We start from the raw sequence: 576,716 nt of genomic DNA on the forward strand, positions 1-576,716 counted from the left end.
AGGGCCCTCCCCGTCGTAACTCGAGAATACACCCCAGGTTCCGGCCGCAACTCGAGAAAAACCATGAGACTTCCCCCTCGCCGCGAGATGAGGATCGATTCCCCTGCACTGCGTGCAGAGCAATTCCGTGTTCCACATCAAACGTGAAAGGAGCCTTGATTTCCTTGACGGCACTCCAGAGAAAACCCAAGATCACTGTCTCAAGTCTAGAGGGATCCTGAGGTCACTGGAGCAACACGAAAGGGCTCTGTGGACCCCAAATCAACTCGAGATGAGAGCTTAGTCCCTGGCTTCGACTCAACAGGAATACCAACTTTCCAAAAGCACCTCAACAGGAGGCTTCTCTCAGCTACAGGTATGTGAGAGGGACCCTGAGTTTTTGGCCTCAAGTGGAATGGACACCGAGATGCTCTGACTCCAAGTAAGGCCGGATATCCCTGCAGTGAATTGAATGCAGGCTCGTCTTGCATCTCCCAAGACGAAGGGATGTCTGAATCCCCTGTGGAGACCACAGAGAAAGACCTAGTCCTCCGCCTCAACGCGACCGGAGGCCTCACATCCTTGGAAAACTCGAGAGGTCTGCGGAGATCAATGCTTCCAAAGGAGACGATGCCTGACTCCTCTTGAAAATGGATAGGAGTCCCAGGATCCCTGTGGCACATGGAAAGGGACCCTGGGTCTCCCGCCTCACGTGGAGACGCGTCCCAATTGCCATGCCAAGACTCGAGGAAAATCCCGAGGTGTCCCTCGCACCTAGGCTGGAGTCCTTATGTCGCTGAACAAACACGTGTATGGAAGGGACCTCCCCGTCGTAACTCGAGAATATACCCCAGGTTCCGGCCGCAACTCGAGAAAAAGCATGAGACTTCCCCCTCGCCGCGAGATGAGGCCCGATTCCCCTGCACTGCATCCAGAACAATTCCGTGTTCCACATCAAACGTGAAAGGAGCCTTGATTTCCTTGACGACACTCCAGAGAAAACCCAAGATCACTGTCTCAAGTCTAGAGGGATTCTGAGGTCACTGGAGCAACACGAAAGGGCTCTGTGGACGCCAAATCAACTCGAGATGAGAGCTTACTCCCTGGCTTCGACTCAAGAGGAATATCAACTTTCCACAAGCACCTCAAGAGGAGGCTTCTCTCAGCTACAGGTATGTGAGAGGGACCCTGAGTTTGTGGCCTCAAGTGGAATGGACACCGAGATGCTCTGACTCTACGTAAGGCCGGATATCCCTGCAGTGAATTGAATGTAAGCTCGTCTTGCATCTCCCAAGACGAAGGGATGTCTGAATCCCCTGTGGAGACGACAGAGAAAGACCTAGTCCTCAGCCTCATCGCGACCGGAGGCTTCACATCCTTTGAAAAATCGAGAGGTCTGCGGAGATCAATGCTTCCAAAGGAGACGATGCCTGACTCCTCTTGAAAATGGATAGGAGTCCCAGGATCCCTGTGGCACGTGGAAAGGGACCCTGGGTTTCCCGCCTCACGTGGAGACGCGTCCCTATTGCCATGCCAAGATTCGAGGAGAATCCCGAGGTGTCCCTCGCACCTAGGCAGGAGTCCTGACATCGCTGAACAAACACGTGTCTGGAAGGCATTCCCCGTCGTAACTCGAGAATATACCCCAGGTTCCGGGCGCAACTTGAGAAAAACCATGAGACTTCCCCCTCGACGCGACATGAGGCCCGATTCCCCTGCACTGCGTGCAGAGCAATTCCGTGTTCCACATCAAACGTGAAAGGAGCCTTGATTTCCTTGACGGCACTCCAGAGAAACCCCAAGATCACTGTCTCAAGTCTAGAGGGATCCTGAGGTCACTTTAGCAACACGAAAGGGCTCCGTGGACCCCAAATCAACTCGAGATGAGAGCTTAGTCCCTGGCTTTGACTCAAGAGGAATACCAACTTTCCACAAGCACCTCAAGAGGAGGCTTCTCTCAGCTACAGGTATGTGAGAGGGACCCTGAGTTTTTGGCCTCAAGTGGAATGGACACGGAGATGCTCTGACTCGAAGTAAGGCCGGATATCCATGCAGTGAATTGAATGCAGGCTCGTCTTGCATCTCCCAAGACCAACGGATGTCTGAATCCCCTGTGGAGACCACAGAGAAAGACCTAGTCCTCCGCCTCAATGCGATCGGAGGCCTCACATCCTTTGAAAACTCGAGAGGTCTGCGGAGATCAATGCTTGCAAAGGAGACGATGCCTGACTCCTCTTGAAAATGGATAGGAGTCCCAGGATCCCTGTGGCACGTGGAAAGGGACCCTGCGTTTCCCGCCTCACGTGGAGACACGTCCCAATTGCCATGCCAAGACTCAAGGAAAATCCCAAAGTGTCCCTCGCACATAGGCTGGAGTCCTGACGTCGCTGACCAAACACGTGTATGGAAGGGACCTCCCCGTCGTAACTCGAGAATATACCCCAGGTTCCGGCCTCGACTCGAGAAAAACCATGAGACTTCCCCCTCGCCGCGAGATGAGGCCCGATTCCCCTGCACTGCGTGCAGAGCAATTCCGTGTTCCACATCAAACGTGAAAGGAGCCTTGATTTCCTTGATGACACTCCAGAGAAAACCCAAGATCACTGTCTCAAGTCTAGAGGGATCCTGAGGACACTGGAGCAACACGAAAGGGCTCCGTGGACCCCAAATCAACTCGAGATGAGAGCTTAGTCCCTGGCTTCAACTCAAGAGGAATACCAACTTTACACAAGCACCTCAAGAGGAGGCTTCTCTCAGCTACAGGTATGTGAGAGGGACCCTGAGTTTGTGGCCTCAAGTGGAATGGACACCGAGATGCTCTGACTCGAAGTAAGGCCGGATATCCCTGCAGTGAATTGAATGCCGGCTCGTCTTGCATCTCCCAAGACGAAGGGATGTCTGAAGCCCCTGTGGAGACCATAGAGAAAAATCTAGTCCTCCGCCTCATTGCGACCGGAGGCCTCACATCCTTTGAAAACTCGAGAGGTCCGCGGAGATCAATGCTTCCAAAGGAGACGATGCCTGACTCCTCTTGAAAATGGATAGGAGCCCCAGATTCCCTGTGGCACGTCGAAAGGGACCCTGGGTCTCACGCCTCACGTGGAGACGCGTCTCAATTGCCATGCCAAGACTCGAAGAGAATCCCGAGGTGTCCCTCGCACCTAGGCAGGAGTCCTGACTTCACTGAACAAACACGTGTCTGGAAAGGCCCTCCCCGTTGTAACTCGAGAATATAGCCCAGTTTCCGGCCGCAACTCGAGAAAAACCATGAGACTTCCCCCTCGCCGTGAGATGAGGCCCGATTCCCCTGCACTGCGTGCAGAGCAATTCTGTGTTCCACATCAAACGTGAAAGGAGCCTTGATTTCCTTGATGGCACTCCAGAGAAAACCCAAGATCACTGTCTCAAGTCTAGAGGGATGTTGAGGTCACTGTAGCAACATGAAAGGGCTCCGGGACCCCAAATCAACTCGAGATGAGAGCTTAGTCCCTGGCTTCGAATCAAGAGGAATATCAACTTTCCACAAGCACCTCAAGAGGAGGCTTCTCTCAGCTACAGGTATGTGAGAGGGACCCTGAGTTTGTGGCCTCAAGTGGAATGGACACGAGATGCTCTGACTCGAAGTAAGGCCGGATATCCCTTCAGTGAATTGAATGCAGGCTCGTCTTGCATCTCCCAAGACGAAGGGATGTCTGAATCCCCTGTGGAGACCACAGAGAAAGACCTAACTTTCTGCCTCATTGCGACCAGAGGCCTCACATCCTTTGAAAATTCGAGAGGTCCGCGGAGATCAATGCTTCCAAAGGAGACGATGCCTGAATCCTCTTGAAAATGGATAGGTGTCCCAGGATCCCTGTGGCACGTGGAAAGGGACCCTGGGTCTCCCGCCTCACGTGGAGACGCGTCCCCATTGCCATGCCAAGACTCGAGGAGAATACCCGAGGTGTCCCTCGCACCTAGGCAGGAGTCCTGACGTCGCTGAACAAACACGTGTCTGGAAGGGCCCTCCCCGTCGTAACTCGAGAATATACCCCAGGTTCCGGCCGCAACTCGAGAAAAACCATGAGACTTCCCCCTCGCCGCTGGATGAAGCCCGATTCCCCTGAACTGCATGCAGAACAATTCCGTGTTCCACATCAAACGTGAAAGGAGCCTTGATTTCCTTGATGGCACTCCAGAGAAAACCCAAGATCACTGTCTCAAGTCTAGAGGGATCCTGATGTCACTGGAGCAACACGAAAGGGCTCCGTGGACCCCAAATCAACTCGAGATGAGAGCTTAGTCCCTGGCTTCGACTCAAGAGGAATTCCAACTTTCCACAAGCACCTCAAGGGGAGGCTTCTCTCAGCTACAGGTATGTGAGAGGGACCCTGAAATTGTGGCCTCAAGTGGAATGGACACCGAGATGCTCTGACTCGAAGTAAGGCCGGATATCCCTGCAGTGAATTGAATGCAGGCTCGTCTTGCATCTCCCAAGACGAAGGGATGTCTGAATCCCCTGTGGAGACCACAGAGAAAGACCGAGTTCTTCGTCTCATCGCGACCGGAGGCCTCACATCCTTTGAAAACTCGAGAGGTCCGCGGAGGTCAATGCTTCCAAAGGAGACGATGCCTGACTCCTCTTGAAAATGGATAGGAGTCCCAGGATCCCTGTGGCACGGGGAAAGGGACACTGGGTCTCCCGCCTCACGTGGAGACGCGTCCCAATTGCCATGCCAAGACTCGAGGAGAATCCCGAGGTGTCCCTCGCACCTAGGCAGAAGTCCTGACGTCGCTGAACAAACACATGTCTGGAAGGGCCCTCCCCGTCGTACCTCGAGAATATACCCCAGGTTCGGGCCGCAACTTGAGAAAAATCATGAGATTTCCCCCTCGCCGCGAGTTGAGGCCCGATTCCCCTGCACTGCATGCAGCGCAATTCCGTGTTACAGATGAAACGTGAAAGGAGCCTTGATTTCCTTGATGACACTCCAGAGAAAACCCAAGATCACTGTCTCAAGTCTAGAGGGATCCTGAGGTCACTGGACCAACAGGAAAGGTCTACGTGGACCGAAATACACTCGAGATGAGAGCTTAGTCCCTGGCTTAGACTCAAGAGGAATACCAACTTTCCACAAGCACCACGAGAGGAGGCTTCTCTCAGCTACATGTATATTTGAGTGACCCCGAGTTTGTGGCCTCAAGTGGAATGGACACCGGGATGCTCTGACTCGAAGTAAGGCCGGATATCCCTGCAGTGAATTGAATGCAGGCTCGTCTTGCATCTCCCAAGATGAAGGAATGTCTGAATCCCCTGTGGAGACCACAGAGAAAAACCTAATTCTCCGCCTCATCGCGAGCGGAGGCCTCACATCCTTTGAAAACTCGAGAGGTCCACGGTGATCAATGTTTCCAAAGGAGACGATGCCTGACTCCTCTTGAAAATGGATAGTAGTCCCAGGATCCCAGTGGCACGTGGAAAGGGACCCTGGGTCTCCCGCCTCACGTGGAGACGCGTCCCAATTGCCATGCCAAGACTCGAGGAGTATCCCGAGTTGTCCCTCGCACCTAGGCAGGGGTCCTAACGTCGCTGAACAAACACGTTTCTGGAAGGGCCACCCACGTCGTAACTCGAGAATATACCCCAGGATCCGTCCACAAGTGGAGTAAAACCATGAGACTTCCGCCTCGCCGCGAGATGAGGCCCGATTCCCCTGCACTGCGTGCAGAGCAATTCCGTGTTCCACATCAAACGTGAAAGGAGCCTTGATTTCCCTATGGCACTCCAGAGAAAACCCAAGATGACTGTCTCAAGTCTAGAGGGATCCTGAGGTCACTGTAGCAACATGAAAGGGCTCCGTGGACCCCAAATCAACTCGAGATGAGAGCTTAGTCCCTGGCTTCGACTCAAGAGGAATACCAACTTTCCACAAGCACCTCAAGAGGAGGCTTCTCTCAGCTACAGGTATGTGAGAGGGACCCTGAGTTTGTGGCCTAAAGTGGAATGGACACCGGGATGTTCTGACTCGAAGTAAGGCCTGATATCCCTGCAGTGAATTGAATGGAGGCCCGCCTTGCATCTCCCAAGACGAAGGGATGTCTGAATCCAATGTGGAGACCACAGAGAAAGACCTAGGTCTCCGCCTCATTGCGAACGGACGCCTCACATCCTTTGAAAATTCAAGAGGTCCGCGGAGATCAATGCTTTCAAAGGAGACGATGCCTGACTCCTCTTGAAAATGGATAGGAGTCCCAGGATCCCTGTGGCACGTGGAAAGGGACCCTGGGTCTCCCGCCTCACGTGGAGACGCGTCCCCATTGCCATTCCAAGACTCGAGGAGAATCCCGAGGTGTCCCTCGCACCTAGGCAGGAGTCCTGACGTCGCTGAACAAACACGTGTCTGGAAGGGCCCTCCCCGTCGTAACTCGAGAATATACCCCAGGTTCCGGCCGCAACTCGAGAAAAACCATGAGACTTCCCCCTCGCCGCTGGATGAAGCCCGATTCCCCTGAACTGCGTGCAGAACAATTCTGTTTTCCACATCAAACGTGAAAGGAGCCTTGATTTCCTTGATGGCACTCCAGAGAAAACCCAAGATCACTGTCTCAAGTCTAGAGGGATCCTGAGGTCACTGGAGCAACACGAAAGGGCTCCGTGGACCCCAAATCAACTCGAGATGAGAGCTTAGTCCCTGGCTTCGACTCAAGAGGAATACCACCTTTCCACAAGCACCTCAAGGGGAGGCTTCTCTCAGCTACAGGTATGTGAGAGGGACCCTGAGTTTGTGGCCTCAAGTGGAATGGACACCGAGATGCTCTGACTCGAAGTAAGGCCGGATATCCCTGCAGTGAATTGAATGCAGGCTCGTCTTGCATCTCCCAAGACGAAGGGATGTCTGAATCCCCTGTGGAGACCACAGAGAAAGACCTAGTTCTCCGCCTCATCGCGACCGGAGGCCTCACATCCTTTGAAAACTCTAGAGGTCCGCGGAGATCAATGCTTCCAAAGGAGACGATGCCTGACTCCTCTTGAAAATGGATAGGAGTCCCAGGATCCCTGTGGCACGGGGAAAGGGACACTGGGTCTCCCGCCTCACGTGGAGACGCGTCCCAATTGCCATGCCAAGACTCGAGGAGAATCCCGAGGTGTCCCTCGCACCTAGGCAGGAGTCCTGACGTCGCTGAACAAACACATGTCTGGAAGGGCCCTCCCCGTCGTAACTCGAGAATATACCCCAGGTTCGGGCCGCAACTCGAGAAAAACCATGAGATTTCCCCCTCGCCGCGAGTTGAGGCCCGATTCCCCTGCACTGCATGCAGCGCAATTCCGTGTTCGACATGAAACGTGAAAGGAGCCTTGATTTCCTTGATGACACTCCAGAGAAAACCCAAGATCACTGTCTCAAGTCTAGAGGGATCCTGAGGTCACTGGACCAACAGGAAATGTCTACGTGGACCGAAATACACTCGAGATGAGACCTTAGTCCTTGGCTTAGACTCAAGAGGAATACCAACTTTTCACAAGCACCTCAAGAGGAGGCTTCTCTCAGCTACATGTATATTTGAGGGACCCCGAGTTTGTGGCCTCAAGTGGAATGGACACCGGGATGCTCTGACTCGAAGTAAGGCCGGATATCCCTGCAGTGAATGGAATGCAGGCTCGTCTTGCATCTCCCAAGACGAAGGGATGTCTGAAACCCCTGTGCAGACCACAGAGAAAGACATAGTCCTCCTCCTCATCACGACCTGTGGCCTCACATTCTTTGAAAACTCGAGAGGTCAGCGGAGATCAATGCTTCCAAAGGAGACGATGCCTGACTCCTCTTGAAAATGGATAGGAGTTCCACGATCCCTGTGGCACGTGGAAAGGGACCCTGGGTCTCCCGGCTCACGTGGAGACGGGTCCCCATTGCCATTCCAAGACTCGAGGAGAATCCCGAGGTGTCCCTCGCACCTAGGCAGGAGTGCTGACGTCGCTGAACAAACACGTGTCTGGAAGGGCCCTCCCCGTCATAACTCGGGAATATACCCCAGGTTCCAGCCGCAACTCGAGAAAAACCATGAGACTTCCCCCTCGCCGCGAGATGAGGCCCGATTCCCCTGCACTGCGTGCAGAGCAATTCCGTGTTCCACATCAAACGGGAAAGGAGCCTTGATTTCCTTGATGGCACTCCAGAGAAAACCCAAGATCACTGTCTCAAGTCTAGAGGGATCCTGAGGTCACTGGAGCAACACGAAAGGGCTCCGTGGACCCCAAATCAACTCGAGATGAGAGCTTAGTCCCCGGCTTCGACTCGAGAGGAATACCAACTTTCCACAAGCACCTCAAGGGGAGGCTTCTCTCAGCTACAGGTATGTGAGAGGGACCCTGAAATTGTGGCCTCAAGTGGAATGGACACCGAGATGCTCTGACTCGAAGTAAGGCCGGATATCCCTGCAGTGAATTGAATGCAGGCTCGTCTTGCATCTCCCAAGACGAAGGGATGTCTGAATCCCCTGTGGAGACCACAGAGAAAGACCGAGTTCTCCGTCTCATCGCGACCGGAGGCCTCACATCCTTTGAAAACTCTAGAGGTCCGCGGAGGTCAATGCTTCCAAAGGAGACGATGCCTGACTCCTCTTGAAAATGGATAGGAGTCCCAGGATCCCTGTGGCACGGGGAAAGGGACACTGGGTCTCCCGCCTCACGTGGAGACGCGTCCCAATTGCCATGCCAAGACTCGAGGAGAATCCCGAGGTGTCCCTCGCACCTAGGCAGAAGTCCTGACGTCGCTGAACAAACACATGTCTGGAAGGGCCCTCCCCGTCGTAACTCGAGAATATACCCCAGGTTCGGGCCGCAACTTGAGAAAAATCATGAGATTTCCCCCTCGCCGCGAGTTGAGGCCCGATTCCCCTGCACTGCATGCAGCGCAATTCCGTGTTACAGATGAAACGTGAAAGGAGCCTTGATTTCCTTGATGACACTCCAGAGAAAACCCAAGATCACTGTCTCAAGTCTAGAGGGATCCTGAGGTCACTGGACCAACAGGAAAGGTCTACGTGGACCGAAATACACTCGAGATGAGAGCTTAGTCCCTGGCTTAGACTCAAGAGGAATACCAACTTTCCACAAGCACCACGAGAGGAGGCTTCTCTCAGCTACATGTATATTTGAGTGACCCCGAGTTTGTGGCCTCAAGTGGAATGGACACCGGGATGCTCTGACTCGAAGTAAAGCCGGATATCCCTGCAGTGAATTGAATGCAGGCTCGTCTTGCATCTCCCAAGATGAAGGGATGTCTGAATCCCCTGTGGAGACCACAGAGAAAAACCTAATTCTCCGCCTCATCGCGAGCGGAGGCCTCACATCCTTTGAAAACTCGAGAGGTCCACGGTGATCAATGTTTCCAAAGGAGACGATGCCTGACTCCTCTTGAAAATGGATAGTAGTCCCAGGATCCCTGTGGCACGTGGAAAGGGACCCTGGGTCTCCCGCCTCACGTGGAGACGCGTCCCAATTGCCATGCCAAGACTCGAGGAGTATCCCGAGTTGTCCCTCGCACCTAGGCAGGGGTCCTAACGTCGCTGAACAAACACGTTTCTGGAAGGGCCACCCACGTCGTAACTCGAGAATATACCCCAGGATCCGTCCACAAGTGGAGTAAAACCATGAGACTTCCGCCTCGCCGCGAGATGAGGCCCGATTCCCCTGCACTGCGTGCAGAGCAATTCCGTGTTCCACATCAAACGTGAAAGGAGCCTTGATTTCCCTATGGCACTCCAGAGAAAACCCAAGATGACTGTCTCAAGTCTAGAGGGATCCTGAGGTCACTGTAGCAACATGAAAGGGCTCCGTGGACCCCAAATCAACTCGAGATGAGAGCTTAGTCCCTGGCTTCGACTCAAGAGGAATACCAACTTTCCACAAGCACCTCAAGAGGAGGCTTCTCTCAGCTACAGGTATGTGAGAGGGACCCTGAGTTTGTGGCCTAAAGTGGAATGGACACCGGGATGTTCTGACTCGAAGTAAGGCCTGATATCCCTGCAGTGAATTGAATGGAGGCTCGCCTTGCATCTCCCAAGACGAAGGGATGTCTGAATCCCCTGTGGAGACCACAGAGAAAGACCTAGGTCTCCGCCTCATTGCGAACGGACGCCTCACATCCTTTGAAAATTCAAGAGGTCCGCGGAGATCAATGCTTTCAAAGGAGACGATGCCTGACTCCTCTTGAAAATGGATAGGAGTCCCAGGATCCCTGTGGCACGTGGAAAGGGACCCTGGGTCTCCCGCCTCACGTGGAGACGCGTCCCCATTGCCATTCCAAGACTCGAGGAGAATCCCGAGGTGTCCCTCGCACCTAGGCAGGAGTCCTGACGTCGCTGAACAAACACGTGTCTGGAAGGGCCCTCCCCGTCGTAACTCGAGAATATACCCCAGGTTCCGGCCGCAACTCGAGAAAAACCATGAGAATTCCCCCTCGCCGCTGGATGAAGCCCGATTCCCCTGAACTGCGTGCAGAACAATTCTGTTTTCCACATCAAACGTGAAAGGAGCCTTGATTTCCTTGATGGCACTCCAGAGAAAACCCAAGATCACTGTCTCAAGTCTAGAGGGATCCTGAGGTCACTGGAGCAACACGAAAGGGCTCCGTGGACCCCAAATCAACTCGAGATGAGAGCTTAGTCCCTGGCTTCGACTCAAGAGGAATACCACCTTTCCACAAGCACCTCAAGGGGAGGCTTCTCTCAGCTACAGGTATGTGAGAGGGACCCTGAGTTTGTGGCCTCAAGTGGAATGGACACCGAGATGCTCTGACTCGAAGTAAGGCCGGATATCCCTGCAGTGAATTGAATGCAGGCTCGTCTTGCATCTCCCAAGACGAAGGGATGTCTGAATCCCCTGTGGAGACCACAGAGAAAGACCGAGTTCTCCGCCTCATCGCGACCGGAGGCCTCACATCCTTTGAAAACTCTAGAGGTCCGCGGAGATCAATGCTTCCAAAGGAGACGATGCCTGACTCCTCTTGAAAATGGATAGGAGTCCCAGGATCCCTGTGGCACGGGGAAAGGGACCCTGGGTCTCCCGCCTCACGTGGAGACGCGTCCCAATTGCCATGCCAAGACTCGAGGAGAATCCCGAGGTGTCCCTCGCACCTAGGCAGGAGTCCTGACGTCGCTGAACAAACACATGTCTGGAAGGGCCCTCCCCGTCGTAACTCGAGAATATACCCCAGGTTCGGGCCGCAACTCGAGAAAAACCATGAGATTTCCCCCTCGCCGCGAGTTGAGGCCCGATTCCCCTGCACTGCATGCAGCGCAATTCCGTGTTCGACATGAAACGTGAAAGGAGCCTTGATTTCCTTGATGACACTCCAGAGAAAACCCAAGATCACTGTCTCAAGTCTAGAGGGATCCTGAGGTCACTGGACCAACAGGAAATGTCTACGTGGACCGAAATACACTCGAGATGAGACCTTAGTCCTTGGCTTAGACTCAAGAGGAATACCAACTTTTCACAAGCACCTCAAGAGGAGGCTTCTCTCAGCTACATGTATATTTGAGGGACCCCGAGTTTGTGGCCTCAAGTGGAATGGACACCGGGATGCTCTGACTCGAAGTAAGGCCGGATATCCCTGCAGTGAATGGAATGCAGGCTCGTCTTGCATCTCCCAAGACGAAGGGATGTCTGAAACCCCTGTGCAGACCACAGAGAAAGACATAGTCCTCCTCCTCATCACGACCTGTGGCCTCACATTCTTTGAAAACTCGAGAGGTCAGCGGAGATCAATGCTTCCAAAGGAGACGATGCCTGACTCCTCTTGAAAATGGATAGGAGTTCCACGATCCCTGTGGCACGTGGAAAGGGAACCTGGGTCTCCCGGCTCACGTGGAGACGGGTCCCAATTGCCATTCCAAGACTCGCGGAGAATCCCGAGGTGTCCCTCGCACCTAGGCAGGAGTGCTGACGTCGCTGAACAAACACGTGTCTGGAAGGGCCCTCCCCGTCATAACTCGGGAATATACCCCAGGTTCCAGCCGCAACTCGAGAAAAACCATGAGACTTCCCCCTCGCCGCGAGATGAGGCCCGATTCCCCTGCACTGCGTGCAGAGCAATTCCGTGTTCCACATCAAACGGGAAAGGAGCCTTGATTTCCTTGATGGCACTCCAGAGAAAACCCAAGATCACTGTCTCAAGTCTAGAGGGATCCTGAGGTCACTGGAGCAACACGAAAGGGCTCCGTGGACCCCAAATCAACTCGAGATGAGAGCTTAGTCCCCGGCTTCGACTCGAGAGGAATACCAACTTTCCACAAGCACCTCAAGAGGAGGCTTCTCTCAGCTACAGGTATGTGAGAGGGACCCTGAGTTTGTGGCCTCAAGTGCAATGGACACCGAGATGCTCTGACTCGAAGTAAGGCCGGATATCCCTGCAGTGAATTGAATGCAGGCTCGTCTTGCATCTCCCAAGACGAAGGGATGTCTGAATCCCCTGTGGAGACCACAGAGAAAGACCAAGTCATCTGCCTCATCGTGACCGGAGACCTCACATCATTTGAAAACTCGAGAGGTCTGCAGAGATCAATGCTTCCAAAGGAGACTATGTCTGACTCCTCTTGAAAATGGATAGGAGTCCCAGGATCACTGTGGCACGTAGAAAGGGACCCTGGGTCTCCCGCCTCACGTGGAGACGCGTCCCAATTGCCATGCCAAGACTCGAGGAGAATCCCGAAGTGTCCCTCGCACCTAGGAAGGAGTCCTGACGTCGCTGAACAAACACATGTCTGGAAGGGCCCTCCCCGTCGTAACTCGAGAATATACCCCAGGTTCCGGCCGCAACTCGAGAAAAACCATGAGACTTCCCCCTCGCCGCGAGATGAGGCCCGATTCCCCTGCACTGCGTGCAGAGCAATTCCATGTTCCACATCAAACGTGAAAGGAGCCTTGATTTCCTTGATGGCACTTCAGAGAAAACCCAAGATCACTGTCTCAAGTCTAGAGGGATCCTGAGGTCACTGGAGCAATACGAAAGGGCTCCGTGGACCCCAAATCAACTTGTGATGAGAGCTTAGTCCCTGGCTTCGACTCAAGAGGAATACCAACTTTCCACAAGCACCTCAAGAGGAGGCTTCTCTCAGCTACAGTTATGTGAGAGGGACCCTGAGTTTGTGGCCTCAAGTGCAATGGACACCGAGATGCTCTGACTCGAAGTAAGGCCGGATATCCCTGCAGTGAATTGAATGCAGGCTCGTCTTGCATCTCCCAAGACGAAGGGATGTCTGAATCCCCTGTGGAGACCACAGAGAAAGACCTAGTCCTCCGCCTCATCGTGACCGGAGGCCTCATATCCTTTGAAAACTCGAGAGGTCTGCAGAGATCAATGCTTCCAAAGGAGACGATGCCTGACTCCTCTTGAAAATGCATAGGAGTCCCAGGATCCCTATGGCACGTGGAAAGGGACCCTGGGTCTCCCGCCTCACGTGGAGACGCGTCCCAATTGCCATGCCAAGACTCGAGGAGAATCCTGAGGAGTCCCTCGCACCAAGGCAGGAGTCCTGACGTCGCTGAACAAACACGTGTCTGGAAGGGCCCTCCCCGTTGTAACTCGAGAATATACCCCAGGTCCTGGCTGCAACTCGAGAAAAACCATGAGACTTCCCCCTCGCCGCGAGATGAGGGCCGATTTCCCTGCACTGCTTGCAGAGCAGTTCCGTGTTCCACATCAAACGTGAAAGGAGCCTTGATTTCCTTGGTGGCACTCCAGAGAAAACCCAAGATCACTGTCTCAAGTCTAGAGGCATCCTGAGGTCACTGGAGCACCACGAAAGGGCTCCGTGGACCCCAAATCAACTCGAGATGAGAGCTTAGTCCCTGGCTTCGAGACAAGAGGAATACCAAGTTTCCACAAGCACATCAAGACGAGGCTTCTCTCAGCTACAGGTATGTGAGAGGGACCCTGAGTTTATGGCCTCAGGTGGAATGGACACCGAGATGCTCTGACTCGAAGTAAGGCCGGATATCCGTGCAGTGAATTGAGTGCAGGCTCGTCTTGCATCTCCCAAGACGAAGGGATGTCTGAATCCCCTGTGGAGACCACAGAGAAATACCTAGTTCTCCTCCTCATTGCGACCGGAGGCCTCCCATCTTTGAAAACTCGAGAGGTCCGCGGAGATCAATGCTTCCAAAGGAGACGATGCCTGACTCCTCTTGAAAAAGGATAGGAGTCCCAGGATGCCTGTGGCACGTGGAAAGGGACTCTGGGTCTCCCGCCTCACGTGGAGACGCGTCCCAATTGCCATGCCAAGACTCGAGGAGAATCCCGGGGTGTCCCTCGCACCTAGGCAGGAGTCCTGACGTCGCTGAACAAACACGTGTCTGGAAGGGCCCTCCCCGTCGTAACTCGAGAATATACTCCAGGTTCCGGCCGCAACTCGAGAAAAACCATGAGACTTTCCCCTCGCCGCGATATGAGGCCCGATTCCCCTGCACTGCGTGCAGAGCAATTCCGTGTTCCACATCAAACCTGAAAGGAGCCTTGATTTCCTTGATGGCACTCCTGAGAAAACCCAGGATCACTGTCTCAAGTCTAGAGGGATCCTGAGGTCACTGGAGCAACACGAAAGGGCTCCGTGGACCACAAATCAACTCGAGATGAGAGCTTAGTACCTGGCTTCGATGCAAGAGGAATACCAAATCTCCACAAGCACCCCAAGAGGAGGGTTCTCTCAGCCACAGGTATGTGACAAGGACCCTGAGTTTGTGGCCTCAAGTGCAATGGACACCGAGATGCTCTGACTCGAAGTAAGGCCGGATATCCCTGCAGTGAATTGAATGCAGGCTCGTCTTGCATCTCTCAAGACGAAGCAATGTCTAAATCCCCTGTGGAGACCACAGAGAAAGACCTACTTCTCCGCCTCATTGCGACCGGAGGCCTCACATCCTTTGAAAACTCAAGAGGTTCGCGGAGATCAATGCTTCCAAAGGAGACAATGCCTGACTCTTCTTGAAAATAGATAGGAGTCCCAGGATCCCTGTGGCACTTGGAAAGGGACCCTGGGTCTCCCGCCTCAAGTGGAGACGCGTCCCAATTGCCAGGCCAAGACTCGAGGAGAATCCCGAAGTGTCCCTCGCACCTAGGCAGGAGTCCTGACGTCGCTGAATAAACACGTGTCTGGAAGGGCCCTCCCCGTCGTAACTCGAGAATATACCCCAGGTTCCGGCCGCAACTCGAGAAAAACCATGAGACTTCCCCCTCGCCAATACATGAGGCCCGATTACACTGCACTGCATGCAGAGCAATTCCGTATTCCACATCAAAAATGAAAGGAGCCTTGATTTCTTTGATGGCACGCCAGAGAAAACCCAAGATCACTGTCTCAAGTCTAGAGGGATCCTGAGGTCACTGGAGCAACACGAAAGGACTCCGTGGACCCCAAATCAACTCGAGATGAGAGCTTAGTCCCTGGCTTAGACTCAAGAGGAATACCAACTTTCCACAAGCACCTCAAGAGGAGGCTTCTCTGAGCTAGTGTTATTTGAGAGGGACCCTGAGTTTGTGGCCTCAAGTGGAATGGACACCGAGATGCTCTGACTGGAAATAAGGCCGGATATCCCTGCAGTGAATGGAATGCAGGCTCGTCTTGCATCTCCCAAGACGAAGGGATGTCTGAAATCCCTGTGCAGACCACAGAGAAAGACCTAGTCCTCCTCCTCATCGCGACATGTGGCCTCACATTCTTTGAAAACTCGAGAGGTCCGCGGAGATCAATGCTTCAAAAGGAGACGATGCCTGACTCCTCTTGAAAATGGATAGGAGTCCCAGGATCCCTGTGGCACGTGGAAAGGGACCCTGGGTCTTCCGCCTCACGTGGAGACGCGTCCCAATTGCCATGCCAAGACTCGAGGAGAATCCCGAGGTATCCCTCGCACCTAGGCAGGAGTGCTGACGTCGCTGAACAAACACGTGTCTGGGAGGGCCCTCCCCGTCATAACTCGAGAATATACCCCAGGTTCCGGCCGCAACTCGAGAAAAACCATGAGACTTCCCCCTCGCCGCGAGATGAGGCCCGATTTCCCTGCACTGCGTGCAGAGCAATTCCTGTTCCACATCAAACGGGAAAGGAGCCTTGATTTACTTGATGGCACTCCAGAGAAAACCCAAGATCACTGTCTCAAGTCTAGAGGGATCCTGAGGTCACTGGAGCAACACGAAAGGGCTCCGTGGACCCCAAATCAACTCGTGATGAGAGCTTAGTCCCTCGCTTCGACTCAAGAGGAATACCAACTTTCCACAAGCACCTCAAGAGGAGGCTTCTCCCAGCTACAGTTATGTGAGAGGGACCCTGAGTTTGTGGCCTCAAGTGCAATGGACACCGAGATGCTCTGACTCGAAGTAAGGCCGGATATCCCTGCAGTGAATTGAATTCAGGCTCGTCTTGCATCTCCCAAGACGAAGGGATGTCTGAATCCCCTGTGGAGACCACAGAGAAAGACCTAGTCCTCCGCCTCATCGTGATCGGAGGCCTCATATCCTTTGAAAACTCGAGAGGTCTGCAGAGATCAATGCTTCCAAAGGAGACGATGCCTGACTCCTCTGGAAAATGCATAGGAGTCCCAGGATCCCTGTGGCACGTGGAAAGGGACCCTGGGTCTCCCGCCTCACGTGGAGACGCGTCCCAATTGCCATGCCAAGACTCGAGGAGAATCCCGAGGTGTCCCTCGCACCAAGGCAGGAGTCCTGACGTCGCTGAACAAACACGTGTCTGGAAGGGCCCTCCCCGTTGTAACTCGAGAATATACCCCAGGTCCTGGCTGCAACTCGAGAAAAACCATGAGACTTCCCCCTCGCCGCGAGATGAGGGCCGATTTCCCTGCACTGCTTGCAGAGCAGTTCCGTGTTCCACATCAAACGTGAAAGGAGCCTTGATTTCCTTGATGGCACTCCAGAGAAAACCCAAGATCACTGTCTCAAGTCTAGAGGGATCCTGAGGTCACTGGAGCACCAAGAAAGGGCTCCGTGGACCCCAAATCAACTCGAGATGAGAGCTTAGTCGCTGGCTTCGAGTCAAGAGGAATACCAAGTTTCCACAAGCACATCAAGACGAGGCTTCTCTCAGCTACAGGTATGTGAGAGGGACCCTGAGTTTGTGGCCTCAGGTGGAATGGACACCGAGATGCTCTGACTCGAAGTAAGGCCGGATATCCGTGCAGTGAATTGAGTGCAGGCTCGTCTTGCATCTCCCAAGACGAAGGGATGTCTGAATCCCCTGTGGAGACCACAGAGAAATACCTAGTTCTCCGCCTCAACGCGAACGGAGGCCTCCCATCTTTGAAAACTCGAGAGGTGCCCGGAGATCAATGCTTCCAAAGGAGACGATGCCTGACTCTTCTTGAAAATGCATAGGAGACCCAGGATCCCTGTGGTACGTGGAAAGGGACCCTGGGTCTCCCGTCTCACATGGGGACGCGTCCCAATTGCCATGCCAAGACTCGAGGAGAACCCCGAGGTGTCCTTCACACCTAGGCAGGAGTCCTGACGTCGCTGAACAAACACGTGTCTGGAAGGGCCCTCCCCGTCGTAACTCAAGAATATACCCCAAGTTCTGGCCACAACTCTAGAAAAATTATGAGACTTCCCCCTCGCCGCGAGATGAGGCCAGATTTCACTGCAGTGCGTGCAGAGCAATTCCGTGTTCCACATCAAATGAGAAAGGACCCTTGATTTCCTTGATGGAACTCCAGAGAAAACCCAAGATCACTGTCTCAAGTCTAGAGGGATCCTGAGGTCACTGGAGCAACAGGAAAGGGCTCCGTGGACCCCAAATGAACTCGAGATGCGAGCTTAGTCCCTGGCTTCGACTCAAGAGGAATACCAACTTTCCACAAGCACCTCAAGAGGAGGCTTCTCTCAGCTACAAGTATGTGAGAGTTACACTGAGTTTGTGGCCACAAGTGGAATGGACACCGAGAGGCTCTGACTCGAAGTAAGGCCGGATATCCCTGCAGTGAATTGAATGCAGGCTCGTCTTGCATCTCCCAAGACGAAGGGATGTCTAAATCCACTGTGGAGACCACAGAGAAAGAACTAGTTCTCCGCCTCATCGCGACCAGAAGCCTCACATCCTTTGAAAACTCGAGAGGTCCGCGGAGATCAATGCTTCCAAAGGAGACGATGCCTGACTCCTCTTGAAAATGGATAGGAGTCCCAGGATCCCTGTGGAAGGTGGAAAGGGGCCCTTGGTCTCCCGCCTCACGTGGAGACGCGTCCCAATTGCCATGGCAAGACTCGAGGAGAATCCCGAGGTGTCCCTCGCCCCTAGGCAGGCGTCCTGAGGTCGCTGAACAAACACGTGTATGGAAAGACACTCCCCGTCGTAAATCGAGAATATACCGCAGGTTCCGGCCGCAACTCGAGAACAACCATGAGACTTCCCACTCGCCGCGAAAAGAGGCCCGATTCCTCTGCACTGCGTGCAGAGCAATTCCGTGTTCCACATCAAACGTGAAAGGAGCCTTGATTTCCTTGATGGCACTCCATACAAAACCCAAGATCACTGTCTAAAGTCTAGAGGGATCGTGAGGTCACTGTAGCAACAAGACAGGGCTCCGTGGACCCCAAATCAACTCGAGATGAGAGCTTAGTCCCTGGCTTCGACTCAAGGGGAATACCAACTTTCCACAAGCACCTGAAGAGGAGGCTTCTCTCAGCTACAGGTATGTGAGAGGGACCCTGAGTTTGTGGCCTCAAGTGGAATGGACACCGAGACGCTGTGACTCGAAGTAAGGCCCGATATCCCTGCAGTGAATTGAATGCAGGCTCGTCTTGCATCTCCCAAGATGAAGGGATGTCTGAATCCCCTGAGGATACCACAGAGAAAGACCTAGTTCTCGCCACATCGTGAGCGGAGGACTCACATCCTTTGAAAACTTGAGAGGTCCTCGGAGATCAATGCTTCCAAAGGAGAGGATGCCTGACTCCTCTTGAAAATTGATAGGAGTCCCAGGATCCCTGTGGCACGGGGAAAGGGACCCTGGGTCTCCCTTTCACGTGGAGACGCCTCGCAATTGCCATGCCAAGACTCGAGGAGAATCCCGAGTTGTCCATCGAACCAAGGCAGGAGTTCTGACGTCGTTAAACAAACACGTTTCTGGAAGGGCCACCCACGTCGTAACTCGAGAATATACCCCAGGTTCCGGCCACAAGTGGAGTAAAACCATGAGACTTCCGCCTCGCCGCGAGATGAGGCCCGATTCCCCTGCACTGCGGGCAGAGCAATTCTGTGTTCCAGATCAAACGTGAAAGGAGCCTTGATTTCCTTGATGGCACTCCAGAGAAAACCCAAGATCACTGTTTCAAGTCTAGAGGGATCCTGAGGTCACTGTAGCAACACGAAATGGCTCCGTGGACCTCAAATCAACTCGAGATGAGAGCTTAGTCCCTGGCTTCGAGTCAAGAGGAATACCAACTTTCCCCAAGAACCTCAAGAGGAGGCTTTTCTCAGCTATATGTATGTGAGAGGGACCCTGAGTTTGTGGCCTCAAGTGGAATGGACACCGAGATGCTCTGACTCGAAGTAAGGCTGGATTTCGCTGCAGTGAATTGAATGCAGGCTCGTCTTGCATCTCCCAAGACGAAGGGATGTCTGTATCCCCTGGGGAGACCACAGAGAAAGACCTAGTTCTCCGCCTCATTGCGACAAGGCCTCACATCCTTTGAAAATTCGAAAAGTCCGCGGAGATCAATGCTTCCAAAGGAGACGATGCCAGACTCCTGTTGAAAATGGATAGGAGTCCCAGGATCCCTGTTTCACTTGGAAAGGGACCCTGGGTCTCACACCTCACGTGGAAACGCGTCCCAATTGCCATGTCAAGCCTCGAGGAGAATCCCGGGGTGTCCCTAGCACCAAGGCAGGAGCCCTGACATCGCTGAACAAACACGTTTCTGGAAGGGCCCTCCCCGGCGTAACTCGAGAATATACCCCTGGTTCCGGCGGCAACTCGAGAAAAAACATGAGACTTCCCCATCGCTGCGAGTTTAGGCCCGATTCCCCAGAACTGCGTGCAGAGCAATTCCGTGTTCCATATCAAACCTGAAAGGAGAATTGATTTCCTTGATGGCACTCCAGAGAAAACCCAAGATCACTGTCTCAAGGCTAGAGGGATCCTGAGGTGACTGGAGCACCACGAAAGGGCTCCGTGGACCCCAAATCAACTCGAGATGAGAGCTTAGTCCCTGGCTTCGACTCAAGAGGAATCCCAACTTTCCACAAACACCTCAAGAGGAGGCTGCTCTCAGCTACAGGTATGTGAGAGGGACCCTGAGTTTGTGGCCTCAAGTGGAATGGACACCGAGATGCTCTGACTGGAAGTAAGGCTGGATATCCCTGCAGTGAATGGAATGCAGGCTCGTCTTGCATCGCCCAAGACAAAGGGATGTCTGAATCCCCTGTGGAGACCACAGATAAAGACCTAGTCCTCCGCCTCATCGCGACCGCAGGCCTCACATCCTTTGAAAACTCGAGAGGTCTGCAGAGATGAATACTTCCAAAGGAGACGATGCCTGACTCTTCTTGAAAATGGATAGGAGTCCCAGGATCACTGTGGCACGTGGAAAGGGACCCTGGGTCTCCCGCCTCACGTGGAGACGCGTCCCAATTGCCATGCCAAGACTCGAAGAGAATCCCGAGATGTCCCTCGCACCTAGGCAGGAGTCCTGACATCGCTGAACAAACACGTGTCTGGAAGGGCCCTCCCCGTCGTAACTCGAGAATATACCCCAGGTTCCGGCGGCAACTCGAGATAAACCATGAGATTTCCCCTTCACTGCGAGATGAGGCCCGATTCCCCTGCACTGCGTGCAGAGCAATTCCGTGTTCCACATCAAACGTGAAAGGAGCCTTGATTTCCTTGATGGCACTCCAGAGAAAACCCAAGATCACTGTCTCAAGTCTAGAGGGATCCTGAGGTCACTGGAGCAACACTAAAAGGCTCCGTGGACTCCAAATCAACTCGAGATGATAGCTTAGTCCCTGGCTTCGACTCAAGAGGAATACCAACTTTCCACAAGCACCTCAAGAGGAGGCTTCTCTCAGCCACAGTTATGTGAGAGCGACCCTGAGTTTGTGTCCTCAAGTGGAATGGACACCGAGATGCTCTGACTCGAAGTATGGCTGGATATCCCTGCAGTGAATTGAATGCAGGCTCGTCTTGCATCTCCCAAGAAGAAGGGATGTCTGAATCTCCTGTGGAGACCACAGAGAAAGTCCTAGTCCTCCGCCTCATCGCGACCGGAGGCCTCACATCCTTTGAAAACTCCAGAGGTCTGCGAAGATCAATGCTTCCAAAGGAGACGATGCCTGACTCCTCTTGAAAATGGATAGGAGTCCCAGGATCCCTGTAGCACGTGGAAAGGGACCCTGGGTCTACCGCCTCACGTGGAGACGCGTCCCAATTGCCATGCCAAGACTCGAGGAGAATCCCGAGGTGTCCCTCGCACCTAGGCAGGAGTCCTGACGTCGCTGAACGAACATGTGTCTGGAAGGGCCCTCCCCGTCGTAACTCGAGAATATACCCCAGGTTCCGGCCGCAACTCGAGAAAAACCAAGAGACTTCCCCCTCGCCGAGAGATGAGGCCCGATTCCCCTACCCTGCGTGCAGAGCAATTCCGTGTTCGACATCAAAATTGAAAGGAGCCTTGATTTCCTTGATGGCACTCCAGAGAAAACCCAAGATCACTGTCTCAAGTCTAGAGGGATCCTGAGGTCACTGTAGCAACAAGAAAGGGCTCCGTGGACCCCAAATCAACTCGAGATGAGAGCTTAGTCCCTGGCCTCGACTCAAGAGGAATACCAACTTTCCACAAGCACCTCAAGAGCAGGCTTCTCTCAGCTACAGGTATGCGAGAGGGACCCTGAGTTTGTGTCCTCAAATGGAATGGACACCGAGATGCTCTGACTCGAAGTAAGGCCGGATATCCCTGCAGTGAATTGAATGCAGGCTCGTCTTGCATCTCCCAAGACGAAGGGATGTATGAATCCCCTGTGGAGACCACAGAGAAAGTCCTAGTCCTCCCCCTCATCGCGACCGGAGGCCTCACAGCCTTTGAAAACTCGAGAGGTCCGCGGAGATCAATGCTTCCAAAGGAGACGATGCCTGACTCCTCTTGAAAATGGATAGGAGTCCCAGGATCCCTGTGGCACGTGGAAAGGGACCCTGGGTCTCCCGCCTCACATGGAGACGCGTCCCAATTGCCATGCCAAGACTCGAGGAGAATCCCGAGGTGTCCCTGGCACCTAGGCAGGAGTCCTGACGTCGCTGAACAAACACGTGTCTGGAAGGGCCTTCCCCGTCGTAACTCGAGAATATACCCCAGGTTGGGGCCGCAACTCAAGAAAAACCTTGAGATTTCCCGTTCGCCGCGAGTTGAGGCCCGATTCCCCTGCACTGCATGCAGAGCAATTCCGTGTTCCACATCAAACGTGAAAGGAGCCTTGATTTCCTTGATGGCACTCCAGAGAAAACCCAAGATAACTGTCTCAAGTCTAGAGGTATCCTGAGGTCACTGGACCAACAGGAAAGGGCTTCGTGGACCCCAAATCAACTCGAGATGAGAGCTTAGTCCCTGGCTTAGACTCAAGAGGAATACCAACTTTCCACAAGCACCTCAAGAGGAAGCTTCTCTCAACTACAGGTATGTGAGAGGGACCCTGAGTTTGTGGCCTCAAGTGGAATGGACACCGAGATGCTCTGACTCGAAGTAAGGCCGTATATCCCTGCAGTGAATTGAATGCAGGCTCGTCTTGCATCTCCCAAGAAGAAGGGATGTCTGAATCCCCTGTGGAGACCACAGAGAAAGACCGAGTTCTCCGCCTCATCGCGACCAGAAGCCTCAAATCCTTTGAAAACTCGAGAGGTCCGAGGAGATCAATGCTTCCAAAGGAGACGATGCCTGACTCCTCTTGAAAATGGATAGGAGTCCCAGGATCCCTGTGGCACGTGGAAAGGGACCCTGGGTCTCCCGCCTCATGTAGAAAAGCGTCCCAATTGGCATGCCAAGACTCGAGAAGAATCCCGACTTCTCCCTCGCACCTAGGCAGGGGTCCTGACGTCGCTGAACAAACACGTGTCTGGAAGGGCCCTCCCCGTCGTAACTCGAGAATATACCCCAGGTTCCGGCCGCAACTCGAGAAAAACCATGAGACTTCCCCTTCGCCGCGAGATGAGGCCCGATTCCCCTGGAATGCGTGCAGAGCAATTCCGTGTTCCACATCCAACCTGAAAGGAGCCTTGATTTCCTTGATGGCACTCCAGAGAAAACCCAGGATCACTGTCTCAAGTCTAGAGGGATCCTGAGGTCACTGGAACAACACGAAAGGGCTCCGTGGACCCCCAATCAACTCGAGATGAGAGCTTAGTCCATGGCTTCGACTCAACAGGCATACCAACTTTCCACAAGCACCTCAAGAGGAGGCTTCTCTCAGCTACAGGTATGTGAGAAGCACCCTGAGTTTGTGTCCTCAAGTGGAATGGACACCGAGATGCTCTGACTCGAAGTAAGGCCGGATATCCCTGCAGTGAATGGAATGCAGGCTCGTCTCGCATCTCCCAAGACGAAGGGATGTCTGAATCCCCTGTGGAGACCACAGAGAAAGACCTAGTTCTCCGCCTCATCTCGACCGGAGGCCTCACATCCTTTGAAAACTCGAGAGGTCCGCGGAGATCAATGCTTCCAACGGAGACGATGCCTGACTCCTCTTGAAAATGGATAGGAGTCCCAGGATATTTGTGGCACGTGAAAAGGGACACTGGGTCTCCCACCTCACGTGGAGACGCCTCCCAATTGCCATGCCAAGAATCGAGGAGAATCCCGAGGTGTCCCTCGCACCTAGGCAGGAGTCCTGACGTCGCTGAACAAAAATGTGTCTGGAAGGACCCTACCCGTCGTAACTCGAGAATATACCCCAGTTTCTGGCCGCAAGTTGAGAAAAACAATGAGATTTCCCCTCGCCGCGAGATTAGGCCCGATTCCCCAGCACTGCGTGCAGAGCAATTCCGTGTTAAACATCAAACGTGAAAGGAGCCTTGATATCCTTGATGGCACTCCAGAGAAAACCCAAGATCACTGTCTCAAGTCTAGAGGCATTCTGAGGTCACTGTAGCAACACGAAAGGGCTCTGTGGACCCCAAATCAACTCGAGATGAGAGCCTAGTCCCTGGCTTTCACTCAGGAGAAATACCAACTTTCCACAAGCACCTGAAGAGGAGGTTTCTCTCAGCTACAGGTATGAGAGCGGGACCCTGAGTTTGTGGCCTCAAGTGGAATGGACACCGAGATGCTCTGACTCGAAATAAGGCCGGATATCCCTGCAGTGAATTGAATGCAGGCTCGTCTTGCATCTCCCAAGACGAAGGGATATCTGAATCCCCTGTGGAGACAACAGAGAAAGACCTAGTTCTCCGCTTCATCGCGACCGGTGGACTCACATCCTTTGAAAACTCGAGAGGTCCGCGGAGATCAATGTTTCCAAAGGAGACGATGCCTGACTACTCTAGAAAATGGATAGGAGTCCCAGGATCCCTGTGACATGTGGAAAGGAACAGTGGGTCTCCCGCCTCACGTGGAGACGCGTCCCAATTGCCATGCCAAGACTCGAGGAGAAACCCGAGGTGTCCCTCGCACCTAGGCAGGAGTCCTGACGTCACTGAACAAACACGTGTCTGGAAGGGCCCTTTCCGTCGTAACTCGAGAATATACCCCATGATCCGGCCGCAACTCGAGAAAAACAATGAGACTTCCCCCTCGCCGCGAGATGAGGCCCAAATCCCCTGCACTGCGTGCAGAGCAATTCCGTGTTCCACATCAAACGTGAAAGGAGCCTTGATTTCCTTGATGGCACTCCAGAGGAAACCCAAGATCACTGTCTCAAGTCTAGAGGGATCCTGAGGTCACTGGAGCAACACGAAAGGGCTCCGTGGACCCCAAATCAACTCGAGATGAGAGCTTAGTCCCTGGCTTCGACTCAAGAGTCATACCAACTTTCCACAAGCAACTCAAGAGGAGGTTTCTCTCAGCTACAGGAATGTGAGAGGGACACTGAGTTTGTGGCCTCAAGTGGAATGGACACCGAGATGCTCTGACTCGAAGTAAGGCCGGATATCCCTGCAGTGAATTGAATGCAGGCTCGTCTTACATCTCCCAAGACGAAGGGATGTCTGAATCCCCTGTGGAGACCACAGAGAAAGACCTAGTTCTCCGCCTCATCGCGACCGGAGGCCTCACATTCTTTGAAAACTCGAGAGGTCCCTGGAGATCAATGCTTTCAAAGGAGGCGATGCCTGACTCCTCTTAAAAATGGATAGGAGCCTCAGGATCCCTGTGGCACGTGGAAAGGGACCTTGGGTCTCCCGCCTCATGTGGAGTCGCGTCCCAATTGCCATGCCAAGACTCGAGGAGAATCCCGAGGTGTCCCTCGCACCTAGGCAGGAGTCCTGACGTCGCTGAACAAACACGTGTCTGGAAGGGCCCTCCCCGTTGTAACTCGAAAATATACACCAGGTTCCGGCCGCAACTAAAAAAAACCATGAGACTTCCCGCTCGCCGCGAGATGAGGCCCGATTCCCCTGCACTGCGTGCAGAGCAATTCCGTGTTCCACATCAAATGGGAAAGGAGCCTTGATTTCCTTGATGGCACTCCAGAGAAAACCCAAGATCACTGTCTCAAGTCTAGAGGGATCCTGAGGTCACTGGAGCAACACGAAAGTGTTCCGTGGACACCAAATCAACTCAAAATGAGAGCTTAGATCCTGGTCGAGTCAAGAGGAATACTAACTTTCCACAAGCACCTCAAGAGGAGGCTTCTCTCTGCTAAAGGTATGTGAGAGGGACCCTGAGTTTGTGGCCTCAGGTGGAATGGACACCGAGATGCTCTGACTCGAAGTAAGGCAGCATATCCCTGCAGTGAATTGAATGCAGGCTCGTCTTGCATCTCCCAAGACGAAGGGATGTCTGAATCCCCTGCGGAGACCGCAGAGAAAGACCTAGTCCTCCGCCTCATCGCGACCGGAGGCCTCACATCCTTTGAAAACTCGAGAGGTCCGCGGAGATCAATGCTTCCAAAGAGACAATGCCTGACTCCTCTTGAAAATGGATAGGAGTCCCAGGACCCCTGTGGCACGTGGAAAGGGACCCTGGGTCTCCCGCCTCATGTGGAGACGCGTTCCAATTGCCATGCCAAGACTTTAGGAGAATCCCGAGGTGTCCCTCGCACCTATCACGTGTCTGGAAGGGTCCTCCCCGTTGTAAATCGAGAATATACCCCAGGTTCCGGCCGCAACTCGAGAAAAACCATGAGACTTTCCCCTCGCCGCGAGATGAGGCCCGATTCCCCTGGACTGCGTGCAGTGCAATTCCGTGTTCCACATCAAACCTGAAAGGAGCCTTGATTTCCTTGATGGCACTCCAGAGAAAACCCAGGATCACTGTCTCAAGTCTAGAGGGATCCTGAGGTCACTGGAGCAACACGAAAGGGCTCCGTGGACCCCAAATCAACTCGAGATGAGAGCTTAGTACCTGGCTTCGACGCAAGAGGAATACCAACTCTCCACAAGCACCCCAAGAGGAGGGTTCTCTCAGCCACAGGTATGTGAGAAGGACCCTGAGTTTGTGGCCTCAAGTGGAATGGACACCGAGATGCTCTGACTCGAAGTAAGGCCAGATATCCCTGCAGTGAATTGAATGCAGGCTCGTCTTGCATCTCTCAAGACGAAGGAATGTCTGAATCCCCTGTGGAGACCACAGAGAAAGACCTAGTTCTCCGCCTCATCGCGACCGGAGGCCTCACATCCTTTGAAAACTCAAGAGGTCCGCGGAGATCAATGCTTCCAAAGGAGACGATGCCTGACTCCTCTTGAAAATGGATATGAGTCCCAGGATCCCTGTGGCACGTGGAAAGGTACCCTGGGTCTCCCGCCTCACGTGGAGACGCGTCCCAATTGCCATGCCAAGACTCGAGGAGAATCCCGAGGTGTCCCTCGCACCTAGGCAGGAGTCCTGACGTCGCTGAACAAACACGTGTCTGGAAGGGCCCTCCCCGTCGTTACTCGAGAATATACCCCAGGTTCCGGCCACAACTCGAGAAAAACCATGAGACTTCCCCCTCGCCGAGAGATGAGGCCCGATTCCCCTGCACTGCGTGCAGCACAATTCCGTGTTCGACATCAAACGTGAAAGGAGCCTTGATTTCCTTGATGGCACTCCAGAGAAAACCCAAGTTCACTCTCTCAAGTCTAGAGGGATCCTGAGGTCACTGGAGCAACAGGAAAGGGCTCCGTGGACTGAAAATCAACTCGAGATGAGAGCTTAGTCCCTGGCTTCAACTGAAGAGGAATACCAAGTTTCCACAAGCACCTCAAGAGGAGGCTTCTCTGAGCTACATGTATGTGATAGCGACCATGATTTTGTGGCCTCAAGTGGAATGGACACTGAGATGCTCTGACTCGATGTAAGGCCGGATATCCCTGCAGGGAATTGAATGCACGCTCGTCTTGCATCTCCCAAGACGAAGGGATGTCTGAATCCCCTGTGGAGACCACAGAGAAAGACCTAATTCTTCCCCTCATCGCACCGGAGGCCTCACATCCTTTGAAAATTCAGAGGTCCACAGAGATTAATGCTTCCAAAGATGACGATGCCTGACTCCTCTTGAAAATGGATAGGAGTCCCAGGATCCCTGTGGAAGGTGGAAAGGGGCCCTGGGTCTCCCGCCTCACGTGTAGACGCCTCCCAATTGCCATGGCAAGACTCGAGGAGAATCCCGAGGTGTCCCTCGCACCTAGGCAGGAGTCCTGATGTCGCTGAACAAACACGTGTCTGGAAGGGCCCTCCCCGTCGTAACTCAAGAATATACCCCAAGTTCTGGCCACAACTCTAGAAAAATTATGAGACTTCCCCCTCGCCGCGAGATGAGGCCAGATTTCACTGCAGTGCGTGCAGAGCAATTCCGTGTTCCACATCAAATGAGAAAGGACCCTTGATTTCCTTGATGGCACTCCAGAGAAAACCCAAGATCACTGTCTCAATCTAGAGGGATCCTGAGGTCACTGGAGCAACACGAAAGGGCTCCGTGGACCCCAAATGAACTCGAGATGCGAGCTTAGTCCCTGGCTTCGACTCAAGAGGAATACCAACTTTCCACAAGCACCTCAAGAGGAGGCTTCTCTCAGCTACAAGTATGTGAGAGTTACCCTGAGTTTGTGGCCACAAGTGGAATGGACACCGAGAGGCTATGACTCGAAGTAAGGCCGGATATCCCTGCAGTGAATTGAATGCAGGCTCGTCTTGCATCTCCCAAGACGAAGGGATGTCTGAATCAACTGTGCAGACCACAGAGAAAGAACTAGTTCTCCGCCTCATCGCGACCAGAGGCCTCACATCCTTTGAAAACTCGAGAGGTCCGCGGAGATCAATGCTTCCAAAGGAGACGATGCCTGACTCCTCTTGAAAATGGATAGGAGTCCCAGGATCCCTGTGGCACGTGGAAAGGGACCCTGGGTCTCCCGCCACACGTGGAGACGCGTCCCAATTGCCATGGCAAGACTCGAGGAGAATCCCGATGTGTCCCTCCCACCTAGGCAGGAGTTCTGACGTCGCTGAACAAACACGTGTCTTTGAGGGCCCTCCCCGTCGTAACTCGAGAATATACCCCAGGTTCCGGCTGCAACTAGAGAAAAACCATGAGACTTCCCCCTCGCCGCGAGATGAGGCCCGATTCCCCTGCCCTGCGTGCAGAGCAATTCCGTGTTCCACATCAAATGTGAAAGGAGCCTTGAGTTCCTTGATGGCACTCCAGAGAAAACCCAAGATCACTGTCTCAAGCCTAGAGGGATCCTGAGGTCACTGGAGGAACAAGAAAGGGCTCCGTGGACCCCAAATCAACTCGAGATGAGAGCTTAGTCCCTGGCTTCGACTCAAGAGCAATACCAACTTTCCACAAGCACCTCAAGAGGAGGCTTCTCTCAGCTACAGGTATGTGAGAGGGACCCTGAGTTTGTGGCCTCAAGTGTAATGGACACCGAGATGCTCTGACTCGAAGTAAGGCCGGACATCCCTGCAGTGAATTGAATGCAGGCTCGTCTTGCATCTCCCAAGACGAAGGGATGTCTGAATCCCCTGTGGAGACCACAGAGAAAGACCTAATTCTTCCCCTCATCGCAACCGGAGGCCTCACATCCTTTGAAAATTCGAGAGGTCCACAGAGATTAATGCTTCCCAAGAGGACGATGCCTGACTCCTCTTGAAAATGGATAGGAGTCCCAGGATCCCTGTGGCACGGTGAAAGGGGCCCTGGGTCTCCCGCCTCACGTGTAGACGCCTCCCAATTGCCATGGCAAGACTCGAGGAGAATCCCGAGGTGTCCCTCGCTCCTAGGCAGGAGTCCAGATGTCGCTGAACAAACACGTATCTGGAAGGGCCCTCCCCGTCGTAACTCAAGAATATACCCCAAGTTCTGGCCACAACTCTAGAAAAATTATGAGACTTCCCCCTCGCCGCGAGATGAGGCCAGATTTCACTGCAGTGCGTGCAGAGCAATTCCGTGTTCCACATCAAATGAGAAAGGACCCTTGATTTCCTTGATTGAACTCCAGAGAAAACCCAAGATCACTGTCTCAAGTCTAGAGGGATCCTGAGGTCACTGGAGCAACACGAAAGGGCTCCGTGGACCCCAAATCAACTCGAGATGCGAGCTTAGTCCCTGGCTTCGACTCAGGAGGAATACCAACTTTCCACAAGCACCTCAAGAGGAGGCTTCTCTCAGCTACAAGTATGTGAGAGATACCCTGAGTTTGTGGCCACAAGTGGAATGGACACCGAGAGGCTCTGACTAGAAGTAAGGCCGGATATCCCTGCAGTGAATTGAATGCAGTCTCGTCTTGCATCTCCCAAGACGAAGGGATGTCTGAATCCACTGTGGAGACCACAGAGAAAGAACTAGTTCTCCGCCTCATCGCGACCAGAGGCCTCACATCCTTTGAAAACTCGAGAGGTCCGCGGAGATCAATGCTTCCAAAGGAGACGATGCCTGACTCCTCTTGAAAATGGATAGGAGTCCCAGGATCCCTGTGGAAGGTGGAAAGGGGCCCTTGGTCTCCCGCCTCACGTGGAGACGCGTCCCAATTGCCATGGCAAGACTCGAGGAGAATCCCAATGTGTCCCTCACACCTAGGCAGGAGTTCTGACGTCGCTGAACAAACACGTATCTGGGAGGGCCCTCACCGTCGTAACTCGAGAATATACCCCAGGTTCCGGCTGCAACTAGAGAAAAACCATGAGACTTCCCCCTCGCCGCGAGATGAGGCCCGATTCCCCTGCACTGTGTGCAGAGCAATTCCGTGTTCCACATCAAACGTGAAAGGAGCCTTGATTTCCTTGATGGCACTCCAGAGAAAACCCAAGATCAATGGCTCAAGTCTAGAGGGATCCTGAGGTCACTGGAGCAACACAAAAGGGCTCCGTGGACCCAAAATCAATTCGAGATGAGAGCTTAGTCCCTGGCTTCGACTCAAGAGGAATACCACATTTCCACAATCACCTCAAGAGGAGGCTTCTCTCAGCTACAGGTATGTGAGAGAGACCCGCAGTTTGTGGCCTCAAGTGGAATGGACACCGAGATGCTCTGACTCGAAGTAAGGCCGGTTATCCCTGCAGTGAATTGAATGCAGGCTCGTCTTGCATCTCCCAAGATGAAGGGATGTCTGAATCCCCTGTGGAGACCACAGAGAAAGACCTAGTTCTCCCTCTCATTGCGACCGGAGGCCTCACATCCTTTGAAAATTCAAGAGGTCCACAGAGATCAATGCTTCCAAAGGAGACGATTCCTGACTCTTCTTGAAAATGGATAGGAGTCCCAGGATCCCTGTGGCACGTGGAAAGGGACTCTGGGGCTCCCGCCTGACGTGGAGACGCGACCCAATTGCCATGCCAAAACTCGAGGAGAATCCCGAGGTGTCCCTCGCACCTAGGCAGGAGTCATGACGTCGCTGAACATACACGTCTCTCGAAGAGCCCTCCCCGTCGTAACTCGAGAATATACCCCATGTTCCGGCCGTAACTCGAGAAAAACAATGAGACTTCCCCCTCGCCGCGAGATGAGGCCCGATTCCCCTGCCCTGCGTGCAGAGCAATTCCGTGTTCCACATCAAACGTGAAAGGAGCCTTGATTTCCTTGATGGCACTCTAGAGAAAACCCAAGATCACTGTCTCAAGTCTAGAGGGATCCTGAGGTCACTTTAGCAACATGAAAGGGCTCCGTGGACCCCAAATCAACTCGAGATGAGAGCTTAGTCCCTGGCTTCGACTCAAGAGGAATACCAACTTTCCACAAGCACCTCAAGAGGAGGCTTCTCTCAGCTACAGGTATGTGAGAGGGACCCTGAGTTTGTGGCCTCAAGTGGAATGGACACCGAGATGCTTTGACTCGAAGTAAGGCCGGATATCCGTGCAGTGAATTGAATGCAGGCTCGTCTTGCATCTCCCAAGACGAAGGGATGTCTGAATCCCCTGTGGAGACCACAGAGAAAGAACTAGTCCTTTGCCTCATCGCGTCCGGAGGACTCACATCCTTTGAAAACTCGAGAAGTCTTCAGAGATGAATGCTTCCAAAGGAGACGATGCCTGACTCTTCTTGAAAATGGATAGGAGTCCCAGGATGCCTGTGGCACGTGCAAAGGGACCCTGGGTCTCCCGCCACACGTGGAGACGCGTCCCAATTGCCATGGCAAGACTCGAGGAGAATCCCGATGTGTCCCTCGCACCTAGGCAGGAGTTCTGACGTCGCTGAACAAACACGTGTCTGGGAAGACCCTCCCCGTCGACTCGAGAATATACTCCAGGTTCCGGCTGCAACTAGAGAAAAACCATGAGACTTCACCCTCGCCGCGAGATGAGGCCCGATTCCCCTGCACTGCGTGCAGAGCAATTCCGTGTTCCACATCAAACGTGAAAGGAGCCTTGATTTCCTTGATGGCACTCCAGAGAAAACCCAAGATCACTGGCTCAAGTCTAGAGGGATCCTGAGGTCACTGGAGCAACACGAAAGGGCTCCGTGGATCCAAAATCAACTCGAGATGAGAGCTTAGTCCCTGGCTTCGACTCAAGAGGAATACCACGTTTCCACAAGCACCTCAAGAGGAGGCTTCTCTCAGCTACAGTTATGTGAGAGGGACCCGCAGTTTGTGGCCTCAAGTGGAATGGACACCGAGATGCTCTGACCCGAAGTAAGGCCGGTTATCCCTGCAGTGAATTGAATGCAGGCTCGTCTTGCATCTCCCAAGATGAAGGGATTTCTGAATCCCCTGTGGAGACCACAGAGAAAGACCTAGTTCTCCCTCTCATTGCGACCGGAGGCCTCACATCCTTTGAAAATTCAAGAGGTCCACAGAGATCAATGCTTTCAAAGGAGACGATTCCTGACTCCTCTTGAAAATGGATAGGAGTCCCAGGATCCCTGTGGCACGTTGAAAGGGACACTGGGTCTCCCGCCACACGTGGAGACGCGTCCATATTGCCATGCCAAGACTCGAGGAGAATCTCGAGTTGTCCCTCGCACCTAGGCAGGAGTCCTGACGTCGCTGAACAAACACGTGTCTGGAAGGGTCCTCCCAATCGTAACTCGAGAATATACCCCAGATTCCGTTCGCAACTCGAGAAAAACCCTGAGACTTCCCCCTCGCCGCGAGATGAGGCCCGATTCCCCTGCACTGCGTGCAGAGAAATTCCGTGTTTCACATCAAACGTGAAAGGAGCCTTGATTTCCTTGATGGCACTCCAGAGAAAACCCAAGATCACTGTCTCAAGACTAGAGGGATGCTGACGTCACTGGAGCAACACGAAAGGGCTCCGAGGACCCCAAATCAACTCGAGATGAGAGCTTAGTCCCTGGATTCGACTCAAGAGGAATACCAACTTTCCACAAGCACCTCAAGAGGAGGTTTCTCTCAGCGACACGTATGTGAGAGGGACCCTGAGTTTGTGTCCTCAAGTGGAATGGACACCGACACGCTGTGACTCGAAGTAAGGCTGGATATCCCTGCAGTGAATTGAATGCAGGCTCGTCTTGCATCTCCCAAGACGAAGGGATGTCTGAATCCCCTGTGGAGAACACAGAGAAAGACCTAGTTCTCCGCCTCATCGCGACCGGAGGCCTCACATCCTTTGAAAACTCGAGAGGTCCGCGGACATCAATGCTTCCAAAGGAGACGATGCCTGACTCCTCTTGAAAATTGATAGGAGACCCAGGATCCCTGTGGCACGTGGAAAGGGGCCCTGGGTCTCCCGCCTCACGTGTAGACGCCTCCCAATTGCCATGGCAAGACTCGAGGAGAATCCCGAGGTGTCCCTCGCACCTAGGCAGGAGTCCTGATGTCGCTGAACAAACAAGTGTCTGGAAGGGCCCTCCCCGTCGTAACTCAAGAATATACCCCAGGTTCTGGCCAAAACTCTAGAAAAATTATGAGACTTCCCCCTCGCCGCGAGATGAGGCCAGATTTCACTGCAGTGCGTGCAGAGCAATTCCCTGTTCCACATCAAATGAGAAAGGACCCTTGATTTCCTTGATTGAACTCCAGAGAAAACCCAAGATCACTGTCTCAAGTCTAGAGGGATCCTGAGGTCACTGGAGCAACACGAAAGGGCTTCGTGGACCCCAAATGAACTCGCGATGCGAGCTTAGTCCCTGGCTTCGACTCAAGAGGAATACCAACTTTCCACAAGCACCTCAAGAGGAGGCTTCTCTCAGCTACAAGTATGTGAGAGTTACCCTGAGTTTGTGGCCACAAGTGGAATGGACACCGAGAGGCTCTGACTCGAAGTAAGGCCGGATATCCCTGCAGTGAATTGAATGCAGGCTCGTCTTGCATCTCCCAAGACGAAGGGATGTCTGAATGCCCTGTGGAGACCACAGAGAAAGACCTACTCCTCCACCTCAACGCAACCGGAGGCCTCATATCCTTTGAAAATTCGAGAGGTCCACGGAGATCAATACTTCCGAAGGAGACGATGCCTGACTCCTCTTGAAAATGGATAGGAGTCCCAGGATCCCTGTGGCACGTGGAAAGGGACCCTGGGTCTCCCGCCTCACGTGGAGACGCGTCCCAATTGCCATGCCAAGACTCGAGGAGAATCCCGAGTTTTCTCTCGCACCTAGGCAGGAGTCCTGACCTCGCTGAACAAACACGTGTCTGGAAGGGCCCTCCCCATCGTAACTCGAGAATATAGCCCAGGTTCCAGCCGCAACTCGAGAAAAACCATGAGACTTCCCCCTCGCCGCGAGATGAGGCCCGATGCCCCTGCACTGCATGCAGAGCAATTCCGTGTTCCACATCAAACGTGAAAGGAGCCTTGATTTCCTTGATGGCACTCCAGAGAAAACCCAAGTTCACTGTCTCAAGTCTAGAGGGATCCTGAGGTCACTGGAACAACACGAAAGGGCTCCGTGGACCCCAAATCAACTCGAGATGAGAGTTTAGTCCCTGGCTTCGACTCAAGAGGAATACCAACTTTCCACAAGCACCTCAAGAGGAGGCTTCTCTCAGCTACAGGTATGTGAGAGGGACCCTGAGTTTGTGGCCTCAAGTGGAATGGACACCGAGATGCTCTGACTCGAAGTAAGGCCGGATATCCCTGAAGTGAATTGAATGCAGGATCGTCTTGCATCTCCCAAGACGAAGGGTTGTCTGAATCCCCTGTGGAGACCACAGAGAAAGACCTCGTTCTCCGCCTCATCGAGACCGAAGGCCTCACATAATTTGAAAACTCGAGAGGTCCGCGGAGATCAATGCTTCCAAAGGAGAAGATGCCTGACTCTTCTTGAATATGGATAGGAGTCCCAGGATCCCTGTGGCACGTGGAAAGTGACCCTGGGTCTCCCGCCTCACGTGGAGACGCGTCCCAATTGCCATGCCAAGACTCGAGTAGATTCCCGAGGTGTCCCTCGCACCTAGGCAGGAGTCCTGACGTCGCTGAACAAACACGTGTCTGGAAGGGCCCTCCCCGTCGTAACTCGAGAATATACTCCAGGTTTCAGCCGCAACTTGAGAAAAACCATGAGACATCCCCCTTGCCGCGAGATGAGGCCCGATTCCCCTGCACTGCGGGCAGAGCAATTCCGTGTTCCACATCAAACTTGAAAGGAGCCTTGATTTCCTTGATGGCACTCCAGAGAAAACCCAAGATAACTGTCTCAAGTCTAGAGGGATCCTGGGGTCACTGGAGCAACACGAAAGGGCTCCATGGACCCCAAATCAACTCGAGATGAGAGCTTAGTCCCTGGCTTCGACTCAAGAGGAATACCAACTTTCCACAAGCACCTCAAGAGGAGGCTTCTCTCAGCTACAGGTATGTGAGAGGGACCCTGAGTTTGTGGCCTCAAGTGGAATGGACACCGAGATGCTCTGACTCGAAGTAAGGCTGGATATCCCTGAAGTGAATTGAATGCAGGATCGTCTTGCATCTCCCAAGACGAAGGGTTGTCTGAATCCCCTGTGGAGACCACAGAGAAAGACCTCGTTCTCCGCCTCATCGAGACCGAAGGCCTCACATAATTTGAAAACTCGAGAGGTCCGCGGAGATCAATGCTTCCAAAGGAGAAGATGCCTGACTCTTCTTGAATATGGATAGGAGTCCCAGGATCCCTGTGGCACGTGGAAAGTGACCCTGGGTCTCCCGCCTCACGTGGAGACGCGTCCCAATTGCCATGCCAAGACTCGAGGAGATTCCCGAGGTGTCCCTCGCACCTAGGCAGGAGTCCTGACGTCGCTGAACAAACACGTGTCTGGAAGGGCCCTCCCCGTCGTAACTCGAGAATATACTCCAGGTTTCAGCCGCAACTTGAGAAAAACCATGAGACATCCCCCTTGCCGCGAGATGAGGCCCGATTCCCCTGCACTGCGGGCAGAGCAATTCCGTGTTCCACATCAAACTTGAAAGGAGCCTTGATTTCCTTGATGGCACTCCAGAGAAAACCCAAGATAACTGTCTCAAGTCTAGAGGGATCCTGAGGTCACTGGAGCAACACGAAAGGGCTCCATGGACCCCAAATCAACTCGAGATGAGAGCTTAGTCCCTGGCTTCGACTCAAGAGGAATACGAACTTTCCACAAGCCCCTCAAGAGGAGGCTTCTCTCAGCTACAGGTATGTGAGAGGGACCCTGAGTTTGTTGCCTCAAGTGGAATGGAAACCGAGATGCTCTGACTCGAATTAAGGCCGGATATCCCTGCAGTGAATTGAATGCAGGCTCATCTTGCATCTCCCAAGACGAAGGGATGTCTGAATCCCCTGTGGAGACCACAGAGAAAGACCTAGTTCTCCGCCTCATCGCGTCCGGAGGCCTCACATCCTTTGAAAACTCGAGAGGTCCGCGGAGATCAATGCTTCCAAAGGAGCCGATGCCTGACTCCTCTTGAAAATGGATAGGAGTCCCAGGATCCCTGTGGCACGTGGAAAGGGACACTGGGTCTCCCGCCTCACGTGGAGACGCGTCCCAATTGCCATGCCAAGACTCGAGGAGAATCCCGAGGTGTCCCTCGCACCTAGGCAGGAGTCCTGACGTCGCTGAACAAACACGTGTCTGGAAGGGCCCTCCCCATCGTAACTCGAGAATATACCCCAGGTTCCGGCCGCAACTCGAGAAAAACCATGAGATTTCTCCCTCGCCGCGATTTGAGGCCCGAATCCCCTGCCCTGCATGCAGAGCAATTCCGTGTTCCACATCAAACGTGAAAGGAGCCTTGATTTCCTTGATTGCAATCCAGAGAAAACCCAAGATCACTGTCTCAAGTCTAGAGGGATCCTGAGGTCACTGGAGCAACACGAAAGGGCTTCGTGGACCCCAAATGAACTCGCGATGCGAGCTTAGTCCCTGGCTTCGACTCAAGAGGAATACCAACTTTCCACAAGCACCTCAAGAGGAGGCTTCTCTCAGCTACAAGTATGTGAGAGTTACCCTGAGTTTGTGGCCTCAAGTGGAATGGACACCGAGAGGCTCTGACTCGAAGTAAGGCCGGATATCCCTGCAGTGAATTGAATGCAGGCTCGTCTTGCATCTCCCAAGACGAAGGGATGTCTGAATCCCCTGTGGAGACCACAGAGAAAGACCTAGTCCTCCACCTCAACGCAACCGGAGGCCTCATATCCTTTGAAAATTCGAGAGGTCCACGGAGATCAATACTTCCGAAGGAGACGATGCCTGACTCCTCTTGAAAATGGATAGGAGTCCCAGGATCCCTGTGGCACGTGGAAAGGGACCCTGGGTCTCCCGCCTCACGTGGAGACGCGTCCCAATTGCCATGCCAAGACTCGAGGAGAATCCCGAGGTTTCTCTCGCACCTAGGCAGGAGTCCTGACCTCGCTGAACAAACACGTGTCTGGAAGGGCCCTCCCCGTCGTAACTCGAGAATATAGCCCAGGTTCCAGCCGCAACTCGAGAAAAACCATGAGACTTCCCCCTCGCCGCGAGATGAGGCCCGATGCCCCTGCACTGCATGCAGAGCAATTCCGTGTTCCACATCAAACGTGAAAGGAGCCTTGATTTCCTTGATGGCACTCCAGAGAAAACCCAAGTTCACTGTCTCAAGTCTAGAGGGATCCTGAGGTCACTGGAACAACACGAAAGGGCTCCGTGGACACCAAATCAACTCGAGATGCGAGCTTAGTCCCTGGCTTCGACTCAAGAGGAATACGAACTTTCCACAAGCCCCTCAAGAGGAGGCTTCTCTCAGCTACAGGTATGTGAGAGGGACCCTGAGTTTGTGGCATCAAGTGGAATGGACACCGAGATGCTCTGACTCGAAGTAAGACTGGATATCCCTGCAGTGAATTGAATGCAGGCTCATCTTGCATCTCCCAAGACGAAGGGATGTCTGAATCCCCTGTGGAGACCACAGAGAAAGACCTAATTCTCCGCCTCATCGCGAGCGGAGGCCTCACATCCTTTGAAAACTCGAGAGGTCCGCGGAGATCAATGCTTCCAAAGGAGACGATGCCTGACTCCTCTTGAAAATGGATAGGAGTCCCAGGATCCCTGTGGCACGTGGAAAGGGACACTGGGTCTCCCGCCTCACGTGGAGACGCATCCGAATTGCCATGCCAAGACTCGAGGAGAATCCCAAGGTGTCCCTCGCACCTAGGCAGGAGTCCTGACGTCCCTGAACAAACACGTGTCTGGAAGGGCCCTCCTCATCGTAACTCGAGAATATACCCCAGGTTTCAGCCGCAACTTGAGAAAAACCATGAGACATCCCCCTTGCCGCGAGATGATGCCTGATTCCGCTGCACTGCGTGCAGAGCAATTCCGTGTTCCACATCAAACTTGAAATGAGCCTTGATTTCCTTGATGGCACTCCAGAGAAAACCCAAGATCACTGTTTCAAGTCTAGAGGAATCTGAGGTCACTGGACCAATAGGAAAGGGCTCCGTGGACTCCAAATCAACTCGAGATGAGAGCTTAGTCCCTGGCTTCAACTCAAGTGGAATACCAACTTTCCACAAGCACCTCAAGAGGAGGCTTCTCTCAGCTACAGGTATATTTGAGGGACCCTGAGTTTGTGGCCTCAATTGGAATGGACACCGAGATGCTCTGACTCGAAATAAGGCCGGATATCCCGGCAGTGAATTGAATGCAGGCTCGTCTTGCATCTACCAAGACGAAGGGTTGTCTGAATCCCCTGTGGAGACCACAGAGAAAGACCTACTCCTCCGCCTCATCGCGACCGGAGGCCTCACATCCTTTGAAAACTCGAGAGGTCTGAAGAGATCAATGCTTATAAAGGAGACGATGCCTGACTCTTCTTGAAAATGAATAGGGGTCCCAGGATCACTGTGACACTTGGAAAGGGACCCTGGGTCTCCCGCCTCACGTGGAGACACGTCCCAATTGCCATGCAAGACTCGAGGAGAATCCCGAGGTGTCCCTCGCACCTAGGCAGGAGTCCTGACGTCGCTGAACAAACACGTGTCTTGAAGGGACCTCCCCGTCGTAACTCGAGAATATACCCCAGGTTCCGGCCGCAACTCGAGAAAAACCATGAGACTTCCCCCTCGCCGCGAGATGAGGCCCGATTCCCCTGCCCTGCGTGCAGAGCAATTCCGTATTCCACATCAAAAATGAAAGGAGCCTTGATTTCCTTGATGGCACTCCAGAGAAAACCCAAGATCAGTGTCTCAAGTCTAGAGGGATCCTGAGGTCACTGGAGCAACACGAAAGGGCTCCAAGGACCCCAAATCAACTCGAGATGAGAGCTTAGTCCCTGGCTTAGACTCAAGAGGAATACCAACTTTGCACAAGCACCTCAAGAGGAAGCTTCTCTCAGCTACAGGTATGTGAGAGGAACCCTGAATTTGTGGCCTCAAGTGCAATGGACACCGAGATGCTCTGACTCGAAGTAAGGCCGGATATCCCTGCAGTGAATTGAATGCAGGCTCGTCTTGCATATCCCAAGACGAAGGGATGTCTGAATCCCCTGTGGAGATGACAGAGAAAGACCTAGTCCTCCGCCTCATCGTGACCGGAGGCCTCACATCCTTTGAAAATTCGAGAGGTCTGCAGAGATCAATGCTTCCAAAGGAGACGATGCCTGACTCCTCTTGAAAATGGATAGGAGTCCCAGGATTACTGTGGCACGTGGAAAGGGACACTGGGTCTCCCGCCACACGTGGAGACGCGGCCCAATTGCCATGCCAAGTCTCGAGGAGAATCCCGAGGTGTCCCTCGCACCTAGGCAGGAGTCCTGACATCGCTGAACAAACACATGTCTGGAAGGGCCCTCCCCGTCGTAACTCGAGAATATACCCCAAGTACCGGCCGCAACTCGAGGAAAACCATGAGATTTCCCCCTCGCCGCGAGATGAGGCCCGATTCCCCTGCACTGCGTGCAGAGCAATTCCGTTTTCCACATCAAACGTGAAAGGAGCCTTGATTTCCTTGATGGCACTCCAGAGAAAACCCAAGATCACTGACTCAAGTCTAGAGGGATCCTGAGGTCACTGGAGCAACATGAAATGGCTCCGTGGACCCCAAATCAACTCGAGATGAGAGCTTAGTACCTGGCTTAGACTCAAGAGGAATACCAACTTTCCACAAGCACCTCAAGAGGAGGCTTCTCTCAGCTTCAGGTATATTTCAGGGACCCCGAGTTTGTGGCCTCAAGTGGAAAGGACACCGAGATGCTCTGACTCGAAGTAAGGCCGGATATCCCTGCAGTGAATTGAATGCAGGCTCGTCTTGCATCTCCCAAGACGAAGGGTTGTCTGAATCCCCTGTGGAGACCACAGAGAAAGACCGAGTTCTCCGCCTCATCGCGACCAGAGGCCTCACATCCTTTGAAAACTCGAGAGGTCTGCGGAGATCAATGCTTCCAAAGGAGACGATGCCTGACTCCTCTTGAAAATGGATAGGAGTCCCAGGATTCCTGTGGCACGTGGAAAGGGACACTGGGTCTCCCGCCTCACGTGGAGACGCGTCCCAGTTGCCATGCCAAGACTCGAGGAGAATCCCGAAGTGTCCCTCGCACTTAGGCAGGAGTCCTGACGTCGCTGAACAAACACGTGTCTGGAAGGGCCCTCCCCGTTGTAACTCGAGAATATACCCCAGGTTCCGGCCGCAACTCGAGAAAAACCATGAGATTTCCCCCTCGCCGCGAGTTGAGGCCCGATTCCCCTGCACTGCATGCAGAGCAATTCCGTTTTCCACATCAAACGTGAAAGTAGCCTTGATTTCCTTGATGGCACTCCAGAGAAAACGCAAGATCACTGTCTCAAGTCTAGAGGGATCCTGAGGTCACTGGAGCAACATGAAAGGGCTCCATGGACCCCAAATCAACTCGAGATGAGAGCTTAGTCCCTGGCTTCGACACAAGTGGAATACCAACTTTCCACAAGCAACTCAAGACGAGGCTTCTCTCAGCTACAGGTATGTGAGAGGGACCCTGAGTTTGTGGCCTCAAGTGGAATGGACACCGAGATGCTCTGACTCGAAGTAAGGCCGGATATCCCTGCAGTGAATTGAATGCAGGCTCGTCTTGCATCTCCCAAGACGAAGGGATGTCTGAATCCCCTGTGGAGACCACAGAGAAAGACCTACTCCTCCGCCTCATCGCGACCGGAGGCCTCACATCCTTTGAAAACTCGAGAGGTCTGAAGAGATCAATGCTTCTAAAGGAGACGATGCCTGACTCTTCTTGAAAATGGAAAGGAGTCCCAGGATCACTGTGGCACTTGGAAAGGGACCCTGGGTCTCCCGCCTCACGTGGAGACACGTCCCAATTGCCATGCCAGACTCGAGGAGAATCCCGAGGTGTCCCTCGCACCTAGGCAGGAGTCCTGACGTCGCTGAACAAACACGTGTCTGGAAGGGACCTCCCCGTCGTAACTCGAGAATATACCCCAGGTTCCGGCCGCAACTCGAGAAAAACCATGAGACTTCCCCCTCGCCGCGAGATGAGGCCCAATTCCCCTGCCCTGCGTGCACAGAAATTCCGTATTCCACATCAAAAATGAAAGGAGCCTTGATTTCCTTGATGGAACTCCAGAGAAAACCCAAGATCAGTGTCTCAAGTCTAGAGGGATCCTGAGGTCACTGTAGCAACACGAAATGGCTCCGTGGACCCCAAATCAACTCGAGATGAGAGCTTAGTCCCTGGCTTTGACTCAAGAGGAATACCAATTTTCCACAAGCACCTCAAGAGGAGGCTTCTCTCAGCTACAGGTATGTGAGAGGGACCCTGAGTTTGTGACCTCAAGTGGAATGGAAACCGAGAAGCTCTGACTCGAAGTTAGGCCGGATATCCCTGCAGTGAATTGAATGCAGGCTCGTCTTGCATCTCCCAAGACGAAGGGATGTCTGAATCCCCTGTGGAGACCACAGAGAAAGACCCAGTTCTCCGCCTCATCGCGACGGGAAGCCTCACATGCTTTGAAAACTCGAGAGGACCGCGGAGATCAATGCTTCCAAAGGAGACGATGCCTGACTCCTCTTGAAAATGGATAGGAGTCCCAGGATCCGTGTGGCACGTGGAAAGGGACCCTGGGTCTCCCGCCTCACGTGGAGACGCGTCCCAATTGCCAAGTCAAGACTCGAGGAAAATCCAGAGGTGTCCCTGGCACCTAGGCAGGAGTCCTGACGTCGCTGAACAAACACGTGTCTGGAAGGGCCCTCCCCGTCGTAACTCGAGAATATACCCCAGGTTCCGGCCGCAACTCGAGAAAAACCATGAGATTTCCCCCTCGCCGCGAGTTGAGGCCCGATTCCCCTGCACTGCATGCAGAGCAATTCCGTGTTCCTCATCAAACGTGAAAGGAGCCTTGATTTCCTTGATGGCACTCCAGAGAAAACCCAAGATCACTGTCTCAAGTCTAGAGGGATCCTGAGGTCACTGGAGCAACATGAAATGGCTTCGTGGACCCCAAATCAACTCGAGATGAGAGCTTAGTCCCTGGCTTAGACTCAAGAGGAATACCAACTTTCCACAAGCACCTCAAGAGGAGGCTTCTCTCAGCTACAGGTATATTGAGGGACCCCGAGTTTGTGGCCTCAAGTGGAAAGGACACCGAGATGCTCTGACTCGAAGTAAGGCCGGATATCCCTGCAGTGAATTGAATGCAGGCTCGTCTTCCATCTCCCAAGAAGAAGGGATGTCTGAATCCCCTGTGGAGACCACAGAGAAAGACCGAGTTCTCCGCCTCATCGCGACCAGAGGCCTCACATCCTTTGAAAACTCGAGAGGTCTGCGGAGATCAATGCTTCCAAAGGAGACGATGCCTGACTCCTCTTGAAAATGGATAGGAGTCCCAGGATCCCTGTGGCACGTGGAAAGGGACACTGGATCTCCCGCCTCACGTGGAGACGCGTCCCAATTGCCATGCCAAGACTCGAGGAGAATCCCGAGGTGTCCCTCACACCTAGGCAGGAGTCCTGACGTCGCTGAACAAACACGTGTCTGGAAGGGCCCTCCCCGTTGTAACTCGAGAATATACCCCAGGTTCCGGCCGCAACTCGAGAAAAACCATGAGATTTCCCCCTCGCCGCGAGTTGAAGCCCGATTCCCCTGCACTGCATGCAGAGCAATTCCGTTTTCCACATCAAACGTGAGAGTAGCCTTGATTTCCTTGATGGCACTCCAGAGAAAACCCAAGATCACTGTCTCAAGTCTAGAAAGATCCTGAGGTCACTGGAGCAACATGAAAGGGCTCCATGGACCCCAAATCAACTCGAGATGAGAGCTTAGTCCCTGGCTTCGACACAAGAGGAATACCAACTTTCCACAAGCAACTCAAGAGGAGGCTTCTCTCAGCTACAGGTATGTGAGAGGGACCCTGAGTTTGTGGCCTCAAGTGGAATGGACACCGAGATGCTCTGACTCGAAGTAAGGCCGGATATCCCTGCAGTGAATTGAATGCAGGCTCGTCTTGCATCTCCCAAGACGAAGGGTTATCTGAATCCCCTGTGGAGACCACAGAGAAAGACCTACTCCTCCACCTCATCGCGACCGGAGGCCTCACATCCTTTGAAAACTCGAGAGGTCTGAAGAGATCAATGCTTCTAAAGGAGACGATGCCTGACTTTTCTTAAAAATGGATAGGAGTCCCAGGATCACTGTGGCACTTGGAAAGGGAACCTGGGTCTCCCGCCTCACGTGGAGACACGTCCCAATTGCGATGCCAGACTCGAGGAGAATCCCGAGGTGTCCCTCGCACCTAGGCAGGAGTCCTGACGTCGCTGAACAAACACGTGTCTGGAAGTCACCTCCACGTCGTAACTCTGGAATATACCCCAGGTTCCGGCCGCAACTCGAGAAAAACCACGAGACTTCCCCCTCGCCGCGAGTTGAGGCCCGATTCCCCTGCCCTGCGTGCAGAGCAATTCCGTATTTCATATCAAAAATGAAAGGAGCCTTGATTTCCTTGATGGCACTCCAGAGAAAACCCAAGATCAGTGTCTCAAGTCTAGAGTGATCCTGAGGTCACTGGAGCAACACGAAAGGGCTCCAAGGACCCCAAATCAACTCGAGATGAGAGCTTAGTCCCTGGCTTAGACTCAAGAGGAATACCAACTTTCCACAAGCACCTCAAGAGGAAGTTTCTCTCAGCTACAGGTATGTGAGAGGAACCCTGAATGTGTGGCCTCAAGTGCAATGGACACCGAGATGCTCTGACTCGAAATAAGGCCGGATATCCCTGCAGCGAATTGAATGCAGGCTCGTCTTGCATCTCCCAAGAAGGAGGGATGTCTGAATCCCCTGTGGAGACCACAGAGAAAGACCTAGTCCTCCGCCTCATCGTGACCGGAGGCCTCACATCCTTTGAAAACTCGAGAGGTCTGCAGAGATCAATGCTTCCAAAGGAGACGATGCCTGACTCCTCTTGAAAATGGATAGGAGTCCCAGGATTACTGTAGCACGTGGAAAGGGACACTGGGTCTCCCGCAACACGTGGAGACGCGGCGCAATTGCCATGCCAAGACTAGAGGAGAATCCCGAGGTGTCCCTCGCACCTAGGCAGGAGTCCTGACGTCGCTGAACAAACACGTGTCTGGAAGGGCCCTCCCCGTTCTAACTCGAGAATATACCCCAAGTTCCGGCCGCAACTCGAGAAAAACCATGAGACTTCCCCCTCGCCGCGAGATGAGGCCCGATTCGCCTGCACTGCGTGCAGAGCAATTCCGTGTTCCACATCAAACGTGAAAGGAGCCTTGATTTCCTTGACGGCACTACAGAGAAAACCCAAGATCACTGTCTCAAGTCTAGAGGGATCCTGAGGTCACTGGAGCAACAAGAAAGGGCTCTGTGGACCCCAAATCAACTCGAGATGAGAGCTTAGTCCCTGGCTTCGACTCAAGAGGAATACCAACTTTCCACAAGCACCTCAAGAGGAGGCTTCTCTCAGCCACAGGTATGTGAGAGGGACCCTGAGTTTGTGGCCTCAAGTGGAATGGACACCGAGATGCTCTGACTCGAAGTAAGGCCGGATATCCCTGCAGTGAATTGAATGCAGGATCGTCTTGCATCTCCCAAGACGAAGGGTTGTCTGAATCCCCTGTGGAGACCACAGAGAAAGACCTCGTTCTCCGCCTCATCGAGACCGAAGGCCTCACATCCTTTGAAAACTCGAGAGGTCCGCGGAGATCAATGCTTCCAAAGGAGAAGATGCCTGACTCTTCTTGAAAACGGATAGGAGTCCCAGGATCCCTGTGGCACGTCGAAAGGGACCCTGGGTCTCCCGCCTCACGTGGAGACGCATCCCAATTGCCATGCCAAGACTCGAGGACAATTCCAAGGTGTCCCTCGCACCTAGGCAGGAGTCCTGACGTCGCTGAACAAACACGTGTCTGGAAGGGCCCTCCCCGTCGTAACTCGAGAATATACCCCAGGTTCCGGCCGCAACTCGAGAAAAACCATGAGACTTCCCCCTCGCCGCGAGATGAGGCCCGATTCCCCTGCACTTCGTGCAGAGCAATTCCGTGTTCCACATCAAACGTGAAAGGAGCCTTGATTTCCTTGATGGCACTCCAGAGAATACCCAAAATCACTGTCTCAAGTCTAGAGGGATCCTGAGGTCACTGGAGCAACACGAAAGGGCTCCGTGGACCCCAAATCAACTCGAGATGAGAGCTTAGTCCCTGGCTTCGACTCAAGAGGAATACCAACTTTCCACAAGCACCTCAAGAGGAGGCTTCTCTCAGCTACAGGTATGTGAGAGGGACCCTGAGTTTGTGGCCTCAAGTGGAATGGACACCGAGACGCTCTGACTCGAAGTAAGGCCGGATATCCCTGCAGTGAATTGAATGCAGGCTCGTCTTGCATCTCCCAAGACGAAGGGTTGTCTGAATCCCCTGTGCAGACCACAGAGAAAGACCTAGTCCTCCGCCTCAACGCAACCGGAGGCCTCATATCCTTTGAAAACTCGAGAAGTCTGCGGAGTTCAATACTTCCGAAGGAGAGGATGCCTGACTCCTCTTGAAAATGGATAGGAGTCCCAGGATCCCTGTGGCACGTGGAAAGGGACCCTGGGTCTCCCGCCGCGCGTGGAGACGCGTCCCAATTGCCATGCCAAGACTAGAGGAGAATCCCGAGGAGTCCCTCGCACCTAGGCAGGAGTCCTGACGTCGCTGAACAAACACGAGTCTGGAAGGGCCCTCCCCGTCGTAACTCGAGAATATACCCCAGGTTCCGGCCGCAACTCGAGAAAAACCATGAGACTTCCCCCTTACCGCGAGATGAGGCCCGATTCCCCTGCACTGCGTGTAGAGCAATTCCGTGTTCCACATCAAACGAGAAAAAAGCCTTGATTTCCTTGATGGCACTCCAGAGAAAACCCAAGATCACTGTCTCAAGTCTAGAGGGATCCTGAGGTCACTGGAGCAACACGAAAGGGCTCCGTGGACCCCAAATTAACTCGAGATGAGAGCTTCGTCCCTGGCTTCGACTCAAGAGGAATACCAACTTTCCACAAGCACCTCAAGGGTAGGGTTCTCTCAGCCACAAGTATGTGAGAAGGACCCTGAATTTGTGGCCTCAAGTGGAATGGACACCGAGATGCTCTGACTCGAAGTAAGGCCGGATATCCCTGCAGTGAATTGAAAGCAGGCTCGTCATGCATCTGCCAAGACGAAGGGATGTCTGAATCCCCTGTGGAGACCACAAGAAAGACCTAGTTCTCCGCCTCATCGCGACCGGAGGCCTCATATCCTTTGAAAACTCGAGAGGTCCGCGGAGATCAATGCTTCCAAAGGAGACGATGCCTGACTCTTCTTGAAAATGGATAGGAGTCCCAGGATCCCTGAATCACGTGGAAAGGGACCCTGGGTCTCCCACCTCACGTGGAGACGCGTCCCAATTGCCATGCCAAGACTCGAGGAGAATCCCCAGTTGTCCCTCGCACCTAGGCAGGAGTCCTGACGTCGCTGAACAAACACGTGTCTGGAAGGGACCTCACCGTCGTAACTCGGGAATATACCCCAGGTTCCGGCCGCAACTCGAGTAAAACCATGAGACTTCAAACTCGCCGCGAGATGAGGCCGAATTTCCCTGCACTGCGTGCAGAGCAATGCCGTGTTCCACATCAAAGTTGAAAGGAGCCTTGATATCCTTGATGGCACTCCAGAGAAAACCCAAGATCACTGTCTCAAGTCTAGAGGGATCCTGAGGTCACTGTAGCAACACGAAAGGGCTCCGTGGACCCCAAATCAACTCGAGATGATAGCTTAGTCCCTGGCTTCGACTCAAGAGGAATACCAGCTTTCCACAAGCACCTCAAGAGGAGGCTTCTCTCAGCTACAGTTATGTGAGAGGGACCCTGATTTTGTGGCCTCAAGTGGAATGGACACCGAGATGCTCTGACTCGAAGTAAGGCCGGATATCCCTGCAGTGAATTGAATGCAGGCTCATCTTGCATCTCCCAAGACGAAGGGATGTCTGAATCCCCTGTGGAGACCATAAGAAAGACCTAGTTCTCGCCACATCGCGACCGGAGGCCTCACATCCTTTGAAAATTCGAGAGGTCCTCGGAGATCAATGCTTATAAAGGAGACGATGCCTGACTACTCTTGAAAATGGATAGCAGTCCCAGGATCCGTGTGGCACGTGGAAAGGGACCCTGGGTCTCCCGCCTCACGTGGAGACGCGTCCCAATTGCCATGTCAAGACTCGAGGAGAATCCAGAGGTGTCCCGGGCACCTAGGCAGGAGTCCTGACGTCGCTGAACAAACACTTGTCTAGAAGGGCCCTCCCCGTCGTAAGTCGAGAATATACCCCAGGTTCCGGCCGCAACTCGAGAAAAACCATCAGACTTAACCCTCACCGCGAGATGAGACCCGATTCCCCTGCACTGCGTGCAGAGCAATTCCGTGTTCCACATCAAAATTGAAAGGAGCCTTGATATCCTTGATGGCACTCCAGAGAAAACCCAAGATCACTGTCTCAAGTCTAGAGGGATTCTGAGGTCACTGTAGCAACACGAAAGGGCTCCGTGGACCCCAAATCAACTCGAGATGAGAGCTTAGTCCCTGGCTTCGACTTAAGAGCAATAGCAACTTTCCACAAGCACCTCAAGAGGAGGCTTCTCTCAGCTACAGTTATGTGAGAGGGACCCTGAGTTTCTGGCCTCAAGTGGAATGGACACCAAGATGCTATGACTCAAAATAAGGCCGAATATCCCTGCAGTGAATTGAATGCAGGCTCTTCACGCATCTCCCCAGACGAAGGGATGTCTGAATCCCCTGTGGAGACCACAGAAAAAGACCTAGTTCTAGACCTCATCGCGACCGGAGGCCTCACATCCTTTGAAAACCCGAGAGGTCCGCGGAGATCAATGCTTCCAAAGGAGAAGATGCCTGACTCATCTTGAAAATGGATAGGAGTCCCAGGATCCCTGAGGCACGTGGAATGGGACACTGGGTCTCCCGCCTCACGTGGAGACGCGTCCCAATTGCCATGCCAAGACTCGAGGAGAATCCCGAGGTGTCCCTCGCACCTAGGCAGGAGTCCTGATGTCGCTGAACAAACACGTGTCTGGAAGGGACCTCCCCGTCGTAACTCGAGAATATACCCCAGGTTCCGGCCGCAACTCGAGAAAAACCATGAGACATCCCCCTCACCGCGAGATGAGGCCCGATTCCCCTGCACTGCGTGCAGAGCTATTCCGTGTTCCACATCAAACGTGAAAGGAGCCTTGATTTCCTTGATGGAACTCCAGAGAAAACCCCAGATCATTGTCTCAAGTCTAGAGGGATCCTGAGGTCACTGGAGCAACACGAAAGGGCTCCGTGGACCCCAAATCAACTCGAGATGAGAGCTTAGTCCCTGGCTTCGACTCAAGAGGAATACCAACTTTCCACAAGCACCTCAAGAGAAGGCTTCTCTCAGCTACAGGTATGTGAGAGGGACCCTGAGTTTGTGGCCTCAACGGGAATGAACACCGAGATGCTCTGACTCGAAGTAAGGCCGGATATCCTTGCAGTGAATTGAATGCAGGCTCGTCTTGCATCTCCCAAGACGAAGGGATGTATGAATCCCCTGTGGAGACCACAGAGAAAGTCCGAGTCCTCCGCCTCATCGCGACCGGAGGCCTCACATCCTTTGAAAACTTGAGAGGTCCGCGGAGATCAATGCTTCCAAAGGAGACGATGCCTGACTCCTCTTGAAAATGGATAGGAGTCCCAGGATCCCTGTGGCATTTGGAAAGGGATGCTGGGTCTCCCGCCTCACGTGGAGACGCCTCCCAATTGCCATGCCAAGACTCGAGGAGAATCCGAGGTGTCCCTCGCACCTAGGCAGGAGTCCTGATGTCGCTGAACAAACACGTGTCTGGAAGAGCCCTCCTCGTCGTAACTCGAGAATATAACCCAGGTTCCAGCCGCAACTCAAGAAAAACCATGAGATTTCCCCAGCGCCGCGAGTTGAGGCCCGATTCCCCTGCACTGCATGCAGAGAAATTCCGTGTTCCACATCAAACGTGAAAGGAGCCTTGATTTCCTTGATGGCCCTCCAGAGAAAACTCAAGTTCACTGTCTCAAGTCTAGAGGTATCCTGAGGTCACGGGAGCAACATGAAAGGGCTCCGTGGACCCCAAATCAACTCGAGATGAGAGCTTAGTCCCTGGCTTCGACTCAAGAGGAATACCAACTTTCCACAAGCACCTCAAGAGGGGGCTCTCTCAGCTACAAGTATGTGAGAGGGACCCTGAGTTTGTGGCCTCAAGTGGAATGGACACCGAGATGCTCTGACTCGAAGTAAGGCCGGATATCCCTGCAGTGAATTGAATGCAGGCTCGTCTTGCATCTCCCAAGACGAAGGGTTGTCTGAATCCCCTGTGGAGACCACAGAGAAAGACCTCGTTCTCCGCCTCATCGAGACCGGAGGCCTCACATCCTTTGAAAACTCGAGAGGTCCGCGGAGATCAATGCTTCCAAAGGAGAAGATGCCTGACTCTTCTTGAAAATGGATAGGAGTCCCAGGATCCCTGTGGCACGTGGAAAGGAACCCTGGGTCTCCCGCCTCACGTGGAGACGCGTCCCAATTGCCATGCCAAGACTCGAGGAGAATCCCGAGGTGTCCCACGCACCTAGGCAGGAGTCCTGACGTCGCTGAACAAAAACGTGTCTGGAAGGGCCCTCCCCGTCGTAACTTGAGAACATAACCCAGGTTTCGGCCGCAACTTGAGAAAAACCATGAGACATCCCCCTTGACGCGAGATGAGGCCCGTTTCCCCTGCACTGCGTGCAGAGCAATTCCGTGTTCCACATCAAACGTGAAAGGAGACTTGATTTCCTTGATGGCACTCCAGAGAAAACCCAAGATCACTGTCTCAAGTCTAGAGGGATCCTGAGGTCACTGGAGTAACACGAAATGGCTCCGAGGACCCCAAATCAACTCGAGATGAAAGCTTAGTCCCTGGCTTCAACTCAAGAGGAATACCAACTTTCCACAAGCACCGCAAGAGGAGGCTTCTCTCAGCTACCGTTATGTGAGAGGGACCCTAAGATTGTGGCCTCAAGTGGAATGGACACCGAGGTGCTCTGACTGGAAATAAGGCCCGATATCAATGCAGTGAATGAATGCAGGCTCGTCTTGCATCTCCCAAGACGAAGGGATGTCTGAATCCCCTGTGGAGACCACAGAGAAAGACCTAGTTCTCCGCCTCAACGCGAACGGAGGCCTCACATCCTTTGAAAATTGGAGAGGTGCACGGAGATCAATGCTTCCAAAGGAGACGTTGCCTGCCTCCTCTTGAAAATGGATAGGAGTCCCATGATCCCTGTGGCACGTGGAATGGGACCCTGGGTCTCCCGCATCACGTGGAGACGCGTCCCAATTACCATGCCAAGACTCGTGGAGAATCCCGAGGTGTCCCTCGCACCTAGGCAGGAGTCCTGACGTCGCTGAACAAACACGTGTCTGGAAGGGCCCTCCCAGTCATAACTCGAGAATATACCCCAGGTTCCGGCCGCAACTCGAGAAAAACCATGAGACTTACTCCTCGCCGCGAGATGAGGCCCCATTCCCCTGCACTGCGTGCAGAGCAATTCTGTGTTCCACATCAAACGTGAAAGGAGTCTTGATTTCCATGATGGCATTCCAGAGAAAACCCAAGATCACTGTCTCAAGTCTAGAGGGATCCTGAGGTCACTGTAGCAAAACGAAAGGGCTCCAGGACCCCAAATCAACTCGAGATGAGAGCTTAGTCCCTGGCTTCGACTCAAGAAGAATACCAACTTTCCACAAGCACCTCAAGAGGAGGCTTCTCTCAGCTACAGGTATGTGAGAGGGACCCTGAGTTTTTGGCCTCAAGTGGAATGGACACTGAGATGCTCTGACTCGAAGTAAGGCCGGATATCCCTGCAGTGAATGGAATGCAGGCTCGTCTTGCATCTCCCAAGACTAAGGGATGTATGAATCCACTGTGGAGACCACAGAGAAAGACCTAATTCTCCGCCTCATCGCGAGCGGAGGCCTCACATCCTTTGAAAACTCGAGAGGTCCGCGGAGATCAATGCTTCCAAAGGAGACGATGCCTGACTCCTCTTGAAAATGGATAGGAGTCCCAGGATCCCTGTGGCACGTGGAAAGGGACCCTGGGTCTCCCGCCTCACGTGGAGACGCGTCCCCATTGCCATGCCAAGACTCGAGGAGAATCCCGAGGTGTCCCTCGCACCTAGGCAGGAGTCCTGACGTCGCTGAACAAACACGTGTCTGGAAGGGCCCTCCCCGTCGTAACTCGATAATATACCACAGGTTCCGGCCGCAACTCGAGAAACACCATGAGACTTCCCCCTCGCCGCGAGATGAGGCCCGATTCCCCTGCACTGCGTGCAGAGCAATTCCGTGTTCCACATCAAACTTGAAAGGAGCCTTGATTTCCTTGATGGCACACCAGAGAAAACCCAAGATCACTGTCTCAAGTCTAGAGGGATCCTGAGGTCACTGTAGCAACACGAAAGGGCTCCGTGGACCCCAAATCAACTCGAGATGAGAGCTTAGACCCTTGCTTCGACTCAAGAGGAATACCCACTTTCCAGAAGCACCTCAAGAGGAGGCTTCTCTCAGCTACAGGTTGTGAGAGGGCCCCTGAGTTTCTGGCCTCAAGTGAAATGGGCACCGAGATGCTCTGACTCGAAGTAAGGCCGGATATCCCTGCAGTGAATTGAATGTAGGCTCGTATTTCATCTTCCAAGACGAAGGGATGTCTGAATCCCCTGTGGAGACCACAGAGAAATACCTAGTCCTCCGCCTCATCGCGACCGGAGGCCTCACATCCTTTGATAACTCGAGAGGTCTGCGAAGATCAATGCTTCCAAAGGAGACGATGCCTGACTCCTCTTGAAAATGGATAGGAGTCCCAGGATCCCTTTGGCACGTGGAAAGGGACCCTGGGTCTCCCGCCTCACGTGGAGACGCGTCCCAATTGCAATGCCAAGACTCGAGGAGAATCCCGAGGTGTCCCTCGCACCTAGGCAGGAGTCCTGACATCACTGAACAAACACGTGTCTGGAAGGGCCCTCCCCGTCGTAACTCGAGAATATACCCCAGGTTCCGGCCGCAACTCGAGAAAAACCATGAGACTTCCCCCTCGCCGCGAGATGAGGCCCGATTCCCCTGCACTGCGTGCAGAGCAATTCCGTGTTCCACATCAAACATGAAAGGAGCCTTGATTTCTTTGATGGCACTCTAGAGAAAACCCAAGATCACTGTCTCAAGTCTAGAGGGATCTTGAGGTCACTGGAGCAACACGAAAGGGCTCCGTGGACCCCAAATCAACTCGAGATGAGAGCTTAGTCCCTGGCTTCGACACAAGAGGAATACCAACTTTCCACAAGCACCACAAGAGGAGGCTTCTCTCAGCTACATGTATATTTGAGGGACCCTGAATTTGTGGCTTCAAGTGTAATGGACACCGAGATGCTCTGACTCAAAGTAAGGCCGGATATCCCTGCAGTGAATTGAATGCAGGCTCGTCTTGCATCTCCCAAGACGAAGGGATGTCTGAATCCCCTGTGGAGACCACAGAGAAAGACCGAGTTCTCCGCCTCATCGCGACCAGAGGCCTCACATCCTTTGAAAACTCGAAAAGTCCGCGGAGATCAATGCTTCCAAAGGAGACGATGCCTGACTCCTTTTGAAAATGGATAGGAGTCCCAGGATCCCTGTGGCACGTGGAAAGGGACCCTGGGTCTCCCGCCTCACGTGGAGACGCGTCCCAATTGCCATGCCAAGACTCGAGGAGAATCCCGAGGTGTCCCTCGCACCTAGGCAGGAGTCCTGATGTCGCTGAACAAACACGTGTCTGGAAGGGCCCTCCTCGTCGTAACTCGAGAATATAACCCAGGTTCCGGCCGCAACTCAAGAAAAACCATGAGATTTCCCCCGCGCCGCGAGTTGAGGCCCGATTCCACTGCACTGCATGCAGAGAAATTCCGTGTTCCACATCAAACGTGAAAGGAGCCTTGATTTCCTTGATGGCACTCCAGAGGAAACCCAAGATCACTGTCTCAAGTCTAGAGGGATCCTGAGGTCACTGGACCAACAGGAAAGGGCTCCGTCGACCCCAAATCAACTCGAGATGAGAGCTTAGTCCCTGGCTTAGACTCAAGAGGAATACCAACTTTCCACAAGCACCTCAAGAGGAGGCTTCTCTCAGCTACAGGTATATTTGAAGGACCCTGAGTTTGTGGCCTCAAGTGGAATGGACACCGAGATGCTCTGATCCGAAGTAAGTCCGGATATCCCTGCAGTGAATTGAATGCAGGCTCGTCTTGCATCTCCCAAGATGAAGGGATGTCTGAAACCCCTGTGGAGACCACAGAGAAAGACCTAGTCCTCCGCCTCATCGTGACCGGAGGCCTCACATCCTTTGAAAACTCGAGAGGTCTGCAGAGATCAATGCTTCCAAAGGAGACGATGCCTGACCCCTCTTGAAAATGGATAGGAGTCTCAGGATCCCTGTGGCACGTGGAAAGGAACCCTGGGTCTCCCGCCTCACGGTGAGACGCGTCCCAATTGTCATCCCAAGACTCGAGGAGAATCCCGAGGTGTCCCTCGCACCTAGGCAGGAGTCCTGACGTCGCTGAACAAACACGTGTCTGTAAGGGCCCTCCCCGTCGTAACTCGAGAACATACCCCAGGTTCCGGCCGCAACTCGAGAAAAACCATGAGATTTCCCCCGCGCCGCGAGTTGAGGCCCGATTCCCCTGCATTGCATGCAGAGAAATTCCTTGTTCCACATCAAACGTGAAAAGAGCCTTGATTTCCTTGATGGCACTCCAGAGAAAACTCAAGTTCACTGTCTCAAGTCTAGAGGTATCCTGAGGTCACTGGAGCAACATGAAAGGGCTGCGTGGACCCCAAATCAACTCGAGATGAGAGCTTAGTCCCTGGCTTCGACTCAAGAGGAATACCACCTTTCCACAAGCACCTCAAGAGGGGGCTCTCTCAGCTACAGGTATGTGAGAGGGACCCTGAGTTTGTGGCCTCAAGTGGAATGGACACCGAGATGCTCTGACTCGAAGTAAGGCCGGATATCCCTGCAGTGAATTGAATGCAGGCTCGTCTTGCATCTCCCAAGACGAAGGGTTGTCTGAATCCCCTGTGGAGACCACAGAGAAAGACCTCGTTCTCCGCCTCATCGAGACCGGAGGCCTCACATCCTTTGAAAACTCGAGAGGTCCGCGGAGATCAATGCTTCCAAAGGAGAAGATGCCTGACTCTTCTTGAAAATGGATAGGAGTCCCAGGATCCCTGTGGCACGTGGAAAGGAACCCTGGGTCTCCCGCCTCACGTGGAGACGCGTCCCAATTGCCATGCCAAGACTCGAGGAGAATCCCGAGGTGTCCCTCGCACCTAGGCAGGAGTCCTGACGTCGCTGAACAAAAACGTGTCTGGAAGGGCCCTCCCCGTCGTAACTTGAGAATATACCCCAGGTTTCGGCCGCAACTTGAGAAAAACCATGAGACATCCCCCTTGACGCGAGATGAGGCCCGATTCCCCTGCACTGCGTGCAGAACAATTCCGTGTTCCAAATCAAACTTGAAAGGAGCCTTGATTTCCTTGATGGCGCTCCAGAGAAAACCCAAGATCACTGTTTCAAGTCTAGAGGGATCCTGAGGTCACTGGAGCAACATGTAATGGCTCCGTGGACCCCAAATCAACTCGAGATGAGAGCTTAGTCCCTGGCTTAGACTCAAGAGGAATAACAACTTTCCACAAGCACCGCAAGAGGAGGCTTCTCTCAGCTACCGGTATGTGAGAGGGACCCTCAGATTGTGGCCTCAAGTGGAATGGACACCGAGGTGCTCTGACTGAAAATAAGGCCCGATATCAATGCAGTGAATTGAATGCAGGCTCGTCTTGCATCTCCCAAGACGAAGGGATGTCTGAATCCCCTGTGGAGACCACAGAGAAAGACCTAGTTCTCCGCCTCAACGCGAACAGAGGCCTCACGTCCTTTGAAAATTGGAGAGGTGCACGGAGATCAATGCTTCCAAAGGAAACGTTGCCTGCCTCCTCTTGAAAATGGATAGGAGTCCCAGGATCCCTGTGGCACGTGGAAAGGGACCCTGGGTCTCCCGCCTCATGTGGAGACGCATCCCAATTGCCATGCCAAGACTCGAGGAGAATCCCGAGGTGTCCCTCGCACCTAGGCAGGAGTCCTGACGTCGCTGAACAAACACGTGTCTGGAAAGGCCCTCCCCGTTGTAACTCGAGAATATAGCCCAGTTTCCAGCCGCAACTCGAGAAAAACCATGAGACTTTCCCCTCGCCGTGAGATGAGGCCCGAGAAAGAGAAAACCCAAGATCACTGTCTCAAGTCTAGAGGGATCCTGAGGTCACTGTAGCAACATGAATGGGCTCTGTGGTCCCCATATCAACTCGTGATGAGAGCTTAGTCCCTGGCTTCGACTCAAGAGGAATACCAACTTTCCACAAGCACCTCAAGAGGAGGCTTCTCTCAGCTACAGGTATGTGAGAGGGCCCCTGAGTTTGTGGCCTCAAATGGAATGGACACCGAGATGCTCTGATTCAAAGTAAGGCCGGATATCCCTGCAGTGAATTGAATGCAGGCTCATCTTGCATCTCCCAAGATGAAGGGATGTCTCAACCCCTGTGGAGACCACAGAGAAAGACCTAATTCTCCGCCTCATCGCGAGCGGAGGCCTCACATCGTTTGAAAACTCGAGAGGTCCACGGAGATCAATGCTTCCAAAGTAGACGATGCCTGACTCCTCTTTAAAATGGATAAGAGTCCCAGGATCCCTGTGGCACGTGTAAAGGGACCCTGGGTCTCCCGCCTGACGTGGAGACGCGTCCCAATTGCCACGCCAAGACGGGAGGAGAATCCCGAGGTGTCCCTCGCTCCTAGGCAGGAGTCCTGACGTCGCTGAACAAACACGTGTCTGGAAGGGGCCTCCCCGTGGTAATTCGAGAATATACCCCAGGTTCCGGCCGCAACTCGAGAAAAACCATGAGATTTCCCCCTCGCCGCTAGTTGAGGCCCGATTCCCCTGCACTGCATGCAGAGCAATTCCGTGTTCCACATCAAATGGGAAAGGAGCCTTGATTTCCTTGATGGCACTCCAGAGAAAACCCAAGATCACTGTCTCAAGTCTAGAGGGATCCTGAGGTCACTGGAGAAACACGAAAGGGCTCCGAGGACCCCAAATCAACTCGAGATGAGAGCTTAGTCCCTGGCTTCGACTCAAGAGGAATACCAACTTTCCACAAGCACCTCAAGAGGTGGGTTCTCTCAACCACAGGTATGTGAGAAGGACCCTGAGTTTGTGGCCTCAAGTGGAATGGACACCGAGATGCTCTGACTCGAAGTAAGGCCATTTATCCCTGCAGTGAAATGAATGCAGGCTCGTCTTGCATCTCCCAAGACGAAGGGATGTCTGAATCCCCTGTGGAGACCACAGGGAAAGACCGAGTTCTCCGTCTCATCGCGACCGGAGGCCTCACATCCTTTGAAAACTCGAGAGGTCCGCGGAGATCAATGCTTCCAAAGGAGACGATGCCTGACTCCTCTTGAAAATGGATAGGAGTCCCAGGATCCCTGTGGCACGTGGAAAGGGACCCTGCATCTCCCGCCTAACGTGGAGACGCGTCCCAATTGCCATGCAAAGATTCGAGGAGAATCCCAAGGTGTCCCTCGCACCTAGGCAGGAGTCCTGACGTCGCTGAACAAACACGTGTCTGGAAGGGCCCTCCCAGTCATAACTCGAGAATATACCCCAGGTTCCGGCCGCAACTCGAGAAAAACCATGAGACTTACTCCTCGCCGCGAGATGAGGCCCCATTCCCCTGCACTGCGTGCAGAGCAATTCTGTGTTCCACATCAAACGTGAAAGGAGTCTTGATTTCCATGATGGCATTCCAGAGAAAACCCAAGATCACTGTCTCAAGTCTAGAGGGATCCTGAGGTCACTGTAGCAACACGAAAGGGCTCCGTGGACCCCAAATCAACTCGAGATGAGAGCTTAGTCCCTGGCTTCGACTCAAGAAGAATACCAACTTTCCACAAGCACCTCAAGAGGAGGCTTCTCTCAGCTACAGGTATGTGAGAGGGACCCTGAGTTTTTGGCCTCAAGTGGAATGGACACTGAGATGCTCTGACTCGAAGTAAGGCCGGATATCCCTGCAGTGAATGGAATGCAGGCTCGTCTTGCATCTCCCAAGACGAAGGGATGTATGAATCCCCTGTGGAGAACACAGAGAAAGACCTAGTTCTCCGCCTCATCGCGACCTGTGGCCTCACATCCTTTGAAAACTCGAGAGGTCAGCGGAGATCAATGCTTCCAAAGGAGACGATGCCTGACTCCTCTTGAAAATGGAAAGGAGTCCCAGGATCCCTGTGGCACGTGGAAAGGGACCCTGGGTCTCCCGCCTCACGTGGAGACGCTTCCCAATTGCCATGCCAAGACTCGAGGAGAATCCCGAGGTGTCCCTCGCACCTAGGCAGGAGTGCTGACGTCGCTGAACAAACACGTGTCTGGAAGGGCCCTCCACGTCGTAACTCGAGAATATACCCCAGGTTCCGGCCGCAAATCGCGAAAAACCATGAGACTTCCCCCTCGCCGCGAGATGAGGCCCGATTCCCCTGCACTGCGTGCAGAGCAATTCTGTGTTCCACATCAAACGGGAAAGGAGCCTTGATTTCCTTGATGGCACTCCAGAGAAAACCCAAGATCACTGTCTCAAGTCTAGAGGGATCCTGAGGTCACTGTAGCAACAAGAAAGGGCTCCGTGGACCCCAATTAACTCGAGATGAGAGCTTAGTCCCTGGCTTCGACTCAAGAGGAATACCAACTTTCCACAAGCACCTCAAGAGGAGGCTTCTCTCAGCTACAGGTATGTGAGAGGGACCCTGAGTTTGTGGCCTCAAGTGGAATGGACACCGAGATGCTCTGACTCGAAGTAAGGCGGATATCCCTGCAGTGAATTGAATGCAGGCTCGTCTTGCATCTCCCAAGACGAAGGGTTGTCTGAATCCCCTGTGGAGACCACAGAGAAAGACCTAGTCCTCCGCCTCAACGCAACCGGAGGCCTCATATCCATTGAAAACTCGAGAGGTCTGCGGAGATCAATACTTCCAAAGGAGACGATGCCTGACACCTCTTGAAAATGGATAGGAGTCCCAGGATCCCTGTGGCACGTGGAAAGGGACACTGGGTCTCCCGCCTCACATGGAGACGCGTCCCAATTGCCATGCCAAGACTCGAAGAGAATCCCAAGGTGTCCCTCGCACCTAGGAAGGAGTCCTGACGTCGCTGAACAAACACGTGTTTGGAAAGACCCTCCCCGTTGTAACTCGAGAATATAGCCCATGTTCCGGCCGTAAGTCGAGAAAAACCATGAGACTTCCCCCTCGCCGCGAGATGAGGCCCGATTCCCCTGCACTGCGTGCAGAGCAATTCCGTGTTACACATCAAACGTGAAAGGAGCCTTGATTTCCTTGATGGCACTCCAGAGAAAACCCAAGATCACTGTCTCAAGTCTAGAGGGATCCTGAGGTCACTGTAGCAACTCGAAAGGGCTCCGTGGACCCCAAATCAACTCGAGATGAGAGCTTAGTCCCTGGCTTCGACTCAAGAGGAATACCAACTTTCCACAAGACCCTCAAGAGGAGGTTTCTCTCAGCTACAGGTATGTGAGAGGGACCCTGAGATTGTGGCCTCAAGTGGAATGGACACAGAGATGCTCTGACTCGAAGTAAGGCCCGATATCCCTGCAGTGAATTGAATGCAGGCTCGTTTTGCATCTCCCAAGACGAAGGGATGTCTGAATCCCCTGTTGAGACCACAGAGAAAGACCTAGATCTCCGCATCATCGCGACCGGAGGCCTCTCATCCTTTGAAAACTCGAGAGGTCCACGGAGATCAATGCTTCCAAAGGAGAAGATGCCTGACTCCTCTTGAAAATGGATAGGAGTCCCAGGATCCCTGTGGCACGTGGAAAGGGACCCTGGGTCTACTGCCTCATGTGGAGACGCGTCCGAATTGCCATGCCAAGACTCTACGAGAATCCCGAGGTGTCCTCGCACCTAGGCAGGAGTCCTGAAGTCGCTGAACAAACACGTGTCTGGAAGGGCCCTCCCCATAGTAACTCGAGAATATACCCCAGGTTCTGGCCGCAAATCGAGAAAAACCATGAGACTTCCCCCTCGCCGCGAGATGAGGCCCGATTCCCCTGCACTGCGTGCAGAGCAATTCCGTGTTCCACATCGAACGGGAAAGGAGCCTTGATTTCCTTGATGGCACTCCGGAGAAAACCCAAGATCACTGTCTCAAGTCTAGAGGGATCCTGAGATCACTGGAGCAACACGAAATGGCTCCGTGGACCCCAAATCAACTCGAGATGGGAGCTTAGTCCCTGGCTTCAACTCAAGAGGAATACCAACTTACCACAACCACCTCAAGAGGAGGCTTCTCTCAGCTACAGGTAAGTGAAAGGGACCCTCAGATTGTGGCCTCAAGTGGAATGGACATCGAGGTGCTCTGACTGGAAATAAGGCCCGATATCCCTGGAGTGAATTGAATGCAGGCTCGTCTTGCATCTCCCAAGAGGAAGGGATGTCTGAATCCCCTGTGGAGACCACTGAGAAAGACCTAGATCTCCGCCTCATCGCGACCGGAGGCCTCCCATCCTTTGAAAACACGAGAGGTGCACGGAGATCAATGCTTCCAAAGGAGACGTTGCCTGACTCCTCTTGAAAATGGATAGGAGTCCCAGGATCGCCGTGGCACGTGGAAAGGGACACTGGGTCTCCCGCATCACGTGGAGACGCGTCCCAATTACCATGCCAAGACTCGTGGAGAATCCCGAGGTGTCCCTCGCACCAAGGAAGGAGTCCTGACGTCGCTGAACAAACACTTGTCTGGAAGGGCCCTCCCCGTCATAACTCGAGAATATACCCAGGGTTCGGGTCGCAACTCGAGAATAACCATGAGACTTACTCCTCGCCGCGAGATGAGGCCCGATTCCCCTGCACTGCGTGCAGAGCAATTCCGTGTTCCACATCAAACGTGAAAGGAGCCTTGATTTCCTTGATGGCACTCCAGAGAAAACCCAAGATCACTGTTTCAAGTGTAGAGGGTCCTGAGGTCATTGTAGCAACACGAAAGGGCTCCAGGACCCCAAATCAACTCGAGATGAGAGCTTAGTCCCTGGCTTCGACTCAAGAAGAATACCAACTTTCCACAAGCACCTCAAGAGGAGGCTTCTCTCAGCTACAAGTGTGTGAGAGGGACCCTGAGTTTTTGGCCTCAAGTGGAATGGACACCGAGATGCTCTGACTCGAAGAAAGGCCGGATATCCCTGCAGTGAATGGAATGCAGGCTCGTCTTGCATCTCCCAAGACGAAGGGATGTCTGAATCCCCTGTGGAGACCACAGAGAAAGACCTAGTTCTCAGCCTCATCGCGACCTGTGGCCTCACATTCTTTGAAAATTCGAGAGGTCAGCGGAGATCAATGCTTCCAAAGGAGACGATGCCTGACTCCTCTTGAAAATGGATAGGAGTCCCAGGATCCCTGTCGCACGTGGAAAGGGACCCTGGGTCTCCCGCCTCACGTGGAGACGCGTCCCAATTGCCATGCCAAGACTCGAGGAGAATCCCGAGGTGTCCCTCGCACCAAGGAAGGAGTCCTGACGTCGCTGAACAAACACTTGTCTGGAAGGGCCCTCCCCGTCATAACTCGAGAATATACCCCTGGTTCCGGCCGCAACTCGAGAAAAACCATGAGATTTCCCCCTCGCCGCGAGTTGAGGCCCGATTCCCCTGCACTGCATGCAGAGCAATTCCGTGTTCCACATCAAACGTGAAAGGAGACTTGATTTCCTTGATGGCACTCCAGAGAAAACCCAAGATCACTGTCTCAAGTCTAGAGGGATCCTGAGGTCATTGTAGCAACACGAAAGGGCTCCGTGGACCCCAAATCAACTCGAGATGAGAGCTTAGTCCCTGGCTTAGACTCAAGAGGAATACCAACTTTCCACAAGCACCTCAAAAGGAGGCATCTCTCAGCTACAGGTATGTGAGTGGGACCCTGAGTTGTGGCCTCAAGTGGAATGGACACCGAGATGCTCTGACTCGAAGTAAGGCTGGATATCCCTGCAGTGAATTGAATGCAGGCTCGTCTTGCATCTCCCAAGACGAAGGGATGTCTGAAACCCCTGTGGAGACCACAGAGAAAGACCTAAATCTCCGCATCATCGCGACCGGAGGACTCTCATCCTTGAAAACTCGAGAGGTCCACGGAGATCAATGCTTCCAAAGGAGACGATGCCTGACTCCTCTTGAAAATGGATAGTAGTCCCAGGATCCCTGTGGCACGTGGAAAGGGACCCTGGGTCTCCTGCCTCACGTGGAGACGCATCCCAATTGCCATGCCAAGAATCGAGGAGAATCCCGAGATTTCCCTCGCACCTAGGCAGGAGTCCTGACGTCGCTGAACAAACACGTGTCTGGAAGGGCCCTCCCCATCATAACTCGAGAATATACCCAAGGTTCTGGCCGCAACTCGAGAAAAACCATGAGACTTCCCCCTCGCCGCGAGATGAGGCCCGATTCCCCTGCACTGCGGGCAGAGCAATTCCGTGTTCCACATCAAACGTGAAAGGAGCCTTGATTTCCTTGATGGCACTCCAGAGAAAACCCAAGATCACTGTCTCAAGTCTAGAGGGATCCTGAGGTCACTGGAGCAACACGAAAGGGCTCCGGGACCCCATATCAACTCGAGATGAGAGCTTAGTCCCTGGCTTCGACTCAAGAAGAATACCAACTTTCCAGAAGCACCTCAAGAGGAGGCTTCTCTCAGCTACAGGTATGTGAGAGGGACCCTGAGTTTGTGGCCTCAAGTGGAATGGACACCGAGATGCTCTGACTCGAAGTAAGGCCGGATATCCCTGCAGTGAATTGAATGCAGGCTTGTCTTGCATCTCCCAAGACGAAGGGATGTCTGAATCCCCTGTGTAGACCACAGAGAAAGACCTGGTTCTCCGCATCAACGCGAACGGAGGCCTCACATTCTTTGAAAACTCGAGAGGTGCGCGGAGATCAATGCTTCCAAAGGAGACGTTGCCTGAATCCTCTTGAAAATGGATAGGAGTCCCAGGATCCGTGTGGCACGTGGAATGGGACACTGGGTCTCCCGCCTCACATGGAGACGCGTCCCAATTGCCATGACAAGACTCGAGGAGAATCCCGAGGTGTCCCTCGCACCTAAGCAGGAGTCCTGACATCGCTGAACAAACACGTGTCTGGAAGGGCCCTCCCCGTCGTAACTCGGGAATATACCCCAGGTTCCGGCCGCAACTCGAGAAAAACCATGAGACTTCTCCCTCGCCGCGAGATGAGGCCCGATACCCCTGCACTGGGTTCAGAGCAATTCCGTGTTCCACATTAAACGGGAAAGGAGCCTTGATTTCCTTGATGGCACTCGAGAGAAAACGCAAGATCACTGTCTCAAGTCTAGAGGGATCCTGCGGTCACTGAAGCAACAAGAAAGGGCTCCGTGGACCTCAAATTAACTCGAGATGAGAGCTTAGTCCCTGGTTCGACTCAAGAGGAATACCAACTTTCCACAAGCACCTCAAGAGGAGGCTTCTCTCAGCTACAGGTATGTGAGAGGGACCCTGAGTTTGTGGCCTCAAGTGGAATGGACACCGAGATGCTCTGACTCGAAGTAAGGCCGAATATCCCTGCAGTGAATTGAATGCAGGCTCGTCTTGCATCTCCAAAGACGAAGGGATGTCTATATGCCCTGTGGAGACGACAGAGAAAAAACTAGTCCTCCGCCTCATCGCGTCTGGAGGCCTAACATCCTTTGAAAACTCGAGAGGGCTGCGGAGATCAATGCTTCCAAAGGAGACGATGCCTGACTCCTCCTGAAAATGGATAGGAGTCCCAGGATCACTGTGGCACGTGGAGAGGGATCCTGGGTCTCCCGCCTCACGTGGAGACGCGTTCCAATTGCCATGCCAAGACTCGAGGAGAATCCCGAGGTGTCCCTCGCACCTCGGCAAAGTCCTGACGTCGCTGAACAAACACGGGTCTGGAAGGGCCCTCCCCGTCGTAACTCGAGAATATTCCCTAGGTTCCGACCGTAACTTCAGAAAAACAATGAGACATCCCCCTTGCCGCGAGATGAGGCCCGATTCCCATGCACTGTGTGCAGAGCGATTCCGTGTTCCACATCAAACTTGAAAGGAGCCTTGATTTCCTTGAAGGCACCCCAGAGAAAACCCAAGATCACTGTCTCAAGTCTAGAGGGATCCTGAGGTCACTGGAGCAACAAGAAAGTGCTCCGTGGACCCCAAATCAACTCGAGAAGAGAGCTTAGTCCCTGGCTTCGACTCAAGAGGAATACCAACTTTCCATAAGCACCTCAAGAGGAGGCTTCTCTCAGCTACAGGTATGTGAGAGTGACCCTGAATTTGTGGCCTCAAGTGTAATGGACACCGAGATGCTCTGACTCGAAGTAAGGCCGGATATCCCTGCAGTGAATGAAATGCAGGCTCGTCTTGCATTTCCCAAGACGATGGGATGTCTGAATGCCCTGTGGAGACGACAGAGAAAGACCTAGTCCTCCGCCTCATCGCGACCGGAGGCCTCACATCCTTTGAAAATTCGAGATGTCTGCGGAGATCAATGCTTCCAAAGGAGACGATGCCTGACTCCTCTTGAAAATGGATAGGAGTCCCGGGATCCCTGTGGCACATGGAAAGGGACACTGGGTCTCCCGCCTCACGTGGAGACGGGTCCCAATTGCCATGCCAAGACTCGAGGAGAATCCCGAGGTGTATCTCGCACCTAGGCAGGATTCCTGACGTCGCTGAACAACACGTGTCTGGAAGGGCCCTCCCCGTCGTAACTCTCGAATATACCCCAGGTTCCGGCCGCAACTCGATAAAAACCATGAGACTTCCCCTTCGCAGCGAGATGAGGCCCAATTCCCCTGCACTGCGTGCAGAGCAATTCCGTGTTCCACATCAAAAGTGAAAGGAGCCTTGATTTCCTTGATGGCACTCCAGAGAAAACCCAAGATCACTGTCTCAAGTTAGAGGGATCCTGAGGTCACTGGAGCAACACGAAAGGGCTCCATGGACCCCAAATCAACTCGAGATGAGAGCTTAGTCCCTGGCTTCGACTCAAGAGGAATACCAACTTTCCACAAGCACCTCAAGAGGAGGCTTCTCTCAGCTACAGGTATGTGAGAGGGACCCTGAGTTTGTGGCCTCAAGTGGAATGGACACCGAGATGCTCTGACTCGAAGTAAGGCCGGATATCCCTGCAGTGAATTGAATGCAGGCTCGTCTTGCATCTCCCAAGACGAAGGGATGTCTGAATCCCCTGTCTAGACCACAGAGAAAGACCTAGTCCTCCGCCTCATCGCGACCGGACGCCTGACATCCTTTGAAAACTTTAGAGATCTGCGGAGATCAATGCTTCCAAAGGAGACAATGCCTGACTCTTCTTGAAAATGGATAGGAGTCCCAGGATGCCTGTGGCACGTGCAAAGGGACCCTGGGTCTCCCGCATCACGTGGAGACGCGTCCCAATTGACATGCCAAGACTCGAGGAGAATCCCGAGGTGTATCTCGCACCTAGGCAGGAGTCCTGACGTCGCTGAACAAACACGAGTCTGGAAGGGCCCTCCCCGTCGTAACTCGAGAATATACCCCAGGTTCCGGCCGCAACTCGAGAAAAACCATGAGACTTCCCCCTCGCCGCGACATGAGGCCCGATTACCCTGCACTGCATGCCGAGCAATTCCGTGTTCCACATCAAACGTGAAAGGAGCCTTGATTTCCTTGATGGCACTCCAGAGAAAACCCAAGATCACTGTCTCAAGTCTAGAGGGATCCTGAGGTCAGTGGAGCAACAAGAAAGGGCTCCGTGGACCACAAATCAACCTGAGATGAGAGCTTAGTCCCTGAATTCGACTCAAGAGGAATACCAACTTTACACAAGTACCTCAAGAGGAGGCTTCTCTCAGCTACAGGTATGTGAGAGGGACCCTGTGTTTGTGCCTCAAGTGGAATGGACACCGAGATGCTCTGACTCGAAGTAAGTCCGGTTATCCCTGCAGTGAATTGAATGCAGGCTCGTCTTGCATCTCCCAAGACGAAGGGATGTCTGAATCCCCTGTGGAGACGACAGAGAAAGACCTAGTCCTCCGCCTCATCCCGACCGGAGGCCTCACAGCCTTTGAAAACTCGAGAGGTCTGCGGAGATCAATGCTTCCAAAGGAGACGATGCCTGACTCCTCTTGAAAATGGATAGGAGTCCCAGGATTCCTGTGGCACGTGGAAAGGGACCCTGGGTCTCCCGCCTCACGTGGAGACGCGTCCCAATTGCCATGCCAAGACTCGAGGAGAATCCCGAGGTGTCCCTCGCACCTAGGCAGGAGTCCTGACTTCGCTGAACTAACACGTGTCTGGAAGGGACCTCCCCGTCATAACTCGAGAATATACCCAAGGTTCCAGCCGCAACTAGAGAAAAACCATGAGAATTCCCCCTCGCCGCGAGTTGAGGCCCGATTCCCCTGCACTGCATGCAGAGCAATTCCGTGTTCCACATCAAACGTGAAAGGAGCCTTGATTTCCTTGATGGCACTCCAGAGAAAACCCAAGATCACTGTCTCAAGTCTAGAGGGATCCTGAGGTCACTGGAGCAACACGAAAGGGCTCCGTGGACCCCAAATCAACTCGAAATGAGAGCTTAGTCCCTGGCTTCGACTCAAGAGGAATACCAACTTTCCACAAGCACCTCAAGAGGAGGCTTCTCTCAGCTACAGGTATGTGAGAGGGACCCTGAGTTTGTGGCCTCAAATGGAATGGACACCGAGATGCTCTGACTCGAAGTAAGGCCGGATATCCCTGCAGTGAATTGAATGCAGGCTCGTCTTGCATCTCCCAAGACGAAGGGATATCTGAATCCCCTGTGGAGACAACAGAGAAAGACCTAGTTCTCCGCTTCATCGCGACCGGAGGCCTCACATCCTTTGAAAACTCGAGAGGTCCGCGGAGATCAAGGTTTCCAAAGGAGACGATGCCTGACTACTCTTGAAAATGGATAGGAGTCCCAGGATCCCTGTGACATGTGGAAAGGGACAGTGGGTCTCCCGCCTCACGTGGAGACGCGAAACAATTGCCATGCCAAGACTCGAGGAGAAACCCGAGGTGTCCCTCGCACCAAGGCAGGAGTCCTGACGTCGCTGAACAAACATGTGTCTGGAAGGGCCCTTCCCGTCGTAACTCGAGAATATACCCTATGTTCCGGCCGCAACTCGAGAAAAACCATGAGACTTCCCCCTCGCCGCGAGATGAGGCCCGAATCCCCTGCACTGCGTGCAGAGCAATTCCGTGTTCCACATCAAACGTGAAAGGAGCCTTGATTTCCTTGATGGCACTCCAGAGAAAACCCAAGATCACTGTCTCAAGTCTAGAGGGATCCTGAAGTCACTGTAGCAAAACGAAATGGCTCCATGGACCCCAAATCAACTCGAGATGAGAGTTTAGTCCCTGTCTTCGACTCAAGTGTCATACCAACTTTCCACAAGCACCTCAAGAGGAGGTTTCTCTCAGCTACAGGTATGTGAGAGGATCCCTGAGTTTGTGGCCTCAGCAGGAATGGACCCTGAGATGCTGTGACTCGAAGTAAGGTCGGATATCCCTGCAGAGAATTGAATGCCGGCGCGTCTTGCATCTCCCAAGACGAAGGGATGTCTGAATCCCCTGTTCAGACCACAGAGAAAGACCTAGTTCTCCGACTCATCGCGACCGGAGGCCTCACATCTTTTGAAAACTGGAGAGGTCCGCGGAGATCAATGCTTCCACAGGAGGCGATGCCTGACTCCTCTCGAAAATGGATAGGAGTCCCAGGATCCCTGTGGCACGTGGAAAGGGACCCTGGGTCTCCCGCCTCACGTGGAGACGCCTCCCAATTGCCATGCCAAGACTCGAGGAGAATCCCGAGGTGTCCCTCGCACCTAGGCAGGAGTACTGACGTCGCTGAACAAACACGTGTCTGGAAGGGCCCTCCCCGTCGTAACTCGGGAATATACCCCAGGTTCCGGCCGCAACTCGAGAAAAACCATGAGACTTCCCCCTCGCCGCGAGATGAGGCCTGATTCCCCTGCACTGCGTGCAGAGCAATTCCGTGTTCCACATCAAACGTGAAAGGAGCCTTAATTTCCTTGATGGCACTCCAGAGAAAACGCAAGACCACTGTCTCAAGTCTAGAGGGATCCTGCGGTCACTGGAGCAACACCAAAGGGCTCCGTGGACCCCAAATCTGCTCGAGATGAGAGCTTAGTCCCTGGCTTCGACTCAAGAGGAATACCTAGTTTCCACAAGCACCTCAAGAGGAGGTTTCTCTCAGCTACATGTATGTGAGAGGGACCCTGAGTTTTTGGCCTCAAGTGGAATGGACACCGAGATGCTCTGACTTAAGTAAGGCCGGATATCCCTGCAGTGAATTGAATGCAGGCTCGTCTTGCATCTCCCAAGACGAAGGGATGTCTGAATCCCCTGTGGAGACCACAAGAAAGACCTAGTTCTCCGCCTCATCGCAAGCGAAGGCCTCACATTCTTTGAAAACTCGAGAGGTCCGTGGAGATCAATGCTTTCAAAGGAGGCGATGCCTGACTCCTCTTGAAAATGGATAGGAGTCCCAGGATCCCTGTGGCACGTGGAAAGGGACCCTGGGTCTCCGGCCTTACGTGGAGACGCGTCCCAATTGCCATGCCAATACTCGAGGAGAATCCCGAGGTGTCCCTCGCACCTATCACGTGTCTGGAAGGGTCCTCCCCGTCGTAAATCGAAAATATACCCCAGGTTCCGGCCGCAACTAGAGAAAAACCATGAGACTTTCCCCTCGCCGCGAGATGAGGCCCGATTCCCCTGGACTGCGTGCAGAGCAATTCCGTGTTCCACATCAATCCTGAAAGGAGCCTTGATTTCCTTGATGGCACTCCAGAGAAAACCCAGGATCACTGTCTCAAGTCTAAAGGGATCCTGAGGTCACTGGAGCAACACGAAAGGGCTCCGTGGACCCCAAATCAACTCGAGATGAGAGCTTAGTACCTGGCTTCGATGCAAGAGGAATACCAACTCTCCACAAGCACCCCAAGAGGAGGGTTCTCTCAGCCACAGGTATGTGAGAAGGACCCTGAGTTTGTGGCCTCAAGTGGAATGGACACCGAGATGCTCTGACTCGAAGTAAGGCCGGATATCCCTGCAGTGAATTGAATGCAGGCTCGCCTTGCATCTCTCAAGACGAAGGAATGCCTGAATCCCCTGTGGAGACCACAGAGAAAGACCTACTTCTCCGCCTCATCGCGACCGGAGGCCTCACATCCTTTGAAAACTCAAGAGGTCCGCGGAGATCAATGCTTCCAAAGGAGACGATGCCTGACTCCTCTTGAAAATTGATAGGAGTCCCAGGATCCCTGTGGCACGTGGAAAGGGACCCTGGGTCTCCCGCCTCACGTGGAGACGCGTCCCAATTGCCATGCCAAGACTCGAGGAGAATCCCGAGGTGTCCCTCGCACCTAGGCAGGAGTCCTGACGTCGCTGAACAAACACGTGTCTGGAAGGGCCCTCCCCGTCGTAACTCGAGAATATACCCCAGGTTCCGGCCGCAACTCGAGAAAAACCATGAGACTTCCCCCTCGCCAATACATGAGGCCCGATTCCCCTGCACTGCATGCAGAGCAATTCCGTATTCCACATCAAAAATGAAAGGAGCCTTGATTTCTTTGATGGCACGCCAGAGAAAACCCAAGATCACTGTCTCAAGTCTAGAGGGATCCTGAGGTCACTGGAGCAACACGAAAGGGCTCCGTGGACCCCAAATCAACTCGAGATGAGAGCTTAGTCCCTGGCTTAGACTCAAGAGGAATACCAACTTTCCACAAGCACCTCAAGAGGAGGCTTCTCTCAGCTAATGGTATGTGAGAGGGACCCTGAGTTTGTGGCCTCAAGTGGAATGGACACCGAGATGCTCTGACTCGAAATAAGGCCGGATATCCCTGCAGTGAATGGAATGCAGGCTCATCTTGCATCTCCCAAGACGAAGGGATGTCTGAAACCCCTGTGCAGACCACAGAGAAAGACCTAGTCCTCCTCCTCATCGCGACCTGTGGCCTCACATTCTTTGAAAACTCGAGTGGTCAGCGGAGATCAATGCTTCCAAAGGAGACGATGCCTGACTCCTCTGGAAAATGCATAGGAGTCCCAGGATCCCTGTGGCACGTGGAAAGGGACACTGGGTCTCCCGCCTCACGTGGAGACCCGTCCCAATTGCCATGCCAAGACTCGAGGAGAATCCCGAGGTGTCCCTCGCACCAAGGCAGGAGTCCTGACGTCGCTAAACAAACACGTGTCTGGAAGGGCCCTCCCCGTTGTAACTCGAGAATATACCCCAAGTCCTGGCTGCAACTCGAGAAAAACCATGAGACTTCCCCCTCGCCGCGAGATGAGGGCCGATTTCCCTGCACTGCTTGCATAGCAGTTCCGTGTTCCACATCAAACGTGAAAGGAGCCTTGATTTCCTTGATGGCACTCCAGAGAAAACCCAAGATCACTGTCTCAAGTCTAGAGGGATCCTGAGGTCACTGGAGCACCAAGAAAGGGCTCCGTGGACCCCAAATCAACTCGAGATGAGAGCTTAGTCCCTGGCTTAGACTCAAGAGGAATACCATGTTTCCACAAGCACATCAAGACGAGGCTTCTCTCAGCTACAGGTATGTGAGAGGGACCCTGAGTTTGTGGCCTCAGGTGGAATGGACACCGAGATGCTCTGACTCGAATAAGGCCGGATATCCGTGCAGTGAATTGAGTGCAGGCTCGTCTTGCATCTCCCAAGACGAAGGGATGTCTGAATCCCCTGTGGAGACCACAGAGAAATACCTAGTTCTCCGCCTCAACGCGAACGGAGGCCTCACATCCTTTGAAAACTCGAGAGGTCCGCGGAGATCAATGCTTCCAAAGGAGACGATGCCTGACTCCTCTTGAAAATGGATAGGAGTCCCAGGATCCCTGTGGCACGTGGAAAGGGACCCTGGGTCTCCCGCCTCACGTGGAGACGCGGCCCAATTGCCATGCCAAGACTCGAGCAGAATCCCGAGGTGTCCCTCGCACCTAGGCAGGAGTCCTGACGTCGCTGAACAAACACGTGTCTGGAAGGGCCCTCCCCGTCGTAAATCAAGAATATACCCCAGGTTACGGCCGTAACACGAGAAAAACCATGAGACTTCCCCCTCTCCGCGACATGATGCTCGATTCCCCTTCACTGCGTGCAGAGCAATTCCGTGTTCCAAATCAAACGTGAAAGGAGCCTTGATTTCCTTGATGGCACTCCAGAGAAAACCCAAGATCACTGTCTCAAGTCTAGAGGGATCCTGAGGTCACTGGAGCAACAGGAAAGGGCTCCGTGGACCCCAAATCAACTCGAGATGAGAGCTTAGTCCCTGGCTTCGACTCAAGAGGAATACCAACTTTCCACAAGCACCTCAAGAGGAGGCTTCTCTCAGCTACAGGTATGTGAGAGGGACCCTGAGTTTGTGGCCTCAAGTGGAATGGACACCGAGATGCTCTGACTCGAAGGAAGGCCGGATATCCCTGCAGTGAATTGAATGCAGGCTCGTCTTGCATCTCCCAAGACGAAGGGTTGTCTGAATCCCCTGTGGAGACCACAGAGAAAGACCTAGTCCTCCGCATCAACGCAAACGGAGGCCTCATATCCTTTGAAAACTCGAGAGGTCCGCGGAGATCAATGCTTCCAAAGGAGACGATGCCTGACTCCTCTTGAAAATGGATAATAGTCCCAGTATCCCTGTGGCACGTGGAAAGGGACCTTGGGTCTCCCGCCTCACGTGGAGACGCCTCCCAATTGCCATGCCAAGACTCGAGGAGAATCCCGAGGTGTCCCTCGCACCTAGGCAGGAGTCCTGACGTCGCTGAACAAACACGTGTCTGGAAGGGCCCTCCCCATCGTAACTCGAGAATATACCCCAGGTTCCGGCCGCAACTCGAGAAAAACTATGAGACTTCCCCCTCGCCGCGACATGAGCCCCGATTTCCCTGCACTGCATGCAGAGCAATTCCGTGTTCCAAATCAAAAGTGAAAGGAGCCTTGATTTCCTTGATGGCACTCCAGAGAAAACCCAAGATCACTGTCTCAAGTCTAGAGGGATCCTGAGGTCACTGGAGCAAAAGGAAAGGGCTCCGTGGACCCCAAATCAACTCGAGATGAGAGCTTAGTCCCTGGCTTCGACTCAAGAGGAATACCAACTTTCCACAAGCACCTCAAGAGGAGTCTTCTCTCAGCAACAGTTATGTGAGAGGGACCCTGAGTTTGTGGCCTCAAGTGGAATGGACACCGAGATGCTCTGACTCGAAGTAAGGCCGGATATCCCTGCAGTGAAGTGAATGCAGGCTCGTCTTGCATCTCCCAAGACGAAGAGATGTCAGAATCCGCTGTGGAGACCACAGAGAAAGACCTAGTCCCCCGCCTCATCGCGACCGGAGGCCTCACATCCTTTGAAAATTCGAGAGGTCTGCAGAGATCAATGCTTCCAAAGGACCCGATGCCTGACTCCTCTTGAAAATGGATAGGAGTCCCAGGATCCCTGTGGCACGTGGAAAGGGATGCTGCGTCTCCTGCCTCACGTGGAGACGCGTCCCAATTGCCATGACAAGACTCGAGGAGAATCCCGAGGTGTCCCTCGCACCTAGGCAGGAGTCCTGACGTCGCTGAACAAACACGTGTCTGGAAGGGCCCTCCCCGTCGTAACTCGAGAATATACCCCAGGTTCCGGCCCCAACTCCAGAATAACCATGAGACTTCCCCCTCGCCGTGAGATGAGGCCCGATTCTCCTGCACTGCGAGCAGAGCAATTCCGTGTTCCACATCGAACGTGAAAGGAGACTTGATTTACTTGATGGCACTCCAGAGAAAACCCAAGATCACTGTCTCAAGTCTAGAAGGATCCTGAGGTCACTGGAGCAACACGAAAGGGCTCCGTGGACCCCAAATCAACTCGAGATGAGAGCTTAGTCCCTGGCTTCGACTCAAGAGCAATACCAACTTTCCACAAGCACCTCAAGAGGAGGCTTCTCACAGCTACAGGTATGTGAGAGGGACCCTGAGTTTGTGGCCTCAAGTGGAATGGACACCGAGATGCTCTGACTCGAAGTAAGGCCGGACATCCCTGCAGTGAATTGAATGCAGGCTCGTCTAGCATCTCCCAAGACGAAGGGATGTCTGAATCCCCTGTGGAGACCACAGAGAAAGACCTAGTCCTCCGCATCATCGCGACCGGAGACCTCACATCCTTTGAAAACTCGAGAGGTCGGCGGAGATCAATGCTTCCAAAGGAGACGATGCCTGACTCCTCTTGAAAATGGATATGAGTCCCAGGATCCCTGTGGCACGTGGAATGGGACCCTGGTTCTACTGCCTCACGTGGAGACGCGTCCCAATTGCCATGCCAAGACTCGACGAGAATCCCGAGGTGTCCCTCGCACCTAGGCAGGTGTCCTGACGTCGCTGAACAAACACGTGTCTGGAAGGGCCCTCCCCGTCGTAACTCGAGAATATACCCCAGGTTCTGGCCGCAACTCGAGAAAAACCATGAGACTTCCCCCTCGCCACGAGATGAGGCCCGATTCCCCTGCACTGCGTGCAGTGCAATTCCGTGTTCCACATCAAACGTGAAAGGAGCCTTGATTTCCTTGATGGCACTCCAAAGAAAACCCAAGATCACTGTCTCAAGTCTAGAGGGATCCTGAGGTCACTGGAGCAACACGAAAGGGCTCCGTGGACCCCAAATCAACTCGAGATGAGAGCTTAGTCCCTGGCTTCAACTCAAGAGGAATACCAACTTTCCACAAGCACCTCAAGAGGAGGCTTCTCTCAGCTACAGGTATGTGAGAGGGACACTGAGTTTTTGGCCTCAAGTGGAATGGACACCGAGATGCTCTGACTTGAAGTAAGGCCGGGTGTCCCTGCAGTGAATTGAATGCAGGCTCGTCTTGCATCTCCCAAGACGAAGGGATGTCTGAATCCCTTGTGGAGACGACAGAGAAAGACCTAGTCCTCCGCCTCATCGCGACCGGAGGCCTCACATCCTTTGAAAACTCGAGAGGTCTGCGGAGATCAATGCTTCCAAAGAAGACGATGCCTGACTCCTCTTGAAAGTGGATAGGAGTCCCAGGGTCCCTGTGGCACGTCGAAAGGGACCCAGGGTCTCCTGCCTCACGTGGAGACGCGTCCCAATTGCCATGCCAAGACTCGAGGAGAATCCCGAGGTGTCCCTCGCACCTAGGAAGGAGTCCTGACGTCGATGAACAGGCACTTGTCTGGAAGGGCCCTCCCCGACGTAACTCGAGAATATACCCCAGGTTCTGGCAGCAACTCGAGAAAAACCATGAGACTTCCCCCTCGCCGCGAGATGAGGCCCGATTGCCCTGCACTGCGTGCAGAGCAATTCCGTGTTCCACATCAAACGTGAAAGGAGCCTTGATTTCCTTGATGGCACTCCAGAGAAAACCCAAGATCACTGTCTCAAGTCTAGAGGGATCCTGAGGTCACTGGAGCAACAGGAAAGGGCTCCGTGGACCCCAAATCAACTCGAGATGAGAGCTTAGTCCCTGGCTTCGACTCAAGAGGAATACCAACTTTCCACAAGCACCTCAAGAGGAGGCTTCTCTCAGCTACAGGTATGTGAGAGGGACCCTCAGTTTGTGGCCTCAAGTGGAATGGACACGGAGATGCTCTGACTCGAAGTAAGGCCGGATATCACCGCAGTGAATTGAATGCAGGCTCGTCTTGCATCTCCCAAGACCAAGGGATGTCTGAATCCCCTGTAGAGACCACAGAGAAAGACCTAGTCCACCGCCTCAACGCGACCGGAGGCCTCACATCCTTTGAAAACTCGAGAGGTCTGCGGAGATCAATGCTTCCAAAGGAGACGATGCCTGACTCCTCTTGAAAATGGATAGGAGTCCCAGGATCACTGTGGCACGTGGAAAGGGACCCTGCGTCTCCCGCCTCACGTGGAGACGCGTCCCAATTGCCATGCGAAGACTCGAGGAGAATCCCGAGGTGTCCCTCGCACCTAGGCTGGAGTCCTTACGTCGCTGAACAAACACGTGTATGGAAGGGACCTCCCCGTCGTAACTCGAGAATATACCCCAGGTTCCGGCCGCAACTCGAGAAAAACCATGAGACTTCCCCCTCACCGCGAGATGAGGCCCGATTCCCCAGCACTGCGTCCAGAACAATTCCGTGTTCCACATCATACGTGAAAGGAGCCTTGATTTCCTTGATGACACTCCAGAGAAAACCCAAGATCACTGTCTCAAGTCTAGAGGGATCCTGAGGTCACTGGAGCAACACAAAAGGGCTCCGTGGACCCCAAATCAACTCAAGATGAGAGCTTAGTCCCTGGCTTCGACTCAAGAGGAATACCAACTTTCCACAAGCACCTCAAGAGGAGGCTTCTCTCAGCTACAGGTATGTGAGAGGGACCCTGAGTTTGTGGCCTCAAGTGGAATGGACACCGAGATGCTCTGACTCGAAGTAAGGCCAGATATCCCTGCAGTGAATTGAATGCAGGCTCGTCTTGCATCTCCCAAGACGAAGGGATGTCTGAATCCCCTGTGGAGACCACAGAGAAAGACCTAGTCCTCCGCCTCAATGCGACCGGAGGCCTCACATCCTTTGAAAACTCGAGAGGTCCGCGGAGATCAATGCTTCCAAAGGAGACGATGCCTGACTCCTCTTGAAAATGGATAGGAGCCCCAGGATCCCTGTGGCACATGGAAAGGGACCCTGGTCTCCTGCCTCACATGGAGACGCGTCTAAATTGCCATGCCAAGACTCGAGGAGAATCGCAAGGTGTCCCTCGTACCTAGGCAGGAGTCCTGACGTCGATGAACAAACACGTGTCTGGAAGGGCCCTCCCTGTCGTAACTCGAGAATATACCCCAGGTTCTGGCCGCAACTCGAGAAAAACCATGAGACTTACCCCTCGCCGCGAGATGAGGCCCGATTCCCCGGCACTGCGTGCAGAGCAAATCCGTGTTCCACATCAAACGTGAAAGGAGCCTTGATTTCCTTGATGGCACTCAAGAGGAAACCCAAGATCATTGTCTCAATTCTAGAGGGATCCTGAGGTCACTGGAGCAACACAAAAGGGCTCCGTGGACCGCAAATCAACTCTAAATGAGAGCTTAGTCCCTGGCTTTGACTCAAGAGGAATACCAACTTTCCACAAGCACCTCAAGAGGAGGCTTCTCTCAGCTACAGGTATGTGAGAGGGACCCTGAATTTGTGGCCTCAAGTGGAATGGACACCGAGATGCTCTGATTCGAAGTAAGGCCGGATATCCCTGCAGTGAATTGAATGCAGGCTGGTCTTGCATCTCCCAAGACGAAGGGATGTCTGAATCCCCTGTGGAGACCACAGAGAAAGACCTAGTCCTCCGCCTCATCGCGACCGGAGGCCTCACATCCTTTGAAAACTCGAGAGGTCCGCGGAGATCAATGCTTCCAAAGGAGACGATGCCTGACTCCTCTTGAAAATGGATAGAGGTCCCAGGATCCCTGTGGCACGTGGAAAGGGACCCTGGGTCTCCCGCCTCACGTGGAGACGCGTCCCAATTGTCATGCCAAGACTTTAGGAGAATCCAAAGGTGTCCCTCGCACCTATCACGTGTCTGGAAGGGCCCTCCCCGTCGTAACTCGAGAATATACCCCAGGTTCCGGACGCAACTCGAGAAAAACCATGAGACTTCCCCCTCGCCGCGAGATGAGGCCCGATTCCCCTGAGCTGCATGCAGAGCAACTCCGTATTCCACATCAAAAATGAAAGGAGCCTTGATTTCTTTGATGGCACACCAGAGAAAACCCAAGATCACTGTCTCAAGTCTAGAGGGATCCTGAGGTCACTGTAGCAACATGAAAGGGCTCTGTGGTCCCCAAATCAACTCGAGATGAGAGCTTAGTCCCTGGCTTTGACTCAAGAGGAATACCAACTTTCCACAAGCACCTCAAGAGGAGGCTTCTCTCAGCTACATGTATGTGAGAGGGCCCCTGAGTTTGTGGCCTCAAATGGAATGGACACCGAGATGCTCTGACTCGAAGTAAGGCCGGATATCCCTGCAGTTGAATTGAATGAAGGCTCGTCTTGCATCTCCCAAGATGAAGGGATGTCTGAACCCCTGTGGAGACCACAGAGAAAGACCTAATTCTCTGCCTCATCGCGAGCGGAAGCCTCACATCCTTTGAAAACTCGAGAGGTCCGCGGAGATCAATGCTTCCAAAGGAGACGATGCCTGACTCCTCTTGAAAATGGATAGGAGTCCCAGGATCCCTGTGGCACGTGGAAAGGGACCCTGGGTCTCCCGCCTCACGTGGAGACGCGTCCCAATTGCCATGCCAAGACTCGAGGAGAATACCGAAGTGTCCCTCGCACCTAGGCAGGAGTCCTGACGTCGCTGAACAAACACGTGTCTGGAAGGGGCCTCCCCGTGGTAACTCGAGAATATACCCCAGGTTCCGGCCGCAACTCGAGAAAAACCATGAGATTTCCCCCTCGCCGCTAGTTGAGGCCCGATTCCCCTGCACTGCATGCAGAGCAATTCCGTGTTCCACATCAAACGGGAAAGGAGCCTTGATTTCCTTGATGGCACTCCAGAGAAAGCCCAAGATCACTGTCTCAAGTCTAGAGAGATCCTGAGGTCACTGGAGCAACACGAAAGGGCTCCGTGGACCCCAAATCAACTCGAGATGAGAGCTTAGTCCCTGGCTTCGACTCAAGAGGAATACCAACTTTCCACAAGCACCTCAAGAGGAGGCTACTCTCAGCTAATGGTATGTGAGAGGGACCCTGAGTTTGTGGCCTCAAGTGGAATGGACACCGAGATGCTCTGACTCGAAGTAAGACCAGATATCCCTGCAGTGAATTGAATGCAGGCTCGTCTTGCATTTCCCAAGACGATGGGATGTCTGAATCCCCTGTGGAGACCACAGAGAAAGACCTAGTTCTCCGCCTCATCGCGACCGGAGGCCTCACATCCTTTGAAAACTCGAGAGGTCTGCGGAGATCAATGCTTCCAAAGAAGACGATGCCTGACTCCTCTTGAAAATGGACAGGAGTCCCAGGATCACTGTGGCACGTGGAAAGGGACCCTGGGTCTCCCCCCTCACGTGGAGACGCGTTCAAATTGCCATGCCAAGACTCGTGGAGAATCCCGAGGTGTCCCTCGCACCTAGGCAGGAGTCCTGACGTCGCTGAACAAACACGTGTCTGGAAGGGCCCTCCCCGTCATAACTCGAGAATATACCCCAGGTTTGGGCCGCAACTCGAGAAAAACCATGAGATTTCCCCCTCGCCGCGAGTTGAGGCCCGATTCCCCTGCACTGCATGCAGAGCAATTCCGTGTTCCACATCAAACGTGAAAGGAGCCTTGATTTCCTTGATGGCACTCCAGAGAAAACCCAAGATCACTGTCACTAGTCTAGAGGGATCCTGAGGTCACTGGACCAACAGGAAAGGGCTCCGTGGACCGAAATACACGCGAGATGAGAGCTTAGTCCCTGGCTTAGACTCAAGAGGAATACCAACTTTCCACAAGCACCTCAAGAGGAGGCTTCTCTCAGCTACATGTATATTTGAGGGACCCCGAGTTTGTGGCCTCAAGTAGAATGGACACCGGGATGCTCTGACTCGAAGTAAGGCTGGATATCCCTGCAGTGAATTGAATGCAGGCTCGTCTTGCATCTCCCAAGACGAAGGGATATCTGAATCCCCTGTGGAGACCACAGAGAAAAACCTAATTCTCCGCCTCATCGCGAGCGGAGGCCTCACATCCTTTGAAAACTCGAGAGGTCCACGGAGATCAATGCTTCCAAAGGAGACGATGCCTGACTCCTCTTGAAAATGGATAGGAGTCCCAGGATCCCTGTGGCACGTGGAAAGGGACCCTGGGTCTCCCGCCTCACGTGGAGACGCGTCCCAATTGCCATGCCAAGACTCGAGGAGTATCCCGAGTTGTCCCTCGCACCTAGGCAGGGTTCCTGACGTCGCTGAACAAACATGTGTCTGGAAAGACCCTCCCCGTCGTAACTCGAGAATATACCCCAGGTTCCGGCCGCAATTCGAGAACAACCATGAGACTTCCCCCTCGCCGCGAGATGAGGCCCGATTCCCCTGCAATGCGTGCAGAGCAATTCCTTGTTCCACATCAAACGTGAAAGGAGCCTTGATTTCCTTGATGGCACTCCAGAGAAAACCCAAATCACTGTCTCAAGTCTAGAGGGATCCTGAGGTCACTGGAGCTACAAGAAAGGGCTCCGTGGACCCCAAATCAACTCGAGACGAGAGCTTTGTACCTGGCTTCGACTCAAGAGGAATACCAACTTTCCACAAGCACCTCAAGAGGAGGCTTCTCTCAGCTACAGGTATGTGAGGGGGACCCTGAGTTTGTGGCCTCAAGTGGAATGGACACCGAGATGCTCTGACTCGAAGTAAGGCCGGATATCCCTGCAGTGAATTGAATGCAGGCTCGTCTTGCATCTCCCAAGACGAAGGTATGTCTGAATCCCCTGTGGAGACCACAGAGAAAGACCTAGTCCTACGCCTCATCGCGACCGGAGGCCTCACATCCTTTGAAAACTCGAGAGGTCTGCAGAAATCAATGCTTCCAAAGGAGACGATGCCCGACTCCTCTTGAAAATGGATAGGAGTCCCAGGATCCCTGTGGCACGTGGAAAGGGACCCTGGGTCTCATGCCTCACGTGGAGACGCATCCCAATTGCCATGCCAAGACTCGAGGAGAATCCCGAGGTGTCCCTCGCACCTAGGCAGGAGTCCTAATGTCCCTGAACAAACACGTGTCTGGAAGGGACCTCCCCGTCGTAACTCGAGAATATACCCCAGGTTCCGGCCGCAACTCGAGAAAAACCATGAGACTTCCCCCTCGCCGCGAGATGAGGCCCGATTCCCTTGCACTGCATGCAGAGCACTTCCGTGTTCGACATCAAACTTGAAAGGAGCCTTGATTTCCTTGATGGCACTCCAGAGAAAACCCAAGATGACTGTCTCAAGTCTAGAGGGATGCTGAGGTCACTGGAGCAACACGAAAGGGCTCCGTGGACCCCAAATCAACTCGAGATGAGAGCTTAGTCCCTGGCTTCGACTCAAGAGGAATACCAACTTTCCACAAGCACTTCAAGTGGAGGCTTCTCTCAGCTACAGGTATGTGAAAGCGACCCTGAGTTTGTGGCCTCAAATGGAACGGACACCGTGATGCTCTGACTCGAAGTAAGGTCGGATATCCCTGCAGTGAATTGAATGCAGGCTCGTCTTGCATCTCCCACGATGAAGGGATGTCTGAATACCCTGTGGAGACCACAGAGAAAGACCTAATTCTCCCCCTCATCGCGACCGGAGGCCTCACATCTTTGAAAATTCGAGAGGTCCACAGAGATCAATGCTTCCAAAGGAGACGATGCCTGACACCTCTTGAAAATGGATAGGAGTCCCAGGATCACTGTGGCACGGGGAAAGGGGCCCTGGGTCTCCCGCCTCACGTGGATACGCGTCCAAATTGCCATGCCAAGACTCGAGGAGAATCCCGAGGTGTCCCTCGCACCTAGGCAGGAGTCCTGACGTCGCTGAACAAACACGTGTCTGGAAGGGCCGGCATCCGTCGTAACTCGAGAATATACTCCAGGTTCCGGCCGCAACTCGAGAAAAACCATGAGACTTCCCCCTCGCCGCGAGATGAGGCCCGATTCCCTTGCACTGCGTGCAGAGCAATTCCGTGTTCCACATCAAAAATGAAAGGAACCTTGATTTCCTTGATGGCACTCCAGAGAAAACCCAAGATCACTGTCTCAAGTCTAGAGGGATCCTGAGGTCACTGTAGCAACATGAAAGGGCTCCGTGGACCCCAAATCAACTCGAGATGAGAGCTTAGTCCCTGGCTTCGACACAAGAGGAATACCAACATTAAACAAGCACCTCAAGAGGAGGCTTCTCTCAGCTACAGGTATGTGAGAGGGCCCCTGAGTTTGTGGCCTCAAATGGAATGGACACCGAGATGCTCTGACCTGAAGTAAGGCCGAATATCCCTGCAGTGAATTGAATGCAGGATCGTCTTGCATCTCCCAAGACGAAGGGATGTCTGAATCCCCTGTGGAGACCACAGAGAAAGACCTAATTTTCCTCCTCATCGCGAGCCGAGGCCTCATATCCTTTGAAAACTCGAGAGGTCCGCGGAGATCAATGCTTCCAAAGGAGACGCTGCCTGATTCCTCTTGAAAATGGATAGGAGTCCCAGGATCCCTGTGGCATGTGGAAAGGGACACTGGGTCTCCCGCCTCAGGTGGAGACGTGTCCCAATTGCCATGCCAAGACTCGAGGAGAATCCCGAGGTGTCCCTCGCACCTAGGCAGGAGTCCTGACGTCGCTGAACAAACACGTGTCTGGAAGGGCCCTCCCCATCGTAACTCGAGAATATACCCAAGGTTCCGGCCGCAACTCGAAAAAAACCATGAGACTTCCCCCTCGCCGCGAGGTGAGGCCCGATTCCCCTGCCCTGCATGCAGAGCAATTCCGTATTCCACATCAAAAATGACAGGAGCCTTGATTTCCTTGATGGCACTCCAGAGAAAACCCAAGATCACTGTCTCAAGTCTAGAGGGATCCTGAGGTCACTGGAGCAACACGAAAGGGCTCCGTGGACCCCAAATCTACTCGAGATGAGAGATTAGTCCCTGGCTTCAACTCAAGAGGAATACGAACTTTCCACAAGCCCCTCAAGAGGAGGCTTCTCTCAGCTACAGGTATGTGAGAGGGACCCTGAGTTTGTGGCATCAAGTGGAATGGACACCGAGATGCTCTGACTTGAAATAAGGCCGGATATTCCTGCACTGAATTGAATGCAGGCTCATCTTGCATCTCCCAAGACGAAGGGATGTCTGAATCCCCCGTGCAGAACACAGAGAAAGACCTAGTCCTCCGCCTCAACGCGACCGGAGCCCTAACATCCTTAGAAAACTCGAGAGGTCCGCGCAGATCAATGCTTCCAAAGGAGACGATTCCTGACTCCTCTTGAAAATGGATAGGAGTCCCAGGATCCCTGTGGCACGTGGAAAGGGACCCTGGGTCTCCCGCCTCATGTGGAGACGCGTCCCAATTGCCATGCCAAGACTCGAGGAGAATCCCGAGGTGTCCCTCGCACCTAGGCAGGAGTCCTGACGTCGCTGAACAAACACGTGTCTGGAAGGGCCCTCCCCGTCGTAACTCGAGAATATACCCCAGTTTCCGGCCGCAACTCGAGAAAAACCATGAGACTTCCCCCTCGCCGCGAGATGAGGCCCGATTCCCCTGCACTGCGTGCAGAGCAATTCCGTGTTCCACATCAAACGTGAAAGGAGCCTTGATTTCCTTGATGGCACTCCAGAGAAAACCCAAGATCACTGTCTCAAGTCTAGAGGGATCCTGAGGTCACTGGAGCAACATGAAAGGGCTCCGTGGACCCCAAATCAACTCGAGATGAGAGCTTAGTACCTGGCTTCGACTCAATAGGAATACCAACTTTCCACAAGCACCTCAAGAGGAGGGTTCTCTCAGCCACAGGTATGTGAGAAGGACCCTGAGTTTGTTGCCTCAAGTGCAATGGACACCGAGATGCTCTGACTCGAAGTAAGGCTGGATATCCCTGCAGTGAATTGAATGCAGGCTCGTCTTGCATCTCCCAAGAGGAAGGGATGTCTGAATCCCCTGTGGAGACCACAGAGAAAGAGCTAGTCCTCCGCCTCATCGCGAGCGGAGGCCTCACATCCTTTGAAAACTCGAGAGGTCCGCGGAGATCAATGCTTCCAAAGGAGACGATGCCTGACTCCTCTTGAAAATGGATAGGAGTCCCAGGATCCCTGTGGCACGTGGAAAGGGACCCTGGGTCTCCCGCCTCACGTGGAGGCGCGTCCCAATTGCCATGCGAAGACTCGAGGAGAATCCCGAGGTGTCCCTCGCACCTAGGCAGGAGTCCAGACGTCGCTGAACAAACACGTGTCTGTAAGGGCCCTCCCCGTCGTAACTCGAGAATATACCCAAGGTTCTGGCCGCAACTCGAGAAAAACCATGAGATTTTCCCCTCGCCGCGAGTTGAGGCCCGATTCCCCTGCACTGAATGCAGAGCAATTCCGTGTTCCACATCAAACGTGAAAGGAGCCTTGATTTCTTTGAGGGGACTCCAGAGAAAACCCAAGATCACTGTCTCAAGTCTAGAGGGATCCTGAGGTCACTGGAGCAACACGAAAGGGCTCCGTGGACCCCAAATCAACTCGAGATGAGAGCTTAGTCCCTGCCTTCGACTCAAGAGGAATACCAACTTTCCACAAGCACCTCAAGAGGAGGCTTCTCTCAGCTACAGGTATGTGAGAGGGACCCTGAGTTTGTTGCCTCAAGTGCAATGGACACCGAGATGCTCTGACTCGAAGTAAGGCTGGATATCCCTGCAGTGAATTGAATGCAGGCTCGTCTTGCATCTCCCAAGAGGAAGGGATGTCTGAATCCCCTGTGGAGACCACAGAGAAAGACCTAGTCCTCCGCCTCTTTGAGACCGGAGGCCGCACATCCATTGAAAACTCGAGAGGTCCGCGGAGATCAATGCTTCCAAAGGAGACGATTCCTGACTCCTCTTGAAAATGGATAGGAGTCCCAGGATCACTGTGGCACGTGGAAAGGGACACTGGGTCTCCCGCCTCACGTGGAGACGCGTCCCAATTGCCATGCCAAGACTCGAGGAGAATCACGAGGTGTCCCTTACACCTAGGCAGGAGTCCTTACGTCGCTGAACAAACACGTGTCTAAGGGCCCTCCCCGTCGTAACTGGAGAATATACCCCAGGTTCTGGCCGCAACTCGAGAAAAACCATGAGACTTCCCCCTCGCCGCGAGATGAGGCCCGATTCCCCTGCCCTGCGTGCAGAGCAACTCCGTATTCCACATCAAAAATGAAAGGAGACTTGATTTCCTTGATGGCACTCCAGAGAAAACCCAAGATCACTGTCTCAAGTCTAGAGAGATCCAGAGGTCACTGTAGCAACACGAAAGGGTTCCGTGGACTTCAAATCAACTCGAGATGAGAGATTATTCCCTGGCTTCGACTCAAGAGGAATACCAACTTTCCACAAGCACCTCGAGAGGAGGCTTCTCTCAGCTACAGGTATGTGAGAGGGCCCCTGAGTTTTTGGCCTCAAGTGGAATGGACACCAAGATGCTCTGACTCGAAGTAAGGCCGGATATCCCTGCAGTGAATTGAATGCAGGCTCGTCTTGCATCTCCCAAGACGAAGGGATGTCTGAATCCCCTGTGGAGACCACAGAGAAAGACCAAGTTCTCTGCCTCATAGCGACCGGAGGCCTCACATCCTTTGAAAATTCAAGAGGTCTGCGGAGGTCAATGCTTCCAAAGGAGAAGATGCCTGACTCCTCTTGAAATTGGATAGGAGTCCCAGGATCCCTGTGGCACGTGGAAAGGGACCCTGGGTCTCCCGCCTCACGTGGAGACGCGTCCCAATTGCCATGCCAAGACTCGAGGAGAATCCCGAGGTGTCCCTCGCACCTAGGCAGGAGTCCTGACGTCGCTGAACAAACACGTGTCTGGAAGGGCCCTCCCCGTCGTAACTCGAGAATATACCCCAGGTTCCGGCCGCAACTCGAGAAAAACCATGAGACTTCCCCCTCGCCGGGAGATGAGGCCCGATTCCCTTGCACTGCGTGCAGAGCAATTCCGTGTTCCACATCAAAAATGAAAGGAACCTTGATTTCCTTGATGGCACTCCAGAGAAAACCCAAGATCACTGTCTCAAGTCTAGAGGGATCCTGAGGTCACTGTAGCAACATGAAAGGGCTCCGTGGACCCGAAATCAACTCGAGATGAGAGCTTAGTCCCTGGCTTCGACACAAGAGGAATACCAACTTTCCACAAGCACCTCAAGAGGAGGCTTCTCTCAGCTACAGGTATGTGAGAGGGCCCCTGAGTTTGTGGCCTCAAATGGAATGGACACCGAGATGCTCTGACCTGAAGTAAGACCGAATATCCCTGCAGTGAGTTGAATGCAGGCTCGTCTTGCATCTCCCAAGACGAAGGGATGTCTGAATCCCCTGTGGAGGCCACAGAGAAAGACCTAGTTCTCTGCCTCATCGCGACCGGAGGCCTCACATTCTTTGAAAATTCAAGAGGTCTGCAGAGGTCAATGCTTCCAAAGGAGACGATGCCTGACTCCTCTTGAAATTGGATAGGAGTCCCAGGATCCCTGTGGCACGTGGAAAGGGACCCTGCGACTCCCGCCTCACGAGGAGACGCGTCCCAATTGCCATGCCAAGACTCGAGGAGAATCCCGAGGTGTCCCTCGCACCTAGGCAGGAGTCCTGACGTCGCTGAACAAACACGTGTCTGGAAGGGCCCTCCCCGACGTAACTCGAGAATATACCCCAGGTTCCGGCCGCAACTCGAGAAAAACCATGAGACTTCCCCCTCGCCGCGAGATGAGGCCCGATTCCCTTGCACTGCGTGCAGAGCAATTCCGTGTTCCATATCAAAAATGAAAGGAACCTTGATTTCCTTGATGGCACTCCAGAGAAAACCCAAGATCACTGTCTCAAGTCTAGAGGGATCCTGAGGTCACTGTAGCAACATGAAAGGGCTCCATGGACCCCAAATCAACTCGAGATGAGAGCTTAGTCCCTGGCTTCTACACAAGAGGAATACCAACTTTCCACAAGCACCTCAAGAGGAGGCTTCTCTCAGCTACAGGTATGTGAGAGGGCCCCTGAGTTTGTGGCCTCAAATGGAATGGGCACTGAGATGCTCTGACCTGAAGTAAGGCCGAATATCCCTGCAGTGAATTGAATGCAGGATCGTCTTGCATCTCCCAAGACGAAGGGTTGTCTGAATCCCCTGTGGAGACCACAGAGAAAGACCTAATTGTCCTCCTCATCGCGAGCCGAGGCCTCATATCCTTTGAAAACTCGAGAGGTCCGCGGACATCAATGCTTCCAAAGGAGCCGATGCCTGATTCCTCTTGAAATTGGATAGGAGTCCCAGGATCCCTGTGGCACGTGGAAAGGGACCCTGCGACTCCCGCCTCACGAGGAGACGCGTCCCAATTGCCATGCCAAGACTCGAGGAGTATCCCGAGTTGTCCCTCGCACCTAGGCAGGGTTCCTGACGTCGCTGAACAAACATGTGTCTGGAAAGACCCTCCCCGTCGTAACTCGAGAATATACCCCAGGTTCCGGCCGCAATTCGAGAACAACCATGAGACTTCCCCCTCGCCGCGAGATGAGGCCCGATTCCCCTGCAATGCGTGCAGAGCAATTCCTTGTTCCACATCAAACGTGAAAGGAGCCTTGATTTCCTTGATGGCACTCCAGAGAAAACCCAAATCACTGTCTCAAGTCTAGAGGGATCCTGAGGTCACTGGAGCTACAAGAAAGGGCTCCGTGGACCCCAAATCAACTCGAGACGAGAGCTTTGTACCTGGCTTCGACTCAAGAGGAATACCAACTTTCCACAAGCACCTCAAGAGGAGGCTTCTCTCAGCTACAGGTATGTGAGGGGGACCCTGAGTTTGTGGCCTCAAGTGGAATGGACACCGAGATGCTCTGACTCGAAGTAAGGCCGGATATCCCTGCAGTGAATTGAATGCAGGCTCGTCTTGCATCTCCCAAGACGAAGGTATGTCTGAATCCCCTGTGGAGACCACAGAGAAAGACCTAGTCCTACGCCTCATCGCGACCGGAGGCCTCACATCCTTTGAAAACTCGAGAGGTCTGCAGAAATCAATGCTTCCAAAGGAGACGATGCCCGACTCCTCTTGAAAATGGATAGGAGTCCCAGGATCCCTGTGGCACGTGGAAAGGGACCCTGGGTCTCATGCCTCACGTGGAGACGCATCGCAATTGCCATGCCAAGACTCGAGGAGAATCCCGAGGTGTCCCTCGCACCTAGGCAGGAGTCCTAATGTCCCTGAACAAACACGTGTCTGGAAGGGACCTCCCCGTCGTAACTCGAGAATATACCCCAGGTTCCGGCCGCAACTCGAGAAAAACCATGAGACTTCCCCCTCGCCGCGAGATGAGGCCCGATTCCCTTGCACTGCATGCAGAGCACTTCCGTGTTCGACATCAAACTTGAAAGGAGCCTTGATTTCCTTGATGGCACTCCAGAGAAAACCCAAGATGACTGTCTCAAGTCTAGAGGGATGCTGAGGTCACTGGAGCAACACGAAAGGGCTCCGTGGACCCCAAATCAACTCGAGATGAGAGCTTAGTCCCTGGCTTCGACTCAAGAGGAATACCAACTTTCCACAAGCACCTCAAGTGGAGGCTTCTCTCAGCTACAGGTATGTGAAAGCGACCCTGAGTTTGTGGCCTCAAATGGAACGGACACCGTGATGCTCTGACTCGAAGTAAGGTCGGATATCCCTGCAGTGAATTGAATGCAGGCTCGTCTTGCATCTCCCACGATGAAGGGATGTCTGAATACCCTGTGGAGACCACAGAGAAAGACCTAATTCTCCCCCTCATCGCGACCGGAGGCCTCACATCTTTGAAAATTCGAGAGGTCCACAGAGATCAATGCTTCCAAAGGAGACGATGCCTGACACCTCTTGAAAATGGATAGGAGTCCCAGGATCACTGTGGCACGGGGAAAGGGGCCCTGGGTCTCCCGCCTCACGTGGATACGCGTCCAAATTGCCATGCCAAGACTCGAGGAGAATCCCGAGGTGTCCCTCGCACCTAGGCAGGAGTCCTGACGTCGCTGAACAAACACGTGTCTGGAAGGGCCGGCATCCGTCGTAACTCGAGAATATACTCCAGGTTCCGGCCGCAACTCGAGAAAAACCATGAGACTTCCCCCTCGCCGCGAGATGAGGCCCGATTCCCTTGCACTGCGTGCAGAGCAATTCCGTGTTCCACATCAAAAATGAAAGGAACCTTGATTTCCTTGATGGCACTCCAGAGAAAACCCAAGATCACTGTCTCAAGTCTAGAGGGATCCTGAGGTCACTGTAGCAACATGAAAGGGCTCCGTGGACCCCAAATCAACTCGAGATGAGAGCTTAGTCCCTGGCTTCGACACAAGAGGAATACCAACATTAAACAAGCACCTCAAGAGGAGGCTTCTCTCAGCTACAGGTATGTGAGAGGGCCCCTGAGTTTGTGGCCTCAAATGGAATGGACACCGAGATGCTCTGACCTGAAGTAAGGCCGAATATCCCTGCAGTGAATTGAATGCAGGATCGTCTTGCATCTCCCAAGACGAAGGGATGTCTGAATCCCCTGTGGAGACCACAGAGAAAGACCTAATTTTCCTCCTCATCGCGAGCCGAGGCCTCATATCCTTTGAAAACTCGAGAGGTCCGCGGAGATCAATGCTTCCAAAGGAGACGCTGCCTGATTCCTCTTGAAAATGGATAGGAGTCCCAGGATCCCTGTGGCATGTGGAAAGGGACACTGGGTCTCCCGCCTCAGGTGGAGACGTGTCCCAATTGCCATGCCAAGACTCGAGGAGAATCCCGAGGTGTCCCTCGCACCTAGGCAGGAGTCCTGACGTCGCTGAACAAACACGTGTCTGGAAGGGCCCTCCCCATCGTAACTCGAGAATATACCCAAGGTTCCGGCCGCAACTCGAAAAAAACCATGAGACTTCCCCCTCGCCGCGAGGTGAGGCCCGATTCCCCTGCCCTGCATGCAGAGCAATTCCGTATTCCACATCAAAAATGACAGGAGCCTTGATTTCCTTGATGGCACTCCAGAGAAAACCCAAGATCACTGTCTCAAGTCTAGAGGGATCCTGAGGTCACTGGAGCAACACGAAAGGGCTCCGTGGACCCCAAATCTACTCGAGATGAGAGATTAGTCCCTGGCTTCAACTCAAGAGGAATACGAACTTTCCACAAGCCCCTCAAGAGGAGGCTTCTCTCAGCTACAGGTATGTGAGAGGGACCCTGAGTTTGTGGCATCAAGTGGAATGGACACCGAGATGCTCTGACTTGAAATAAGGCCGGATATTCCTGCACTGAATTGAATGCAGGCTCATCTTGCATCTCCCAAGACGAAGGGATGTCTGAATCCCCCGTGCAGAACACAGAGAAAGACCTAGTCCTCCGCCTCAACGCGACCGGAGCCCTAACATCCTTAGAAAACTCGAGAGGAACGCGCAGATCAATGCTTCCAAAGGAGACGATTCCTGACTCCTCTTGAAAATGGATAGGAGTCCCAGGATCCCTGTGGCACGTGGAAAGGGACCCTGGGTCTCCCGCCTCATGTGGAGACGCGTCCCAATTGCCATGCCAAGACTCGAGGAGAATCCCGAGGTGTCCCTCGCACCTAGGCAGGAGTCCTGACGTCGCTGAACAAACACGTGTCTGGAAGGGCCCTCCCCGTCGTAACTCGAGAATATACCCCAGTTTCCGGCCGCAACTCGAGAAAAACCATGAGACTTCCCCCTCGCCGCGAGATGAGGCCCGATTCCCCTGCACTGCGTGCAGAGCAATTCCGTGTTCCACATCAAACGTGAAAGGAGCCTTGATTTCCTTGATGGCACTCCAGAGAAAACCCAAGATCACTGTCTCAAGTCTAGAGGGATCCTGAGGTCACTGGAGCAACATGAAAGGGCTCCGTGGACCCCAAATCAACTCGAGATGAGAGCTTAGTACCTGGCTTCGACTCAATAGGAATACCAACTTTCCACAAGCACCTCAAGAGGAGGGTTCTCTCAGCCACAGGTATGTGAGAAGGACCCTGAGTTTGTTGCCTCAAGTGCAATGGACACCGAGATGCTCTGACTCGAAGTAAGGCTGGATATCCCTGCAGTGAATTGAATGCAGGCTCGTCTTGCATCTCCCAAGAGGAAGGGATGTCTGAATCCCCTGTGGAGACCACAGAGAAAGAGCTAGTCCTCCGCCTCATCGCGAGCGGAGGCCTCACATCCTTTGAAAACTCGAGAGGTCCGCGGAGATCAATGCTTCCAAAGGAGACGATGCCTGACTCCTCTTGAAAATGGATAGGAGTCCCAGGATCCCTGTGGCACGTGGAAAGGGACCCTGGGTCTCCCGCCTCACGTGGAGGCGCGTCCCAATTGCCATGCGAAGACTCGAGGAGAATCCCGAGGTGTCCCTCGCACCTAGGCAGGAGTCCAGACGTCGCTGAACAAACACGTGTCTGTAAGGGCCCTCCCCGTCGTAACTCGAGAATATACCCAAGGTTCTGGCCGCAACTCGAGAAAAACCATGAGATTTTCCCCTCGCCGCGAGTTGAGGCCCGATTCCCCTGCACTGAATGCAGAGCAATTCCGTGTTCCACATCAAACGTGAAAGGAGCCTTGATTTCTTTGAGGGGACTCCAGAGAAAACCCAAGATCACTGTCTCAAGTCTAGAGGGATCCTGAGGTCACTGGAGCAACACGAAAGGGCTCCGTGGACCCCAAATCAACTCGAGATGAGAGCTTAGTCCCTGCCTTCGACTCAAGAGGAATACCAACTTTCCACAAGCACCTCAAGAGGAGGCTTCTCTCAGCTACAGGTATGTGAGAGGGACCCTGAGTTTGTTGCCTCAAGTGCAATGGACACCGAGATGCTCTGACTCGAAGTAAGGCTGGATATCCCTGCAGTGAATTGAATGCAGGCTCGTCTTGCATCTCCCAAGAGGAAGGGATGTCTGAATCCCCTGTGGAGACCACAGAGAAAGACCTAGTCCTCCGCCTCTTTGAGACCGGAGGCCGCACATCCATTGAAAACTCGAGAGGTCCGCGGAGATCAATGCTTCCAAAGGAGACGATTCCTGACTCCTCTTGAAAATGGATAGGAGTCCCAGGATCACTGTGGCACGTGGAAAGGGACACTGGGTCTCCCGCCTCACGTGGAGACGCGTCCCAATTGCCATGCCAAGACTCGAGGAGAATCACGAGGTGTCCCTTACACCTAGGCAGGAGTCCTTACGTCGCTGAACAAACACGTGTCTAAGGGCCCTCCCCGTCGTAACTGGAGAATATACCCCAGGTTCTGGCCGCAACTCGAGAAAAACCATGAGACTTCCCCCTCGCCGCGAGATGAGGCCCGATTCCCCTGCCCTGCGTGCAGAGCAACTCCGTATTCCACATCAAAAATGAAAGGAGACTTGATTTCCTTGATGGCACTCCAGAGAAAACCCAAGATCACTGTCTCAAGTCTAGAGAGATCCAGAGGTCACTGTAGCAACACGAAAGGGTTCCGTGGACTTCAAATCAACTCGAGATGAGAGATTATTCCCTGGCTTCGACTCAAGAGGAATACCAACTTTCCACAAGCACCTCGAGAGGAGGCTTCTCTCAGCTACAGGTATGTGAGAGGGCCCCTGAGTTTTTGGCCTCAAGTGGAATGGACACCAAGATGCTCTGACTCGAAGTAAGGCCGGATATCCCTGCAGTGAATTGAATGCAGGCTCGTCTTGCATCTCCCAAGACGAAGGGATGTCTGAATCCCCTGTGGAGACCACAGAGAAAGACCAAGTTCTCTGCCTCATAGCGACCGGAGGCCTCACATCCTTTGAAAATTCAAGAGGTCTGCGGAGGTCAATGCTTCCAAAGGAGAAGATGCCTGACTCCTCTTGAAATTGGATAGGAGTCCCAGGATCCCTGTGGCACGTGGAAAGGGACCCTGGGTCTCCCGCCTCACGTGGAGACGCGTCCCAATTGCCATGCCAAGACTCGAGGAGAATCCCGAGGTGTCCCTCGCACCTAGGCAGGAGTCCTGACGTCGCTGAACAAACACGTGTCTGGAAGGGCCCTCCCCGTCGTAACTCGAGAATATACCCCAGGTTCCGGCCGCAACTCGAGAAAAACCATGAGACTTCCCCCTCGCCGGGAGATGAGGCCCGATTCCCTTGCACTGCGTGCAGAGCAATTCCGTGTTCCACATCAAAAATGAAAGGAACCTTGATTTCCTTGATGGCACTCCAGAGAAAACCCAAGATCACTGTCTCAAGTCTAGAGGGATCCTGAGGTCACTGTAGCAACATGAAAGGGCTCCGTGGACCCGAAATCAACTCGAGATGAGAGCTTAGTCCCTGGCTTCGACACAAGAGGAATACCAACTTTCCACAAGCACCTCAAGAGGAGGCTTCTCTCAGCTACAGGTATGTGAGAGGGCCCCTGAGTTTGTGGCCTCAAATGGAATGGACACCGAGATGCTCTGACCTGAAGTAAGACCGAATATCCCTGCAGTGAGTTGAATGCAGGCTCGTCTTGCATCTCCCAAGACGAAGGGATGTCTGAATCCCCTGTGGAGGCCACAGAGAAAGACCTAGTTCTCTGCCTCATCGCGACCGGAGGCCTCACATTCTTTGAAAATTCAAGAGGTCTGCAGAGGTCAATGCTTCCAAAGGAGACGATGCCTGACTCCTCTTGAAATTGGATAGGAGTCCCAGGATCCCTGTGGCACGTGGAAAGGGACCCTGCGACTCCCGCCTCACGAGGAGACGCGTCCCAATTGCCATGCCAAGACTCGAGGAGAATCCCGAGGTGTCCCTCGCACCTAGGCAGGAGTCCTGACGTCGCTGAACAAACACGTGTCTGGAAGGGCCCTCCCCGACGTAACTCGAGAATATACCCCAGGTTCCGGCCGCAACTCGAGAAAAACCATGAGACTTCCCCCTCGCCGCGAGATGAGGCCCGATTCCCTTGCACTGCGTGCAGAGCAATTCCGTGTTCCATATCAAAAATGAAAGGAACCTTGATTTCCTTGATGGCACTCCAGAGAAAACCCAAGATCACTGTCTCAAGTCTAGAGGGATCCTGAGGTCACTGTAGCAACATGAAAGGGCTCCATGGACCCCAAATCAACTCGAGATGAGAGCTTAGTCCCTGGCTTCTACACAAGAGGAATACCAACTTTCCACAAGCACCTCAAGAGGAGGCTTCTCTCAGCTACAGGTATGTGAGAGGGCCCCTGAGTTTGTGGCCTCAAATGGAATGGGCACTGAGATGCTCTGACCTGAAGTAAGGCCGAATATCCCTGCAGTGAATTGAATGCAGGATCGTCTTGCATCTCCCAAGACGAAGGGTTGTCTGAATCCCCTGTGGAGACCACAGAGAAAGACCTAATTGTCCTCCTCATCGCGAGCCGAGGCCTCATATCCTTTGAAAACTCGAGAGGTCCGCGGAGATCAATGCTTCCAAAGGAGACGATGCCTGATTCCTCTTGAAAATGGATAGGAGTCCCAGGATCCCTGTGGCACGTGGAAAGGGACACTGGGTCTCCCGCCTCACGTGGAGACGCGTCCCAATTGCCATGCCAAGACTCGAGGAGAATCCCGAGGTGTCCCTCGCACCTAGGCAGGAGTCCTGACGTCGCTGAACAAACACGTGTCTGGAAGGGCCCTCCCCGTCGTAACTCGAGAATATACCCAAGGTTCCGGCCCCAACTCGAAAAAAACTATGAGACTTCCCCCTCGCCGCGAGGTGAGGCTCGATTCCCCTGCCCTGCGTGCAGAGCAATTCCGTGTTCCACATCAAACGTGAAAGGATCCTTGATTTCCTTGATGGCACTCCAGAGAAAACCCAAGATCACTGTCTCAAGTCTAGAGGGATCCTGAGGTCACTGGAGCAACACGAAAGGGCTCCATGGACCCCAAATCTACTCGAGATGAGAGCTTAGTACCTGGCTTCGACGCAAGAGGAATATGAACTTTCCACAAGCCCCTCAAGAGGAGGCTTCTCTCAGCTACTGGTATGTGAGAAGGACCCTGAATTTGTGGCATCAAGTGGAATGGACACCGAGAAGCTCTGACTCGAAGTAAGGCCGGATATCCTTGCAGTGAATTGAATGCAGGCTCGTCTTGCATCTCCCAAGACGAAGGGATGTCTGAATCCCCTGTGGAGACCACAGAGAAAGACCTAGTCCTCCGCCTCAACGCGACCGGAGGCCTCACATCCTTTGAAAACTCGAGACATCCGCGGAGATCAATGCTTCCAACGGAGACGATGCCTGACTCCTCTTGAAAATAGGCAGGAGTCCCAGGATCCATGTGGCACGTTGAAAGGGACACTGGGTCTCCCGCCTCACGTGGAGACGCGTCCCAATTGCCATGCCAAGACTCGAGGAGAATCCCGAGGTGTCCCTCGCACCTAGGCAGGAGTCCTGACGTCGCTGAACAAACACGTGTCTGGAAGGGCCCTCCCCGTCGTAACTCGAGAATATACCAAAGGTTCCGGCCGCAACTCGAGAAAAACCATGAGACTTCCCCCTCGCCCCGAGATGAGGCCCGATTCCCCTGCACTGCGTGCAGAGCAATTCAGTGTTCTACATCAAACGTGAAAGGAGCCTTGATTTCCTTGATGGCACTCCAGAGAAAACCCAAGATCACTGTCTCAAGTCTAGAGGGATCCTGAGGTCACTGGAGCAACACGAAAGGGCTCCGTGGACCCCAAATCAACTCGAGATGAGAGCTTAGTACCTGGCTTCGACTCAAGAGGAATACCAACTTTCCACAAGCACCTCAAGAGGAGGGTTCTCTCAGCCACAGGTATGTGAGAAGGACCCTGAGTTTGTGGCCTCCAGTGGAATGGACACTGAGATGCTCTGACTCGAAGTAAGGCCAGATATCCCTGCAGTGAATTGAATGCAGGCTCGTCTTGCATCTCCCAAGACGAAGGGCTGTCTGAATCCCCTGTGGAGACCACAGAGAAAGACCAAGTTCTCCGCCTCATCGCGAGCGGAGGCCTCACATCCTTTGAAAACTCGAGAGGTCCGCGGAGATCAATGCTTCCAAAGGAGACGATGCCTGACTCCTCTTGAAAATGGATAGGAGTCCCAGGATCCCTGTGGCACGTGGAAAGGGACCCTGGGTCTCCCGCCTCACGTGGAGACGCGTCCCAATTGCCATGCCAAGACTCGAGGAGAATCCCGAGGTGTCCCTCGCACCTGGGCAGGAGTCCAGACGTCGCTGAACAAACACGTGTCTGGAAGGGCCCTCCCCGTCGTAACTGGAGAATATACCCCAGGTTCCGGCCGCAACTCGAGAAAAACCATGAGATTTCGCCTTCACCGCGAGATGAGGCCCGATTCCCCTGCACTGAATGCAGAGCAATTCCGTGTTCCACATCAAACGTGAAAGGAGCCTTGATTTCCTTGATGGCACTCCAGAGAAAACGCAAGATCACTGTCTCAAGTCTGGAGGGATCCTGAGGTCACTGGAGCAACACGAAAGGGCTCCGTGGATCCCAAATCAACTCGAGATGAGAGCTTAGTCCCTGGCTTCGACTCAAGAGGAATACTAACTTTCCACAAGCACCTCAAGAGGAGGCTTCTCTCAGCTACAGGTATGTGAGAGGGACCCTGAGTTTGTGGCCTCAATTGAAATGGACACCGAGATGCTCTGACTCGAAGTAAGGCTGGATATCCCTGCAGTGAATTGAATGCAGGCTCGTCTTGCATCTCCCAAGACGAAGGGATGTCTGAATCCCCTGTGGAGACAACAGAGAAAGACCTAGTCCTCCGCCTCAACGCGACCTGAGGCCTAACATCCTTTGAAAACTCGAAACATCCGCGGAGATCAATGCTTCCAACGGAGACGATGCCTGACTCCTCTTGAAAATAGGCAGGAGTCCCAGGATCCATGTGGCACGTTGAAAGGGACACTGGGTCTCCCGCCACACGTGGAGACGCGTCCCAATTGCCATGCCAAGACTCGAGGAGAATCCCGAGGTGTCCCTCGCACCTAGGCAGGAGTCCTGACGTCGCTGAACAAACACGTGTCTGGAAGGGCCCTCCCCGTCGTAACTCGAGAATATACCAAAGGTTCCGGCCGCAACTCGAGAAAAACAATGAGACTTCCCCCTCGCCCCGAGATGAGGCCCGATTCCCCTGCACTGCGTGCAGAGCAATTCGGTGTTCTACATCAAACGTGAAAGGAGCCTTGATTTCCGTGATGGCAGTCCAGAGAAAACCCAAGATCACTGTCTCAAGTCTAGAGGGATCCTGAGGTCACTGGAGCAACACGAAAGGGCTCCGTGGACCCCAAATCAACTCGAGATGAGAGCTTAGTACCTGGCTTCGACTCAAGAGGAATACCAACTTTCCACAAGCACCTCAAGAGGAGGGTTCTCTCAGCCACAGGTATGTGAGAAGGACCCTGAGTTTGTGGCCTCCAGTGGAATGGACACTGAGATGCTCTGACTCGAAGTAAGGCCAGATATCCCTGCAGTGAATTGAATGCAGGCTCGTCTTGCATCTCCCAAGACGAAGGGCTGTCTGAATCCCCTGTGGAGACCACAGAGAAAGACCAAGTTCTCCGCCTCATCGCGAGCGGAGGCCTCACATCCTTTGAAAACTCGAGAGGTCCGCGGAGATCAATGCTTCCAAAGGAGACGATGCCTGACTCCTCTTGAAAATGGATAGGAGTCCCAGGATCCCTGTGGCACGTGGAAAGGGACCCTGGGTCTCCCGCCTCACGTGGAGACGCGTCCCAATTGCCATGCGAAGACTCGAGGAGAATCCCGAGGTGTCCCTCGCACCTAGGCAGGAGTCTAGACGACGCTGAACAAACACGTGTCTGGAAGGGCCCTCCCCGTCGTAACTGGAGAATATACCCCAGGTTCCGGCCGCAACTCGAGAAAAACCATGAGATTTCGCCTTCACCGCGAGATGAGGCCCGATTCCCCTGCACTGAATGCAGAGCAATTCCGTGTTCCACATCAAACGTGAAAGGAGCCTTGATTTCCTTGATGGCACTCCAGAGAAAACCCAAGATCACTGTCTCAAGTCTAGAGGGATCCTGAGGTCACTGGAGCAACACGAAAGGGCTCCGTGGACCCCAAATCAACTCGAGATGAGAGCTTAGTCCCTGGCTTCGACTCAAGAGGAATACTAACTTTCCACAAGCACCTCAAGAGGAGGCTTCTCTCAGCTACAGGTATGTGAGAGGGACCCTGAGTTTGTGGCCTCAATTGAAATGGACACCGAGATGCTCTGACTCGAAGTAAGGCTGGATATCCCTGCAGTGAATTGAATGCAGGCTCGTCTTGCATCTCCCAAGACGAAGGGATGTCTGAATCCCCTGTGGAGACAACAGAGAAAGACCTAGTCCTCCGCCTCAACGCGACCGGAGGCCTCACATCCTTTGAAAACTCGAAAGGTCCGCAGAGATCAATGCTTCCAACAGAGACGATGCCTGACTCCTCTTGAAAATAGGTAGGAGTCCCAGGATCCCTGTGGCACGTTGAAAGGGACACTGGGTCTCCCGCCACACATGGAGACGCGTCCCAATTGCCATGCCAAGACTCGAGGAGAATCCCGAGTTGTCCCTCGCACCTAGGCAGGAGTCCTGACGTCGCTGAACAAACACGTGTCTGGAAGGGCCCTCCCCGTCGTAACTCGAGAATATACCCAAGGTTCTGGCCGCAACTCGAGAAAAACCATGAGATTTTCCCCTCGCCGCGAGTTGAGGCCCGATTCCCCTGCACTGAATGCAGAGCAATTCCGTGTTCCACATCAAACGTGAAAGGAGCCTTGATTTCCTTGATGGGACTCCAGAGAAAACCCAAGATCACTGTCTCAAGTCTAGAGGGATCCTGAGGTCACTGGAGCAACACGAAAGGGCTCCGTGGACCCCAAATCAACTCGAGATGAGAGCTTAGTCCCTGCCTTCGACTCAAGAGGAATACCAACTTTCCACAAGCACCTCAAGAGGAGGCTTCTCTCAGCTACAGGTATGTGAGAGGGACCCTGAGTTTGTTGCCTCAAGTGCAATGGACACCGAGATGCTCTGACTCGAAGTAAGGCTGGATATCCCTGCAGTGAATTGAATGCAGGCTCGTCTTGCATCTCCCAAGAGGAAGGGATGTCTGAATCCCCTGTGGAGACCACAGAGAAAGACCTAGTCCTCCGCCTCTTTGAGACCGGAGGCCGCACATCCATTGAAAACTCGAGAGGTCCGCGGAGATCAATGCTTCCTAAGGAGACGATTCCTGACTCCTCTTGAAAATGGATAGGAGTCCCAGGATCACTGTGGCACGTGGAAAGGGACACTGGGTCTCCCGCCTCACGTGGAGACGCGTCCCAATTGCCATGCCAAGACTCGAGGAGAATCACGAGGTGTGCCTTACACCTAGGCAGGAGTCCTGACGTCGCTGAACAAACACGTGTCTAAGGGCCCTCCCCGTCGTAACTGGAGAATATACCCCAGGTTCTGGCCGCAACTCGAGAAAAACCATGAGACTTCCCCCTCGCCGCGAGATGAGGCCCGATTCCCCTGCCCTGCGTGCAGAGCAACTCCGTATTCCACATCAAAAATGAAAGGAGACTTGATTTCCTTGATGGCACTCCAGAGAAAACCCAAGATCACTGTCTCAAGTCTAGAGGGATCCTGAGGTCACTGTAGCAACACGAAAGGGTTCCGTGGACTTCAAATCAACTCGAGATGAGAGATTATTCCCTGGCTTCGACTCAAGAGGAATACCAACTTTCCACAAGCACCTCGAGAGGAGGCTTCTCTCAGCTACATGTATGTGAGAGGGCCCCTGAGTTTTTGGCCTCAAGTGGAATGGACACCAAGATGCTATGACTCGAAGTAAGGCCGGATATCCCTGCAGTGAATTGAATGCAGGCTCGTCTTGCATCTCCCAAGACGAAGGGATGTCTGAATCCCCTGTGGAGACCACAGAGAAAGACCAAATTCTCTGCCTCATAGCGACCGGAGGCCTCACATCCTTTGAAAATTCAAGAGGTCTGCGGAGGTCAATGCTTCCAAAGGAGACGATGCCTGACTCCTCTTGAAATTGGATAGGAGTCCCAGGATCCCTGTGGCACGTGGAAAGGGACCCTGGGTCTCCCGCCTCACGTGGAGACGCGTCCCAATTGCCATGCCAAGACTCGAGGAGAATCTCGAGGTGTCCCTCGCACCTAGGCAGGAGTCCTGACGTCTCTGAACAAACACGTGTCTGGAAGGGCCCTCCCCGTCGTAACTCGAGAATATACCCCAGGTTCCGGCCGCAACTCGAGAAAAACCATGAGACTTCCCCCTCGCCGCGAGATGAGGCCCGATTCCCTGGCACTGCGTGCAGAGCAATTCCGTGTTCCACATCAAAAATGAAAGGAACCTTGATTTCCTTGATGGCACTCCAGAGAAAACCCAAGATCACTGTCTCAAGTCTAGAGGGATCCTGAGGTCACTGTAGCAACATGAAAGGGCTCCGTGGACCCCAAATCAACTCGAGATGAGAGCTTAGTCCCTGGCTTCGACACAAGAGGAATACCAACATTAAACAAGCACCTCAAGAGGAGGCTTCTCTCAGCTACAGGTATGTGAGAGGGCCCCTGAGTTTGTGGCCTCAAATGGAATGGACACCGAGATGCTCTGACCTGAAGTAAGGCCGAATATCCCTGCAGTGAATTGAATGCAGGATCGTCTTGCATCTCCCAAGACGAAGGGATGTCTGAATCCCCTGTGGAGACCACAGAGAAAGACCTAATTTTCCTCCTCATCGCGAGCCGAGGCCTCATATCCTTTGAAAACTCGAGAGGTCCGCGGAGATCAATGCTTCCAAAGGAGACGCTGCCTGATTCCTCTTGAAAATGGATAGGAGTCCCAGGATCCCTGTGGCATGTGGAAAGGGACACTGGGTCTCCCGCCTCAGGTGGAGACGTGTCCCAATTGCCATGCCAAGACTCGAGGAGAATCCCGAGGTGTCCCTCGCACCTAGGCAGGAGTCCTGACGTCGCTGAACAAACACGTGTCTGGAAGGGCCCTCCCCATCGTAACTCGAGAATATACCCAAGGTTCCGGCCGCAACTCGAAAAAAACCATGAGACTTCCCCCTCGCCGCGAGGTGAGGCCCGATTCCCCTGCCCTGCATGCAGAGCAATTCCGTATTCCACATCAAAAATGACAGGAGCCTTGATTTCCTTGATGGCACTCCAGAGAAAACCCAAGATCACTGTCTCAAGTCTAGAGGGATCCTGAGGTCACTGGAGCAACACGAAAGGGCTCCGTGGACCCCAAATCTACTCGAGATGAGAGATTAGTCCCTGGCTTCAACTCAAGAGGAATACGAACTTTCCACAAGCCCCTCAAGAGGAGGCTTCTCTCAGCTACAGGTATGTGAGAGGGACCCTGAGTTTGTGGCATCAAGTGGAATGGACACCGAGATGCTCTGACTTGAAATAAGGCCGGATATTCCTGCACTGAATTGAATGCAGGCTCATCTTGCATCTCCCAAGACGAAGGGATGTCTGAATCCCCCGTGCAGAACACAGAGAAAGACCTAGTCCTCCGCCTCAACGCGACCGGAGCCCTAACATCCTTAGAAAACTCGAGAGGTCCGCGCAGATCAATGCTTCCAAAGGAGACGATTCCTGACTCCTCTTGAAAATGGATAGGAGTCCCAGGATCCCTGTGGCACGTGGAAAGGGACCCTGGGTCTCCCGCCTCATGTGGAGACGCGTCCCAATTGCCATGCCAAGACTCGAGGAGAATCCCGAGGTGTCCCTCGCACCTAGGCAGGAGTCCTGACGTCGCTGAACAAACACGTGTCTGGAAGGGCCCTCCCCGTCGTAACTCGAGAATATACCCCAGTTTCCGGCCGCAACTCGAGAAAAACCATGAGACTTCCCCCTCGCCGCGAGATGAGGCCCGATTCCCCTGCACTGCGTGCAGAGCAATTCCGTGTTCCACATCAAACGTGAAAGGAGCCTTGATTTCCTTGATGGCACTCCAGAGAAAACCCAAGATCACTGTCTCAAGTCTAGAGGGATCCTGAGGTCACTGGAGCAACATGAAAGGGCTCCGTGGACCCCAAATCAACTCGAGATGAGAGCTTAGTACCTGGCTTCGACTCAATAGGAATACCAACTTTCCACAAGCACCTCAAGAGGAGGGTTCTCTCAGCCACAGGTATGTGAGAAGGACCCTGAGTTTGTTGCCTCAAGTGCAATGGACACCGAGATGCTCTGACTCGAAGTAAGGCTGGATATCCCTGCAGTGAATTGAATGCAGGCTCGTCTTGCATCTCCCAAGAGGAAGGGATGTCTGAATCCCCTGTGGAGACCACAGAGAAAGAGCTAGTCCTCCGCCTCATCGCGAGCGGAGGCCTCACATCCTTTGAAAACTCGAGAGGTCCGCGGAGATCAATGCTTCCAAAGGAGACGATGCCTGACTCCTCTTGAAAATGGATAGGAGTCCCAGGATCCCTGTGGCACGTGGAAAGGGACCCTGGGTCTCCCGCCTCACGTGGAGGCGCGTCCCAATTGCCATGCGAAGACTCGAGGAGAATCCCGAGGTGTCCCTCGCACCTAGGCAGGAGTCCAGACGTCGCTGAACAAACACGTGTCTGTAAGGGCCCTCCCCGTCGTAACTCGAGAATATACCCAAGGTTCTGGCCGCAACTCGAGAAAAACCATGAGATTTTCCCCTCGCCGCGAGTTGAGGCCCGATTCCCCTGCACTGAATGCAGAGCAATTCCGTGTTCCACATCAAACGTGAAAGGAGCCTTGATTTCTTTGAGGGGACTCCAGAGAAAACCCAAGATCACTGTCTCAAGTCTAGAGGGATCCTGAGGTCACTGGAGCAACACGAAAGGGCTCCGTGGACCCCAAATCAACTCGAGATGAGAGCTTAGTCCCTGCCTTCGACTCAAGAGGAATACCAACTTTCCACAAGCACCTCAAGAGGAGGCTTCTCTCAGCTACAGGTATGTGAGAGGGACCCTGAGTTTGTTGCCTCAAGTGCAATGGACACCGAGATGCTCTGACTCGAAGTAAGGCTGGATATCCCTGCAGTGAATTGAATGCAGGCTCGTCTTGCATCTCCCAAGAGGAAGGGATGTCTGAATCCCCTGTGGAGACCACAGAGAAAGACCTAGTCCTCCGCCTCTTTGAGACCGGAGGCCGCACATCCATTGAAAACTCGAGAGGTCCGCGGAGATCAATGCTTCCAAAGGAGACGATTCCTGACTCCTCTTGAAAATGGATAGGAGTCCCAGGATCACTGTGGCACGTGGAAAGGGACACTGGGTCTCCCGCCTCACGTGGAGACGCGTCCCAATTGCCATGCCAAGACTCGAGGAGAATCACGAGGTGTCCCTTACACCTAGGCAGGAGTCCTTACGTCGCTGAACAAACACGTGTCTAAGGGCCCTCCCCGTCGTAACTGGAGAATATACCCCAGGTTCTGGCCGCAACTCGAGAAAAACCATGAGACTTCCCCCTCGCCGCGAGATGAGGCCCGATTCCCCTGCCCTGCGTGCAGAGCAACTCCGTATTCCACATCAAAAATGAAAGGAGACTTGATTTCCTTGATGGCACTCCAGAGAAAACCCAAGATCACTGTCTCAAGTCTAGAGAGATCCAGAGGTCACTGTAGCAACACGAAAGGGTTCCGTGGACTTCAAATCAACTCGAGATGAGAGATTATTCCCTGGCTTCGACTCAAGAGGAATACCAACTTTCCACAAGCACCTCGAGAGGAGGCTTCTCTCAGCTACAGGTATGTGAGAGGGCCCCTGAGTTTTTGGCCTCAAGTGGAATGGACACCAAGATGCTCTGACTCGAAGTAAGGCCGGATATCCCTGCAGTGAATTGAATGCAGGCTCGTCTTGCATCTCCCAAGACGAAGGGATGTCTGAATCCCCTGTGGAGACCACAGAGAAAGACCAAGTTCTCTGCCTCATAGCGACCGGAGGCCTCACATCCTTTGAAAATTCAAGAGGTCTGCGGAGGTCAATGCTTCCAAAGGAGAAGATGCCTGACTCCTCTTGAAATTGGATAGGAGTCCCAGGATCCCTGTGGCACGTGGAAAGGGACCCTGGGTCTCCCGCCTCACGTGGAGACGCGTCCCAATTGCCATGCCAAGACTCGAGGAGAATCCCGAGGTGTCCCTCGCACCTAGGCAGGAGTCCTGACGTCGCTGAACAAACACGTGTCTGGAAGGGCCCTCCCCGTCGTAACTCGAGAATATACCCCAGGTTCCGGCCGCAACTCGAGAAAAACCATGAGACTTCCCCCTCGCCGGGAGATGAGGCCCGATTCCCTTGCACTGCGTGCAGAGCAATTCCGTGTTCCACATCAAAAATGAAAGGAACCTTGATTTCCTTGATGGCACTCCAGAGAAAACCCAAGATCACTGTCTCAAGTCTAGAGGGATCCTGAGGTCACTGTAGCAACATGAAAGGGCTCCGTGGACCCGAAATCAACTCGAGATGAGAGCTTAGTCCCTGGCTTCGACACAAGAGGAATACCAACTTTCCACAAGCACCTCAAGAGGAGGCTTCTCTCAGCTACAGGTATGTGAGAGGGCCCCTGAGTTTGTGGCCTCAAATGGAATGGACACCGAGATGCTCTGACCTGAAGTAAGACCGAATATCCCTGCAGTGAGTTGAATGCAGGCTCGTCTTGCATCTCCCAAGACGAAGGGATGTCTGAATCCCCTGTGGAGGCCACAGAGAAAGACCTAGTTCTCTGCCTCATCGCGACCGGAGGCCTCACATTCTTTGAAAATTCAAGAGGTCTGCAGAGGTCAATGCTTCCAAAGGAGACGATGCCTGACTCCTCTTGAAATTGGATAGGAGTCCCAGGATCCCTGTGGCACGTGGAAAGGGACCCTGCGACTCCCGCCTCACGAGGAGACGCGTCCCAATTGCCATGCCAAGACTCGAGGAGAATCCCGAGGTGTCCCTCGCACCTAGGCAGGAGTCCTGACGTCGCTGAACAAACACGTGTCTGGAAGGGCCCTCCCCGACGTAACTCGAGAATATACCCCAGGTTCCGGCCGCAACTCGAGAAAAACCATGAGACTTCCCCCTCGCCGCGAGATGAGGCCCGATTCCCTTGCACTGCGTGCAGAGCAATTCCGTGTTCCATATCAAAAATGAAAGGAACCTTGATTTCCTTGATGGCACTCCAGAGAAAACCCAAGATCACTGTCTCAAGTCTAGAGGGATCCTGAGGTCACTGTAGCAACATGAAAGGGCTCCATGGACCCCAAATCAACTCGAGATGAGAGCTTAGTCCCTGGCTTCTACACAAGAGGAATACCAACTTTCCACAAGCACCTCAAGAGGAGGCTTCTCTCAGCTACAGGTATGTGAGAGGGCCCCTGAGTTTGTGGCCTCAAATGGAATGGGCACTGAGATGCTCTGACCTGAAGTAAGGCCGAATATCCCTGCAGTGAATTGAATGCAGGATCGTCTTGCATCTCCCAAGACGAAGGGTTGTCTGAATCCCCTGTGGAGACCACAGAGAAAGACCTAATTGTCCTCCTCATCGCGAGCCGAGGCCTCATATCCTTTGAAAACTCGAGAGGTCCGCGGAGATCAATGCTTCCAAAGGAGACGATGCCTGATTCCTCTTGAAAATGGATAGGAGTCCCAGGATCCCTGTGGCACGTGGAAAGGGACACTGGGTCTCCCGCCTCACGTGGAGACGCGTCCCAATTGCCATGCCAAGACTCGAGGAGAATCCCGAGGTGTCCCTCGCACCTAGGCAGGAGTCCTGACGTCGCTGAACAAACACGTGTCTGGAAGGGCCCTCCCCGTCGTAACTCGAGAATATACCCAAGGTTCCGGCCCCAACTCGAAAAAAACTATGAGACTTCCCCCTCGCCGCGAGGTGAGGCTCGATTCCCCTGCCCTGCGTGCAGAGCAATTCCGTGTTCCACATCAAACGTGAAAGGATCCTTGATTTCCTTGATGGCACTCCAGAGAAAACCCAAGATCACTGTCTCAAGTCTAGAGGGATCCTGAGGTCACTGGAGCAACACGAAAGGGCTCCATGGACCCCAAATCTACTCGAGATGAGAGCTTAGTACCTGGCTTCGACGCAAGAGGAATATGAACTTTCCACAAGCCCCTCAAGAGGAGGCTTCTCTCAGCTACTGGTATGTGAGAAGGACCCTGAATTTGTGGCATCAAGTGGAATGGACACCGAGAAGCTCTGACTCGAAGTAAGGCCGGATATCCTTGCAGTGAATTGAATGCAGGCTCGTCTTGCATCTCCCAAGACGAAGGGATGTCTGAATCCCCTGTGGAGACCACAGAGAAAGACCTAGTCCTCCGCCTCAACGCGACCGGAGGCCTCACATCCTTTGAAAACTCGAGACATCCGCGGAGATCAATGCTTCCAACGGAGACGATGCCTGACTCCTCTTGAAAATAGGCAGGAGTCCCAGGATCCATGTGGCACGTTGAAAGGGACACTGGGTCTCCCGCCTCACGTGGAGACGCGTCCCAATTGCCATGCCAAGACTCGAGGAGAATCCCGAGGTGTCCCTCGCACCTAGGCAGGAGTCCTGACGTCGCTGAACAAACACGTGTCTGGAAGGGCCCTCCCCGTCGTAACTCGAGAATATACCAAAGGTTCCGGCCGCAACTCGAGAAAAACCATGAGACTTCCCCCTCGCCCCGAGATGAGGCCCGATTCCCCTGCACTGCGTGCAGAGCAATTCAGTGTTCTACATCAAACGTGAAAGGAGCCTTGATTTCCTTGATGGCACTCCAGAGAAAACCCAAGATCACTGTCTCAAGTCTAGAGGGATCCTGAGGTCACTGGAGCAACACGAAAGGGCTCCGTGGACCCCAAATCAACTCGAGATGAGAGCTTAGTACCTGGCTTCGACTCAAGAGGAATACCAACTTTCCACAAGCACCTCAAGAGGAGGGTTCTCTCAGCCACAGGTATGTGAGAAGGACCCTGAGTTTGTGGCCTCCAGTGGAATGGACACTGAGATGCTCTGACTCGAAGTAAGGCCAGATATCCCTGCAGTGAATTGAATGCAGGCTCGTCTTGCATCTCCCAAGACGAAGGGCTGTCTGAATCCCCTGTGGAGACCACAGAGAAAGACCAAGTTCTCCGCCTCATCGCGAGCGGAGGCCTCACATCCTTTGAAAACTCGAGAGGTCCGCGGAGATCAATGCTTCCAAAGGAGACGATGCCTGACTCCTCTTGAAAATGGATAGGAGTCCCAGGATCCCTGTGGCACGTGGAAAGGGACCCTGGGTCTCCCGCCTCACGTGGAGACGCGTCCCAATTGCCATGCGAAGACTCGAGGAGAATCCCGAGGTGTCCCTCGCACCTAGGCAGGAGTCTAGACGACGCTGAACAAACACGTGTCTGGAAGGGCCCTCCCCGTCGTAACTGGAGAATATACCCCAGGTTCCGGCCGCAACTCGAGAAAAACCATGAGATTTCGCCTTCACCGCGAGATGAGGCCCGATTCCCCTGCACTGAATGCAGAGCAATTCCGTGTTCCACATCAAACGTGAAAGGAGCCTTGATTTCCTTGATGGCACTCCAGAGAAAACCCAAGATCACTGTCTCAAGTCTAGAGGGATCCTGAGGTCACTGGAGCAACACGAAAGGGCTCCGTGGACCCCAAATCAACTCGAGATGAGAGCTTAGTCCCTGGCTTCGACTCAAGAGGAATACTAACTTTCCACAAGCACCTCAAGAGGAGGCTTCTCTCAGCTACAGGTATGTGAGAGGGACCCTGAGTTTGTGGCCTCAATTGAAATGGACACCGAGATGCTCTGACTCGAAGTAAGGCTGGATATCCCTGCAGTGAATTGAATGCAGGCTCGTCTTGCATCTCCCAAGACGAAGGGATGTCTGAATCCCCTGTGGAGACAACAAAGAAAGACCTAGTCCTCCGCCTCATCGCGACCGGAGGCCTCACATCCTTTGAAAACTCGAAAGGTCCGCAGAGATCAATGCTTCCAACAGAGACGATGCCTGACTCCTCTTGAAAATAGGTAGGAGTCCCAGGATCCCTGTGGCACGTTGAAAGGGACACTGGGTCTCCCGCCACACGTGGAGACGCGTCCCAATTGCCATGCCAAGACTCGAGGAGAATCCCGAGTTGTCCCTCGCACCTAGGCAGGAGTCCTGACGTCGCTGAACAAACACGTGTCTGGAAGGGCCCTCCCCGTCGTAACTCGAGAATATACCCAAGGTTCTGGCCGCAACTCGAGAAAAACCATGAGATTTTCCCCTCACCGCGAGTTGAGGCCCGATTCCCCTGCACTGAATGCAGAGCAATTCCGTGTTCCACATCAAACGTGAAAGGAGCCTTGATTTCCTTGATGGGACTCCAGAGAAAACCCAAGATCACTGTCTCAAGTCTAGAGGGATCCTGAGGTCACTGGAGCAACACGAAAGGGCTCCGTGGACCCCAAATCAACTCGAGATGAGAGCTTAGTCCCTGCCTTCGACTCAAGCGGAATACCAACTTTCCACAAGCACCTCAAGAGGAGGTTTCTCTCAGCTACAGGTATGTGAGAGGGACCCTGAGTTTGTTGCCTCAAGTGCAATGGACACCGAGATGCTCTGACTCGAAGTAAGGCTGGATATCCCTGCAGTGAATTGAATGCAGGCTCGTCTTGCATCTCCCAAGAGGAAGGGATGTCTGAATCCCCTGTGGAGACCACAGAGAAAGACCTAGTCCTCCGCCTCTTTGAGACCGGAGGCCGCACATCCATTGAAAACTCGAGAGGTCCGCGGAGATCAATGCTTCCTAAGGAGACGATTCCTGACTCCTCTTGAAAATGGATAGGAGTCCCAGGATCACTGTGGCACGTGGAAAGGGACACTGGGTCTCCCGCCTCACGTGGAGACGCGTCCCAATTGCCATGCCAAGACTCGAGGAGAATCACGAGGTGTGCCTTACACCTAGGCAGGAGTCCTGACGTCGCTGAACAAACACGTGTCTAAGGGCCCTCCCCGTCGTAACTGGAGAATATACCCCAGGTTCTGGCCGCAACTCGAGAAAAACCATGAGACTTCCCCCTCGCCGCGAGATGAGGCCCGATTCCCCTGCCCTGCGTGCAGAGCAACTCCGTATTCCACATCAAAAATGAAAGGAGACTTGATTTCCTTGATGGCACTCCAGAGAAAACCCAAGATCACTGTCTCAAGTCTAGAGGGATCCTGAGGTCACTGTAGCAACACGAAAGGGTTCCGTGGACTTCAAATCAACTCGAGATGAGAGATTATTCCCTGGCTTCGACTCAAGAGGAATACCAACTTTCCACAAGCACCTCGAGAGGAGGCTTCTCTCAGCTACATGTATGTGAGAGGGCCCCTGAGTTTTTGGCCTCAAGTGGAATGGACACCAAGATGCTATGACTCGAAGTAAGGCCGGATATCCCTGCAGTGAATTGAATGCAGGCTCGTCTTGCATCTCCCAAGACGAAGGGATGTCTGAATCCCCTGTGGAGACCACAGAGAAAGACCAAATTCTCTGCCTCATAGCGACCGGAGGCCTCACATCCTTTGAAAATTCAAGAGGTCTGCGGAGGTCAATGCTTCCAAAGGAGACGATGCCTGACTCCTCTTGAAATTGGATAGGAGTCCCAGGATCCCTGTGGCACGTGGAAAGGGACCCTGGGTCTCCCGCCTCACGTGGAGACGCGTCCCAATTGCCATGCCAAGACTCGAGGAGAATCTCGAGGTGTCCCTCGCACCTAGGCAGGAGTCCTGACGTCTCTGAACAAACACGTGTCTGGAAGGGCCCTCCCCGTCGTAACTCGAGAATATACCCCAGGTTCCGGCCGCAACTCGAGAAAAACCATGAGACTTCCCCCTCGCCGCGAGATGAGGCCCGATTCCCTGGCACTGCGTGCAGAGCAATTCCGTGTTCCACATCAAAAATGAAAGGAACCTTGATTTCCTTGATGGCACTCCAGAGAAAACCCAAGATCACTGTCTCAAGTCTAGAGGGATCCTGAGGTCACTGTAGCAACATGAAAGGGCTCCGTGGACCCGAAATCAACTCGAGATGAGAGCTTAGTCCCTGGCTTCGACACAAGAGGAATACCAACTTTCCACAAGCACCTCAAGAGGAGGCTTCTCTCAGCTACAGGTATGTGAGAAGGCCCCTGAGTTTGTGGCCTCAAATGGAATGGACACCGAGATGCTCTGACCTGAAGTAAGGCCGAATATCCCTGCAGTGAATTGAATGCAGGATCGTCTTGCATCTCCCAAGACGAAGGGATGTCTGAATCCCCTGTGGAGACCACAGAGAAAGACCAAATTTTCCTCCTCATCGCGAGCCGAGGCCTCATATCCTTTGAAAACTCGAGAGGTCCGCGGAGATCAATGCTTCCAAAGGAGAAGATGCCTGACTCCTCTTGAAAATGGATAGGAGTCCCAGGATCCCTGTGGCACGTGGAAAGGGACCCTGGGTCTCCCGCCTCAGGTGGAGACGCGTCCCAATTGCCATGCGAAGACTCGAGGAGAATCCCGAGGTGTCCCTCGCACCTAGGCAGGAGTCCAGACGTCGCTGAACAAACACGTGTCTGGAAGGGCCCTCCCCGTCGTAACTCGAGAATATACCCAGCTTCTGGCCGCAACTCGAGAAAAACCATGAGATTTTCCCCTCGCCGCGAATTGAGGCCCGATTCCCCTGCACTGAATGCAGAGCAATTCCGTGTTCCACATCAAACGTGAAAGGAGCCTTGATTTCCTTGATGGCACTCCAGAAAAAACCCAAGATCACTGTCTCAAGTCTAGAGGGATCCTGAGGTCACTGGAGCAACACGAAAGGGCTCCGTGGACCCCAAATCAACTCGAGATGAGAGCTTAGTCCCTGGCTTCGACTCAAGAGGAATACCAAATTTCCACAAGCACCTCAAGAGGAGGCTTCTCTCAGCTACAGGTATGTGAGAGGGCCCCTGAGTTTTTGGCCTCAAGTGGAATGGACACCAAGATGCTCTGACTCGAAGTAAGGCCGGATATCCCTGCAGTGAATTGAATGCAGGCTCGTCTTGCATCTCCCAAGACGAAGGGATGTCTGAATCCCCTGTGGAGGCCACAGAGAAAGACCTAGTTCTCTGCCTCATCGCGACCGGAGGCCTCACATCCTTTGAAAATTCAAGAGGTCTGCAGAGGTCAATGCTTCCAAAGGAGACGATGCCTGACTCCTCTTGAAATTGGATAGGAGTCCCAGGATCCCTGTGGCACGTGGAAAGGGACCCTGGGTCTCCCGCCTCACGTGGAGACGCGTCCCAATTGCCATGCCAAGACTCGAGGAGAATCCCGAGGTGTCCCTCGCACCTAGGCAGGAGTCCTGACGTCGCTGAACAAACACGTGTCTGGAAGGGCCCTCCCCGTCGTAACTCGAGAATATACCCCAGGTTCCGGCCGCAACTCGAGAAAAACCATGAGACTTCCCCCTCGCCGCGAGATGAGGCCCGATTCCCTTGCACTGCGTGCAGAGCAATTCTGTGTTCCACATGAAACCTGAAAGGAGCCTTGATTTCCTTGATGGCACTCCAGAGAAAACCCAAGATCACTGTCTCAAGTCTAGAGGGCTCCTGAGGTCACTGGAGCAACACGAAAGGGCTCCGTGGACCCCAAATCAACCAGAGATGAGAGCTTAGTCCCTAGCTTCGACTCAAGAGGAATACCACCTTTCCACAAGCACCTCAAGAGGAGGCTTCTCTCAGCTACAGGTATGTGAGAGGGCCCCTGAGTTTGTGGCCTCAAGTGGAATGGACACCGAGATGCTCTGACTCGAAGTAAGGCCGGATATCCCTGCAGTGAATTGAGTGCAGGCTCGTCTTGCATCTCCCAAGACGAAGGGATGTCTGAATCCCCTGTGGAGACCACAGAGAAAGACCTAGTCCTCCGCCTCATCGCGACCGGACGCCTCACATCCTTTGAAAACTCGAGAGGTCCGCGGAGATCAATGCTTCCAAAGGAGACGATGCCTGACTCCTCTTGAAAATGGATAGGAGTCCCAGGATCCCTTTGGCACGTAATAAGGGACCCTGGGTCTCCCGCCTCACGTGGAGACTCGTCCAAATTGCCATGCCAAGACTCGAGGAGAATCCCGAGGTGTCCCTCGCACCTAGGCAGGAGTCCTGACTTCGCTGAACAAACACGTGTCTGGAAGGGCCCTCCCCGTCGTAACTCGAGAATATACCCCAGGTTCCGGCCGCAACTCGAGAAAAACCATGAGACTTCCCCCTCGCCGCGAGATGAGGCCCGAATCCCCTGCACTGCGTGCAGAGCAATTCCGTGTTCCTCATCAAACGTGAAAGGAGCCTTGATTTCCTTGATGGCACTCCAGAGAAAACCCAAGATCACTGTCTCAAGTCTAGAGGGATCCTGAGGTCACTGGAGCAACACGAAAGGGCTCCGTGGACCCCAAATCAACTCGAGATGAGAGCTTAGTCCCTGGCTTCGACTCAAGAGGAATACCAACTTTCCACAAGCACCTCAAGAGGAGGCTTCTCTCAGCTACAGGTATGTGAGAGGGACCCTGAGTTTGTGGCCTCAAGTGGAATGTACACCGAGACGCTGTGACTTGAAGTAAGGCCGGATATCCCTGCAGTGAATTGAATGAATGCTCGTCTTGCATCTCCCAAGACGAAGGGATGTCTGAATACCCTGTGGAGACCACAGAGAAAGACCTAGTTCTCGCCACATCGTGACCGGAGGACTCACAACCTTTGAAAACTCGAGAGGTCCGCGGAGATCAATGCTTCCAAAGGAGACGATGCCTGACTCCTCTTGAAAATGGATAGGAGTCCCAGGATCCCTTTGGCATGTTATAAGGGACCCTGGGTCTCCCGCCTCACGTGGAGAGTCGTCCAAATTGCCATGCCAAGATTCGAGGAGAATCCCGAAGTGTCCCTCGCACCTAGGCAGGAGTCCTGACTTCGCTGAACAAACACGTGTCTGGAAGGGCCCTCCCCGTCGTAACTCGAGAATATACCCCAGGTTCCGGCCGCAACTCGAGAAAAACCATGAGACTTCCCCCTCGCCGCGAGATGAGGCCCGATTCCCCTGCACTCCGTGCAGAGCAATTCCGTGTTCCACATCAAACCTGAAAGGAGCCTTGATTTCCTTGATGGCACTCCAGAGAAAACGCAAGATCACTGTCTCAAGTCTAGAGGGATCCTGAGGTCACTGTAGCAACACGAAAGGGCTCCGTGGACCCCAAATCAACTCGAGATGAGAGCTTAGTCCCTGGCTTCGACTCAAGAGGAATACCAACTTTCCACAAGCACCTCAAGGGGAGGCTTCTCTCAGCTACAGGTATGTGAGAGGGACCCTGAGTTTGTGTCCTCAAGTGGAATGGACACCGAGATGCTCTGACTCGAAGTAAGGCCGGATATCCCTGCAGTGAATTGAATGCAGGCTCGTCTTGCATCTCCCAAGACGAAGGGATATCTGAATCCCCTGTGGATACCACAGAGAAAGACCTAGTCCTCCACCTCATTGCGACCGGAGGCCTCACATCCTTTGAAAACTCGAGAGGTCCGCGGAGATCAATGCTTCCAAAGGAGACGATGCCTGACTCCTCTTGGAAATGGATAGGAGCCCCAGGATCCCTGTGGCACGTGGAAAGGGATGCTGGGTCTCCCGCCTCAGGTGGAGACAGGTCTCAATTGCCATGCCAAGACTAGAGGAGAATCCCGAGGTGTCCCTTGCACCTAGGAAGGAGTCCTGACGTCACTGAACAAAAACGTGTCTGGAAGGGCCCTACCCGTCGTAACTCGAGAATATACACCAGGTTCCGGCCGCAACTCGAGAAAAACCATGAGACTTCCCCCTCGCCGCGAGATGAGGTCTGATTCCCCTGCCCTGCGTGCAAAGCAATTCCGTTTTCCACATCAACCGTGAAAGGAGCATTGATTTCCTTGATGGCACTCCAGAGAAAACCCAAGTTCACTGTGTCAAGTCTAGAGGGATCCTGAGGTCACTGGAGCAACACGAAAGGGCTCCGTGGACCACAAATCAACTCGAGATGAGAGCTTAGTCCCTGGTTTCGACTCAAGAGGAATACCAACTTTCCACAAGCACCTCAAGAGGAGGCTTCTCTCAGCTACAGGTATGTGAGAGGGACCCTGAGTTTGTGGCCTCAAGTGGAATGGACACCGAGATGCTCTGACTCGAAGTAAGGCCGGATATCCCTGCAGTGAATTGAATGCACGATCGTCTTGCATCTCCCAAGACGAAGGGATGTCTGAATCCCCTGTAGAGATGACAGAGAAAGAGCTAGTCCTCCGCCTCATCTTGCGCGGAGGCCTCACATCCTTTGAAAACTCGAGAGGTCCGTGGAGATCAATGCTTCCAAAGGAGACGATGCCTGACTCCTCTTGAAAATGGATAGGAGTCCCAGGATCCCTGTGGCACGTGGAAAGGGACCCTGGGTCTCCCGCCTCACGTGGAGACGCGTCCCAATTGCCATGCCAAGACTCGAGGAGAATCCCGAGGTGTCCCTCGCACCTAGGCAGGAGTCCTGACGTCGCTGAACAAACACGTGTCTGGAAGGGCACTCCCCGTCGTAACTCGAGAATATACCCCAGGTTTCGGCCGCAACTTGAGAAAAACCATGAGACATCCCCCTTGCCACGAGATGAAACCCGATTCCCCTGCACTGCGTGCAGAGCAATTCCGTGTTCCACATCAAATTTGAAAGGAGCCTTGATTTCCTTGATGGCACTCCAGAGAAAACCCAAGATCATTGTCTCAAGTCTAGAGGGATCCTGAGGTCACTGGAACAACACGAAAGGGCTCCGTGGACCCCAAATCAACTCGAGATGAGAGCTTAGTCCCTGGCTTCGACTCAAGAGGAATACCAACTTTCCACAAGCATCTCAAGAGGAGGCTTCTCTCAGCTACAGGTATGTGAGAGGGACCCTGAGGTTGTGGCCTCAAGTGGAATGGACACCGAGATGCTCTGACTCGAACTAAGGCGGGATATCCCTGCAGTGAATTGAATGCAGGCTCGTCTTGCAACTCCCAAGACGAAGGGATGTCTGAATCCCCTGTGGAGACCACAGAGAAAGACCGAGTTCTCCGCCTCATCGCGACCGGAGGCCTCACATCCTTTGAAAACTCGAGAGGTCCGCGGAGATCAATGCTTCCAAAGGAGACGATGCCTGACTCCTCTTGAAAATGGATAGGAGTCCCAGGATCCTTGTGGCACGTGGAAAGGGACACTGGGTCTCCCGCCTCACGTGGAGACGCGTCCAAATTGCCATGCCAAGACTCGAGGAGAATCCCGAGGTGTCCCTCGCACCTAGGCAGGAGTCCTGACGTCGCTGAACAAACACGTGTCTGGAAGGGCCCTCCCCGTCGTAACTCGAGAATATACCCCAGGTTCGGGCCGCAACTCGAGAAAAACCATGAGATTTCCCCCTCGCCGCGAGTTGAGGTCCGATTCCCCTGCACTGCATGCAGAGCAATTCCGTGTTCCACATCAAACGTGAAAGGAGCCTTGATTTCCTTGATGGCACTCCAGAGAAAACCCAAGATCACTGTCTCAAGTCTGGAGGGATCCAGAGGTCACTGGAGCAACAGGAAAGGGCTCCGTGGACCGAAATCAACTCGAGATGAGAGCTTAGTCCCTGGCTTAGACTCAAGAGGAATACCAACTTTCCACAAGCACCTCAAGAGGAGGCTTCTCTCAGCTACATGTATATTTGAGGGACCCCGAGTTTGTGGCCTCAAGTGGAATGGACACCGGGATGCTCTGACTCGAAGTAAGGCCGGATATCCCTTCAGTGAATTGAATGCAGGCTCGTCTTGCATCTCCCAAGACGAAGGGATGTCTGAATCCCCTGTGGAGACCACAGAGAAAAACCTAATTCTCCGCCTCATCGCGAGCGGAGGCCTCACATCCTTTGAAAACTCGAGAGGTCCGCGGAGATCATTGCTTCCAAAGGAGACGAAGACTGACTCCTCTTGAAAATGGATAGGAGTCCCAGGATCCCTGTGGCACGTGGAAAGGGACCCTGGGTCTCCCGCCTCACGTGGAGACGCGTCCCAATTGCCATGCCAAGACTCGAGGAGAATCCCGAGGTGTCCCTCGCACCTAGGCAGGAGTCCTGACGTCGCTGAACAAACACGTGTCTGGAAGGGCCCTCCCCGTCGTAAGTCGAGAATATACCCCAGGTTCCGGCCGCAACTCGAGAAAAACCATGAGACTTCCCCCTCGCCGCGAGATGAGGCCCGATTCCCCTGACCTGCATGCAGAGCAATTCCGTATTCCACATCAAAAGTGAAAGGAGCCTTGATTTCCTTGATGGCACTCCAGAGAAAACCCAAGATCACTGTCCCTAGTCTAGAGGGATCCTGAGCTCACTGTAGCAACACGAAAGGGCTCCATGGACCCCAAATCAACTCGAGATGAGAGCTTAGTCCCAGGCTTCGACTCAAGAGGAATACCAACTTTCCACAAGCACCTCAAGAGGAGGCTTCTCTCAGCTACAGGTATGTGAGAGGGACCCTGAGTTTGTGGCCTCAAGTGGAATGGACACCGAGATGCTCTGAATCGAAGTAAGGCCGGATATCCTTGCAGTGAATTGAATGCAGGCTCGTCTTGCATCTCCCAAGACGAAGGGTTGTGTGAATCCCCTGTGGAGACAAAAGAGAAAGACCTATTCCTCCCCCTCAACGCGAAAGGAGGCCTCACATCCTTTGAAAACTCGAGAGGTCCACGGAGATCAATGCTTCCAAAGGAGACGATGCCTGACTCCTCTTGAAAATGGATAGGAGTCCAAGGATCCCTGTGGCACATGGAAAGGGACCCTGGGTCTCCCGCCTCACGTGGAGACGCGTCCCAATTGCCATGCCAAGAATCGAGGAGAATCCCGAGGTGTCCCTCACACCTAGGCAGGAGTCCTGACGTCGCTGAACAAACACGTGTCTGAAAGGGCCCTCCCCATCTTAACTCGGGAATATATCCCAGGTTCCGACCGCAACTCGAGAAAAACCATGAGACTTCCCCCTCGCCGGGAGATGAGGCCCGATTCCCCTGCACTGCATGCAGAGCAATTCCGTGTCCCACATCAAACGTGAAAGGAGCCTTGATTTCCTTGATGACACTCCAGAGAAAACCCAAGATCACTGTCTCAAGTCTAGAGGGATCCTGAGGTCACTGGACCAACAGGAAATGGCTCCGTGGACCGAAATCAACTCGAGATGAGAGCTTAGTCCCTGGCTTAGACTCAAGAGGAATACCAACTTTCCACAAGCACCTCAAGAGGAGGTTTCTCTCAGCTACATGTATATTTGAGGGACCCCGAGTTTGTGGCCTCAAGTGGAATGGACACCGGGATGCTCTGACTCGAAGTAAGGCCGGATATCCCTGCAGTGGATTGAATACAGGCTCGTCTTGCATCTCCCAAGACGAAGGGATGTCTGAATCCCCTGTGGAGACCACAGAGAAAAACCTAATTCTCCGCCTCATCGCGAGCGGAGGCCTCACATCCTTTGAAAACTCGAGAGGTCCGCGGAGATCAATGCTTTCAAAGGAGACGATGCCTGACTCATCTTGAAAATGGATAGGAGTCACAGGATCCCTGTGGCACGTGGAAAGGGACCCTGGGTCTCCCGCCTCACGTGGAGACGCGTCCCAATTGCCATGCCAAGACTCGAGGAGAATCCCGAGGTGTCCCTTGCACCTAAGCAGGAGTCCTGACGTCACTGAACAAAAACGTGTCTGGAAGGGCCCTCGCCGTCGTAACTCGAGAATATACCCCAGGTTCTGGCCGCAACTCGAGAAAAACCATGAGACTTCCGACTCGCCGCGAGATGAGGTCTGATTCCCCTGCCCTGCGTGCAAAGCAATTCCGTTTTCCACATCAACCGTGAAAGAAGCATTGATTTCCTTGATGGCACTCCAGAGAAAACCCAAGTTCACTGTGTCAAGTCTAGAGGGATCCTGAGGTCACTGGAGCAACACGAAAGGGCTCCGTGGACCACAAATCAACTCGAGATGAGAGCTTAGTCCCTGGCTTCGACTCAAGAGGAATACCAACTTTCCACAAGCACCTCAAGAGGAGGCTCCTCTCAGCTACAGGTATGTGAGAGGGACCCTGAGTTTGTGGCCTCAAGTGGAATGGACACCGAGATGCTCTGACTCGAAGTAAGGCCGGATATCCCTGCAGTGAATTGAATGCAGGCTCGTCTTGCATCTCCCAAGACAAAGGGATGTCTGAATCCCCTGTGGAGACCACAGAGAAAAACCTAATTCTCCGCCTCATTGCGAGCGGAGGCCTCACATCCTTTGAAAACTCGAGAGGTCCGCGGAGATCATTGCTTCCAAAGGAGACGAAGACTGACTCCTCTTGAAAATGGATAGGAGTCCCAGGATCCCTGTGGCACGTGGAAAGGGACCCTGGGTCTCCCGCCTTACGTGGAGACGCGTACCAATTGCCATGCCAAGACTCGAGGAGAATCCCGAGGTGTCCCTCGCACCTAGGCAGGAGTCCTGACGTCGCTGAACAAACACGTGTCTGGAAGGGCCCTCCCCGTCGTAACTCGAGAATATACCCCAGGTTCCGGCCGCAACTCGAGAAAAACCATGAGACTTCCCCCTCACCGCGAGATGAGGCCCGATTCCCCTGCCCTGCATGCAGAGCAATTCCGTATTCCACATCAAAAGTGAAAGGAGCCTTGATTTCCTTGATGGCACTCCAGAGAAAACCCAAGATCACTGTCCCTAGTCTAGAGGGATCCTGAGCTCACTGTAGCAACACGAAAGGGCTCCATGGACCCCAAATCAACTCGAGATGAGAGCTTAGTCCCTGGCTTCGACTCAAGAGGAACACCAACTTTCCACAAGCACCTCAAGAGGAGGCTTCTCTCAGCTACAGGTATGTGAGAGGGACCCTGAGTTTGTGGCCTCAAGTGGAATGGACACCGAGATGCTCTGACTCGAAGTAAGGCCGGATATCCCTGCAGTGAATTGAATGCAGGCTCGTCTTGCATCTCCCAAGACGAAGGGATGTCTGAATCCCCTGTGGAGACCACAGAGAAAGACCGAGTTCTCCGCCTCATCGCGACCGGAGGCCTCACATCCTTTGAAAACTCGAGAGGTCCGCGGAGATCAATGCTTCCAAAGGCGACGATGCCTGACTCCTCTTGAAAATGGATAGGAGTCCCAGGATCCCTGTGGCACGTGGAAAGGGACCTTCGGTCTCCCGCCTCACGTGGAGACGCGTCCAAATTGCCATGCCAAGACTCGAGGAGAATCCCGAGGTGTCCCTCGCACCTAGGCAGGAGTCCTGACGTCGCTGAACAAACACGTGTCTGGAAGGGCCCTCCCCGTCGTAACTCGAGAATATACCCCAGGTTCCGGCCGCAACTCGAAAAAAACCATGAGACTTCCCCCTCGCCGCGAGTTGAGGTCCGATTCCCCTGCCCTGCATGCAGAGCAATTCCGTATTCCACATCAAAAGTGAAAGCAGCCTTGATTTCCTTGATGGCACTCCAGAGAATACCCAAGATCACTGTCCCTAGTCTAGAGGGATCCTGAGCTCACTGTAGCAACACGAAAGGGCTCCATGGACCCCAAATGAACTCGAAATGAGAGCTTAGTCCCTGGCTTAGACTCAAGAGGAATACCAACTTTCCACAAGCACCTCAAGAGGAGGCTTCTCTCAGCTACAGGTATGTGAGAGGGCCCCTGAGTTTTTGGTCTCAAGTGGAATGGACACCGGGATGCTCTGACTCGAAGTAAGGCCGGATATCCCTGCAGTGAATTGAATGCAGGCTCGTCTTGCATCTCCCAAGACGAAGGGATGTCTGAATCTCCTGTGGAGACCACAGAGAAAAACATAATTCTCCGCCTCATCGCGACCGGAGGCCTCACATCCTTTGAAAACTCGAGAGGTCCGCGGAGATCATTGCTTCCAAAGGAGACGATGGCTGACTCCTCTTGAAAATGGGTAGGAGTCCCAGGATCCCTGTGGCACGTGGAAAGGGACCCTGGGTCTCCCGCCTCACGTGGAGACGCGTCCCAATTGCCATGCCAAGACTCGAGGAGAATCCCGAGGTGTCCCTCGCACCTAGGCAGGAGTCCTTACGTCACTGAACAAACACGTGTCTGGAAGGGCCCTACCCGTCGTAACTCGAGAATATACCCCAGGTTTCGGCCGCAACTCGAGAAAAACCATGAGACTTCCCCCTCGCCGCGAGATGAGGTCTGATTCCCCTGCCCTGCGTGCAAAGCAATTCCGTTTTCCACATCAAACATGAAAGGAGCCTTGATTTCCTTGATGGCACTCCAGAGAAAACCCAAGCTCACTGTGTCAAGTCTAGAGGGATCCTGAGGTCACTGGAGCAACACGAAAGGGATCCGTGGACCACAAATCAACTCGAGATGAGAGCTTAGTCCCTGGCTTCGACTCAAGAGGAATACCAACTTTCCACAAGCACCTCAAGAGGAGGCTTCTCTCAGCTACAGGTATGTGAGAGGGACCCTGAGTTTGTGGCCTCAAGTGGAATGGACACCGAGATGCTCTGACTCGAAGTAAGGCCGGATATCCCTGCAGTGAATTGAATGCAGGCTCGTCTTGCATCTCCCAAGACGAAGGGATGTCTGAATCCCCTGTAGAGATGACAGAGAAAGAGCTAGTCCTCCGCCTCATCGCGAGCGGAGGCCTCACATCCTTTGAAAACTCGAGAGGTCCTCGGAGATCAATGCTTCCAAAGGAGACGATGCCTGACTCCTCTTGAAAATGGATAGGAGTCCCAGGATCCCTGTGGCACGTGGAAAGGGACCCTGGGTCTCCCTCCTCACATGGAGACGCGTCCCAATTGCCATGCCAAGACTCGAGGAGAATCCCGAGGTGTCCCTTGCACCTAGGCAGGAATCCTGACGTCGCTGAACAAACACGTGTCTGGAAGGGCCCTCCCCGTCGTAACTCGAGAATATACCCCAGGTTCCGGCCGCAACTCGAGAAAAACCATGAGACTTCCCCCTCGCCGCGAGATGAGGCCCGATTCCCCTGCCCTGCATGCAGAGCAATTCCGTATTCCACATCAGAAGTGAAAGGAGCCTTGATTTCCTTGATGACACTCCAGAGAAAACCCAAGATCACTGTCTCAAGTCTAGAGGGATCCTGAGGTCACTGTAACAACACGAAAGGGCTCCATGGACCCCAAATCAACTCGTGATGAGAGCTTAGTCCCTGGCTTCGACTCAAGAGGAATACCAACTTTCCACAAGCACCTCAAGAGGAGGCTTCTCTCAGCTACAGGTATGTGAGAGGGCCCCTGAGTTTGTGGCCTCAAGTGGAATGGACATTGAGATGCTCTGACTCGAAGTAAGGCCGGATATCCCTGCAGTGAATTGAATGCAGGCTCGTCTTGCATCTCCCAAGAGGAAGGGATGTCTGAATCCCCTGTGGAGACCACAGAGAAAGACCGAGTTCTCCGCCTCATCGCGACCGGAGGCCTCACATCCTTTGAAAACTCGAGAGGTCCGCGGAGATCAATGCTTCCAAAGGCGACGATGCCTGACTCCTCTTGAAAATGGATAGGAGTCCCAGGATCCCTGTGGCACGTGGAAAGGGACCTTCGGTCTCCCGCCTCACGTGGAGACGCGTCCAAATTGCCATGCCAAGACTCGAGGAGAATCCCGAGGTGTCCCTCGCACCTAGGCAGGAGTCCTGACGTCGCTGAACAAACACGTGTCTGGAAGGGCCCTCCCCGTCGTAACTCGAGAATATACCCCAGGTTCCGGCCGCAACTCGAAAAAAACCATGAGACTTCCCCCTCGCCGCGAGTTGAGGTCCGATTCCCCTGCCCTGCATGCAGAGCAATTCCGTATTCCACATCAAAAGTGAAAGCAGCCTTGATTTCCTTGATGGCACTCCAGAGAAAACCCAAGATCACTGTCCCTAGTCTAGAGGGATCCTGAGCTCACTGTAGCAACACGAAAGTGCTCCATGGACCCCAAATGAACTCGAAATGAGAGCTTAGTCCCTGGCTTAGACTCAAGAGGAATACCAACTTTCCACAAGCACCTCAAGAGGAGGCTTCTCTCAGCTACAGGTATGTGAGAGGGCCCCTGAGTTTTTGGTCTCAAGTGGAATGGACACCGGGATGCTCTGACTCGAAGTAAGGCCGGATATCCCTGCAGTGAATTGAATGCAGGCTCGTCTTGCATCTCCCAAGACGAAGGGATGTCTGAATCTCCTGTGGAGACCACAGAGAAAAACATAATTCTCCGCCTCATCGCGACCGGAGGCCTCACATCCTTTGAAAACTCGAGAGGTCCGCGGAGATCATTGCTTCCAAAGGAGACGATGGCTGACTCCTCTTGAAAATGGGTAGGAGTCCCAGGATCCCTGTGGCACGTGGAAAGGGACCCTGGGTCTCCCGCCTCACGTGGAGACGCGTCCCAATTGCCATGCCAAGACTCGAGGAGAATCCCGAGGTGTCCCTCGCACCTAGGCAGGAGTCCTTACGTCACTGAACAAACACGTGTCTGGAAGGGCCCTACCCGTCGTAACTCGAGAATATACCCCAGGTTTCGGCCGCAACTCGAGAAAAACCATGAGACTTCCCCCTCGCCGCGAGATGAGGTCTGATTCCCCTGCCCTGCGTGCAAAGCAATTCCGTTTTCCACATCAAACATGAAAGGAGCCTTGATTTCCTTGATGGCACTCCAGAGAAAACCCAAGCTCACTGTGTCAAGTCTAGAGGGATCCTGAGGTCACTGGAGCAACACGAAAGGGATCCGTGGACCACAAATCAACTCGAGATGAGAGCTTAGTCCCTGGCTTCGACTCAAGAGGAATACCAACTTTCCACAAGCACCTCAAGAGGAGGCTTCTCTCAGCTACAGGTATGTGAGAGGGACCCTGAGTTTGTGGCATCAAGTGGAATGGACACCGAGATGCTCTGACTCGAAGTAAGGCCGGATATCCCTGCAGTGAATTGAATGCAGGCTCGTCTTGCATCTCCCAAGACGAAGGGATGTCTGAATCCCCTGTGGAGACCACAGAGAAAGACCGAGTTCTCCGCCTCATCGCGACCGGAGGCCTCACATCCTTTGAAAACTCGAGAGGTCCGCGGAGATCAATGCTTCCAAAGGAGACGATGCCTGACTCCTCTTGAAAATGGAGAGGAGTCCCAGGATCCCTGTGGCACGTGGAAAGGGACCCTGGGTCTCCCGCCTCACGTGGAGACGCGTCCAAATTGCCATGCCAAGACTCGAGGAGAATCCCGAGGTGTCCCTCGCACCTAGGCAGGAGTCCTGACGTCGCTGAACAAACACGTGTCTGGAAGGGCCCTCCCCGTCGTAACTCGAGAATATACCCCAGGTTCCGGCCGCAACTCGAGAAAAACCATGAGATTTCCCCCTCGCCGCGAGTTGAGGTCCGATTCCCCTGAACTGCATGCAGAGCAATTCCGTGTTCCACATCAAACGTGAAAGGAGCCTTGATTTCCTTGATGACACTCCAGAGAAAACCCAAGATCACTGTCTCAAGTCTAGAGGGATCCTGAGGTCACTGGACCAACATGAAAGGGCTCCGTGGACCGAAATCAACTCAAGATGAGAGCTTAGTCCCTGGTTTCGACTCAAGAGGAATACCAACTTTCCACAAGCACCTCAAGAGGAGGCTTCTCTCAGCTACAGGTATGTGAGAGGGACCCTGAGTTTGTGGCCTCAAGTGGAATGAACACCGGGATGGTCTGACTCGAAGTAAGGCCGGATATCCCTGCAGTGAATTGAATGCAGGCTCGTCTTGCATCTCCCAAGACGAAGGGATGTCTGAATCTCCTGTGGAGACCACAGAGAAAAACCTAATTCTCCGCCTCATCACGAGCAGAGGCCTCACATCCTTTGAAAATTCGAGAGGTCCGCGGAGATCATTGCTTCCAAAGGAGACGATGCCTGACTCCTCTTGAAAATGGATAGGAGTCCCAGGATCCCTGTGGCACGTGGAAAGGGACCCTGGGTCTCCCGCCTCACGTGGAGACGCGTCCCAATTGCCATGCCAAGACTCGAGGAGAATCCCGAGGTGTCCCTCGCACCTAGGCAGGAGTCCTGACGTCGCTGAACAAACACGTGTCTGGAAGGGCCCTCCCAGTCGTAAGTCGAGAATATACCCCAGGTTCGGGCCGCAACTCGAGAAAAACCATGAGACTTCCCCCTCGCCGCGAGATGAGGCCTGATTCCCCTGCCCTGAGTGCAAAGCAATTCCGTTTTCCACATCAAAAGTGAAAGGAGCCTTGATTACCTTGATGGCACTCCAGAGAAAACCCAAGTTCACTGTCTCAAGTCTAGAGGGATCCTGAGGTCACTGGAGCAACACGAAAGGGCTCCGTGGACCACAAATCAACTCGAGATGAGAGCTTAGTCCCTGGCTTCGACTCAAGAGGAATACCAACTTTCCACAAGCACCTCAAGAGGAGGCTTCTCTCAGCTACAGGTATGTGAGAGGGACCCTGAGTTTGTGGCCTCAAGTGGAATGGACACCGAGATGCTCTGACTCGAAGTAAGGCCGGATATCCCTGCAGTGAATTGAATGCAGGCTCGTCTTGCATCTCCCAAGACGAAGGGATGTCTGAATCCCCTGTGGAGATGACAGAGAAAGAGCTAGTCCTCCGCCTCATCGCGAGCGGAGGCCTCACATCCTTTGAAAACTCGAGAGGTCCGCGGAGATCAATGCTTCCAAAGGAGACGATGCCTGACTCCTCTTGAAAATGGATAGGAGTCCCAGGATCCCTGTGGCACGTGGAAAGGGACCTTGGGTCTCGCGCCTCACGTGGAGACGCGTCCCAATTGCCATGCCAAGACTCGAGGAGAATCCCGAGGTGTCCCTCGCACCTAGGCAGGAGTCCTGACGTCGCTGAACAAACACGTTTCTGGAAGGGCCCTCCCCGTCGTAACTCGAGAATATACCCCAGGTTCCGGCCGCAACTCGAGAAAAACATGAGACTTCCCCCTTGCCACGAGATGAGGCCCGATTCCCCTGCACTGCGTGCAGAGCAATTCCGTGTTCCACATCAAATTTGAAAGGAGCCTTGATTTCCTTGATGGCACTCCAGAGAAAACCCAAGATCACTGTCTCAAGTCTAGAGGGATCCTGAGATCACTGGAGCACACGAAAGGGCTCCGTGGACCCCAAATCAACTCGAGATGAGAGCTTAGTCCCTGGCTTCGACTCAAGAGGAATATCAACTTTCCACAAGCACCTCAAGAGGAGGCTTCTCTGAGCTACAGGTATGTGAGAGGGACCCTGAGTTTGTGGCCTCAAATGGAATGGACACCGAGATGCTCTGACTCGAAGTAAGGCCGGATATCCCTGCAGTGAATTGAATGCAGGCTCGTCTTGCATCTCCCAAGACGAAGGGATGTCTGAATCCCCTGTGGAGACCACAGAGAAAGACCTAACTTTCTGCCTCATCGCGACCAGAGACCTCACATCTTTGAAAATCCGAGAGGTCCGCGGAGATCAATGCTTCCAAAGGAGACGATGCCTGACTCCTCTTGAAAATGGATAGGCGTCCCAGGATCCCTGTGGCACGTGGAAAGGGACACTGGGTTTCCCGCCTCACGTGGAGACGCGTCCCCATTGCCATGCCAAGACTCGAGGAGAATCCCGAGGTGTCCCTCGCACCTAGGCAGGAGTCCTAACGTCGCTGAACAAACACGTGTCTGGAAGGGCCCTCCCCGTCGAAACTCGAGAATATAACCCAGGTTCCGGCCGCAACTCGAGAAAAACCATGAGACTTCCCCCTCGCCGCTGGATGAAGCGAGATTCCCCTGCACTGCGTGCAGAACAATTCCGTGTTCCACATCAAACGTGAAAGGACCCTTGAATTCCTTGATGGCACTGCAGAGAAAACGCAAGATCACTGTCTCAAGTCTAGAGGGATCCTGAGGGCACAGGAGCAACACAAAAGGGCTCTGTGGACCCCAAATCAACTCGAGATGAGAGCTTAGTCCCTGGCTTCGACTCAAGAGGAATACCAACTTTCCACAAGCACCTCAAGGGGAGGCTTCTCTCAGCTACAGGTATGTGAGAGGGACCCTGAGTTTGTGGCCTCAAGTGGAATGGACACCGAGATGCTCTGACTCGAAGTAAGGCCGGATATCCCTGCAGTGAATTGAATGCACGATCGTCTTGCATCTCCCAAGACGAAGGGATGTCTGAATCCCCTGTAGAGATGACAGAGAAAGAGCTAGTCCTCCGCCTCATCGCGAGCGGAGGCCTCACATCCTTTGAAAATTCGAGAGGTCCGCGGAGATCAATGCTTCCAAAGGAGACGATGCCTGACTCCTCTTGAAAATGGATAGGAGTCCCAGGATCCCTGTGGCACGTGGAAAGGGACCCTGGGTCTCCCTCCTCACGTGGAGACACATCCCAATTGCCATGCCAAGACTCGAGGAGAATCCCGAGATGTACCTTGCACCTAGGCAGGAGTCCTGACGTCGCTGAACAAACACGTGTCTGGAAGGGCCCTCCCCGTCGTAACTCGAGAATATACCCCAGGTTCCGGCCGCAACTCGAGAAAAACCATGAGACTTCCCCCTCGCCACGAGATGAGGCCCGATTCCCCTGCCCTGCATGCAGAGCAATTCCGTATTCCACATCAGATGTGAAAGGAGCCTTGATTTCATTGATGACACTCCAGAGAAAACCCAAGATCACTGTCCCTAGACTAGAGGGATCCTGAGGTCACTGTAACAACACGAAAGGGCTCCATGGACCCCAAATCAACTCGAGATGAGAGCTTAGTCCCTGGCTTCGACTCAAGAGGAATACCAACTTTCCACAAGCACCTCAAGAGGAGGCTTCTCTCAGCTACAGGTATGTGAGAGGGCCCCTGAGTTTGTGGCCTCAAGTGGAATGGACATTGAGATGCTCTGACTCGAAGTAAGGCCGGATATCCCTGCAGTGAATTGAATGCAGGCTCGTCTTGCATCTCCCAACACGAAGGGATGTCTGAATCCCCTGTGGAGATGACAGAGAAAGAGCTAGTCCTCCGCCTCATCGCGAGCGGAGGCCTCACATCCTTTGAAAACTCGAGAGGTCCGCGGAGATCAATGCTTCCAAAGGAGACGATGCCTGACTCCTCTTGAAAATGGATAGGAGTCCCAGGATCCCTGTGGCACGTGGAAAGGGACCTTGGGTCTCGCGCCTCACGTGGAGACGCGTCCCAATTGCCATGCCAAGACTCGAGGAGAATCCCGAGGTGTCCCTCGCACCTAGGCAGGAGTCCTGACGTCGCTGAACAAACACGTTTCTGAAAGGGCCCTCCCCGTCGTAACTCGAGAATATACCCCAGGTTCCGGCCGCAACTCGAGAAAAACAATGAGACTTCCCCCTCGCCGCTGGATGAAGCCCGATTCCCCTGCACTGCGTGCAGAACAATTCCGTGTTCCACATCAAACGTGAAAGGAGCCTTGATTTCCTTGATGGCACTGCAGAGAAAACGCAAGATCACTGTCTCAAGTCTAGAGGGATCCTGAGGTCACTGGAGCAACACGAAAGGGCTCTTTGGACCCAAAATCAACTCGAGGTGAGAGCTTAGTCCCTGGCTTCGACTCAAGAGGAATACCAACTTTCCACAAGCACCTCAAGGGGAGGCTTCTCTCAGCTACAGGTATGTGAGAGGGACCCTGAGTTTGTGGCCTCAAGTGGAATGGACACCGAGATGCTCTGACTCGAAGTAAGGCCGGATATCCCTGCAGTGAATTGAATGCAGGCTCATCTTACATCTCCCAAGACGAAGGGATGTCTGAATCCCCTGTGGAGACCACAGAGAAAGACCTAGATCTCAGCTTCATCGCGACAGGAGGCCTCACATCCTTTGAAAACTCGAGAGGCCCGCGGAGATCAATGCTTCCAAAGTAGACGATGCCTGACTCCTCTTGAAAATGGATAGGAGTCCCAGGATCCTTATGGCACGGGGAAAGGGACACTGGGTCTCCCGCCTCACGTGGAGACGCGTCCCAATTGCCATGCCAAGACTCGAGGAGAATCCCGAGGTGTCCCTCGCACCTAGGCAGGAGTCCTGACGTCGCTGAACAATCATGTGTCTGGAAGGGCACTCCCCGTCGTAAGTCGAGAATATACCCTAGGTTCCGGCCGCAACTCGAGAAAAACCATGAGACTTCCCCCTCGCCGCGAGATGAGGCCCGATTCCCCTGCACTCCGTGCAGAGCAATTCCGTGTTCCACATCAAACATGAAAGGAGCCTTGATTTCCTTGATGGCACTCCAGAGAAAACGCAAGATCACTGTCTCAAGTCTAGAGGGATCCTGAGGTCACTGTAGCAACACGAAAGTGCTCCGTGGACCCCAAATCAACTCGAGATGAGAGCTTAGTCCCTGGCTTCGACTCAAGAGGAATACCAACTTTCCACAAGCACCTCAAGGGGAGGCTTCTCTCAGCTACAGGTATGTGAGAGGGACCCTGAGTTTGTGTCCTCAAGTGGAATGGACACCGAGATGCTCTGACTCGAAGTAAGGCCGGATATCCCTGCAGTGAATTGAATGCAGGCTCGTCTTGCATCTCCCAAGACGAAGGGATATCTGAATCCCCTGTGGATACCACAGAGAAAGACCTAGTCCTCCACCTCATTGCGACCGGAGGCCTCACATCCTTTGAAAACTCGAGAGGTCCGCGGAGATCAATGCTTCCAAAGGAGACGATGCCTGACTCCTCTTGGAAATGGATAGGAGCCCCAGGATCCCTGTGGCACGTGGAAAGGGATGCTGGGTCTCCCGCCTCAGGTGGAGACGGGTCTCAATTGCCATGCCAAGACTAGAGGAGAATCCCGAGGTGTCCCTCGCACCTAGGAAGGAGTCCTGACGTCACTGAACAAAAACGTGTCTGGAAGGGCCCTACCCGTCGTAACTCGAGAATATACCCCAGGTTCGGGCCGCAACTCGAGAAAAACCATGAGACTTCCCCCTCGCCGCGAGATGAGGTCTGATTCCCCTGCCCTGCGTGCAAAGCAATTCCGTTTTCCACATCAACCGTGAAAGGAGCATTGATTTCCTTGATGGCACTCCAGAGAAAACCCAAGTTCACTGTGTCAAGTCTAGAGGGATCCTGAGGTCACTGGAGCAACACGAAAGGGCTCCGTGGACCACAAATCAACTCGAGATGAGAGCTTAGTCCCTGGTTTCGACTCAAGAGGAATACCAACTTTCCACAAGCACCTCAAGAGGAGGCTTCTCTCAGCTACAGGTATGTGAGAGGGACCCTGAGTTTGTGGCCTCAAGTGGAATGGACACCGGGATGCTCTGACTCGAAGTAAGGCCGGATATCCCTGCAGTGAATTGAATGCAGGCTCGTCTTGCATCTCCCAAGACGAAGGGATGTCTGAATCCGCTGTGGAGACCACAGAGAAAAACCTAATTCTCCGCCTCATCGCGAGCGGAGGCCTCACATCCTTTGAAAACTCGAGAGGTCCGCGGAGATCATTGCTTCCAAAGGAGACGAAGACTGACTCCTCTTGAAAATGGATAGGAGTCCCAGGATCCCTGTGGCACGTGGAAAGGGACCCTGGGTCTCCCGCCTCACGTGGAGACGCGTACCAATTGCCATGCCAAGACTCGAGGAGAATCCCGAGGTGTCCCTCGCACCTAGGCAGGAGTCCTGACGTCGCTGAACAAACACGTGTCTGGAAGGGCCCTCCCCGTCGTAAGTCGAGAATATACCCCAGGTTCCGGCCGCAACTCGAGAAAAACCATGAGACTTCCCCCTCGCCGCGAGATGAGGCCCGATTCCCCTGACCTGCATGCAGAGCAATTCCGTATTCCACATCAAAAGTGAAAGGAGCCTTGATTTCCTTGATGGCACTCCAGAGAAAACCCAAGATCACTGTCCCTAGTCTAGAGGGATCCTGAGCTCACTGTAGCAACACGAAAGGGCTCCATGGACCCCAAATCAACTCGAGATGAGAGCTTAGTCCCAGGCTTCGACTCAAGAGGAATACCAACTTTCCACAAGCACCTCAAGAGGAGGCTTCTCTCAGCTACAGGTATGTGAGAGGGACCCTGAGTTTGTGGCCTCAAGTGGAATGGACACCGAGATGCTCTGAATCGAAGTAAGGCCGGATATCCCTGCAGTGAATTGAATGCAGGCTCGTCTTGCATCTCCCAAGACGAAGGGTTGTGTGAATCCCCTGTGGAGACAAAAGAGAAAGACCTATTCCTCCCCCTCAACGCGAAAGGAGGCCTCACATCCTTTGAAAACTCGAGAGGTCCACGGAGATCAATGCTTCCAAAGGAGACGATGCCTGACTCCTCTTGAAAATGGATAGGAGTCCAAGGATCCCTGTGGCACATGGAAAGGGACCCTGGGTCTCCCGCCTCACGTGGAGATGCGTCCCAATTGCCATGCCAAGAATCGAGGAGAATCCCGAGGTGTCCCTCACACCTAGGCAGGAGTCCTGACGTCGCTGAACAAACACGTGTCTGAAAGGGCCCTCCCCATCTTAACTCGGGAATATATCCCAGGTTCCGGCCGCAACTCGAGAAAAACCATGAGACTTCCCCCTCGCCGGGAGATGAGGCCCGATTCCCCTGCACTGCATGCAGAGCAATTCCGTGTCCCACATCAAACGTGAAATGAGCCTTGATTTCCTTGATGACACTCCAGAGAAAACCCAAGATCACTGTCTCAAGTCTAGAGGGATCCTGAGGTCACTGGACCAACAGGAAATGGCTCCGTGGACCGAAATCAACTCGAGATGAGAGCTTAGTCCCTGTCTTAGACTCAAGAGGAATACCAACTTTCCACAAGCACCTCAAGAGGAGGTTTCTCTCAGCTACATGTATATTTGAGGGACCCCGAGTTTGTGGCCTCAAGTGGAATGGACACCGGGATGCTCTGACTCGAAGTAAGGCCGGATATCCCTGCAGTGGATTGAATACAGGCTCGTCTTGCATCTCCCAAGACGAAGGGTTGTCTGAATCCCCTGTGGAGACCACAGAGAAATACCTAACTTTCTGCCTCATCGCGACCAGAGACCTCACATCCTTTGAAAATTCGAGAGGTCCGCGGAGATCAATGCTTCCAAAGGAGACGATGCCTGACTCCTCTTGAAAATGGATAGGAGTCCCAGGATCCCTGTGGCACGTGGAAAGGGACACTGGGTTTCCCACCTCACGTGGAGACGCGTCCCCATTGCCATGCCAAGACTCGAGGAGAATCCCGAGGTGTCCCTCGCACCTAGGCAGGAGTCCTGACGTCGCTGAACAAACACGTGTCTGGAAGGGCCCTCCCCGTCGTAACTCGAGAATATACCCCAGGTTCCGGCCGCAACTCGAGAAAAACCATGAGACTTCCCCTCGCCGCTGGATGAAGCCCGATTCCCCTGCACTGCGTGCAGAACAATTCCGTGTTCCACATCAAACGTGAAAGGAGCCTTGATTTCCTTGATGGCACTGCAGAGAAAACGCAAGATCACTGTCTCAAGTCTAGATGGATCCTGAGGTCCCTGTAGAAACACGAAAGGGCTCTGTGGACCCCAAATCAACTCGAGATGAGAGCTTAGTCCCTCGCTTCGACTCAAGAGGAATAGCAACTTTCCACAAGCACCTAAAGAGGAGGCTTCTCTCAGCTACATGTATGTGAGAGGGACCCTGAATTTGTGGCCTCAAGTGGAATGGACACCGAGATGCTCTGACTCGAAGTAAGGCCGGATATCCCTGCAGTGAATTGAATGCAGGCTCGTCTTGCATCTCCCAAGACGAAGGGATGTCTGAATCCCCTGTGGAGACCACAGAGAAAGACCGAGTTCTCCGCCTCATCGCGACCGGAGGCCTCACATCCTTTGAAAACTCGAGAGGTCCGCGGAGATCAATGCTTCCAAAGGAGACGATGCCTGACTCCTCTTGAAAATGGAGAGGAGTCCCAGGATCCCTGTGGCACGTGGAAAGGGACCCTGGGTCTCCCGCCTCACGTGGAGACGCGTCCCAATTGCCATGCCAAGACTCGAGGAGAATCCCGAGGTGTCCCTCGCACCTAGGCAGGAGTCCTGACGTCGCTGAACAAACACGTGTCTGGAAGGGCCCTCCCCGTCGTAACTCGAGAATATACCCCAGGTTCCGGCCGCAACTCGAGAAAAACCATGAGATTTCCCCCTCGCCGCGAGTTGAGGTCCGATTCCCCTGAACTGCATGCAGAGCAATTCCGTGTTCCACATCAAACGTGAAAGGAGCCTTGATTTCCTTGATGACACTCCAGAGAAAACCCAAGATCACTGTCTCAAGTCTAGAGGGATCCTGAGGTCACTGGACCAACATGAAAGGGCTCCGTGGACCGAAATCAACTCAAGATGAGAGCTTAGTCCCTGGTTTCGACTCAAGAGGAATACCAACTTTCCACAAGCACCTCAAGAGGAGGCTTCTCTCAGCTACAGGTATGTGAGAGGGACCCTGAGTTTGTGGCCTCAAGTGGAATGAACACCGGGATGCTCTGACTCGAAGTAAGGCCGGATATCCCTGCAGTGAATTGAATGCAGGCTCGTCTTGCATCTCCCAAGACGAAGGGATGTCTGAATCTCCTGTGGAGACCACAGAGAAAAACCTAATTCTCCGCCTCATCACGAGCAGAGGCCTCACATCCTTTGAAAACTCGAGAGGTCCGCGGAGATCATTGCTTCCAAAGGAGACGATGCCTGACTCCTCTTGAAAATGGATAGGAGTCCCAGGATCCCTGTGGCACGTGGAAAGGGACCCTGGGTCTCCCGCCTCACGTGGAGACGCGTCCCAATTGCCATGCCAAGACTCGAGGAGAATCCCGAGGTGTCCCTCGCACCTAGGCAGGAGTCCTGACGTCGCTGAACAAACACGTGTCTGGAAGGGCCCTCCCAGTCGTAAGTCGAGAATATACCCCAGGTTCGGGCCGCAACTCGAGAAAAACCATGAGACTTCCCCCTCGCCGCGAGATGAGGCCTGATTCCCCTGCCCTGAGTGCAAAGCAATTCCGTTTTCCACATCAAAAGTGAAAGGAGCCTTGATTTCCTTGATGGCACTCCAGAGAAAACCCAAGTTCACTGTCTCAAGTCTAGAGGGATCCTGAGGTCACTGGAGCAACACGAAAGGGCTCCGTGGACCACAAATCAACTCGAGATGAGAGCTTAGTCCCTGGCTTCGACTCAAGAGGAATACCAACTTTCCACAAGCACCTCAAGAGGAGGCTTCTCTCAGCTACAGGTATGTGAGAGGGACCCTGAGTTTGTGGCCTCAAGTGGAATGGACACCGAGATGCTCTGACTCGAAGTAAGGCCGGATATCCCTGCAGTGAATTGAATGCAGGCTCGTCTTGCATCTCCCAAGACGAAGGGATGTCTGAATCCCCTGTGGAGATGACAGAGAAAGAGCTAGTCCTCCGCCTCATCGCGAGCGGAGGCCTCACATCCTTTGAAAACTCGAGAGGTCCGCGGAGATCAATGCTTCCAAAGGAGACGATGCCTGACTCCTCTTGAAAATGGATAGGAGTCCCAGGATCCCTGTGGCACGTGGAAAGGGACCTTGGGTCTCGCGCCTCACGTGGAGACGCGTCCCAATTGCCATGCCAAGACTCGAGGAGAATCCCGAGGTGTCCCTCGCACCTAGGCAGGAGTCCTGACGTCGCTGAACAAACACGTTTCTGAAAGGGCCCTCCCTGTCGTAACTCGAGAATATACCCCAGGTTCCGGCCGCAACTCGAGAAAAACCATGAGACTTCCCCCTTGCCACGAGATGAGGCCCGATTCCCCTGCACTGCGTGCAGAGCAATTCCGTGTTCCACATCAAATTTGAAAGGAGCCTTGATTTCCTTGATGGCACTCCAGAGAAAACCCAAGATCACTGTGTCAAGTCTAGAGGGATCCTGAGGTCACTGGAGCAACACGAAAGGGCTCCGTGGACCCCAAATCAACTCGAGATGAGAGCTTAGTCCCTGGCTTCGACTCAAGAGGAATACCAACTTTCCACAAGCACCTCAAGAGGAGGCTTCTCTGAGCTACAGGTATGTGAGAGGGACCCTGAGTTTGTGGCCTCAAATGGAAAGGACACCGAGATGCTCTGACTCGAAGTAAGGCCGGATATCCCTGCAGTGAATTGAATGCAGGCTCATCTTGCATCTCCCAAGACGAAGGGATGTCTGAATCCCCTGTGGAGACCACAGAGAAAGACCTAACTTTCTGCCTCATCGCGACCAGAGACCTCACATCCTTTGAAAATCCGAGAGGTCCGCGGAGATCAATGCTTCCAAAGGAGACGATGCCTGACTCCTCTTGAAAATGGATAGGAGTCCCAGGATCCCTGTGGCACGTGGAAAGGGACCCTGGGTCTCCCGCCTCACGTGGAGACGCGTCCCCATTGCCATGCCAAGACTCGGGGAGAATCCCGAGGTGTCCCTCACACCTAGGCAGGAGTCCTGACGTCGCTGAACAAACGTGTCTGGAAGGGCCCTCCCCGTCGTAACTCGAGAATATACCCCAGGTTCGGCCGCAACTCGAGAAAAACAATGAGACTTCCCCCTCGCCGCTGGATGAAGCCCGATTCCCCTGCACTGCGTGCAGAACAATTCCGTGTTCCACATCAAACGTGAAAGGAGCCTTGATTTCCTTGATGGCACTGCAGAGAAAACGCAAGATCACTGTCTCAAGTCTAGAGGGATCCTGAGGTCACTGGAGCAACACGAAAGGGCTCTTTGGACCCAAAATCAACTCGAGGTGAGAGCTTAGTCCCTGGCTTCGACTCAAGAGGAATACCAACTTTCCACAAGCACCTCAAGGGGAGGCTTCTCTCAGCTACAGGTATGTGAGAGGGACCCTGAGTTTGTGGCCTCAAGTGGAATGGACACCGAGATGCTCTGACTCGAAGTAAGGCCGGATATCCCTGCAGTGAATTGAATGCAGGCTCGTCTTGCATCTCCCAAGACGAAGGGATGTCTGAATCCCCTATGGAGACCACAGAGAAAGACCGAGTTCTCCGCCTCATCGCGACCGGAGGCCTCACATCCTTTGAAAACTCGAGAGGTCCGCGGAGATCAATGCTTCCAAAGGAGACGATGCCTGACTCCTCTTGAATATGGATAGGAGTCCCAGGATCCCTGTGGCACGTGGAAAGGGACCCTGGGTCTCCCGCCTCACGTGGAGACTTGTCCAAATTGCCATGCCAAGACTCGAGGAGAATCCCGAGGTGTCCCTCGCACCTAGGCAGGAGTCCTGACGTCGCTGAACAAACACGTGTCTGGAAGGGCCCTCCCCGTCGTAACTCGAGAATATACCCCAGGTTCCGGCCGCAACTCGAGAAAAACCATGAGATTTCCCCCTCGCGCGAGTTGAGGTCCGATTTCCCTGCCCTGCATGCAGAGCAATTCCGTATTCCACATCAAATTTGAAAGGAGCCTTGATTTCCTTGATGGCACTCCAGAGAAAACCCAAGATCACTGTCCCTAGTCTAGAGGGATCCTGAGCTCACTGTAGCAACACGAAAGGGCTCCATGGACCCCAAATGAACTCGAAATGAGAGCTTAGTCCCTGGCTTAGACTCAAGAGGAATACCAACTTTCCACAAGCACCTCAAGAGGAGGCTTCTCTCAGCTACAGGTATGTGAGAGGGCCCCTGAGTTTGTGGCCTCAAGTGGAATGGACACCGGGATGCTCTGACTCGAAGTAAGGCCGGATATCCCTGCAGTGAATTGAATGCAGGCTCGTCTTGCATCTCCCAAGACGAAGGGATGTCTGAATCTCCTGTGGAGACCACACAGAAAAACCTAATTCTCCGCCTCATCGCGACCGGAGGCCTCACATCCTTTGAAAACTGGAGAGGTCCGCGGAGATCATTGCTTCCAAAGGAGACGATGGCTGACTCCTCTTGAAAATGGGTAGGAGTCCCAGGATCCCTGTGGCACGTGGAAAGGGACCCTGGGTCTCCCGCCTCACGTGGAGACGCGTCCCAATTGCCATGCCAAGACTCGAGGAGAATCCCGAGGTGTCCCTCGCACCTAGGCAGGAGTCCTTACGTCACTGAACAAACACGTGTCTGGAAGGGCCCTACCCGTCGTAACTCGAGAATATACCCCAGGTTTCGGCCGCAACTCGAGAAAAACCATGAGACTTCCCCCTCGCCGCGACATGAGGCCCGATTCCCCTGCACTGCGTGCAGAGCAATTCCGTGTTCCACATCAAACGTGAAAGGGGCCTTGATTTCCTTGATGGCACTCCAGAGAAAACCCAAGATCACTGTCTCAAGTCTAGAGGGATCCTGAGGTCACTGGAGCCACACGAAAGGGTTCCGTGGACCCCAAATCAACTCGAGATGATAGCTTAGTCCCTGGCTTTGAGTCAAGAGGAATACCAACTTTCCACAAGCACCTCAAGAGGAGGCTTCTCTCAGCTACAGGTATGTGAGAGGGACCCTGGTTTGCCTGCCTCAAGTGGAATGGACACCGAGATGGTCTGACTCGAAGTAAGGCCGGATATCCCTGCAGTGAATTGAATGCAGGCTCGGCTTGCATCTCCCAAGACGAAGGGATGTCTGAATCCCCTGTGGAGACGACACAGAAAGTCCTAGTCCTCTGCCTCATCGCGACCGGAGGCCTCACATACTTTGAAAACTCGAGAGGTCTGCGGAGATCAATGCTTCCAAAGGAGAGGATGCCTGACTCTTCTTGAAAATGGATAGGAGTCCCAGGATCCCTGTGGCACGTGGAAAGGGACCCTGGGTCTCCCACTTCACGTGGAGACGCGTCCCAAACGCCATGCCAAGACTCGAGGAGAATCCCGAGTTGTCCCTCGCACCTAGGCAGGAGTTCTCACGTCGCTGAACAAACACGTGTCTGGGATGGCCCTCCCCGTCGTAACTCGAGAATATACCCCAGGTTCCGGCCGCAACCCGAGGAAAACCATGAGACTTCCCCCTCGCCGCGAGATGAGGCCCGATTCCCCTGCACTGCGTGCAGAGCAATTCCGTGTTCCACATCAAACAAGAAAGGAGCCTTGATTTCCTTAATGGCACTCCAGAGAAAACCCAAGATCACTGTCTCAAGTCTAGAGGGATCCTGAGGTCACTGGAGCAACACGAAAGGGCTCCGTGGACCCCAAATCAACTCGAGATGAGAGCTTAGTCCCTGGCTTCGACTCAAGAGGAATACCAACTTTCCACAAGCACGTCAAGAGCAGGCTTCTCTCAGCTGCATGTATGTGAGAGGTACCCTGAGTTTGTGGCCTCAAGTGGAATGGACACCGAGATGCTCCTACTCGAAGAAAGGCCGGATATCTGAGAGGGTAACAGGCAGGAAGGCCAGGGGTCTCCAAATGGAGGAAAGAGGCTGTAAGTGCCAGACATTTTTATCTCTCTTAAGCGGCAGGAAGAAACAAACCAGCGATCTGTTTTTCCTTCTCTATACAAATTTAAGAGGAGGTTTCTCTTAACATTCTGTGTTGCCATGACACCTGGTCTCACCTAAAGCTAACTACTCTCAGACTTTGAGTTAACCAATACATTCCTTTTTCGTATGGAAATGTTGTCTTAAGCTATGTTAATGAACCCCAGACTCTACCTTCAAGTTGGTTCCGCCAAACGGCCTAACTTACTTACTCAGGTATTGTTCCCCTAATCTATGTAAATGGAACTATTTGTTGGTATTCTGCCCTTCTACAAGATTCCAGTCAATCGTTTTATGGCCTGGGATGGATTATCTGATGCCATTCTAAATTTTATGACATTCCTTTCATTTCATTAACAGACTGTGAGTGACTATCTAACATACAGCTAAACACTAGGAGGGGGGTACTCTTTTGCCCCCTTCTGATGCCTATGTCAGAAGCTTTCTCTATGCTTTAATAAAACTTTATTACACAAAAGCTCTGAGCGATCCAGCCTCGTCTCTGGCCCCGGATTGAATTCGTCTCCTCCGGAGGCCACGAATCCCGCGTCTTATCGTTCAGCAGCAACCTTTCATATCCCTGCAGTGAACTGAATGCAGGCTCGACTTGCATCTCCCAAGATGAACGGATGTCTGAATCCCGTGTGGAAACCACAGAGAAAGAACTAGTTCTCCGCATCATCGCGACTGGAGTCCTCACATCCTTTGAAAACTCGAGACGTCCGCGGAGATCAATGCTTCCAAAGGAGACGATGCCTGAGTCCTATTGAAAATGGATACGAGTCCCAGGATTCCTGTGGCACGTGGAAAGGGACCCTGGGACTCGCGACTCACGTGTAGTCGCGTCATAATTGCCATGCCAAGACTCGAGGAGAATCCCGAGGTGTCCCTCGCACCTAGGCAGGAGTCCTGACGTCGCTGAACAAACACGTGTCTGGAAGGGCCCTCCCCATCGTAACTCGAGAATATACCCCAGGTTCCAGCCGCAACTCGAGAAAAACCAGGAGACTTCCCCCTCGCCGCGAGATGAGACCTGATTCCCCTGCACTGCGTGCAGAGCAATTCCGTGTTCCCCTTCAAACATGAGAGGAGCCTTGATTTCCTTGATGACACTCCAGAGAAAACCTAAGATCACTGTCTCAAGTCTAGAGCGATCCTGAGGTCACTGTAGCAACACGAAAGGTCTCCGTGGACCCCAGATCAACTCGAGATGAGAGCTTAGTCCCTGGCTTCGACTCAAGAGGAATACCAACTTTTCACAAGCACCTCAAGAGGAGGCTTCTCTCAGCTACAGGTATGTGAGAGGGACCCTGCGTTTGTGGCCTCAAGTGGAATGGACACCAAGATGCTCTGACTCGAAGTAAACCGGATATCCCTGCAGTGAATTGAATGTAGGCTGGTCTTGCATCTCCCAAGACGAACGGATGTCTGAATCCCCTGTGGAGACCACAGAGAAGACCTAGTTCTCCGCCTCAACGCGACTGGAGGCCTCACATCCTTTGAAATCTCGAGAGGTCCGCGGAGATCAATGCTTCCAAAGGAGACGATGCCTGACTCCTCTTGAAAATGGATAGGAGTCCCAGGATCCCTGTTTCACGTGGAAAGGGGCCCTGGTCTCCCGCCTCACGTGGAGACGCGTCTCAATTGCCATGTCAAGATTCGCGGAGAATCACGAAGTGTTCCTCGCACCTAGGCAGGAGTCCAGACGTTGCTGAAAAAACACGTGTCTGGAAGGGCCCTCCCCGTCGTAACTTGAGAATATACCCCAGGTTCCGGCTGCAACTCGAGAAAAACCATGAGACATCCCCCTCGCCGCGAGATGAGGCCCGATTCCCCTGCACTGCGTGCAGAGCAATTCCGTGTTCCACATCAAATGTGAAAGGAGCCTTGATTTTCTTGATGGCACTCCAGAGAAAACCCAAGATCACTGTCTCAAGTCTAGAGGGATCCTGAGGTCACTGTAGCAACAAGAAAGGGCTCCGTGGACCCCAAATCAACTCGAGATGAGAGCTTAGTCCCTGGCTTCGACTCAAGAGGAATACCAACTTTCCACAAGCACCTCAAGAGGAGGCTTCTCTCAGCTACAGGTATGTGAGAGGGACCCTGAGTTTGTGGCCTCAAGTGGAATGGACACCGAGATGCTCTGACTCGAAGTAAGGCGGGATATCCCTGCAGTGAATTGAATGCAGGCTCGTCTTCCATCTCCCAAGATGAAGGGATGTCTGAATCCACTGTGGAGACCACAGAGAAAGACCTAGTTCTCTGCCTCATCGCGACCGGAGGCCTCACGTCCTTTGATAACTCGAGAGTTTCGCGGAGATCAATGCTTCCAAAGGCGACGATGCCTGACTCCTCTCGAAAATGGATAGGAGTCCCAGGATCCCTGTGGCATGTGGAAAGGGACCCTGGGTCTCGCGCCTCACGTGGAGACGCGTCCCAATTGCCATGCCAAGACTCGAGGAGAATCCCGAGGAGTCCCTCGCACCTAGGCAGGAGTCCTGATGTCGCTGAACAAACACGTGTCTTGAAGGGCCCTCCCCGTCGTAACTCGAGAATATACCACAGGTTCCGGCCGCAACTCGAGAAAAACCATGAGACTTCCCCCTCGCCGCGAGATGAGGCCCGATTCCCCTGCACTGCATGCAGAGAAATTCCGTGTTCCACATCAAACGTGAAAGGAGCCTTGATTTCCTTGATGGCACTCCAGAGAAAACCCAAGATCACTGTCTCAAGTCTAGAGGGATCCTGAGGTCACTGGAGCAACACGAAAAGGCTCCGTGGACCCCAAATCAACTCGAGATGAGAGCTTAGTCCCTGGCTTCGACTCAAGAGGAATACCAACTTTCCACAAGCACCTCAAGAGGAGGCTTCTCTCAGCTACAGGTATGTGAGAGGGACCCTGAGTTTGTGGCCTCAAGTGGAATGGACACCGAGATGCTCTGACTCGAAGTAAGGCCGGATATCCCTGCAGTGAATTGAATGCAGGCTCGTTTTGCATTTCCCAAGACGAAGGGATGTCTGAATCCCCTATCGAGACCACAGAGAAAGACCTGGTTCTCCGCCTCATCGCGACCGGAGTCCTCACATCTTTTGAAAACTCAAGAGGTCTGCGGAGATCAATGCTTCCAAAGGAGACGATGCCTGACTCCTCTTGAAAATGGATAGGAGTCCCAGGATCCCTGTGGCACGTGGAAAGGGACCCTGGGTCTCCCGCCTCACGTGGAGACGCGTCCCAATTGCCATGCCAAGACTCGAGGAGAATCCCGAGGTGTCCCTCGCACCTAGGCAGGAGTCCTGCCGTGGCTGAACAAACACGTGTCTGGAAGGGCCCTCCCCGTCGTAACTCGAGAATATACCCCAGGATCCGGCCGCAACTCGAGAAAAACCATGAGACTTCCCCCTCGCCGAGAAATGAGGCCCGATTCCCCTGCACTGCTTGCAGAGCAATTCCGTGTTCCACATCAAACTTGTAAGGAGCCTTGATTTCCTTGATGGCACTCCAGAGAGTATCCAGGATCACTGTCTCAAGTCTAGATGGATCCTGAGGTCACTGTAGCAACACGAAAGGGCTCCATGGACCCCAAATCAACTCGAGATGAGGGCTTAATCCCTGGCTTCGACTCAAGAGGAATACCAACTTTCCACAAGCACCTCAAGAGGAGGCTTCTCTCAGCTACAGGTATGTGAGAGGGATCCTGAGTTGGTGGACTCAAGTGGAATGGACACTGAGATGCTCTGACTCGAAGTAAGGCCGGATATCCATGCAGTGAATTGAATGCAGGCTCGTCTTGCATCTCCCAATACGAAGGGATGTCTGAATCCCCTGTGGAGACCACAGAGAAAGACCTAGTTCTCCGCCTCATCGCGACCGGAGGCCTCACATCCGTTCAAAACTGGAGAGGTCCGCGGAGATCAATGCTTCCAAAGGAGACGATGCCTGACTCCTCTTGAAAATGGATAGGAGTCCTAGGATCCCTGTGGCACGTGGAAAGGGACCCTGGGTCTCCCGCCTCACGTGGAGACGCGTCCCTATTGCCATGCAAAGACTCGAGGAGAATCCCGAGGTGTCCCTCGCACCTACGCAGGAATCCTGACGTCGCTGAACAAACACGTGTCTGGAAGGGCCCTCCCCCTCGTAACTCGAGAATATACCCCAGGTTCTGGCCGCAACTCGAGAAAAACCATGAGACTTCCCCCTCGCCGCGAGATGAGGCCCAATTCCCCTGCACTGCGTGCAGGGCAATTCCGTGTTCCACATCAAACTTGAAAGGAGCCTTGATTTCCTTGATGGCACTCCAGAGAAAACCCAAGATCACTGTCTCAAGTCTAGCGGGATCCTGAGGTCACTGTAGCAACACGAAAGGGCTCCGTGGACCCCAAATCAACTCGAGATGAGAGCTTAGTCCCTGGCTTCGACTCAAGAGGAATACCAACTTTCCACAAGCACCTCAAGAGGAGGCTTCTCTCAGCTAGAGGTATGTGTGAGGGACCCTGAGTTTGTGGCCTCAAGTGGAATGGACACCGAGATGCTCTGACTCGAAGTAAGGCCCGATATCCCTGCAGTGAATTGAATGCAGGCTCGGCTTGCGTCTCCCAAGACGAAGGGATGTCGGAATCCCCTGTGGAGACCACAGAGAAAGACCTAGTCCTCCGCCTCAACGCGACCGGAGGCCTCACATCCTTTGAAATCTCGAGAGGTCCACGGAGATCAATGCTTCCAAAGGAGACGATGCCTGACTCCTCTTGAAAATGGATAGGAGTCCCAGGATCCCTGTGACACGTGGAATGGGACCCTGTGTCTCCCGCCTCACGTGGAGACGCGTCCCAATTGCCATGCCAAGACTCGAGGAGAATCCCGAGGAGTCCCTAGCACCTAGGCAGTAGTCCTGACATCGCTGAACAAACACGCGTCCTGAAGGGCCCTCCCCATCGGAACTCGAGAATATACTGCAGGTTTCGGCCGCAACTCGAGAAAAACCATGAGACTTCACCCTCGCCGCGAGATGAGGCCCGTTCCCCTGCCCTGCGTGCAGAGCAATTCCGTGTTCCACATCAAACATGAAAGGAGCTTTGATTTCCTTGATGGCCCTCCAGAGGAAACCCAAGATCACTGTCTCAAGTCTAGAGGGATCCTGAGGTCACTGTAGCAACACGAAACGGCCCCGTAGACCCGAAATCAACTCGAGATGAGAGCTTAGTCCCTGGCTTCGACTCAAGAGGAATACCACCTTTCCACAAGCACCTCAAGAGGAGGCTTCTCTCAGCTACAGGTATGTGAGAGGGACCCTGATTTTGTGGTCTCATGTGGAATTGACACCGTGATGCTCTGACTCGAAGTAAGGCCGGATATCCCTGCAGTGAATTGAATGCAGGCTCGTCTTCCATCTCCCAAGACGAAGGGATGTCTGAATCCCCTGTGGAGACCACAGAGAAAGACCTAGTTCTCCACCTCATTGCGACCGGAGGCCTCACATAATTTGAAAACTTGAGAGGTCCGCGGAGATCAATGCTTCCAAAGGAGACGAGGCCTGACTCCTCTGGAAAATGGATAGGAGGCCCAGGATCCCTGTGGCACGTGGAAAGGGACCCTTTGTCTCCGGCCTCACGTGGAGACTCGTCCAAACTGCCATGCCAAGACTCGAGGAGAATCCCGAGGTGTCTCTCGCACCTAGGCAGGAGTTCTCACGTCGCTGAACAAAGACGTGTCTGGGATGGCCCTCCCCGTCGTAACTCGAGAATATACCCCAGGTTCCGGCCGCAACTCTAGAAAAATCATGAGACTTCCCCCTCGCCGCGAGATGAGGCCCGATTCCCCTGCACTGCGTGCAGAGCAATTCCGTGTTCCACATCAAACGTGAAAGGAGCCTTGATTTCCTTAATGGCACTCCAGAGAAAACCCAAGATCACTGTCTCAAGTCTAGAGGGATCCTGAGGTCACTGGAGCAACAGGAAAGGGCTCCGTGGACCCCAAATCAACTCGAGATGAGGGCTTAGTCCCTGGCTTCGACTCAAGAGGAATACCAACTTTCCACAAGCACGTCAAGAGCAGGCTTCTCTCAGCTACATGTATGTGAGAGGTACCCTGAGTTTGTGGCCTCAAGTGGAATGGACACCGAAATGCTCCTACTCGAAGAAAGGCCGGATATCTGAGAGGGTAACAGGCAGGAAGGCCAGGGGTCTCCAAATGGAGGAAAGAGGCTGTAAGTGCCAGACATTTTTATCTCTCTTAAGCGGCAGGAAGAAACAAACCAGCGATCTGTTTTTCCTTCTCTATACAAATTTAAAAAGAGGTTTCTCTTAACATTCTGTGTTGCCATGACACCTGGTCTCACCTAAAGCTAACTACTCTCAGACTTTGAGTTAACCAATACATTCCTTTTTCGTATGGAAATGTTGTCTTAAGCTATGTTAATGAACCCCAGACTCTACCTTCAAGTTGGTTCCGCCAAACGGCCTAACTTACTTTCTCAGGTATTGTTCCCCTAATCTATGTAAATGGAACTATTTGTTGGTATTCTGCCCTTCTACAAGATTCCAGTCAATCGTTTTATGGCCTGGGATGGATTATCTGATGCCATTCTAAATTTTATGACATTCCTTTCATTTCATTAACAGACTGTGAGTGACTATCTAACATACAGCTAAACACTAGGAGGGGGGTACTCTTTTGCCCCCTTCTGATGCCTATGTCAGAAGCTTTCTCTATGCTTTAATAAAACTTTATTACACAGAAGCTCTGAGCGATCCAGCCTCGTCTCTGGCCCCGGATTGAATTCGTCTCCTCCGGAGGCCAAGAATCCCGCGTCTTATCGTTCAGCAGCAACCTTTCATCTTGGGGGCTCGTCCGTGATCCTTCAGGACAAGGTAAGGATGCTTGGAGCTCTAGTTCTTTGTCCTCCTAGTGAACACGTTTTCCTCTGTACTTTACTAACTCTATGGTGTGCTTGTGTAAATGAATAAAACGCCCTGCGCGAAGCAAGTGAGGAGCCCTGCTCTGCGGGCCCGCGGTGATCTCATAAGGCTATGGCAGAAACCTGTCGGGGGTTTATACCAACCTGCCAATGCCAAGAGGCAACCAATGTCTCCTTCGGGAACTGACCAGAAACGGGCAAAGCGTGTGGACCGAACTCTCCTTTCTCGGTCAAACTTTTCAGTCTCTTTGACCATTTCATAACTCCTTGGGAATTAGAAGTACTAACCTAATCTATCGGATCATAGACTTTCCAGGGACTTGTAATCTATGTTGCTACTGTACTGTGGCCTAGGTCTCAAACTTGAATTGGTTGTCAGGAAGCGCCTAGCCTCGCTAGGCATGGAAAGTTCGGAAGCTGGATGGAGCTCCAACTCCCAGAGCATCTCTGAGGTTAAAGGTTACTCGGATTGGAACTGCAATGGTTTTTTCCTTTGGTAACACTGGCTCTTAGTGGACCAGAGGAGGCTCTTATACCGGTGTGGTGACGCTTGGAAGGAACATCTCAGTTTCATGTTGGTATCGGTCTTATTGCAGTCATGAATATACTCAGGGTTGTGCACAGGCACTCAGGTGACGAATGTTTCCCCCAGAGGTCTTAGCTTGGGAGGCATTCCGAAAGGTTACTCTGATTGCGCCCTGGGTGGCATCAAAGGCAAGCGAGGTGAAGAGCTGGACGTCAGTCAGGGATGCCATCAGGTCTACCCCTGGTGCAGCCCCACCCCATCTCGGTGGTAGAACCGGGAGGGACGAGTGTGACGCCTGCGTCGGTAAGGGACAGACTAAGTCCGACCAGGAAGGAAAAGCTTTTGGTGTAACGTCTGTCTACACCCCCATCTAGAGCAGGGAGGGACGCCTCCGGTAGAAAAAATGGCGCTGGTCGCTTTTTTTCTCTCTTACAGATGGGAGCTAACAATTCCAGCCTCACTCCTTTGAACTGTATCCTGAAAAACTGGGATAGATTTGATCCCCAGGGCTTAAAGAAGACACACCTGGTCTTCCTATGTGATACTGCATGGCCGCGGTACCCACTGGAGGACGGCGAACGGTGGCCAGTTGGAGGGTCTCTTAAGTATAACACTGTTTTACAATTAGACCGGTTCTGTAAAAAGCAAGGGAAATGGGTAGAAGTAGCGTATGTGTTGCCCTTTTTCTCTCTGCGAAATATGCCAGACTTATGTCCTAAGGGTATAGATTTGGGTGTGAAACCTTCCGCTCCCCCCTGTCCTCCTACTTTGCCCCCGTATCCGGGTCTCCGAGATGAGGTTCAAACTGCTTTAGTCTCAGTGGAAACACAAACTGAGACTCAAACTGCCTCGGTCTCAGTGGGAACCCAAATTGAGATTCGAACTGCTCCTGTAGAGGTCCAAACAACTCCTGTCTCAGTACGACTTCAGACTACTCTGGTTTCAGTAGAAACTCAGACCATCGAAGTAGGAGATGAGATAGAGGACAGGAGGCAAAGAGATAAAGAAAAGCAGGTTTCTCCAATCTATCCCTGGGATGTGTGCAGAGCAGCCAGAGAGACTGAGGGACAGCCACTCATGCTGTTGCCCCTTCATGAAGTACCCACCGGGAGAAATTATCAGTCTATGAGAGTTAATAAGCCTTTTTCTTATCAAGAGATACAAAGAATTAAGGAAGATCTGGGAGACTATTTAGAAGACCCAGAAAATTATATTAGAGCTTTTAAAGGTGTTACTCTGCATTATGACCTCACTTGGAAGGATGTGATGTATATCTTGGGACAAACGTTGACTCCCGACTCAAAGGCTCGAGTTTTGGGAAAAGCGGTTGCTTATGGAGATGAATGGCTTGGTAATGAATCAGTGGGAAAGAGGGAGGACGAGATAACTGCCCTCCCCACTGGGAGTCAGGCGGTCCCAGCTACAGAACCAGACTGGGACTATAACACTGCTAAAGGAAGATGGGATCAGAGTCATTTTGTCAGATGTATTCTTGAAGGACTCAGGCAGGCGCATTCTAAGCCTTTGAACTATGGCAAACTGGCAGACATAGAACAGGAGGAGAAGGAAGCTCCTTGTAAATTCCTAGATAGACTGAGAGAAGCCCTTCGCAGATTCACTGAGATTGATCCCGAAAGTGAAGAGGGGAAAGTGATCTTAAAAGATAAATTTCTCACTCTGTCGGCTCCAGATATTCGCCGTAAGTTATCAAAACGGGCGTATGGACCAAATCAGTCTTTAGATAATCTGTTACAACTGGCTCAGACAGTCTATTATGGTAGGGAATATGAGGAAAAGAAAGAAAGGCAGAGAAAGACGAAGGAAAAGGCGGAAGCCCTCGCAATGGCTATGAAAACCGTTCTTAAGCAGCCTGAGAAAAATGCCCAGAGGGACCCAGGTGAAAAGAGATGGGCTTGCTATTGCTGTGGAAAGGAGGGGCATCTCAAGCGGGATTGCCCTCAGGCATCTAAGCCGCCCCCGGCTCCATGTCCGGTCTGCAAGGGACCACACTGGAGGAGAGACTGCCCCCAGAGGCGTAGGTCTCAGGGGTCTGACTCTCAAGACAATCAGGACTGAAGGTGCCCGGGGGTCCCCACACAAGCTCCCGTCCTAATTACACCTGAGGAACCCCGGGTATTGATAACGGTGGGAGGCCAATCCATCAATTTCCTTTTAGATACTGGGGCAACTTACTCCGTGCTTACTGAAGCCCCTGGCCCACTTTCTTCCCGATCCGCTTCCGTAATGGGACTGTCTGGACGAGCCTAAAGGTATTACTTCAGTTATTCTCTATCGTGCAACTGGGATTCTGTGCTATTTTCACACGAGTTTCTTATCGTGCCAGAATCACCCTCACCCCTTTTGGGGAGGGATATACTGAGCAAGGTCCATGCCTCTGTTTTCATGAATATGGAGCCTTCCCTTTCTCTACCTTTAGTTGAACAAAATGTGAATCCTAGAGTATGGGCTGATGGAAAATCTGTGGGTCGAGCACAAAATGCTATTCCTGTGGTTGTCAAGCTCAAAGACCCACACTTATTCCCACAGAAGAAGCAGTATCCACTGAAACCTGAGGTTAAAGAAGGGTTAAAACCCATCATTGAGAATTTAAAGGAGCAGGGACTATTAGTTCCCTGTAACAGTCCATGCAACACTCCTATTTTGGGTGTAAAAAAATCAAATGATAAATGGAGATTAGTTCAAGATTTATGAATAATAAATGAGGCTGTGGTTCCTTTACACCCCGTGGTGCCTAATCCTTATACTTTATTGTCTGAAATTCCTGAACGAGCCAAATATTTTTCAGTAATTGATTTAAAAGATGCCTTCTATTCAGTGCCTTTGGCGGAGGAAAGTCAATTTCTATTTGCCTTTGAAGACCCCACACAGGCAGCTTCCCAGTTAACCTGGACAGTTTTGCCCCAGGGATTTCGTGACAGTCCTCACTTATTTGGACAAAGTTTGTCACGGGATCTACAAAACTTTAATAGCTCTGAAGCGGTAGTGTTACAATATGTAGATGATATTTTGCTCTGTGCTGAGACACAGGAAGCTTGTTCACGAGCCTCAGAAGATTTCTTAAACTTTCTGGCAGGCTGCGGTTACAAGGCATCAAGAGAAAAGGCTCAGCTTTGTCAACAATCTGTTAGATATCTGGGCCTAATCATCTCAAAAGGGACTAGGGCCATAGGCCCTGAAAGAATTAAACCTATACTAAACCATCCCCTACCTATGACTTTAAGACAATTGAGAGGATTTTTGGGAATCACAGGCTACTCTCGTATTTGGATTCCAGGCTATGGGGAACTTGCCCGGCCTTTATATAAACTTATAGCTGAAACTCAGCAGGCCCAAACCGACAAACTGGTTTGGTCTCCAGATACTCAAAAGGCTTTTAAGGTTCTTCAGACTGCTCTCCTGCAAGCTCCGGCTTTGAGTTTGCCCACAGGGTCAGAATTTAACCTGTTTGTCACTGAAAGAAAAGGTATGGCCTTGGGAGTTTTGACACAACCCCGGGGGCCTCACCAGCAACCTATTGCTTATCTAAGCAAAAAATTAGATGTAATTGCACGTGGGTGGCCCCACTGCCTAAGAGTAATTGGGGCAGCGGCTTTATTAGCACCTGAAGCTTTAAAAGTAATTAATGGACGAAACCTTACTGTACTGACTTCTCATGATGTGAATGGAATCTTAAATTCTAAGGTTAATATTTGGATGACAGACAGTAGGCTTCTTAAATATCAGTCACTGTTGTTAGAAGGACCAGTAACTAAGCTTAAAGTTTGTGGAAATTTAAATCCTGCCACCTTCCTTCCTGAGAAGGAAGATGAAACACCTGATCACGATTGTTCCCAATTCCTAACTTTAAACTATGCAGCTCGGGAGGATCTAATGGATACCCCATTAGACAATCCTGACATGGAAATATTTACAGACGGCAGTTCTTTTGTTCGGGATGGAAAGCGCAAAGCAGGTTACGCTGTGGTGACTGCTGAACAGGTTTTAGAAGCAAAATCTCTCCCCCAGGGAACCAGTGCCCAGTTAGCGGAGCTCGTGGCTCTTACCCGAGCTCTAGAGTTAAGCAAAGGGCAACGAGTGAATATCTACACTGATTCTAAGTATGCTTATTTGACTTTACATGCTCATGCTGCAATATGGAAAGAAAGACAGTTTAAAACAGCAACAGGAGAACCTATTAAGCATTTCAGAGAGATTGAGAGACTTTTAACTGCTATCTATTGTCCTAAAGAAGTAGCGGTTATGCATTGCAAAGGGCACAGCAGGGATGGGAGTAAAGTAGCTGCCGGTAACCTGTTAGCTGACTCTCAAGCCAAAAAAGCGGCACTTTACGAAACCCCCTCCTTACAGACGCCTTTGATCTGGACAGGTCCTGTGGAACAGGAAAAGCCACAATATACTGAGGAAGAATTAGAAAGATATGAGAAAAGAGGAGCAAAGATTACTGATAAAGAATGGTTACAGTCCGAGGATGGACGATTAATAATTCCTGAAAATGCTCAGTGGAAAATTCTTAAGGGTTTACATCAGAGTTTTCATTTGGGTGTAGAAAGTACTTACCAGATGGCTTCTCGTTTGTTTGAAGGTAAAAATATAATGAAAACTCTAAAGAACATTATCAAACGGTGTGAGGTTTGTCAGAAAAATAACCCAAAGACTGAAAAGCTAGCAAAATCTGGATTACAACGAAAGGGAAAGTATCCTGGAGAGGGCTGGGAAATTGATTTTACTCATATGCCAAAAGCTAATGGATATTCTTGCTTACAAGTTTGGGTGGATACTTTTACTGGATGGATTGAGGCGTTCCCCTGTCATAGTGAACAAGCTAAGGAGGTTATAAAGATTTTAATCCATGAAATTATCCCCAGGTTTGGGCTGCCACGGAGCCTTCAGAGTGACAATGGCTCCGCCTTTAAAGCTGCTATAACTCAGGGGGTGTCTAAAGCTCTAGGAATAGAGTATCACTTACACTGTTCCTGGAGACCCCAATCCTCAGGAAAGGTTGAAAAAGCTAATGACATTATCAAAAGACATCTGCGCAAATTAACTCAAGAAACGCAGGACAACTGGATTAAAGTCCTACCCATAGCTTTAATGAGGGCTCGAACTGCCCCAAAAAAGGAGGGACTGTCCCCCTTTGAATGTATTTATGGAAGGCCTTTCTTACGCACAGACATTGTTATAGATCCTGAGGCCTTAGAGTTAACTAATTATGTAACTCAACTCTCAGCTTTTCAACAGGCATTAACAGAACTCCGGGAGACGACTCCTGACCCAGCCTCTGAATCCAGCAAGCCTCTATTTGAGCCAGGAACCGAGGTCCTCATAAAAACATTGGGATCTGGGGGCTCATCCCTCGAGCCCCTCTGGGAAGGCCCTTAACAGGTTATTCTTTCTTCTCCCACAGCTGTCAAAGTCCCAGGAATTGATTCGTGGGTACATCACACTCGAGTCAAGAGGTGGCACCCTGACCAGAACTAAGTGATGTCATTTTATGTTTTTACTTTCTATGCTCTGACTTTGTATGTTTCAGATGGGCCTGATAATCTATGTGAGCCTACTTCTGCTGACTCCAGAAATCCTGAGTCTGCCCTTTGATCCTCAAGACAATGCCTTCCTGTCCTGGGCTCACTCCTATGCTGCATTCCACAATCGGTCTAACTGCTGGGTCTGCGGAGCACTCCCCTCTTCATCAGTGGAAGGCTTCCCGTGGTGGACATCTCCACTTCAAGGAAAAGACTTTCTCCAAGTCTGCGAATACATTCGACAACAATCATATGTGATGCCTCTCCTTCGTCTGATGACATCTAACAACCCTAGAATGGACTGGTGCCATACTTTGTACCTTAACTATGGACATAACCTGACATATAATTCTAATTGTTTTGTTTTTGCTCTTTGCTCCCTGCATTTGTAACTGTGTGACTGGATTTTTTCTAGTCGCATAAAAGCTTTTAAGTTACAAATGGTTGCTCAAACTCCTGCTATCACTGCAGCTTCTTCTAACTACTATTTGGGGCCCCTGGATCAGACATCCTCACTATGAGGATTAGGAGAATATGTTGCCTCACCAATTTAGGGACAACGCCCCTTGTCAGCTCTGAAGCAGTTATGGAATGAAAACGACGCCCCTTTTCCCTAGGCAACATAATTCTCCTAAAAGAAAAGGGAGGAATGAGAGGGTAAAAGGCAGGAAGGCCAGGGGTCTCCAAATGGAGGAAAGAGGCTGTAAGTGCCAGACATTTTTATCTCTCTTAAGCGGCAGGAAGAAACAAACCAGCGATCTGTTTTTCCTTCTCTATACAAATTAAAAGGAGGTTTCTCTTAACATTCTGTGTTGCCATGACACCTGGTCTCACCTAAAGCTAACTACTCTCAGACTTTGAGTTAACCAATACATTCCTTTTTCGTATGGAAATGTTGTCTTAAGCTATGTTAATGAACCCCAGACTCTACCTTCAAGTTGGTTCCGCCAAACGGCCTAACTTACTTACTCAGGTATTGTTCCCCTAATCTATGTAAATGGAACTATTTGTTGGTATTCTGCCCTTCTACAAGATTCCAGTCAATCGTTTTATGGCCTGGGATGGATTATCTGATGCCATTCTAAATTTTATGACATTCCTTTCATTTCATTAACAGACTGTGAGTGACTATCTAACATACAGCTAAACACTAGGAGGGGGGTACTCTTTTGCCCCCTTCTGATGCCTATGTCAGAAGCTTTCTCTATACTTTAATAAAACTTTATTACACAAAAGCTCTGAGCGATCCAGCCTCGTCTCTGGCCCCGGATTGAATTCGTCTCCTCCGGAGGCCAAGAATCCCGCGTCTTATCGTTCAGCAGCAACCTTTCATATCCCTGCAGTGAACTGAATGCAGGCTCGTCTTGCATCTTCCAAGATGAACGGATGTCTGAATCCCGTGTGGAAACCACAGAGAAAGAACTAGTTCTCCGCATCATCGCGACTGGAGTCCTCACATCCTTTGAAAACTCAAGAGGTCCTCGGAGATCAATGCTTCCAAAGGAGACGATGCCTGAGTCCTATTGAAAATGGATACGAGTCCCAGGATCCCTGTGGCACTTGGAAAGGGACACTGGGGCTCCCGCCTCACGAGGAGACGCGTCCCATTTGCCATGCCAAGACTCGAGGAGAATCCCGAGGTGTCCCTCGCACTTAGGCAGGAGTCCTGACGCCGCTGAACAAACACGTGTCTGGAAGGGCCCTCCCCATCGTAACTCGAGAATATACCCCAGGTTCCGGCCGCAACTCGAGAAAAACCAGGAGACTTCCGCCTCGCCGCGAGATGAGGCCCGATTTCCCTGCACTGAATGCAGAGCAATTCCGTGTTCCACATCAAACGTGAAAGGAGCCTTGATTTCCTTGATGGCATTCCAGATAAAACCCAAAATCACTGTCTCAAGTCTAGAGGGATCCTGAGGTCACTGGAGCAACACGAAAGGGCTCCGTGGACCCCAAATCAACTCGAGATGGGAGCTTAGTCCCTGGCTTCGACTCAAGAGGAATAGCAACTTTTCATAAGCACCTCAAGAGGAGGCTTCTCTCAGCTACAGGTATGTGAGAGGGACCCTGAGTTTGTGGTCTAAAGTGGAATGGACACTGAGATGCTCTGACTCGAAGTAAGGCCGGATATCCTTGCAGTGAATTGAATGCAGGCTCGTCTTGCATCTCCCAAGACGAAGCGAAGTGTGAATCCCCTGTGGAGACCACAGAGAAAGACCTAGTTCTCCGCCTCATCGCGACCGGAGGCCTCACGTCCTTTGAAAACTCGAGAGTTCCGCGGAGATCAGTCCTCCCAAAGGGGACGATGCCTGACTACTCTCGAAAATGGATAGGAGTCCCAGAATCCCTGTGGCACGTGGAAAGGGACCCTGGGTCTCCCGGCTCACGTGGAGACGCGTCCCAATTGCCATGCCAAGACTCGAGGAGAATCCCGAGATGTCCCTCAGACCTAGGCAGGACTCCTGACGTCGCTGAACAAACACGTGTCTGGAAGGGCCCTCCCTGTCGTAACTCGAGAATATACCCCAGGTTCCGGCCGCAACTTGAGAAAAACCATGAGACTTCCCCCTCGCCGAGAGATGAGCCCCGATTCCCCTGCACTGCGGGCAGAGCAATTCCGTGTTCCACATCAAACGTGAAAGGAGCCTGGATTTCCTTGATGGCACTCCAGAGAAAACCCAAGATCACTGTCTCAAGTCTAGAGGAATCCTGAGGTCACTGGAGCAACACGAAAGGGCTCCGTGGACCACAAATCAACTCGAGATGAGAACTTAGTCCCTGGTTTTGACTCAAGAGGAATACAAACTTTCCACAAGCACTTCAAGAGGAGGCTTCTCTCAGCTACAGGTATGTGAGAGGGACCCTGAGTTTGTGGCCTTAAGTGGAATGGACACCGAGATGCTCTGACTCGAAGTAACCCGGATATCCCTGCAGTGAATTGAATGCAGGCTCGTCTTTCATCTCCCAAGCGAAGGGATGTCTGAATCCCCTGTGGAGACCACAGAGAAAGACCCAGTCTCCACCTCAACGCGACCGGAGGCCTCACATCCTTTGAAAACTCGAGAGGTCCGCGGAGATCAATGCTTCCAAAGGAGACGATGCCTGACTCCTCTCGAAAATGGATAGGAGTCCCAGGATCCCTGTGGCACGTGGAAAGGGACCCTGGGTCTCCCGCACCACATGGAGAGGCGTCCCAATTGCCATGCCAAGACTCGAGGAGAATCCCGAGGTGTCCCTCGCACCTAGGCAGGAGTCCTGATGTCGCTGAACAAACACGTGTCTGGAAGAGCCCTCCGCGTCGTGACTCGAGAATATACCCCAGGTTCCGGCCGCAACTCGAGAAAAACCATGAGACTTCCCCTCGCCGCCAGATGAGGCCCGATTCCCCTGCACTGCGTGCAGAGCAATTTCTTATTCCACATCAAACTTGAAAGGAGCCTTGATTTCCTTGATGGCACTCCAGAGAGTATCCAGGATCACTGTCTCAAGCCTAGAGGGATCCTGAGGTCACTGTAGCAACACGAAAGTGCTCCGTGGACCCCAAATCAACTCGAGATGAGGGCTTAATCCCTGGCTTCGACTCAAGAGGAATACCAACTTTCCACAAGCACCTCAAGAGGAGGCTTCTCTCAGCTACAGGTATGTGAGAGGGATCCTGAGTTGGTGGACTCAAGTGGAATGGACACTGAGATGCTCTGACTCAAAGTAAGGACGGATATCCATGCAGTGAATTGAATGCAGGCTCGTCTTGCATCTCCCAATACGAAGGGATGTCTGAATCCCCTGTGGAGACCACAGAGAAAGACCTAGTTCTCCGCCTCATCACGACCGGAGGCCTCACATCCGTTCAAAACTGGAGAGGTCCGCGGAGATCAATGCTTCCAAAGGAGACGATGCCTGACTCCTCTTGAAAATGGATAGGAGTCCCAAGATCCGTGTGGCATGTGGAAAGGGACACTCGGTCTCCCGCCTCAAGTGGAGACGCGTCCCAATTGCCATGCCAAGACTCGAGGAGAATCCCGAGGTGTCCCTCGCACCTAGACAGGAGTCCTGACGTCGCTGAACAAACACGTGTCTGGAAGGGCCCTCCCCCTCGTAACTCGAGAATATAAACCAGGTTCCGGCCGCAACTCGAGAAAAACCATGAGACTTCCCCCTCGCCGCGAGATGAGGTCTGATTCCACTGCAATGCGTGCAGAGCAATTCCGTGTTCCACATCAAACGTGAAAGGAGCCTTGATTTCCTTGATGGCACTCCATAGAAAACCCAAGATCACTGTCTCAAGTCTAGAGGGATCCTGAGGTCACTGTAGCAACAAGAAAGGGATCCGTGGACCCCAAATCAACTCGAGATGAGAGCTTAGTCCTTGGCTTCGACTGAAGAGGAATACCAACTTTCCACAAGCACCTCAAGAGCAGGCTTCTCTCAGCTACAGGTATGTGAGAGGGACCCTGAGTTTGTGGCCTCAAGTGGAATGGACACCGAGATGCTCTGACTCGAAGTAAGGCCGGATATCCCTGCAGTGAATTGAATGCAGGCTTGTCTTGCATCTCCCAAGACGAACGGTTGTCTGAATCCCCTGTGGAGACGACAGAGAAAGACCTAGTCCTACGCCTCAACGCAACCGGAGGCCTCACATCCTTTGAAAACTCGAGACGTCCGCGGAAATCAATACTTCCGAAGGAGACGATGCCTGACTCCTCTTGAAAATGGATAGGAGTCCCAGGATCCCTGTGGCTCGTGGAAAGGGACTCTGGGTCTCCCGCCTCACGTGGAGACGCGTCCCAATTGCCATGCCAAGACTCGAGGAGAACCCCGAGGTGTCCCTCGCACCTAGCCAGGAGTCCTGACGTCGCTGAACAAACACGTGTCTGGAAGGGCCCTCCCCGTCGTAACTCGAGAATATACCCCAGGTTCCGGCCGCAACTCGAGGAAAACCATGAGACTTCCCCCTCGCCGCGAGATGAGGCCCGATTCCCCTGCACTGCGTGCAGAGCAATTCTGTGTTCCACATGAAACGTGAAAGGAGCCTTGATTTCCTTGATGGCACTCCAGAGAAAACGCAAGATCACTGTCTCAAGTCTAGAGGAATCCTGAGGTCACTGTAGCAACACGAAAGGGCTCCGTGGACCCCAAATCAACCAGAGATGAGAGCTTAGTCCCTAGCTTCGACTCAAGAGGAATACCACCTTTCCACAAGCACCTCAAGAGGAGGCTTCTCTCAGCTACAGGTATGTGAGAGGGACCCTGAGTTTGTGGCCTCAAGTGGAATGGACACCGAGATGCTCTGACTCGAAGTAAGGCCGGATATCCCTGCAGTGATTGGAATGCAGGCTCGTCTTGCATCTCCCAAGATGAAGGGATGTCTGAATCCCCTGTGGTGACCATAGAGAAAGACCTAGTTCTCCGCCTCATCACGACAGAATGCCTCACATCCTTTGAAAACTCGAGAGGTCCGCAGAGATCAATGCTTCCAAATGAGACGATGCCTGACTCCTCTTGAAAATGATAGGAGTCCCAGGATCCCTGTGACACGTGGAAAGGGACCCTGGGTCTCCCGCCTTACGTGGAGACGCGTCCCAATTGCCATGCCAAGACTCGAGGAGAATCCCGAGGTGTCCCTCGCACCTAGGCCGGAGTCCTGACGTCGCTGAACAAACACGTGTCTGGAAGGGCCCTCCCCGTCGTAACTCGAGAATATACCCCAGGTTCGGGCCGCAACTCAAGGAAAACCATGAGACTTCCCCCTCGCCGCGAGATGAGGCCCGATTCCCCTGCACTGCGTGCAGAGCAATTCCGTGTTCCACATCAAACGTGAAAGGAGCCTTGATTTCCTTGATGGCACTCCAGAGAAAACCCAAGATCACTGTCTCAAGTCTAGAGGGATCCTGAGGTCACTGGAGCAACACGAAAGTGCTCCGTGGACCCCAAGTCAACTCGAGATGAGAGCTTAGTCCTTGGCTTCGACTCAAGAGGAACACCAACTTTCCACCAGCACCTCAAGAGGAGGCTTCTCTCAGCTACAAGTATGTGAGAGGGACCCTGAGTTTGTGGCCTCAAGTGGAATGGACACCGAGATGCTCTGACTCGAAGTAAGGCCGGATATCCCTGCAGTGAATTGAATGCAGGCTCGTCTTGCATCTCCCAAGACGAAGGGATGTCTGAATCCCCTGTGGAGACCACAGAGAAAGACCTAGTCCTCCGCCTCATCGCGACCGGACGCCTCACATCCTTTGAAAACTCGAGAGGTCCGCGGAGATCAATGCTTCCAAAGGAGACGATGCCTGACTCCTCTTGAAAATGGATAGGAGTCCCAGGATCCCTTTGGCACGTAATAAGGGACCCTGGGTTTCCCGCCTCACGTGGAGACTCGTCCAAATTGCCATGCAAAGACTCGAGGAGAATCCCGAGGTGTCCCTCGCACCTAGGCAGGAGTCCTGACTTCGCTGAACAAACACGTGTCTGGAAGGGCCCTCCCCGTCGTAACTCGAGAATATACCCCAGGTTCCGGCCGCAACTCGAGAAAAACCATGAGACTTCCCCCTCGCCGCGAGATGAGGCCCGAATCCATTGCACTGCGTGCAGAGCAATTCCGTGTTCCTCATCAAACGTGAAAGGAGCCTTGATTTCCTTGATGGCACTCCAGAGAAAACCCAAGATCACTGTCTGAAGTCTAGAGGGATCCTGAGGTCACTGGAGCAACACGAAAGGGCTCCGTGGACCCCAAATCAACTCGAGATGAGAGCTTAGTCCCTGGCTTCGACTCAAGAGGAATACCAACTTTCCACAAGCACCTCAAGAGGAGGCTTCTCTCAGCTACAGGTATGTGAGAGGGACCCTGAGTTTGTGGCCTCAAGTGGAATGGACACCGAGATGCTCTGACTCGAAGTAAGGCCGGATATCCCTGCAGTGAATTGAATGCAGGCTCGTCTTGCATCTCCCAAGACGAAGGGATGTCTGAATCCCCTGTGGAGACCACAGAGAAAGACCTAGTCCACCGCTTCAACGCGACTGGAGGCCTCACATCCTTTGAAAACTCGAGAGGTCTGCGGAGATCAATGCTTCCAAAGGAGACGATGCCTGACTCCTCTTGAAAATGGATAGGAGTCCCAGGATCCCTGTGGCACGTGGAAAGGGACCCTGGGTCTCCCGCCTCACGTGGAGACGCGTCCCAATTGCCATGCGAAGACTCGAGGAGAATCCCGAGGTGTCCCTCGCACCTAGGCTGGAGTCCTTACGTCGCTGAACTAACACGTGTATGGAAGGGACCTCCCCGTCGTAACTCGAGAATATACCCCAGGTTCCGGCCGCAACTCGAGAAAAACCATGAGACTTCCCCCTCGCCGCGAGATGAGGCCCGATTCCCCTGCACTGCGTCCAGAACAATTCCGTGTTCCACATCATACGTGAAAGGAGCCTTGATTCCCTTGATGACACTCCAGAGAAAACCCAAGATCACTGTCTCAAGTCTAGAGGGATCCTGAGGTCACTGGAGCAACACAAAAGGGCTCCGTGGACCCCAAATCAACTCAAGATGAGAGCTTAGTCCCTGGCTTCGCTCAAGAGGAATATCAACTTTCCACAAGCACCTCAAGAGGAGGCTTCTCTCAGCTACAGGTATGTGAGAGGGACCCTGAGTTTGTGGCCTCAAGTGGAATGGACACCGTGATGCTCTGACTCGAAGTAAGGCCAGATATCCCTGCAGTGAATTGAATGCAGGCTCGTCTTGCATCTCCCAAGACTAAGGGATGTCTGAATTCCCTGTGGAGACCACAGAGAAAGACCTAGTCCTCCGCCTCATTGCGACCGGAGGCCTCACATCCTTTGAAAACTCGAGAGGTCCGCGGAGATCAATGCTTCCACAGGAGACGATGCCTGACTCCTCTTGAAAATGGATAGGCGCCCCAGGATCCCTGTGGCACGTGGAAAGGGACCCTGGTCTCCTGCCTCACATGGAGACGCGTCTAAATTTCCATGCCAAAACTCGAGGAGAATCGCAAGGTGTCCCACGCACCTAGGCAGGAGTCCTGACGTCGATGAACAAACACGTGTCTGGAAGTGCCCTCCCCCTCGTAACTCGAGAATATACCCCAGGTTCTGGCCGCAACTCGAGAAAAACCATGAGACTTCCCCCTCGCCACGAGATGAGGCCCGATTCCCCGGCACTGCGTGCAGAGCAAATCCGTGTTCCACATCAAACGTGAAAGGAGCCTTGATTTCCTTGATGGCACTCCAGAGGAAACCCAAGATCATTGTCTCAATTCTAGAGGGATCCTGAGGTCACTGGAGCAACACAAAAGGGCTCCGTGGACCGCAAATCAACTTTAGATGAGAGCTTAGTCCCTGGCTTTGACTCAAGAGGAATACCAACTTTCCACAAGCACCTCAAGAGGAGGCTTCTCTCAGCTACAGGTATGTGAGAGGGACCCTGAATTTGCGGCCTCAAGTGGAATGGACACCGAGATGCTCTGACTCGAAGTAAGGCCGGATATCCCTGCAGTGAATTGAATGCAGGCTCGTCTTGCATCTCCCAAGACGAAGGGATGTCTGAATCCCATGTGGAGACCACAGAGAAAGACCTAGTCCTCCGCCTCATCGCGACCGGAGGCCTCACATCCTTTGAAAACTCGAGAGGTCCGCGGAGATCAATGCTTCAAAAGGAGACGATGCCTGACTCCTCTTGAAAATGGATAGGAGTCCCAGGATCCCTGTGGCACGTGGAAAGGGACCCTGGGTCTCCCGCCTCACGTGGAGACGTGTCCCAATTTCCATGCCAAGACTCGAGGAGAATCGCGAGGGGTCCCTCGCACCTAGGCAGGAGTCCTGACGTCACTGAACAAACACTTGTCTGGAAGGGCCCTCCCCGTCGTAACTCGAGAATATACCCCAGGTTCCGGCCGCAACTCGAGAAAAACCATGAGACTTCCCCCTCTCCGCGAAATGAGGCCCGATTCACCAGCACTGCGTGCAGAGCAATTCCGTGTTCCACATCAAACGTGAAAGGAGCCTTGATTTCGATGACGGCACTCCAGAGAAAACCCAAGATCACTGTCTCAAGTCTAGAGGGATCCTGATGTCACTGGAGCAACACGAAAGGGCTCCGTGGACCCCAAATCAATTCGAGATGAGAGCTTAGTCCCTGGATTCGACTCAAGAGGAATACCAACTTTCCACAAGCACCTCAAGAGGAGGCTTCTCTCAGCTACAGGTATGTGAGAGGGACCCTGAGTTTGTGGCCTCAAGTGGAATGGACACGGAGATGCTCTGACTCGAAGTAAGGCCAGATATCCCTGCAGTGAATTGAATGCAGGCTCGTCTTGCATCTCCCAAGACGAAGGGATATCTGAATCCCCTGTGGAGACCACAGAGAAAGACCTAGTCCTCCGCCTCAACGCGAACGGAGGCCTCACATCCTTTGAAAACTCGAGAGGTCCGCTGAGATCAATGCTTCCAAAGGAGACGATGCCTGACTCCTCTTGAAAATGGATAGGAGTCCCAGGATCCCAGTGGCACGTGGAATGGGACCCTGGGTCTACTGCCTCACGTGGAGACGCGTCCCAATTGCCATGCCAAGACTCGACGAGAATCCCGAGGTGTCCCTCGCACCTAGGCAGGTGTCCTGACGTCGCTGAACAAACACGTGTCTGGAAGGGCCCTCCCCGTCGTAACTCGAGAATATACCCCAGGTTCTGGCCGCAACTCGAGAAAAACCATGAGACTTCCCCCTCGCCACGAGATGAGGCCCGATTCCCCTGCACTGCGTGCAGTGCAATTCCGTGTTCCACATCAAACGTGAAAGGAGCCTTGATTTCCTTGATGGCACTCCAAAGAAAACCCAAGATCACTGTCTCAAGTCTAGAGGGATCCTGAGGTCACTGGAGCAACACGAAAGGGATCCGTGGACCCCAAATCAACTCGCGATGAGAGCTTAGTCCCTGGCTTTGACTCAAGAGGAATACCAACTTTCCACAAGCACCTCAAGAGGAGGCTTCTCTCAGCTACAGGTATGTGAGAGGGACACTGAGTTTGTGGCCTCAAGTGGAATGGACACCGAGATGCTCTGACTTGAAGTAAGGCCGGGTGTCCCTGCAGTGAATTGAATGCAGGCTCGTCTTGCATCTCCCAAGACGAAGGGATGTCTGAATCCCTTGTGGAGACGACAGAGAAAGACCTAGTCCTCCGCCTCATCGCGACCGGAGGCCTCACATCCTTTGAAAACTCGAGAGGTCTGCGGAGATCAATGCTTCCAAAGAAGACGATGCCTGACTCCTCTTGAAAGTGGATAGGAGTCACAGGGTCCCTGTGGCACGTCGAAAGGGACCCAGGGTCTCCCGCCTCACGTGGAGACGCGTCCCAATTGCCATGCCAAGACTCGAGGAGAATCCCGAGGTGTCCCTCGCACCTAGGCAGGAGTCCTGACGTCGATGAACAGGCACTTGTCTGGAAGGGCCCTCCCCGACGTAACTCGAGAATATACCCCAGGTTCTGGCAGCAACTCGAGAAAAACCATGAGACTTCCCCCTCGCCGCGAGATGAGGCCCGATTCCCCTGCACTGCGTGCAGAGCAATTCCGTGTTCCACATCAAACGTGAAAGGAGCCTTGATTTCCTTGATGGCACTCCAGAGAAAACCCAAGATCACTGTCTCAAGTCTAGAGGGATCCTGAGGTCACTGGAACAACAGGAAAGGGCTCCGTGGACCCCAAATCAACTCGAGATGAGAGCTTAGTCCCTGGCTTCGACTCAAGAGGAATACCAACTTTCCACAAGCACCTCAAGAGGAGGCTTCTCTCAGCTACAGGTATGTGAGAGGGACCCTCAGTTTGTGGCCTCAAGTGGAATGGACACGGAGATGCTCTGACTCGAAGTAAGGCCGGATATCACCGCAGTGAATTGAATGCAGGCTCGTCTTGCATCTCCCAAGACCAAGGGATGTCTGAATCCCCTGTAGAGACCACAGAGAAAGACCTAGTCCACCGCCTCAACGCGACCGGAGGCCTCACATCCTTTGAAAACTCGAGAGGTCTGCGGAGATCAATGCTTCCAAAGGAGACGATGCCTGACTCCTCTTGAAATTGGATAGGAGTCCCAGGATCACTGTGGCACGTGGAAAGGGACCCTGCGTCTCCCGCCTCACGTGGAGACGCGTCCCAATTGCCATGCGAAGTCTCGAGGAGAATACCGAGGTGTCCCTCGCACCTAGGCTGGAGTCCTTACGTCGCTGAACAAACACGTGTATGGAAGGGACCTCCCCGTCGTAACTCGAGAATATACCCCAGGTTCCGGCCGCAACTCGAGAAAAACCATGAGACTTCCCCCTCGCCGCGAGATGAGGCCCGATTCCCCTGCACTGCGTCCAGAACAATTCCGTGTTACACATCATACGTGAAAGGAGCCTTGATTTCCTTGATGACACTCCAGAGAAAACCCAAGATCACTGTCTCAAGTCTAGAGGGATCCTGAGGTCACTGGAGCAACACAAAAGGGCTCCGTGGACCCCAAATCAACTCAAGATGAGAGCTTAGTCCCTGGCTTCGACTCAAGAGGAATACCAACTTTCCACAAGCACCTCAAGAGGAGGCTTCTCTCAGCTACAGGTATGTGAGAGGGACCCTGAGTTTGTGGCCTCAAGTGGAATGGACACCGAGATGCTCTGACTCGAAGTAAGGCCAGATATCCCTGCAGTGAATTGAATGCAGGCTCGTCTTGCATCTCCCAAGACGAAGGGATGTCTGAATCCCCTGTGGAGACCACAGAGAAAGACCGAGTCCTCCGCCTCATTGCGACCGGAGGCCTCACATCCTTTGAAAACTCGAGAGGTCCGCGGAGATCAATGCTTCCAAAGGAGACGATGCCTGACTCCTCTTGAAAATGGATAGGAGCCCCAGGATCCCTGTGGCACGTGGAAAGGGACCCTGGTCTCCTGCCTCACATGGAGACGCGTCTAAATTGCCATGCCAAGACTCGAGGAGAATCGCAAGGTGTCCCTCGTACCTAGGCAGGAGTCCTGACGTCGATGAACAAACACGTGTCTGGAAGGGCCCTCCCCCTCGTAACTCGAGAATATACCCCAGGTTCTGGCCGCAACTCGAGAAAAACCATGAGACTTCCCCCTCGCCGCGAGACGAGGCCCGATTCCCCGGCACTGCGTGCAGAGCAAATCCGTGTTCCACATCAAACTTGAAAGGAGCCTTGATTTCCTTGATGGCACTCAAGAGGAAACCCAAGATCATTGTCTCAATTCTAGAGGGATCCTGAGGTCACTGGAGCAACACAAAAGGGCTCCGTGGACCGCAAATCAACTCTAGATGCGAGCTTAGTCCCTGGCTTTGACTCAAGAGGAATACCAACTTTCCACAAGCACCTCAAGAGGAGGCTTCTCTCAGCTACAGGTATGTGAGAGGGACCCTGAATTTGTGGCCTCAAGTGGAATGGACACCGAGATGCTCTGATTCGAAGTAAGGCCGGATATCCCTGCAGTGAATTGAATGCAGGCTCGTCTTGCATCTCCCAAGACGAAGGGATGTCTGAATCCCATGTGGAGACCACAGAGAAAGACCTAGTCCTCCGCCTCATTGCGACCGGAGGCCTCACATCCTTTGAAAACTCGAGAGGTCCGCGGAGATCAATGCTTCCAAAGGAGACGATGCCTGACTCCTCTTGAAAATGGATAGGAGTCCCAGGATCCCTGTGGCACGTGGAAAGGGACCCTGGGTCTCCCGCCTCACATGGAGACGTGTCCCAATTGCCATGCCAAGACTCGAGGAGAATCGCGAGGTGTCCCTCGCACCTAGGCAGGAGTCCTGAAGTCGCTGAACAAACACTTGTCTGGAAGGGCCCTCCCCTTCGTAACTCGAGAATATACCCCAGGTTCCGGCCGCAACTCGAGAAAAACCATGAGACTTCCCCCTCTCCGCGAGATGAGGCCCGATTCACCAGCACTGCGTGCAGAGCAATTCCGTGTTCCACATCAAACGTGAAAGGAGCCTTGATTTCCTTGACGGCACTCCAGAGAAAACCCAAGATCACTGTCTCAAGTCTAGAGAGATCCTGAGGTCACTGGAACAACACGAAAGGGCTCCGTGGACCCCAAATCAACTCGAGATGAGAGCTTAGTCCCTGGATTCGACTCAAGAGGAATACCAACTTTCCACAAGCACCTCAAGAGGAGGCTTCTCTCAGCTACAGGTATGTGAGAGGGACCCTGAGTTTGTGGCCTCAAGTGGAATGGACACGGAGATGCTCTGACTCGAAGTAAGGCCGGATATCCCTGCAGTGAATTGAATGCAGGCTCGTCTTGCATCTCCCAAGACGAAGGGATGTCTGAATCCCCTGTGGAGTCCACAGAGAAAGACCTAGTCCTCCACCTCATCGCGACCGGAGGCCTCACATTCTTTGAAAACTCGAGAGTTCCGCGGAGATCAATGCTTCCAAAGGAGACGATGCCTGATTCCTCTTGAAATTAGATAGGAGTCCCAGGATCCCTGTGGCACGTGGAAAGGGACCCTGGGTCTCCCGCCTCACATGGAGACGCGTCCCAATTGCCATGCCAAGACTCGAGGAGAATCCCGAGGTGTCCCTCGCACCTAGGCAGGAGTCCTGACGTCGCTGAACAAACACGTGTCTGGAAGGGCCCTCCCCGTCGTAACTCGACAATATACCACAGGTTCCGGCCACAACTCGAGAAAAACCATGAGACTTCCCCATCGCCGTGAGATGAGGCCCGATTCCCCTGCACTGCGTGCAGAGCAATTCCGTGTTCCACATCAAACGTGAAATGTGCCTTGATATCCTTGATGGCACTCCAGAGAAAACCCAAGATCACTGTCTCAAGTCTAGAGGGATCCTAGGGTTATTGGAGCAACAGGAAAGGGATCCGTGGACCCCAAATCAACTCGAGATGAGAGCTTAGTCCCTAGCTTCGACTCAAGTGGAATACCAACTTTCCACAAGCACCTCAAGAGGAGGCTTCTCTCAGCTACAGGTATGTGAGAGGGACCCTGAGTTTGTGGCCTCAAGTGGAATGGACACAGAGATGCCTTGAATCGAAGTAAGGCCGGATATCCCTGCAGTGAATTGAATGCAGGCTCGTCTTGCATCTCCCAAGACCAAGGGATGTCTGAATCCCCTGTGGAGACCACAGAGAAAGACCTAGTACTCCGCCTCAACGCGACCGGAGGCCTCACATACTTTGAAAACTCGAGAGGTTCGCGGAGATCAATGCTTCCAAAGGAGAGGATGCCTGACTCCTCTTGAAAATGTATAGGAGTGCAAGGATCCCTGTGGCATGTGGAAAGGGACCCTGGGTCTCCCGCCTCACGTGGAGACGCATCCCAATTGCCATGCCAAGACTCGAGGAGAATCCCGAGGTGTCCCTCGCACCTAGGCAGGAGTCCTGACGTCGCTGAACAAACACGTGTCTGGAAGGGCCCTCCCCGTCGTAACTCGAGAATATACCCCAGGTTCTGGGCGCAACTCGGGAAAAACAATGAGACTTCCCCCTCGCCGCGAGATGAGGCCCGATTCCCCTGCACTGCGTGCAGAGCAATTCCGTGTTCCTCATCAAACGTGAAAGGACCTTGATTTTCTTGATGGCACTCCAGAGAATACCCAAGATCACTGTCTCAAGTCTAGAGGGATCCTGAGGTCAGTGGAGAAACACGAAAGGGCTCCGCGGACCCCAAATCAACTCGAGATGAGAGCTTAGTCCCTAGCTTCGAATCAAGAGGAATACCAACTTTCCACAAGCACCTCAAGAGGAGGCTTCTCTCAGCTACAGGTATGTGAGAGTGACCCTGAGTTTGTGGCCTCAAGTGGAATGGACACCGAGATGCTCTGACTCGAAGTAAGGCCGGATATCCCTGCAGTGAATTGAATGCAGGCTCGTCTTGCATCTCCCAAGACGAAGGGTTGTCTGAATCCCCTGTGGAGACAATAGAGAAAGACCTAGTCCTCCCCCTCAACGCGAAAGGAGGCCTCACATCATTTGAAAACTCGAGAGGTCCACGGAGATCAATGCTTCCAAAGGAGACGATGCCTGACTCCTCTTGAAAATGGATAGGAGTCCCAGGATCCCTGTGGCACGTGGAAAGGGACCCTGGGTCTCCCGCCTCACCGGGAGACGCGTCCCAATTGCCATGCCAAGACTCGAGGAGAATCCCGAGGTGTCCCTCGCACCTAGGCAGGAGTCCTAACGTCGCTGAACAAACACGTGTCTGGATGGGCCCTCCCCATCGTAACTCGAGAATATACCCCAGGTTCCGGCCGCAACTCGAGAAAAACCATGAGACTTCACACTCGCCGCGAGATGAGGCCCGATTCCCCTGCACTGCGTGCAGAGCAATTCCGTGTCCCACATCAAACGTGAAAGGAGCCTTGATTTCCTTGATGGCACTCCAGAGAAAACCCAAGATCACTGTCTCAAGTCTAGAGGGATCCTGAGGTACCTGGAGCAACACGAAAGGGATCCGTGGACCCCAAATCAACTCGAGATGAGAGCTTAGTTCCTGGCTTCGACTCAAGAGGAATACCAACTTTCCACAAGCACCTCAAGAGGAGGCTTCTCTCAGCTACAGGTATGTGAGAGGGACCCTGAGTTTGTGGCCTCAAGTGGAATGGACACCGAGATGCTCTGACTCGAATTAAGGCCGGATATCCCTGCAGTGAATTGAATGCAGGCTCGTCTTGCATCTCCCACGACGAAGGGATGTCTGAATCCCCTGTGGAGCCCGCAGAGAAAGAACTAGTCCTCCGCCTCATCGCGACCTGAGGCCTCACATCCTTTGAAAACTCGAGAGGTCCGCGGAGATCAATGCTTCCAAAGGAGACAATGCCTGACTCCTCTTGAAAATGGATAGGAGTCCCAGGATCCCTGCGGCACCTGGAAAGGGACACTGGGTCTCCCGCCTCACGTGGAGACGCGTCCCAATTGCCATGCCAAGACTCGAGGAGAATCCCGAAGTGGCCCTCGCACCTAGGCAGGAGTCCTGACGTCGCTGAACAAACACGTGTCTGGAAGGGCCCTCCCTATCGTAACTCTAGAATATACCCCAGGTTCCGGCCGCAACTCGAGAAAAACCATGAGACTTCCCCCTCGCCGCGAGATGAGGCCCGATTCCCCTGCACTGCGTGCAGAGCAATTCTGTGTTCCACATGAAACGTGAAAGGAGCCTTGATTTCCTTGATGGCACTCCAGAGAAAACCCAAGATCACTGTCTCAAGTCTAGAGGGATCCTGAGGTCACTGTAGCAACACGAAAGGGCTCCGTGGACCCCAAATCAACCAGAGATGAGAGCTTAGTCCCTAGCTTCGACTCAAGAGGAATACCACCTTTCCACAAGCACCTCAAGAGGAGGCTTCTCTCAGCTACAGGTATGTGAGAGGGACCCTGAGTTTGTGGCCTCAAGTGGAATGGACACCGAGATGTTCTGACTCGAAGTAAGGCCGGATATCCCTGCAGTGATTGGAATGCAGGCTCGTCTTGCATCTCCCAAGACGAAGGCATGTCTGAATCCACTGTGGAGACCACAGAGAAAGACCAAGTTCTCGCCTCATCGCGACCGGAGGCCTCACATCTTTTAAAAACTCGAGAGGTCCACGGAGATCAATGCTTCCAAAGGAGATGATGCCTGACTCCTCTTGAAAATTGATAGAAGTCCCAGGATCCATGTGGCACGTGGAAAGGGAACCTGGGTCTCCCGCATCACGTGGAGACGCGTCCCAATTGCCATGCCGAGACTCGAGGAGAATCGCGGGAGTCCCTCCCACCTAGGCAGGAGTCCTGACGTCGCTGAACAACCACGTGTCTGGAAGGGCCCTCCGCGTCGTAACTCGAGAATATACCCCAGGTTCCGGCCGGAACTCGAGAAAAACCATGAGACTTCCCCCTCGCCGCGAGATGAGGCCCGATTCCCCTGCACTGCGTGCAGAGCAATTCCGTGTTCCACATCAAACATGAAAGGAGCCTTGATTTCCTTGATGGCACTCCAGAGAAAACCCAAAATCACTGTCTCAAGTCTAGAGGGATCCTGAGTTCACTGTAGCAACACGAAAGGGCTCCGTGAACCCCAAATCAACTTGAGATGAGAGCTTAGTCCCTGGCTTTGACTCAAGAGGAATACCAACTTTCCACAAGCACCTCAGGAGGAGGCTTCTCTCAGCTTGAGGTATGTGAGAGGGACCCTGAGTTTGTGGCCTCAAGTGGAATGGACACCGAGATGCTCTAACTCGAAGTAAGGCCGGATATCCCTGCAGTGAATTGAATGCAGGCTCATCTTGCATCTTCCAAGATGAAGGGATGTCTGAATCCCCTGTGGAGACCATAGAGAAAGACCTAGTTCTCCGCCTCATCGCGACAGAAGGCCTCACATCCTTTGAAAACTCGAGAGGTCCGCAGAGATCAATGCTTCCAAAGGAGACGATGCCTGACTCCTCTTGAAAATGGATAGGAGTCCCAGGATCCCTGTGACACGTGGAAAGGGACCCTGGGTCTCCCGCCTCACGTGGAGACGCGTCCCAATTGCCATGCCAAGACTCGAGGAGAATCCCGAGGTGTCCCTCGCACCTAGGCAGGAGTCCTGACGTCGCTGAACAAACACGTGTCTGGAAGGGCCCTCCCTGTCGTAACTCGAGAATATACCCCAGGTTCCGGCCGCAACTCGAGGAAAACCATGAGACTTCCCCCTCGCCGCGAGATGAGGCCCGATTCCCCTGCACTGCGTGCAGAGCAATTCCGTGTTCCACATCAAACGTGAAAGGAGCCTTGATATCCTTGATGGCACTCCAGAGAAAACCCAAGATCACTGTCTCAACTCTAGAGGGATCCTGAGGTCACTGGAGCAACACGAAAGTGCTCCGTGGACCCCAAGTCAACTCGAGATGAGAGCTTAGTCCTTGGCTTCGACTCAAGAGGAACACCAACTTTCCACCAGCACCTCAAGAGGAGGCTTCTCTCAGCTACAAGTATGTGAGAGGGACCCTGAGTTTGTGGCCTCAAGTGGAATGGACACCGAGATGTTCTGACTCGAAGTAAGGCCGGATATCCCTGCAGTGAATTGAATGCAGGCTCGTCTTGCAGCTCCCAAGACGAAGGGATGTCTGAATCCCCTGTGGAGACCACAGAGAAAGACCTAGTCCTCCGCCTCATCGCGACCGGACGCCTCACATCCTTTGAAAACTCGAGAGGTCCGCGGAGATCAATGCTTCCAAAGGAGACGATGCCTGACTCCTCTTGAAAATGGATAGGAGTCCCAGGATCCCTTTGGCACGTTATAAGGGACCCTGGGTCTCCCGCCTCACGTGGAGACTCGTCCAAATTGCCATGCCAAGACTCGAGGAGAATCCCGAGGTGTCCCTCGCACCTAGGCAGGAGTCCTGACTTCGCTGAACAAACACGTGTCTGGAAGGGGCCTCCCCGTCGTAACTCGAGAATATGCCCCAGGTTCCGGCCGCAACTCGAGAAAAACCATGAGACTTTCCCCTCGCCGCGAGATGAGGCCCGAATCCCCTGCACTGCGTGCAGAGCAATTCCGTGTTCCTCATCAAACGTGAAAGGAGCCTTGATTTCCTTGATGGCACTCCAGAGAAAACCCAAGATCACTGGCTCAAGTCTAGAGGGATCCTGAGGTCACTGGAGCAACACGAAAGGGCTCCGTGGACCCCAAATCAACTCGAGATGAGAGCTTAGTCCCTGGCTTCGACTCAAGAGGAATACCAACTTTCCACAAGCACCTCAAGAGGAGGCTTCTCTCAGCTACAGGTATGTGAGAGGGACCCTGAGTTTGTGGCATCAAGTGGAATGGACACGGAGATGCTCTGACTCGAATTAAGGCCGGATATCCCTGCAGTGAATTGAATACAGGCTCGTCTTGCATCTCCCAAGACGAAGGGATGTCTGAATCCCCAGTGGAGACCACAGAGAAAGACCTAGTCCACCGCCTCAACGCGACTGGAGGCCTCACATCCTTTGAAAACTCGAGAGGTCTGCGGAGATCAATGCTTCCAAAGGAGACGATGCCTGACTCCTCTTGAAAATGGATAGGAGTCCCAGGATCCCTGTGGCACGTGGAAAGGGACACTGCGTCTCCCGCCTCACGTGGAGACGCGTCCCAATTGCCATGCGAAGACTCGAGGAGAATCCCGAGGTGTCCCTCGCACCTAGGCTGAAGTCCTTACGTCGCTGAACAAACACGTGTATGGAAGGGACCTCCCCGTCGTAACTCGAGAATATACCCCAGGTTCCGGCCGCAACTCGAGAAAAACCATGAGACTTCCCCCTCGCCGCGAGATGAGGCCCGATTCCCCTGCACTGCGTCCAGAACAATTCCGTGTTCCACATCATACGTGAAAGGAGCCTTGATTTCCTTGATGACACTCCAGAGAAAACCCAAGATCACTGTCTCAAGTCTAGAGGGATCCTGAGGTCACTGGAGCAACACAAAAGGGCTCCGTGGACCCCAAATCAACTCAAAATGAGAGCTTAGTCCCTGGCTTCGACTCAAGAGGAATACCAACTTTCCACAAGCACCTCAAGAGGAGGCTTCTCTCAGCTACAGGTATGTGAGAGGGACCCTGAGTTTGTGGCCTCAAGTGGAATGGACACCGAGATGCTCTGACTCGAAGTAAGGCCAGATATCCCTGCAGTGAATTGAATGCAGGCTCGTCTTGCATCTCCCAAGACGAAGGGATGTCTGAATTCCCTGTGGAGACCACAGAGAAAGACCTAGTCCTCCGCCTCATTGCGACCGGAGGCCTCACATCCTTTGAAAACTCGAGAGGTCCGCGGAGATCAATGCTTCCACAGGAGACGATGCCTGACTCCTCTTGAAAATGGATAGGAGTCCCAGGATCCCTGTGGCACGTGGAAAGGGACCCTGGTCTCCTGCCTCACATGGAGACGCGTCTAAATTGCCATGCCAAGACTCGAGGAGAATCGCAAGGTGTCCCACGCACCTAGGCAGGAGTCCTGACGTCGATGAACAAACACGTGTCTGGAAGTGCCCTCCCCCTCGTAACTCGAGAATATACCCTAGGTTCTGGCCGCAACTCGAGAAAAACCATCAGACTTCCCCCTCGCCACGAGATGAGGCCCGATTCCCCGGCACTGCGTGCAGAGCAAATCCGTGTTCCACATCAAACGTGAAAGGAGCCTTGATTTCCTTGATGGCACTCCAGAGGAAACCCAAGATCATTGTCTCAATTCTAGAGAGATCCTGAGGTCACTGGAGCAACACAAAAGGGCTCCGTGGACCGCAAATCAACTCTAGATGAGAGCTTAGTCCCTGGCTTTGACTCAAGAGGAATACCAACTTTCCACAAGCACCTCAAGAGGAGGCTTCTCTCAGCTACAGGTATGTGAGAGGGACCCTGAATTTGCGGCCTCAAGTGGAATGGACACCGAGATGCTCTGACTCGAAGTAAGGCCGGATATCCCTGCAGTGAATTGAATGCAGGCTCGTCTTGCATCTACCAAGACGAAGGGATGTCTGAATCCCATGTGGAGACCACAGAGAAAGACCTAGTCCTCCGCCTCATCGCGACCGGAGGCCTCACATCCTTTGAAAACTCGAGAGGTCCGCAGAGATCAATGCTTCCAAAGGAGACGATGCCTGACTCCTCTTGAAAATGGATAGGAGACCCAGGATCCCTGTGGCACGTGGAAAGGGACCCTGGGTCTCCCGCCTCACGTGGAGACGTGTCCCAATTGCCATGCCAAGACTCGAGGAGAATCGCGAGGGGTCCCTCGCACCTAGGCAGGAGTCCTGACGTCGCTGAACAAACACTTGTCTGGAAGGGCCCTCCCCGTCGTAACTCGAGAATATACCCCAGGTTCCGGCCGCAACTCGAGAAAAACCATGAGACTTCCCCCTCTCCGCGAGATGAGGCCCGATTCACCAGCACTGCGTGCAGAGCAATTCCGTGTTCCACATCAAACGTGAAAGGAGCCTTGCTTTCGATGACGGCACTCCAGAGAAAACCCAAGATCACTGTCTCAAGTCTAGAGGGATCCTGAGGTCACTGGAGCAACACGAAAGGGCTCCGTGGACCACAAATCAACTCGAGATGAGAGCTTAGTCCCTGGATTCGACTCAAGAGGAATACCAACTTTCCACAAGCACCTCAAGAGGAGGCTTCTCTCAGCTACAGGTATGTGAGAGGGACCCTGAGTTTGTGGCCTCAAGTGGAATGGACACGGAGATGCTCTGACTCGAAGTAAGGCCAGATATCCCTGCAGTGAATTGAATGCAGGCTCGTCTTGCATCTCCCAAGACGAAGGGATGTCTGAATCCCCTGTGGAGACCACAGAGAAAGACCTAGTCCTCCGCCTCAACGCGAACGGAGGCCTCACATCCTTTGAAAACTCGAGAGGTCCGCTGAGATCAATGCTTCCAAAGGAGACGATGCCTGACTCCTCTTGAAAATGGATAGGAGTCCCAGGATCCCTGTGGCACGTGGAATGGGACCCTGGGTCTACTGCCTCACGTGGAGACGCGTCCCAATTGCCATGCCAAGACTCGACGAGAATCCCGAGGTGTCCCTCGCACCTAGGCAGGTGTCCTGACGGCGCTGAACAAACACGTGTCTGGAAGGGCCCTCCCCGTCGTAACTCGAGAATATACCCCAGGTTCTGGCCGCAACTCGAGAAAAACCATGAGACTTCCCCCTCGCCACGAGATGAGGCCCGATTCCCCTGCACTGCGTGCAGTGCAATTCCGTGTTCCACATCAAACGAGAAAGGAGCCTTGATTTCCTTGATGGCACTCCAAAGAAAACCCAAGATCACTGTCTCAAGTCTAGAGGGATCCTGAGGTCACTGGAGCAACACGAAAGGGATCCGTGGAACCCAAATCTACTCGAGATGAGAGCTTAGTCCCTGGCTTCAACTCAAGAGGAATACCAACTTTCCACAAGCACCTCAAGAGGAGGCTTCTCTCAGCTACAGGTATGTGAGAGGGACACTGAGTTTTTGGCCTCAAGTGGAATGGACACCGAGATGCTCTGACTTGAAGTAAGGCCGGGTGTCCCTGCAGTGAATTGAATGCAGGCTCGTCTTGCATCTCCCAAGACGAAGGGATGTCTGAATCCCTTGTGGAGACGACAGAGAAAGACCTAGTCCTCCGCCTCATCGCGACCGGAGGCCTCACATCCTTTGAAAACTCGAGAGGTCTGCGGAGATCAATGCTTCCAAAGAAGACGATGCCTGACTCCTCTTGAAAGTGGATAGGAGTCCCAGGGTCCCTGTGGCATGTCGAAAGGGACCCAGGGTCTCCCGCCTCACGTGGAGACGCGTCCCAATTGCCATGCCAAGACTCGAGGAGAATCCCGAGGTGTCCCTCGCACCTAGGCAGGAGTCCTGATGTCGATGAACAGGCACTTGTCTGGAAGGGCCCTCCCCGACGTAACTCGAGAATATACCCCAGGTTCTGGCAGCAACTCGAGAAAAACCATGAGACTTCCCCCTCGCAGCGAGATGAGGCCCGATTCCCCTGCACTGCGTGCAGAGCAATTCCGTGTTCCACATCAAACGTGAAAGGAGCCTTGATTTCCTTGATGGCACTCCAGAGAAAACCCAAGATCACTGTCTCAAGTCTAGAGGGATCCTGAGGTCACTGGAGCAACAGGAAAGGGCTCCGTGGACCCCAAATCAACTCGAGATGAGAGCTTAGTCCCTGGCTTCGACTCAAGAGGAATACCAACTTTCCACAAGCACCTCAAGAGGAGGCTTCTCTCAGCTACAGGTATGTGAGAGGGACCCTCAGTTTGTGGCCTCAAGTGGAATCGACACGGAGATGCTCTGACTCGAAGTAAGGCCGGATATCACCGCAGTGAATTGAATGCAGGCTCGTCTTGCATCTCCCAAGACCAAGGGATGTCTGAATCCCCTGTGGAGACCACAGAGAAAGACCTAGTCCACCGCCTCAACGCGACCGGAGGCCTCACATCCTTTGAAAACTCGAGAGGTCTGCGGAGATCAATGCTTCCAAAGGAGACGATGCCTGACTCCTCTTGAAAATGGATAGGAGTCCCAGGATCCCTGTGGCACGTGGAAAGGGACCCTGCGTCTCCCGCCTCACGTGGAGACGCGTCCCAATTGCCATGCGAAGACTCGAGGAGAATCCCGAGGTGTCCCTCGCACCTAGGCTGGAGTCCTTACGTCGCTGAACAAACACGTGTATGGAAGGGACCTCCCCGTCGTAACTCGAGAATATACCCCAGGTTCCGGCCGCAACTCGAGAAAAACCATGAGACTTCCCCCTCTCCGCGAGATGAGGCCCGATTCACCAGCACTGCGTGCAGAGCAATTCCGTGTTCCACATAAAACGTGAAAGGAGCCTTGATTTCTATGACGGCACTCCAGAGAAAACCCAAGATCACTGTCTCAAGTCTAGAGGGATCCTGAGGTCACTGGAGTAACACGAAAGGGCTCCGTGGACCCCAAATCAACTCGAGATGAGAGCTTAGTCCCTGGATTCGACTCAAGAGGAATACCAACTTTCCACAAGCACCTCAAGAGGAGGCTTCTCTCAGCTACAGGTATGTGAGAGGAACCCTGAGTTTGTGGCCTCAAGTGGAATGGACACGGAGATGCTCTGACTCGAAGTAAGGCCAGATATCCCTGCAGTGAATTGAATGCAGGCTCGTCTTGCATCTCCCAAGACGAAGGGATGTCTGAATCCCTTGTGGAGACGACAGAGAAAGACCTAGTCCTCCGCCTCATCGCTACCGGAGGCCTCACATCCTTTGAAAACTCGAGAGGTCTGCGGAGATCAATGCTTCCAAAGAAGACGATGCCTGACTCCTCTTGAAAGTGGATAGGAGTCCCAGGGTCCCTGTGGCACGTCGAAAGGGACCCAGGGTCTCCCGCCTCACGTGGAGACGCGTCCCAATTGCCATGCCAAGACTCGAGGAGAATCCCGAGGTGTCCCTCGCACCTAGGCAGGAGTCCTGACGTCGATGAACAGGCACTTGTCTGGAAGGGCCCTCCCCGACGTAACTCGAGAATATACCCCAGGTTCTGGCAGCAACTCGAGAAAAACCATGAGACTTCCCCCTCGCCGCGAGATGAGGCCCGATTCCCCTGCACTGCGTGCAGAGCAATTCCGTGTTCCACATCAAACGTGAAAGGAGCCTTGATTTCCTTGATGGCACTCCAGAGAAAACCCAAGATCACTGTCTCAAGTCTAGAGGGATCCTAGGGTTATTGGAGCAACAGGAAAGGGCTCCGTGGACCCCAAATCAACTCGAGATGAGAGCTTAGTCCCTAGCTTCGACTCAAGTGGAATACCAACTTTCCACAAGCACCTCAAGAGGAGGCTTCTCTCAGCTACAGGTATGTGAGAGGGACCCTGAGTTTGTGGCCTCAAGTGGAATGGACACGGAGATGCTCTGACTCGAAGTAAGGCCGGATATCCCTGCAGTGAATTGAATGCAGGCTCGTCTTGCATCTCCCAAGACCAAGGGATGTCTGAATCCCCTGTGGAGACCACAGAGAAAGACCTAGTACTCCGCCTCAACGCGACCGGAGGCCTCACATACTTTGAAAACTCGAGAGGTCCGCGGAGATCAATGCTTCCAAAGGAGAGGATGCCTGACTCCTCTTGAAAATGTATAGGAGTGCAAGGATCCCTGTGGCATGTGGAAAGGGACGCTGGGTCTCCCGCCTCACGTGGAGACGCATCCCAATTGCCATGCCAAGACTCGAGGAGAATCCAGAGGTGTCCCTCGCACCTAGGCAGGAGTCCTGACGTCGCTGAACAAACACGTGTCTGGAAGGGCCCTCCCCGTCGTAACTCGAGAATATACCCCAGGTTCTGGGCGCAACTCGGGAAAAACAATGAGACTTCCCCCTCGCCGCGAGATGAGGCCCGATTCCCCTGCACTGCGTGCAGAGCAATTCCGTGTTCCTCATCAAACGTGAAAGGAGCCTTGATTTTCTAGATGGCACTCCAGAGAATACCCAAGATCACTGTCTCAAGTCTAGAGGGATCCTGAGGTCAGTGGAGAAACACGAAAGGGCTCCGTGGACCCCAAATCAACTCGAGATGAGAGCTTAGTCCCTAGCTTCGAATCAAGAGGAATACCAACTTTCCACAAGCACCTCAAGAGGAGGCTTCTCTCAGCTACAGGTATGTGAGAGGGACCCTGAGTTTGTGGCCTCAAGTGGAATGGACACCGAGATGCTCTGACTCGAAATAAGGCCGGATATCCCTGCAGTGAATTGAATGCAGGCTCGTCTTTCATCTCCCAAAACGAAGGGATGTCTGAATCCCCTGTGGAGACCACAGAGAAAGACCTAGTCCTCCGCCTCATTGCGACCGGAGGCCTCACATCCTTTTAAAACTCTAGAGGTCCGCGGAGATCAATGCTTCCAAAGGAGACGATGCCTGTACTCCTCTTGAAAATGGATAGGAGTCCCAGGATCCCTGTGGCACGTGGAAAGGGACCCTGGGTCTCCCGCCTCACGTGGAGACGCGTCGCAATTGCCATGCCAAGACTCGAGGAGAACCCCGAGGTGTCCCTCGCACCTAGGCAGGAGTCCTGACGTCGCTGAACAAACACGTGTCTGGAAGGGCCCTCCGCGTCGTAACTCTAGAATATATCCCAGGTTCCGGCCGCAACTCGAGAAAAACCATGAGACTTCCCCTCGCCGCCAGATGAGGCCCGATTCCCCTGCACTGCGTGCAGAGCAATTCCGTGTTCCACATCAAACTTGAAAGGAGCCTTGATTTCCTTGATGGCACTCCAGAGAGTATCCAGGATCACTGTCTCAAGTCTAGAGGGATCCTGAGGTCACTGTAGCAACACGAAAGTGCTCCGTGGACCCCAAATCAATTCGAGATGAGGGCTTAATCCCTGGCTTCGACTCAAGAGGAATACCAACTTTCCACAAGCACCTCAAGAGGAGGCTTCTCTTAGCTACAGGTATGTGAGAGGGATCCTGAGTTGGTGGACTGAAGTGGAATGGACACTGAGATGCTCTGACTCGAAGTAAGGACGGATATCCATGCAGTGAATTGAATGCAGGCTCGTCTTGCATCTCCCAAGACGAAGGGATGTCTGAATCCCCTGTGGAGCCCACAGAGAAAGAACTAGTCCTCCGCCTCATCGCGACCTGAGGCCTCACATCCTTTGAAAACTCGAGAGGTCCGCGGAGATCAATGCTTCCAAAGGAGACAATGCCTGACTCCTCTTGAAAATGGATAGGAGTCCCAGGATCCCTGCGGCACCTGGAAAGGGACACTGGGTCTCCCGCCTCACGTGGAGACGCGTCCCAATTGCCATGCCAAGACTCGAGGAGAATCCCGAAGTGGCCCTCGCACCTAGGCAGGAGTCCTGACGTCGCTGAACAAACACGTGTCTGGAAGGGCCCTCCCTGTCGTAACTCTAGAATATACCCCAGGTTCCGGCCGCAACTCGAGAAAAACCATGAGACTTCCCCCTCGCCGCGAGATGAGGCCCGATTCCCCTGCACTGCGTGCAGAGCAATTCTGTGTTCCACATGAAACGTGAAAGGAGCCTTGATTTCCTTGATGGCACTCCAGAGAAAACCCAAGATCACTGTCTCAAGTCTAGAGGGATCCTGAGGTCACTGTAGCAACACGAAAGGGCTCCGTGGACCCCAAATCAACCAGAGATGAGAGCTTAGTCCCTAGCTTCGACTCAAGAGGAATACCACCTTTCCACAAGCACCTCAAGAGGAGGCTTCTCTCAGCTACAGGTATGTGAGAGGGACCCTGAGTTTGTGGCCTCAAGTGGAATGGACACCGAGATGCTCTGACTCGAAGTAAGGCCAGATATCCCTGCAGTGAATTGAATGCAGGCTCGTCTTGCATCTCCCAAGACGAAGGGATGTCTGAATTCCCTGTGGAGACCACAGAGAAAGACCTAGTCCTCCGCCTCATTGCGACCGGAGGCCTCACATCCTTTGAAAACTCGAGAGGTCCGCGGAGATCAATGCTTCCACAGGAGACGATGCCTGACTCCTCTTGAAAATGGATAGGCGCCCCAGGATCCCTGTGGCACGTGGAAAGGGACCCTGGTCTCCTGCCTCACATGGAGACGCGTCTAAATTGCCATGCCAAGACTCGAGGAGAATCGCAAGGTGTCCCATGCACCTAGGCAGGAGTCCTGACGTCGATGAACAAACACGTGTCTGGAAGTGCCCTCCCCCTCGTAACTCGAGAATATACCCCAGGTTCTGGCCGCAACTCGAGAAAAACCATGAGACTTCCCCCTCGCCACGAGATGAGGCCCGATTCCCCGGCACTGCGTGCAGAGCAAATCCGTGTTCCACATCAAACGTGAAAGGAGCCTTGATTTCCTTGATGGCACTCCAGAGGAAACCCAAGATCATTGTCTCAATTCTAGAGGGATCCTGAGGTCACTGGAGCAACACAAAAGGGCTCCGTGGACCGCAAATCAACTCTAGATGAGAGCTTAGTCCCTGGCTTTGACTCAAGAGGAATACCAACTTTCCACAAGCACCTCAAGAGGAGGCTTCTCTCAGCTACAGGTATGTGAGAGGGACCCTGAATTTGCGGCCTCAAGTGGAATGGACACCGAGATGCTCTGACTCGAAGTAAGGCCGGATATCCCTGCAGTGAATTGAATGCAGGCTCGTCTTGCATCTCCCAAGACGAAGGGATGTCTGAATCCCATGTGGAGACCACAGAGAAAGACCTAGTCCTCCGCCTCATCGCGACCGGAGGCCTCACATCCTTTGAAAACTCGAGAGGTCCGCGGAGATCAATGCTTCCAAAGGAGACGATGCCTGACTCCTCTTGAAAATGGATAGGAGTCCCAGGATCCCTGTGGCACGTGGAAAGGGACCCTGGGTCTCCCGCCTCACGTGGAGACGTGTCCCAATTGCCATGCCAAGACTCGAGGAGAATCGCGAGGGGTCCCTCGCACCTAGGCAGGAGTCCTGACGTCGCTGAACAAACACGTGTCTGGAAGGGCCCTCCCCGTCGTAACTCGACAATATACCACAGGTTCCGGCCACAACTCGAGAAAAACCATGAGATTTCCCCATCGCCGCGAGATGAGGCCCGATTCCCCTGCACTTCGTGCAGAGCAATTCCGTGTTCCACATCAAACGTGAAAGGTGCCTTGATATCCTTGATGGCACTCCAGAGAAAACCCAAGATCACTGTCTCAAGTCTAGAGGGATCCTAGGGTTATTGGAGCAACAGGAAAGGGATCCGTGGACCCCAAATCAACTCGAGATGAGAGCTTAGTCCCTAGCTTCGACTCAAGTGGAATACCAACTTTCCACAAGCACCTCAAGAGGAGGCTTCTCTCAGCTACAGGTATGTGAGAGGGACCCTGAGTTTGTGGCCTCAAGTGGAATGGACACCGAGATGCTCTGACTCGAAGTAAGGCCGGATATCCCTGCAGTGAATTGAATGCAGGCTCGTCTTGCATCTCCCAAGACCAAGGGATGTCTGAATCCCCTGTGGAGACCACAGAGAAAGACCTAGTACTCCGCCTCAACGCGACCGGAGGCCTCACATACTTTGAAAACTCGAGAGGTCCGCGGAGATCAATGCTTCCAAAGGAGAGGATGCCTGACTCCTCTTGAAAATGTATAGGAGTGCAAGGATCCCTGTGGCATGTGGAAAGGGACGCTGGGTCTCCCGCCTCACGTGGAGACGCATCCCAATTGCCATGCCAAGACTCGAGGAGAATCCCGAGGTGTCCCTCGCACCTAGGCAGGAGTCCTGACGTCGCTGAACAAACACGTGTCTGGAAGGGCCCTCCCCGTCGTAACTCGAGAATATACCCCAGGTTCTGGGCGCAACTCGGGAAAAACAATGAGACTTCCCCCTCGCCGCGAGATGAGGCCCGATTCCCCTGCACTGCGTGCAGAGCAATTCCGTGTTCCTCATCAAACGTGAAAGGAGCCTTGATTTTCTAGATGGCACTCCAGAGAATACCCAAGATCACTGTCTCAAGTCTAGAGGGATCCTGAGGTCAGTGGAGAAACACGAAAGGGCTCCGTGGACCCCAAATCAACTCGAGATGAGAGCTTAGTCCCTAGCTTCGAATCAAGAGGAATACCAACTTTCCACAAGCACCTCAAGAGGAGGCTTCTCTCAGCTACAGGTATGTGAGAGGGACCCTGAGTTTGTGGCCTCAAGTGGAATGGACACCGAGATGCTCTGACTCGAAATAAGGCCGGATATCCCTGCAGTGAATTGAATGCAGGCTCGTCTTTCATCTCCCAAAACGAAGGGATGTCTGAATCCCCTGTGGAGACCACAGAGAAAGACCTAGTCGTCCGCCTCATTGCGACCGGAGGCCTCACATCCTTTTAAAACTCTAGAGGTCCGCGGAGATCAATGCTTCCAAAGGAGACGATGCCTGACTCCTCTTGAAAATGGATAGGAGTCCCAGGATCCCTGTGGCACGTGGAAAGGGACCCTGGGTCTCCCGCCTCACGTGGAGACGCGTCCCAATTGCCATGCCAAGACTCGAGGAGAACCCCGAGGTGTCCCTCGCACCTAGGCAGGAGTCCTGACGTCGCTGAACAAACACGTGTCTGGAAGGGCCCTCCGCGTCGTAACTCTAGAATATATCCCAGGTTCCGGCCGCAACTCGAGAAAAACCATGAGACTTCCCCTCGCCGCCAGATGAGGCCCGATTCCCCTGCACTGCGTGCAGAGCAATTCCGTGTTCCACATCAAACTTGAAAGGAGCCTTGATTTCCTTGATGGCACTCCAGAGAGTATCCAGGATCACTGTCTCAAGTCTAGAGGGATCCTGAGGTCACTGTAGCAACACGAAAGTGCTCCGTGGACCCCAAATCAATTCGAGATGAGGGCTTAATCCCTGGCTTCGACTCAAGAGGAATACCAACTTTCCACAAGCACCTCAAGAGGAGGCTTCTCTTAGCTACAGGTATGTGAGAGGGATCCTGAGTTGGTGGACTGAAGTGGAATGGACACTGAGATGCTCTGACTCGAAGTAAGGACGGATATCCATGCAGTGAATTGAATGCAGGCTCGTCTTGCATCTCCCAAGACGAAGGGATGTCTGAATCCCCTGTGGAGCCCACAGAGAAAGAACTAGTCCTCCGCCTCATCGCGACCTGAGGCCTCACATCCTTTGAAAACTCGAGAGGTCCGCGGAGATCAATGCTTCCAAAGGAGACAATGCCTGACTCCTCTTGAAAATGGATAGGAGTCCCAGGATCCCTGCGGCACCTGGAAAGGGACACTGGGTCTCCCGCCTCACGTGGAGACGCGTCCCAATTGCCATGCCAAGACTCGAGGAGAATCCCGAAGTGGCCCTCGCACCTAGGCAGGAGTCCTGACGTCGCTGAACAAACACGTGTCTGGAAGGGCCCTCCCCGTCGTAACTCGAGAATATACCCCAGGTTCTGGCCGCAACTCGAGAAAAACCATGAGACTTCCCCCTCGCCACGAGATGAGGCCCGATTCCCCTGCACTGCGTGCAGTGCAATTCCGTGTACCACATCAAACGAGAAAGGAGCCTTGATTTCCTTGATGGCACTCCAAAGAAAACCCAAGATCACTGTCTCAAGTCTAGAGGGATCCTGAGGTCACTGGAGCAACACGAAAGGGATCCGTGGACCCCAAATCAACTCGAGATGAGAGCTTAGTCCCTGGCTTCAACTCAAGAGGAATACCAACTTTCCACAAGCACCTCAAGAGGAGGCTTCTCTCAGCTACAGGTATGTGAGAGGGACACTGAGTTTTTGGCCTCAAGTGGAATGGACACCGAGATGCTCTGACTTGAAGTAAGGCCGGGTGTCCCTGCAGTGAATTGAATGCAGGCTCGTCTTGCATCTCCCAAGACGAAGGGATGTCTGAATTCCCTGTGGAGACCACAGAGAAAGACCTAGTCCTCCGCCTCATTGCGACCGGAGGCCTCACATCCTTTGAAAACTCGAGAGGTCCGCGGAGATCAATGCTTCCACAGGAGACGATGCCTGACTCCTCTTGAAAATGGATAGGCGCCCCAGGATCCCTGTGGCACGTGGAAAGGGACCCTGGTCTCCTGCCTCACATGGAGACGCGTCTAAATTGCCATGCCAAGACTCGAGGAGAATCGCAAGGTGTCCCATGCACCTAGGCAGGAGTCCTGACGTCGATGAACAAACACGTGTCTGGAAGTGCCCTCCCCCTCGTAACTCGAGAATATACCCCAGGTTCTGGCCGCAACTCGAGAAAAACCATGAGACTTCCCCCTCGCCACGAGATGAGGCCCGATTCCCCGGCACTGCGTGCAGAGCAAATCCGTGTTCCACATCAAACGTGAAAGGAGCCTTGATTTCCTTGATGGCACTCCAGAGGAAACCCAAGATCATTGTCTCAATTCTAGAGGGATCCTGAGGTCACTGGAACAACACAAAAGGGCTCCGTGGACCGCAAATCAACTCTAGATGAGAGCTTAGTCCCTGGCTTTGACTCAAGAGGAATACCAACTTTCCACAAGCACCTCAAGAGGAGGCTTCTCTCAGCTACAGGTATGTGAGAGGGACCCTGAATTTGCGGCCTCAAGTGGAATGGACACCGAGATGCTCTGACTCGAAGTAAGGCCGGATATCCCTGCAGTGAATTGAATGCAGGCTCGTCTTGCATCTCCCAAGACGAAGGGATGTCTGAATCCCATGTGGAGACCACAGAGAAAGACCTAGTCCTCCGCCTCATCGCGACCGGAGGCCTCACATCCTTTGAAAACTCGAGAGGTCCGCGGAGATCAATGCTTCCAAAGGAGACGATGCCTGACTCCTCTTGAAAATGGATAGGAGTCCCAGGATACCTGTGGCACGTGGAAAGGGACCCTGGGTCTCCCGCCTCACGTGGAGACGTGTCCCAATTGCCATGCCAAGACTCGAGGAGAATCGCGAGGGGTCCCTCGCACCTAGGCAGGAGTCCTGACGTCGCTGAACAAACACGTGTCTGGAAGGGCCCTCCCCGTCGTAACTCGACAATATACCACAGGTTCCGGCCACAACTCGAGAAAAACCATGAGATTTCCCCATCGCCGCGAGATGAGGCCCGATTCCCCTGCACTTCGTGCAGAGCAATTCCGTGTTCCACATCAAACGTGAAAGGTGCCTTGATATCCTTGATGGCACTCCAGAGAAAACCCAAGATCACTGTCTCAAGTCTAGAGGGATCCTAGGGTTATTGGAGCAACAGGAAAGGGATCCGTGGACCCCAAATCAACTCGAGATGAGAGCTTAGTCCCTAGCTTCGACTCAAGTGGAATACCAACTTTCCACAAGCACCTCAAGAGGAGGCTTCTCTCAGCTACAGGTATGTGAGAGGGACCCTGAGTTTGTGGCCTCAAGTGGAATGGACACCGAGATGCTCTGACTCGAAGTAAGGCCGGATATCCCTGCAGTGAATTGAATGCAGGCTCGTCTTGCATCTCCCAAGACCAAGGGATGTCTGAATCCCCTGTGGAGACCACAGAGAAAGACCTAGTACTCCGCCTCAACGCGACCGGAGGCCTCACATACTTTGAAAACTCGAGAGGTCCGCGGAGATCAATGCTTCCAAAGGAGAGGATGCCTGACTCCTCTTGAAAATGTATAGGAGTGCAAGGATCCCTGTGGCATGTGGAAAGGGACGCTGGGTCTCCCGCCTCACGTGGAGACGCATCCCAATTGCCATGCCAAGACTCGAGGAGAATCCCGAGGTGTCCCTCGCACCTAGGCAGGAGTCCTGACGTCGCTGAACAAACACGTGTCTGGAAGGGCCCTCCCCGTCGTAACTCGAGAATATACCCCAGGTTCTGGGCGCAACTCGGGAAAAACAATGAGACTTCCCCCTCGCCGCGAGATGAGGCCCGATTCCCCTGCACTGCGTGCAGAGCAATTCCGTGTTCCTCATCAAACGTGAAAGGAGCCTTGATTTTCTAGATGGCACTCCAGAGAATACCCAAGATCACTGTCTCAAGTCTAGAGGGATCCTGAGGTCAGTGGAGAAACACGAAAGGGCTCCGTGGACCCCAAATCAACTCGAGATGAGAGCTTAGTCCCTAGCTTCGAATCAAGAGGAATACCAACTTTCCACAAGCACCTCAAGAGGAGGCTTCTCTCAGCTACAGGTATGTGAGAGGGACCGTGAGTTTGTGGCCTCAAGTGGAATGGACACCGAGATGCTCTGACTCGAAATAAGGCCGGATATCCCTGCAGTGAATTGAATGCAGGCTCGTCTTTCATCTCCCAAAACGAAGGGATGTCTGAATCCCCTGTGGAGACCACAGAGAAAGACCTAGTCCTCCGCCTCATTGCGACCGGAGGCCTCACATCCTTTTAAAACTCTAGAGGTCCGCGGAGATCAATGCTTCCAAAGGAGACGATGCCTGACTCCTCTTGAAAATGGATAGGAGTCCCAGGATCCCTGTGGCACGTGGAAAGGGACCCTGGGTCTCCCGCCTCACGTGGAGACGCGTCCCAATTGCCATGCCAAGACTCGAGGAGAACCCCGAGGTGTCCCTCGCACCTAGGCAGGAGTCCTGACGTCGCTGAACAAACACGTGTCTGGAAGGGCCCTCCGCGTCGTAACTCTAGAATATATCCCAGGTTCCGGCCGCAACTCGAGAAAAACCATGAGACTTCCCCTCGCCGCCAGATGAGGCCCGATTCCCCTGCACTGCGTGCAGAGCAATTCCGTGTTCCACATCAAACTTGAAAGGAGCCTTGATTTCCTTGATGGCACTCCAGAGAGTATCCAGGATCACTGTCTCAAGTCTAGAGGGATCCTGAGGTCACTGTAGCAACACGAAAGTGCTCCGTGGACCCCAAATCAATTCGAGATGAGGGCTTAATCCCTGGCTTCGACTCAAGAGGAATACCAACTTTCCACAAGCACCTCAAGAGGAGGCTTCTCTTAGCTACAGGTATGTGAGAGGGATCCTGAGTTGGTGGACTGAAGTGGAATGGACACTGAGATGCTCTGACTCGAAGTAAGGACGGATATCCATGCAGTGAATTGAATGCAGGCTCGTCTTGCATCTCCCAAGACGAAGGGATGTCTGAATCCCCTGTGGAGCCCACAGAGAAAGAACTAGTCCTCCGCCTCATCGCGACCTGAGGCCTCACATCCTTTGAAAACTCGAGAGGTCCGCGGAGATCAATGCTTCCAAAGGAGACAATGCCTGACTCCTCTTGAAAATGGATAGGAGTCCCAGGATCCCTGCGGCACCTGGAAAGGGACACTGGGTCTCCCGCCTCACGTGGAGACGCGTCCCAATTGCCATGCCAAGACTCGAGGAGAATCCCGAAGTGGCCCTCGCACCTAGGCAGGAGTCCTGACGTCGCTGAACAAACACGTGTCTGGAAGGGCCCTCCCTGTCGTAACTCTAGAATATACCCCAGGTTCCGGCCGCAACTCGAGAAAAACCATGAGACTTCCCCCTCGCCGCGAGATGAGGCCCGATTCCCCTGCACTGCGTGCAGAGCAATTCTGTGTTCCACATGAAACGTGAAAGGAGCCTTGATTTCCTTGATGGCACTCCAGAGAAAACCCAAGATCACTGTCTCAAGTCTAGAGGGATCCTGAGGTCACTGTAGCAACACGAAAGGGCTCCGTGGACCCCAAATCAACCAGAGATGAGAGCTTAGTCCCTAGCTTCGACTCAAGAGGAATACCACCTTTCCACAAGCACCTCAAGAGGAGGCTTCTCTCAGCTACAGGTATGTGAGAGGGACCCTGAGTTTGTGGCCTCAAGTGGAATGGACACCGAGATGCTCTGACTCGAAGTAAGGCCGGATATCCCTGCAGTGAATTGAATGCAGGCTCGTCTTGCATCTCCCAAGACGAAGGGATGTCTGAATCCCCTGTGGAGTCCACAGAGAAAGACCGAGTCCTCCACCTCATCGCGACCGGAGGCCTCACATCCTTTGAAAACTCGAGAGGTCCGCGGAGATCAATGCTTCCAAAGGAGACGATGCCTGATTCCTCTTGAAATTAGATAGGAGTCCCAGGATCCCTGTGGCACGTGGAAAGGGACCCTGGGTCTCCCCCCTCACATGGAGACGCGTCCCAATTGCCATGCCAAGACTCGAGGAGAATCCCGAGGTGTCCCTCGCACCTAGGCAGGAGTCCTGACGTCGCTGAACAAACACGTGTCTGGAAGGGCCCTCCCCGTCGTAACTCGACAATATACCACAGGTTCCGGCCACAACTCGAGAAAAACCATGAGACTTCCCCATCGCCGCGAGATGAGGCCCGATTCCCCTGCACTGCGTGCAGAGCAATTCCGTGTTCCACATCAAACGTGAAAGGTGCCTTGATATCCTTGATGGCACTCCAGAGAAAACCCAAGATCACTGTCTCAAGTCTAGAGGGATCCTAGGGTTATTGGAGCAACAGGAAAGGGATCCGTGGACCCCAAATCAACCTGAGATGAGAGCTTAGTCCCTGGCTTCGACTCAAGTGGAATACCAACTTTCCACAAGCACCTCAAGAGGAGGCTTCTCTCAGCTACAGGTATGTGAGAGGGACCCTGAGTTTGTGGCCTCAAGTGGAATGGACACCGAGATGCTCTGACTCGAAGTAAGGCCGGATATCCCTGCAGTGAATTGAATGCAGGCTCGTCTTGCATCTCCCAAGACGAAGGGATGTCTGAATCCCCTGTGGAGACCACAGAGAAAGACCTAGTACTCCGCCTCAACGCGACCGGAGGCCGGACATACTTTGAAAACTCGAGAGGTCAGCGGAGATCAATGCTTCCAAAGGAGAGGATGCCTGACTCCTCTTGAAAATGTATAGGAGTGCAAGGATCCCTGTGGCATGTGGAAAGGGACGCTGGGTCTCCCGCCTCACGTGGAGACGCATCCCAATTGCCATGCCAAGACTCGAGGAGAATCCCGAGGTGTCCGTCGCACCTAGGCAGGAGTCCTGACGTCGCTGAACAAACACGTGTCTGGAAGGGCCCTCCCCGTCGTAACTCGAGAATATACCCCAGGTTCTGGGCGCAACTCGGGAAAAACAATGAGACTTCCCCCTTGCCGCGAGATGAGGCCCGATTCCCCTGCACTGCGTGCAGAGCAATTCCGTGTTCCTCATCAAACGTGAAAGGAGCCTTGATTTTCTTGATGGCACTCCAGAGAATACCCAAGATCACTGTCTCAAGTCTAGAGGGATCCTGAGGTCAGTGGAGAAACACGAAAGGGCTCCGCGGACCCCAAATCAACTCGAGATGAGAGCTTAGTCCCTAGCTTCGAATCAAGAGGAATACCAACTTTCCACAAGCACCTCAAGAGGAGGCTTCTCTCAGCTACAGGTATGTGAGAGTGACCCTGAGTTTGTGGCCTCAAGTGGAATGGACACCGAGATGCTCTGACTCGAAGTAAGGCCGGATATCCCTGCAGTGAATTGAATGCAGGCTCGTCTTGCATCTCCCAAGACGAAGGGTTGTGTGAATCCCCTGTGGAGACAAAAGAGAAAGACCTATTCCTCCCCCCCAACGCGAAAGGAGGCCTCACATCATTTGAAAACTCGAGAGGTCCGCGGAGATCAATGCTTCCAAAGGAGACGATGCCTGACTCCTCTTGAAAATGGATAGGAGTCCCAGGATCCCTGTGGCACGTGGAAAGGGACCCTGGGTCTCCCGCCTCACGGGAAGACGCGTCCCAATTGCCATGCCAAGACTCGAGTAGAATCCCGAGGTGTCCCTCGCACCTAGGCAGGAGTCCTAACGTCGCTGAACAAACACGTGTCTGGAAGGGCCCTCCCCATCGTAACTCGAGAATATACCCCAGGTTCCGGCCGCAACTCGAGAAAAACCATGAGACTTCACACTCGCCGCGAGATGAGGCCCGATTCCCCTGCACTGCGTGCAGAGCAATTCCGTGTCCCACATCAAACGTGAAAGGAGCCTTGATTTCCTTGATGGCACTCCAGAGAAAACCCAAGATCACTGTCTCAAGTCTAGAGGGATCCTGAGGTCACTGGAGCAACACGAAAGGGATCCGTGGACCCCAAATCAACTCGAGATGAGAGCTTAGTTCCTGGCTTCGACTCAAGAGGAATACCAACTTTCCACAAGTACCTCAAGAGGAGGCTTCTCTCAGCTACAGGTATGTGAGAGGGACCCTGAGTTTGTGGCCTCAAGTGGAATGGACACCGAGATGCTCTGACTCGAAATAAGGCCGGATATCCCTGCAGTGAATTGAATGCAGGCTCGTCTTGCATCTCCCAAAACGAAGGGATGTCTGAATCCCCTGTGGAGACCACAGAGAAAGACCTAGTCCTCCGCCTCATTGCGACCGGAGGCCTCACATCCTTTTAAAACTCGAGAGGTCCGCGGAGATCAATGCTTCCAAAGGAGACGATGCCTGACTCCTCTTGAAAATGGATAGGAGTCCCAGGATCCCTGTGGCACGTGGAAAGGGACCCTGGGTCTCCCGCCTCACGTGGAGACGCGTCGCAATTGCCATGCCAAGACTCGAGGAGAACCCCGAGGTGTCCCTCGCACCTAGGCAGGAGTCCTGACGTCGCTGAACAAACACGTGTCTGGAAGGGCCCTCCGCGTCGTAACTCTAGAATATATCCCAGCTTCCGGCCGCAACTCGAGAAAAACCATGAGACTTCCCCTCGCCGCCAGATGAGGCCCGATTCCCCTGCACTGCGTGCAGAGCAATTCCGTGTTCCATATCAAACTTGAAAGGAGCCTTGATTTCCTTGATGGCACTCCAGAGAGTATCCAGGATCACTGTCTCAAGTCTAGAGGGATCCTGAGGTCACTGTAGCAACACGAAAGTGCTCCGTGGACCCCAAATCAATTCGAGATGAGGGCTTAATCCCTGGCTTCGACTCAAGAGGAATACCAACTTTCCACAAGCACCTCAAGAGGAGGCTTCTCTTATCTACAGGTATGTGAGAGGGATCCTGAGTTGGTGGACTGAAGTGGAATGGACACTGAGATGCTCTGACTCGAAGTAAGGACGGATATCCATGCAGTGAATTGAATGCAGGCTCGTCTTGCATCTCCCAAGACGAAGGGATGTCTGAATCCCCTGTGGAGCCCGCAGAGAAAGAACTAGTCCTCCGCCTCATCGCGACCTGAGGCCTCACATCCTTTGAAAACTCGAGAGGTCCGCGGAGATCAATGCTTCCAAAGGAGACAATGCCTGACTCCTCTTGAAAATGGATAGGAGTCCCAGGATCCCTGCGGCACCTGGAAAGGGACACTGGGTCTCCCGCCTCACGTGGAGACGCGTCCCAATTGCCATGCCAAGACTCGAGGAGAATCCCGAAGTGGCCCTCGCACCTAGGCAGGAGTCCTGACGTCGCTGAACAAACACGTGTCTGGAAGGGCCCTCCCTGTCGTAACTCTAGAATATACCCCAGGTTCCGGCCGCAACTCGAGAAAAACCATGAGACTTCCCCCTCGCCGCGAGATGAGGCCCGATTCCCCTGCACTGCGTGCAGAGCAATTCTGTGTTCCACATGAAACGTGAAAGGAGCCTTGATTTCCTTGATGGCACTCCAGAGAAAACCCAAGATCACTGTCTCAAGTCTAGAGGGATCCTGAGGTCACTGTAGCAACACGAAAGGGCTCCGTGGACCCCAAATCAACCAGAGATGAGAGCTTAGTCCCTAGCTTCGACTCAAGAGGAATACCACCTTTCCACAAGCACCTCAAGAGGAGGCTTCTCTCAGCTACAGGTATGTGAGAGGGACCCTGAGTTTGTGGCCTCAAGTGGAATGGACACCGAGATGCTCTGACTCGAAGTAAGGCCGGATATCCCTGCAGTGATTGGAATGCAGGCTCGTCTTGCATCTCCCAAGACGAAGGCATGTCTGAATCCACTGTGGAGACCACAGAGAAAGACCAAGTTCTCGCCTCATCGCGACCGGAGGCCTCACATCTTTTAAAAACTCGAGAGGTCCGCGGAGATCAATGCTTCCAAAGGAGATGATGCCTGACTCCTCTTGAAAATTGATAGGAGTCCCAGGATCCATGTGGCACGTGGAAAGGGAACCTGGGTCTCCCGCATCACGTGGAGACGCGTCCCAATTGCCATGCCGAGACTCGAGGAGAATCGCGGGAGTCCCTCCCACCTAGGCAGGAGTCCTGACGTCGCTGAACAACCACGTGTCTGGAAGGGCCCTCCGCGTCGTAACTCGAGAATATACCCCAGGTTCCGGCCGCAACTCGAGAAAAACCATGAGACTTCCCCCTCGCCGCGAGATGAGGCCCGATTCCCCTGCACTGCGTGCAGAGCAATTCCGTGTTCCACATCAAACATGAAAGGAGCCTTGATTTCCTTGATGGCACTCCAGAGAAAACCCAAAATCACTGTCTCAAGTCTAGAGGGATCCTGAGTTCACTGTAGCAACACGAAAGGGCTCCGTGAACCCCAAATCAACTTGAGATGAGAGCTTAGTCCCTGGCTTTGACTCAAGAGGAATACCAACTTTCCACAAGCACCTCAGGAGGAGGCTTCTCTCAGCTTGAGGTATGTGAGAGGGACCCTGAGTTTGTGGCCTCAAGTGGAATGGACACCGAGATGCTCTAACTCGAAGTAAGGCCGGATATCCCTGCAGTGAATTGAATGCAGGCTCATCTTGCATCTTCCAAGATGAAGGGATGTCTGAATCCCCTGTGGAGACCATAGAGAAAGACCTAGTTCTCCGCCTCATCGCGACAGAAGGCCTCACATCCTTTGAAAACTCGAGAGGTCCGCAGAGATCAATGCTTCCAAAGGAGACGATGCCTGACTCCTCTTGAAAATGGATAGGAGTCCCAGGATCCCTGTGACACGTGGAAAGGGACCCTGGGTCTCCCGCCTCACGTGGAGACGCGTCCCAATTGCCATGCCAAGACTCGAGGAGAATCCCGAGGTGTCCCTCGCACCTAGGCAGGAGTCCTGACGTCGCTGAACAAACACGTGTCTGGAAGGGCCCTCCCTGTCGTAACTCGAGAATATACCCCAGGTTCCGGCCGCAACTCGAGGAAAACCATGAGACTTCCCCCTCGCCGCGAGATGAGGCCCGATTCCCCTGCACTGCGTGCAGAGCAATTCCGTGTTCCACATCAAACGTGAAAGGAGCCTTGATATCCTTGATGGCACTCCAGAGAAAACCCAAGATCACTGTCTCAAGTCTAGAGGGATCCTGAGGTCACTGGAGCAACACGAAATGCTCCGTGGACCCCAAGTCAACTCGAGATGAGAGCTTAGTCCTTGGCTTCGACTCAAGAGGAACACCAACTTTCCACCAGCACCTCAAGAGGAGGCTTCTCTCAGCTACAAGTATGTGAGAGGGACCCTGAGTTTGTGGCCTCAAGTGGAATGGACACCGAGATGTTCTGACTCGAAGTAAGGCCGGATATCCCTGCAGTGAATTGAATGCAGGCTCGTCTTGCATCTCCCAAGACGAAGGGATGTCTGAATCCCCTGTGGAGACCACAGAGCAAGACCTAGTCCTCCGCCTCATCGCGACCGGACGCCTCACATCCTTTGAAAACTCGAGAGGTCCGCGGAGATCAATGCTTCCAAAGGAGACGATGCCTGACTCCTCTTGAAAATGGATAGGAGTCCCAGGATCCCTTTGGCACGTTATAAGGGACCCTGGGTCTCCCGCCTCACGTGGAGACTCGTCCAAATTGCCATGCCAAGACTCGAGGAGAATCCCGAGGTGTCCCTCGCACCTAGGCAGGAGTCCTGACTTCGCTGAACAAACACGTGTCTGGAAGGGCCCTCCCCGTCGTAACTCGAGAATATGCCCCAGGTTCCGGCCGCAACTCGAGAAAAACCATGAGACTTTCCCCTTGCCGCGAGATGAGGCCCGAATCCCCTGCACTGCGTGCAGAGCAATTCCGTGTTCCTCATCAAACGTGAAAGGAGACTTGATTTCCTTGATGGCACTCCAAAGAAAACCCAAGATCACTGGCTCAAGTCTAGAGGGATCCTGAGGTCACTGGAGCAACACGAAAGGGCTCCGTGGACCCCAAATCAACTCGAGATGAGAGCTTAGTCCCTGGCTTCGACTCAAGAGGAATACCAACTTTCCACAAGCACCTCAAGAGGAGGCTTCTCTCAGCTACAGGTATGTGAGAGGGACCCTGAGTTTGTGGCATCAAGTGGAATGGACACGGAGATGCTCTGACTCGAATTAAGGCCGGATATCCCTGCAGTGAATTGAATACAGGCTCGTCTTGCATCTCCCAAGACGAAGGGATGTCTGAATCCCCAGTGGAGACCACAGAGAAAGACCTAGTCCACCGCCTCAACGCGACTGGAGGCCTCACATCCTTTGAAAACTCGAGAGGTCTGCGGAGATCAATGCTTCCAAAGGAGACGATGCCTGACTCCTCTTGAAAATGGATAGGAGTCCCAGGATCCCTGTGGCACGTGGAAAGGGACCCTGCGTCTCCCGCCTCACGTGGAGACGCGTCCCAATTGCCATGCGAAGACTCGAGGAGAATCCCGAGGTGTCCCTCGCACCTAGGCTGAAGTCCTTACGTCGCTGAACAAACACGTGTATGGAAGGGACCTCCCCGTCGTAACTCGAGAATATACCCCAGGTTCCGGCCGCAACTCGAGAAAAACCATGAGACTTCCCCCTCGCCGCGAGATGAGGCCCGATTCCCCTGCACTGCGTCCAGAACAATTCCGTGTTCCACATCATACGTGAAAGGAGCCTTGATTTCCTTGATGACACTCCAGAGAAAACCCAAGATCACTGTCTCAAGTCTAGAGGGATCCTGAGGTCACTGGAGCAACACAAAAGGGCTCCGTGGACCCCAAATCAACTCAAAATGAGAGCTTAGTCCCTGGCTTCGACTCAAGAGGAATACCAACTTTCCACAAGCACCTCAAGAGGAGGCTTCTCTCAGCTACAGGTATGTGAGAGGGACCCTGAGTTTGTGGCCTCAAGTGGAATGGACACCGAGATGCTCTGACTCGAAGTAAGGCCAGATATCCCTGCAGTGAATTGAATGCAGGCTCGTCTTGCATCTCCCAAGACGAAGGGATGTCTGAATTTCCTGTGGAGACCACAGAGAAAGACCTAGTCCTCCGCCTCATTGCGACCGGAGGCCTCACATCCTTTGAAAACTCGAGAGGTCCGCGGAGATCAATGCTTCCACAGGAGACGATGCCTGACTCCTCTTGAAAATGGATAGGAGTCCCAGGATCCCTGTGGCACGTGGAAAGGGACCCTGGTCTCCTGCCTCACATGGAGACGCGTCTAAATTGCCATGCCAAGACTCGAGGAGAATCGCAAGGTGTCCCACGCACCTAGGCAGGAGTCCTGACGTCGATGAACAAACACGTGTCTGGAAGTGCCCTCCCCCTCGTAACTCGAGAATATACCCCAGGTTCCGGCCGCAACTCGAGAAAAACCATGAGACTTCCCCCTCGCCACGAGATGAGGCCCGATTCCCCGGCACTGCGTGCAGAGCAAATCCGTGTTCCACATCAAACGTGAAAGGAGCCTTGATTTCCTTGATGGCACTCCAGAGGAAACCCAAGATCATTGTCTCAATTCTAGAGGGATCCTGAGGTCACTGGAGCAACACAAAAGGGCTCCGTGGACCGCAAATCAACTCTAGATGAGAGCTTAGTCCCTGGCTTTGACTCAAGAGGAATACCAACTTTCCACAAGCACCTCAAGAGGAGGCTTCTCTCAGCTACAGGTATGTGAGAGGGACCCTGAATTTGCGGCCTCAAGTGGAATGGACACCGAGATGCTCTGACTCGAAGTAAGGCCGGATATCCCTGCAGTGAATTGAATGCAGGCTCGTCTTGCATCTCCCAAGACGAAGGGATGGCTGAATCCCATGTGGAGACCACAGAGAAAGACCTAGTCCTCCGCCTCATCGCGACCGGAGGCCTCACATCCTTTGAAAACTCGAGAGGTCTGCGGAGATCAATGCTTCCAAAGAAGACGATGCCTGACTCCTCTTGAAAGTGGATAGGAGTCCCAGGGTCCCTGTGGCATGTCGAAAGGGACCCAGGGTCTCCCGCCTCACGTGGAGACGCGTCCCAATTGCCATGCCAAGACTCGAGGAGAATCCCGAGGTGTCCCTCGCACCTAGGCAGGAGTCCTGACGTCGATGAACAGGCACTTGTCTGGAAGGGCCCTCCCCGACGTAACTCGAGAATATACCCCAGGTTCTGGCAGCAACTCGAGAAAAACCATGAGACTTCCCCCTCGCCGCGAGATGAGGCCCGATTCCCCTGCACTGCGTGCAGAGCAATTCCGTGTTCCACATCAAACGTGAAAGGAGCCTTGATTTCCTTGATGGCACTCAAGAGAAAACCCAAGATCACTGTCTCAAGTCTAGAGGGATCCTGAGGTCACTGGAGCAACAGGAAAGGGCTCCGTGGACCCCAAATCAACTCGAGATGAGAGCTTAGTCCCTGGCTTCGACTCAAGAGGAATACCAACTTTCCACAAGCACCTCAAGAGGAGGCTTCTCTCAGCTACAGGTATGTGAGAGGGACCCTCAGTTTGTGGCCTCAAGTGGAATCGACACGGAGATGCTCTGACTCGAAGTAAGGCCGGATATCACCGCAGTGAATTGAATGCAGGCTCGTCTTGCATCTCCCAAGACCAAGGGATGTCTGAATCCCCTGTGGAGACCACAGAGAAAGACCTAGTCCACCGCCTCAACGCGACCGGAGGCCTCACATCCTTTGAAAACTCGAGAGGTCTGCGGAGATCAATGCTTCCAAAGGAGACGATGCCTGACTCCTCTTGAAAATGGATAGGAGTCCCAGGATCCCTGTGGCACGTGGAAAGGGACCCTGCGTCTCCCGCCTCACGTGGAGACGCGTCCCAATTGCCATGCGAAGACTCGAGGAGAATCCCGAGGTGTCCCTCGCACCTAGGCTGGAGTCCTTACGTCGCTGAACAAACACGTGTATGGAAGGGACCTCCCCGTCGTAACTCGAGAATATACCCCAGGTTCCGGCCGCAACTCGAGAAAAACCATGAGACTTCCCCCTCTCCGTGAGATGAGGCCCGATTCACCAGAACTGCGTGCAGAGCAATTCCGTGTTCCACATCAAACGTGAAAGGAGCCTTGATTTCTATGACGGCACTCCAGAGAAAACCCAAGATCACTGTCTCAAGTCTAGAGGGATCCTGAGGTCACTGGAGTAACACGAAAGGGCTCCGTGGACCCCAAATCAACTCGAGATGAGAGCTTAGTCCCTGGATTCGACTCAAGAGGAATACCAACTTTCCACAAGCACCTCAAGAGGAGGCTTCTCTCAGCTACAGGTATGTGAGAGGAACCCTGAGTTTGTGGCCTCAAGTGGAATGGACACGGAGATGCTCTGACTCGAAGTAAGGCCAGATATCCCTGCAGTGAATTGAATGCAGGCTCGTCTTGCATCTCCCAAGACGAAGGGATGTCTGAATCCCCTGTGGAGACCACAGAGAAAGACCTAGTCCTCCGCCTCAACGCGACCGGAGGCCTCACATCCTTTGAAAACTCGAGAGGTCCGCTGAGATCAATGCTTCCAAAGGAGACGATGCCTGACTCCTCTTGAAAATGGATAGGAGTCCCAGGATCCCTGTGGCACGTGGAATGGGACCCTGGGTCTACTGCCTCACGTGGAGACGCGTCCCAATTGCCATGCCAAGACTCGACGAGAATCCCGAGGTGTCCCTCGCACCTAGGCAGGTGTCCTGACGTCGCTGAACAAACACGTGTCTGGAAGGGCCCTCCCCGTCGTAACTCGAGAATATACCCCAGGTTCTGGCCGCAACTCGAGAAAAACCATGAGACTTCCCCCTCGCCACGAGATGAGGCCCGATTCCCCTGCACTGCGTGCAGTGCAATTCCGTGTTCCACATCAAACGTGAAAGGAGCCTTGATTTCCTTGATGGCACTCCAAAGAAAACCCAAGATCACTGTCTCAAGTCTAGAGGGATCCTGAGGTCACTGGAGCAACACGAAAGGGCTCCGTGGACCCCAAATCAACTCGAGATGAGAGCTTAGTCCCTGGCTTCAACTCAAGAGGAATACCAACTTTCCACAAGCACCTCAAGAGGAGGCTTCTCTCAGCTACAGGTATGTGAGAGGGACACTGAGTTTTTGGCCTCAAGTGGAATGGACACCGAGATGCTCTGACTTGAAGTAAGGCCGGGTGTCCCTGCAGTGAATTGAATGCAGGCTCGTCTTGCATCTCCCAAGACGAAGGGATGTCTGAATCCCTTGTGGAGACGACAGAGAAAGACCTAGTCCTCCGCCTCATCGCTACCGGAGGCCTCACATCCTTTGAAAACTCGAGAGGTCTGCGGAGATCAATGCTTCCAAAGAAGACGATGCCTGACTCCTCTTGAAAGTGGATAGGAGTCCCAGGGTCCCTGTGGCACGTCGAAAGGGACCCAGGGTCTCCCGCCTCACGTGGAGACGCGTCCCAATTGCCATGCCAAGACTCGAGGAGAATCCCGAGGTGTCCCTCGCACCTAGGCTGGAGTCCTTACGTCGCTGAACAAACACGTGTATGGAAGGGACCTCCCCGTCGTAACTCGAGAATATACCCCAGGTTCCGGCCGCAACTCGAGAAAAACCATGAGACTTCCCCCTCGCCGCGAGATGAGGCCCGATTCCCCTGCACTGCGTCCAGAACAATTCCGTGTTCCACATCATACGTGAAAGGAGCCTTGATTTCCTTGATGACACTCCAGAGAAAACCCAAGATCACTGTCTCAAGTCTAGAGGGATCCTGAGGTCACTGGAGCAACACAAAAGGGCTCCGTGGACCCCAAATCAACTCAAGATGAGAGCTTAGTCCCTGGCTTCGACTCAAGAGGAATACCAACTTTCCACAAGCACCTCAAGAGGAGGCTTCTCTCAGCTACAGGTATGTGAGAGGGACCCTGAGTTTGTGGCCTCAAGTGGAATGGACACCGAGATGCTCTGACTCGAAGTAAGGCCAGATATCCCTGCAGTGAATTGAATGCAGGCTCGTCTTGCATCTCCCAAGACGAAGGGATGTCTGAATCCCCTGTGGAGACCACAGAGAAAGACCTAGTCCTCCGCCTCATTGCGACCGGAGGCCTCACATCCTTTGAAAACTCGAGAGGTCCGCGGAGATCAATGCTTCCAAAGGAGACGATGCCTGACTCCTCTTGAAAATGGATAGGAGCCCCAGGATCCCTGTGGCACGTGGAAAGGGACCCTGGTCTCCTGCCTCACATGGAGACGCGTCTAAATTGCCATGCCAAGACTCGAGGAGAATCGCAAGGTGTCCCTCGTACCTAGGCAGGAGTCCTGACGTCGATGAACAAACACGTGTCTGGAAGGGCCCTCCCTGTCGTAACTCGAGAATATACCCCAGGTTCTGGCCGCAACTCGAGAAAAACCATGAGACTTACCCCTCGCCGCGAGATGAGGCCCGATTCCCCGGCACTGCGTGCAGAGCAAATCCGTGTTCCACATCAAACGTGAAAGGAGCCTTGATTTCCTTGATGGCACTCAAGAGGAAACCCAAGATCATTGTCTCAATTCGAGAGGGATCCTGAGGTCACTGGAGCAACACAAAAGGGCTCCGTGGACCGCAAATCAACTCTAAATGAGAGCTTATTCCCTGGCTTTGACTCAAGAGGAATACCAACTTTCCACAAGCACCTCAAGAGGAGGCTTCTCTCAGCTACAGGTATGTGAGAGGGACCCTGAATTTGTGGCCTCAAGTGGAATGGACACCGAGATGCTCTGATTCGAAGTAAGGCCAGATATCCCTGCAGTGAATTGAATGCAGGCTCGTCTTGCATCTCCCAAGACGAAGGGATGTCTGAATCCCATGTGGAGACCACAGAGAAAGACCTAGTCCTCCGCCTCATTGCGACCGGAGGCCTCACATCCTTTGAAAACTCGAGAGGTCCGCGGAGATCAATGCTTCCAAAGGAGACGATGCCTGACTCCTCTTGAAAATGGATAGGAGTCCCAGGATCCCTGTGGCACGTGGAAAGGGACCCTGGGTCTCCCGCCTCACGTGGAGACGTGTCCCAATTGCCATGCCAAGACTCGAGGAGAATCGCGAGGTGTCCCTCGCACCTAGGCAGGAGTCCTGAAGTCGCTGAACAAACACTTGTCTGGAAGGGCCCTCCCCGTCGTAACTCGAGAATATACCCCAGGTTCCGGCCGCAACTCGAGAAAAACCATGAGACTTCCCCCTCTCCGCGAGATGAGGCCCGATTCACCAGCACTGCGTGCAGAGCAATTCCGTGTTCCACATCAAACGTGAAAGGAGCCTTGATTTCCTTGACGGCACTCCAGAGAAAACCCAAGATCACTGTCTCAAGTCTAGAGGGATCCTGAGGTCACTGGAACAACACGAAAGGGCTCCGTGGACCCCAAATCAACTCGAGATGAGAGCTTAGTCCCTGGCTTCGACTCAAGAGGAATACCAACTTTCCACAAGCACCTCAAGAGGAGGCTTCTCTCAGCTACAGGTATGTGAGAGGGACCCTGAGTTTGTGGCCTCAAGTGGAATGGACACGGAGATGCTCTGACTCGAAGTAAGGCCGGATATCCCTGCAGTGAATTGAATGCAGGCTCGTCTTGCATCTCCCAAGACGAAGGGATGTCTGAATCCCCTGTGGAGTCCACAGAGAAAGACCTAGTCCTCCACCTCATCGCGACCGGAGGCCTCACATCCTTTGAAAACTCGAGAGGTCCGTGGAGATCAATGCTTCCAAAGGAGACGATGCCTGATTCCTCTTGAAATTAGATAGGAGTCCCAGGATCCCTGTGGCACGTGGAAAGGGACGCTGGGTCTCCCGCCTCACGTGGAGACGCGTCCCAATTGCCATGCCAAGACTCGAGGAGAATCCCGAGGTGTCCCTCGCACCTAGGCAGGAGTCCTGACGTCGCTGAACAAACACGTGTCTGGAAGGGCCCTCCCCGTCGTAACTCGAGAATATACCCCAGGTTCTGGGCGCAACTCGGGAAAAACAATGAGACTTCCCCCTCGCCGCGAGATGAGGCCCGATTCCCCTGCACTGCGTGCAGAGCAATTCCGTGTTCCTCATCAAACGTGAAAGGAGCCTTGATTTTCTAGATGGCACTCCAGAGAATACCCAAGATCACTGTCTCAAGTCTAGAGGGATCCTGAGGTCAGTGGAGAAACACGAAAGGGCTCCGTGGACCCCAAATCAACTCGAGATGAGAGCTTAGTCCCTAGCTTCGAATCAAGAGGAATACCAACTTTCCACAAGCACCTCAAGAGGAGGCTTCTCTCAGCTACAGGTATGTGAGAGGGACCCTGAGTTTGTGGCCTCAAGTGGAATGGACACCGAGATGCTCTGACTCGAAATAAGGCCGGATATCCCTGCAGTGAATTGAATGCAGGCTCGTCTTTCATCTCCCAAAACGAAGGGATGTCTGAATCCCCTGTGGAGACCACAGAGAAAGACCTAGTCCTCCGCCTCATTGCGACCGGAGGCCTCACATCCTTTTAAAACTCTAGAAGTCCGCGGAGATCAATGCTTCCAAAGGAGACGATGCCTGACTCCTCTTGAAAATGGATAGGAGTCCCAGGATCCCTGTGGCACGTGGAAAGGGACCCTGGGTCTCCCGCCTCACGTGGAGACGCGTCCCAATTGCCATGCCAAGACTCGAGGAGAACCCCGAGGTGTCCCTCGCACCTAGGCAGGAGTCCTGACGTCGCTGAACAAACACGTGTCTGGAAGGGCCCTCCGCGTCGTAACTCTAGAATATATCCCAGGTTCCGGCCGCAACTCGAGAAAAACCATGAGACTTCCCCTCGCCGCCAGATGAGGCCCGATTCCCCTGCACTGCGTGCAGAGCAATTCCGTGTTCCACATCAAACTTGAAAGGAGCCTTGATTTCCTTGATGGCACTCCAGAGAGTATCCAGGATCACTGTCTCAAGTCTAGAGGGATCCTGAGGTCACTGTAGCAACACGAAAGTGCTCCGTGGACCCCAAATCAATTCGAGATGAGGGCTTAATCCCTGGCTTCGACTCAAGAGGAATACCAACTTTCCACAAGCACCTCAAGAGGAGGCTTCTCTTAGCTACAGGTATGTGAGAGGGATCCTGAGTTGGTGGACTGAAGTGGAATGGACACTGAGATGCTCTGACTCGAAGTAAGGACGGATATCCATGCAGTGAATTGAATGCAGGCTCGTCTTGCATCTCCCAAGACGAAGGAATGTCTGAATCCCCTGTGGAGCCCACAGAGAAAGAACTAGTCCTCCGCCTCATCGCGACCTGAGGCCTCACATCCTTTGAAAACTCGAGAGGTCCGCGGAGATCAATGCTTCCAAAGGAGACAATGCCTGACTCCTCTTGAAAATGGATAGGAGTCCCAGGATCCCTGCGGCACCTGGAAAGGGACACTGGGTCTCCCGCCTCACGTGGAGACGCGTCCCAATTGCCATGCCAAGACTCGAGGAGAATCCCGAAGTGGCCCTCGCACCTAGGCAGGAGTCCTGACGTCGCTGAACAAACACGTGTCTGGAAGGGCCCTCCCTGTCGTAACTCTAGAATATACCCCAGGTTCCGGCCGCAACTCGAGAAAAACCATGAGACTTCCCCCTCGCCGCGAGATGAGGCCCGATTCCCCTGCACTGCGTGCAGAGCAATTCTGTGTTCCACATGAAACGTGAAAGGAGCCTTGATTTCCTTGATGGCACTCCAGAGAAAACCCAAGATCACTGTCTCAAGTCTAGAGGGATCCTGAGGTCACTGTAGCAACACGAAAGGGCTCCGTGGACCCCAAATCAACCAGAGATGAGAGCTTAGTCCCTAGCTTCGACTCAAGAGGAATACCACCTTTCCACAAGCACCTCAAGAGGAGGCTTCTCTCAGCTACAGGTATGTGAGAGGGACCCTGAGTTTGTGGCCTCAAGTGGAATGGACACGGAGATGCTCTGACTCGAAGTAAGGCCAGATATCCCTGCAGTGAATTGAATGCAGGCTCGTCTTGCATCTCCCAAGACGAAGGGATGTCTGAATCCCCTGTGGAGACCACAGAGAAAGACCTAGTCCTCCGCCTCAACGCGACCGGAGGCCTCACATCCTTTGAAAACTCGAGAGGTCCGCTGAGATCAATGCTTCCAAAGGAGACGATGCCTGACTCCTCTTGAAAATGGATAGGAGTCCCAGGATCCCTGTGGCACGTGGAATGGGACCCTGGGTCTACTGCCTCACGTGGAGACGCGTCCCAATTGCCATGCCAAGACTCGACGAGAATCCCGAGGTGTCCCTCGCACCTAGGCAGGTGTCCTGACGTCGCTGAACAAACACGTGTCTGGAAGGGCCCTCCCCGTCGTAACTCGAGAATATACCCCAGGTTCTGGCCGCAACTCGAGAAAAACCATGAGACTTCCCCCTCGCCACGAGATGAGGCCCGATTCCCCTGCACTGCGTGCAGTGCAATTCCGTGTTCCACATCAAACGTGAAAGGAGCCTTGATTTCCTTGATGGCACTCCAAAGAAAACCCAAGATCACTGTCTCAAGTCTAGAGGGATCCTGAGGTCACTGGAGTAACACGAAAGGGCTCCGTGGACCCCAAATCAACTCGAGATGAGAGCTTAGTCCCTGGCTTCAACTCAAGAGGAATACCAACTTTCCACAAGCACCTCAAGAGGAGGCTTCTCTCAGCTACAGGTATGTGAGAGGGACACTGAGTTTTTGGCCTCAAGTGGAATGGACACCGAGATGCTCTGACTTGAAGTAAGGCCGGGTGTCCCTGCAGTGAATTGAATGCAGGCTCGTCTTGCATCTCCCAAGACGAAGGGATGTCTGAATCCCTTGTGGAGACGACAGAGAAAGACCTAGTCCTCCGCCTCATCGCTACCGGAGGCCTCACATCCTTTGAAAACTCGAGAGGTCTGCGGAGATCAATGCTTCCAAAGAAGACGATGCCTGACTCCTCTTGAAAGTGGATAGGAGTCCCAGGGTCCCTGTGGCACGTCGAAAGGGACCCAGGGTCTCCCGCCTCACGTGGAGACGCGTCCCAATTGCCATGCCAAGACTCGAGGAGAATCCCGAGGTGTCCCTCGCACCTAGGCTGGAGTCCTTACGTCGCTGAACAAACACGTGTATGGAAGGGACCTCCCCGTCGTAACTCGAGAATATACCCCAGGTTCCGGCCGCAACTCGAGAAAAACCATGAGACTTCCCCCTCGCCGCGAGATGAGGCCCGATTCCCCTGCACTGCGTCCAGAACAATTCCGTGTTCCACATCATACGTGAAAGGAGCCTTGATTTCCTTGATGACACTCCAGAGAAAACCCAAGATCACTGTCTCAAGTCTAGAGGGATCCTGAGGTCACTGGAGCAACACAAAAGGGCTCCGTGGACCCCAAATCAACTCAAGATGAGAGCTTAGTCCCTGGCTTCGACTCAAGAGGAATACCAACTTTCCACAAGCACCTCAAGAGGAGGCTTCTCTCAGCTACAGGTATGTGAGAGGGACCCTGAGTTTGTGGCCTCAAGTGGAATGGACACCGAGATGCTCTGACTCGAAGTAAGGCCAGATATCCCTGCAGTGAATTGAATGCAGGCTCGTCTTGCATCTCCCAAGACGAAGGGATGTCTGAATCCCCTGTGGAGACCACAGAGAAAGACCTAGTCCTCCGCCTCATTGCGACCGGAGGCCTCACATCCTTTGAAAACTCGAGAGGTCCGCGGAGATCAATGCTTCCAAAGGAGACGATGCCTGACTCCTCTTGAAAATGGATAGGAGCCCCAGGATCCCTGTGGCACGTGGAAAGGGACCCTGGTCTCCTGCCTCACATGGAGACGCGTCTAAATTGCCATGCCAAGACTCGAGGAGAATCGCAAGGTGTCCCTCGTACCTAGGCAGGAGTCCTGACGTCGATGAACAAACACGTGTCTGGAAGGGCCCTCCCTGTCGTAACTCGAGAATATACCCCAGGTTCTGGCCGCAACTCGAGAAAAACCATGAGACTTACCCCTCGCCGCGAGATGAGGCCCGATTCCCCGGCACTGCGTGCAGAGCAAATCCGTGTTCCACATCAAACGTGAAAGGAGCCTTGATTTCCTTGATGGCACTCAAGAGGAAACCCAAGATCATTGTCTCAATTCGAGAGGGATCCTGAGGTCACTGGAGCAACACAAAAGGGCTCCGTGGACCGCAAATCAACTCTAAATGAGAGCTTATTCCCTGGCTTTGACTCAAGAGGAATACCAACTTTCCACAAGCACCTCAAGAGGAGGCTTCTCTCAGCTACAGGTATGTGAGAGGGACCCTGAATTTGTGGCCTCAAGTGGAATGGACACCGAGATGCTCTGATTCGAAGTAAGGCCAGATATCCCTGCAGTGAATTGAATGCAGGCTCGTCTTGCATCTCCCAAGACGAAGGGATGTCTGAATCCCATGTGGAGACCACAGAGAAAGACCTAGTCCTCCGCCTCATTGCGACCGGAGGCCTCACATCCTTTGAAAACTCGAGAGGTCCGCGGAGATCAATGCTTCCAAAGGAGACGATGCCTGACTCCTCTTGAAAATGGATAGGAGTCCCAGGATCCCTGTGGCACGTGGAAAGGGACCCTGGGTCTCCCGCCTCACGTGGAGACGTGTCCCAATTGCCATGCCAAGACTCGAGGAGAATCGCGAGGTGTCCCTCGCACCTAGGCAGGAGTCCTGAAGTCGCTGAACAAACACTTGTCTGGAAGGGCCCTCCCCGTCGTAACTCGAGAATATACCCCAGGTTCCGGCCGCAACTCGAGAAAAACCATGAGACTTCCCCCTCTCCGCGAGATGAGGCCCGATTCACCAGCACTGCGTGCAGAGCAATTCCGTGTTCCACATCAAACGTGAAAGGAGCCTTGATTTCCTTGACGGCACTCCAGAGAAAACCCAAGATCACTGTCTCAAGTCTAGAGGGATCCTGAGGTCACTGGAACAACACGAAAGGGCTCCGTGGACCCCAAATCAACTCGAGATGAGAGCTTAGTCCCTGGCTTCGACTCAAGAGGAATACCAACTTTCCACAAGCACCTCAAGAGGAGGCTTCTCTCAGCTACAGGTATGTGAGAGGGACCCTGAGTTTGTGGCCTCAAGTGGAATGGACACGGAGATGCTCTGACTCGAAGTAAGGCCGGATATCCCTGCAGTGAATTGAATGCAGGCTCGTCTTGCATCTCCCAAGACGAAGGGATGTCTGAATCCCCTGTGGAGTCCACAGAGAAAGACCTAGTCCTCCACCTCATCGCGACCGGAGGCCTCACATCCTTTGAAAACTCGAGAGGTCCGTGGAGATCAATGCTTCCAAAGGAGACGATGCCTGATTCCTCTTGAAATTAGATAGGAGTCCCAGGATCCCTGTGGCACGTGGAAAGGGACGCTGGGTCTCCCGCCTCACGTGGAGACGCGTCCCAATTGCCATGCCAAGACTCGAGGAGAATCCCGAGGTGTCCCTCGCACCTAGGCAGGAGTCCTGACGTCGCTGAACAAACACGTGTCTGGAAGGGCCCTCCCCGTCGTAACTCGAGAATATACCCCAGGTTCTGGGCGCAACTCGGGAAAAACAATGAGACTTCCCCCTCGCCGCGAGATGAGGCCCGATTCCCCTGCACTGCGTGCAGAGCAATTCCGTGTTCCTCATCAAACGTGAAAGGAGCCTTGATTTTCTAGATGGCACTCCAGAGAATACCCAAGATCACTGTCTCAAGTCTAGAGGGATCCTGAGGTCAGTGGAGAAACACGAAAGGGCTCCGTGGACCCCAAATCAACTCGAGATGAGAGCTTAGTCCCTAGCTTCGAATCAAGAGGAATACCAACTTTCCACAAGCACCTCAAGAGGAGGCTTCTCTCAGCTACAGGTATGTGAGAGGGACCCTGAGTTTGTGGCCTCAAGTGGAATGGACACCGAGATGCTCTGACTCGAAATAAGGCCGGATATCCCTGCAGTGAATTGAATGCAGGCTCGTCTTTCATCTCCCAAAACGAAGGGATGTCTGAATCCCCTGTGGAGACCACAGAGAAAGACCTAGTCCTCCGCCTCATTGCGACCGGAGGCCTCACATCCTTTTAAAACTCTAGAAGTCCGCGGAGATCAATGCTTCCAAAGGAGACGATGCCTGACTCCTCTTGAAAATGGATAGGAGTCCCAGGATCCCTGTGGCACGTGGAAAGGGACCCTGGGTCTCCCGCCTCACGTGGAGACGCGTCCCAATTGCCATGCCAAGACTCGAGGAGAACCCCGAGGTGTCCCTCGCACCTAGGCAGGAGTCCTGACGTCGCTGAACAAACACGTGTCTGGAAGGGCCCTCCGCGTCGTAACTCTAGAATATATCCCAGGTTCCGGCCGCAACTCGAGAAAAACCATGAGACTTCCCCTCGCCGCCAGATGAGGCCCGATTCCCCTGCACTGCGTGCAGAGCAATTCCGTGTTCCACATCAAACTTGAAAGGAGCCTTGATTTCCTTGATGGCACTCCAGAGAGTATCCAGGATCACTGTCTCAAGTCTAGAGGGATCCTGAGGTCACTGTAGCAACACGAAAGTGCTCCGTGGACCCCAAATCAATTCGAGATGAGGGCTTAATCCCTGGCTTCGACTCAAGAGGAATACCAACTTTCCACAAGCACCTCAAGAGGAGGCTTCTCTTAGCTACAGGTATGTGAGAGGGATCCTGAGTTGGTGGACTGAAGTGGAATGGACACTGAGATGCTCTGACTCGAAGTAAGGACGGATATCCATGCAGTGAATTGAATGCAGGCTCGTCTTGCATCTCCCAAGACGAAGGAATGTCTGAATCCCCTGTGGAGCCCACAGAGAAAGAACTAGTCCTCCGCCTCATCGCGACCTGAGGCCTCACATCCTTTGAAAACTCGAGAGGTCCGCGGAGATCAATGCTTCCAAAGGAGACAATGCCTGACTCCTCTTGAAAATGGATAGGAGTCCCAGGATCCCTGCGGCACCTGGAAAGGGACACTGGGTCTCCCGCCTCACGTGGAGACGCGTCCCAATTGCCATGCCAAGACTCGAGGAGAATCCCGAAGTGGCCCTCGCACCTAGGCAGGAGTCCTGACGTCGCTGAACAAACACGTGTCTGGAAGGGCCCTCCCTGTCGTAACTCTAGAATATACCCCAGGTTCCGGCCGCAACTCGAGAAAAACCATGAGACTTCCCCCTCGCCGCGAGATGAGGCCCGATTCCCCTGCACTGCGTGCAGAGCAATTCTGTGTTCCACATGAAACGTGAAAGGAGCCTTGATTTCCTTGATGGCACTCCAGAGAAAACCCAAGATCACTGTCTCAAGTCTAGAGGGATCCTGAGGTCACTGTAGCAACACGAAAGGGCTCCGTGGACCCCAAATCAACCAGAGATGAGAGCTTAGTCCCTAGCTTCGACTCAAGAGGAATACCACCTTTCCACAAGCACCTCAAGAGGAGGCTTCTCTCAGCTACAGGTATGTGAGAGGGACCCTGAGTTTGTGGCCTCAAGTGGAATGGACACCGAGATGCTCTGACTCGAAGTAAGGCCAGATATCCCTGCAGTGAATTGAATGCAGGCTCGTCTTGCATCTCCCAAGACGAAGGGATGTCTGAATTCCCTGTGGAGACCACAGAGAAAGACCTAGTCCTCCGCCTCATTGCGACCGGAGGCCTCACATCCTTTGAAAACTCGAGAGGTCCGCGGAGATCAATGCTTCCACAGGAGACGATGCCTGACTCCTCTTGAAAATGGATAGGCGCCCCAGGATCCCTGTGGCACGTGGAAAGGGACCCTGGTCTCCTGCCTCACATGGAGACGCGTCTAAATTGCCATGCCAAGACTCGAGGAGAATCACAAGGTGTCCAATGCACCTAGGCAGGAGTCCTGACGTCGATGAACAAACACGTGTCTGGAAGTGCCCTCCCCCTCGTAACTCGAGAATATACCCCAGGTTCTGGCCGCAACTCGAGAAAAACCATGAGACTTCCCCCTCGCCACGAGATGAGGCCCGATTCCCCGGCACTGCGTGCAGAGCAAATCCGTGTTCCACATCAAACGTGAAAGGAGCCTTGATTTCCTTGATGGCACTCCAGAGGAAACCCAAGATCATTGTCTCAATTCTAGAGGGATCCTGAGGTCACTGGAGCAACACAAAAGGGCTCCGTGGACCGCAAATCAACTCTAGATGAGAGCTTAGTCCCTGGCTTTGACTCAAGAGGAATACCAACTTTCCACAAGCACCTCAAGAGGAGGCTTCTCTCAGCTACAGGTATGTGAGAGGGACCCTGAATTTGCGGCCTCAAGTGGAATGGACACCGAGATGCTCTGACTCGAAGTAAGGCCGGATATCCCTGCAGTGAATTGAATGCAGGCTCGTCTTGCATCTCCCAAGACGAAGGGATGTCTGAATCCCATGTGGAGACCACAGAGAAAGACCTAGTCCTCCGCCTCATCGCGACCGGAGGCCTCACATCCTTTGAAAACTCGAGAGGTCCGCGGAGATCAATGCTTCCAAAGGAGACGATGCCTGACTCCTCTTGAAAATGGATAGGAGTCCCAGGATCCCTGTGGCACGTGGAAAGGGACCCTGGGTCTCCCGCCTCACGTGGAGACGTGTCCCAATTGCCATGCCAAGACTCGAGGTGAATCGCGAGGGGTCCCTCGCACCTAGGCAGGAGTCCTGACGTCGCTGAACAAACACTTGTCTGGAAGGGCCCTCCCAATCGTAACTCGAGAATATACCCCAGGTTCCGGCCGCAACTCGAGAAAAACCATGAGACTTCCCCCTCTCCGCGAGATGAGGCCCGATTCACCAGCACTGCGTGCAGAGCAATTCCGTGTTCCACATCAAACGTGAAAGGAGCCTTGATTTCGATGACGGCACTCCAGAGAAAACCCAAGATCACTGTCTCAAGTCTAGAGGGATCCTGAGGTCACTGGAGCAACACGAAAGGGCTCCGTGGACCCCAAATCAACTCGAGATGAGAGCTTAGTCCCTGGATTCGACACAAGAGGAATACCAACTTTCCACAAGCACCTCAAGAGGAGGCTTCTCTCAGCTACAGGTATGTGAGAGGGACCCTGAGTTTGTGGCCTCAAGTGGAATGGACACGGAGATGCTCTGACTCGAAGTAAGGCCAGATATCCCTGCAGTGAATTGAATGCAGGCTCGTCTTGCATCTCCCAAGACGAAGGGATGTCTGAATCCCCTGTGGAGACCACAGAGAAAGACCTAGTCCTCCGCCTCAACGCGAACGGAGGCCTCACATCCTTTGAAAACTCGAGAGGTCCGCTGAGATCAATGCTTCCAAAGGAGACGATGCCTGACTCCTCTTGAAAATGGATAGGAGTCCCAGGATCCCTGTGGCACGTGGAAAGGGACCCTGCGTCTCCCGCCTCACGTGGAGACGCGTCCCAATTGCCATGCGAAGACTCGAGGAGAATCCCGAGGTGTCCCTCGCACCTAGGCTGGAGTCCTTACGTCGCTGAACAAACACGTGTATGGAAGGGACCTCCCCGTCGTAACTCGAGAATATACCCCAGGTTCCGGCCGCAACTCGAGAAAAACCATGAGACTTCCCCCTCTCCGCGAGATGAGGCCCGATTCACCAGCACTGCGTGCAGAGCAATTCCGTGTTCCACATCAAACGTGAAAGGAGCCTTGATTTCTATGACGGCACTCCAGAGAAAACCCAAGATCACTGTCTCAAGTCTAGAGGGATCCTGAGGTCACTGGAGTAACACGAAAGGGCTCCGTGGACCCCAAATCAACTCGAGATGAGAGCTTAGTCCCTGGATTCGACTCAAGAGGAATACCAACTTTCCACAAGCACCTCAAGAGGAGGCTTCTCTCAGCTGCAGGTATGTGAGAGGGACCCTGAGTTTGTGGCCTCAAGTGGAATGGACACGGAGATGCTCTGACTCGAAGTAAGGCCAGATATCCCTGCAGTGAATTGAATGCAGGCTCGTCTTGCATCTCCCAAGACGAAGGGATGTCTGAATCCCCTGTGGAGACCACAGAGAAAGACCTAGTCCTCCGCCTCAACGCGAACGGAGGCCTCACATCCTTTGAAAACTCGAGAGGTCCGCTGAGATCAATGCTTCCAAAGGAGACGATGCCTGACTCCTCTTGAAAATGGATAGGAGTCCCAGGATCCCTGTGGCACGTGGAATGGGACCCTGGGTCTACTGCCTCACGTGGAGACGCGTCCCAATTGCCATGCCAAGACTCGACGAGAATCCCGAGGTGTCCCTCGCACCTAGGCAGGTGTCCTGACGTCGCTGAACAAACACGTGTCTGGAAGGGCCCTCCCCGTCGTAACTCGAGAATATACCCCAGGTTCTGGCCGCAACTCGAGAAAAACCATGAGACTTCCCCCTCGCCACGAGATGAGGCCCGATTCCCCTGCACTGCGTGCAGTGCAATTCCGTGTTCCACATCAAACGTGAAAGGAGCCTTGATTTCCTTGATGGCACTCCAAAGAAAACCCAAGATCACTGTCTCAAGTCTAGAGGGATCCTGAGGTCACTGGAGCAACACGAAAGGGCTCCGTGGACCCCAAATCAACTCGAGATGAGAGCTTAGTCCCTGGCTTCAACTCAAGAGGAATACCAACTTTCCACAAGCACCTCAAGAGGAGGCTTCTCTCAGCTACAGGTATGTGAGAGGGACACTGAGTTTTTGGCCTCAAGTGGAATGGACACCGAGATGCTCTGACTTGAAGTAAGGCCGGGTGTCCCTGCAGTGAATTGAATGCAGGCTCGTCTTGCATCTCCCAAGACGAAGGGATGTCTGAATCCCTTGTGGAGACGACAGAGAAAGACTTAGTCCTCCGCCTCATCGCGACCGGAGGCCTCACATCCTTTGAAAACTCGAGAGGTCTGCGGAGATCAATGCTTCCAAAGAAGACGATGCCTGACTCCTCTTGAAAGTGGATAGGAGTCCCAGGGTCCCTGTGGCACGTCGAAAGGGACCCAGGGTCTCCTGCCTCACGTGGAGACACGTCCCAATTGCCATGCCAAGACTCGAGGAGAATCCCGAGGTGTCCCTCGCACCTAGGAAGGAGTCCTGACGTCGATGAACAGGCACTTGTCTGGAAGGGCCCTCCCCGACGTAACTCGAGAATATACCCCAGGTTCTGGCAGCAACTCGAGAAAAACCATGAGACTTCCCCCTCGCCGCGAGATGAGGCCCGATTCCCCTGCACTGCGTGCAGAGCAATTCCGTGTTCCACATCAAACGTGAAAGGAGCCTTGATTTCCTTGATGGCACTCCAGAGAAAACCCAAGATCACTGTCTCAAGTCTAGAGGGATCCTGAGGTCACTGGAGCAACAGGAAAGGGCTCCGTGGACCCCAAATCAACTCGAGATGAGAGCTTAGTCCCTGGCTTCGACTCAAGAGGAATACCAACTTTCCACAAGCACCTCAAGAGGAGGCTTCTCTCAGCTACAGGTATGTGAGAGGGACCCTCAGTTTGTGGCCTCAAGTGGAATGGACACGGAGATGCTCTGACTCGAAGTAAGGCCGGATATCACCGCAGTGAATTGAATGCAGGCTCGTCTTGCATCTCCCAAGACCAAGGGATGTCTGAATCCCCTGTAGAGACCACAGAGAAAGACCTAGTCCACCGCCTCAACGCGACCGGAGGCCTCACATCCTTTGAAAACTCGAGAGGTCTGCGGAGATCAATGCTTCCAAAGGAGACGATGCCTGACTCCTCTTGAAAATGGATAGGAGTCCCAGGATCACTGTGGCACGTGGAAAGGGACCCTGCGTCTCCCGCCTCACGTGGAGACGCGTCCCAATTGCCATGCGAAGACTCGAGGAGAATCCCGAGGTGTCCCTCGCACCTAGGCTGGAGTCCTTACGTCGCTGAACAAACACGTGTATGGAAGGGACCTCCCCGTCGTAACTCGAGAATATACCCCAGGTTCCGGCCGCAACTCGAGAAAAACCATGAGACTTCCCCCTCGCCGCGAGATGAGGCCCGATTCCCCTGCACTGCGTCCAGAACAATTCCGTGTTCCACATCATACGTGAAAGGAGCCTTGATTTCCTTGATGACACTCCAGAGAAAACCCAAGATCACTGTCTCAAGTCTAGAGGGATCCTGAGGTCACTGGAGCAACACAAAAGGGCTCCGTGGACCCCAAATCAACTCAAGATGAGAGCTTAGTCCCTGGCTTCGACTCAAGAGGAATACCAACTTTCCACAAGCACCTCAAGAGGAGGCTTCTCTCAGCTACAGGTATGTGAGAGGGACCCTGAGTTTGTGGCCTCAAGTGGAATGGACACCGAGATGCTCTGACTCGAAGTAAGGCCAGATATCCCTGCAGTGAATTGAATGCAGGCTCGTCTTGCATCTCCCAAGACGAAGGGATGTCTGAATCCCCTGTGGAGAACACAGAGAAAGACCTAGTCCTCCGCCTCAATGCGACCGGAGGCCTCACATCCTTTGAAAACTCGAGAGGTCCGCGGAGATCAATGCTTCCAAAGGAGACGATGCCTGACTCCTCTTGAAAATGGATAGGAGCCCCAGGATCCCTGTGGCACGTGGAAAGGGACCCTGGTCTCCTGCCTCACATGGAGACGCGTCTAAATTGCCATGCCAAGACTCGAGGAGAATCGCAAGGTGTCCCTCGTACCTAGGCAGGAGTCCTGACGTCGATGAACAAACACGTGTCTGGAAGGGCCCTCCCTGTCGTAACTCGAGAATATACCCCAGGTTCTGGCCGCAACTCGAGAAAAACCATGAGACTTACCCCTCGCCGCGAGATGAGGCCCGATTCCCCGGCACTGCGTGCAGAGCAAATCCGTGTTCCACATCAAACGTGAAAGGAGCCTTGATTTCCTTGATGGCACTCAAGAGGAAACCCAAGATCATTGTCTCAATTCTAGAGGGATCCTGAGGTCACTGGAGCAACACAAAAGGGCTCCGTTGACCGCAAATCAACTCTAAATGAGAGCTTAGTCCCTGGCTTTGACTCAAGAGGAATACCAACTTTCCACAAGCACCTCAAGAGGAGGCTTCTCTCAGCTACAGGTATGTGAGAGGGACCCTGAATTTGTGGCCTCAAGTGGAATGGACACCGAGATGCTCTGATTCGAAGTAAGGCCGGATATCCCTGCAGTGAATTGAATGCAGGCTCGTCTTGCATCTCCCAAGACGAAGGGATGTCTGAATCCCATGTGGAGACCACAGAGAAAGACCTAGTCCTCCGCCTCATTGCGACCGGAGGCCTCACATCCTTTGAAAACTCAAGAGGTCCGCGGAGATCAATGCTTCCAAAGGAGACGATGCCTGACTCCTCTTGAAAATGGATAGGAGTCCCAGGATCCCTGTGGCACGTGGAAAGGGACCCTGGGTCTCCCGCCTCACGTGGAGACGTGTCCCAATTGCCATGCCAAGACTCGAGGAGAATCGCGAGGTGTCCCTCGCACCTAGGCAGGAGTCCTGAAGTCGCTGAACAAACACTTGTCTGGAAGGGCCCTCCCCGTCGTAACTCGAGAATATACCCCAGGTTCCGGCCGCAACTCGAGAAAAACCATGAGACTTCCCCCTCTCCGCGAGATGAGGCCCGATTCACCAGCACTGCGTGCAGAGCAATTCCGTGTTCCACATCAAACGTGAAAGGAGCCTTGATTTCCTTGATGGCACTCAAGAGGAAACCCAAGATCATTGTCTCAATTCTAGAGGGATCCTGAGGTCACTGGAGCAACACAAAAGGGCTCCGTGGACCGCAAATCAACTCTAAATGAGAGCTTAGTCCCTGGCTTTGACTCAAGAGGAATACCAACTTTCCACAAGCACCTCAAGAGGAGGCTTCTCTCAGCTACAGGTATGTGAGAGGGACCCTGAATTTGTGGCCTCAAGTGGAATGGACACCGAGATGCTCTGATTCGAAGTAAGGCCGGATATCCCTGCAGTGAATTGAATGCAGGCTGGTCTTGCATGTCCCAAGACGAAGGGATGTCTGAATCCCCTGTGGAGACCACAGAGAAAGACCTAGTCCTCCGCCTCATCGCGACCGGAGGCCTCACATCCTTTGAAAACTCGAGAGGTCCGCGGAGATCAATGCTTCCAAAGGAGACGATGCCTGACTCCTCTTGAAAATGGATAGGAGTCCCAGGATCCCTGTGGCACGTGGAAAGGGACCCTGGGTCTCCCGCCTCACGTGGAGACGCGTCCCAATTGTCATGCCAAGACTTTAGGAGAATCCAAAGGTGTCCCTCGCACCTATCACGTGTCTGGAAGGGCCCTCCCCGTCGTAACTCGAGAATATACCCCAGGTTCCGGACGCAACTCGAGAAAAACCATGAGACTTCCCCCTCGCCGCGAGATGAGGCCCGATTCCCCTGAGCTGCATGCAGAGCAACTCCGTATTCCACATCAAAAATGAAAGGAGCCTTGATTTCTTTGATGGCACTCCAGAGAAAACCCAAGATCACTGTCTCAAGTCTAGAGGGATCCTGAGGTCACTGTAGCAACATGAAAGGGCTCTGTGGTCCCCAAATCAACTCGAGATGAGAGCTTAGTCCCTGGCTTTGACTCAAGAGGAATACCAACTTTCCACAAGCACCTCAAGAGGAGGCTTCTCTCAGCTACATGTATGTGAGAGGGCCCCTGAGTTTGTGGCCTCAAATGGAATGGACACCGAGATGCTCTGACTCGAAGTAAGGCCGGATATCCCTGCAGTGAATTGAATGAAGGCTCGTCTTGCATCTCCCAAGATGAAGGGATGTCTGAACCCCTGTGGAGACCACAGAGAAAGACCTAATTCTCTGCCTCATCGCGAGCGGAAGCCTCACATCCTTTGAAAACTCGAGAGGTCCGCGGAGATCAATGCTTCCAAAGGAGACGATGCCTGACTCCTCTTGAAAATGGATAGGAGTCCCAGGATCCCTGTGGCACGTGGAAAGGGACCCTGGGTCTCCCGCCTCACGTGGAGACGCGTCCCAATTGCCATGCCAAGACTCGAGGAGAATACCGAAGTGTCCCTCGCACCTAGGCAGGAGTCCTGACGTCGCTGAACAAACACGTGTCTGGAAGGGGCCTCCCCGTGGTAACTCGAGAATATACCCCAGGTTCCGGCCGCAACTCGAGAAAAACCATGAGATTTCCCCCTCGCCGCTAGTTGAGGCCCGATTCCCCTGCACTGCATGCAGAGCAATTCCGTGTTCCACATCAAACGGGAAAGGAGCCTTGATTTCCTTGATGGCACTCCAGAGAAAGCCCAAGATCACTGTCTCAAGTCTAGAGAGATCCTGAGGTCACTGGAGCAACACGAAAGGGCTCCGTGGACCCCAAATCAACTCGAGATGAGTGCTTAGTCCCTGGCTTCGACTCAAGAGGAATACCAACTTTCCACAAGCACCTCAAGAGGAGGCTACTCTCAGCTAATGGTATGTGAGAGGGACCCTGAGTTTGTGGCCTCAAGTGGAATGGACACCGAGATGCTCTGACTCGAAGTAAGGCCGGATATCCCTGCAGTGAATTGAATGCAGGCTCGTCTTGCATTTCCCAAGACGATGGGATGTCTGAATCCCCTGTGGAGACCACAGAGAAAGACCTAGTTCTCCGCCTCATCGCGACCGGAGGCCTCACATCCTTTGAAAACTCGAGAGGTCTGCGGAGATCAATGCTTCCAAAGGAGACGATGCCTGACTCCTCTTGAAAATGGATAGGAGTCCCAGGATCACTGTGGCACGTGGAAAGGGACCCTGGGTCTCATGCCTCACGTGGAGACGCATCCCAATTGCCATGCCAAGACTCGAGGAGAATCCCGAGGTGTCCCTCGCACCTAGGCAGGAGTCCTAACGTCCCTGAACAAACACGTGTCTGGAAGGGACCTCCCCGTCGTAACTCGAGAATATACCCCAGGTTCCGGCCGCAACTCGAGAAAAACCATGAGACTTCCCCCTCGCCGTGAGATGAGGCCCGATTCCCTTGCACTGCATGCAGAGCACTTCCGTGTTCGACATCAAACTTGAAAGGAGCCTTGATTTCCTTGATGGCACTCCAGAGAAAACCCAAGATGACTGTCTCAAGTCTAGAGGGATCCTGAGGTCACTGGAGCAACACGAAAGGGCTCCGTGGACCCCAAATCAACTCGAGATGAGAGCTTAGTCCCTGGCTTCGACTCAAGAGGAATACCAACTTTCCACAAGCACCTCAAGTGGAGGCTTCTCTCAGCTACAGGTATGTGAAAGCGACCCTGAGTTTGTGGCCTCAAATGGAATGGACACCGTGATGCTCTGACTCGAAGTAAGGTCGGATATCCCTGCAGTGAATTGAATGCAGGCTCGTCTTGCATCTCCCACGATGAAGGGATGTCTGAATACCCTGTGGAGACCACAGAGAAAGACCTAATTCTCCCCCTCATCGCGACCGGAGGCCTCACATCTTTGAAAATTCGAGAGGTCCACAGAGATCAATGCTTCCAAAGGAGACGATGCCTGACACCTCTTGAAAATGGATAGGAGTCCCAGGATCACTGTGGCACGGGGAAAGGGGCCCTGGGTCTCCCGCCTCACGTGGATACGCGTCCAAATTGCCATGCCAAGACTCGAGGAGAATCCCGAGGTGTCCCTCGCACCTAGGCAGGAGTCCTGACGTCGCTGAACAAACACATGTCTGGAAGGGCCGGCATCCGTCGTAACTCGAGAATATACTCCAGGTTCCGGCCGCAACTCGAGAAAAACCATGAGACTTCCCCCTCGCCGCGAGATGAGGCCCGATTCCCCTGCACTGCGTGCAGAGCAATTCCGTGTTCCAGATCAAACATGAAAGGAGCCTTGATTTCCTTGATGGCACTCTATAGAAAACCCAAGATCACTGTCTCAAGTCTAGAGAGATCCGGAGGACACTGTAGCAACACGATAGGGCTACGTGGACCCCAAATCAACTCGAGATGAGAGCTTAGTCCCTGGCTTCGACTCAAGAGGAATACCAACTTTCCACAAGCACCTCAAGAGGAGGCTTCTCTCAGCTACAGGTATGTGAGGGGGACCCTGAGTTTGTGGCCTCAAGCGGAATGGACCCCGAGATGCTCTGACTCGAAGTAAGGCTGGATATCCCTGCAGTGAATTGAATGCAGGCTCGTCTTGCATCTCCCAAGACGAAGGTATGTCTGAATCCCCTGTGGAGACCACAGAGAAAGACCTAGTCCTCCGACTCATCGCGACCGGAGGCCTCACATCCTTTGAAAACTCAAGAGGTCTGCAGAAATCAATGCTTCCAAAGGAGACGATGCCCGACTCCTCTTGAAAATGGATAGGAGTCCCAGGATCCCTGTGGCACGTGGAAAGGGACCCTGGGTCTCATGCCTCACGTGGAGACGCATCCCAATTGCCATGCCAAGACTCGAGGAGAATCCCGAGGTGTCCCTCGCACCTAGGCAGGAGTCCTGACGACGCTGAACATACACTTGTCTGGAAGGGACCTCCCCGTTGTAACTCGAGAATATACCCCAGGTTCCGGCCGCAACTCGAGAAAAACCATGAGACTTCCCCCTCGCCGCGAGATGAGGCCCGATTCCCCTGCCCTGCGTGCAGAGCAATTCCGTATTCCACATCAAAAGTGAAAGGAGCCTTGATTTCCTTGATGGCACTCCAGAGAAAACCCAAGATCACTGTCTCAAGTCTAGAGGGATCCTGAGGTCACTGGAGCAACACGAAAGGGCTCCGTGGACCCCAAATCAACTCGAGATGAGAGCTTAGTCCCTGGCTTCGACTCAAGAGGAATACCAACTTTCCACAAGCACATCAAGAGGAGGCTTCAGTCAGCTACAGGTATGTGAGAGGTACCCTGAGTTTGTGGCCTCAAATGGAATGGACACCGAGATGCTCTGACTCGAAGTAAGGCCGGATATCCCTGCAGTGAATTGAATGCAGACTCGCCTTGCATCTCCCAAGACGAAGGGATGTCTGAATCCCCTGTGGAGAACACAGAGAAAGCCCGAGTTCTCCGCCTCATCGCGACCGTAGGCCTCACATCCTTTGAAAACTCGAGAGGTCCGCGGAGATCAATGCTTCCAAAGGAGACGATGCCTGACTCCTCTTGAAAATGGATAGGAGTCCCAGGATCACTGTGGCACGTGGAAAGGGACCCTGGGTCTCCCCCCTCACGTGGAGACGCATTCAAATTGCCATGCCAAGACTCGTGGAGAATCCCGAGGTGTCCCTCGCACCTAGGCAGGAGTCCTGACGTCGCTGAACAAACACGTGTCTGGAAGGGCCCTCCCCGTCATAACTCGAGAATATACCCCAGGTTTGGGCCGCAACTCGAGAAAAACCATGAGATTTCCCCCTCGCCGCGAGTTGAGGCCCGATTCCCCTGCACTGCATGCAGAGCAATTCCGTGTTCCACATCAAACGTGAAAGGAGCCTTGATTTCCTTGATGGCACTCCAGAGAAAACCCAAGATCACTGTCACTAGTCTAGAGGGATCCTGAGGTCACTGGACCAACAGGAAAGGGCTCCGTGGACCGAAATACACGCGAGATGAGAGCTTAGTCCCTGGCTTAGACTCAAGAGGAATACCAACTTTCCACAAGCACCTCAAGAGGAGGCTTCTCTCAGCTACATGTATATTTGAGGGACCCCGAGTTTGTGGCCTCAAGTAGAATGGACACCGGGATGCTCTGACTCGAAGTAAGGCTGGATATCCCTGCAGTGAATTGAATGCAGGCTCGTCTTGCATCTCCCAAGACGAAGGGATATCTGAATCCCCTGTGGAGACCACAGAGAAAAACCTAATTCTCCGCCTCATCGCGAGCGGAGGCCTCACATCCTTTGAAAACTCGAGAGGTCCACGGAGATCAATGCTTCCAAAGGAGATGATGCCTGACTCCTCTTGAAAATGGATAGGAGTCCCAGGATCCCTGTGGCACGTGGAAAGGGACCCTGGGTCTCCCGCCTCACGTGGAGACGCGTCCCAATTGCCATGCCAAGACTCGAGGAGTATCCCGAGTTGTCCCTCGCACCTAGGCAGGGGTCCTGACGTCGCTGAACAAACATGTGTCTGGAAAGACCCTCCCCGTCGTAACTCGAGAATATACCCCAGGTTCCGGCCGCAACTCGAGAACAACCATGAGACTTCCCCCTCGCCGCGAGATGAGGCCCGATTCCCCTGCAATGCGTGCAGAGCAATTCCGTGTTCCACATCAAACGTGAAAGGAGCCTTGATTTCCTTGATGGCACTCCATACAAAACCCAAGATCACTGTCTCAAGTCTAGAGGGATCCAGAGGTCACTGTCGCAACAAGAAAGGGCTCCGTGGACCCCAAATCAACTCGAGATGAGAGCTTAGTCCCTGGCTTCGACTCAAGAGGAATACCAACTTTCCACAAGCACCTCAAGAGTAGGCTTCTCTCAGCTACAGGTATGTGAGAGGGACCCTGAGTTTGTGGCCTCGAGTGGAATGGACACCGAGACGCTGTGACTTGAAGTAAGGCCGGATATCCCTGCAGTGAATTGAACGAATGCTCGTCTTGCATCTCCCAAGACGAAGGGATGTCTGAATCCCCTGTGGAGACCACAGAGAAAGACCTAGTTCTCGCCACATCGTGACCGGAGGACTCACAACCTTTGAAAACTCGAGAGGTCCGCGGAGATCAATGCTTCCAAAGGAGACGATGCCTGACTCCTCTTCAAAATGGATACGAGTCACAGGATCCCGGTGGTACATATAAAGGGACACTGGGTATCCAGCCTCACGTGGAGACGCGTCCCAATTGCCATGTCAAGACTCGAGGAGAATCCCGAGGTGTCCCTCGCACCTAGGCAGGAGTCCTAACGTCGCTGAACAATCATGTGTCTGGAAGGGCACTCCCCGTCGTAAGTCGAGAATATACCCTAGGTTCCAGCCGCAACTCGAGAAAAACCATGAGACTTCCCCCTCGCCGCGAGATGAGGCCCGATTCCCCTGCACTGCGTGCAGAGCAATTCCGTGTTCCACATAAAACGTGAAAGGAGCCTTGATTTCCTTGATGGCACTACAGAGAAAACCCAAGATCACTGTCTCAAGTCTAGAGGGATCCTGAGGTCACTGTAGCAACACGAAAGGGCTCCGTGGACCCCAAATCAACTCGAGATGAGAGCTTAGTCCCTGGCTTCGACTCAAGAGGAATACCAACTTTCCACAAGCACCTCAAGGGGAGGCTTCTCTCAGCTACAGGTATGTGAGAGGGACCCTGAGTTTGTGTCCTCAAGTGGAATGGACACCGAGATGCTCTGACTCGAAGTAAGTCCGGATATCCCTGCAGTGAATTGAATGCAGGCTCGTCTTGCATCTCCCAAGACGAAGGGATGTCTGAATCCCCTGTGGATACCACAGAGAAAGACCTAGTCCTCCACCTCATTGCGACCGGAGGCCTCACATCCTTTGAAAACTCGAGAGGTCCGCGGAGATCAATGCTTCCAAAGGAGACGATGCCTGACTCCTCTTGGAAATGGATAGGAGCCCCAGGATCCCTGTGGCACGTGGAAAGGGATGCTGGGTCTCCCGCCTCACGTGGAGACGGGTCTCAATTGCCATGCCAAGACTAGAGGAGAATCCCGAGGTGTCCCTCGCACCTAGGCAGGAGTCCTGACGTCGCTGAACAAACACGTGTCAGGAAGGGCCCTCCCCATCGTAACTCGAGAATATACCCCAGGTTCCGGCCGCAACTCGAGAAAAACCATGAGAATTCCCCCTCGCCGCGAGATGAGGCCCGATTCCCCTGCACTGCGTGCAGAGCAATTCCGTGTTCCACATCAAACGTGAAAGGAGCCTTGATTTCCTTGACGGCACTCCAGATAAAACCCAAGATCACTGTCTCAAGTCTAGAGGGATCCTGCGGTCACTGGAGCAACACGAAAGGGCTCCGTGGACCCCAAATCAACTCGAGATGAGAGCTTAGTCCCTGGCTTTGACTCAAGAGGAATACCAACTTTCCACAAGCACCTCAAGAGGAGGCTTCTCTCAGCACCAAGTATGTGAGAGGGACCCTGAGTTTGTGGCCTCCAGTGGAATGGACACCGAAATGCTCTCACTCGAAGTAAGGCCGGATATCCCTGCAGTGAATTGAATGCAGGCTCGTCTTGCATCTCCCAAGACGAAGGGATGTCTGAATCCCCTGTGGAGACCACAGAGAAAGACTGAGTCCGCCTCCTCAACGCGACCGGAGGCCTCACATCCTTTGAAACCTCGAGAGGTCCGCGGAGATCAATGCTCCCAAAGGAGACGATGCCTGACTCCTCTTGAAAATGGATAGGAGTCCCAGGATCCCTGTGGCACGTGGAATGGGACCCTCGGTCTCCCGCCTGACGTGGAGACGCGTCCCAATTGCCATGCCAAGACTCGAGGAGAATACCGAGGTGTCCCTCACACCTAGGCCGGAGTCATGACGTCGCTGAACAAACACGTGTCTGGAAGTGCCCTCCCCATCGTAACTCGAGAATATACCCCAGGTTCCGGCCGCAACAAGAGAAAAACCATGAGACTTCCCCCTCGCCGCGAGATGAGACCCGATTCCCCTGAACTGCGTGCAGAGCAATTCCGTGTTCCACATCAAACTTGAAAGGAGCCTTGATTTCCTTGATGGCTCTCCAGAGAAAACCCAAGATCACTGTCTCAAGTCTAGAGGGATCCTGAGGTCACTGGAGCAACACGAAAGGGCTCCGTGGACCCCAAATCAACTCGAGATGAGAGCTTAGTCCCTGGCTTTGACTCAAGAGGAATACCAACTTTCCACAAGCACCTCAAGAGGAGGCTTCTCTCAGCACCAAGTATGTGAGAGGGACCCTGAGTTTGTGGCCTCCAGTGGAATGGACACCGAAATGCTCTCACTCGAAGTAAGGCCGGATATCCCTGCAGTGAATTGAATGCAGGCTCGTCTTGCATCTCCCAAGACGAAGGGATGTCTGAATCCCCTGTGGAGACCACAGAGAAAGACCTAGTCCTCCGCCTCAACGCGAACGGAGGCCTCACATCCTTTGAAAACTCGAGATGTCCGCTGAGATCAATGCTTCCAAAGGAGACGATGCCTGACTCCTCTTGAAAATGGATAGGAGTCCCAGGATCCCTGTGGCACGTGGAATGGGACCCTGGGTCTACTGCCTCACGTGGAGACGCGTCCCAATTGCCATGCCAAGACTCGACGAGAATCCCGAGGTGTCCCTCGCACCTAGGCAGGTGTCCTGACGTCGCTGAACAAACACGTGTATGGAAGGGCCCTCCCCGTCGTAACTCGAGAATATACCCCAGGTTCTGGCCGCCACTCGAGAAAAACCATGAGACTTCCCCCTCGCCACGAGATGAGGCCCGATTCCCCTGCACTGCGTGCAGTGCAATTCCGTGTTCCACATCAAACGAGAAAGGAGCCTTGATTTCCTTGATGGCACTCCAAAGAAAACCCAAGATCACTGTCTCAAGTCTAGAGGGATCCTGAGGTCACTGGAGCAACACGAAAGGGATCCGTGGACCCCAAATCAACTCGAGATGAGAGCTTAGTCCCTGGCTTCAACTCAAGAGGAATACCAACTTTCCACAAGCACCTCAAGAGGAGGCTTCTCTCAGCTACAGGTATGTGAGAGGGACACTGAGTTTTTGGCCTCAAGTGGAATGGACACCGAGATGCTCTGACTTGAAGTAAGGCCGGGTGTCCCTGCAGTGAATTGAATGCAGGCTCGTCTTGCATCTCCCAAGACGAAGGGATGTCTGAATCCCTTGTGGAGACGACAGAGAAAGACCTAGTCCTCCGCCTCATCGCGACCGGAGGCCTCACATCCTTTGAAAACTCGAGAGGTCTGCGGAGATCAATGCTTCCAAAGAAGACGATGCCTGACTCCTCTTGAAAGTGGATAGGAGTCCCAGGGTCCCTGTGGCATGTCGAAAGGGACCCAGGGTCTCCCGCCTCACGTGGAGACGCGTCCCAATTGCCATGCCAAGACTCGAGGAGAATCCCGAGGTGTCCCTCGCACCTAGGCAGGAGTCCTGACGTCGATGAACAGGCACTTGTCTGGAAGGGCCCTCCCCGACGTAACTCGAGAATATACCCCAGGTTCTGGCAGCAACTCGAGAAAAACCATGAGACTTCCCCCTCACCGCGAGATGAGGCCCGATTCCCCTGCACTGCGTGCAGAGCAATTCCGTGTTCCACATCAAACGTGAAAGGAGCCTTGATTTCCTTGATGGCACTCCAGAGAAAACCCAAGATCACTGTCTCAAGTCTAGAGGGATCCTGAGGTCACTGGAGCAACAGGAAAGGGCTCCGTGGACCCCAAATCAACTCGAGATGAGAGCTTAGTCCCTGGCTTCGACTCAAGAGGAATACCAACTTTCCACAAGCACCTCAAGAGGAGGCTTCTCTCAGCTACAGGTATGTGAGAGGGACCCTCAGTTTGTGGCCTCAAGTGGAATCGACACGGAGATGCTCTGACTCGAAGTAAGGCCGGATATCACCGCAGTGAATTGAATGCAGGCTCGTCTTGCATCTCCCAAGACCAAGGGATGTCTGAATCCCCTGTGGAGACCACAGAGAAAGACCTAGTCCACCGCCTCAACGCGACCGGAGGCCTCACATCCTTTGAAAACTCGAGAGGTCTGCGGAGATCAATGCTTCCAAAGGAGACGATGCCTGACTCCTCTTGAAAATGGATAGGAGTCCCAGGATCCCTGTGGCACGTGGAAAGGGACCCTGCGTCTCCCGCCTCACGTGGAGACGCGTCCCAATTGCCATGCGAAGACTCGAGGAGAATCCCGAGGTGTCCCTCGCACCTAGGCTGGAGTCCTTACGTCGCTGAACAAACACGTGTATGGAAGGGACCTCCCCGTCGTAACTTGAGAATATACCCCAGGTTCCGGCCGCAACTCGAGAAAAACCATGAGACTTCCCCCTCTCCGCGAGATGAGGCCCGATTCACCAGCACTGCGTGCAGAGCAATTCCGTGTTCCACATCAAACGTGAAAGGAGCCTTGATTTCTATGACGGCACTCCAGAGAAAACCCAAGATCACTGTCTCAAGTCTAGAGGGATCCTGAGGTCACTGGAGTAACACGAAAGGGCTCCGTGGACCCCAAATCAACTCGAGATGAGAGCTTAGTCCCTGGATTCGACTCAAGAGGAATACCAACTTTCCACAAGCACCTCAAGAGGAGGCTTCTCTCAGCTACAGGTATGTGAGAGGAACCCTGAGTTTGTGGCCTCAAGTGGAATGGACACGGAGATGCTCTGACTCGAAGTAAGGCCAGATATCCCTGCAGTGAATTGAATGCAGGCTCGTCTTGCATCTCCCAAGACGAAGGGATGTCTGAATCCCCTGTGGAGACCACAGAGAAAGACCTAGTCCTCCGCCTCAACGCGAACGGAGGCCTCACATCCTTTGAAAACTCGAGAGGTCCGCTGAGATCAATGCTTCCAAAGAAGACGATGCCTGACTCCTCTTGAAAGTGGATAGGAGTCCCAGGATCCCTGTGGCACGTGGAATGGGACCCTGGGTCTACTGCCTCACGTGGAGACGCGTCCCAATTGCCATGCCAAGACTCGACGAGAATCCCGAGGTGTCCCTCGCACCTAGGCAGGTGTCCTGACGGCGCTGAACAAACACGTGTCTGGAAGGGCCCTCCCCGTCGTAACTCGAGAATATACCCCAGGTTCTGGCCGCAACTCGAGAAAAACCATGAGACTTCCCCCTCGCCACGAGATGAGGCCCGATTCCCCTGCACTGCGTGCAGTGCAATTCCGTGTTCCACATCAAACGTGAAAGGAGCCTTGATTTCCTTGATGGCACTCCAAAGAAAACCCAAGATCACTGTCTCAAGTCTAGAGGGATCCTGAGGTCACTGGAGCAACACGAAAGGGCTCCGTGGACCCCAAATCAACTCGAGATGAGAGCTTAGTCCCTGGCTTCAACTCAAGAGGAATACCAACTTTCCACAAGCACCTCAAGAGGAGGCTTCTCTCAGCTACAGGTATGTGAGAGGGACACTGAGTTTTTGGCCTCAAGTGGAATGGACACCGAGATGCTCTGACTTGAAGTAAGGCCGGGTGTCCCTGCAGTGAATTGAATGCAGGCTCGTCTTGCATCTCCCAAGACGAAGGGATGTCTGAATCCCTTGTGGAGACGACAGAGAAAGACCTAGTCCTCCGCCTCATCGCTACCGGAGGCCTCACATCCTTTGAAAACTCGAGAGGTCTGCGGAGATCAATGCTTCCAAAGAAGACGATGCCTGACTCCTCTTGAAAGTGGATAGGAGTCCCAGGGTCCCTGTGGCACGTCGAAAGGGACCCAGGGTCTCCCGCCTCACGTGGAGACGCGTCCCAATTGCCATGCCAAGACTCGAGGAGAATCCCGAGGTGTCCCTCGCACCTAGGCAGGAGTCCTGACGTCGATGAACAGGCACTTGTCTGGAAGGGCCCTCCCCGACGTAACTCGAGAATATACCCCAGGTTCTGGCAGCAACTCGAGAAAAACCATGAGACTTCCCCCTCGCCGCGAGATGAGGCCCGATTCCCCTGCACTGCGTGCAGAGCAATTCCGTGTTCCACATCAAACGTGAAAGGAGCCTTGATTTCCTTGATGGCACTCCAGAGAAAACCCAAGATCACTGTCTCAAGTCTAGAGCGATCCTGAGGTCACTGGAGCAACAGGAAAGGGCTCCGTGGACCCCAAATCAACTCGAGATGAGAGCTTAGTCCCTGGCTTCGACTCAAGAGGAATACCAACTTTCCACAAGCACCTCAAGAGGAGGCTTCTCTCAGCTACAGGTATGTGAGAGGGACCCTCAGTTTGTGGCCTCAAGTGGAATGGACACGGAGATGCTCTGACTCGAAGTAAGGCCGGATATCACCGCAGTGAATTGAATGCAGGCTCGTCTTGCATCTCCCAAGACCAAGGGATGTCTGAATCCCCTGTAGAGACCACAGAGAAAGACCTAGTCCACCGCCTCAACGCGACCGGAGGCCTCACATCCTTTGAAAACTCGAGAGGTCTGCGGAGATCAATGCTTCCAAAGGAGACGATGCCTGACTCCTCTTGAAAATGGATAGGAGTCCCAGGATCACTGTGGCACGTGGAAAGGGACCCTGCGTCTCCCGCCTCACGTGGAGACGCGTCCCAATTGCCATGCGAAGACTCGAGGAGAATCCCGAGGTGTCCCTCGCACCTAGGCTGGAGTCCTTACGTCGCTGAACAAACACGTGTATGGAAGGGACCTCCCCGTCGTAACTCGAGAATATACCCCAGGTTCCGGCCGCAACTCGAGAAAAACCATGAGACTTCCCCCTCGCCGCGAGATGAGGCCCGATTCCCCTGCACTGCGTCCAGAACAATTCCGTGTTCCACATCAAACGTGAAAGGAGCCTTGATTTCCTTGATGACACTCCAGAGAAAACCCAAGATCACTGTCTCAAGTCTAGAGGGATCCTGAGGTCACTGGAGCAACACAAAAGGGCTCCGTGGACCCCAAATCAACTCAAGATGAGAGCTTAGTCCCTGGCTTCGACTCAAGAGGAATACCAACTTTCCACAAGCACCTCAAGAGGAGGCTTCTCTCAGCTACAGGTATGTGAGAGGGACCCTGAGTTTGTGGCCTCAAGTGGAATGGACACCGAGATGCTCTGACTCGAAGTAAGGCCAGATATCCCTGCAGTGAATTGAATGCAGGCTCGTCTTGCATCTCCCAAGACGAAGGGATGTCTGAATCCCCTGTGGAGACCACAGAGAAAGACCTAGTCCTCCGCCTCATTGCGATCGGAGGCCTCACATCCTTTGAAAACTCGAGAGGTCCGCGGAGATCAATGCTTCCAAAGGAGACGATGCCTGACTCCTCTTGAAAATGGATAGGAGCCCCAGGATCCCTGTGGCACGTGGAAAGGGACCCTGGTCTCCTGCCTCACATGGAGACGCGTCTAAATTGCCATGCCAAGACTCGAGGAGAATCGCAAGGTGTCCCTCGTACCTAGGCAGGAGTCCTGACGTCGATGAACAAACACGTGTCTGGAAGGGCCCTCCCTGTCGTAACTCGAGAATATACCCCAGGTTCTGGCCGCAACTCGAGAAAAACCATGAGACTTACCCCTCGCCGCGAGATGAGGCCCGATTCCCCGGCACTGCGTGCAGAGCAAATCCGTGTTCCACATCAAACGTGAAAGGAGCCTTGATTTCCTTGATGGCACTCAAGAGGAAACCCAAGATCATTGTCTCAATTCTAGAGGGATCCTGAGGTCACTGGAGCAACACAAAAGGGCTCCGTGGACCGCAAATCAACTCTACATGAGAGCTTATTCCCTGGCTTTGACTCAAGAGGAATACCAACTTTCCACAAGCACCTCAAGAGGAGGCTTCTCTCAGCTACAGGTATGTGAGAGGGACCCTGAATTTGTGGCCTCAAGTGGAATGGACACCGAGATGCTCTGATTCGAAGTAAGGCCGGATATCCCTGCAGTGAATTGAATGCAGGCTCGTCCTGCATCTCCCAAGACGAAGGGATGTCTGAATCCCATGTGGAGACCACAGAGAAAGACCTAGTCCTCCGCCTCATTGCGACCGGAGGCCTCACATCCTTTGAAAACTCGAGAGGTCCGCGGAGATCAATGCTTCCAAAGGAGACGATGCCTGACTCCTCTTGAAAATGGATAGGAGTCCCAGGATCCCTGTGGCACGTGGAAAGGGACCCTGGGTCTCCCGCCTCACGTGGAGACGTGTCCCAATTGCCATGCCAAGACTCGAGGAGAATCGCGAGGTGTCCCTCGCACCTAGGCAGGAGTCCTGAAGTCGCTGAACAAACACTTGTCTGGAAGGGCCCTCCCCGTCATAACTCGAGAATATACCCCAGGTTCCGGCCGCAACTCGAGAAAAACCATGAGACTTCCCCCTCTCCGCGAGATGAGGCCCGATTCACCAGCACTGCGTGCAGAGCAATTCCGTGTTCCACATCAAACGTGAAAGGAGCCTTGATTTCCTTGACGGCACTCCAGAGAAAACCCAAGATCACTGTCTCAAGTCTAGAGGGATCCTGAGGTCACTGGAACAACACGAAAGGGCTCCGTGGACCCCAAATCAACTCGAGATGAGAGCTTAGTCCCTGGCTTCGACTCAAGAGGAATACCAACTTTCCACAAGCACCTCAAGAGGAGGCTTCTCTCAGCTACAGGTATGTGAGAGGGACCCTGAGTTTGTGGCCTCAAGTGGAATGGACACGGAGATGCTCTGACTCGAAGTAAGGCCGGATATCCCTGCAGTGAATTGAATGCAGGCTCGTCTTGCATCTCCCAAGACGAAGGGATGTCTGAATCCCCTGTGGAGTCCACAGAGAAAGACCTAGTCCTCCACCTCATCGCGACCGGAGGCCTCACATCCTTTGAAAACTCGAGAGGTCCGCGGAGATCAATGCTTCCAAAGGAGACGATGCCTGATTCCTCTTGAAATTAGATAGGAGTCCCAGGATCCCTGTGGCACGTGGAAAGGGACGCTGGGTCTCCCGCCTCACGTGGAGACGCGTCCCAATTGCCATGCCAAGACTCGAGGAGAATCCCGAGGTGTCCCTCGCACCTAGGCAGGAGTCCTGACGTCGCTGAACAAACACGTGTCTGGAAGGGCCCTCCCCGTCGTAACTCGACAATATACCACAGGTTCCGGCCACAACTCGAGAAAAACCATGAGATTTCCCCATCGCCGCGAGATGAGGCCCGATTCCCCTGCACTTCGTGCAGAGCAATTCCGTGTTCCACATCAAACGTGAAAGGTGCCTTGATATCCTTGATGGCACTCCAGAGAAAACCCAAGATCACTGTCTCAAGTCTAGAGGGATCCTAGGGTTATTGGAGCAACAGGAAAGGGATCCGTGGACCCCAAATCAACTCGAGATGAGAGCTTAGTCCCTAGCTTCGACTCAAGTGGAATACCAACTTTCCACAAGCACCTCAAGAGGAGGCTTCTCTCAGCTACAGGTATGTGAGAGGGACCCTGAGTTTGTGGCCTCAAGTGGAATGGACACCGAGATGCTCTGACTCGAAGTAAGGCCGGATATCCCTGCAGTGAATTGAATGCAGGCTCGTCTTGCATCTCCCAAGACCAAGGGATGTCTGAATCCCCTGTGGAGACCACAGAAAAGACCTAGTACTCCGCCTCAACGCGACCGGAGGCCTCACATACTTTGAAAACTCGAGAGGTCCGCGGAGATCAATGCTTCCAAAGGAGAGGATGCCTGACTCCTCTTGAAAATGTATAGGAGTGCAAGGATCCCTGTGGCATGTGGAAAGGGACGCTGGGTCTCCCGCCTCACGTGGAGACGCATCCCAATTGCCATGCCAAGACTCGAGGAGAATCCCGAGGTGTCCCTCGCACCTAGGCAGGAGTCCTGACGTCGCTGAACAAACACGTGTCTGGTTAGGGCCCTCCCCGTCGTAACTCGAGAATATACCCCAGGTTCTGGGCGCAACTCGGGAAAAACAATGAGACTTCCCCCTCGCCGCGAGATGAGGCCCGATTCCTCTGCACTGCGTGCAGAGCAATTCCGTGTTCCTCATCAAACGTGAAAGGAGCCTTGATTTTCTAGATGGCACTCCAGAGAATACCCAAGATCACTGTCTCAAGACTAGAGGGATCCTGAGGTCACTGTAGCAACACGAAAGTGCTCCGCGGACCCCAAATCAACTCGAGATGAGAGCTTAGTCCCTAGCTTCGAATCAAGAGGAATACCAACTTTCCACAAGCACCTCAAGAGGAGGCTTCTCTCAGCTACAGGTATGTGAGAGGGACCCTGAGTTTGTGGCCTCAAGTGGAATGGACACCGAGATGCTCTGACTCGAAATAAGGCCGGATATCCCTGCAGTGAATTGAATGCAGGCTCGTCTTTCATCTCCCAAAACGAAGGGATGTCTGAATCCCCTGTGGAGACCACAGAGAAAGACCTAGTCCTCCGCCTCATTGCGACCGGAGGCCTCACATCCTTTTAAAACTCTAGAGGTCCGCGGAGATCAATGCTTCCAAAGGAGACGATGCCTGACTCCTCTTGAAAATGGATAGGAGTCCCAGGATCCCTGTGGCACGTGGAAAGGGACCCTGGGTCTCCCGCCTCACGTGGAGACGCGTCCCAATTGCCATGCCAAGACTCGAGGAGAACCCCGAGGTGTCCCTCGCACCTAGGCAGGAGTCCTGACGTCGCTGAACAAACACGTGTCTGGAAGGTCCCTCCGCGTCGTAACTCTAGAATATATCCCAGGTTCCGGCCGCAACTCGAGAAAAACCATGAGACTTCCCCTCGCCGCCAGATGAGGCCCGATTCCCCTGCACTGCGTGCAGAGCAATTCCGTGTTCCACATCAAACTTGAAAGGAGCCTTGATTTCCTTGATGGCACTCCAGAGAGTATCCAGGATCACTGTCTCAAGACTAGAGGGATCCTGAGGTCACTGTAGCAACACGAAAGTGCTCCGTGGACCCCAAATCAATTCGAGATGAGGGCTTAATCCCTGGCTTCGACTCAAGAGGAATACCAACTTTCCACAAGCACCTCAAGGGGAGGCTTCTCTTAGCTACAGGTATGTGAGAGGGATCCTGAGTTGGTGGACTGAAGTGGAATGGACACTGAGATGCTCTGACTCGAAGTAAGGACGGATATCCATGCAGTGAATTGAATGCAGGCTCGTCTTGCATCTCCCAAGACGAAGGGATGTCTGAATCCCCTGTGGAGCCCACAGAGAAAGAACTAGTCCTCCGCCTCATCGCGACCTGAGGCCTCACATCCTTTGAAAACTCGAGAGGTCCGCGGAGATCAATGCTTCCAAAGGAGACAATGCCTGACTCCTCTTGAAAATGGATAGGAGTCCCAGGATCCCTGCGGCACCTGGAAAGGGACACTGGGTCTCCCGCCTCACGTGGAGACGCGTCCCAATTGCCATGCCAAGACTCGAGGAGAATCCCGAAGTGGCCCTCGCACCTAGGCAGGAGTCCTGACGTCGCTGAACAAACACGTGTCTGGAAGGGCCCTCCCCGTCGTAACTCGAGAATATACCCCAGGTTCTGGCCGCAACTCGAGAAAAACCATGAGACTTCCCCCTCGCCACGAGATGAGGCCCGATTCCCCTGCACTGCGTGCAGTGCAATTCCGTGTTCCACATCAAACGAGAAAGGAGCCTTGATTTCCTTGATGGCACTCCAAAGAAAACCCAAGATCACTGTCTCAAGTCTAGAGGGATCCTGAGGTCACTGGAGCAACACGAAAGGGATCCGTGGACCCCAAGTCAACTCGAGATGAGAGCTTAGTCCCTGGCTTCAACTCAAGAGGAATACCAACTTTCCACAAGCACCTCAAGAGGAGGCTTCTCTCAGCTACAGGTATGTGAGAGGGACACTGAGTTTTTGGCCTCAAGTGGAATGGACACCGAGATGCTCTGACTTGAAGTAAGGCCGGGTGTCCCTGCAGTGAATTGAATGCAGGCTCGTCTTGCATCTCCCAAGACGAAGGGATGTCTGAATCCCTTGTGGAGACGACAGAGAAAGACCTAGTCCTCCGCCTCATCGCGACCGGAGGCCTCACATCCTTTGAAAACTCGAGAGGTCTGCGGAGATCAATGCTTCCAAAGAAGACGATGCCTGACTCCTCTTGAAAGTGGATAGGAGTCCCAGGGTCCCTGTGGCATGTCGAAAGGGACCCAGGGTCTCCTGCCTCACGTGGAGACGCGTCCCAATTGCCATGCCAAGACTCGAGGAGAATCCCGAGGTGTCCCTCGCACCTAGGCAGGAGTCCTGACGTCGATGAACAGGCACTTGTCTGGAAGGGCCCTCCCCGACGTAACTCGAGAATATACCCCAGGTTCTGGCAGCAACTCGAGAAAAACCATGAGACTTCCCCCTCGCCGCGAGATGAGGCCCGATTCCCCTGCACTGCGTGCATAGCAATTCCTTGTTCCACATCAAACGTGAAAGGAGCCTTGATTTCCTTGATGGCACTCCAGAGAAAACCCAAGATCACTGTCTCAAATCTAGAGGGATCCTGAGGTCACTGGAGCAACAGGAAAGGTCTCCGTGGACCCCAAATCAACTCGAGATGAGAGCTTAGTCCCTGGCTTCGACTCAAGAGGAATACCAACTTTCCACAAGCACCTCAAGAGGAGGCTTCTCTCAGCTACAGGTATGTGAGAGGGACCCTCAGTTTGTGGCCTCAAGTGGAATCGACACGGAGATGCTCTGACTCGAAGTAAGGCCGGATATCACCGCAGTGAATTGAATGCAGGCTCGTCTTGCATCTCCCAAGACCAAGGGATGTCTGAATCCCCTGTGGAGACCACAGAGAAAGACCTAGTCCACCGCCTCAACGCGACCGGAGGCCTCACATCCTTTGAAAACTCGAGAGGTCTGCGGAGATCAATGCTTCCAAAGGAGACGATGCCTGACTCCTCTTGAAAATGGATAGGAGTCCCAGGATCCCTGTGGCACGTGGAAAGGGACCCTGCGTCTCCCGCCTCACGTGGAGACGCGTCCCAATTGCCATGCGAAGACTCGAGGAGAATCCCGAGGTGTCCCTCGCACCTAGGCTGGAGTCCTTACGTCGCTGAACAAACACGTGTATGGAAGGGACCTCCCCGTCGTAACTCGAGAATATACCCCAGGTTCCGGCCGCAACTCGAGAAAAACCATGAGACTTCCCCCTCTCCGCGAGATGAGGCCCGATTCACCAGCACTGCGTGCAGAGCAATTCCGTGTTCCACATCAAACGTGAAAGGAGCCTTGATTTCTATGACGGCACTCCAGAGAAAACCCAAGATCACTGTCTCAAGTCTAGAGGGATCCTGAGGTCACTGGAGTAACACGAAAGGGCTCCGTGGACCCCAAATCAACTCGAGATGAGAGCTTAGTCCCTGGATTCGACTCAAGAGGAATACCAACTTTCCACAAGCACCTCAAGAGGAGGCTTCTCTCAGCTACAGGTATGTGAGAGGGACCCTGAGTTTGTGGCCTCAAGTGGAATGGACACGGAGATGCTCTGACTCGAAGTAAGGCCAGATATCCCTGCAGTGAATTGAATGCAGGCTCGTCTTGCATCTCCCAAGACGAAGGGATGTCTGAATCCCCTGTGGAGACCACAGAGAAAGACCTAGTCCTCCGCCTCAACGCGAACGGAGGCCTCACATCCTTTGAAAACTCGAGAGGTCCGCTGAGATCAATGCTTCCAAAGGAGACGATGCCTGACTCCTCTTGAAAATGGATAGGAGTCCCAGGATCCCTGTGGCACGTGGAATGGGACCCTGGGTCTACTGCCTCACGTGGAGACGCGTCCCAATTGCCATGCCAAGACTCGACGAGAATCCCGAGGTGTCCCTCGCACCTAGGCAGGTGTCCTGACGGCGCTGAACAAACACGTGTCTGGAAGGGCCCTCCCCGTCGTAACTCGAGAATATACCCCAGGTTCTGGCCGCAACTCGAGAAAAACCATGAGACTTCCCCCTCGCCACGAGATGAGGCCCGATTCCCCTGCACTGCGTGCAGTGCAATTCCGTGTTCCACATCAAACGTGAAAGGAGCCTTGATTTCCTTGATGGCACTCCAAAGAAAACCCAAGATCACTGTCTCAAGTCTAGAGGGATCCTGAGGTCACTGGAGCAACACGAAAGGGCTCCGTGGACCCCAAATCAACTCGAGATGAGAGCTTAGTCCCTGGCTTCAACTCAAGAGGAATACCAACTTTCCACAAGCACCTCAAGAGGAGGCTTCTCTCAGCTACAGGTATGTGAGAGGGACACTGAGTTTTTGGCCTCAAGTGGAATGGACACCGAGATGCTCTGACTTGAAGTAAGGCCGGGTGTCCCTGCAGTGAATTGAATGCAGGCTCGTCTTGCATCTCCCAAGACGAAGGGATGTCTGAATCCCTTGTGGAGACGACAGAGAAAGACCTAGTCCTCCGCCTCATCGCGACCGGAGGCCTCACATCCTTTGAAAACTCGAGAGGTCTGCGGAGATCAATGCTTCCAAAGAAGACGATGCCTGACTACTCTTGAAAGTGGATAGGAGTCCCAGGGTCCCTGTGGCACGTCGAAAGGGACCCAGGGTCTCCCGCCTCACGTGGAGACGCGTCCCAATTGCCATGCCAAGACTCGAGGAGAATCCCGAGGTGTCCCTCGCACCTAGGCAGGAGTCCTGACGTCGATGAACAGGCACTTGTCTGGAAGGGCCCTCCCCGACGTAACTCGAGAATATACCCCAGGTTCTGGCAGCAACTCGAGAAAAACCATGAGACTTCCCCCTCGCCGCGAGATGAGGCCCGATTCCCCTGCACTGCGTGCAGAGCAATTCCGTGTTCCACATCAAACGTGAAAGGAGCCTTGATTTCCTTGATGGCACTCCAGAGAAAACCCAAGATCACTGTCTCAAGTCTAGAGGGATCCTGAGGTCACTGGAGCAACAGGAAAGGGCTCCGTGGACCCCAAATCAACTCGAGATGAGAGCTTAGTCCCTGGCTTCGACTCAAGAGGAATACCAACTTTCCACAAGCACCTCAAGAGGAGGCTTCTCTCAGCTACAGGTATGTGAGAGGGACCCTCAGTTTGTGGCCTCACGTGGAATGGACACGGAGATGCTCTGACTCGAAGTAAGGCCGGATATCACCGCAGTGAATTGAATGCAGGCTCGTCTTGCATCTCCCAAGACCAAGGGATGTCTGAATCCCCTATAGAGACCACAGAGAAAGACCTAGTCCACCGCCTCAACGCGACCGGAGGCCTCACATCCTTTGAAAACTCGAGAGGTCTGCGGAGATCAATGCTTCCAAAGGAGACGATGCCTGACTCCTCTTGAAAATGGATAGGAGTCCCAGGATCACTGTGGCACGTGGAAAGGGACCCTGCGTCTCCCGCCTCACGTGGAGACGCGTCCCAATTGCCATGCGAAGACTCGAGGAGAATCCCGAGGTGTCCCTCGCACCTAGGCTGGAGTCCTTACGTCGCTGAACAAACACGTGTATGGAAGGGACCTCCCCGTCGTAACTCGAGAATATACCCCAGGTTCCGGCCGCAACTCGAGAAAAACCATGAGACTTCCCCCTCGCCGCGAGATGAGGCCCGATTCCCCTGCACTGCGTCCAGAACAATTCCGTGTTCCACATCATACGTGAAAGGAGCCTTGATTTCCTTGATGACACTCCAGAGAAAACCCAAGATCACTGTCTCAAGTCTAGAGGGATCCTGAGGTCACTGGAGCAACACAAAAGGGCTCCGTGGACCCCAAATCAACTCGAGATGAGAGCTTAGTCCCTGGCTTCGACTCAAGAGGAATACCAACTTTCCACAAGCACCTCAAGAGGAGGCTTCTCTCAGCTACAGGTATGTGAGAGGGACCCTGAGTTTGTGGCCTCAAGTGGAATGGACACGGAGATGCTCTGACTCGAAGTAAGGCCGGATATCCCTGCAGTGAATTGAATGCAGGCTCGTCTTGCCTCTCCCAAGACGAAGGGATGTCTGAATCCCCTGTGGAGTCCACAGAGAAAGACCTAGTCCTCCACCTCATCGCGACCGGAGGCCTCACATCCTTTGAAAACTCGAGAGGTCCGCGGAGATCAATGCTTCCAAAGGAGATGATGCCTGACTCCTCTTGAAAATTGATAGGAGTCCCAGGATCCATGTGGCACGTGGAAAGGGAACCTGGGTCTCCCGCATCACGTGGAGACGCGTCCCAATTGCCATGCCGAGACTCGAGGAGAATCGCGGGAGTCCCTCCCACCTAGGCAGGAGTCCTGACGTCGCTGAACAACCACGTGTCTGGAAGGGCCCTCCGCGTCGTAACTCGAGAATATACCCCAGGTTCCGGCCGCAACTCGAGAAAAACCATGAGACTTCCCCCTCGCCGCGAGATGAGGCCCGATTCCCCTGCACTGCGTGCAGAGCAATTCCGTGTTCCACATCAAACATGAAAGGAGCCTTGATTTCCTTGATGGCACTCCAGAGAAAACCCAAAATCACTGTCTCAAGTCTAGAGGGATCCTGAGTTCCCTGTAGCAACACGAAAGGGCTCCGTGAACCCCAAATCAACTTGAGATGAGAGCTTAGTCCCTGGCTTTGACTCAAGAGGAATACCAACTTTCCACAAGCACCTCAGGAGGAGGCTTCTCTCAGCTTGAGGTATGTGAGAGGGACCCTGAGTTTGTGGCCTCAAGTGGAATGGACACCGAGATGCTCTAACTCGAAGTAAGGCCGGATATCCCTGCAGTGAATTGAATGCAGGCTCATCTTGCATCTTCCAAGATGAAGGGATGTCTGAATCCCCTGTGGAGACCATAGAGAAAGACCTAGTTCTCCGCCTCATCGCGACAGAAGGCCTCACATCCTTTGAAAACTCGAGAGGTCCGCAGAGATCAATGCTTCCAAAGGAGACGATGCCTGACTCCTCTTGAAAATGGATAGGAGTCCCAGGATCCCTGTGACACGTGGAAAGGGACCCTGGGTCTCCCGCCTCACGTGGAGACGCGTCCCAATTGCCATGCCAAGACTCGAGGAGAATCCCGAGGTGTCCCTCGCACCTAGGCAGGAGTCCTGACGTCGCTGAACAAACACGTGTCTGGAAGGGCCCTCCCTGTCGTAAGTCGAGAATATACCCCAGGTTCCGGCCGCAACTCGAGGAAAACCATGAGACTTCCCCCTCGCCGCGAGATGAGGCCCGATTCCCCTGCACTGCGTGCAGAGCAATTCCGTGTTCCACATCAAACGTGAAAGGAGCCTTGATATCCTTGATGGCACTCCAGAGAAAACCCAAGATCACTGTCTCAAGTCTAGAGGGATCCTGAGGTCACTGGAGCAACACGAAATGCTCCGTGGACCCCAAGTCAACTCGAGATGAGAGCTTAGTCCTTGGCTTCGACTCAAGAGGAACACCAACTTTCCACCAGCACCTCAAGAGGAGGCTTCTCTCAGCTACAAGTATGTGAGAGGGACCCTGAGTTTGTGGCCTCAAGTGGAATGGACACCGAGATGTTCTGACTCGAAGTAAGGCCGGATATCCCTGCAGTGAATTGAATGCAGGCTCGTCTTGCATCTCCCAAGACGAAGGGATGTCTGAATCCCCTGTGGAGACCACAGAGAAAGACCTAGTCCTCCGCCTCATCGCGACCGGACGCCTCACATCCTTTGAAAACTCGAGAGGTCCGCGGAGATCAATGCTTCCAAAGGAGACGATGCCTGACTCCTCTTGAAAATGGATAGGAGTCCCAGGATCCCTTTGGCACGTTATAAGGGACCCTGGGTCTCCCGCCTCACGTGGAGACTCGTCCAAATTGCCATGCCAAGACTCGAGGAGAATCCCGAGGTGTCCCTCGCACCTAGGCAGGAGTCCTGACTTCGCTGATCAAACACGTGTCTGGAAGGGGCCTCCCCGTCGTAACTCGAGAATATGCCCCAGGTTCCGGCCGCAACTCGAGAAAAACCATGAGACTTTCCCCTCGCCGCGAGATGAGGCCCGAATCCCCTGCACTGCGTGCAGAGCAATTCCGTGTTCCTCATCAAACGTGAAAGGAGCCTTGATTTCCTTGATGGCACTCCAAAGAAAACCCAAGATCACTGGCTCAAGTCTAGAGGGATCCTGAGGTCACTGGAGCAACACGAAAGGGCTCCGTGGACCCCAAATCAACTCGAGATGAGAGCTTAGTCCCTGGCTTCGACTCAAGAGGAATACCAACTTTCCACAAGCACCTCAAGAGGAGGCTTCTCTCAGCTACAGGTATGTGAGAGGGACCCTGAGTTTGTGGCATCAAGTGGAATGGACACGGAGATGCTCTGACTCGAATTAAGGCCGGATATCCCTGCAGTGAATTGAATACAGGCTCGTCTTGCATCTCCCAAGACGAAGGGATGTCTGAATCCCCAGTGGAGACCACAGAGAAAGACCTAGTCCACCGCCTCAACGCGACTGGAGGCCTCACATCCTTTGAAAACTCGAGAGGTCTGCGGAGATCAATGCTTCCAAAGGAGACGATGCCTGACTCCTCTTGAAAATGGATAGGAGTCCCAGGATCCCTGTGGCACGTGGAAAGGGACCCTGCGTCTCCCGCCTCACGTGGAGACGCGTCCCAATTGCCATGCGAAGACTCGAGGAGAATCCCGAGGTGTCCCTCGCACCTAGGCTGAAGTCCTTACGTCGCTGAACAAACACGTGTATGGAAGGGACCTCCCCGTCGTAACTCGAGAATATACCCCAGGTTCCGGCCGCAACTCGAGAAAAACCATGAGACTTCCCCCTCGCCGCGAGATGAGGCCCGATTCCCCTGCACTGCGTCCAGAACAATTCCGTGTTCCACATCATACGTGAAAGGAGCCTTGATTTCCTTGATGACACTCCAGAGAAAACCCAAGATCACTGTCTCAAGTCTAGAGGGATCCTGAGGTCACTGGAGCAACACAAAAGGGCTCCGTGGACCCCAAATCAACTCAAAATGAGAGCTTAGTCCCTGGCTTCGACTCAAGAGGAATACCAACTTTCCACAAGCACCTCAAGAGGAGGCTTCTCTCAGCTACAGGTATGTGAGAGGGACCCTGAGTTTGTGGCCTCAAGTGGAATGGACACCGAGATGCTCTGACTCGAAGTAAGGCCAGATATCCCTGCAGTGAATTGAATGCAGGCTCGTCTTGCATCTCCCAAGACGAAGGGATGTCTGAATTCCCTGTGGAGACCACAGAGAAAGACCTAGTCCTCCGCCTCATTGCGACTGGAGGCCTCACATCCTTTGAAAACTCGAGAGGTCCGCGGAGATCAATGCTTCCACAGGAGACGATGCCTGACTCCTCTTGAAAATGGATAGGAGTCCCAGGATCCCTGTGGCACGTGGAAAGGGACCCTGGTCTCCTGCCTCACATGGAGACGCGTCTAAATTGCCATGCCAAGACTCGAGGAGAATCGCAAGGTGTCCCACGCACCTAGGCAGGAGTCCTGACGTCGATGAACAAACACGTGTCTGGAAGTGCCCTCCCCCTCGTAACTCGAGAATATACCCCAGGTTCTGGCCGCAACTCGAGAAAAACCATGAGACTTCCCCCTCGCCACGAGATGAGGCCCGATTCCCCGGCACTGCGTGCAGAGCAAATCCGTGTTCCACATCAAACGTGAAAGGAGCCTTGATTTCCTTGATGGCACTCCAGAGGAAACCCAAGATCATTGTCTCAATTCTAGAGGGATCCTGAGGTCACTGGAGCAACACAAAAGGGCTCCGTGGACCGCAAATCAACTCTAGATGAGAGCTTAGTCCCTGGCTTTGACTCAAGAGGAATACCAACTTTCCACAAGCACCTCAAGAGGAGGCTTCTCTCAGCTACAGGTATGTGAGAGGGACCCTGAATTTGCGGCCTCAAGTGGAATGGACACCGAGATGCTCTGACTCGAAGTAAGGCCGGATATCCCTGCAGTGAATTGAATGCAGGCTCGTCTTGCATCTCCCAAGACGAAGGGATGTCTGAATCCCATGTGGAGACCACAGAGAAAGACCTAGTCCTCCGCCTCATCGCGACCGGAGGCCTCACATCCTTTGAAAACTCGCGAGGTCCGCGGAGATCAATGCTTCCAAAGGAGACGATGCCTGACTCCTCTTGAAAATGGATAGGAGTCCCAGGATCCCTGTGGCACGTGGAATGGGACCCTGGGTCTACTGCCTCACGTGGAGACGCGTCCCAATTGCCATGCCAAGACTCGACGAGAATCCCGAGGTGTCCCTCGCACCTAGGCAGGTGTCCTGACGGCGCTGAACAAACACGTGTCTGGAAGGGCCCTCCCCGTCGTAACTCGAGAATATACCCCAGGTTCTGGCCGCAACTCGAGAAAAACCATGAGACTTCCCCCTCGCCACGAGATGAGGCCCGATTCCCCTGCACTGCGTGCAGTGCAATTCCGTGTTCCACATCAAACGAGAAAGGAGCCTTGATTTCCTTGATGGCACTCCAAAGAAAACCCAAGATCACTGTCTCAAGTCTAGAGGGATCCTGAGGTCACTGGAGCAACACGAAAGGGATCCGTGGACCCCAAATCAACTCGAGATGAGAGCTTAGTCCCTGGCTTCAACTCAAGAGGAATACCAACTTTCCACAAGCACCTCAAGAGGAGGCTTCTCTCAGCTACAGGTATGTGAGAGGGACACTGAGTTTTTGGCCTCAAGTGGAATGGACACCGAGATGCTCTGACTTGAAGTAAGGCCGGGTGTCCCTGCAGTGAATTGAATGCAGGCTCGTCTTGCATCTCCCAAGACGAAGGGATGTCTGAATCCCTTGTGGAGACGACAGAGAAAGACCTAGTCCTCCGCCTCATCGCGACCGGAGGCCTCACATCCTTTGAAAACTCGAGAGGTCTGCGGAGATCAATGCTTCCAAAGAAGACGATGCCTGACTCCTCTTGAAAGTGGATAGGAGTCCCAGGGTCCCTGTGGCATGTCGAAAGGGACCCAGGGTCTCCCGCCTCACGTGGAGACGCGTCCCAATTGCCATGCCAAGACTCGAGGAGAATCCCGAGGTGTCCCTCGCACCTAGGCAGGAGTCCTGACGTCGATGAACAGGCACTTGTCTGGAAGGGCCCTCCCCGACGTAACTCGAGAATATACCCCAGGTTCTGGCAGCAACTCGAGAAAAACCATGAGACTTCCCCCTCGCCGCGAGATGAGGCCCGATTCCCCTGCACTGCGTGCATAGCAATTCCGTGTTCCACATCAAACGTGAAAGGAGCCTTGATTTCCTTGATGGCACTCAAGAGAAAACCCAAGATCACTGTCTCAAGTCTAGAGGGATCCTGAGGTCACTGGAGCAACAGGAAAGGGCTCCGCGGACCCCAAATCAACTCGAGATGAGAGCTTAGTCCCTGGCTTCGACTCAAGAGGAATACCAACTTTCCACAAGCACCTCAAGAGGAGGCTTCTCTCAGCTACAGGTATGTGAGAGGGACCCTCAGTTTGTGGCCTCAAGTGGAATCGACACGGAGATGCTCTGACTCGAAGTAAGGCCGGATATCACCGCAGTGAATTGAATGCAGGCTCGTCTTGCATCTCCCAAGACCAAGGGATGTCTGAATCCCCTGTGGAGACCACAGAGAAAGACCTAGTCCACCGCCTCAACGCGACCGGAGGCCTCACATCCTTTGAAAACTCGAGAGGTCTGCGGAGATCAATGCTTCCAAAGGAGACAATGCCTGACTCCTCTTGAAAATGGATAGGAGTCCCAGGATCCCTGTGGCACGTGGAAAGGGACCCTGCGTCTCCCGCCTCACATGGAGACGCGTCCCAATTGCCATGCGAAGACTCGAGGAGAATCCCGAGGTGTCCCTCGCACCTAGGCTGGAGTCCTTACGTCGCTGAACAAACACGTGTATGGAAGGGACCTCCCCGTCGTAACTCGAGAATATACCCCAGGTTCCGGCCGCAACTCGAGAAAAACCATGAGACTTCCCCCTCTCCGTGAGATGAGGCCCGATTCACCAGAACTGCGTGCAGAGCAATTCCGTGTTCCACATCAAACGTGAAAGGAGCCTTGATTTCTATGACGGCACTCCAGAGAAAACCCAAGATCACTGTCTCAAGTCTAGAGGGATCCTGAGGTCACTGGAGTAACACGAAAGGGCTCCGTGGACCCCAAATCAACTCGAGATGAGAGCTTAGTCCCTGGATTCGACTCAAGAGGAATACCAACTTTCCACAAGCACCTCAAGAGGAGGCTTCTCTCAGCTACAGGTATGTGAGAGGAACCCTGAGTTTGTGGCCTCAAGTGGAATGGACACGGAGATGCTCTGACTCGAAGTAAGGCCAGATATCCCTGCAGTGAATTGAATGCAGGCTCGTCTTGCATCTCCCAAGACGAAGGGATGTCTGAATCCCCTGTGGAGACCACAGAGAAAGACCTAGTCCTCCGCCTCAACGCGACCGGAGGCCTCACATCCTTTGAAAACTCGAGAGGTCCGCTGAGATCAATGCTTCCAAAGGAGACGATGCCTGACTCCTCTTGAAAATGGATAGGAGTCCCAGGATCCCTGTGGCACGTGGAATGGGACCCTGGGTCTACTGCCTCACGTGGAGACGCGTCCCAATTGCCATGCCAAGACTCGACGAGAATCCCGAGGTGTCCCTCGCACCTAGGCAGGTGTCCTGACGTCGCTGAACAAACACGTGTCTGGAAGGGCCCTCCCCGTCGTAACTCGAGAATATACCCCAGGTTCTGGCCGCAACTCGAGAAAAACCATGAGACTTCCCCCTCGCCACGAGATGAGGCCCGATTCCCCTGCACTGCGTGCAGTGCAATTCCGTGTTCCACATCAAACGTGAAAGGAGCCTTGATTTCCTTGATGGCACTCCAAAGAAAACCCAAGATCACTGTCTCAAGTCTAGAGGGATCCTGAGGTCACTGGAGCAACACGAAAGGGCTCCGTGGACCCCAAATCAACTCGAGATGAGAGCTTAGTCCCTGGCTTCAACTCAAGAGGAATACCAACTTTCCACAAGCACCTCAAGAGGAGGCTTCTCTCAGCTACAGGTATGTGAGAGGGACACTGAGTTTTTGGCCTCAAGTGGAATGGACACCGAGATGCTCTGACTTGAAGTAAGGCCGGGTTCCCTGCAGTGAATTGAATGCAGGCTCGTCTTGCATCTCCCAAGACGAAGGGATGTCTGAATCCCTTGTGGAGACGACAGAGAAAGACCTAGTCCTCCGCCTCATCGCTACCGGAGGCCTCACATCCTTTGAAAACTCGAGAGGTCTGCGGAGATCAATGCTTCCAAAGAAGACGATGCCTAACGCCTCTTGAAAGTGGATAGGAGTCCCAGGGTCCCTGTGGCACGTCGAAAGGGACCCAGGGTCTCCCGCCTCACGTGGAGACGCGTCCCAATTGCCATGCCAAGACTCGAGGAGAATCCCGAGGTGTCCCTCGCACCTAGGCTGGAGTCCTTACGTCGCTGAACAAACACGTGTATGGAAGGGACCTCCCCGTCGTAACTCGAGAATATACCCCAGGTTCCGGCCGCAACTCGAGAAAAACCATGAGACTTCCCCCTCGCCGCGAGATGAGGCCCGATTCCCCTGCACTGCGTCCAGAACAATTCCGTGTTCCACATCATACGTGAAAGGAGCCTTGATTTCCTTGATGACACTCCAGAGAAAACCCAAGATCACTGTCTCAAGTCTAGAGGGATCCTGAGGTCACTGGAGCAACACAAAAGGGCTCCGTGGACCCCAAATCAACTCAAGATGAGAGCTTAGTCCCTGGCTTCGACTCAAGAGGAATACCAACTTTCCACAAGCACCTCAAGAGGAGGCTTCTCTCAGCTACAGGTATGTGAGAGGGACCCTGAGTTTGTGGCCTCAAGTGGAATGGACACCGAGATGCTCTGACTCGAAGTAAGGCCAGATATCCCTGCAGTGAATTGAATGCAGGCTCGTCTTGCATCTCCCAAGACGAAGGGATGTCTGAATCCCCTGTGGAGACCACAGAGAAAGACCTAGTCCTCCGCCTCATTGCGACCGGAGGCCTCACATCCTTTGAAAACTCGAGAGGTCCGCGGAGATCAATGCTTCCAAAGGAGACGATGCCTGACTCCTCTTGAAAATGGATAGGAGCCCCAGGATCCCTGTGGCACGTGGAAAGGGACCCTGGTCTCCTGCCTCACATGGAGACGCGTCTAAATTGCCATGCCAAGACTCGAGGAGAATCGCAAGGTGTCCCTCGTACCTAGGCAGGAGTCCTGACGTCGATGAACAAACACGTGTCTGGAAGGGCCCTCCCTGTCGTAACTCGAGAATATACCCCAGGTTCTGGCCGCAACTCGAGAAAAACCATGAGACTTACCCCTCGCCGCGAGATGAGGCCCGATTCCCCGGCACTGCGTGCAGAGCAAATCCGTCTTCCACATCAAACGTGAAAGGAGCCTTGATTTCCTTGATGGCACTCAAGAGGAAACCCAAGATCATTGTCTCAATTCTAGAGGGATCCTGAGGTCACTGGAGCAACACAAAAGGGCTCCGTGGACCGCAAATCAACTCTAAATGAGAGCTTATTCCCTGGCTTTGACTCAAGAGGAATACCAACTTTCCACAAGCACCTCAAGAGGAGGCTTCTCTCAGCTACAGGTATGTGAGAGGGACCCTGAATTTGTGGCCTCAAGTGGAATGGACACCGAGATGCTCTGATTCGAAGTAAGGCCAGATATCCCTGCAGTGAATTGAATGCAGGCTCGTCTTGCATCTCCCAAGACGAAGGGATGTCTGAATCCCATGTGGAGACCACAGAGAAAGACCTAGTCCTCCGCCTCATTGCGACCGGAGGCCTCACATCCTTTGAAAACTCGAGAGGTCCGCGGAGATCAATGCTTCCAAAGGAGACGATGCCTGACTCCTCTTGAAAATGGATAGGAGTCCCAGGATCCCTGTGGCACGTGGAAAGGGACCCTGGTTCTCCCGCCTCACGTGGAGACGTGTCCCAATTGCCATGCCAAGACTCGAGGAGAATCGCGAGGTGTCCCTCGCACCTAGGCAGGAGTCCTGAAGTCGCTGAACAAACACTTGTCTGGAAGGGCCCTCCCCGTCGTAACTCGAGAATATACCCCAGGTTCCGGCCGCAACTCGAGAAAAACCATGAGACTTCCCCCTCTCCGCGAGATGAGGCCCGATTCACCAGCACTGCGTGCAGAGCAATTCCGTGTTCCACATCAAACGTGAAAGGAGCCTTGATTTCCTTGACGGCACTCCAGAGAAAACCCAAGATCACTGTCTCAAGTCTAGAGGGATCCTGAGGTCACTGGAACAACACGAAAGGGCTCCGTGGACCCCAAATCAACTCGAGATGAGAGCTTAGTCCCTGGCTTCGACTCAAGAGGAATACCAACTTTCCACAAGCACCTCAAGAGGAGGCTTCTCTCAGCTACAGGTATGTGAGAGGGACCCTGAGTTTGTGGCCTCAAGTGGAATGGACACGGAGATGCTCTGACTCGAAGTAAGGCCGGATATCCCTGCAGTGAATTGAATGCAGGCTCGTCTTGCATCTCCCAAGACGAAGGGATGTCTGAATCCCCTGTGGAGTCCACAGAGAAAGACCTAGTCCTCCACCTCATCGCGACCGCAGGCCTCACATCCTTTGAAAACTCGAGAGGTCCGCGGAGATCAATGCTTCCAAAGGAGACGATGCCTGATTCCTCTTGAAATTAGATAGGAGTCCCAGGATCCCTGTGGCACGTAGAAAGGGACGCTGGGTCTCCCGCCTCACGTGGAGACGCGTCCCAATTGTCATGCCAAGACTCGAGGAGAATCCCGAGGTGTCCCTCGCACCTAGGCAGGAGTCCTGACGTCGCTGAACAAACACGTGTCTGGAAGGGCCCTCCCCGTCCTAACTCGACAATATACCACAGGTTCCGGCCACAACTCGAGAAAAACCATGAGATTTCCCCATCGCCGCGAGATGAGGCCCGATTCCCCTGCACTTCGTGCAGAGCAATTCCGTGTTCCACATCAAACGTGAAAGGTGCCTTGATATCCTTGATGGCACTCCAGAGAAAACCCAAGATCACTGTCTCAAGTCTAGAGGGATCCTAGGGTTATTGGAGCAACAGGAAAGGGATCCGTGGACCCCAAATCAACTCGAGATGAGAGCTTAGTCCCTAGCTTCGACTCAAGTGGAATACCAACTTTCCACAAGCACCTCAAGAGGAGTCTTCTCTCAGCTACAGGTATGTGAGAGGGACCCTGAGTTTGTGGCCTCAAGTGGAATGGACACCGAGATGCTCTGACTCGAAGTAAGGCCGGATATCCCTGCAGTGAATTGAATGCAGGCTCGTCTTGCATCTCCCAAGACCAAGGGATGTCTGAATCCCCTGTGGAGACCACAGAGAAAGACCTAGTACTCCGCCTCAACGCGACCGGAGGCTTCACATACTTTGAAAACTCGAGAGGTCCGCGGAGATCAATGCTTCCAAAGGAGAGGATGCCTGACTCCTCTTGAAAATGTATAGGAGTGCAAGGATCCCTGTGGCATGTGGAAAGGGACGCTGGGTCTCCCGCCTCACGTGGAGACGCATCCCAATTGCCATGCCAAGACTCGAGGAGAATCCCGAGGTGTCCCTCGCACCTAGGCAGGAGTCCTGACGTCGCTGAACAAACACGTGTCTGGAAGGGCCCTCCCCGTCGTAACTCGAGAATATACCCCAGGTTCTGGGCGCAACTCGGGAAAAACAATGAGACTTCCCCCTCGCCGCGAGATGAGGCCCGATTCCCCTGCACTGCGTGCAGAGCAATTCCGTGTTCCTCATCAAACGTGAAAGGAGCCTTGATTTTCTAGATGGAACTCCAGAGAATACCCAAGATCACTGTCTCAAGTCTAGAGGGATCCTGAGGTCAGTGGAGAAACACGAAAGGGCTCCGTGGACCCCAAATCAACTCGAGATGAGAGCTTAGTCCCTAGCTTCGAATCAAGAGGAATACCAACTTTCCACAAGCACCTCAAGAGGAGGCTTCTCTCAGCTACAGGTATGTGAGAGGGACCCTGAGTTTGTGGCCTCAAGTGGAATGGACACCGAGATGCTCTGACTCGAAATAAGGCCGGATATCCCTGCAGTGAATTGAATGCAGGCTCGTCTTTCATCTCCCAAAACGAAGGGATGTCTGAATCCCCTGTGGAGTCCACAGAGAAAGACCTAGTCCTCCGCCTCATTGCGACCGGAGGCCTCACATCCTTTTAAAACTCTAGAGGTCCGCGGAGATCAATGCTTCCAAAGGAGACGATGCCTGACTCCTCTTGAAAATGGATAGGAGTCCCAGGATCCCTGTGGCACGTGGAAAGGGACCCTGGGTCTCCCGCCTCACGTGGAGACGCGTCCCAATTGCCATGCCAAGACTCGAGGAGAACCCCGAGGTGTCCCTCGCACCTAGGCAGGAGTCCTGACGTCGCTGAACAAACACGTGTCTGGAAGGGCCCTCCGCGTCGTAACTCTAGAATATATCCCAGGTTCCGGCCGCAACTCGAGAAAAACCATGAGACTTCCCCTCGCCGCCAGATGAGGCCCGATTCCCCTGCACTGCGTGCAGAGCAATTCCGTGTTCCACATCAAACTTGAAAGGAGCCTTGATTTCCTTGATGGCACTCCAGAGAGTATCCAGGATCACTGTCTCAAGTCTAGAGGGATCCTGAGGTCACTGTAGCAACACGAAAGTGCTCCGTGGACCCCAAATCAATTCGAGATGAGGGCTTAATCCCTGGCTTCGACTCAAGAGGAATACCAACTTTCCACAAGCACCTCAAGAGGAGGCTTCTCTTAGCTACAGGTATGTGAGAGGGATCCTGAGTTGGTGGACTGAAGTGGAATGGACACTGAGATGCTCTGACTCGAAGTAAGGACGGATATCCATGCAGTGAATTGAATGCAGGCTCGTCTTGCATCTCCCAAGACGAAGGGATGTCTGAATCCCATGTGGAGACCACAGAGAAAGAACTAGTCCTCCGCCTCATCGCGACCTGAGGCCTCACATCCTTTGAAAACTCGAGAGGTCCGCGGAGATCAATGCTTCCAAAGGAGACAATGCCTGACTCCTCTTGAAAATGGATAGGAGTCCCAGGATCCCTGCGGCACCTGGAAAGGGACACTGGGTCTCCCGCCTCACGTGGAGACGCGTCCCAATTGCCATGCCAAGACTCGAGGAGAATCCCGAAGTGGCCCTCGCACCTAGGCAGGAGTCCTGACGTCGCTGAACAAACACGTGTCTGGAAGGGCCCTCCCTGTCGTAACTCTTGAATATACCCCAGGTTCCGGCCGCAACTCGAGAAAAACCATGAGACTTCCCCCTCGCCGCGAGATGAGGCCCGATTCCCCTGCACTGCGTGCAGAGCAATTCTGTGTTCCACATGAAACGTGAAAGGAGCCTTGATTTCCTTGATGGCACTCCAGAGAAAACCCAAGATCACTGTCTCAAGTCTAGAGGGATCCTGAGGTCACTGTAGCAACACGAAAGGGCTCCGTGGACCCCAAATCAACCAGAGATGAGAGCTTAGTCCCTGGCTTCGACTCAAGAGGAATATCACCTTTCCACAAGCACCTCAAGAGGAGGCTTCTCTCAGCTACAGGTATGTGAGAGGGACCCTGAGTTTGTGGCCTCAAGTGGAATGGACACCGAGATGCTCTGACTCGAAGTAAGGCCAGATATCCCTGCAGTGAATTGAATGCAGGCTCGTCTTGCATCTCCCAAGACGAAGGGATGTCTGAATTCCCTGTGGAGACCACAGAGAAAGACCTAGTCCTCCGCCTCATTGCGACCGGAGGCCTCACATCCTTTGAAAACTCGAGAGGTCCGCGGAGATCAATGCTTCCACAGGAGACGATGCCTGACTCCTCTTGAAAATGGATAGGCGCCCCAGGATCCCTGTGGCACGTGGAAAGGGACCCTGGTCTCCTGCATCACATGGAGACGCGTCTAAATTGCCATGCCAAGACTCGAGGAGAATCGCAAGGTGTCCCATGCACCTAGGCAGGAGTCCTGACGTCGATGAACAAACACGTGTCTGGAAGTGCCCTCCCCCTCGTAACTCGAGAATATACCCCAGGTTCTGGCCGCAACTCGAGAAAAACCATGAGACTTCCCCCTCGCCACGAGATGAGGCCCGATTCCCCGGCACTGCGTGCAGAGCAAATCCGTGTTCCACATCAAACGTGAAAGGAGCCTTGATTTCCTTGATGGCACTCCAGAGGAAACCCAAGATCATTGTCTCAATTCTAGAGGGATCCTGAGGTCACTGGAGCAACACAAAAGGGCTCCGTGGACCGCAAATCAACTCTAGATGAGAGCTTAGTCCCTGGCTTTGACTCAAGAGGAATACCAACTTTCCACCAGCACCTCAAGAGGAGGCTTCTCTCAGCTACAGGTATGTGAGAGGGACCCTGAATTTGCGGCCTCAAGTGGAATGGACTCCGAGATGCTCTGACTCGAAGTAAGGCCGGATATCCCTGCAGTGAATTGAATGCAGGCTCGTCTTGCATCTCCCAAGACGAAGGGATGTCTGAATCCCATGTGGAGACCACAGAGAAAGACCTAGTCCTCCGCCTCATCGCGACCGGAGGCCTCACATCCTTTGAAAACTCGAGAGGTCCGCGGAGATCAATGCTTCCAAAGGAGACGATGCCTGACTCCTCTTGAAAATGGATAGGAGTCCCAGGATCCCTGTGGCACGTGGAAAGGGACCCTGCGTCTCCCGCCTCACGTGGAGACGTGTCCCAATTGCCATGCCAAGACTCGAGGAGAATCGCGAGGGGTCCCTCGCACCTAGGCAGGAGTCCTGACGTCGCTGAACAAACACTTGTCTGGAAGGGCCCTCCCCGTCGTAACTCGAGAATATACCCCAGGTTCCGGCCGCAACTCGAGAAAAACCATGAGACTTCCCCCTCTCCGCGAGATGAGGCCCGATTCACCAGCACTGCGTGCAGAGCAATTCCGTGTTCCACATCAAACGTGAAAGGAGCCTTGATTTCGATGACGGCACTCCAGAGAAAACCCAAGATCACTGTCTCAAGTCTAGAGGGATCCTGAGGTCACTGGAGCAACACGAAAGGGCTCCGTGGACCCCAAATCAACTCGAGATGAGAGCTTAGTCCCTGGATTCGACTCAAGAGGAATACCAACTTTCCACAAGCACCTCAAGAGGAGGCTTCTCTCAGCTACAGGTATGTGAGAGGGACCCTGAGTTTGTGGCCTCAAGTGGAATGGACACGGAGATGCTCTGACTCGAAGTAAGGCCAGATATCCCTGCAGTGAATTGAATGCAGGCTCGTCTTGCATCTCCCAAGACGAAGGGATGTCTGAATCCCCTGTGGAGACCACAGAGAAAGACCTAGTCCTCCGCCTCAACGCGAACGGAGGCCTCACATCCTTTGAAAACTCGAGAGGTCCGCTGAGATCAATGCTTCCAAAGGAGACGATGCCTGACTCCTCTTGAAAATGGATAGGAGTCCCAGGATCCCTGTGGCACGTGGAAAGGGACCCTGCGTCTCCCGCCTCACGTGGAGACGCGTCCCAATTGCCATGCGAAGACTCGAGGAGAATCCCGAGGTGTCCCTCGCACCTAGGCTGGAGTCCTTACGTCGCTGAACAAACACGTGTATGGAAGGGACCTCCCCGTCGTAACTCGAGAATATACCCCAGGTTCCGGCCGCAACTCGAGAAAAACCATGAGACTTCCCCCTCTCCGCGAGATGAGGCCCGATTCACCAGCACTGCGTGCAGAGCAATTCCGTGTTCCACATCAAACGTGAAAGGAGCCTTGATTTCTATGACGGCACTCCAGAGAAAACCCAAGATCACTGTCTCAAGTCTAGAGGGATCCTGAGGTCACTGGAGTAACACGAAAGGGCTCCGTGGACCCCAAATCAACTCGAGATGAGAGCTTAGTCCCTGGATTCGACTCAAGAGGAATACCAACTTTCCACAAGCACCTCAAGAGGAGGCTTCTCTCAGCTACAGGTATGTGAGAGGGACCCTGAGTTTGTGGCCTCAAGTGGAATGGACACGGAGATGCTCTGACTCGAAGTAAGGCCAGATATCCCTGCAGTGAATTGAATGCAGGCTCGTCTTGCATCTCCCAAGACGAAGGGATGTCTGAATCCCCTGTGGAGACCACAGAGAAAGACCTAGTCCTCCGCCTCAACGCGAACGGAGGCCTCACATCCTTTGAAAACTCGAGAGGTCCGCTGAGATCAATGCTTCCAAAGGAGACGATGCCTGACTCCTCTTGAAAATGGATAGGAGTCCCAGGATCCCTGTGGCACGTGGAATGGGACCCTGGGTCTACTGCCTCACGTGGAGACGCGTCCCAATTGCCATGCCAAGACTCGACGAGAATCCCGAGGTGTCCCTCGCACCTAGGCAGGTGTCCTGACGTCGCTGAACAAACACGTGTCTGGAAGGGCCCTCCCCGTCGTAACTCGAGAATATACCCCAGGTTCTGGCCGCAACTCGAGAAAAACCATGAGACTTCCCCCTCGCCACGAGATGAGGCCCGATTCCCCTGCACTGCGTGCAGTGCAATTCCGTGTTCCACATCAAACGTGAAAGGAGCCTTGATTTCCTTGATGGCACTCCAAAGAAAACCCAAGATCACTGTCTCAAGTCTAGAGGGATCCTGAGGTCACTGGAGCAACACGAAAGGGCTCCGTGGACCCCAAATCAACTCGAGATGAGAGCTTAGTCCCTGGCTTCAACTCAAGAGGAATACCAACTTTCCACAAGCACCTCAAGAGGAGGCTTCTCTCAGCTACAGGTATGTGAGAGGGACACTGAGTTTTTGGCCTCAAGTGGAATGGACACCGAGATGCTCTGACTTGAAGTAAGGCCGAGTGTCCCTGCAGTGAATTGAATGCAGGCTCGTCTTGCATCTCCCAAGACGAAGGGATGTCTGAATCCCTTGTGGAGACGACAGAGAAAGACTTAGTCCTCCGCCTCATCGCGACCGGAGGCCTCACATCCTTTGAAAACTCGAGAGGTCTGCGGAGATCAATGCTTCCAAAGAAGACGATGCCTGACTCCTCTTGAAAGTGGATAGGAGTCCCAGGGTCCCTGTGGCACGTCGAAAGGGACCCAGGGTCTCCTGCCTCACGTGGAGACGCGTCCCAATTGCCATGCCAAGACTCGAGGAGAATCCCGAGGTGTCCCTCGCACCTAGGAAGGAGTCCTGACGTCGATGAACAGGCACTTGTCTGGAAGGGCCCTCCCCGACGTAACTCGAGAATATACCCCAGGTTCTGGCAGCAACTCGAGAAAAACCATGAGACTTCCCCCTCGCCGCGAGATGAGGCCCGATTCCCCTGCACTGCGTGCAGAGCAATTCCGTGTTCCACATCAAACGTGAAAGGAGCCTTGATTTCCTTGATGGCACTCCAGAGAAAACCCAAGATCACTGTCTCAAGTCTAGAGGGATCCTGAGGTCACTGGAGCAACAGGAAAGGGCTCCGTGGACCCCAAATCAACTCGAGATGAGAGCTTAGTCCCTGGCTTCGACTCAAGAGGAATACCAACTTTCCACAAGCACCTCAAGAGGAGGCTTCTCTCAGCTACAGGTATGTGAGAGGGACCCTCAGTTTGTGGCCTCAAGTGGAATGGACACGGAGATGCTCTGACTCGAAGTAAGGCCGGATATCACCGCAGTGAATTGAATGCAGGCTCGTCTTGCATCTCCCAAGACCAAGGGATGTCTGAATCCCCTGTAGAGACCACAGAGAAAGACCTAGTCCACCGCCTCAACGCGACCGGAGGCCTCACATCCTTTGAAAACTCGAGAGGTCTGCGGAGATCAATGCTTCCAAAGGAGACGATGCCTGACTCCTCTTGAAAATGGATAGGAGTCCCAGGATCCCTGTGGCACGTGGAAAGGGACCCTGGGTCTCCCGCCTCACGTGGATACGTTTCCCAATTGCCATGCCAAGACTCGAGGAGAATCGCGAGGTGTCCCTCGCACCTAGGCAGGAGTCCTGAAGTCGCTGGACAAACACTTGTCTGGAAGGGCCCTCCCCGTCGTAACTCGAGAATATACCCCAGGTTCCGGCCGCAACTCGAGAAAAACCATGAGACTTCCCCCTCTCCGCGAGATGAGGCCCGATTCACCAGCACTGCGTGCAGAGCAATTCCGTGTTCCACATCAAACGTGAAAGGAGCCTTGATTTCCTTGATGGCACTCAAGAGGAAACCCAAGATCATTGTCTCAATTCTAGAGGGATCCTGAGGTCACTGGAGCAACACAAAAGGGCTCCGTGGACCGCAAATCAACTCTAAATGAGAGCTTAGTCCCTGGCTTTGACTCAAGAGGAATACCAACTTTCCACAAGCACCTCAAGAGGAGGCTTCTCTCAGCTACAGGTATGTGAGAGGGACCCTGAATTTGTGGCCTCAAGTGGAATGGACACCGAGATGCTCTGATTCGAAGTAAGGCCGGATATCCCTGCAGTGAATTGAATGCAGGCTGGTCTTGCATGTCCCAAGACGAAGGGATGTCTGAATCCCCTGTGGAGACCACAGAGAAAGACCTAGTCCTCCGCCTCATCGCGACCGGAGGCCTCACATCCTTTGAAAACTCGAGAGGTCCGCGGAGATCAATGCTTCCAAAGGAGACGATGCCTGACTCCTCTTGAAAATGGATAGGAGTCCCAGGATCCCTGTGGCACGTGGAAAGGGACCCTGGGTCTCCCGCCTCACGTGGAGACGCGTCCCAATTGTCATGCCAAGACTTTAGGAGAATCCAAAGGTGTCCCTCGCACCTATCACGTGTCTGGAAGGGCCCTCCCCGTCGTAACTCGAGAATATACCCCAGGTTCCGGACGCAACTCGAGAAAAACCATGAGACTTCCCCCTCGCCGCGAGATGAGGCCCGATTCCCCTGAGCTGCATGCAGAGCAACTCCGTATTCCACATCAAAAATGAAAGGAGCCTTGATTTCTTTGATGGCACTCCAGAGAAAACCCAAGATCACTGTCTCAAGTCTAGAGGGATCCTGAGGTCACTGTAGCAACATGAAAGGGCTCTGTGGTCCCCAAATCAACTCGAGATGAGAGCTTAGTCCCTGGCTTTGACTCAAGAGGAATACCAACTTTCCACAAGCACCTCAAGAGGAGGCTTCTCTCAGCTACATGTATGTGAGAGGGCCCCTGAGTTTGTGGCCTCAAATGGAATGGACACCGAGATGCTCTGACTCGAAGTAAGGCCGGATATCCCTGCAGTGAATTGAATGAAGGCTCGTCTTGCATCTCCCAAGATGAAGGGATGTCTGAACCCCTGTGGAGACCACAGAGAAAGACCTAATTCTCTGCCTCATCGCGAGCGGAAGCCTCACATCCTTTGAAAACTCGAGAGGTCCGCGGAGATCAATGCTTCCAAAGGAGACGATGCCTGACTCCTCTTGAAAATGGATAGGAGTCCCAGGATCCCTGTGGCACGTGGAAAGGGACCCTGGGTCTCCCGCCTCACGTGGAGACGCGTCCCAATTGCCATGCCAAGACTCGAGGAGAATACCGAAGTGTCCCTCGCACCTAGGCAGGAGTCCTGACGTCGCTGAACAAACACGTGTCTGGAAGGGGCCTCCCCGTGGTAACTCGAGAATATACCCCAGGTTCCGGCCGCAACTCGAGAAAAACCATGAGATTTCCCCCTCGCCGCTAGTTGAGGCCCGATTCCCCTGCACTGCATGCAGAGCAATTCCGTGTTCCACATCAAACGGGAAAGGAGCCTTGATTTCCTTGATGGCACTCCAGAGAAAGCCCAAGATCACTGTCTCAAGTCTAGAGAGATCCTGAGGTCACTGGAGCAACACGAAAGGGCTCCGTGGACCCCAAATCAACTCGAGATGAGAGCTTAGTCCCTGGCTTCGACTCAAGAGGAATACCAACTTTCCACAAGCACCTCAAGAGGAGGCTACTCTCAGCTAATGGTATGTGAGAGGGACCCTGAGTTTGTGGCCTCAAGTGGAATGGACACCGAGATGCTCTGACTCGAAGTAAGGCCGGATATCCCTGCAGTGAATTGAATGCAGGCTCGTCTTGCATCTCCCAAGACGAAGGTATGTCTGAATCCCCTGTGGAGACCACAGAGAAAGACCTAGTCCTCCGCCTCATCGCGACCGGAGGCCTCACATCCTTTGAAAACTCGAGAGGTCTGCAGAAATCAATGCTTCCAAAGGAGACGATGCCCGACTCCTCTTGAAAATGGATAGGAGTCCCAGGATCACTGTGGCACGTGGAAAGGGACCCTGGGTCTCATGCCTCACGTGGAGACGCATCCCAATTGCCATGCCAAGACTCGAGGAGAATCCCGAGGTGTCCCTCGCACCTAGGCAGGAGTCCTAACGTCCCTGAACAAACACGTGTCTGGAAGGGACCTCCCCGTCGTAACTCGAGAATATACCCCAGGTTCCGGCCGCAACTCGAGAAAAACCATGAGACTTCCCCCTCGCCGTGAGATGAGGCCCGATTCCCTTGCACTGCATGCAGAGCACTTCCGTGTTCGACATCAAACTTGAAAGGATCCTTGATTTCCTTGATGGCACTCCAGAGAAAACCCAAGATGACTGTCTCAAGTCTAGAGGGATCCTGAGGTCACTGGAGCAACACGAAAGGGCTCCGTGGACCCCAAATCAACTCGAGATGAGAGCTTAGTCCCTGGCTTCGACTCAAGAGGAATACCAACTTTCCACAAGCACCTCAAGTGGAGGCTTCTCTCAGCTACAGGTATGTGAAAGCGACCCTGAGTTTGTGGCCTCAAATGGAATGGACACCGTGATGCTCTGACTCGAAGTAAGGTCGGATATCCCTGCAGTGAATTGAATGCAGGCTCGTCTTGCATCTCCCACGATGAAGGGATGTCTGAATACCCTGTGGAGACCACAGAGAAAGACCTAATTCTCCCCCTCATCGCGACCAGAGGCCTCACATCTTTGAAAATTCGAGAGGTCCACAGAGATCAATGCTTCCAAAGGAGACGATGCCTGACACCTCTTGAAAATGGATAGGAGTCCCAGGATCACTGTGGCACGGGGAAAGGGGCCCTGGGTCTCCCGCCTCACGTGGATACGCGTCCAAATTGCCATGCCAAGACTCGAGGAGAATCCCGAGGTGTCCCTCGCACCTAGGCAGGAGTCCTGACGTCGCTGAACAAACACATGTCTGGAAGGGCCGGCATCCGTCGTAACTCGAGAATATACTCCAGGTTCCGGCCGCAACTCGAGAAAAACCATGAGACTTCCCCCTCGCCGCGAGATGAGGCCCGATTCCCCTGCACTGCGTGCAGAGCAATTCCGTGTTCCAGATCAAACATGAAAGGAGCCTTGATTTCCTTGATGGCACTCTATAGAAAACCCAAGATCACTGTCTCAAGTCTAGAGAGATCCGGAGGACACTGTAGCAACACGATAGGGCTACGTGGACCCCAAATCAACTCGAGATGAGAGCTTAGTCCCTGGCTTCGACTCAAGAGGAATACCAACTTTCCACAAGCACCTCAAGAGGAGGCTTCTCTCAGCTACAGGTATGTGAGGGGGACCCTGAGTTTGTGGCCTCAAGCGGAATGGACCCCGAGATGCTCTGACTCGAAGTAAGGCTGGATATCCCTGCAGTGAATTGAATGCAGGCTCGTCTTGCATCTCCCAAGACGAAGGTATGTCTGAATCCCCTGTGGAGACCACAGAGAAAGACCTAGTCCTCCGACTCATCGCGACCGGAGGCCTCACATCCTTTGAAAACTCGAGAGGTCTGCAGAAATCAATGCTTCCAAAGGAGACGATGCCCGACTCCTCTTGAAAATGGATAGGAGTCCCAGGATCCCTGTGGCACGTGGAAAGGGACCCTGGGTCTCATGCCTCACGTGGAGACGCATCCCAATTGCCATGCCAAGACTCGAGGAGAATCCCGAGGTGTCCCTCGCACCTAGGCAGGAGTCCTGACGACGCTGAACATACACTTGTCTGGAAGGGACCTCCCCGTTGTAACTCGAGAATATACCCCAGGTTCCGGCCGCAACTCGAGAAAAACCATGAGACTTCCCCCTCGCCGCGAGATGAGGCCCGATTCCCCTGCCCTGCGTGCAGAGCAATTCCGTATTCCACATCAAAAGTGAAAGGAGCCTTGATTTCCTTGATGGCACTCCAGAGAAAACCCAAGATCACTGTCTCAAGTCTAGAGGGATCCTGAGGTCACTGGAGCAACACGAAAGGGCTCCGTGGACCCCAAATCAACTCGAGATGAGAGCTTAGTCCCTGGCTTCGACTCAAGAGGAATACCAACTTTCCACAAGCACATCAAGAGGAGGCTTCAGTCAGCTACAGGTATGTGAGAGGTACCCTGAGTTTGTGGCCTCAAATGGAATGGACACCGAGATGCTCTGACTCGAAGTAAGGCCGGATATCCCTGCAGTGAATTGAATGCAGACTCGCCTTGCATCTCCCAAGACGAAGGGATGTCTGAATCCCCTGTGGAGACCACAGAGAAAGACCGAGTTCTCCGCCTCATCGCGAACGTAGGCCTCACATCCTTTGAAAACTCGAGAGGTCCGCGGAGATCAATGCTTCCAAACGAGACGATGCCTGACTCCTCTTGAAAATGGATAGGAGTCCCAGGATCACTGTGGCACGTGGAAAGGGACCCTGGGTCTCCCCCCTCACGTGGAGACGCATTCAAATTGCCATGCCAAGACTCGTGGAGAATCCCGAGGTGTCCCTCGCACCTAGGCAGGAGTCCTGACGTCGCTGAACAAACACGTGTCTGGAAGGGCCCTCCCCGTCATAACTCGAGAATATACCCCAGGTTTGGGCCGCAACTCGAGAAAAACCATGAGATTTCCCCCTCGCCGCGAGTTGAGGCCCGATTCCCCTGCACTGCATGCAGAGCAATTCCGTGTTCCACATCAAACGTGAAAGGAGCCTTGATTTCCTTGATGGCACTCCAGAGGAAACCCAAGATCACTGTCACTAGTCTAGAGGGATCCTGAGGTCACTGGACCAACAGGAAAGGGCTCCGTGGACCGAAATACACGCGAGATGAGAGCTTAGTCCCTGGCTTAGACTCAAGAGGAATACCAACTTTCCACAAGCACCTCAAGAGGAGGCTTCTCTCAGCTACATGTATATTTGAGGGACCCCGAGTTTGTGGCCTCAAGTAGAATGGACACCGGGATGCTCTGACTCGAAGTAAGGCTGGATATCCCTGCAGTGAATTGAATGCAGGCTCGTCTTGCATCTCCCAAGACGAAGGGATATCTGAATCCCCTGTGGAGACCACAGAGAAAAACCTAATTCTCCGCCTCATCGCGAGCGGAGGCCTCACATCCTTTGAAAACTCGAGAGGTCCACGGAGATCAATGCTTCCAAAGGAGACGATGCCTGACTCCTCTTGAAAATGGATAGGAGTCCCAGGATCCCTGTGGCACGTGGAAAGGGACCCTGGGTCTCCCGCCTCACGTGGAGACGCGTCCCAATTGCCATGCCAAGACTCGAGGAGTATCCCGAGTTGTCCCTCGCACCTAGGCAGGGGTCCTGACGTCGCTGAACAAACATGTGTCTGGAAAGACCCTCCCCGTCGTAACTCGAGAATATACCCCAGGTTCCGGCCGCAACTCGAGAACAACCATGAGACTTCCCCCTCGCCGCGGGATGAGGCCCGATTCCCCTGCAATGCGTGCAGAGCAATTCCTTGTTCCACATCAAACGTGAAAGGAGCCTTGATTTCCTTGATGGCACTCCAGAGAAAACCCAAGATCACTGTCTCAAATCTAGAGGGATCCTGAGGTCACTGGAGCAACACGAAAGGGCTCCGTGGACCCCAAATCAACTGGAGATGAGAGATTAGTCCCTGGCTTCAACTCAAGAGGAATACGAACTTTCCACAAGCCCCTCAAGAGGAGGCTTCTCTCAGCTACAGGTATGTGAGAGGGACCCTGAGTTTGTGGCCTCAAGTGGAATGGACACCGAGATGCTCTGACTCGAAGTAAGGCCAGATATCCCTGCAGTGAATTGAATGCAGGCTCGTCTTGCATCTCCCAAGACGAAGGGATGTCTGAATCCCCTGTGGAGACAACAGAGAAAGATCTATTTCTCCGCCTCATCGCGACCGGAGGCCTCACATCCTTTGAAAACTCTAGAGGTCCGCGGAGATCAATGCTTCCAAAGCAGACGATGCCTGACTCCTCTTGACAATGGACAGGAGTCCCAGGATCCCTGTGGCACGTTTAAAGGGACCCTGGGTCTCCCGCCTCACGTGGAGACGCGTCCCAATTGCCATGCCAAGACTCGAGGAGAATCCCGAGGTGTCCCTCGCACCCAGGCAGGAGTCCTGACGTCGCTGAAAAAACACGTGTCTGGAAGGGCCCTCCCCGTCGTAACTCGAGAATATACCCCAGGTTCCGGCCGCAACTCGAGAAAAACCATGAGACTTCCCCCTCGCCGCGAGATGAGGCCCGATTCCCCTGCCCTGCGTGCAGAGCAATTCCTTGTTCCACATCAAACGTGAAAGGAGCCTTGATTTCCTTGATGGCACTCCAGAGAAAACCCAAGATCACTGTCTCAAGTCTAGAGGGATCCTGAGGTCACTGGAGCTACAAGAAAGGGCTCCGTGGACCCCAAATCAACTCGAGACGAGAGCTTTGTACCTGGCTTCGACTCAAGAGGAATACCAACTTTCCACAAGCACCTCAAGAGGAGGCTTCTCTCAGCTACAGGTATGTGAGGGGGACCCTGAGTTTGTGGCCTCAAGTGGAATGGACACCGAGATGCTCTGACTCGAAGTAAGGCCGGATATCCCTGCAGTGAATTGAATGCAGGCTCGTCTTGCATCTCCCAAGACGAAGGGATGTCTGAATCCCCTGTGGAGACCACAGAGAAAGACCTAGTCCTACGCCTCATCGCGACCGGAGGCCTCACATCCTTTGAAAACTCGAGAGGTCTGCAGAAATCAATGCTTCCAAAGGAGACGATGCCCGACTCCTCTTGAAAATGGATAGGAGTCCCAGGATCCCTGTGGCACGTGGAAAGGGACCCTGGGTCTCATGCCTCACGTGGAGACGCATCCCAATTGCCATGCCAAGACTCGAGGAGAATCCCGAGGTGTCCCTCGCACCTAGGCAGGAGTCCTAATGTCCCTGAACAAACACGTGTCTGGAAGGGACCTCCCCGTCGTAACTCGAGAATATACCCCAGGTTCCGGCCGCAACTCGAGAAAAACCATGAGACTTCCCCCTCGCCGCGAGATGAGGCCCGATTCCCTTGCACTGCATGCAGAGCACTTCCGTGTTCGACATCAAACTTGAAAGGAGCCTTGATTTCCTTGATGGCACTCCAGAGAAAACCCAAGATGACTGTCTCAAGTCTAGAGGGATGCTGAGGTCACTGGAGCAACACGAAAGGGCTCCGTGGACCCCAAATCAACTCGAGATGAGAGCTTAGTCCCTGGCTTCGACTCAAGAGGAATACCAACTTTCCACAAGCACCTCAAGTGGAGGCTTCTCTCAGCTACAGGTATGTGAAAGCGACCCTGAGTTTGTGGCCTCAAATGGAATGGACACCGTGATGCTCTGACTCGAAGTAAGGTCGGATATCCCTGCAGTGAATTGAATGCAGGCTCGTCTTGCATCTCCCACGATGAAGGGATGTCTGAATACCCTGTGGAGACCACAGAGAAAGACCTAATTCTCCCCCTCATCGCGACCGGAGGCCTCACATCTTTGAAAATTCGAGAGGTCCACAGAGATCAATGCTTCCAAAGGAGACGATGCCTGACACCTCTTGAAAATGGATAGGAGTCCCAGGATCACTGTGGCACGGGGAAAGGGGCCCTGGGTCTCCCGCCTCACGTGGATACGCGTCCAAATTGCCATGCCAAGACACGAGGAGAATCCCGAGGTGTCCCTCGCACCTAGGCAGGAGTCCTGACGTCGCTGAACAAACACATATCTGGAAGGGCCGGCATCCGTCGTAACTCGAGAATATACTCCAGGTTCCGGCCGCAACTCGAGAAAAACCATGAGACTTCCCCCTCGCCGCGAGATGAGGCCCGATTCCCCTGCACTGCGTGCAGAGCAATTCCGTGTTCCAGATCAAACATGAAAGGAGCCTTGATTTCCTTGATGGCACTCTATAGAAAACGCAAGATCACTGTCTCAAGTCTAGAGAGATCCGGAGGACACTGTAGCAACACGATAGGGCTACGTGGACCCCAAATCAACTCGAGATGAGAGCTTAGTCCCTGGCTTCGACTCAAGAGGAATACCAACTTTCCACAAGCACCTCAAGAGGAGGCTTCTCTCAGCTACAGGTATGTGAGGGGGACCCTGAGTTTGTGGCCTCAAGCGGAATGGACCCCGAGATGCTCTGACTCGAAGTAAGGCTGGATATCCCTGCAGTGAATTGAATGCAGGCTCGTCTTGCATCTCCCAAGACGAAGGTATGTCTGAATCCCCTGTGGAGACCACAGAGAAAGACCTAGTCCTCCGACTCATCGCGACCGGAGGCCTCACATCCTTTGAAAACTCGAGAGGTCTGCAGAAATCAATGCTTCCAAAGGAGACGATGCCCGACTCCTCTTGAAAATGGATAGGAGTCCCAGGATCCCTGTGGCACGTGGAAAGGGACCCTGGGTCTCATGCCTCACGTGGAGACGCATCCCAATTGCCATGCCAAGACTCGAGGAGAATCCCGAGGTGTCCCTCGCACCTAGGCAGGAGTCCTGACGTCGCTGAACATACACTTGTCTGGAAGGGACCTCCCCGTTGTAACTCGAGAATATACCCCAGGTTCCGGCCGCAACTCGAGAAAAAACATGAGACTTCCCCCTCGCCGAGAGATGAGGCCCGATTCCCCTGCCCTGCGTGCAGAGCAATTCCGTATTCCACATCAAAAGTGATAGGAGCCTTGATTTCCTTGATGGCACTCCAGAGAAAACCCAAGATCACTGTCTCAAGTCTAGAGGGATCCTGAGGTCACTGGAACAACACGAAAGGGCTCCGTGGACCCCAAATCAACTCTAGATGAGAGCTTAGTCCCTGGCTTCGACTCAAGAGGAATACCAACTTTCCACAAGCACATCAAGAGGAGGCTTCAGTCAGCTACAGGTATGTGAGAGGTACCCTGAGTTTGTGGCCTCAAATGGAATGGACACCGAGATGCTCTGACTCGAAGTAAGGCCGGATATCCCTGCAGTGAATTGAATGCAGACTCGCCTTGCATCTCCCAAGACGAAGGGATGTCTGAATCCCCTGTGGAGACCACAGAGAAAGACCGAGTTCTCCGCCTCATCGCGACCGGAGGCCTCACATCCTTTGAAAACTCGAGAGGTCCGCGGAGATCAATGCTTCCAAAGGAGACGATGCCTGACTCCTCTTGAAAATGGATAGGAGTCCCAGGATCACTGTGGCACGTGGAAAGGGACACTGGGTCTAACGCCTCACGTGGAGACGCGTTCAAATTGCCATGCCAAGACTCGTGGAGAATCCGGAGGTGTCCCTCGCACCTAGGCAGGAGTCCTGACGTCGCTGAACAAACACGTGTCTGGAAGGGCCCTCCCCGTCGTAACTCGAGAATATACCCCAGGTTTGGGCCGCAACTCGAGAAAAACCATGAGATTTCCCCCTCGCCGCGAGTTGAGGCCCGATTCCCCTGCACTGCATGCAGAGCAATTCCGTGTTCCACATCAAACGTGAAAGGAGCCTTGATTTCCTTGATGGCACTCCAGAGAAAACCCAAGATCACTGTCACTAGTCTAGAGGGATCCTGAGGTCACTGGACCAACAGGAAAGGGCTCCGTGGACCGAAATACACGCGAGATGAGAGCTTAGTCCCTGGCTTAGACTCAAGAGGAATACCAACTTTCCACAAGCACCTCAAGAGGAGGCTTCTCTCAGCTACATGTATATTTGAGGGACCCCGAGTTTGTGGCCTCAAGTAGAATGGACACTGGGATGCTCTGACTCGAAGTAAGGCTGGATATCCCTGCAGTGAATTGAATGCAGGCTCGTCTTGCATCTCCCAAGACGAAGGGATATCTGAATCCCCTGTGGAGACCACAGAGAAAAACCTAATTCTCCGCCTCATCGCGAGCGGAGGCCTCACATCCTTTGAAAACTCGAGAGGTCCACGGAGATCAATGCTTCCAAAGGAGACGATGCCTGACTCCTCTTGAAAATGGATAGGAGTCCCAGGATCCCTGTGGCACGTGGAAAGGGACCCTGGGTCTCCCGCCTCACGTGGAGACGCGTCCCAATTGCCATGCCAAGACTCGAGGAGTATCCCGAGTTGTCTCTCGCACCTAGGCAGGGGTCCTGACGTCGCTGAACAAACATGTGTCTGGAAAGACCCTCCCCGTCGTAACTCGAGAATATACCCCAGGTTCCGGCCGCAACTCGAGAACAACCATGAGACTTCCCCCTCGCCACGAGATGAGACCCGATTCCCCTGCACTGCGTGCAGAGCAATTCCGTGTTCCACATCAAACGTGAAAGGAGCCTTGATTTCCTTGATGGCACTCCATACAAAACCCAAGATCACTGTCTCAAGTCTAGAGGGATCCTGAGGTCACTGTAGCAACAAGAAAGGGCTCCGTGGACCCCAAATCAACTCGAGATGAGAGCTTAGTCCCTGGCTTCGACTCAAGAGGAATACCAACTTTCCACAAGCACCTCAAGAGTAGGCTTCTCTCAGCTACAGGTATGTGAGAGGGACCCTGAGTTTGTGGCCTCGAGTGGAATGGACACCGAGACGCTGTGACTTGAAGTAAGGCCGGATATCCCTGCAGTGAATTGAACGAATGCTCGTCTTGCATCTCCCAAGACGAAGGGATGTCTGAATCCCCTGTGGAGACCACAGAGAAAGACCTAGTTCTCGCCACATCGTGACCGGAGGACTCACAACCTTTGAAAACTCGAGAGGTCCGCGGAGATCAATGCTTCCAAAGGAGACGATGCCTGACTACTCTTCAAAATGGATACGAGTCACAGGATCCCGGTGGTACATATAAAGGGACACTGGGTATCCAGCCTCACGTGGAGACGCGTCCCAATTGCCATGCCAAGACTCGAGGAGAATCCCGAGGTGTCCCTCGCACCTAGGCAGGAGTCCTAACGTCGCTGAACAATCATGTGTCTGGAAGGGCACTCCCCGTCGTAAGTCGAGAATATACCCTAGGTTCCAGCCGCAACTCGAGAAAAACCATGAGACTTCCCCCTCGCCGCGAGATGAGGCCCGATTCCCCTGCACTGCGTGCAGAGCAATTCCGTGTTCCACATAAAACGTGAAAGGAGCCTTGATTTCCTTGATGGCACTCCAGAGAAAACCCAAGATCACTGTATCAAGTCTAGAGGGATCCTGAGGTCACTGTAGCAACACGAAAGGGCTCCGTGGACCCCAAATCAACTCGAGATGAGAGCTTAGTCCCTGGCTTCGACTCAAGAGGAATACCAACTTTCCACAAGCACCTCAAGGGGAGGCTTCTCTCAGCTACAGGTATGTGAGAGGGACCCTGAGTTTGTGTCCTCAAGTGGAATGGACACCGAGATGCTCTGACTCGAAGTAAGTCCGGATATCCCTGCAGTGAATTGAATGCAGGCTCGTCTTGCATCTCCCAAGACGAAGGGATGTCTGAATCCCCTGTGGATACCACAGAGAAAGACCTAGTCCTCCACCTCATTGCGACCGGAGGCCTCACATCCTTTGAAAACTCGAGAGGTCCGCGGAGATCAATGCTTCCAAAGGAGACGATGCCTGACTCCTCTTGGAAATGGATAGGAGCCCCAGGATCCCTGTGGCACGTGGAAAGGGATGCTGGGTCTCCCGCCTCACGTGGAGACGGGTCTCAATTGCCATGCCAAGACTAGAGGAGAATCCCGAGGTGTCCCTCGCACCTAGGCAGGAGTCCTGACGTCGATGAACAAACACGTGTCAGGAAGGGCCCTCCACGTCGTAACTCGAGAATATACCCCAGGTTCCGGCCGCAACTCGAGAAAAACCATGAGAATTCCCCCTCGCCGCGAGATGAGGCCCGATTCCCCTGCACTGCGTGCAGAGCAATTCCGTGTTCCACATCAAACGTGAAAGGAGCCTTGATTTCCTTGACGGCACTCCAGATAAAACCCAAGATCACTGTCTCAAGTCTAGAGGGATCCTGCGGTCACTGGAGCAACACGAAAGGGCTCCGTGGACCCCAAATCAACTCGAGATGAGAGCTTAGTCCCTGGCTTCGACTCAAGAGGAATACCAACTTTCCACATGCAGCTCAAGAGGAGGCTTCTCTCAGCTACAGGTATGTGAGAGGGACCCTGTGTTTGTGGCCTCAAATGGAATGGACACGGAGATGCCCTGACTCGAAGTAAGGCTGGATATCCCTGCAGTGAATTGAATGCAGGCTCGTATTGCATCTCCCAAGACGAATGGATGTCTGAATCCTCTGTGGAGACCACAGAGAAAGACCTAGTCCTCCGCCTCAACGCGAACGGAGGCCTCACATCCTTTGAAAACTCGAGAAGTCCACGGAGATCAATGCTTCCAAAGGAGACGATGCCTGACTCCTCTTGAAAATGGATACGAGTCCCAGGATCCCTGTGGCACATGCAAAGGGACCCTGGGTCTCCCGCCTCACATGGAGACGCGTCCCAATTGCCATGCCAAGACTCGAGGAGAATCCCGAGGTGTCCCTCGCACCTAGGCAGGAGTCCTGAAGTCGCTGAACAAACACGTGTCTGGAAGGGCCCTCCCCGTCGTAACTCAAGAATATACCCCAGGTTCCAGCCGCAACTCGAGAAAAACCATGAGACTTCCCCCTCGCCGCGAGATGAGGCCCGATTCCCCTGCACTGCGTGCAGAGCAATTCCGTGTTCCACATCAAAACTGAAAGGAGCCTTGATTTCCTTGATGGCACTCCAGAGAAACCCCAAGATCACTGTCTCAAGTCTAGAGGGATCCTGAGATCACTGGAGCAACACGAAAGGGTTCCGTGGACCCCAAATCAACTCGAGATGAGAGCTTAGTCCCTAGCTTCGACTCAAGAGGAATACCAACATTCCACAAGCACCTCAAGAGGAGGCTTCTCTCAGCCATAGGTATATGAGAGGGACCCTGAGTTTGTGGCCTCAAGTGGAATGGACACCGATATGCTCTGACTCGAAGTAAGGCCGGATATCCCTGCAGTGAATGGAATGCAGGCTCGTCTTGCATCTCCCAAGACGAAGGGATGTCTGAATCCCCTGTGGAGACCACAGAGAAAGACTGAGTCCGCCTCCTCAACGCGACGGGAGGCCTCACATCCTTTGAAACCTCGAGAGGTCCGCGGAGATCAATGCTCCCAAAGGAGACGATGCCTGACTCCTCTTGAAAATGGATAGGAGTCCCAGGATCCCTGTGGCACGTGGAATGGGACCCTCGGTCTCCCGCCTGACGTGGAGACGCGTCCCAATTGCCATGCCAAGACTCGAGGAGAATACCGAGGTGTCCCTCACACCTAGGCCGGAGTCATGACGTCGCTGAACAAACACGTGTCTGGAAGGGCCCTCCCCGTCGTAACTCGAGAATATACCCCAGGTTCCGGCCGCAACAAGAGAAAAACCATGAGACTTCCCCCTCGCCGCGAGATGAGACCCGATTCCCCTGAACTGCGTGCAGAGCAATTCCGTGTTCCACATCAAACTTGAAAGGAGCCTTGATTTCCTTGATGGCTCTCCAGAGAAAACCCAAGATCACTGTCTCAAGTCTAGAGGGATCCTGAGGTCACTGGAGCAACACGAAAGGGCTCCGTGGACCCCAAATCAACTCGAGATGAGAGCTTAGTCCCTGGCTTTGACTCAAGAGGAATACCAACTTTCCACAAGCACCTCAAGAGGAGGCTTCTCTCAGCACCAAGTATGTGAGAGGGACCCTGAGTTTGTGGCCTCCAGTGGAATGGACACCGAAATGCTCTCACTCGAAGTAAGGCCGGATATCCCTGCAGTGAACTGAATGCAGGCTCGTCTTGCATGTCCCAAGACGAAGGGATGTCTGAATTCCCTGTGCAGACCACAGAGAAAGACCTAGTTCTCCGCCTCAACGCGACCCGAGGCCTCATATCCTTTGAAAACTCGAGAGGTCCGTGGAGATTAATGCTTAAAAGGAGACGATGCCTGACTCATCTTGAAAATGGATAGGGGTCCCAGGATCCCTGTGGCACCTGGAAAGGGACCCTGGGTCTCCCGCCTCACGTGGAGACGCATCCCAATTGCCATGCCTAGACTCGAGGAGAATCCCGAGGTGTCCCTCGCACCTAGGCAGGAGTCCTGACGTCGCTGAACAAACACGTGTCAGGAAGGGCCCTCCCCGTCGTAACTCGAGAATATACCCCAGGTTCTGGCCGCAACTCGAGAAAAACCATTAGACTTCCCCCTCGCCGCGAGATGAGGCCCGATTCCCCTGCCCTGCGTGCAGAGCAATCCCGTGTTCCACATGAAACATGAAAGGAGCCTTGATTTCCTTGATGGCACTCTATAGAAAACCCAAGATCACTGTCTCAAGTCTAGAGAGATCCGGAGGACACTGTAGCAACAAGATAGGGCTACGTGGACCCCAAATCAACTCGAGATGAGAGCTTAGTCCCTGGCTTAGACTCAAGAGGAATACCAACTTTCCACAAGCACCTCAAGAGGAGGCTTCTCTCAGCTACAGGTATGTGAGGGGGACCCTGAGTTTGTGGCCTCAAGTGGAATGGACACCGAGATGCTCTGACTCGAAGTAAGGCCGGATATCCCTGCAGTGAATTGAATGCAGGCTCGTCTTGCATCTCCCAAGACGAAGGTATGTCTGAATCCCCTGTGGAGACCACAGAGAAAGACCTAGTCCTCGGCCTCATCGCGACCGGAGGCCTCACATCCTTTGAAAACTCGAGAGGTCTGCAGAAATCAATGCTTCCAAAGGAGACGATGCCCGACTCCTCTTGAAAATGGATAGGAGTCCCAGGATCCCTGTGGCACGTGGAAAGGGACCCTGGGTCTCATGCCTCACGTGGAGACGCATCCCAATTGCCATGCCAAGACTCGAGGAGAATCCCGAGGTGTCCCTCGCATCTAGGCAGGACTCCTGACGTCGCTGAACAAACACGTGTCTGGAAGGGACCTCCCAATCGTAACTCGAGAATATACCCCAGGTTCCGGCCGCAACTCGAGAAAAACCATGAGACTTCCCCCTCGCAGCGAGATGAGGCCCGATTCCCCTGCCCTGCGTGCAGAGCAATTCCGTATTCCACATCAAAAGTGAAAGGAGCCTTGATTTCCTTGATGGCACTCCAGAGAAAACCCAAGATCACTGTCTCAAGTCTAGAGGGATCCTGAGGTCACAGGAGCAACACAAAAGGGCTCCGTCGACCCCAAATCAACTCGAGATGAGAGCTTAGTCCCTGGCTTCGACTCAAGAGGAATACCAACTTTCCACAAGCACATCAAGAGGAGGCTTCAGTCAGCTACAGGTATGTGAGTGGTACCCTGAGTTTGTGGCCTCAAATGGAATGGACACCGAGATGCTCTGACTCGAAGTAAGGCCGGATATCCCTGCAGTGAATTGAATGCAGGCTCGCCTTGCATCTCCCAAGACGAAGGGATGTCTGAATCCCCTGTGGAGACCACAGAGATAGACCGAGTTCTCCGCCTCATCGCGACCGGAGGCCTCACATCCTTTGAAAACTCGAGAGGTCCGCGGAGATCAATGCTTCCAAAGGAGACGATGCCTGACTCCTCTTGAAAATGGATAGGAGTCCCAGGATCCCTGTGGCACGTGGAAAGGGACCCTGGGTCTCCCGCCTCACGTGGAGACGCGTCCCAATTGCCATGCCAAGACTCGTGGAGAATCCCGAGGTGTCCCTCGCACCTAGGCAGGAGTCCTGACGTCGCTGAACAAACACGTGTCTGGAAGGGCCCTCCCCGTCGTAACTCGAGAATATACCCCAGGTTTGGGCCGCAACTCGAGAAAAACCATGAGATTTCCCCCTCGCCGCGAGTTGAGGCCCGATTCCCTGCACTGCGTGCAGAGCAATTCCGTGTTCCACATCAAACGAGAAAAAAGCCTTGATTTCCTTGATGGCACTCCAGAGAAAACCCAAGATCACTGTCTCAGGTCTAGAGGGATCCTGAGGTCACTGTAGCAACACAAAAGGGCTCCGTGCACCCCAAATAAACTCGAGATGAGAGCTTAGTCCCTGGCTTCGACTCAAGAGGAATTCCAACTTTCCACAAGCACCTCAAGGGGAGGCTTCTCTCAGCTACATGTATGTGAGAGGGACCCTGAGTTTGTGGTCTCAAGTGGAATGGACATCAAGATGCTCTGTCTCGAAGTAAGGCCGGATATCCCTGCAGTGAATTGAATGCAGGCTCGTCTTGCATCTCCCAAGATGAAGGGATGTCTGAATCCCCTGTGGAGACGACAGAGAAAGAACTAGTTCTCCGCCTCATCGTGACCGGAGGCCTCACATCCTTTGAAAACTCGAGAGGTCCACAGAGATCAATGCTTCCAAAGGAGACGATGCCTGACTCCTCTTGAAAATGGATAGGAGTCCCAGGATCCCTGTGGCACGTGGAAAGGGACCCTGGGTCTCCCGCCTCACGTGGAGACGCGTCCCAATTGCCATGCCAAGACTCGAGGAGTATCCGGAGTTGTCCCTCGCACCTAGGCAGGGGTCCTGACGTCGCTGAACAAACATGTGTCTGGAAAGACCCTCCCCGTCGTAACTCGAGAATATACCCCAGGTTCCGGCCGCAACTCGAGAACAACCATGAGACTTCCCCCTCGCCGCGAGATGAGGCCCAATTCCCCTGCACTGCGTGCAGAGCAATTCCGTGTTCCACATCTAACGTGAAAGGAGCCTTGATTTCCTTGATGGCACTCCATACAAAACCCAAGATCACTGTCTCAAGTCTAGAGGGATCCTGAGGTCACTGTAGCAACAAGAAAGGGCTCCGTGGACCCCAAATCAACTCGAGATGAGAGCTTAGTCCCTGGCTTCGACTCAAGGGGAATACCAACTTTCCACAAGCACCTCAAGAGGAGGCTTCTCTCAGCTACAGGTATGTGAGAGGGACCCTGAGTTTGTGGCCTCGAGTGGAATGGACACCGAGACGCTGTGACTCGAAGTAAGGCCGGATATCCCTGCAGTGAATTGAATGTATGCTCGTCTTGCATTTCCCAAGACGAAGGGATGTCTGAATCCCCTGTGGAGACCACAGAGAAAGACCTAGTTCTCGCAACATCGTGACCGGAGGACTCACAACCTTTGAAAACTCGAGAGTTCCGCGGAGATCAATGCTTCCAAAGGAGACGATGCCTGACTCCTCTTCAAAATGGATACGAGTCACAGGATCCTGGTGGTACATGGAAAGGGACACTGGGTATCCAGCATCACGGGGAGACGCGTCCCAATTGCCATTCCAAGATGCGAGGAGAATCCCGAGTTGTCCCTCGCACCTAGGCAGGAGTCCTGACGTCGCTGAACAAACACGTGTCCGGAAGGGCCCTCCCGTCGTATCTCAAGAATATACCCCAGGTTCCGTCCGCAACTCGAGAAAAACCATGAGACTTCCACCTCGCCGCGAGATGAGGCACGATTCCCCTGCACTGCGTGCAGAGCAATTCCGTGTTCCACATCAAACAAGAAAGGAGCCTTAATTTCCTTGATGGCACTCCAGAGAAAACCGAAAATCACTGTCTCAAGCCTAGAGGGATCCTGAGTTCACTGTAGCAACACGAAAGGGCTCCATGGACCCCAAATCAATTCGAGATGAGAGCTTAGTCCCTGGCTTCGACTCAAGAGGAATACCAACTTTCCACAAGCACCTCGAGAGGAGGCTTCTCTCAGCTACAGCTATGTGAGTGGGACCCTGAGTTTGTGGCCTCAAGTGGAATGGACACCGAGATGCTCTGACTCGAAGTAAGGCCGGATATCCCTGCAGTGAATTGAATGCAGGCTCATCTTACATCTCCCAAGACGAAGGGATGTCTGAATCCCCTGTGGAGACCACAGAGAAAGACCTAGATCTCAGCTTCATCGCGACAGGAGGCCTCACATCCTTTGAAAACTCGACAGGCCCGCGGAGATCAATGTTCCAAAGTAGACGATGCCTGACTCCTCTTGAAAATGGATAGGAGTCCCAGGATCCCTATGGCACGGGAAAAGGGACACTGGGTCTCCCGCCTCACGTGGAGACGCCTCCCAATTGCCATGCCAAGACTCGAGGAGAATCCCGAAGTGTCCCTCGCACCTAGGCAGGAGTCCTGACGTCGCTGAACAATCATGTGTCTGGAAGGGCACTCCCCGTCGTAAGTCGAGAATATACCCTAGGTTCCGGCCGCAACTCGAGAAAAACCATGAGACTTCCCCCTCGCCGCGAGATGAGGCCCGATTCCCCTGCACTGCGTGCAGAGCAATTCCGTGTTCCACATAAAACGTGAAAGGAGCCTTGATTTCCTTGATGGCACTCCAGAGAAAACCCAAGATCACTGTCTCAAGTCTAGAGGGATCCTGAGGTCACTGTAGCAACACGAAAGGGCTCCGTGGACCCCAAATCAACTCGAGATGAGAGCTTAGTCCCTGGTTTTGACTCAAGAGGAATACCAACTTTCCACAAGCACCTCAAGAGGAGGCTTCTCTCAGCTACAGGTATGTGAGTGGGACCCTGAGTTTGTGTCCTCAAGTGGAATGGACACCGAGATGCTCTGACTCGAAGTAAGTCCGGATATCCCTGCAGTGAATTGAATGCAGGCTCGTCTTGCATCTCCCAAGACGAAGGGATGTCTGAATCCCCTGTGGATACCACAGAGAAAGACCTAGTCCTCCACCTCATTGCGACCGGAGGCCTCACATCCTTTGAAAACTCGAGAGGTCCGCGGAGATCAATGCTTCCAAAGGAGACGATGCCTGACTCCTCTTGGAAATGGATAGGAGCCCCAGGATCCCTGTGGCACGTGGAAAGGGATGCTGGGTCTCCCGCCTCACGTGGAGACGGGTCTCAATTGCCATGCCAAGACTAGAGGAGAATCCCGAGGTGTCCCTCGCACCTAGGCAGGAGTCCTGACGTCGATGAACAAACACGTGTCAGGAAGGGCCCTCCCCGTCGTAACTCGAGAATATACCCCAGGTTCCGGCCGCAACTCGAGAAAAACCATGAGAATTCCCCCTCGCCGCGAGATGAGGCCCGATTCCCCTGCACTGCGTGCAGAGCAATTCCGTGTTCCACATCAAACGTGAAAGGAGCCTTGATTTCCTTGACGGCACTCCAGATAAAACCCAAGATCACTGTCTCAAGTCTAGAGGGATCCTGCGGTCACTGGAGCAACACGAAAGGGCTCCGTGGACCCCAAATCAACTCGAGATGAGAGCTTAGTCCCTGGCTTCGACTCAAGAGGAATACCAACTTTCCACATGCAGCTCAAGAGGAGGCTTCTCTCAGCTACAGGTATGTGAGAGGGACCCTGTGTTTGTGGCCTCAAGTGGAATGGACACGGAGATGCCCTGACTCGAAGTAAGGCTGAATATCCCTGCAGTGAATTGAATGCAGGCTCGTCTTGCATCTCCCAAGACGAATGGATGTCTGAATCCTCTGTGGAGACCACAGAGAAAGACCTAGTCCTCCGCCTCAACGCGAACGGAGGCCTCACATCCTTTGAAAACTCGAGAAGTCCACGGAGATCAATGCTTCCAAAGGAGACGATGCCTGACTCCTCTTGAAAATGGATACGAGTCCCAGGATCCCTGTGGCACATGCAAAGGGACCCTGGGTCTCCCGCCTCACATGGAGACGCGTCCCAATTGCCATGCCAAGACTCGAGGAGAATCCCGAGGTGTCCCTCGCACCTAGGCAGGAGTCCTGAAGTCGCTGAACAAACACGTGTCTGGAAGGGCCCTCCCCGTCGTAACTCGAGAATATACCCCAGATTCCGGCCGCAACTCGAGAAAAACCATGAGACTTCCCCCTCGCCGCGAGATGAGGCCCGATTCCCCTGCACTGAGTGCAGAGAAATTCCGTGTTCCACATCAAAACTGAAAGAAGCCTTGATTTCCTTGATGGCACTCCAGAGAAACCCCAAGATCACTGTCTCAAGTCTAGAGGGATCCTGAGATCACTGGAGCAACACGAAAGGGTTCCGTGGACCCCAAATCAACTCGAGATGAGAGCTTAGTCCCTAGCTTCGACTCAAGAGGAATACCAACATTCCACAAGCACCTCAAGAGGAGGCTTCTCTCAGCCATAGGTATATGAGAGGGACCCTGAGTTTGTGGCCTCAAGTGGAATGGACACCGATATGCTCTGACTCGAAGTAAGGCCGGATATCCCTGCAGTGAATGGAATGCAGGCTCGTCTTGCATCTCCCAAGACGAAGGGATGTCTGAATCCCCTGTGGAGACCACAGAGAAAGACTGAGTCCGCCTCCTCAACGCGACCGGAGGCCTCACATCCTTTGAAACCTCGAGAGGTCCGCGGAGATCAATGCTCCCAAAGGAGACGATGCCTGACTCCTCTTGAAAATGGATAGGAGTCCCAGGATCCCTGTGGCACGTTGAATGGGACCCTCGGTCTCCCGCCTGACGTGGAGACGCGTCCCAATTGCCATGCCAAGACTCGAGGAGAATACCGAGGTGTCCCTCACACCTAGGCCGGAGTCATGACGTCGCTGAACAAACACGTGTCTGGAAGGGCCCTCCCCGTCGTAACTCGAGAATATACCCCAGGTTCCGGCCGCAACAAGAGAAAAACCATGAGACTTCCCCCTCGCCGCGAGATGAGACCCGATTCCCCTGAACTGCGTGCAGAGCAATTCCGTGTTCCACATCAAACTTGAAAGGAGCCTTGATTTCCTTGATGGCTCTCCAGAGAAAACCCAAGATCACTGTCTCAAGTCTAGAGGGATCCTGAGGTCACTGGAGCAACACGAAAGGGCTCCGTGGACCCCAAATCAACTCGAGATGAGAGCTTAGTCCCTGGCTTTGACTCAAGAGGAATACCAACTTTCCACAAGCACCTCAAGAGGAGGCTTCTCTCAGCACCAAGTATGTGAGAGGGACCCTGAGTTTGTGGCCTCCAGTGGAATGGACACCGAAATGCTCTCACTCGAAGTAAGGCCGGATATCCCTGCAGTGAACTGAATGCAGGCTCGTCTTGCATGTCCCAAGACGAAGGGATGTCTGAATTCCCTGTGCAGACCACAGAGAAAGACCTAGTTCTCCGCCTCAACGCGACCCGAGGCCTCATATCCTTTGAAAACTCGAGAGGTCCGTGGAGATTAATGCTTAAAAGGAGACGATGCCTGACTCATCTTGAAAATGGATAGGGGTCCCAGGATCCCTGTGGCACCTGGAAAGGGACCCTGGGTCTCCCGCCTCACGTGGAGACGCATCCCAATTGCCATGCCAAGACTCGAGGAGAATCCCGAGGTGTCCCTCGCACCTAGGCAGGAGTCCTGACGTCGCTGAACAAACACGTGTCTGGAAGGGCCCTCCCCGTCGTAACTCGGGAATATACCCCAGGTTCTGGCCGCACCTCGAGAAAAACCATTAGACTTCCCCCTCGCCGCGAGATGAGGCCCGATTCCCCTGCACTGCGTGCAGAGCAATTCCGTGTTCCACATGAAACGTGAAAGGAGCCTTGATTTCCTTGATGGCACTCCAGAGAAAACCCAAGATCACTGTCTCAAGTCTAGAGAGATCCGGAGGACACTGTAGCAACACGATAGGGCTACGTGGACCCCAAATCAACTCGAGATGAAAGCTTAGTCCCTGGCTTAGACTCAAGAGGAATACCAACTTTCCACAAGCACCTCAAGAGGAGGCTTCTCTCAGCTACAGGTATGTGAGGGGGACCCTGAGTTTGTGGCCTCAAGTGGAATGGACACCGAGATGCTCTGACTCGAAGTAAGGCCGGATATCCCTGCAGTGAATTGAATGCAGGCTCGTCTTGCATCTCCCAAGACGAAGGTATGTCTGAATCCCCTGTGGAGACCACAGAGAAAGACCTAGTCCTCCGCCTCATCGCGACCGGAGGCCTCACATCCTTTGAAAACTCGAGAGGTCTGCAGAAATCAATGCTTCCAAAGGAGACGATGCCCGACTCCTCTTGAAAATGGATAGGAGTCCCAGGATCCCTGTGGCACGTGGAAAGGGACCCTGGGTCTCATGCCTCACGTGGAGACGCATCCCAATTGCCATGCCAAGACTCGAGGAGAATCCCGAGGTGTCCCTCGCACCTAGGCAGGAGTCCTGACGTCGCTGAACAAACACGTGTCTGGAAGGGACCTCCCAATCGTAACTCGAGAATATACCCCAGGTTCCGGCCGCAACTCGAGAAAAACCATGAGACTTCCCCCTCGCAGCGAGATGAGGCCCGATTCCCCTGCCCTGCGTGCAGAGCAATTCCGTATTCCACATCAAAAGTGAAAGGAGCCTTGATTTCCTTGATGGCACTCCAGAGAAAACCCAAGATCACTGTCTCAAGTCTAGAGGGATCCTGAGGTCACAGGAGCAACACAAAAGGGCTCCGTCGACCCCAAATCAACTCGAGATGAGAGCTTAGTCCCTGGCTTCGACTCAAGAGGAATACCAACTTTCCACAAGCACATCAAGAGGAGGCTTCAGTCAGCTACAGGTATGTGAGTGGTACCCTGAGTTTGTGGCCTCAAATGGAATGGACACCGAGATGCTCTGACTCGAAGTAAGGCCGGATATCCCTGCAGTGAATTGAATGCAGGCTCGCCTTGCATCTCCCAAGACGAAGGGATGTCTGAATCCCCTGTGGAGACCACAGAGAAAGACCGAGTTCTCCGCCTCATCGCGACCGGAGGCCTCACATCCTTTGAAAACTCGAGAGGTCCGCGGAGATCAATGCTTCCAAAGGAGACGATGCCTGACTCCTCTTGAAAATGGATAGGAGTCCCAGGATCCCTGTGGCACGTGGAAAGGGACCCTGGGTCTCCCGCCTCACGTGGAGACGCGTCCCAATTGCCATGCCAAGACTCGAGGAGTATCCGGAGTTGTCCCTCGCACCTAGGCAGGGGTCCTGACGTCGCTGAACAAACATGAGTCTGGAAAGACCCTCCCCGTCGTAACTCGAGAATATACCCCAGGTTCCGGCCGCAACTCGAGAACAACCATGAGACTTCCCCCTCGCCGCGAGATGAGGCCCAATTCCCCTGCACTGCGTGCAGAGCAATTCCGTGTTCCACATCTAACGTGAAAGGAGCCTTGATTTCCTTGATGGCACTCCATACAAAACCCAAGATCACTGTCTCAAGTCTAGAGGGATCCTGAGGTCACTGTAGCAACAAGAAAGGGTTCCGTGGACCCCAAATCACCTCGAGATGAGAGCTTAGTCCCTGGCTTCGAATCAAGAGGAATACCAACATTCCACAAGCACCTCAAGAGGAGGCTTCTCTCAGCCATAGGTATATGAGAGGGACCCTGAGTTTGTGGCCTCAAGTGGAATGGACACCGAGATGCTCTGACTCGAAGTAAGGCCGGATATCCCTGCAGTGAATTGAATGCAGGCTCGTCTTGCATCTCCCAAGACGAAGGGATGTCTGAATCCCCTGTGGAGACCACAGAGAAAGAGTGAGTCCGCCTCCTCAACGCCAACGGAGGCCTCACATCCTTTGAAACCTCGAGAGGTCCGCGGAGATCAATGCTCCCAAAGGAGACGATGCCTGACTCCTCTTGAAAATGGATAGGAGTTCCAGGATCCCTGTGGCACGTGGAATGGGACCCTCGGTCTCCCGCCTGACGTGGAGACGCGTCCCAATTACCATGCGAAGACTCGAGGAGAATACCGAGGTGTCCCTCACACCTAGGCAGGAGTCCTGACGTCGCTGAAAAAACACGTGTCTGGAAGGGCCCTCCCCGTCGTAACTCGAGAATATACCCCAGGTTCCGGCCTCAACAAGAGAAAAACCATGAGACTTCCCCCTCGCCGCGAGATGAGACCCGATTCCCCTGAACTGCGTGCAGAGCAATTCCGTGTTCCACATCAAACTCGAAAGGAGACTTGATTTCCTTGATGGCACTCCAGAGAAAACCCAAGATCACTGTCTCAAGTCTAGAGGGATCCTGAGGTCACTGGAGCAACACGAAAGGGCTCCGCGGACCCCAAATCAACTCGAGATGAGAGCTTAGTCCCTGGCTTCGAATCAAGAGGAATACCAACTTTCCACAAGCACCTCAAGAGGAGGCTTCTCTCAGCTACAGGTATGTGAGAGGGACCCTGACTTTGTTGCCTCAAGTGGAATGGACACCGAGATGCTCTGACTCGAAGTAAGGCCGGATATCCCTGCAGTGAATTGAATGCAGGCTCGTCTTGCATCTCCCAAGACGAAGGGTTGTCTGAATCCACTGTGGAGACAAAAGAGAAAGACCTAGTCCTCCGCCTCAACGCGAAAGGAGGCCTCACATCCTTTGAAAACTCGAGAGGTCCGTGGAGATCAATGCTTCCAAAGGAGACGATGCCTGACTCCTCTTGAAAATGGATAGGAGTCCAAGGATCCCTGTGCCACATGGAAAGGGACCCTGGGTCTCCCACCTCACGTGGAGACGCGTCCCAATTGCCATGCCAAGACTCGAGGAGAATCCCGAGGTGACCCTCGCACCTAGGCAGGAGTCCTGACGTCGCTGGACAAACACGTGTCTGGAAGGGCCCTCCCTGTAGGAACTCGGGAATATATCCCAGGTTCCGGCCGCAACTCGAGAAAAACCATAAGACTTCCCCCTCGCTGCGAGATGAGGCCCGCTTCCACTGCACTGCATGCAGAGCAATTCCGTGTTCCACATCAAACGTGAAAGGAGCCTTGATTTCCTTGATGGCTCTCCAGAGAAAACCCAAGATCACTGTCTCAAGTCTGGAGGGATCCTGAGGTCACTGTAGCAACAAGAAAGGGCTCCGTGGACCCCAAATTAACTCGAGATGAGAGCTTAGTCCCTGGCTTCGACTCAAGGGGAATACCAAATTTCCACAAGCACCTCAAGACGAGGCTTCTCTCAGCTACAGGTATGTGAGAGGGACGCTGAGTTTGTGGCCTCAAGTGGAATGGACACCGAGATGCTCTGACTTGAAGTAAGGCCGGATATCTCTGCAGTGAATTGAATGCAGGCTCGTCTTGCATCTCCCAAGACGAAGGGATGTCTGAATCCCCTGTGGAGACCACAGAGAAAGACCTAGTTCTCCGCCTCATCGCGACCGGAGGCCTCACATCCTTTGAAAACTCGTGAGGTCCGCGGAGATCAATTCTTCCAAAGAGACGATGCCTGACTCTTCTTGAAAATGGATAGGAGTCCCAGCAGTCCTGTGGCACGTGGAAAGGGACCCTGGGTCTCCCGCCTCACGTGGAGACGCGTCCCAATTGCCATGCCAAGACTCGAGGCGAATCCCGAGGTGTCCCTCGCAACAAGGCAGGAGTCCTGACGTCGCTGAACAAACACGTGTCTGGAAGGGCCCTCCCCGTCGTAACTCGAGAATATACCCCAGTTCCGGCCGCAACTCGAGAAAAACCATGAGACTTCCCCCTTGCCACGAGATGAGGCCCGATTCCCCTGCACTGCGTGCAGAGCAATTCCGTGTTCCACATCAAATTTGAAAGGAGCCTTGATTTCCTTGATGGCACACCAGAGAAAACCCAAGATCACTGTCTCAAGTCTAGAGGGATCCTGAGGTCACTGGAGCAACACGAAAGGGCTCCATGGACCCCAAATCAACTCGAGATGAGAGCTTAGTCCCTGGCGTCGACTCAAGAGGAATATCAACTTTCCACAAGCACCTCAAGAGGAGGCTTCTCTGAGCTACAGGTTTGTGAGAGGGACCCTGAGTTTGTGGCCTCAAATGGAATGGACACCGAGATGCTCTGACTCGAAGTAAGGCCGGATATCCCTGCAGTGAATTGAATGCAGGCTCGTCTTGCATCTCCCAAGACGAAGGGATGTCTGAATCTCCTGTGGAGACCACAGAGAAAAACCTAATTCTCCGCCTCATCACGAGCAGAGGCCTCACATCCTTTGAAAACTCGAGAGGTCCGCGGAGATCTTTGCTTCCAAAGGAGACGATGCCTGACTCCTCTTGAAAATGGATAGGAGTCCCAGGATCCCTGTGGCACGTGGAAAGGGACCCTGGGTCTCCCGCCTCACGTGGAGACGCGTCCCAATTGCCATGCCAAGACTCGAGGAGAATCCCGAGGTGTCCCTCGCACCTAGGCAGGAGTCCTGACGTCGCTGAACAAACACGTGTCTGGAAGGGCCCTCCCAGTCGTAACTCGAGAATATACCCCAGGTTCGGGCCGCAACTCGAGAAAAACCATGAGACTTCCCCCTCGCCGCTGGATGAAGCAAGATTCCCCTGCACTGCGAGCAGAACAATTCCGTGTTCCACATCAAACGTGAAAGGAGCCTTGAATTCCTTGATGGCACTGCAGAGAAAACGCAAGATCACTGTCTCAAGTCTAGAGGGATCCTGAGGTCACTGGAGCAACACGAAAGGGCTCTGTGGACCCCAAATCAACTCGAGATGAGAGCTTAGTCCCTGGCTTCGACTCAAGAGGAATACCAACTTTCCACAAGCACCTCAAGGGGAGGCTTCTCCCAGCTACAGGTATGTGAGAGGGACCCTGAGTTTGTGGCCTCAAGTGGAATGGACACCGAGATGCTCTGACTCGAAGTAAGGCCGGATATCCCTGCAGTGAATTGAATGCAGGCTCGTCTTGCATCTCCCAAGACGAAGGGATGTCTGAATCCCCTGTGGAGACCACAGAGAAAGACCGAGTTCTCCGCCTCATCGCGACCGGAGGCCTCACATCCTTTGAAAACTCGAGAGGTCTGCGGAGATCAATGCTTCCAAAGGAGACGATGCCTGACTCCTCTTGAAAATGGATAGGAGTCCCAGGATCCGTGTGGCACGTGGAAAGGGACCCTGGGTCTCCCGCCTCACGTGGAGACGCGTCCCAATTGCCATGCCAAGACTCGAGGCGAATCCCGAGATGTCCCTCGCACCTAGGCAGGAGTCCTGACGTCACTGAACAAACACGTGTCTGGAAGGGCCCTACCCGTCGTAACTCGAGAATATACCCCAGGTTCGGGCCGCAACTCGAGAAAAACCATGAGACTTCCCCCTCGCCGCGAGATGAGGTCTGATTCCCCTGCCCTGCGTGCAAAACAATTCCGTTTTCCACATCAAAAGTGAAAGGAGCCTTGATTTCCTTGATGGCACTCCAGAGAAAACCCAAGTTCACTGTCTCAAGTCTAGAGGGATCCTGAGGTCACTGGAGCAACACGAAAGGGCTCCGTGGACCACAAATCAACTCGAGATGAGAGCTTAGTCCCTGGCTTCGAATCAAGAGGAATACCAACTTTCCACAAGCACCTCAAGAGGAGGCTTCTCTCAGCTACAGGTATGTGAGAGGGACCCTGAGTTTGTGGCCTCAAGTGGAATGGAAACCGAGATGCTCTGACTCGAAGTAAGGCCGGATATCCCTGCAGTGAATTGAATGCACGATCGTCTTGCATCTCTCAAGACGAAGGGATGTCTGAATCCCCTGTAGAGATGACAGAGAAAGAGCTAGTCCTCCGCCTCATCGCGAGCGGAGGCCTCACATCCTTTGAAAACTCGAGAGGTCTGCGGAGATCAATGCTTCCAAAGGAGACGATGCCTGACTCCTCTTGAAAATGGATAGGAGTCCCAGGATCCCTGTGGCACGTGGAAAGGGACCCTGGGTCTCCCTCCTCACGTGGAGACGCGTCCCAATTGCCATGCCAAGACTCGAGGAGAATCCCGAGGTGTCCCTTGCACCTAGGCAGGAGTCCTGACGTCGCTGAACAAACACGTGTCTGGAAGGGCGCTCCCCGTCGTAACTCGAGAATATACCCCAGGTTTCGGCCGCAACTCGAGAAAAACCATGAGACTTCCCCCTCGCCGCTGGATGAAGCCCGATTCCCCTGCACTGCGTGCAGAACAATTCCGTGTTCCACATCAAACGTGAAAGGAGCCTTGATTTCCTTGATGGCACTGCAGAGAAAACGCAAGATCACTGTCTCAAGTCTAGAGGGATCCGGAGGTCACTGGAGCAACACGAAAGGGCTCTTTGGACCCCAAATCAACTCGAGGTGAGAGCTTAGTCCCTGGCTTCGACTCAAGAGGAATACCAACTTTCCACAAGCACCTCAAGGGGAGGCTTCTCTCAGCTACAGGTATGTGAGAGGGACCCTGAGTTTGTGGCCTCAAGTGGAATGGACACCGAGATGCTCTGACTCGAAGTAAGGCCGGATATCCCTGCAGTGAATTGAATGCAGGCTCGTCTTGCATCTCCCAAGACGAAGGGATGTCTGAATCCCCTGTGGAGACCACAGAGAAAGACCGAGTTCTCCGCCTCATCGCGACCGGAGGCCTCACATCCTTTGAAAACTCGAGAGGTCCGCGGAGATCAATGCTTCCAAAGGCGACGATGCCTGACTCCGCTTGAAAATGGATAGGAGTCCCAGGATCCCTGTGGCACGTGGAAAGGGACCCTGGGTCTCCCGCCTCACGTGGAGACTTGTCCAAATTGCCATGCCAAGACTCGAGGAGAATCCCGAGGTGTCCCTCGCACCTAGGCAGGAGTCCTGACGTCGCTGAACAAACACGTGTCTGGAAGGGCCCTCCCCGTCGTAACTCGAGAATATACCCCAGGTTCCGGCCGCAACTCGAGAAAAACCATGAGACTTCCCCCTCGCCGCGAGTTGAGGTCCGATTCCCCTGCCCTGCATGCAGAGCAATTCCGTATTCCACATCAAAAGTGAAAGGAGCCTTGATTTCATTGATGGCACTCCAGAGAAAACCCAAGATCACTGTCCCTAGTCTAGAGGGATCCTGAGCTCACTGTAGCAACACGAAAGGGCTCCATGGACCCCAAATGAACTCGAAATGAGAGCTTAGTCCCTGGCTTAGACTCAAGAGGAATACCAACTTTCCACAAGCACCTCAAAAGGAGGCTTCTCTCAGCTACAGGTATGTGAGAGGGCCCCTGAGTTTGTGGCCTCAAGTGGAATGGACACCGGGATGTTCTGACTCGAAGTAAGGCCGGATATCCCTGCAGTGAATTGAATGCAGGCTCGTCTTGCATCTCCCAAGACGAAGGGATGTCTGAATCTCCTGTGGAGACCACAGAGAAAAACCTAATTCTCCGCCTCATCGCGACCGGAGGCCTCACATCCTTTGAAAACTCGAGAGGTCCGCGGAGATCATTGCTTCCAAAGGAGACGATGGCTGACTCCTCTTGAAAATGGGTAGGAGTCCCAGGATCCCTGTGGCACGTGGAAAGGGACCCTGGGTCTCCCGCCTCACGTGGAGACGCGTCCCAATTGCCATGCCAAGACTCGAGGAGAATCCCGAGGTGTCCCTCGCACCTAGGCAGGAGTCCTTACGTCGCTGAACAAACACGTGTCTGGAAGGGCCCTACCCGTCGTAACTCGAGAATATACCCCAGGTTCCGGCCGCAACTCGAGAAAAACCATGAGACTTCCCCCTCGCCGCGAGATGAGGTCTGATTCCCCTGCCCTGCGTGCAAAGCAATTCCGTTTTCCACATCAAACGTGAAAGGAGCCTTGATTTCCTTGATGACACTCCAGAGAAAACCCAAGATCACTGTCTCAAGTCTAGAGGGATCCTGAGGTCACTGGACCAACAGGAAAGGGCTCCGTGGACCGAAATCAACTCAAGATGAGAGCTTATTCCCTGGTTTCAACTCAAGAGGAATACCAACTTTCCACAAGCACCTCAAGAGGAGGCTTCTCTCAGCTACAGGTATGTGAGAGGGACCCTGAGTTTGTGGCCTCAAGTGGAATGGACACCGGGATGCTCTGACTCGAAGTAAGGCCGGATATCCCTGCAGTGAATTGAATGCAGGCTCGTCTTGCATCTCCCAAGACGAAGGGATGTCTGAATCCCCTGTGGAGACCACAGAGAAAAACCTAATTCTCCGCCTCATCGCGAGCGGAGGCCTCACATCCTTTGAAAACTCGAGAGGTCCGCGGAGATCATTGCTTCCAAAGGAGACGATGACTGACTCCTCTTGAAAATGGATAGGAGTCCCAGGATCCCTGTGGCACGTGGAAAGGGACCCTGGGTCTCCCGCCTCACGTGGAGACGCGTCCCAATTGCCATGCCAAGACTCGAGGAGAATCCCGAGGTGTCCCTCGCACCTAGGCAGGAGTCCTGACGTCGCTGAACAAACACGTGTCTGGAAGGGCCCTCCCCGTCGTAACTCGAGAATATACCCCAGGTTCCGGCCGCAACTCGAGAAAAACCATGAGACTTCCCCCTCGCCGCGAGATGAGGCCCGATTCCCCTGCCCTGCATGCAGAGCAATTCCGTATTCCACATCAAAAGTGAAAGGAGCCTTGATTTCCTTGATGGCACTCCAGATAAAACCCAAGATCACTGTCCCTAGTCTAGAGGGATCCTGAGCTCACTGTAGCAACACGAAAGTGCTCCATGGACCCCAAATCAAGTCGAGATGAGAGCTTAGTCCCTGGCTTCGACTCAAGAGGAATACCAACTTTCCACAAGCACCTCAAGCGGAGGCTTCTCTCAGCTACAGGTATGTGAGAGGGACCCTGAGTTTGTGGCCTCAAATGGAATGGACACCGAGATGCTCTGACTCGAAGTAAGGCCGGATATCCCTGCAGTGAATTGAATGCAGGCTCGTCTTGCATCTCCCAAGGCGAAGGGAGGTCCGAATCCCCTGTGGAGACCACAGAGAAAGACCTAACTTTCTGCCTCATCGCGACCAGAGACCTCACATCCTTTGAAAATTCGAGAGGTCCGCGGAGATCAATGCTTCCAAAGGAGACGATGCCTGACTCCTCTTGAAAATGGATAGGAGTCCCAGGATCCCTGTGGCACGTGGAAAGGGACACTGGGTTTCCCACCTCACGTGGAGACGCGTCCCCATTGCCATGCCACGACTCGAGGAGAATCCCGAGGTGTCTCTCGCACCTAGGCAGGAGTCCTGACGTCGCTGAACAAACACGTGTCTGGAAGGGCCCTCCCCGTCGTAACTCGAGAATATACCCCAGGTTCCGGCCGCAACTCGAGAAAAACCATGAGACTTCCCCTCGCCGCTGGATGAAGCCCGATTCCCCTGCACTGCGTGCAGAACAATTCCGTGTTCCACATCAAACATGAAAGGAGCCTTGATTTCCTTGATGGCACTGCAGAGAAAACGCAAGATCACTGTCTCAAGTCTAGATGGATCCTGAGGTCCCTGTAGAAACACGAAAGGGCTCTGTGGACCCCAAATCAACTCGAGATGAGAGCTTAGTCCCTGGCTTCGACTCAAGAGGAATACCAACTTTCCACAAGCACCTCAAGAGGAGGCTTCTCTCAGCTACAGGTATGTGAGAGGGACCCTGAGTATGTGGCCTCAAGTGGAATGGACACCGAGATGTTCTGACTCGAAGTAAGGCCGGATATCCCTGCAGTGAATTGAATGCAGGCTCGTCTTGCATCTCCCAAGACGAAGGGATGTCTGAATCCCCTGTGGAGACCACAGAGAAAGACCGAGTTCTCCGCCTCACCGCGAGCGGAGGCCTCACGTCCTTTGAAAACTCTAGAGGTCCGCGGAGATCAATGCTTCCAAAGGAGACGATGCCTGACTCCTCTTGAAAATGGATAGGAGTCCCAGGATCCCTGTGGCACGTGGAAAGGGACCCTGGGTCTCCCGCCTCACGTGGAGACGCGTCCAAATTGCCATGCCAAGACTCGAGGAGAATCCCGAGGTGTCCCTCGCACCTAGGCAGGAGTCCTGACGTCGCTGAACAAACACGTGTCTGGAAGGGCCCTCCCCGTCGTAACTCGAGAATATACCCCAGGTTCCGGCCGCAACTCGAGAAAAACCATGAGATTTCCCCCTCGCCGCGAGTTGAGGTCCGATTCCCCTGCACTGCATGCAGAGCAATTCCGTATTCCACATCAAACGTGAAAGGAGCCTTGATTTCCTTGATGACACTCCAGAGAAAACCCAAGATCACTGTCTCAAGTCTAGAGGGATCCTGAGGTCACTGGACCAACAGGAAAGGGCTCCGTGGACCGAAATCAACTCAAGATGAGAGCTTAGTCCCTGGTTTCAACTCAAGAGGAATACCAACTTTCCACAAGCACCTCAAGAGGAGGCTTCTCTCAGCTACAGGTATGTGAGAGGGACCCTGAGTTTGTGGCCTCAAGTGGAATGGACACCGGGATGCTCTGACTCGAAGTAAGGCCGGATATCCCTGCAGTGAATTGAATGCAGGCTCGTCTTGCATCTCCCAAGACGAAGGGATGTCTGAATCCCCTGTGGAGACCACAGAGAAAAACCTAATTCTCCGCCTCATCGCGAGCGGAGGCCTCACATCCTTTGAAAACTCGAGAGGTCCGCGGAGATCATTGCTTCCAAAGGAGACGATGACTGACTCCTCTTGAAAATGGATAGGAGTCCCAGGATCCCTGTGGCACGTGGAAAGGGACCCAGGGTCTCCCGCCTCACGTGGAGACGCGTCCCAATTGCCATGCCAAGACTCGAGGAGAATCCCGAGGTGTCCCTCGCACCTAGGCAGGAGTCCTGACGTCGCTGAACAAACACGTGTCTGGAAGGGCCCTCCCCGTCGTAACTCGAGAATATACCCCAGGTTCCGGCCGCAACTCGAGAAAAACCATGAGACTTCCCCCTCGCCGCGAGATGAGGCCCGATTCCCCTTCCCTGCATGCAGAGCAATTCCGTATTCCACATCAAAAGTGAAAGGAGCCTTGATTTCCTTGATGGCACTCCAGAGAAAACCCAAGATCACTGTCCCTAGTCTAGAGGGATCCTGAGCTCACTGTAGCAACACGAAAGTGCTCCATGGACCCCAAATCAACTCGAGATGAGAGCTTAGTCCCTGGCTTCGACTCAAGAGGAATACCAACTTTCCACAAGCACCTCAAGAGGAGGCTTCTCTCAGCTACAGGTATGTGAGAGGGCCCCTGAGTTTGTGGCCTCAAGTGGAAAGGACACCGAGATGCTCTGACTCGAAGTAAGGCCGGATATCGCTGCAGTGAATTGAATGCAGGCTCGTCTTGCATCTCCCAAGTCGAAGGGATGTCTGAATCTCCTGTGGAGACCACAGAGAAAAACCTAATTCTCCGCCTCATCACGAGCAGAGGCCTCACATCCTTTGAAAACTCGAGAGGTCCGCGGAGATCATTGCTTCCAAAAGAGACGATGCCTGACTCCTCTTGAAAATGGATAGGAGTCCCAGGATCCCTGTGGCACGTGGAAAGAGACCCTGGGTCTCCCGCCTCACGTGGAGACGCGTCCCTATTGCCAGGCCAAGACTTGAGGAGAATCCTGAGGTGTCCCTCGCACCTAGGCAGGAGTCCTGACGTCGCTGAACAAACACGTGTCTGGAAGGGCCCTCCCAGTCCTAACTCGAGAATATACCCCAGGTTCCGGCCGCAACTCGAGAAAAACCATGAGACTTCCCCCTCGCCGCGAGATGAGGCCCGATTCCCCTTCCCTGCATGCAGAGCAATTCCGTATTCCACATCAAAAGTGAAAGGAGCCTTGATTTCCTTGATGGCACTCCAGAGAAAACCCAAGATCACTGTCCCTAGTCTAGAGGGATCCTGAGCTCACTGTAGCAACACGAAAGTGCTCCATGGACCCCAAATCAACTCGAGATGAGAGCTTAGTCCCTGGCTTCGACTCAAGAGGAATACCAACTTTCCACAAGCACCTCAAGAGGAGGCTTCTCTCAGCTACAGGTATGTGAGAGGGCCCCTGAGTTTGTGGCCTCAAGTGGAAAGGACACCGAGATGCTCTGACTCGAAGTAAGGCCGGATATCGCTGCAGTGAATTGAATGCAGGCTCGTCTTGCATCTCCCAAGTCGAAGGGATGTCTGAATCTCCTGTGGAGACCACAGAGAAAAACCTAATTCTCCGCCTCATCACGAGCAGAGGCCTCACATCCTTTGAAAACTCGAGAGGTCCGCGGAGATCATTGCTTCCAAAAGAGACGATGCCTGACTCCTCTTGAAAATGGATAGGAGTCCCAGGATCCCTGTGGCACGTGGAAAGAGACCCTGGGTCTCCCGCCTCACGTGGAGACGCGTCCCTATTGCCAGGCCAAGACTTGAGGAGAATCCTGAGGTGTCCCTCGCACCTAGGCAGGAGTCCTGACGTCGCTGAACAAACACGTGTCTGGAAGGGCCCTCCCAGTCCTAACTCGAGAATATACCCCAGGTTCGGGCTGCAACTCGAGAAAAACCATGAGACTTCCACCTCGCCGCGAGATGAGGCCTGATTCCCCTGCACTGCGTGCAAAGCAATTCCGTTTTCCACATCAAAAGTGAAAGGAGCCTTGATTTCCTTGATGGCACTCCAGAGAAAACCCAAGTTCACTGTCTCAAGTCTAGAGGGATCCTGAGGTCACTGGAGCAACACGAAAGGGCTTCGTGGACCACAAATCAACTCGAGATGAGAGCTTAGTCCCTGGCTTCGACTCAAGAGGAATACCAACTTTCCACAAGCACCTCAAGAGGAGGCTTCTCTCAGCTACAGGTATGTGAGAGGGACCCTGAGTTTGTGGCCTCAAGTGGAATGGACACCGAGATGCTCTGACTCGAAATAAGGCCGGATATCCCTGCAGTGAATTGAATGCAGGCTCGTCTTGCATCTCCCAAGACGAAGGGATGTCTGAATCCCCTGTGGAGATGAGAGAGAAAGAGCTAGTCCTCCGCCTCATCGCGAGCGGAGGCCTCACATCCTTTGAAAACTCGAGAGGTCCGCGGAGATCAATGCTTCCAAAGGAGACGATGCCTGACTCCTCTTGAAAATGGATAGGAGTCCCAGGATCCCTGTGGCACTTGGAAAGGGACCCTGGGTCTCCCGCCTCACGTGGAGACGCGTCCCCATTGCCATGCCAAGACTCGAGGAGAATCCCGAGGTGTCCCTCGCACCTAAGCAGGAGTCCTGACGTCGCTGAACAAACACGTGTCTGGAAGGGCACTCCCCGTCGTAACTTGAGAATATACCCCAGGTTTCGGCCGCAACTTGAGAAAAACCATGAGACATCCCCCTTGCCACGAGATGAGGCCCGATTCCCCTGCACTGTGTGCAGAGCAATTCCGTGTTCCACATCAAATTTGAAAGGAGCCTTGATTTCCTTGATGGCACTCCAGAGAAAACCTAAGATCACTGTCTCAAGTCTAGAGGGATCCTGAGGTCACTGGAGCAACACGAAAGGGCTCCGTGGACCCCAAATCAACTCGAGATGAGAGCTTAGTCCCTGGCTTCGACTCAAGAGGAATATCAACTTTCCACAAGCACCTCAAGAGGAGGCTTCTCTGAGCTACAGGTATGTGAGAGGGACCCTGAGTTTGTGGCCTCAAATGGAATGGACACCGAGATGCTCTGACTCGAAGTAAGGCCGGATATCCCTGCAGTGAATTGAATGCAGGCTCGTCTTGCATCTCCCAAGGCGAAGGGATGTCCGAATCCCCTGTGGAGACCACAGAGAAAGACCTAACTTTCTGCCTCATCGCGACCAGAGACCTCACATCCTTTGAAAATTCGAGAGGTCCGCGGAGATGAATGCTTCCAAAGGAGACGATGCCTGACTCCTCTTGAAAATGGATAGGAGTCCCAGGATCCCTGTGGCACGTGGAAAGGGACACTGGGTTTCCCACCTCACGTGGAGACGCGTCCCCATTGCCATGCCACGACTCGAGGAGAATCCCGAGGTGTCTCTCGCACCTAGGCAGGAGTCCTGACGTCGCTGAACAAACACGTGTCTGGAAGGGCCCTCCCCGTCGTAACTCGAGAATATACCCCAGGTTCCGGCCGCAACTCGAGAAAAACCATGAGACTTCCCCTCGCCGCTGGATGAAGCCCGATTCCCCTGCACTGCGTGCAGAACAATTCCGTGTTCCATATCAAACGTGAAAGGAGCCTTGATTTCCTTGATGGCACTGCAGAGAAAACGCAAGATCACTGTCTCAAGTCTAGATGGATCCTGAGGTCCCTGTAGAAACACGAAAGGGCTCTGTGGACCCCAAATCAACTCGAGATGAGAGCTTAGTCCCTGGCTTCGACTCAAGAGGAATACCAACTTTCCACAAGCACCTCAAGAGGAGGCTTCTCTCAGCTACAGGTATGTGAGAGGGACCCTGAGTATGTGGCCTCAAGTGGAATGGACACCGAGATGCACTGACTCGAAGTAAGGCCGGATATCCCTGCAGTGAATTGAATGCAGGCTCGTCTTGCATCTCCCAAGACGAAGGGATGTCTGAATCCCCTGTGGAGACCACAGAGAAAGATCGAGTTCTCCGCCTCACCGCGAGCGGAGGCCTCACATCCTTTGAAAACTCTAGAGGTCCGCGGAGATCAATGCTTCCAAAGGAGACGATGCCTGACTCCTCTTGAAAATGGATAGGAGTCCCAGGATCCCTGTGGCACGTGGAAAGGGACCCTGGGTCTCCCGCCTCACGTGGAGACGCGTCCAAATTGCCATGCCAAGACTCGAGGAGAATCCCGAGGTGTCCCTCGCACCTAGGCAGGAGTCCTGACGTCGCTGAACAAACACGTGTCTGGAAGGGCCCTCCCCGTCGTAACTCAAGAATATACCCCAGGTTCCGGCCGCAACTCGAGAAAAACCATGAGATTTCCCCCTCGCCGCGAGTTGAGGTCCGATTCCCCTGCACTGCATGCAGAGCAATTCCGTATTCCACATCAAACGTGAAAGGAGCCTTGATTTCCTTGATGACACTCCAGAGAAAACCCAAGATCACTGTCTCAAGTCTAGAGGGATCCTGAGGTCACTGGAGCAACAGGAAAGGGCTCCGTGGACCGAAATCAACTCAAGATGAGAGCTTAGTCCCTGGTTTCAACTCAAGAGGAATACCAACTTTCCACAAGCACCTCAAGAGGAGGCTTCTCTCAGCTACAGGTATGTGAGAGGGACCCTGAGTTTGTGGCCTCAAGTGGAATGGACACCGGGATGCTCTGACTCGAAGTAAGGCCGGATATCCCTGCAGTGAATTGAATGCAGGCTCGTCTTGCATCTCCCAAGACGAAGGGATGTCTGAATCCCCTGTGGAGACCACAGAGAAAAACCTAATTCTCCGCCTCATCGCGAGCGGAGGCCTCACATCCTTTGAAAACTCGAGAGGTCCGCGGAGATCATTGCTTCCAAAGGAGACGATGACTGACTCCTCTTGAAAATGGATAGGAGTCCCAGGATCCCTGTGGCACGTGGAAAGGGACCCTGGGTCTCCCGCCTCACGTGGAGACGCGTCCCAATTGCCATGCCAAGACTCGAGGAGAATCCCGAGGTGTCCCTCGCACCTAGGCAGGAGTCCTGACGTCGCTGAACAAACACGTGTCTGGAAGGGCCCTCCCCGTCGTAACTCGAGAATATACCCCAGGTTCCGGCCGCAACTCGAGAAAAACCATGAGACTTCCCCCTCGCCGCGAGATGAGGCCCGATTCCCCTGCCCTGCATGCAGAGCAATTCCGTATTCCACATCAAAAGTGAAAGGAGCCTTGATTTCCTTGATGGCACTCCAGAGAAAACCCAAGATCACTGTCCCTAGTCTAGAGGGATCCTGAGCTCACTGTAGCAACAGGAAAGTGCTCCATGGACCCCAAATCAACTCGAGATGAGAGCTTAGTCCCTGGCTTCGACTCAAGAGGAATACCAACTTTCCACAAGCACCTCAAGAGGAGGCTTCTCTCAGCTACAGGTATGTGAGAGGGCCCCTGAATTTGTGGCCTCAAGTGGAAAGGACACCGAGATGCTCTGACTCGAAGTAAGGCCGGATATCGCTGCAGTGAATTGAATGCAGGCTCGTCTTGCATCTCCCAAGTCGAAGGGATGTCTGAATCTCCTGTGGAGACCACAGAGAAAAACCTAATTCTCCGCCTCATCACGAGCAGAGGCCTCACATCCTTTGAAAACTCGAGAGGTCCGCGGAGATCATTGCTTCCAAAAGAGACGATGCCTGACTCCTCTTGAAAATGGATAGGAGTCCCAGGATCCCTGTGGCACGTGGAAAGAGACCCTGGGTCTCCCGCCTCACGTGGAGACGCGTCCCTATTGCCAGGCCAAGACTTGAGGAGAATCCCGAGGTGTCCCTCGCACCTAGGCAGGAGTCCTGACGTCGCTGAACAAACACGTGTCTGGAAGGGCCCTCCCAGTCGTAACTCGAGAATATACCCCAGGTTCGGGCCGCAACTCGAGAAAAACCATGAGACTTCCACCTCGCCGCGAGATGAGGCCTGATTCCCCTGCACTGCGTGCAAAGCAATTCCGTTTTCCACATCAAAAGTGAAAGGAGCCTTGATTTCCTTGATGGCACTCCAGAGAAAACCCAAGTTCACTGTCTCAAGTCTAGAGGGATCCTGAGGTCACTGGAGCAACACGAAAGGGCTTCGTGGACCACAAATCAACTCGAGATGAGAGCTTAGTCCCTGGCTTCGACTCAAGAGGAATACCAACTTTCCACAAGCACCTCAAGAGGAGGCTTCTCTCAGCTACAGGTATGTGAGAGGGACCCTGAGTTTGTGGCCTCAAGTGGAATGGACACCGAGATGCTCTGACTCGAAATAAGGCCGGATATCCCTGCAGTGAATTGAATGCAGGCTCGTCTTGCATCTCCCAAGACGAAGGGATGTCTGAATCCCCTGTGGAGATGACAGAGAAAGAGCTAGTCCTCCGCCTCATCGCGAGCGGAGGCCTCACATCCTTTGAAAACTCGAGAGGTCCGCGGAGATCAATGCTTCCAAAGGAGACGATGCCTGACTCCTCTTGAAAATGGATAGGAGTCCCAGGATCCCTGTGGCACGTTGGAAAGGGACCTTGGGTCTCGCGCCTCACGTGGAGACGCGTCCCAATTGCCATGCCAAGACTCGAGGAGAATCCCGAGGTGTCCCTCGCACCTAGGCAGGAGTCCTGACGTCGCTGAACAAACACGTGTCTGGAAGGGCCCTCCCTGTCGTAACTCGAGAATATACCCCAGGTTCCGGCCGCAACTCGAGAAAAACCATGAGACTTGCCCCTTGCCACGAGATGAGGCCCGATTCCCCTGCACTGCGTGCAGAGCAATTCCGTGTTCCACATCAAATTTGAAAGGAGCCTTGATTTCCTTGATGGCACTCCAGAGAAAACCCAAGATCACTGTCTCAAGTCTAGAGGGATCCTGAGGTCACTGGAGCAACACGAAAGGGCTCCGTGGACCCCAAATCAACTCGAGATGAGAGCTTAGTCCCTGGCTTCGACTCAAGAAAAATATCAACTTTCCACAAGCACCTCAAGAGGAGGCTTCTCTGAGCTACAGGTATGTGAGAGGGACCCTGAGTTTGTGGCCTCAAATGGAATGGACACCGAGATGCTCTGACTCGAAGTAAGGCCGGATATCCCTGCAGTGAATTGAATGCAGGCTCGTCTTGCATCTCCCAAGACGAAGGGATGTCTGAATCCCCTGTGGAGACCACAGAGAAAGACCTAACTTTCTGCCTCATCGCGACCAGAGACCTCACATCCTTTGAAAATCCGAGAGGTCCGCGGAGATCAATGCTTCCAAAGGAGACGATGCCTGACTCCTCTTGAAAATGGATAGGAGTCCCAGGATCCCTGTGGCATGTGGAAAGGGACCCTGGGTCTCCCTCCTCACGTGGAGACACGTCCCAATTGCCATGCCAAGACTCGAGGAGAATCCCGAGGTGTCCCTTGCACCTAGGCAGGAGTCCTGATGTCGCTGAACAAACACGTGTCTGGAAGGGCCCTCCCCGTCGTAACTCGAGAATATACCCCAGGTTCCGGCCGCAACTCGAGAAAAACCATGAGACTTCCCCCTCGCCGCGAGATGAGGCCCGATTCCCCTGCCCTGCATGCAGAGCAATTCCGTATTCCACATCAGAAGTGAAAGGAGCCTTGATTTGCTTGATGACACTCCAGAGAAAACCCAAGATCACTGTCCCTAGTCTAGAGGGATCCTGAGGTCACTGTAACAACACGAAAGGGCTCCATGGACCCCAAATCAACTCGAGATGAGAGCTTAGTCCCTGGCTTCGACTCAAGAGGAATACCAACTTTCCACAAGCACCTCAAGAGGAGGCTTCTCTCAGCTACAGGTATGTGAGAGGGCCCCTGAGTTTGTGGCCTCAAGTGGAATGGACATTGAGATGCTCTGACTCGAAGTAAGGCCTGATATCCCTGCAGTGAATTGAATGCAGGCTCGTCTTGCATCTCCCAAGACGAAGGGATGTCTGAATCCCCTGTGGAGACCACAGAGAAAAACCTAATTCTCCGCCTCATCGCGAGCGGAGGCCTCACATCCTTTGAAAACTCGAGAGGTCCGCGGAGATCATTGTTTCCAAAGGAGACGATGCCTGACTCCTCTTGAAAATGGATAGGAGTCCCAGGATCCCTGTGGCACGTGGAAAGGGACCCTGGGTCTCCTGCCTCACGTGGAGACGCGTCCCAATTGCCATGCCAAGACTCGAGGAGAATCCCGAGGTGTCCCTCGCACCTAGGCAGGAGTCCTGACGTCGCTGAACAAACACGTGTCTGGAAGGGCCCTCCCCGTCGTAACTCGAGAATATACCCCAGGTTCGGGCCGCAACTCGAGAAAAACCATGAGACTTCCTCCTCGCCGCGAGATGAGGCCTGATTCCCCTGCCCTGCGTGCAAACCAATTCCGTTTTCCACATCAAACGTGAAAGGAGCCTTAATTTCCTTGATGGCACTCCAGAGAAAACCCAAGATCACTGTCTCAAGTCTAGAGGGATCCTGAGGTAACTGGAGCAACACGAAAGGGCTCCGTGGACCACAAATCAACTCGGGATGAGAGCTTAGTCCCTGGCTTCGACTCAAGAGGAATACCAACTTTCCACAAGCACCTCAAGAGGAGGCTTCTCTCAGCTACAGGTATGTGAGAGGGACCCTGAGTTTGTGGCCTCAAGTGGAATGGACATCGAGATGCTCTGACTCGAAGTAAGGCCGGATATCCCTGCAATGAATTGAATGCACGATCGTCTTGCATCTCCCAAGACGAAGGGATGTCTGAATCCCCTGTAGAGATGACAGAGAAAGAGCTAGTCCTCCGCCTCATCGCGAGCGGAGGCCTCACATCCTTTGAAAACTCGAGAGGTCCGCGGAGATCAATGCTTCCAAAGGAGACGATGCCTGACTCCTCCTGAAAATGGATAGGAGTCCCAGGATCCCTGTGGCACGTGGAAAGGGACCCTGGGTCTCCCGCCTCACGTGGAGACGCGTCCCCATTGACATGCCAAGACTCGAGGAGAATCCCGAGGTGTCCCTCGCACCTAGGCAGGAGTCCTGACGTCGCTGAACAAACACGTGTCTGGAAGGGCACTCCCCGTCGTAACTCGAGAATATACCCCAGGTTTCGGCCGCAACTTGAGAAAAACCATGAGACATCCCCCTTGCCACGAGATGAGGCCCGATTCCCCTGCACTGCGTGCAGAGCAATTCCGTGTTCCACATCAAATTTGAAAGGAGCCTTGATTTCCTTGATGGCACTCCAGAGAAAACCCAAGATCACTGTCTCAAGTCTAGAGGGATCCTGAGGTCACTGGAGCAACACGAAAGGGCTCCGTGGACCCCAAATCAACTCGAGATGAGAGCTTAGTCCCTGGCTTCGACTCAAGAGGAATATCAACTTTCCACAAGCACTTCAAGAGGAGGCTTCTCTGAGCTACAGGTATGTGAGAGGGACCCTGAGGTTGTGGCCTCAAATGGAATGGACACCGAGATGCTCTGACTCGAAGTAAGGCGGGATATCCCTGCAGTGAAATGAATGCAGGCTCGTCTTGCATCTCCCAAGACGAAGGGATGTCTGAATCCCCTGTGGAGACCACAGAGAAAGACCTCACTTTCTGCCTCATCGCGACCAGAGACCTCACATCCTTTGAAAATTCGAGAGGTCCGCGGAGATCAATGCTTCCAAAGGAGACGATGCCTGACTCCTCTTGAAAATGGATAGGAGTCCCAGGATCCCTGTGGCACGTGGAAAGGGACACTGGGTTTCCCGCCTCACGTGGAGACGCGTCCCCATTGCCATGCCAAGACTCGAGGAGAATCCCGAGGTGTCCCTCGCATCTAGGCAGGAGTCCTGACGTCGCTGAACAAACACGTGTCTGGAAGGGCTCTCCCCGTCGTAACTCGAGAATATACCCCAGGTTCCGGCCGCAACTCGAGAAAAACCATGAGACTTCCCCTCGCCGCTGGATGAAGCCCGATTCCCCTGCACTGCGTGCAGAACAATTCCGTGTTCCACATCAAACGTGAAAGGAGCCTTGATTTCCTTGATGGCACTGCAGAGAAAACGCAAGATCACTGTCTCAAGTCTAGAGGGATCCTGAGGTCACTGGAGCAACACGAAAGGGCTCTGTGGACCCCAAATCAACTCGAGATGAGAGCTTAGTCCCTGGCTTCCACTCAAGAGGAATACCAACTTTCCACAAGCACCTCAAGAGGAGGCTTCTCTCAGCTACAAGTATGTGAGAGGGACCCTGAGTTTGTGGCCTCAAGTGGAATGGACACCGAGATGCTCTGACTCGAAGTAAGGCCGGATATCCCTGCAGTGAATTGAATGCAGGCTCGTCTTGCATCTCCCAAGACGAAGGGATGTCTGAATCCCCTGTGGAGACCACAGAGAAAGACCGAGTTCTCCGCCTCATCGCGACCGGAGGCCTCACATCCTTTGAAAACTCGAGAGGTCCACGGAGATCAATGCTTCCAAAGGAGACGATGCCTGACTCCTCTTGAAAATGGATAGGAGTCCCAGGATCCCTGTGGCACGTGGAAAGGGACACTGGGTTTCCCGCCTCACGTGGAGACGCGTCCCCATTGCCATGCCAAGACTCGAGGAGAATCCCGAGTTGTCCCTCGCACCTAGGCAGGAGTCCTGACGTCGCTGAACAAACACGTGTCTGGAAGGGCCCTCCCAGTCGTAACTCGAGAATATACCCCAGGTTCCGCCGCAACTCGAGAAAAACCATGAGACTTCCCCCTCGCCGCGAGATGAGGCCTGATTCCCCTGCCCTGCGTGCAAAGCAATTCCGTTTTCCACATCAAAAGTGAAAGGAGCCTTGATTTCCTTGATGGCACTCCAGAGAAAACCCAAGTTCACTGTCTCAAGTCTAGAGGGATCCTGAGGTCACTGGAGCAACAGGAAAGGGCTCCGTGGACCGAAATCAACTCGAGATGAGAGCTTAGTCCCTGGCTTAGACTCAAGAGGAATACCAACTTTCCACAAGCACCTCAAGAGGAGGCTTCTCTCAGCTACATGTATATTTGAGGGACCCCGAGTTTGTGGCCTCAAATGGAATGGACACCGGGATGCTCTGACTCGAAGTAAGGCCGGATATCCCTGCAGTGAATTGAATGCAGGCTCGTCTTGCATCTCCCAAGACGAAGGGATGTCTGAATCCCCTGTGGAGACCACAGAGAAAAACCTAATTCTCCGCCTCATTGCGAGCGGAGGCCTCACATCCTTTGAAAACTCGAGAGGTCCGCGGAGATCATTGCTTCCAAAGGAGACGATGACTGACTCCTCTTGAAAATGGATAGGAGTCCCAGGATCCCTGTGGCACGTGGAAAGGGACTCTGGGTCTCCCGCCTCACGTGGAGACGCGTCCCAATTGCCATGCCAAGACTCGAGGAGAATCCCGAGGTGTCCCTCGCACCTAGGCAGGAGTCCTGACGTCGCTGAACAAACACGTGTCTGGAAGGGCCCTCCCCGTCGTAACTCGAGAATATACCCCAGGTTCCGGCCGCAACTCGAGAAAAACCATGAGACTTCCCCCTCGCCGCTGGATGAAGCCCGATTCCCCTGCACTGCGTGCAGAACAATTCCGTGTTCCACATCAAACGTGAAAGGAGCCTTGATTTCCTTGATGGCACTGCAGAGAAAACGCAAGATCACTGTCTCAAGTCTAGAGGGATCCGGAGGTCACTGGAGCAACACGAAAGGGCTCTTTGGACCCCAAATCAACTCGAGGTGAGAGCTTAGTCCCTGGCTTCGACTCAAGAGGAATACCAACTTTCCACAAGCACCTCAAGGGGAGGCTTCTCTCAGCTACAGGTATGTGAGAGGGACCCTGAGTTTGTGGCCTCAAGTGGAATGGACACCGAGATGCTCTGACTCGAAGTAAGGCCAGATATCCCTGCAGTGAATTGAATGCAGGCTCGTCTTGCATCTCCCAAGACGAAGGGATGTCTGAATCCCCTGTGGAGACCACAGAGAAAGACCGAGTTCTCCGCCTCATCGCGACCGGAGGCCTCACATCCTTTGAAAACTCGAGAGGTCCGCGGAGATCAATGCTTCCAAAGGCGACGATGCCTGACTCCGCTTGAAAATGGATAGGAGTCCCAGGATCCCTGTGGCACGTGGAAAGGGACCCTGGGTCTCCCGCCTCACGTGGAGACTTGTCCAAATTGCCATGCCAAGACTCGAGGAGAATCCCGAGGTGTCCCTCGCACCTAGGCAGGAGTCCTGACGTCGCTGAACAAACACGTGTCTGGAAGGGCCCTCCCCGTCGTAACTCGAGAATATACCCCAGGTTCCGGCCGCAACTCGAGAAAAACCATGAGACTTCCCCCTCGCCGCGAGTTGAGGTCCGATTCCCCTGCCCTGCATGCAGAGCAATTCCGTATTCCACATCAAAAGTGAAAGGAGCCTTGATTTCATTGATGGCACTCCAGAGAAAACCCAAGATCACTGTCCCTAGTCTAGAGGGATCCTGAGCTCACTGTAGCAACACGAAAGGGCTCCATGGACCCCAAATGAACTCGAAATGAGAGCTTAGTCCCTGGCTTAGACTCAAGAGGAATACCAACTTTCCACAAGCACCTCAAAAGGAGGCTTCTCTCAGCTACAGGTATGTGAGAGGGCCCCTGAGTTTGTGGCCTCAAGTGGAATGGACACCGGGATGTTCTGACTCGAAGTAAGGCCGGATATCCCTGCAGTGAATTGAATGCAGGCTCGTCTTGCATCTCCCAAGACGAAGGGATGTCTGAATCTCCTGTGGAGACCACAGAGAAAAACCTAATTCTCCGCCTCATCGCGACCGGAGGCCTCACATCCTTTGAAAACTCGAGAGGTCCGCGGAGATCATTGCTTCCAAAGGAGACGATGGCTGACTCCTCTTGAAAATGGGTAGGAGTCCCAGGATCCCTGTGGCACGTGGAAAGGGACCCTGGGTCTCCCGCCTCACGTGGAGACGCGTCCCAATTGCCATGCCAAGACTCGAGGAGAATCCCGAGGTGTCCCTCGCACCTAGGCAGGAGTCCTTACGTCGCTGAACAAACACGTGTCTGGAAGGGCCCTACCCGTCGTAACTCGAGAATATACCCCAGGTTCCGGCCGCAACTCGAGAAAAACCATGAGACTTCCCCCTCGCCGCGAGATGAGGTCTGATTCCCCTGCCCTGCGTGCAAAGCAATTCCGTTTTCCACATCAAACGTGAAAGGAGCCTTGATTTCCTTGATGGCACTCCAGAGAAAACCCAAGCTCACTGTGTCAAGTCTAGAGGGATCCTGAGGTCACTGGAGCAACACGAAAGGGATCCGTGGACCACAAATCAACTCGAGATGAGAGCTTAGTCCCTGGCTTCGACTCAAGAGGAATACCAACTTTCCACAAGCACCTCAAGAGGAGGCTTCTCTCAGCTACAGGTATGTGAGAGGGACCCTGAGTTTGTGGCCTCAAGTGGAATGGACACCGGGATGCTCTGACTCGAAGTAAGGCCGGATATCCCTGCAGTGAATTGAATGCAGGCTCGTCTTGCATCTCCCAAGACGAAGGGATGTCTGAATCCCCTGTGGAGACCACAGAGAAAAAGCTAATTCTCCGCCTCATCGCGAGCGGAGGCCTCACATCCTTTGAAAACTCGAGAGGTCCGCGGAGATCATTGCTTCCAAAGGAGACGATGACTGACTCCTCTTGAAAATGGATAGGAGTCCCAGGATCCCTGTGGCACGTGGAAAGGGACCCTGGGTCTCCCGCCTCACGTGGAGACGCGTCCCAATTGCCATGCCAAGACTCGAGGAGAATCCCGAGGTGTCCCTCGCACCTAGGCAGGAGTCCTGACGTCGCTGAACAAACACGTGTCTGGAAGGGCCCTCCCCGTCGTAACTCGAGAATATACCCCAGGTTCCGGCCGCAACTCGAGAAAAACCATGAGACTTCCCCCTCGCCGCGAGATGAGGCCCGATTCCCCTGCCCTGCATGCAGAGCAATTCCGTATTCCACATCAAAAGTGAAAGGAGCCTTGATTTCCTTGATGGCACTCCAGATAAAACCCAAGATCACTGTCCCTAGTCTAGAGGGATCCTGAGCTCACTGTAGCAACACGAAAGTGCTCCATGGACCCCAAATCAAGTCGAGATGAGAGCTTAGTCCCTGGCTTCGACTCAAGAGGAATACCAACTTTCCACAAGCACCTCAAGCGGAGGCTTCTCTCAGCTACAGGTATGTGAGAGGGACCCTGAGTTTGTGGCCTCAAATGGAATGGACACCGAGATGCTCTGACTCGAAGTAAGGCCGGATATCCCTGCAGTGAATTGAATGCAGGCTCGTCTTGCATCTCCCAAGGCGAAGGGAGGTCCGAATCCCCTGTGGAGACCACAGAGAAAGACCTAACTTTCTGCCTCATCGCGACCAGAGACCTCACATCCTTTGAAAATTCGAGAGGTCCGCGGAGATCAATGCTTCCAAAGGAGACGATGCCTGACTCCTCTTGAAAATGGATAGGAGTCCCAGGATCCCTGTGGCACGTGGAAAGGGACACTGGGTTTCCCACCTCACGTGGAGACGCGTCCCCATTGCCATGCCACGACTCGAGGAGAATCCCGAGGTGTCTCTCGCACCTAGGCAGGAGTCCTGACGTCGCTGAACAAACACGTGTCTGGAAGGGCCCTCCCCGTCGTAACTCGAGAATATACCCCAGGTTCCGGCCGCAACTCGAGAAAAACCATGAGACTTCCCCTCGCCGCTGGATGAAGCCCGATTCCCCTGCACTGCGTGCAGAACAATTCCGTGTTCCACATCAAACATGAAAGGAGCCTTGATTTCCTTGATGGCACTGCAGAGAAAACGCAAGATCACTGTCTCAAGTCTAGATGGATCCTGAGGTCCCTGTAGAAACACGAAAGGGCTCTGTGGACCCCAAATCAACTCGAGATGAGAGCTTAGTCCCTGGCTTCGACTCAAGAGGAATACCAACTTTCCACAAGCACCTCAAGAGGAGGCTTCTCTCAGCTACAGGTATGTGAGAGGGACCCTGAGTATGTGGCCTCAAGTGGAATGGACACCGAGATGCTCTGACTCGAAGTAAGGCCGGATATCCCTGCAGTGAATTGAATGCAGGCTCGTCTTGCATCTCCCAAGACGAAGGGATGTCTGAATCCCCTGTGGAGACCACAGAGAAAGACCGAGTTCTCCGCCTCACCGCGAGCGGAGGCCTCACGTCCTTTGAAAACTCTAGAGGTCCGCGGAGATCAATGCTTCCAAAGGAGACGATGCCTGACTCCTCTTGAAAATGGATAGGAGTCCCAGGATCCCTGTGGCACGTGGAAAGGGACCCTGGGTCTCCCGCCTCACGTGGAGACGCGTCCAAATTGCCATGCCAAGACTCGAGGAGAATCCCGAGGTGTCCCTCGCACCTAGGCAGGAGTCCTGACGTCGCTGAACAAACACGTGTCTGGAAGGGCCCTCCCCGTCGTAACTCGAGAATATACCCCAGGTTCCGGCCGCAACTCGAGAAAAACCATGAGATTTCCCCCTCGCCGCGAGTTGAGGTCCGATTCCCCTGCACTGCATGCAGAGCAATTCCGTATTCCACATCAAACGTGAAAGGAGCCTTGATTTCCTTGATGACACTCCAGAGAAAACCCAAGATCACTGTCTCAAGTCTAGAGGGATCCTGAGGTCACTGGACCAACAGGAAAGGGCTCCGTGGACCGAAATCAACTCGAGATGAGAGCTTAGTCCCTGGCTTAGACTCAAGAGGAATACCAACTTTCCACAAGCACCTCAAGAGGAGGCTTCTCTCAGCTACAGGTATGTGAGAGGGACCCTGAGTTTGTGGCCCCAAGTGGAATGGACACCGGGATGCTCTGACTCGAAGTAAGGCCGGATATCCCTGCAGTGAATTGAATGCAGGCTCGTCTTGCATCTCCCAAGACGAAGGGATGTCTGAATCCCCTGTGGAGACCACAGAGAAAAACCTAATTCTCCGCCTCATCGCGAGCGGAGGCCTCACATCCTTTGAAAACTCGAGAGGTCCGCGGAGATCATTGCTTCCAAAGGAGACGATGACTGACTCCTCTTGAAAATGGATAGGAGTCCCAGGATCCCTGTGGCACGTGGAAAGGGACCCTGGGTCTCCCGCCTCACGTGGAGACGCGTCCCAATTGCCATGCCAAGACTCGAGGAGAATCCCGAGGTGTCCCTCGCACCTAGGCAGGAGTCCTGACGTCGCTGAACAAACACGTGTCTGGAAGGGCCCTCCCCGTCGTAACTCGAGAATATACCCCAGGTTCCGGCCGCAACTCGAGAAAAACCATGAGACTTCCCCCTCGCCGCGAGATGAGGCCCGATTCCCCTTCCCTGCATGCAGAGCAATTCCGTATTCCACATCAAAAGTGAAAGGAGCCTTGATTTCCTTGATGGCACTCCAGAGAAAACCCAAGATCACTGTCCCTAGTCTAGAGGGATCCTGAGCTCACTGTAGCAACACGAAAGTGCTCCATGGACCCCAAATCAACTCGAGATGAGAGCTTAGTCCCTGGCTTCGACTCAAGAGGAATACCAACTTTCCACAAGCACCTCAAGAGGAGGCTTCTCTCAGCTACAGGTATGTGAGAGGGCCCCTGAGTTTGTGGCCTCAAGTGGAAAGGACACCGAGATGCTCTGACTCGAAGTAAGGCCGGATATCGCTGCAGTGAATTGAATGCAGGCTCGTCTTGCATCTCCCAAGTCGAAGGGATGTCTGAATCTCCTGTGGAGACCACAGAGAAAAACCTAATTCTCCGCCTCATCACGAGCAGAGGCCTCACATCCTTTGAAAACTCGAGAGGTCCGCGGAGATCATTGCTTCCAAAAGAGACGATGCCTGACTCCTCTTGAAAATGGATAGGAGTCCCAGGATCCCTGTGGCACGTGGAAAGAGACCCTGGGTCTCCCGCCTCACGTGGAGACGCGTCCCTATTGCCAGGCCAAGACTTGAGGAGAATCCTGAGGTGTCCCTCGCACCTAGGCAGGAGTCCTGACGTCGCTGAACAAACACGTGTCTGGAAGGGCCCTCCCAGTCCTAACTCGAGAATATACCCCAGGTTCGGGCTGCAACTCGAGAAAAACCATGAGACTTCCACCTCGCCGCGAGATGAGGCCTGATTCCCCTGCACTGTGTGCAAAGCAATTCCGTTTTCCACATCAAAAGTGAAAGGAGCCTTGATTTCCTTGATGGCACTCCAGAGAAAACCCAAGTTCACTGTCTCAAGTCTAGAGGGATCCTGAGGTCACTGGAGCAACACGAAAGGGCTTCGTGGACCACAAATCAACTCGAGATGAGAGCTTAGTCCCTGGCTTCGACTCAAGAGGAATACCAACTTTCCACAAGCACCTCAAGAGGAGGCTTCTCTCAGCTACAGGTATGTGAGAGGGACCCTGAGTTTGTGGCCTCAAGTGGAATGGACACCGAGATGCTCTGACTCGAAATAAGGCCGGATATCCCTGCAGTGAATTGAATGCAGGCTCGTCTTGCATCTCCCAAGACGAAGGGATGTCTGAATCCCCTGTGGAGATGACAGAGAAAGAGCTAGTCCTCCGCCTCATCGCGAGCGGAGGCCTCACATCCTTTCAAAACTCGAGAGGTCCGCGGAGATCAATGCTTCCAAAGGAGACGATGCCTGACTCCTCTTGAAAATGGATAGGAGTCCCAGGATCCCTGTGGCACTTGGAAAGGGACCCTGGGTCTCCCGCCTCACGTGGAGACGCGTCCCCATTGCCATGCCAAGACTCGAGGAGAATCCCGAGGTGTCCCTCGCACCTAAGCAGGAGTCCTGACGTCGCTGAACAAACACGTGTCTGGAAGGGCACTCCCCGTCGTAACTTGAGAATATACCCCAGGTTTCGGCCGCAACTTGAGAAAAACCATGAGACATCCCCCTTGCCACGAGATGAGGCCCGATTCCCCTGCACTGTGTGCAGAGCAATTCCGTGTTCCACATCAAATTTGAAAGGAGCCTTGATTTCCTTGATGGCACTCCAGAGAAAACCTAAGATCACTGTCTCAAGTCTAGAGGGATCCTGAGGTCACTGGAGCAACACGAAAGGGCTCCGTGGACCCCAAATCAACTCGAGATGAGAGCTTAGTCCCTGGCTTCGACTCAAGAGGAATATCAACTTTCCACAAGCACCTCAAGAGGAGGCTTCTCTGAGCTACAGGTATGTGAGAGGGACCCTGAGTTTGTGGCCTCAAATGGAATGGACACCGAGATGCTCTGACTCGAAGTAAGGCCGGATATCCCTGCAGTGAATTGAATGCAGGCTCGTCTTGCATCTCCCAAGGCGAAGGGATGTCCGAATCCCCTGTGGAGACCACAGAGAAAGACCTAACTTTCTGCCTCATCGCGACCAGAGACCTCACATCCTTTGAAAATTCGAGAGGTCCGCGGAGATCAATGCTTCCAAAGGAGACGATGCCTGACTCCTCTTGAAAATGGATAGGAGTCCCAGGATCCCTGTGGCACGTGGAAAGGGACACTGGGTTTCCCACCTCACGTGGAGACGCGTCCCCATTGCCATGCCACGACTCGAGGAGAATCCCGAGGTGTCTCTCGCACCTAGGCAGGAGTCCTGACGTCGCTGAACAAACACGTGTCTGGAAGGGCCCTCCCCGTCGTAACTCGAGAATATACCCCAGGTTCCGGCCGCAACTCGAGAAAAACCATGAGACTTCCCCTCGCCGCTGGATGAAGCCCGATTCCCCTGCACTGCGTGCAGAACAATTCCGTGTTCCATATCAAACGTGAAAGGAGCCTTGATTTCCTTGATGGCACTGCAGAGAAAACGCAAGATCACTGTCTCAAGTCTAGATGGATCCTGAGGTCCCTGTAGAAACACGAAAGGGCTCTGTGGACCCCAAATCAACTCGAGATGAGAGCTTAGTCCCTGGCTTCGACTCAAGAGGAATACCAACTTTCCACAAGCACCTCAAGAGGAGGCTTCTCTCAGCTACAGGTATGTGAGAGGGACCCTGAGTATGTGGCCTCAAGTGGAATGGACACCGAGATGCACTGACTCGAAGTAAGGCCGGATATCCCTGCAGTGAATTGAATGCAGGCTCGTCTTGCATCTCCCAAGACGAAGGGATGTCTGAATCCCCTGTGGAGACCACAGAGAAAGACCGAGTTCTCCGCCTCACCGCGAGCGGAGGCCTCACATCCTTTGAAAACTCTAGAGGTCCGCGGAGATCAATGCTTCCAAAGGAGACGATGCCTGACTCCTCTTGAAAATGGATAGGAGTCCCAGGATCCCTGTGGCACGTGGAAAGGGACCCTGGGTCTCCCGCCTCACGTGGAGACGCGTCCAAATTGCCATGCCAAGACTCGAGGAGAATCCCGAGGTGTCCCTCGCACCTAGGCAGGAGTCCTGACGTCGCTGAACAAACACGTGTCTGGAAGGGCCCTCCCCGTCGTAACTCGAGAATATACCCCAGGTTCCGGCCGCAACTCGAGAAAAACCATGAGATTTCCCCCTCGCCGCGAGTTGAGGTCCGATTCCCCTGCACTGCATGCAGAGCAATTCCGTATTCCACATCAAACGTGAAAGGAGCCTTGATTTCCTTGATGACACTCCAGAGAAAACCCAAGATCACTGTCTCAAGTCTAGAGGGATCCTGAGGTCACTGGAGCAACAGGAAAGGTCTCCGTGGACCGAAATCAACTCAAGATGAGAGCTTAGTCCCTGGTTTCAACTCAAGAGGAATACCAACTTTCCACAAGCACCTCAAGAGGAGGCTTCTCTCAGCTACAGGTATGTGAGAGGGACCCTGAGTTTGTGGCCTCAAGTGGAATGGACACCGGGATGCTCTGACTCGAAGTAAGGCCGGATATCCCTGCAGTGAATTGAATGCAGGCTCGTCTTGCATCTCCCAAGACGAAGGGATGTCTGAATCCCCTGTGGAGACCACAGAGAAAAACCTAATTCTCTGCCTCATCGCGAGCGGAGGCCTCACATCCTTTGAAAACTCGAGAGGTCCGCGGAGATCATTGCTTCCAAAGGAGACGATGACTGACTCCTCTTGAAAATGGATAGGAGTCCCAGGATCCCTGTGGCACGTGGAAAGGGACCCTGGGTCTCCCGCCTCACGTGGAGACGCGTCCCAATTGCCATGCCAAGACTCGAGGAGAATCCCGAGGTGTCCCTCGCACCTAGGCAGGAGTCCTGACGTCGCTGAACAAACACGTGTCTGGAAGGGCCCTCCCCGTCGTAACTCGAGAATATACCCCAGGTTCCGGCCGCAACTCGAGAAAAACCATGAGACTTCCCCCTCGCCGCGAGATGAGGCCCGATTCCCCTGCCCTGCATGCAGAGCAATTCCGTATTCCACATCAAAAGTGAAAGGAGCCTTGATTTCCTTGATGGCACTCCAGAGAAAACCCAAGATCACTGTCCCTAGTCTAGAGGGATCCTGAGCTCACTGTAGCAACAGGAAAGTGCTCCATGGACCCCAAATCAACTCGAGATGAGAGCTTAGTCCCTGGCTTCGACTCAAGAGGAATACCAACTTTCCACAAGCACCTCAAGAGGAGGCTTCTCTCAGCTACAGGTATGTGAGAGGGCCCCTGAATTTGTGGCCTCAAGTGGAAAGGACACCGAGATGCTCTGACTCGAAGTAAGGCCGGATATCGCTGCAGTGAATTGAATGCAGGCTCGTCTTGCATCTCCCAAGTCGAAGGGATGTCTGAATCTCCTGTGGAGACCACAGAGAAAAACCTAATTCTCCGCCTCATCACGAGCAGAGGCCTCACATCCTTTGAAAACTCGAGAGGTCCGCGGAGATCATTGCTTCCAAAAGAGACGATGCCTGACTCCTCTTGAAAATGGATAGGAGTCCCAGGATCCCTGTGGCACGTGGAAAGAGACCCTGGGTCTCCCGCCTCACGTGGAGACGCGTCCCTATTGCCAGGCCAAGACTTGAGGAGAATCCCGAGGTGTCCCTCGCACCTAGGCAGGAGTCCTGACGTCGCTGAACAAACACGTGTCTGGAAGGGCCCTCCCAGTCGTAACTCGAGAATATACCCCAGGTTCGGGCCGCAACTCGAGAAAAACCATGAGACTTCCACCTCGCCGCGAGATGAGGCCTGATTCCCCTGCACTGCGTGCAAAGCAATTCCGTTTTCCACATCAAAAGTGAAAGGAGCCTTGATTTCCTTGATGGCACTCCAGAGAAAACCCAAGTTCACTGTCTCAAGTCTAGAGGGATCCTGAGGTCACTGGAGCAACACGAAAGGGCTTCGTGGACCACAAATCAACTCGAGATGAGAGCTTAGTCCCTGGCTTCGACTCAAGAGGAATACCAACTTTCCACAAGCACCTCAAGAGGAGGCTTCTCTCAGCTACAGGTATGTGAGAGGGACCCTGAGTTTGTGGCCTCAAGTGGAATGGACACCGAGATGCTCTGACTCGAAATAAGGCCGGATATCCCTGCAGTGAATTGAATGCAGGCTCGTCTTGCATCTCCCAAGACGAAGGGATGTCTGAATCCCCTGTGGAGATGACAGAGAAAGAGCTAGTCCTCCGCCTCATCGCGAGCGGAGGCCTCACATCCTTTGAAAACTCGAGAGGTCCGCGGAGATCAATGCTTCCAAAGGAGACGATGCCTGACTCCTCTTGAAAATGGATAGGAGTCCCAGGATCCCTGTGGCACGTTGGAAAGGGACCTTGGGTCTCGCGCCTCACGTGGAGACGCGTCCCAATTGCCATGCCAAGACTCGAGGAGAATCCCGAGGTGTCCCTCGCACCTAGGCAGGAGTCCTGACGTCGCTGAACAAACACGTGTCTGGAAGGGCCCTCCCTGTCGTAACTCGAGAATATACCCCAGGTTCCGGCCGCAACTCGAGAAAAACCATGAGACTTCCCCCTTGCCACGAGATGAGGCCCGATTCCCCTGCACTGCGTGCAGAGCAATTCCGTGTTCCACATCAAATTTGAAAGGAGCCTTGATTTCCTTGATGGCACTCCAGAGAAAACCCAAGATCACTGTCTCAAGTCTAGAGGGATCCTGAGGTCACTGGAGCAACACGAAAGGGCTCCGTGGACCCCAAATCAACTCGAGATGAGAGCTTAGTCCCTGGCTTCGACTCAAGAAAAATATCAACTTTCCACAAGCACCTCAAGAGGAGGCTTCTCTGAGCTACAGGTATGTGAGAGGGACCCTGAGTTTGTGGCCTCAAATGGAATGGACACCGAGATGCTCTGACTCGAAGTAAGGCCGGATATCCCTGCAGTGAATTGAATGCAGGCTCGTCTTGCATCTCCCAAGACGAAGGGATGTCTGAATCCCCTGTGGAGACCACAGAGAAAAACCTAATTCTCTGCCTCATCGCGAGCGGAGGCCTCACATCCTTTGAAAACTCGAGAGGTCCGCGGAGATCATTGCTTCCAAAGGAGACGATGACTGACTCCTCTTGAAAATGGATAGGAGTCCCAGGATCCCTGTGGCACGTGGAAAGGGACCCTGGGTCTCCCGCCTCACGTGGAGACGCGTCCCAATTGCCATGCCAAGACTCGAGGAGAATCCCGAGGTGTCCCTCGCACCTAGGCAGGAGTCCTGACGTCGCTGAACAAACACGTGTCTGGAAGGGCCCTCCCCGTCGTAACTCGAGAATATACCCCAGGTTCCGGCCGCAACTCGAGAAAAACCATGAGACTTCCCCCTCGCCGCGAGATGAGGCCCGATTCCCCTGCCCTGCATGCAGAGCAATTCCGTATTCCACATCAAAAGTGAAAGGAGCCTTGATTTCCTTGATGGCACTCCAGAGAAAACCCAAGATCACTGTCCCTAGTCTAGAGGGATCCTGAGCTCACTGTAGCAACAGGAAAGTGCTCCATGGACCCCAAATCAACTCGAGATGAGAGCTTAGTCCCTGGCTTCGACTCAAGAGGAATACCAACTTTCCACAAGCACCTCAAGAGGAGGCTTCTCTCAGCTACAGGTATGTGAGAGGGCCCCTGAATTTGTGGCCTCAAGTGGAAAGGACACCGAGATGCTCTGACTCGAAGTAAGGCCGGATATCGCTGCAGTGAATTGAATGCAGGCTCGTCTTGCATCTCCCAAGTCGAAGGGATGTCTGAATCTCCTGTGGAGACCACAGAGAAAAACCTAATTCTCCGCCTCATCACGAGCAGAGGCCTCACATCCTTTGAAAACTCGAGAGGTCCGCGGAGATCATTGCTTCCAAAAGAGACGATGCCTGACTCCTCTTGAAAATGGATAGGAGTCCCAGGATCCCTGTGGCACGTGGAAAGAGACCCTGGGTCTCCCGCCTCACGTGGAGACGCGTCCCTATTGCCAGGCCAAGACTTGAGGAGAATCCCGAGGTGTCCCTCGCACCTAGGCAGGAGTCCTGACGTCGCTGAACAAACACGTGTCTGGAAGGGCCCTCCCAGTCGTAACTCGAGAATATACCCCAGGTTCGGGCCGCAACTCGAGAAAAACCATGAGACTTCCACCTCGCCGCGAGATGAGGCCTGATTCCCCTGCACTGCGTGCAAAGCAATTCCGTTTTCCACATCAAAAGTGAAAGGAGCCTTGATTTCCTTGATGGCACTCCAGAGAAAACCCAAGTTCACTGTCTCAAGTCTAGAGGGATCCTGAGGTCACTGGAGCAACACGAAAGGGCTTCGTGGACCACAAATCAACTCGAGATGAGAGCTTAGTCCCTGGCTTCGACTCAAGAGGAATACCAACTTTCCACAAGCACCTCAAGAGGAGGCTTCTCTCAGCTACAGGTATGTGAGAGGGACCCTGAGTTTGTGGCCTCAAGTGGAATGGACACCGAGATGCTCTGACTCGAAATAAGGCCGGATATCCCTGCAGTGAATTGAATGCAAGCTCGTCTTGCATCTCCCAAGACGAAGGGATGTCTGAATCCCCTGTGGAGATGACAGAGAAAGAGCTAGTCCTCCGCCTCATCGCGAGCGGAGGCCTCACATCCTTTGAAAACTCGAGAGGTCCGCGGAGATCAATGCTTCCAAAGGAGACGATGCCTGACTCCTCTTGAAAATGGATAGGAGTCCCAGGATCCCTGTGGCACGTTGGAAAGGGACCTTGGGTCTCGCGCCTCACGTGGAGACGCGTCCCAATTGCCATGCCAAGACTCGAGGAGAATCCCGAGGTGTCCCTCGCACCTAGGCAGGAGTCCTGACGTCGCTGAACAAACACGTGTCTGGAAGGGCCCTCCCTGTCGTAACTCGAGAATATACCCCAGGTTCCGGCCGCAACTCGAGAAAAACCATGAGACTTCCCCCTTGCCACGAGATGAGGCCCGATTCCCCTGCACTGCGTGCAGAGCAATTCCGTGTTCCACATCAAATTTGAAAGGAGCCTTGATTTCCTTGATGGCACTCCAGAGAAAACCCAAGATCACTGTCTCAAGTCTAGAGGGATCCTGAGGTCACTGGAGCAACACGAAAGGGCTCCGTGGACCCCAAATCAACTCGAGATGAGAGCTTAGTCCCTGGCTTCGACTCAAGAAAAATATCAACTTTCCACAAGCACCTCAAGAGGAGGCTTCTCTGAGCTACAGGTATGTGAGAGGGACCCTGAGTTTGTGGCCTCAAATGGAATGGACACCGAGATGCTCTGACTCGAAGTAAGGCCGGATATCCCTGCAGTGAATTGAATGCAGGCTCGTCTTGCATCTCCCAAGACGAAGGGATGTCTGAATCCCCTGTGGAGACCACAGAGAAAGACCTAACTTTCTGCCTCATCGCGACCAGAGACCTCACATCCTTTGAAAATCCGAGAGGTCCGCGGAGATCAATGCTTCCAAAGGAGACGATGCCTGACTCCTCTTGAAAATGGATAGGAGTCCCAGGATCCCTGTGGCATGTGGAAAGGGACCCTGGGTCTCCCTCCTCACGTGGAGACACGTCCCAATTGCCATGCCAAGACTCGAGGAGAATCCCGAGGTGTCCCTTGCACCTAGGCAGGAGTCCTGATGTCGCTGAACAAACACGTGTCTGGAAGGGCCCTCCCCGTCGTAACTCGAGAATATACCCCAGGTTCCGGCCGCAACTCGAGAAAAACCATGAGACTTCCCCCTCGCCGCGAGATGAGGCCCGATTCCCCTGCCCTGCATGCAGAGCAATTCCGTATTCCACATCAGAAGTGAAAGGAGCCTTGATTTGCTTGATGACACTCCAGAGAAAACCCAAGATCACTGTCCCTAGTCTAGAGGGATCCTGAGGTCACTGTAACAACACGAAAGGGCTCCATGGACCCCATATCAACTCGAGATGAGAGCTTAGTCCCTGGCTTCGACTCAAGAGGAATACCAACTTTCCACAAGCACCTCAAGAGGAGGCTTCTCTCAGCTACAGGTATGTGAGAGGGCCCCTGAGTTTGTGGCCTCAAGTGGAATGGACATTGAGATGCTCTGACTCGAAGTAAGGCCTGATATCCCTGCAGTGAATTGAATGCAGGCTCGTCTTGCATCTCCCAAGACGAAGGGATGTCTGAATCCCCTGTGGAGACCACAGAGAAAAACCTAATTCTCCGCCTCATCGCGAGCGGAGGCCTCACATCCTTTGAAAACTCGAGAGGTCCGCGGAGATCATTGTTTCCAAAGGAGACGATGCCTGACTCCTCTTGAAAATGGATAGGAGTCCCAGGATCCCTGTGGCACGTGGAAAGGGACCCTGGGTCTCCTGCCTCACGTGGAGACGCGTCCCAATTGCCATGCCAAGACTCGAGGAGAATCCCGAGGTGTCCCTCGCACCTAGGCAGGAGTCCTGACGTCGCTGAACAAACACGTGTCTGGAAGGGCCCTCCCCGTCGTAACTCGAGAATATACCCCAGGTTCGGGCCGCAACTCGAGAAAAACCATGAGACTTCCCCCTCGCCGCGAGATGAGGCCTGATTCCCCTGCCCTGCGTGCAAACCAATTCCGTTTTCCACATCAAACGTGAAAGGAGCCTTAATTTCCTTGATGGCACTCCAGAGAAAACCCAAGATCACTGTCTCAAGTCTAGAGGGATCCTGAGGTAACTGGAGCAACACGAAAGGGCTCCGTGGACCACAAATCAACTCGGGATGAGAGCTTAGTCCCTGGCTTCGACTCAAGAGGAATACCAACTTTCCACAAGCACCTCAAGAGGAGGCTTCTCTCAGCTACAGGTATGTGAGAGGGACCCTGAGTTTGTGGCCTCAAGTGGAATGGACATCGAGATGCTCTGACTCGAAGTAAGGCCGGATATCCCTGCAATGAATTGAATGCACGATCGTCTTGCATCTCCCAAGACGAAGGGATGTCTGAATCCCCTGTAGAGATGACAGAGAAAGAGCTAGTCCTCCGCCTCATCGCGAGCGGAGGCCTCACATCCTTTGAAAACTCGAGAGGTCCGCGGAGATCAATGCTTCCAAAGGAAACGATGCCTGACTCCTCTTGAAAATGGATAGGAGTCCCAGGATCCCTGTGGCACGTGGAAAGGGACCCTGGGTCTCCCGCCTCACGTGGAGACGCGTCCCCATTGACATGCCAAGACTCGAGGAGAATCCCGAGGTGTCCCTCGCACCTAGGCAGGAGTCCTGACGTCGCTGAACAAACACGTGTCTGGAAGGGCACTCCCCGTCGTAACTCGAGAATATACCCCAGGTTTCGGCCGCAACTTGAGAAAAACCATGAGACATCCCCCTTGCCACGAGATGAGGCCCGATTCCCCTGCACTGCGTGCAGAGCAATTCCGTGTTCCACATCAAATTTGAAAGGAGCCTTGATTTCCTTGATGGCACTCCAGAGAAAACCCAAGATCACTGTCTCAAGTCTAGAGGGATCCTGAGGTCACTGGAGCAACACGAAAGGGCTCCGTGGACCCCAAATCAACTCGAGATGAGAGCTTAGTCCCTGGCTTCGACTCAAGAGGAATATCAACTTTCCACAAGCACTTCAAGAGGAGGCTTCTCTGAGCTACAGGTATGTGAGAGGGACCCTGAGGTTGTGGCCTCAAATGGAATGGACACCGAGATGCTCTGACTCGAAGTAAGGCGGGATATCCCTGCAGTGAAATGAATGCAGGCTCGTCTTGCATATCCCAAGACGAAGGGATGTCTGAATCCCCTGTGGAGACCACAGAGAAAGACCTCACTTTCTGCCTCATCGCGACCAGAGACCTCACATCCTTTGAAAATTCGAGAGGTCCGCGGAGATCAATGCTTCCAAAGGAGACGATGCCTGACTCCTCTTGAAAATGGATAGGAGTCCCAGGATCCCTGTGGCACGTGGAAAGGGACACTGGGTTTCCCGCCTCACGTGGAGACGCGTCCCCATTGCCATGCCAAGACTCGAGGAGAATCCCGAGGTGTCCCTCGCATCTAGGCAGGAGTCCTGACGTCGCTGAACAAACACGTGTCTGGAAGGGCTCTCCCCGTCGTAACTCGAGAATATACCCCAGGTTCCGGCCGCAACTCGAGAAAAACCATGAGACTTCCCCTCGCCGCTGGATGAAGCCCGATTCCCCTGCACTGCGTGCAGAACAATTCCGTGTTCCACATCAAACGTGAAAGGAGCCTTGATTTCCTTGATGGCACTGCAGAGAAAACGCAAGATCACTGTCTCAAGTCTAGAGGGATCCTGAGGTCACTGGAGCAACACGAAAGGGCTCTGTGGACCCCAAATCAACTCGAGATGAGAGCTTAGTCCCTGGCTTCCACTCAAGAGGAATACCAACTTTCCACAAGCACCTCAAGAGGAGGCTTCTCTCAGCTACAAGTATGTGAGAGGGACCCTGAGTTTGTGGCCTCAAGTGGAATGGACACCGAGATGCTCTGACTCGAAGTAAGGCCGGATATCCCTGCAGTGAATTGAATGCAGGCTCGTCTTGCATCTCCCAAGACGAAGGGATGTCTGAATCCCCTGTGGAGACCACAGAGAAAGACCGAGTTCTCCGCCTCATCGCGACCGGAGGCCTCACATCCTTTGAAAACTCGAGAGGTCCACGGAGATCAATGCTTCCAAAGGAGACGATGCCTGACTCCTCTTGAAAATGGATAGGAGTCCCAGGATCCCTGTGGCACGTGGAAAGGGACACTGGGTTTCCCGCCTCACGTGGAGACGCGTCCCCATTGCCATGCCAAGACTCGAGGAGAATCCCGAGTTGTCCCTCGCACCTAGGCAGGAGTCCTGACGTCGCTGAACAAACACGTGTCTGGAAGGGCCCTCCCAGTCGTAACTCGAGAATATACCCCAGGTTCCGCCGCAACTCGAGAAAAACCATGAGACTTCCCCCTCGCCGCGAGATGAGGCCTGATTCCCCTGCCCTGCGTGCAAAGCAATTCCGTTTTCCACATCAAAAGTGAAAGGAGCCTTGATTTCCTTGATGGCACTCCAGAGAAAACCCAAGTTCACTGTCTCAAGTCTAGAGGGATCCTGAGGTCACTGGAGCAACAGGAAAGGGCTCCGTGGACCGAAATCAACTCGAGATGAGAGCTTAGTCCCTGGCTTAGACTCAAGAGGAATACCAACTTTCCACAAGCACCTCAAGAGGAGGCTTCTCTCAGCTACATGTATATTTGAGGGACCCCGAGTTTGTGGCCTCAAATGGAATGGACACCGGGATGCTCTGACTCGAAGTAAGGCCGGATATCCCTGCAGTGAATTGAATGCAGGCTCGTCTTGCATCTCCCAAGACGAAGGGATGTCTGAATCCCCTGTGGAGTCCACAGAGAAAAACCTAATTCTCCGCCTCATTGCGAGCGGAGGCCTCACATCCTTTGAAAACTCGAGAGGTCCGCGGAGATCATTGCTTCCAAAGGAGACGATGACTGACTCCTCTTGAAAATGGATAGGAGTCCCAGGATCCCTGTGGCACGTGGAAAGGGACCCTGGGTCTCCCGCCTCACGTGGAGACGCGTCCCAATTGCCATGCCAAGACTCGAGGAGAATCCCGAGGTGTCCCTCGCACCTAGGCAGGAGTCCTGACGTCGCTGAACAAACACGTGTCTGGAAGGGCCCTCCCCGTCGTAACTCGAGAATATACCCCAGGTTCCGGCCGCAACTCGAGAAAAACCATGAGACTTCCCCCTCGCCGCGAGATGAGGCCCGATTCCCCTGCCCTGCATGCAGAGCAATTCCGTATTCCACATCAAAAGTGAAAGGAGCCTTGATTTCCTTGATGGCACTCCAGAGAAAACCCAAGATCACTGTCCCTAGTCTAGAGGGATCCTGAGTTCACTGTAGCAACACGAAAGGGCTCCGTGGACCCCAAATCAACTCGAGATGAGAGCTTAGTCCCTGGCTTCGACTCAAGAGGAATACCAACTTTCCACAAGCACCTCAAGAGGAGGCTTCTCTGAGCTACAGGTATGTGAGAGGGCCCCTGAGAATGTGGCCTCAAGTGGAATGGACACCGAGATGCTCTGACTCGAAGTAAGTCCGGATATTCCTGCAGTGAATTGAATGCAGGCTAGTCTTGCATCTCCCAAGACGAAGGGATGTCTGAATCTCCTGTGGAGACCACAGAGAAAAACCTAATTCTCCGCCTCATCACGAGCAGAGGCCTCACATCCTTTGAAAACTCGAGAGGTCCGCGGAGATCATTGCTTCCAAAGGAGACGATGCCTGACTCCTCTTGAAAATGGATAGGAGTCCCAGGATCCCTGTGGCACGTGGAAAGGGACCCTGGGTCTCCCGCCTCACGTGGAGACGTGTCCCAATTGCCATGGCAAGACCTGAGGAGAATCCCGAGGTGTCCCTCGCACCTAGGCAGGAGTCCTGACATCGCTGAACAAACACGTGTCTGGAAGGGACCTCCCAGTCGTAACTCGAGAACATACCCCAGGTTCGGGCCGCAACTCGAGAAAAACCATGAGACTTCCGACTCGCCGCGAGATGAGGTCTGATTCCCCTGCCCTGCGTGCAAAGCAATTCCGTTTTCCACATCAAAAGTGAAAGGAGCCTTGATTTCCTTGATGGCACTCCAGAGAAAACCCAAGTTCACTGTCTCAAGTCTAGAGGGATCCTGAGGTCACTGGAGCAACACGAAAGGCCTCCGTGGACCACAAATCAACTCGAGATGAGAGCTTAGTCCCTGGCTTCGACTCAAGAGGAATACCAACTTTCCACAAGCACCTCAAGAGGAGGCTTCTCTCAGCTACAGGTATGTGAGAGGGACCCTGAGTTTGTGGCCTCAGGTGGAATGGACACCGAGATGCTCTGACTCGAAATAAGGCCGGATATCCCTGCAGTGAATTGAATGCAGGCTCGTCTTGCATCTCCCAAGACGAAGGGATGTCTGAATCCCCTGTGGAGATGACAGAGATAGAGCTAGTCCTAAGCCTCATCGCGAGCGGAGGCCTCACATCCTTTGAAAACTCGAGAGGTCCGCGGAGATCAATGCTTCCAAAGGAGACGATGCCTGACTCCTCTTGAAGATGGATAGGAGTCCCAGGATCCCTGTGGCACGTAGAAAGGGACCCTGGGTCTCCCGCCTCACGTGGAGACGCGTCCCAATTGCCATGCCAAGACTCGAGGAGAATCCCGAGGTGTCCCTCGCACCTAGGCAGGAGTCCTGACGTCGCTGAACAAACACGTGTCTGGAAGGGCTCTCCCCGTTGTAACTCGAGAATATACCCCAGGTTCCGGCCGCAACTCGAGAAAAACCATGAGACTTCCCCCTTGCCACGAGATGAGGCCCGATTCCCCAGCACTGCGTGCAGAGCAATTCCGTGTTCCACATCAAATTTGAAAGGAGCCTTGATTTCCTTGATGGCACTCCAGAGGAAACCCAAGATCACTGTCTCAAGTCTAGAGGGATCCTGAGGTCACTGGAGCAACACGAAAGGGCTCCGTGGACCCCAGATCAACTCGAGATGAGAGCTTAGTCCCTGGCTTCGACTCAAGAGGAATATAAACTTTCCACAAGCACCTCAAGAGGAGGCTTCTCTGAGCTACAGGTATGTGAGAGGGACCCTGAGTTTGTGGCCTCAAATGGAATGGACACCGAGATGCTCTGACTCGAAGTAAGGCCGGATATCCCTGCAGTGAATTGAATGCAGGCTCGTCTTGCATCTCCCAAGACGAAGGGATGTCTGAATCCCCTGTGGAGACCACAGAGAAAGACCTAACTTTCTGCCTCATCGCGAGCGGAGGCCTCACATCCTTTGAAAATCCGAGAGGTCCGCGGAGATCAATGCTTCCAAAGGAGACGATGCCTGACTCCTCTTGAAAATGGATAGGAGTCCCAGGATCCCTGTGGCACGTGGAAAGGGACAATGGGTTTCCCGCCTCACGTGGAGACGCGTCCCCATTGCCATGCCAAGACTCGAGGAGAATCCCGAGGTGTCCCTCGCACCTAGGCAGGAGTCCTGACGTCGCTGAACAAACACGTGTCTGGAAGGGCCCTCCCCGTCGTAACTCGAGAATATACCCCAGGTTCCGGCCGCAACTCGAGAAAAACCATGAGACTTCCCCCTCGCCGCTGGATGAAGCCCGATTCCCCTGCACTGCGTGCAGAACAATTCCGTGTTCCACATCAAACGTGAAAGGAGCCTTGATTTCCTTGATGGCACTGCAGAGAAAACGCAAGATCACTGTCTCAAGTCTAGAGGGATCCTGAGGTCACTGGAGCAACACGAAAGGGCTCTGTGGACCCCAAATCAACTCGAGATGAGAGCTTAGTCCCTGGCTTCGACTCAAGAGGAATACCAACTTTCCACAAGCACCTCAAGGGGAGGCTTCTCTCAGCTACAGGTATGTGAGTGGGACCCTGAGTTTGTGGCCTCAAGTGGAATGGACACCGAGATACTCTGACTCGAAGTAAGGCCGGATATCACTGCAGTGAATTGAATGCAGGCTCGTCTTGCATCTCCCAAGACGAAGGGATGTCTGAATCCCCTGTGGAGACCACAGAGAAAGACCGAGTTCTCCGCCTCATCGCGACCGGAGGCCTCACATCCTTTGAAAACTCGAGAGGTCCACGGAGATCAATGCTTCCAAAGGAGACGATGCCTGACTCCTCTTGAAAATGGATAGGAGTCTCAGGATCCCTATGGCACGTGGAAAGGGACCCTGGGTCTCCGGCCTCACGTGGAGACGCGTCCACATTGCCATGCCAAGACTCGAGGAGAATCCCGAGGTGTCCCTCGCACCTAGGCAGGAGTCCTGACGTCGCTGAACAAACACGTGTCTGGAAGGGCACTCCCCGTCGTAACTCAAGAATATACCCCAGGTTCGGGCCGCAACTCGAGAAAAACCATGAGATTTCCCCCTCGCCGCGAGTTGAGGTCCGATTCCCCTGCACTGCATGCAGAGCAATTCCGTGTTCCACATCAAACGTGAAAGGAGCCTTGATTTCCTTGATGACACTCCAGAGAAAACCCAAGATCACTGTCTCAAGTCTAGAGGGATCCTGAGGTCACTGGACCAACAGGAAAGGGCTCCGTGGACCGAAATCAACTCGAGATGAGAGCTTAGTCCCTGGCTTCGACTCAAGAGGAATACCAACTTTCCACAAGCACCTCAAGAGGAGGCTTCTCTCAGCTACAGGTATGTGAGAGGGCCCCTGAGATTGTGGCCTCAAGTGGAATGGACACCGAGATGCTCTGACTCGAAGTAAGTCCGGATATCCCTGCAGTGAATTGAATGCAGGCTCGTCTTGCATCTCCCAAGACGAAGGGATGTCTGAATCTCCTGTGGAGACCACAGAGAAAAACCTAATTCTCCGCCTCTTCACGAGCAGAGGCCTCACATCCTTTGAAAACTCGAGAGGTCCGCGGAGATCATTGCTTCCAAAGGAGACGATGCCTGACTCCTCTTGAAAATGGATAGGAGTCCCAGGATCCCTGTGGCACGTGGAAAGGGACCCTGGGTCTCCCGCCTCACGTGGAGACGCGTCCCAATTGCCATGGCAAGACTTGAGGAGAATCCCGAGGTGTCCCTCGCACCTAGGAAGGAGTCCTGACGTCACTGAACAAAAACGTGTCTGGAAGGGCCCTACCCGTCGTAACTCGAGAATATACCCCAGGTTCCGGCCGCAACTCGAGAAAAACCATGAGACTTCCCCCTCGCCGCGAGATGAGGTCTGATTCCCCTGCCCTGCGTGCAAAGCAATTCCGTTTTACACATCAACCGTGAAAGGAGCATTGAGTTCCTTGATGGCACTCCAGAGAAAACCCAAGTTCACTATGTCAAGTCTAGAGGGATCCTGAGGTCACTGGAGCAACACGAAAGGGCTCCGTGGACCACAAATCAACTCGAGATGAGAGCTTAGTCCCTGGTTTCGACTCAAGAGGAATACCAACTTTCCACAAGCACCTCAAGAGGAGGCTTCTCTCAGCTACAGGTATGTGAGAGGGACCCTGAGTTTGTGGCCTCAAGTGGAATGGACACCGAGATGCTCTGACTCGAAGTAAGGCCGGATATCCCTGCAGTGAATTGAATGCACGATCGTCTTGCATCTCCCAAGACGAAGGGATGTCTGAATCCCCTGTAGAGATGACAGAGAAAGAGCTAGTCCTCCGCCTCATCTTGCGCGGAGGCCTCACATCCTTTGAAAACTCGAGAGGTCCGTGGAGATCAATGCTTCCAAAGGAGACGATGCCTGACTCCTCTTGAAAATGGATAGGAGTCCCAGGATCCCTGTGGCACGTGGAAAGGGACACTGGGTCTCCCGCCTCACGTGGAGACGTGTCCCAATTGCCATGCCAAGACTCGAGGAGAATCCCGAGGTGTCCCTCGCACCTAGGCAGGAGTCCTGACGTCGCTGAACAAACACGTGTCTGGAAGGGCACTCCCCGTCGTAACTCGAGAATATACCCCAGGTTTCGGCCGCAACTTGAGAAAAACCATGAGACATCCCCCTTGCCACGAGATGAAACCCGATTCCCCTGCACTGCGTGCAGAGCAATTCCGTGTTCCACATCAAATTTGAAAGGAGCCTTGATTTCCTTGATGGCACTCCAGAGAAAACCCAAGATCATTGTCTCAAGTCTAGAGGGATCCTGAGGTCACTGGAACAACACGAAAGGGCTCCGTGGACCCCAAATCAACTCGAGATGAGAGCTTAGTCCCTGGCTTCGACTCAAGAGGAATACCAACTTTCCACAAGCACCTCAAGAGGAGGCTTCTCTCAGCTACAGGTATGTGAGAGGGACCCTGAGGTTGTGGCCTCAAGTGGAATGGACACCGAGATGCTCTGACTCGAACTAAGGTGGGATATCCCTGCAGTGAATTGAATGCAGGCTCGTCTTGCAACTCCCAAGACGAAGGGATGTCTGAATCCCCTGTGGAGACCACAGAGAAAGACCGAGTTCTCCGCCTCATCGCGACCGGAGGCCTCACATCCTTTGAAAACTCGAGAGGTCCGCGGAGATCAATGCTTCCAAAGGAGACGATGCCTGACTCCTCTTGAAAATGGATAGGAGTCCCAGGATCCTTGTGGCACGTGGACAGGGACACTGGGTCTCCCGCCTCACGTGGAGACGCGTCCAAATTGCCATGCCAAGACTCGAGGAGAATCCCGAGGTGTCCCTCGCACCTAGGCAGGAGTCCTGACGTCGCTGAACAAACACGTGTCTGGAAGGGCCCTCCCCGTCGTAACTCGAGAATATACCCCAGGTTCGGGCCGCAACTCGAGAAAAACCATGAGATTTCCCCCTCGCCGCGAGTTGAGGTCCGATTCCCCTGCACTGCATGCAGAGCAATTCCGTGTTCCACATCAAACGTGAAAGGAGCCTTGATTTCCTTGATGGCACTCCAGAGAAAACCCAAGATCACTGTCTCAAGTCTGGAGGGATCCAGAGGTCACTGAAGCAACAGGAAAGGGCTCCGTGGACCGAAATCAACTCGAGATGAGAGCTTAGTCCCTGGCTTAGACTCAAGAGGAATACCAACTTTCCACAAGCACCTCAAGAGGAGGCTTCTCTCAGCTACATGTATATTTGAGGGACCCCGAGTTTGTGGCCTCAAGTGGAATGGACACCGGGATGCTCTGACTCGAAGTAAGGCCGGATATCCCTGCAGTGAATTGAATGCAGGCTCGTCTTGCATCTCCCAAGACGAAGGGATGTCTGAATCCCCTGTGGAGACCACAGAGAAAGACCGAGTTCTCCGCCTCATCGCGACCGGAGGCCTCACATCCTTTGAAAACTCGAGAGGTCCGCGGAGATCAATGCTTCCAAAGGCGACGATGCCTGACTCCTCTTGAAAATGGATAGGAGTCCCAGGATACCTGTGGCACGTGGAAAGGGACCCTCGGTCTCCCGCCTCACGTGGAGACGCGTCCAAATTGCCATGCCAAGACTCGAGGAGAATCCCGAGGTGTCCCTCGCACCTAGGCAGGAGTCCTGACGTCGCTGAACAAACACGTGTCTGGAAGGGCCCTCCCCGTCGTAACTCGAGAATATACCCCAGGTTCCGGCCGCAACTCGAAAAAAACCATGAGACTTCCCCCTCGCCGCGAGTTGAGGTCCGATTCCCCTGCCCTGCATGCAGAGCAATTCCGTATTCCACATCAAAAGTGAAAGCAGCCTTGATTTCCTTGATGGCACTCCAGAGAAAACCCAAGATCACTGTCCCTAGTCTAGAGGGATCCTGAGCTCACTGTAGCAACACGAAAGGGCTCCATGGACCCCAAATGAACTCGAAATGAGAGCTTAGTCCCTGGCTTAGACTCAAGAGGAATACCAACTTTCCACAAGCACCTCAAGAGGAGGCTTCTCTCAGCTACAGGTATGTGAGAGGGCCCCTGAGTTTTTGGTCTCAAGTGGAATGGACACCGGGATGCTCTGACTCGAAGTAAGGCCGGATATCCCTGCAGTGAATTGAATGCAGGCTCGTCTTGCATCTCCCAAGACGAAGGGATGTCTGAATCTCCTGTGGAGACCACAGAGAAAAACATAATTCTCCGCCTCATCGCGACCGGAGGCCTCACATCCTTTGAAAACTCGAGAGGTCCGCGGAGATCATTGCTTCCAAAGGAGACGATGGCTGACTCCTCTTGAAAATGGGTAGGAGTCCCAGGATCCCTGTGGCACGTGGAAAGGGACCCTGGGTCTCCCGCCTCACGTGGAGACGCGTCCCAATTGCCATGCCAAGACTCGAGGAGAATCCCGAGGTGTCCCTCGCACCTAGGCAGGAGTCCTTACCTCACTGAACAAACACGTGTCTGGAAGGGCCCTACCCGTCGTAACTCGAGAATATACCCCAGGTTTCGGCCGCAACTCGAGAAAAACCATGAGACTTCCCCCTCGCCGCGAGATGAGGTCTGATTCCCCTGCCCTGCGTGCAAAGCAATTCCGTTTTCCACATCAAACATGAAAGGAGCCTTGATTTCCTTGATGGCACTCCAGAGAAAACCCAAGCTCACTGTGTCAAGTCTAGAGGGATCCTGAGGTCACTGGAGCAACACGAAAGGGATCCGTGGACCACAAATCAACTCGAGATGAGAGCTTAGTCCCTGGCTTCGACTCAAGAGGAATACCAACTTTCCACAAGCACCTCAAGAGGAGGCTTCTCTCAGCTACAGGTATGTGAGAGGGACCCTGAGTTTGTGGCCTCAAGTGGAATGGACACCGAGATGCTCTGACTCGAAGTAAGGCCGGATATCCCTGCAGTGAATTGAATGCACGATCGTCTTGCATCTCCCAAGACGAAGGGATGTCTGAATCCCCTGTAGAGATGACAGAGAAAGAGCTAGTCCTCCGCCTCATCGCGAGCGGAGGCCTCACATCCTTTGAAAACTCGAGAGGTCCGCGGAGATCAATGCTTCCAAAGGAGACGATGCCTGACTCCTCTTGAAAATGGATAGGAGTCCCAGGATCCCTGTGGCACGTGGAAAGGGACCCTGGGTCTCCCTCCTCACATGGAGACGCGTCCCAATTGCCATGCCAAGACTCGAGGAGAATCCCGAGGTGTCCCTTGCACCTAGGCAGGAGTCCTGACGTCGCTGAACAAACACGTGTCTGGAAGGACCCTCCCCGTCGTAACTCGAGAATATACCCCAGGTTCCGGCCGCAACTCGAGAAAAACCATGAGACTTCCCCCTCGCCGCGAGATGAGGCCCGATTCCCCTGCCCTGCATGCAGAGCAATTCCGTATTCCACATCAAAAGTGAAAGGAGCCTTGATTTCCTTGATGACACTCCAGAGAAAACCCAAGATCACTGTCCCTAGTCTAGAGGGATCCTGATGTCACTGTAACAACACGAAAGGGCTCCATGGACCCCAAATCAACTCGAGATGAGAGCTTAGTCCCTGGCTTCGACTCAAGAGGAATACCAACTTTCCACAAGCACCTCAAGAGGAGGCTTCTCTCAGCTACAGGTATGTGAGAGGGCCCCTGAGTTTGTCCCTCAAGTGGAATGGACACTGTGATGCTCTGACTCGAAGTAAGGCCGGATATCCCTGCAGTGAATTGAATGCAGGCTCGTCTTGCATCTCCCAAGACGAAGGGATGTCTGAATCCCCTGTGGAGACCACAGAGAAAAACCTAATTCTCCGCCTCATCGCGAGCGGAGGCCTCACATCCTTTGAAAACTCGAGAGGTCCGCGGAGATCATTGCTTCCAAAGGAGACGATGCCTGACTCCTCTTGAAAATGGATAGGAGTCCCAGGATCACTGTGGCACGTGGAAAGGGACCCTGGGTCTCCTGCCTCACGTGGAGACGCGTCCCAATTGCCATGCCAAGACTCGAGGAGAATCCCGAGGTGTCCCTCGCACCTAGGCAGGAGTCCTGACGTCGCTGAACAAACACGTGTCTGGAAGGGCCCTCCCCGTCGTAACTCGAGAATGTACCCCAGGTTCGGCCCGCAACTCGAGAAAAACCATGAGACTTCCCCCTCGCCGCGAGATGAGACCTGATTCCCCTGCCCTGCGTGCAAACCAATTCCGTTTTCCACATCAAACGTGAAAGGAGCCTTGATTTCCTTGATGGCACTCCAGAGAAAACCCAAGATCACTGTCTCAAGTCTAGAGGGATCCTGAGGTAACTGGAGCAACACGAAAGGGCTCCGTGGACCACAAAGCAACTCGGGATGAGAGCTTAGTCCCTGGCTTCGACTCAAGAGGAATATCAACTTTCCACAAGCACCTCAAGAGGAGGCTTCTCTGATCTACAGTTATGTGAGAGGGACCCTGAGTTTGTGGCCTCAAATGGAATGGACACCGAGGTGCTCTGACTCGAAGTAAGGCTGGATATCCCTGCAGTGAATTGAATGCAGGCTCGTCTTGCATCTCCCAAGACGAAGGGATGTCTGAATCCCCTGTGGAGACCACAGAGAAAGACCTAACTTTCTGCCTCATCGCGACCAGAGACCTCACATCCTTTGAAAATTCGAGAGGTCCGCGGAGATCAATGCTTCCAAAGGAGACGACGCCTGACTCCTCTTGAAAATGGATAGGAGTCCCAGGATCCCTGTGGCACGTGGAAAGGGACACTGGGTTTCCCACCTCACGTGGAGACGCGTCCCCATTGCCATGCCAAGACTCGAGGAGAATCCCGAGGTGTCCCTCGCACCTAGGCAGGAGTCCTGACGTCGCTGAACAAACACGTGTCTGGAAAGGCCCTCCCCGTCGTAAATCGAGAATATACCCCAGGTTCCGGCCGCAACTCGAGAAAAACCATGAGACTTCCCCTCGCCGCTGGATGAAGCCCGATTCCCCTGCACTGCGTGCAGAACAATTCCGTGTTCCACATCAAACGTGAAAGGAGCCTTGATTTCCTTGATGGCACTGCAGAGAAAACGCAAGATCACTGTCTCAAGTCTAGATGGATCCTGAGGTCCCTGTAGAAACACGAAAGGGCTCTGTGGACCCCAAATCAACTCGAGATGAGAGCTTAGTCCCTCGCTTCGACTCAAGAGGAATAGCAACTTTCCACAAGCACCTAAAGAGGAGGCTTCTCTCAGCTACAGGTATGTGAGAGGGACACTGAGTTTGTGGCCTCAAGTGGAATGGACACCGAGATGCTCTGACTCGAAGTAAGGCCGGATATCCCTGCAGTGAATTGAATGCAGGCTCGTCTTGCATCTCCCAAGACGAAGGGATGTCTGAATCCCCTGTGGAGACCACAGAGAAAGACCGAGTTCTCCGCCTCATCGCGACCGGAGGCCTCACATCCTTTGAAAACTCGAGAGGTCCGCGGAGATCAATGCTTCCAAAGGAGACGATGCCTGACTCCTCTTGAAAATGGAGAGGAGTCCCAGGATCCCTGTGGCACGTGGAAAGGGACCCTGGGTCTCCCGCCTCACGTGGAGACGCGTCCAAATTGCCATGCCAAGACTCGAGGAGAATCCCGAGGTGTCCCTCGCACCTAGGCAGGAGTCCTGACGTCGCTGAACAAACACGTGTCTGGAAGGGCCCTCCCCGTCGTAACTCGAGAATATACCCCAGGTTCCGGCCGCAACTCGAGAAAAACCATGAGATTTCCCCCTCGCCGCGAGTTGAGGTCCGATTCCCCTGAACTGCATGCAGAGCAATTCCGTGTTCCACATCAAACGTGAAAGGAGCCTTGATTTCCTTGATGACACCCCAGAGAAAACCCAAGATCACTGTCTCAAGTCTAGAGGGATCCTGAGGTCACTGGACCAACATGAAAGGGCTCCGTGGAACGAAATCAACTCAAGATGAGAGCTTAGTCCCTGGTTTCGACTCAAGAGGAATACCAACTTTCCACAAGCACCTCAAGAGGAGGCTTCTCTCAGCTACAGGTATGTGAGAGGGACCCTGAGTTTGTGGCCTCAAGTGGAATGAACACCGGGATGCTCTGACTCGAAGTAAGGCCGGATATCCCTGCAGTGAATTGAATGCAGGCTCGTCTTGCATCTCCCAAGACGAAGGGATGTCTGAATCTCCTGTGGAGACCACAGAGAAAAACCTAATTCTCCGCCTCATCACGAGCAGAGGCCTCACATCCTTTGAAAACTCGAGAGGTCCGCGGAGATCATTGCTTCCAAAGGAGACGATGCCTGACTCCTCTTGAAAATGGATAGGAGTCCCAGGATCCCTGTGGCACGTGGAAAGGGACCCTGGGTCTCCCGCCTCACGTGGAGACGCGTCCCAATTGCCATGCCAAGACTCGAGGAGAATCCCGAGGTGTCCCTCGCACCTAGGCAGGAGTCCTGACGTCGCTGAACAAACACGTTTCTGAAAGGGCCCTCCCTGTCGTAACTCGAGAATATACCCCAGGTTCCGGCCGCAACTGGAGAAAAACCATGAGACTTCCCCCTTGCCACGAGATGAGGCCCGATTCCCCTGCACTGCGTGCAGAGCAATTCCGTGTTCCACATCAAATTTGAAAGGAGCCTTGATTTCCTTGATGGCACTCCAGAGAAAACCCAAGATCACTGTCTCAAGTCTAGAGGGATCCTGAGGTCACTGGAGCAACACGAAAGGGCTCCGTGGACCCCAAATCAACTCGAGATGAGAGCTTAGTCCCTGGCTTCGACTCAAGAGGAATATCAACTTTCCACAAGCACCTCAAGGGGAGGCTTCTCTGAGCTACAGGTATGTGAGAGGGACCCTGAGTTTGTGGCCTCAAATGGAATGGACACCGAGATGCTCTGACTCGAAGTAAGGCCGGATATCCCTGCAGTGAATTGAATGCAGGCTCATCTTGCATCTCCCAAGACGAAGGGATGTCTGAATCCCCTGTGGAGACCACAGAGAAAGATCTAACTTTCTGCCTCATCGCGACCAGAGACCTCACATCCTTTGAAAATCCGAGAGGTCCGCGGAGATCAATGCTTCCAAAGGAGACGATGCCTGACTCCTCTTGAAAATGGATAGGAGTCCCAGGATCCCTGTGGCACGTGGAAAGGGACCCTGGGTCTCCCGCCTCACGTGGAGACGCGTCCCCATTGCCATGCCAAGACTCGACGAGAATCCCGAGGTGTCCCTCACACCTAGGCAGGAGTCCTGACGTCGCTGAACAAACGTGTCTGGAAGGGCCCTCCCCGTCGTAACTCGAGAATAAACCCCAGGTTCCGGCCGCAACTCGAGAAAAACAATGAGACTTCCCCCTCGCCGCTGGATGAAGCCCGATTCCCCTGCACTGCGTGCAGAACAATTCCGTGTTCCACATCAAACGTGAAAGGAGCCTTGATTTCCTTGATGGCACTGCAGAGAAAACGCAAGATCACTGTCTCAAGTCTAGAGGGATCCTGAGGTCACTGGAGCAACACGAAAGGGCTCTTTGGACCCAAAATCAACTCGAGGTGAGAGCTTAGTCCCTGGCTTCGACTCAAGAGGAATACCAACTTTCCACAAGCACCTCAAGGGGAGGCTTCTCTCAGCTACAGGTATGTGAGAGGGACCCTGAGTTTGTGGCCTCAAGTGGAATGGACACCGAGATGCTCTGACTCGAAGTAAGGCCGGATATCCCTGCAGTGAATTGAATGCAGGCTCGTCTTGCATCTCCCAAGACGAAGGGATGTCTGAATCCCCTATGGAGACCACAGAGAAAGACCGAGTTCTCTGCCTCATCGCGACCGGAGGCCTCACATCCTTTGAAAACTCGAGAGGTCCGCGGAGATCAATGCTTCCAAAGGAGACGATGCCTGACTCCGCTTGAAAATGGATAGGAGTCCCAGGATCCCTGTGGCACGTGGAAAGGGACCCTGGGTCTCCCGCCTCACGTGTAGACTGTCCAAATTGCCATGCCAAGACTCGAGGAGAATCCCGAGGTGTCCCTCGCACCTAGGCAGGAGTCCTGACGTCGCTGAACAAACACGTGTCTGGAAGGGCCCTCCCCGTCGTAACTCGAGAATATACCCCAGGTTCCGGCCGCAACTCGAGAAAAACCATGAGATTTCCCCCTCGCCGCGAGTTGAGGTCCGATTCCCCTGCCCTGCATGCAGAGCAATTCCGTATTCCACATCAAAAGTGAAAGGAGCCTTGATTTCCTTGATGGCACTCCAGAGAAAACCCAAGATCACTGTCCCTAGTCTAGAGGGATCCTGAGCTCACTGTAGCAACACGAAAGGGCTCCATGGACCCCAAATGAACTCGAAATGAGAGCTTAGTCCCTGGCTTAGACTCAAGAGGAATACCAACTTTCCACAAGCACCTCAAGAGGAGGCTTCTCTCAGCTACAGGTATGTGAGAGGGCCCCTGAGTTTGTGGCCTCAAGTGGAATGGACACCGGGATGCTCTGACTCGAAGTAAGGCCGGATATCCCTGCAGTGAATTGAATGCAGGCTCGTCTTGCATCTCCCAAGACGAAGGGATGTCTGAATCTCCTGTGGAGACCACACAGAAAAACCTAATTCTCCGCCTCATCGCGACCGGAGGCCTCACATCCTTTGAAAACTCGAGAGGTCCGCGGAGATCATTGCTTCCAACGGAGACGATGGCTGACTCCTCTTGAAAATGGGTAGGAGTCCCAGGATCCCTGTGGCACGTGGAAAGGGACCCTGGGTCTCCCGCCTCACGTGGAGACGCGTCCCAATTGCCATGCCAAGACTCGAGGAGAATCCCGAGGTGTCCCTCGCACCTAGGCAGGAGTCCTTACGTCACTGAACAAACCCGTGTCTGGAAGGGCCCTACCCGTCGTAACTCGAGAATATACCTCAGGTTTCGGCCGCAACTCGAGAAAAACCATGAGACTTCCCCCTCGCCGCGACATGAGGCCCGATTCCCCTGCACTGCGTGCAGAGCAATTCCGTGTTCCACATCAAACGTGAAAGGGGCCTTGATTTCCTTGATGGCACTCCAGAGAAAACCCAAGATCACTGTCTCAAGTCTAGAGGGATCCTGAGGTCACTGGAGCCACACGAAAGGGTTCCGTGGACCCCAAATCAACTCGAGATGATAGCTTAGTCCCTGGCTTTGAGTCAAGAGGAATACCAACTTTCCACAAGCACCTCAAGAGGAGGCTTCTCTCAGCTACAGGTATGTGAGAGGGACCCTGGTTTGCCTGCCTCAAGTGGAATGGACACCGAGATGGTCTGACTCGAAGTAAGGCCGGATATCCCTGCAGTGAATTGAATGCAGGCTCGGCTTGCATCTCCCAAGACAAAGGGATGTCTGAATCCCCTGTGGAGACGACACAGAAAGTCCTAGTCCTCCGCCTCATCGCGACCGGAGGCCTCACATACTTTGAAAACTCGAGAGGTCTGCGGAGATCAATGCTTCCAAAGGAGAGGATGCCTGACTCTTCTTGAAAATGGATAGGAGTCCCAGGATCCCTGTGGCACGTGGAAAGGGACCCTGGGTCTCCCGCTTCACGTGGAGACGCGTCCCAAACGCCATGCCAAGACTCGAGGAGAATCCCGAGTTGTCCCTCGCACCTAGGCAGGAGTTCTCACGTCGCTGAACAAACACGTGTCTGGGATGGCCCTCCCCGTCGTAACTCGAGAATATACCCCAGGTTCCGGCCGCAACCCGAGGAAAACCATGAGACTTCCCCCTCGCCGCGAGATGAGGCCCGATTCCCCTGCACTGCGTGCAGAGCAATTCCGTGTTCCACATCAAACAAGAAAGGAGCCTTGATTTCCTTAATGGCACTCCAGAGAAAACCCAAGATCACTGTCTCAAGTCTAGAGGGATCCTGAGGTCCCTGGAGCAACACGAAAGGGCTCCGTGGACCCCAAATCAACTCGAGATGAGAGCTTAGTCCCTGGCTTCGACTCAAGAGGAATACCAACTTTCCACAAGCACGTCAAGAGCAGGCTTCTTTCAGCTGCATGTATGTGAGAGGTACCCTGAGTTTGTGGCCTCAAGTGGAATGGACACCGAGATGCTCCTACTCGAAGAAAGGCCGGATATCTGAGAGGGTAACAGGCAGGAAGGCCAGGGGTCTCCAAATGGAGGAAAGAGGCTGTAAGTGCCAGACATTTTTATCTCTCTTAAGCAGCAGGAAGAAACAAACCAGCGATCTGTTTTTCCTTCTCTATACAAATTTAAGAGGAGGTTTCTCTTAACATTCTGTGTTGCCATGACACCTGGTCTCACCTAAAGCTAACTACTCTCAGACTTTGAGTTAACCAATACATTCCTTTTTCGTATGGAAATGTTGTCTTAAGCTATGTTAATGAACCCCAGACTCTACCTTCAAGTTGGTTCCGCCAAACGGCCTAACTTACTTACTCAGGTATTGTTCCCCTAATCTATGTAAATGGAACTATTTGTTGGTATTCTGCCCTTCTACAAGATTCCAGTCAATCGTTTTATGGCCTGGGATGGATTATCTGATGCCATTCTAAATTTTATGACATTCCTTTCATTTCATTAACAGACTGTGAGTGACTATCTAACATACAGCTAAACACTAGGAGGGGGGTACTCTTTTGCCCCCTTCTGATGCCTATGTCAGAAGCTTTCTCTATGCTTTAATAAAACTTTATTACACAAAAGCTCTGAGCGATCCAGCCTCGTCTCTGGCCCCGGATTGAATTCGTCTCCTCCGGAGGCCACGAATCCCGCGTCTTATCGTTCAGCAGCAACCTTTCATATCCCTGCAGTGAACTGAATGCAGGCTCGACTTGCATCTCCCAAGATGAACGGATGTCTGAATCCCGTGTGGAAACCACAGAGAAAGAACTAGTTCTCCGCATCATCGCGACTGGAGTCCTCACATCCTTTGAAAACTCGAGACGTCCGCGGAGATCAATGCTTCCAAAGGAGACGATGCCTGAGTCCTATTGAAAATGGATACGAGTCCCAGGATTCCTGTGGCACGTGGAAAGGGACCCTGGGACTCGCGACTCACGTGTAGTCGCGTCATAATTGCCATGCCAAGACTCGAGGAGAATCCCGAGGTGTCCCTCGCACCTAGGCAGGAGTCCTGACGTCGCTGAACAAACACGTGTCTGGAAGGGCCCTCCCCATCGTAACTCGAGAATATACCCCAGGTTCCAGCCGCAACTCGAGAAAAACCAGGAGACTTCCCCCTCGCCGCGAGATGAGACCTGATTCCCCTGCACTGCGTGCAGAGCAATTCCGTGTTCCCCTTCAAACATGAGAGGAGCCTTGATTTCCTTGATGACACTCCAGAGAAAACCCAAGATCACTGTCTCAAGTCTAGAGCGATCCTGAGGTCACTGTAGCAACACGAAAGGTCTCCGTGGACCCCAAATCAACTCGAGATGAGAGCTTAGTCCCTGGCTTCGACTCAAGAGGAATACCAACTTTTCACAAGCACCTCAAGTGGAGGCTTCTCTCAGCTACAGGTATGTGAGAGGGACCCTGCGTTTGTGGCCTCAAGTGGAATGGACACCAAGATGCTCTGACTCGAAGTAAACCGGATATCCCTGCAGTGAATTGAATGTAGGCTGGTCTTGCATCTCCCAAGACGAACGGATGTCTGAATCCCCTGTGGAGACCACAGAGAAGACCTAGTCCTCCGCCTCAACGCGACTGGAGGCCTCACATCCTTTGAAATCTCGAGAGGTCCGCGGAGATCAATGCTTCCAAAGGAGACGATGCCTGACTCCTCTTGAAAATGGATAGGAGTCCCAGGATCCCTGTTTCACGTGGAAAGGGGCCCTGGTCTCCCGCCTCACGTGGAGACGCGTCTCAATTGCCATGTCAAGATTCGCGGAGAATCCCGAAGTGTTCCTCGCACCTAGGCAGGAGTCCAGACGTTGCTGAAAAAACACGTGTCTGGAAGGGCCCTCCCCGTCGTAACTTGAGAATGTACCCCAGGTTCCGGCTGCAACTCGAGAAAAACCATGAGACATCCCCCTCGCCGCGAGATGAGGCCCGATTCCCCTGCACTGCGTGCAGAGCAATTCCGTGTTCCACATCAAATGTGAAAGGAGCCTTGATTTTCTTGATGGCACTCCAGAGAAAACCCAAGATCACTGTCTCAAGTCTAGAGGGATCCTGAGGTCACTGTAGCAACAAGAAAGGGCTCCGTGGACCCCAAATCAACTCGAGATGAGAGCTTAGTCCCTGGCTTCGACTCAAGAGGAATACCAACTTTCCACAAGCACCTCAAGAGGAGGCTTCTCTCAGCTACAGGTATGTGAGAGGGACCCTGAGTTTGTGGCCTCAAGTGGAATGGACACCGAGATGCTCTGACTCGAAGTAAGGCGGGATATCCCTGCAGTGAATTGAATGCAGGCTCGTCTTCCATCTCCCAAGATGAAGGGATGTCTGAATCCACTGTGGAGACCACAGAGAAAGACCTAGTTCTCTGCCTCATCGCGACCGGAGGCCTCACGTCCTTTGATAACTCGAGAGTTTCGCGGAGATCAATGCTTCCAAAGGCGACGATGCCTGACTCCTCTCGAAAATGGATAGGAGTCCCAGGATCCCTGTGGCATGTGGAAAGGGACCCTGGGTCTCGCGCCTCACGTGGAGACGCGTCCCAATTGCCATGCCAAGACTCGAGGAGAATCCCGAGGAGTCCCTCGCACCTAGGCAGGAGTCCTGATGTCGCTGAACAAACACGTGTCTTGAAGGGCCCTCCCCGTCGTAACTCGAGAATATACCACAGGTTCCGGCCGCAACTCGAGAAAAACCATGAGACTTCCCCCTCGCCGCGAGATGAGGCCCGATTCCCCTGCAGTGCATGCAGAGAAATTCCGTGTTCCACATCAAACGTGAAAGGAGCCTTGATTTCCTTGATGGCACTCCAGAGAAAACCCAAGATCACTGTCTCAAGTCTAGAGGGATCCTGAGGTCACTGGAGCAACACGAAAAGGCTCCGTGGACCCCAAATCAACTCGAGATGAGAGCTTAGTCCCTGGCTTCGACTCAAGAGGAATATCAACTTTCCACAAGCACCTCAAGAGGAGGCTTCTCTGAGCTACAGGTATGTGAGAGGGACCCTGAGTTTGTGGCCTCAAATGGAATGGACACCGAGATGCTCTGACTCGAAGTAAGGCCGGATATCCCTGCAGTGAATTGAATGCAGGCTCGTCTTGCATCTCCCAAGACGAAGGGATGTCTGAATCCCCTGTGGAGACCACAGAGAAAGACCTAACTTTCTGCCTCATCGCGACCAGAGACCTCACATCTTTGAAAATCCGAGAGGTCCGCGGAGATCAATGCTTCCAAAGGATACGATGCTTGACTCCTCTTGAAAATGGATAGGCGTCCCAGGATCCCTGTGGCACGTGGAAAGGGACACTGGGTTTCCCGCCTCACGTGGAGACGCGTCCCCATTGCCATGCCAAGACTCGAGGAGAATCCCGAGGTGTCCCTCGCACCTAGGCAGGAGTCCTAACGTCGCTGAACAAACACGTGTCTGGAAGGGCCCTCCCCGTCTTAACTCGAGAATATAACCCAGGTTCCGGCCGCAACTCGAGAAAAACCATGAGACTTCCCCCTCGCCGCTGGATGAAGCGAGATTCCCCTGCACTGCGTGCAGAACAATTCCGTGTTCCACATCAAACGTGAAAGGAGCCTTGAATTCCTTGATGGCACTGCAGAGAAAACGCAAGATCACTGTCTCAAGTCTAGAGGGATCCTGAGGGCACAGGAGCAACACAAAAGGGCTCTGTGGACCCCAAATCAACTCGAGATGAGAGCTTAGTCCCTGGCTTCGACTCAAGAGGAATACCAACTTTCCACAAGCACCTCAAGGGGAGGCTTCTCTCAGCTACAGGTATGTGAGAGGGACCCTGAGTTTGTGGCCTCAAGTGGAATGGACACCGAGATGCTCTGACTCGAAGTAAGGCCGGATATCCCTGCAGTGAATTGAATGCAGGCTCGTCTTGCATCTCCCAAGACGAAGGGATGTCTGAATCCCCTGTAGAGATGACAGAGAAAGAGCTAGTCCTCCGCCTCATCGCGAGCGGAGGCCTCACATCCTTTGAAAACTCGAGAGGTCCGCGGAGATCAATGCTTCCAAAGGAGACGATGCCTGACTCCTCTTGAAAATGGATAGGAGTCCCAGGATCCCTGTGGCACGTGGAAAGGGTCCTTGGGTCTCGCGCCTCACGTGGAGACGCGTCCCAATTGCCATGCCAAGACTCGAGGAGAATCCCGAGGTGTCCCTCGCACCTAGGCAGGAGTCCTGACGTCGCTGAACAAACACGTTTCTGAAAGGGCCCTCCCTGTCGTAACTCGAGAATATACCCCAGGTTCCGGCCGCAACTCGAGAAAAACCATGAGACTTCCCCCTCGCCGCGAGATGAGGCCCGATTCCCCTGCACTGCGTGCAGAGCAATTCCGTGTTCCACATCAAATTTGAAACGAGCCTTGATTTCCTTGATGGCACTCCAGAGAAAACCCAAGATCACTGTCTCAAGTCTAGAGGGATCCTGAGGTCACTGGAGCAACACGAAAGGGCTCCGTGGACCCCAAATCAACTCGAGATGAGAGCTTAGTCCCTGGCTTCGACTCAAGAGGAATATCAACTTTCCACAAGCACCTCAAGGGGAGGCTTCTCTGAGCTACAGGTATGTGAGAGGGACCCTGAGTTTGTGGCCTCAAATGGAATGGACACCGAGATGCTCTGACTCGAAGTAAGGCCGGATATCCCTGCAGTGAATTGAATGCAGGCTCATCTTGCATCTCCCAATACGAAGGGATGTCTGAATCCCCTGTGGAGACCACAGAGAAAGACCTAACTTTCTGCCTCATCGCGACCAGAGACCTCACATCCTTTGAAAATCCGAGAGGTCCGCGGAGATCAATGCTTCCAAAGGAGACGATGCCTGACTCCTCTTGAAAATGGATAGGAGTCCCAGGATCCCTGTGGCACGTGGAAAGGGACCCTGGGTCTCCCGCCTCACGTGGAGACGCGTCCCCATTGCCATGCCAAGACTCGAGGGGAATCCCGAGGTGTCCCTCACACCTAGGCAGGAGTCCTGACGTCGCTGAACAAACGTGTCTGGAAGGGCCCTCCCCGTCGTAACTCGAGAATATACCCCAGGTTCCGGCCGCAACTCGAGAAAAACAATGAGACTTCCCCCTCGCCGCTGGATGAAGCCCGATTCCCCGGCACTGCGTGCAGAACAATTCCGTGTTCCACATCAAACGTGAAAGGAGCCTTGATTTCCTTGATGGCACTGCAGAGGAAACGCAAGATCACTGTCTCAAGTCTAGAGGGATCCTGAGGTCACTGGAGCAACACGAAAGGGCTCTTTGGACCCAAAATCAACTCGAGGTGAGAGCTTAGTCCCTGGCTTCGACTCAAGAGGAATACCAACTTTCCACAAGCCCCTCAAGGGGAGGCTTCTCTCAGCTACAGGTATGTGAGAGGGACCCTGAGTTTGTGGCCTCAAGTGGAATGGACACCGAGATGCTCTGACTCGAAGTAAAGCCAGATATCCCTGCAGTGAATTGAATGCAGGCTCGTCTTGCATCTCCCAAGACGAAGGGATGTCTGAATCCCCTGTGGAGACAACAGAGAAAGATCTATTTCTCCGCCTCATCGCGACCGGAGGCCTCACATCCTTTGAAAACTCTAGAGGTCCGCGGAGATCAATGCTTCCAAAGCAGACGATGCCTGACTCCTCTTGACAATGGACAGGAGTCCCAGGATCCCTGTGGCACGTGGAAAGGGACCTTGGGTCTCCCACCTCACGTGGAGACGCGTCCCAATTGCCATGCCAAGACTCGAGGAGAATCCCGAGGTGTCCCTCGCACCCAGGCAGGAGTCCTGACGTCGCTGAAAAAACACGTGTCTGGAAGGGCCCTCCCCGTCGTAACTCGAGAATATACCCCAGGTTCCGGCCGCAACTCGAGCAAAACCATGAGACTTCCCCCTCGCCGCGAGATGAGGCCCGTTTCCCCTGCCCTGCGTGCAGAGCAATTCCTTGTTCTACATCAAACGTGAAAGGAGCCTTGATTTCCTTGATGGCACTCCAGAGAAAACCCAAGATGACTGTCTCAAGTCTAGAGAGATCCTGAGGTCACTGGAGCAACACGAAAGGGCTCCGTGGACCCCAAATCAACTCGAGATGAGAGCTTAGTCCCTGGCTTCGACTCAAGAGGAATACCAACTTTCCAAAAGCACCTCAAGTGGAGGCTTCTCTCAGCTACAGGTATGTGAAAGCGACCCTGAGTTTGTGGCCTCAAATGGAATGGACACCGTGATGCTCTGATTCGAAGTAAGGTCGGATATCCCTGCAGTGAATTGAATGCAGGCTCGTCTTGCATCTCCCACGATGAAGGGATGTCTGAATACCCTGTGGAGACCACAGAGAAAGACCTAATTCTCCCCCTCATCGCGACCGGAGGCCTCACATCTTTGAAAATTCGAGAGGTCCACAGAGATCAATGCTTCCAAAGGAGACGATGCCTGACACCTCTTGAAAATGGATAGGAGTCCCAGGATCACTGTGGCACGGGGAAAGGGGCCCTGGGTCTCCCGCCTCACGTGGAGAAGCGTCCAAATTGCCATGCCAAGACTCGAGGAGAATCCCGAGGTGACCCTCGCACCTAGGCAGGAGTCCTGACGTCGCTGAACAAACACATGTCTGGAAGGGCCGGCATCCGTCGTAACTCGAGAATATACTCCAGGTTCCGGCCGCAACTCGAGAAAAACCATGAGACTTCCCCCTCGCCGCGAGATGAGGCCCGATTCCCCTGCCCTGCGTGCAGAGCAATTCCGTATTCCACATCAAAAGTGAAAGGAGCCTTGATTTCCTTGATGGCACTCCAGAGAAAACCCAAGATCACTGTCTCAAGTCTAGAGGGATCCTGAGGTCACTGGAACAACACGAAAGGGCTCCGTGGACCCCAAATCAACTCTAGATGAGAGCTTAGTCCCTGGCTTCGACTCAAGAGGAATACCAACTTTCCACAAGCACATCAAGAGGAGGCTTCAGTCAGCTACAGGTATGTGAGAGGTACCCTGAGTTTGTGGCCTCAAATGGAATGGACACCGAGATGCTCTGACTCGAAGTAAGGCCGGATATCCCTGCAGTGAATTGAATGCAGACTCGCCTTGCATCTCCCAAGACGAAGGGATGTCTGAATCCCCTGTGGAGACCACAGAGAAAGACCGAGTTCTCCGCCTCATCGCGACCGGAGGCCTCACATCCTTTGAAAACTCGAGAGGTCCGCGGAGATCAATGCTTCCAAAGGAGACGATGCCTGACTCCTCTTGAAAATGGATAGGAGTCCCAGGATCACTGTGGCACGTGGAAAGGGACACTTGGTCTCCCGCCTCACGTGGAGACGCGTTCAAATTGCCATGCCAAGACTCGTGGAGAATCCCGAGGTGTCCCTCGCACCTAGGCAGGAGTCCTGACGTCGCTGAACAAACACGTGTCTGGAAGGGCCCTCCCCGTCGTAACTCGAGAATATACCCCAGGTTTGGGCCGCAACTCGAGAAAAACCATGAGATTTCCCCCTCGCCGCGAGTTGAGGCCCGATTCCCCTGCACTGCATGCAGAGCAATTCCGTGTTCCACATCAAACGTGAAAGGAGCCTTGATTTCCTTGATGGCACTCCAGAGAAAACCCAAGATCACTGTCACTAGTCTAGAGGGATCCTTAGGTCACTGGACCAACAGGAAAGGGCTCCGTGGACCGAAATACACGCGAGATGAGAGCTTAGTCCCTGGCTTAGACTCAAGAGGAATACCAACTTTCCACAAGCACCTCAAGAGGAGGCTTCTCTCAGCTACATGTATATTTGAGGGACCCCGAGTTTGTGGCCTCAAGTAGAATGGACACCGGGATGCTCTGACTCGAAGTAAGGCTGGATATCCCTGCAGTGAATTGAATGCAGGTTCGTCTTGCATCTCCCAAGACGAAGGGATATCTGAATCCCCTGTGGAGACCACAGAGAAAAACCTAATTCTCCGCCTCATCGCGAGCGGAGGCCTCACATCCTTTGAAAACTCGAGAGGTCCACGGAGATCAATGCTTCCAAAGGAGACGATGCCTGACTCCTCTTGAAAATGGATAGGAGTCCCAGGATCCCTGTGGCACGTGGAAAGGGACCCTGGGTCTCCCGCCTCACGTGGAGACGCGTCCCAATTGCCATGCCAAGACTCGAGGAGTATCCCGAGTTGTCCCTCGCACCTAGGCAGGGGTCCTGACGTCGCTGAACAAACATGTGTCTGGAAAGACCCTCCCCGTCGTAACTCGAGAATATACCCCAGGTTCCGGCCGCAACTCGAGAACAACCATGAGACTTCCCCCTCGCCGCGAGATGAGGCCCGATTCCCCTGCACTGCGTGCAGAGCAATTCCGTGTTCCACATCAAACGTGAAAGGAGCCTTGATTTCCTTGATGGCACTCCATACAAAACCCAAGATCACTGTCTCAAGTCTAGAGGGATCCTGAGGTCACTGTAGCAACAAGAAAGGGCTCCGTGGACCCCAAATCAACTCGAGATGAGAGCTTAGTCCCTGGCTTCGACTCAAGAGGAATACCAACTTTCCACAAGCACCTCAAGAGTAGGCTTCTCTCAGCTACAGGTATGTGAGAGGGACCCTGAGTTTGTGGCCTCAAGTGGAATGGACACCGAGACGCTGTGACTTGAAGTAAGGCCGGATATCCCTGCAGTGAATTGAACGAATGCTCGTCTTGCATCTCCCAAGACGAAGGGATGTCTGAATCCCCTGTGGAGACCACAGAGAAAGACCTAGTTCTCGCCACATCGTGACCGGAGGACTCACAACCTTTGAAAACTCGAGAGGTCCGCGGAGATCAATGCTTCCAAAGGAGACGATGCCTGACTCCTCTTCATAATGGATACGAGTCACAGGATCCCGGTGGTACATATAAAGGGACACTGGGTATCCAGCCTCACGTGGAGACGCGTCCCAATTGCCATGCCAAGACTCGAGGAGAATCCCGAGGTGTCCCTCGCACCTAGGCAGGAGTCCTAACGTCGCTGAACAATCATGTGTCTGGAAGGGCACTCCCCGTCGTAAGTCGAGAATATACCCTAGGTTCCGGCCGCAACTCGAGAAAAACCATGAGACTTCCCCCTCGCCGCGAGATGAGGCCCGATTCCCCTGCACTGCGTGCAGAGCAATTCCGTGTTCCACATAAAACGTGAAAGGAGCCTTGATTTCCTTGATGGCACTCCAGAGAAAACCCAAGATCACTGTCTCAAGTCTAGAGGGATCCTGAGGTCACTGTAGCAACACGAAAGGGCTCCGTGGACCCCAAATCAACTCGAGATGAGAGCTTAGTCCCTGGCTTCGACTCAAGAGGAATACCAACTTTCCACAAGCACCTCAAGGGGAGGCTTCTCTCAGCTACAGGTATGTGAGAGGGACCCTGAGTTTGTGTCCTCAAGTGGAATGGACACCGAGATGCTCTGACTCGAAGTAAGTCCGGATATCCCTGCAGTGAATTGAATGCAGGCTCGTCTTGCATCTCCCAAGACGAAGGGATGTCTGAATCCCCTGTGGATACCACAGAGAAAGACCTAGTCCTCCACCTCATTGCGACCGGAGGCCTCACATCCTTTGAAAACTCGAGAGGTCCGCGGAGATCAATGCTTCCAAAGGAGACGATGCCTGACTCCTCTTGGAAATGGATAGGAGCCCCAGGATCCCTGTGGCACGTGGAAAGGGATGCTGGGTCTCCCGCCTCACGTGGAGACGGGTCTCAATTGCCATGCCAAGACTAGAGGAGAATCCCGAGGTGTCCCTCGCACCTAGGTAGGAGTCCTGACGTCGATGAACAAACACGTGTCAGGAAGGGCCCTCCCCGTCGTAACTCGAGAATATACCCCAGGTTCCGGCCGCAACTCGAGAAAAACCATGAGAATTCCCCCTCGCCGCGAGATGAGGCCCGATTCCCCTGCACTGCGTGCAGAGCAATTCCGTGTTCCACATCAAACGTGAAAGGAGCCTTGATTTCCTTGACGGCACTCCAGATAAAACCCAAGATCACTGTCTGAAGTCTAGAGGGATCCTGCGGTCACTGGAGCAACACGAAAGGGCTCCGTGGACCCCAAATCAACTCGAGATGAGAGCTTAGTCCCTGGCTTCGACTCAAGAGGAATACCAACTTTCCACATGCAGCTCAAGAGGAGGCTTCTCTCAGCTACAGGTATGTGAGAGGGACCCTGTGTTTGTGGCCTCAAGTGGAATGGACACGGAGATGCCCTGACTCGAAATAAGGCTGGATATCCCTGCAGTGAATTGAATGCAGGCTCGTATTGCATCTCCCAAGACGAATGGATGTCTGAATCCTCTGTGGAGACGACAGAGAAAGACCTAGTCCTCCGCCTCAACGCGAACGGAGGCCTCACATCCTTTGAAAACTCGAGAAGTCCACGGAGATCAATGCTTCCAAAGGAGACGATGCCTGACTCCTCTTGAAAATGGATACGAGTCCCAGGATCCCTGTGGCACATGCAAAGGGACCCTGGGTCTCCCGCCTCACATGGAGACGCGTCCCAATTGCCATGCCAAGACTCGAGGAGAATCCCGAGGTGTCCCTCGCACCTAGGCAGGAGTCCTGAAGTCGCTGAACAAACACGTGTCTGGAAGGGCCCTCCCCGTCGTAACTCGAGAATATACCCCAGGTTCCGGCCGCAACTCGAGAAAAACCATGAGACTTCCCCCTCGCCGCGAGATGAGGCCCGATTCCCCTGCACTGCGTGCAGAGAAATTCCGTGTTCCACATCAAAACTGAAAGGAGCCTTGATTTCCTTGATGGCACTCCAGAGAAAACCCAAGATCACTGTCTCAAGTCTAGAGGGATCCTGAGATCACTGGAGCAACACGAAAGGGTTCCGTGGACCCCAAATCAACTCGAGATGAGAGCTTAGTCCCTAGCTTCGACTCAAGAGGAATACCAACATTCCACAAGCACCTCAAGAGGAGGCTTCTCTCAGCCATAGGTATATGAGAGGGACCCTGAGTTTGTGGCCTCAAGTGGAATGGACACCGATATGCTCTGACTCGAAGTAAGGCCGGATATCCCTGCAGTGAATGGAATGCAGGCTCGTCTTGCATCTCCCAAGACGAAGGGATGTCTGAATCCCCTGTGGAGACCACAGAGAAAGACTGAGTCCGCCTCCTCAACGCGACCGGAGGCCTCACATCCTTTGAAACCTCGAGAGGTCCGCGGAGATCAATGCTCCCAAAGGAGACGATGCCTGACTCCTCTTGAAAATGGATAGGAGTCCCAGGATCCCTGTGGCACGTGGAATGGGACCCTCGGTCTCCCGCCTGACGTGGAGACGCGTCCCAATTGCCATGCCAAGACTCGAGGAGAATACCGAGGTGTCCCTCACACCTAGGCCGGAGTCATGACGTCGCTGAACAAACACGTGTCTGGAAGGGCCCTCCCCGTCGTAACTCGAGAATATACCCCAGGTTCCGGCCGCAACAAGAGAAAAACCATGAGACTACCCCCTCGCCGCGAGATGAGACCCGATTCCCCTGAACTGCGTGCAGAGCAATTCCGTGTTCCACATCAAACTTGAAAGGAGCCTTGATTTCCTTGATGGCTCTCCAGAGAAAACCCAAGATCACTGTCTCAAGTCTAGAGGGATCCTGAGGTCACTGGAGCAACACGAAAGGGCTCCGTGGACCCCAAATCAACTCGAGATGAGAGCTTAGTCCCTGGCTTTGACTCAAGAGGAATACCAACTTTCCACAAGCACCTCAAGAGGAGGCTTCTCTCAGCACCAAGTATGTGAGAGGGACCCTGAGTTTGTGGCCTCCAGTGGAATGGACACCGAAATGCTCTCACTCGAAGTAAGGCCGGATATCCCTGCAGTGAACTGAATGCAGGCTCGTCTTGCATGTCCCAAGACGAAGGGATGTCTGAATTCCCTGTGCAGACCACAGAGAAAGACCTAGTTCTCCGCCTCAACGCGACCCGAGGCCTCATATCCTTTGAAAACTCGAGAGGTCCGTGGAGATTAATGCTTAAAAGGAGACGATGCCTGACTCATCTTGAAAATGGATAGGGGTCCCAGGATCCCTGTGGCACCTGGAAAGGGACCCTGGGTCTCCCGCCTCACGTGGAGACGCATCCCAATTGCCATGCCAAGACTCGAGGAGAATCCCGAGGTGTCCCTCGCACCTAGGCAGGAGTCCTGACGTCGCTGAACAAACACGTGTCAGGAAGGGCCCTCCCCGTCGTAACTCGAGAATATACCCCAGGTTCTGGCCGCAACTCGAGAAAAACCATTAGACTTCCCCCTCGCCGCGAGATGAGGCCCGATTCCCCTGCACTGCGTGCAGAGCAATTCCGTGTTCCAGATTAAACATGAAAGGAGCCTTGATTTCCTTGATGGCACTCTATAGAAAACGCAAGATCACTGTCTCAAGTCTAGAGAGATCCGGAGGACACTGTAGCAACACGATAGGGCTACGTGGACCCCAAATCAACTCGAGATGAGAGCTTAGTCCCTGGCTTCGACTCAAGAGGAATACCAACTTTCCACAAGCACCTCAAGAGGAGGCTTCTCTCAGCTACAGGTATGTGAGGGGGACCCTGAGTTTGTGGCCTCAAGCGGAATGGACCCCGAGATGCTCTGACTCGAATTAAGGCTGGATATCCCTGCAGTGAATTGAATGCAGGCTCGTCTTGCATCTCCCAAGACGAAGGTATGTCTGAATCCCCTGTGGAGACCACAGAGAAAGACCTAGTCCACCGACTCATCGCGACCGGAGGCCTCACATCCTTTGAAAACTCGAGAGGTCTGCAGAAATCAATGCTTCCAAAGGAGACGATGCCCGACTCCTCTTGAAAATGGATAGGAGTCCCAGGATCCCTGTGGCACGTGGAAAGGGACCCTGCGTCTCATGCCTCACGTGGAGACGCATCCCAATTGCCATGCCAAGACTCGAGGAGAATCCCGAGGTGTCCCTCGCACCTAGGCAGGAGTCCTGACGTCGCTGAACATACACTTGTCTGGAAGGGACCTCCCCGTTGTAACTCGAGAATATACCCCAGGTTCCGGCCGCAACTCGAGAAAAAACATGAGACTTCCCCCTCGCCGAGAGATGAGGCCCGATTCCCCTGCCCTGCGTGCAGAGCAATTCCGTATTCCACATCAAAAGTGAAAGGAGCCTTGATTTCCTTGATGGCACTCCAGAGAAAACCCAAGATCACTGTCTCAAGTCTAGAGGGATCCTGAGGTCACTGGAACAACACGAAAGGGCTCCGTGGACCCCAAATCAACTCTAGATGAGAGCTTAGTCCCTGGCTTCGACTCAAGAGGAATACCAACTTTCCACAAGCACATCAAGAGGAGGCTTCAGTCAGCTACAGGTATGTGAGAGGTACCCTGAGTTTGTGGCCTCAAATGGAATGGACACCGAGATGCTCTGACTCGAAGTAAGGCCGGATATCCCTGCAGTGAATTGAATGCAGACTCGCCTTGCATCTCCCAAGACGAAGGGATGTCTGAATCCCCTGTGGAGACCACAGAGAAAGACCGAGTTCTCCGCCTCATCGCGACCGGAGGCCTCACATCCTTTGAAAACTCGAGAGGTCCGCGGAGATCAATGCTTCCAAAGGAGACGATGCCTGACTCCTCTTGAAAATGGATAGGAGTCCCAGGATCACTGTGGCACGTGGAAAGGGACACTGGGTCTCCCGCCTCACGTGGAGACGCGTTCAAATTGCCATGCCAAGACTCGTGGAGAATCCCGAGGTGTCCCTCGCACCTAGGCAGGAGTCCTGACGTCGCTGAACAAACACGTGTCTGGAAGGGCCCTCCCCGTCGTAACTCGAGAATATACCCCAGGTTTGGGCCGCAACTCGAGAAAAACCATGAGATTTCCCCCTCGCCGCGAGTTGAGGCCCGATTCCCCTGCACTGCATGCAGAGCAATTCCGTGTTCCACATCAAACGTGAAAGGAGCCTTGATTTCCTTGATGGCACTCCAGAGAAAACCCAAGATCACTGTCACTAGTCTAGAGGGATCCTTAGGTCACTGGACCAACAGGAAAGGGCTCTGTGGACCGAAATACACGCGAGATGAGAGCTTAGTCCCTGGCTTAGACTCAAGAGGAATACCAACTTTCCACAAGCACCTCAAGAGGAGGCTTGTCTCAGCTACATGTATATTTGAGGGACCCCGAGTTTGTGGCCTCAAGTAGAATGGACACCGGGATGCTCTGACTCGAAGTAAGGCTGGATATCCCTGCAGTGAATTGAATGCAGGCTCGTCTTGCATCTCCCAAGACGAAGGGATATCTGAATCCCCTGTGGAGACCACAGAGAAAAACCTAATTCTCCGCCTCATCGCGAGCGGAGGCCTCACATCCTTTGAAAACTCGAGAGGTCCACGGAGATCAATGCTTCCAAAGGAGACGATGCCTGACTCCTCTTGAAAATGGATAGGAGTCCCAGGATCCCTGTGGCACGTGGAAAGGGACCCTGGGTCTCCCGCCTCACGTGGAGACGCGTCCCAATTGCCATGCCAAGACTCGAGGAGTATCCCGAGTTGTCCCTCGCACCTAGGCAGGGGTCCTGACGTCGCTGAACAAACATGTGTCTGGAAAGACCCTCCCCGTCGTAAGTCGAGAATATACCCCAGGTTCCGGCCGCAACTCGAGAACAACCATGAGACTTCCCCCTCGCCGCGAGATGAGGCCCGATTCCCCTGCACTGCGTGCAGAGCAATTCCGTGTTCCACATCAAACGTGAAAGGAGCCTTGATTTCCTTGATGGCACTCCATACAAAACCCAAGATCACTGTCTCAAGTCTAGAGGGATCCTGAGGTCACTGTAGCAACAAGAAAGGGCTCCGTGGACCCCAAATCAACTCGAGATGAGAGCTTAGTCCCTGGCTTCGACTCAAGAGGAATACCAACTTTCCACAAGCACCTCAAGAGTAGGCTTCTCTCAGCTACAGGTATGTGAGAGGGACCCTGAGTTTGTGGCCTCGAGTGGAATGGACACCGAGACGCTGTGACTTGAAGTAAGGCCGGATATCCCTGCAGTGAATTGAACGAATGCTCGTCTTGCATCTCCCAAGACGAAGGGATGTCTGAATCCCCTGTGGAGACCACAGAGAAAGACCTAGTTCTCGCCACATCGTGACCGGAGGACTCACAACCTTTGAAAACTCGAGAGGTCCGCGGAGATCAATGCTTCCAAAGGAGACGATGCCTGACTCCTCTTCAAAATGGATACGAGTCACAGGATCCCGGTGGTACATATAAAGGGACACTGGGTATCCAGCCTCACGTGGAGACGCGTCCCAATTGCCATGTCAAGACTCGAGGAGAATCCCGAGGTGTCCCTCGCACCTAGGCAGGAGTCCTAACGTCGCTGAACAATCATGTGTCTGGAAGGGCACTCCCCGTCGTAAGTCGAGAATATACCCTAGGTTCCGGCCGCAACTCGAGAAAAACCATGAGACTTCCCCCTCGCCGCGAGATGAGGCCCGATTCCCCTGCACTGCGTGCAGAGCAATTCCGTGTTCCACATAAAACGTGAAAGGAGCCTTGATTTCCTTGATGGCACTCCAGAGAAAACCCAAGATCACTGTCTCAAGTCTAGAGGGATCCTGAGGTCACTGTAGCAACACGAAAGGGCTCCGTGGACCCCAAATCAACTCGAGATGAGAGCTTAGTCCCTGGCTTCGACTCAAGAGGAATACCAACTTTCCACAAGCACCTCAAGGGGAGGCTTCTCTCAGCTACAGGTATGTGAGAGGGACCCTGAGTTTGTGTCCTCAAGTGGAATGGACACCGAGATGCTCTGACTCGAAGTAAGTCCGGATATCCCTGCAGTGAATTGAATGCAGGCTCGTCTTGCATCTCCCAAGACGAAGGGATGTCTGAATCCCCTGTGGATACCACAGAGAAAGACCTAGTCCTCCACCTCATTGCGACCGGAGTCCTCACATCCTTTGAAAACTCGAGAGGTCCGCGGAGATCAATGCTTCCAAAGGAGACGATGCCTGACTCCTCTTGGAAATGGATAGGAGCCCCAGGATCCCTGTGGCACGTGGAAAGGGATGCTGGGTCTCCCGCCTCACGTGGAGACGGGTCTCAATTGCCATGCCAAGACTAGAGGAGAATCCCGAGGTGTCCCTCGCACCTAGGTAGGAGTCCTGACGTCGATGAACAAACACGTGTCAGGAAGGGCCCTCCCCGTCGTAACTCGAGAATATACCCCAGGTTCCGGCCGCAACTCGAGAAAAACCATGAGAATTCCCCCTCGCCGCGAGATGAGGCCCGATTCCCCTGCTCTGCGTGCAGAGCAATTCCGTGTTCCACATCAAATGTGAAAGGAGCCTTGATTTCCTTGACGGCACTCCAGATAAAACCCAAGATCACTGTCTCAAGTCTAGAGGGATCCTGCGGTCACTGGAGCAACACGAAAGGGCTCCGTGGACCCCAAATCAACTCGAGATGAGAGCTTAGTCCCTGGCTTCGACTCAAGAGGAATACCAACTTTCCACATGCAGCTCAAGAGGAGGCTTCTCTCAGCTACAGGTATGTGAGAGGGACCCTGTGTTTGTGGCCTCAAGTGGAATGGACACGGAGATGCCCTGACTCGAAGTAAGGCTGGATATCCCTGCAGTGAATTGAATGCAGGCTCGTATTGCATCTCCCAAGACGAATGGATGTCTGAATCCTCTGTGGAGACCACAGAGAAAGACCTAGTCCTCCGCCTCAACGCGAACGGAGGCCTCACATCCTTTGAAAACTCGAGAAGTCCACGGAGATCAATGCTTCCAAAGGAGACGATGCCTGACTCCTCTTGAAAATGGATACGAGTCCCAGGATCCCTGTGGCACATGCAAAGGGACCCTGGGTCTCCCGCCTCACATGGAGACGCGTCCCAATTGCCATGCCAAGACTCGAGGAGAATCCCGAGGTGTCCCTCGCACCTAGGCAGGAGTCCTGAAGTCGCTGAACAAACACGTGTCTGGAAGGGCCCTCCCCGTCGTAACTCGAGAATATACCCCAGGTTCCGGCCGCAACTCGAGAAAAACCATGAGACTTCCCCCTCGCCGCGAGATGAGGCCCGATTCCCCTGCACTGCGTGCAGAGAAATTCCGTGTTCCACATCAAAACTGAAAGGAGCCTTGATTTCCTTGATGGCACTCCAGAGAAACCCCAAGATCACTGTCTCAAGTCTAGAGGGATCCTGAGATCACTGGAGCAACACGAAAGGGTTCCGTGGACCCCAAATCAACTCGAGATGAGAGCTTAGTCCCTAGCTTCGACTCAAGAGGAATACCAACATTCCACAAGCACCTCAAGAGGAGGCTTCTCTCAGCCATAGGTATATGAGAGGGACCCTGAGTTTGTGGCCTCAAGTGGAATGGACACCGATATGCTCTGACTCGAAGTAAGGCCGGATATCCCTGCAGTGAATGGAATGCAGGCTCGTCTTGCATCTCCCAAGACGAAGGGATGTCTGAATCCCCTGTGGAGACCAGAGAAAGACTGAGTCCGCCGCCTCAACGCGACCGGAGGCCTCACATCCTTTGAAACCTCGAGAGGTCCGCGGAGATCAATGCTCCCAAAGGAGACGATGCCTGACTCCTCTTGAAAATGGATAGGAGTCCCAGGATCCCTGTGGCACGTGGAATGGGACCCTCGGTCTCCCGCCTGACGTGGAGACGCGTCCCAATTGCCATGCCAAGACTCGAGGAGAATACCGAGGTGTCCCTCACACCTAGGCCGGAGTCATGACGTCGCTGAACAAACACGTGTCTGGAAGGGCCCTCCCCGTCGTAACTCGAGAATATACCCCAGGTTCCAGCCGCAACAAGAGAAAAAACATGAGACTTCCCCCTCGCCGCGAGATGAGACCCGATTCCCCTGAACTGCGTGCAGAGCAATTCCGTGTTCCACATCAAACTTGAAAGGAGCCTTGATTTCCTTGATGGCTCTCCAGAGAAAACCCAAGATCACTGTCTCAAGTCTAGAGGGATCCTGAGGTCACTGTAGCAACACGAAAGGGCTCCGTGGACCCCAAATCAACTCGAGATGAGAGCTTAGTCCCTGGCTTCGACTCAAGAGGAATACCAACTTTCCACAAGCACCTCAAGGGGAGGCTTCTCTCAGCTACAGGTATGTGAGAGGGACCCTGAGTTTGTGTCCTCAAGTGGAATGGACACCGAGATGCTCTGACTCGAAGTAAGTCCGGATATCCCTGCAGTGAATTGAATGCAGGCTCGTCTTGCATCTCCCAAGACGAAGGGATGTCTGAATCCCCTGTGGATACCAAAGAGAAAGACCTAGTCCTCCACCTCATTGCGACCGGAGGCCTCACATCCTTTGAAAACTCGAGAGGTCCGCGGAGATCAATGCTTCCAAAGGAGACGATGCCTGACTCCTCTTGGAAATGGATAGGAGCCCCAGGATCCCTGTGGCACGTGGAAAGGGATGCTGGGTCTCCCGCCTCACGTGGAGACGGGTCTCAATTGCCATGCCAAGACTAGAGGAGAATCCCGAGGTGTCCCTCGCACCTAGGTAGGAGTCCTGACGTCGATGAACAAACACGTGTCAGGAAGGGCCCTCCCCGTCGTAACTCGAGAATATACCCCAGGTTCCGGCCGCAACTCGAGAAAAACCATGAGAATTCCCCCTCGCCGCGAGATGAGGCCCGATTCCCCTGCACTGCGTGCAGAGCAATTCCGTGTTCCACATCAAATGTGAAAGGAGCCTTGATTTCCTTGACGGCACTCCAGATAAAACCCAAGATCACTGTCTCAAGTCTAGAGGGATCCTGCGGTCACTGGAGCAACACGAAAGGGCTCCGTGGACCCCAAATCAACTCGAGATGAGAGCTTAGTCCCTGGCTTCGACTCAAGAGGAATACCAACTTTCCACATGCAGCTCAAGAGGAGGCTTCTCTCAGCTACAGGTATGTGAGAGGGACCCTGTGTTTGTGGCCTCAAGTGGAATGGACACGGAGATGCCCTGACTCGAAGTAAGGCTGGATATCCCTGCAGTGAATTGAATGCAGGCTCGTATTGCATCTCCCAAGACGAATGGATGTCTGAATCCTCTGTGGAGACCACAGAGAAAGACCTAGTCCTCCGCCTCAACGCGAACGGAGGCCTCACATCCTTTGAAAACTCGAGAAGTCCACGGAGATCAATGCTTCCAAAGGAGACGATGCCTGACTCCTCTTGAAAATGGATACGAGTCCCAGGATCCCTGTGGCACATGCAAAGGGACCCTGGGTCTCCCGCCTCACATGGAGACGCGTCCCAATTGCCATGCCAAGACTCGAGGAGAATCCCGAGGTGTCCCTCGCACCTAGGCAGGAGTCCTGAAGTCGCTGAACAAACACGTGTCTGGAAGGGCCCTCCCCGTCGTAACTCGAGAATATACCCCAGGTTCCGGCCGCAACTCGAGAAAAACCATGAGACTTCCCCCTCGCCGCGAGATGAGGCCCGATTCCCCTGCACTGCGTGCAGAGAAATTCCGTGTTCCACATCAAAACTGAAAGGAGCCTTGATTTCCTTGATGGCACTCCAGAGAAACCCCAAGATCACTGTCTCAAGTCTAGAGGGATCCTGAGATCACTGGAGCAACACGAAAGGGTTCCGTGGACCCCAAATCAACTCGAGATGAGAGCTTAGTCCCTAGCTTCGACTCGAGAGGAATACCAACATTCCACAAGCACCTCAAGAGGAGGCTTCTCTCAGCCATAGGTATATGAGAGGGACCCTGAGTTTGTGGCCTCAAGTGGAATGGACACCGATATGCTCTGACTCGAAGTAAGGCCGGATATCCCTGCAGTGAATGGAATGCAGGCTCGTCTTGCATCTCCCAAGACGAAGGGATGTCTGAATCCCCTGTGGAGACCAGAGAAAGACTGAGTCCGCCTCCTCAACGCGACCGGAGGCCTCACATCCTTTGAAACCTCGAGAGGTCCGCGGAGATCAATGCTCCCAAAGGAGACGATGCCTGACTCCTCTTGAAAATGGATAGGAGTCCCAGGATCCCTGTGGCACGTGGAATGGGACCCTCGGTCTCCCGCCTGACGTGGAGACGCGTCCCAATTGCCATGCCAAGACTCGAGGAGAATACCGAGGTGTCCCTCACACCTAGGCCGGAGTCATGACGTCGCTGAACAAACACGTGTCAGGAAGGGCCCTCCCCGTCGTAACTCGAGAATATACCCCAGGTTCCAGCCGCAACAAGAGAAAAACCATGAGACTTCCCCCTCGCCGCGAGATGAGACCCGATTCCCCTGAACTGCGTGCAGAGCAATTCCGTGTTCCACATCAAACTTGAAAGGAGCCTTGATTTCCTTGATGGCTCTCCAGAGAAAACCCAAGATCACTGTCTCAAGTCTAGAGGGATCCTGAGGTCACTGTAGCAACACGAAAGGGCTCCGTGGACCCCAAATCAACTCGAGATGAGAGCTTAGTCCCTGGCTTCGACTCAAGAGGAATACCAACTATCCACAAGCACCTCAAGGGGAGGCTTCTCTCAGCTACAGGTATGTGAGAGGGACCCTGAGTTTGTGTCCTCAAGTGGAATGGACACCGAGATGCTCTGACTCGAAGTAAGTCCGGATATCCCTGCAGTGAATTGAATGCAGGCTCGTCTTGCATCTCCCAAGACGAAGGGATGTCTGAATCCCCTGTGGATACCACAGAGAAAGACCTAGTCCTCCACCTCATTGCGACCGGAGGCCTCACATCCTTTGAAAACTCGAGAGGTCCGCGGAGATCAATGCTTCCAAAGGAGACGATGCCTGACTCCTCTTGGAAATGGATAGGAGCCCCAGGATCCCTGTGGCACGTGGAAAGGGATGCTGGGTCTCCCGCCTCACGTGGAGACGGGTCTCAATTGCCATGCCAAGACTAGAGGAGAATCCCGAGGTGTCCCTCGCACCTAGGTAGGAGTCCTGACGTCGATGAACAAACACGTGTCAGGAAGGGCCCTCCCCGTCGTAACTCGAGAATATACCCCAGGTTCCGGCCGCAACTCGAGAAAAACCATGAGAATTCCCCCTCGCCGCGAGATGAGGCCCGATTCCCCTGCACTGCGTGCAGAGCAATTCCGTGTTCCACATCAAATGTGAAAGGAGCCTTGATTTCCTTGACGGCACTCCAGATAAAACCCAAGATCACTGTCTCAAGTCTAGAGGGATCCTGCGGTCACTGGAGCAACACGAAAGGGCTCCGTGGACCCCAAATCAACTCGAGATGAGAGCTTAGTCCCTGGCTTCGACTCAAGAGGAATACCAACTTTCCACATGCAGCTCAAGAGGAGGCTTCTCTCAGCTACAGGTATGTGAGAGGGACCCTGTGTTTGTGGCCTCAAGTGGAATGGACACGGAGATGCCCTGACTCGAAGTAAGGCTGGATATCCCTGCAGTGAATTGAATGCAGGCTCGTATTGCATCTCCCAAGACGAATGGATGTCTGAATCCTCTGTGGAGACCACAGAGAAAGACCTAGTCCTCCGCCTCAACGCGAACGGAGGCCTCACATCCTTTGAAAACTCGAGAAGTCCACGGAGATCAATGCTTCCAAAGGAGACGATGCCTGACTCCTCTTGAAAATGGATACGAGTCCCAGGATCCCTGTGGCACATGCAAAGGGACCCTGGGTCTCCCGCCTCACATGGAGACGCGTCCCAATTGCCATGCCAAGACTCGAGGAGAATCCCGAGGTGTCCCTCGCACCTAGGCAGGAGTCCTGAAGTCGCTGAACAAACACGTGTCTGGAAGGGCCCTCCCCGTCGTAACTCGAGAATATACCCCAGGTTCCGGCCGCAACTCGAGAAAAACCATGAGACTTCCCCCTCGCCGCGAGATGAGGCCCGATTCCCCTGCACTGCGTGCAGAGAAATTCCGTGTTCCACATCAAAACTGAAAGGAGCCTTGATTTCCTTGATGGCACTCCAGAGAAACCCCAAGATCACTGTCTCAAGTCTAGAGGGATCCTGAGATCACTGGAGCAACACGAAAGGGTTCCGTGGACCCCAAATCAACTCGAGATGAGAGCTTAGTCCCTAGCTTCGACTCAAGAGGAATACCAACATTCCACAAGCACCTCAAGAGGAGGCTTCTCTCAGCCATAGGTATATGAGAGGGACCCTGAGTTTGTGGCCTCAAGTGGAATGGACACCGATATGCTCTGACTCGAAGTAAGGCCGGATATCCCTGCAGTGAATGGAATGCAGGCTCGTCTTGCATCTCCCAAGACGAAGGGATGTCTGAATCCCCTGTGGAGACCAGAGAAAGACTGAGTCCGCCTCCTCAACGCGACCGGAGGCCTCACATCCTTTGAAACCTCGAGAGGTCCGCGGAGATCAATGCTCCCAAAGGAGACGATGCCTGACTCCTCTTGAAAATGGATAGGAGTCCCAGGATCCCTGTGGCACGTGGAATGGGACCCTCGGTCTCCCGCCTGACGTGGAGACGCGTCCCAATTGCCATGCCAAGACTCGAGGAGAATACCGAGGTGTCCCTCACACCTAGGCCGGAGTCATGACGTCGCTGAACAAACACGTGTCTGGAAGGGCCCTCCCCGTCGTAACTCGAGAATATACCCCAGGTTCCAGCCGCAACAAGAGAAAAACCATGAGACTTCCCCCTCGCCGCGAGATGAGACCCGATTCCCCTGAACTGCGTGCAGAGCAATTCCGTGTTCCACATCAAACTTGAAAGGAGCCTTGATTTCCTTGATGGCTCTCCAGAGAAAACCCAAGATCACTGTCTCAAGTCTAGAGGGATCCTGAGGTCACTGGAGCAACACGAAAGGGCTCCGTGGACCCCAAATCAACTCGAGATGAGAGCTTAGTCCCTGGCTTTGACTCAAGAGGAATACCAACTTTCCACAAGCACCTCAAGAGGAGGCTTCTCTCAGCACCAAGTATGTGAGAGGGACCCTGAGTTTGTGGCCTCCAGTGGAATGGACACCGAAATGCTCTCACTCGAAGTAAGGCCGGATATCCCTGCAGTGAACTGAATGCAGGCTCGTCTTGCATGTCCCAAGACGAAGGGATGTCTGAATTCCCTGTGCAGACCACAGAGAAAGACCTAGTTCTCCGCCTCAACGCGACCCGAGGCCTCATATCCTTTGAAAACTCGAGAGGTCCGTGGAGATTAATGCTTAAAAGGAGACGATGCCTGACTCATCTTGAAAATGGATAGGGGTCCCAGGATCCCTGTGGCACCTGGAAAGGGACCCTGGGTCTCCCGCCTCACGTGGAGACGCATCCCAATTGCCATGCCAAGACTCGAGGAGAATCCCGAGGTGTCCCTCGCACCTAGGCAGGAGTCCTGACGTCGCTGAACAAACACGTGTCAGGAAGGGCCCTCCCCGTCGTAACTCGAGAATATACCCCAGGTTCTGGCCGCAACTCGAGAAAAACCATTAGACTTCCCCCTCGCCGCGAGATGAGGCCCGATTCCCCTGCCCTGCGTGCAGAGCAATTCCGTGTTCCACATGAAACATGAAAGGAGCCTTGATTTCCTTGATGGCACTCTATAGAAAACCCAAGATCACTGTCTCAAGTCTAGAGAGATCCGGAGGACACTGTAGCAACAAGATAGGGCTACGTGGACCCCAAATCAACTCGAGATGAGAGCTTAGTCCCTGGCTTAGACTCAAGAGGAATACCAACTTTCCACAAGCACCTCAAGAGGAGGCTTCTCTCAGCTACAGGTATGTGAGGGGGACCCTGAGTTTGTGGCCTCAAGTGGAATGGACACTGAGATGCTCTGACTCGAAGTAAGGCCGGATATCCCTGCAGTGAATTGAATGCAGGCTCGTCTTGCATCTCCCAAGACGAAGGTATGTCTGAATCCCCTGTGGAGACCACAGAGATAGACCTAGTCCTCGGCCTCATCGCGACCGGAGGCCTCACATCCTTTGAAAACTCGAGAGGTCTGCAGAAATCAATGCTTCCAAAGGAGACGATGCCCGACTCCTCTTGAAAATGGATAGGAGTCCCAGGATCCCTGTGGCACGTGGAAAGGGACCCTGGGTCTCATGCCTCACGTGGAGACGCATCCCAATTGCCATGCCAAGACTCGAGGAGAATCCCGAGGTGTCCCTCGCATCTAGGCAGGACTCCTGACGTCGCTGAACAAACACGTGTCAGGAAGGGCCCTCCCCGTCGTAACTCGAGAATATACCCCAGGTTCCGGCCGCAACTCGAGAAAAACCATGAGAATTCCCCCTCGCCGCGAGATGAGGCCCGATTCCCCTGCACTGCGTGCAGAGCAATTCCGTGTTCCACATCAAATGTGAAAGGAGCCTTGATTTCCTTGACGGCACTCCAGATAAAACCCAAGATCACTGTCTCAAGTCTAGAGGGATCCTGCGGTCACTGGAGCAACACGAAAGGGCTCCGTGGACCCCAAATCAACTCGAGATGAGAGCTTAGTCCCTGGCTTCGACTCAAGAGGAATACCAACTTTCCACATGCAGCTCAAGAGGAGGCTTCTCTCAGCTACAGGTATGTGAGAGGGACCCTGTGTTTGTGGCCTCAAGTGGAATGGACACGGAGATGCCCTGACTCGAAGTAAGGCTGGATATCCCTGCAGTGAATTGAATGCAGGCTCGTATTGCATCTCCCAAGACGAATGGATGTCTGAATCCTCTGTGGAGACCACAGAGAAAGACCTAGTCCTCCGCCTCAACGCGAACGGAGGCCTCACATCCTTTGAAAACTCGAGAAGTCCACGGAGATCAATGCTTCCAAAGGAGACGATGCCTGACTCCTCTTGAAAATGGATACGAGTCCCAGGATCCCTGTGGCACATGCAAAGGGACCCTGGGTCTCCCGCCTCACATGGAGACGCGTCCCAATTGCCATGCCAAGACTCGAGGAGAATCCCGAGGTGTCCCTCGCACCTAGGCAGGAGTCCTGAAGTCGCTGAACAAACACGTGTCTGGAAGGGCCCTCCCCGTCGTAACTCGAGAATATACCCCAGGTTCCGGCCGCAACTCGAGAAAAACCATGAGACTTCCCCCTCGCCGCGAGATGAGGCCCGATTCCCCTGCACTGCGTGCAGAGAAATTCCGTGTTCCACATCAAAACTGAAAGGAGCCTTGATTTCCTTGATGGCACTCCAGAGAAACCCCAAGATCACTGTCTCAAGTCTAGAGGGATCCTGAGATCACTGGAGCAACACGAAAGGGTTCCGTGGACCCCAAATCAACTCGAGATGAGAGCTTAGTCCCTAGCTTCGACTCAAGAGGAATACCAACATTCCACAAGCACCTCAAGAGGAGGCTTCTCTCAGCCATAGGTATATGAGAGGGACCCTGAGCTTGTGGCCTCAAGTGGAATGGACACCGATATGCTCTGACTCGAAGTAAGGCCGGATATCCCTGCAGTGAATGGAATGCAGGCTCGTCTTGCATCTCCCAAGACGAAGGGATGTCTGAATCCCCTGTGGAGACCAGAGAAAGACTGAGTCCGCCTCCTCAACGCGACCGGAGGCCTCACATCCTTTGAAACCTCGAGAGGTCCGCGGAGATCAATGCTCCCAAAGGAGACGATGCCTGACTCCTCTTGAAAATGGATAGGAGTCCCAGGATCCCTGTGGCACGTGGAATGGGACCCTCGGTCTCCCGCCTGACGTGGAGACGCGTCCCAATTGCCATGCCAAGACTCGAGGAGAATACCGAGGTGTCCCTCACACCTAGGCCGGAGTCATGACGTCGCTGAACAAACACGTGTCTGGAAGGGCCCTCCCCGTCGTAACTCGAGAATATACCCCAGGTTCCAGCCGCAACAAGAGAAAAACCATGAGACTTCCCCCTCGCCGCGAGATGAGACCCGATTCCCCTGAACTGCGTGCAGAGCAATTCCGTGTTCCACATCAAACTTGAAAGGAGCCTTGATTTCCTTGATGGCTCTCCAGAGAAAACCCAAGATCACTGTCTCAAGTCTAGAGGGATCCTGAGGTCACTGGAGCAACACGAAAGGGCTCCGTGGACCCCAAATCAACTCGAGATGAGAGCTTAGTCCCTGGCTTTGACTCAAGAGGAATACCAACTTTCCACAAGCACCTCAAGAGGAGGCTTCTCTCAGCACCAAGTATGTGAGAGGGACCCTGAGTTTGTGGCCTCCAGTGGAATGGACACCGAAATGCTCTCACTCGAAGTAAGGCCGGATATCCCTGCAGTGAACTGAATGCAGGCTCGTCTTGCATGTCCCAAGACGAAGGGATGTCTGAATTCCCTGTGCAGACCACAGAGAAAGACCTAGTTCTCCGCCTCAACGCGACCCGAGGCCTCATATCCTTTGAAAACTCGAGAGGTCCGTGGAGATTAATGCTTAAAAGGAGACGATGCCTGACTCATCTTGAAAATGGATAGGGGTCCCAGGATCCCTGTGGCACCTGGAAAGGGACCCTGGGTCTCCCGCCTCACGTGGAGACGCATCCCAATTGCCATGCCAAGACTCGAGGAGAATCCCGAGGTGTCCCTCGCACCTAGGCAGGAGTCCTGACGTCGCTGAACAAACACGTGTCAGGAAGGGCCCTCCCCGTCGTAACTCGAGAATATACCCCAGGTTCTGGCCGCAACTCGAGAAAAACCATTAGACTTCCCCCTCGCCGCGAGATGAGGCCCGATTCCCCTGCCCTGCGTGCAGAGCAATTCCGTGTTCCACATGAAACATGAAAGGAGCCTTGATTTCCTTGATGGCACTCTATAGAAAACCCAAGATCACTGTCTCAAGTCTAGAGAGATCCGGAGGACACTGTAGCAACAAGATAGGGCTACGTGGACCCCAAATCAACTCGAGATGAGAGCTTAGTCCCTGGCTTAGACTCAAGAGGAATACCAACTTTCCACAAGCACCTCAAGAGGAGGCTTCTCTCAGCTACAGGTATGTGAGGGGGACCCTGAGTTTGTGGCCTCAAGTGGAATGGACACTGAGATGCTCTGACTCGAAGTAAGGCCGGATATCCCTGCAGTGAATTGAATGCAGGCTCGTCTTGCATCTCCCAAGACGAAGGTATGTCTGAATCCCCTGTGGAGACCACAGAGATAGACCTAGTCCTCGGCCTCATCGCGACCGGAGGCCTCACATCCTTTGAAAACTCGAGAGGTCTGCAGAAATCAATGCTTCCAAAGGAGACGATGCCCGACTCCTCTTGAAAATGGATAGGAGTCCCAGGATCCCTGTGGCACGTGGAAAGGGACCCTGGGTCTCATGCCTCACGTGGAGACGCATCCCAATTGCCATGCCAAGACTCGAGGAGAATCCCGAGGTGTCCCTCGCATCTAGGCAGGACTCCTGACGTCGCTGAACAAACACGTGTCTGGAAGGGACCTCCCAATCGTAACTCGAGAATATACCCCAGGTTCCGGCCGCAACTCGAGAAAAACCATGAGACTTCCCCCTCGCTGCGAGATGAGGCCCGATTCCCCTGCACTGCATGCAGAGCAATTCCGTGTTCCACATCAAACGTGAAAGGAGCCTTGATTTCCTTGATGGCACTCCAGAGAAAACCCAAGATCACTGTCTCAAGTCTAGAGGGATCCTGAGGTCACTGGAGCAACACGAAAGGGCTCCGTGGACCCCAAATCAACTCGAGATGAGAGCTTAGTCCCTGGCTTCGACTCAAGAGGAATACCAAGTTTCCACAAGCACCTCAAGAGGAAGCTTCTCTCAGCTACAGGTATGTGAGAGGGACCCTGAGTTTGTGGCCTCAAGTGGAATGGACACCGAGATGCTCTGACTCGAAGTAAGGCCGGATATCCCTGCAGTGAATTGAATGCCGGCTCGTCTTGCATCTCCCAAGACGAAGGGATGTCTGAAGCCCCTGTGGAGACCATAGAGAAAAATCTAGTCCTCCGCCTCATTGCGACCGGAGGCCTCACATCCTTTGAAAACTCGAGAGGTCCGCAGAGATCAATGCTTCCAAAGGAGACGATGCCTGACTCCTCTTGAAAATGGATAGGAGCCCCAGATTCCCTGTGGCACGTTGAAAGGGACCCTGGGTCTCACGCCTCACGTGGAGACGCGTCTCAATTGCCATGCCAAGACTCGAAGAGAATCCCGAGGTGTCCCTCGCACCTAGGCAGGACTCCTGACGTCGATGAACAAACACGTGTCTGGAAGGGCCCTCCCCGTCGTAACTCGAGAATATACCCCAGGTCCCGGCCGCAACTCGAGAAAAACCATTAGACTTCCCCCTCGCTGCGAGATGAGGCCCGATTCCCCTGCACTGCGTGCAAAGCAATTCCATGTTCCACATCAAACGTGAAAGGAGCCTTGATTTCCTTGATGGCACTCCAGAGAAAACCCAAGATCACTGTCTCAAGTCTAGAGGGATCCTGAGGTCACTGTAGCAACAGGAAAGGGCTCCGTGGACCCCAAATCAACTCGAGATGAGAGCTTAGTCCCTGGCTTCGACTCAAGAGGAATACCAACTTTCCACAAGCACCTCAAGAGGAGGCTTCTCTCAGCTACAGGTATGTGAGAGGGACCCTGAGTTTGTGGCCTCAAGTGGAATGGACACCGAGATGCTCTGACTCTACGTAAGGCCGGATATCCCTGCAGTGAATTGAATGTAAGCTCGTCTTGCATCTCCCAAGACGAAGGGATGTCTGAATCCCCTGTGGAGACGACAGAGAAAGACCTAGTCCTCAGCCTCATCGCGACCGGAGGCTTCACATCCTTTGAAAAATCGAGAGGTCTGCGGAGATCAATGCTTCCAAAGGAGACGATGCCTGACTCCTCTTGAAAATGGATAGGAGTCCCAGGATCCCTGTGGCACGTGGAAAGGGACCCTGGGTCTCCCGCCTCACGTGGAGACGCGTCCCTATTGCCATGCCAAGATTCGAGGAGAATCCCGAGGTGTCCCTCGCACCTAGGCAGGAGTCCTGACATCGCTGAACAAACACGTGTCTGGAAGGCATTCCCCGTCGTAACTCGAGAATATACCCCAGGTTCCGGGCGCAACTTGAGAAAAACCATGAGACTTCCCCCTCGACGCGACATGAGGCCCGATTCCCCTGCACTGCGTGCAGAGCAATTCCGTGTTCCACATCAAACGTGAAAGGAGCCTTGATTTCCTTGACGGCACTCCAGAGAAAACCCAAGATCACTGTCTCAAGTCTAGAGGGATCCTGAGGTCACTTTAGCAACACGAAAGGGCTCCGTGGACCCCAAATCAACTCGAGATGAGAGCTTAGTCCCTGGTTTTGACTCAAGAGGAATACCAACTTTCCACAAGCACCTCAAGAGGAGGCTTCTCTCAGCTACAGGTATGTGAGAGGGACCCTGAGTTTTTGGCCTCAAGTGGAATGGACACGGAGATGCTCTGACTCGAAGTAAGGCCGGATATCCATGCAGTGAATTGAATGCAGGCTCGTCTTGCATCTCCCAAGACCAACGGATGTCTGAATCCCCTGTGGAGACCACAGAGAAAGACCTAGTCCTCCGCCTCAACGCGATCGGAGGCCTCACATCCTTTGAAAACTCGAGAGGTCTGCGGAGATCAATGCTTGCAAAGGAGACGATGGCTGACTCCTCTTGAAAATGGATAGGAGTCCCAGGATCCCTGTGGCACGTGGAAAGGGACCCTGCGTCTCCCGCCTCACGTGGAGACACGTCCCAATTGCCATGCCAAGTCTCAAGGAAAATCCCGAAGTGTCCCTCGCACATAGGCTGGAGTCTTGACGTCGCTGACCAAACACGTGTATGGAAGGGACCTCCCCGTCGTAACTCGAGAATATACCCCAGGTTCCGGCCTCGACTCGAGAAAAACCATGAGACTTCCCCCTCGCCGCGAGATGAGGCCCGATTCCCCTGCACTGCGTGCAGAGCAATTCCGTGTTCCACATCAAACGTGAAAGGAGCCTTGATTTCCTTGATGACACTCCAGAGAAAACCCAAGATCACTGTCTCAAGTCTAGAGGGATCCTGAGGTCACTGGAGCAACACGAAAGGGCTCCGTGGACCCCAAATCAACTCGAGATGAGAGCTTAGTCCCTGGCTTCGACTCAAGAGGAATACCAACTTTCCACAAGCACCTCAAGAGGAGGCTTCTCTCAGCTACAGGTAGTGAGAGGGACCCTGAGTTTGTGGCCTCAAGTGGAATGGACACCGAGATGCTCTGACTCGAAGTAAGGCCGGATATCCCTGCAGTGAATTGAATGCCGGCTCGTCTTGCATCTCCCAAGACGAAGGGATGTCTGAAGCCCCTGTGGAGACCATAGAGAAAAATCTAGTCCTCCGCCTCATTGCGACCGGAGGCCTCACATCCTTTGAAAACTCGAGAGGTCCGCGGAGATCAATGCTTCCAAAGGAGACGATGCCTGACTCCTCTTGAAAATGGATAGGAGCCCCAGATTCCCTGTGGCACGTCGAAAGGGACCCTGGGTCTCACGCCTCACGTGGAGACGCGTCTCAATTGCCATGCCAAGACTCGAAGAGAATCCCGAGGTGTCCCTCGCACCTAGGCAGGAGTCCTGACGTCGATGAACAAACACGTGTCAGGAAGGGCCCTCCCCGTCGTAACTCGAGAATATACCCCAGGTTCCGGCCGCAACTCGAGAAAAACCATGAGACTTGCCCCTCGCCGCGAGATGAGGCCCGATTACCCTGCACTGCGTGCAGAGCAATTCCATGTTCCACATCAAACGTGAAAGGAGCCTTGATTTCCTTGATGGCACTCCAGAGAAAACCCAAGATCACTGTCTCTAGTCTAGAGGGATCCTGAGGTCACTGGAGCAACACGAAAGGGCTCCGTGGACCCCAAATCAACTCGAGATGAGAGCTTAGTCCCTGGCTTCGACTCAAGAGGAATACCAACTTTCCACAAGCACCTCAAGAGGAGGCTTCTCTCAGCTACAGGTATGTGAGAGGGACCCTGAGTTTGTGGCCTCAAGTGGAATGGACACCGAGATGCTGTGACTCGAAGTAAGACCAGATATCCCTGGAGTGAATTGAATGCAGGCTCATCTTGCATCTCCCAAGACGAAGGGATGTCTGAATCCCCTGTGGAGTCCACAGAGAAAGACCTAGTCCTCCGCCTCAACGCGACCGGAGGCCTCACATCCTTTGAAAACTCGAGAGGTCTGCGGAGATCAATGCTTCCAAAGGAGACGATGCCTGTCTCCTCTTGAAAATGGATAGGAGTCCAAGGATCCCTGTGGCACGTGGAAAGGGACCCTGCGTCTCCCGCCTCACGTGGAGACGCGTCCCAATTGCCATGCCAAGACTCGAGGAGAATCCCGAGGTGTCCCTCGCACCTAGGCTGGAGTCCTTACGTCGCTGAAAAAACACGTGTCTGGAAGGGCCCTCCCCGTCGTAACTCGAGAATACACCCCAGGTTCCGGCCGCAACTCGAGAAAAACCATGAGACTTCCCCCTCGCCGCGAGATGAGGCCCGATTCCCCTGCACTGCGTGCAGAGCAATTCCGTGTTCCACATCAAACGTGAAAGGAGCCTTGATTTCCTTGATGGCACTCCAGAGAAAACCCAAGATCACTGTCTCAAGTCTAGAGGGATCCTGAGGTCACTGGAGCAACACGAAAGGGCTCCATGGACCCCAAATCAACTCGAGATGAGAGCTTAGTCCCTGGCTTCGACTCAAGAGGAATACCAACTTTCCACAAGCACCTCAAGAGGAGGCTTCTCTCAGCTACAGGTATGTGAGAGGGACCCTGAGTTTGTGGCCTCAAGTGGAATGGACACCGAGATGCTCTGACTCGAAGTAAGGCCGGATATCCCTGCAGTGAATTGAATGCAGGCTCGTCTTGCATCTCCCAAGATGAAGGGTTGTCTGAATACCCTGTGGAGACCACAGAGAAAGACCTAGTCCTCCGCCTCAACGCGAACGGAGGCCTCACATCCTTTGAAAACTCGAGAAGTCCGCGGAGATCAATGCTTCCAAAGGAGACGATGCCTGACTCCTCTTGAAAATGGATAGGAGTCCCAGGATCCCTGTGGCACGTGGAAAGGGACCCTGGGTCTCCCGCCTCACGTGGAGACGCGTCCCAATTGCCATGCCAAGACTCGAGGAGAATCCCGAGGTGTCCCTCGCACCTAGGCAAGAGTCCTGACGTCGCTGAACAAACACGTGTCTGGAAGGGCCCTCCCCGTCGTAACTCGAGAATATACCCCAGGTTCCGACCGCAACTCGAGAAAAACCATGAGACTTCCCCCTCGCTGCGAGATGAGGCCCGATTCCCCTGCACTGCATGCAGAGCAATTCCGTGTTCCACATCAAACGTGAAAGGAGCCTTGATTTCCTTGATGGCACTCCAGAGAAAACCCAAGATCACTGTCTCAAGTCTAGAGGGATCCTGAGGTCACTGGAGCAACACGAAAGGGCTCCGTGGACCCCAAATCAACTCGAGATGAGAGCTTAGTCCCTGGCTTCGACTCAAGAGGAATACCAAGTTTCCACAAGCACCTCAAGAGGAAGCTTCTCTCAGCTACAGGTATGTGAGAGGGACCCTGAGTTTGTGGCCTCAAGTGGAATGGACACCGAGATGCTCTGACTCGAAGTAAGGCCGGATATCCCTGCAGTGAATTGAATGCCGGCTCGTCTTGCATCTCCCAAGACGAAGGGATGTCTGAAGCCCCTGTGGAGACCATAGAGAAAAATCTAGTCCTCCGCCTCATTGCGACCGGAGGCCTCACATCCTTTGAAAACTCGAGAGGTCCGCGGAGATCAATGCTTCCAAAGGAGACGATGCCTGACTCCTCTTGAAAATGGATAGGAGCCCCAGATTCCCTGTGGCACGTCGAAAGGGACCCTGGGTCTCACGCCTCACGTGGAGACGCGTCTCAATTGCCATGCCAAGACTCGAAGAGAATCCCGAGGTGTCCCTCGCACCTAGGCAGGAGTCCTGACGTCGATGAACAAACACGTGTCTGGAAGGGCCCTCCCCGTCGTAACTCGAAAATATACCCCAGGTCCCGGCCGCAACTCGAGAAAAACCATGAGACTTCCCCCTCGCCGCGAGATGAGGCCCGATTCCCCTGCACTGCGTGCAGAGCAATTCCATGTTCCACATCAAACGTGAAAGGAGCCTTGATTTCCTTGATGGCACTCCAGAGAAAACCCAAGATCACTGTCTCAAGTCTAGAGGGATCCTGAGGTCACTGTAGCAACAGGAAAGGGCTCCGTGGACCCCAAATCAACTCGAGATGAGAGCTTAGTCCCTGGCTTCGACTCAAGAGGAATACCAACTTTCCACAAGCACCTCAAGAGGAGGCTTCTCTCAGCTACAGGTATGTGAGAGGGACCCTGAGTTTGTGGCCTCAAGTGGAATGGACACCGAGATGCTCTGACTCTACGTAAGGCCGGATATCCCTGCAGTGAATTGAATGCAGGCTCGTCTTCCATCTCCCAAGATGAAGGGATGTCTGAATCACCTGTGGAGACCACAGAGAAGACCTAGTTCTCCACCTCTTCACCACTGGAGGCCTCACATCCTTTGAAAACTCGAGACGTCCACGGAGATCAATGCTTCCAAAGGAGACGATGCCTGACTCCTCTTGAAAACGGATAGGAGTCCCAGGATCCCTGTGGCACGTGGAAAGGGACCCTGGGTCTCCCGCCTCACGTGGAGACGCGTCCCAATTGCCATGCCAAGGCTCGAGGAGAATCCCGAGGTGTCCCTCGCACCTAGGCAGGAGTCCTGACATCGCTGAACAAACACGTGTCTGGAAGGGCCCTCCCCGTCGTAACTCGAGAATATACCCCAGGTTCCGGCCGCAACTCGAGAAAAACCATGAGACTTCCCCCTCGCCGCGAGATGAGGCCCAATTCCCCTGCACTGCGTGCACAGCAATTCCGTGTTCCACATCAAATGTGAAAGGAGCCTTGATTTCCTTGCTGGCACTCCACAGAAAACCCAAGATCACTGTCTCAAGTCTAGAGGGATCCTGAGGTCACTGGAGCAACACGAAAGGGCTCCGTGGACCCCAAATCAACTCGAGATGAGAGCTTAGTCCCTGGCTTCGACTCAAGAGGAATACCAAGTTTCCACAAGCACCTCAAGAGGAGGCTTCTCTCAGCTACAGGTATGTGAGAGGGACCCTGAGTTTGTGGCCTCAAGTGGAATGGACACCGAGATGCTCTGACTCGAAGTAAGGCCGGATATCCCTGCAGTGAATTGAATGTAAGCTCGTCTTGCATCTCCCAAGACGAAGGGATGTCTGAATCCCCTTTGGAGACGACAGAGAAAGACCAAGTCCTCCGCCTCATCGCGACCGGAGGCTTCACATCCTTTGAAAAATCGAGAGGTCTGCGGAGATCAATGCTTCCAAAGGAGACGATGCCTGACTCCTCTTGAAAATGGATAGGAGTCCCAGGATCCCTGTGGCACGTGGAAAGGGACCCTGGGTCTCCCGCCTCACGTGGAGACGCGTCCCTATTGCCATGCCAAGATTCGAGGAGAATCCCGAGGTGTCCCTCGCACCTAGCCAGGAGTCCTGACATCGCTGAACAAACACGTGTCTGGAAGGCCTTCCCCGTCGTAACTCGAGAATATACCCCAGGTTCCGGGCGCAACTTGAGAAAAACCATGAGACTTCCCCCTCGACGCGACATGAGGCCCGATTCCCCTGCACTGCGTGCAGAGCAATTCCGTGTTCCACATCAAACGTGAAAGGAGCCTTGATTTCCTTGACGGCACTCCAGAGAAACCTCAAGATCACTGTCTCAAGTCTAGAGGGATCCTGAGGTCACTTTAGCAACACGAAAGGGCTCCGTGGACCCCAAATCAACTCGAGATGAGAGCTTAGTCCCTGGCTTTGACTCAAGAGGAATACCAACTTTCCACAAGCACCTCAAGAGGAGGCTTCTCTCAGCTACAGGTATGTGAGAGGGACCCTGAGTTTTTGGCCTCAAGTGGAATGGACACGGAGATGCTCTGACTCGAAGTAAGGCCGGATATCCATGCAGTGAATTGAATGAAGGCTCGTCTTGCATCTCCCAAGACCAACGGATGTCTGAATCCCCTGTGGAGACCACAGAGAAAGACCTAGTCCTCCGCCTCAACGCGATCGGAGGCCTCATATCCTTTGAAAACTCGAGAGGTCTGCGGAGATCAATGCTTGCAAAGGAGACGATGCCTGACTCCTATTGAAAATGGATAGGAGTCCCAGGATCCCTGTGGCACGTGGAAAGGGACCCTGCGTCTCCCGCCTCACGTGGAGACACGTCCCAATTGCCATGCCAAGACTCAAGGAAAATCCCGAAGTGTCCCTCGCACATAGGTTGGAGTCCTGACGTCGCTGACCAAACACGTGTATGGAAGGGCCCTCCCCGTCGTAACTCGAGAATATACCCCAGGTTCCGGCCTCGACTCGAGAAAAACCATGAGACTTCCCCCAGCCGCGAGATGAGGCCCGATTCCCCTGCACTGCCTGCAGAGCAATTCCGTGTTCCACATCAAACGTGAAAGGAGCCTTGATTTCCTTGATGACACTCCAGAGAAAACCCAAGATCACTGTCTCAAGTCTAGAGGGATCCTGAGGTCACTGGAGCAACACGAAAGGGCTCCGTGGACCCCAAATCAACTCGAGATGAGAGCTTAGTCCCTGGCTTCGACTCAAGAGGAATACCAACTTTCCACAAGCACCTCAAGAGGAGGCTTCTCTCAGCTACAGGTATGTGAGAGGGACCCTGAGTTTGTGGCCTCAAGTGGAATGGACACCGAGATGCTCTGACTCGAAGTAAGGCCGGATATCCCTGCAGTGAATTGAATGCAGGCTCGTCTTGCATCTCCCAAGACGAAGGAATGTCTGAATCCCCTGTGGAGACCACAGAGAAAGACCTAGTCCTCCGCCTCATCGCGACCAGAGGCCTCACATCCTTTGAAAACTGTAGAGGTCCGCGGAGATCAATGCTTCCAAAGGAGACGATGCCTGACTCCTCTTGAAAATGGATAGGAGTCCCAGGATCCCTGTGGCACGTGGAAAGGGACCCTGGGTCTCCCGCCTCACGTGGAGACGCGTCCCAATTGCCATGCCAAGACTCGAGGAGAATCCCGAGGTGTCCCTCGCACCTAGGCAGGAGTCCTGACGTCGCTGAACAAACACGTGTCTGGAATGGCCCTCCCGGTTGTAACTCGAGAATATACCCCAGGTTCCGGCCGCAACTCGAGAAAAACCATGAGACTTCCCCCTCGCCGCGAGATGAGGCCCGATTCCCCTGCACTGCGTGTAGAGCAATTCCGTGTTCCACAACAAACGATAAAAAAGCCTTGATTTCCTTGATGGCACTCCAGAGAAAACCCAAGATCACTGTCTCAAGTCTAGAGGGATCCTGAGGTCACTGGAGCAACACGAAAGGGCTCCGTGGACCCCAAATTAACTCGAGATGAGAGCTTAGTCCCTGGCTTCGACTCAAGAGGAATACCAACTTTCCACAAGCACCTCAAGAGAAGGGTTCTCTCAGCCACAAGTATGTGAGAAGGACCCTGAGTTTGTGGCCTCAAGTGGAATGGACACCGAGATGCTCTGACTCGAAGTAAGGCCGGATATCCCTGCAGTGAATTGAAAGCAGGCTCGTCTTGCATCTGCCAAGACGAAGGGATGTCTGAATCCCCTGTGGAGACCACAAGAAAGACCTAGTTCTCTGCCTCATCGCGACCGGAGGCCTCATATCCTTTGAAAACTCGAGAGGTCCGCGGAGATCAATGCTTCCAAAGGAGACGATGCCTGACTCCTATTGAAAATGGATAGGAGTCCCAGGATCCCTGAATCACGTGGAAAGGGACCCTGGGTCTCCCACCTCACGTGGAGACGCCTCCCAATTGCCATGCCAAGACTCGAGGAGAATCCCAAGTTGTCCCTCGCACCTAGGCAGGAGTCCTGACGTCGCTGAACAAACACGTGTCTGGAAGGGCACTCCCCGTCTGAACTCGAGAATATACCCCAGGTTCTGGCCGCAACTCGAGAAAAGCCATGAGACTTCCCCCTCACCACGAGATGAGGCCCGATTCCCCTGCCCTGCGTGCAGAGCAATTCCGTGTTCGACATCAAAAGTGAAAGGAGCCTTGATTTCCTTGATGGCACTCCAGAGAAAACCCAAGATCACTGTCTCAAGTCTAGAGGGATCCTGAGGTCACTGGAGCAACACGAAAGGGCTCCGTGGACCCCAAATCAACTCGAGATGAGAGCTTAGTCCCTGGCTTTGACTCAAGAGGAATACCAACTTTCCACAAGCACCTCAAGAGGAGGCTTCTCTCAGCTACAGGTATATGAGAGGGGCCCTGAGTTTGTGGCCTCAAGTGGAATGGACACCGAGATGCTCTGACTCGAAGTAAGGCCAGATATCCCTGCAGTGAATTGAATGCAGGCTCGTCTTGCATCTCTCAAGATGAAGGGTTGTCTGAATCCCCTGTGGAGACCACAGAGAAAGACCTAGTCCTCCGCCTCAACGCGAACGGAGGCCTCACATCCTTTGAAAACTCGAGAAGTCCGCAGATATCAATGCTTCCAAAGGAGACGATGCCTGACTCTTCTTGAAAATGGATAGGAGTCCCAGGATCCCTGTGACTCGTGGAAAGGGACCCTGGGTCTCCCGCCTCACGTGGAAACGCGTCCCAATTACAATGCCAAGACTCGAGGAGAATCCCGAGTTGTCCCTCGCACCTAGGCAGGAGTCCAGACGTCGCTGAACAAACACGTGTCTGGAAGGGCCCTCCCCGTCGTAACTCGAGAATATACCCCAGGTTCCGGCCTCAACTCGAGAAAAACCATGAGACTTCCCCATCGCCGCGACATGAGGCCCGATTCCCCTGCACTGCGTGCAGAGCAATTCCGTGTTCCACATCAAACGTGAAAGGAGCCTTGATTTCCTTGATGGCACTCCAGAGAAAACCCAAGATCACTGTCTCAAGTCTGGAGGGATCCTGAGGTCACTGGAGCAACAGGAAAGGGCTCCATGGACCCCAAATCAACTCGAGATGAGAGCTTAGTCCCTGGCTTTGAGTCAAGAGGAATACCAACTTTCCACAAGCACCTCAAGAGGAGGCTTCTCTCAGCTACAGGTATATGAGAGGGACCCTGAGTTTTTGGCCTCAAGTGGAATGGACACGGAGATGCTCTGACTCGAAGTAAGGCCGGATATCCATGCACTGAATTGAATGCAGGCTCGTCTTGAATCTCCCAAGACCAACGGATGTCTGAATCCCCTGTGGAGACCACAGAGAAAGACCTAGTCCTCCGCCTCAACGCGATCGGAGGCCTCACATCCTTTGAAAACTCGAGAGGTCTGCGGAGATCAATGCTTGCAAAGGAGACGATGCCTGATTCCTCTTGAAAATGGATAGGAGTCCCAGGATCCCTGAATCACGTGGAAAGGGACCCTGGGTCTCCCACCTCACGTGGAGACGCGTCCCAATTGCCATGCCAAGACTCGAGGAGAATCCCAAGTTGTCCCTCGCACCTAGGCAGGAGTCCTGACGTCGCTGAACAAACACGTGTCTGGAAGGGCACTCCCCGTCCGAACTCGAGAATATACCCCAGGTTCTGGCCGCAACTCGAGAAAAACCATGAGACTTCCCCCTGACCACGAGATGAGGCCCGATTCCCCTGCCGTGCGTGCAGAGCAATTCCGTGTTCGACATCAAAAGTGAAAGGAGCCTTGATTTCCTTGATGGCACTCCAGAGAAAACCCAAGATCACTGTCTCAAGTCTAGAGGGATCCTGAGGTCACTGGAGCAACACGAAAGGGCTCTGTGGACGCCAAATCAACTCGAGATGAGAGCTTACTCCCTGGCTTTGACTCAAGAGGAATACCAAAGTTTCACAAGCACCTCAAGAGGAGGCTTCTCTCAGCTACAGGTATGTGAGAGGGACCCTGAGTTTGTGGCCTCAAGTGGAATGGACACCGAGATGCTCTGACTCGAAGTAAGGCCGGATATCCCTGCAGTGAATTGAATGCAGGCTCGTCTTTCATCTCCCAAGACGAAGGGATGTCTGAATCCCCTGTGGAGACCACAGAGAAAGACCTAATTCTCCGCCTCATCGCGACCGGAGGCCTCACATCCTTTGAAAACTCGAGAGGTCTGCGGAGATCAATGCTTTCAAAGGAGACGATGCCTGACTCCTCTTGAAAATGGATAGGAGTCCCAGGATCCCTGTGGCACGTGGAAAGGGACCCTGGTCTCCCGCCTCACGTGGAGACGCATCCCAATTGCCATGCCAAGACTCGAGAAGAATCCCGAGGTGTCCCTCGCACCTAGGCAGGAGTCCTGACGTCGCTGAACTAACACGTGTCTGGAAGGGCCCTCCCCGTCGTAACTTGAGAATATACCCCAGGTTCCGGCCGCAACTTGAGAAAAACCATGAGACATCCCCCTTGCCGCGAGATGAGGCCCGATTCCCCTGCACTGCGTGTAGAGCAATTCCGTGTTCCACATCAAACGAGAAAAAAGCCTTGATTTCCTTGATGGCACTCCAGAGAAAACCCAAGATCACTGTCTCAAGTCTAGAGGGATCCTGAGGTCACTGGAGCAACACGAAAGGGCTCCGTGGACCCCAAATTAACTCGAGATGAGAGCTTAGTCCCTGGCTTCGACTCAAGAGGAATACCAACTTTCCACAAGCACCTCAAGAGGAGGGTTCTCTCAGCCACAGGTATGTGAGAAGGACCCTGAGTTTGTGGCCTCAAGTGGAATGGACACCGAGATGCTCTGACTCGAAGTAAGGCCAGATATCCCTGCAGTGAATTGAAAGCAGGCTCGTCTTGCATCTGCCAAGACGAAGGCATGTCTGAATCCCCTGTGGAGACCACAGAGAAAGAACTAGTTCTCCACCTCATCGCGACCGGAGGCCTCACATCCTTTGAAAACTCGAGAGGTCTGCGGAGATCAATGCTTCCAAAGGAGACGATGCCTGACTCCTCTTGAAAATGGATAGGAGTCCCAGGATCCCTGTGGCACGTAGAAAGGGACCCTGGTCTCCCGCCTCACGTGGAGACGCGTCCCAATGGCCATGCCTAGACTCGAGGAGAATCCCAAGGTGTCCCTCGCACCTAGGCAGGAGTCCTGACGTCGATGAACAAACACGTGTCAGGAAGGGCCCTCCCCGTCGTAACTGGAGAATATACCCCAGGTTCCGGCCGCAACTCGAGAAAAACCATGAGACTTCCCCCTCGCCGCGAGATGAGGCCCGATTCCCCTGCACTGTGTGCAGAGCAATTCCATGTTCCACATCAAACGTGAAAGGAGCCTTGATTTCCTTGATGGCACTCCAGAGAAAACCCAAGATCACTGTCTCTAGTCTAGAGGGATCCTGAGGTCACTGGAGCAACACGAAAGGGCTCCGTGCACCCCAAATCAACTCGAGATGAGAGCTTAGTCCCTGGCTTCGACTCAAGAGGAATACCAACTTTCCACAAGCACCTCAAGAGGAGGCTTCTCTCAGCTACAGGTATCTGAGAGGGACCCTGAGTTTGTGGCCTCAAGTGGAATGGACACCGAGATGCTCTGACTCTACGTAAGGCCGGATATCCCTGCAGTGAATTGAATGCAGGCTCGTCTTCCATCTCCCAAGATGAAGGGATGTCTGAATCACCTGTGGAGACCACAGAGAAGACCTAGTTCTCCACCTCTTCACGACTGGAGGCCTCACATCCTTTGAAAACTCGAGACGTCCACGGAGATCAATGCTTCCAAAGGAGACGATGCCTGACTCCTCTTGAAAATGGATAGGAGTCCCAGGATCCCTGTGGCACGTGGAAAGGGACCCTGGGTCTCCCGCCTCACGTGGAGACGCGTCCCAATTGCCATGCCAAGGCTCGAGGAGAATCCCGAGGTGTCCCTCGCACCTAGGCAGGAGTCCTGACATCGCTGAACAAACACGTGTCTGGAAGGGCCCTCCCCGTCGTAACTCGAGAATATACCCCAGGTTCCGGCCGCAACTCGAGAAAAACCATGAGACTTCCCCCTCGCCGCGAGATGAGGCCCAATTCCCCTGCACTGCGTGCACAGCAATTCCGTGTTCCACATCAAATGTGAAAGGAGCCTTGATTTCCTTGCTGGCACTCCAGAGAAAACCCAAGATCACTGTCTCAAGTCTAGAGGGATCCTGAGGTCACTGGAGCAACACGAAAGGGCTCCGTGGACCCCAAATCAACTCGAGATGAGAGCTTAGTCCCTGGCTTCGACTCAAGAGGAATACCAACTTTTCACAAGCACCTCAAGAGGAGGCTTCTCTCAGCTACAGGTATGTGAGAGGGACCCTGAGTTTGTGGCCTCAAGTGGAATGGACACCGAGATGCTGTGACTCGAAGTAAGACCAGATATCCCTGGAGTGAATTGAATGCAGGCTCATCTTGCATCTCCCAAGACGAAGGGATGTCTGAATCCCCTGTGGAGTCCACAGAGAAAGACCTAGTCCTCCGCCTCATCGCGACCGGAGGCCTCACATCCTTTGAAAACTCGAGAGGTCCGCGGAGATCAATGCTTCCAAAGGAGACGATGCCTGACTCCTCTTGAAAATGGATAGGAGTCCCAGGATCCCTGTGGCACGTGAAAAGGGACCCTGGGTCTCCCGCCTCACGTGGAGACACGTCCCAATTGCCATGCCAAGACTCGAGGAGAATCCCGAGGTGTCCCTCGCACCTATGCAGGAGTCCTGACGTCACTGAACAAACACGTGTCTGGAAGGGCCCTCCCCGTCGTAACTCGAGAATATACCCCAGGTTCCGGCCGCAACTCGAGAAAAACCATGAGACTTCCCCCTCGCCGCGAGATGAGGCCCGATTCCCCTGCACTGCGTGCACAGCAATTCCGTGTTCCACATCAAATGTGAAAGGAGCCTTGATTTCCTTGCTGGCACTCCACAGAAAACCCAAGATCACTGTCTCAAGTCTAGAGGGATCCTGAGGTCACTGGAGCAACACGAAAGGGCTCCGTGGACCCCAAATCAACTCGAGATGAGAGCTTAGTCCCTGGCTTCGACTCAAGAGGAATACCAACTTTCCACAAGCACCTCAAGAGGAGGCTTCTCTCAGCTACAGGTATGTGAGAGGGACCCTGAGTTTGTGGCCTCAAGTGGAATGGACACCGAGATGCTGTGACTCGAAGTAAGACCAGATATCCCTGGAGTGAATTGAATGCAGGCTCATCTTGCATCTCCCAAGACGAAGGGATGTCTGAATCCCCTGTGGAGTCCACAGAGAAAGACCTAGTCTTCCGCCTCATCGCGACCGGAGGCCTCACATCCTTTGAAAACTCGAGAGGTCCGCGGAGATCAATGCTTCCAAAGGAGACGATGCCTGACTCCTCTTGAAAATGGATAGGAGTCCCAGGATCCCTGTGGCACGTGGAAAGGGACCCTGGGTCTCCCGCCTCACGTGGAGACGCGTCCCAATTGCCATGCCAAGACTCGAGGAGAATCCCGAGGTGTCCCTCGCACCTATGCAGGAGTCCTGACGTCGCTGAACAAACACGTGTAAGGAAGGGCCCTCCCCGTCATAACTCGAGAATATACCCCAGGTTCCGGCCGCAACTCGAGATAAACCATGAGACTTCCCCCTCGCCGCGAGATGAGGTCCGATTCCCCTGCACTGCGTGCAGAGCAATTCCGTGTTCCACATCAAACGTGAAAGGAGCCTTGATTTCCTTGATGGCACTCCAGAGAATACCCAAGGTCACTGTCTCAAGTCTAGAGGGATCCTGAGGTCACTGGAGCAACACGAAAGGGCTCCGTGGACCCCAAATCAACTCGAGATGAGAGCTTAGTCCCTGCCTTCGACTCAAGAGGAATACCAAGTTTCCACAAGCACCTCAAGAGGAGGCTTCTCTCAGCTACAGGTATGTGAGAGGGACCCTGAGTTTGTGGCCTCAAGTCGAATGGACACCGGGATGCTTTGACTCGAAGTAAGGCCAGATATCCCTGCAGTGAATTGAATGCAGGCTCGTCTTGCATCTCCCAAGACGAAGGGTTGTCTGAATCCCCTGTGGAGACCACAGAGAAAGACCTAGTCCTCCGCCTCAACGCGACCGGAGGCCTCACATCCTTTGAAAACTCGAGAGGTCTGTGGAGATCAATGCTTCCAAAGGAGACGATGCCTGTCTCCTCTTGAAAAAGGATAGGAGTCCAAGGATCCCTGTGGCACGTGGAAAGGGACCCTGCGTCTCCCGCCTCACGTGGAGACGCGTCCCAATTGCCATGCCAAGACTCGAGGAGAATCCCGAGGTGTCCCTCGCACCTAGGCTGGAGTCCTTACGTCGCTGAACAAACACGTGTCTGGAAGGGCCCTCCCCGTCGTAACTCGAGTATACACCCAGGTTCCGGCCGCAACTCGAGAAAAACCATGAGACTTCCCCCTCGCCGCGAGATGAGGCCCGATTCCCCTGCACTGCGTGCAGAGCAATTCCGTGTTCCACATCAAACGTGAAAGGAGCCTTGATTTCCTTGATGGCACTCCAGAGAAAACCCAAGATCACTGTCTCAAGTCTAGAGGGATCCTGAGGTCACTGGAGCAACACGAAAGGGCTCCATGGACCCCAAATCAACTCGAGATGAGAGCTTAGTCCCTGGCTTCGACTCAAGAGGAATACCAACTTTCCACAAGCACCTCAAGAGGAGGCTTCTCTCAGCTACAGGTATGTGAGAGGGACCCTGAGTTTGTGGCCTCAAGTGGAATGGACACCGAGATGCTCTGACTCGAAGTAAGGCCGGATATACCTGCAGTGAATTGAATGCAGGCTCGTCTTGCATCTCCCAAGATGAAGGGTTGTCTGAATACCCTGTGGAGACCACAGAGAAAGACCTAGTCCTCCGCCTCAACGCGAACGGAGGCCTCACATCCTTTGAAAACTCGAGAAGTCCGCGGAGATCAATGCTTCCAAAGGAGACGATGCCTGACTCCTCTTGAAAATGGATAGGAGTCCCAGGATCCCTGTGGCACCTGGAAAGGGACCCTGGGTCTCCCGCCTCACGTGGAGACGCGTCCCAATTGCCATGCCAAGACTCGAGGAGAATCCCGAGGTGTCCCTCGCACCTAGGCAGGAGTCCTGACGTCGCTGAACAAACACGTGTCTGGAAGGGCCCTCCCCGTCGTAACTCGAGAATATACCCCAGGTTCCGGCCGCAACTCGAGAAAAACCATGAGACTTCCCCCTCGCTGCGAGATGAGGCCCGATTCCCCTGCACTGCATGCAGAGCAATTCCGTGTTCCACATCAAACGTGAAAGGAGCCTTGATTTCCTTGATGGCACTCCAGAGAAAACCCAAGATCACTGTCTCAAGTCTAGAGGGATCCTGAGGTCACTGGAGCAACACGAAAGGGCTCCGTGGACCCCAAATCAACTCGAGATGAGAGCTTAGTCCCTGGCTTCGACTCAAGAGGAATACCAAGTTTCCACAAGCACCTCAAGAGGAAGCTTCTCTCAGCTACAGGTATGTGAGAGGGACCCTGAGTTTGTGGCCTCAAGTGGAATGGACACCGAGATGCTCTGACTGGAAGTAAGGCCAGATATCCCTGCAGTGAATTGAATGCCGGCTCGTCTTGCATCTCCCAAGACGAAGGGATGTCTGAAGCCCCTGTGGAGACCATAGAGAAAAATCTAGTCCTCCGCCTCATTGCGACCGGAGGCCTCACATCCTTTGAAAACTCGAGAGGTCCGCGGAGATCAATGCTTCCATAGGAGACGATGCCTGACTCCTCTTGAAAATGGATAGGAGCCCCAGATTCCCTGTGGCACGTCGAAAGGGACCCTGGGTCTCCTGCCTCACATGGAGACGCGTCTCAATTGCCATGCCAAGACTCGAAGAGAATCCCGAGGTGTCCCTCGCACCTAGGCAGGAGTCCTGACGTCGCTGAACAAACACGTGTCTGGAAGGGCCCTCCCCGTCGTAACTCGAGAATATACCCCAGGTCCCGGCCGCAACTCGAGAAAAACCATTAGACTTCCCCCTCGCCGCGAGATGAGGCCCGATTCCCCTGCACTGCGTGCAGAGCAATTCCATGTTCCACATCAAACGTGAAAGGAGCCTTGATTTCCTTGATGGCACTCCAGAGAAAACCCAAGATCACTGTCTCAAGTCTAGAGGGATCCTGAGGTCACTGTAGCAACAGGAAAGGGCTCCGTGGACCCCAAATCAACTCGAGATGAGAGCTTAGTCCCTGGCTTCGACTCAAGAGGAATACCAACTTTCCACAAGCACCTCAAGAGGAGGCTTCTCTCAGCTACAGGTATGTGAGAGGGACCCTGAGTTTGTGGCCTCAAGTGGAATGGACACCGAGATGCTCTGACTCTACGTAAGGCCGGATATCCCTGCAGTGAATTGAATGCAGGCTCGTCTTCCATCTCCCAAGATGAAGGGATGTCTGAATCACCTGTGGAGACCACAGAGAAGACCTAGTTCTCCACCTCTTCACCACTGGAATCCTCACATCCTTTGAAAACTCGAGACGTCCACGGAGATCAATGCTTCCAAAGGAGACGATGCCTGACTCCTCTTGAAAACGGATAGGAGTCCCAGGATCCCTGTGGCACGTGGAAAGGGACCCTGGGTCTCCCGCCTCACGTGGAGACGCGTCCCAATTGCCATGCCAAGGCTCGAGGAGAATCCCGAGGTGTCCCTCGCACCTAGGCAGGAGTCCTGACATCGCTGAACAAACACGTGTCTGGAAGGGCCCTCCCCGTCGTAACTCGAGAATATACCCCAGGTCCCGGCCGCAACTCGAGAAAAACCATGAGACTTCCCCCTCGCCGCGAGATGAGGCCCAATTCCCCTGCACTGCGTGCACAGCAATTCCGTGTTCCACATCAAATGTGAAAGGAGCCTTGATTTCCTTGCTGGCACTCCACAGAAAACCGAAGATCACTGTCTCAAGTCTAGAGGGATCCTGAGGTCACTGGAGCAACACGAAAGGGCTCCGTGGACCCCAAATCAACTCGAGATGAGAGCTTAGTCCCTGGCTTCGACTCAAGAGGAATACCAAGTTTCCACAAGCACCTCAAGAGGAGGCTTCTCTCAGCTACAGGTATGTGAGAGGGACCCTGAGTTTGTGGCCTCAAGTGGAATGGACACCGAGATGCTCTGACTCGAAGTAAGGCCGGATATCCCTGCAGTGAATTGAATGTAAGCTCGTCTTGCATCTCCCAAGACGAAGGGATGTCTGAATCCCCTGTGGAGACCACAGAGAAAGACCTAGTCCTCCGCCTCATCGCGACCGGAGGCTTCACATCCTTTGAAAAATCGAGAGGTCTGCGGAGATCAATGCTTCCAAAGGAGACGATGCCTGACTCCTCTTGAAAATGGATAGGAGTCCCAGGATCCCTGTGGCACGTGGAAAGGGACCCTGGGTCTCCCGCCTCACGTGGAGACGCGTCCCTATTGCCATGCCAAGATTCGAGGAGAATCCCGAGGTGTCCCTCGCACCTAGGCAGGAGTCCTGACATCGCTGAACAAACACGTGTCTGGAAGGCCATCCCCGTCGTAACTCGAGAATATACCCCAGATTCCGGGCGCAACTTGAGAAAAACCATGAGACTTCCCCCTCGACGCGACATGAGGCCCGATTCCCCTGCACTGCGTGCAGAGCAATTCCGTGTTCCACATCAAACGTGAAAGGAGCCTTGATTTCCTTGACGGCACTCCAGAGAAACCTCAAGATCACTGTCTCAAGTCTAGAGGGATCCTGAGGTCACTTTAGCAACACGAAAGGGCTCCGTGGACCCCAAATCAACTCGAGATGAGAGCTTAGTCCCTGGCTTTGACTCAAGAGGAATACCAACTTTCCACAAGCACCTCAAGAGGAGGCTTCTCTCAGCTACAGGTATGTGAGAGGGACCCTCAGTTTGTGGCCTCAAGTGGAATCGACACGGAGATGCTCTGACTCGAAGTAAGGCCGGATATCCATGCAGTGAATTGAATGCAGGCTCGTCTTGCATCTCCCAAGACCAACGGATGTCTGAATCCCCTGTGGAGACCACAGAGAAAGACCTAGTCCTCCGCCTCAACGCGATCGGAGGCCTCATATCCTTTGAAAACTCGAGAGGTCTGCGGAGATCAATGCTTGCAAAGGAGACGATGCCTGACTCCTCTTGAAAATGGATAGGAGTCCCAGGATCCCTGTGGCACGTGGAAAGGGACCCTGCGTCTCCCGCCTCACGTGGAGACACGTCCCAATTGCCATGCCAAGACTCAAGGAAAATCCCGAAGTGTCCCTCGCACATAGGCTGGAGTCCTGACGTCGCTGACCAAACACGTGTATGGAAGGGACCTCCCCGTCGTAACTCGAGAATATACCCCAGGTTCCGGCCTCGACTCGAGAAAAACCATGAGACTTCCCCCTCGCCGCGAGATGAGGCCCGATTCCCCTGCACTGCCTGCAGAGCAATTAAGTGTTCCACATCAAACGTGAAAGGAGCCTTGATTTCCTTGATGACACTCCAGAGAAAACCCAAGATCACTGTCTCAAGTCTAGAGGGATCCTGAGGTCACTGGAGCAACACGAAAGGGCTCCGTGGACCCCAAATCAACTCGAGATGAGAGCTTAGTCCCTGGCTTCGACTCAAGAGGAATACCAACTTTCCACAAGCACCTCAAGAGGAGGCTTCTCTCAGCTACAGGTATGTGAGAGGGACCCTGAGTTTGTGGCCTCAAGTGGAATGGACACCGAGATGCTCTGACTCGAAGTAAGGCCGGATATCCCTGCAGTGAATTGAATGCAGGCTCGTCTTGCATCTCCCAAGACGAAGGAATGTCTGAATCCCCTGTGGAGACCACAGAGAAAGACCTAGTCCTCCGCCTCATCGCGACCAGAGGCCTCACATCCTTTGAAAACTGTAGAGGTCCGCGGAGATCAATGCTTCCAAAGGAGACGATGCCTGACTCCTCTTGAAAATGGATAGGAGTCCCAGGATCCCTGTGGCACGTGGAAAGGGACCCTGGGTCTCCCGCCTCACGTGGAGACGCGTCCCAATTGCCATGCCAAGACTCGAGGAGAATCCCGAGGTGTCCCTCGCACCTAGGCAGGAGTCCTGACGTCGCTGAACAAACACGTGTCTGGAATGGCCCTCCCGGTTGTAACTCGAGAATATACCCCAGGTTCCGGCCGCAACTCGAGAAAAACCATGAGACTTCCCCCTCACCGCGAGATGAGGCCCGATTCCCCTGCACTGCGTGTAGAGCAATTCCGTGTTCCACAACAAACGAGAAAAAAGCCTTGATTTCCTTGATGGCACTCCAGAGAAAACCCAAGATCACTGTCTCAAGTCTAGAGGGATCCTGAGGTCACTGGAGCAACACGAAAGGGCTCCGTGGACCCCAAATTAACTCGAGATGAGAGCTTAGTCCCTGGCTTCGACTGAAGAGGAATACCAACTTTCCACAAGCACCTCAAGAGAAGGGTTCTCTCAGCCACAAGTATGTGAGAAGGACCCTGAGTTTGTGGCCTCAAGTGGAATGGAAACCGAGATGCTCTGACTCGAAGTAAGGCCGGATATCCCTGCAGTGAATTGAAAGCAGGCTCGTCTTGCATCTGCCAAGACGAAGGGATGTCTGAATCCCCTGTGGAGACCACAAGAAAGACCTACTTCTCTGCCTCATCGCGACCGGAGGCCTCTTATCCTTTGAAAACTCGAGAGGTCCGCGGAGATCAATGCTTCCAAAGGAGACGATGCCTGACTCCTATTGAAAATGGATAGGAGTCCCAGGATCCCTGAATCACGTGGAAAGGGACCCTGGGTCTCCCACCTCACGTGGAGACGCCTCCCAATTGCCATGCCAAGACTCGAGGAGAATCCCAAGTTGTCCCTCGCACCTAGGCAGGAGTCCTGACGTCGCTGAACAAACACGTGTCTGGAAGGGCACTCCCCGTCTGAACTCGAGAATATACCCCAGGTTCTGGCCGCAACTCGAGAAAAACCATGAGACTTCCCCCTCACCACGAAATGAGGTCCGATTCCCCTGCCCTGCGTGCAGAGCAATTCCGTGTTCGACATCAAAAGTGAAAGGAGCCTTGATTTCCTTGATGGCACTCCAGAGAAAACCCAAGATCACTGTCTCAAGTCTAGAGGGATCCTGAGGTCACTGGAGCAACACGAAAGGGCTCCGTGGACCCCAAATCAACTCGAGATGAGAGCTTAGTCCCTGGCTTCGACTCAAGAGGAATACCAACTTTCCACAAGCACCTCAAGAGGAGGCTTCTCTCAGCTACAGGTATGTGAGAGGGACCCTGAGTTTGTGGCATCAAGTGGAATGGACACGGAGATGCTCTGACTCGAAGTAAGGCCAGATATCCCTGCAGTGAATTGAATGCAGGCTCGTCTTGCATCTCTCAAGATGAAGGGTTGTCTGAATCCCCTGTGGAGACCACAGAGAAAGACCTAGTCCTCCGCCTCAACGCGAACGGAGGCCTCACATCCTTTGAAAACTCGAGAAGTCCGCAGATATCAATGCTTCCAAAGGAGACGATGCCTGACTCTTCTTGAAAATGGATAGGAGTCCCAGGATCCCTGTGGCTCGTGGAAAGGGACCCTGGGTCTCCCGCCTCACGTGGAAACGCGTCCCAATTACAATGCCAAGACTCGAGGAGAATCCCGAGTTGTCCCTCGCACCTAGGCAGGAGTCCAGACGTCGCTGAACAAACACGTGTCTGGAAGGGCCCTCCCCGTCGTAACTCGAGAATATACCCCAGGTTCCGGCCGCAACTCGAGAAAAACCATGAGACTTCCCCATCGCCGCGACATGAGGCCCGATTACCCTGCACTGCGTGCAGAGCAATTCCGTGTTCCACATCAAACGTGAAAGGAGTCTTGATTTCCTTGATGGCACTCCAGAGAAAACCAAAGATCACTGTCTCAAGTCTAGAGGGATCCTGAGGTCACTGGAGCAACAGGAAAGGGCTCCGTGGACCCCAAATCAACTCGAGATGAGAGCTTAGTCCCTGGCTTTGAGTCAAGAGGAATACCAACTTTCCACAAGCACCTCAAGAGGAGGCTTCTCTCAGCTACAGGTATATGAGAGGGACCCTGAGTTTTTGGCCTCAAGTGGAATGGACACCGAGATGCTCTGACTCTACGTAAGGCCGGATATCCATGCACTGAATTGAATGCAGGCTCGTCTTGAATCTCCCAAGACCAACGGATGTCTGAATCCCCTGTGGAGACCACAGAGAAAGACCTAGTCCTCCGCCTCAACGCGATCGGAGGCCTCACATCCTTTGAAAACTCGAGAGGTCTGCGGAGATCAATGCTTGCAAAGGAGACGATGCCTGACTCCTCTTGAAAATGGATAGGAGTCCCAGGATCCCTGAATCACGTGGAAAGGGACCCTGGGTCTCCCACCTCACGTGGAGACGCGTCCCAATTGCCATGCCAAGACTCGAGGAGAATCCCAAGTTGTCCCTCGCACCTAGGCAGGAGTCCTGACGTCGCTGAACAAACACGTGTCTGGAAGGGCACTCCCCGTCCGAACTCGAGAATATACCCCAGGTTCTGGCCGCAACTCGAGAAAAACCATGAGACTTCCCCCTGACCACGAGATGAGGCCCGATTCCCCTGCCCTGCGTGCAGAGCAATTCCGTGTTCGACATCAAAAGTGAAAGGAGCCTTGATTTCCTTGATGGCACTCCAGAGAAAACCCAAGATCACTGTCTCAAGTCTAGAGGGATCCTGAGGTCACTGGAGCAACACGAAAGGGCTCTGTGGACGCCAAATCAACTCGAGATGAGAGCTTACTCCCTGGCTTTGACTCAAGAGGAATACCAAAGTTTCACAAGCACCTCAAGAGGAGGCTTCTCTCAGCTACAGGTATGTGAGAGGGACCCTGAGTTTGTGGCCTCAAGTGGAATGGACACCGAGATGCTCTGACTCGAAGTAAGGCCGGATATCCCTGCAGTGAATTGAATGCAGGCTCGTCTTTCATCTCCCAAGACGAAGGGATGTCTGAATCCCCTGTGGAGACCACAGAGAAAGACCTAATTCTCCGCCTCATCGCGACCGGAGGCCTCACATCCTTTGAAAACTCGAGAGGTCTGCGGAGATCAATGCTTTCAAAGGAGACGATGCCTGACTCCTCTTGAAAATGGATAGGAGTCCCAGGATCCCTGTGGCACGTGGAAAGGGACCCTGGTCTCCCGCCTCACGTGGAGACGCATCCCAATTGCCATGCCAAGACTCGAGAAGAATCCCGAGGTGTCCCTCGCACCTAGGCAGGAGTCCTGACGTCGCTGAACTAACACGTGTCTGGAAGGGCCCTCCCCGTCGTAACTTGAGAATATACCCCAGGTTCCGGCCGCAACTTGAGAAAAACCATGAGACATCCCCCTTGCCGCGAGATGAGGCCCGATTCCCCTGCACTGCGTGTAGAGCAATTCCGTGTTCCACATCAAACGAGAAAAAAGCCTTGATTTCCTTGATGGCACTCCAGAGAAAACCCAAGATCACTGTCTCAAATCTAGAGGGATCCTGAGGTCAATGGAGCAACACGAAAGGGCTCCGTGGACCCCAAATTAACTCGAGATGAGAGCTTAGTCCCTGGCTTCGACTCAAGAGGAATACCAACTTTCCACAAGCACCTCAAGAGGAGGGTTCTCTCAGCCACAGGTATGTGAGAAGGACCCTGAGTTTGTGGCCTCAAGTGGAATGGACACCGAGATGCTCTGACTCGAAGTAAGGCCAGATACCCCTGCAGTGAATTGAAAGCAGGCTCGTCTTGCATCTGCCAAGACGAAGGCATGTCTGAATCCCCTGTGGAGACCACAGAGAAAGAACTAGTTCTCCACCTCATCGCGACCGGAGGCCTCACATCCTTTGAAAACTCGAGAGGTCTGCGGAGATCAATGCTTCCAAAGGAGACGATGCCTGACTCCTCTTGAAAATGGATAGGAGTCCCAGGATCCCTGTGGCACGTAGAAAGGGACCCTGGTCTCCCGCCTCACTTGGAGACGCGTCCCAATGGCCATGCCTAGACTCGAGGAGAATCCCAAGGTGTCCCTCGCACCTAGGCAGGAGTCCTGACGTCGCTGAACAAACATGTGTCTGGAAGGGCCCTCCCCGTCGTAAGTCGAGAATATACCCCAGGTTCCGGCCGCAACTCGAGAAAAACCATCAGACTTCCCCTCGCCGCGAGATGAGACCCGATTCCCCTGAACTGCGTGCAGCGCAATTCCGTGTTCCACATCAAAATTGAAAGGAGCCTTGATATCCTTGATGGCACTCCAGAGAAAACCCAAGATAACTGTCTCAAGTCTAGAGGGATCCTGAGGTCACTGTAGCAACACGAAAGGGCTCCGTGGACCCCAAATCAACTCGAGATGAGAGCTTAGTCCCTGGCTTCGACTTAAGAGGAATACCAACTTTCCACAAGCACCTCAAGAGAAGGCTTCTCTCAGCTACAGTTATGTGAGAGGGACCCTGATTTTGTGGCCTCAAGTGGAATGGACACCGAGATGCTCTGACTCAAAATAAGGCCGAATATCCCTGCAGTGAATTGAATGCAGGCTCTTCATGCATCTCCCCAGACGAAGGGATGTCTGAATCCCCTGTGGAGACCACAGAGAAAGACCTAGTTCTCAACCTCATCGCGACCGGAAGCCTCACATCCTTTGAAAACCCGAGAGGTCCGCGGAGATCAATGCTTCCAAAGGAGAAGATGCCTGACTCATCTTGAAAATGGATAGGAGTCCCAGGATCCCTGAGGCACGTGGAATGGGACACTGGGTCTCCCGCCTCACGTGGAGACGCGTCCCAATTGCCATGCCAAGACTCGAGGAGAATCCCGAGGTGTCCCTCGCACCTAGGCAGGAGTCCTGATGTCGCTGAACAAACACGTGTCTGGAAGGGACCTCCCCGTCGTAACTCGAGAATATACCCCAGGTTCCGGCCGCAACTCGAGAAAAACCATGAGACATCCCCCTCACCGCGAGATGAGGCCCGATTCCCCTGCACTGCGTGCAGAGCTATTCCGTGTTCCACATCCAACGTGAAAGGAGCCTTGATTTCCTTGATGACACTCCAGAGAAAACCCCAGATCACTGTCTCAAGTCTAGAGGGATCCTGAGGTCACTGTAGCAACACGAAAGGGCTCCGTGGACCCCAAATCAACTCGAGATGAGAGCTTAGTCCCTGGCTTCGACTCAAGAGGAATACCAACTTTCCACAAGCACCTCAAGAGAAGGCTTCTCTCATCTACAGGTATGTGAGAGGGACCCTGAGTTTGTGGCCTCAACGGGAATGAACACCGAGATGCTCTGACTCGAAGTAAGGCCGGATATCCCTGCAGTGAATTGAATGCAGGCTCGTCTTGCATCTCCCAAGACGAAGGGATGTCTGAATCCCCTGTGGAGACCACAGAGAAAGTCCTAGTTCTCCGCCTCATCGCGACCGGAAGACTCACATCCTTTGAAAACTCGAGAGGTCCGCGGAGATCAATGCTTCCAAAGGAGACGATGTCTGACTCCTCTTGAAAATGGATAGGAGTCCCAGGATCCCTGTGGCACGTGGAAAGGGACCCTGGGTCTCCCGCCTCACGTGGAGACGCGTCCCAATTTCCATGCCAAGACTCGAGGTGAATTCCGAGGTGTCCCTCGGACCTAGGCAGGAGTCCTGACGTCGCTGAACAAACACGTGTCTGGAAGGGCCCTCCCCGTCGTAACTCGAGAATATACCCCAGGTTCCGGCCGCAACTCGAGAAAAACCATGAGACTTCCAACTCGCCGCGATATGAGGCCCAATTTCCCTGCACTGCGTGCAGAGCAATCCGTTTTCCACATCAAACATGATGGGAGCCTTGATTTCCTTGATGGCACTCCAGAGAAAACCCAAGATCACTGTCTCAAGTCTAGAGGGATCCTGAGGTCACTGTAGCAACACAAAAGGGCTCCGTGGACCCCAAATCAACTCGAGATGAGAGCCTAGTCCCTGGCTTCGACTCAAGAGGAATACCAACTTTCCACAAGCACCTCAAGATGAGGCTTCTCTCAGCTACAGGTATGTGAGAGGGACCCTGAGTTTGTGGCCTCAAGTGGAATGGACACCGAGATGCTCTGACTCGAAGTAAGGCCGGATATCCCTGCAGTGAATTGAAAGCAGGCTCGTCTTGCATCTCCCAAGACGAAGGGATGTCTGAATCCCCTGTGGAGACGACAGAGAAAGACCTAGTCCTCCAAATCAACGCAACCGGAGGCCTCATATCCTTTGAAAACTCGAGAGGTCCGCAGAGATCAATACTTTCGAAGGAGACGATGCCTGACTGCTCTTGAAAATGGATAGGAGTCCCAGGATCCCTGTGGCACGTGGAGAGGGCCCCTGGGTCTCCCGCCTCACGTGGAGACGCCTCCCAATTGCCATGCCAAGACTCGAGGAGAATCCCGAGGTGTCCCTTGCACCTAGGCAGGAGTCCTGACGTCGCTGAACAAACACGTGTCTGGAAGGGCCCTCCCCGTCGTAACTCGAGAATATACCCCAGGTTCCGGCCGCAACTCGAGAAAAACCATGAGACTTCCCCCTCGCTGCGAGATGAGGCCCGATTCCCCTGCACTGCGTGAATAGAAATTCCGTTTTCCACATCAAACGTGAAAGGAGCCTTGATTTCCTTGATGGCACTCCAGAGAAAACCCAAGATCACTGTCTCAAGTCTAGAGGGACCCTGAGGTCACTGTAGCAAAACGAAAGGTCTCTGTGGACCCCAAATCAACTCGAGATGAGAGCTTAGTCCCTGGCTTCGACTCAAGAGGAATACCAACTTTCCACAAGCACCTCAAGAGTAGGCTTCTCTCAGCTACAGGTATGTGAGAGGGCCCCTGAGTTTGTGGCCTCAAGTGGAATGGACACCGAGATGCTCTGACTCGATGTAAGGCCGGATATCCCTGCAGTGAATTGAATGCAGGCTCGTCTTGCATCTCCCAAGACGAAGGGATGTCTGAATCCCCTGTGGAGACCACAGAGAAAGACCTAATTCTCCGCCTCATCGCGACCAGAGGCCTCACATCCTTTGAAAACTCGAGAGGTCCGCGGAGATCAATACTTCCGAAGGGGAGGATGCCTAACTCCTCTTGAAAATGGATAGGAGTCCCAGGATCCCTGTGGCACGTGGAAAGGGACCCTGGGTCTACCTCCTCGCGTGGAGTCGCGTCCCAATTGCCATGCCATGACTCGAGGAGGATCCGAGGTGTCCCTCGCACCTAGGTAGGAGTCCTGACATCACTGAACAAACACGTGTCTGGAAGGGCCCTCCCCGTAGTAACTCGAGAATATACCCCAGGTTCCGGCCGCAACTCGAGAAAATCCATGAGACTTCCCCCTCGCCGCGAGATGAGGCCCAATTCCCCTGCACTGCGTGCAGAGCAATTCCGTGTTCCACATCAAACGTGAAAGGAGCCTTGATTTCCTTGATGGCACTCCAGAGAAAACCCGAGATCACTGTCTCAAGTCTAGAGGGATCCTGAGGTCACTGGAGCAACAGGAAAGGGCTCCGTGGACCCCAAATCAACTCGAGATGAGAGCTTAGTCCCTGGCTTCGACTCAAGAGGAATACCAACTTTCCACAAGCACCTCAAGAGGAGGCTTCTCTCAGCTACAGGTATGTGAGATGGACCCTGAGTTTGTGGCCTCAAGTGGAATGGACACCGAGATGCTCTGACTCGAAGTAAGGCCGGATATCCCTGCAGTGAATTGAATGCAGGCTCGTCTTGCATCTCCCAAGACGAAGGGATGTCTGATTCCCCTGTGGAGACCATAAGAAAGACCTAGTTCTCGCCACATCGCGATCGGAGGCCTCACATCCTTTGAAAATTCGAGAGGTCCTCGGAGATCAATGCTTATAAAGGAGACGATGCCTGACTACTCTTGAAAATGGATAGGAGTCCCAGGATCCCTGTGGCACGTGGAAAGGGACCCTGGGTCTCCCGCCTCACGTGGAGACGCGTCCCAATTGCCATGCCAAGACTCGAGGAGAATCCCGAGGTGTCCCTCGCACCTAGGCAGGAGTGCTGACGTCGCTGAACAAACATGTGTCTGGAAGGGCCCTCCCCGTCGTAACTCGAGAATATACCCCAGGTTCGGGCCGCAACTCGAGAAAAACCATGAGACTTCCCCCTCGAGGCGAGATGAGGCCCGATGCCCCTGCACTGTGTGCAGAGCAATTCCGTGTTCCACATCAAACATGAAAGGAGCCTTGATTTCCGTGATGGCACTCCAGAGAATACCGAAGATCACTGTCTCAAGGGTAGAGGGATCCTGAGGTCACTGTAGCAACACGAAAGGGCTCCGTGGACCCCAAATCAACTCGAGATGAGAGCTTAGTCCCTGGCTTCGACTCAAGAGGAATACCAACTTTCCACAAGCACCTCAAGAGGAGTCTTCTCTCAGCTACAGGTATGTGAGAGGGACCCTGAGTTTGTGGCCTCAGGTGGAATGGACACCGAGATGCTGTGACTCGAAGTAAGGCCGGATATCCCTGCAGTGAATTGAATGCAGGCTCGTCTTGCATCTCCCAAGACGAAGGGATGTCTGAATCCCCTGTGGAGTCCACAGAGAAAGACCTAGTCCTCCGCCTCATCGCGACCGGAGGCCTCACATCCTTTGAAAACTCGAGAGGTCCGCGGAGATCAATGCTTCCAAAGGAGACGATGCCTGACTCCTCTTGAAAATGGATAGGAGTCCCAGGATCCCTGTGGCACGTGGAAAGGGACCCTGGGTCTCCCGCTTCAAGTGGAGACACGTCCCAATTGCCATGCCAAGGCTCGAGGAGAATCCCGAGGTGTTCCTCGCACCTATGCAGGAGTCCTGACGTCGCTGAACAAACACGTGTAAGGAAGGGCCCTCCCCGTCGTAACTCGAGAATATACCCCAGGTTCCGGCCGCAACTCGAGATAAACCATGAGACTTCCCCCTCGCCGCGAGATGAGTCCGATTCCCCTGCACTGCGTGCAGAGCAATTCCGTGTTCCACATCAAACGTGAAAGGCACCTTGATTTCCTTGATGGCACTCCAGAGAAAACCCAAGGTCACTGTCTCAAGTCTAGAGGGATCCTGAGGTCACTGGAGCAACAAGAAAGGGCTCCGTGGACCCCAAATCAACTCGAGATGAGAGCTTAGTCCCTGGCTTCGACTCAAGAGGAATACCAACTTTCCAAAAGCACCTGAAGAGGAGGCTTCTCTCAACTACATGTATGTGAGAGGGACCCTGAGTTTGTGGCCTCAAGTGGAATGGACACCGAGATGCTCTGATTCGAAGTAAGGCCGGATATCCCTGCAGTGAATTGAATGCAGGCTCGTCTTGCATCTCCCAAGACGAAGGGTTGTCTGAATCCCCTGTGGAGACCACAGAGAAAGACCCAGTCCTACGCCTCAACGCGAACAGAGGCCTCACATCCTTTGAAAACTCGAGGGGTACGCGGAGATCAATGCTTCCAAAGGAGACGATGCCTGACTCCTCTTGAAAATGGATAGGAGTCCCAGGATCCCTGTGACACGTGGAAATGGACCCTGGGTCTCCCGCCTCACGTGGAGACGCGTCTCAATTGCCATGCCAAGAATCGAAGAGAATCCCGAGGTGTCCCTCGCACCTAGGCAGGAGTCCTGACGTCGCTGAACAAACACGAGTCTGGAAGGGCCCTTCCCGTCGTAACTCGGGAATATACCCCAGGTTCCGGCCGCAACTCGAGAAAAACCATGAGACTTCCCCCTCGCCGCGAGATGAGGCCCGATTCCCCTGCACTGCGTGCAGAGCAATTCCGTGTTCCACATCAAACTTGAAAGGAGTCTTGATTTCCTTGATGGCACTCCAGAGAAAACCCAAGATCACTGTCTCAAGTCTAGAGGGATCCTGAGGTCACTGGAGCAACACGAAAGGGCTCCGTGGACCCCAAATCAACTCGAGATGAAAGCTTAGTCCCTGGCTTCGACTCAAGAGGAATACCAACTTTCCACAAGCACCTCAAGAGGAGGCTTCTCTCAGCTACAGGTATGTGAGAGGGACCCTGAGTTTGTGGCCTCAAGTGGAATGGACACCGAGATGCTCTGACTCGAAGTAAGGCCGGATATCCCTGAAGTGAATTGAATGCAGGCTCGTCTTGCATCTCCCAAGACGAAGGGTTGTCTGAATCCCCTGTGGAGACCACAGAGAAAGACCTAATCCTACGCCTCAATGCGAACAGAGGCCTCACATCCTTTGAAAACTCGAGACGTCCACGGAGATCAATGCTTCCAAAGGAGACGATGCCTGACTCCTCTTGAAAATGGATAGGAGTCCCAGGATCCCTGTGGCTCGTGGAAAGGGACCCTGGGTCTCCCGCCTCACGTGGAGACGCGTCTCAATTGCCATGCCAAGAATCGAAGAGAATCCCGAGGTGTCCCTCGCACCTAGGCAGGAGTCCTTACGTCGCTGAACAAACACGAGTCTGGAAGGGCCCTCCCCGTCGTAACTCGAGAATATACCCCAGGTTCCGGCCGCAACTCGAGAAAAACCATGAGACTTACCTCTCGCCGCGAGATGAGGCCCGATTCCCCTGCACTGCGTGCAGAGCAATTCCGTGTTCCACATCAAACTTGAAAGGAGTCTTGATTTCCTTGATGGCACTCCAGAGAAAACCCAAGATCACTGTCTCAAGTCTAGAGGGATCCTGAGGTCACTGGAGCAACACGAAAGGGCTCCGTGGACCCCAAATCAACTCGAGATGAGAGCTTAGTCCCTGGCTTCGACTCAAGAGGAATACCAACTTTCCACAAGCACCTCAAGAGGAGGCTTCTCTCAGCTACAGGTATCTGAGAGGGACTCTGAGTTTGTGGCCTCAAGTGGAATGGACACCGAGATGCTCTGACTCTAAGTAAGGCCGGATATCCCTGCAGTGAATTGAATGCAGGCTCGTCTTCCATCTCCCAAGATGAAGGGATGTCTGAATCCCCTGTTGAGACCACAGAGAACACCTAGTTCTCCACCTCTTCACGACTGGAGGCCTCACATCCTTTGAAAACTCGAGACGTCCACGGAGATCAATGCTTCCAAAGGAGACGATGCCTGACTCCTCTTGAAAATGGATAGGAGTCCCAGGATCCCTGAGGCACGTGGAAAGGGACCCTGGGTCTCCCGCCTCACGTGGAGACGCGTCCCAATTGCCATGCCAAGACTCGAGGAGAATCCCGAGGTGTCCCTCGCACCTAGGCAGGAGTCCTGACGTCGCTGAACAAACACGTGTCTGGAAGGGCCCTCCCCGTCGTAACTCGAGAATATACCCCAGGTTCCGGCCGCAACTCGAGAAAAACCATGAGACTTCCCCCTCGCTGCGAGATGAGGCCCGATTCCCCTGCACTGCGTGCAGAGCTATTCCGTGTTCCACATCAAACGTGAAAGGAGACTTGATTTCCTTGATGGCACTCCAGAGAAAACCCAAGATCACTGTCTCAAGTCTAGAGGGATCCTGAGGTCACTGGAGCAACACGAAAGGGCTCCGTGGACCCCAAATCAACTCGAGATGAGAGCTTAGTCCCTGGCTTCGACTCAAGAGGAATACCAAGTTTCCACAAGCACCTCAAGAGGAGGCTTCTCTCAGCTACAGGTATGTGAGAGGGACCCTGAGTTTGTGGCCTCAAGTCGAATGGACACCAAGATGCTCTGACTCGAAGTAAGGCCAGATATCCCTGCAGTGAATTGAATGCAGGCTCGTCTTGCATCTCCCAAGACGAAGGGTTGTCTGAATCCCCTGTGGAGACCACAGAGAAAGACCTAGTCCTCCGCCTCAACGCGACCGGAGGCCTCACATCCTTTGAAAACTCAAGACGTCCGCGGAGATCAATGCTTCCAAAGGAGACGATGCCTGACTCCTCTTGAAAATGGATAGGAGTCCCAGGATCCCTGTGGCACGTGGAAATGGACCCTGCGTCTCCCGCCTCACGTGGAGACGCGTCCCAATTGCCATGCGAAGACTCGAGGAGAATCCCGAGGTGTCCCTCGCACCTAGGCTGGAGTCCTTACGTCGCTGAACAAACACGTGTCTGGAAGGGCCCTCCCCGTCGTAACTCGAGAATACACCGCAGGTTCCGGCCGCAACTCGAGAAAAACCATGAGACTTCCCACTCGCCGCGAGATGAGGCCCTATTCCCCTGCACTGCGTGCAGAGCAATTCCTTGTTCCACTTCAAACGTGATAGGAGCCTTGATTTCCTTGACGGCACTCCAGAGAAAACCCAAGATCACTGTCTCAAGTCTAGAGGGATCCTGAGGTCACTGGAGCAACACGAAAGGGCTCCGTGGACCCCAAATCAACTCGAGATGAGAGCTTAGTCCCTGGCTTCGACTCAAGAGGAATACCAACTTTCCAAAAGCACCTCAACAGGAGGCTTCTCTGAGCTACAGGTATGTGAGAGGGACCCTGAGTTTGTGACCTCAAGTGGAATGGTCACCGAGATGCTCTGACTCGAAGTAAGGCCAGATATCCCTACAATGAATTGAATGCAGGCTCGTCTTGCATCTCCCAAGACGAAGGGTTGTCTGAATCCCCTGTGGAGACCACAGAGAAAGACCTAGTCCTCCGCCTCAACGCGACCAGAGGCCTCACATCATTTGAAAACTCGAGAGGTCTGCGGAGATCAATGCTTCCAAAGGAGACGATGCCTGACTCCTCTTGAAAATGGATAGGAGTCCCAGGATTCCTGTGACACGTGGAAAAGGACCCTGCGTCTCCTGCCTCAAGTGGAGACGCGTCCCAAATGCCATGCGAAGACTCGAGGAGAATCCCGAGGTGTCCCTCGCACCTAGGCTGGAGTCCTTACGTCGCTGAACAAACACGTGTATGGAAGGGACCTCCCCGTTGTAACTCGAGAATATACCCCAGGTTCCGGCCTCAACTCGAGAGAAACCATGAGTCTTCCCCCTCGCCGCGAGATGAGGCGCGATTCCTATGCACTGCGTCCAGAGCAATTCCGTGTTCCACATCAAACGTGAAAGGAGCCTTGATTTCCTTGATGACACTCCAGAGAAAACCCAAGATCACTGTCTCAAGTCTTGAGGGATCCTGAGGTCACTGGAGCAACACGAAAGGGCTCCGTGGACCCCAAATCAACTCGAGATGAGAGCTTAGTCCCTGGCTTCGACTCAAGAGGAATACCAACTTTCCACAAGCACCTCAAGAGGAGGCTTCTCTCAGCTACAGGTATGTGAGAGGGACCCTGAGTTTGTGGCCTCAAGTGGAATGGACACCGGGATGCTCTGACTTGAAGTAAGGCCGGATATACCTGCAGTGAATTGAATGCAGGCTCCTCTTGCATCTCCCAAGACGAAGGGTTGTCTGAATCCCCTGTGGAGACCACAGAGAAAGACCTAGTCCTCCGCCTCAACGCGAACGGAGGCCTCACATCCTTTGAAAACTCGAGAAGTCCGCGGAGATCAATGCTTCCAAAGGAGACGATGCCTGACTCCTCTTGAAAATGGATAGGAGTCCCAGGATCCCTGTGGCACGTGGAAAGGGACCCTAGGTCTCCCGCCTCACGTGGAGACGCGTCCCAATTGCCATGCCAAGACTCGAGGAGAATCCCGAGGTGTCCCTCGCACCTAGCCAGGAGTCCTGACGACGCTGAACAAACACATGTCTGGAAGGGCCCTCCCCGTCTTAACTCGAGAATATACCCCAGGTTCCGGCCGCAACTCGAGAAAAACCATGAGACTTCCCCCTCGCTGCGAGATGAGGCCCGATTCCCCTGCACTGCGTGCAGAGCAATTCCGTGTTCCACATCAAACGTGAAAGGAGACTTGATTTCCTTGATGGCACTCCAGAGAAAACCCAAGATCACTGTCTCAAGTCTAGAGGGATCCTGAGGTCACTGGAGCAACACCAAAGGGATCCGTGGACCCCAAATCAACTCGAGATGAGAGCTTAGTCCCTGGCTTTGACTCAAGAGGAATACCAAGTTTCCACAAGCACCTCAAGAGGAGGCTTCTCTCAGCTACAGGTATGTGAGATGGACCCTGAGTTTGTGGCCTCAAGTGGAATGGACACCGAGATGCTCTGACTCGAAGTAAGGCCAGATATCCCTGCAGTGAATTGAATGCAGGCTCGTCTTGCATCTCCCAAGACGAAGGGTTGTCTGAATCCCCTGTGGAGACCACAGAGAAAGACCTAGTCCTCCGCCTCAACGCGACCGGAGTCCGCACATCCTTTGAAAAATCGAGACGTCCGCGGAGATCAATGCTTCCAAAGGAGACAATACCTGACTCCTCTTGAAAATGGATAGGAGTCCCAGGATCCCTGTGGCACGTGGAAAGGGACCCTGCGTCTCCCGCCTCACGTGGAGACGCGTCCCAATTGCCATACGAAGACTCGAGGAGAATCCCGAGGTGTCCCTCGCACCTAGGCTGGAGTCCTTACGTCGCTGAACAAACACGTGTCTGGAAGGGCCCTCCCCGTCGTAACTCGAGAATACACCCCAGGTTCCAGCCGCAACTCGAGAAAAACCATGAGACTTCTCCCTCGCCGCGAGATGAGGCCCGATTCCCCTGCACTGCGTGCAGAGCAATTCCGTGTTCGACATCAAAAGTGAAAGGAGCCTTGATTTCCTTGACGGCACTCCAGAGAAAACCCAAGATCACTGTCTCAAGTCTAGAGGGATCCTGAGGTCACTGGAGCAACACGAAAGGGCTCCGTGGACCCCAAATCAACTCGAGATGAGAGCTTAGTCCCTGGCTTCGAATCAAGAGGAATACGACCTTTCCAAAAGCACCTCAACAGGAGGCTTTTCTCAGCTACAGGTATGTGAGAGGGACCCTGAGTTTTTGGCCTCAAGTGGAATGGACACCGAGATGCTCTGACTCGAAGTAAGGCCGGATATCCCTGCAGTGAATTGAATGCAGGCTCGTCTTGCATCTCCCAAGACGAAGGGATGTCTGAATCCCCTGTGGAGACCACAGAGAAAGACCTAATTCTCCGCCTCATCGCGACCGGAGGCCTCACATCCTTTGAAAACTCGAGAGGTCCGCGGAGATCAATGCTTCCAAAGGAGACGATGCCTGACTCCTCTTGAAAATGGATAGGTGTCCCAGGATCCCTGTGGCACGTGGAAAGGGACCCTGGGTCTCCCGCCTCACCTGGAGACGCGTCCCAATTGCCATGCCAAGACTCGAGGAGAATCCCGAGGTGTCCCTCGCACCTAGGCAGGAGTCCTGACGTCGCTGAACAAACACGTGTCTGGAAGGGCCCTCCCGTAGTAACTCGAGAATATAACCGAGGTTCCGGCCGCAACTCGAGAAAAACCATGAGACTTCCCCCTCGCCGCGAGATGAGGCCCGATTCCCCTGCAGTGCGTGCAGAGCAAATCCGTGTTCCACATCAAAGCTGAAAGGAGCCTTGATTTCCTTGATGGCACTCCAGAGAAAACACAAGATCACTGTCTCAAGTCTAGAGGGATCCTGAGGTCACTGGAGCAACAAGAAAGGGCTCCGTGGACCCCAAATCAACTCGAGATGAGAGCTTAGTCCCTGGCTTCGACTCAAGAGGAATACCAATTTCCACAAGCACCTCAAGATGAGGCTTCTCTCAGCTACAGGTATGTGAGAGGGACCCTGAGTTTGTGGCCTCAAGTGGAATGGACACGGAGATGCTCTGACTCGAAGTAAGGCCGGATATCCCTGCAGTGATTTGAAAGCGGGCTCGTCTTGCATCTCCCAAGACAAAGGGATATCTGAATCCCCTGTGGACACCACAGAGAAAGACCTAGTTCTCCGCCTCATCGAGACCGGAGGCCTCCCATCCTTTGAAAACTCGAGAGGTCTGCGGAGATCAATGCTTCCAAAGGAGACGATGCCTGACTCTTCTTGAAAATGGATAGGAGTCCCAGGATCCCTGTGGAACGTGGAAAGGGACACTGGGTCTCCCGCCTCACGTGGAGACGGGTCCCAATTGCCATGCCAAGACTCGAGGAGAATCCCGAGGTGTACCTCGCACCTAGGCAGGAGTCCTGACGTCGCTGAACAACACGTGTCTGGAAGGGCCCTTCCCTTCGTAACTCTCGAATATACCCCAGGTTCCGGCCGCAACTCGAGAAAAACCATGAGACTTCCCCTTCGCCGCGAGATGAGGCCCAAATCCCGTGCACTGCGTGCAGAGCAATTCCGTGTTCGACAGCAAAAGTGAAAGGAGCCTTGATTTCCTTGATGGCACTCCAGAGAAAACCCAAGATCACTGTCTCAAGTCTAGAGGGATCCTGAGGTCACTGGAGCAACACGAAAGGGCTCCGTGGACCCCAAATCAACTCGAGATGAGAGCTTAGTCCCTGGCCTCGACTCAAGAGGAATACCAACTTTCCACAAGCACCTCAAGAGGAGGCTTCTCTCAGCTACAGGTATGTGAGAGGGACCCTGAGTTTGTGGCATCAAGTGGAATGGACACCGAGATGCTCTGACTCGAATTAAGGCCGGATATCCCATTAGTGAATTGAATGCAGGCTTGTCTTGAATCTCCCAAGACGAAGGGATGTCTGAATCCCCTGTGGAGACCCCAGAGAAAGACCTAATTCTCCGCCTCATCGCGACCGGAGGCCTCACATCCTTTGAAAACTCGAGAGGTCCGCGGAGATCAATGCTTCCAAAGGAGACGATGCCTGACTCCTCTTGAAAATGGATAGGTGTCCCAGGATCCCTGTGGCACGTGGAAAGGGACCCTGGGTCTCCCGCCTCACCTGGAGACGCGTCCCAATTGCCATGCCAAGACTCGAGGAGAATCCCGAGGTGTCCCTCGCACCTAGCCAGGAGTCCTGACGACGCTGAACAAACACGTGTCTGGAAGGGCCCTCCCAGTCGTAACTCGAGAATATAACCGAGGTTCCGGCCGCAACTCGAGAAAAACCATGAGACTTCCCCCTCGCCGCGAGATGAGGCCCGATTCCCCTGCAGTGCGTGCAGAGCAATTCCGTGTTCCACATCAAAGCTGAAAGGAGCCTTGATTTCCTTGATGACACTCCAGAGAAAACCCAAGATCACTGTCTCAAGTCTAGAGGGATCCTGAGGTCACTGGAGCAACAAGAAAGGGCTCCGTGGACCCCAAATCAACTCGAGATGAGAGCTTAGTCCCTGGCTTCGACTCAAGAGGAATACCAATTTCCACAAGCACATCAAGATGAGGCTTCTCTCAGCTACAGGTATGTGAGAGGGACCCTGAGTTTGTGGCCGCAAGTGGAATGGACACGGAGATGCTCTGACTCGAAGTAAGGCCGGATATCCCTGCAGTGAATTGAAAGCAGGCTCGTCTTGCATCTCCCAAGACGAAGGGATGTCTGAATCCCCTGTGGAGACCACAGAGAAAGACCTAGTTCCCCGCCTCATCGAGACCGGAGGCCTCCCATCCTTTGAAAACTCGAGAGGTCTGCGGAGATCAATGCTTCCAAAGGAGACGATGCCTGACTCTTCTTGAAAATGGATAGGAGTCCCAGGATCCCTGTGGCACGTGGAAAGGGACCCTGGGTCTCCCGCCTCACGTGGAGACGCGTCCCAATTACCATGCCAAGACTCGAGGAGATTCCCGAGGTGTCCCTCGCACCTAGGCAGGAGTCCTGACGTCGCTGAACAAACACGTGTCTGGAAGGGCCCTCCCCGCCGTAACTCGAGAATATTCCCTAGGTTCCGACCGTAACTTCAGAAAAACAATGAGACATCCCCCTTGCCGCGAGATGAGGCCCGATTCCCATGCACTGTGTGCAGAGCAATTCCGTGGTCCACATCAAACTTGAAAGGAGCCTTGATTTCCTTGATGGCACCCCAGAGAAAACCCAAGATCACTGTCTCAAGTCTAGAGGGATCCTGAGGTCACTGGAGCAACAAGAAAGGGCTCCGTGGACCCCAAATCAACTCGAGATGAGAGCTTAGTCCCTGGCTTCGACTCAAGAGGAATACCAACTTTCCATAAGCACCTCAAGAGGAGGCTTCTCTCAGCTACAGGTATGTGAGAGTGACCCTGAATTTGTGGCCTCAAGTGTAATGGACACCGAGATGCTCTGACTCGAAATAAGGCCGGATATCCCTGCAGTGAATTGAATGCAGGCTCGTCTTGCATCTCCCAAGACGAAGGGATGTCTGAATCCCCTGTGGAGACGACAGAGAAAGACCTAGTCCTCCGCCTCATCACGACCGGAGGCCTCACATCCTTTGAAAATTCGAGATGTCTGCGGAGATCAATGCTTCCAAAGGAGACGATGCCTGACTCCTCTTGAAAATGGATAGGAGTCCCGGGATCCCTGTGGCACGTGGAAATTGACACTGGGTCTCCCGCCTCACGTGGAGACGCGTCCCAATTGCCATGCCAAGACTCGAGGAGAATCCCGAGGTGTACCTCGCACCTAGGCAGGAGTCCTGACGTCGCTGAACAACACGTGTCTGGAAGGGCCCTCCCCATCGTAACTCTCGAATATACCCCAGGTTCCGGCCGCAACTCGAGAAAAACCATGAGACTTCCCCTTCGCCGCGAGATGAGGCCCAATTTCCCTGCACTGCGTGCAGAGCAATTCCGTGTTCGACATCAAAAGTGAAAGGAGCCATGATTTCCTTGATGGCACTCCAGAGAAAACCCAAGATCACTGTCTCAAGTCTAGAGGGATCCTGAGGTCACTGGAGCAACACGAAAGGTCTCCGTGGACCCCAAATCAACTCGAGATGAGAGCTTAGTCCCTGGCCTCGACTCAAGAGGAATACCAACTTTCCACAAGCACCTCAAGAGGAGGCTTCTCTCAGCTACAGGTATGTGAGAGTGACCCTGAGTTTGTGGCCTCAAGTGGAATGGACACCGAGATGCTCTGACTCGAAGTAAGGCCGGATATCCCAATAGTGAATTGAATGCAGGCTCGTCTTGCATCTCCCAAGACGAAGGGATGTCTGAATCCCCTGTGGAGACCACAGAGAAAGACCTAATTCTCCGCCTCATCGCGACCGGAGGCCTCACATCCTTTGAAAACTCGAGAGGTCCATGGAGATCAATGCTTCCAAAGGAGACGATGCCTGACTCCTCTTGAAAATGGATAGGTGTCCCAGGATCCCTGTGGCACGTGGAAAGGGACCCTGGGTCTCCCCCCTCACGTGGATACGCATCCCAATTGCCATGGCAAGACTCGAGGAGAATCCTGAGGTGTACCTCGCACCTAGGCAGGAGTCCTGACGTCGCTGAACACACGTGTCTGGAAGGGCCCTCCCCGTCGTAACTGGAGAATATACCCCAGGTTCCGGCCGCAAATCGCGAAAAACCATGAGACTTCCCACTCGCTGCGAGATGAGGCCCGACTCCCATGCACTGCGTGCAGAGCAATTCCGTGTTCCACATCAAACGTGAAAGGAGCCTTGATTTCCTTGATGGCACTCCAGAGGAAACCCAAGATCACTCTCTCAAGTCTAGAGGGATCCTGAGGTCACTGTAGCAACACGAAATGGCTCCGTGGACCCCAAATCGAATCGAGATGAGAGCTTAGTCCCTGGCTTCGACTCTGGAGGAATACTAGCTTTTCACAAGCACCTCAAGAGGAGGCTTCTTTCAGCTACAGGTATGTGATAGGGACCCTGAGTTTGTGGCCTCAAGTGGAATGGACACAGAGATGCTCTGACTCGAAGTAAGGCCGGATATCCCTGCAGTGAATTGAATGCAGGCTCGTCTTGCATCTCCCAAGACGAAGGGATGTCTGAATCCCCTGTGGAGACGACTGAGAAAGAACTAGTCCTCCGCCTCATCGCGTCCGGAGGCCTCACATCCTTTGAAAACTCGAGAGGTGTGCGGAAATCAATGCTTCAAAAGGAGACGATGCCTGACTCCTCCTGAAAATGGATAGGAGTCCCAGGATCCCTGTGGCACGTGGAAAGGGACCCTGGGTCTCACGCCTCACGTGGAGACGCGTCCCCATTGCCAAGCCAAGACTCGAGGAGAATCCCGAGGTGTCCCTTGCACCTAGGCAGGAGTCCTGATGTCGCTGAACAAACACGTGTCTCGAAGGGCCCTCCCCGTCGTAACTCGAGAATATATCCCAGGTTCCGGCCGCAACTCGAGAAAAACCATGAGACTTCCCCCTCGCCGCGAGATGAGGCCCGATTCCCCTGCACTGCGTGCAGAGCAATTCCGTGTTCCACATCAAACGTGAAAGGAGCCTTGATTTCCTTGATGGCACTCCAGAGAAAACCCAAGATAACTGTCTCAAGTCTAGAGGGATCCTGAGGTCACTGGAGCAAAAGGAAAGGGCTCCGTGGACCCCACATCAACTCGAGATGAGAGCTTAGTCCCTGGCTTCGACTCAAGAGGAATACCAACTTTCCACAAGCACCTCAAGAGGAGGCTTCTCTCAGCTACAGGTATGTGAGACGGACCCTGAGTTTGTGGCCTCAAGTGGAATGGACACCGAGATGCTCTGACTCGAAGTAAGGCCAGATATCCCTGCAGTGAATTGAATGCAGGCTCGTCTTCTATCTCCCAAGACAAAGGGATGTCTGAATCCCCTGTGGAGACCACAGAGAAAGACCGAGTTCTCCGCCTCTTAACGACCGGAGGCCTCATATTCTTTGAAAACTCGAGAGGTCCGCGGAGATCAATGCTTCCAAAGGAGACGATGCCTGACTCCTCTTGAAAATGGATAGGAGTCCCAGGATCCCTGTGGCACGTGGAAAGGGACCCTGGGTCTCCCGCCTCACGTGGAGACGCGTCCCAATTGCCATGCCAAGACTCGAGGAGAATCCCGAGGTGTCCCTCGCACCTAGGCAGGAGTCCTGATGTCGCTGAATAAACACGTGTCTGGAAGGGCCCTCCCCGTCGTAACTCGAGAATATACCCCAGGTTCCGGCCGCAACTCGAGAAAAACCATGAGACTTCCCCCTCGCCACGAGATGAGGCCCGATTCCCCTGCACTGCGTGCAGAGCAATTCCGTGTTCCACATCAAACGTGAAAGGAGCCTTGATTTCCTTGATGGCACTCCAGAGAAAACCCAAGATCACTGTCATAAGTCTAGAGGGATCCTGAGGTCACTGGAGCAACACGAAAGGGCTGCGTGGACCCCACATCAACTCGAGATGAGAGCTTAGTCCCTGGCTTCGACTCAAGAGGAATACCAACTTTCCACAAGCACCTCAAGTGGAGGCTTCTCTCAGCTACAGGTATGTGAGAGGGCCCCTGAGTTTGTGGCCTCAAGTGGAATGGACACCGAGATGCTCTGACTCGAAGTAAGGCCGGATATCCCTGCAATGAATTGAATGCAGGCTCGTCTTGCATCTCCCAAGACGAAGGGATGTCTGAATCCCCTGTGGAGACCACAGAGAAAGACCTAGTCCTCAGCCTCATCGCGACCGAAGGCCTCACATCCTTTGAAAACTCGAGAGGTCCGCCGAGATCAATTCTTCCAAAGGAGACGATGCCTGACTCCTCTTGAAAATGGATAGGAGTCCCAGGATCCCTGTGGCACGTGGAAAGGGACCCTGGGTCTCCCGCCTCACGTGAAGACGCGTCCCAATTGCCATGCCAAGACTCGAGGAGAATCCCGAGGTGTACCTCGCACCTAGGCAGGAGTCCTTACATCGCTGAACAAACAAGTGTCTGGAAAGGCCCTCCCCGTCGTAACTCGAGAATATACCCCAGGTTCCGGCCGCAACTCGAGAAAAACCATGAGACTTCCCGCTCGCCGCGAGATGAGGCCCGATTCCCCGCCCTGCATGCAGAGCAATTCCGTGTTCCACATCAAACGTGAAAGGAGACTTGATTTCCTTGATGGCACTCCAGAGAAAACCCAAGATCACTGTCTCAAGTCTAGAGGGATCCTGAGGTCACTGTAGCAGCACGAAAGGGCTCCGTGGACCCCAAATCTACTCGAGATTAGAGCTTAGTCCCTGGCTTTGACTCAAGAGGAATACCAAGTTTCCACAATCACCTGAAGAGTAGGTTTCTCTCAGCTACAAGTATGTGAGAGGGACCCTGAGTTTTTGGCCTCAATTGGAATGGACAGCGAGATGCTCTGACTTAAGTAAGGCCGGATATCCCTGCAGTGAATTGAATGCAGGCTCGTCTTGCATCTCCCAAGACGAAGGGATGTCTGAATCCCCTGTGGAGACCACAAGAACGACCTAGTTCTCCGCCTCATCGCTTCCGGAGTCCTCACATCCTTTGAAAATTCGAGAGGTCCGCGGAGATCAATGCTTTCAAAGGAGGCGATGTCTGACTCCTCTTGAAAATGGATAGGAGTCCCAGGAACCCTGTGGTACGTGGAAGGGGCCCTGGGTCTCCCGCCTCACGTGCAGACGCGTCCCAATTTCCATGCCAAGACTCGAGGAGAATCCCGAGGTGTCCCTCGCACCTAGGCAGGAGTCCTGACGTCGCTGAACAAACACGTGTCTGTAAGGGACCTCCCCGTCGTAACTCGAGAATATACCCCAGGTTGTGGCCGCTACTCGAGAAAAACCATGAGACTTCCCCCTCGCCGCGAGTTGTGGCCCGATTCCCCTGCAGTGCGTGCAGAGCAATTCCGTGTTCCACATCAAACGTGAAAGGAGCCTTGATTTCCTTGAAGGCACTCCAGAGAAAACCCAAGATCACTGTCTCAAGTCTAGAGGGATCTTGAGGTCATTGGAGCAACACGAAACGGCTCAGTGGACCCCAAATCAACTCGAGATGAGAGCTTAGTGTCTGGCATCGACTCAAGAGGAATTCCAACTTTCCACAAGCATCTCAAGAGGAGGCTTCTCTCAGCTACAGGTATGTGAGAGGGACCCTGAGTTTGTGGCCTCAATGGAATGGACACGGAGATGCTCTGACTCGAAGTAAGGCCGGATATCCCTGCAGTGAATTGAAAGCAGGCTCGTCTTCATCTCCCAAGACGAAGGGATGTCTGAATCCCCTTTGGAGACCACAGAGAAAGACCTAGTTTTCCGCCTCATCGAGACCTGAGGCCTCACATCCTTTGAAAACTCGAGATGTCTGCGGAGATCAATGCTTCCAAAGGAGACGATGCCTGACTCCTCTTGAAAATGGATAGGAGTCCCGGGATCCCTGTGGCACGTGGAAAGGGACACTGGGTCTCCCGCCTCACGTGGAGACGGGTCCCAATTGCCATGCCAAGACTCGAGGAGAATCCCGAGGTGTACCTCGCACCTAGGCAGGAGTCCTGAAGTCGCTGAACAACACGTGTCTGGAAGGGCCCTCCCCATCGTAACTCGAGAATATACCCCAGGTTCCGGCCGCAATTCGAGAAAAACCATGAGACTTCCCCTTCGCCGCGAGATGAGGCCCAATTCCCCTGCACTGCGTGCAGAGCAATTCCGTGTTCGACATCAAAAGTGAAAGGAGCCTTGATTTCCTTGATGGCACTCCAGAGAAAACCCAAGATCACTGTCTCAAGTCTAGAGGGATCCTGAGGTCACTGGAGCAACAAGAAAGGGCTCCGTGGACCCCAAATCAACTCGAGATGAGAGCTTAGTCCCTGGCTTCGACTCAAGAGGAATACCAACTTTCCATAAGCACCTCAAGATGAGGCTTCTCTCAGCTACAGGTATGTGAGAGTGACCCTGAATTTGTGGCCTCAAGTGTAATGGACACCGAGATGCTCTGACTCGAAGTAAGGCCGGATATCCCTGCAGTGAATTGAATGCAGGCTCGTCTTGCATCTCCCAAGACGAAGGGATGTCTGAATGCCCTGTGGAGACGACAGAGAAAAACCTAGTCCTCCGCCTCATCGCGACCGGAGGACTCACATCCTTAGAAAATTCGAGATGTCTGCGGAGATCAATGCTTCCAAAGGAGACGATGCCTGACTCCTCTTGAAAATGGATAGGAGTCCCGGGATCCCTGTCGCACGTAGAAAGGGACACTGGGTGTCCCGCCTCACGTGGAGACGCGTCCCAATTGCCATGCCAAGACTCGAGGAGAATCCCGAGGTGTCCCTCGCACCTAGGCAGGAGTCCTGACGTCGCTGAAAAACACGTGTCTGGAAGGGCCCTCCCCGTCGTAACTCTCGAATATACCCCAGGTTCCGGCCGCAACTCGAGAAAAACCATGAGACTTCCCCCTCGCCGCGAGATGAGGCCCGATTCCCCTGCAGTGCGTGCAGAGCAATTCCGTGTTCCACATCAAAGCTGAAAGGAGCCTTGATTTCCTTGATGGCACTCCAGAGAAAACACAAGATCACTGTCTCAAGTCTAGAGGGATCCTGAGGTCACTGGAGCAACAAGAAAGGGATCCGTGGACCCCAAATCAACTCGAGATGAGAGCTTAGTCCCTGGCTTCGACTCAAGAGGAATACCAATTTCCACAAGCACCTCACGATGAGGCTTCTCTCAGCTACAGGTATGTGAGAGTGACCCTGAGTTTGTGGCCTCAAGTGGAATGGACACGGAGATGCTCTGACTCGAAGTAAGTCCGGATATCCCTGCAGTGAATTGAAAGCAGGCTCGTCTTGCATCTCCCAAGATGAAGGGATGTCTGAATCCCCTGTGGAGACCACAGAGAAAGACCTAGTTCCCCGCCTCATCGAGACCGGAGGCCTCCCATCCTTTGAAAACTCGAGAGGTCTGCGGAGATCAATGCTTCCAAAGGAGAGGATGCCTGACTCTTCTTGAAAATGGATAGGAGTCCCAGGATCCCTGTGGCACGTGGAAAGGGACCCTGGGTCTCCCGCCTCACGTGGAGACGCGTCCCAATTACCATGCCAAGACTCGAGGAGATACCCGAGGTGTCCCTCGCACCTAGGCAGGAGTCCTGACGTCGCTGAACAAACACGTGTCTGGAAGGGCCCTCCCCGTCGTAACTCGAGAATATTCCCTAGGTTCCGACCGTAACTTCAGAAAAACAATGAGACATCCCCCTTGCCGCGAGATGAGGCCCGATTCCCATGCACTGTGTGCAGAGCAATTCCGTTTTCCACATCAAACATGAAAGGAGCCTTGATTTCCTTGAAGGCACCCCAGAGAAAACCCAAGATCACTGTCTCAAGTCTAGAGGGATCCTGAGGTCACGGAAGCAGCACGAAAGGGCTAAGTGGATGCCAAATCAACTCGAGATGAGAGATTAGTCTCTGGCTTCGACTCAAGAGGAATACCAACTTTTCACAAGCACGTCAAGAGGAGGCTTCTCTCAGCTACAGGTATGTGAGAGGGACCCTGAGTTTGTGGCCTCAAGTGGAATGGACACCGAGATGCTCTGACTCGAAGTAAGGCCGGATATCCCTGCAGTGAATTGAATGCAGGCTCGTCTTGCATCTCCCAAGACGAAGGGATGTCTGAATCCCCTGTGGAGACGACAGAGAAAGACCTAGTCCTCAGCCTCATCGCGACCGGAGACACCACATCCTTTGAAAAATCGAGAGGTCTGCGGAGATCAATGCTTCCAAAGGAGACGATGCCTGACTCCTCTTGAAAATGGATAGGAGTCCCAGGATCCCTGTGGCACGTGGAAAGGGACCCTGGGTCTCCCGCCTCACGTGGAGACGCGTCCCAATTGCCATGTCAAGACTCGAGGAGAACCCCGAGGTGTCCCTCGCACCTAGGCAGGATTCCTGACGTCGCTGAACAAACACGTGTCTGGAAGGGCCCTCCCCGTCGTAACTCGAGAATATACCCCAGGTTCCGGCCTCATCTCGAGAAAAACCATGAGACTTCCCCCTCGCCGCGACATGAGGCCCGATTCCCCTGCACTGCGTGCAGAGCAATTCCGTGTTCCACATCAAACGTGAAAGGAGCCTTGATTTCCTTGATGGCACCCCAGAGAAAACCCAAAATCACTGTCTCAAGTCTAGAGGGATCCTGAGGTCACTGGAACAACACGAAAGGGATCCGTGCACCCCAAATCAACTCGAGATGAGAGCTTAGTCCCTGGCTTCGAGTCAAGAGGAATACCAACTTTCTACAAGCACCTCAAGAGGAGGCTTCTCTCAGCTACAGGTATGTGAGAGGGCCCCTGAGTTTGTGGCCTCAAGTGGAATGGACACCGAGATGATCTGACTCGAAGTAAAGCCGGATATCCCTGCAGTGAATTGAATGCAGGATCGTCTTGCATCTTCCAAGACGAAGGTTTGTCTGAATCCCCAGTGGAGTCCACAGAGAAAGACATAGTTCTCAGCCTCAACGCGAACGGAGGCCTCACGTCCTTTGAAAATTAGAGAGGTCCGCGGAGATCAATGCTTCCAAAGGAGACGATGACTTGAAAATGGATAGGAGTCCCAGGATCCCTGTGGCACGTGGAAAGGGACCCTGGGTCTCCCGCCTCACGTGGAGACGCGTCCCAATTGCCATGCCGAGACTCGAGGAGAATCCTGAGTTGTCCCTCACACCTAGGTAGGAGTCCTGACGTCACTGAACAAACACGTGTCTGGAAGGGCCCTCCCCGTCGTAACTCGAGAATATACCCCGTGTTCCGGCCGCAACTTGAGAAAAACCATGAGACATCCCCCTTGCCACGACATGAGGCCCGATTCCCCTGCACTGCGTGCAGAGCAATTCCGTGTTCCACATCAAACGTGAAAGGAGCCTTGATTTCCTTGATGGCACTGCAGAGAAAACGCAAGATCACTGTCTCAAGTCTAGAGGGATCCTGAGGTCACTGGAGCAACACGAAAGGGCTCTTTGGACCCCAAATCAACTCGAGGTGAGAGCTTAGTCCCTGGCTTTGACTCAAGAGGAATACCAACTTTCCACAAGCACCTCAAGGGGAGGCTTCTCTCAGCTACAGGTATGTGAGAGGGACCCTGAGTTTGTGGCCTCAAGTGGAATGGACACCGAGATGCTCTGACTCGAAGTAAGGCCGGATATCCCTGCAGTGAATTGAATGCAGGCTCGTCTTGCATCTCCCAAGACGAAGGGATGTCTGAATCCCCTGTGGAGACCACAGAGAAAGACCGAGTTCTCCGCCTCATCGCGACCGGAGGCCTCACATCCTTTGAAAACTCGAGAGGTCCGCGGAGATCAATGCTTCCAAAGGCGACGATGCCTGACTCCGCTTGAAAATGGATAGGAGTCCCAGGATCCCTGTGGCACGTGGAAAGGGACCCTGGGTCTCCCGCCTCACGTGGAGACTTGTCCAAATTGCCATGCCAAGACTCGAGGAGAATCCCGAGGTGTCCCTCGCACCTAGGCAGGAGTCCTGACGTCGCTGAACAAACACGTGTCTGGAAGGGCCCTCCCCGTCGTAACTCGAGAATATACCCCAGGTTCCGGCCGCAACTCGAGAAAAACCATGAGACTTCCCCCTCGCCGCGAGTTGAGGTCCGATTCCCCTGTCCTGCATGCAGAGCAATTCCGTATTCCACATCAAACGTGAAAGGAGCCTTGATTTCCTTGATGGCACTCCAGAGAAAACCCAAAATCACTGTCCCTAGTCTAGAGGGATCCTGAGCTCACTGTAGCAACACGAAAGGGCTCCATGGACCCCAAATGAACTCGAAATGAGAGCTTAGTCCCTGGCTTAGACTCAAGAGGGATACCAACTTTCCACAAGCACCTCAAGAGGAGGCTTCTCTCAGCTACAGGTATGTGAGAGGGCCCCTGACTTTGTGGCCTCAAGTGGAATGGACACCGGGATGCTCTGACTCGAAGTAAGGCCGGATATCCCTGCAGTGAATTGAATGCAGGCTCGTCTTGCATCTCCCAAGATGAAGGGATGTCTGAATCTCCTGTGGAGACCACAGAGAAAAACCTAATTCTCCGCCTCATCGCGACCGGAGGCCTCACATCCTTTGAAAACTCGAGAGTTACGCGGAGATCATTGCTTCCAAAGGAGACGATGCCTGACTCCTCTTGAAAATGGGTAGGAGTCCCAGGATCCCTGTGGCACGTGAAAAGGGACCCTGGGTCTCCCGCCTCACGTGGAGACGCGTCCCAATTGCCATGCCAAGACTCGAGGAGAATCCCGAGGTGTCCCTCGCACCTAGGCAGGAGTCCTTACGTCACTGAACAAACACGTGTCTGGAAGGGCCCTATCCGTCGTAACTCGAGAATATACCCCAGGTTTCGGCCGCAACTCGAGAAAAACCATGAGACTTCCCCCTCGCCGCGAGATGAGGTCTGATTCCCCTGCCCTGCGTGCAAAGCAATTCCGTTTTCCACATCAAAAGTGAAAGGAGCCTTGATTTCCTTGATGGCACTCCAGAGAAAACCCAAGATCACTGTCTCAAGTCTAGAGGGATCCTGAGGTCACTGGACCAACAGGAAAGGGCTCCGTGGACCGAAATCAACTCAAGATGAGAGCTTAGTCCCTGGTTTCGACTCAAGAGGAATACCAACTTTCCACAAGCACCTCAAGAGGAGGCTTCTCTCAGCTACAGGTATGTGAGAGGGACCCTGAGTTTGTGGCCTCAAGTGGAATGGACATCGGGATGCTCTGACTCGAATTAAGGCCGGATATCCCTGCAGTGAATTGAATGCAGGCTCGTCTTGCATCTCCCAAGACGAAGGGATGTCTGAATCCCCTGTGGAGATGACAGAGAAAGAGCTAGTCCTAAGTCTCATCGCGAGCGGAGGCCTCACATCCTTTGAAAACTCGAGAGGTCCGCGGAGATCAATGCTTCCAAAGGAGACGATGCCTGACTCCTCTGGAAAATGGATAGGAGTCCCCGCAGTCCTGTGGCACGTGGAAAGGGACCGTGGGTCTCCCGCCTCACGTGGAGACGCGTCCCAATTGCCATGCCAAGACTCCAGGCGAATCCCGAGGTGTCCCTCGCAACTAGGCAGGAGTCCTGACGTCGCTGAACAAACACGTGTCTGGAAGGGCCCTCCCGTCGTAACTCGAGAATATACCCCAGTTCCGGCCGCAACTCGAGAAAAAACATGAGACTTCCCCCTTGCCACGAGATGAGGCCCGATTCCCCTGCACTGCGTGCAGAGCAATTCCGTTTTCCACATCAAATTTGAAAGGAGCCTTGATTTCCTTGATGGCACTCCAGAGAAAACCCAAGATCACTGTCTCATGTCTAGAGGGATCCTGAGGTCACTGGAGCAACACGAAAGGGCTCCGTGGACCCCAAATCAACTCGAGATGAGAGCTTAGTCCCTGGCGTCAACTCAAGAGGAATATCAACTTTCCACAAGCACCTCAAGAGGAGGCTTCTCTGAGCTACAGGTATGTGAGAGGGACCCTGAGTTTGTGGCCTCAAATGGAATGGACACCGAGATGCTCTGACTCGAAGTAAGGCCGGATATCCCTGCAGTGAATTGAATGCAGGCTCGTCTTGCATCTCCCAAGACGAAGGGATGTCTGAATCCCCTGTGGAGACCACAGAGAAAGACCTAACTTTCTGCCTCATCGCGACCAGAGACCTCACATCCTTTGAAAATCCGAGAGGTCCGCGGAGATCAATGCTTCCAAAGGAGACGATGCCTGACTCCTCTTGAAAATGGATAGGAGTCCCAGGATCCCTGTGGCACGTGGAAAGGGACCCTGGGTCTCCCTCCTCACGTGGAGAAGCGTCCCAATTGCCATGCCAAGACTCGAGGAGAATCCCGAGGGGTCCCTTGCACCTAGGCAGGAGTCCTGACGTCGCTGAACAAACACGTGTCTGGAAGGGCCCTCCCCGTCGTAACTCGAGAATATACCCCAGGTTCCGGCCGCAACTCGAGAAAAACCATGAGACTTCCCCCTCGCCACGAGATGAGGCCCGATTCCCCTGCCCTGCATGCAGAGCAATTCCGTATTCCACATCAAAAGTGAAAGGAGCCTTGATTTCCTTGATGGCACTCCAGAGAAAACCCAAGATCACTGTCCCTAGTCTAGAGGGATCCTGAGGTCAGTGTAACAACACGAAAGGTCTCCATGGACCCCAAATCAACTCGAGATGAGAGCTTAGTCCCTGGCTTCGACTCAAGAGGAATACCAACTTTCCACAAGCACCTCAAGAGGAGGCTTCTCTCAGCTACAGGTATGTGAGAGGGCCCCTGAGTTTGTGGCCTCAAGTGGAATGGACACTGTGATGCTCTGACTCGAAGTAAGGCCGGATATCCCTGCAGTGAATTGAATGCAGGCTCGTCTTGCATCTCCCAAGACGAAGGGATGTCTGAATCCCCTGTGGAGACCACAGAGAAAAACCTAATTCTCCGCCTCATCGCGAGCGGAGGCCTCACATCCTTTGAAAACTCGAGAGGTCCGCGGAGATCAATGCTTCCATAGGAGACGATACCTGACTCCTCTTGAAAATGGATAGGAGTCCCAGGATCACTGTGGCACGTGGAAAGGGACCCTGGGTCTCCTGCCTCACGTGGAGACGCGTCCCAATTGCCATGCCAAGACTCGAGGAGAATCCCGAGGTGTCCCTCGCACCTAGGCAGGAGTCCTGACGTCGCTGAACAAACACGTGTCTGGAAGGGCCCTCCCCGTCGTAACTCGAGAATATACCCCAGGTTCGGGCCGCAACTCGAGAAAAACCATGAGACTTCCCCCTCGCCGCGAGATGAGGCCTGATTCCCTTGCCCTGCGTGCAAACCAATTCCGTTTTCCACATCAAACGTGAAAGGAGCCTTGATTTCCTTGATGACACTCCAGAGAAAACACAAGTTCACTGTCTCAAGTCTAGAGGGATCCTGAGGTAACTGGAGCAACACGAAAGGGCTCCGTGGACCACAAATCAACTCGGGATTAGAGCTTAGTCCCTGGATTCGACTCAAGAGGAATACCAACTTTCCACAAGCACCTCAAGAGGAGGCTTCTCTCAGCTACATATATATTTGAGGGACCCCGAGTTTGTGGCCTCAAGTCGAATGGACACCGGGATGCTCTGACTCGAAGTAAGGCCGGATATCCCTGCAGTGAATTGAATGCAGGTTCGTCTTGCATCTCCCAAAACGAAGGGATGTCTGAATCCCCTGTGGAGACCACAGAGAAAAACCTAATTCTCCGCCTCATCGCGAGCGGAGGCCTCACATCCTTTGAAAACTCGAGAGGTCCGCGGAGATCATTGCTTCCAAAGGAGACGATGACTGACTCCTCTTGAAAATGGATAGGAGTCCCAGGATCCCTGTGGCACGTGGAAAGGGACCCTGGGTCTCCCGCCTCACGTGGAGACGCGTCCCAATTGCCATGCCAAGACTCGAGGAGAATCCCGAGGTGTCCCTCGCACCTAGGCAGGAGTCCTGACGTCGCTGAACAAACACGTGTCTGGAAGGGCCCTCCCCGTCGTAACTCGAGAATATACCCCAGGTTCCAGCCGCAACTCGAGAAAAACCATGAGACTTCCACCTCGCCGCGAGATGAGGCCCGATTCCCCTGCCCTGCATGCAGAGCAATTCCGTATTCCACATCAAAAGTGAAAGGAGCCTTGATTTCCTTGATGGCACTCCAGAGAAAACCCAAGATCACTGTCCCTAGTCTAGAGGGATCCTGAGCTCACTGTAGCAACACGAAAGGGCTCCATGGACCCCAAATCAACTCGAGATGAGAGCTTAGTCCCTGGCTTCGACTCAAGAGGAATACCAACTTTCCACAAGCACCTCAAGAGGAGGCTTCTCTCAGCTACAGGTATGTGAGAGGGCCCCTGAGTTTGTGACCTCAAGTGGAATGGACACCGAGATGCTCTGACTCGAAGTAAGGCCGGATATCCCTGCAGTGAAATGAATGCAGGATCGTCTTGCATCTCCCAAGACGAAGGGATGTCTGAATCCCCTGTGGAGACCACAGAGAAAAACCTAATTCTCCGCCTCATCACGAGCAGAGGCCTCACATCCTTTGAAAACTCGAGAGGTCCGCGGAAATCATTGCTTCCAAAGGAGACGATGCCTGACTCCTCTTGAAAATGGATAGGAGTCCCAGGATCCCTGTGGCACGTGGAAAGGGACCCTGGGTCTCCCGCCTCACGTGGAGACGCGTCCCAATTGCCATGCCAAGACTCGAGGAGAATCCCGAGGTGTCCCTCGCACCTAGGCAGGAGTTCTGACGTCGCTGAACAAACACGTGTCTGGAAGGGCCCTCCCAGTCGTAACTCGAGAATATACCCCAGGTTCCGGCCCCAACTCGAGAAAAACCATGAGACTTCCCCCTCGCCGCGAGATGAGGCCTGATTTCCCTGCCCTGCGTGCAAAGCAATTCCGTTTTCCACATCAAAAGTGAAAGGAGCCATGATTTCCTTGATGGCACTCCAGAGAAAACCCAAGTTCACTGTCTCAAGTCTAGAGGGATCCTGAGGTCACTGGAGCAACACGAAAGGGCTCCATGGACCACAAATCAACTCGAGATGAGAGCTTAGTCCCTGGCTTCGACTCAAGAGGAATACCAACTTTCCACAAGCACCTCAAGAGGAGGCTTCTCTCAGCTACAGGTATGTGAGAGGGACCCTGAGTTTGTGGCCTCAAGTGGAATGGACACCGAGATGCTCTGACTCGAAGTAAGGCTGGATATCCCTGCAGTGAATTGAATGCAGGCTCGTCTTGCATCTCCCAAGACGAAGGGATGTCTGAATCCCCTGTGGAGATGACAGAGAAAGACCTAGTCCTCCGCCTCATCGCGAGCGGAGGCCTCACATCCTTTGAAAACTCGAGAGGTCCGCGGAGATCAATGCTTCCAAAGGAGACGATGCCTGACTCCTCTTGAAAATGGATAGGAGTCCCAGGATCCCTGTGGCACGTGGAAAGGGACCTTGGGTCTCGCGCCTCACGTGGAGACGCGTCCCAATTGCCATGCCAAGACTCGAGGAGAATCCCGAGGTGTCCCTCGCACCTAGGCAGGAGTCCTGACGTCGCTGAACAAACACGTGTCTGGAAGGGCCCTCCCCGTCGTAACTCGAGAATATACCAAAGGTTCCGGCCGCAACTCGAGAAAAACCATGAGACTTCCCCCTCGCCGCGAGATGAGGCCCGATTCCCCTGGACTGCGTGCAGAGCAATTCCGTGTTCCACATCAAACGTGAAAGGAGCCTTGATTTCCTTGATGGTACTCCAGAGAAAACCCAAGTTCACTGTCTCAAGTCTAGAGGGATCCTGAGGTCACTGGAGCACCAAGAAAGGCCTCCGTGGACCCCAAATCAACTCGAGATGAGAGCTTAGTCCCTGGCTTCGACTCAAGAGGAATACCAACTTTCCACAAGCACCTCAAGAGGAGGCTTCTCTCAGCTACAGGTATGTGAGAGGGACCCTGAGTTTGTGGCCTCAAGTGGAATGGACACCGAGATGCTCTGACTCGAAGTAAGGACGGATATCCCTGCAGTGAATTGAATGCAGGATCGTCTTGCATCTCCCAAGACGAAGGGTTGTCTGAATCCCCTGTGGAGACCACAGAGAAAGACCTCCTTCTCCGCCTCATCGAGACCGAAGGCCTCACATCCTTTGAAAACTCGAGAGGTCCGCGGAGATCAATGCTTCCAAAGGAGAAGATGCCTGACTCTTCTTGAAAATGGATAGGAGTCCCAGGATCCCTGTGGCACGTGGAAAGGGACCCTGGGTCTCCCGCCTCACGTGGAGACGCGTCCCAATTGCCATGCCAAGACTCGAGGAGAATCCCAAGGTGTCCCTCGCACCTAGGCAGGAGTCCTGACGTCGCTGAACAAACACGTGTTTGGAAAGGCCCTCCCCGTCGTAACTCGAGAATATACCCCAGGTTTCAGCCGCAACTTGAGAAAAACGATGAGACATCCCTCTTGCTGGGAGATGAGGCCCGATTCCCCTGCACTGCGTGCAGAGCAATTCCGTGTTCCACATCAAACGTGAAAGGAGCCTTGATTTCCTTGATGGCAATCCAGAGAAAACCCAAGATCACTGTCTCAAGTCTAGAGGGATGCTGAGGTCACTGGAGCAACACGAAAGGGCTCCGTGGACCCCAAATCAACTCGAGATGAGAGCTTAGTCCCTGGCTTCGACTCAAGAGGCATTCCAAATTTCCACAAGCACCTCAAGAGGAGGCTTCTCTCAGCTACAGGTATGTGAGAGGGACCCTGAGTTTGTGGCCTCAAGTGGAATGGACACCGAGATGCTCTGACTCCAAGTAAGGCGGGATAACCCTGCAGTGAATTGAATGCAGGCTCGTATTGCATCTCCCAAGATGAAGGGATGTCTGAATCCCCTGTGGAGACCACAGAGAAAGACCTAGTTCTCCGCCTCATCGCGACCGGAGGCCTCACATCCTTTGAAAACTCGAGAGGTCCGCGGAGATCAATGCTTCCAAAGGAGACGATGCCTGACTCCTCTTGAAAATGGATAGGAGTCCCAGGATCCCTGTTTCACGTGGAAAGGGACCCTGGGTCTCCAGCCTCACGTGGAGACGCGTCTCAATTGCCATGCCAAGATTCGCGGAGAATCCCGAGGTGTCCCTCGCACCTAGGCAGGAGTCCAGACGTTGCTGAACAAACACGTGTCTGGAAGGGCCCTCCCCGTCGTAACTCGAGAATATACCCCAGGTTCCGGCTGCAACTCGAGAAAAACCATGAGACTTCCCCCTCGCCGCGAGATGAGGCCCGATTCCCCTGCACTGTGTGCAGAGCAATGCCGTGTTCCACATCAAACGTGAAAGGAGCCTTGATTTCCTTGATGGCACTCCAGAGAAAACCCAAGATCACTGTCTCAAGTCTAGAGGGATCCTGAGGTCACTGGAGCAACACGAAAGGGCTCCGTGGACCCCAAATCAACTGGAGATGAGTGCTTAGTGTCTGGCTTCAACTCAAGAGGAATACCAACTTTCCACAAGCACCTCAAGAGGAGGCTTCTCTCAGCTACAGGTATGTGAGAGGGACCCTGAGTTTGTGGCCACAAGTGGAATGGACACCAAGATGCTATGACTCGAAGTAAGGCCGGATATCCCTGCAGTGAATTGAATGCAGGCTCGTCTTGCATCTCCCAAGACGAAGGGATGTCTGAATCCCCTGTGGAGACCACAGAGAAATACCTAGTCCTCCGCCTCAACGCGACCAGAGGCCTCACATCCTTTGAAAACTCGAGAGGTCTGCGGAAATCAATGCTTCCAAAGGAGACGATGCCTGACTCCTCTTGAAAATGGATAGGAGTCCCAGGATCCCTGTGGCACGTGGAAAGGGACACTGGGTCTCCCGCCTCACGTGGAGACGCGTCCCAATTGCCATGCCAAGACTCGAGGAGAATCCCGAGGTGTCCCTCGCACCTAGGCAGGATTCCTTACGTCGCTGAACAAACACGTGTCTGGAAGGGCCCTCCCCGTCGTAACTCGAGAATATATCCCAGGTTCCGGCCGCAACTCGAGAAAAACCATGAGACTTCCCCCTGGCCGCGAGATGAGGCCCGATTCACCAGCACTGCATGCAGAGCAATTCCGTGTTTCACATCAAACGTGAAAGGAGCCTTGATTTCCTTGATGGCACTCCAGAGAAAACCCAAGATCACTGTCTCAATTCTAGAGGGATCCTGAGGTCACTGGAGCAACACCAAAGGGCTCAGTGGACCCCAAATCAACTCGAGATGAGAGCTTAGTCCCTGGCTTCGACTCAAGAGGAATACCAACTTTCCACAAGCACCTCAAGAGGAGGCTTCTCTCAGCTACAGGTATGTGAGAGGGCCCCTGAGTTTGTGGCCTCAAGTGGAATGGACACCGAGATGATCTGACTCGAAGTAAAGCCGGATATCCCTGCAGTGAATTGAATGCAGGATCGTCTTGCATCTTCCAAGACGAAGGTTTGTCTGAATCCCCAGTGGAGTCCACAGAGAAAGACATAGTTCTCAGCCTCAACGCGAACGGAGGCCTCACGTCCTTTGAAAATTAGAGAGGTCCGCGGAGATCAATGCTTCCAAAGGAGACGATGACTTGAAAATGGATAGGAGTCCCAGGATCCCTGTGGCACGTGGAAAGGGACCCTGGGTCTCCCGCCTCACGTGGAGACGCGTCCCAATTGCCATGCCGAGACTCGAGGAGAATCCTGAGTTGTCCCTCACACCTAGGTAGGAGTCCTGACGTCACTGAACAAACACGTGTCTGGAAGGGCCCTCCCCGTCGTAACTCGAGAATATACCCCGTGTTCCGGCCGCAACTTGAGAAAAACCATGAGACATCCCCCTTGCCACGACATGAGGCCCGATTCCCCTGCACTGCGTGCAGAGCAATTCCGTGTTCCACATCAAACGTGAAAGGAGCCTTGATTTCCTTGATGGCACTGCAGAGAAAACGCAAGATCACTGTCTCAAGTCTAGAGGGATCCTGAGGTCACTGGAGCAACACGAAAGGGCTCTTTGGACCCCAAATCAACTCGAGGTGAGAGCTTAGTCCCTGGCTTTGACTCAAGAGGAATACCAACTTTCCACAAGCACCTCAAGGGGAGGCTTCTCTCAGCTACAGGTATGTGAGAGGGACCCTGAGTTTGTGGCCTCAAGTGGAATGGACACCGAGATGCTCTGACTCGAAGTAAGGCCGGATATCCCTGCAGTGAATTGAATGCAGGCTCGTCTTGCATCTCCCAAGACGAAGGGATGTCTGAATCCCCTGTGGAGACCACAGAGAAAGACCGAGTTCTCCGCCTCATCGCGACCGGAGGCCTCACATCCTTTGAAAACTCGAGAGGTCCGCGGAGATCAATGCTTCCAAAGGCGACGATGCCTGACTCCGCTTGAAAATGGATAGGAGTCCCAGGATCCCTGTGGCACGTGGAAAGGGACCCTGGGTCTCCCGCCTCACGTGGAGACTTGTCCAAATTGCCATGCCAAGACTCGAGGAGAATCCCGAGGTGTCCCTCGCACCTAGGCAGGAGTCCTGACGTCGCTGAACAAACACGTGTCTGGAAGGGCCCTCCCCGTCGTAACTCGAGAATATACCCCAGGTTCCGGCCGCAACTCGAGAAAAACCATGAGACTTCCCCCTCGCCGCGAGTTGAGGTCCGATTCCCCTGTCCTGCATGCAGAGCAATTCCGTATTCCACATCAAACGTGAAAGGAGCCTTGATTTCCTTGATGGCACTCCAGAGAAAACCCAAAATCACTGTCCCTAGTCTAGAGGGATCCTGAGCTCACTGTAGCAACACGAAAGGGCTCCATGGACCCCAAATGAACTCGAAATGAGAGCTTAGTCCCTGGCTTAGACTCAAGAGGGATACCAACTTTCCACAAGCACCTCAAGAGGAGGCTTCTCTCAGCTACAGGTATGTGAGAGGGCCCCTGACTTTGTGGCCTCAAGTGGAATGGACACCGGGATGCTCTGACTCGAAGTAAGGCCGGATATCCCTGCAGTGAATTGAATGCAGGCTCGTCTTGCATCTCCCAAGATGAAGGGATGTCTGAATCTCCTGTGGAGACCACAGAGAAAAACCTAATTCTCCGCCTCATCGCGACCGGAGGCCTCACATCCTTTGAAAACTCGAGAGTTACGCGGAGATCATTGCTTCCAAAGGAGACGATGCCTGACTCCTCTTGAAAATGGGTAGGAGTCCCAGGATCCCTGTGGCACGTGAAAAGGGACCCTGGGTCTCCCGCCTCACGTGGAGACGCGTCCCAATTGCCATGCCAAGACTCGAGGAGAATCCCGAGGTGTCCCTCGCACCTAGGCAGGAGTCCTTACGTCACTGAACAAACACGTGTCTGGAAGGGCCCTATCCGTCGTAACTCGAGAATATACCCCAGGTTTCGGCCGCAACTCGAGAAAAACCATGAGACTTCCCCCTCGCCGCGAGATGAGGTCTGATTCCCCTGCCCTGCGTGCAAAGCAATTCCGTTTTCCACATCAAAAGTGAAAGGAGCCTTGATTTCCTTGATGGCACTCCAGAGAAAACCCAAGATCACTGTCTCAAGTCTAGAGGGATCCTGAGGTCACTGGACCAACAGGAAAGGGCTCCGTGGACCGAAATCAACTCAAGATGAGAGCTTAGTCCCTGGTTTCGACTCAAGAGGAATACCAACTTTCCACAAGCACCTCAAGAGGAGGCTTCTCTCAGCTACAGGTATGTGAGAGGGACCCTGAGTTTGTGGCCTCAAGTGGAATGGACATCGGGATGCTCTGACTCGAATTAAGGCCGGATATCCCTGCAGTGAATTGAATGCAGGCTCGTCTTGCATCTCCCAAGACGAAGGGATGTCTGAATCCCCTGTGGAGATGACAGAGAAAGAGCTAGTCCTAAGTCTCATCGCGAGCGGAGGCCTCACATCCTTTGAAAACTCGAGAGGTCCGCGGAGATCAATGCTTCCAAAGGAGACGATGCCTGACTCCTCTGGAAAATGGATAGGAGTCCCCGCAGTCCTGTGGCACGTGGAAAGGGACCGTGGGTCTCCCGCCTCACGTGGAGACGCGTCCCAATTGCCATGCCAAGACTCCAGGCGAATCCCGAGGTGTCCCTCGCAACTAGGCAGGAGTCCTGACGTCGCTGAACAAACACGTGTCTGGAAGGGCCCTCCCGTCGTAACTCGAGAATATACCCCAGTTCCGGCCGCAACTCGAGAAAAACCATGAGACTTCCCCCTTGCCACGAGATGAGGCCCGATTCCCCTGCACTGCGTGCAGAGCAATTCCGTTTTCCACATCAAATTTGAAAGGAGCCTTGATTTCCTTGATGGCACTCCAGAGAAAACCCAAGATCACTGTCTCATGTCTAGAGGGATCCTGAGGTCACTGGAGCAACACGAAAGGGCTCCGTGGACCCCAAATCAACTCGAGATGAGAGCTTAGTCCCTGGCGTCAACTCAAGAGGAATATCAACTTTCCACAAGCACCTCAAGAGGAGGCTTCTCTGAGCTACAGGTATGTGAGAGGGACCCTGAGTTTGTGGCCTCAAATGGAATGGACACCGAGATGCTCTGACTCGAAGTAAGGCCGGATATCCCTGCAGTGAATTGAATGCAGGCTCGTCTTGCATCTCCCAAGACGAAGGGATGTCTGAATCCCCTGTGGAGACCACAGAGAAAGACCTAACTTTCTGCCTCATCGCGACCAGAGACCTCACATCCTTTGAAAATCCGAGAGGTCCGCGGAGATCAATGCTTCCAAAGGAGACGATGCCTGACTCCTCTTGAAAATGGATAGGAGTCCCAGGATCCCTGTGGCACGTGGAAAGGGACCCTGGGTCTCCCTCCTCACGTGGAGAAGCGTCCCAATTGCCATGCCAAGACTCGAGGAGAATCCCGAGGGGTCCCTTGCACCTAGGCAGGAGTCCTGACGTCGCTGAACAAACACGTGTCTGGAAGGGCCCTCCCCGTCGTAACTCGAGAATATACCCCAGGTTCCGGCCGCAACTCGAGAAAAACCATGAGACTTCCCCCTCGCCACGAGATGAGGCCCGATTCCCCTGCCCTGCATGCAGAGCAATTCCGTATTCCACATCAAAAGTGAAAGGAGCCTTGATTTCCTTGATGGCACTCCAGAGAAAACCCAAGATCACTGTCCCTAGTCTAGAGGGATCCTGAGGTCAGTGTAACAACACGAAAGGTCTCCATGGACCCCAAATCAACTCGAGATGAGAGCTTAGTCCCTGGCTTCGACTCAAGAGGAATACCAACTTTCCACAAGCACCTCAAGAGGAGGCTTCTCTCAGCTACAGGTATGTGAGAGGGCCCCTGAGTTTGTGGCCTCAAGTGGAATGGACACTGTGATGCTCTGACTCGAAGTAAGGCCGGATATCCCTGCAGTGAATTGAATGCAGGCTCGTCTTGCATCTCCCAAGACGAAGGGATGTCTGAATCCCCTGTGGAGACCACAGAGAAAAACCTAATTCTCCGCCTCATCGCGAGCGGAGGCCTCACATCCTTTGAAAACTCGAGAGGTCCGCGGAGATCAATGCTTCCATAGGAGACGATACCTGACTCCTCTTGAAAATGGATAGGAGTCCCAGGATCACTGTGGCACGTGGAAAGGGACCCTGGGTCTCCTGCCTCACGTGGAGACGCGTCCCAATTGCCATGCCAAGACTCGAGGAGAATCCCGAGGTGTCCCTCGCACCTAGGCAGGAGTCCTGACGTCGCTGAACAAACACGTGTCTGGAAGGGCCCTCCCCGTCGTAACTCGAGAATATACCCCAGGTTCGGGCCGCAACTCGAGAAAAACCATGAGACTTCCCCCTCGCCGCGAGATGAGGCCTGATTCCCTTGCCCTGCGTGCAAACCAATTCCGTTTTCCACATCAAACGTGAAAGGAGCCTTGATTTCCTTGATGACACTCCAGAGAAAACACAAGTTCACTGTCTCAAGTCTAGAGGGATCCTGAGGTAACTGGAGCAACACGAAAGGGCTCCGTGGACCACAAATCAACTCGGGATTAGAGCTTAGTCCCTGGATTCGACTCAAGAGGAATACCAACTTTCCACAAGCACCTCAAGAGGAGGCTTCTCTCAGCTACATATATATTTGAGGGACCCCGAGTTTGTGGCCTCAAGTCGAATGGACACCGGGATGCTCTGACTCGAAGTAAGGCCGGATATCCCTGCAGTGAATTGAATGCAGGTTCGTCTTGCATCTCCCAAAACGAAGGGATGTCTGAATCCCCTGTGGAGACCACAGAGAAAAACCTAATTCTCCGCCTCATCGCGAGCGGAGGCCTCACATCCTTTGAAAACTCGAGAGGTCCGCGGAGATCATTGCTTCCAAAGGAGACGATGACTGACTCCTCTTGAAAATGGATAGGAGTCCCAGGATCCCTGTGGCACGTGGAAAGGGACCCTGGGTCTCCCGCCTCACGTGGAGACGCGTCCCAATTGCCATGCCAAGACTCGAGGAGAATCCCGAGGTGTCCCTCGCACCTAGGCAGGAGTCCTGACGTCGCTGAACAAACACGTGTCTGGAAGGGCCCTCCCCGTCGTAACTCGAGAATATACCCCAGGTTCCAGCCGCAACTCGAGAAAAACCATGAGACTTCCACCTCGCCGCGAGATGAGGCCCGATTCCCCTGCCCTGCATGCAGAGCAATTCCGTATTCCACATCAAAAGTGAAAGGAGCCTTGATTTCCTTGATGGCACTCCAGAGAAAACCCAAGATCACTGTCCCTAGTCTAGAGGGATCCTGAGCTCACTGTAGCAACACGAAAGGGCTCCATGGACCCCAAATCAACTCGAGATGAGAGCTTAGTCCCTGGCTTCGACTCAAGAGGAATACCAACTTTCCACAAGCACCTCAAGAGGAGGCTTCTCTCAGCTACAGGTATGTGAGAGGGCCCCTGAGTTTGTGACCTCAAGTGGAATGGACACCGAGATGCTCTGACTCGAAGTAAGGCCGGATATCCCTGCAGTGAAATGAATGCAGGATCGTCTTGCATCTCCCAAGACGAAGGGATGTCTGAATCCCCTGTGGAGACCACAGAGAAAAACCTAATTCTCCGCCTCATCACGAGCAGAGGCCTCACATCCTTTGAAAACTCGAGAGGTCCGCGGAAATCATTGCTTCCAAAGGAGACGATGCCTGACTCCTCTTGAAAATGGATAGGAGTCCCAGGATCCCTGTGGCACGTGGAAAGGGACCCTGGGTCTCCCGCCTCACGTGGAGACGCGTCCCAATTGCCATGCCAAGACTCGAGGAGAATCCCGAGGTGTCCCTCGCACCTAGGCAGGAGTTCTGACGTCGCTGAACAAACACGTGTCTGGAAGGGCCCTCCCAGTCGTAACTCGAGAATATACCCCAGGTTCCGGCCCCAACTCGAGAAAAACCATGAGACTTCCCCCTCGCCGCGAGATGAGGCCTGATTTCCCTGCCCTGCGTGCAAAGCAATTCCGTTTTCCACATCAAAAGTGAAAGGAGCCATGATTTCCTTGATGGCACTCCAGAGAAAACCCAAGTTCACTGTCTCAAGTCTAGAGGGATCCTGAGGTCACTGGAGCAACACGAAAGGGCTCCATGGACCACAAATCAACTCGAGATGAGAGCTTAGTCCCTGGCTTCGACTCAAGAGGAATACCAACTTTCCACAAGCACCTCAAGAGGAGGCTTCTCTCAGCTACAGGTATGTGAGAGGGACCCTGAGTTTGTGGCCTCAAGTGGAATGGACACCGAGATGCTCTGACTCGAAGTAAGGCTGGATATCCCTGCAGTGAATTGAATGCAGGCTCGTCTTGCATCTCCCAAGACGAAGGGATGTCTGAATCCCCTGTGGAGATGACAGAGAAAGACCTAGTCCTCCGCCTCATCGCGAGCGGAGGCCTCACATCCTTTGAAAACTCGAGAGGTCCGCGGAGATCAATGCTTCCAAAGGAGACGATGCCTGACTCCTCTTGAAAATGGATAGGAGTCCCAGGATCCCTGTGGCACGTGGAAAGGGACCTTGGGTCTCGCGCCTCACGTGGAGACGCGTCCCAATTGCCATGCCAAGACTCGAGGAGAATCCCGAGGTGTCCCTCGCACCTAGGCAGGAGTCCTGACGTCGCTGAACAAACACGTTTCTGGAAGGGCCCTCCCCGTCGTAACTCGAGAATATACCCCAGGTTCCGGCCGCAACTCGAGAAAAACCATGAGACTTCCCGCTTGCCACGAGATGAGGCCCGATTCCCCTGCACTGCGTGCAGAGCAATTCCGTGTTCCACATCAAATTTGAAAGGAGCCTTGATTTCCTTGATGGCACTCCAGAGAAAACCCAAGATCACTGTCTCAAGCCTAGAGGGATCCTGAGGTCACTGGAGCAACACGAAAGGGCTCCGTGGACCCCAAATCAACTCGAGATGAGAGCTTAGTCCCTGGCTTAGACTCAAGAGGAATACCAACTTTCCACAAGCACCTCAAGAGGAGGCTTCTCTGAGCTACAGGTATGTGAGAGGGACCCTGAGTTTGTGGCCTCAAATGGAATGGACACTGAGATGCTCTGACTCGAAGTAAGGCCGGATATCCCTGCAGTGAATTGAATGCAGGCTCGTCTTGCATCTCCCAAGACGAAGGGATGTCTGAATCCCCTGTGGAGACCACAGAGAAAGACCTAACTTTCTGCCTCATCGCGACCAGAGACCTCACATCCTTTGAAAATCTGAGAGGTCCGCGGAGATCAATGCTTCCAAAGGAGACGATGCCTGACTCCTCTTGAAAATGGATAGGCGTCCCAGGATCCCTGTGGCACGTGGAAAGGAACACTGGGTTTCCCGCCTCACGTGGAGACGCGTCCCCATTGCCATGCCAAGACTCGAGGAGAATCCCGAGGTGTCCCTCGCACCTAGGCATGAGTCCTAACGTCGCTGAACAAACACGTGTCTGGAAGGGCCCTCCCCGTCGTAACTCGAGAATATAACCCAGGTTCCGGCCGCAAGTCGAGAAAAACCATGAGACTTCCCCCTCGCCGCTGGATGAAGCAAGATTCCCCTGCACTGCGTGCAGAACAATTCCGTGTTCCACATCAAACGTGAAAGGAGCCTTGAATTCCTTGATGGCACTGCAGAGAAAACGCAATATCACTGTCTCAAGTCTAGAGGGATCCTGAGGGCACTGGAGCAACACGAAAGTGCTCTGTGGACCACAAATCAACTCGAGATGAGAGCTTAGTCCCTGGCTTCGACTCAAGAGGAATACCAACTTTCCACAAGCACCTCAAGAGGAGGCTTCTCTCAGCTACAGTTATGTGAGAGGGACCCTGAGTTTGTGGCCTCAAGTGGAATGGACACCGAGATGCTCTGACTCGACGTAAGGCCGGATATCCCTGCAGTGAAGTGAATGCAGGCTCGTCTTGCATCTCCCAAGACGAAGAGATGTCTGAATCCGCTGTGGAGACCACAGAGAAAGACCTAGTCCCCCGCCTCATCGCGACCGGAGGCCTCACATCCTTTGAAAATTCGAGAGGTCTGCGGAGATCAATGCTTCCAAAGGAGACGATGCCTGACTCCTCTTGAAAATGGATACGAGTCCCAGGATCCCTGTGGCACGTGGAAAGGGACCCTGCGTCTCCCGCCTCACGTGGAGACGCGTCCCAATTGCCATGCCAAGACTCGTGGAGAATCCCGAGGTGTCCCTCGCACCTAGGCAGGAGTCCTGACGTCGCTGAACAAACACGTGTCTGGAAGGGCCCTCCCCGTCATAACTCGAGAATATACCCCAGGTTCCGGCCGCAACTCGAGAAAAACCATGAGACTTACTCCTCGCCGCGAGATGAGGCCCGATTCCACTGCACTGCATGCAGAGCAATTCCGTGTTCCACAACAAACGTGAAAGGAGCCTTGATTTCCTTGATGGCACTCCAGAGAAAACCCAAGATCACTGTCTCAAGTCTAGAGGGATCCTGAGGTCACTGGTGCAACACGAAAGGGCTCTGTGGACCCCAAATCAACTCGAGATGAGAGCTTGGTCCCTGGCTTCGACGCAAGAGGAATACCAACTTTCCACAAGCACCTCAAGAGGAGGCTTCTCTCAGCTACAGGTATGTGAGAGGGACCCTGAGTTTGTGGCCTCAAGTGGAATGGACACCGAGATGCTCTGACTCGAAGTAAGCACGGATATCCCTGCAGTGAATTGAATGCAGGCTCGTCTTGCATCTCCCAAGACGAAGGGATGTCTGAATCCCCTGTGGAGACCACAGAGAAAAACCTAGTTCTCCGCCTCAACGCGAACGGAGGCCTCACATCCTTTGAAAACTCGAGAGGTGCGCGGAGATCAATGCTTCCAAGGAGACGTTGCCTGACTCCTCTTGAAAATGGATAGGAGTCCCAGGATCCCTGTGGCACGTGGAAAGGGACCCTGGGTCTCCCGCATCACGTGGAGGCGCGTCCCAATTACCATGCCAAGACTCGTGGAGAATCCCGAGGTGTCCCTCGCACCTAGGCAGGAGTCCTGACGTCGCTGAACAAACACGTGTCTGGAAGGGCCCTCCCCGTCATAACTCGAGAATATACCCCAGGTTCCGGCCGCAACTCGAGAAAAACCATGAGACTTACTCCTCGCCGAGAGATGAGGCCCGAATCCCCTGCAATGCGTGCAGAGCAATTCCGTGTTCCACATCAAACGTGAAAGGAGCCTTGATTTCCTTGATGGCACTCCAGAGAAAACCCAAGATCACTGTCTCAAATCTAGAGGGATCCTGAGGTCACTGGAGCAACACGAAAGGGCTCCGGGACCCCAAATCAACTCGAGATGAGAGCTTAGTCCCTGGCTTCGACTCAAGAAGAATACCAACTTTCCACAAGCACCTAAAGAGGAGGCTTCTCTCAGCTACAGGTATGTGAGTGGGACCCTGAGTTTGTGGCCTCAAGTGGAATGGACACCGAGATGCTCTGACTCGAAGTAAGGCCGGATATCCCTGCAGTGAATTGAATGCAGGCTCGTCTTGCATCTCCCAAGACGAAGGGATGTCTGAATCCCCTGTGGAGACCACAGAGAAAGACCTAGTTCTCCGCCTCATCGCGACCTGTGGCCTCACATGTTTTGAAAACTCGAGAGGTCAGCGGAGATCAATGCTTCCAAAGGAGACGATGCCTGACTCCTCTTGAAAATGGATAGGAGTCCCAGGATCCCTGTGGCACGGGGAAAGGGACCCTGGGTCTCCCGCCTCACGTGGAGACGCGTCCCATTTGCCATGCCAAGACTCGAGGAGAATCCCGAGGTGTCCCTTGCACCTAGGCAGGAGTCCTGACGTCTCTGAACAAACACGTGTCTGGAAGGGCATCCCCGTCGTAACTCGAGAATATACCCCATGTTCCAGCCGCAACTCGAGATAAACCATGAGACTTACTCCTCGCCGCGAGATGAGGCCCGATTCCCCTGCACTGCGTGCAGAGCAATTCGGTGTTCCACATCAAACGTGAAAGGAGCCTTGATTTCCTTGATGGCACTCCAGAGAAAACCCAAAATCACTGTCTCAAGTCTAGAGGGATCCTGAGGTCACTGGAGCAACTCGAAAGGGCTCTGTGCACCCCAAATCAACTCGAGATGAGAGCTTAGTCCCAGGCTTCGACTCAAGAGGAATACCAACTTTCCACAAGCACCTCAAGAGGAGGCTTCTCTCAGCTACAGGTATGTGAGAGGGACCCTGAGTTTGTGGCCTCAAATGGAATGGACACCGAGATGCTCTGACTCAAAGTAAGGCCGGATATCCCTGCAGTGAATTGAATGCAAGCTCGTCTTGGATCTCCCAAGACGAAGGGATGTCTGAATCCCCTGTGGAGACCAAAGAGAAAGACCTAGTCTTCCGCCTCAATGCGCCCGGAGGCCTGACATCCTTTGAAAACTCGAAAGGTCTGCGGAGATCAATGCTTCCAAAGGAGACGATGCCTGACTCCTCTTGAAAATGGATAGGAGTCCCAGGATTACTCTGGCAAGTGGAAAGGGACACTGGGTCTCCCGCCTCACGTGGAGACGCATCCCAATTGCCATGCCAAGACTCGAGGAGAATCCCGAGGTGTCCCTCGCACCTAGGCAGGAGTCCTGACGTCGCTGAACAAACACGTGTCTGGAAGGGCCCTCCCCATCGTAACTCGAGAATATACCCCAGGTTCCGGCCGAAACTCGAGAAAAACCATGAGACTTCCCCCTCGCCGCGAGATGAGGCCCGATTCCCCTGCCCTGCGTGCAGAGCAATTCCGTATTCCACATCAAAAGTGAAAGGAGCCTTGATTTCCTTGATGGCACTCCAGAGAAAACCCAAGATCACTGTCTCAAGTCTAGAGGGATCCTGAGGTCACTGGAGCAACACGAAAGGGCTCCGTGGACCCCAAATCAACTCGAGATGAGAGCTTAGTCCCTGGCTTCGACTCAAGAGGAATACCAACTTTCCACAAGCACCTCAAGAGGAGGCTTCACTCAGCTACAGGTATGTGAGAGGGACCCTGAGTTCGTGGCCTCAAGTGGAATGGACACCGAGATGCTCTGACTCGAAGTAAGGCCAGATATCCCTGCAGTGAATTGAATGCAGGCTCGTCTTGCATCTCCCAAGACGAAGGGATGTCTGAATCCCCTGTGGAGACCACAGAGAAAGACCTAATTCTCCGCCTCATCGCGAGCGGAGGCCTCACATCCTTTGAAAACTCGAGAGGTCCGAGGAGATCAATGCTTCCAATGGAGATGATGCCTGACTCCTCTTGAAAATGGGTAGGAGTCCCAGGATCACTGTGGCACGTGGAAAGGGACCCTGGGTCTCCCGCCTCACGTGGAGACGCGTCCCAATTGCCATGCCAGGACTCGAGGGGAATCCCGAGGTGTCCCTCGCACCTAGGCAGGAGTCTTGATGTCGCTGAACAAACACGTGTCTGGAACGGCCCTCCCCGTCGTAACTCGAGAATATAACCCAGGTTCCGGCCGCAACTCGAGAAAAACCATGAGACTTCCCCCTCGCCGCGACATCAGGCCCGATTCCCATACCCTGCGTGCAGAGCAATGCCGTATTGCACATCAAAAGTGAAAGGAGCCTTGATTTCCTAGATGGCACTCCAGAGAAAACCCAAGATCACTCTCGCAAGTCTAGATTGACCCTGAGGTCACTGTAGCAAAACGAAAGGGCTCTGTGGACCCCAAATCAACTCGAGATGAGAGCTTAGTCCCTGGCTTCGACTCAAGAGGAATACCAACTTTCCACAAGCACCTCAAGAGGAGGCTTCTCTCAGCTACAGGTATGTGAGAGGGCCCCTGAGTTTGTGGCCTCAAGTGGAATGGACACCGAGATGCTCTGACTCGAAGTAAGGCCGGATATCCCTGCAGTGAATTGAATGCAGGCTCGCCTTGTATCTCCCAAGACGAAGGGATGTCTGAATCCCCTGATGAGACCACAGAGAAAGACCTAATTCTCCGCCTCATCGCGACCAGAGGCCTCACATCCTTTGAAAACTCGAGAGGTCCGCGGATATCAATGCTTCCAAAGGAGACGATGCCTGACTCCTCTTGAAAATGGATAGGAGTCCCAGCATCCCTGTGGCACGTAGAAAGGGACCCTGGGTCTCCCGCCTCACGTGGAGACGCGTCCCAATTGCCATGCCAAGACTCGAGGAGAATCCCGAGGTGTCCCTCGCACCTAGGCAGGAGTCCTGACGTTGCTGAACAAACACGTGTCTGGAAGGGCCCTCCCCGTCGTAACTCGAGAATATACCCCAGGTTCCGGCCGCAACTCGAGAAAAACCATGAGACTTCCCCCTCACCGCGACATGAGGCCCGATTCCCCTAGATTGCGTGCAGAGCAATTCCGTGTTCCACATCAAACGTGAAAGGAGACTTGATTTCCTTGATGGCACTCCAGAGAAAACCCAAGATCACTGTCTCAAGTCTAGAGGGATCCTGAGGTCACTGGAGCAACAGGAAAGGTCTCCGTCGACCCCAAATCAACTCGAGATGAGAGCTTAGTCCCTGGCTTCGACTCAAGAGGAATACCAACTTTCCACATGCACCTCAAGAGGAGGCTTCTCTCAGCTACAGGTATATTTGAGGAACCCTGAGTTTGTGGCCTCAAGTGGAATGGACACCGAGATGCTCTGACTCGAAGTAAGGCCGGATATCCCTGCAGTGAATTGAATGCAGGCTCGTCTTGCATCTCCCAAGACGAAGGGATGTCTGAATCCCCTGTGGAGACCACAGAGAAAGACCTAATTCTCCGCCTCATCGCGAGCGGAGGCCTCACATCCTTTGAAAACTCGAGAGGTCCGAGGAGATCAATGCTTCCAATGGAGATGATGCCTGACTCCTCTTGAAAATGGATAGGAGTCCCAGGATCCCTGTGGCACGTGGAAAGGGACCCTGGGTCTCCCGCCTCACGTGGAGACGCGTCCCAATTGCCATGCCAGGACTCGAGGGGAATCCCGAGGTGTCCCTCGCACCTAGGCAGGAGTCTTGATGTCGCTGAACAAACACGTGTCTGGAAGGGCCCTCCCCGTCGTAACTCGAGAATATAACCCAGGTTCCGGCCGCAACTCGAGAAAAACCATGAGACTTCCCCCTCGCCGCGACATCAGGCCCGATTCCCGTACCCTGCGTGCAGAGCAATGCGGTATTGCACATCAAAAGTGAAAGGAGCCTTGATTTCCTTGATGGCACTCCAGAGAAAACCCAAGATCACTGTCTCAAGTCTAGAGGGATCCTGAGGTCACTGGAGCAACACGAAAGGGCTCCGTGGACCCGAAATCAACTCGAGATGAGAGCTTAGTCCCTGGCTTCGACTCAAGAGGAATACCAACTTTCCACAAGCACCTCAAGAGGAGGCTTCACTCAGCTACAGGTATGTGAGAGGGACCCTGAGTTTGTGGCCTCAAGTGGAATGGACACCGAGATGCTCTGACTCGAAGTAAGGCCGGATATCCCAGCAGTGAATTGAATGCAGGCTCGTCTTGCATCTCCCAAGACGAAGGGTTGTCTGAATCCCCTGTGGAGACCACAGAGAAAGACCTAATTCTCCGCCTCATCGCGAGCGGAGGCCTCACATCCTTTGAAAACTCGAGAGGGCCGAGGAGATCAATGCTTCCAAAGGAGATGATGCCTGACTCCTCTTGAAAATGGATAGGAGTCCCAGGATCCCTGTGGCACGTGGAAAGGGACCCTGGGTCTCCCGCCTCACGTGGAGACGCGTCCCAATTGCCATGCCAGGACTCGAGGGGAATCCCGAGGTGTCCCTCGCACCTAGGCAGGAGTCTTGATGTCGCTGAACAAACACGTGTCTGGAAGGGCCCTCCCCGTCGTAACTCGAGAATATAACCCAGGTTCCGGCCGCAACTCGAGAAAACCCATGAGATATCCCCCTCGCCGTGAGTTGAGGCCCGATTCCCCTGCACTGCATGCAGAGCAATTCCGTGTTCCACATCAAACGTGAAAGGAGCCTTGATTTCCTTGATGGCACTCCAGAGAAACCCAAGATCACTGTTTCAAGTCTAGAGGGATCCTGAGGTCACTGGACCAATATGAAAGGGCTCCGTCGACAAAAAATCCACACGAGATGAGAGCTTAGTCCCTGGCTTAGACCCAAGAGGAATACCAACTTTCCACAAGCACCTCAAGAGGAGGCTTCTCTCAACTACAGGTATATTTGAGGGACCCTGAGTTTGTGGCCTCAAGTGGAATGGACACCGAGATGCTCTGACTCGAAGTAAGGCCGGATATCCCTGCAGTGAATTGAATGCAGGCTCGTCTTGCATCTCCCAAGACGAAGGAATATCTGAATCCCCTGTGGAGACCACAGAGAAAAACCTAGTCCTCCGCCTCAATGCGACCGGAGGCCTGACATCCTTAGATAATTCGAGAGGTCTGCGGAGATCAATGCTTCCAAAGGAGACGATGCCTGACTCCTCTTGAAAATGGATAGGAGTCCCAGGATCCCTGTGGCACGTGGAAAGGGACCCTGGGTCTCCCGACTCACGTGGAGACACGTCCCAATTGACATGCCAAGAATCGAGGAGAATCCCGAGGTATCCCTCGCACCTAGGCAGGAGTCCTGACGTCGCTGAACAAACACATGTCTGGAAGGGCCCTCCCCATCTTAACTCGAGAATATAGCCGAGGTTCCGGCCGCAACTCGAGAAAAACCATGCGACTTCCCCCTCGCCGCGACATCAGGCCCGATTCATCTGCCCTGCGTGCAGAGCAATTCCCTATTCCACATCAAAAGTGAAAGGAGCCTTGATTTCCTTGATGGCACTCCAGAGAAAACCCAAGGTCACTGTCTCAAGTCTAGAGGGATCCTGAGGTCACTGTACCAACACGAAAGGGCTCCGTGGACCCCAAATCAACTCGAGATGAGAGCTTAGTCCCTAGCTTCGACTCAAGAGGAATACCAACTTTCCACAAGCACCTCAAGAGGAGGCTCCTCTCAGCTACAGGTATGTGAGAGGGACACTGAGTTTGTGGCCTCAAGTGGAATGGACACCGAGATGCTCTGACTCGAAGTAAGGCCGGATATCCCTGCAGTGAATTGAATGCAGGCTCGTCTTGCATCTCCCAAGACGAAGGGATGTCTGAATCCCCTGTGTAGACCACAGAGAAAGACCTAGTTCTCTGCCTCATCGCGACCGGAGGCCTCACATCCTTTGAAAACTCGAGAGGTCAGCGGAGATCAATGCTTCCAAAGGAGACCATGCCTGACTCCTCTTCAAAATGGATAGGAGTCCCAGGATCCCTGTGGCACGTGGAAAGGGACCCTGGGTCTCCCGCCTCACGTGGAGACGCGTCCCAATTGCCATGCCAAGAATCGAGGAGAATCCCGAGGTGTCCCTCGCACCTAGGCAGGAGTCCTGACGTCGCTGAACAAACACGTGTCTCGAAGGGCCCTCCCCGTCGTAACTCAAGAATATACCCCAGGTTCTGTCCGCAACTCGAGACAAACCATGAAATTCCCCCTCGCCGCGAGATGAGGCCCGAATCCCCTGCACTGCGTGCTGAGCAATTCCGTGTTCCACATCGAACGTGAAAGGAGCCTTGATTTCCTTGATGGCACTCCAGAGCAAACCCAAGATCACTGTCTCAAGTCTAGAGGCATTCTGAGGTCACTGTAGCAACACGAAAGGGCTCCGTGGACCCCAAATCAACTCGAGATGAGAGCCTAGTCCCTGGCTTTGACTCAGGAGAAATACCAACTTTCCACAAGCACCTGAAGAGGAGGTTTCTCTCAGCTAGAGGTATGTGAGAGGGACCCTGAATTTGTGGCCTCAAGTGGAATGGACACCGAGATGCTCTGACTAGAAATAAGGCCGGATATCCCTGCAGTGAATTGAATGCAGGCTCGTCTTGCATCTCCCAAGAGGAAGGGAGGTCTGAATCTCCTGTGGAGACCACAGAGAAAGACTTAGTTCTCCCCCTCATAGCGACCGGAGGCCTCACATCCTTTGAAAACTCTAGAGGTCCGCGGAGATCAATGCTTCCAAAGGAGACGATGCCTGACTCCTCCTGAAAATGGATAGGAGTCCCAGGATCCCTGTCGCATGTGGAAAGGGACCCTGGGTCTCCCGCCTCACGTGGAGACGCCTCCCAATTGCCATGCCAAGACTCGAGCAGAATCCCTAGGTGTCCCTCGCACCTAGGCAGGAGTCCTGACGTCGCTGAACAAACACGTGTCTGGAAGGGCCCTCCCCATCGTAAATCGAGAATGTACCCCAGGTTCCGGCCGTAACTCGAGAAAAACCATGAGACTTCCCCCTCTCCGCGACATGATGCCCGATTCCCCTTCACTGCGTGCAGAGCAATTCCGTGTTCCAAATCAAACGTGAAAGGAGCCTTGATTTCCTTGATGGCACTCCAGAGAAAACCCAAGATCACTGTCTCAAGTCTAGGGGGATCCTGAGGTCACTGGAGCAACAGGAAAGGGCTCCGTGGACCCCAAATCAACTCGAGATGAGAGCTTAGTCCCTGGTTTCCACTAAAGAGGAATACCAACTTTCCACAAGCACCTCAAGAGGAGGCTTCTCTCAGCTACAGGTATGTGAGAGGGACCCTGAGTTTGTGGCCTCAAGTGGAATGGACACCGAGATGCTCTGACTCGAAGTAAGGCCGGATATCCCTGCAGTGAATTGAATGCAGGCTCGTCTTGCATCTCCCAAGACGAAGGGATGTCTGAATCCCCTGTCAAGACCACAGAGAAAGACCTAGTCCTCCGCATCAACGCAAACGGAGGCCTCATATCCTTTGAAAACTCGAGAGGTCCGCGGAGATCAATACTTCCAAAGGAGACGATGCCTGACTCCTCTTGAAAATGGATAGGAGTCCCAGGATCCCTGTGGCACGTGGAAAGGGACCTTGGGTCTCCCGCCTCACGTGGAGACGCGTCCCAATTGCCATGCCAAGACTCGAGGAGAATCCCGAGGTGTCCCTCGCACCTAGGCAGGAGTCCTGACGTCGCTGAACAAACACGTGTCTGGAAGGGCCCTCCCCATCGTAACTCGAGAATATACCCCAGGTTCCGGCCGCAACTCGAGAAAAACTATGAGACTTCCCCCTCGCCGCAACTTGAGCCCCGATTTCCCTGCACTGCATGCAGAGCAATTCCGTGTTCCAAGTCAAAAGTGAAAGGAGCCTTGATTTCCTTGATGGCACTCCAGAGAAAACCCAAGATCACTGTCTCAAGTCTAGAGGGATCCTGAGGTCACTGGAGCAAAAGGAAAGGGCTCCGTGGACCCCAAATCAACTCGAGATGACAGCTTAGTCCCTGGCTTCGACTCAAGAGGAATACCAACATTCCACAAGCACCTCAAGAAGAGTCTTCTCTCAGCCACAGGTATGTGAGAAGGACCCTGAGTTTGTGGCCTCAAGTGGAATGGACACCGAGATGCTCTGATTCGAAGTAAGGCCGGATATCCCTGCAGTGAAGTGAATGTAGGCTCGTCTTGCATCTCCCAAGACGAAGAGATGTCTGAATCCGCTGTGGAGACCACAGAGAAAGACCTAGTCCCCCGCCTCATCGCGACCGGAGGCCTCACATCCTTTGAAAATTCGAGAGGTCTGCGGAGATCAATGCTTCCAAAGGAGACGATGCCTGACTCCTCTTGAAAATGGATAGGAGCCCCAGGATCCCTGTGGCACGTGGAAAGGGACCCTGCGTCTCCCGCCTCACGTGGAGACGCGTCCCAATTGCCATGCCAAGACTCGAGGAGAATCCCGAGGTGTCCCTCGCACCTAGGCAGGAGTCCTGACGTCGCTGAACAAACACGTGTCTGGAAGGGCCCTCCCCGTCGTAACTCGAGAATATACCCCAGGTCCCGGCCGCAACTCGAGAAAAACCATGAGACTTCCCCCTCGCCGCGAGATGAGGCCCGATTCCCTTGCACTGTGTGCAGAGCAATTCCGTGTTCCACATCAAACGTGAAAGGAGCCTTGATTTCCTTGATGGCACTCCAGAGAAAACCCAAGATCACTGTCTCAAGTCTAGAGGGATCCTGAGGTCACTGTAGCAACACGAAAGGGCTCTGTGGACCCAAAATCAATTCGAGATGAGAGCTTAGTCCCTGGCTTCGACTCAAGAGGAATACCACGTTTCCACAAGCACCTCAAGAGGAGGCTTCTCTCAGCTACAGGTATGTGAGAGGGACCCGCAGTTTGTGGCCTCAAGTGGAATGGACACCGAGATGCTCTGACTCGAAGTAAGGCCGGTTATCCCTGTAGTGAATTGAATGCAGGCTCGTCTTGCATCTCCCAAGATGAAGGGATGTCTGAATCCCCTGTGGAGACCACAGAGAAAGACCTAGTTCTCCCTCTCATTGCGACCGGAGGCCTCACATCCTTTGAAAATTCAAGAGGTCCACAGAGATCAATGCTTTCAAAGGAGACGATTCCTGACTCCTCTTGAAAATGGATAGGAGTCCCAGGATCCCTGTGGCACGTGGAAAGGGACTCTGGGGCTCCCGCCTCACGTGGAGACGCATCCCAATTGCCATGCCAAGACTCGAGGAGAATCCCGAGGTGTCCCTCGCCCCTAGCCAGGGGTCGTGAGGTCGCTGAACAAACACGTGTCTGGAAAGACCCTCCCCGTCGTAAATCGGGAATATACCGCAGGTTCCGGCCGCAACTCGAGAACAACCATGAGAGTTCCCCTTCGCCGTGAGATGAGGCCCGATTCCCCTGCACTGCGTGCGGAGCAATTCTGTGTTCCACATCAAACGTGAAAGGAGCCTTGATATCCTTGATGGCCCTCCAGAGAAAACCCAAGATCACTGTCTCAAGTCTAGAGGTATACTCAGGTCACTGTAGCAACTCGAAAGGGCTTCGTGGACCCCAAATCACCTCGAGATGAGAGCTAAGTCCCTGGCTTCGACTCAAGAGGAATACCAACTTTCCACAAGCACCTCAAGAGGAGGCTTCTCTCAGCTACAGGTATGTAAGAGGGACCTTGAGTTTGTGGCCTCAAGTGGAATGGACACCGAGATACTCTGCCTCGAAGTAAGGCCGGATATCCCTGCAGTGAATTGAATGCAGGCTCGTCTTGCATCTCCCAAGAAGACTGGATGTCTGAATCCCCTGTGGAGACCACAGAGAAAGACCTAGTTCTCGCCACATCGCGACTGGAGGCCTCACATCCTTTGAAAATTCGAGAGGTCCGCGGAGATCAATGCTTCCAAAGGAGATGATTCCTGACTCCTCTTGAAAATGGATAGGAGTCCCAGGATCCCTGTGGCACGTGGAAAGGGAACCTGGGTCTCCCGCCACACGTGGAGACGCGTCCAAATTGCCATGCCAAGACTCGGGGAGAATCCCGAGTTGTCCATCGAACCAAGGCAGGAGTTCTGCGTCGTTAAACAAACACGTTTCTGGAAGGGCCACCCACTTCATAACTCGAGAATATACCCCAGGTTCCGGCCACAAGTGGAGTAAAACCATGAGACTTCCGCCTCGCCGCGAGATGAGGCCCGATTCCCCTGCACTGCGGGCAGAGCAATTCTGTGTTCCACATCAAACGTGAAAGGAGCCTTGATTTCCTTGATGGCACTCCAGAGAAAACCCAAGATCACTGTCTCAAGTCTAGAGGGATCCTGAAGTCACTGGAGCAACACGAAAGGGCTCCGTGGACCCCAAATCAACTCGAGATGAGAGCTTAGTCCCTGGCTTCGAGTCAAGAGGAATACCAACTTTCCCCAAGAACCTCAAGAGGAGGCTTTTCTCAGCTACATGTATGTGAGAGGGACCCTGAGTTTGTGGCCTCAAGTGGAATGGACACCGAGATGCTCTGACTCGAAGTAAGGCTGTATATCCCTGCAGTGAATTGAGTGCAGGCTCGACTTGCATCTCCCAAAACGAAGGGATGTCTGAATCCACTGTGGAGACCACAGAGAAAGACCTAGTTCTCCTCCTCATCGCGACAGGAGGCCTCACATCCTTTGAAAACTGGAGAGGTCCGTGGAGTTCAATGCTTCCAAAGGAGATGATGCCTGACTCCTCTTGAAAATGGATAGGAGTCCCAGGATCCCTGTGGCACGTGGAAAGGGACCCTGGGTCTCCCGCCTCACGTGGAGACGCTAGCCAATTGCCATGCCAAGACTCGAGGTGAATCCCGAGGTGTCCCTCACACCAAGGCAGGAGTCCTGACGTCGCTGAACAAACACGTGTCTGGAAGGGCCCTCCCCGTCGTAACTCGAGAATATACCCCTGGATCCGGCCGCAACTCGAGAAAAACCATGAGACTTCCCCCTCGCCGCGAGATGAGGCCCGATTTCCCTGGACTGGCTGCAGAGCAATTCCGTCTTCCACATCAAACGTGAAAGGAGCCTTGATATCCTTGATGGCCCTCCAGAGAAAACCCAAGATCACTGTCTCAAGTCTAGAGGGATCCTGAGGTCACTGTAGCAACATGAAAGGGCTCCGAGGACCCGAAATCAACTCAAGATGAGAGCTTAGTCCCTGGCTTCGACTCAAGAGCAATACCAACTTTCCACAAGCACCTCAAGAGGAGGCTTCTCTCAGCTGCAGGTATGTGAGAGGGACCCTGAGTTTGTGGCCTCAAGTGGAATGGACACCGAGATGCTTTGACTCGAAGTAAGCCCGGATATCCCTGCAGTGAATTGAATGCAGGCTCGTCTTGCATCTCCCAAGACGAAGGGATGTCTGAATCCCCTGTGGAGACGACAGAGAAAGAACTAGTCCTCTGCCTCATCGCGTCCGGAGGACTCACATCCTTTGAAAACTCGAGAGGTCTGCAGAGATGAATGCTTCCAAAGGAGACGATGCCTGACTCTTCTTGAAAATGGATAGGAGTCCCAGGATCCCTGTGGCACGTGGAAATGGACCCTGGGTCTCCCGCCTCACGTGGAGACGCGTCCCAATTGCCATGCCAAGACTCGAGGAGAATCCCGAGGTGTCCCTCGCACCTAGGCAGGAGTCCTGACGTCGCTGAACAAACACGTGTCTGGAAGGGCCCTGCCCGTCGTAACTCGAGAATATACCCCAGGTTCCGGCCACAACTCGAGAAAAACCATGAGACTTCCCCCTCGCCGCGAGATGAGGCCCGATTCCCCTGCACTGCGGGCAGAGCAATTCTGTGTTCCACATCAAACGTGAAAGGAGCCTTGATTTCCTTGATGGCACTCCAGAGAAAACCCAAGATCACTGTTTCAAGTCTAGAGGGATCCTGAGGTCACTGTAGCAACACGAAAGGGCTCCGTGAACCCCAAATCAACTCGAGATGAGAGGTTAGTCCCTGGCTTCGAATCAAGACGAATACCAACTTTCCCCAAGAACCTCAAGAGGAGGCTTTTCTCTGCTACATGTATGTGAGAGGGACCCTGAGTTTGTGGCCTCAAGTGGAATGGACACCGAGATGCTCTGACTCGAAGTAAGGCCGGATTTCCCTGCAGTGAATTGAGTGCAGGCTCGACTTGCATCTCCCAAAACGAAGGGATGTCTGAATCCCCTGTGGAGACCACAGAGAAAGACCTAGTTCTCCTCCTCATCGCGACAGGAGGCCTCACATCCTTTGAAAACTGGAGAGGTCCGTGGAGTTCAATGCTTCCAAAGGAGATGATGCCTGACTCCTCTTGAAAATGGATAGGAGTCCCAGGATCCCTGTGGCACGTGGAAAGGGACCCTGGGTCCCCCGCCTCATGTGGAGACGCGAGCAAATTGCCATGCCAAGACTCGAGGTGAATCCCGAGGTGTCCCTCACACCAAGGCAGGAGTCCTGACGTCGCTGAACAAACACGTGTCTGGAAGGGCCTTCCCCGTCGTAACTCGAGAATATACCCCAGGATCCGGCCGCAACTCGAGAAAAACCATGAGAATCCCCCCTCGCCGAGAGATGAGGCCCGATTTCCCTGGACTGGCTGCAGAGCAATTCCGTGTTCCACATCAAACGTGAAAGGAGCCTTGATTTCCTTGATGGCCCTCCAGAGAAAACCCAAGATCACTGTCTCAAGTCTAGAGGGAACCTGAGGTCACTGTAGCAACATGAAAGGGCTCCGAGGACCCGAATCAACTCAAGATGAGAGCTTAGTCCCTGGCTTCGACTCAAGAGCAATACCAACTTTCCACAAGCACCTCAAGAGGAGGCTTCTCTCAGCTGCAGGTATGTGAGAGGGACCCTGAGTTTGTGGCCTCAAGTGTAATGGACATCGAGGTGTTCTGACTCGAAGTAAGGCGAGATATCCCTACAGTGAATTGAATGCAGGCTCGTCTTGCATCTCCCAAGACGAAGGCATGTCTGAATCCCCTGTGGAGACCACAGAGAATGTCCTAGTTCTCCGCCTCATCGCGACCGCAAGCCTCACATCCTTTGAAAACTCGAGAGGTCCGCGGAGATCAGTACTTCCAAAGGAGATGATGCCTGACTCCTCTTGAAAATGGATAGGAGTCCCAGGATCCCTGTGGCACGTGGAATGGGACCCTGGGCCTCCCGCCTCACGTGGAGTCGCGTCCCAATTGCTATGCCAAGACTTGAGGAGAATCCCGAGGTGTCCCTCGCACCTAGGCAGGAGTCCTGACGTCGCTGAACAAACACGTGTCTGGAAGGGCCCTCCCCGTCGTAACTCGAGAATATACCCCAGGTTCCGGCCGCAACTCGAGAAAAACCCTGAGACTTCCCCCTCGCCGCAAGATGAGGACCGATTCCCCTGCACTGCGTACAGAGAAATTCCGTGTTCCACATCAAACGTGAAAGGAGCCTTGATTTCCTTGATGGCACTCCAGAGAAAACCCAACATCACTGTCTCAAGACTAGAGGGGTCCTGAGGTCACTGGAGCAACACGAAAGGGCTCCGAGGACCCCAAATCAACTCGAGATGAGAGCTTAGTCCCTGGATTCGACTCAAGAGGAATACCAACTTTCCACAAGCACCTTAAGAGGAGGCTTCTCTCAGCTACACGTAGGTGAGAGGGACCCTGAGTCTGTGGCCTCAAGTGGAATGGACACCGACACGCTGTGACTCGAAGTAAGGCCGGATATCCCTGCAGTGAATTGAATGCAGGCTCGTCTTGCATCTCCCAAGACGAAGGGATGTCTGAATCCCCTGTGGAGACCACAGAGAAAGACCTAGTTCTCCACCTCATCGCGAGCGGAGGCCTCACATCCTTTGAAAACTCGAGAGGTCCGCGGACATCAATGCTTCCAAAGGAGACGATGCCTGACTCCTCTTGAAAATGGATAGGAGACCCAGGATCCCTGTGGCACGTGGAAAGGGAACCTGGGTCTCCCGCCTCACGTGGGGACGCGTCACAATTGCCATGCCAAGACTCGAGGAGAACCCCGAGGTGTCCCTCGCACCTAGGCAGGAGTCCTGACGTCGCTGTACAAACACGTGTCTGGAAGGGCCCTCCCCGTCGTAACTCAAGAATATACCCCAGGTTCCGGCCGCAACTCGAGAAAAACCATGAGACTTCCCCCTCGCCGCAAGATGAGGCCCGATTCCCTTGCACTGCGTGCAGCACAATTCCGTGTTCGACATCAAACGTGAAAGGAGCCTTGATTTCCTTGATGGCACTCCAGAGAAAACTCAAGATGACTGTCTCAAGTCTAGAGGGATCCTGAGGTCACTGGAGCAACACGAAAGGGCTCCGTGGACCCCAAATCAACTCGAGATGAGAGCTTAGTCCCTGGCTTCAACTGAAGAGGAATACCAAGTTTCCACAAGCACCTCAAGAGGAGGCTTCTCTCAGCTACAGTATGTGATAGCGACCCTGAGTTTGTGGCCTCAAGTGGAATGGACACCGAGATGCTCTGGCTCGATGTAAGGCCGGATATCCCTGCAGGGAATTGAATGCACGCTCGTCTTGCATCTCCCAAGACGAAGGGATGTCTGAATCCCCTCTGGAGACCACAGAGAAAGACCTAATTCTCCCCCTCATCGCAACCGGAGGCCTCACATCCTTTGAAAATTCGAGAGGTCCACAGAGATTAATGCTTCCAAAGAGGACGATGCCTGACTCCTCTTGAAAATGGATAGGAGTCCCAGGATCCCTGTGGCACGTGGAAAGGGACACTGGGTCTCCCGCCTCACGTGGAGACGCGTCCCAATTGCCATGCCAAGACTCGAGGAGAATCCCGAAGTGTCCCTCGCACTTAGGCAGGAGTCCTGACGTCGCTGAACAAACACGTGTCTGGAAGGGCCCTCCCCGTCGTAACTCGAGAATATACCCCAGGTTCCGGCCACAACTCGAGAAAAACCATGAGATTTCCCCCTCGCCGCGAGTTGAGGCCCGATTCCCCTGCACTGCATGCAGAGCAATTCCGTTTTCCACATCAAACGTGAAAGTAGCCTTGATTTCCTGGATGGAACTCCAGAGAAAACCCAAGATCACTGTCTCAAGTCTAGAGGGATCCTGAGGTCACTGGAGCAACATGAAAGGGCTCCATGGACCCCAAATCAACTCGAGATGAGAGCTTAGTCCCTGGCTTCCACACAAGTGGAATACCAACTTTCCACAAGCAACTCAAGAGGAGGCTTCTCTCAGCTACAGTTATGTGAGAGGGACCCTGAGTTTGTGGCCTCAAGTGGAATGGACACCGAGATGCTCTGACTCGAAGTAAGGCCGGATATCCCTGCAGTGAATTGAATGCAGGCTCGTCTTGCATCTCCCAAGACGAAGGGATGGCTGAATCCCCTGTGGAGACCACAGAGAAAGACCTACTCCTCCGCCTGATCGCGACCGGAGGCCTCACATCCTTTGAAAACTCGAGAGGTCTGCAGAGATCAATGCTTCTAAAGGATACGATGCCTGACTCTTCTTGAAAATGGATAGGAGTCCCAGGATCACTGTGGCACTTGGAAAGGGACTCTGGGTCTCCCGCCTCACGTGGAGACACGTCCCAATTGCCATGCCAGACTCGAGGAGAATCCCGAGGAGTCCCTCGCACCTAGGCAGGAGTCCTGACGTCGCTGAACAAACACGTGTCTGGAAGGGCCCTCGCCGTCGTAACTCGAGAATATACCCCAGGTTCCGGCCGCAACTCGAGAAAAACCATGAGACTTCCCCCTAGCCGCGGGATGAGGCCCATTTCCCCTGCCCTGCGTGCAGAGCAATTCCGTGTTCCACATCAAACGTGAAAGGAGCCTTGATTTCCTTGATGGCACTCCAGAGAAAAACCAAGGTCACTGTCTCAAGTCTAGAGGGATCCTGAGGTCACTGGAGCAACATGAAAGGGCTCCATGGACCCCAAATCAACTCGAGATGAGAGCTTAGTCCCTGGCTTCGACACAAGTGGAATACCAACTTTCCACAAGCAACTCAAGAGGAGGCTTCTCTCAGCTACAGGTATGTGAGAGGGACCCTGAGTTTGTGGCCTCAAGTGGAATGGACACCGAGATGCTCTGACTCGAAGTAAGGCTGGATATCCCTGCAGTGAATTGAATGCAGGCTCGTCTTGCATCTCCCAAGACGAAGGGATGTCTGAATCCCCTGTGGAGACCACAGAGAAAAACCTACTCCTCCGCCTCATCGCGACCGGAGGCCTCACATCCTTTGAAAACTCGAGAGGTCTGCAGAGATCAATGCTTCTAAAGGATACGATGCCTGACTCTTCTTGAAAATGGATAGGAGTCCCAGGATCACTGTGACACTTGGAAAGGGACTCTGGGTCTCCCGCCTCACGTGGAGACACGTCCCAATTGCCATGCCAGACTCGAGGAGAATCCCGAGGTGTCCCTCGCACCTAGGCAGGAGTCCTGACGTCGCTGAACAAACACGTGTCTGGAAGGGACCTCCCCGTCGTAACTCGAGAATATACCCCAGGTTCCGGCCGCAACTCGAGAAAAACCATGAGACTTCCCCCTCGCCGCGAGATGAGGCCCAATTCCCCTGCCCTGCGTGCAGAGCAATTCCATATTCCACATCAAAAATGAAAGGAGCCTTGATTTCCTTGATGGCACTCCAGAGAAAACCCAAGATCAGTGTCTCAAGTCTAGAGGGATCCTGAGGTCACTGTAGCAACACGAAATGGCTCCGTGGAACCCAAATCAACTCGAGATGAGAGCTTAGTCCCTGGCTTCAACTCAAGAGGAATACCAATTTTCCACAAGCACCTCAAGAGGAGGCTTCTCTCAGCTACAGGTATGTGAGAGGGACCCTGAGTTTGTGACCTCAAGTGGAATGGACACCGAGAAGCTCTGACTCGAAGTTAGGCCGGATATCCCTGCAGTGAATTGAATGCAGGCTCGTCTTGCATCTCCCAAGACGAAGGGATATCTGAATCCCCTGTGGAGACCACAGAGAAAGACCCAGTTCTCCGCCTCATTGCGACGGGAAGACTCACATCCTTTGAAAACTCGAGAGGACCGCGGAGATCAATGCTTCCAAAGGAGACGATGCCTGACTCCTCTTGAAAATGGATAGGAGTCCCAGGATCCGTGTGGCACGTGGAAAGGGTCCCTGGGTCTCCCGCCTCACGTGGAGACGCGTCCCAATTGCCATGCCAAGACTCGAGGAGAATCCCGAGGTGTCCCTCGCACCTAGGCAGGAGTCCTGACGTCGCTGAACAAACACTTGTCTGGAAGGGCCCTCCCCGTCGTAACTCGAGAATATACCCCAGGTTCCGGCCGCAACTCGAGAAAAACCATGAGACTTCCCCCTCGGCGCGAGATGAGGCCCGATGCCCCTGCACTGCGTGCAGAGTAATTCCGTGTTCCACATCAAACGTGAAAGGAGACTTGATTTCCTTGGTGGCACTCCAGAGAAAACCCAAGATCACTGTCTCAAGTCTAGAGGGATCCTGAGGTCACTGGAGCAACACGAAAGGGCTCCGTGGACCCCAAATCAACTCGAGATGAGAGCTTAGTCCCTGGCTTCGAGTCAAGAGGAATACCAACTTTCCACAAGCACCTCAAGAAGAGGCTTCTCTCAGCTACAGGTATGTGAGAGGGACCCTGAGTTTGTGGCCTCAAGTGGAATGGACACCGAGATGCTCTGACTCGAAGTAAGGCCGGATATCCTTGCAGTGAATTGAATGCAGGCTCGTCTTGCATCTCCCAAGACGAAGGGATGTCTGAATCCGCTGGGGAGACCACAGAAAGACCGAGTACTCCGCCTCATCGCGACCGGAGGCCTCACATCCTTTGAAAACTCGAGAGGTCCGAGGAGATCAATGCTTCCAAAGAGAAGATGCCTGACTCCTCTTGAAAATGGATAGGAGTCCCAGGATCCCTGTGGCACGTGAAAAGGGACCCTGGGTCTCCCGCCTCACGTGGAGACGCGGCCAAAATGCCATGCCAAGACTCGAGGAGAATCCCGAGGTGTCCCTCGCACCTAGGCAGGAGTCCTGACGTCGCTCAACAAACACGTGTCTGGAAGGGCCCTCCCCGTCGTAACTCGAGAATATATCCCAGGTTCCGGCCGCAACTGAACAAAACCATGAGATTCACCCCTCGCCGCGAGTTGAGGCCCGATTCCCCTGCACTGCATGCAGAGCAATTCCGTGTTCGACATCAAACGTGAAAGGAGCCTTGATTTCCTTGATGGCACTCCAGAGAAAACCCAAGATCACTGTTTCAAGTCTAGAGGGATCCTGAGGTCACTGTAGCAACACGAAAGGGCTCTGTGGACCCGAAATCAACTCGAGATGAGAGTTTAGTCCCTGGCTTCGACTCAAGAAGAATACCAACGTTCCACAAGCACCTCAAGAGGAGGCTTCTCTCAGCTACAGGTATGTGAGAGGGCCCCTGAGTTTGTGGCCTCAAATGGAATGGACACCGAGATGCTCTGACTCGAAGTAAGGCCGGATATCCCTGCAGTGAATTGAATGCAGGCTCGTCTTGCATCTCCCAAGGCGAAGGGATGTCTGAATCCCCTGTGGAGACCACAGAGAAAGACCTAATTCTCCGCCTCATCGCGAGCGAAGGCCTCACATCCTTTGAAAACTCGAGAGGTCCGCGGAGATCAATGCTTCCAAAGGAAACGATGCCTGACTCCTCTTGAAAATGGATAGGAGTCCCAGGATCCCTGTGACACGTGGAAAGGGACACTGGGTCTCCCGCCTCACGTGGAGAGGCGTCCCAATTGCCATGCCAAGACTCGAGGAGAATCCCGATGTGTCCCTCGCACCTAGGCAGTAGTCCTGACGTCACTGAACAAACACGGTTCTGGAAGGCCCCTCCCTGTCGTAACTCGAGAATATACCCCAGGTTCCGGCCGCAACTCGAGAAAAACCATGAGACTCCCCCCTTGCCGCGAGATGAGGCCCGATTCCCCTGCCCTGCGTGCAGAGCAATTCCGTGTTCCACATCAAACGTGAAAGGAGCCTTGATTTCCTTGATGGCACTCCAGAGAAAACCCAAGATCACTGTCTCAAGTCTAGAGGGATCCTGAGGTCACTGGAGCAACAAGAAAGGGCTCCGTGGACCCCAAATCAACTCGAGATGAGAGCTTAGTCCCTGGCTTTGACTCAAGAGGAATACCAACTTTCCACAAGCACCTCAAGAGGAGGCTTCTCTCAGCTACAGGTATATTTGAGGGACCCTGAGTTTGTGGCCTCAAGTGGAATGGACACCGAGATGCTCTGACTCGAAGTAAGGCCGGATATTCCTGCAGTGAATTGAATGCAGGCTCGTCTTGCATCTCCCAAGACGAAGGGATATGTGAATCCCCTGTGGAGACCACAGAGAAAGACCGAGTTCTCCGCCTCATCGCGACCGGAGGCCTCACATCCTTTGAAAATTCGAGAGGTCCCCGGAGATCAATGCTTCCAAAGGAGACGATGCCTGACTCCTCTTGAAAATGGATAGGAGTCCCAGGATTCCCGTGGCACGTGAAAAGGGACCCTGGGTCTCCCGCCTCACGTGGAGACGCGTCCCCATTGCCATGGCAAGACTCGAGGAGAATCCCGAGGTGGCCCTCGCACCTAGGCAGGAGTCCTGACGTCGCTCAACAAACACGTGTCTGGAAGGGCCCTCCCTGTCGTAACTCGAGAATATATCCCAGGTTCCGGCCGCAACTGAAAAATACCATGAGATTTACCCCTCCCCGCGAGTTGAGGCCCGATTCCCCTGCACTGCATGCAGAGCAATTCCGTGTTCGACATCAAACGTGAAAGGAGCCTTTATTTCCTTGATGGCACTCCAGAGAAAACCCAAGATCACTGTTTCAAGTCTAGAGGGATCCTGAGGTCACTGGACCAACAGGAAAGGGCTCCGTGGACCACAAATCAACTCGAGATGAGAGCTTAGTCCCTGGCTTCAACTCAAGAGGAATATGAACTTTCCACAAGCCCCTCAAGAGGAGGCTTCTCTCAGCTACAGGTATGTGAGAGGGACCCTGAGTTTGTGGCATCAAGTGGAATGGACACCGAGATGCTCTGACTCGAAGTAAGGCCGGATATCCCTGCAGTGAATTGAATGCAGTCTCGTCTTGCATCTCCCAAGAAGAAGGGATGTCTGAATCCCCTGTGGAGACCACAGAGAAAGACCTACTCCTCTGACTCATCGCGACCGGAGGCCTCACATCCTTTGAAAACTCGAGAGGTCTGCGGAGATCAATGCTTCCAAAGGAGACGATGCCTGACTCCTCTTGAAAATGGATAGGAGTCCCAGGATCCCTGTGGCACGTGGAAAGGGACACTGGGTCTCTCGCCTCACGTGGAGACGCGTCCCAATTGCCATGCCAGACTCGAGGAGAATCCCGAGGTGTCCCTCGCACCTAGGCAGGAGTCCTGACGTCGCTGTACAAACACGTGTCTGGAAGGGACCTCCCCGTCGTAACTCGAGAATATACCCCAGGTTCCGGCCGCAACTCGAGAAAAACCATGAGACTTCCCCCTCGCCGCGAGATGAGGCCCAATTCCCCTGCCCTGCGTGCAGAGCAATTCCGTATTCCACATCAAAAATGAAAGGAGCCTTGATTTCCTTGATGGCACTCCAGAGAAAACCCAAGATCAGTGTCTCAAGTCTAGAGGGATCCTGAGGTCACTGTAGCAACAACAAAGGGCTCAGTGGACCCCAAATCAACTCGAGATGAGAGCTTAGTCCCTGGCTTCGACTCAAGAGGAATACGAACTTTCCACAAGCACCTCAAGAGGAGGTTTCTCTCAGCTACAGGTATGTGAGAGGGACCCTGAGTTTGTTGCCTCAAGTGGAATGGACACCGAGATGCTCTGACTCGAAGTAAGGCCGGACATCCCTGCAGTGAATTGAATGCAGGCTCATCTTGCATCTCCCAAGACGAAGGGATGTCTGAATCCGCTGGGGAGACCACAGAGAAAGAGCGAGTTCTCCGCCTGATCGCGACCGGAGGCCTCACATCCTTTGAAAACTCGAGAGGTCCGAGGAGATCAATGCTTCCAAAGAGACGATGCCTGACTCCTCTTGAAAATGGATAGGAGTCCCAGGATCCCTGTGGCACGTGAAAAGGGACCCTGGGTCTCCCTCCTCACGTGGAGACGCGTCCAAAATGCCATGCCAAGACTCGAGGAGAATCCCGAGGTGTCCCTCGCACCTAGGCAGGAGTCCTGACGTCGCTCAACAAACACGTGTCTGGAAGGGCCCTCCCCGTCGTAACTCGAGAATATATCCCAGGTTCCGGCCGCAACTGAACAAAACCATGAGATTTACCCCTCGCCGCGAGTTGAGGCCCGATTCCCCTGCACTGCATGCAGAGCAATTCCGTGTTCGACATCAAACGTGAAAGGAGCCTTGATTTCCTTGATGGCACTCCAGAGAAAACCCAAGATCACTGTTTCAAGTCTAGAGGGATCCTGAGGTCACTGTAGCAACACGAAAGGGCTCTGTGGACCCGAAATCAACTCGAGATGAGAGTTTAGTCCCTGGCTTTGACTCAAGAAGAATACCAACTTTCCACAAGCACCTCAAGAGGAGGCTTCTCTCAGCTACAGGTATGTGACAGGGACCCTGAGTTTGTGGCCTCAAATGGAATGGACACCGAGATGCTCTGACTCGAAGTAAGGCCGGATATCCCTGCAGTGAATTGAATGCAGGCTCGTCTTGCATCTCCCAAGGCGAAGGGATGTCTGAATCCCCTGTGGAGACCACAGAGAAAGACCTAATTCTCCGCCTCATCGCGAGCGGAGGCCTCACATCCTTTGAAAACTCGAGAGGTATGCGGAGATCAATGCTTCCAAAGGAAACGATGCCAGACTCCTCTTGAAAATGGATAGGAGTCCCAGGATCCCTGTGGCACGTGGAAAGGGACACTGGGTCTCCCGCCTCACGTGGAGAGGCGTCCCAATTGCCATGCCAAGACTCGAGGAGAATCCCGAGGTGTCCCTCGCACCTAGGCAGGAGTCCTGACGTCATTGAACAAACACGTGTCTGGAAGTCCCCTCCCCGTCGTAACTCGAGAATATACCCCAGGTTCCGGCCGCAACTCGAGAAAAACCATGAGACTCCCCCCTCGCCGCGAGATGAGGCCCGATTCCCCTGCCCTGCGTGCAGAGCAATTCCGTATTCCACATCAAAAATGAAAGGAGCCTTGATTTCCTTGATGGCACTCCAGAGAAAACCCAAGATCACTGTCTCAAGTCTAGAGGGATCCTGATGTCACTGGAGCAACAAGTAAGGGCTCCGTGGACCCCAAATCAACTCGAGATGAGAGCTTAGTCCCTGGTTTTGACTCAAGAGGAATACCAACTTTCCACAAGCACCTCAAGAGGAGGCTTCTCTCAGCTACAGGTATATTTGAGGGACCCTGAGTTTGTGGCCTCAAGTGGAATGGACACCGAGATGCTCTGACTCGAAGTAAGGCCGGATATTCCTGCAGTGAATTGAATGCAGGCTCGTCTTGCATCTCCCAAGACGAAGGGATGTGTGAATCCCCTGTGGAGACCACAGAGAAAGACCGTGTTCTCCGCCTCATCGCGACCGGAGGCCTCACATCCTTTGAAAACTCGAGAGGTCCCCGGAGATCAATGCTTCCAAAGGAGACGATGCCTGACTCCTCTTGAAAATGGATAGGAGTCCTAGGATTCCTGTGGCACGTGAAAAGGGACCCTGGGTCTCCCGCCTCACATGGAGACGCGTCCCCATTGCCATGGCAAGACTCGAGGAGAATCCCGAGGTGTCCCTCGCACCTAGGCAGGAGTCCTGACGTCGCTCAACAAACACGTGTCTGGAAGGGCCCTCCCTGTCGTAACTCGAGAATATATCCCAGGTTCCGGCCGCAACTGAAAAATACCATGAGATTTACCCCTCCCCGCGAGTTGAGGCCCGATTCCCCTGCACTGCATGCAGAGCAATTCCGTGTTCGACATCAAACGTGAAAGGAGCCTTGATTTCCTTAATGGCACTCCAGAGAAAACCCAAGATCACTGTCTCAAGTCTAGAGGGATCCTGAGGTCACTGGAGCAACATGAAAGGGCTCCATGGACCCCAAATCAACTCGAGATGAGAGCTTAGTCCCTGGCTTCGACACAAGTGGAATACCAACTTTCCACAAGCAACTCAAGAGGAGGCTTCTCTCAGCTACAGGTATGTGAGAGGGACCCTGAGTTTGTGGCCTCAAGTGGAATGGACACCGAGATGCTCTGACTCGAAGTAAGGCCGGATATCCCTGCAGTGAATTGAATGCAGGCTCGTCTTGCATCTCCCAAGACGAAGGGATGTCTGAATCCCCTGTGGAGACCACAGAGAAAAACCTACTCCTCCGCCTCATCGCGACCGGAGGCCTCACATCCTTTGAAAACTCGAGAGGTCTGCAGAGATCAATGCTTCTAAAGGATACGATGCCTGACTCTTCTTGAAAATGGATAGGAGTCCCAGGATCACTGTGACACTTGGAAAGGGACTCTGGGTCTCCCGCCTCACGTGGAGACACGTCCCAATTGCCATGCCAGACTCGAGGAGAATCCCGAGGTGTCCCTCGCACCTAGGCAGGAGTCCTGACGTCGCTGAACAAACACGTGTCTGGAAGGGACCTCCCCGTCGTAACTCGAGAATATACCCCAGGTTCCGGCCGCAACTCGAGAAAAACCATGAGACTTCCCCCTCGCCGCGAGATGAGGCCCAATTCCCCTGCACTGCATGCAGAGCAATTCCGTGTTCCACATCAAACGTGAAAGGAGCCTTGATTTCCTTGATGGCACTCCAGAGAAACCCAAGATCACTGTTTCAAGTCTAGAGGGATCCTGAGGTCACTGGACCAATATGAAAGGGCTCCGTCGACAAAAAATCCACACGAGATGAGAGCTTAGTCCCTGGCTTAGACCCAAGAGGAATACCAACTTTCCACAAGCACCTCAAGAGGAGGCTTCTCTCAGCTACAGGTATGTGAGAGGGACCCTGAGTTTGTGACCTCAAGTGGAATGGACACCGAGAAGCTCTGACTCGAAGTTAGGCCGGATATCCCTGCAGTGAATTGAATGCAGGCTCGTCTTGCATCTCCCAAGACGAAGGGATATCTGAATCCCCTGTGGAGACCACAGAGAAAGACCCAGTTCTCCGCCTCATTGCGACGGGAAGACTCACATCCTTTGAAAACTCGAGAGGACCGCGGAGATCAATGCTTCCAAAGGAGACGATGCCTGACTCCTCTTGAAAATGGATAGGAGTCCCAGGATCCGTGTGGCACGTGGAAAGGGTCCCTGGGTCTCCCGCCTCACGTGGAGACGCGTCCCAATTGCCATGTCAAGACTCGAGGAGAATCCAGAAGTGTCCCTGGCACCTAGGCAGGAGTCCTGACGTCGCTGAACAAACACTTGTCTGGAAGGGCCCTCCCCGTCGTAACTCGAGAATATACCACAGGTTCCGGCCGCAACTCGAGAAAAACCATGAGACTTCCCCCTCGGCGCGAGATGAGGCCCGATGCCCCTGCACTGCGTGCAGAGTAATTCCGTGTTCCACATCAAACGTGAAAGGAGACTTGATTTCCTTGGTGGCACTCCAGAGAAAACCCAAGATCACTGTCTCAAGTCTAGAGGGATCCTGAGGTCACTGTTGCAACACCAAAGGGCTCCGTCGAACCCAAATCAACTCGAGATGAGAGCTTAGTCCCTGGCTTCGACTCAAGAGGAATACCAAGTTTCCACAAGCACCTCAAGAGGAGGCTTCTCTCAGCTACAGGTATGTGAGAGGGACCCTGAATTTGTGGCCTCATGTGGAATGGACAACGAGATGCTCTGACTCGAGGTAAGGCCGGATATCCCTTCAGTTAATTGAATGCCGGCCCGTCTTGAATCTCCCAAGACGAAGGGATGTCTGAATCCCCTGTGGAGACCACAGAGAAAGACCTAGTTCTCCGCCTCATCGCGAACGGAGGCCTCGGATCCTTTGAAAATTCAAGAGGTCTGCGGAGATCAATGCTTCCAAAGGAGACGATGCCTGACTCCTCTTGAAAATGGATAGGAGTCCCAGGATCCCTGTGGCACGTGGAAAGGGACACTAGGTCTCCCGCCTCACGTGGAGACGCGTCTCAATTGCCATGCCAAAACTCGAGGAGAATCCCTAGTTGTCCCTCGCACCTAGGCAGGAGTCCAGACGTCGCTGAACAAACACGTGTCTGGAAGGGCCCTCGCCGTCGTAACTCGAGAATATACCCCAGGTTCCGACCGCAACTCGAGAAAAACCATGAGACTTCCCCCTAGCCGCGGGATGAGGCCCATTTCCCCTGCCCTGCGTGCAGAGCAATTCCGTGTTCCACATCAAACGTGAAAGGAGCCTTGATTTCCTTGATGGCACTCCAGAGAAAACCCAAGGTCACTGTCTCAAGTCTAGAGGGATCCTGAGGTCACTGGAGCAACACGAAAGGGCGCCGTGGACCCCAAATCAACTCGAGATGAGAGCTTAGTCCCTGGCTTCGAGTCAAGAGGAATACCAACTTTCCACAAGCACCTCAAGAAGAGGCTTCTCTCAGCTACAGGTATGTGAGAGGGACCCTGAGTTTGTGGCCTCAAGTGGAATGGACACCGAGATGCTCTGACTCGAAGTAAGGCCGGATATCCCTGCAGTGAATTGAATGCAGGCTCGTCTTGCATCTCCCAAGACGAAGGGATGTCTGAATCCGCTGGGGAGACCACAGAAAGACCGAGTACTCCGCCTCATCGCGACCGGAGGCCTCACATCCTTTGAAAACTCGAGAGGTCCGAGGAGATCAATGCTTCCAAATAGACGATGCCTGACTCCTCTTGAAAATGGATAGGAGTCCCAGGATCCCTGTGGCACGTGAAAAGGGACCCTGGGTCTCCCGCCTCATGTGGAGACGCGGCCAAAATGCCATGCCAAGACTCGAGGAGAATCCCGAGGTGTCCCTCGCACCTAGGCAGGAGTCCTGACGTCGCTCAACAAACACGTGTCTGGAAGGGCCCTCCCCGTCGTAACTCGAGAATATATCCCAGGTTCCGGCCGCAACTGAACAAAACCATGAGATTCACCCCTCGCCGCGAGTTGAGGCCCGATTCCCCTGCACTGCATGCAGAGCAATTCCGTGTTCGACATCAAACGTGAAAGGAGCCTTGATTTCCTTGATGGCACTCCAGAGAAAACCCAAGATCACTGTTTCAAGTCTAGAGGGATCCTGAGGTCACTGTAGCAACACGAAAGGGCTCTGTGGACCCGAAATCAACTCGAGATGAGAGTTTAGTCCCTGGCTTCGACTCAAGAAGAATACCAACTTTCCACAAGCACCTCAAGAGGAGGCTTCTCTCAGCTACAGGTATGTGAGAGGGCCCCGGAGTTTGTGGCCTCAAATGGAATGGACACCGAGATGCTCTGACTCGAAGTAAGGCCGGATATCCCTGCAGTGAATTGAATGCAGGCTCGTCTTGCATCTCCCAAGGCGAAGGGATGTCTGAATCCCCTGTGGAGACCACAGAGAAAGACCTAATTCTCCGCCTCATCGCGAGCGAAGGCCTCACATCCTTTGAAAACTCGAGAGGTCCGCGGAGATCAATGCTTCCAAAGGAAACGATGCCTGACTCCTCTTGAAAATGGATAGGAGTCCCAGGATCCCTGTGGCACGTGGAAAGGGACACTGGGTCTCCCGCGTCACGTGGAGAGGCGTCCCAATTGCCATGCCAAGACTCGAGGAGAATCCCGAGGTGTCCCTCGCACCTAGGCAGTAGTCCTGACGTCACTGAACAAACACGGTTCTGGAAGGCCCCTCCCTGTCGTAACTCGAGAATATACCCCAGGTTCCGGCCGCAACTCGAGAAAAACCATGAGACTCCCCCCTCGCCGCGAGATGAGGCCCGATTCCCCTGCCCTGCGTGCAGAGCAATTCCGTGTTCCACATCAAACGTGAAAGGAGCCTTGATTTCCTTGATGGCACTCCAGAGAAAACCCAAGATCACTGTCTCAAGTCTAGAGGGATCCTGAGGTCACTGGAGCAACAAGAAAGGGCTCCGTGGACCCCAAATCAACTCGAGATGAGAGCTTAGTCCCTGGCTTTGACTCAAGAGGAATACCAACTTTCCACAAGCACCTCAAGAGGAGGCTTCTCTCAGCTACAGGTATATTTGAGGGACCCTGAGTTTGTGGACTCAAGTGGAATGGACACCGAGATGCTCTGACTCGAAGTAAGGCCAGATATTCCTGCAGTGAATTGAATGCAGGCTCGTCTTGCATCTCCCAAGACGAAGGGATGTGTGAATCCCCTGTGGAGACCACAGAGAAAGACCGAGTTCTCCGCCTCATCGCGACCGGAGGCCTCACATCCTTTGAAAATTCGAGAGGTCCCCGGAGATCAATGCTTCCAAAGGAGACGATGCCTGACTCCTCTTGAAAATGGATAGGAGTCCCAGGATTCCCGTGGCACGTGAAAAGGGACCCTGGGTCTCCCGCCTCACGTGGAGACGCGTCCCCATTGCCATGGCAAGACTCGAGGAGAATCCCGAGGTGTCCCTCGCACCTAGGCAGGAGTCCTGACGTCGCTCAACAAACACGTGTCTGGAAGGGCCCTCCCTGTCGTAACTCGAGAATATATCCCAGGTTCCGGCCGCAACTGAAAAATACCATGAGATTTACCCCTCGCCGCGAGTTGAGGCCCGATTCCCCTGCACTGCATGCAGAGCAATTCCGTGTTCGACATCAAACGTGAAAGGAGCCTTGATTTCCTTGATGGCACTCCAGAGAAAACCCAAGATCACTGTTTCAAGTCTAGAGGGATCCTGAGGTCACTGGACCAACAGGAAAGGGCTCCGTGGACCACAAATCAACTCGAGATGAGAGCTTAGTCCCTGGCTTCAACTCAAGAGGAATATGAACTTTCCACAAGCCCCTCAAGAGGAGGCTTCTCTCAGCTACAGGTATGTGAGAGGGACCCTGAGTTTGTGGCATCAAGTGGAATGGACACCGAGATGCTCTGACTCGAAGTAAGGCCGGATATCCCTGCAGTGAATTGAATGCAGTCTCGTCTTGCATCTCCCAAGAAGAAGGGATGTCTGAATCCCCTGTGGAGACCACAGAGAAAGACCTACTCCTCTGCCTCATCGCGACCGGAGGCCTCACATCCTTTGAAAACTCGAGAGGTCTGCGGAGATCAATGCTTCCAAAGGAGACGATGCCTGACTCCTCTTGAAAATGGATAGGAGTCCCAGGATCCCTGTGGCACGTGGAAAGGGACACTGGGTCTCTCGCCTCACGTGGAGACGCGTCCCAATTGCCATGCCAGACTCGAGGAGAATCCCGAGGTGTCCCTCGCACCTAGGCAGGAGTCCTGACGTCGCTGTACAAACACGTGTCTGGAAGGGACCTCCCCGTCGTAACTCGAGAATATACCCCAGGTTCCGGCCGCAACTCGAGAAAAACCATGAGACTTCCCCCTCGCCGCGAGATGAGGCCCAATTCCCCTGCCCTGCGTGCAGAGCAATTCCGTATTCCACATCAAAAATGAAAGGAGCCTTGATTTCCTTGATGGCACTCCAGAGAAAACCCAAGATCAGTGTCTCAAGTCTAGAGGGATCCTGAGGTCACTGTAGCAACAACAAAGGGCTCAGTGGACCCCAAATCAACTCGAGATGAGAGCTTAGTCCCTGGCTTCGACTCAAGAGGAATACGAACTTTCCACAAGCACCTCAAGAGGAGGCTTCTCTCAGCTACAGGTATGTGAGAGGGACCCTGAGTTTGTTGCCTCAAGTGGAATGGACACCGAGATGCTCTGACTCGAAGTAAGGCCGGACATCCCTGCAGTGAATTGAATGCAGGCTCATCTTGCATCTCCCAAGACGAAGGGATGTCTGAATCCGCTGGGGAGACCACAGAGAAAGAGCGAGTTCTCCGCCTGATCGCGACCGGAGGCCTCACATCCTTTGAAAACTCGAGAGGTCCGAGGAGATCAATGCTTCCAAAGAGACGATGCCTGACTCCTCTTGAAAATGGATAGGAGTCCCAGGATCCCTGTGGCACGTGAAAAGGGACCCTGGGTCTCCCGCCTCACGTGGAGACGCGTCCAAAATGCCATGCCAAGACTCGAGGAGAATCCCGAGGTGTCCCTCGCACCTAGGCAGGAGTCCTGACGTCGCTCAACAAACACGTGTCTGGAAGGGCCCTCCCCGTCGTAACTCGAGAATATATCCCAGGTTCCGGCCGCAACTGAACAAAACCATGAGATTTACCCCTCGCCGCGAGTTGAGGCCCGATTCCCCTGCACTGCATGCAGAGCAATTCCGTGTTCGACATCAAACGTGAAAGGAGCCTTGATTTCCTTGATGGCACTCCAGAGAAAACCCAAGATCACTGTTTCAAATCTAGAGGGATCCTGAGGTCACTGTAGCAACACGAAAGGGCTCTGTGGACCCGAAATCAACTCGAGATGAGAGTTTAGTCCCTGGCTTCGACTCAAGAAGAAAACCAACTTTCCACAAGCACCTCAAGAGGAGGCTTCTCTCTGCTACAGGTATGTGACAGGGACCCTGAGTTTGTGGCCTCAAATGGAATGGACACCGAGATGCTCTGACTCGAAGTAAGGCCGGATATCCCTGCAGTGAATTGAATGCAGGCTCGTCTTGCATCTCCCAAGGCGAAGGGATGTCTGAATCCCCTGTGGAGACCACAGAGAAAGACCTAATTCTCCGCCTCATCGCGAGCGGAGGCCTCACATCCTTTGAAAACTCGAGAGGTATGCGGCGATCAATGCTTCCAAAGGAAACGATGCCAGACTCCTCTTGAAAATGGATAGGAGTCCCAGGATCCCTGTGGCACGTGGAAAGGGACACTGGGTCTCCCGCCTCACGTGGAGAGGCGTCCCAATTGCCATGCCAAGACTCGAGGAGAATCCCGAGGTGTCCCTCGCACCTAGGCAGGAGTCCTGACGTCACTGAACAAACACGTGTCTGGAAGTCCCCTCCCCGTCGTAACTCGAGAATATACCCCAGGTTCCGGCCGCAACTCGAGAAAAACCATGAGACTCCCCCCTCGCCGCGAGATGAGGCCCGATTCCCCTGCCCTGCGTGCAGAGCAATTCCGTATTCCACATCAAAAATGAAAGGAGCCTTGATTTCCTTGATGGCACTCCAGAGAAAACCCAAGATCACTGTCTCAAGTCTAGAGGGATCCTGAGGTCACTGGAGCAACAAGTAAGGGCTCCGTGGACCCCAAATCAACTCGAGATGAGAGCTTAGTCCCTGGTTTTGACTCAAGAGGAATACCAAATTTCCACAAGCACCTCAAGAGGAGGCTTCTCTCAGCTACAGGTATATTTGAGGGACCCTGAGTTTGTGGCCTCAAGTGGAATGGACACCGAGATGCTCTGACTCGAAGTAAGGCCGGATATTCCTGCAGTGAATTGAATGCAGGCTCGTCTTGCATCTCCCAAGACGAAGGGATGTGTGAATCCCCTGTGGAGACCACAGAGAAAGACCGTGTTCTCCGCCTCATCGCGACCGGAGGCCTCACATCCTTTGAAAACTCGAGAGGTCCCCGGAGATCAATGCTTCCAAAGGAGACGATGCCTGACTCCTCTTGAAAATGGATAGGAGTCCTAGGATTCCTGTGGCACGTGAAAAGGGACCCTGGGTCTCCCGCCTCACATGGAGACGCGTCCCCATTGCCATGGCAAGACTCGAGGAGAATCCCGAGGTGTCCCTCGCACCTAGGCAGGAGTCCTGACGTCGCTCAACAAACACGTGTCTGGAAGGGCCCTCCCTGTCGTAACTCGAGAATATATCCCAGGTTCCGGCCGCAACTGAAAAATACCATGAGATTTACCCCTCCCCGCGAGTTGAGGCCCGATTCCCCTGCACTGCATGCAGAGCAATTCCGTGTTCGACATCAAACGTGAAAGGAGCCTTGATTTCCTTGATGGCACTCCAGAGAAAACCCAAGATCACTGTTTCAAGTCTAGAGGGATCCTGAGGTCACTGGACCAACAGGAAAGGCCTCCGTGGACCACAAATCAACTCGAGATGAGAGCTTAGTCCCTGGCTTCAACTCAAGAGGAATATGAACTTTCCACAAGCCCCTCAAGAGGAGGCTTCTCTCAGCTACAGGTATGTGAGAGGGACCCTGAGTTTGTGGCATCAAGTGGAATGGACACCGAGATGCTCTGACTCGAAGTAAGACCGGATATCCCTGCAGTGAATTGAATGCAGGCTCATCTTGCATCTCCCAAGACGAAGGGATGTCTGAATCCCCTGTGGAGACCACAGAGAAAGACCTAATTCTCCGCCTCATCGCGAGCGGAGGCCTCACATCCTTTGAAAACTCGAGAGGTCCGCGGAGATCAATGCTTCCAAAGGAGACGATGCCTGACTCCTCTTGAAAATGGACAGGAGTCCCAGGATCCCTGTGGCACGTGGAAAGGGACACTGGGTCTCCCGCCTCACGTGGAGACGCGTCCCAATTGCCATGCCAAGACTCGAGGAGAATCCCGAGGTGTCCCTCGCACCTAGGCAGGAGTCCTGACGTCGCTGAACAAACACGTGTCTGGAAGGGCCCTCCCCATCGTAACTCGAGAATATACCCCAAGTTCCGGCCGCAACTCGAGGAAAACCATGAGACTTCCCCCTCGCCGCGAGATGAGGCCCGATTCCCCTGCACTGCGTGCAGAGCAATTCGGTTTTCCACATCAAACGTGAAAGGAGCCTTGATTTCCTTGATGGCACTCCAGAGAAAACCCAAGATCACTGACTCAAGTCTAGAGGGATCCTGAGGTCACTGGAGCAACATGAAATGGCTCCGTGGACCCCAAATCAACTCGAGATGAGAGCTTAGTCCCTGGCTTAGACTCAAGAGGAATACCAACTTTCCACAAGCATCTCAAGAGGAGGCTTCTCTCAGCTTCAGGTATATTTGAGGGACCCCGAGTTTGTGGCCTCAAGTGGAAAGGACACCGAGATGCTCTGACTCGAAGTAAGTCTGGATATCCCTGCAGTGAATTGAATGCAGGCTCGTCTTGCATCTCCCAAGTAGAAGGGATGTCTGAATCCCCTGTGGAGACCACAGAGAAAGACCGAGTTCTCCGCCTCATCGCGACCAGAGGCCTCACATCCTTTGAAAACTCGAGAGGTCTGCGGAGATCAATGCTTCCAAAGGAGACGATGCCTGACTCCTCTTGAAAATGGATAGGAGTCCCAGGATCCCTGTGGCACGTGGAAAGGGACACTGGGTCTCCCGCCTCACGTGGAGACGCGTCCCAATTGCCATGCCAAGACTCGAGGAGAATCCCGAAGTGTCCCTCGCACTTAGGCAGGAGTCCTGACGTCGCTGAACAAACACGTGTCTGGAAGGGCCCTCCCCGTCGTAACTCGAGAATATACCCCAGGTTCCGGCCGCAACTCGAGAAAAACCATGAGATTTCCCCCTCGCCGCGAGTTGAGGCCCGATTCCCCTGCACTGCATGCAGAGCAATTCCGTTTTCCACATCAAACGTGAAAGTAGCCTTGATTTCCTTGATGGCACTCCAGAGAAAACGCAAGATCACTGTCTCAAGTCTAGAGGGATCCTGAGGTCACTGGAGCCACATGAAAGGGCTCCATGGACCCCAAATCAACTCGAGATGAGAGCTTAGTCCCTGGCTTCGACACAAGTGGAATACCAACTTTCCACAAGCAACTCAAGAGGAGGCTTCTCTCAGCTACAGGTATGTGAGAGGGACCCTGAGTTTGTGACCTCAAGTGGAATGGACACCGAGATGCTCTGACTCGAAGTAAGGCCGGATATCCCTGCAGTGAATTGAATGCAGGCTCGTCTTGCATCTCCCAAGACGATGGGATGTCTGAATCCCCTGTGGAGACCACAGAGAAAGACCTACTCCTCCGCCTCATCGCGACCGGAGGCCTCACATCCTTTGAAAACTCGAGAGGTCTGCAGAGATCAATGCTTCTAAAGGAGACGATGCCTGACTCTTCTTGAAAATGGATAGGAGTCCCAGGATCACTGTGGTACTTGGAAAGGGACCCTGGGTCTCCCGCCTCACGTGGAGACACGTCCCAATTGCCATGCCAGACTCGAGGAGAATCCCGAGGTGTCCCTCGCACTTAGGCAGGAGTCCTGACGTCGCTGAACAAACACGTCTCTGGAAGGGCCCTCCCCGTCGTAACTCGAGAATATACCCCAGGTTCCGGCCGCAACTCGAGAAAAACCATGAGATTTCCCCCTCGCCGCGAGTTGAGGCCCGATTCCCCTGCACTGCATGCAGAGCAATTCCGTTTTCCACATCAAAAGTGAAAGTAGCCTTGATTTCCTTGATGGCACTCCAGAGAAAACGCAAGATCACTGTCTCAGTTCTAGAGGGATCCTGAGGTCACTGGAGCCACATGAAATGGCTCCGTGGACCCCAAATCAACTCGAGATGAGAGCTTAGTCCCTGGCTTCGACACAAGTGGAATACCAACTTTCCACAAGCAACTCAAGAGGAGGCTTCTCTCAGCTACAGGTATGTGAGAGGGACCCTGAGTTTGTGACCTCAAGTGGAATGGACACCGAGATGCTCTGACTCGAAGTAAGGCCGGATATCCCTGCAGTGAATTGAATGCAGGCTCGTCTTGCATCTCCCAAGACGAAGGGATGTCTGAATCCCCTGTGGAGACCACAGAGAAAGACCTACTCCTCCGCCTCATCGCGACCGGAGGCCTCACATCCTTTGAAAACTCGAGAGGTCTGCAGAGATCAATGCTTCTAAAGGAGACGATGCCTGACTCTTCTTGAAAATGGATAGGAGTCCCAGGATCCCTGTGGCACGTGGAAAGGGACCCTGGGTCTCCCGCCTCACGTGAAGACGCATCCCAATTGCCATGTCAAGACTCGAGGAGAATCCAGAGGTGTCCCTGGCACTTAGGCAGGAGTCCTGACATCGCTGAACAAACACTTGTCTGGAAGGGCCCTCCCCGTCGTAACTCGAGTATATACCCCAGGTTCCGGCCGCAACTCGAGAAAAACCATGAGAGTTCCCCCTCGGCGCGAGATAAGGCCCGATGCCCCTGCACTGCGTGCAGAGCAATTCCGTGTTCCACATCAAACGTGAAAGGAGACTTGATTTCCTTGGTGGCACTCCAGAGAAAACCCAAGATCACTGTCTCAAGTCTAGAGGGATCCTGACGTCACTGTTGCAACACCAAAGGGCTTCGTGGAACCCAAATCAACTCGAGATGAGAGCTTAGTCCCTGGCTTCGACTCAAGAGGAATACCAAGTTTCCACAAGCACCTCAAAAGGAGGCTTCTCTCAGCTACAGGTATGTGAGAGGGACCCTGAATTTGTGGCCTCATGTGGAATGGACACCGAGATGCTCTGACTCGAAGTAAGGCCGGATATCCCTTCAGTTAATTGAATGCCGGCCCGTCTTGAATCTCCCAAGACGAAGGGATGTCTGAATCCCCTGTGGAGACCGCAGAGAAAGACCTAGTTCTCCGCCTCATCGCGAACGGAGGCCTCACATCCTTTGAAAACTCAAGAGGTCCGAGGAGATCAATGCTTCCAAAGGAGACGATGCCTGACTCCTCTTGAAAATGGATAGGAGTCCCAGGATCCCTGTGGCACGTGAAAAGGGAACCTGGGTCTCCCGCCTCACGTGGAGACGCGTCCAAAATGCCATGCCAAGACTCGAGGAGAATCCCGAGGTGTCCCTCGCACCTAGGCAGGAGTCCTGACGTCGCTCAACAAACACGTGTCTGGAAGGGCCTTCCCCGTCGTAACTCGAGAATATACCCCAGGATCTGGCCGCAACTCGAGAAAAACGATGAGAATCCCCCCTCGCCGAGAGATGAGGCCCGATTTCCCTGGACTGGCTGCAGAGCAATTCCGTGTTCCACATCAAACGTGAAAGGAGCCTTGATTTCCTTGATGGCCCTCCAGAGAAAACCCAAGATCACTGTCTCAAGTCTAGAGGGATCCTGAGGTCACTGTAGCAACATGAAAGGGCTCCGAGGACCCGAAATCAACTCGAGATGAGAGCTTAGTCCCTGGCTTCGACTCAAGAGCAATACCAACTTTCCACAAGCACCTCAAGAGGAGGCTTCTCTCAGCTGCAGGTATGTGAGAGGGACCCTGAGTTTGTGGCCTCAAGTGTAATGGACATCGAGGTGTTCTGACTCGAAGTAAGGCGAGATATCCCTGCAGTGAATTGAATGCAGGCTCGTCTTGCATCTCCCAAGACGAAGGCATGTCTGAATCCCCTGTGGAGACCACAGAAAAAGACCTAGTTCTCCGCATCATCACCACTGGAGTCCTCACATCCTTTGAAAAATGGAGAGGTCCGCGGAGATCAATGCTTCCAAAGGAGACGATGACTGACTCCTCTTGAAAATGGATAGGAGTCCGAGGATCCCTGTTGCACGTGGAAAGGGAACCTGGGTCTCCCGCCTCACGTGGAGAAGCGAGCCAATTGCCATGACGAGACTCGAGGAGAATCCCGGGTGTCCCTCCCACCTAGGCAGGAGTCCTGACGTCGCTGAACAAACACGTTTCTGGAAGGGCCCTCCCCGTCGTAACTCGGGAATATACCCCAGGTTGCGGTCGCAACTCGAGAAAAACCATGAGACTTCCCCCTCGCTGCGAGATGAGGCCCGATTCCCCTGCACTGCGTGCAGAGCAATTCCGTGTTCCACATCCAACCTGAAAGGAGCCTTGATTTCCTTGATGGCACTCCAGAGAAAACCCAAAGTCACTGTCTCTAGTCTAGAGGGATCCTGAGGTCACTGGTGCATAAAGAAAGGGATCCGTGGACCCCAAATCATCTCGAGATGAGAGCTTAGTCCCTGGCTTCGACTCAAGAGGAATACCAACTTTCCACAAGCACCTCAAGAGGAGGCTTCTCTCAGCTACAGGTATGTGACAGGGACCCTGAGTTTGTGGCCTCAAGTGGAATGGACACCGAGATGCTCTGACTGGAAGTAAGGCTGGATATCCCTGCAGTGAATGGAATGCAGGCTCGTCTTGCATCGCCCAAGACAAAGGGATGTCTGAATCCCCTGTGGAGACCACAGAGAAAGTCCTAGTTCTCCGCCTCATCGCGACCGCAAGCCTCACATCCTTTGAAAACTCGAGAGGTCTGCGGAGATCAATACTTCCAAAGGAGATGATGCCTGACTCCTCTTGAAAATGGATAGGAGTCCCAGGATCCCTGTGGCACGTGGAAAGGGACCCTGGGTCTCCCGCCTCACGTGGAGTCGCGTCCCAATTGCTATGCCAAGACTTGAGGAGAATCCCCAGGTGTCCCTCGCACCTAGGCAGGAGTCCTGACGTCGCTGAACAAACACGTGTCTGGAAGGGCCCTCCCCGTCGTAACTCGAGTATATACCCCAGGTTCCGGCCGCAACTCGAGAAAAACCCTGAGACTTCCCCCTCGCCGCGAGATGAGGCCCGATTCCCCTGCACTGCGTACAGAGAAATTCCGTGTTCCACATCAAATGTGAAAGGAGCCTTGATTTCCTTGATGGCACTCCAGAGAAAACCCAACATCACTGTCTCAAGACTAGAGGGGTCCTGAGGTCACTGGAGCAACACGAAAGGGCTCCGAGGACCCCAAATCAACTCGAGATGAGAGCTTAGTCCCTGGATTCGACTCAAGAGGAATACCAACTTTCCACAAGCACCTTAAGAGGAGGCTTCTCTCAGCTACACGTAGGTGAGAGGGACCCTGAGTCTGTGGCCTCAAGTGGAATGGACACCGACACGCTGTGACTCGAAGTAAGGCCGGATATCCCTGCAGTGAATTGAATGCAGGCTCGTCTTGCATCTCCCAAGACGAAGGGATGTCTGAATCCCCTGTGGAGACCACAGAGAAAGACCTAGTTCTCCGCCTCATCGCGACCGGAGGCCTGACATCCTTTGAAAACTCGAGAGGTCCGCGGACATCAATGCTTCCAAAGGAGACGATGCCTGACTCCTCTTGAAAATTGATAGGAGACCCAGGATCCCTGTGGCACGTGGAAAGGGACCCTGGGTCTCCCGCCTCACGTGGGGACGCGTCCCAATTGCCATGCCAAGACTCGAGGAGAACCCCGAGGTGTCCCTCGCACCTAGGCAGGAGTCCTGACGTCGCTGTACAAACACGTGTCTGGAAGGGCCCTCCCCGTCGTAACTCAAGAATATACCCCAGGTTCCGGCCGCAACTCGAGAAAAACCATGAGACTTCCCCCTCGCCCCAAGATGAGGCCCGATTCCCTTGCACTGCATGCAGCACAATTCCGTGTTCCACATCAAACGTGAAAGGAGCCTTGATTTCCTTGATGGCACTCCAGAGAAAACTCAAGATGACTGTCTCAAGTCTAGAGGGATCCTGAGGTCACTGGAGCAACACGAAAGGGCTCCGTGGACCCCAAATCAACTCGAGATGAGAGCTTAGTCCCTGGTTTCAACTGAAGAGGAATACCAAGTTTCCACAAGCACCTCAAGAGGAGGCTTCTCTCAGCTACAGTATGTGATGGCGACCCTGAGTTTGTGGCCTCAAGTGGAATGGACACCGAGATGCTCTGGCTCGATGTAAGGCCGGATATCCCTGCAGGGAATTGAATGCACGCTAGTCTTGCATCTCCCAAGACGAAGGGATGTCTGAATCCCCTGTGGAGACCACAGAGAAAGACCTAATTCTCCCCCTCATCGCAACCGGAGGCCTCACATCCTTTGAAAATTCGAGAGGTCCACAGAGATTAATGCTTCCAAAGAGGACGATGCCTGACTCCTCTTGAAAATGGATAGGAGTCCCAGGATCCCTGTGGCACGTGGAAAGGGACACTGGGTCTCCCGCCTCACGTGGAGACGCGTCCCAATTGCCATGCCAAGACTCGAGGAGAATCCCGAAGTGTCCCTCGCACTTAGGCAGGAGTCCTGACGTCGCTGAACAAACACGTGTCTGGAAGGGCCCTCCCCGTCGTAACTCGAGAATATACCCCAGGTTCCGGCCGCAACTCGAGAAAAACCATGAGATTTCCCCCTCGCCGCGAGTTGAGGCCCGATTCCCCTGCACTGCATGCAGAGCAATTCCGTTTTCCACATGAAACGTGAAAGTAGCCTTGATTTCCTGGATGGACCTCCAGAGAAAACCCAAGATCACTGTCTCAAGTCTAGAGGGATCCTGAGGTCACTGTAGCAACACGAAATGGCTCCGTGGACCCCAAATCAACTCGAGATGAGAGCCTAGTCCCTGGCTTCAACTCAAGAGGAATACCAATTTTCCACAAGCACCTCAAGAGAAGGCTTCTCTCAGCTACAGGTATGTGAGAGGGACCCTGAGTTTGTGACCTCAAGTGGAATGGACACCGAGAAGCTCTGACTCGAAGTTAGGCCGGATATCCCTGCAGTGAATTGAATGCAGGCTCGTCTTGCATCTCCCAAGACGAAGGGATATCTGAATCCCCTGTGGAGACCACAGAGAAAGACCCAGTTCTCCGCCTCATCGCGACGGGAAGCCTCACATCCTTTGAAAACTCGAGGGGACCGCGGAGATCAATGCTTCCAAAGGAGACGATGCCTGACTCCTCTTGAAAATGGATAGGAGTCCCAGGATCCGTGTGGCACGTGAAAAGGGACCCTGGGTCTCCCGCCTCACGTGGAGACGCGTCCCAATTGCCATGTCAAGACTCGAGGAGAATCCAGAAGTGTCCCTGGCACCTAGGCAGGAGTCCTGACGTCGCTGAACAAACACTTGTCTGGAAGGGCCCTCCCCGTCATAAATCGAGAATATACCCCAGGTTCCGGCCGCAACTCGAGAAAAACCATGAGACTTCCCCCTCGGCGCGAGATGAGGCCCGATGCCCCTGCACTGCGTGCAGAGTAATTCCGTGTTCCACATCAAACGTGAAAGGAGACTTGATTTCCTTGGTGGCACTCCAGAGAAAACCCAAGATCACTGTCTCAAGTCTAGAGGGATCCTGACGTCACTGTTGCAACACCAAAGGGCTCCGTGGAACCCAAATCAACTCGAGATGAGAGCTTAGTCCCTGGCTTCGACTCAAGAGGAATACCCAGTTTCCACAAGCACCTCAAGAGGAGGCTTCTCTCAGCTACAGGTATGTGAGAGGGACCCTGAATTTGTGGCCTCATGTGGAATGGACACCGAGATGCTCTGACTCGAAGTAAGGCCGGATATCCCTTCAGTGAATTGAATGCCGGCCCGTCTTGAATCTCCCAAGACGAAGGGATGTCTGAATCCCCTGTGGAGACCACAGAGAAAGACCTAGTTCTCCGCCTCATCGCGAACGGAGGCCTCGGATCCTTTGAAAACTCAAGAGGTCTGCGGAGATCAATGCTTCCAAAGGAGACGATGCCTGACTCCTCTTGAAAATGGATAGGAGTCCCAGGATCCGTGTGGCACGTGGAAAGGGACACTAGGTCTCCCGCCTCACGTGGAGACGCGTCTCAATTGCCATGCCAAAACTCGAGGAGAATCCCTAGTTGTCCCTCGCACCTAGGCAGGAGTCCAGACGTCGCTGAACAAACACGTGTCTGGAAGGGCCCTCGCCGTCGTAACTCGAGAATATACCCCAGGTTCCGGCCGCAACTCGAGAAAAACCATGAGACTTCCCCCTAGCCGCGGGATGAGGCCCATTTCCCCTGCCCTGCGTGCAGAGCAATTCCGAGTTCCACATCAAACGTGAAAGGAGCCTTGATTTCCTTGATGGCACTCCAGAGAAAAACCAAGGTCACTGTCTCAAGTCTAGAGGGATCCTGAGGTCACTGGAGCAACATGAAAGGGCTCCATGGACCCCAAATCAACTCGAGATGAGAGCTTAGTTCCTGGCTTCGACACAAGTGGAATACCAACTTTCCACAAGCAACTCAAGAGGAGGCTTCTCTCAGCTACAGGTATGTGAGAGGGACCCTGAGTTTGTGGCCTCAAGTGGAATGGACACCGAGATGCTCTGACTCGAAGTAAGGCCGGATATCCCTGCAGTGAATTGAATGCAGGCTCGTCTTGCATCTCCCAAGACGAAGGGATGTCTGAATCCCCTGTGGAGACCACAGAGAAAGACCTACTCCTCCGCCTCATCGCGACCGGAGGCCTCACATCCTTTGAAAACTCGAGAGGTCTGCAGAGATCAATGCTTCTAAAGGATACGATGCCTGACTCTTCTTGAAAATGGATAGGAGTCCCAGGATCACTGTGGCACTTGGAAAGGGACTCTGGGTCTCCCGGCTCACGTGGAGACACGTCCCAATTGCCATGCCAGACTCGAGGAGAATCCCGAGGTGTCCCTCGCACCTAGGCAGGAGTCCTGACGTCGCTGAACAAACACGTGTCTGGAAGGGACCTCCCCGTCGTAACTCGAGAAATACCCCAGGTTCCGGCCGCAACTCGAGAAAAACCATGAGACTTCCCCCTCGCCGCGAGATGAGGCCCAATTCCCCTGCCCTGCGTGCAGAGCAATTCCGTATTCCACATCAAAAATGAAAGGAGCCTTGATTTCCTTGATGGCACTCCAGAGAAAACCCAAGATCAGTGTCTCAAGTCTAGAGGGATCCTGAGGTCACTGTAGCAACACGAAATGGCTCCGTGGAACCCAAATCAACTCGAGATGAGAGCTTAGTCCCTGGCTTCAACTCAAGAGGAATACCAATTTTCCACAAGCACCTCAAGAGGAGGCTTCTCTCAGCTACAGGTATGTGAGAGGGACCCTGAGTTTGTGACCTCAAGTGGAATGGACACCGAGAAGCTCTGACTCGAAGTTAGGCCGGATATCCCTGCAGTGAATTGAATGCAGGCTCGTCTTGCATCTCCCAAGACGAAGGGATGTCTGAATCCCCTGTGGAGACCACAGAGAAAGACCCAGTTCTCCGCCTCATTGCGACGGGAAGCCTCACATCCTTTGAAAACTCGAGAGGACCGCGGAGATCAATGCTTCCAAAGGAGACGATGCCTGACTCCTCTTGAAAATGGATAGGAGTCCCAGGATCCGTGTGGCACGTGGAAAGGGACCCTGGGTCTCCCGCCTCACGTGGAGACGCGTCCCAATTGCCATGTCAAGACTCGAGGAGAATCCAGAAGTGTCCCTGGCACCTAGGCAGGAGTCCTGACGTCGCTGAACAAACACTTGTCTGGAAGGGCCCTCCCCGTCGTAACTCGAGAATATACCCCAGGTTCCGGCCGCAACTCGAGAAAAACCATGAGACTTCCCCCTCGGCGCGAGATGAGGCCCGATGCCCCTGCACTGCGTGCAGAGTAATTCCGTGTTCCACATCAAACGTGAAAGGAGACTTGATTTCCTTGGTGGCACTCCAGAGAAAACCCAAGATCACTGTCTCAAGTCTAGAGGGATCCTGAGGTCACTGTTGCAACACCAAAGGGCTCCGTGGAACCCAAATCAACTCGAGATGAGAGCTTAGTCCCTGGCTTCGACTCAAGAGGAATACCAAGTTTCCACAAGCACCTCAAGAGGAGGCTTCTCTCAGCTACAGGTATGTGAGAGGGACCCTGAATTTGTGGCCTCATGTGGAATGGACACCGAGATGCTCTGACTCGAAGTAAGGCCGGATATCCCTTCAGTGAATTGAATGCCGGCCCGTCTTGAATCTCCCAAGACGAAGGGATGTCTGAATCCCCTGTGGAGACCACAGAGAAAGACCTAGTTCTCCGCCTCATCGCGAACGGAGGCCTCGGATCCTTTGAAAACTCAAGAGGTCTGCGGAGATCAATGCTTCCAAAGGAGACGATGCCTGACTCCTCTTGAAAATGGATAGGAGTCCCAGGATCCGTGTGGCACGTGGAAAGGGACACTAGGTCTCCCGCCTCACGTGGAGACGCGTCTCAATTGCCATGCCAAAACTCGAGGAGAATCCCTAGTTGTCCCTCGCACCTAGGCAGGAGTCCAGACGTCGCTGAACAAACACGTGTCTGGAAGGGCCCTCGCCGTCGTAACTCGAGAATATACCCCAGGTTCCGGCCGCAACTCGAGAAAAACCATGAGACTTCCCCCTAGCCGCGGGATGAGGCCCATTTCCCCTGCCCTGCGTGCAGAGCAATTCCGTGTTCCACATCAAACGTGAAAGGAGCCTTGATTTCCTTGATGGCACTCCAGAGAAAACCCAACGTCACTGTCTCAAGTCTAGAGGGATCCTGAGGTCACTGGAGCAACACGAAAGGGCTCCGTGGACCCCAAATCAACTCGAGATGAGAGCTTAGTCCCTGGCTTCGAGTCAAGAGGAATACCAACTTTCCACAAGCACCTCAAGAAGAGGCTTCTCTCAGCTACAGGTATGTGAGAGGGACCCTGAGTTTGTGGCCTCAAATGGAATGGACACCGAGATGCTCTGACTCGAAGTAAGGCCGGATATCCCTGCAGTGAATTGAATGCAGGCTCGTCTTGCATCTCCCAAGACGAAGGGATGTCTAAATCCGCTGGGGAGACCACAGAATGACCGAGTACTCCGCCTCATCGCGACCGGAGGCCTCACATCCTTTGAAAACTCGAGAGGTCCGAGGAGATCAATGCTTCCAAAGAGACGATGCCTGACTCCTCTTGAAAATGGATAGGAGTCCCAGGATCCCTGTGGCACGTGAAAAGGGACCCTGGGTCTCCCGCCTCACGTGGAAACGCGGCCAAAATGCCATGCCAAGACTCGAGGAGAATCCCGAGGTGTCCCTCGCACCTAGGCAGGAGTCCTGACGTCGCTCAACAAACACGTGTCTGGAAGGGCCCTCCCCGTCGTAACTCGAGAATATATCCCAGGTTCCGGCCGCAACTGAACAAAACCATGAGATTCACCCCTCGCCGCGAGTTGAGGCCCGATTCCCCTGCACTGCATGCAGAACAATTCCGTGTTCCACATCAAACGTGAAAGGAGCCTTGATTTCCTTGATGGCACTCCAGAGAAAACCCAAGATCACTGTTTCAAGTCTAGAGGGATCCTGAGGTCACTGTAGCAACACGAAAGGGCTCTGTGGACCCGAAATCAACTCGAGATGAGAGTTTAGTCCCTGGCTTCGACTCAAGAAGAATACCAACTTTCCACAAGCACCTCAAGAGGAGGCTTCTCTCAGCTACAGGTATGTGAGAGGGCCCCTGAGTTTGTGGCCTCAAATGGAATGGACACCGAGATGCTCTGACTCGAAGTAAGGCCGGATATCCCTGCAGTGAATTGAATGCAGGCTCGTCTTGCATTTCCCAAGGCGAAGGGATGTCTGAATCCCCTGTGGAGACCACAGAGAAAGACCTAATTCTCCGCCTCATCGCGAGCGGAGGCCTCACATCCTTTGAAAACTCGAGAGGTCCGCGGAGATCAATGCTTCCAAAGGAAACGATGCCTGACTCCTCTTGAAAATGGATAGGAGTCCCAGGATCCCTGTGGCACGTGGAAAGGGACACTGGGTCTCCCGCCTCACGTGGAGAGGCGTCCCAATTGCCATGCCAAGACTCGAGGAGAATCCCGAGGTGTCCCTCGCACCTAGGCAGGAGTCCTGACGTCGCTGAACAAACACGTGTCTGGAAGGGCCCTCCCCATCGTAACTCGATAATATACCCCAGGTTCCGGCCGCAACTCGAGAAAAACCATGAGATTTCCCCCTCGCCGCGAGATGAGGCCCGATTCCCCTGCCCTGCGTGCAGAGCAATTCCGTGTTCCACATCAAACGTGAAAGGAGCCTTGATTTCCTTGATGGCACTCCAGAGAAAACCCAAGATCACTGTCTCAAGTCTAGAGGGATCCTGAGGTCACTGGAGCAACATGAAATGGCTCCGTGGACCCCAAATCAACTCGAGATGAGAGCTTAGTCCCTGCCTTCGACTCAAGAGGAATACCAACTTTCCACAAGCACCTCAAGAGGAGGCTTCTCTCAGCTACAGCTATGTGAGTGGGCCACTGAGTTTGTGGCCTCAAGTGGAATGGACACGGAGATGCTCTGACTCGAAGTAAGGCCGGATATCCCTGCAGTGAATTGAATGCAGGCTCGTCTTGCATCTCCCAAGAAGAAGGGATATCTGAATTCCCTGTGGAGACCACAGAGAAAGACCGAGTTCTCCGCCTCATCGCGACGAGAGGCCTCACATCCTTTGAAAACTCGAGAGGTCTGCGGAGATCAATGCTTCCAAAGGAGACGATGCCTGACTCCTCTTGAAAATGGATAGGAGTCCCAGGATCCCTGTGGCACGTGGAAAGGGACCCTGGGTCTCCCGCCTCACGTGGAGACGCGTCCCAATTGCCATGCCAAGACTCGAGGAGAATCCCGAGGTGTCCGTCGCACCTAGGCAGGAGTCCTGATGTCGCTGAACAAACACGTGTATGGAAGGGCCCTCCCCATCATAACTCGAGAATATACCCCAGGTTCCGGCCGCAACTCGAGAAAAACCGTGAGACTTCCCCCTCGACGCGACATGAGGCCCGATTCCCCTGCACTGCATGCAGAGCAATTCCGTTTTCCACATCAAACGTGAAAGGAGCCTTGATTTCCTTGATGACACTCCAGAGAAAACCCAAGATCACTGTCTCAAGTCTAGAGGGATCCTGAGGTCACTGGAGCAAAATGAAAGGGCTCCATGGACCCCAAATCAACTCGAGATGAGAGCTTAGTCCCTGGCTTCGACACAAGAGGAATACCAACTTTCCACAAGCAACTCAAGAGGAGGCTTCTCTCAGCTACAGGTATGTGAGAGGGACCCTGAGTTTGTGGCCTCATGTGGAATGCACACCGAGATGCTCTGACTCGAAGTAAGGCCGGATATCCCTGCAGTGAATTGAATGCAGGCTCGTCTTGCATCTCCCAAGACGAAGGGTTGTCTGAATCCCCTGTGGAGACCACAGAGAAAGACCTACTCCTCCGCCTCATCGCGACCGGAGGCCTCACATCCTTTGAAAACTCGAGAGGTCTGAAGAGATCAATGCTTACAAAGGAGACAATGCCTGACTCTTCTTGAAAATGGATAGGGGTCCCAGGATCACTGTGACACTTGGAAAGGGACCCTGGGTCTCCCGCCTCACGTGGAGACACGTCCCAATTGCCATGCAAGACTCGAGGAGAATCCCGAGGTGTCCCTCGCACCTAGGCAGGAGTCCTGACGTCGCTGAACAAACACGTGTCTGGAAGGGACCTCCCTGTCGTAACTCGAGAATATACCCCAGGTTCCGGCCGCAACTCGAGAAAAACCATGAGACTTCCCCCTCGCCGCGAGATGAGGCCCGATTCCCCTGCCCTGCGTGCAGAGCAATTCCGTATTCCACATCAAAAATGAAAGGAGACTTGATTTCCTTGATGGCACTCCAGAGAAAACCCAAGATCAGTGTCTCAAGTCTAGAGGGATCCTGAGGTCACTGGAGCAACAAGAAAGGGCTCCAAGGACCCCAAATCAACTCGAGATGAGAGCTTAGTCCCTGGCTTAGACTCAAGAGGAATACCAACTTTGCACAAGCACCTCAAGAGGAAGCTTCTCTCAGCTAGAGGTATGTGAGTGGAACCCTGAATTTGTGGCCTCAAGTGCAATGTACACCGAGATGCTCTGACTCGAAGTAAGGCCGGATATCCCTGCAGTGAATTGAATGCAGGCTCGTCTTGCATCTCCCAAGACGAAGGGATATCTGAATCCCCTGTGGAGACCACAGAGAAAGACCCAGTTCTCCGCCTCATTGCGACGGGAAGCCTCACATCCTTTGAAAACTCGAGAGGACCGCGGAGATCAATGCTTCCAAAGGAGACGATGCCTGACTCCTCTTGAAAATGGAAAGGAGTCCCAGGATCCGTGTGGAACGTGGAAAGGGACCCTGGGTCTCCCGCCTCACGTGGAGACGCGTCCCAATTGCCATGTCAAGACTCGAGGAGAATCCAGAAGTGTCCCTGGCACCTAGGCAGGAGTCCTGACGTCGCTGAACAAACACTTGTCTGGAAGGGCCCTCCCCGTCGTAACTCGAGAATATACCCCAGGTTCCGGCCGCAACTCGAGAAAAACCATGAGACTTCCCCCTCGGCGCGAGATGAGGCCCGATGCCCCTGCACTGCGTGCAGAGTAATTCCGTGTTCCACATCAAACGTGAAAGGAGACTTGATTTCCTTGGTGGCACTCCAGAGAAAACCAAAGATCACTGTCTCAAGTCTAGAGGGATCCTGAGGTCACTGTTGCAACACCAAAGGGCTCCGTGGAACCCAAATCAACTCGAGATGAGAGCTTAGTCCCTGGCTTCGACTCAAGAGGAATACCAAGTTTCCACAAGCACCTCAAGAGGAGGCTTCTCTCAGCTACAGGTATGTGAGAGGGACCCTGAATTTGTGGCCTCATGTGGAATGGACACCGAGATGCTCTGACTCGAAGTAAGGCCGGATATCCCTTCAGTGAATTGAATGCCGGCCCGTCTTGAATCTCCCAACACGAAGGGATGTCTGAATCCCCTGTGGAGACCACAGAGAAAGACCTAGTTCTCCGCCTCATCGCGAACGGAGGCCTCGGATCCTTTGAAAACTCAAGAGGTCTGCGGAGATCAATGCTTCCAAAGGAGACGATGCCTGACTCCTCTTGAAAATGGATAGGAGTCCCAGGATCCGTGTGGCACGTGGAAAGGGACACTAGGTCTCCCGCCTCACGTGGAGACGCGTCTCAATTGCCATGCCAAAACTCGAGGAGAATCCCTAGTTGTCCCTCGCACCTAGGCAGGAGTCCAGACGTCGCTGAACAAACACGTGTCTGGAAGGGCCCTACCCATCGTAACTCGAGAATATACCCCAGGTTCCGGCCGCAACTCGAGAAAAACCATGAGACTTCCCCCTAGCCGCGGGATGAGGCCCATTTCCCCTGCCCTGCGTGCAGAGCAATTCCGTGTTCCACATCAAACGTGAAAGGAGCCTTGATTTCCTTGATGGCACTCCAGAGAAAACCCAACGTCACTGTCTCAAGTCTAGAGGGATCCTGAGGTCACTGGAGCAACACGAAAGGGCTCCGTGGACCCCAAATCAACTCGAGATGAGAGCTTAGTCCCTGGCTTCGAGTCAAGAGGAATACCAACTTTCCACAAGCACCTCAAGAAGAGGCTTCTCTCAGCTACAGGTATGTGAGAGGGACCCTGAGTTTGTGGCCTCAAATGGAATGGACACCGAGATGCTCTGACTCGAAGTAAGGCCGGATATCCCTGCAGTGAATTGAATGCAGGCTCGTCTTGCATCTCCCAAGACGAAGGGATGTCTGAATCCGCTGGGGAGACCACAGAAAGACCGAGTACTCCGCCTCATCGCGACCGGAGGCCTCACATCCTTTGAAAACTCGAGAGGTCCGAGGAGATCAATGCTTCCAAAGAGACGATGCCTGACTCCTCTTGAAAATGGATAGGAGTCCCAGGATCCCTGTGGCACGTGAAAAGGGACCCTGGGTCTCCCGCCTCACGTGGAGACGCGGCCAAAATGCCATGCCAAGACTCGAGGAGAATCCCGAGGTGTCCCTCGCACCTAGGCAGGAGTCCTGACGTCGCTCAACAAACACGTGTCTGGAAGGGCCCTCCTCGTCGTAACTCGAGAATATATCCCAGGTTCCGGCCGCAACTGAACAAAACCATGAGATTCACCCCTCGCCGCGAGTTGAGGCCCGATTCCCCTGCACTGCATGCAGAACAATTCCGTGTTCCACATCAAACGTGAAAGGAGCCTTGATTTCCTTGATGGCACTCCAGAGAAAACCCAAGATCACTGTTTCAAGTCTAGAGGGATCCTGAGGTCACTGTAGCAACACGAAAGGGCTCTGTGGACCCGAAATCAACTCGAGATGAGAGTTTAGTCCCTGGCTTCGACTCAAGAAGAATACCAACTTTCCACAAGCACCTCAAGAGGAGGCTTCTCTCAGCTACAGGTATGTGAGAGGGCCCCTGAGTTTGTGGCCTCAAATGGAATGGACACCGAGATGCTCTGACTCGAAGTAAGGCCGGATATCCCTGCAGTGAATTGAATGCAGGCTCGTCTTGCATCTCCCAAGGCGAAGGGATGTCTGAATCCCCTGTGGAGACCACAGAGAAAGACCTAATTCTCCGCCTCATCGCGAGCGGAGGCCTCACATCCTTTGAAAACTCGAGAGGTCCGCGGAGATCAATGCTTCCAAAGGAAACGATGCCTGACTCCTCTTGAAAATGGATAGGAGTCCCAGGATCCCTGTGGCACGTGGAAAGGGACCCTGGGTCTCCCGCCTCACGTGGAGAGGCGTCCCAATAGCCATGCCAAGACTCGAGGAGAATCCCGAGGTGTCCCTCGCACCTAGGCAGTAGTCCTGACGTCACTGAACAAACACGGTTCTGGAAGGCCCCTCCCTGTCGTAACTCGAGAATATACCCCAGGTTCCGGCCGCAACTCGAGAAAAACCATGAGACTCCCCCCTCGCCGCGAGATGAGGCCCGATTCCCCTGCCCTGCGTGCAGAGCAATTCCGTGTTCCACATCAAACGTGAAAGGAGCCTTGATTTCCTTGATGGCACTCCAGAGAAAACCCAAGATCACTGTTTCAAGTCTAGAGGGATCCTGAGGTCACTGGACCAACAGGAAAGGGCTCCGTGGACCACAAATCAACTCGAGATGAGAGCTTAGTCCCTGGCTTCAACTCAAGAGGAATATGAACTTTCCACAAGCCCCTCAAGAGGAGGCTTCTCTCAGCTACAGGTATGTGAGAGGGACCCTGAGTTTGTGGCATCAAGTGGAATGGACACCGAGATGCTCTGACTCGAAGTAAGGCCGGATATCCCTGCAGTGAATTGAATGCAGGCTCGTCTTGCATCTCCCAAGAAGAAGGGATGTCTGAATCCCCTGTGGAGACCACAGAGAAAGACCTACTCCTCCGCCTCATCGCGACCGGAGGCCTCACATCCTTTGAAAACTCGAGAGGTCTGCGGAGATCAATGCTTCCAAAGGAGACGATGCCTGACTCCTCTTGAAAATGGATAGTAGTCCCAGGATCCCTGTGGCACGTGGAAAGGGACACTGGGTCTCCCGCCTCACGTGGAGACGCGTCCCAATTGCCATGCCAGACTCGAGGAGAATCCCGAGGTGTCCCTCGCACCTAGGCAGGAGTCCTGACGTCGCTGTACAAACACGTGTCTGGAAGGGACCTCCCCGTCGTAACTCGAGAATATACCCCAGGTTCAGGCCGCAACTCGAGAAAAACCATGAGACTTCCCCCTCGCCGCGAGATGAGGCCCAATTCCCCTGCCCTGCGTGCAGAGCAATTCCGTATTCCACATCAAAAATGAAAGGAGCCTTGATTTCCTTGATGGCACTCCAGAGAAAACCCAAGATCAGTGTCTCAAGTCTAGAGGGATCCTGAGGTCACTGTAGCAACAACAAAGGGCTCAGTGGACCCCAAATCAACTCGAGATGAGAGCTTAGTCCCTGGCTTCGACTCAAGAGGAATACGAACTTTCCACAAGCACCTCAAGAGGAGGCTTCTCTCAGCTACAGGTATGTGAGAGGGACCCTGAGTTTGTTGCCTCAAGTGGAATGGACACCGAGATGCTCTGACTCGAAGTAAGGCCGGATATCCCTGCAGTGAATTGAATGCAGGCTCATCTTGCATCTCCCAAGACGAAGGGATGTTTGAATCCGCTGGGGAGAACACAGAGAAAGAGCGAGTTCTCCGCCTCATCGCGACCGGAGGCCTCACATCCTTTGAAAACTCTAGAGGTCCGAGGAGATCAATGCTTCCAAAGAGACGATGCCTGACTCCTCTTGAAAATGGATAGGAGTCCCAGGATCCCTGTGGCACGTGGAAAGGGACACTGGGTCTCCCGCTTCACGTGGAGAGGCGTCCCAATTGCCATGCCAAGACTCGAGGAGAATCCCCAGGTGTCCCTCGCACCTAGGCAGGAGTCCTGACGTCACTGAACAAACACGTGTCTGGAAGTCCCCTCCCCGTCGTAACTCGAGAATATACCCCAGGTTCCGGCCGCAACTCAAGAAAAACCATGAGACTCCCCCCTCGCCGCGAGATGAGGCCCGATTCCCCTGCCCTGCGTGCAGAGCAATTCCGTATTCCACATCAAAATAGAAAGGAGCCTTGATTTCCTTGATGGCACTCCAGAGAAAACCCAAGATCACTGTCTCAAGTCTAGAGGGATCCTGAGGTCACTGGAGCAACAAGTAAGGGCTCTGTGGACCCCAAATCAACTCGAGATGAGAGCTTAGTCCCTGGTTTTGAATCAAGAGGAATACCAACTTTCCACAAGCACCTCAAGAGGAGGCTTCTCTCAGCTACAGGTATATTTGAGGGACCCTGAGTTTGTGGCCTCAAGTGGAATGGACACCGAGATGCTCTGACTCGAAGTAAGGCCGGATATTCCTGCAGTGAATTGAATGCAGGCTCGTCTTGCATCTCCCAAGACGAAGGGATGTGTGAATCCCCTGTGGAGACCACAGAGAAAGACCGTGTTCTCCGCCTCATCGCGACCGGAGGCCTCACATCCTTTGAAAACTCGAGAGGTCCCCGGAGATCAATGCTTCCAAAGAGACGATGCCTGACTCCTCTTGAAAATGGATAGGAGTCCCAGGATCCCTGTGGCACGTGGAAAGGGACCCTGGGCCTCCCGCCTCACGTGGAGTCGCGTCCCAATTGCTATGCCAAGACTTGAGGAGAATCCCGAGGTGTCCCTCGCACCTAGGCAGGAGTCCTGACGTCGCTGTACAAACACGTGTCTGGAAGGGACCTCCCCGTCGTAACTCGAGAATATACCCCAGGTTCAGGCCGCAACTCGAGAAAAACCATGAGACTTCCCCCTCGCCGCGAGATGAGGCCCAATTCCCCTGCCCTGCGTGCAGAGCAATTCCGTATTCCACATCAAAAATGAAAGGAGCCTTGATTTCCTTGATGGCACTCCAGAGAAAACCCAAGATCAGTGTCTCAAGTCTAGAGGGATCCTGAGGTCACTGTAGCAACAACAAAGGGCTCAGTGGACCCCAAATCAACTCGAGATGAGAGCTTAGTCCCTGGCTTCGACTCAAGAGGAATACGAACTTTCCACAAGCACCTCAAGAGGAGGCTTCTCTCAGCTACAGGTATGTGAGAGGGACCCTGAGTTTGTTGCCTCAAGTGGAATGGACACCGAGATGCTCTGACTCGAAGTAAGGCCGGATATCCCTGCAGTGAATTGAATGCAGGCTCATCTTGCATCTCCCAAGACGAAGGGATGTTTGAATCCGCTGGGGAGAACACAGAGAAAGAGCGAGTTCTCCGCCTCATCGCGACCGGAGGCCTCACATCCTTTGAAAACTCTAGAGGTCCGAGGAGATCAATGCTTCCAAAGAGACGATGCCTGACTCCTCTTGAAAATGGATAGGAGTCCCAGGATCCCTGTGGCACGTGGAAAGGGACACTGGGTCTCCCGCTTCACGTGGAGAGGCGTCCCAATTGCCATGCCAAGACTCGAGGAGAATCCCCAGGTGTCCCTCGCACCTAGGCAGGAGTCCTGACGTCACTGAACAAACACGTGTCTGGAAGTCCCCTCCCCGTCGTAACTCGAGAATATACCCCAGGTTCCGGCCGCAACTCAAGAAAAACCATGAGACTCCCCCCTCGCCGCGAGATGAGGCCCGATTCCCCTGCCCTGCGTGCAGAGCAATTCCGTATTCCACATCAAAATAGAAAGGAGCCTTGATTTCCTTGATGGCACTCCAGAGAAAACCCAAGATCACTGTCTCAAGTCTAGAGGGATCCTGAGGTCACTGGAGCAACAAGTAAGGGCTCTGTGGACCCCAAATCAACTCGAGATGAGAGCTTAGTCCCTGGTTTTGACTCAAGAGGAATACCAACTTTCCACAAGCACCTCAAGAGGAGGCTTCTCTCAGCTACAGGTATATTTGAGGGACCCTGAGTTTGTGGCCTCAAGTGGAATGGACACCGAGATGCTCTGACTCGAAGTAAGGCCGGATATTCCTGCAGTGAATTGAATGCAGGCTCGTCTTGCATCTCCCAAGACGAAGGGATGTGTGAATCCCCTGTGGAGACCACAGAGAAAGACCGTGTTCTCCGCCTCATCGCGACCGGAGGCCTCACATCCTTTGAAAACTCGAGAGGTCCCCGGAGATCAATGCTTCCAAAGGAGACGATGCCTGACTCCTCTTGAAAATGGATAGGAGTCCTAGGATTCCTGTGGCTCGTGAAAAGGGACCCTGGGTCTCCCGCCTCACGTGGAGACGCGTCCCCATTGCCATGGCAAGACTCGAGGAGAATCCCGAGGTGTCCCTCGCACCTAGGCAGGAGTCCTGACGTCGCTCAACAAACACGTGTCTGGAAGGGCCCTCCCTGTCGTAACTCGAGAATATATCCCAGGTTCCGGCCGCAACTGAAAAATACCATGAGATTTACCCCTCCCCGCGAGTTGAGGCCCGATTCCCCTGCACTGCATGCAGAGTAATTCCGTGTTCGACATCAAACGTGAAAGGAGCCTTGATTTCCTTGATGGCACTCCAGAGAAAACCCAAGATCACTGTTTCAAGTCTAGAGGGATCCTGAGGTCACTGGACCAACAGGAAAGGGCTCCGTGGACCACAAATCAACTCGTGATGAGAGCTTAGTCCCTGGCTTCAACTCAAGAGGAATATGAACTTTCCACAAGCCCCTCAAGAGGAGGCTTCTCTCAGCTACAGGTATGTGAGAGGGACCCTGAGTTTGTGGCATCAAGTGGAATGGACACCGAGATGCTCTGACTCGAAGTAAGACCGGATATCCCTGCAGTGAATTGAATGCAGGCTCATCTTGCATCTCCCAAGACGAAGGGATGTCTGAATCCCCTGTGGAGACCACAGAGAAAGACCTAATTCTGCGCCTCATCGCGAGCGGAGGCCTCACATCCTTTGAAAACTCGAGAGGTCCGCGGAGATCAATGCTTCCAAAGGAGACGATGCCTGACTCCTCTTGAAAATGGATAGGTGTCCCAGGATCCCTGTGGCACGTGGAAAGGGACCCTGGGTCTCCCGCCTCACGTGGAGACGCGTCCCAATTGCCATGCCAAGACTCGAGGAGAATCCTGATGTGTCCCTCGCACCTAGGCAGGAGTCCTGACGTCGCTGAACAAACACGTGTCTGGAAGGGCCCTCCCCATCGTAACTCGAGTATATACCCCAGGTTCCGGCCGCAACTCGAGAAAAACCATGAGATTTCCCCCTCGCCGCGAGTTGAGACCCGATTCCCCTGCACTGCATGCAGAGCAATTCCGTGTTCCACATCAAACGTGAAAGGAGCCTTGATTTCCTTGATGGCACTCCAGAGAAAACCCAAGATCACTGTCTCAAGTCTAGAGGGATCCTGAGGTCACTGGAGCAACATGAAATGGCTCCGTGGACCCCAAATCAACTCGAGATGAGAGCTTAGTCCCTGGCTTCGACTCAAGAGGAATAGCAACTTTCCACAAGCACCTCAAGAGGAGGCTTCTCTCAGCTACAGCTATGTGAGAGGGCCACTGAGTTTGTGGCCTCAAGTGGAATGGACACCGAGATTCTCTGACTCGAAGTAAGGCCGGATATCCCTGCAGTGAATTGAATGCAGGCTCGTCTTGCATCTCCCAAGTAGAAGGGATGTCTGAATCCCCTGTGGAGACCACAGAGAAAGACCGAGTTCTCCGCCTCATCGCGACCAGAGGCCTCACATCCTTTGAAAACTCGAGAGGTCTGCGGAGATCAATGCTTCCAAAGGAGACGATGCCTGACTCCTCTTGAAAATGGATAGGAATCCCAGGATCCCTGTGGCACGTGGAAAGGGACACTGGGTCTCCCGCCTCACGTGGAGTCGCGTCCCAATTGCCATGCCAAGACTCGAGGAGAATCCCGAAGTGTCCCTCGCACTTAGGCAGGAGTCCTGACGTCGCTGAACAAACACGTGTCTGGAAGGGCCCTCCCCGTCGTAACTCGAGAATATACCCCAGGTTCCGGACGCAACTCGAGAAAAACCATGAGATTTCCCCCTCGCCGCGAGTTGAGGCCCGATTCCCCTGCACTGCATGCAGAGCAATTCCGTTTTCCACATCAAACGTGAAAGTAGCCTTGATTTCCTTGATGGCACTCCAGAGAAAACGCAAGATCACTGTCTCAAGTCTAGAGGGATCCTGAGGTCACCGGAGCCACATGAAAGGGCTCCATGGACCCCAAATCAACTCGAGATGAGAGCTTAGTCCCTGGCTTCGACACAAGTGGAATACCAACTTTCCACAAGCAACTCAAGAGGAGGCTTCTCTCAGCTACATGTATGTGAGAGGGACCCTGAGTTTGTGACCTCAAGTGGAATGGACACCGAGATGCTCTGACTCGAAGTAAGGCCGGATATCCCTGCAGTGAATTGAATGCAGGCTCGTCTTGCATCTCCCAAGACGAAGGGATGTCTGAATCCCCTGTGGAGACCACAGAGAAAGACCTACTCCTCCGCCTCATCGCGACCGGAGGCCTCACATCCTTTGAAAACTCGAGAGGTCTGCAGAGATCAATGCTTCTAAAGGAGACGATGCCTGACTCTTCTTGAAAATGGATAGGAGTCCCAGGATCACTGTGGCACTTGGAAAGGGACCCTGGGTCTCCCGCCTCACGTGGAGACACGTCCCAATTGCCATGCCAAGACTCGAGGAGAATCCCGAGGTGTCCCTCGCACTTAGTCAGGAGTCCTGACGTCGCTGAACAAACACGTGTCTGGAAGGGCCCTCCCCGTCGTAACTCGAGAATATACCCCAGGTTCCGGCCGCAACTCGAGAAAAACCATGAGATTTCCCCCTCGCCGCGAGTTGAGGCCCGATTCCCCTGCACTGCATGCAGAGCAATTCCGTTTTCCACATCAAACGTGAAAGTAGCCTTGATTTCCTTGATGGCACTCCAGAGAAAACGCAAGATCACTGTCTCAAGTCTAGAGGGATCCTGAGGTCACCGGAGCCACATGAAAGGGCTCCATGGACCCCAAATCAACTCGAGATGAGAGCTTAGTCCCTGGCTTCGACACAAGTGGAATACCAACTTTCCACAAGCAACTCAAGAGGAGGCTTCTCTCAGCTACAGGTATGTGAGAGGGACCCTGAGTTTGTGACCTCAAGTGGAATGGACACCGAGATGCTCTGACTCGAAGTAAGGCCGGATATCCCTGCAGTGAATTGAATGCAGGCTCGTCTTGCATCTCCCAAGACGAAGGGATGTCTGAATCCCCTGTGGAGACCACAGAGAAAGACCTACTCCTCCGCCTCATCGCGACCGGAGGCCTCACATCCTTTGAAAACTCGAGAGGTCTGCAGAGATCAATGCTTCTAAAGGAGACGATGCCTGACTCTTCTTGAAAATGGATAGGAGTCCCAGGATCACTGTGGCACTTGGAAAGGGACCCTGGGTCTCCCGCCTCACGTGGAGACACGTCCCAATTGCCATGCCAGACTCGAGGAGAATCCCGAGGTGTCCCTCGCACCTAGGCAGGAGTCCTGACGTCGCTGTACAAACACGTGTCTGGAAGGGACCTCCCCGTCGTAACTCGAGAATATACCTCAGGTTCCGGCCGCAACTCGAGAAAAACCATGAGACTTCCCCCTCGCCGCGAGATGAGGCCAAATTCCCCTGCCCTGCGTGCAGAGCAATTCCGTATTCCACATCAAAAATGAAAGGAGCCTTGATTTCCTTGATGGCACTCCAGGGAAAGCCCAAGATCAGTCTCTCAAGTCTAGAGGGATCCTGAGGTCACTGTAGCAACACGAAATGGCTCCGTGGACCCCAAATCAACCCGAGATGAGAGCTTAGTCCCTGGCTTCGACTCAAGAGGAATACCAATTTTCCCCAAGCACCTCAAGAGGAGGCTTCTCTCAGCTACAGGTATGTGAGAGGGACCCTGAGTTTGTGACCTCAAGTGGAATGGACACCGAGAAGCTCTGACTCGAAGTTAGGCCGGATATCCCTGCAGTGAATTGAATGCAGGGTCGTCTTGCATCTCCCAAGACGAAGGGATGTCTGAATCCCCTGTGGAGACCACAGAGAAAGACCCAGTTCTCCGCCTCATCGCGACGGGAAGCCTCACATCCTTTGAAAACTCGAGAGGTCGGCGGAGATCAATGCTTCCAAAGGAGACGATGCCTGACTCCTCTTGAAAATGGATAGGAGTCCCAGGATCCCTGTGACACGTGGAAAGGGACTCTGGGTCTCCCGCCTCACGTGAAGACGCATCCCAATTGCCATGTCAAGACTCGAGGAGAATCCAGAGGTGTCCCTGGCACCTAGGCAGGAGTCCTGACATCGCTGAACAAACACTTGTCTGGAAGGGCCCTCCCCGTCGTAACTCGAGTATATACCCCAGGTTCCCGTCGCAACTCGAGAAAAACCATGAGAGTTCCCCCTCGGCGCGAGATGAGGCCCGATGCCCCTGCACTGCGTGCAGAGCAATTCCGTGTTCCACATCAAACGTGAAAGGAGACTTGATTTCCTTGGTGGCACTCCAGAGAAAACCCAAGATCACTGTCTCAAGTCTAGAGGGATCCTGACGTCACTGTTGCAACACCAAAGGGCTCCGTGGAACCCAAATCAACTCGAGATGAGAGCTTAGTCCCTGGCTTCGACTCAAGAGGAATACCAAGTTTCCACAAGCACCTCAAGAGGAGGCTTCTCTCAGCTACAGGTATGTGAGAGGGACCCTGAATTTGTGGCCTCATGTGGAATGGACACCGAGATGCTCTGACTCGAAGTAAGGCCGGATATCCCTTCAGTTAATTGAATGCCGGCCCGTCTTGAATCTCCCAAGACGAAGGGATGTCTGAATCCCCTGTGGAGACCGCAGAGAAAGACCTAGTTCTCCGCCTCATCGCGAACGGAGGCCTCGGATCCTTTGAAAACTCAAGAGGTCCTCGGAGATCAATGCTTCCAAAGGAGACGATGCCTGACTCCTCTTGAAAATGGATAGGAGTCCCAGGATCCGAGTGGCACGTGGAAAGGGACACTGGGTCTCCCGCCTCACGTGGAGACGCGTCTCAATTGCCATGCCAAAACTCGAGGAGAATCCCGAGTTGTCCCTCGCACCTAGGCAGGAGTCCAGACGTCGCTGAACAAACACGTGTCTGGAAGGGCCCTCCCCGTCGTAACTGGAGAATATACCCCAGGTTCCGGCCGCAACTCGAGAAAAACCATGAGACTTCCCCCTCGCCGCGGGATGAGGCCCATTTCCCCTGCCCTGCGTGCAGAGCAATTCCGTGTTCCACATCAAACGTGAAAGGAGCCTTGATTTCCTTGATGGCACTCCAGAGAAAACCCAAGATCACTGTCTCAAGTCTAGAGGGATCCTGAGTTCACTGGAGCAACACCAAAGGGCTCCATGAACCCCAAATCAACTCGAGATGAGAGCTTAGTCCCTGGCTTCGACTCAAGAGGAATACGAACTTTCCACAAGCACCTCAAGAGGAGGCTTCTCTCAGCTAAAGGTATGTGAGAGGGACCCTGAGTTTGTTGCCTCAAGTGGAATGGACACCGAGATGCTCTGACTCGAAGTAAGGCCGGATATCCCTGCAGTGAATTGAATGCAGGCTCATCTTGCATCTGCCAAGACGAAGGGATGTCTGAATCCGCTGGGGAGACCACAGAGAAAGACCGAGTTCTCCGCCTCAACGCGAACCGAGGCCTCACATCCTTTGAAAACTCGAGAGGTCCGAGGAGATCAATGCTTCCAAAGGAGACGATGCCTGACTCCTCTTGAAAATGCATAGGAGTCCCAGGATCCCTGTGGCACGTGAAAAGGGACCCTGGGTCTCCCGCCTCACGTGGAGACGCGTCCAAAATGCCATGCCAAGACTCGAGGAGAATCCCGAGGTGTCCCTTGCACCTAGGCAGGAGTCCTGACGTCGCTCAACAAACACGTGTCTGGAAGGGCCCTCCTCGTCGTAACTCGAGAATATATCCCAGGTTCCGGCCGCAACTGAACAAAACCATGAGATTCACCCCTCGCCGCGAGTTGAGGCCCGATTCCCCTGCACTGCATGCAGAACAATTCCGTGTTCGACATCAAACGTGAAAGGAGCCTTGATTTCCTTGATGGCACTCCAGAGAAAACCCAAGATCACTGTTTCAAGTCTAGAGGGATCCTGAGGTCACTGTAGCAACACGAAAGGGCTCTGTGGACCCGAAATCAACTCGAGATGAGAGTTTAGTCCCTGGCTTCGACTCAAGAAGAATACCAACTTTCCACAAGCACCTCAAGAGGAGGCTTCTCTCAGCTACAGGTATGTGAGAGGGCCCCGGAGTTTGTGGCCTCAAATGGAATGGACACCGAGATGCTCTGACTCGAAGTAAGGCCGGATATCCCTCCAGTGAATTGAATGCAGGCTCGTCTTGCATCTCCCAAGGCGAAGGGATGTCTGAATCCCCTGTGGAGACCACAGAGAAAGACCTAATTCTCCGCCTCATCGCGAGCGGAGGCCTCACATCCTATGAAAACTCGAGAGGTCCGCGGAGATCAATGCTTCCAAAGGAAACGATACCTGACTCCTCTTGAAAATGGATAGGAGTCCCAGGATCCCTGTGGCACGGGGAAAGGGACACTGGGTCTCCCGCCTCACGTGGAGAGGCGTCCCAATTGCCATGCCAAGATTCGAGGAGAATCCCGAGGTGTCCCTCGCACCTAGGCAGGAGTCCTGACGTCACTGAACAAACACGTGTCTGGAAGGGCCCTCCCCGTTGTAACTCGAGAATATACCCCAGGTTCCGGCCGCAACTCGAGAAAAACCATGAGACTTCCCCCTCGCCGCGAGATGAGGCCCGATTCCCCTGCCCTGCGTGCAGAGCAATTCCGTATTCCACATCAAAAAAGAAAGGAGCCTTGATTTCCTTGATGGCACTCCAGAGAAAACCCAAGATCACTGTCTCAAGTCTAGAGGGATCCTGAGGTCACTGGAGCCACATGAAAGGGCTCCATGGACCCCAAATCAACTCGAGATGAGAGCTTAGTCCCTGGCTTAGACTCAAGAGGAATACCAACTTTCCACAAGCACCTCAAGAGGAGGCTTCTCTCAGCTACAGGTATATTTGAGGGACCCCGAGTTTGTGGCCTCAAGTGGAAAGGACACCGAGATGCTCTGACTCGAAGTAAGACCGGATATCCCTGCAGTGAATTGAATGCAGGCTCGTCTTGCATCTCCCAAGACGAAGGGTTGTCTGAATCCCCTGTGGAGACCACAGAGAAAGACCTACTCCTCCGCCTCATCGCGACCGGAGGCCTCACATCCTTTGAAAACTGGAGAGGTCTGAAGAGATCAATGCTTCTAAAGGAGACGATTCCTGACTCCTCTTGAAAATGGATAGGAGTCCCAGGATCCCTGTGGCACTTGGAAAGGGAACCTGGGTCTCCCGCCTCACATGGACACACGTCCCAATTGCCATGCCAGACTCGAGGAGAATCCCGAGGTGTCCCTCGCACCTAGGCAGGAGTCCTGACGTCGCTGAACAAACACATGTCTGGAAGGGACCTCCCCGTCGTAACTCGAGAATATACCCCAGGTTCCGGCCGCAACTCGAGAAAAACCATGAGACTTCCCCCTCGCCGCGAGATGAGGCCCGATTCCCCTGCCCTGCGTGCAGAGCAATTCCGTATTCCACATCAAAAATGAAAGGAGCCTTGATTTCCTTGATGGCACTCCAGAGAAAACCCAACATCAGTGTCTCAAGTCTAGAGGGATCCTGAGGTCCCTGGAGCAACACGAAAGGGCTCCAAGGACCCCAAATCAACTCGAGATGAGAGCTTAGTCCCTGGCTTAGACTCAAGGGGAATACCAACTTTCCACAAGCACCTCAAGAGGAAGCTTCGCTCAGCTACAGGTATGTGAGAGGAACCCTGAATTTGTGGCCTCAAGTGGAATGGACACGGAGATGCTCTGACTCGAAGTAAGGCCGGATATCCCTGCAGTGAATTGAATGCAGGATCGTCTTGCATCTCCCAAGACGAAGGGTTGTCTGAATCCCCTGTGGAGACCACAGAGAAAGACATCGTTCTCCGCCTCATCGAGCCCGAAGGCCCCACATCCTTTGAAAACTCGAGAGGTCTGCGGAGATCAATGCTTCCAAAGGAGACGATGCCTGACTCCTCTTGAAAATGGATAGGAGTCCCAGGATCCCTGTGGCACGTGGAAAGGGACCCTGGGTCTCCCGCCTCACATGGAGAGGCGTCGCAATTGCCATGCCAAGACTCGAGTAGAATCCCGAGGTGTCCCTCGCACCTAGGCAGGAGTCCTGACGTCGCTGAACAAACACGTGTCTGGGAGGGCCCTCCCCGTCGTAACTCGAGAATATACCCCAGGTTCCGGCCGCAACTCGAGAAAAACCAGGAGACTTCCCCCTCGCCGCGAGATGAGGCCCGATTCCCCTGCACTGCGTGCAGAACATTTCCGTGTTCCACATCAAACGTGAAAGGAGCCTTGATTTCCTTGATGGCACTCCAGAGAAAACCCAAGATCACTGTCTCAAGTCTAGAGGGATCCTGAGGTCACTGGAGCAACACGAAAGGGCTCCGTGGACCCCAAATCAACTCGAGATGAGAGCTTAGTCCCTAGCTTCGACTCAAGAGGAATACCAACTTTCCACAAGCACCTCAAGAGGAGGCTTCTCTCAGCTACAGGTATGTGAGAGGGACCCTGAGTTTGAGGCCTCAAGTGGAATGGACACCGAGATGCTGTGACTCGAAGTAAGACCAGATATCCCTGGAGTGAATTGAATGCAGGCTCATCTTGCATCTCCCAAGACGAAGGGATGTCTGAATCCCCTGTGGAGTCCACAGAGAAAGACCTAGTCCTCCGCCTCATCGCGACCGGAGGCCTCACATCCTTTGAAAACTCGAGAGGTCCGCGGAGATCAATGCTTCCAAAGGAGACGATGCCTGACTCCTCTTGAAAATGGATAGGAGTCCCAGGATCAATGTGGCACGTGGAAAGGGACCCTGGGTCTCCCGCCTCACGTGGAGACACATCCCAATTGCCATGCCAAGACTCGAGGAGAATCCCGAGGTGTCCCTCGCACCTATGCAGGAGTCCTGACGTCGCTGAACAAACACGTGTAAGGAAGGGCCCTCCCCGTCGTAACTCGAGAATATACCCCAGGTTCCGGCCGCAACTCGAGATAAACCATGACACTTCCCACTCGCCGCGAGATGAGGTCCGATTCCCCTGCACTGCGTGCAGAGCAATTCCGTGTTCCACATCAAACGTGAAAGGAGCCTTTATATCCTTGATGGCACTCCAGAGAAAACCCAAGGTCACTGTTTCAAGTCTAGAGGGATCCTGAGGTCACTGGAGCAACACGAAAGGGCTCCGTGGACCCCAAATCAACTCGAGATGAGAGCTTAGTCCCTGGCTTCGACTCAAGAGGAATACCAACTTTCCACAAGCACCTCAAGAGGAGGCTTCTCTCAACTACATGTATGTGAGAGGGACCCTGAGTTTGTGGCCTCAAGTGGAATGGACCCCGAGATGCTCTGACTCGAAGTAAGGCTGGATATCCCTGCAGTGAATTGAATGCAGGCTCGTCTTGCATCTCCCAAGACGAAGGGTTGTCTGAATCCCCTGTGGAGACCACAGAGAAAGACCTAGTCTCCGTCTCAACGCGAACAGAGGCCTCACATCCTTTGAAAACTCGAGAAGTCCGCGGAGATCAATGCTTCCAAAGGAGACGATGCCTAACTCCTCTTGAAAATGGATAGGAGTCCCAGGATCCCTGTGGCACGTGGAAAGAGACCCTGCGTCTCCCGCCTCACGTGGAGACGCGTCCCAATTGCCATGCCAAGACTCGAGGAGAATCCCGAGGTGTCCCTCGCACCTAGGCAGGAGTCCTGACGTCGCTGAACAAACACATGTCTGGAAGGGCCCTCCCCGTCGTAACTCGAGAATATACCCCAGGTTCCGGCCGCAACTCGAGAAAAACCATGAGACTTCCCCCTCGCTGCGAGATGAGGCCCGATTCCCCTGCACTGCGTGCAGAGCAATTCCGTATTCCACAACAAAAAAGAAAGGAGACTTGATTTCCTTGATGGCACTCCAGAGAAAACCCAAGATCACTGTCTCAAGTCTAGAGGGATCCTGAGGTCACTGGAGCAACACGAAAGGGCTCCGTGGACCCCAAATCAACTCGAGATGAGAGCTTAGTCCCTGGCTTCGACTCAAGAGGAATACCAAGTTTCCACAAGCACCTCAAGAGGAGGCTTCTCTCAGCTACAGGTATGTGAGAGGGACCCTGAGTTTGTGGCCTCAAGTCGAATGGACACCGAGATGCTCTGACTCGAAGTAAGGCCAGATATCCCTGCAGTGAATTGAATGCAGGCTCGTCTTGCATCTCCCAAGACGAAGGGTTGTCTGAATCCCCTGTGGAGACCACAGAGAAAGACCTAGTTCTCCGCGTCAACGCGACCGGAGGCCTCACATCCTTTGAAAACTCGAGACGTCCGCGGAGATCAATGCTTCCAAAGGAGACGATGCCTGACTCCTCTTGAAAATGGATAGGAGTCCCAGGATCCCTGTGGCACGTGGAAAGGGACCCTGCGTCTCCCGCCTCACGTGGAGACGCGTCCCAATTGCCATGCGAAGACTCGAGGAGAATCCCGAGGTGTCCCTCGCACCTAGGCAGGAGTCCTGACGTCGCTGAACAAACACGTGTCTGGAAGGTCCCTCCCTGTCGTAACTCGAGAATACACCCCAGGTTCCGGCCGCAACTCGAGAAAAACCATGAGACTTCCCCCTCGCTGCGAGATGAGGCCCGATTCCCCTGCACTGCGTGCAGAGCAATTCCGTGTTCCACATCAAACGTGAAAGGAGCCTTGATTTCCTTGACGGCACTCCAGAGAAAACCCAAGATCACTGTCTCAAGTCTAGAGGGATCCTGAGGTCACTGGAGAAACACGAAAGGGCTCCGTGGACCCCAAATCAACTCGAGATGAGAGCTTAGTCCCTGGCTTCGACTCAAGAGGAATACCAACTTTCCAAAAGCACCTCAACAGGAGGCTTCTCTCAGCTACAGGTATGTGAGAGGGACCCTGAGTTTGTGACCTCAAGTGGAATGGACACCGAGATGCTCTGACTCGAAGTAAGGCCAGATATCCCTGCAGTGAATTGAATGCAGGCTCGTCTTGCATCTCCCAAGACGAAGGGTTGTCTGAATCCCCTGTGGAGACCACAGAGAAAGACCCAGTTCTCCGCCTCATCGCGACGGGAAGCCTCACATCCTTTGAAAACTCGAGAGGACTGCGGAGATCAATGCTTCCAAAGGAGACGATGCCTGACTCCTCTTGAAAATGGATAGGAGTCCCAGGATCCCTGTGACACGTGGAAAGGGACCCTGGGTCTCCCGCCTCCCGTGGAGACGCATCCCAATTGCCATGTCAAGACTCGAGGAGAATCCAGAGGTGTCCCTGGCACCTAGGCAGGAGTCCTGACGTCGCTGAACAAACACTTGTCTGGAAGGGCCCTCCCCGTCGTAACTCGTGTATATACCCCAGGTTCCGGCCGCAACTCGAGAAAAACCATGAGACTTCCCCCTCGGCGCGAGATGAGGCCCGATGCCCCTGCACTGCGTGCAGAGCAATTCCGTGTTCCACATCAAACGTGAAAGGAGACTTGATTTCCTTGGTGGCACTCCAGAGAAAACCCAAGATCACTGTCTCAAGTCTAGAGGGATCCTGACGTCACTGTTGCAACACCAAAGGGCTCCGTGGAACCCAAATCAACTCGAGATGAGAGCTTAGTCCCTGGCTTCGACTCAAGAGGAATACCAAGTTTCCACAAGCACCTCAAGAGGAGGCTTCTCTCAGCTACAGGTATGTGAGAGGGACCCTGAATTTGTGGCCTCATGTGGAATGGACACCGAGATGCTCTGACTCGAAGTAAGGCCGGATATCCCTTCAGTGAATTGAATGCCGGCCCGTCTTGCATCTCCCAAGACGAAGGGATGTCTGAATCCCCTGTGGAGACCGCAGAGAAAGACCTAGATCTCCGCCTCATCGCGAACGGAGGCCTCGGATCCTTTGAAAACTCAAGAGGTCCTCGGAGATCAATGCTTCCAAAGGAGACGATGCCTGACTCCTCTTGAAAATGGATAGGAGTCCCAGGATCCGAGTGGCACGTGGAAAGGGACACTGGGTCTCCCGCCTCACGTGGAGACGCGTCCCCATTGCCATGCCAGGACTCGAGGAGAATCCCGAGGTGTCCCTCGCACCTAGGCAGGAGTCCTGACGTCGCTGAACAAACACATGTCTGGAAGGGACCTCCCCGTCGTAACTCGAGAATATACCCCAGGTTCCGGCCGCAACTCGAGAAAAACCATGAGACTTCCCCCTCGCCGCGAGATGAGGCCCGATTCCCCTGCCCTGCGTGCAGAGCAATTCCGTATTCCACATCAAAAATGAAAGGAGCCTTGATTTCCTTGATGGCACTCCAGAGAAAACCCAACATCAGTGTCTCAAGTCTAGAGGGATCCTGAGGTCCCTGGAGCAACACGAAAGGGCTCCAAGGACCCCAAATCAACTCGAGATGAGAGCTTAGTCCCTGGCTTAGACTCAAGGGGAATACCAACTTTCCACAAGCACCTCAAGAGGAAGCTTCGCTTAGCTACAGGTATGTGAGAGGGACCCTGAGTTTGTGGCCTCAAGTCGAATGGACACCGAGATGTTCTGACTCGAAGTAAAGCCAGATATCCCTGCAGTGAATTGAATGCAGGCTCGTCTTGCATCTCCCAAGACGAAGGGTTGTCTGAATCCCCTGTGGAGACCACAGAGAAAGACCTAGTTCTCCGCCTCAACGCGACCGGAGGCCTCACATCCTTTGAAAACTCGAGACGTCCGCGGAGATCAATGCTTCCAAAGGAGACGATGCCTGACTCCTCTTGAAAATGGATAGGAGTCCCAGGATCCCTGTGGCACGTGGAAAGGGACCCTGCGTCTCCCGCCTCACGTGGAGACGCGTCCCAATTGCCATGCGAAGACTCGAGGAGAATCCCGAGGTGTCCCTCGCACCTAGGCAGGAGTCCTGACGTCGCTGAACAAACACGTGTCTGGAAGGGCCCTCCCCGTCGTAACTCGAGAATATACCCCAGGTTCCGACCGTAACTTGAGAAAAAACCTGAGACATCCCCCTTGCCGCGAGATGAGGCCCGATTCCCATGCACTGTGTGCAGAGCAATTCCGTGTTCCACATCAAACTTGAAAGGAGCCTTGATTTCCTTGATGGCACTCCAGAGAAAACCCAAGATCACTGTCTCAAGTCTAGAGGGATCCTGAGGTCACTGGAGCAACAAGAAAGGGCTCCGTGGACCCCAAATCAACTCGAGATGAGAGCTTAGTCCCTGGCTTCGACTCAAGAGGAATACGAACTTTCCACAAGCACCTCAAGAGGAGGCTTCTCTCAGCTACAGGTATGTGAGAGTGACCCTGAATTTGTGGCCTCAAGTGTAAAAGACACCGAGATGCTCTGACTCGAATTAAGGCCGGATATCCCTGCAGTGAATTGAATGCAGGCTCGTCTTGCATCTCCCAAAACGAAGGGATGTCTGAAAGCCCTGTGGAGACGACAGAGAAAGACCTAGTCCTCTGCCTCATCGCGACCCGAGGCCTCACATCCTTTGAAAACTCGAGAGGTCTGAGGAGATCAATGCTTCCAAAGGAGACAATGCCTGAATCCTCTTGAAAATGGATAGGAGTCCCAGGATCCCTGTGGCACGTGGAAAGGGACCAAGGGTCTCTTGCCTCATGTGGAGACGCGTTCCAATTGCCATGCCAAGACTTTAGGAGAATCCAAAGGTGTCCCTCGCACCTATCACGTGTCTGGAAGGGCCCTCCCCTTCGTAACTCGAGAATATACCCCAGGTTCAGGCCGCAACTCGAGAAAAACCATGAGACTTCCCCCTCGCCGCGAGATGAGGCCCGATTCCCCTGCCCTGCGTGCAGAGCAACTCCGTATTCCACATCAAAAATGAAAGGAGCCTTGATTTCTTTGATGGCACTCCAGAGAAAACCCAAGATTACTGTCTCAAGTCTAGAGGGATCCTGAGGTCACTGTAGCAACATGAAAGGGCTCTGTGGTCCCCAAATCAACTCGAGATGAGAGCTTAGTCCCTGGCTTCGACTCAAGAGGAATACCAACTTTCCACAAGCAGCTCAAGAGGAGGCTTCTCTCAGCTACATGTAAGTGAGAGGGCCCCTGAGTTTGTGGCCTCAAATGGAATGGACACCGAGATGCTCTGACTCGAAGTAAGGCCGAATATCCCTGCAGTGAATTGAATGCAGGCTCGTTTTGCATCTCCCAAGATGAAGGGATGTCTAAACCCCTGTGGAGACCACAGGGAAAGACCTAGTCCACCGCCTCATCGCGACCAGAGGCCTCACATCCTTTGAAAATTCGAGAGGTCCGCGGAGATCAATGCTTCCGAAGGAGACGATGCCTGACTCCTCTTGAAAATGGATAGGAGTCCCAGGATCGCTGTGGCACGTGGAAAGGGACCCTGGGTCTCCCGCCTCACATGGAGACGCGTCCAAATTGCCATGCCAAGACTCGAGGAGAATCCCGAGGTGTCCCTCGCACCTAGGCAGGAGTCCTGACGTCGCTGAACAAACACGTGTCTGGAAGGGCCCTCCCCGTCGTAACTCGAGCATATACCCCAGGTTCCGCCCGCAACTCGCGAAAAACCATGAGACTTCCCCCTCGCCGCTAGATGAGGCCCGATTCCCCTGCACTGCATGCAGAGCAATTAAGTGTTCCACATCAAAAGTGAAAGGAGCCTTGATTTCCTTGATGGCACTCCAGAGAAACCCCAAGATCACTGTCTCAAGTCTAGAGGGATCCTGAGGTCACTGGAGCAACAGGAAAGGGCTCCGTGGACCCCAAATCAACTCGAGATGAGAGCTTAGTCCCTGGCTTCGACTCAAGAGGAATATCAACTTTCCACAAGAACCTCAACAGGAGGCTTCTCTCAGGTACAGGTATGTGAGAGGGACCCTGAGTTTGTGGCCTCAAGTGGAATGGACACCGAGATGCTCTGACTCGACGTAAGGCCGGATATCCCTGCAGTGAATTGAATGCAGGCTCGTCTTGCATCTCCCAAGACGAAGGGATGTCTGATCCCCTGAGGAGACCACAGAGAAAGACCTAACTTTCTGCCTCATCGCGACCAGAGGCCTCACATCCTTTGAAAACTCGAGAGCTCCACAGATAACAATGCTTCCAAAGGAGACGATGCCTGACTCCTCTTGAAAATGGATAGGAGTCCCAGGATCCATGTGGCACGTGGAAAGGGACGCTGGGTCTCCCGCCTCACGTGGAGACGCGTCCCAATACCCATGCCAAGACTCGAGGAGAATCCCGAGGTGTCCCTCGCACCTAGGCAGGAGTCCTGACGTCGCTGAACAAACACATGTCTGGAAGGGCCCTCCCCGTCGTAACTCGAGAATATACCCCAGGTTCGGGCCGCAACTCGAGAAAAACCATGAGACTTCCCCCTCGCCGCGAGATGAGGCCTGATTCCCCTGCCCTGCGTGCAAAGCAATTCCGTTTTCCACATCAAACGTGAAAGGAGCCTTGATTTCCTTGATGGCACTCCAGAGAAAACCCAAGTTCTCTGTCTCAAGTCTAGAGGGATCCTGAGGTCACTGGAGCAACACGAAAGGGCTCCGTGGACCCCAAATCAACTCGAGATGAGAGTTTAGTCCCTAGCTTCGACTCAAGAGGAATACCAACTTTCCACAAGCACCTCAAGAGGAGGCTTCTCTCAGCTACAGGTATGTGAGAGGGACCCTGAGTTTGTGGCCTCAAGTGGAATGGACACCGAGATGCTCTGACTCAAAGTAAGGCCGGATATCCCTGCAGTGAATTGAATGCACGATCGCCATGCATCTCCCAAAACGAAGGGATGTCTGAATCCCCTGTGGAGATGACAGAGAAAGAGCTAGTCCTCCGCCTCATCACGAGCGGAGGCCTCACATCCTTTGAAAACTCGAGAGGTCCGCGGAGATCAATGCTTCCAAAGGAGACGATGCCTGACTCCTCTTGAAAATGGATAGGAGTCCCAGGATCCCTGTGGCACGTGGAAAGGGACCCTGGGTCTCCCGCCTCACGTGGAGACACGTCCCAATTGCCATGCCAAGACTCGAGGAGAATCCCGAGGTGTCCCTCGCACCTATGCAGGAGTCCTGACGTCGCTGAACAAACACGTGTAAGGAAGGGCCCTCCCCGTCGTAACTCGAGAATATACCCCAGGTTCCGGCCGCAACTCGAGATAAACCATGACACTTCCCCCTCGCCGCGAGATGAGGTCCGATTCCCCTGCACTGCGTGCAGAGCAATTCCGTGTTCCACATCAAACGTGAAAGGAGCCTTTATATCCTTGATGGCACTCCAGAGAAAACCCAAGGTCACTGTTTCAAGTCTAGAGGGATCCTGAGATCACTGGAGCAACACGAAAGGGCTCCGTGGACCCCAAATCAACTCGAGATGAGAGCTTAGTCCCTGGCTTCGACTCAAGAGGAATACCAACTTTCCACAAGCACCTCAAGAGGAGGCTTCTCTCAACTACATGTATGTGAGAGGGACCCTGAGTTTGTGGCCTCAAGTGGAATGGACCCCGAGATGCTCTGACTCGAAGTAAGGCTGGATATCCCTGCAGTGAATTGAATGCAGGCTCGTCTTGCATCTCCCAAGACGAAGGGTTGTCTGAATCCCCTGTGGAGACCACAGAGAAAGACCTAGTCCTCCGTCTCAACGCGAACAGAGGCCTCACATCCTTTGAAAACTCGAGAAGTCCGCGGAGATCAATGCTTCCAAAGGAGACGATGCCTGACTCCTCTTGAAAATGGATAGGAGTCCCAGGATCCCTGTGGCACGTGGAAAGGGACCCTGGGTCTCCCGCCTCACGTGGAGACGCGTCCCAATTGCCATGCCAAGACTCGAGGAGAATCCCGAGGTGTCCCTCGCACCTAGGCAGGAGTCCTGACGTCGCTGAACAAACACATGTCTGGAAGGTCCCTCCCCGTCGTAACTCGAGAATACACCCCAGGTTCCGGCCGCAACTCGAGAAAAACCATGAGACTTCCCCCTCACTGCGAGATGAGGCCCGATTCCCCTGCACTGCGTGCAGAGCAATTCCGTGTTCCACATCAAACGTGAAAGGAGCCTTGATTTCCTTGACGGCACTCCAGAGAAAACCCAAGATCACTGTCTCAAGTCTAGAGGGATCCTGAGGTCAGTGGAGCAACACGAAAGGGCTCCGTGGACCCCAAATCAACTCGAGATGAGAGCTTAGTCCCTGGCTTCGACTTAAGAGGAATACCAACTTTCCAAAAGCACCTCAACAGGAGGCTTCTCTCAGCTACAGGTATGTGAGAGGGACCCTGAGTTTATGACCTCAAGTGGAATGGACACCGAGATGCTCTGACTCGAAGTAAGGCCAGATATCCCTGCAGTGAATTGAATGCAGGCTCGTCTTGCATCTCCCAAGACGAAGGGTTGTCTGAATCCCCTGTGGAGACCACAGAGAAAGACCCAGTTCTCCGCCTCATCGCGACGGGAAGCCTCACATCCTTTGAGAACTCGAGAGGACCGCGGAGATCAATGCTTCCAAAGGAGACGATGCCTGACTCCTCTTGAAAATGGATAGGAGTCCCAGGATCCCTGTGACACGTGGAAAGGGACCCTGGGTCTCCCGCCTCCCGTGGAGACGCATCCCAATTGCCATGTCAAGACTCGAGGAGAATCCAGAGGTGTCCCTGGCACCTAGGCAGGAGTCCTGACGTCGCTGAACAAACACTTGTCTGGAAGGGCCCTCCCCGTCGTAACTCGAGTATATACCCCAGGTTCCGGCCGCAACTCGAGAAAAACCATGAGACTTCCCCCTCGGCGCGAGATGAGGCCCGATGCCCCTGCACTGCGTGCAGAGCAATTCCGTGTTCCACATCAAACGTGAAAGGAGACTTGATTTCCTTGGTGGCACTCCAGAGAAAACCCAAGATCACTGTCTCAAGTCTAGAGGGATCCTGACGTCACTGTTGCAACACCAAACGGCTCCGTGGAACCCAAATCAACTCGAGATGAGAGCTTAGTCCCTGGCTTCGACTCAAGAGGAATACCAAGTTTCCACAAGCACCTCAAGAGGAGGCTTCTCTCAGCTACAGGTATGTGAGAGGGACCCTGAATTTGTGGCCTCATGTGGAATGGACACCGAGATGCTCTGACTCGAAGTAAGGCCGGATATCCCTTCAGTGAATTGAATGCCGGCCCGTCTTGCATCTCCCAAGACGAAGGGATGTCTGAATCCCCTGTGGAGACCACAGAGAAAGACCTAGATCTCCGCCTCATCGCGAACGGAGGCCTCGGATCCTTTGAAAACTCAAGAGGTCCTCGGAGATCAATGCTTCCAAAGGAGACGATGCCTGACTCCTCTTGAAAATGGATAGGAGTCCCAGGATCCGAGTGGCACGTGGAAAGGGACACTGGGTCTCCCGCCTCACGTGGAGACGCGTCCCCATTGCCATGCCAGGACTCGAGGAGAATCCCGAGGTGTCCCTCGCACCTAGGCAGGAGTCCTGACTTCGCTGAACAAACACGTGTCTGGAAGGGCCCTCCCCGTCGTAACTCGAGAAAATACCCTAGGTTCCGACCGTAACTTGAGAAAAACCATGAGACATCCCCCTTGCCGCGAGATGAGGCCCGATTCCCATGCACTGTGTGCAGAGCAATTCCGTGTTCCACATCAAACGTGAAAGGAGCCTTGATTTCCTTGATGGCACTCCAGAGAAAACCCAAGATCACTGTCTCAAGTCTAGAGGGATCCTGAGGTCACTGGAGCAACACCAAAGGGCTCCGTGGACCCCAAATCAACTCGAGATGAGAGCTTAGTCCCTGGCTTCGACTCAAGAGGAATACCAATTTCCACAAGCACCTCAAGAGGAGGCTTCTCCCAGCTACAGGTATGTGAGAGGGACCCTGAGTTTGTGGCCTCAAGTGGAATGGACACGAAGATGCTCTGACTCGAAGTAAGGCCGGATATTCCTGCAGTGAATTGAAAGCAGGCTTGTCTTGCATCTCCCAAGACGAAGGGATGTCTGAATCCCCTGTGGAGACCACAGAGAAAGACCTAGTTCTCCGCATCATCGAGACCGGAGGCCTCCCATACTTTGAAAACTCGAGAGGTCCGCTGAGATCAATGCTTCCAAAGGAGACGATGCCTGACTCTTCTTGAAAATGGATAGGAGTCCCAGGATCCCTGTGGCACGTGGAAAGGGACCCTGGGTCTCCCGCCTCACGTGGAGACGCATCCCAATTGCCATGCCAAGACTCGAGGAGAATCCCGAGGTGTCCCTCCCACCTAGGCAGGAGTCCTGACGTCGCTGAACAAACACGTGTCTGGAAGGGCCCTCCCCGTCGTAACTCGAGAATATACCCCAGGTTCCGACCGTAACTTGAGAAAAAACCTGAGACATCCCCCTTGCCGCGAGATGAGGCCCGATTCCCATGCACTGTGTGCAGAGCAATTCCGTGTTCCACATCAAACTTGAAAGGAGCCTTGATTTCCTTGATGGCACTCCAGAGAAAACCCAAGATCACTGTCTCAAGTCTAGAGGGATCCTGAGGTCACTGGAGCAACAAGAAAGGGCTCCGTGGACCCCAAATCAACTCGAGATGAGAGCTTAGTCCCTGGCTTCGACTCAAGAGGAATACGAACTTTCCACAAGCACCTCAAGAGGAGGCTTCTCTCAGCTACAGGTATGTGAGAGTGACCCTGAATTTGTGGCCTCAAGTGTAAAAGACACCGAGATGCTCTGACTCGAATTAAGGCCGGATATCCCTGCAGTGAATTGAATGCAGGCTCGTCTTGCATCTCCCAAAACGAAGGGATGTCTGAAAGCCCTGTGGAGACGACAGAGAAAGACCTAGTCCTCTGCCTCATCGCGACCCGAGGCCTCACATCCTTTGAAAACTCGAGAGGTCTGAGGAGATCAATGCTTCCAAAGGAGACAATGCCTGAATCCTCTTGAAAATGGATAGGAGTCCCAGGATCCCTGTGGCACGTGGAAAGGGACCAAGGGTCTCTTGCCTCATGTGGAGACGCGTTCCAATTGCCATGCCAAGACTTTAGGAGAATCCAAAGGTGTCCCTCGCACCTATCACGTGTCTGGAAGGGCCCTCCCCTTCGTAACTCGAGAATATACCCCAGGTTCAGGCCGCAACTCGAGAAAAACCATGAGACTTCCCCCTCGCCGCGAGATGAGGCCCGATTCCCCTGCCCTGCGTGCAGAGCAACTCCGTATTCCACATCAAACGTGAAAGGAGCCTTGATTTCCTTGATGGCACTCCAGAGAAAACCCAAGATCACTGTCTCAAGTCTAGAGGAATCCTGAGGTCACTGGAGCAACACGAACGGGCTCCGTGGACCCCAAATCAACTCGAGATGAGAGCTTAGTCCCTGGCTTCGACTCAAGAGGAATACCAACTTTCCACAAGGACCTCAAGAGGTGGCTTCTCTCAGTTACAGGTATGTGAGAGGGACCCTGAGTTTGTGGCCTCAAGTGGAATGGACACCGAGATGCTCTGACTCGAAGTAAGGCCGGATATCCCTGCAGTGAATTGAATGCAGACTCGTCTTGCATCTAACAAGACGAAGGGATGTCTGAATCCCCTGTGGAGACCACAGAGAAAGACCGAGTTCTCCGCCTCATCGAGACCGGAGGCCTCACATTCTTTGAAAACTCGAGAGGTCCGCGGAGATCAATGCTTCCAAAGGAGACGATGCCTGACTCCTCTTGAAAATGGATAGGAGTCCCAGGATCCCTGTGGCACGTGGAAAGGGACCCTGGGTCTCCCGCCTCACGTGGAGACGCGTCCAAATTGCCATGCCAAGACTCGAGGAGAATCCCGAGGTGTCCCTCACACCTAGGCAGGAGTCCTGACGTCGCTGAACAAACACGTGTCTGGAAGGGCCCTCCCCGTCGTAACTCGAGAACATACCCCAGGTTCGGGGCGCAACTCGAGAAAAACAATGAGATTTCCCCCTCGCCGCGAGTTGAGGCACGATTTCCCTGCACTGCATGCAGAGCAATTCCGTGTTCCACATCAAACGTGAAAGGAGCCTTGATTTCCTTGATGACACTCCAGAGAAAACCCAAGATCACTGTCTCAAGTCTAGAGGGATCCTGAGGTCACTGGACCAACAGGAAAGGGCTCCGTGGACCGAAATACACTCGAGATGAGAGCTTAGTCCCTGGCGTAGACTCAAGAGGAATACCAACTTTCCACAAGCACCTCAAGAGGAAGCTTCTCTCAGCTACATGTATATTTGAGGGACCCCGAGTTTGTGGCCTCAAGTGGAATGGACACCGAGATGCTCTGACTCGACGTAAGGCCGGATATCCCTGCAGTGAATTGAATGCAGGCTCGTCTTGCATCTCCCAAGACGAAGGGATGTCTGAATCCCCTGTGGAGACCACAGAGAAAAACCTAATTCTCCGCCTCATCGCGAGCGGAGGCCTCACATCCTTTGAAAACTCGAGAGGTCCGCGGAGATCAATGCTTCCAAAGGAGACGATGCCTGACTCCTCTTGAAAATGGATAGGAGTCCAAGGATCCCTGTGGCACGTAGAAAGGGACCCTGAGTCTCCCGCCTCACATGGAGACACGTCCCCATTGCCATGCCAGGACTCGAGGAGAATCCCGAGGTGTCCCTCGCACCTAGGCAGGAGTCCTGAGGTCGCTGAACAAACACGTGTCTGGAAGGGCCCTCCCCGTCGTAACTCGAGAATATACCCAAGGTTCCGGCCGCAACTCGAGAAAAACCATGAGGCTTCCCACTCGCCGCGAGATGAGGCCCGATTCCCCTGCACTGCGTGCAGAGCAATTCCGAGTTCCACATCAAACGTGAAAGGAGCCTTGATTTCCTTGATGGCACTCCAGAGAAAACCCAAGATCACTGTCTCAAGTCTAGAGGGATCCTGAGTTCACTGGAGCAAAAGGAAAGTCCTCCTTGGCCCCCAAATCAACTCGAGATGAGATCTTAGTCCCTGGCTTCGACTCAAGAGGAATACCAACTTTCCAAAAGCACCTCAAGAGGAGGCTTCTCTCAGCTACAGGTATGTGAGAGGGCCCCTGAGTTTGTGGCCTCAAGTGGAATGGACACCGAGTTGCTCTGACTCCAAGTAAGGCCAGATATTCCTGCAGTGAATTGAATGCAGGCTCGTCTTGCATCTCCCAAGACGAAGGGATGTCTGAATCCCCTGTGGAGACGACAGTGAAAGACCTAGTCCTCCACCTCATCGCGACCAGAGGCCTCACATCCTTTGAAAATTCGAGAGGTCCGCGGAGATCAATGCTTCCGAAGGAGACGATGCCTGACTCCTCTTGAAAATAGACAGGAGTCCCAGGATCCCTGTGGCACGTGGAAAGGGACCCTGGGTCTCCCGCCTCACGTGGAGACGCGTCCCAATTGCCATGCCAAGACTCGAGGAGAATCCCGAGGGGTCCCTCGGACATAGGCAGGAGTCCTGACGTCGATAAACAAACACGTGTCTGGAAAGGACCTCCCCGTCGTAACTCGAGAATATACCCCAGGTTCCGCCCGCAACTCGAGAAAAACAATGAGACTTCCCCCTCGCAGCGAGATGAGGCCCGATTCCCCTGCACTGCGTGCAGAGCAATTCCGTGTTCCACATCAAAAGTGAAAGGAGCCTTGATTTCCTTGATGGCACTCCAGAGAAAACCCAAGATCACTGTCTCAAGTCTAGAGGGATCCTGAGGTCACTGGAGCAACAGGAAAGGGCTCCGTGGACCCCAAATCAACTCGAGATGAGAGCTTAGTCCCTGGCTTAGACTCAAGAGGAATATCAACTTTCCACAAGCACCTCAAGAGGAGGCTTCTCTCAGCTACAAGTATGTGAGAGGGACCCTGAGTTTGTGGCCTCAAGTGGAATGGACACCGAGATGCTCTGACTCGAAGTAAGTCCGGATATCCCTGCAGTGAATTGAATGCAGGCTCGTCTTGCATCTCCCAAGACGAAGGGATGTCTGAATCCCCTGTGGAGACCACAGAGAAAGACCTCATTTTCTGCCTCATCGCGACCAGAGGCCTCACATCCTTTGAAAATTCGAGAGGTCCGCGGAGATCAATGCTTCCAAAGGAGACGATGCCTGACTCCTCTTGAAAATGAATAGGAGTCCCAGGATCCCTGTGGCACGTGGAATGGGACCCTGGGTCTCCCGCCTCCCGTGGAGACGCGTCCCCTTTGCCATGCCAAGATTCGAGGAGAATACCGAGGTGTCCCTCGCACCTAGGCAGGAGTCCTGACGTCGCTGAACAAACACGTGTCTGGAAGGGCCCTCCCCGTCGTAACTCGAGAATATACCCCCGGTTCCGGCCGCAACTCGAGAAAAACCATGAGACTTCGCCCTCGCCGCGAGATGAGGCCCGATTCCCCTGCACTGCATGCAGAGCAATTCCGTGTTCCACATCAAACGTGAAAGGAGCCTTGATTTCCTTGATGGCACTCCAGAGAAAACCCAAGATCACTATCTCAAGTCTAGAGGGATCCTGAGGTCACTGGAGCAACACGAAAGGGCTCCGTGGACCCCAAATCAACTCGAGATGAGAGCTTAGTCCCTGGCTTCGACTCAAGAGGAATATCAACTTTCCACAAGCACCTCAAGAGGAGGCTTCTCTCAGCTACAGGTATGTGAGAGGGACCCTGAGTTTGTGGCCTCAAGTGGAATGGACACCGAGATGCTCTGACTCGAAGTAAGGCCGGATATCCCTGCAGTGAATTGAATGCAGGCTCGTCTTGCATCTCCCAAGACGAAGGGATGTCTGAATCCCCTGTGGAGACCACAGAGAAAGACCGAGTTCTCCGCCTCATCGCGACCGGAGGCCTCACATCCTTTGAAAACTCGAGAGGTCCGCGGAGATCAATGCTTCCAAAGGAGACGATGCCTGACTCCTCTTGAAAATGGATAGGAGTCCAAGGATCCCTGTGGCACGTGGAAAGGGACCCTGGGTCTCCCGCCTCACGTGGAGACGCGTCCCAATTGCCATGCCAAGACTCGAGGAGAATCCCGAGGTGTCCCTCGCACCTAGGCAGGAGTCCTGACGTCGCTGAACAAACACGTGTCTGGAAGGGCCCTCCCCGTCGTAACTCGAGAATATACCCCAGGTTCCGGCCGCAACTCGAGAAAAACCATGAGACTTCCCCCTCGCCGCGAGATGAGGCCGGATTCCCCTGCACTGCGTGCAGAGCAATTCCTTGTTCCACATCAAAAGTGAAAGGAGCCTTGATTTCCTTGATGGCACTCCAGAGAAAACCCAAGATCACTGTCTCCAGTCTAGAGGGATCCTGAGGTCACTGGAGCAACATGAAAGGGCTCCGTTGACCCCAAATCAACTCGAGATGAGAGCTTAGTCCCTGGCTTCGAATCAAGAGGAATATCAACTTTCCGCAAGCACCTCAAGAGGAGGCTTCTCTCAGCTACAGGTATGTGAGAGGGACCCCGAGTTTGTGGCCTCAAGTGGAATGGACACCGAGTTGCTCTGACTCCACGTAAGGCCGGATATCCCTGCAGTGAATTGAATGCAGGCTCGTCTTGCATCTCCCAAGACGAAGGGATGTCTGAATCCCCTGTGGAGACCACAGAGAAAGACCTAATTTTCTGCCTCATCGCGACCAGAGGCCTCACATCCTTTGAAAATTCGAGAGGTCCGCAGAGATCAATGCTTCCAAAGGAGACGATGCCTGACTCCTCTTGAAAATGGATAGGAGTCCCAGGATCCCTGTGGCACGTGGAAAGGGACCCTGGGTCTCCCGCCTCACGTGGAGACGCGTCCCCATTGCCATGCCAAGACTCGAGGTGAATCCCGAGGTGTCCCTCGCACCTAGGCAGGAGTCCTGACGTCGCTGAACAAACACGTGTCTGGAAGGGCCCTCCCCGTCGTAACTCGAGAATATACCCCAGGTTCCGGCCGCAACTCGAGAAAAACCATGAGACTTCCCCCTCGCCACTGGATGAAGCCCGATTCCCCTGCACTGCGTGCAGAACAATTCCGTGTTCCACATCAAACGTGAAAGGAGCCTTGATTTCCTTGATGGCACTCCAGAGAAAACCCAAGATCACTGTCTCAAGTCTAGAGGGATCCTGAGGTCACTGGAGCAACACGAAGGAGCTCCGTGGACCCCAAATCAACTCGAGATGAGAGCTTAGTCCCTGGCTTCGACTCAAGAGGAATACCAACTTTCCACAAGCACCTCAAGAGGAGGCTTCTCTCAGCTACAGGTATGTGAGAGGGACCCTGAGTTTGTGGCCTCAAGTGGAATGGACACCGAGATGCTCTGACTCGAAATAAGGCCGGATATCCCTGCAGTGAATTCAATGCAGGCTCGTCTTGCATCTCCCAAGACGAAGGGATGTCTGAATCCCCTGTGGAGACCACAGAGAAAGACCTAGTCCTCCGCCTCCTCGCGACCGGAGGCCTCATATCCTTTGAAAACTCGAGAGGTCCGCGGAGATCAATGCTTCCAAAGGAGACGATGCCTGACTCCTCTTGAAAACAGATAGGAGTCCCAGGATCCCTGTGGCACGTGGAAAGGGACCCTGGGTCTCCCGCCTCACGTGGAGACGCGTCCAAATTGCCATACCAGGACTCGAGGAGAATCCCGAGGTGTCACTCGCACCTAGGCAGGAGTCCTGACGTCGCTGAACAAACACGTGTCTGGAAGGGCCCTCCCCGTCGTAACTCGTGAGTATACCCCAGGTTTGGGCCGCAACTCGAGAAAAACCATGAGATTTCCCCCTCGCCGCGAGTTGAGGCCCGATTCCCCTGCACTGCATGCAGAGCAATTCCGTGTTCCACATCAAACGTGAAAGGAGCCTTGATTTCCTTGATGGCACTCCAGAGAAAACCCAAGATCACTGTTTCAAGTCTAGAGGGATCCTGAGGTCACTGGACCAAAAGGAAACGGCTCCGTGGACCGAAATCAACTCGAGATGAGAGCTTAGTCCCTGGCTTAGACTCAAGAGGAATACCAACTTTCCACAAGCACCTCAAGAGGAGGCTTCTCTCAGCTACAGGTATATTTGAGGGACCCCGAGTTTGTGGCCTCAAGTGGAATGGACAGCGGGATGCTCTGACTCGAAGTAAGGCCGGATATCCCTGCAGTGAATTGAATGCAGGCTCGTGGTGCATCTCCCAAGACGAAGGGTTGTCTGAATCCCCTGTGGAGACCACAGAGAAAGACCTAGTCCTCCGCCTCATCGCGACCAGAGGCCTCACATCCTTTGAAAACTCGAGAGGTCTGCAGAGATCAATGCTTCCAAAGGAGACGATGCCCGACTCCTCTTGAAAATGGATAGGAGTCCCAGGATCCCTGTGGCACGTGGAAAGGGAGCCTGGGTCTCACGCCTCACGTGGAGACGCATCCCAATTGCCATGCCAAGACTCGAGGAGAATCCTGAGTTGTCCCTCGCACCTAGGCAGGAGTCCTGACGTCACTGAACAAACACGTGTCTGGAAGGGCCCTCTCCGTCATAACTCGAGAAGATACCCCAGGTTCTGGCCGCAACTCGAGAAAAACCATGAGACTTTCCCCTCGGCGCGAGATGAGGCCCGATTCCCGTGTACTGCGTGCAGAGCAATTCCGTGTTCCACATCAAACGTGAAAGGAGCCTTGATTTCCTTGATGGCACTCCAGAGAAAACCCAAGATCACTGTTTCAAGTCTAGAGGGATCCTGAGGTCACTGGAGCAACACGAAAGGGCTCCTCAGACCCCAAATCAACTCGAGATGAGAGCTTAGTCCCTGGCTTCGATTCAAGAGGAATACCAACTTTCCACAAGCACCTCAAGAGGAGGCTTCTCTCAGCTACAGGAATGTGAGAGGGACCCAGAGTTTGTGGCCTCAAGTGGAATGGACATCGAGATGCTCTGACTCGAAGTAAGGCCGGATATCCCTGCAGTGAATTGAATGCAGGCTCGTCTTGCATCTCCCAAGACGAAGGGATGTCTGAATCCCCTGTGGAGACGACAGAGAAAGACCTAGTCCTCGGCCTCATTGCGCCCGGAGGCCTCACATCCTTTGAAAACTCGAGAGGTATGCGGAGATCAATGCATCCAAAGGAGATGATGCCTGACTCCTCTTGAAAATGGATAGGAGTCCCAGGTTCCCTGTGGCACGTGGAAAGGGACCCTGGGTCTCCCGCCTCACGTGGAGACGCGTCCCAATTGCCATGCCAAGACTCAAGGAGAATCCCGAGGTGTCCCTCGCACCTAGGCAGGAGTCCTGACGTCGCTGAACAAACACGTGTCTGGAAGGGCCCTCCCCGTCGTAACTCGAGAATATACCACAGGTTCCGGCCGCAACTCGAGAAAAACCATGAAACTTCCCCCTCGCCGCGAGATGAGGCCCGATTACCCTGCAGTGCGTGCAGAGCAATTCCGTGTTCCACATCAAACGTGAAAGGAGCCTTGATTTCCTTGATGGCACTCCAGAGAAAACCAAGATCACACTCTCAAGTCTAGAGGGATCCTGAGGTCAATGGAGCAACACGAAAGGGCTCCGTGGACCCCAAATCAACTCGAGATGAGAGCTTAGTCCCTGGCTTCGACTCAAGAGGAATACCAACTTTCCACAAGCACCTCAAGAGGAGGCTTCTCTCAGCTACAGGTATGTGAGAGGGACCCTGAGTTTGTGGCCTCAAGTGGAATGGACACCGAGATGCTCTGACTCGAAGTAAGGCCGGATATCCCTGCAGTGAATTGAAAGCAGGCTCGTCTTGCATCTCCCAAGACGAAGGGATGTCTGAATCCCCTGTCGAGACCACAGAGAAAGTCCTAGTCCTCCGCCTCATCGCGACCGGAGGCCTCACATCCTTTGAAAACTCGAGAGGTCTGCGAAGATCAATGCTTCCAAAGGAGACGATGCCTGACTCCTCTTGAAAATGGATAGGAGTCCCAGGATCCCTGTAGCACGTGGAAAGGGACCCTTGGTCTCCCGCCTCACGTGGAGACGCGTCCCAATTGCCATGCCAAGACTCGAGGAGAAACCCGAGGTGTCCCTCGCACCTAGGCAGGAGTCCTGACGTCGCTGAACAAACATGTGTCTGGAAGGGCCCTCCCCGTCGTAACTCGAGAATATACCCCAGGTTTCGGCCGCAACTCGAGAAAAACCATGAGACTTCCCCCTCACCGCGAGATGAGGCCCGATTCCCCTGCCCTGCGTGCAGAGCAATTCCGTGTTCGACATCAAAAGTGAAAGGAGCCTTGATTTCCTTGATGGCACTCCAGAGAAAACCCAAGATGACTGTCTCAAGTCTAGAGGGTTCCTGAGGTCACTGTAGCAACACGAAAGGGCTCCGTGGACCCCAAATCAACTCGAGATGAGAGCTTAGTCCCTGGCCTCGACTCAAGAGGAATACCAACTTTCCACAAGCACCTCAAGAGGAGGCTTCTCTCAGCTACAGGTATGTGAGAGGGACCCTGAGTTTGTGGCCTCAAATGGAATGGACACCGAGATGCTCTGACTCGAAGTAAGGCCGGATATCCCTGCAGTGAATTGAATGCAGGCTCGTCTTGCATCTCCCAAGATGAAGGGATGTCTGAATCCCCTGTGGAGACCACAGAGAAAGACCTAGTCCTCCGCCTCATAGCGACCGGAGGCCTCACATCCCTTGAAAACTCGAGAGGTCTGCGGAGATCAATGCTTCCAAAGGAGACAATGCCTGACTCCTCTTGAAAATGGATAGCAGTCCCAGGATCCCTGTGGCTCGTGGAAAGGGACCCTGGGTCTCCCGCCTCAAGTGGAGAGCGTCCCAATTGCCATGCCAAGACTCGAGGAGAATCCCGAGGTGTCCCTCGCACCTAGGCAGGAGTCCTGACGTCGCTGAACAAACATGTGTCTGGAAGGGCCCTCCCCGTCGTAACTCGAGAATATACCCCAGGTTCCGGCCGCAACTCGAGAAAAACCATGAGACTTCCCCCTCGCCGCGAGATGAGGCCCGATTCCCCTGCACTGCGTGCAGAGCAATTCCGTGTTCCACATCAAACGTGAAAGGAGCCTTGATTTCCTTGATGGCATTCAAGAGAAAACCCAAGATCACTGTCTCAAGTCTAGAGGGATCCTGAGGTCACTGTAGCAAAACGAAAGGGCTCCGTGGACCCCAAATAAACACGAGATGAGAGCTTAGTCCCTGGCTTCGACAAAAGAGAAATGCCAACTTTCTACAAGCACCTCAAGAGGAGGCTTCTCTCAGCTACAGGTATGTGAGAGGGACCCTGAGTTTGTGGCCTCAAGTGGAATGGACACAGAGATGCTCTGACTTGAAGTAAGGCCGGATATCCCTGCAGGGAATTGAATGCAGGCTCGTCTTGCATCTCCCAAGACGAAGGGATGTCTGAATCCCCTGTGGAGACCACAGAGAAAGTCCTAGTTCTCCGCCTCATCGCGACCGGAGGCCTCACATCCTTTGAAAACTCGACAGGTCCGCGGAGATCAATGCTTCCAAAGGAGACGATGCCTGACTCCTCTTGAAAATGGATATGAGTCCCAGGATCCCTGTGGCATGTGGAAAGGGACCCTGGGTCTCCCGCCTCACGTGGAGACGCGACCCAATTGCCATGCCAAAACTCGAGGAGAATCCCGAGGTTTCCCTCGCACCTAGGCAGGAGTCCTGACGTCGCTGAACAAACACGTCTCTCGAAGAGCCCTCCCCGTCGTAACTCGAGAATATACCCAAGGTTCCGGCCGCAACTCGAGAAAAACAATGAGACTTCCCCCTCGCCGCGAGATGAGGCCCGATTCTCCTGCCCTGCGTGCAGAGCAATTCCGTATTCCACATCAAACTTGAAAGGAGCCTTGATTTCCTTGATGGCACTCCAGAGAAACCCAAGATCACTGTCTCAATTCTAGAGGGATCCTGAGGTCACTGGAGCAACACGAAAGGGCTCCGTGGACCCCAAATCAACTCGAGATGAGAGCTTAGTCCCTGGCTTCGACTCAAGAGGAATACCAATTTCCACAAGCACCTCAAGAGGAGGCTTCTCTCAGCTACAGGTATGTGAGAGGGACCCTGAATTTGTGGCCTCAAGTGTAATGTACACCGAGATGCTCTGACTCAAAATAAGGCCGGATATCCCTGCAGTGAATTGAATGCAGGCTCGTCTTGCATCTCCCAAGACGAAGGGATGTCTGAATCCCCTGTGGAGACCACAGAGAAAGTCCTAGTCCTCCACCTCAACGCGACCGGAGGCCTCACAACCTTTGAAAATTCGAGAGGTCCGCGGAGACGAATGCTTCCAAAGGAAACGATGCCTGACTCCTCCTGAAAATGGAATGGAGTCCCAGGATCCCTGTGGCACGTGGAAAGGGACCCTGGGTCTCCCGCCTCACGTGGAGACGCGTCCCATTTGTCATGCCAAGACTCGAGGAGAATCCCGAGGTTTCCCTCGCACCTAGGCAGGAGTCCTGAGGTCGCTGAAAAAACACGTGTCTGGAAGGGTCCTCCCAATCGTAACTCGAGAATATACCCCAGGTTCCGGCCGCAAATGGAGAAAAACCATGAGATTTCCGCCTCGCCGCGAGTTGAGGCCCGATTTCCCTGCACTGCATGCAGAGCAATTCCGTGTTCCACATGAAACGGGAAAGGAGACTTGATTTCCTTGATGGCACTCCAGAGAAAACCCAAGATCACTGTCTCAAGTCTAGAGGGATCCTGAGGTCACTGGAGCAACACGAAAGGGCTCCGTGGACCCCAAATCAACTCGAGATGAGAGCTTAGTCCCTGGCTTTGACTCAAGAGGAATACCAACTTTCCACAAGCACCTCAAGAGGAGGCTTCTCTCAGCTACAGGTATGTGAGAGGGACCCTGAGTTTGTGGCCTCAAATGGAATGGACACCGAGATGCTCTGACTCGAAGTAAGGCCGGATATCCCTTCAGTGAATTGAATGCAGGCTCGTCTTGCATCTCCCAAGACGAAGGAATGTCTGAATCCCCTGTGGAGACCACAGAGAAAGACCTAGTTCTCTGCCAACTCGCGACCGGAGGCCTCACATCCTTTGAAAACTCGAGAGGTCCGCGGAGATCAATGCTTCCAAAGGATACGATGCCTGACTCCTCTTGAAAATGGATAGGAGTCCCAGGATCCCTGTGGCACGTGGAAAGGGACCCTGGGTCTCCCACCTCACGTGGAGACGCGACCCAATTGCCATGCCAAAACTCGAGGAGAATCCCGAGGTGTCCCTCGCACCTAGGCAGGAGTCCTGACGTCGCTGAACAAACACGTGTCTGAAAGGGCCCTCCCAATCGTAAATCGAGAATATACCCCAGGTTCCGACCGCAACTCGAGAAAAACCATGAGACTTCCCCCTCGCCGCGAGATGAGGCCCGATTCCCCTGCACTGCGTGCACAGCAATTCCGTGTACCACATCATACGTGAAAGGAGCCTTGATTTCCTTGATGGCACACCAGAGAAAACCCAAGATCACTCTCTCAAGTCTAGAGGGATCCTGAGGTCACTGGAGCAACAGGAAAGGGCTCCGTGGACCCCAAATCAACTCGAGATGAGAGCTTAGTCCCTGGCTTCAACTCAAGAGGAATACCAACTTTCTACAAGTACCTCAAGAGGAGGCTTCTCTCAGCTACAAGTATGTGAGAGGGACCGTGAGTTTGTGGCCTCAAGTGGAATGGACACCGAGATGCTCTGACTCGAAGTAAGGCCGGACATCCCTGCAGTGAATTGAATACAGGCTCGTCTTGCATCTCCCAAGACGAAGGGATGTCTGAATCCCCTGTGGAGACAACAGATAAAGACCTAGTCCTCCGCCTCAACGCGACCGGAGGCCTCACATCTTTTGAAAACTCGAGAGGCCCGCAGAGATCAATGCTTCCAAAGGAGACGATGCCTGACTCCTCTTGAAAATGGATAGGAGTCCCAGGATCCCTGTGGCACGTGGAAAGGGACCCTGCGTCTCCCGCCTCACGTGGAGACGCATCCCAGTTGCCATGCCAAGACTCGAGGAGAATCCCGAGGTGTCCCTCGCACCTAGGTAGGAGTCCTGACGTCGCTGAACAAACACGTGTCTGGAAGGGTCCTCCCAATCGTAACTCGAGAATATACCCCTGGTTCCGGCCGCAAATCGAGATAAACCATGAGATTTCCACCTAGCCTCGAGTTGAGGCCCGATTCCCCTGCCCTACGTGCAGAGCAATTCCGTGTTCGAAATCAAAAGTGAAAGGAGCCTTGATTTCCTTGATGGCACTCCAGAGAAAACCCAAGATCACTGTCTAAAGTCTAGAGGGATCCTGAGGTCACTGTAGCAACACGAAAGGGCTCCGTGGACCCCAAATCAACACGAGATGAGAGCTTAGTCCCTGGCTTCGACAAAAGAGAAATGCCAACTTTCTACAAGCACCTCAAGAGGAGGCTTCTCTCAGCTACAGGTATGTGAGAGGGACCCTGAGTTTGTGGCCTCAAGTGGAATGGACACAGAGATGCTCTGACTTGAAGTAAGGCCGGATATCCCTGCAGGGAATTGAATGCAGGCTCGTCTTGCATCTGCCAAGACGAAGGGATGTCTGAATCCCCTGTGGAGACCACAGAGAAAGTCCTAGTTCTCCGCCTCATCGCGACCGGAGGCCTCACATCCTTTGAAAACTCGACAGGTCCGCGGAGATCAATGCTTCCAAAGGAGACGATGCCTGACTCCTCTTGAAAATGGATATGAGTCCCAGGATCCCTGTGGCATGTGGAAAGGGACCCTGGGTCTCCCGCCTCACGTGGAGACGCGACCCAATTGCCATGCCAAAACTCGAGGAGAATCCCGAGGTGTCCCTCGCACCTAGGCAGGAGTCCTGACGTCGCTGAACAAACACGTCTCTCGAAGAGCCCTCCCCGTCGTAACTCGAGAATATACCCCAGGTTCCGGCCGCAACTCGAGAAAAACAATGAGACTTCCCCCTCGCCGCGAGATGAGGCCCGATTCTCCTGCCCTGCGTGCAGAGCAATTCCGTGTTCCACATCAAACTTGAAAGGAGCCTTGATTTCCTTGATGGCACTCTAGAGAAACCCAAGATCACTGTCTCAATTCTAGAGGGATCCTGAGGTCACTGGAGCAACACGAAAGGGCTCCGTGGACCCCAAATCAACTCGAGATGAGAGCTTAGTCCCTGGCTTCGACTCAAGAGGAATACCAATTTCCACAAGCACCTCAAGAGGAGGCTTCTCTCAGCTACAGGTATGTGAGAGGGACCCTGAATTTGTGGCCTCAAGTGTAATGTACACCGAGATGCTCTGACTCAAAATAAGGCCGGATATCCCTGCAGTGAATTGAATGCAGGCTCGTCTTGCATCTCCCAAGACGAAGGGATGTCTGAATCCCCTGTGGAGACCACAGAGAAAGTCCTAGTCCTCCGCCTCATCGCGACCGGAGGCCTCACAACCTTTGAAAATTCGAGAGGTCCGCGGAGACGAATGCTTCCAAAGGAAACGATGCCTGACTCCTCCTGAAAATGGAATGGAGTCCCAGGATCCCTGTGGCACGTGGAAAGGGACCCTGGGTCTCCCGCCTCACGTGGAGACGCGTCCCATTTGTCATGCCAAGACTCGAGGAGAATCCCGAGGTTTCCCTCGCACCTAGGCAGGAGTCCTGAGGTCGCTGAAAAAACACGTGTCTGGAAGGGTCCTCCCAATCGTAACTCGAGAATATACCCCAGGTTCCGGCCGCAAATGGAGAAAAACCATGAGATTTCCGCCTCGCCGCGAGTTGAGGCCCGATTTCCCTGCACTGCATGCAGAGCAATTCCGTGTTCCACATGAAACGTGAAAGGAGACTTGATTTCCTTGATGGCACTCCAGAGAAAACCCAAGATCACTGTCTCAAGTCTAGAGGGATCCTGAGGTCACTGGAGCAACACGAAAGGGCTCCGTGGACCCCAAATCAACTCGAGATGAGAGCTTAGTCCCTGGCTTTGACTCAAGAGGAATACCAACTTTCCACAAGCACCTCAAGAGGAGGCTTCTCTCAGCTACAGGTATGTGAGAAGCACCCTGAGTTTGTGGCCTCAAATGGAATGGACACCGAGATGCTCTGACTCGAAGTAAGGCCGGATATCCCTTCAGTGAATTGAATGCAGGCTCGTCTTGCATCTCCCAAGACGAAGGAATGTGTGAATCCCCTGTGGAGACCACAGAGAAAGACCTAGTTCTCTGCCAACTCGCGACCGGAGGCCTCACATCCTTTGAAAACTCGAGAGGTCCGCGGAGATCAATGCTTCCAAAGGATACGATGCCTGACTCCTCTTGAAAATGGATAGGAGTCCCAGGATCCCTGTGGCACGTGGAAAGGGACCCTGGGTCTCCCACCTCACGTGGAGACGCGACCCAATTGCCATGCCAAAACTCGAGGAGAATCCCGAGGTGTCCCTCGCACCTAGGCAGGAGTCCTGACGTCGCTGAACAAACACGTGTCTGAAAGGGCCCTCCCAATCGTAAATCGAGAATATACCCCAGGTTCCGACCGCAACTCGAGAAAAACCATGAGACTTCCCCCTCGCCGCGACATGAGGCCCGATTCCCCTGCACTCTGTGCAGAGCAATGCCGTGTTCCACATCAAACGTGAAAGGAGCCTTGATTTCCTAGATGGCACTCCAGAGAAAACCCAAGATCACTGTCTCAAGTCTAGAGGGATCCTGAGGTCACTGGAGCAACACGAAAGTTCTCCGTGGACCCCAAATCAACTCGAGATGAGAGCTTAGTCCCTGGCTTCGACACAAGAGGAATACCAACTTTCCACAAGCACCTCAAGAGGAGGCTTCTCTCAGCTACAGGTATGTGAGAGGGACACTGAGTTTGTGGCCTCAAGTGGAATGGACACCGAGATGCTCTGACTCGAAGTAAGGCCGGATATCCCTGCAGTGAATTGAATGCTGGCTCGTCTTGCATCTCCCAAGACGAACGGATGTCTGAATCCGCTGTGGAGACCACAGAGAAAGACCTAGTCCTCCGCCTCATCGCGACCGTAGGCCTCACATCCTTTGACATCTCGAGAGGTCCACGGAGATCAATGCTTCCAAAGGAGACGATGCCTGACTCTCTTGAAAATAGATAGGAGTCCCAGGATCCCTATGGCACGTGTAAAGGGACTCTGGGTCTCACGCCTCACATGGATACGCGTCCCAATTGCCATGCCAAGACTCGAGGAGAATCCCGAGGTGTCCCTCGCACCTAGGCAGGAGTCCTGACGTCGCTGAACAAACACGTTTCTGGAAGGGCCCTCCCCGTCGTTACTCGAGAATATACCCCAAGTTCCGACCGCAACTCGAGAAAAACCATGAGACTTCCCCCTCGCCGCGAGATGAGACCCGATTCCCCTGCACTGTGTGCAGAGCAATTCCGTATTCCACATCAAACGTGAAAGGAGCCTTGATTTCCTTGATGGCACTCCAGAGAAAACTCAAGATCACTGTCTCATGTCTAGAGGGATCCTGAGGTCACTGGAGTAACACGAAAGTGCTCCGTGGACCCCAAATCAACTCGAGATGAGAGCTTAGTGTCTGGCTTCGACTCAAGAGGATTACCAACTTTACACAAGCACCTCAAGAGGAGGCTTCTCTCAGCTACAGGTATGTGAGAGGGACCCTGAGTTTGTGGCCTCAAGTGGACTGGACACCGAGATGCTCTGACAGGAAGTAAGGCCGGATATCACTGCAGTGAATTGAGTGCAGGCTCGTCTTGCATTTCCCAAGACGAAGGGATGTCTGAATCCCCTGTGGAGACCACAGAGAAAGACCTAGTTCTCCGCATCATCGCGACCGGAGGCCTCACATCCTTTGAAAACTCGAGAGGTCCGCGGAGATTAATGCTTCCAAAGGAGACGATTCCTGACTCCTCTTGAAAATGGATAGGAGTCCCAGGATCCCTGTGGCACGTGGAAAGGGACCCTGGGTCTCCCGCCTCACGTGGAGACGCGTCCCAATTGCCATGCCAAGACTCGAGGAGAATCCGTAGGTGTCCCTCGCACCTAGGCCCGAGTCCTGACGTCCCTGAACAAACACGTGTCTGGAAGGGCCCTCCCCGTCGTAACTCGTGAATATACCCCACGGTCCTTCCGCAACTGGAGAAAAAATATGAGACTTCCCCCTCGCCGCGAGATGAGGCCCGATTCCCCTACACTGCGTGCAGTGCAATTCCGTGTTCCACATCAAACGTGAAAGGAGCCTTGATTTCCTTGATGGCACTCCAGAGAAAACCCAAGATCACTGTCTAAAGTCTAGAGGGATCCTGAGGTCACTGGAGCAAAACGAAAGGGCTCAGTCGACCCCAAATCAACTCAAGATGAGAGCTTCATCCCTGGCATCGACTCAAGAGGAATACCAACTTTCCACAAGCACCTCAAGAGGAGGCTTCTCTCAGCTACAGGTATGTGAGAGGGCCACTGAGTTTGTGGCCTCAAGTGGAATGGACACCGAGATACTCTGACTCGAAGTAAGGCCGGATATCCCTGCAGTGAATTGAATGCAGGCTCGTCTTGCATCTCCCAAGACGAAGGGATGTCTGAATCCCCTGTGGAGACCACAGAGAAAGACCTAGTTCTCCGCCTCATCGCGACCGGAGGCCTCACATCCTTTGAAAACTCGAGAGGTCCGCGGAGATCAATGCTTCCAAAGGAGACGATGCCTGACTCCTCTTGAAAATGGATAGGAGTTCCAGGACACCTGTGGAACATGGAAAGGGACACTGGGTCTCCCGACTCACTTGGAGACGCCATGCAAAGACTCGAAGAGAATCCCGAGGTGTCCCTCGCACCAAGTCAGGAGTCCTGACGTCGCTGAACAAACACTTGTCTGGAAGGGCCCTCCCCGTCGTAACTCGAGAATATACCCCAGGTTTCGGCCGCAACTCGAGAAAAACCATGAGACTTCCCCCTCGCCACGAGATGAGGCCCGATTCCCCTGCACTGCGTGCAGAGCAATTCCGTGTTCCACATGAAACGTGAAAGGAACCTTGATTTCCTTGATGGCACTCCAGAGAAAACCCAAGATCACTGTCTCAATTCTAGAGGGATCCTGAGGTCACTGGAGCAACACCAAAGGCTCAGTGGACCCCAAATCAACTCGAGATGAGAGCTTAGTCCCTGGCTTCGACTCAAGAGGAATACCAACTTTCCACAAGCACCTCAAGAGGAGGCTTCTCTCAGCTACAGGTATGTGAGAGGGCCCCTGAGTTTGTGGCCTCAAGTGGAATGGCCCCGAGATGCTCTGACTCGAAGTAAAGCAGGATATCCCTGCAGTGAATTGAATGCAGGCTCGTCTTGCATCTCCCAAGACGAAGGTTTGTCTGAATCCCCTGTGGAGTCCACAGAGAAAGACATAGTTCTCAGCCTCAACGCGAACGGAGGCCTCACGTCCTTTGAAAATTAGAGAGGTCCGCGGAGATCAATGCTTCCAAAGGAGACGATGACTTGAAAATGGATAGGAGTCCCAGGATCCCTGTGGCACGTGGAAAGGGACCCTGGGTCTCCCGCCTCACGTGGAGACACGTCCCAATTGCCATGCCAAGACTCGAGGAGAATCCTGAGTTGTCCCTCGCACCTAGGCAGGAGTCCTGACGTCGCTGAACAAACACGTGTCTGGAAGGGCCCTCTCCGTCATAACTCGAGAAGATACCCCAGGTTCTGGCCGCAACTCGAGAAAAACCATGAGACTTTCCCCTCGGCGCGAGATGAGGCCCGATTCCCGTGTACTGCGTGCAGAGCAATTCCGTGTTCCACATCAAACGTGAAAGGAGCCTTGATTTCCTTGATGGCACTCCAGAGAAAACCCAAGATCACTGTTTCAAGTCTAGAGGGATCCTGAGGTCACTGGAGCAACACGAAAGGGCTCCTCAGACCCCAAATCAACTCGAGATGAGAGCTTAGTCCCTGGCTTCGACTCAAGAGGAATACCAACTTTCCACAAGCACCTCAAGAGGAGGCTTCTCTCAGCTACAGGAATGTGAGAGGGACCCAGAGTTTGTGGCCTCAAGTGGAATGGACATCGAGATGCTCTGACTCGAAGTAAGGCCGGATATCCCTGCAGTGAATTGAATGCAGGCTCGTCTTGCATCTCCCAAGACGAAGGGATGTCTGAATCCCCTGTGGAGACGACAGAGAAAGACCTAGTCCTCGGCCTCATTGCGCCCGGAGGCCTCACATCCTTTGAAAACTCGAGAGGTATGCGGAGATCAATGCATCCAAAGGAGATGATGCCTGACTCCTCTTGAAAATGGATAGGAGTCCCAGGTTCCCTGTGGCACGTGGAAAGGGACCCTGGGTCTCCCGCCTCACGTGAGACGCGTCCCAATTGCCATGCCAAGACTCAAGGAGAATCCCGAGGTGTCCCTCGCACCTAGGCAGGAGTCCTGACGTCGCTGAACAAACATGTGTCTGGAAGGGCCCTCCCCGTCGTAACTCGAGAATATACCCCAGGTTCCGGCCGCAACTCGAGAAAAACCATGAGACTTCCCCCTAGCCGCGAGTTGAGGCCCGATTCCCCTGCACTGCGTGCAGTGCAATTCCGTGTTCCACATCAAACGTGAAAGGAGCCTTGATTTCCTTGATGGCACTCCAGAGAAAACGCAAGATCACTGTCTCAAGTCTAGAGGGGTCCTGAGGTCACTGGAGCAACACGAAAGGGCTCCGTGGACCCCAAATCAACTCGAGATGAGAGCTTAGTCCCTGGCTTCAACTCAAGAGGAATACCAACTTTCTACAAGCACCTCAAGAGGAGGCTTCTCTCAGCTACAAGTATGTGAGAGGAACCCTGAGTTTGTGGCCTCAAGTGGAATGGACACCGAGATGCTCTGACTCGAAGTAAGGCCGGATATCCCTGCAGTGAATTGAATACAGGCTCGTCTTGCATCTCCCAAGACAAAGGGATGTCTGAATCCCCTGTGGAGACCACAGATAAAGACCTAGTCCTCCGCCTCAACGCGACCGGAGGCCTCACATCCTTTGAAAACTCGAGAGGTCCGCGGAGTTCAATGCTTCCAAAGGAGTCGATGCCTGACTCCTCTTGAAAATGGATAGGAGTCCCAGGATCCCTGTGGCACGTTGAAAGGGACACTGGGTCTCCCGCCTCACGTGGAGACGCGTCCCAATTGCCATGCCAAGACTCGAGGAGAATCCCGAGATGTCCTCCGCACCTAGGTAGGAGTCCTGACGTCGCTGAACAAACACGTGTCTGGAAGGGTCCTCCCAATCGTAACTCGAGAATATACCCCAGGTTCCGGCCGCAAATCAAGAAAAACCATGAGATTTCCACCTAGCCGCGAGTTGAGGCCCGATTCCCCTGCACTGCATGCAGAGCAATTCCGTATTCCACATCAAACGTGAAAGGAGCCTTGATTTCCTTGATGGCATTCAAGAGAAAACCCAAGATCACTGTCTCAAGTCTAGAGGGATCCTGAGGTCACTGTAGCAACACGAAAGGGCTCCGTGGACCCCAAATCAACACGAGATGAGAGCTTAGTCCCTGGCTTCGACAAAAGAGAAATGCCAACTTTCTACAAGCACCTCAAGAGGAGGCTTCTCTCAGCTACAGGTATGTGAGAGGGACCCTGAGTTTGTGGCCTCAAGTGGAATGGACACAGAGATGCTCTGACTTGAAGTAAGGCCGGATATCCCTGCAGGGAATTGAATGCAGGCTCGTCTTGCATCTCCCAAGACGAAGGGATGTCTGAATCCCCTGTGGAGACCACAGAGAAAGACCGAGTTCTCCGCCTCATCGCGACCGGAGGCCTCACATCCTTTGAAAACTCGACAGGTCCGCGGAGATCAATGCTTCCAAAGGAGACGATGCCTGACTCCTCTTGAAAATGGATATGAGTCCCAGGATCCCTGTGGCATGTGGAAAGGGACCCTGGGTCTCCCGCCTCACGTGGAGACGCGACCCAATTGCCATGCCAAAACTCGAGGAGAATCCCGAGGTGTCCCTCGCACCTAGGCAGGAGTCCTGACGTCGCTGAACAAACACGTCTCTCGAAGAGCCCTCCCCGTCGTAACTCGAGAATATACCCCAGGTTCCGGCCGCAACTCGAGAAAAACAATGAGACTTCCCCCTCGCCGCGAGATGAGGCCCGATTCTCCTGCCCTGCGTGCAGAGCAATTCCGTGTTCCACATCAAACTTGAAAGGAGCCTTGATTTCCTTGATGGCACTCCAGAGAAACCCAAGATCACTGTCTCAAGTCTAGAGGGATCCTGAGGTCACTGGAGCAACACGAAAGGGCTCCGTGGACCCCAAATCAACTCGAGATGAGAGCTTAGTCCCTGGCTTCGACTCAAGAGGAATACCAATTTCCACAAGCACCTCAAGAGGAGGCTTCTCTCAGCTACAGGTATGTGAGAGGGACCCTGAATTTGTGGCCTCAAGTGTAATGTACACCGAGATGCTCTGACTCAAAATAAGGCCGGATATCCCTGCAGTGAATTGAATGCAGGCTCGTCTTGCATCTCCCAAGACGAAGGGATGTCTGAATCCCCTGTGGAGACCACAGAGAAAGTCCTAGTCCTCCGCCTCATCGCGACCGGAGGCCTCACAACCTTTGAAAATTCGAGAGGTCCGCGGAGACGAATGCTTCCAAAGGAAACGATGCCTGACTCCTCTTGAAAATGGAATGGAGTCCCAGGATCCCTGTGGCACGTGGAAAGGGACCCTGGGTCTCCCGCCTCACGTGGAGACGCGTCCCATTTGTCATGCCAAGACTCGAGGAGAATCCCGAGGTTTCCCTCGCACCTAGGCAGGAGTCCTGAATTCGCTGAAAAAACACGTGTCTGGAAGGGTCCTCCCAATCGTAACTCGAGAATATACCCCAGGTTCCGGCCGCAAATCGAGAAAAACTATGAGATTTCCGCCTCGCCGCGAGTTGAGGCCCGATTTCCCTGCACTGCATGCAGAGCAATTCCGTGTTCCACATGAAACGTGAAAGGAGACTTGATTTCCTTGATGGCACTCCAGAGAAAACCCAAGATCACTGTCTCAAGTCTAGAGGGATCCTGAGGTCACTGGAGAAACACGAAAGGGCTCCGTGGACCCCAAATCAACTCGAGATGAGAGCTTAGTCCCTGGCTTTGACTCAAGAGGAATACCAACTTTCCACAAGCACCTCAAGAGGAGGCTTCTCTCAGCTACAGGTATGTGAGAAGCACCCTGAGTTTGTGGCCTCAAATGGAATGGACACCGAGATGCTCTGACTCGAAGTAAGGCCGGATATCCCTGCAGTGAATTGAATGCAGGCTCGTCTTGCATCTCCCAAGACGAAGGAATGTCTGAATCCCCTGTGGAGACCACAGAGAAAGACCTAGTTCTCTGCCAACTCGCGACCGGAGGCCTCACATCCTTTGAAAACTCGAGAGGTCCGCGGAGATCAATGCTTCCAAAGGATACGATGCCTGACTCCTCTTGAAAATGGATAGGAGTCCCAGGATCCCTGTGGCACGTGGAAAGGGACCCTGGGTCTCCCACGTCACGTGGAGACGCGACCCAATTGCCATGCCAAAACTCGAGGAGAATCCCGAGGTGTCCCTCGCACCTAGGCAGGAGTCCTGACGTCGCTGAACAAACACGTGTCTGAAAGGGCCCTCCCAATCGTAAATCGAGAATATACCCCAGGTTCCGACCGCAACTCGAGAAAAACCATGAGACTTCCCCCTCGCCGCGAGATGAGGCCCGATTCCCCTGCACTGCGTGCACAGCAATTCCGTGTACCACATCAAACGTGAAAGGAGCCTTGATTTCCTTGATGGCACACCAGAGAAAACCCAAGATCACTCTCTCAAGTCTAGAGGGATCCTGAGGTCACTGGAGCAACAGGAAAGGGCTCCGTGGACCCCAAATCAACTCGAGATGAGAGCTTAGTCCCTGGCTTCAACTCAAGAGGAATACCAACTTTCTACAAGTACCTCAAGAGGAGGCTTCTCTCAGCTACAAGTATGTGAGAGGGACCGTGAGTTTGTGGCCTCAAGTGGAATGGACACCGAGATGCTCTGACTCGAAGTAAGGCCGGACATCCCTGCAGTGAATTGAATACAGGCTCGTCTTGCATCTCCCAAGACGAAGGGATGTCTGAATCCCCTGTGGAGACCACAGATAAAGACCTAGTCCTCCGCCTCAACGCGACCGGAGGCCTCACATCTTTTGAAAACTCGAGAGGCCCGCGGAGATCAATGCTTCCAAAGGAGACGATGCCTGACTCCTCTTGAAAATGGATAGGAGTCCCAGGATCCCTGTGGCACGTGGAAAGGGACCCTGCGTCTCCCGCCTCACGTGGAGACGCATCCCAGTTGCCATGCCAAGACTCGAGGAGAATCCCGAGGTGTCCCTCGCACCTAGGTAGGAGTCCTGACGTCGCTGAACAAACACGTGTCTGGAAGGGTCCTCCCAATCGTAACTCGAGAATATACCCCTGGTTCCGGCCGCAAATCGAGAAAAACCATGAGATTTCCACCTAGCCTCGAGTTGAGGCCCGATTCCCCTGCCCTACGTGCAGAGCAATTCCGTGTTCGACATCAAAAGTGAAAGGAGCCTTGATTTCCTTGATGGCACTCCAGAGAAAACCCAAGATCACTGTCTCAAGTCTAGAGGGATCCTGAGGTCACTGTAGCAACACGAAAGGGCTCCGTGGACCCCAAATCAACTCGAGATGAGAGCTTAGTCCCTGGCTTCGACTCAAGAGGAATACCAATTTCCACAAGCACCTCAAGAGGAGGCTTCTCTCAGCTACAGATATGTGAGAGGGACCCTGAGTTTGTGGCCTCAAGTGGAATGGACACCGAGATGCTCTGACTCGAAGTAAGGCCGGATATCCCTGCAGGGAATTGAATGCAGGCTCGTCTTGCATCTCCCGAGACGAACGGATGTCTGAATCCCCTGTGGAGACGACAGAGAAAGAACTAGTCCTCCGCCTCATCGCGACCGGAGGCCTCACATCCTTTGAGAACTTGAGAGGTCTGCGGATATCAATGCTTCCAAAGGAGACGATGCCTGACTCCTCTTGAAAATGGATTGGAGTCCCAGAATCCCTGTGGCACGTGGAAAGGGACCCTGGGTCTCCCGCCTCACGTGGAGACGCGTCCCAATTGCCATGCCAAGACTCGAGGATAATCCCGAAGTGTCCCTCGCACCTAGGCAGGAGTCCTGACGTCGCTGAACAAACACGTGTCTGCAAGGGCCCTCCCCGTCGTAACTCGAGAATATACCCCAGGTTCCGGCCGCAACTCGAGAAAAACCATGAGATTTCCCCCTCGCCGCGAGTTGATGCCCGATTCCCCTGCACTGCATGCAGAGCAATTCCGTGTTCCACATCAAACGTGAAAGGAGCCTTGATTTCCTAGATGGCACTCCAGAGAAAACCCAAGATCACTGTCTCAAGTCTAGAGGGATCCTGAGGTCACTGGAGCAACACGATAGGGCTCCGAGGACCCCAAATCAACTCGAGATGAGAGTTTAGTCCCTGGCTTAGACTCAAGAGGAATACCAACTTTCCACAAGCACCTCAAGAGGAAGCTTCTGTCAGCTACAGCTATGTGAGAGGAACCCTGAATTTGTGGCCTCAAGTGGAATGGACACCGAGATGCTCTGACTCGAAGTAAGGCCGGATATCCCTGCAGTGAATTGAATGCAGGCTCGTCTTGCATCTCCCAAGACGAAGGGATGTCTGAATCCCCTGTGGAGACCACAGAGAAAGACCTAGTCCTCCGCCTCAAGGCGACCGGAGGCCTCACATCCTTTGAAAACTCGAGAGGTCTGCAGAGATAATGCTTCCAAAGGAGACGATGCCTGAGTCCTCTTGAAAATGGATAGGAGTCCCAGGATTACTGTGGCACGTGGAAAGGGACACTGGGTCTCCCGCCTCACGTGGAGACGCGTCCCCATTGCCATGCCAAGACTCGAGGAGAATCCCGAGGTGTCCCTCGCACCTAGGCAGGAGTCCTGACGTCGCTGAACAAACACGTGTCTGGAAGGGCCCTCCCCATCGTAACTCGAGAATATACCCCAGGTTCCGGCCGCAACTCGAGAAAAACCATGAGACTTCCCCCTTGCCGCGAGATGAGGCCCGATTCCCCTGCCCTGCATGCAGAGCAATTCCGTGTTCGACATCAAACGTGAAAGGAGCCTTGATTTCCTTGATGGCACTCCAGAGAAAACCTAAGATCACTGTCTCAAGTCTAGAGGGATCCGGAGGTCACTGGACCAACAGGAAAGGGCTCCGTGCACCCCAAATCAACTCGAGATGAGAGCTTAGTCCCTGGCTTCAACTCAAGAGGAATACCAACTTTCCACAGGCACCTCAAGAGGAGGCTTCTGTCAGCTACAGGTATATTTGAGGGAACCTGAGTTTGTTGCCTCAAGTGGAATGGACACCGAGATGCTCTGACTCGAATTAAGGCCGGATATTCCTGCAGTGAATTGAATGCAGGCTCGTCTTGCATCTCCCAAGACGAAGGGATGTGTGAATCCCCTGTGGAGACCACAGAGAAAGACCGAGTTCTCCGCCTCATCGCGACCGGAGGCCTCACATCCTTTGAAAACTCGAGAGGTCCGCGGAGATCAATGCTTCCAAAGGAGACGATGCCTGACTCCTCTTGAAAATGGATAGGAGTCACAGGATACCTGTGGCACGTGGAAAGGGACCCTGGGTCTCCCGCCTCACGTGGAGACGCGTCCAAATTGCCATGCCAAGACTCGAGGAGAATCCCGAGATGTCCCTCGCACCTAGGCAGGAGTCCTGACGTCGCTGAACAAACACGTGTCTGGAAGGGCCCTCCCCGTCGTGACTCGAGGAGAATCCCGAGATGTCCCTCGCACCTAGGCAGGAGTCCTGACGTCGCTGAACAAACACGTGTCTGGAAGGGCCCTCCCCGTCGTAACTCGAGAATATACCCCAGGTTCCGGCCGCAACTCGAGAAAAACCATGAGATTTACCCCTCGCCGCGAGTTGAGGCCCGATTCCCCTGCACTGCATGCAGAACAATTCCGTGTTCCACATCAAACGTGACAGGAGCCTTGATTTCCTTGATGGCACTCCAGAGAAAACCCAAGATCACTGTCTCAAGTCTAGAGGGATCCTGAGGTCACTGGACCAACAGGAAAGGGCTCCGTGGATCCCAAATCAACTCGAGATGAGAGCTTAGTCCCTGGCTTCAACTCAAGAGGAATACCAACTTTACACAAGCACCTCAAGAGGAGGCTTCTCTCAGCTACAGGTATATTTGAGGGACCCTGAGTGTGTGGCCTCAAGTGGAATGGACACCGAGATGCTCTGACTCGAAGTAAGGCCGGATATTCCTGCAGTGAATTGAATGCAGGCTCGTCTTGCATCTCCCAAGACGAAGGGATGTCTGAATCCCCTGTGGAGACCACAGAGAAAGACCTAGTCCTCCACCTCAACGCAACCGGAGGCCTCATATCCTTTGAAAATTCGAGAGGTCCACGGAGATCAATACTTCCGAAGGAGACGATGCCTGACTCCTCTTGAAAATGGATAGGAGTCCCAGGATCCCTGTGGCACGTGGAAAGGGACCCTGGGTCTCCCGCCTCACGTGGAGACGCGTCCCAATTGCCATGCCAAGACTCGAGGAGAATCCCGAGGTGTCCCTCGCACCTAGGCAGGAGTCCTGACGTCGCTGAACAAACACGTGTCTGGAAGGGCCCTCCCCATCGTAACTCGAGAATATACCCCAGGTTCCAGCCGCAACTCGAGAAAAACCATGAGACTTCCCCCTCGCCGCGAGATGAGGCCCTATTCCCCTGCACTGCGTGCAGAGCAATTCCGTTTTCCACATCAAACGTGAAAGGAGCCTTGATTTCCTTGATGGCACTCCAGAGAAAACCCAAGTTCACTGTCTCAAGTCTAGAGGGATCCTGAGGTCACTGGAACAACACGAAAGGGCTCAGTGGACACCAAATCAACTCGAGATGAGAGTTTAGTCCCTGGCTTCGACTCAAGAGGAATACCAACTTTCCACAAGCACCTCAAGAGGAGGCTTCTCTCAGCTACAGGTATGTGAGAGGGACCCTGAGTTTGTGGCCTCAAGTGGAATGGACACCGAGATGCTCTGACTCGAAGTAAGGCCGGATATCCCTGAAGTGAATTGAATGCAGGATCGTCTTGCATCTCCCAAGACGAAGGGTTGTCTGAATCCCCTGTGGAGACCACAGAGAAAGACCTCGTTCTCCGCCTCATCGAGACCGAAGTCCTCACATCCTTTGAAAACTCGAGAGGTCCGCGGAGATCAATGCTTCCAAAGGAGACGATGCCTGACTCTTCTTGAATATGGATAGGAGTCCCAGGATCCCTGTGGCACGTGGAAAGGGACCCTGGGTCTCCCGCCTCACGTGGAGACGCGTCCCAATTGCCATGCCAAGACTCGAGGAGAATCCCGAGGTGTCCCTCGCACCTAGGCAGGAGTCCTGACGTCGCTGAACAAACACGTGTCTAGAAGGGCCCTCCCCGTCGTAACTCGAGAATATACTCCAGGTTTCAGCCGCAACTTGAGAAAAACCATGAGACATCCCCCTTGCCGCGAGATGAGGCCCGATTCCCCTGCACTGCGGGCCGAGCAATTCCGTGTTCCACATCAAACTTTAAAGGAGCCTTGATTTCCTTGATGGCACTCCAGAGAAAACCCAAGATAACTGTCTCAAGTCTAGAGGGATCCTGAGGTCACTGGAGCAACACGAAAGGGCTCCATGGACCCCAAATCCACTCGAGATGAGAGCTTAGTCCCTGGCTTCGACTCAAGAGGAATACGAACTTTCCACAAGCACCTCTAGAGGAGGCTTCTCTCAGCTACAGGTATGTGAGAGGGACCCTGAGTTTGTTGCCTCAAGTGGAATGGACACCGAGATGCTCTGACTCGAAGTAAGGCCGGATATCCCTGCAGTGAATTGAATGCAGGCTCATCTTGCATCTCCCAAGACGAAGGGATGTCTGAATCCCCTGTGGAGACCACAGAGAAAGACCTAGTTCTCCGCCTCATCGCGACCTGAGGCCTCACATCCTTTGAAAATTCGAGAGGTCCGCGGAGATCAATGCTTCCAAAGGAGACGATGCCTGACTCCTCTTGAAAATGGATAGGAGTCCCAGGATCCCTGTGGCACGTGAAAAGGGACCCTGGGTCTCCAGCCTCACGTGGAGACGCGTCCCCATTGCCATGGCAAGACTCGAGGATAATCCCGAGGTGTCCCTCGCACCTAGGCAGGAGTCCTGACGTCGCTCAACAAACACGTGTCTGGAAGGGCCCTCCCTGTCGTAACTCGAGAATATATCCCAGGTTCCGGCCGCAACTGAACAATACCATGAGATTTACCCCTCGCCGCGAGTTGAGGCCCGATTCCCCTGAACTGCGTGCAGAGCAATTCCGTGTTCCACATCAAACGTGAAAGGAGCCTTGATTTCCTTGATGGCACTCCAGAGAAAACCCAAGATCACTGTTTCAAGTCTAGAGGGATCCTGAGGTCACTGGACCAATAGGAAAGGGCTCCGTGGACCCCAAATCTACTCGAGATGAGAGCTTAGTCCCTGGCTTCAACTCAAGAGGAATACGAACTTTCCACAAGCCCCTCAAGAGGAGGCTTCTCTCAGCTACAGGTATGTGAGAGGGACCCTGAGTTTGTGGCATCAAGTGGAATGGACACCGAGATGCTCTGACTCGAAGTAAGGCCGGATATCCCTGCAGTGAATTGAATGCAGGCTCATCTTGCATCTCCCAAGACGAAGGGATGTCTGAATCCCCTGTGGAGACCACAGAGAAAGACGTAATTCTCCGCCTCATCGCGAGCGGAGGCCTCACATCCTTTGAAAACTCGAGAGGTCCGCGGAGATCAATGCTTCCATAGGAGCCGATGCCTGACTCCTCTTGAAAATGGATAGGAGTCCCAGGATCCCTGTGGCACGTGGAAAGGGACCCTGGGTCTCCCGCCTCACGTGGAGCCACGTCCCAATTGCCATGCCAAGACTCGAGGAGAATCCCGAGGTGTCCCTCGCACCTAGGCAGGAGTCCTGACGTCGCTGAACAAACACGTGTCTGGAAGGGCCCTCCCCATCCTAACTCGAGAATATACCCCAGGTTCCGGCCGCAACTCGAGAAAAACCATGAGATTTCTCCCTCGCCGCGAGTTGAGGCCCGATTCCCCTGCCCTGCATGCAGAGCAATTCCGTGTTCCACATCAAACGTGAAAGGAGCCTTGATTTCCTTGATGGCACTCCAGAGAAAACCCAAGATCACTGTCTCAAGTCTAGAGGGATCCTGAGGTCACTGGAGCAACATGAAATGGCTCCGTGGACCCCAAATCAACTCGAGATGAGAGCTTAGTCCCTGGCTTAGACTCAAGAGGAATACCAACTTTCCACAAGCACCTCAAGAGGAGGCTTCTCTCAGCTACAGGTATATTTGAGGGACCCCGAGTTTGTGGCCTCAAGCGGAAAGTACACCGAGATGCTCTGACTCGAAATAAGGCCGGATATCCCTGCAGTGAATTGAATGCAGGCTCGTCTTGCATCTCCCAAGAAGAAGGGATGTCTGAATCCCCTGTGGAGACCACAGAGAAAGACCGAGTTCTCCGCCTCATCGCGACCAGAGGCCTCACATCCTTTGAAAACTCGAGAGGTCTGCGGAGATCAATGCTTCCAAAGGAGACGATGCCTGACTCCTCTTGAAAATGGATAGGAGTCCCAGGATCCCTGTGGCACGTGGAAAGGGACACTGGGTCTCCCGCCTCACGTGGAGACGCGTCCCAATTGCCATGCCAAGACTCGAGGAGAATCCCGAGGTGTCCGTCGCACCTAGGCAGGAGTCCTGACGTCGCTGAACAAACACGTGTCTGGAAGGGCCCTCCCCGTCGTAACTCGAGAATATACCCCAGGTTCCGGCCGCAACTCGAGAAAAACCATGAGACTTCCCCCTCGGCGCGAGATGAGGCCCGATGCCCCTGCACTGCGTGCAGAGCAATTCCGTGTTCCACATCAAACGTGAAAGGAGACTTGATTTCCTTGGTGGCACTCCAGAGAAAACCCAAGATCACTGTCTCAAGTCTAGAGGGATCCTGAGGTCACTGTTGCAACACCAAAGGGCTCCGTGGAACCCAAATCAACTCGAGATGAGAGCTTAGTCCCTGGCTTCGACTCAAGAGGAATACCAAGTTTCCACAAGCACCACAAGAGGAGGCTTCTCTCAGCTACAGGTATGTGAGAGGGACCCTGAATTTGTGGCCTCATGTGGAATGGACACCGAGATGCTCTGACTTGAAGTAAGGCTGGATATCCCTTCAGTGAATTGAATGCCGGCCCGTCTTGAATCTCCCAAGACGAAGGGATGTCTGAATCCCCTGTGGAGACCACAGAGAAAGACCTAGTTCTCCGCCTCATCGCGAACGGAGGCCTCGGATCCTTTGAAAACTCAAGAGGTCCTCGGAGATCAATGCTTCCAAAGGAGACGATGCCTGACTTCTCTTGAAAATGGATAGGAGTCCCAGGATCCGTGTGGCACGTGGAAAGGTACACTGGGTCTCCCGCCTCACGTGGAGAGGCGTCCCAATTGCCATGCCAAAACCCGAGGAGAATCCCGAGTTGTCCCTCGCACCTAGGCAGGAGTCCTGACGTCGCTGAACAAACACGTGTCTGGAAGGGCCCTCCCCGTCGTAACTCGAGAATATACCCCAGGTTCCGGCCGCAACTCGAGAAAAACCATGAGACTTCCCCCTCGCCTCGGGATGAGGCCCATTTCCCCTGCCCTGCGTGCAGAGCAATTCCGTGTTCCACATCAAACGTGAAAGGAGCCTTGATTTCCTTGATGGCACTCCAGAGAAAACCCAAGATCACTGTCTCAAGTGTAGAGGGATCCTGAGGTCACTGGAGCAACACCAAAGGGCTCCATGGACCCCAAATCAACTCGAGATGAGAGCTTAGTCCCTTGCTTCGACTCAAGAGGAATACGAACTTTCCACAAGCACCTCAAGAGGAGGCTTCTCTCAGGTACAGGTATGTGAGAGGGACCCTGAGTTTGTTGCCTCAAGTGGAATGGACACCGAGATGCTCTGACTCGAAGTAAGGCCGGATATCCCTGCAGTGAATTGAATGCAGGCTCATCTTGCATCTCCCAAGACGAAGGGTTGTCTGAATCCGCTGGGGAGACCACAGAGAAAGACCGAGTTCTCCGCCTCATCGCGACCGGAGGCCTCACATCCTTTGAAAACTCGAGAGGTCCGAGGAGATCAATGCTTCCAAAGGAGACGATGCCTGACTCCTCTTGAAAATGGATAGGAGTCCCAGGATCCCTGTGGCACGTGAAAAGGGACCCTGGGTCTCCCGCCTCACGTGGAGACGCGTCCAAAATTCCATGCCAAGACTCGAGGAGAATCCCGAGGTGTCCCTCGCACCTAGGCAGGAGTCCTGACGTCGCTCAACAAACACGTGTCTGGAAGGGCCCTCCCCGTCGTAACTCGAAAATATATCCCAGGTTCCGGCCGCAACTGAACAAAACCATGAGATTTACCCCTCGCCGCGAGTTGAGGCCCGATTCCCCTGCACTGCATGCAGAGCAATTCCGTGTTCGACATCAAACGTGAAAGGAGCCTTGATTTCCTTGATGGCACTCCAGAGAAAACCCAAGATCACTGTTTCAAGTCTAGAGGGATCCTGAGGTCACTGTAGCAACACGGAAGGGCTCTGTGGACCCGAAATCAACTCGAGATGAGAGTTTAGTCCCTGGCTTCGACTCAAGAAGAATACCAACTTTCCACAAGCACCTCAAGAGGAGGCTTCTCTCAGCTACAGGTATGTGAGAGGGCCCCTGAGTTTGTGGCCTCAAATGGAATGGACACCGAGATGCTCTGACTCGATGTAAGGCCGGATATCCCTGCAGTGAATTGAATGCAGGCTCGTCTTGCATCTCCCAAGAAGAAGGGATGTCTGAATCCCCTGTGGAGACCACAGAGAAAGACCTAATTCTCCGCCTCATCGCGAGCGGAGGCCTCACATCCTTTGAAAACTCGAGAGGTCCGCGGAGATCAATGTTTCCAAAGGAAACGATGCCTGACTCCTCTTGAAAATGGATAGGAGTCCCAGGATCCCTGTGGCACGTGGAAAGGGACACTGGGTCTCCCGCCTCACGTGGAGAGGCGTCCCAATTGCCATGCCAAGACTCGAGGAGAATCCCGAGGTGTCCCTCGCACCTAGGCAGGAGTCCTGACGTCAATGAACAAACACGTGTCTGGAAGGGACCTCCCCGTCGTAACTCGAGAATATACCCCAGGTTCCGGCCGCAACTCGAGAAAAACCATGAGACTTCCCCCTCGCCGCGAGATGAGGCCCGATTCCCCTGCCCTGCGTGCAGAGCAATTCCGTATTCCACATCAAAAATGAAAGGAGCCTTGATTTCCTTGATGGCACTCCAGAGAAAACCCAAGATCACTGTCTCAAGTCTAGAGGGATCCTGAGGTCACTGGAGCAACATGAAATGGCTCCGTGGACCCCAAATCAACTCGAGATGAGAGCTTAGTCCCTGGCTTCGACTCAAGAGGAATACCAACTTTCCACAAGCACCTCAAGAGGAGGCTTCTCTCAGCTACAGGTATGTGAGAGAGACCCTGAGTTTGTGGCCTCAAGTGGAATGGACACCGAGATGCTCTGACTCGAAGTAAGGCCGGATATCCCTGCAGTGAATTGAATGGAGGCTCGTCTTGCATCTCCCAAGACGAAGGGTTGTCTGAATCCCCTGTGGAGACCACAGAGAAAGACCTACTCCTCCGCCTCATCGCGACCGCAGGCCTCACATCCTTTGAAAACTCGAGAGGTCTGAAGAGATCAATGCTTCTAAAGGAGACGATGCCTGACTTTTCTTAAAAATGGATAGGAGTCCCAGGATCACTGTGGCACTTGGAAACGGAACCTGGGTCTCCCGCCTCACGTGGAGACACGTCCCATTTGCGATGCCAGACTCGAGGAGAATCCCGAGGTGTTCCTCGCACCTAGGCAGGAGTCGTGACGTTGCTGAACAAACACGTGTCTGGAAGTCACCTCCCCGTCGTAACTTGGGAATATACCCCAGGTTCCGGCCGCAACTCGAGAAAAACCATGAGACTTCCCCCTCGCCGCGAGATGAGGCCCGATTCCCCTGCCCTGCGTGCAGAGCAATTCCGTATTCCATATCAAAAATGAAAGGAGCCTTGATTTCCTTGATGGCACTCCAGAGAAAACCCAAGATCAGTGTCTCAAGTCTAGAGGGATCCTGAGGTCACTGGAGCAACACGAAAGGGCTCCAAGGACCCCAAATCAACTCGAGATGCGAGCTTAGTCCCTGGCTTAGACTCAAGAGGAATACCAACTTTCCACAAGCACCTCAAGAGGAAGCTTCTCTCAGCTACAGGTATGTGAGAGGAATCCTGAATTTGTGGCCTCAAGTGCAATGGACACCGAGATGCTCTGACTCGAAGTAAGGCCGGATATCCCTGCAGTGAATTGAATGCAGGCTCGTCTTGCATCTCCCAAGAAGGAGGGATGTCTGAATCCCCTGTGGAGACCACAGAGAAAGACCTAGTCCTCCGCCTCATCGTGACCGGAGGCCTCACATCCTTTGAAAACTCGAGAGGTCTGCAGAGATCAATGCTTCCAAAGGAGACGATGCCTGACTCCTCTTGAAAATGGATAGGAGTCCCAGGATTACTGTGGCACGTGGAAAGGGACACTGGGTCTCCCGCAACACGTGGAGACGCGGCCCAATTGCCATGCCAAGACTAGAGGAGAATCCCGAGGTGTCCCTCGCACCTAGGCAGGAGTCCTGACGTCGCTGAACAAACACGTGTCTGGAAGGGCCCTCCCCGTCGTAACTCGAGAATATACCCCAGGTTCCGGCCGCAACTCGAGAAAAACCATGAGACTTCCCCCTCGCCGCGAGATTAGGCCCGATTCCCCTGCACTGCATCCAGAACAATTCCGTGTTCCACATCAAACGTGAAAGGAGCCTTGATTTCCTTGATGACACTCCAGAGAAAACCCAAGATCACTGTCTCAAGACTAGAGGGATCCTGAGGTCACTGGAGCAACACGAAAGGGCTCTGTGGAAGCCAAATCAACTCGAGATGAGAGCTTACTCGCTGGCTTCGACTCAAGAGGAATACCAACTTTCCACAAGCACCTCAAGAGGAGGCTTCTCTCAGCTACAGGTATGTGAGAGGGACCCTGAGTTTGTGGCCTCAAGTGGAATGGACACCGAGATGCTCTGACTCGAAGTAAGGCCGGATATCCCTGCAGTGAATTGAATGCAAGCTCGTCTTGCATCTCCCAAGACGAAGGGATGGCTGAATCCCCTGTGGAGACCACAGAGAAAGACCTAGTCCTCCGCGTCAACGCGAACGGAGGCCTCACATCCTTTGAAAACTCGAGAAGTCCGCGGATATCAATGCTTCCAAAGGAGACGATGCCTGACTCCTCTTGAAAATGGATAGGAGTCCCAGGATCCCTCTGGCTCGTGGAAAGGGAACCTGGGTCTCCCGCTTCACGTGGAAACGCGTCCCAATTGCCATGCCAAGACTCGAGGAGAATCCCGAGTTGTCCCTCGCACCTAGGCAGGAGTCCTGACGTCGCTGAACAAACACGTGTCTGGAAGGGCCCTCCCCGTCGTAACTCGAGAATATACCCCAGGTTCCGGGCGCAACTTGAGAAAAACCATGAGACTTCCCCCTCGACGCGACATGAGGCCCGATTCCCCTGAACTGCGTGCAGAGCAATTCCGTGTTCCACATCAAACGTGAAAGGAGCCTTGATTTCCTTGATGGCACTCCAGAGAAAACCCAAAATCACTGTCTCAAGTCTAGAGGGATCCTGAGGTCACTGGAGCAACACGAAAGGGCTCCGTGCACCCAAAATCAACTCGAGATGAGAGCTTAGTCCCTGGCTTCGAGTCAAGAGGAATACCAACTTTCCACAAGCACCTCAAGAGGAGGCTTCTCTCAGCTACAGGTATGTGAGAGGGCCCCTGAGTTTGTGGCCTCAAGTGGAATGGACACTGAGATGCTCTGACTCGATGTAAGGCCGGATATCCCTGCAGTGAATTGAATGCAGGCTCGTCTTGCATCTCCCAAGACGAAGGGATGTCTGAATCCCCTGTGGAGACCACAGAGAAAGACCTAATTCTCCGCCTCATCGTGACCAGAGGCCTCACATCCTTTGAAAACTCGAGAGGTCCGCGGAGATCAATACTTCCGAAGGGGAGGATGCCTAACTTCTCTTGAAAATGGATAGGAGTCCCAGGATCGCTGTGGCACGTGGAAAGGGACCCTGGGTCTCCCGCCTCACGTGGATACGCGTCCCAATTGCCATGCCAAGACTCGAGGAGAATCCGAGGTGTCCCTCGCACCTAGGCAGGAGTCCTGATGTCGCTGAAAAAACACGTGTCTGGAAGGGCATTCCTCGTCGTAACTCGAGAATATAACCCAGGTTCCGTCCGCAACTCAAGAAAAACCATGAGATTTCCCCCGCGCCGTGTGTTGAGGCCCGATTCCCCTGCACTGCATGCAGAGAAATTCCGTGTTCCACATCAAACGTGAAAGGAGCCTTGATTTCCTTGATGGCACTCCAGAGAAAACCCAAGATCACTGTCTCAAGTCTAGAGGGATACTGAGGTCACTGGACCAACAGGAAAGGGCTCCGTCGACCCCAAATCAACTCGAGATGAGAGCTTAGACCCTTGCTTCGACTCAAGAGGAATACCAACTTTCCAGAAGCACCTCAAGAGGAGGCTTCTCTCAGCTACAGGTATGTGAGAGGGCCCCTGAGTTTCTGGCCTCAAGTGGAATGGGCACCGAGATGTTCTGACTCGAAGTAAGGCCGGATATCCCTGCAGTGAATTGAATGTAGGCTCGTATTTCATCTTCCAAGACGAAGGGATGTATGAATCCCCTGTGGAGACCACAGAGAAAGACCGAGTTCTCCGCCTCATCGCGACCGGAGGCCTCACATCCTTTGATAACTCGAGAGGTCTGCGGAGATCAATGCTTCCAAAGGAGACGATGCCTGACTCCTCTTGAAAATGGATAGGAGTCCCAGGATCCCTTTGGCACGTGGAAAGGGACCCTGGGTCTCCCGCCTCACGTGGAGACGCGTCCCACTTGCAATGCCAAGACTCGAGGAGAATCCCGAGGTGTCCCTCGCACCTAGGCAGGAGTCCTGACATCACTGAACAAACACGTGTCTGGAAGGGCCCTCCCCGTCGTAACTCGAGAATATACCCCAGGTTCCGGCCGCAACTCGAGAAAAACCATGAGACTTCCCCCTCGCCGCGAGATGAGGCCCGATTCCCCTGCACTGCGTTCAGAGCAATTCCGTGTTCCACATCAAACATGAAAGGAGCCTTGATTTCTTTGATGGCACTCTAGAGAAAACCCAAGATCACTGTCTCAAGTCTAGAGGGATCCTGAGGTCACTGGAGCAACACGAAAGGGCTCCGTGGACCCCAAATCAACTCGAGATGAGAGCTTAGTCCCTGGCTTCGACACAAGAGGAATACCAACTTTCCACAAGCACCACAAGGGGAGGCTTCTCTCAGCTACATGTATATTTGAGGGACCCTGAATTTGTGGCTTCAAGTGTAATGGACACCGAGATGCTCTGACTCGAAGTAAGGCCGGATATCCCTGCAGTGAATTGAATGCAGGCTCGTATTGCATCTCCCAAGACGAAGGGATGTTTGAATCCCCTGTGGAGACCACAGAGAAAGACCGAGTTCTCCGCCTCATCGCGACCAGAGGCCTCACATCCTTTGAAAACTCGAAAAGTCCGCGGAGATCAATGCTTCCAAAGGAGACGATGCCTGACTCCTTTTGAAAATGGATAGGAGTCCCAGGATCCCTGTGGCACGTGGAAAGGGACCCTGGGTCTCCTGCCTCACGTGGATACGCGTCCCAATTGCCATGCCAAGACTCGAGGAGAATCCCGAGGTGTCCCTCGCACCTAGGCAGGAGTCCTGATGTCGCTGAACAAACACGTGTCTGGAAGGGCCCTCCTCGTCGTAACTCGAGAATATAACCCAGGTTCCGGCCGCAACTCAAGAAAAACCATGAGATTTCCCCCGCGCCGCGAGTTGAGGCCCGATTCCCCTGCACTGCATGCAGAGAAATTCCGTGTTCCACATCAAACGTGAAAGGAGCCTTGATTTCCTTGATGGCACTCCAGAGAAAACCCAAGATCACTGTCTCAAGTCTAGAGGGATACTGAGGTCACTGGACCAACAGGAAAGGGCTCCGTCGACCCCAAATCAACTCGAGATGAGAGCTTAGACCCTTGCTTCGACTCAAGAGGAATACCAACTTTCCAGAAGCACCTCAAGAGGAGGCTTCTCTCAGCTACAGGTATGTGAGAGGGCCCCTGAGTTTGTGGCCTCAAGTGGAATGGACACCGAGATGCTCTGACTCGAAGTAAGGCCGGATATCCCTGCAGTGAATTGAATGCAAGCTCGTCTTGCATCTCCCAAGACGAAGGGATGGCTGAATCCCCTGTGGAGACCACAGAGAAAGACCTAGTCCTCCGCGTCAACGCGAACGGAGGCCTCACATCCTTTGAAAACTCGAGAAGTCCGCGGATATCAATGCTTCCAAAGGAGACGATGCCTGACTCCTCTTGAAAATGGATAGGAGTCCCAGGATCCCTCTGGCTCGTGGAAAGGGAACCTGGGTCTCCCGCTTCACGTGGAAACGCGTCCCAATTGCCATGCCAAGACTCGAGGAGAATCCCGAGTTGTCCCTCGCACCTAGGCAGGAGTCCTGACGTCGCTGAACAAACACGTGTCTGGAAGGGCCCTCCCCGTCGTAACTCGAGAATATACCCCAGGTTCCGGGCGCAACTTGAGAAAAACCATGAGACTTCCCCCTCGACGCGACATGAGGCCCGATTCCCCTGAACTGCGTGCAGAGCAATTCCGTGTTCCACATCAAACGTGAAAGGAGCCTTGATTTCCTTGATGGCACTCCAGAGAAAACCCAAAATCACTGTCTCAAGTCTAGAGGGATCCTGAGGTCACTGGAGCAACACGAAAGGGCTCCGTGCACCCAAAATCAACTCGAGATGAGAGCTTAGTCCCTGGCTTCGAGTCAAGAGGAATACCAACTTTCCACAAGCACCTCAAGAGGAGGCTTCTCTCAGCTACAGGTATGTGAGAGGGCCCCTGAGTTTGTGGCCTCAAGTGGAATGGACACTGAGATGCTCTGACTCGATGTAAGGCCGGATATCCCTGCAGTGAATTGAATGCAGGCTCGTCTTGCATCTCCCAAGACGAAGGGATGTCTGAATCCCCTGTGGAGACCACAGAGAAAGACCTAATTCTCCGCCTCATCGTGACCAGAGGCCTCACATCCTTTGAAAACTCGAGAGGTCCGCGGAGATCAATACTTCCGAAGGGGAGGATGCCTAACTTCTCTTGAAAATGGATAGGAGTCCCAGGATCGCTGTGGCACGTGGAAAGGGACCCTGGGTCTCCCGCCTCACGTGGATACGCGTCCCAATTGCCATGCCAAGACTCGAGGAGAATCCGAGGTGTCCCTCGCACCTAGGCAGGAGTCCTGATGTCGCTGAAAAAACACGTGTCTGGAAGGGCATTCCTCGTCGTAACTCGAGAATATAACCCAGGTTCCGTCCGCAACTCAAGAAAAACCATGAGATTTCCCCCGCGCCGTGTGTTGAGGCCCGATTCCCCTGCACTGCATGCAGAGAAATTCCGTGTTCCACATCAAACGTGAAAGGAGCCTTGATTTCCTTGATGGCACTCCAGAGAAAACCCAAGATCACTGTCTCAAGTCTAGAGGGATACTGAGGTCACTGGACCAACAGGAAAGGGCTCCGTCGACCCCAAATCAACTCGAGATGAGAGCTTAGACCCTTGCTTCGACTCAAGAGGAATACCAACTTTCCAGAAGCACCTCAAGAGGAGGCTTCTCTCAGCTACAGGTATGTGAGAGGGCCCCTGAGTTTCTGGCCTCAAGTGGAATGGGCACCGAGATGTTCTGACTCGAAGTAAGGCCGGATATCCCTGCAGTGAATTGAATGTAGGCTCGTATTTCATCTTCCAAGACGAAGGGATGTATGAATCCCCTGTGGAGACCACAGAGAAAGACCGAGTTCTCCGCCTCATCGCGACCGGAGGCCTCACATCCTTTGATAACTCGAGAGGTCTGCGGAGATCAATGCTTCCAAAGGAGACGATGCCTGACTCCTCTTGAAAATGGATAGGAGTCCCAGGATCCCTTTGGCACGTGGAAAGGGACCCTGGGTCTCCCGCCTCACGTGGAGACGCGTCCCACTTGCAATGCCAAGACTCGAGGAGAATCCCGAGGTGTCCCTCGCACCTAGGCAGGAGTCCTGACATCACTGAACAAACACGTGTCTGGAAGGGCCCTCCCCGTCGTAACTCGAGAATATACCCCAGGTTCCGGCCGCAACTCGAGAAAAACCATGAGACTTCCCCCTCGCCGCGAGATGAGGCCCGATTCCCCTGCACTGCGTTCAGAGCAATTCCGTGTTCCACATCAAACATGAAAGGAGCCTTGATTTCTTTGATGGCACTCTAGAGAAAACCCAAGATCACTGTCTCAAGTCTAGAGGGATCCTGAGGTCACTGGAGCAACACGAAAGGGCTCCGTGGACCCCAAATCAACTCGAGATGAGAGCTTAGTCCCTGGCTTCGACACAAGAGGAATACCAACTTTCCACAAGCACCACAAGGGGAGGCTTCTCTCAGCTACATGTATATTTGAGGGACCCTGAATTTGTGGCTTCAAGTGTAATGGACACCGAGATGCTCTGACTCGAAGTAAGGCCGGATATCCCTGCAGTGAATTGAATGCAGGCTCGTATTGCATCTCCCAAGACGAAGGGATGTTTGAATCCCCTGTGGAGACCACAGAGAAAGACCGAGTTCTCCGCCTCATCGCGACCAGAGGCCTCACATCCTTTGAAAACTCGAAAAGTCCGCGGAGATCAATGCTTCCAAAGGAGACGATGCCTGACTCCTTTTGAAAATGGATAGGAGTCCCAGGATCCCTGTGGCACGTGGAAAGGGACCCTGGGTCTCCTGCCTCACGTGGATACGCGTCCCAATTGCCATGCCAAGACTCGAGGAGAATCCCGAGGTGTCCCTCGCACCTAGGCAGGAGTCCTGATGTCGCTGAACAAACACGTGTCTGGAAGGGCCCTCCTCGTCGTAACTCGAGAATATAACCCAGGTTCCGGCCGCAACTCAAGAAAAACCATGAGATTTCCCCCGCGCCGCGAGTTGAGGCCCGATTCCCCTGCACTGCATGCAGAGAAATTCCGTGTTCCACATCAAACGTGAAAGGAGCTTTGATTTCCTTGATTGCACTCCAGAGAAAACCCAAGATCACTGTCTCAAGTCTAGAGGGATCCTGAGGTCACTGGACCAACAGGAAAGGGCTCCGTCGACCCCAAATCAACTCGAGATGAGAGCTTAGTCCCTGGCTTAGACTCAAGAGGAATACCAACTTTCCACAAGCACCTCAAGAGGATGCTTCTCTCAGCTACAGGTATATTTGAAGGACCCTGAGTTTGTGGCCTCAAGTGGAATGGACACCGAGATGCTCTGACTCGAAGTAAGGCCGGATATCCCTGCAGTGAATTGAATGCAGGCTCGTCTTGCATCTCCCAAGACGAAGGGTTGTCTGAATCCCCTGTGGAGACCACAGAGAAAGACCTCGTTCTCCGCCTCATCGAGACTGGAGGCGTCACATCCTTTGAAAACTCGAGAGGTCCGCGGAGATCAATGCTTCCAAAGGAGAAGATGCCTGACTCTTCTTGAAAATGGATAGGAGTCCCAGGATCCCTGTGGCACGTGGAAAGGAACCCTGGGTCTCCCGCCTCACGTGGAGACGCGTCCCAATTGCCATGCCAAGACTCGAGGAGAATCCCGAGGTGTCCCTCGCACCTAGGCAGGAGTCCTGACGTCGCTGAACAAAAACGTGTCTGGAAGGGCCCTCCCCGTCGTAACTTGAGAATATACCCCAGGTTTCGGCCGCAACTTGAGAAAAACCATGAGACATCCCCCTTGACGCGAGATGAGGCCCGATTCCCCTGCACTGCGTGCAGAACAATTCCGTGTTCCACATCAAACTTGAAAGGAGCCTTGATTTCCTTGATGGCGCTCCAGAGAAAACCCAAGATCACTGTTTCAAGTCTAGAGGGATCCTGAGGTCACTGGAGCAACATGTAATGGCTCCGTGGACCCCAAATCAACTCGAGATGAGAGCTTAGTCCCTGGCTTAGACTCAAGAGGAATACCAACTTTCCACAGGCACCTCAAGAGGAGGCTTCTCTCAGCTACAGGTATATTTGAGGGACCCCGAGTTTGTGGCCTCAAGTGGAAAGAACACCGAGATGCTCTGACTCGAAGTAAGGCCGGATATCCCTGCAGTGAATTGAATGCAGGCTCGTCTTGCATCTCCCACGAAGAAGGGATGTCTGAATCCCCTGTGGAGACCACAGAGAAAGACCGAGTTCTCCGCCTCATCGCGACCAGAGGCCTCACATCCTTTGAAAACTCGAGAGGTGTGCGGAGATCAATGCTTCCAAACGAGATGATGCCTGACTCCTCTTGAAAATGGATAGGAGTCCCAGGATCCCTGTGGCACGTGGAAAGGGACACTGGGTCTCCCGCCTCACGTGGAGACGCGTCCCAATTGCCATGCCAAGACTCGAGGAGAATCCCGAGGTGTCCCTCGCACCTAGGCAGGAGTCCTGACGTCGCTGAACAAACACGTGTCTGGAAGGGCCCTCCCCGTCGTAACTCGAGAATATACCCCAGGTTTCAGCCGCAACTTGAGAAAAACCATGAGACATCCCCCTTGCCGCGAGATGAGGCCTGATTCCCCTGCACTGCGTGCAGAGCAATTCCGTGTTCCACATCAAACATCAAAGGAGACTTGATTTCCTTGATGGCACTCCAGAGAAAACCCAAGATCACTGTCTCAAGTCTAGAGGGATCCTGAGGTCACTGTAGCAACACGAAAGGGCTCCGTGGACCCCAAATCAACTCGAGATGAGAGCTTAGTCCCTGGCTTCGACTCAAGAGGAATACCAACTTTCCACAAGCACCTCAAGAGGAGGCTTCTCTCAGCTACAGGTATGTGAGATGGACCCTGAGTTTGTGGCCTCAACTGGAATGGACACCGAGATGCTCTGACTCGAAGTAAGGCCGGATATTCCTGCAGTGAATTGAATGCAGGCTCGTCTTGCATCTCCCAAGACGAAGGGATGTCTGAGTCCCTTGTGGAGACCATAAGAAAGACCTAGTTCTCGCCACATCGCGACTGGAGGCCTCACATCCTTTGAAAATTCGAGAGGTCCTCGGAGATCAATGCTTATAAAGGAGAAGATGCCTGACTCCTCTTGAAAATGGATAGCAGTCCCAGGATCCGTGTGGCACGTGGAAAGGGAGCCTGGGTCTCCCGCCGCACGTGGAGACGTGTCCCAATGGCAATGCCAAGACTCGAGGAGAATCCCGAGGTGTCCCTGGCACCTAGGCAGGAGTCCTGACGTCGCTGAACAAACACGTGTCTGAAAGGGCCCTCCCCGTCGCCACTCGAGAATATACCCCAGGTTCCGGCCGCAACTCTAGAGAAACAATGAGACTTCCCCCTCGGCGCGAGATGAGGCCCGATTCCCCTGCACTGCGTGCAGAGCAATTCCGTGTTCCACATCAAACGTGAAAGGAGCCTTGATTTCCTTGATGGCACTCCAGACAAAACCCAAGATCACTGTCTCAAGTCTAGAGGGATCCTGAGGTCACTGTAGCAACACTAAAGGGCTCCGTGGACCCCAAATCAACTCGAGATGAGAGCTTAGTCCCTGGCTTCGACTCAAGAGGTATACCAAGTTTCCACAAGCACCTCAAGAGGAGGCTTCTCTCAGCTACAGGTATGTGAGAGGGACCCTGAGTTTGTGGCCTCAAGTGGAATGGACACCGAGAAGCTCTGACTCGAAGTTAGGCCGGATATCCCTGCAGTGAATTGAATGCAGTCTGGTTTTGCATCTCCCAAGACGAAGGGATGTCTGAATCCCCTGTGGAGACCACAGAGAAAGACCTAGTTCTCCGCCTCATCGCGACCGGAAGCCTCACATCCTTTGAAAACTCGAGAGGTCCGCGGAGATCAATGCTTCCAAAGGAGACAATGCCTGACTCCACTTGAAAGTGGATAGGAGTCCCAGGATCCCTGTGGCACGTGGAAAGGGACTCTGGGTCTCCCGCCTCACGTGGAGACGCGTCCCAATTGCCATGTCAAGACTCGAGGAGAATCCCGAGGTGTCCCTCGCACCTAGGCAGGAGTCCTGACGACGCTGAACAAACACGTGTCTGGAAGGGCCCTCCTCGTCGTAACTCGAGAATATACCCCAGGTTCCGGCCGAAACTGGAGAAAAACCATGAGACTTCCATCTAGCCGCGAGATGAGGCAAAATTTCCCTGCACTGCGTGCAGAGCAATTCCGTGTTCCACATCAAACGAGAAAAAAGCCTTGATTTCCTTGATGGCACTCCAGATAAAAACCAAGATCACTCTCTCAAGTCTAGAGGGATACTGAGGTCACTGTAGCAACACGAAAGGGCTCCGTACACCCCAAATCAACTCGAGATGAGACCTTAGTCCCTGGCTTCAACTCAAGAGGAATACCAACTTTAAACAAGCACCTCAAGAGGAGGCTTTTCTCAGCTACAGGTATGTGAGAGGGACCCTGAGTTTGTGGCCTCAAGTGGAATGGACACCGAGATGCTCTGACTCGAAGTAAGGCTGGATATCCCCGCAGTGAATTGAATGCAGGCTCGTCTTGCATCTCCCAAGACGAAGGGATGTCTGTATCCCCTGTGGAGACCACAGAGAAAGACCTAGTTCTCCGCCTCATTGCGACCGGAGGCCTCACATCCTTTGAAAACTCGAAAGGTCCGCGGAGATCAATGCTTCCAAAGGAGACGATGCCTGATTCCTCTTGAAAATGGATAGGAGTCCCAGGATCCCTGTGGAGTGTAGAAAGGGACCCTGGGTCTCCTACTCACGTGGAGACGCGTCCCAATTACCATGCCAAGACTCGAGGAGAATCCCGAGGTGTCCCTAGCACCTAGGCAGGAGTCCTGACGTCGCTGAACAAACACGTGTCTGGAAGGGCCCTTCCTGTCGTAACTCAAGAATATACCCCAGGTTCCGGCCGCAACTCGAGAAAAACCATGAGACTTCCACCTCGCCGCGAGATGAGGCCCGATTTCCCTGCACTGCGTGCAGAGCAATTCTGTGTTCCACATCAAACGTGAAAGGAGCCTTGATTTCCTTGATGGCACTCCAGAGAAAACCCAAGATCACTGTCTCAAGTCTAGAGGGACCCTGAGGTCACTGTAGCAACACGAAAGGGCTCTGTGGAACCCAAATCAACTCGAGATGATAGCTTAGTCCCTGGCTTTGACTCAAGAGGAATACCAACTTTCCACAAGCACCTCAAGAGGAGGCTTCTCTCTGATACAGGTATGTGAGAGGGACCCTGAATTTGTGGCCTCAAGTGGAATATACACCGAGATGCTCTGATTCGAAGTAAGGCCGGATATCCCTGCAGTGAATTGAATGCAGGCTCGTCTTGCATCTCCCAAGACGAAGGCATGTCTGAATCCCCTGTGGAGACCACAGAGAGACATAGTTCTCGCCTCATCGCGACCGGAGGCCTCACATCCTTTGAAAACTCGAGAGGTCCGCGGAGATCAATGCTTCCAAAGGAGACGATGCCTGACTCCTCTTGAAAGTGAATAGGAGTCCCAGGATCCCTGTGGCACGTGGAAAGGGTCCCTGGGTCTCCCGCCTCACGTGGAGACCCGTCCCAATTGCCATGCCAAGACTTCAGGCGAATCCCGAGGTGTCCCTCGCACCTAGGCAGGAGTGATGATGTCAGTGAACAAACACTTTTCTTGCACGGCCCTCCCTGTCGTAACTCGAGAATATACCCCAGGTTCCGGCCGCAACTCGAGAACAACCATGAGACTTCCCAATCGCCGCGAGATGAGGCCCGATTCCCCTGCACTGCGTGCAGAGCAATTCCGTGTTCCACATCAAACGTGAAAGGAGCCTTGATTTCCTTGATGGCACTCCAGAGAAAACCCAAGATCACTGTCTCAAGTCTAGAGGGATCCTGAGGTCACTGGAGCAACACGAAAGGGCTCCGTGGACCCCAAATCAACTCGAGATGAGAGCTTAGTTCCTGGCTTCGACTCAAGTGGAATACCAACTTTCCACAAGCACCTCAAGAGGAGGCTTCTCTCAGCTACAGGTATGTGAGAGGGACCCTGAGTTTGTGGCCTCAAATGGAATGGACACCGAGATGTTCTGACGTGAAGTAAGGCCGGATAGCCCTGCAGTGAATTGAATGCAGGCTCGTCTTGCATTTCCCAAGACGAAGGGATGTCTGAATCCCCAGTGGAGACCACAGAGAAAGACCTCGTTCTCCGCCTCATCGAGACCGGAGGCCTCACATCCTTTGAAAACTCGAGAGGTCCGCGGAGATCAATGCTTCCAAAGGAGACGATGCCTGACTCCTCTTGAAAATGGATAGGAGTCCCAGGATCCCTGTGGCACGTGGAAACGGACACTGGGTCTCCCGCCTCACGTAGAGAAGCGTCCCAATTGCCATGCCAAGACTCGAGGAGAATCCTGAAGTGTCCCTCGCACCTAGGCAGGAGTCCTGACGTCGCTGAACAAACACGCTTCTGGAAGGGCCCCCAACGTCGTAACTCGAGAATATACCCCAGGTTCCGGCCACAAGTGGAGAAAAACCATGAGACATCCGCTTCGCTGCGAGATGAGGCCCGAATCCCCTTCACTGCGTGCAGAGCAATTCCGTGTTCCACATCAAACGTGAAAGGAGCCTTGATTTCCTTGATGGCACTCCAGAGAAAACCCAAGATCACTGTCTCAAGTCTAGAGGGATCCTCAGGTGACTGTAGCAACACGAAAGGACTCCGTGGACCCCAAATCAACTCGAGATGAGAGCTTAGTCCCTGGCTTCGACTCAAGTGGAATACCAACTTTCCCCAAGCACCTCAAGAGGAGGCTTCTCTCAGCTACAGGTATGTGAGAGGGACCCTGTGTTTGTGGCCTCAAGTGGAATGGACACCGAGATGCTCTCATTCGAAGTAAGGCCGGATATCCATGCAGTGAATTGAGTGCAGGCTCTTCTTGCATCTCCCAAGACGAAGGGATGTCTGAATCCCCTGTGGAGACCACAGAGAAAGACCTAGTTCTCGCCACACAGCGACCGGAGACCTCACATCCTCTGAAAACTCGAGAGGTCCTCGGAGATCAATGCTTCCAAAGGAGACGATGCCTGACTCCTCTTGAAAATGGATAGGAGTCCCAGGATCACTCTGTCCCGTGGAAAGAGACCCTTGATCTCCCGCCTCACGTGGAGACGCTTCCAAATTGCCATGCCAAGACTCGAGGAGAATCCCGAGGTGTCCCTCGCACCTAGGCCCGAGTCCTGACGTTGCTGAACAAACAGGTGTCTGGAAGGGCCCTCCCCGTCGTAACTCGAGAATACACCCCAGGTTCCGGCCGCAACTCGAGAAAAACCCTGAGACTTCCCGCTCGCCGCGAGATGAGGCCCGATTCCCCTGCACTGCGTGCAGAGAAATTCCGTGTTCCACATCAAACGTGAAAGGAGCCTTGATTTCCTTGATGGCACTCCAGAGAAAACCCAAGATCACTGTCTCAAGACTAGAGGGATCCTGAGGTCACTGGAGCAACACGAAAGGGCTCCATGGACCCCAAATCAACTCGAGATGAGAGCTTAGTTTCTGGATTCGACTCAAGAGGAATACCAACTGTCCACAAGCACCTCAAGAGGAGGCTTCTCTCAGCTACAGGTATGTGATAGCGACCCTGAGTTTGTGGCCTCAAGTGGAATGGACACCGAGATGCTCTGACTCGAAGTAAGGCTGGATATCCCTGCAGTGAATTGAATGCAGGCTTGTCTTGCATCTCCCAAGGCGAAGGGATGTCTGAATCCCCTGTGGAGACCACAGAGAAAGACCTAGTTCTCCGACTCAACGCGACCGGAGGCCTCACATCCTTTGAAAACTCGAGAGGTCCATGGAGATCAATGCTTCCAAAGGAGACGATGCCTGACTCCTCTTGAAAAGGGATGGGAGTCCCAGGATCCCTGTGGCACGTGGACAGGGACCCTGGGTCTCCCACCTCACGTGGAGACGCGTCCCAATTTCCATGTCAAGACTCTAGGAGTATCCCGAGGTGTCCCTCGCACCTAGGCAGGAGTGCTGACGTCGCTGAACAAACACGTGTCTGGAAGGGCCCTCCCCGTCGTAACTCGAGAATATACCCCAGGTTCCGGCCGCAACTCGAGAAAAACCATGAGACTTCTGCCTCTCCTCGAGATGAGGCCCGATTCCCCTACACTGCGTGCAGAGCAATTCCGTGTTCCACATCAAACGTGAAAGGAGCCTTGATTTCCTTGATGGCACTTCAGATAAAACTCAAAATCACTGTCTCAAGTCTAGAGGGATCCTGAGGTCACTGTAGAAACATGAAAGGGCTCCGTGGACCCCAAATCAACTCCAGATGAGAGCTTAGTCCCTGGCTTCGATTCAAGAGTCATACCAACTTTCCACAAGCACCTCAAGAGGAGGTTTCTCTCAGCTACAGGTATGTGAGAGGGACCCTGAGTTTGTGGCCTCAAGTGGAATGGATACCGAGATGCTCTGACTCGAAGTAAGGCCGGATATCCCTGCAGTGAATTGAATGCAGGCTCGTCTTGCATCTCCGAAGACGAAGGGATGTCTGAATCCCCTGTGGAGACGGCAGAAAAAGACCTAGTTCTCCGCCTCATCGCGACCGGAGGCCTCACATCCTTTGAAAACTCGAGAGGTCCACGGAGATCAATGCTTCCAAAGGAGACGATGCCTGACTCCTCTTGAAAATGGATAGGAGTCCCAGGATCCCTGTAGCACGTGGAAAGGGACCCTGCGTCTCCGCATCACGTGGAGACGCATCCCAATTGCCATGCCAAGACTCGAGGAGAATCCCGAGGTGTCCCTCGCACCTAGGCAGGGGTCCTGAGGTCGCTGAACAAACACGTGCCTGGAAGGGCCCTCCCCATCGTAACTCGAGAATATAACCCAGGTTCCGGTCGCAACTCGAGAAAAACCATGAGACTTCCCCCTAGCCGTGACATGAGTCCCGAATCCCCTGAACTGCGTGCAGAGAAATTCCGTTTTCCACATCAAACGTGAAAGGAGCCTTGATTTCCTTGATGGCACTACAGAGAAAACCCAAGATCACTGTCTCAAGTCTAGAGGGATCCTGAGGTCACTGTAGCAACACAAAAGGGCTCCGTGGACCCCAAATCAACTCGAGATGAGAGCTTAGTCCCTGGCTTCGACTCAAGAGGAATACCACCTTTCCACAAGCACCTCAAGAGGAGGCTTCTCTCAGGTACAGGTATGTGAGAGGGACCCTGAGTTTGTGGCCTCAAGTGGAATGGACACCGAGATGCTCTGACTCGAAATAAGGCCGGATATCCCTGCAGTGAATTGAATGCAGGCTCGTCTTGCATCTCCCAAGACGAAGGGATGTCTGAATCCCCTGTGGAGACCACAGAGAAAGACCTAATTCTCCGCCTCATCGCGAGCGGAGGCCTCACATCCTTTGAAAACTCGAGAGGTCCGCGGAGATCAATGCTTCCAAAGGAGACGATGCCTGACTCCTCTTGAAAATGGATAGGAGTCCCAGGATCCCTGTGGCACGTGGAAAGGGACCCTGGGTCTCCCGCCTCACGTGGAGACGCGTCCCCATTGCCATGCCAAGACTCGAGGAGAATCCGGAGGTGTCCCTCGCACCTAGGCAGGAGTCCTGACGTCGCTGAACAAACACGTGTCTGGAAGGGCCCTCCCCGTCGTAACTCGAGAATATACCCCAGGTTCCGGCCGCAACTCGAGAAAAACCATGAGACTTCTGCCTCTCCTCGAGATGAGGCCCGATTCCCCTGCACTGCGTGCAGAGCAATTCCGTGTTCCACATCAAACGTGAAAGGAGCCTTGATTTCCTTGATGGCACTTCAGATAAAACTCAAAATTACTGTCTCAAGTCTAGAGGGATCCTGAGGTCACTGTAGAAACATGAAAGGGCTCCGTGGACCCCAAATCAACTCGAGATGAGAGCTTAGTCCCTGGCTTCGATTCAAGAGTCATACCAACTTTCCACAAGCACCTCAAGAGGAGGCTTCTCTCAGCTACAGGTATGTGAGAGGGACCCTGAGTTTGTGGCCTCAAGTGGAATGGATACCGAGATGCTCTGACTGGAAGTAAGGCCGGATATCCCTGCAGTGAATTGAATGCAGGCTCGTCTTGCATCTCCGAAGACGAAGGGATGTCTGAATCCCCTGTGGAGACGGCAGAAAAAGACCTAGTTCTCCGCCTCATCGCGACCGGAGGCCTCACATCCTTTGAAAACTCGAGAGGTCCACGTAGATCAATGCTTCCAAAGGAGACGATGCCTGACTCCTCTTGAAAATGGATAGGAGTCCCAGGATCCCTGTAGCACGTGGAAAGGGACCCTGGGTCTCCCGCCTCACGTGGAGACGCGTCCCAATTGCCATGCCAAGACTCGAGGAGAATCCCGAGGTGTTCCTCGCACCTAGGCAGGAGTGCTGACGTCGCTGAAAAAACACGTGTCTGGAAGGGCCCTCCCTGTCGTAACTCGAGAATATACCCCAGGTTCCGGCTGCAACTCGAGAAAAACCATGAGACTTCCCCCTCGCCGCGAGATGAGGCCCGATTCCCCTGCACTGCGTGCAGAGCAATTCCGTGTTCCACATCAAACGGGAAAGGAGCCTTGATTTTTTTGATGGCACTCGAGAGAAAACCCAAGATCACTGTCTCAAGTCTAGAGGGATCCTGAGGTCACTGTAGCAACTCGAAAGGGCTCCGTGGACCCCAAATCAACTCGAGATGAGAGCTTAGTCCCTGGCTTCGACTCAAGAGGAATACCAACTTTCCACAAGCACCTCAAGAGGAGGCTTCTCTCAGCTACAGGTATGTGAGAGGGACCCTGAGATTCTGGCCTCAGGTGGAATGGACACAGAGATGCTCTGACTCGAAGTAAGGCCCGATATCCCTGCAGTGAATTGAATGCAGGCTCGTCTTGCATCTCCCAAGACGAAGGGATGTCTGAAACCCCTGTGGAGACCACAGAGAAAAACCTAAATCTCCGCATCATCGCGACCGGAGGACTCTCATCCTTGAAAACTCGAGAGGTCCACGGAGATCAATGCTTCCAAAGGAGACGATGCCTGACTCCTCTTGAAAATGGATAGGAGTCCCAGGATCCCTGTGGCACGTGGAAAGGGACCCTGGGTCTCCTGCCTCACGTGGAGACGCGTCCCAATTGCCATGCCAAGAATCGAGGAGAATCCCGAGATTTCCCTCGCACCTAGGCAGGAGTCCTGACGTCGCTGAACAAACACGTGTCTGGAAGGGCCCTCCCCATCATAACTCGAGAATATACCCAAGGTTCTGGCCGCAACTCTAGAAAAACCATGAGACTTACCCCTCGCCGCGAGATGAGGCCCGATTCCCCTGCACTGCGTGCAGAGCAATTCCGTGTTCCACATCAAACGTGAAAGGAGCCTTGATTTCCTTGATGGCACTCCAGAGAAAACCCAAGATCACTGTCTCAAGTCTAGAGGGATCCTGAGGTCACTGGAGCAACACGAAAGGGCTCCGGGACCCCAAATCAACTCGAGATGAGAGCTTAGTCCCTGGCTTCGACTCAAGAAGAATACCAACTTTCCAGAAGCACCTCAAGAGGAGGCTTCTCTCAGCTACAGGTATGTGAGAGGGACCCTGAGTTTGTGGCCTCAAGTGGAATGGACACCGAGATGCTCTGACTCGAAGTAAGGCCGGATATCCCTGCAGTGAATTGAATGCAGGCTCGTCTTGCATCTCCCAAGACGAAGGGATGTCTGAATCCCCTGTGGAGACCACAGAGAAAGACCTAGTTCTCCGCCTCAACGCGACCTGTGGCCTCACATTCTTTGAAAACTCGAGAGGTCAGCGGAGATCAATGCTTCCAAAGGAGACGATGCCTGACTCCTCTTGAAAATGGATAGGAGTTCCAGGATCCCTGTGGCACGTGGAATGGGACCCTGGGTCTCCCGCCTCACGTGGAGACGCGTCCCAATTGCCATGCCAAGACTGGAGGAGAATCCCGAGGTGTCTCTCGCACCTAGGCAGGAGTCCTGACGTCGCTGAACAAACACGTGTCTGGAAGGTCCCTCCCCGTTGTAACTCGAGAATATACCCCAGGTTCCGGCCGCAATTCGAGAAAAACCATGAGACATCCCCCTCGCCGCGAGATGAGGCCCGATTCCCCTGCACTGCGTGCAGAGCAATTCCGTGTTCCACATCAATCGTGAAAGGAGCCTTGATTTCCTTGATGGCACTCCAGAGAAAACCCAAGATCACTGTCTCAAGTCTAGAGGGATCCTGAGGTCACTGGAGCAACACGAAAGGGCTCCGTGGACCCCAAATCAACTCGAGATGAGAGCTTAGTCCCTGGCTTCGACTCAAGAGGAATACCAACTTTCCACAAGCACCTCAAGAGGAGGCTTCTCTCAGCTACAGGTATGTGAGAGTGACCCTGAGTTTGTGGCCTCACGTGGAATGGACACCGAGATGCTTTGACTAGAAGTAAGGCCGGATATCCCTGCAGTGAATTGAATGCAGGCTCGTCTTGCATCTCCCAAGACGAAGGGATGTCTGAATCCCCAGAGGAGACCACAGAGAAAGACCTAGTCCTCCACCTTATCGCGACTGGAGATTTCACATCCTTTGATAACTCGAGAGGTCTGCGGAGATCAATGTTTCCAAAGGAGACGATGCCTGACTCCTCTTGAAAATGGATAGGAGTCCCAGGATCCCTGTGGCACGTGGAAAGGGACCCTGGGTCTATTGCCTCATGTGGAGACGCCTCCCAATTGCCATGCCAAGACTCGAGGAGAATCCCGAGGTGTCCTCCCACCTAGGCAGGAGTCCTGAAGTCGCTGAACAAACACGTGTCTGGAAGGGCCCTCCCTATCGTGACTCGAGAATATACCCCAGGTTCTGGCCGCAATTCGAGAAAAACCATGAGACTTCCCTCCCGCCGAGGCATGAGGCCCGATTCCCCTGCACTGCGTGCAGAGCAATCCCGTGTTCCACATCAAACGTGAAAGGAGCCTTGATTTACTTGATGGCACTCCAGAGAAAACCCAAGATCACTGTCTCAAGCCTAGAGGGATCCTGAGGTCACTGGAGCAACACGAAAGGGCTCCGTGGACACCAAATCAACTCGAGATGAGAGGTTAGTCCCTGGCTTCGACTCAAGCGGAATACCAACTTTCCACAAGCACCTCAAGAGGAGGCTTCTCTCAGCTACAGGTATGTGAGAGGGACCCTGAGTTTGTGGCCTCAAGTGGAATGGACACCGAGATGCTCTGACTCGAAATAAGGCTGGATATCCCTGCAGTGAATTGAATGCAGGCTCGTCTTGCATCTGCCAAGACGAAGGGATGTCTGAATCCTCTGAGGAGACCACAGAGAAAGACCTAGTCCTCCGCCTCATCGCGACCGGAGGCCTCACATCCTTTGATAACTCGAGAGGTCTGCGGAGATCAATGCTTCCAAAGGAGACGATGCCTGACTCCTCTTGAAAATGGATAGGAGTCCCAGGATCCCTGTGGCACGTGGAAAGGGACCCTGGGTCTCCCGCCTCACGTGGAGACGCGTCCCAATTGCCATGCCAAGACTCGAGGAGAATCCCGAGGTGTCCCTCGCACCTAGTCAGGAGTCCTGACGTCGCTGAGCAAACACGTGTCTGGAAGGGCCCTCCCCGTCGTAACTCGAGAATATACCCCAGGTTCCGGCCGCAACTCGAGAAAAACCATGAGATTTCCCGTTCGCCGCGAGTTGAGGTCCGATTCCCCTGCACTGCATGCAGACCAATTCCGTGTTCCACATCAAACGTGAAAGGAGCCTTGATTTCCTTGATGGCACTCCAGAGAAAACCCAAGATCACTGTCTCAAGTCTAGAGGGATCCTGAGGTCACTGGAGCAACAAGAAAGGGCTCCGTGGACCCCAAATCAACTCGAGATGAGAGCTTAGTCCCTGGCTTAGACTCAAGAGGAATACCAACTTTCCACAAGACCCTCAAGAGGAGGTTTCTCTCAGCTACAGGTATGTGAGAGGGACCCTGAGATTGTGGCCTCAAATGGAATGGACACAGAGATGCTCTAACTCGAAATAAGGCCCGATATCCCTGCAGTGAATTGAATGCAGGCTCGTCTTGCATCTCCCAAGACGAAGGGATGTCTGAATCTCCTGTGGAGACCACAGAGAAAGCCCTAGATCTCCGCATCATCGCGACCGGAGGCCTCTCATCCTTTGAAAACTCGAGAGGTCCACGGAGATCAATGCTTCCAAAGGAGAAGATGCCTGACTCCTCTTGAAAATGGATAGGAGTCCCAGGATCCCTGTGGCACGTGGAAAGGGACCCTGGGTCTACTGCCTCATGTGGAGACGCGTCCCAATTGCCATGCCAAGACTCTACGAGAATCCCGAGTTGTCCTCGCACCTAGGCAGGAGTACTGAAGTCGCTGAACAAACACGTGTCTGGAAGGGCCCTCCCCATCGTAACTCGAGAATATACCCCAGGTTCTGGCCGCAATTCGAGAAAAACCATGAGACTTCCCTCTCGCCGCGAGATGAGGCCCGATTCCCCTGCACTGCGTGCAGAGCAATTCCGTGTTCCACCTCAAACGTGAAAGGAGCCTTGATTTCCTTGATGGCACTCCAGAGAATACCCAAGATCACTGTCTCAAGCCTAGAGGGATCCTGAGGTCACTGGAGCAACACGAAAGGGCTCCGTGGACCCCAAATCAACTCGAGATGAAAGCTTAGTCCCTGGCTTCAACTCAAGAGGAATACCAAGTTTCTACAAGCACAGCAAGAGGAGGCTTCTCTCAGCTACCGGTATGTGAGAGGGACCCTCAGATTGTGACCTCAAGTGGAATGGACACCGAGGTGCTCTGACTGGAAATAAGGCCCGATATCAATGCAGTGAATTGAATGCAGGCTCGTCTTGCATCTCCCAAGACGAAGGGATGTCTGAATCCCCTGTGGAGACCACAGAGAAAGACCTAGATCTCCGCCTCATCGCGACCGGAGGCCTCGCATCCTTTGAAAACTCAAGAGGACCACGGAGATCAATGCTTCCAAAGGAGACGATGCCTGACTCCTCTTGAAAATGGATAGGAGTCCCAGGATCCCTGTGGCACGTGGAAAGGGACCCTGGGTCTCCTGCCTCACGTGGAGACGAGTCCCAATTGCCATGAAAAGACTCGAGGAGAATCCCGAGGTGTCCCTCGCACCTAGGCAGGAGTCCTGACGTCGCTGAACAAACACGTGTCTGGAAAGGCCCTCCCCATCGTAACTCGAGAATATACCCTAGGTTCTGGCCGCAACTCTAGAAAAATCATGAGACTTCCCCCTCGCCGCGAGATGAGGCCCGATTCCCCTGCACTGCGTGCAGAGCAATTCCGTGTTCCACATCAAACGTGAAAGGAGCCTTGATTTCCTTGATGGCACTCCAGAGAAAACCCAAGATCACTGTCTCAAGTCTAGAGGGATCCTGAGGTCACTGGAGCAACATGAAAGGGCTCCGTGGACCCCAAATCAACACGAGATGAGAGCTTAGTCCCTGGCTTCGACTCAAGAGGAATACCAACTTTCCACAAGCACCTCAAGAGGAGGCTTCTCTCAGCTACAGGTATGTTAGAGGGACCCTGAGTTTTTGGCCTCAAGTGGAATGGACACTGAGATGCTCTGACTCGAAGTAAGGCCGGATATCCCTGCAGTGAATGGAATGCAGGCTCGTCTTGCATCTCCCAAGACGAAGGGATGTATGAATCCCCTGTGGAGAACACAGAGAAAGACCTAGTTCTCCGCCTCATCGCGACCTGTGGCCTCACATCCTTTGAAAACTCGAGAGGTCAGCGGAGATCAATGCTTCCAAAGGAGACGATGCCTGACTCCTCTTGAAAATGGATAGCAGTCCCAGGATCCCTGTGGCACGTGGAAAGGGACCCTGGATCTCCCGCCTCACGTGGAGACGCGTCCCAATTGCCATGCCAAGACTCGAGGAGAATCCCGAGGTGTCCCTCGCACCTAGGCAGGAGTGCTGACGTCGCTGAACAAACACGTGTCTGGAAGGGCCCTCCAGGTCGTAACTCGAGAATATACCCCAGGTTCCGGCCGCAAATCGCGAAAAACCATGAGACTTCCCCCTCGCCGCGAGATGAGGCCCGATTCCCCTGCACTGCGTGCAGAGCAATTCCGTGTTCCACATCAAATGGGAAAGGAGCCTTGATTTCCTTGATGGCACTCCAGAGAAAACCCAAGATCACTGTCTCAAGTCTAGAGGGATCCGGAGGTCACTGTAGCAACAAGAAAGGGCTCCGTGGACCCCAAATAACTCGAGATGAGAGCTTAGTCCCTGGCTTCGACTCAAGAGGAATACCAATTTTCCACAAGCACCTCAAGAGGAGGCTTCTCTCAGCTACAGGTATGTGAGAGGGACCCTGAATTTGTGGCCTCACGTGGAATGGACACCGAGATGCTCTGACTCGAAGTAAGGCTGGATATCCCTGCAGTGAATTGAATGCAGGTTCGTCTTGCATCTCCCAAGACGAAGGGTTGTCTGAATCCCCTGTGGAGACCACAGAGAAAGACCTAGTCCTCTGCCTCAACGCAACCGGAGGCCTCACATCCTTTGACAACTCGAGAGGTATGCGGAGATCAATGCTTCCAAAGGAGACGATGCCTGACTCCTCTTGAAAATGGATAGGAGCCCCAGATTCCCTGTGGCACGTCGAAAGGGACCCTGGGTCTCCCGCCTCACGTGGAGACGCGTCCCAATTGCCATGCCAAGACTCGAGGAGAATCCCGAGGTGTCCCTCGCACCTAGGAAGGAGTCCTGACGTCGCTGAACAAACACGTGTCTGGAAGGGCCTTCCCCGTTTTAACTCGAGAATATAGCCCAGTTTCAGGCCGCAACTCGAGAAAAACCATGAGACTTCCCCCTCGCCGCGAGATGAGGCCCGATTCCCCTGCAGTGCGTGCAGAGCAATTCCGTGTTCCACATCAAACGTGAAAGGAGCCTTGATTTCCTTGATGGCACTCCAGAGAAAACCCAAGATCACTGTCTCAAGTCTAGAGGGATCCTGAGGTCACTGGAGCAACAAGAAAGGGCTCCGTGGACCCCAAATCAACTCGAGATGAGAGCTTAGTCCCTGGCTTCGACTCAAGAGGAATACCAATTTCCACAAGCACTTCAAGAGGAGCCTTCTCTCAGCTACAGGTATGTTAGAGGGACCCTGAGTTTGTGGCCTCAAGTGGAATGGTCACGGAGATGCTCTGACTCGAGTAAGGCCGGATATCCCTGCAGTGAATTGAAAGCAGGCTCGTCTTGCATCTCCCAAGACGAAGGGATGTCTGAATCCCCTGTGGAGACCACAGAGAAAGACCTAGTTCCCCGCCTCATCGAGACCAGAGGCCTCCCATCCTTTGAAAACTCGAGAGGTCTGCGGAGATCAATGCTTCCAAAGGAGACGATGCCTGACTCTTCTTGAAAATGGATAGGAGTCCCAGGATCCCTGTGGCACGTGGAAAGGGACCCTGGGTCTCCCGCCTCACATGGAGACGCGTCCCAATTACCATGCCAAGACTCGAGGAGATTCCCGAGGTGTACCTCGCACCTAGGCAGGAGTCCTGACGTCGCTGAACAACACGTGTCTGGAAGGGCCCTCCCCGTCGTAACTCTCGAATATACCCCAGGTTCCGGCCGAAACTCGATAAAAACCATGAGACTTCCCCTTCGCCCCGAGATGAGGCCCAATTCCCCTGCACTGCGTGCAGAGCAATTCCGTGTTCGACATCAAAAGTGAAAGGAGCCTTGATTTCCTTGATGGCACTCCAGAGAAAACCCAAGATCACTGTCTCATGTCTAGAGGGATCCTGAGGTCACTGGAGCAACACGAAAGGTCTCCTTGGACCCCAAATCAACTCGAGATGAGAGCTTAGTCCCTGGCCTCGACTCAAGAGGAATACCAACTTTCCACAAGCACCTCAAGAGGTGGCTTCTCTCAGCTACAGGTATGTGAGAGTGACCCTGAGTTTGTGGCATCTAGTGGAATGGACACCGAGATGCTCTGACTCAAAGTAAGGCCGGATATCCCAATAGTGAATTGAATGCAGGCTCGTCTTGCATCTCCCAAGATGAAGGGATGTCTCAATCCCCTGTGGAGACCACAGAGAAAGACCTAATTCTCCGCCTCATCGCGACCGGAGGCCTCACATCCTTTGAAAACTCGAGAGGTCCGCGGAGATCAATGCTTCCAAAGGAGACGATGCCTGACTCCTCTTGAAAATGGATAGGTGTCCCAGGATCCCTGTGGCACGTGGAAAGGGACCCTGGGTCTCCCGCCTCACGTGGAGACGCGTCCCAATTGCCATGCCAAGACTCGAGGAGAATCCCGAGGTGTCCCTCGCACCTAGTCAGGAGTCCTGACGTCGCTGAACAAACACGTGTCTGGAAGGGCCCTCCCAGTCGTAACTCGAGAATATAACCGAGGTTCCGGCCGCAACTCGAGAAAAACCATGAGACTTCCCCCTCGCCGCGAGATGAGGCCCGATTCCCCTGCACTGCGTGCAGAGCAATTCCGTGTTCCACATCAAAGCTGAAAGGAGCCTTGATTTTCCTTGATGGCACTCCAGAGAAAACACAAGATCACTGTCTCAAGTCTAGAGGGATCCTGAGGTCACTGGAGCAACAAGAAAGGGCTCCGTGGACCCCAAATCAACTCGAGATGAGAGCTTAGTCCCTGGCTTCGACTCAAGAGGAATACCAATTTCCACAAGCACCTCAAGATGAGGCTTCTCTCAGCTACAGGTATGTGAGAGGGACCCTGAGTTTGTGGCCTCAAGTGGAATGGACACGGAGATGCTCTGACTCGAAGTAAGGCCGGATATCCCTGCAGTGAATTGAAAGCAGGCTCGTCTTGCATCTCCCAAGACGAAGGGATGTCTGAATCCCCTGCAGAGACCACAGAGAAAGACCTAGTTCTCCGCCTCATCTCGACCGGAGGCCTCACATCCTTTGAAAACTCGAGAGGTCCGCGGAGATCAATGCTTCCAAAGGAGACGATGACTGACTCCTCTTGAAAATGGATAGGAGTACCAGGATCCCTGTGGCACGAGGAAAGGGACCCTGGGTCTCCCGCCTCACGTGGAGACGCGTCCCAATTGCCATGCCAAGACTCGAGGAGAATCCCGAGGTGTCCCTCGCACCTAGGCAGGAGTCCTGACGTCGCTGAACAAACACGTGTCTGGAAGGGCCCTCCCCGTCGTAACTCGGGAATATAACCCAGGTTCCGGCCGCAACTCGAGAAAAACCATGAGACTTCCCCCTCGCCGCGAGATGAGGCCCGATTACCCTGCACTGCGTGCCGAGCAATTCCGTGTTCCACATCAAACGTGAAAGGAGCCTTGATTTCCTTGATGGCACTCCAGAGAAAACCCAAGATCACTGTCTCAAGTCTAGAGGGATCCTGAGGTCAGTGGAGCAACAAGAAAGTTCTCCATGGACCCCAAATCAACTCGAGATGAGAGCTTAGTCCCTGGCTTCGACTCAAGAGGAATACCAACTTTACACAAGTACCTCAAGAGGAGGCTTCTCTCAGCTACAGGTATGTGAGAGGGACCCTGTGTTTGTGCCTCAAGTGGAATGGACACCGAGATGCTCTGACTCGAAGTAAGTCCGGATATCCCTGCAGTGAATTGAATGCAGGCTCGTCTTGCATCTCCCAAGACGAAGGGATGTCTGAATCCCCTGCGGAGACCACAGAGAAAGACCTAGTCCTCCGCCTCATCGCGAACGGAGGCCTCACATCCTTTGAAAACTCGAGAGGTCCGCGGAGATCAATGCTTCCAAAGAGACGATGCCTGACTCCTCTTGAAAATGGATAGGAGTACCAGGATCCCTGTGGCACGTGGAAAGGGACCCTGGGTCTCCCGCCTCATGTGGAGACGCGTTCCAATTGCCATGCCAAGGCTTTAGGAGAATCCCGAGGTGTCCCTCGCACCTAAGCAGGAGTCCTGACGTCGCTGAACAAACACGTGCCTGGAAGTGCCCTCCCCGTCGTAACTCGAGAATATACCCCAGGTTCCGGCCGCAAATCGAGAAAAACCATGAGATTTTCCCCTCGCCGCGAGTTGAGGCCCGATTCCCCTGCACTGCATGAAGAGCAATTCCGTGTTCCACATCAAACGTGAAAGGAGCCTTGATTTCCTTGATGGCACTCCAGAGAAAACCCAAGATCACTGTCTCAAGTCTAGAGGGATCCTGAGGTCACTGAAGCAACATGAAATGGCTCCGTGGACCCCAAATCAACTCGAGATGAGAGCTTAGTCCCTGGCTTAGACTCAAGAGGAATAGCAACTTTCCACAAGCACCTCAAGAGGAGGCTTCTCTCAGCTACAGGTATATTTGAGGGACCCCGAGTTTGTGGCCTCAAGTGGAAAGGACACCGAGATGCTCTGACTCGAAGTAAGGCCGGATATCCCTGCAGTGAATTGAATGCAGGCTCGTCTTGCATCTCCCAAGAAGAAGGGATGTCTGAATCCCCTGTGGAGACCACAGAGAAAGACCTACTCCTCCGCCTCATCGCGACCGGAGGCCTCACATCCTTTGAAAACTCGAGAAGTCTGAAGAGATCAATGCTTCTAAAGGAGACGATGCCTGACTTTTCTTAAAAATGGATAGGAGTCCCAGGATCATTGTGGCACTTGGAAAGGGAACCTGGGTCTCCCGCCTCACGTGGAGACACGTCCCAATTGCGATGCCAGACTCGAGGAGAATCCCGAGGTGTCCCTCGCACCTAGGCAGGAGTCCTGACGTCGCTGAACAAACACGTGTCTGGAAGTCACCTCCCCGTCGTAACTCGGGAATATACCACAGGTTCCGGCCGCAACTCGAGAAAAACCATGAGACTTCCCCCTCGCCGCGAGATGAGGCCCGATTCCCCTGCCCTGCGTGCAGAGCAATTCCGTATTCCATATCAAAAATGAAAGGAGCCTTGATTTCCTTGATGGCACTCCAGAGAAAACCCAAGATCAGTGTCTCAAGTCTAGAGGGATCCTGAGGTCACGGGAGCAACACGAAAGGGCTCCAAGGACCCCAAATCAACTCGAGATGAGAGCTTAGTCCCTGGCTTCAACTCAAGTGGAATACCAACTTTCTACAAGCACCTCAAGAGGAGGCTTCTCTCAACTACAGGTATATTTGAGGGACCCTGAGTTTGTTTCCTCAAGTGGAATGGACACCGAGATGCTCTGACTCGAAGTAAGGCCGGATATCCCTGCAGTGAATTGAATGCAGGCTCGTCTTGCATCTCCCAAGACGAAGGGTTGTCTGAATCCCCTGTGGAGACCACAGAGAAGACCTAGTCCTCCACCTCAACGCAACCGGAGGCCTCACATCCTTTGAAAACTCGAGAGGTCCGCGGAGATCAATACTTCCGAAGGAGACGATGCCTGACTCCTCTTGAAAATGGATAGGTGTCCCAGCATCCCTGTGGCACGTGGAAAGGGACCCTGGGTCTCCCGCCTCACGTGGAGACGCGTCCCAATTGCCATGCCAAGACTCGAGGAGAATCCCGAGGTGTCCCTCGCACCTAGGCAGGAGTCCTGACTTCGCTGAACAAACACGTGTCTGGAAGGGCCCTCCCCGTCGTAACTCGAGAATATACCCCAGGTTCCGGCCACAACTCGAGAAAAACCATGAGACGTCCCCCTCGCCGCGAGATGAGGCCCGATTCCCCTGCCCTGTGTGCAGAGCAATTCCGTATTCCACATCAAAAATGAAAGGAGCCTTGATTTCCTTGATGGCACTCCAGAGAAAACCCAAGATCACTGACTCAAGTCTAGAGGGATCCTGAGGTCACTGGAGCAACATGAAATGGCTCCGTGGACCCCAAATCAACTCGAGATGAGAGCTTAGTCCCTGGCTTAGACTCAAGAGGAATACCAACTTTCCACAAGCATCTCAAGAGGAGGCTTCTCTCAGCTTCAGGTATATTTCAGGGACCCCGAGTTTGTGGCCTCAAGTGGAAAGGACACCGAGATGCTCTGACTCGAAGTAAGGCCGGATATCCCTGCAGTGAATTGAATGCAGGCTCGTCTTGCATCTCCCAAGAAGAAGGGATGTCTGAATCCCCTGTGGAGACCACAGAGAAAGACCGAGTTCTCCGCCTCATCGCGACCAGAGGCCTCACATCCTTTGAAAACTCGAGAGGTCTGCGGAGATCAATGCTTCCAAAGGAGACGATGCCTGACTCCTCTTGAAAATGGATAGGAGTCCCAGGATCCCTGTGGCACGTGGAAAGGGACACTGGGTCTCCCGCCTCACGTGGAGACGCGTCCCAATTGCCATCCCAAGACTCGAGGAGAATCCCGAAGTGTCCCTCGCACTTAGGCAGGAGTCCAGACGTCGCTCAACAAACACGTGTCTGGAAGGGCCCTCCCCGTCGTAACTCGAGAATATACCCCAGGTTCGGGCCTCAACTCGAGAAAAACCATGAGATTTCCCCCTCGCCGCGAGTTGAGGCCCGATTCCCCTGCACTGCATGCAGAGCAATTCCATTTTCCACATCAAACGTGAAAGTAGCCTTGATTTCCTTGATGGCACTCCAGAGAAAACGCAAGATCACTGTCTCAAGTCTAGAGGGATCCTGAGGTCACTGGAGCAACATGAAAGGGCTCCATGGACCCCAAATCAACTCGAGATGAGAGCTTAGTCCCTGGCTTCGACACAAGTGGAATACCAACTTTCCACAAGCAACTCAAGAGGAGGCTTCTCTCAGCTACAGGTATGTGAGAGGGACCCTGAGTTTGTGGCCTCAAGTGGAATGGACACCGAGATGCTCTGACTCGAAGTAAGGCCGGATATCCCTGCAGTGAATTGAATGCAGGCTCTTCTTGCATCTCCCAAGACGAAGGGATGTCTGAATCCCCTGTGGAGACCACAGAGAAAGACCTACTCCTCCGCCTCATCGCGACCGGAGGCCTCACATCCTTTGAAAACTCGAGAGGTCTGCAGAGATCAATGCTTCTAAAGGAGACGATGCCTGACTCTTCTTGAAAATGGATCGGAGTCCCAGGATCACTGTGGCACTTGGAAAGGGACCCTGGGTCTCCCGCCTCACGTGGAGACGCGTCCCAATTGCCATGCCAGACTCGAGGAGAATCCCGAGGTGTCCCTCGCACCTAGGCAGGAGTCCTGACGTCGCTGAACAAACACGTGTCTGGAAGGGACCTCCCCGTCGTAACTCGAGAATATACCACATGTTCCGGCCGCAACTCGAGAAAAACCATGAGACTTCCCCCTCGCCGCGAGATGAGGCCCAATTCCCCTGCACTGCGTGCAGAACAATTCCGTATTCCACATCAAAAATGAAAGGAGCCTTGATTTCCTTGATGGCACTCCAGAGAAAACCCAAGATCAGTGTCTCAAGTCTAGAGGGATCCTGAGGTCAATGTAGCAAAACGAAATGGCTCCGTGGACCCCAAATCAACTCGAGATGAGAGCTTAGTCCCTGGCTTCGACTCAAGAGGAATACCAATTTTCCACAAGCACCTCAAGAGGCTTCTCTCAGCTACAGGTATGTGAGAGGGACCCTGAGTTTGTGACCTCAAGTGGAATGGAAACCGAGATGCTGTGACTCGAAGTAAGACCAGATATCCCTGGAGTGAATTGAATGCAGGCTCATCTTGCATCTCCCAAGACGAAGGGATGTCTGAATCCCCTGTGGAGTCCACAGAGAAAGACCTAGTCTTCCGCCTCATCGCGACCGGAGGCCTCACATCCTTTGAAAACTCGAGAGGTCCGCGGAGATCAATGCTTCCAAAGGAGACGATGCCTGACTCCTCTTGAAAATGGATAGGAGTCCCAGGATCCCTGTGGCACGTGGAAAGGGACCCTGGGTCTCCCGCCTCACGTGGAGACGCGTCCCAATTGCCATGCCAAGACTCGAGGAGAATCCCGAGGTGTCCCTCGCACCTATGCAGGAGTCCTGACGTCGCTGAACAAACACGTGTAAGGAAGGGCCCTCCCCGTCGTAACTCGAGAATATACCCCAGGTTCCGGCCGCAACTCGAGATAAACCATGAGACTTCCCCCTCGCCGCGAGATGAGGTCCGATTCCCCTGCACTGCGTGCAGAGCAATTCCGTGTTCCACATCAAACGTGAAAGGAGCCTTGATTTCCTTGATGGCACTCCAGAGAAAACCCAAGGTCACTGTCTCAAGTCTAGAGGGATCCTGAGGTCACTGGAGCAACACGAAAGGGCTCCGTGGACCCCAAATCAACTCGAGATGAGAGCTTAGTCCCTGCCTTCGACTCAAGAGGAATACCAAGTTTCCACAAGCACCTCAAGAGGAGGCTTCTCTCAGCTACAGGTATGTGAGAGGGACCCTGAGTTTGTGGCCTCAAGTCGAATGGACACCGAGATGCTCTGACTCGAAGTAAGGCCAGATATCCCTGCAGTGAATTGAATGCAGGCTCGTCTTGCATCTCCCAAGACGAAGGGTTGTCTGAATCCCCTGTGGAGACCACAGAGAAAGACCTAGTCCTCAACCTCAACGCGACCGGAGGCCTCACATCCTTTGAAAACTCGAGAGGTCTGCGGAGATCAATGCTTCCAAAGGAGACGATGCCTGACTCCTCTTGAAAATGGATAGGAGTCCAAGGATCCCTGTGGCACGTGGAAAGGGACCCTGCGTCTCCCGCCTCACGTGGAGACGCGTCCCAATTGCCATGCCGAGACTCGAGGAGAATCCCGAGGTGTCCCTCGCACCTAGGCTGGAGTCCTTACGTCGCTGAACAAACACGTGTCTGGAAGGGCCCTCCCCGTCGTAACTCGAGAATACACCCCAGGTTCCGGCCGCAACTCGAGAAAAACCATGAGACTTCCCCCTCGCCGCGAGATGAGGCCCGATTCCCCTGCACTGCGTGCAGAGCAATTCCGTGTTCCACATCAAACGTGAAAGGAGCCTTGATTTCCTTGATGGCACTCCAGAGAAAACCCAAGATCACTGTCTCAAGTCTAGAGGGATCCTGAGGTCACTGGAGCAACACGAAAGGGCTCCATGGACCCCAAATCAACTCGAGATGAGAGCTTAGTCCCTGGCTTCGACTCAAGAGGAATACCAACTTTCCAAAAGCACCTCAAGAGGAGGCTTCTCTCAGCTACAGGTATGTGAGAGGGACCCTGAGTTTGTGGCCTCAAGTGGAATGGACACCGAGATGCTCTGACTCGAAGTAAGGCCGGATATACCTGCAGTGAATTGAATGCAGGATCGTCTTGCATCTCCCAAGACGAAGGGTTGTCTGAATACCCTGTGGAGACCACAGATAAAGACCTAGTCCTCCGCCTCAACGCGAACGGAGGCCTCACATCCTTTGAAAACTCGAGAGGTCCGCGGAGATTAATGCTTCCAAAGGAGACGATGCCTGACTCCTCTTGAAAATGGATAGGAGCCCCAGATTCCCTGTGGCACGTCGAAAGGGACCCTGGGTCTCACGCCTCACGTGGAGACGCGTCTCAATTGCCATGCCAAGACTCGAAGAGAATCCCGAGGTGTCCCTCGCACCTAGGCAGGAGTCCTGACGTCGATGAACAAACACGTGTCAGGAAGGGCCCTCCCCGTCGTAACTCGAGAATATACCCCAGGTTCCGGCCGCAACTCGAGAAAAACCATTAGACTTCCCCCTCGCCGTGAGATGAGGCCCGATTCCCCTGCACTGCGTGCAGAGCAATTCCATGTTCCACATCAAACGTGAAAGGAGCCTTGATTTCCTTGATGGCACTCCAGAGAAAACCCAAGATCACTGTCTCAAGTCTAGAGGGATCCTGAGGTCACTGTAGCAACAGGAAAGGGCTCCGTGGACCCCAAATCAACTCGAGATGAGAGCTTAGTCCCTGGCTTCGACTCAAGAGGAATACCAACTTTCCACAAGCACCTCAAGAGGAGGCTTCTCTCAGCTACAGGTATGTGAGAGGGACCCTGAGTTTGTGGCCTCAAGTGGAATGGACACCGAGATGCTCTGACTCTACGTAAGGCCGGATATCCTTGCAGTGAATTGAATGCAGGCTCGTCTTCCATCTCCCAAGATGAAGGGCTGTCTGAATCACCTGTGGAGACCACAGAGAAGACCTAGTTCTCCACCTCTTCTCGACTGGAGGCCTCACATCCTTTGAAAACTCGAGACGTCCACGGAGATCAATGCTTCCAAAGGAGACGATGCCTGACTCCTCTTGAAAATGGATAGGAGTCCCAGGATCACTGTGGCACGTGGAAAGGGACCCTGGGTCTCCCGCCTCACGTGGAGACGCGTCCCAATTGCCATGCCAAGGCTCGAGGAGAATCCCGAGGTGTCCCTCGCACCTAGCCAGGAGTCCTGACATCGCTGAACAAACACGTGTCTGGAAGGGCCCTCCCCGTCGTAACTCGAGAATATACCCCAGGTTCCGGCCGCAACTCGAGAAAAACCATGAGACTTCCCCCTTGCCGCGAGATGAGGCCCAATTCCCCTGCACTGCGTGCAGAGCAATTCCGTGTTCCACATCAAATGTGAATGGAGCCTTGATTTCCTTGCTGGCACTCCACAGAAAACCCAAGATCACTGTCTCAAGTCTAGAGGGATCCTGAGGTCACTGGAGCAACACGAAAGGGCTCCGTGGACCCCAAATCAACTCGAGATGAGAGCTTAGTCCCTGGCTTCGACTCAAGATGAATACCAAGTTTCCACAAGCACCTCAAGAGAAGGCTTCTCTCAGCTACAGGTATGTGAGAGGGACCCTGAGTTTGTGGCCTCAAGTGGAATGGTCACCGAGATGCTGTGACTCGAAGTAAGACCAGATATCCCTGGAGTGAATTGAATGCAGGCTCATCTTGCATCTCCCAAGGCGAAGGGTTGTCTGAATCCCCTGTGGAGACCACAGAGAAAGACCTAGTCCTCCGCCTCAACGCGAACGGAGGCCTCACATCCTTTGAAAACTCGAGAAGTCCGCGGAGATCAATGCTTCCAAAGGAGACGATGCCTGACTCCTCTTGAAAATGGATAGGAGTCCCAGGATCCCTGTGGCACGTGGAAAGGGACCCTGGGTCTCCCGCCTCACGTGGAGACGCGTCCCAATTGCCATGCAAAGACTCGAGGAGAATCCCGAGGTGTCCCTCGCACCTAGGCAGGAGTCCTGACGTCGCTGAACAAACACGTGTCTGGAAGGGCCCTCCCCGTCGTAACTCGAGAATATACCCCAGGTTCCGGCCGCAACTCGAGAAAAACCATGAGACTTCCCCCTCGCTGCGAGATGAGGCCCGATTCCCCTGCACTGCGTGCAGAGCAATTCCGTGTTCCACATCAAACGTGAAAGGAGCCTTGATTTCCTTGATGGCACTCCAGAGAAAACCCAAGATCACTGTCTCAAGTCTAGAGGGATCCTGAGGTCACTGGAGCAACACGAAAGGGCTCCGTGGACCCCAAATCAACTCGAGATGAGAGCTTAGTCCCTGGCTTCGACTCAAGAGGAATACCAAGTTTCCACAAGCACCTCAAGAGGAAGCTTCTCTCAGCTACAGGTATGTGAGAGGGACCCTGAGTTTGTGGCCTCAAGTGGAATGGACACCGAGATGCTCTGACTCGAAGTAAGGCCGGATATCCCTGCAGTGAATTGAATGCTGGCTCGTCTTGCATCTCCCAAGACGAAGGGATGTCTGAAGCCCCTGTGGAGACCATAGAGAAAAATCTAGTCCTCCGCCTCATTGCGACCGGAGGCCTCACATCCTTTGAAAACTCGAGAGGTCCGCGGAGATCAATGCTTCCAAAGGAGACGATGCCTGACTCCTCTTGAAAATGGATAGGAGCCCCAGATTCCCTGTGGCACGTCGAAAGGGACCCTGGGTCTCACGCCTCACGTGGAGACGCGTCTCAATTGCCATGCCAAGACTCGAAGAGAATCCCGAGGTGTCCCTCGCACCTAGGCAGGAGTCCTGACGTCAATGAACAAACACGTGTCAGGAAGGGCCCTCCCCGTCGTAACTCGAGAATATACCCCAGGTTCCGGCCGCAACTCGAGAAAAACCATTAGACTTCCCCCTCGCCGTGAAATGAGGCCCGATTCCCCTGCACTGCGTGCAGAGCAATTCCATGTTCCACATCAAACGTGAAAGGAGCCTTGATTTCCTTGATGGCACTCCAGAGAAAACCCAAGATCACTGTCTCAAGTCTAGAGGGATCCTGAGGTCACTGTATCAACAGGAAAGGGATCCGTGGACCCCAAATCAACTCGAGATGAGAGCTTAGTCCCTGGCTTCGACTCAAGAGGAATACCAACTTTCCACAAGCACCTCAAGAGGAGGCTTCTCTCAGCTACAGGTATGTGAGAGGGACCCTGAGTTTGTGGCCTCAAGTGGAATGGACACCGAGATGCTCTGACTCTACGTAAGGCCGGATATCCCTGCAGTGAATTGAATGCAGGCTCGTCTTCCATCTCCCAAGATGAAGGGATGTCTGAATCACCTGTGGAGACCACAGAGAAGACCTAGTTCTCCACCTCTTCACGTCTGGAGGCCTCACATCCTTTGAAAACTCGAGACGTCCACGGAGATCAATGCTTCCAAAGGAGACGATGCCTGACTCCTCTTGAAAATGGATAGGAGTCCCAGGATCCCTGTGGCACGTGGAAAGGGACCCTGGATCTCCCGCCTCACGTGGAGACGCGTCCCAATTGCCATGCCAAGGCTCGAGGAGAATCCCGAGGTGTCCCTCGCACCTAGCCAGGAGTCCTGACATCGCTGAAAAAACACGTGTCTGGAAGGGCCCTCCCCGTCGTAAATCGAGAATATACCCCAGGTTCCGGCCGCAACTCGAGAAAAACCATGAGACTTCCCCCTTGCCGCGAGATGAGGCCCAATTCCCCTGCACTGCGTGCACAGCAATTCCGTGTTCCACATCAAATGTGAAAGGAGCCTTGATTTCTTGCTGGCACTCCACAGAAAACCCAAGATCACTGTCTCAAGTCTAGAGGGATCCTGAGGTCACTGGAGCAACACGAAAGGGCTCCGTGGACCCCAAATCAACTCGAGATGAGAGCTTAGTCCCTGGCTTCTACTCAAGAGGAATACCAAGTTTCCACAAGCACCTCAAGAGGAGGCTTCTCTCAGCTACAGGTATGTGAGAGGGACCCTGAGTTTGTGGCCTCAAGTGGAATGGACACCGAGATGCTGTGACTCGAAGTAAGACCAGATATCCCTGGAGTGAATTGAATGCAGGCTCATCTTGCATCTCCCAAGACGAAGGGATGTCTGAATCCCTGTGAAGTCCACAGAGAAAGACCTAGTCTTCCGCCTCATCGCGACCGGAGGACTCACATCCTTTGAAAACTCGAGAGGTCCGCGGAGATCAATGCTTCCAAAGGAGACGATGCCTGACTCCTCTTGAAAATGGATAGGAGTCCCAGGATCCCTGTGGCACGTGGAAAGGGACCCTGGGTCTCCCGCCTCACGTGGAGACGCGTCCCAATTGCCATGCCAAGACTCGAGGAGAATCCCGAGGTGTCCCTCGCACCTATGCAGGAGTCCTGACGTCGCTGAACAAACACGTGTAAGGAAGGGCCCTCCCCGTCGTAACTCGAGAATATACCCCAGGTTCCGGCCGCAACTCGAGATAAACCATGAGACTTCCCCCTCGCCGCGAGATGAGGTCCGATTCCCCTGCACTGCGTGCAGAGCAATTCCGTGTTCCACATCAAACGTGAAAGGAGCCTTGATTTCCTTGATGGCACTCCAGAGAAAACCCAAGGTCACTGTCTCAAGTCTAGAGGGATCCTGAGGTCACTGGAGCAACACGAAAGGGCTCCGTGGACCCCAAATCAACTCGAGATGAGAGCTTAGTCCCTGCCTTCGACTCAAGAGGAATACCAAGTTTCCACAAGCACCTCAAGAGGAGGCTTCTCTCAGCTACAGGTATGTGAGTGGGACCCTGAGTTTGTGGCCTCAAGTCGAATGGACACCGAGATGCTCTGACTCGAAGTAAGGCCAGATATCCCTGCAGTGAATTGAATGCAGGCTCGTCTTGCATCTCCCAAGACGAAGGGTTGTCTGAATCCCCTGTGGAGACCACAGAGAAAGACCTAGTCCTCCGCCTCAACGCGACCGGAGGCCTCACATCCTTTGAAAACTCGAGAGGTCTGCGGAGATCAATGCTTCCAAAGGAGACGATGCCTGACTCCTCTTGAAAATGGATAGGAGTCCAAGGATCCCTGTGGCACGTGGAAAGGGACCCTGCGTCTCCCGCCTCACGGGGAGACGCGTCCCAATTGCCATGCCAAGACTCGAGGAGAATCCCGAGGTGTCCCTCGCACCTAGGCTGGAGTCCTTACGTCGCTGAACAAACACGTGTCTGGAAGGACCCTCCCCGTCGTAACTCGAGAATACACCCCAGGTTCCGGCCGCAACTCGAGAAAAACCATGAGACTTCCCCCTCGCCGCGAGATGAGGCCCGATTCCCCTGCACTGCGTGCAGAGCAATTCCGTGTTCCACATCAAACGTGAAAGGAGCCTTGATTTCCTTGATGGCACTCCAGAGAAAACCCAAGATCACTGTCTCAAGTCTAGAGGGATCCTGAGGTCACTGGAGCAACACGAAAGGGCTCCATGGACCCCAAATCAACTCGAGATGAGAGCTTAGTCCCTGGCTTCGACTCAAGAGGAATACCAACTTTCCAAAAGCACCTCAAGAGGAGGCTTCTCTCAGCTACAGGTATGTGAGAGGGACCCTGAGTTTGTGGCCTCAAGTGGAATGGACACCGAGATGCTCTGACTCGAAGTAAGGCCGGATATACCTGCAGTGAATTGAATGCAGGCTCGTCTTGCATCTCCCAAGACGAAGGGTTGTCTGAATACCCTGTGGAGACCACAGAGAAAGACCTAGTCCTCCGCCTCAACGCGAACGGAGGCCTCACATCCTTTGAAAACTCGAGAAGTCCGCGGAGATCAATGCTTCCAAAGGAGACAATGCCTGACTCCTCTTGAAAATGGATAGGAGTCCCAGGATCCCTGTGGCACGTGGAAAGGGACCCTGGGTCTCCCGCCTCACGTGGAGACGCGTCCCAATTGCCATGCAAAGACTCGAGGAGAATCCCGAGGTGTCCCTCGCACCTATGCAGGAGTCCTGACGTCGCTGAACAAACACGTGTAAGGAAGGGCCCTCCCCGTCGTAACTCGAGAATATACCCCAGGTTCCGGCCGCAACTCGAGATAAACCATGAGACTTCCCCCTCGCCGCGAGATGAGGTCCGATTCCCCTGCACTGCCTGCAGAGCATTTCCGTGTTTCACATCAAACGTGAAAGGAGCCTTGATTTCCTTGATGGCACTCCAGAGAAAACCCAAGGTCACTGACTCAAGTCTAGAGGGATCCTGAGGTCACTGGAGCAACACGAAAGTGCTCCGTGGACCCCAAATCAACTCGAGATGAGAGCTTAGTCCCTGGCTTCGACTCAAGAGGAATACCAACTTTCCACAAGCACCTCAAGAGGAGGCTTCTCTCAGCTACAGGTATGTGAGAGGGACCCTGAGTTTGTGGCCTCAAGTGGAATGGACTCCGAGATGCTCTGACTCGAAGTAAGGCCGGATATCCCTGCAGTGAATTGAATGCCGGCTCGTCTTGCATCTCCCAAGACGAAGGGATGTCTGAAGCCCCTGTGGAGACCATAGAGAAAAATCTAGTCCTCCGCCTCATTGCGACCGGAGGCCTCACATCCTTTGAAAACTCGAGAGGTCCGCGGAGATCAATGCTTCCAAAGGAGACGATGCCTGACTCCTCTTGAAAATGGATAGGAGCCCCAGATTCCCTGTGGCACGTCGAAAGGGACCCTGGGTCTCACGCCTCACGTGGAGACGCGTCTCAATTGCCATGCCAAGACTCGAAGAGAATCCCGAGGTGTCCCTCGCACCTAGGCAGGAGTCCTGACGTCGATGAACAAACACGTGTCAGGAAGGGCCCTCCCCGTCGTAACTCGAGAATATACCCCAGGTTCCGGCCGCAACTCGAGAAAAACCATTAGACTTCCCCCTCGCCGCGAGATGAGGCCCGATTCCCCTGCACTGCGTGCAGAGCAATTCCATGTTCCACATCAAACGTGAAAGGAGCCTTGATTTCCTTGATGGCACTCCAGAGAAAACCCAAGATCACTGTCTCAAGTCTAGAGGGATCCTGAGGTCACTGTAGCAACAGGAAAGGGCTCCGTGGACCCCAAATCAACACGAGATGAGAGCTTAGTCCCTGGCTTCGACTCAAGAGGAATACCAACTTTCCACAAGCACCTCAAGAGGAGGCTTCTCTCAGCTACAGGTATGTGAGAGGGACCCTGAGTTTGTGGCCTCAAGTGGAATGGACACCGAGATGCTCTGACTCTACGTAAGGCCGGATATCCCTGCAGTGAATTGAATGCAGGCTCGTCTTCCATCTCCCAAGATGAAGGGATGTCTGAATCACCTGTGGAGACCACAGAGAAGACCTAGTTCTCCACCTCTTCACGACTGGAGGCCTCACATCCTTTGAAAACTCGAGACGTCCACGGAGATCAATGCTTCCAAAGGAGACGATGCCTGACTCCTCTTGAAAATGGATAGGAGTCCCAGGATCCCTGTGGCACGTGGAAAGGGACCCTGGGTCTCCCGCCTCACGTGGAGACGCGTCCCAATTGCCATGCCAAGGCTCGAGGAGAATCCCGAGGTGTCCCTCGCACCTAGCCAGGAGTCCTGACATCGCTGAACAAATACGTGTCTGGAAGGGCCCTCCCCTTTGTAACTCGAGAATATACCCCAGGTTCCGGCCGCAACTCGAGATAAACCATGAGACTTCCCCCTTGCCGCGAGATGAGGCCCAATTCCCCTGCACTGCGTGCAGAGCAATTCCGTGTTCCACATCAAATGTGAATGGAGCCTTGATTTCCTTGATGGCACTCCAGAGAAAACCCAAGATCACTGTCTCAAGTCTAGAGGGATCCTGAGGTCACTGGAGCAACACGAAAGGGCTCCGTGGACCCCAAATCAACTCGAGATGAGAGCTTAGTCCCTGGCTTCGACTCAAGAGGAATACCAAGTTTCCACAAGCACCTCAAGAGGAGGCTTCTCTCAGCTACAGGTATGTGAGAGGGACCCTGAGTTTGTGGCCTCAAGTGGAATGGTCACCGAGATGCTGTGACTCGAAGTAAGACCAGATATCCCTGGAGTGAATTGAATGCAGGCTCATCTTGCATCTCCCAAGACGAAGGGTTGTCTGAATACCCTGTGGAGACCACAGAGAAAGACCTAGTCCTCCGCCTCAACGCGAACGGAGGCCTCACATCCTTTGAAAACTCGAGAAGTCCGCGGAGATCAATGCTTCCAAAGGAGACGATGCCTGACTCCTCTTGAAAATGGATAGGAGTCCCAGGATCCCTGTGGCACGTGGAAAGGGACCCTGGGTCTCCCGCCTCACGTGGAGACGCGTCCCAATTGCCATGCAAAGACTCGAGGAGAATCCCGAGGTGTCCCTCGCACCTAGGCAGGAGTCCTGACGTCGCTGAACAAACACGTGTCTGGAAGGGCCCTCCCCGTCGTAACTCGAGAATATACCCCAGGTTCCGGCCGCAACTCGAGAAAAACCATGAGACTTCCCCCTCGCTGGGAGATGAGGCCCGATTCCCCTGCACTGCGTGCAGAGCAATTCCGTGTTCCACATCAAACGTGAAAGGAGCCTTGATTTCCTTGATGGCACTCCAGAGAAAACCCAAGATCACTGTCTCAAGTCTAGAGGGATCCTGAGGGCACTGGAGCAACACGAAAGGGCTCCGTGGACCCCAAATCAACTCGAGATGAGAGCTTAGTCCCTGGCTTCGACTCAAGAGGAATACCAAGTTTCCACAAGCACCTCAAGAGGAAGCTTCTCTCAGCTACAGGTATGTGAGAGGGACCCTGAGTTTGTGGCCTCAAGTGGAATGGACACCGAGATGCTCTGACTCGAAGTAAGGCCGGATATCCCTGCAGTGAATTGAATGCTGGCTCGTCTTGCATCTCCCAAGACGAAGGGATGTCTGAAGCCCCTGTGGAGACCATAGAGAAAAATCTAGTCCTCCGCCTCATTGCGACCGGAGGCCTCACATCCTTTGAAAACTCGAGAGGTCCGCGGAGATCAAAGCTTCCAAAGGAGACGATGCCTGACTCCTCTTGAAAATGGATAGGAGCCCCAGATTCCCTGTGGCACGTCGAAAGGGACCCTGGGTCTCACGCCTCACGTGGAGACGCGTTTCAATTGCCATGCCAAGACTCGAAGAGAATCCCGAGGTGTCCCTCGCACCTAGGCAGGAGTCCTGACGTCGATGAACAAACACGTGTCAGGAAGGGCCCCCCCCGTCGTAACTCGAGAATATACCCCAGGTTCCGGCCGCAACTCGAGAAAAACCATTAGACTTCCCCCTCGCCGTGAGATGAGGCCCGATTCCCCTGCACTGCGTGCAGAGCAATTCCATGTTCCACATCAAACGTGAAAGGAGCCTTGATTTCCTTGATGGCACTCCAGAGAAAACCCAAGATCACTGTCTCAAGTCTAGAGGGATCCTGAGGTCACTGGAGCAACAAGAAAGGGCTCCGTGGACCCCAAATCAACTCGAGATGAGAGCTTAGTCCCTGGCTTCGACTCAAGAGGAATACCAACTTTCCACAAGCACCTCAAGAGGAGGCTTCTCTCAGCTACAGGTATGTGAGAGGGACCCTGAGTTTGTGGCCTCAAGTGGAATGGACACCGAGATGCTCTGACTCTACGTAAGGCCGGATATCCCTGCAGTGAATTGAATGCAGGCTCGTCTTCCATCTCCCAAGATGAAGGGATGTCTGAATCACCTGTGGAGACCACAGAGAAGACCTAGTTCTCCACCTCTTCACGTCTGGAGGCCTCACATCCTTTGAAAACTCGAGACGTCCACGGAGATCAATGCTTCCAAAGGAGACGATGCCTGACTCCTCTTGAAAATGGATAGGAGTCCCAGGATCCCTGTGGCACGTGGAAAGGGACCCTGGGTCTCCCGCCTCACGTGGAGACGCGTCCCAATTGCCATGCCAAGGCTCGAGGAGAATCCCGAGGTGTCCCTCGCACCTAGCCAGGAGTCCTGACATCGCTGAACAAACACGTGTATGGAAGGGCCCTCCCCGTCGTAACTCGAGAATATACCCCAGGTTCCGGCCGCAACTCGAGAAAAACCATGAGACTTCCCCCTTGCCGCGAGATGAGGCCCAATTCCCCTGCACTGCGTGCACAGAAATTCCGTGTTCCACATCAAATATGAAAGGAGCCTTGATTTCTTGCTGGCACTCCACAGAAAACCCAAGATCACTGTCTCAAGTCTAGAGGGATCCTGAGGTCACTGGAGCAACACGAAAGGGCTCCGTGGACCCCAAATCAACTCGAGATGAGAGCTTAGTCCCTGGCTTCTACTCAAGAGGAATACCAAGTTTCCACAAGCACCTCAAGAGGAGGCTTCTCTCAGCTACAGGTATGTGAGAGGGACCCTGAGTTTGTGGCCTCAAGTGGAATGGACACCGAGATGCTGTGACTCGAAGTAAGACCAGATATCCCTGGAGTGAATTGAATGCAGGCTCATCTTGCATCTCCCAAGACGAAGGGATGTCTGAATCCCCTGTGGAGTCCACAGAGAAAGACCTAGTCCTCCGCCTCATCGCGACCGGAGGACTCACATCCTTTGAAAACTCGAGAGGTCCACGGAGATCAATGCTTCCAAAGGAGACGATGCCTGACTCCTCTTGAAAATGGATAGGAGTCCCAGGATCCCTGTGGCACGTGGAAAGGGACCCTGGGTCTCCCGCCTCACGTGGAGACGCATCCCAATTGCCATGCCAAGACTCGAGGAGAATCCCGAGGTGTCCCTCGCACCTATGCAGGAGTCCTGACGTCGCTGAACAAACACGTGTAAGGAAGGGCCCTCCCCGTCGTAACTCGAGAATATACCCAAGGTTCCGGCCGCAACTCGAGATAAACCATGAGACTTCCCCCTCGCCGCGAGATGAGGTCCGATTCCCCTGCACTGCCTGCAGAGCAATTCCGTGTTCCACATCAAACGTGAAAGGAGCCTTGATTTCCTTGACGGCACTCCAGAGAAAACCCAAGATCACTGTCTCAAGTCTAGAGGGATCCTGAGGTCACTGGAGCAACACGAAAGGGCTCTGTGGACCCCAAATCAACTCGAGATGAGAGCTTAGTCCCTGGCTTCGACTCAACAGGAATACCAACTTTCCAAAAGCACCTCAACAGGAGGCTTCTCTCAGCTACAGGTATGTGAGAGGGACCCTGAGTTTTTGGCCTCAAGTGGAATGGACACCGAGATGCTCTGACTCCAAGTAAGGCCGGATATCCCTGCAGTGAATTGAATGCAGGCTCGTCTTGAATCTCCCAAGACGAAGGGATGTCTGAATCCCCTGTGGAGACCACAGATAAAGACCTAGTCCTCCGCCTCAACGCGATCGGAGGCCTCACATTCTTGGAAAACTCGAGAGGTCTGCGGAGATCAATGCTTCCAAAGGAGACGATGCCTGACTCCTCTTGAAAATGGATAGGAGTCCCAGGATCACTGTGGCACATGGAAAGGGACCCTGGGTCTCCCGCCTCACGTGGAGACGCGTCCCAATTGCCATGCCAAGACTCGAGGAAAATCCCGAGGTGTCCCACGCACCTAGGCAGGAGTCCTTACGTCGCTGAACAAACACGTGTATGGAAGGGACCTCCCCGTCGTAACTCGAGAATATACACCAGGTTCCGGCCGCAACTCGAGAAAAACCATGAGACTTCCCCCTCGCCGCGACATGAGGCCCGATTCCCCTGCACTGCATCCAGAACAATTCCGTGTTCCACATCAAACGTGAAAGGAGCCTTGATTTCCTTGATGACACTCCAGAGAAAACCCAAGATCACTGTCTCAAGTCTAGAGGGATTCTCAGGTAACTGGAGCAACACGAAAGGGCTCTGTGGACGCCAAATCAACTCGAGATGAGAGCTTACTCCCTGGCTTCGACTCAAGAGGAATATCAACTTTCCACAAGCACCTCAAGAGGAGGCTTCTCTCAGCTACAGGTATGTGAGAGGGACCCTGAGTTTGTGGCCTCAAGTGGAATGGACACCGAGATGCTCTGACTCGAAGTAAGGCCGGATATCCCTGCAGTGAATTGAATGCAGGCTCGTCTTGCATCTCCCAAGACGAAGGGATGTCTGAATCCCCTGTGGAGACCACAGAGAAAGACGTAGTCCTCCGCCTCATCGCGACCGGAGGCCTCACATCCTTTGAAAACTGTAGAGGTCCGCGGAGATCAATGCTTCCAAAGGAGACGATGCCTGACTCCTCTTGAAAATGGATAGGAGTCCCAGGATCCCTGTGGCACGTGGAAAGGGACCCTGGGTCTCCCGCCTCACGTGGAGACGCGTCCCAATTGCCATGGCAAGACTCGAGGAGAATCCCGAGGTGTCCCTCGCACCTAGGCAGGAGTCCTGACGTCGCTGAACAAACACGTGTCTGGAATGGCCCTCCCCGTCGTAACTTGAGAATATACCCCAGGTTCCGGGCGCAACTCGAGAAAAACCATGAGACTTCCCCCTCACCGCGAGATGAGGCCCGATTCCCCTGCACTGCGTGTAGAGCAATTCCGTGTTCCACAACAAACGAGAAAAAAGCCTTGATTTCCTTGATGGCACTCCAGAGAAAACCCAAGATCACTGTCTCAAGTCTAGAGGGATCCTGAGGTCACTGGAGCAACACGAAAGGGCTCCGTGGACCCCAAATTAACTCGAGATGAGAGCTTAGTCCCTGGCTTCGACTCAAGAGGAATACCAACTTTCCACAAGCACCTCAAGAGAAGGGTTCTCTCAGCCACAGGTATGTGAGAAGGACCCTGAGTTTGTGGCCTCAAGTGGAATGGACACCGAGATGCTCTGACTCGAAGTAAGGCCGGATATCCCTGCAGTGAATTGAATGCAGGCTCGTCTTGCATCTCCCAAGACGATGGGTTGTCTGAATCCCCTGTGGAGACCACAGAGAAAGACCTAGTCCTCCGCCTCATTGCGACCGGAGGCCTCACATCCTTTGAAAACTCGAGAGGTCCGCGGAGATCAATGCTTCCAAAGGAGACGATGCCTGACTCCTCTTGAAAATGGATAGGAGTCCCAGGATCCCTGTGGCACGTCGAAAGGGACCCTGGGTCTCCCGCCTCACGTGGAGATGCGTCTCAATTGCCATGCCAAGACTCGAGGAGAATCCCGAGTTGTCCCTCGCACCTAGGCAGGAGTCCTGACGTTGATGAACAAACACGTGTCTGGAAGGGCCCTCCCCGTCGTAACTCGAGAATATACCCCAGGTTCCGGCCGCAACTCGAGAAAAACCATGAGACTTCCCCCTCGCCGCGACATGAGGCCCGATGCCCCTGCACTGCGTGCAGAGCAATTCCGTGTTCCACATCAAACGTGAAAGGAGCCTTGATATCCTTGATGGCACTCCAGAGAAACCCCAAGATCACTGTCTCAAGTCTAGAGGGATCCTGAGGTCACTGTAGCAACACAAAAGGGCTCCGAGGACCCCAAATCAACTCGAGATTAGAGCTTAGTCCCTGGCTTTGACTCAAGAGGAATACCAACTTTCCACAAGCACCTCAAGAGGAGGCTTCTCTCAGCTACAGGTATGTGAGAGGGACCCTGAGTTTGTGGCCTCAAGTGGAATGGACACGGAGATGCTCTGACTCGAAGTAAGGCCGGATATCTATGCAGTGAATTGAATGCAGGCTCGTCTTGCATCTCCCAAGACCAACGGATGTCTGAATCCCCTGTGGAAACCACAGAGAAAGACCTAGTCCTCCGCCTCAACGCGATCGGAGGCCTCACATCCTTTGAAAACTCGAGAGGTCTGCGGAGATCAATGCTTGCAAAGGAGACGATGCCTGACTCCTCTTGAAAATGGATAGGAGTTCCAGGATCCCTGTGGCACGTGGAAAGGGACCCTGCGTCTCCCGCCTCACGTGGAGACGCGTCCCAATTGCCATGCCAAGACTCAAGGAAAAGCCCGAGGTGTCCCTCGCACCTAGGCTGGAGTTCTTACGTCGCTGAACAAACACGTGTATGGAAGGGACCTCCCCGTCGTAACTCGAGAATATACCCCAGGTTCCGGCCTCGACTCGAGAAAAACCATGAGACTTCCCCCTCGCCGCGAGATGAGGCCCGATTCCCTTGCACTGCGTCCAGAGCAATTCCGTGTTCCACATCAAACGTGAAAGGAGCCTTGATTTCCTTGATGACACTCCAGAGAAAACCCAAGATCACTGTCTCAAGTCTAGAGGGATCCTGAGGTCACTGGAGCAACACGAAAGGGCTCCGTGGACCCCAAATCAACTCGAGATGAGAGCTTAGTCCCTGGCCTCGACTCAAGAGGAATACCAACTTTCCACAAGCACCTCAAGAGGAGGCTTCTCTCAGCTACAGGTATGTGAGAGGGACCCTGAGTTTTTGGCCTCAAGTGGAATGGACACCGAGATGCTCTGACTCCAAGTAAGGCCGGATATCCCTGCAGTGAATTGAATGCAGGCTCGTCTTGCATCTCCCAAGACGAAGGAATGTCTGAATCCCCTGTGGAGACCACAGAGAAAGACCTAGTTCTCCGCCTCATCGCGACCGGAGGCCTCATATCCTTTGAAAACTCGAGAGGTCCGCGGAGATCAATGCTTCCAAAGGAGACGATGCCTGACTCCTCTTGAAAATGGATAGGAGTCCCAGGATCCCTGAATCACGTGGAAAGGGACCCTGGGTCTCCCACCTCACGTGGAGACGCGTCCCAATTGCCATGCCAAGACTCGAGGAGAATCCCAAGTTGTCCCTCGCACCTAGGCAGGAGTCCTGACGTCGCTGAACAAACACGTGTCTGGAAGGGACCTCACCGTCGTAACTCGGGAATATACCCCAAGTTCCGGCCGCAACTCGAGTAAAACCATGAGACTTCAAACTCGCCGCGAGATGAGGCCGAATTTCCCTGCACTGCGTGCAGAGCAATGCCGTGTTCCACATCAAAGTTGAAAGGAGCCTTGATATCCTTGATGGCACTCCAGAGAAAACCCAAGATCACTGTCTCAAGTCTAGAGGGATCCTGAGGTCACTGTAGCAACACGAAAGGTCTCCGTGGACCCCAAATCAAGTCGAGATGAGAGCTTAGTCCCTGGCTTCGACTCAAGAGGAATACCAGCTTTCCACAAGCACCTCAAGAGGAGGCTTCTCTCACCTACCGTTATGTGAGAGGGACCCTGATTTTGTGGCCTCAAGTGGAATGCACACCGATATGCTCTGACTCGAAGTAAGGCCGAATATCCCTGCAGTGAATTGAATGCATGCTCGTCTTTCATCTCCCAAGACGAAGGGATGTCTGAATCCCCTGTGGAGACCACAGAGAAAGACCTAGTTCTCCACCTCATCGCGACCGGAGGCCTCACATCCTTTGAAAACTCGAGAGGTCTGCGAAGATCAATGCTTCCAAAGGAGACGATGCCTGACTCCTCTTGAAAATGGATAGGAGTCCCAGGATCCCTGTGGCACGTGGAAAGGGACCCTGGTCTCCCGCCTCACGTGGAGACGCGTCCCAATGGCCATGACTAGACTCGAGGAGAATCCCAAGGTGTCCCTCGCACCTAGGCAGGAGTCCTGAAGTCGCTGAACAAACACGTGTCTGGAAGGGCCCTCCCCGTCGTAACTCGAGAATATACCCCAGGTTCCGGCCGCAACTCGAGAAAAACCATGAGACTTCCAACTCGCCGCGAGATGAGGCCCAATTTCCCTGCACTGCGTGCAGAGCAATTCCGTGTTCCACATCAAACGAGAAAAAAGCCTTGATTTCCTTGATGGCACTCCAGAGAAAACCCAAGATCATTGTCTCAAGTCTAGAGGGATCCTGAGGTCACTGGAGCAACACGAAAATGCTCCGTGGACCCAAAATCAACTCGAGATGAGAGCTTAGTCCCTGGCTTCGACTCAAGAGGAATACCAACTTTCCACAAGCACCTCAAGAGGAGGCTTCTCTCAGCTACAGGTATGTGAGATGGACCCTGAGTTTGTGGCCTCAAGTGCAATGGACACCGAGATGCTCTGACTCGAAGTAAGGCCGGATATCCCTGCAGTGAATTGAATGCAGGCTCATCTTGCATCTCCCAAGACGAAGGGATGTCTGAATCCCCTGTGGAGACCATAAGAAAGACCTAGTTCTCGCCACATCGCAACCGGAGGCCTCACATCCTTTGAAAATTCGAGAGGTCCTCGGAGATCAATGCTTATAAAGGAGACGATGCCTGACTACTCTTGAAAATGGATAGCAGTCCCAGGATCCGTGTGGCACGTGGAAAGGGACCCTGGGTCTCCCGCCTCACGTGGAGACGCGTCCCAATTGCCATGTCAAGACTCGAGGAGAATCCAGAGGTGTCCCGGGCACCTAGGCAGGAGTCCTGACTTCGCTGAACAAACACTTGTCTGGAAGGGCCCTCCCCGTCGTAAGTCGAGAATATACCCCAGGTTCCGCCGCAACTCGAGAAAAACCATCAGACTTACCCCTCGCCGCGAGATGAGACCCGATTCCCCTGCACTGCGTGCAGAGCAATTCCGTGTTCCACATCAAAATTGAAAGGAGCCTTGATATCCTTGATGGCACTCCAGAGAAAACCCAAGATCACTGTCTCAAGTCTAGAGGGATCCTGAGGTCACTGTAGCAACACGAAAGGGCTCCGTGGACCTCAAATCAACTCGAGATGAGAGCTTAGTCCCTGGCTTCGACTTAAGAGGTATACCAACTTTCCACAAGCACCTCAAGAGGAGGCTTCTCTCATCTACAGTTATGTGAGAGGGACCCTGATTTTCTGGCCTCAAGTGGAATGGACACCGAGATGCTCTGACTCAAAATAAGGCCGAATATCCCTGCAGTGAATTGAATGCCGGCTCTTCATGCATTTCCCCAGACGAAGGGATGTCTGAATCCCCTGTGGAGACCACAGAGAAAGACCTAGTTCTCCACCTCATCGCGAACGGAGGCCTCACATCCTTTGAAAACCCGAGAGGTCCGCGGAGATCAATGCTTCCAAAGGAGAAGATGCCTGACTCATCTTGAAAATGGATAGGAGTCCCAGGATCCCTGAGGCACGTGGAATGGGACACTGGGTCTCCCGCCTCACGTGGAGACGCGTCCCAATTGCCATGCCAAGACTCGAGGAGAATCCCGAGGTGTCCCTCGCACCTAGGCAGGAGTCCTGACGTCGCTGAACAAACACGTGTCTGAAAGGGCCCTCCCCGTCATAACTCGAGAATATACCCCAGGTTCCGGCCGCAACTCGAGAAAAACCATGAGACTTCCCCCTCGGCGAGAGATGAGGCCCGATTCCCCTGCACTGGGTGCAGAGCAATTCCGTGTTCCACATCAAACGTGAAAGGAGCCTTGATTTCCTTGATGGCACTCCAGACAAAACCCAAGATCACTGTCTCAAGTCTAGAGGGATCCTGAGGTCACTGTAGCAACACCAAAGGGCTCCGTGGACCCCAGATCAACTCGAGATGAGAGCTTAGTCCCTGGCTGCGACTCAAGTGGAATACCAAGTTTCCACAAGCACCTCAAGAGGAGGCTTCTCTCAGCTACAGGTATGTGAGAGGGCCCCTGAGTTTGTTGCCTCAAGTGGAATGGACACCGAGAAGCTCTGACTCGAAGTTAGGCCGGATATCCCTGCAGTGAATTGAATGCAGGCTCGTCTTGCATCTCCCAAGACGAAGGGATGTCTGAATCCCCTGTGGAGACCACAGAGAAAGACCTAGTTCTCCGCCTCATCGCGACCGGAAGCCTCACATCCTTTCAAAACTCGAGAGGTCCGCGGAGATCAATGCTTCCAAAGGAGACGATGCCTGACTCCACTTGAAAATGGATAGGAGTCCCAGGATCCGTGTGGCACGTGGAAAGGGACGCTGGGTCTTCCGCCTCATGTGGAGACGCGTCCCAATTGCCATGTCAAGACTCGAGGAGAATCCAGAGGTGTCCCTCGCACCTAGGCAGGAGTAATGACGTCGCTCAACAAACAGTTGACTGGAAGGGCTCTCCCCATCGTAAGTCGAGAATGTACCCCAGGTTCCGGCCGCAACACGAGAAAAACCATGAGACTTCCACCTCGCCGCGAGATGAGGCCCGATTCCCCTGCACTGCGTGCAGAGCAATTCCGTGTTCCACATCAAACGAGAAAAAAGTCTTGATTTCCTTGATGGCACTCCAGAGAAAACCCAAGATCATTGTCTCAAGTCTAGAGGGATCCTGAGGTCACTGGAGCAACACGAAAATGCTCCGTGGACCCAAAATCAACTCGAGATGAGAGCTTAGTCCCTGGCTTCGACTCAAGAGGAATACCAACTTTCCACAAGCACCTCAAGAGGAGGCTTCTCTAAGCTACAGGTATGTGAGAGGGACACTGAGTTTGTGGCCTCAAGTGGAATGGACACCGAGAAGCTCTGACTCGAAGTTAGGCCGGATATCCCTGCAGTGAATTGAATGCAGGCTCGTCTTGCATCTCCCAAGACGAAGGGATGTCTGAATCCCCTGTGGAGACCACAGAGAAAGACCTAGTTCTCCACCTCATCGCGACCGGAGGCCTCACATCCTTTGAAAACTCGAGAGGTCCGCGGAGATCAATGCTTCCAAAGGAGACGATGCCTGACTCCTCTTGAAAATGGATAGGAGTCCCAGGATCCCTGTGGCACGTGAAAAGGGACCCTGGGTCTCCCGCCTCACGTGGAGACGCGTCCCAATTGCCATGCCAAGACTCGAGGAGAATCCCGAGGTGTCCCTCGCACCTAGGCAGGAGTCCTGACGTCGCTGAACTAACACGTGTCTGGAAGGGCCCTCCCCGTCGTAACTCGAGAATATACCCCAGGTTCCGGCCGCAACTTGAGAAAAACCATGAGACATCCCCCTTGCCGCGAGATGAGGCCCGATTCCCCTGCACTGCGTGTAGAGCAATTCCGTGTTCCACATCAAACGAGAAAAAAGCCTTGATTTCCTTGATGGCACTCCAGAGAAAACCCAAGATCACTGTCTCAAGTCTAGAGGGATCCTGAGGTCACTGGAGCAACAAGAAAGGTCTCCGTGGACCGCAAATTAACTCGAGATGAGAGCTTAGTCCCTGGCTTTGACACAAGAGGAATACCCACTTTGCACAAGCACCTTAAGTGGAGGGTTCTCTCAGCCACAGGTATGTGAGAAGGACCCTGAGTTTGTGGCCTCAAGTGGAATGGACACCGAGATGCTCTGACTCGAAGTAAGGCCGGATATCCCTGCAGTGAATTGAAATCAGGCTATTCTTGCATCTGCCAAGACGAAGGGATGTCTGTATCCCCTGTGGAGACCACAGAGAAAGACCGAGTTCTCCGCCTCATCGCGACCGGAGGCCTCATATCCTTTGAAAACTCGAGAGGTCCGCGGAGATCAATGCTTCCAAAGGAGACGATGCCTGACTCCTCTTGAAAATGGATAGGAGTCCCGGGATCCCTGTGGCACGTGGAAAGGGACACTGGGTCTCCCGCCTCACGTGGAGACGCGTCCCAATTGCCATGCCAAGACTCGAGGAGAATCCCGAGGTGTACCTCGCACATAGGCAGGAGTCCTGACGTTGCTGAACAACTCGTGTCTGGAAGGGCCCTCCCCGTCGTAACTCTCGAATATACCCCAGGTTCCGGCCGCAACTCGAGAAAAACCATGAGACTTCCCCTTCGCCGCGAGATGAGGCCCAATTCCCCTGCACTGCGTGCAGAGCAATTCCGTGTTCGACATCAAAAGTGAAAGGAGCCATGATTTCCTTGATGGCACTCCAGAGAAAACCCAAGATCACTGTCTCAAGTCTAGAGGGATCCTGAGGTCACTGGAGCAACACGAAAGGTCTCCGTGGACCCCAAATCAACTCGAGATGAGAGCTTAGTCCCTGGCCTCGACTCAAGAGGAATACCAACTTTCCACAAGCACCTCAAGAGGAGGCTTCTCTCAGCTACAGGTATGTGAGAGGGACCCTGAGTTTGTGGCATCAAGGGGAATGGACACCGAGATGCTCTGACTCGAAGTAAGGCCGTGTATCCCTGCAGTGAAGTGAATGCAGCCTCGTCTTGCATCTCCCAAGACGAAGGGATGTCTGAATCCGCTGTGGAGACCACAGAGAAAGACCTAGTCCCCCGCCTCATCGCGACCGGAGGCCTCACATCCTTTGAAAATTCGAGAGGTGCGCGGAGATCAATGCTTCCAAAGGAGCCGATGCCTGACTCCTCTTGAAAATGGATATTAGTCCCAGTATCCCTGTGGCACGTGGAAAGGGACCCTGGGTCTCCCCCCTCACGTGGATACGCATCCCAATTGCCATGGCAAGACTCGAGGAGAATCCTGAGGTGTACCTCGCACCTAGGCAGGAGTCCTGACGTCGCTGAACACACGTGTCTGGAAGGGCCCTCCCCGTCGTAACTGGAGAATATACCCCAGGTTCCGGCCGCAACTCGCGAAAAACCATGAGACTTCCCACTCGCTGCGAGATGAGGCCCGACTCCCATGCACTGCGTGCAGAGCAATTCCGTCTTCCACATCAAACGTGAAAGGAGCCTTGATTTCCTTGATGGCACTCCAGAGGAAACCCAAGATCACTCTCTCAAGTCTAGAGGGATCCTGAGGTCACTGTAGCAACACGAAAGGGCTCCGTGGACCCCAAATCGAATCGAGATGAGAGCTTAGTCCCTGGCTTCGACTCTGGAGGAATACTAGCTTTTAACAAGCACCTCAAGAGGAGGCTTCTTTCAGCTACAGGTATGTGAGAGGGACCCTGAGTTTGTGGCCTCAAGTGGAATGGACACAGAGATGCTCTGACTCGAAGTAAGGCCGGATATCCCTGCAGTGAATTGAATACAGGCTCGTCTTGCATCTCCCAAGACGAAGGGATGTCTGAATCCCCTGTGGAGACCAGAGAGAAAGACCTAGTCCTCAGCCTCATCGCGACCGAAGGCCTCACATCCTTTGAAAACTCGAGAGGTCCGCCGAGATCAATTCTTCCAAAGGAGACGATGCCTGACTCCTCTTGAAAATGGATAGGAGTCCCAGGATCCCTGTGGCACGTGGAAAGGGACCCTGGGTCTCCCGCCTCACGTGGAGACGCGTCCCAATTGCCATGCCAAGACTCGAGGAGAATCCCGAGGTGTCCCTCGCACCTAGGCAGGAGTCCTGACGTCGCTGAACAAACACGTGTCTGTAAGGGACCTCCCCGTCGTAACTCGAGAATATACCCCAGGTTGTGGCCGCTACTCGAGAAAAACCATGAGACTTCCACCTCGCCGCGAGTTGGGGCCCGATTCCCCTGCAGTGCGTGCAGAGCAATTCCGTGTTCCACATCAAACGTGAAAGGAGCCTTGATTTCCTTGATGGCACTCCAGAGAAAACCCAAGATCACTGTCTCAAGTCTAGAGGGATCCTGAGGTCACTGGAGAAACACGAAACGGCTCAGTGGACCCCAAATCAACTCGAGATGAGAGCTTAGTGTCTGGCTTCGACTCAAGAGGAATACCAACTTTCCACAAGCACCTCAAGAGGAGGCTTCTCTCAGCTACAGGTATGTGAGAGGGACCCTGAGTTTGTGGCCTCAAGTGGAATGGACACGGAGATGCTCTGACTCGAAGTAAGGCCGGATATCCCTGCAGTGAATTGAAAGCAGGCTCGTCTTCATCTCCCAAGACGAAGGGATGTCTGAATCCCCTGTGGAGACCACAGAGAAAGACCTAGTTTTCTGCCTCATCGAGACCTGAGGCCTCACATCCTTTGAAAACTCGAGAGGTCTGCGGAGATCAATGCTTCCAAAGGAGATGATGCCTGACTCTTCTTGAAAATGGATAGGAGTCCCAGGATTCCTGTGGCACGTAGAAAGGGACCCTGGGGTTCCCGCCTCACGTGGAGACGCGTCCCAATTGCCATGCCAAGACTCGAGGAGAATCCCGAGATGTCCCTCGCACCTAGGCAGGAGTCCTGACATCGCTGAACAAACACGTGTCTGGAATGGCCCTCCCCATCGTAACTCGAGAATATACCCTAGGTTCCGCCAGCAACTTGAGAAAAACCATGAGACATCCCCATTGCCCCGAGATGAGGCCCGATTCCCATGCACTGTGTGCAGAGCAATTCCGTGTTCCACATCAAACTTGAAAGGAGCCTTGATTTCCTTGATGGCACTCCAGAGAAAACCCAAGATCACTGTCTCAAGTCTAGAGGGATCCTGAGGTCACTGGAGCAACAAGAAAGGGCACCGTGGACCCCAAATCACTCGAGATGAGAGCTTAGTCCCTGGCTTCGACTCAAGAGCAATACCAACTTTCCATAAGCACCTCAAGAGGAGGCTTCTCTCAGCTACAGGTATGTGAGAGTGACCCTGAATTTGTGGCCTCAAGTGTAATGGACACCGAGATGCTCTGACTCGCAGTAAGGCCGGATATCCCTGGAGTGAATTGAATGCAGGCTCGTCTTGCATCTCCCAAGACGAAGGGATGTCTGAATCCCCTGTGGAGACGACAGAGAAAGACCTAGTCCTCCGCCTCATCGCGACCGGAGGCCTCACATCCTTTCAAAACCCGAGAGGTCTGCGGAGATCAATGCTTCCAAAGGAGACAATGCCTGACTCCTCTTGAAAATGGATAGGAGTCCCAGGATCCCTGTGGCACGTGGAAAGGGACGCTGGGTCTCCCGCCTCAAGTGGAGACGCGTCCCAATTGCCATGCCAAGACTCGAGGAGAATCCCGAGGTGTCCCTCGCACCTAGGCAGGAGTCCTGACGTCGCTGAGCAAACACGTGTCTGGAAGGGCCCTCCCCGTCGTAACTCGAGAATATACCCCAGGTTCCGGCCGCAACTCGAGAAAAACCATGAGACTTCCCCTTCGCCGCGAGATGAGGCCCAATTCCCCTGCACTGCGTGCAGAGCAATTCCGTGTTCGACATCAAAAGTGAAAGGAGCCTTGATTTCCTTGATGGCACTCCAGAGAAAACCCAAGATCACTGTCTCAAGTCTAGAGGGATCCTGAGGTCACTGGAGCAACACGAAAGGTCTCCGTGGACCCCAAATCAACTCGAGATGAGAGCTTAGTCCCTGGCCTCGACTCAAGAGGAATACCAACTTTCCACAAGCACCTCAAGAGGAGGCTTCTCTCAGCTACAGGTATGTGAGAGGGACCCTGAATTTGTGGCATCAAGTGGAATGGACACCGAGATGCTCTGACTCAAAGTAAGGCCGGATATCCCAATAGTGAATTGAATGCAGGCTCGTCTTGCATCTCCCAAGACGAAGGGATGTCTGAATCCCCTGTGGAGAAAACAGAGAAAGACCTAATTCTCTGCCTCTTCGCGACCGGAGGCCTCACATCCTTTGAAAACTCGAGAGGTCCGCGGAGATCAATGCTTCCAAAGGAGACGATGCCTGACTCCTCTTGAAAATGGATAGGTGTCCCAGGATCCCTGTGGCACGTGGAAAGGGACCCTGGGTCTCCCGCCTCACGTGGAGACGCGTCCCAATTGCCATGCCAAGACTCGAGGAGAATACCGAGGTGTCCCTCGCACCTAGGCAGGAGTCCTGACGTCGCTGAACAAACACGTGTCTGGAAGGGCCCTCCCAGTCGTAACTCGAGAATATAACCGAGGTTCCGGCCGCAACTCGAGAAAAACCATGAGACTTCCCCCTCGCCGCGAGATGAGGCCCGATTCCCCTGCAGTGCGTGCAGAGCAATTCCGTGTTCCACATCAAAGCTGAAAGGAGACTTGATTTCCTTGATGGCACTCCA

This window comes from Dama dama, chromosome 26 (genome assembly GCF_033118175.1).
Source record: "Dama dama isolate Ldn47 chromosome 26, ASM3311817v1, whole genome shotgun sequence".
NCBI classification, from domain to species: Eukaryota; Metazoa; Chordata; class Mammalia; order Artiodactyla; family Cervidae; genus Dama; species Dama dama.